Source organism: Oryctolagus cuniculus, chromosome 7, assembly GCF_964237555.1.
Source record: "Oryctolagus cuniculus chromosome 7, mOryCun1.1, whole genome shotgun sequence".
NCBI classification, from domain to species: Eukaryota; Metazoa; Chordata; class Mammalia; order Lagomorpha; family Leporidae; genus Oryctolagus; species Oryctolagus cuniculus.
The window spans coordinates 122845334-123372019 of NC_091438.1; the positions used below are offsets into that span (position 1 = coordinate 122845334).

The following is a 526686-nucleotide window of genomic DNA, read 5'->3' on the forward strand; positions in this document are numbered from 1 at the left end:
CTTTCTTTTTTGACAGGCAGAGTTAGACAGTGAGAGAGAGAGAGAGACAGAGAGAAAGGTCTTCCTTCCGTTGGTTCACCCCACAATGGCCTCTGCATTCGGCGCGCTGCACTGATCCGAAGCCAGGAGCCAGGTGCTTGCTCCTGGTCTCCCATGTGGGTGCAGGGCCCAAGCACTTGGGTCATCCTGCACTGTACTCCCGGGCCACAGCAGAGAGCTGGCCTGGAAGAGGAGCAACCAGGACAGAATCTGGCGCCCCAACCAGGACTAGAACCTGGGGTGCCGGTGCTGCAGGCGGAGGATTAGCCAAGTGAGCCATGGCGCCAGCCAGATTTTTCTTCACTAACTATGAAAATCTTTAATGTCAACTTCTTCCAGTGTATATGTGCATATTTGTGATACAGGAGATGGCTAGAACTGTTTATCCACATGACTGTCTTTAGAACATTTTTACCTCTTCACAGATTTCTCTTAAAACAAAATATTAATAAGTTAGTTTTAACCACCTAAATTCTTTAATTCAGATTTCACTATATATATTTGCAAGTTTACTGTGCTTTTTTTTTGTGCCTCTGAGACAGCAGCCTGAGAATGGAAGTTGTTTTTTAGGAAAGGCAGAATCAGAAATCTGAGGCATGAAGATTTCAATACCTTGGCTGCCCCGCAGTGCTGAGGTTTAGGGAAATGCACTTGTTGTAAACCAAGGAACTATTTCATAATTTCCTCATGTTTTCTTTCCTTTCTTTGAATTGTTTTTACTCATTACAGCATCTTTATTATCAGTTTGAAACAGATTTTTCCTTGTGTATCTGACTAATTTTATCTTTCCAGAATTTGTAGTGTGGAAGTAAACTGTAGATTTTGCTTTGATTCTGATGCCTCCCTGAACTTCAAAGGTAATATTCCCTCAGAGAGAAACTTTGGATTCTAATTTTTTTTATCTCAAAAATTATACAGCAACATATTTGAAGTAGTGTGGTGGAAAATTCTAAAAGAAGAAATGAATGCATGAGCACTCCTTTTAAAGAAAGTGCTGATAAGAAAGTACAAGGAAGGAAAAAATAGGACTATATTGAGGACAAGTCTCCTCAAGCATTCAGTGGCAAACTTAATAAAATAAACATTTTTTTCCTTTAAGGTATAAATTATCTTGAAGGAAATATAGGAGCTGACTATGATTTTCAAGTCAAGGAACAGAAAACTACTTTTACTGTAGCTTTTCTTCTAAAAAAGAGTGAGTTTATACTAACTCTGAAAAAAAAAATTTTAGCCCCTATATCTGTAATTGCTTGTTTGCATGGAAATTCTGCTTTTTTTTTGGTAAAAACAAAATTAAAGAGGAGGAGCATAGCTTCCCACTCCTTATGTGTAAGCTGAAAATAATGACTTTCTTCAAAGGGTGTAGTATGGGAAGGGAGAAAAATAAGTTTACAATGGAGAAAGCTGACAAACACTGCCTCGGCCAGGCGATCAAGGTCAACATCAGCTATTATATTGATAGTATATACTCTGACACTATGTGATGAAAATGGCACTTTTCCTCTATGATCTTCCTCTCCAAAACCTATAACTCCTGAAGCATCATGAGAAAAACATCAAATTCCATTAGAGAGGCAATGTACAAAATAGCTGCGAAGTAGTCTCCAAATCTGTCAATATCACCAGAAACAAGGAAAGAGAAAATGTCACAACCAAGAGTCACCTAAGGAGACAGGTCAGCTCAAAGCAGTGTGGGGTCTTGCCTGGGATCTTGGGCAGGAACATGGCATTAAGTAATACTAAGGAAATCTGGATAAACTCTTGGTATAATAATCTGTCAATATTAGTTCATCAACTATAACAAATATGAGGGGTCTTCACAAAATACATATAAATGTGCATTAGAAAAAACTGTGCATGAATTTCAATTTTTTGCACCATAATAAGCTTTTTAAATCCCATTTTCAGTGATTTTTTTCAAGCACTTTTGTCTATTATACTATAATATTATATTAATTGATAGAGGAAACTCGATATGAAGTACATGGGGCCTCCATATGTCTTTCCAAGCTTTCTGTAAATCTAAAAACTAAAATCTATTAAGAAAAACTCAACAAATAAAAATGCTTATAGGGTGATTAAGAGCCGCCACAGCAATTTAGAAGAATGCAGAAAAAATTGATATTATGTAATAAGCTCTAACATTTATACAGCACTTTCTGACTTAGAATATATCATAATATTTACTATCTCACTTTATTTTATTTATTTTTTAAAGATTTATTTATTCATTCAAAGTCAGTGTTACACACAGAGATAAGGCAAGGCGGGGGTTGGGGGGAGGGAGAGAGGTCTTCCATACTCTGGTTCACTCCCCAATTGGCCACAATGGCTGGAGTTGTGCTGATCTGAAGCCAGGAGCCAGAAGCTTCTTCTGGGTCTCCCTCCCTAGTGCAGGGCCCCAAGGACTTGGGCCATCTTCCATTGCTTTCCCAGGCCATACAGAGAGCTGGATCAGAAGTAGAGCAGCCGGGTCTCAAACTGGCACCAATATGGGATGCTGGCACTGCAGGCAGCAGCTTTACCCACTATGCCACAGTGCTGGCCCCTCATTTTATTTTTAAAAGAGTGTAGTGAAGTAGATGCAATTAATTATTTTCATTTTTGAGTCAAGTGGAGCTTGGAGAAATGACTGACTTGATAGGAATTAAAAGGTCATCTGGGGGTGGATGTTGTGGTATAGCAAGTTAAGCCACCTCCTGGGATGGGCTCCTGTTCAAGTTCCAGATCCCAACTGCTCCACTTTGGATCTAGCTCCTTTCTGGGGAAAGCTCCAGCCTGGGAAAAACAGTGGAGGATGCCCAAGTGCTTGAGCTCTGCTCTCCATGTGACATGGAAACCTGGAAGAAGCTCTGACTACTGTGGCCATTTGGGGAGTGAAGCAGTGGATAGAAGATTCTCTCTCTCTCTCTCTCAATTCCTGTCTCTCTAACTCTGACTTTCAAATAAATAATTTTTTAAAGCTCACCTGACTCTAGTTCCAGTGACCTTTCCAGCATATCCTATTTACATCTATCTTTACTGTTCTCAAACATTAGTCATAAAATAGGCAAAAGCTGTATCAAATTTTAATGCTTGATAAACATACGGTAAGTGAATAATTCCTAAACCCTTTTCCATTATTTGTTCCAAAAAACATTTTTGTAAGATCTTTATTTAAGCTTTAGTTAGTGACATCTTATCAGACAAAATCAGCAGAGGCCTGTGCTGTGGGACAGCTGGCCGCTGCCTGTGGCACCAGCATCGTGTATGAGCACCAGTTCAAATACCCACTGCTCCACTTCCCATCCAGCTCTCTGATAATGTGCCTGGCAAAGCGGTAGAAGGTGGTGTAAGTGCTTGGGCCCCTGCCACCCACATGGGAGACCTGCATGGAGTTCCAGGTCCTAGCTTTAGCCTGGTTCAACCCTAGCTGTTGCAGCCATTTAAGGAGTGAACCAGTAGATGGAAGATCCCTCTTTGTCTCTGTAACTCTGCCTTTCAAATAAATAAATAAATATTTAGAAAAAGAAAAGTCAGTGGGTTGTCTTTACTTCTGACAACAAGCTTATAGAGTGTGTTACCATTGAGGGTAGGTGGTGATGTGCATAGTGGTAGTTGACTTCTCATAAAAAAAGTTTTATATTTAGATCTGTACACTTTAGGAATATGACCTTTACTCAAGGATGCTGTAAAAATCTCATTTGACTTTTAAGAGTTTGCTGATAATAGATAGTGTTTTCTCCTTTGAACTGGGGAAGTGTTCAAAGATCAGTGATGGTTTGGGGATAGTTTACAAAGCATTCCAGCTGTGGTGGCCATATGCCACACCATCTGCCTGGACTGTGTGGATATTGTTCTGCTGTGTTCTGAACCATGCCCATTCTTGCTTTGGGTTACAGACTCCTTAGGGCATGGATGTGGTTTTTTGTTTGGACTGTCTTACCTGCTGCAAAGCTGCACGTGAGTTTCCCCTCCAAATACAGAGAATAGGTGGCTTTTAAATTGGCAAATGCGGCAGGATTAAATGTAGACATAATAGAAATTATATTTTTGGCAATTAGTTTATTGTGGGGCAGGTAAGTCAGGTACTACCACTTAAAATATCTGCCAAGACACATAAAGCAACAACAGCGGTTGCTAGATATTATTAAATCATTACTTTGAGATGAAATCTACAGAATCCATCTCTCATTCTATCAGAGAAGCTGACTTATAATATGGATCTTGTTGGATGTCCTAAAGGATAGCTGGCCTCTCTACAAGATCTTAATTGAAGGGTAGGAAAGGGAGGAAGGTGAACAGAACCCATGTAGAGAATGTTGAAGATGAGGACTTCCCCAATAAATGTTGGTTTTCACCTCCTCTATCAGCTAGCAACTGTACTGGAAGAAAGGTGCAGATGATCTTGATCATCTGTTGGGACATTTAAAATGGATATTTTTGGGACTCAAATTATTTACAGGGCTTCCAAGACTACACTCAACTCCTGTTCATTTTATTGCTGAGTCATCCCAGATCACCTGTAGTTCCCTAAATATGCAAGCCTGTGTTTTCTCTTATCCTCGGCTCTTCACATCTCTTACTATTTCTTTCTCCTAGGATCTTCTTCTGAATCCCTACTTGTCCTTCAAAACTTAGCTAACGTTTTATCTTCCTCCAGAAAAGCTCCTTGGATCACATTTTATTTCAACTGCAAGTTTAGGTTAGGTGTTCCTTTTTGCTCCTCAAATATCTATACCCAGAGCTATTGTAGCATTTGTTTGTTAATTTGTTCAGTCATTCATTTAGAACTTTTTTTAAGTATCCACTTTGTTTCAGAAATTGTTCCAGTTGTTGGCAATAAATCAGAACAGAAAATAGAGGGCCAGGTGTTGTGGTGCAGTAGGTTAAAGCTCCTGCTTGGAAAGCCTACATCCGGTATCAGAGTGCCTGGGATTGATTTCTGCCTCTGTTTTTCATCCAGCTTCCTGCTAATGTGTACCCTAGGAGGCCTAGGTCCTTGGGTCCTTGCCACCCATGTGAGAGACCCAGATGGAGTTCCTGGTTCTTGGCTCTGACATGACCATGTCCTAACTTTTGTGGGCATCTGTAGAGTATGCCAGAAAGAGGGAGATCTCTCTCTCTCTCTTTCTCTCTCTTACTCTTCCTTTCAAATAAATAAATACATGCATCCTTTTTTAAAAGCTTTTTTTTCTTTATTTATTTGAAAGGCAGAGTTACAGAGAGGCAAAGACAGAGAGAGAGAGAGAGACAGAGAGCGAGCGAGAGAGTGAAAGAGAGTCTTCCATCCTCTGGTTTACTCACCAAATGGCCAAAAGGGCCAAAGCTGGGCCGATATGAAGCCAGGAACCAGGAGCTTGTTCTGGGTCCCCAAGCAGGTGCCGGGGCCCAAAGACTTGGCTGTCTTTTACTGCTTTCCCAGGCCATAGCAGAGAGTTGGATCGAAAGTGGAGCAGCTGGGACCCAAATGGGATGCTGGCACAGCAAACGGTGGCTTTACCTACTACACCTCAGTGCCAGCCCCCTAAAATACATCCTTTAATAAAGAAGATAAGGTTTCTGCCCTCACAGAATTTATATTTGGAAATATGGCAGTAAATAAGTGAGCAAAAATTAAATAGAACTTATCATTTTAGATAGTAAAGGAAAAAAAGGTGGGTCAGTGTTATTGTAACTGAAGATGGAAGCTATTTTGTTTGAATGGTCAGCGGTTTCTCTGAGGATGTGACATCTGAAGAGAGACCTGAATGAAGTGAGACATCAAGTGATGTCAAGATATGTAGGAAGAGCAGTTCAAGCCTAGGGATCAACAAATGCTGAATGCTGTCAGACAAGAAACAAGCTTGAGGTGTTTGAAAAACAGCAAGGAAGTCCATGTGGCTAGAACATAGAGTGAGAAGAAATGTGGTAAGAGGTGAGAGCAGAAAGATGGGGCCCACCAAGTCTTGTAGATCCTTAAAAGGGCCAGAGAACTTGATGGGATTTGTACCTAGACTTACTGCTATCCAAACTCTATTTCTGGTAATAGTGTACTGTCTATGCATATCACACTTCACAATAGAATGCAGGACATGAAACCTTTAGTGTATTCAAAAACATATAATTAAGATGTAATATTGTTTTATAAAAATTAATCACATTTACTAGTTAGGAAAAACAGTACACAGTTTTAGACCTAGAGTTTGTCAGCAACCTAATTTGTGAGGGTGTAGGTCTGTTACTTTTTTTTTTTAAATTTTATTAATTTATTTTGAAGGTCTGGCTCTCCCACATGGGTGGCAGGGACGTAAATACTTGAACCATCACATGGTGTCTCCAAAATTGGAAGTGGAGCCAGTACTTGAACCAAGCCCTCTAGATGTGGGATAAAGACATCCCAACCAGCATATTTTTTAAAAAAACTTTTATTTAATAAATATAAATTTCAAAAGTACAACTTTTAGATTATAGCGGCTTTCTCCCTCCATAACCTCCCTCCCACCTGCAACCATCCCATCTCCCACTCCCTCTCCCATCCCATTCTTCCTCAAGATTCATTTTCAATTATCTTTATATATAGAAGATCACTTTAGTACATACTAAGTAAAGATTTTAACAGTTTGCATCTACACAGAAACACAAAGTATAAAGTACTGTTATACCGTTAATTCACAAAGTACAATACATTAAGGACAGAGATCCTACATGGGGAGTAAGTGCACAGTGACTTCTGTTGTTGATTTAACAATTGACACTCTTATTTATGCCAATCAGCATCTTAACCACTGTACCAAATGCCTGACTTAGGATACAGATTTTTGTCAGGCTGAACTATTCTTGAAACTTTTATATATATTAAATAAGACAACATGTAAGTTCCAGTTTTATATTACTGATTGTGATACTCAGCTTTCTTTTTGTCTACATTTTGAATAAAAATTGTGGCCTTCTGTTTCAATGCATAACCTTAAGTTTCCAGATAGCTTGACATTTATGTACTTGCTTACACAATTTCAGTTGTTCAGTGACTCTCCTAGACACAATTAACTTTCACATCAATCACTCCTCTTAAAACTAATAGTAGAGACACACCTGTATTTGGAAACACCCTAATATTTGCACTCCAAGAGTAATTCTGAAAATTTAGGTTTCATTATAAATTGTGAATTTCTTCTGAAAGTATTGTCCTGTTTCCACTATGTAACTCTAAAACTAAAAAATCTGTTATTCTTTCTAGCACTGGAAAATGAGGTTCTGCTCAATCTAAATGTCTTTACTCCTTTGAATAAGTTAGCAGCAATTTTATTTGCTACAAATTTTTTTTTTTTTTTGGACAGGCAGAGTGGACAGTGAGAGAGAGAGACAGAGAGAAAAGTCTTCCTATTTTGCCGTTGGTTCACCCTCCAATGGCCGCTGCGGCCAGTGCGCTGCGGCCTGCACACCGTGCTGATCTGATGGCAGGAGCTAGGTACTTCTCCCATGGGGTGCAGGGCCCAAGTACTTCGGCCATCCTCCACTGCACTCCCTGGCCACAGCAGAGGGCTGGCCTGGAAGAGGGGCAACTGGGACAGAATCCGGCGCCCGGACTGGGACTAGAACCCGGTGTGCGGGCGCCTCAAGGCGGAGGATTAGCCTAGTGAGCTGCGGCGTCGCCCTTATTTGCTACAATTTTAAGCTTAGTGTGTTTGGATATGTTAGCCCATTGGGGGCCATAGCAAAATGGATATCTCAGAGTCCTTTAGTTCTAAGTCTCTTTTTTAGTTCTTTAATAAGTTTAAACAATCAAAACATAGGATGTCATAACAATAAACTAGATTTCCACTCTCTATATCCTTCAAAATGTCCCAATTGTAAGTACCAATAAAAGGCATGAATATGAAAAAAATTGAAGATCTTGGTCTGTACCCCAATTAAAACAGAGAATTTAAGCGCTCCTGGTTCATACCACATACTGCCTTTCTGAAGAGGTATGAAGCGGGAGGTATATAACCCTCTCTTCTGATGGAAATAAACTATTGAAAACAACTCTCCCCCTTTCTACAGATGCTCCATCTGTAACAAAGTACAATCAGCTTCTCCATGTTTAAATCAAACTTCTCAAATTTCTTCTTGGCAGATGGTTATGTTATATCGGTTCATATGTGCATGCTAATTGGGCAAGACATCTTTTCCTGTAAATATCACAGCCGGAATGTTGACAAAGGTATCATGTGACAGGTACTTGCACACTGTGCCGGTGGGAATATAAAAGGAGAGGTCACTTGGGAGAATTATTTGCCAATATGTTTTAAGATCCTTGAAAAGTTCATCCTCTGGACCCAGGAGGGGGTCAGAGATGATAATAACGTTATATATGTATAAGGATGTTCACTGCAGCATTATTTATAACAGAAAAAAGTAGGGCCATCCTAAATATTTGAGAAGAAGGGAATAGATTAATTAGTTATGCACCCCTAAGATAGGTATTTTACAGCAAAAGGAATAATGTTTCAAAGAGTATGAAATGAAAAAATTCTCATTAATTAATATTAAGAACAAAACTAGGGCATAAACAATACATAGTGCAGTTTTTAAGCATAAATTTATATGTGGGTATGTTGCCTTCTTCACTCTCATTTTAACAGAGTCTCTGGAGACTAGCAGGTCAGTGAGGTCTAATACTTCTGACTTGTCCTGTCCTGTCAGTGATGCCCAGCTAAAGAACCATGAACTCTTTTAAAAATTCTTTATGGATTTATCTCTTAGCTAGGAGTAGAGAAAGAGACTAGGACTCACTCATCTTCAGCAGTGTCTCTCATGGAAAAAGAGAAACTTTTCAGATGGACCTTCAAAATAGGGTGGCCTGTGTGGGAGTTTCCAACCTCGGGGCCTTTATTCCTTCTCTGTTTACTTCCTTTTTCCCATTTAAACCTACCCCCTTCCAAATACCTGGGGTTGGGTTGGGGTCGGTAACCTTTCTTTTCTTAGGTACTCCACTCCTCATCTTAGAAGGAGGGTAATCTGTCTCTCTGGTCTTTTGTGTATATCTGATTTGGGCTAGTTTCCCCTCAGCTCCTACTCATCTGAGTCATTCTTATTCCTAAGAGAAAGGTATGACTGTGAATTTTCTTATTAGTGTACCCAAGTGGTAATCACATATAACCAAGAAGATGGAGTAGAGGGAGGAGAGAGCATTTTTATTTCTTGGAGACACTATTGATCAAGGATAGCTTTTTCCATCTCTGAGCGTGCATTTATCTTGCTTAGTTCAGAACAGTTGCTTCTGGCATTGCTGTGCTGAGAAGCTGATGATGGTGCTCTCCTGAGTCTGGTTTGTATTTCAAATCCACCAAACTAGCTGTCAATGGCTCTCCCTCTTTGCTACCCAGAGAGTGTGTGAGTGCCATTTAAATCCTCGTTGATGGCATGACTTACCATGATTGAGAGGTAGGAGCTAGTAAGAGGACAGGTTTTTCAGTTTAAATTGCTACACTGTCTCTTAAAGCTGTGAGTTCCCTCAAGCCAATGCCAAGTCTGACTCATCCAGATACCACTGTACCCTACCATTATTGATAGAACATTTTTCTCAACAAATTAGGCTGCCTTTAATGTATCAGTGTAATCTGAGAGCTCCAATTGGGAAAGTTTGTGAGGTAATGGAATATATTAATGAAAAGCATGATTTTTGGAATCAAGGCTTGTTTCAAACCTCAACTCTATCACAAACAGCTCTGTTACATTCAGGAAATCTATTTTAACCTTGTTTCCACACTAGCTCAGTTTTCTGGTCAGTTAAATGGGGATAAAGCCAGTCACATACAGCTGCTGTGAAAATGAAATGAGAATATATGTAACAAGGATGGCACATACCAAGCACTTAAAAAATAGGACAATAATTATATTAAATTATAGACGGTCTTGAACTTGACATATTAACTTGAAGAAAAGTGGTTGGGATGGGAGTTTACTACAAAACTGAAATAACATCTCTTTTGTGGTGCAATGGGTTAAGCCACTGCTTGCAATACTGGCATCCAATATGAGTGCAGGTTTGAGTCTTGGCTTCTTCTTTTCTGATCCAGCTCTCTGCTTATGGCTTGGGAAAGCAGTGGAAGACAGCCCAAGTGCTTGGGCCTCTGTACCTGTGTGCGAGATCTGGAAGAAGCTCTTTGTTCCTGGCTTTGGGTTGGCCCAGTTCCAGCTGTTGTGGCCATTTGGGGAGTGAACCAGCAGATGGAAAATCTTTCTCTTTGTCTCTCCCTCTCTCTATCTGTGACTCTGCCTCTCAAATAAATAAATAAATAAATAAAATCTTTTCAAAAAATCTTAAAAAAAAAAAAAAAGGGACTCCAACCTCATGATCTAACCATCTCCCAAAGGCTCCACCTCCTAATGCCGTCATATTGGGATTAGGGTTTCAACATATGTCTTTTGGGGGTACAAAATGTTTGCGCAAATTTATTTCTATAACATGGAAATAAGTAATTTTCTATGTTTATAAATATTACTGAGCTACCCCTAAATATAGTTAATGTTTGAGAGAAAATTGAGTAAAACCACCTGCTTTATAGTTCACTCTTGCTCCAGAACACTCCAATCCGGCTATTTCAGCTTTTCTTCCATACCTTGTTGGGCCACCAACTTCACATGTATTTACTTTTGAAGCTGGATTTTCTATTATTTAACTAGTTTTTGTATTTGCAACATAATTTTAGTGTTTGGGGTGCTCAACTAAGAGTAGAATTGTCAGGTCATATGACAACAGTATGTGTAACTTTATGAGAAATTAACAAACTTTTTTCCAAAATAACTCCAATTCTATTTTACCAGTAAATATGAGAGTTGTAGTTCTGCATCCTTACTGATATTTTGTATTTTTAGTCTTTAATTCCAACCATTGTAATGTGTGGTAATGCTATAGTGATTTTTACATGTGTTTTTCTGATGAGTAATGGTCCAGAGCATTTTTTTATGTTTGTTGTTCATTTGCATGTCTTCTTATTCAACTCATTTTTCCATAATTGGATTGTTTTTCTTCTTAATACTGGGTTGTCATAGTTCTTTACACATTCTGGATACTAGTTTTTAAATATAAATAAATGTGTATTAGAAATATTTACTCCTAGTCTATCGCTGGTTTCTTAATATTCACTTGTTAAATATTTATTTATTTATTTGAAAGGCAGAATTAGAGAGAGATAGAGGCAGAGAAAGAGAGAGAGAGGGAGATCGTCCATCCACTAGTTCACTCCCAAAATTGCTGCAATAGCTGGAGCTGGGCTGATTCAAAGCCAGGAGCCAGGAGCTTCTTCTGGGTCTCCCACATAGTTTCTGAGGCTCAAGGACTTGGGATATCTTCTGTTTTCCCAGGCCATAGCAGAGAGCTGGATTAGAAGTGGAGCAACTGGCACTCCAGCCGATGCTCATATGGGTTGCTACACCACAGCACCAACCCCATCTCTTCATATTCTTAACAGTAGCTTTTGAACAGCAGAAGTTTGGCGTCTGATTCATCTATTATTTCTTTAATGTTTCATGCCTTCTGTGTCCTAAGAACTCTTTGCTTAATCAACGTCACAAACATTTTGTGATATTTTCTTCTAGAAATTTTATAGTTTTTGTAATTTTTGTTCTGGTTTAAGACTTAAATCTATTTCAAGTTAATATTTGTATATGATATTGTAGCAGGATTCATGAACAAAGACACCAAGGCCTTTAACAGGAGGTAGTCTTTCATTATTATGCTGGCGTAAGGTCTTGTTGGATTTCTATCCAAAAGCCTGAGCTTGGAACAAAGAGAAGTATTTTCTTTATATATGTTTTTAGCTTCTGTGTTTACCTTATATGGTTACATGCATACATTTGATTGTATATTCTAAGGTTACTTGGCAGCTATAGGAATTTATACAATACAGTGCATAGTTACATATTTACTGATGATGTTTCTTTCACGCACATACTGAGCTGTACCATGGCTGGCAAGGGTTAACACCATTGTTCTGCACTAGCAAGTGGAAGCTGAAATGGTTATATATAAGCAGGTGATAACTAAAGTTGAAGCTTTCATAGGCAAGCAGATAATGACCACACTCCATTTTCAGGATAAGTGTCTTTTTCTCTTTCCGACCTTGGAGAGACCTCTTCTACAGTATGTGGTATTGGTCCAAGTTTGTATATATATCCATCTTTCCCCCATTGAACCACCTTAGCATTTTTGTAATAAATTAATTTACCATATATGTGTGTGTGTGTGTGTGTGTATGTGAATGTACAGGATACTATTCTATTCTGTGGTATATATATATATATATATTCTGTCTTGATGGCTACAACATTATAATAAGTCTTGAAATAGTCCTTCAAGTTTGTTTATTATTTACAAGTTGTTTTGGCTCTTGCCATTTCTATTTTTATATAAATTTTAGAATCATATTTTCATTTTAATTAAAAATAGTTATTTAATTAGTGGGGTTTTGGTTGACATTTCATTGAATTTATAGATCAGTATTTTTTTTTTTTACCTTTTATTTAATGAATATAAATTTCCAAAGTACGACTTATGGATTACAATGGCTTCCCCCCCATACCGTCCCTCCCACCCGCAACCCTCCCCTTTCCCACTCCCTCTCCCCTTCCATTCACATCAAGATTCATTTTCGATTATCTTAATATACAGAAAGATCAGTATTTCTAATGAAAAATTCTAATGTGATGATAAAAGTATTCTTTATCTCCTTTGTTCAAAATGGTAGCCACTAGCCACATGTAGCTTTAAGAATTTAGAATTTGGCTGGTGTGTCCAAGGGACAGAAATCTCAATTTACTTTTAATTAAATTAGGTTTAGAAAGCTACATATAGTTAGTGGTTATTTTTTGGGTAGTGCAGCTATAGATAAATTTTTGGAGAAGTGGTTCTCAACAATGTTGAGTTTTCTGATCCAAGAGCATGATATAGATCTTAATTTATCTAAGTCTTAAAATTTCTTTCAAAAACATTTATAGTTTTTAGTATACAAGTCTTCCATATGTTTTGTTAAACTTTATTTTTACACTACTCTAAATGGTACTTTTTAACTTCAATTTTCAGTTATTTTTGCTAGTATATAAAAATGTGATTGATTTGTGTGTATGGACATTGTATCCTGTAATCTTCTAAAACTCACTTATTCTGGTTGCTTTTCTAGATATTCTTTACAGTTTTCTATGTGGATAATTATGTCTTCTGCAAATAAAGACATTTTCATTTCTTCTTTTTTAATCAAAATCTATCTACATTTTATTTTTCCTTACTTTATTCCACTGTCTAGTACCTCCAGTATAATGCTTAAGAAAAATTATGACAATGGGCATTCTTTTCTTCTTCCTAATTTAAAGAAGAGAGCATTGTTTTAATAGCTTCCTATTCATCCCATTAGTAATGAAGGGATTCTTGCCCTAGGGTTCTGGGGCCCACTGAACACATGGTATCTGTCAAGACAATTGAGATGGAAAGAATCATCTACTCAGCCCAGAAGGAGATAACATTGAACACCATATAGGGCCATGCAGGAGTTGTATTTGAGAAGAGTGGGCATTCAGGGACTGTAGGAGGCAGGCGCTGCAGTTCTGAGAGGACTGAATGTTTCCTGTGGTTGGCAAGAAACTGAAACCCACTAATCAGGAAAAATCAGAAATTATACCTGGTCTGTTTGAAGAAGATTGTTTAGCTATACGATCTTATCCGTGGGAGGAAAGTAGGGAGGGAAACTAGAGGATCTTATCCGTGGGAGGAAAATAGGTTGTTAGTAGATATGAAGACAGCATACAATATTAATCTTAGGCCTTACACCATAGGCATTCTGTCATGTATTATTTATAACTTTTTATTTAATTTATGGAAGAGAGAGAGAGAGAGAGAAAGGGAGAGAGAGAGAGGGAGAAGGGGAGAGAGAGAGAGATGGATGTGTCTCCCATCAATTGGTTCTGTCACTGAAAGTCTGCAACATCCAAGGCTAGGCCAGGCTGAAGGCAGGAGTGTGGGGAGCAACCCGGACTGGACTGAGTTACTGGAATTAAGACTTATTTTGTGCATCTGCTCTCCCACAATATGGCGCTGGGAGAGAAGAAAACAGCTTCTACACAGCTGCCTCCAGTTCAGCCAATAAACTGTAGGACTTGCTCCTGATTGGAGAGCAGCGTGCTCGGCGTGTGGGCAGCCGAGTTGGGATTGGTGGAAGAGGACTATAAAGGAGGAGAGAGACGGCATGCACCAGGAACATCTAAGGGGAACATCTAAGGGGAACACCTGTGCAGCCCCTGAGAGAGCCGGCCGGCGGTGTGCCGCTCCCCTGCGGAAGTGGGGAATGTGGCAGGGGGAACCGCCCTTCCACGCAGGTGGAAGGGACAGTAGCCAACCCGGGAAGAACCAGCAGCAAACCCGGGGAGGGCCGAGCAGACGAAAGAACAGCGCAGGGTTTAGTGTCGCTCCTCCACGAAGAGGGGGAGCGACACAGGAGCTTGGAACTCACTCTTTGTCTTTCAGGTGGGTGGCAGGGACCTAACCATTTGAACCATTGTTCGCCATCTCCCAGTGTGCATGTTAGCAGGAAACTGGAATCAGGAGTGTACCCAGGACTTGAACCCAGGCATTCTGCTCTGGGATGCAGGTGTCTCAAGCAGCATCTTAACCACTATGCCAAATGCCTGTCCTTCCCCCATTTATTAAGTAAGATGTTACTTGTTTACTTGTTGAAAATTCTCTGTCATTATATAAATGTCTTCTGTAACCTTGTTTAACAATATTCTTGGCTCTGAAGTCTATTTGTATATTAATCCAGCCTTCTATGCATTGGTGTTTATACTACTGCATCTTCACTCTTTTCCCTTAATTCATATATATACCTTTATCTTTTTAAAAAGACTTTTATTTATTTAAGAAGTAGAGTCACAGACAGAGGCGGAGAGACAGAGAGAAAGGTCTTTCATTTATTGTTCTCTCCCCAGATTGCCACAATGGCCAAAACTGGGCCAACTGGAAGCCAGGAGCCATGAGCTAGGAGCTTCTTCCGGGTTTCCCATGAAGGTGCAGGGGCCCAAGCACTTGGGCCATCTTCCAATGCTTTTCCAGACCATAAGCAGAGAACTGGATCAGAAGAGGAACAGCCGGGACATGAACCGGTGCCCATATGGGATACCAGTACTGCAGGAGGAGGCTTAGCCTACTATGTCACAGTACCGGCCCTTATCTTTATAGTGAGTTTCTTGTATCTAGCACAAAGTTTAAATTAATCCAGCCTTCTTTACATTAGTGTTTGTACTAGTGTGTCATTTCATTATTTTCATTTAACTCATATATGTCTTTTCTTTATAGTGAATTTTTTGTATGTAACACAGAGTTGGATATTACTGTGTCAGTCTCTGCCTTTGAATTGGAGTCTTTAGATCTATGCTGTCCAGTATGGTAGCCACCAGCTACATGTATCTAATGAGCAGTTGAAATATGGCCAGTTCAGATTGAAATGTGCAATAAGTGTAGAATATGAGATTCAAAGACTTAGTATAAAAAAGAATACAAAATATTTCATTATAATTTTTATCCTAATTGCACCTTGATAGTATTTTGGATAAATAGGGTTAGATACAAAATATTAAAAGTAATTCCACTGGTTTCATTTATTTTTAAAATTAGTCACTAGAAAATTAAAAAAATTATGCAATGGCTTGCATTATAGTTCATATTATATATATATATTTTTTTTATCTTTTATTTAATGAATATAAATTTCCAAAGTACGACTCATGGGTTACAATGGCTTTCCCCCCCATACCGTCCCTCCCACCCACAACCCTCCCCTTTCCCACTCCCTCTCCCCTTCCATTCACATCAAGATTCATTTTCGATTATCTTAATATACAGAAGATCAGCTTAGTATACCTTAAGTAAGGATTTCAACAGTTTGTTCCCACACAGAGACATAAAGTGAAAAATAATAGATGATTTTTTTTAAATGATGATGAAATCAGATCAGACCTATTGTCATGTTTAATCCCAGTGAGAGTCAAGTTGGGAATTGATAATTTCTTTTTTTTTTTTTTTTTTACAGAAGATCAGTTTAGTGTACATTAAGTAAAGATTTCAATCGTTTGCACCCCCATAGAAACACAAAGTGAAATATACTGTTTGAGTACTCATTATAGCATTAAGCCTCAGTGTATAGCACATTAAGGACAGAGATCCTACATGAGGAGTAAGTGCACAGTGACTCCTGTTGTTGACTTTACAAATTGACACTCCTGTTTATGGCATCAATAATCTCCCTATGCACCAGTCATGAGTTTCCAAGACTATGGAAGCCCCTTGAGTTCTCCGACTCTTATCTTGTTTAGACAAGGTCATAGTCAAAGTGGAGGTTCTCTCCTCCCTTCAGAGAAAGGCACCTCCCTCTTTGAAGACCTGTTCTTTCCACTGGGATCTCACTCACAGAGATCTTTTTGCCAGAGTGTCTTGGCTTTCCATGCCTGAAATACTCTCATGGGCTTTTCAGCCAGATCCGAGTGCCTTTAGGGCTGATTCTGAGGCCAGAGTGCTATTTAGGACATCCGCCATTCTATGAGTCTGCTGAGTATCTCACTTCCCATGTTGGATCACTCTCCCCTTTATTTATTCTATCGGTTAGTGTTAGCAGATACTAGACTTGTTTATGTGCTCCCTTTGACTCTTAGTCCTTTCATTATGATCAATTGTGAACTGAAATTGATCACTTGGAATAGTGAGATGGCATTGGCACATGCCACCTTGATATTATATTTTTTGACATCACTGATAAATACCACTTACATTGACTGTAATTGTTGATTTGACTGGGTTTAAATTATCACCTTGCTATTGTTTTAGATTTGTTAAATTTTTCTTATTTTTTTTTTTTTAATTTGAGGTAGAGTTATAGACAGTGAGAGAGAGAGAGACAAAGAGAAAGGTCTTCCTTCCGTTGGTTCACTCCCCAAATAGCCACTATGGCTGGCACTGCACCGATCCGAAGCCAGGAGCCAGGTACTTCTTCCTGGTCTCCCATGCAGGTGCAGGGGCCCAAGCACTTCGGCCATCCTCCACTGCCCTCTTGGGCCACAGCAGAGAGATCTGGACTGGAAGAGGAGCAACCGGAACTAGAACCTGGAGCCCATATGGGATGCTGGCACCACAGGTGGAGGATTAACCAAGTGAGCCATTGTGCTGGCCCCATATTTGTTAAATATTTCTGAAGAACTTAATAGAAGACTTAGCCAAATGGTAAAATATATCATGTCCTTGGGAAGGAGGATTTAATATCATAGAGATGTCATTTCTCCTGAAATTTACCATAATTCTAATAAAAATTCCAGCAGGATTATTACCTCTTTTTGTGTAACGAGTCAAGCTGATTTTAAATTTTATATGGAAGGAGCAAACCAAGAATAGCTTGTTTAAAAAATATAGAATAATCAATGTGTCTATAGAATGTAAATAATGGATATGGTATGATAAAGTAGGTGTGACCACATGAAAAAATGAGAATGAACCTTGGAATGAAATTTATTTACTTATAGGTCCCAGTGAGGGACTCTGCATGCCATACAGAGTTGTAGGGGAAACACCAGGTTTTGGTAAGGTGGTAGAAGACAAGAATGAAGAGAAATTTTAGATAAAGACCTTTTTACGATTTCTGTAAGAAGGGTAAGGCAAAGCAGAGTAAACAGCTTAAGATGACTAATTTGAGTAATTGTGGTGGCTTTGGCTATAGGAGTGGTCTCTGGTTGGTTGGTACCTGACCCTTGGATGATTCAGGCCAGAGGAAATACTCTTGTTGGTTTCATGTGTGAAAATTTGATGAGGAGGTGGTAGGGCCTATGGACTCAGGATTGGCTGGTTTGCATATGAAATATGCATTCTCAGTGGTGAAACTATTTGCCATTTCTGAGTTGTCTAGCCCTAGGAGGGAATGTCTCTTTAATATCCGCAAACTTTCTAAGATGTCAAATCATCATAAAATAAAAAAAAAAATTAATCCAAACTGGGACTGGTCCTACTATATACTATTAAATGCTATAGTACTTTAAGGCCGGCGCGGTGGCTCAATAGGCTAATCCTCCACCTTGCGGCGCCGGCACACCGGGTTCTAGTCCCGGTCGGGGCGCCGGATTCTGTCCCGGTTGCCCCTCTTCCAGGCCAGCTCTCTGCTATGGCCAGGGAGTGCAGTGGAGGATGGCCCAGGTGCTTGGGCCCTGCACCCCATGGGAGACCAGGAAAAGCACCTGGATCCTGGCTCCTGCCATCGGATCAGCGCGGTGCGCCGGCTGCAGCGGCGGCCATTGGAGGGTGAACCAACGGCAAAAGGAAGACCTTTCTCTCTGTCTCTCTCTCTCACTGTCCACTCTGCCTGTCAAAAAAAAAAAAATGCTATAGTACTTTAACAAGCACAGGCTGATAGTAGTGCATGAATTTATGGATTTAGTAATGGAATGGAATGGAGAACCCAGGAATCAACAATTAACAACTACCAAGATTAATTGTATTATAAAGGTGACACCAAAAATCATGGGAAGAAAATGTGTTGCCTATTGAATAACTATTGTTTGGGCAACAGAATAACTATACAGAAAAAGTAAAGTTGGATACATATTTTCTATTTTTCAACAACATAAATTAAATATGGATCAAATATATAAATATAAAATATGAAACCCTTGGAGATTAAGAAGAAATCCTCAATCCTTTTGTAGCCTTGAGATAGGACAGTATATGCCTGGGGCTTTAGGGTCCAGGGCAAGCAGATCCAGATTCTGACAGGTCAGAGAACAAATTGGAGTCATTTGTGGGTTTATATCTCCTTTACTCACGGTGTCGGTGAGTAAAGGAGCCGCTTGCCCCCAACAGCGGTGGGGCCACATGGCAGCAGTCAGACACACATACAGAGAGATCTACACACATCCATACATAGTCACATACAACTATACATTCACACATCCACAAAAAGCCACATCTAGCCATGTTCTCCAGTTGCTTATATGGGTTTACAGACAAAAGTGGCCCAGAGCCAAACCATTATATAACAGGGCTGCAGGCAGCTAGCCAAGCAGGTGGATCTGTCGGTTACCATGACACCGGGTACCATACAGAGACAGAGATATGGGAGCAAGGGCAAAAGATGTAGGAACTTGATAATATCACCTTCCCAAGTTCATCTCTCCAACAGGCGGTTTTTTGTTTTTTAAACTAAACTTAGGGGCAGTTATTTAGCATGGTAGTTAAGATGTTCATTAAGATGTTTTGCATTCCATACCTGAGTACCTGAGTTTTAATTACCAGATGTGGCTCCTGACTCCATCTTCCTGCTAATGCTGATCTTGGGAGGCAGGATGATGACTCAGTTAATTTGATTCCTGCCACCCATGTGGGAGACCCGGACTGAGTTCCTGGTTCCCCACATCAGAAAGTCCCTGCCTTGACTGTCCCTGGCACTGGGGGAAGGAACCAGTGGATTGGAGCTCTCTCTGTGGGTCTGTCTCTGTCTCTCACATAAAATATATAAAAATTAAAATAAACAAACAAAACCCAGCTAATCTTAGAAGCCAAATGAGAGTAGTCTGATAACATTTGTAGGTGGCCAAGCCATCATTAGTAAAGTAGAAAATACAAATGACAAATTGGATTGAAAAGTATCTTCCTGGGGCCAGCACTGTGGCGTAGTGGGTAAAGCTGCCTCCTACAATGCTGGCATCCCACATGGGTGCTGGTTCTAGTCCCGGCTGCTCCACTTCCAATTCAGCTTTCTGGTATGGCCTAGGAAAGCAGTAGAAGATGACCCAAGTCCTTGGGCCCCTGCCCCCTCATGGGAAGACCCAGAGGAAGCTCTTGGCTCCTGGCTTCGGATAGGTGCAGCTCCAGCCATTGCAGCCAATGGGAGTGAACTAGCAAATAGAAGACTTTCTCTTCTTCTGCCGCTCCTCTCTCTGTGTAACTCTGACTTTCAAATAAATAAATTAAGGGAAAAAGGAAAAAGAAAAATGTCTTCCTTATCTTCTCTCCATTCATCTGGCTGGTCCCCCTCATCCCTGAATATCTTAAAGGTTATTTCCTCCACTTAGCATTTCCAGGTACTCACCAAGTTCATTCCTCTTCGGTGCTTTGCACTTCCTGAGTGTGCCTGTGTCCCTGCTTTCACCATATGTTTGGAAATTAATTGTAAACTGGATTTATGTATGTTAATCTTTTCTTCCCAGTTAATTATTAAACTTCAAAGACATGGTATCTTTGTTTAAATTTCATGAGATAACATAGGTGAATTTCTTAGCATCTTTCCTGACTTCTCTCAGTCTGCTACTTTGTGACTTTGTGTAAGTGCCTTGAACTCTTTGAGTCTCGATTTTCTCTCCTATAGAAGAGGATGATATTATTATGAATTTTATAATGTTGCTTTGAGAATTAAATGAGTTTGTGCATATAAAAATGTGATTATAACTTGAATATTTGATTCATTCTACATTACATCTTAGTAGCCAGGCACACCAAAGGTGTCATTTTAATCAATGTTTACATAAAGATGTGCTTTGTTTGAAGCAAGACTTGCTGACTCTGTGGTGGGTAGGTGTTGTCTATGGATACAGAGGACAGGGAGGTCTCTGGAGGAAGACAGACCTCCCAGAGACACCTTGAATGGTAGCTTGGGGAAGCGAATTCCTGGGAGCCCACATGGTGGGCATTTCTAACCTATTCTTCAGGCTTTTCTGTTTCACACAAAAAGAGGAAGTCTCTGAGGACTCCAGCAGGAGAAGACTCTATGCTCACCTCCTGCACCGCACTGCTTCCTGATAAGTAGCTGACACACAGGCATTCCATCTCCATTGTCTGTCATCTGTCTACAACTCTGCATAACAGAACTTTGTACAGTGATGGAACTGTTCTAAACATATGCTATCCAGTGTGGTAGCCACGAGGCTATTGAGCATTTGAAATGTGGTTAGTTTGACTAAATAACTGAATTCTCAAGTTTATTTAAAATTGAAATTGAACAGTGCAGTTCTATACAGTGTTTCATTCCCCTCTTTATGTTCAGCATTTGCACAGAGACTGGCTCAGAAAAAGTATCAAGGAATATTTAAGTGATTATCTTAAATCACCTTGGGCCCTTTTATGTATTGAATTTATTCTTGTAAAATGCCTTTTCATCCATCACCCCATTTGTGACTTACAGAAAACTTTGTGATACACAGGGCCTTTGCCTTAGTTTGTTGCAAAAGGAAACTGAGGCTTCACAAGTTTGAGTGATTTTCTCAGGCTAGAAAAAGGTCAACTCTTAGCAGAACCCTCAATTTTCCTCTTTTTTCTTTCATTTTCCCATATCTAATGAAGCTGCTTTGTCCTCTTTATCCCTTAGTGACCCTGCCACACCGAAATTCCCACAGTCTTCACAAACTTTAGCTGTCATTAGGATTGTGGGAAGCTTGTGCATATTCATCCTGCTGGTTTGGTGGACATGCTTATGAATTTTAAACTGCTCAAATGTGAGGGGTATTTCTGATGGCTATTTTCATGCTGTTGTGGTGCTCACATCTTATTTCTGGTATCAGTGTAGGGGAGTGGACAGTTCCATGCATGTTGCTAGTATCTCACCTCAAAGATTTTCTGGTCCCTTTATGTTTTTCTGCCCCAAGACCTTTTATTAAACCTTAAAAGTCTGCTCAGGCCTGAGCGAGCATAACCAGGAAATGTGACAGTTCAAGTTAGGGGATGGAGAGTAACTCTTGACCAGTGGGAATGGAAACTAGGAAATAAATGTCCCAGTCTACATTTTTTCAGTGAGTCAATGGCTGAGGCACATCTTCAGAAGTCTCCAGTGAGGTTAAGCACAGTTGTCTACTACAGCAGTTAGCTCAATAGCACACTTTTCTCGGCTTGTTGCACCTTGCCCTCTTTCACTCTCTCGACCTTCCTCTGTATCCACTCAGAGTAGCAGCACCCAAAGTCCTTGCCTCAGGCTCTGCTTTTGGGGAACCCAAATGAAGACACTAGCGAATCATACAGAAACCTCCTTAGAGGCGGTGCTCTCTTTTGTGTGGTTCATGGTCAACCCTAGTGACTGACTTCTTGCAGTTTCCTGTGATCACCCACACTTCTGTTCCTGGTCTCATGCACACTTTGCACATCTTTTGCCTGGCTGGCTTCCATTTATTCAAGGTTCAGCTAGGGTAATCCACCTGTCTGTGGGGTTCACTGATTATCCCTCCCCACCTCCAATTTATAATTCCAGCACTGCATCCAGTCCAATAAACATAGTTAAGCTCTATCAAAGCTATTATCTTTTTGCTTCTTTCTGTGAGCTTCTTGAGGAGAGGTCTACGTAGCAAAGTACAAATTTAAGTGCTCAATAAAACTGGTAGGAATGTGCAGGACTGAAGTTAAGGTATCATTTTTCATCCAGCAAAGATTTACTGAGAAGCTATCGTGTGTCATTCATCATGCTGTACTATGCAGTAAACAAAGATGAAGGGACCCACCCCAGCTCAGGGTCAAGTAAGGAAGAGAGCACTGTGGGAGAAAGGAAACGCATGCATAACGGACTGTGGGAGGACAGGGTTGGTAAGGGAAGGATAATGTTCCAGTTTAGCCTTCCGAGATGGGAGATGGTGAGCTTCACTGACAAAGGTGGAAAAGGGCGTTCCAGGCATACCCAGGAATGTGTACATTAGCAAAAGAAAAGTCTTTACTAGAGTTGGATGCTGGAGTGGTTGCAGTGGGGCGAGACAGAACCCTTTGGGCCTCTGGGCGTTTGGGCTGGGGTGGGCACACGGCTAGTTCTCAGCGCATTTAAGTTGAAGTCCTAAGTCGCCTAGCATCTCCACGCCGGCCAGGCACGCCGAGGAAGAAGAGCTGGCAAATCATGACACTTGCTCCAAGTCCCCAGAGTTGAGCACCGACCAGAGAAACGCCAGCTCAGCCGGGATCGGTCATCTTCACAGTGAACCCCATCTGGGGCAGGAAAGTGCCATCCGACACACCTGGCCCTGGAATCGCGGAAGCGGCTGAGCATGCTCAGTTGCCGGCACCCTGTGGGCCGGTGGCAGAGAAGCGGCGCAGCGAGCCCCAGCCCCGCGGCGCGAACCCCTTCCCTGGCCGGGCGCCGCGGGGCGGGGCTTCAGACGCACGCTCCCAGCCGGCCCGCCCCTCCGCCCCCCGCCACGCGCCGGCCGCCAGCGTGCCCGCCGCCCGTTGCCCCGGCAACCGTCGTGCCGCGTCTTCAGGAGGGATCCGTAAGCCGGCGGATCCCACCACCCGCTCCACCACACTGCCCCGCGGTTTTCGTGAGGTCTCAGGGACGGAGGGACAGTAAAAATGGCGGAGCGGAGCCAGACGGCGCCTGAGGCAGGTCTGTGGGGGCGGTCTGTTGGGGGAAGGCTGAGGCGGCACGCCTGTCCTGGGCCTGAGGTGACAGGCAACTCGGGCATGGCCCTACTCCAGAGGAAGAGCCTCGGCGTGCCGGGGCTAGGAACTCGGAGTCAAGGGAAGTGTGTACCCCTCCGAGTGACTGACAGGGGCCTAGAAGACCTGGTTTCAGAGGGGTGTGTGGGCAGTGTGCACACTCTTGAGTGGACATGGGCCAGGAAAGGACCGAGACGCCAGGGAAAGCACAGGACCCTGATCTCAGGAGCACCTGTGGTGGGTGCTAAGCCCAAGGGTAGTCTGCGTCATGGAGCGCCTGCGGGAGCATGGGAGGGATTCCTAAAGGGGCACGATTTGTTGGGGGCGGGGCGAGGAGGAGCCTCTGGTTCTTGGAGAGGCAGGTGTGTTACATTGGTATCAGTGCCATGGAAGAGGGCTTTCACACAGAGTGTGTTTTGTAAAGTGTAATGTCCTCAGGGTCACTTTCTGTCACAGAGAAAGTTTACAAATCCTTGATGAATCCTAAAAAACACAGCAGGCTTGAGGGGAAGGACCCTCAAATCCCCAGTCCTTGAGGAGCCTATCAAAGGAGTCCAGGACCTGACTGTCTTAGAGTATTTGGGATCAATGATCTTGAAGGTCATTCAAAATCACAAAAGAGTGCATGTCCACGTCTCTGTGGGGGGAAGATAGTCTTTAGGGAGGCTGAGAGGAAAGAAGATCCCGGGCCCTATTCCCTTATGGTTATGGCTAGGTTTAGAGTATCCTACGGGCTCATAGAAGAAGGCAGGGGTTTGTACAGCACTGTGTATGAAGGAAGGAGTTTGTTCCTAACAAGCACTGAGGACTGAAAAACTGGAGCTTCAATACAAAGGATGATATCCATGCGTGTGCAGAAAATCAGTGGCTTTAGAGATATTTATGGTATTGGTTACCTTGTATATGAGTCTTGATTGGGTATTGTGATTACAAGAGCAACCCACTTAAATTACTCTAGCCCCGGTTTCGTGTGTGTCTGAGTGTGTGAATGTATGTGTGTGTGTAGGGGATGGGTGGGTGGGAGGGTTTGGTAAGGCAATAGGGACCAGAACTGGAAGCTATATGAAGTCATCAGGAATGGTTCAAGGTTTGATGGTTTCTCGTTCTTTCTGTGTTTCTTCTACCAGGTAGTTCCTTTACGCATTTTATAGTTTTGTCTCCCTCATAACTTGAATATGTCCATTCCTTTGTCTATTTCTTCACTCAAGGAATTTTTATCAAATGCTTATTTTGTGCCAGGAGCAAGTTATACCCTGGAAACTCTATGCTTGCTCTTCTTTCCCCAAGCATTTTACTGCATTTGAACATACTATTTAACTACTTGTATTGCTTAGTGTCTGTCCCCTTTCACCAAAAGGTAAGTTCCACAAAACATTTGTTTTTATCAATTCCACATATCTAGTACTGTAACATAGATAGATAGATAGATAATGTTCTCAGTAAATATTTGTTAAATGAATAACCTAAATGACCTATATTATCTGGAAGTTATATTTTAGCTGAAATATGATGGAGATTAGACAAATGAAGAGAAAGACAGATAGTGGTGTAAGCAGAGGGAAAAACGTGGGAAGATTCTAAGGCACGTGGAAACATGATTTTGTATGTTTAAGGAACTGAAATGAGACAAATATGGTGTGTGTGTGTGTGTGTGTGTGTGTGGCAATGGGAGGAGAGAAGAGGTGAGCTGAAGCCAGATCTTACAGGACTTTGTAGACTATAGTATGAATTTTGGTAAAAAAAAAAAAAATGAGAATGACGAAAGTCTTTGAGGGATCTAGAGTTGGGAGTATGACATGATGAGAATCATTAAAAAATAATTCTGGCTGCAAAGCAGAGAGTATGGAGGTTATAGGAGTGGATCTAGGCAGATTTGTTAGAAGGTAGCAGTGAAGATGAAGAGAAGGAGTTGAGAAATATTTAGGATATAAAAGTTATAAGCCTTTGAGGATGAGGAAGAAGGAGGTATCAAAGACTACTTCTCATTTTCTAAGTTAGAAAACAACTAAATAGTTGTTGCCATTATTGAGATGGAAGCATTGGAATTGGTCTTGACTAGGTTTGAGAGGGATGATCATTAGTTTTGATTTGGATAAATGGAGTTTGAGTTATCTTTCAGATATCCAAATAAGTGGGGAGATTGCCAAGACAGTTACATTTACAAGGAAATTGCTAAGACAGTTACATTTACAAGGAAAGTTTGAACTGGCTTAGAGGTAATTACTGAAGCCATGGATGCCAGTGAAAATGTCTAGTTATAGAGGCCTGGGATGAAGTATTGAGTAGCTGCAGTATTTCATTGCCTTCTATAGAGACTCAAAAGGTACAATCAGAGAATTAGAGTATAACCAAAAGATAAATGGAATACTCTCTAGACTGAATGTTGCCAAGTAATACAAAATGAAGAATGAAAAATAAGATTTAGAAACAAAGAGACCATGCTAATCTTTGGGGAAGAAAATTGTTGATGGTAAAAAAAAAAAAAACAGGTCAATTTGATTTTGAATCAATATTAACTAGCTCAATCTTTGTTTCTTAATTCAGATTTCCTAAAGAGGAATTTTACTAACACTCTATATTTTAATACTAGATCACAGTCCAGTATTAGAATTGACTGTTTTTGATTGGATATCCAGCCATTGTTGGCTGAAGCAACCTAGTACAATATGTGGCCATGTGGTGATTTCTCACATCAATAGTAATAGCTAACAGTTATGGAATGTTTATTTTGTGACATGCATGTTCTTAGTGCTTTATACGGTTTTATCTTGTATGTGGAGAAATTTTGACAAAGAGAAGTTGAACAACTTGCTCATAATTTGCAAAAGATTAATATAAAATTTTAGTTTTCCAGGTTATTTTATTATTTGGCCATTTATATTACAACATACCATATATTGAAGAAATCATAACCATAATGAAAATTCTTGCCCTACAGAAACTATTCTAAGCTAAGCATATTTTAGTAAGGATGTAGAAAGAACTGGAGCTCCAATCCTTGTGTAAATCCTATTTTGTGATTTTATTAGATTAGGCTTTGTGCTCAACTTTTCTGATCTTCATTATCCTCATGTGAAAAATGGGGCTGATATTTACAAGATAGTTGTGAATATTAGAGATGATATATTTGAAGTCTCCAATAAATTTTATTTCCTTAGTTCACTTGAAGTTTGAATATAAAAAATTTTAAATATAGCTTACACAATTTACATGTAAAATGAGATATTGAATGTAAATGATGAATGTAAAGCATTTCTTCCCCATTGTTATAACTGCTTTGCTACTAGAAGAAAGGCCAACCCTAATGTTTAGAGAATGTAGAATTATCCGAATTACCTGTCAGGGGACCCATTGCTGTATGACCTGCATTTTGACAAATTTCTTCATGGAGTAAAATGATGCTTAATATATTTTTAGCAAACATGCATATTGCTCTGTAAGAAGAGTTGTAAAAGGAAGTTGTTTCTTCTTTTAAATCTTGTATTTTAATATGAGGAATGAGAGACATGACTATCAGGAGTATTCCTCACCTGCCAAAATTTAACTGTCAATAATAATGACAAAGAAAACCATATGGTTAACTAAATGTAGAAGTATTAACAAACCTTGATTGCACCTGCTTCAGTTTATTAGCTTCTTTTCCCTTATTTCCAATGGTTATAAAGAAAGATTTTTTTGTATGGATTACTTGTTAAGATAGTTTGTTTTCCTGTTGTGGTTTTAATTTGTGTTTCCCTGATGGCTAGTGATGTTGAGCTGCTTTTCTCCTATATTTTTTGGCCACTTACGTTTCTTCTTCTTTTGAGGTCTTTTGCCTATTTCTATACTGGATTGGTTGGTTTTTGTTGTTGTTGAGTTTTTGAGTTGCTGATACATTCTGTATATTGATCCTTTGTTGGGTAAGTAACTTGCAAATATTTTTTCCCATTCTGTCGATGCTTCTTCACTCTATTTTTTTTCTCTTGATGTTCAGAAACTTCTGAGTTTAATATGATCCCATTTGTCTAGTTTTGCTTTTGTTTTCTGTGCTTTGGTGGTCTTATCCAAGAAGTCATCACCTACACCAATGTCTTGGAAGTGTTTTCCCTGTATTTTCATTTAGTTAACTACATAGTCTGAGATCTTAAATTTAGGTCTTTGATCCATCTTGCATTGATTTTTGTATATGGTGAGAGGAAGAGATCTAATTCCATTTTTCTACATATATACATCCCATTTGGCCAGCACTATTTGTTGAAGAGATTATCCTTTCTCCAGTATGTGGCCTGGGCACTCTTGTAAAAAATCAGTTGGTGGGGCCAGTGCTGTGGCACAGCAGGTTAAAGCCCTGGTCTGCAGTGTTGGCATCCCATAGGGGCACTGGTTCGAGCCCTGGCTGCTCTCTTCTGATCCAGCCCAAGTCCTTGGCTCCTTTACTCATGTGGGAGACCCAGCAAGCTTGTGGCTCCTGGCTTCTGATCAGCTCAGCTCTGGCCGTTGTGGCCATTTGGGGAGTAAACCAGCAGATGGAAGCCTTCTCTCTCTCTCTCTCTGTCTCTACCTCTCTCTGTAAATCTGGATTTTAAATAAATAATCTTTTAAAAAAACTCAGTTGTCTGCATGTAGGTAGATTAATTTGGGGGCTTTCTATTCATTCCACTGATCTATGTGTTTATAAAAAGAATGAAATTCTACCATTTGTATCAAATGATGCATCATATTGAGTGAAATAAGCTGGACACAGAAAGATAACTACTGCATGTTTTCCCTCATATGTGGAAGCTAAAATTAATAAAGAAAACATGTCAAGAAACAAAAATAAAAAAAGAATTACCTGTGTGTATCAGTATTGATGCAACTATAGTTCTGTCAAACTTTGTTTCATATCTTTGTCAGTTAAGAATGATATAGGGTTTTTTTTTTTTTTTTTTTTTTTTTTTTTTTTTTTTTTTTTGACAGGCAGAGTGGACAGAGAGACAGAGAGAAAGGTCTTCCTTTGCCATTGGTTCACCCTCCAATAGCCGCCACTGCTGGTGCGCTGTGGCCGGCACACCGCGTTGATCCGATGGCAGGAGCCAGGTACTTATCCTGGTCTCCCATGTTGGTGCAGGGCCCAAGCACTTGGGCCATCCTCCACTGCACTCCCTGGCCACAGCAGAGAGCTGGCCTGGAAGAGGGGCAACCAGGACAGAATCCGGCGCCCCGACTGGGACTAGAACCCGGTGTGCCGGCGCTGCAAGGCGGAGGATTAACCTAGTGAGCCGTGGTGCTGGCCTATAGGGTTTTTTTTTTAAAGATTTATTTTATTTATTTGAAAGGTAGAGTTACAGAGAGAAGTGGAGCCAGAGAGAGAGAGAGGTCTTCCGTCTGCTGGTTCACTCCCCAAATGACTGCTAACAGTCAGAGCTGAGCCAATCTTCTGCTTTCCCAGGCCATAGCAGAGAGCCAGACTGGAAGTGGAGCAGCCAGGACCCAAACTAGCACCCATATGGGATGCTGGCGCTGCAGGCTGGCACCTTAACCCACTGTACCACTGTGCCAACCCTGAATGATATATAGTTTTAATGATCTGTGATCACTTAAAAAATTTACTGTATATGAATGAAATGGACATATTTTCATTTGCTTATTTTTTTTCAAGATTTATTTATTTGAAGGAGTTGCCAAGAGAGAAGGAGTGAGAAGGAGAGAGAGAGAGAGAGAGAGCGAGAGCGAGCACGCGCGCGCGCGCGAGAGAGATCTTCCATCACTGGTTCATTCCCAAATTGACCACAAAAGCTAGAGTGGGCCAGGCAGAAGCCAGGAGCTAGGAACTTCATCCAGGTCTCCCTTGTGGGTATTGGGGCCCAGGGACCTGGGCCATCTTCCACTGCTTTTCCCAGGCATACTAGTAGGGAACTGAACAGGAAGTTGAGCATCCAGGACTTGAACTGGTGCCCATAAAGGATGCAGGTTTTGAAGGAAATGGCTTACTCTGCTGTGCAACAGAATTTGCTTATTTGTATTGCTAATATTCCTACTGAACTATATGGTCTTCATACATTTATTTGTTGAATTTTTTCCAAAGAAGCCTTTTATTTAAGGAATACAAACTTCATGCATTTCATAAGTATAATTTTAGGAAAATAGGGATTCTTCCTACCATACTTGCCCTCCCGCCCATACTCCCACCCTTTCTCCTCCTCCCTCTCCCATTCCCAGTAAGATCCATTTTCAATTAACTTTATATATAGAAGACCAACTCTATACTAAGTAAAAAGTTCAACAGTTTGCACAAAAACAAAAACAAGAAACCTTCCTCAACAGTCGAGAGAAGGCCTATTCAAAGTCATTACATCTTGAAATTAATTTCACTGCTTTTTCTTTTTAAAAACTTAATTAACTTTAAAGAAGCACCCAAGAATGATCCATCCTTTTTGAGCACTTAGACATAATTATAATACAACTCTTCGAGGACAAAGGTCCTGCATGGGGATTAGTTTACAGTGATTCCTGTTGTTAATTTAACAATTAAAGCTGTTATGTATAATGTCAATGATCACCAGAGGCTATTGACATGAGCTGCCTAGGCTATGGAAGCCTTTTGAATCTAGGAACTCTGTCAGTATTTAGACTAGGCCATAACAAAGTGGAAGTTCTCTCCTCCCTTCAGAGAAAAGTACCTCCTTTTTTTTTTTTTTTAAACAGGAAGAGTTAGACAGTGAGAGAGAGAGACAGAGAGAAAGGTCTTCCTTCCATTGGTTCACCCCCCAAATGGCCCTATGGCCGGTGTGCTGCGGCCGGCGGGCTGCGCGATCCAAAGCCAGGAGCCAGGTGCTTCCTCCTGGTCTCCCATGTGGGTGCAGGGCCCAAGCACTTGGGCCATCCTCCACTGCCTTCCCGGGCCACAGCAGAGAGCTGGACTGGAAGAGGAGCAACCAGGACAGAATCCAGCGCCCCGACCTGGACTAGAACTGGGGTGCTGGGGTGCCGGTGCTGCAGGCGGAGGATTAGCCAAGTGAGCCGCGGCAACAGCCAATACCTTCTTCTTTGATGACCATTTCATTCCATTGGGGTCTCAACCACCAAGATCCTTCATGTAGGATTTTTTTTTTTTCTACAATGTCTTGGCTTTCTATGCCTGAAATGTTCTCTTCGGCTTTTCAGCCAGACCAGAATGCCTTAAGGGTTGATTCTGAAGTCAGAGTGTGTTTAGGACATTTGTCATTCTATGAGTTTGGAGCATTCACTCCTGCTGTTAAATTCTATTATTGTTACTAGACCCTTAATCCTATCCATATGATTGATTACTGTAACACTTAAGATAGTATTTTTATCATCCAGCTTAATGGGATTTGATGTCCCATGGCAATTTTTTTTTTTTTTGACAGGCAGAGTGGACAGTGAGAGAGAGAGACAGAGAGAAAGGTCTTCCTTTGCCGTTGGTTCACCCTCCAATGGCCGCCGCGGCCGGCGCGCTGCGGCCGGCGCACCGCGCTGATCCGATGGCAGGAGCCAGGAGCCAGGTGCTTTTCCTGGTCTCCCATGGGGTGCAGGGCCCAAGCACCTGGGCCATCCTCCACTGCACTCCCTGGCCACAGCAGAGGGCTGGCCCATGGCAATTTTTTAAACTGTACCCTAGAAGTAAGTCCATAGGAATGTATGCAGAACCATACACCTTTACAGTTACAAACTGCATATACCTCATAATTACAACTTTAGGAACATGGTGATTCTTCCCACCATGCCTGCCCTCCCACCCATACTCCTACTCCTCTACTTCCTCCCTCTCTTATTCCCACTCTTATTTTTCACTAAGATCTATTTTCAATTGACTTTATACACGTTTAACTCTTTTTAAGTAAAGCGTTCAACAAATAATATGAAAAAATAGTATGAAAAAAGCAAAAAATGTTCCTCAAATTGTCAATTTCACTTCTACAGATTACCTTTTTTTATTTTATTTATTTTTTGACAGGCAGAGTGGACAGTGAGAGAGAGACAGAAAGAAAGGTCTTCCTTTGCCGTTGGTTCACCCTCCAATGGCCGCCGCGGCCGGTGCGCTGCGGCCGGTGCGCCACGCTGATCCGATGGCAGGAGCCAGGTGCTTCTCCTGGTCTCCCATGCGGGTGCAGGGCCCAAGCACTTGGGCCATCCTCCACTGCACTCCCTGGCCACAGCAGAGAGCTGGCCTGGAAGAGGGGCAACCGGGACAGAATCCGGCGCCCCGACCAGGAGTAGAACCCGGTGTGCCAGTGCTGCAAGGCGGAGGATTAGCCTAGTGAGCCGCGGCTCCGGCTCAGATTACCTTTTAGGTGCTCTAGTAGTTATCACAGGTCAAGGAGAACATACAGTATTTTTCCCATTGGGACTGGGTTATTTCACTAAGTATGATGTTTTCCAGATTTGTCCATTTTGTTGTAAATGACTGATTTCACTTCTTTTTTTTCCTGCAGAATAATATTCTATGGTGTACATATCCCATAATTTCTTTTTCCAGTCTTCAATTGACAGGCATTTGCTTTGCTTCCATGTTTTAGCTATTGTGAATTGAGCTACAGTAAACATAGGGGTGAAGATAACTCTTTAATTTCCCTTGGATAAATTCCCAAGAGTGGGATGGCTGGGTCATATGGTAAGTGTATATTCAGATTTCTGAGGTATCTCCAAACTGTCTTCCATAGTGGCTTTTCCAGTTTACATTCCCATCAACAATGGATTAGGATTCCTTTTTTCCAACATCCTCACCAGCATTTGTTGTTTGTTGACTGCTATATGTAAGCCACTTTAACCGGGGTGAGGTGAAACTTCATTGTGGTTTTGATCTGCATTTCCCTGACAGCTAGTGATCTTGAACATTTTTTCATGTGTCTGTTGGCATTTTGGATTTCCTCTTTTGAAAAATGCCTGTTTAAGCCCATTTCTTCACTGCATTGTTTGCTTTGCTGTTAAGTTTCTTGATTTCTTTATATATTCAGGCTATTAATGCTTTATCAGTTGAATAGATTGCAAATAATTTCTCCCATCTTGTCAGTTACATCTTCAATTTCTTGAGTGTTTCTTCTCCAGTATAGAAACTTCTCAATTTGATATAATTCCATTTGTGAATTTTGGCTTTGATTGCTGTGCTTATGGGTCTTTTCCAATAACTCTTGCCTATGCCAATGTCTTGCAGGGTTTCCTCAGTGTTCTCTAATAATTTGATGGTATTGGGTTGTAGATTTAGGTCTTTGATCCATTTTGAGTGGATTTTTGTGTAAGGAGTAAAGTAGATGTCTTGCTTCACACTTCTGCATGTGGAAATCTAGTTTTCTCTGCACCATTTTTTGAAGAGACTGTCCTTTCTCCAGGGATTGGTTTTAGCTCCTTTTGTCAAATATAAGTTGATTGTAAATGCTTGAATTGATTTCTCTTTTGTTCCATTGGTCTATCCACCTGTTTTTGTACCAATATCAGGTACAATATCAGGTGTTTTGATTGCAACTGCCCTGCATTATGTCTTTTAAATTTTTTTTATTTATTTGACAGAGTTATTGAGAGAGAGAGAGAGACAAAGGTAAAGGTCCTCCTTCTGTTGGTTCACCCCCCAAATGGCCTCTATGGCCGATCCAAAGCCAGGAGCCAAGTGTTTCCTCCTGGTCTCCCACGCGGGTGCAGATGCCCAAGCACTTGGGCCATCCTCCACTGCCTTCTAAGGCCACAGCAGAGAGCTGGACTGGAAGTGGAGAAGCTGGGACTAGAACCCAGTGCCCATAGAGGATGCCTGCGCTGCAGGCAGAGGATCAACCAAGTGAGCCACGGTTCCAGCCCTGCATTATGTCTTGAAATCTGGTAGGATGATGTCTACGGCTTTGTTTTTGTTGTATAAATTGCTTTAGCTATTTGGGGTCTTCTGTGTTTTCCATATGAATTTCAGTATCATTTTTTCCAGATCTGAGAAGAATGTCCTTGGTATTTTGATGGGTATTGCATTAAATCTATAAATTTCTTTTGGAACTGTGGACATTTTTGATGATATTGATTCTTCCAATCTATGAACATGGAAAATTTTTCCATTTTTTTGTATCTTCTTATATTTCTTTATTTAATGTTTTGTAATTCTCATTGTAGAGGTCTTTGACATACTTGGTTAAATTTATTCTGAGGTATTTGAATTTTTTTTTGGAGCTATTGTGAAGGAGATTGATCTTAGAAGTTTAGTCTCAGCCTTGGAATTGTCTCTGTTTTCAAAGGTTGTTGATTTTGTGTATTGATTTTATGTCCTATTAGTTTACCAAGCTCCTCTGTGAGTTCAAATAATATTTAAATGAAGTCTTTTGGATCTCCTCTATGTAGAATCAAGTCACCTGAAAATAGGGTAGTTTGACTTCCTCCTTCCCAATTTGTGTTCCTTTGTTTTCTTTTTCTTGCCTAATGGCTCTGGCTAAAACTTCCAGTACTATATTAAATAGCAATGGTTGGGGTAGGCATCCTTGTCTGGTTCCGGATCTTAGGGGGAATGCTTCCAACTGTTTGCCATTCAATAGGACACTGGCCATGGGTTTGTCATAGATTGCCTTGATTGTGTTGAGGAATGTTCCTTCTATTCCCAGTTTGCTTAGAGTTTTCATGTAAGGGTGTTGTATCAGATGCTTTCTCTGCATCCATTGAGATAATCATAGGTTTTGTTCTTCTTTGATGTATCACATTGATTGATTTGTGAATGTTGAACCCTCCCTGCATACCAGGAATAAATCCCACTTGTTCTGGGTGAATTTCATTGAGGATTTTTGCATCTATGTTCATCAGGGAAATTAGTCTGTAGTTCTCTTTCTCTGTTGCATCCTTTTCAGGTTTAGGAAATAAGGTGATGCTGGCTTCATAGAAAGAATTTAGGAGGATTTCCTGCCTTTCAATGGTTTTGAATAGCTTAAGAAGATTTGGAGTTAGTTCTTTAAATGTCTGGTAGCATTCAGCAGTGAAGCCATCTATTCCTGGGCTTTTCTTTTTGGAAGGGTCTTTATTACTGATTCAGTTTCCATCTTGGTTATTGGTCTGTTTAGGTTTTCTGTGTCTTCATGTCTCAATTTAGGTAGGTTGTATGTGTCAGGATTCCATCCATTTCTTCTGGTTTTCCCAGTTGATTGGCATATAGCTCTTTGTAGTAATTTCTGATGATTCATTTTATTTCTGTGGTGTCTGTTGTTACATTTCTTTTTTTACCTCTAATTTTAAAATTTTGGATCTTCTCTCTCCTTTTTTTTGGTTAGTTGGGCCAATGGTGTGTCAATTTTGTTTGTTTTTTCAAAACAATCAGCTCTTCATTTTGCTGACCTTTTGTATTCTTTTTGGTTTAATTTTGTCTACTTCTCTAAAATTATTTCTTCTACTAGTTTTGGGTTTGGTTTATGGTTGCTTTTCTAGATCCTTGAGATGTATTGATAGCTCATTTATTTGGTTCCTTTCCAATTTTTTGATGTAGGCACCAATTGCTATAAACTTTCCTCCTAACACAGATTATCTATATCCCATCAGTTTTGCTATGTTGTATTGTCATCTTCATTCATTTCTAGAAATATTTTGATTTCTCTTTTGATTTCTTCAGTGACCCACTGTTCAGTCTGTAGCGTATTGTTCAGTCTTCATGTGTTTGTATATAGAGATTCCCGAGGTGCTGATTTTTAGCTTCATTTCATTGTCTGAGAAGATGCATGGTATGATTTTGATTTTTTTTTTGAAATTTTGAGACTTCCTGTATGGCCTACCATTGGTCATCCTAGAGAAAATTTCATGTACTGCTGAGAAGAATGTGTATTCTTCAAATGTAGGATGAAAAATTCTGTACATATCTGTTAGATCCATTTGGTCTATAGTGTCTATTAACTCTGCTTTTTTTTTTGTTTGCCTATTTTTCTGCATAGTTGATCTTTCAACTGCTGAAAGAGAGGTTTTAAAGTCCCCCATTCCTATTGTATTTGAGTGTATGTCTCTCTTTAGATTCCTTATCATTTCTTTTAAATAACACCCTTTGATTAGGTGCATATATATTTGTAAGTTACATCTTCCTGTTGAATTGATCCCTTAATAATTATAGTGCCCTTCTTTGTCTCTTTTAACATGTACAGTGGCGCTTCTCTAAGCTCCAGTTTTCTATTCTTTAAAATGAAGATATTAAATCTTTACTCATTTATAGGGTATAAGCAGTTCATGTGGTGTACAGGAAACTTTTAATTAACTCACTAGATTAATTGCTAACTTCCATTGCATGACACATGCAATTTTATATATGTTTAAAGACTTGTGATCATGTAGCTACCTCAGTTGTTTCAGGAAAACAAGTTCATAAATGTATAGTGTGTGGATGGGAAGTGATTCCAAGTGTCATAAATATATTAGGAAGAAGTTGAAATGATATAAATCAATATTTGAAATATGCTCTAATTGATCCTAAGCTCTAATACTCATTTTATTATTGTCATCACTAACATATCACACCAAGATTAGCAATGATTATGAGTAATGCCTATAAACGTGTGACTACCTAATAAGAGTTGTAAATATTTTGAATTTTTCTACAAAAGATGACTTCATCTTGGCTTTGGTTTACCAGTCCTGTGAGGTCTTTGATTTGAATCTCAGTATCACACATACTATAGAACTGAATGAAGAATCAAATAATTTAATAAAGGGAGTGGGTAATTTTTATTTGATGAAAATGGTTCTTTTATTTCAATTTAATATAAACTATGTATAGTCTAGGATGCAGTTTCATGAAAGAAACTTGCCCTATTTTCTATGGAAGAACTCATGATATAGCCTACTGTTTTTATTAATTCCTGGAACTTGTTTTAATGAGGCCCTACAAAGGAGAAATTTTTAAGAAAGAGGAATTTTCTTTTTTATTAGATACGTATTTGCCAGTTTGGGGTGAATTTGAAGTCTCACTGATTAAATCTTTTCTGTTTCTGGGAGATTTTTCAATGTGGCCAGATCAGTGTACCTTTTATTGACTGATTTTCTTTGCTTAAAAAGTTAATACATAATGGAGGTATTGTATGTGTGTATGTGTTTTCTTTTTTTAAAAGATTTATTTATTTATTTGAAAGTCAGAGTTATACAGAGAGAGGAGAGGCAGAGAGAGAGAGAGAGAGATTTTTTTGACCAAAATAAAAATATCTTTTATAGCAAAAAAAGAATTATAGTTATGGGATGCCATGTAGTATTTCTAAACATGTATACATTGTGTAATGGCCATAGGAAATATGCCTATCTCCTTGAACATTTACTTTTTCTTTATGGTTAAAACATTCAAAATCCTTTATATTAGTTTTTATTTTAATAGAATATATGTAGTACATTTTTTATAGTCATGCTACTGTACAATGAGATGTCAGAACTTCTTATTCATATTTAACTATAGCTTAGTACCTGTTAATCAGTCTTTCCTCATCTATCTTCTCCCCTTCCCTTGCCAGCATCTGGTAACCAGCATTATACTTTTAACTTCTTTGAGATTGCCTTTTAAACATTTTATTCAGATTCCATATATGAATTATGCTGTATGATATTTATCTTTCTCTGGTTGGCTTATTTCACTTAACATAATGGTTTTCAGTCCCATCCATGTCGTTCTGATATCAAGATCTTATCCTTTTTTATGGCAGAGTATTATTCCATTGTATATATGTACCACATTTATTTATTCATTCATCAGTGGATGGATACCTATGTTGGTCCATTTCTTGATTTCTTGATATTGTAAATAACCCTGCAGTAAACATGAGAGTGTAGGTGTATTTTTGATGGATTAATTTTTATATGTGTTGTGGTAGCATTACTGGATCATATGGTAGTTCAATTACTAGTTTTTTTGAGGAACATTCACGTAATTTCCCACAATAGCTATATTAATTTACATTTCCACTAACAGTGTGCAGTTGTTCTCTTTTGTCCACATTCTTGCTAGCTTTTGTTATCTTTTGTCTTTTCAGTAAAGGACAATCTAAGAGTGAGGTAATATCTCTTTTGATATATGCTTTTGATTTACATTTTCTTGATGATTACTGATGTTGAGCATTTTTTCATATAGCTGTTGGCCATTTGTTTATCTTCCTTTGAGAAATGTCTGTTTAAATCTACTGGCCATATTTCAGTTGTATTATTATTATTGTTATTATTTTGCTATTGAATTTGAGTTCCTTTTATAGTCTGGTTATTAACTCCTTGTCAGATATATATTTTGCAAATATTTTCTTCCATTCCATAGGTTGTCTCTTTTTACTCTGTTGATTATTTCTTTTGAGGTGCAGAAGCTTTTTAGTTTGGTGAAGTCTCATTTGTCTATTTTTGCTTGTGTTTCCTGTGCTTTTGGGGTCTGATTCAAAATTCCTTGCCGATTCAGAGCCTGAAGCATTTCTTCTGTGTTTTTTTTTCTAGTGGGCTCAAAGTTTCTTATTTTCCAGTTAGGTCTTTAATCCATTCAAGTTGATTTTGGTACATGGTAAGAAATAGGGTCTAGTTTTATTCTCCTGCATGTGGATATCCAGTTTCCTCAGCATCATTTATTGAAGATGTTAGTGGAGATGGGTAGTGGGGTTCTTGTCTTTGCACAAGAAAGAATTCAGGCGTGAAACAGAGAGAAAAGTGGTAAGGTTTTATTGGGGGATAGGGCATCCATCAGAACAGAAGGGACAGAGAGAGAGTGCCCAGTTATTGAGACAGGGGGAAAGCAAGGCTACATGGTTGAATGGAGAGAATACACCTGACAGACCAGGCTGGTGGCTCAGCAGAGAGCTGAGAACTGAGCACAGTCTTTGTTTAGACTGTTGGTTTTTAAGGGAATAGGTCTAATTCTTCCCACTGTTTCTGTTTACCCCCTCCCCCTTCTCCAGCACAAAGGGTTTGCTGAGTGTAAGTTAGGAAAATTTCTCCCTAGGATTTACTGCCCTATGCTAACAGACTGAGTAGGGCACTTGGCGCTGGGAAGAAGTGCTTCCCCTATGGTACCTGCCTTGGAGGAAGACTGTGAAGGTTCATTGCTCCATGTTATCAGGCCAGGTAACCTATTGTTGCTGAGAAGAGAGGATTGTCCTGGAGAGCTTTCCTTGGGGGAAGAACTGAGACCACCTGCAAAGTTTTCCGGGTCTGGGCAGGACTTTGAAGGGTAAATACTGGGCTGCTTCTGAGGCTGTTGCATTCTTTTCCTAAGAAACTTTGTTCTCAGGCTCCTCACACACACATAGGCTAAATTCTAACTTTCTGCCTAATGAAAAGGCTGTTCTTTTCCCAGTGCATGTTCTTAACACCTTTGTCAAAGTTGAGTTGGTTGTATGCTATGTATAGCATGACAAGGTGTCAGGTTAACCTGAAAGGATTACGGAAGCAGACTCAGATTAGAGATTTTAATGTGGGATAACCAGGGGAGACTGTCTGCTGCCAAAGGTAGAGGCAGAAGCAGAGGCCCAGATGTCTGGTTACTCCACGTGTTCATTATCAACAGTGACATGGTTGATTAATCATAAAAAATGTGCAGTTAAGTAAAAACAGGATTTCATGATGAAGGAGTTTAAACAAAGTAAAGCAGGGACGAGTGGGGAGTTTCAGAGTTTACAGGAAAGACTTGTTTGCTTGGAAGATAGGATTAAGAGAACAATCACAATGTGGAGATTCTTGAGGGACACTAATTATTAATTATTAACTGTGGTGAATGTCCTGCTTGCTGTTTACTAGAGCCCACAGCATTTCCTTAGCTGTTTCAGCTTCATGTCAAGTAACCTTTGCCATTGTGAACATAACTTGACCGATTACCTCTGTAATCTGCCAAGCATGGCTTCAGCAGAATTCCGGCCACGTGGTGGTCTCTGAAATCTAAGCCTTTAACAGAATTCAGGCCGTGTGGTGGTCCCCAACAGTTGTAGATGCAAGGGTTTACTTCCAGGGTCTTTAATGTGTTCCATAATCAGTGTATTTGTTTTTATGCCCATACCACACTGTTTTGATTACAGTAGCTTTGTAATATATCAAAGTCAGGGAGTACCTCTTTTTTGTTCTTTTTGCAGAAGATTTTTTTAACTATTAAGATTGTTTTATTGTTCCATGCATATTTTAGTAGTTTTTTTCCCTAGTTCTGTGAAAAATGTCATTGGTATTTTGATAGCGATTGCATTGAATCTGTAAATTGCTTTGAGTAATATGGAGATTTTATTGGTATTTATTCTTCTAAACCATGATGTAATATATATTCCCATTACTTTCATTAGTTATTTATAATTTTAGCTGTAGAGATCCTTCACTTTGGTTATATTTATTCCTAGGTATTTAATTTTTTTAGCTATTATAAATTAGATTGCTTTCTTACTTTGTTTTTCAGATAATTCAGTGTTAATGTATAATAACATTACTGATTTTTGTAGTATAAATTTGCATTCTGCAACTTTGCTGAATTAATTTATTCTAGCTTTTTGGTGAAGTCTTTGGGTTTTATATATATAAAATCATGTCACAAGCAAACAGTGACGATTTGACTTTCTCTTTTCCAATTTGGATGCCCTTTATTTCTTTCTCTTATCCAATTGCTCTGTCTAGTATTTCCAATACTATGTCTAATAAAAGTGGTGAGCATCCTTGTCTTCATTCAGATCTTAGGGAAAAAACCTTCAGCTTTTCTCTATTCAAAATGATATTAGTTGTTAACTTGTTATATATGGCCTGTATTATGTTGAAGTATGTTCCTTCTGTACTTAATTTGTTCATAGTTTTTAACATGTAAGGATGTTGAATTTCATCAAATGTCCTTTCTACAGCTGTTCAGATGATCGTATGATTTTTGTTCTCCTTGATAGGCTGTATCATGTTTATTGATTTTCTCAAGATGAACCATCCTTGCATTTTTTTAAATGTGTTATTAGATTTTGTTGAGAATTTTTATTTAATGTTCATCAAGGATGTTGGCATGTAGCTTTCTCTTTTTTGTTGTGTGCTTGTTTGACTTTGTCATTAAGGTACTATTGGCTTCATAAAATGAGTATGGAAGCATTTCCTACTCCTCTAGCTTTTAAGATAATTTAATAAGGATTGGTTAAATTCTTCTTTAAATGTTTGGTAGAATTCAGCAGTGAAGCCTGTAGTCTGAACTTTTTTTTGATGGGAAACATTTGATCATGGTTTCTGTCTTGCTACTTGTTACTGGTCTGTTGAGATATTCTTTCTCTTCATGATTCAATCATGGTAAGGTATATGTGTAGAGGAATTCTTCTCTTTCTTCTAGGTTATCAGTTTGTCGCCAAGTAATTGTTCATAGTAGTATCTAACAACTCTTTGTATTTTTGTGATGCTAGTTATAATGTATCTTTTCATATTTTATGTATTTGAATATTCTTTGTTTTTAAAATAGATTTTTTATTTGAAAGAGTTACAGAAAGAGAGAGTGACAGAGAAATCTTAGGTCAGTTGGTTCATTCGCTCTATGCCACCAAAAGCTGGACCAGAGCCTGGCCCAATAAGCCAAGAGCCTGGAACTTCACCTAAGTCTCTGCCTGGGTGGTAGGGGCCCAAAAAGTTGGGCTACCATCCACTGCCTCCCAGGATAAATTGGCAGAAAGCTGGATCAGAATCAGAGTAGCTGGTACTCCAACTGGAAATCTATGGGATGTGGATGCTGCAAGCAGTGGCTGTGCCTCAATGACCACTCCATATTTTTTTCTTAGCCTGTTTGTCTGTTATTTTAAAATATTTTTCAAAAAACCAGCCTTTATTTCACTGATTTTTGGAGTATTTTTTCAGTTTCTATGTCACTTATTTGTGCTCTGAGTTTTATTCTTTCTTTCTTTATGCTAGTTTTGGGTTTCATTTGTCCTTATTTCTGTAGATATTCCAGGTAGGAAGGGAAACAATAGTCTTGTTAGCAAGAGGTATAAATGCATGCATTGTATTTGGGAGTTACTAAGAGGAAATTTTTTTTTAGGAGTATAATAGTTATAATGTCTGGGCAGAAGAGCAGCAGAGATGATCAAAATTAGAAAGGGTTTCCAGTGTTGTGGTGCAGCAGGTTAAATTGATGCTTGTGGTGCAGGCATTCCATACTGAAGTGCCAGTTAGAGTCCCGACTGCTCTGCTTCTAATCTAGCTCCTTGCTAATGTTCCTGGGAAGGTAGTAGTTTGATGGCCCAAGATCCTGGGCCCCTACCAGCCATGTGGAGACCCAGATTGTGTTCCTGTTTCCTGACTTCAACTTGTCCCAGCCCTGGCAGTTGTAGCCATTTGGGGGAGAGAACCAGTATATGGAAGATCTTTCAATCTCTCTATCTCTCCCTTCCTCTTTGATGCTCTGCTTTTCAAATAAGATAAATACATCTTTAAAAAGAAAAACTAGAGGAGGGGGTAAAATTTAAATTCCAAATTCATGCTTAGTGAATCTCCCATGCTATTGGAAGCTGGACTTCTGACTTAAGGAATTTGGAATGGAGTGATCTTGCTCAGAACTGTCTAGTAGAAATATAATATGTATCATAAATTTTAAATTTTCCAGTCATCACATTAAAAAACAAAAGGGGGTAATTAGTCTGTTTTAAAAAGAGTGATATCTTCCATCTGTGAGTTCACTACCCAAATGCTAGCAAGAGCTGGGGCTGAGTCAGGCCAAAGTTAAGTTGGTTGATGGGGACCCAACTAAATGAGTTACCACCCCTGCCTCAATGTGTGTATCAGCTGGAAGCTGCAGTTTGGAGCAGAGCTGGGACTTGATCCCAGACAGTTTAATATAGGATGTGGGCAACCAAGTGGTGTTTTAACTGTTTTGCCAAACACCCACACTGGAGATTAATTTTATTATATTTTAACTCAATATCCCACTCAACATTATGTTGCATTTGCTTTATTCATTACTGCATTCCTGTCACCAAGTAGAGAAATGACAAGGAATTCTATTGTGGTTCGCTGTAAGTAGAGACTTGGTCTTATGGCTAAGTCTTATAAAAGAAAACATTTTTGAGTAAGGATGGAATAGTAATGAACTTAAGAAAGCATAAAGCTGAGAATACTGTTCTTTATCTTAGAGATCCTAGAGTATGAAAAAAAAAAAAAAAGAACATGAGCAGCCTCCTTTTAAGAGGTCTGTAACGGAAATACTGCCCTTTGGGGAAATCTGGGTTGAGGGGTGGGGTGGGGTAGATATTCAATGAACAGTGTGGGAATATCAGAGAACGTTTATGGGAGTTATAGTCCTACTAGTTACTTTAGAAGACAGGGTGAAATCAGGAGCTAGATTGGGTGGGAGAACAATTAGATGGGCATAAGGAGAATAAGTGATGATGGGTGAGAATTTTATTCCCTCTCAGCAAATCCTAAGGGAGGATAATAATCCTAAGGAGAGTGTTGGGAAATGAAGGTTGGGTGGACTGGTCAAGGATTCTTAATGATATAAAATGGTTTATATGCTTTTGGGATCTAATATGCCAGGTGAGAATAGGCCTTTGGGCAGATTGGCTGGTGTCTATTGCCCCAGATGAATAGGGAATTAGATGAGGGCTGAAATGACAAGGTCCCTGACAGGGCAGTGACAACAGGGACATTTCAAAGAATGTGTCTGTGGTTCTTGATGAAGGAAAATAAGTCGCTTCCTCAACATTTGTGAATGCTTGTTATGTGAATTATTTCCACTTTATTTGAAGAAGAGTGAGCAAGCAAGCAAGCGTTACCTTCCATGCACTGGTTCACTCTAACTGCCTGCCATAGCCAGGGGTTCGGCAGGCTTAAGCCTGGAGCCCAGAACTCTTTCAGGGTCTCTCACATGTATGGCGGGGACCCCCAAGCACATGAGCCATAATTTGCTGCTTCCCGGGTTCACATTAGCCAGAAGCTGGATCAGAAGCAGAGTAGCCAGGACTATACTGGATTTTTGGTTTGGGATGCAGGCTTCCCATGGGGTGACTTAAGCCACTGGGTCAAATGCCTGCCTCATATGTTACAATAAAACCTTATAAACAAAATCCTGCAGGATAAGTGATATGATTTTTTATTTTTATAGATATATAACTTAAGTTCAAAATGATGGAATCATTTAAGCTCAGACAATTAGTAGCAGAAACAAGACTAATCAAGATTCAGTTGATGCTAAAGCCCTTACTATTGCTCATATATAACATCTTTCCAAAGAGGACAGAAAAAAGGATCAAAGAGGACTTTGGTATTAAACTTGGGAGTTCATTGATAAAAACTGAAGAATCAAAGGGAAAGTTGTTTTGATGCAGGAAGGATAGGATTACTTTAGGCTATTTGAATTTTAGTAATAATGTGCTATCCATGGGATTAAGAAGAGATGTAGTTAGAAATGTGACTTGAATCTGGAAGACAGCCTGGAGAGGAGATAAAGCTGATGAAAGTTTATGTGGTTGACTATGTAAGTATAGATGGATTTTGTATAAGAGCAAATTGAATATAAAAATGAATCATTTAAAGATTTTGAAAAATTGGACTATGTAAAATATTGGGCAAAATCTAGATATTATAAAGATTGCATTGTAATCATTTTTAGAAGTAATTTTTGTCATGTATACAGACATGAAAATTCAGTTATATAATGAAAGCAATGATATATATAATTATATATGTGTATTTTGTTGATGTGAATTAAAACTAATGTCTTACAAAGGGAATTCACATTAAATAGACTCCAATAACATTACATGAGGGTCTCCAAATGTTAATAATTTTAATATATAGCATAATATTCTGTCAGAAATTAAAGATTATTATTTGTAAATATTACAGTCATATCATAGTCTGGGATAGATTGTATAGTTTCTCTGGTCCATTGGAAGTTTCACATGTAGAATTTTAAACAGAGAGCCTGCTTTGTGTTAAACATTTTTCCCATGTGCTATGTTGTTTTTTTCTCAAATGACTCTGTTAGGTTTGAGCCTTTTAAAAAATAATGTAATGCATAGAATCTTTAATATGTTATTGGCTATCGTAGTACCATTTTGATACTTTAGAATGCACACAGAAATTTCATACACTTAATTCACAATACCAAAATATTCATTTTGGAGCGGGTGCTGGTGTAGTAGGTTAAGCCTCTGCCTGCTGTGCAGCATTCCATATGGGTGCTGGTTCATGTCCCTGCTGCTCCTCTTCCCATCCAGCTCTCAGTTAATGGCCTGGGAAAACAGTGGAAAATGGCCCAAATGCTTGGGCCCTTGCACCCACATGGAAGACCTGAAGGAAGCTTCTGGCTTCAGATCAGCCCAGCTCTAGCCATCGCAGCCATTTGGGGGTGAACCTGCAGATGGAAGAGCTTTCTCTTTGTCTCTCCCTCTTTCTGTAGCTCTCAAATAAATAAATAAATCTTTAAAAAATAAATAAAACATTCATTGTGCTAAACATGTTGTCCTGCTACAGAATTCTGAAACTTATTTAATCCTTATAGACCTATTGAGAGAAAGATATTATCATCATTTATACACTTTTACAATGAGGAAAGTGATACTCATGTAGTTAAATACTTTAGCTAGGGTTACATGGCTAATAAGTGACAGATCAAAGATGACATAAAACCTTCCATTACAGTTGCTATCAGCCTAGGCCTTGACAAAAATTTTATATGGAAAATAAAGCAAATCTCATCTTTACATTGGTATTGCATTTCACGTTAGTGTTTAGTACTATTATAGAAATGACACCAATATTGTAAGAGTTGAGAAGTTTGCTTTTTGTTTGTGTGGGTTCTTTTACAAAACTGGTTTTAAAATGCAGTTATACCTAGAGGCAGGTGATTTAGCAGATTATCTCTAGCTGCCCCATATCTCTCACCCTCCTAGTAATTCATGATTTTTTCTCTTTTTGGAGTCATAAAATAATATAATGGAAGTTATACCTATTGGGAAATATGCCAGGTCCTTAAGATGCTCTCTTACATTTTTGTATATATAACCACTGTAAAATCTGTTTCGTGTCTGTGAGGAGATGATACTATGAGGAAAGTGGTTTTTTTTTTTTAATTTCTGGAGCATTTCAGCATATTAGAACTGTTTGGAATGATATTTTATATTTAAATTTGTACATGTATTTACATTTTAAAAATATATGTAATTTTTTTATTTGAGAGGTAGAGAAAGAGAGAGAATCTCTGGATCACACCAGCTCATAAGAGTCACTGGCCAAACATTATTCCCTGTCTGCCAGTGCAGCCAGCACTGCCGATTAGGCATCCCATCTCAGTTGCTGTGAATGTGCAAAAAGGCTTCTGTAGCTGCTGCCCTAACCCAGAATGGTGCCCGCCTGCTCTTAGCTAGGTTGTGTGTGCTGTTGTGGAGAAGTTGGGGTCAGACAAATGTGTCCCCTCAACTTCCACTGGGTCTGGCTCAGTCTAGACCCATGTCATGCTCTCCCTCCAGCTAGGTCGCCACAGGTTGATGCAGTTCGATTTCACCTCCATCTCCAAACTGCTACCCACTCCATCTGTTGGCTGCTGCAGCTGTGTTCATGCTCGTGCTGTGTATCCCCACCCTCCACACAGGTCCACAGCATTCCTCCTTCTCTGGTAGTACTTCCTGTGTGGTTTTCGCTCCCATGCTCTGCTGAGAGTGCACTTCCTACACCTTACTCTTTACTGTTTATCCTTAGCCCAGTGTAGTCTGTTGCTCCCTAATCCTCCATCTTGTAATCTCTGATTTCCTTTTTTTTTTAAAAATTGACTTCCAATATATTTTCATTTCACTTGAAATGTTCTATATCACTGAAGGGTAAATGTGCACTGTCACAATTGCAGCTCAACAAAGCCCTGGGAAATACAGGGGAAATAAAAAGCTTGAGCAAGAAATTGCCTAAATGACCTTCGAGTTCTTTTATGTTCCTTTTTACTCTTGAGGAATACAGTGAAGCTGCCTGTTTGTATTTCCAGATAGTATGCTTACAGTAGACTAGATAAATGGCCAGCAAAATGGATGGGACTCCGGAGGATATCATGTTGAGTGAAATAAGCCAGGCACAGAAATACAAATACTACCTGTTCTCCCATATATGTGGGGGATTTAAAAAAAAAAATCTGAACACAGAATGTCAATTACTAGAGACTAAGAGCTATGGAAAGGATAAAAGGAGTTGAATCAAGCAAAAGAAGAGAAGCTGGGGCTAGTTCATTAATTGTGGCAAATTTGAGAAATTAATAGGGGAAATGGGGTGAGGGATATATGAGAACTCTTTGTGTTGCTACCTCATGATCTTTGTAAATTTATGACTATGCTGGAATAAACTGTTAGCTTGAATTACTTTTTTTATATTTTATATTTTGTTTATTTGAGAGGTAGAGTTACAGAGGGAGAGAGACAGAGAGAAAGGTCTTCCGTGGTTCACTCCCTGAATAGCTGCAATGGCCAGAGGCGGGTCAATCCAAAGCCAGGAGCCAGGAGCTTCTTTTGGTTCTTCCACGTGGATTCAAGGGCCTAAGCTCTTGAACCATATTTCACTGCTTTCCCAGGCCCTTAGCAGAGAGTTGAATCAGAAGAGGAGCAGCCAGGACACGAATTGGCACCCATATGAGATGCTGGCACCATAGGTGGAGGCTTAGCCTACTATGCCTCAGCGCCAACCCTGTTGAATTACATTCTTAATTAAAGAATACAAATTCAAATTATTTTTATGTTTTTGGGTGTGTAATTATGGATGATTTAAAAGAAGCTTTGTCTTATTCAAGTTATATGCTGACTTCATTTTGTTTGGGTAGATTCCAGAGTGAAATGGCTAGGTCATATGGTAGAACTATTTTCAGATTTCAGAGGACTCTCCGTACTGTCTTCCATAATGGTCATACTAGTTTACATTCCCACGAACAGTATATCAGGATATCTTTTGCACCACATCCTTGTCAGCATTTATTGTTTGTTGATTTCTGTATGATAGGTATCTAACTGGGGTGAGGTGAAACCTTATGGTGGTTTTTATTTGCATTTCTCTGATGACTTGTGATCCTGAGCATTCTTTCATGTGTCTGTTGGCCATTTGAATTTTATCCTTTGAAAATTGTTCATGTCCTTTGCTTGCTTAACTGGATTCTTTGTTGTTACTGAGTTTCTTGAGTTCTCTATATATTCTTGAGTTCTCTATAGATTCTGGATAGTAACCCTTTATTAGTTTTGTAGTTTGTAAATATTTTCTTCCATTCCATTAGTTGCCTCTTCACTTTGCTGAATGTCCTTTGCAGTGCAGGAAGCTTCTTACCTGGATGTCATCACATTTGTCTATGTTTGCTTTTATTTCCTGTGTTTAAGGGGTCTTTTTCAAGAAGTCTTTACCATTCCAATGTCTTGGAGAGTTTCCACAATGTTCTTTGTAGTAATTTGATTGTATTAGGTCATAGATTTAGATCCTTGATCAATTTTGAGTCAATTTTTGCATAAAGTATATGGTAGGTGTCTCGTTTCACATACCACATGGAGATCCAATTTTCCGTTTGTTGATGAGATTGTACTTTCTCCAGGTATTGATTTTAGCTATTTTGTTGAAGATTAGTTGGCTGTAGATGTATGTATTGATTTCTTGATGTTCATTTCTGTTCTATTAGTTTACATATCTACATTTGTGCCAGTACCAGGCTTTTTTGATAATAACTACCCTGTAGTATCTCTTGAAATCTGACATTGTGGTGCTTTCAGCTTTGATTTTGTTGTTAATAATTGCTTTAACTATTCAGGGTATGTTATGTTTTCATATGAATTTTAATGCCATTTTTTCTAACTCTGAACAGAATTTTGTTGTTAATTTCACTGGGATTGCATTTAATATGTAACTTTTGTGTAGTATGGAAATTTTGATGACATTCTTTAATTCCAAAAGCATTTAAGATAATTCCAAAAGCATTTAAGATTCTTCCATTGTTTGGGTCTTTTATATTTCTTTCTTTAATGTTTTGTAATTTTCATTATAGAGATCCTTAATATACTTTCTTACATTTATTCCAAGATATTTAACATTTTTTTAACTTATAAACCTTTTATTTTAGGTATAAAAACTTTCTCCTCCCTCTCTTATTCCCACTCTTATTTTTACTGAGATATATTTTCAATTGACTTTATACACATATAATAAACTATGTTAAGTAAAGAGTTCAACAGATAGTATGAAGAAGAAAAAAATTCTTTGACAGTCAAGACAAGAGCTGTTCAATGTATTGCTTCTCAGAGTATCAATTTCACTCTACTGATTTCTTTTCAGGAAGAACATATGTTAATTTTCCATATGAGGCTGGCATATTTCACTAAGTATACTGCTTTCCAGATTCATCCATTTTGTTGCAAATGGCCAGATTTTATTTTATTTTACCACTGTGTAGTAGTCAACAGAGTGCATATCCCATAATTTCTTTATTCAGTCTTTAGTTGATGGTCATTTAGGTTGATTCCAGATTTTAGCTGTTGTGAATTTAGCTGCAATAAACATGGGGGTGCAGATAACTCTCTTATTTGCTGATTTCCTTTGGGTAAATTCCCAGGAGTGGATGGCTGGGTCATATGGTAGGTCTATAATAAGATTTAAGAGGTATCTCCAAACTGTCTTCCATAGTGATTTTACCAGTTTACATTCCCACTAACAGTGGATTGGGGTTCCTTTTCTTCCACATCCTAACCAGCATTTGTTGTTTCTTGATTACTGTTTGATAGCCATTATAATGAGTGAGGTAAAACCTCATTGTGGTTTTGATTTGCATTTCCCTGATGGCTAATGATCCTGAACATTTTTCATGTGTCTGTGCCATTTGGATTTCTTCTTTTGGAAAATATCTGTTTAAGGGTTGTTTGTTTTATTGTTGTGGGGTTTTTGATCTCTCTATATTCTGGTTGTTAATCCTTTATCAGTTGTATTGTTTGCAAATAATTTCTCCCATTCTGTCAGTTGCCTCTTCACTTTCCTGAGTGTTTATTGCAGTACAGCATTGTCTCAATTTGATGTAATCACATTTGTTAATTTTGGCTTTTATTGCCTGTGCCTCTGGTGTGTTTTCCAAGAACTCTTTGCCTGTGCCAGGGTCTTGCAGGGTTTCTCTAATGTTCTCTAACAATTTGATGGTATTGGGTCATAGATTAAGTTCTTTAATCTATTTTTATGGATTTTTGTGAAAGGTGTAAGGTAGGGTTCTTGCTTCATACTTGGCATTGCATTGAATCTGTAAATTGGTTTCAGGAGAATGGACATTTTGGCCATATTGATTTTTCCAACCTGTGAACGTGAAAGATTTTTCCATTTTTTTATCTTATTCTATTTTTTCTTTTTTTATATTTATTTATTTATTTATTTAACTTTTATTTAATGAATATAAATTTCCAAAGTACAGCTTATGGATTACAATGGCTTCCCCCCTATAACGTCCCTCCCACCCGCAACCCTCCCCTTTCCCACTCCCTCTCCCTTTCCATTCACATCAAGATTCATTTTCGATTCTCTTTATATACAGAAGATCAGTTTAGCATACATTAAGTAAAGATTTCAACAGTTTGCTCCCACACAGAAACATAAAGTGAAAAATACTCTTTGAGTACTAGTTATAGCATTAAATCTCAATGTACAGCACACTAAGGACAGAGATCCTACATGAGGAGTAAGTGCACAGTGACTCTTGTTGTTGACTTAACAAATTGACACTCTTGTTTATGGCCTCAGTAATCAGCCTAGGCTCTTGTCATGAGCTGCCAAGGCTATGGAAGCCCCCTGGGTTCACTGACTCTGATCATATTTAGACAAGGCCATGGTCAAAGTGGAAGTTCTCTCCTCCGTTCAGAGAAAGGTACCTCCTTCTTTGATGACCCAGTCTTTCCACTGGGATCTCACTCGCAGAGATCTTTCATTTAGGTTTTTTTTTTTTCCCAGAGTGTCTTGGCTTTCCATGACTGAAATAGTCTCATGGGCTTTTCAGCCGGATCCGCATGCCTTAAGGGCTGATTCTGAGGCCAGAGTGCTGTTTAGGACATCTGCCATTCTATGGGTCTGCTGTGTATCTCACTTCCCATGTTGGATCATTCTCTCCCTTTTTTATTCTATCAGCTAGTATTTGCAGACACTATTCTTTATGTGATCCCTTTGGTTCTTAGTCCTATCATTATGATCAATTGTGAACAGACATTGATCACTTGGACTAGTGAGATGGCATTGGTACATGCCTTCTTGATGGGATTGAATTGGAATCCCCTGGTATATTTCTAACTCTACCGTTTGAGGTAAGTCAGCTTGAGAATGTCCCGAATTGCACATCTCTTCCCTTTCTTATTCCCACTCTTACATTTAACAGCAATCACTTTTCAGTTAAGTTTCAGCACTTAAGAAGAATTGTGTATTGATTACAGTATTCAACCAAAAGTATTAAGTAGAACAAACAAAAAAAAATACTAAGAGGGATAACATATCAAGTTGCTCCTCAACAGTCAGGGTGAGGGCTGATCAAGTCACCATTTCTCATAGTGTTCATTTCACTTTAACAGGTTTCCTTTTTGGTGCTCAGTTAGTTGTCACCTATCAAGGAGAACAAGTGGTATTTGTCCCTTTGGGATTGGCTTATTTCACTCAGCAAAATGTTTTCCAAATTCCTAACAGGGAACACTTTTCAGTTAAAATTTAAACACCTAAGAATAATTGTGTGTTATTTGCAGAGTTCAACCAATGGTACTAGAACAAAAAAATACTAAAATGGGTAAAGTATTACATTTATTCTATTTTTTTCTTTAATGTTTTGTAACTCTCTTCCTAGAGATCCTTGACATCCTTGGTTGAAATATTCCATGGTATTTGATTTTTTTATAGGTATTGTGAATGGGGTTGTTCTTAAATGTTCTTTCTCATCCATGGAATGGTCTGTGTATACAAAGGCTGTTGATTTTTGTGTATTGATTTTATATACTGCTACTTCACCAACTCTTCTATGAGTTCCAATATTTTCTTGATGGGTCTTTTGGATCCTCTATATATAGAATCATGTCTGCAAATAGGGATAGTTTGACTTCTTCCTTCCAAATTTGTATCCCTTTGATTTCCTTTTCTTGCTTTAAGGCTCTGGCTAATTCTTCTGGGACTATATGAATAACAATGGTGAGAGAGGGCATCCTCGTCTGGTACTGGATCTCAGTGGGAATGCTTCTAACTTTTCCCCATTCAGTATGATATTGGATGTGCATTTGTCATAGAAATGCCTTGGTTGTTTTAAGGAATGTTCTTTCTATACCCAGTTTGCTTAAAGTTTTCATCATGTAAGGCTGTTGTATTGTATCCTATGCTTTCTCTGCATCTATTGAGATAATCACATGGTTTTTGTTCTTTAGTTTGTTAATGTGGTGTATCACATTGATTGATTTGCGAATGTTGAACCATTGCTGCTCACCAGGGATAAATCCCAACTGATCTGTGTGGATGTTGTTTCTGATGTGTTGTTTAATTTGATTGACCAGAATTTTGTTGAGGATTTTTGCATCTATGTTCATTAAGGAAATTGGTCTGTAATTCTCTTTCTCTGTTGCATCTTTTTCAGGTTTAGGAATTAAGGTGGTGCAGGCTTCATAGACAGAATTTGGGAGGATTCCCTCCCTTTCAATTGTTTTGAATAGCTTCAGAAGAATTGGAGTTAATTCTTCTTGAAATGTCTGATCAAATTCAGCAGTGAAGCTATTCGGTCTTTATTACTGATTCAGTTTCCATCTTGGTTGTTGGTCTGTTTAGGTTTTCTATGTCTTCATGTCTCATTTAGGTAGGTTGTATGTGTCCAGGATTCCATCCATTTCTTCTGGTTTTCCCAGTTTATTGGAATACAGCTCTTTGTAGTAATTTCTGATGATTTTTCGTTTCTGTGGTGTCTCTATTACATTTCCTATTTTAATTCTAATTTTATTGATTTGGGTTCTCTCTCCTTTTTTTGGTTAGCTGGGCCAATGGTGTGCCAATTTTGTTTATGTTTTCAAAATACCAGATCTTCATTTGAATGATCTTTTGTAATTTTTTTATTCAATATTGTTGATTTTTTCTCTAATTGTAATTATTTCTTTTTCTCCTACTAGTTTTGGGTTTGGTTTGCTGTTGTTTTTCTACATTGTTGTGATGCATTGATAGCTCATTTATTTGGTACCTTTCCAATTTCTTGATGTAGGCACCAATTGGTATAATCTTTCCTGGTAACACTGCTTTTGCTATGTCCCATAAGTTTTGCTATGTTGTATTGTCATCTTTATTTTGCTCCAGATTTTTAAATTTTCTTTTGATTTCTTCAATGTCTCATGTTGTTCAGTCTCCATGCGTTTGCATATAATGTTGGGATTCCTGAGTTGTTGATTTCCAGCTTCATTCCTTTGTGGTCCAAGAAGATGCATGGTATGATTTCGATGTTTTTGAACTTGCTGAGACTTGCTTTATGGCCTACCATGTGGTCAAGAGGGTTCCATGCACATGTGAGAAGAATGTGTATTCTGCAACTGTAGGAAGAAAAGTTCTGTAGATATCTTTTAGGTTCATTTGATCTATAGTGTCAATTAACTCTGCTGTTTTCTTGCTGCTTTTCTGTCTGGTTGATTGTGGGGAGCAACTCTTACTAGACTAAGTTACTGGAATTAAGACTTATTCTATGCATCTGCTCTCCCACAATGTGGCGCTGGGAGAGGAGCGAACAGCTTCTACCCGGCTGCCTTTCACCAACTTGACAAGCTGCAGGAGCTGCTCCTGATTGGAGGAGAGCAGCGTACTTGGCGTGTGGGTAGCAGAGTTGGAATTGGTGGAAAAGGACTATAAAGGAGAGAGAGACAACATGCACCAGGAACATCTAAGAGGAACATCTATCTGAAGGAACACCTGTGCAGCCCCCGAGAGAGCCTGCCGGCGGTGTGCCGCCCCCCCTGCGGAAGTGGGGAAAGTGGCAGGGGGAACCGCCCTTCCACGGAGGTGGAAGGGACAGTAGCCAACCCGGGAAGAACCAGCAGCAAACCTGGGGAGGGCCGAGCAGACAAAAGAACAGCGCAGGGTCCTGTGTCGCTCCTCCATGAAGACGGGGAGCGACAGTTGATCTGTCCATTGCTGAAAGTAGGGGGTCCAAGTCCCCCATTACTATTGTATTGGAGTCTATGTCTCCCTTTGGATCCCTTAACATTTCTTAAATAGCCAGGTCCCTGTAATTAGGTGCATATATGTTTACAATAGTTACATCTTCCTGTTGAATTTATCCCTTAATCATCAGATAGTGCCCCTCTTTGTCTCCTTTAACAATTTTTGTGTTGAAGTCTATTTTATCTGATATTAAAATGACTACACCAGCTGTTTTTTGGTTTCTGTTGGCATGGAATATCTTTTTCCATCCTTTCCCTTTTAGTCTGCAGGCATCTTTGTTGGTGGGATGTGTTTCTTGTAGGTAGCAAATAGATGGATTTTGTTTTTATTTTTTTTATTTTTTTATTTTTTTTTTTTTTGACAGGCAGAGTGGACAGTGAGAGAGAGAGACAGAGAGAAAGGTCTTCCTTTGCCGTTGGTTCACCCTCCAATGGCTGCCGCGGTCGGCGCACTGCGGCCGGCGCACCGCGCTGATCCGATGGCAGGAGCCAGGAGCCAGGTGCTTTTCCTGGTCTCCCATGGGGTGCAGGGCCCAAGCACCTGGGCCATCCTCCACTGCACTCCCTGGCCACAGCAGAGGGCTGGCCTGGAAGAGGGGCAACCGGGACAGAATCCGGCGCCCCGACCGGGACTAGAACCCGGTGTGCCGGCGCCGCTAGGCGGAGGATTAGCCTAGTGAGCCGCGGCGCCGGCTGGATTTTGTTTTTAATCCATTCAGCCAGTCTGAACTCAACTGGAGAGTTGAGGCCATTTACATTCATGGTGACTATTGATAAGTAATGACTTTGCACTGCCATTTCCCCCAATATATTTCTATTTTTTACTTTGAATTTTCTTTGAACTCTTACTGGGAGTATTCCTTCCTTTACCTTCTATTTTAGTGATGACCATGTTTCTGTGTGCAGCACATCTTCTGTAGGGCCGGATGGGTGGTGACAAATTCTTTCAATTTATGTTTTTTTTGGAAGGTATTTATTTCACCTTCATTCATAAATGAGAGCTTTGCAGGGTATAGTATTCTGGGTTGACATTCTTTTCTCTTGTAATATATCTCACCATTCTCTTCTAGCCTGTAGGATGTCTGATGAGAAATCCACTGTGATTCTAATTGAAGTTCTTCTGAAAGTAATCTGGCATGTATCGTGGTGAGATCTTTTCCAGTCCTGTCTATTAGGAATTCTCTGTGCTTCTTGTAGTTGGGCATCCCCTCGTTTCTCCAAACTAGGGAAATTTTATGTTTTTATTTCATAAAAAGCCCTTCTAATCCTTTCTCTCTTTCCTTTCCTTAACGACCTCCTTGAACCCGTATGTTGGGTTGTTTGATAGTATCCTGTAGGTTCCCAACTGTGCTTTTTTAAGTTTCTAATTTCCTATTCTTGTTCTTTGTTTGACTGTATATATATTTGTATATATATATATATATTTAAAGATTTGGTTATTTTCTTTGAAAGTCAGAGTTACGAAGAAAGAGAAGGAGAGGCAGAGAGAGGGAGAAAGGTCTTCCATCCGCTGGTTCAGTCCCCAATTGGCCACAATTTAATGGCCAGAGCTTCACTGATCTGAAGTTAGGAGCCAGGAGCTTCTTCCAGATCTGCTAAGTGGATGCAGGGGCCCAGGGAGGTGGGCCATCCTCTACTACTTTCCCAGCCCATACAGAGAGCTGGATCGGATGTGGACTCGAACCGGCGCCCATATGGGATGCCAATACTGCAGGCGGCGGCTTTACCTGATACACCACAGCACTGGCCCCTACTGTATACTTTCTTGTTTTTTATCATCTACATCGGATATTCTTTTCCTCTTGTTGAGGCTTTCCGTTGCACTTTTATTTGTTCTATTGAATTCTTCATTTCATTTTGATTTTTCTTTGAGATCTCAATTTGTGGGAGAAATTTTCTTTCATGTCTTGTACAGAATTCAGTTGCTAGTGCATTTGCTACTGGTTACTTCTGTGTAATATTATGATCAATGTTTTTAATTCTATTTCTGGCATTTTTTCAATCTCATCATCTTCACAATCTAGTGTTGAAGTGCTGTGTTCTTTTGGGGGTGTCACGTTGTTTTCCTTATTCTTGTTTCTTGAATTGCTACATTTTTTATTCAGCATTTGTGCAGGTACTCGTTGGTTTTCTTTTTTTTTTTTTTTCATTGTGCAGCTTTTAGCTTTGTACTTTGACTCTGTAGATATTCTGAGTGTCTACTCTCAGTGAATATCTAGAGGTGTGTGGTGGGTATGGCCATGGAGCTCTGTTCAGCTCCAGATTGAAGGATGCTTGGTAAATCTCTCATTTTTTTTATCAGAAGGGAGTTTTATTCTGCTCAGCTGAGCTTCTCTCCTCAATGGAGACCGGTGCCTGAGTGCTAGTCTCAGTAGGTGTAATGTTCATCGCTCTTTCCCAAGGACCACATAAAGGATCTGTGCAGTCTTAAGTGTAAGCTCAAATCCCCCAGCAATGCCCCTTATCAGGTAACCAGGAAACCCTGAGTGTGTGACTCTCTCACAGTGACTTCCCAAAGTCCCAGACACAGTATGTGTCTATGTGTCCTTTCACCCAGTTTTTTTTCCGGTTCCAGCACACAAGCCTCCTACAGTTGTGAGCACTCAGCCCTTGTTAGTTCTCCCCACCAGAGTCAGGAGTTTCCTCTTGGCTGATTGCTAGGCATGGACACAATCTGGTACAGCTGTTATGTGTGTCCAAAATGGCACCTGCTCTATTTGTTTTCTACCAGACACTGTTGTTAGGGGATTGGGGAGAGAGAAATGTGTCCCTCCTTTTTTTCCCCTCTAATTTGGTAGGTATACCATCTTCCAAGGGGCTCCAAGCTGGGTTCCCTCTAGGCTCTTCTTGCAGTTTTATCGCCAGTGGCTTGAGCTGCTGTCGTCTGATCTTACCTCACTCATGTGCTGGTGTGGAAGCTCTTGGCTGCTGGAGTCCTGAGCCGTGGGCATCCATGCCTTCCATGTAGGTCCACTGTGTCTCTCTAATTTGTGTAGAATTTCATCTACCATTTTGTCCCTAACTCTTTCCTGAGACTGCTCTCTCTCCACTTTTTTATGCTATCCTCTCCTAGACCAGTGCAGTAAGCTCCCTTCCTTCTCTTCCCTCTTGGAGCCTCTACCCTATATGGTTTTATAAAATATCAATTTCATTTATTGCTTCTCTAATTTTAATTATTTCTTTCCTCTTACTGATTTTAGCTTTAGTTTTTTTCTTGTTTTCCTAGCTCTTTGAGATGTGTTGTTACATTATTTATTTGATGGCTTTCATATATCTTGGTATAGGCACTGATTGTTATGAAGTACCCTCTTAACACTACTTTTGCTGTATCCCATCGCTTTTGATATGTTTTCTTGTCATTCTCATTCATTTCCAGGAATTTTTGATTTCTCTTTTAATTTCTTCTGTGTCCTACTGTTCCTTCAGTAGCCAGGAGAATGTTGTTTGTTTGTTTATTTATTTTTAAGGATTTATTTATTTACTTGAAAGAGTTACACAGAGGAGAGAAGCAGAGAGAGAGAGAGAGAGAGAGAGAGAGAGAAGAGTCTTCCATCTGCTGGTTCATTCTCCAATGGCTGCAATGGCTGAAGCTGCGCTGATCTGAAGCCAGGAGCCAGGAGCTTCTTCTGGGTCTCCTACATGGGTTCAGGGGGCCAAGGACTTGGGCCATTTTCCACTGCTTTCCCAGGCCATAGCAGAGAGCTGTATTGGAAGTGGAGCAGCCAGAACTCAAACTGGTGCCCATATGGGATGCCAGCACTTCAGGCGGTGGCCTTACCCACTATGCCACAGTGCCGGCTCTGAGCATGCTGTTTAAACACCATGTGCTTGGATATTTTCTGTAGTTTCTTAAAATTATTAATTTCTAGCTTTATTCCATTGTGGCCAGAAAAGATACATGATATATTTTCAATTTTTTGGAATAATTGAAAATCCCCTTATGGCCTATAATACGGTCTGTCCTAGAGAAAGTTCCAGGCATGTATGAAAAGAGTGTGTATTCTTCATCTATGTGATGTAATACATAGGTATCAATTAGGTCCATTTGGTCCATAGCGTAGATTAGCTCATGTTTCTTTGTTGATTTTTTTTGTCTAGTTTTTCTGTCCATTAATGAAAGTGGGTTGTTGAAATCTCCCACTATTCTTGTATTAGATTCTATCTCCTTTTAGATTCATTAACATTGCTTTTAAATGCCCAGGCACTTGGGCTTTGTGTGCATATACATTTACAATAGTCATGACTTCCTTGTTGAATTAATCCCCTTGGTCATTACATAGTGCTGTTCTTTGTCTATTTTAGCAATTATTGATTTAAAATCTGTTTTGTCTTATACTAGGATGGTTGTTCCTGTCTTGTTTGATTTCTATTACCATGGGATATCTTTCTCTATCCTTTCACTTTCAGTCTGTGTATATTTGTGGTGAGGTGTGTTTCTTGTAGGCAGCAAATACATGGTTCTTGTTTTTTAATCCATTCAGGAAGACTTTATCTTTTAATTGGAGAACTTAGGCTCCTTACATTCAAGGTTATTATTTAAAAGTAATGAATTGGCCTTACCATTTTTCCATAAATATTGTTTGCCTTGGATTTCTTTTGTACTTTTTCTAGGAGATTTTCTGCCTTTACATTCTTTCATAGTGATGACTATCTTTTTGTTTCTGTGTGTAGTGCATCCATAGGCAATCATTTGTAAGGCTGGACGAGCTGTGGCAAATTCTTTCCATTTATGTTTGTTTTGGAAGTTGTTTATTTCACCTTCATTTATAGATAAGAGTTTTGCTGGGTACAATATTCTTAGTTGACAGCTTTTCTGTTTTTATTAAAGATTTATTTATTTGAAATGCAGAGTTACAGAGAGGCAGAAGCAGAGACAGAGAGAAAGGTCTTCCATCTGCTAGTTCACTCCCTAGATGGTTGCAAATGCTGGAGCTGTGCTGATACAAAACCAGGAGCCAGCAGCTTCTGCTAGGTCTCTCAGGTGGGTGCTGGAGCCCGAGGACTGGGCCGTCCTCCACTGCTTTCCCAGGCCATAGCAGAGAGTTGGATCAGAAATACAGTAGCGAGACTCGAACCAGCACCTCTACAGGATACTGGCACTGAAGGTGGTGGCTTTAATGACTGTGCCACAGTGCTAGCCCCTGACTGTTTCTTTTAAGACATGGAGTATGACTCTTCATTCTCTGCTAACCTGTAGTGTGTCTAATGAGATATCCATTGTCAGTGTAATTGGAGATTCTCTGAAGTTATTCTTGCCTTTCTCTCATGCACATTTTAGAATCTTTTCTTTATGTATTACTGTTGAAAATTTGACTGTAATGAGTTGTAGTCAACATCTTTTCTGGTTATGTCTACTTGGAGTTCTTTGTGCTTCCTGTACTAGGATGTCCCTTTTGTTCTTGGCAGCTCATGGAAAGGCCTTCTAATTCATTCTCTCTTTGCATGCCTTCCGGAACTCTTAAGACACATGTTTTAGGTATTTTGATAGTATCTCATAAATCTTGAACACTATTTTCTGTTTTTCTTTTTCTTCTTTTTTTTGTTTGAGATATTTCCAAGGATTCATCTACTAGCTCGGGTATTATTTTTCTGTCTCACCAAGTCTGTTGTTATGGCTTCCCACTTTATTTTTTTATTTGACATACTGAATTCTTCATTGCTACCATTTCAGTTTGATTTCTCTTCATTATCTCTGTCTCATGAATAAATTATCACCCATGTCATGTATGGATTTCTTAAATCGTGAATTTGCTTCTCATTGCTTTTCAACAATCTTATGATCATTATTTTGAATTACTTTTTGGACATTTCATCCATCTGTTCGTTTCCCCATTCTAATATTGAATTGTTGTGTTCCTTTCTGTCTTTCTTGTTTGCTTCTTGTATTTGTGCATTTATTTTTAGACAGTTGCGGAAATACTTGTTGGTTGTCTCCTCTGATGGCTTTTTTCTTTGAAATATGTGTCTGTGCCTTTGTGGAGTGTCTGCTCCTTCAGTGGGTATTCAGAGTTAATTGCTGGGTGGGGCCAGGGAGCTCTGGTCAGTGCTTGGGGGTGATGTAAAGAGTCCGGGATGACATCCATGTTGGAAGAAGTGCTAGATCTCCTCAATTGTCAGCAGAGGGGAGAGTTGGAATATGTCAGCTGGTATGATCACTGCCTAACCTCCTCTCTGCCAAGGTGATACGTGCCCAGGGTGAGCCCCATGCATTCTCAGGGATCACACAAAGGATCCATGCGGTTCTCAGTATGAATACTGAACCCTCTATAATGAGCCACACCAGGCATTCAGGGCACTCTGAATCTTTCAGGCTAGACTCCATGATTGCCCAGAGACCCAGCCACATTCCATGCCTTATCACGCAGTCACAGAATTCCCACTGTCATAGTACACAGGGCTCCTGCAATCACAGGGAGCAGAGAATCCACTCTCAGTGCTGGTAGGCAGCTCTGTCCATGGAGAGAGTTGAGGCTTTCCCAGAGCCAGCTGCCTGTTGGTGTTCCACTTTGGCAGTTTGAGTACAGGTGCCAGTGGTGTAGAGTGGAGCAGAGCACCTCACAGCCTTAAGTGGGAGCCTCTCCCCATGCAAGACCTCGAGGCCAGACTCAAAGGCAGTGGGGATTGTGGATTTATCCCTCAGATAAATTTCCTAGTCACACATTGTGAGCTGTAGCAACCTGTATTTGCCTTTTATGGTGTTATTTCCTCTTTGCTATTTACCAGGAGTGCTTGTAAGGGAGTGAGAAGCAGGTTTCATGGGTTTAGTTTGGCACCTTGTGCCCTCCCCTCTCCTAGTGCTCCAGGCTGAACTGAAGTCTATGTGGTCCACAGTGTTCTCCCTCAGACAATATCACCCAACAAGGGATGCCACTGTTTCCTCTCATTTCTTTTGAAGAGGATGGCATCTCTTTGTCATGCTGCTTCTGATACTGAAAGGAGTGGAACAGAGGAGCACTGCCCAGCTTTTTGCTGTTGAGTAAGGCACTCACAGGAATGTTGGATGGAAAGGAAGCAAGGCAAATTTGCTGCTTCAAGCTTGGCAGTTGCTCAGACCCCAGCCAGCTCTCCAGGCTGAAATAAAGGTAAATGGGTGACTGTGGAATTCCCTCAGCTAAAATTGTGGGTGTTGAGACATTCAGTTTTTCTTCCTACCTTGTTATGGTGCTATGGTGATTCACAGCTTGTGGCTGGCTGCACGGCACAACTGACTACAGTGGTGTCTGTGTCTTCTTTCCTTTTGTCCCATGGAATCTTCGTTGTTTTCCAGTTCTTTGCCAAAAATTTCCATCAGTCAGGCCTCTGGAAATATGGTCCTTCCTTTGTTCTTTTCATATCCCAGAGCAGCTGAAGGTAGTATGACTACACTCTATTCAGATATCTTGGATCTCCACTTTGGCCTCTATGTCTCTTCAAAACATATGGTGCTGGCGCCATGGCTCAATAGGCTAATCCTCCACCTTGCGGCGCCGGCACACCGGGTTCTAGTCCCGGTCGGGGTGCTGGATTCTGTCCTGGTTGCCCCTCTTCCTGTCCAGCTCTCTGCTGTGGCCAGGGAGTGCAGTGGAGGATGGCCTAAGTCCTTGGGTCCTGCACCCCATGGGAGACCAGGAGAAGCACCTGGCTCCTGCCTTCGGATCAGCGAGGTGCGCTGGCCGCAGCGCGCCGGCCGTGGCCGCCATTGGAGGGTGAACCAACGGCAAAGGAAGACCTTTCTCTCTGTCTCTCTCTCTCTCTCACTGTCCACTCTGCCTGTCAAAAAACAAAAACAAAAACAAAAACAAAAGAACAAAAACCAACATATGGTACCATGGGTGAGCAAGAAGTTCTCGTTGAAAGAATAAGTGATTTTATTCACAATTTTTTAGCTTGTGTTTTCTCAGTCTCATCTGATGACTACATTTTCTCTATCCTGGTTTTTCCAGGGTTCTACTGTTAATTCTCTTCTCTCAATCTATGTTCTTTTTGAGTAATCCCATCAAATACATAGTTTTAGTTTTGTTTCTATCTCCAATAATATTGTTCCATCTCAAACTTTTCTTCTGAGTTTTAGTCACTTTTTTATTTAAGATATATATCTATTATTCTAGTTGAAATGCAAGGAGGGTGGAGAGGGAAGGGGGAAGAGAGACATAGGAAGAGGGAGAATATGAATAAACAAATCTTCTATCTGCTTGGTTCACTCACTAAATGGTAAATGGGCCAGGATCAAGTTAGGAGTCATGAACTCCACCTGGGTCTACCATGTGGGTGTCAGGGGTGCAAGCATTTGAACATTTATTTGCTGCCTTGCAGGATAAAGTATCGGGAAGCTGATGGGAAGTGGAGTAGGTCGAACTTGAACTGGCGCTCTGTTCTATATGGGATACAGTTATCCCAAGTGGTGACTTAACCCACTGTACCACAATACCTAATCCTGTACACATTTTAAAATATCTTTTGTGTTCATTGGATGATCCCCTTTCATAATTTCCTGTTTTTGTTTCAGGTAAGCAACATATTTTATATTTGCAATGGCATCAATTATATATAATTTATATATATGTGTGAATGTATATATACTGCAATAGAAAATAAATGGTTAGTGTACTACTGTCTGATTCAAGATTTTTTCCATATGTTTTTATTATTTATATATGATTTTGAAATTTCAGTAACATGTAGCATTAGAGTCTTGTCATTGATACATTTCTAGCAGTTTATTTACAGTGTGATTTATATTCTCACCAAGTTTAAAAGAATGACTTTCTGAGAGTCATATTATTGTTCATTTAAAATTTAGTTATGCACTTACATATAAACATAAAAGAACTGTCAAGAAATCTGTTCAGGAGTACAGTCATACAGTTTTTAAGATTTTATAAGTATTTGAACAATCTACTGTTAATTTGCTTATGGGGTGACCTGTACAGGCCTGCAAAATCATTGGTCTTGCCTTGATGAGGCAACATGTGGAACTCAAAATTCAATAAATCTATAGCAAGCTATTTTTTATGTTGATACTTTTGTATGGCCTCCAAATGATGTTATAAATACCTAAATACTCTGCCTTTGGCAGACAAAAAGGTTCCCCAGCCATGCATAACTCATTGATTCAAGGACTGGGAGGTACGTTAGAGTGCATGTTGCAAAACCACATAAACATATTGATACGTTGTTATACTATGATGTTTTTCAATCTTTTCTCTATGACTTTCTATAAATATGAAAAAACTGAAAAAATATTATTATTAAAATAGATATTCAAAACATTTCTTAATCTGACTTCTAATTTTAGTTGGTTTTAAATGGTGTTGGGATACCACTTTATTTTGAACACATCATACACATCATAATTGTAAACATTCAATCATATTCACTGTTTTATGCGACTTCTTAAAAACTTTCATGCTAAAAGACCCAAAGTAAATATAAAATAGTACTTTAGCTATAATAGTGAAGCTCACTAAACATGTAATTAATACTTTTGACATTAAGAGATAGGCCCTAGAGCCCTTGTAAAATACAGTAATCTGAATGTGTGAAAAATAATTGAATAAATGAATTTAAAGTATAAAAGGGAAAATTTTGAAAAAATACATAAGGAAGAAAATGTTCCAGATAAAGATTACAAAATTGATAAAAGATGCAAAGGTTAGAATTAGTTTACTGGATTAATTTCTAGTTATGGCATTAGATTATTCATAGACCATATTAAGAAATGATCTAGAGGCTTATATAGTTATAATAGCACACAATTATTATAAGTCTGCCACAATGCTATAAACAATATGTGCAGAATTGTTAATTATATTAATATCTTCCAGTCATTGTTAGAGCTATTATTTTAAACCGGGCAGTTTGAATTTGTGTGTGAATTCATATATATATATATGTATATATCCATATTTGATATATATGTATAAATATATTGAATCCAACAACATATAAGAAAGATCATTGAAGCACACCAAGTGGGATTTACCCCTGGTAAGCAGGGATGGTTCAACATAAGCAAATGTGATGTATCATGTTAATAAATGAAACTACTACTAAAACAGTACTCTATACTTTGTGTGTCTGTGTGGGTGCAAACTGTTGAAATATTTACTTAGCAAATATTAAGTATATAAAGGTAATTGAAATTGAATCTGTATATAAAGGTAATTGAAAATGAATCTTGATAAAGAATGGGATGGGAGAGGAAGTGTGAGATGGGATGTTTGCGGTTGGGAGGGAGTTTATGGGGGGAAAGAGTTGCTATAATCCAAAAGTTGAGAAGTAAATCAGTGCATGACTAAGAGAGATATTGAAGAGAAATCAAACTTAAATATTAGAAATGAAAAAAATGAATGTATTATATAGGAAATACAGTATAAAACCAACAATAAATTTGATGAGACAGAAGACAAAAATATCTGAACTAGAAGATAAATCCTTTTAAATTCTCAGCAAAAAAAGAAAAAAAAAATGAAAATAGTGTTTGAGATTTATGGGATGCTACCAAATGACTAAACATATGTGTCTTCAAAGTTCCTGAAGGGGTGGAAAGAGTGTATTAGAAGGCCTATTCAGTGAAATAATAGCAGAAAACTCTAATATGGAGATAGAAAGGGACATCCAAGTACAAGAAGCACATAGAACTCCTAATAGGCTAGTTAGAAAAGATTGTCACCACCACACATTATTGTTAAACTTTCAACACTAAAACATAAAGATTCTAAAATGGGCATGAGATAAATCCCAGATTACCTTAGAGCATCTCTTGTTTGATTAACATCTGATTTCTCATCAGAAACTGTACAGGCTGAGAGGACAATGAGAGACATAGTCGAAGTCCTAAAAGAAAGAACCTGCCTACCCAGAATACTGTACACAGCAAAGCTCTCATGTGTAAATGAAGGTGAAGTAAAGACCTACCAAAACTAACAAAAGTTGAAATAATTTGTCACCCCTTGTCCTATATTACATACATGCTCATGGATGTCCTACACACAGAAATACAAAAAGATAGCCTTCACTAGAAAAGATTCTGAAGGCAGAAAATCTCCCAGTACAATTGCAAAGGAATTTCAAAGAAAACAGTAAGAATATTTATGGAAAAACTAGCCAGGTCAAGTTGTTATTAATGAGTAATAACCTTGAATGTAAATGGCCCAAGTTCTCCAATTAAAAAATACAGACTGTGGGGAGCAACTCGGACTAGACTAAGTTACTCGAATTAAGACTTATTCTATGCATCTGCTCTCCCACAATATGGCACTGGGAGAGGAGGAAACAGCTTCTACACAGCTGCCTCTCGCCAACTTGAGTGATGACCTGCAGGAGCTGATCCTGCTCCTGATTGGAGGAGAGCAGTGTACTCGGCGTGTGGGTAGCAGAGTTGGGATTGGTGGAAGAGGACTATAAAGGAGGAGAGAGACAACATGCACCAGGAACACCTGAGGAACATCTGAGCAGCCCTCGAGAGAGCCGGCCGGCGGTGTGCCGCTCCCCCACGGAAGTGGGGGAAGTGGCAGGGGGAACCGCCCTTCCACGGAGGTGGAAGGACGGTAGCCAACCTGGGAAGAACCAGCAGCAAACCCGGGGAGGGCCGAGCAGACAAAAGAACAGCGCAGGGTTTAGTGTCGTTCCTCCGCGAAGAGGGGGAGCGACAACAGACTGCATAAATAAATTAAGAAACAATTTCCATGTATTTGCTTCATACAAGAAACACAGCTCACCAACAAAAATAAACACGAACTGAAAGTGAATGAAAAAATATATTCCATGGTAACAAAGCTTAAATGTAGTGTAGCCATCAGAACTAGGCTAGGATGCTCATTTTCACCCTTGCTATTCATATAGTTCTGGAAGTTTTAGCCAGAGATGTGGACTCGTCCTGCGAGGCCAGTGATGCTGGGATGGTGGGGCAATGGTGTTCTTCGACAAGAAGCATTGGGGACAAGTTTCAGTGAACATGTCTGTTTATTAATGATCAAGCATAAGCTTTTAAAGGGCAGGCAGAGGGAGTGTAGCTAATTCAAGGCAACACTGATTCTATAGGATAAAAATGATATTGGCACTGCTAAGCTTCTCCAATCAGCTTGAAGATCATGTAGCCTTCCTGATGGGTCTGGGCCACACCTGGAAGCAGTTTACCTGATTGGCAATCACAAGGCTCTTCAACGGAAGTCAGGGGTAGGGGAAATGTGCCTGGAGTTCCAACTGCTTGCCAGCAGTCAGGTTAACGTCGTGCATGGGTTAGGCAGGCAGTCTCCCAACCAGGCACATGATCACCCACACTGAGCAATTAGAAAGAAAAAGATTTCAAAGTGATACAGATTGGAAAGGAGTAAGTCAAATTATCCCTATTTACAGTTGACATGATTTTATGTATAGGGGAACAAAAGGACTCTACTAAGAGACTACTGGAGATCATAAGAAAGTTTGGTAAAGTTGCAGGATATAAAAGCAACACACAGAAATAGTGTTTATATACACAGGCAATGCCATCTCTGAGAAATAACTTGTTAGATCAGACCCATTCACAATAGCTACAAAAATTTAAATGCACTCGACTAAATTTAACCAAGGATGTGAAACATCTCCACAAAGAAATTTACAAAACATTTAAAAAAGAAATAGAAGACACAATAATGGAAAGTCTCCATTGTTGTAGATTAGAAGAATTACTATAATCAAAATATCCATACTACCTAAAACACCTTTCAAATTCATTGTGATCCCATCCAAAAATACCATTGGCATTCTTCTCAGATCTAGAAAAATATTGCTAAATTCATATGGAAACATGAAAGACCCCCAATAGCTAAAGCAATTATGGACAACAAAAACAAAGACAGTACATCATAATATCAGTCTTCAAGACATATTATACGGCAGTTATAGTCCAAACAGCCTGTTACACAAAAAGAGACATGTAGACCAATGGCACAGATTAAAAACCCCAGAAATTCATTCTCACAGCTACAATCAGCTAATCTTTGACAAAGGAGCTGAAATCAATCTATAGAGAAAGAAAGGACAGTCTCCTTAACAAATGATGCTAGGAAAACTGGATCTCCACATGCAGAAGTATGAAATAAGATCCCTACCTTACACCTTTTTCAAAAATCAATTCAAAATGTATGAAGCATCTAATCCATAACCTGATATTATCAAATTACCAGAGGAGAACATTGGGGGAAACTCTCCAAGGCATTGGCATAGACTAAGACGTCTTGGAAAAAACTCTAGCACAGGCAATAAAAGCAAAAATAGACAAATGAGATTATATCTGGGTAAGAAGCTTCTGCACTGCAAAGGAAACACTCAACAAAGCGAAAGATCAATGCACAGAATAAGAAAAATATTTGCAAACTATTCAACTGATAAAGGATTAGTATCTAGGATGTATAAAGACTTAAGAAACTAGGGCTGGTGCCGTGGCTTACTAGGATAATCCTCCACCTGCGGCGCCGGCACCCAGGGTTCTAGTCCCGGTTGGGGTGCCAGATTGTGTCCTGGTCGCTCCTCTTCCAGTCCAGCTCTCTGCTGTGGCCAGGGAGTGCAGTGGAGGATGGCCCAAGTGCTTGGGCCCTGTGCCTGCATGGGAGACTAGGATAAGCACCTGGCTCCTGATCAGCGTGGTGCGCTTGCCACAGTGTGCCGGCCGCAGCGGCCACTGTGGGGTGAACCAATGGCAAAGGAAGACATTTCTCTATGTCTTTCTCACTGTCCACTCTGCCTGTCCACACACACAAAAAAAACAAAAAACAAAAAACAAAAAAAAACACAACAACTTAAGAAACTTAACAACAACAAAGAAAAGAATCCAGTTAAGATATGTCCAAAGGACATCCATGAACTAGCATTTTTCAAAGGATAAAATTCAAATGGCCAACAGACACTTGATGAAATGCTCAAGATCGTAAGCCATCAAGGAAATGCAAATAAAAACCACAATGATGTATCACCTAGCTCCAGATAGGGTGACTACCATAAGAAAATCAACAATCAATTCCAGCAAGATGTGGAGAAAAAGGTACCTGAATCCGCTGTTAGTGAGAATGTGAGCTAGTACAATAATATTGAAGACTGAATGGAAATTCCTTAGAGATATGAAAATATATCTACCCTATGACCTATCCATTCCACTCCTGGGAATTCACCCAATGGAAATGAAAGCAGCATGTGAAAGGGTTATTTGTACTCCTATCTTTTGAAACTGTATTCACAATCACTAAGATATAGGTTGAACCTAGGTATCCAACACTGAGGACAGGATAAAGCAAATGTGGTGTATATATACACCATGGAATAGTACTCAGTCTTGAAAAAGAATGAAGTCCCCCATCTCCTTTTGTGGGCAACAAAATGGATGCAACTGAAAACCATTATGCTTCGTGATAAGCCAGTCTCAAAAAAATAAATATCATATGTTTGCTATATGGCAGATCAAATGTATACCAAAATGTACAGAAACCAAATGGTCATTTTGGAATATGATTCTCATTTTTAGCCCTTGTTTATACCACAGTGGAACTGTGGCCTTTCTAGTTTTTACTTTTTGAATAGTATGATTATTGGTGAATGATACTTGTGAATAAAGAATATATTATGATTATGACTTTGCAGAAACTGATGACATGTAGGATGGGAGGAATGGAGATTGGGGTGGGGCACGGGAGTGAGGGAAATGTGGCTGTCTTGTAACTGTACCTATGGAATGCATAAAATCTCTTCTTTTTATATTAATTGAAATTGAAAAATAATATAATCGGTAGCCTTTGTGTAAACAAACAATGACATGACTGAGGAAGAGCTTGTAAGATCAGTTCCATTCACTATATTTAAAAAGAAATTTAAATATCTTGGAATAAATTTAACCAAGGATGTGTGTCATCTCTACAATGAAAATTACAAAACATTCAAGAAAAAAATAGAAAAGACAGAAAAAATCGAAAATTCTTCCATGTTCATGGATTAGAACTATTAATATAATCAAAATGCCCATACTATGCAAAGAAATTTAGATTTTAAACCCAATCAAAATACCAAGGACATTCTTCTCAGTTCTTGAAAGAAAAAACAGTGCTAATATTCACATGGAAACTCAGGAGAATGCAGATAGCTAACAGTAGCAAATAGTTAACAATAGCAAAGTCAGAGGCATCACAATACCAGTTTTCAAGTCATACTGTAGGGCAGTTATAATCAAAAACAGCTTCTACACAGTAAAGGAAACATTCAACAAAGTGAAGAGGCGGTTGGCAGAACGGGGAAAGATATTTGCAAATTATGCAATTGATAAAGGATAAACATCCATGATCTAAAAAAGTACAAGAAACTCAAAAACAGCAAAACAAAAACAATTCAGTTATGAAATGGGCAAAAGACATGCTCAGGCAATTGTCAAAGGATGAAATACAAATGGCCAACAGAGACATGAAAAAATGTTCAGTATTACTAGCCATCCGAGAAATGTAAATATAAACTATATATAGCTATTACCTCACTCTAATAAAATGACTACCTTCCAAAATTAAAAAAAAAATGTTTGGGAGCATTTAGGGAAAAAGATACCTTCAAACGCTCTTGTTGTGAATGTTAACTAGTGCAATCATTAAGGAGGACAAAGTTCAGATTCCTCCGAGATCTGAAAATAGCTCTACCATATTACCCAACCATCCCACTCCTGGTATTTACTCAAATTAAATCAGCATATGAAAGAGTTATCTGTATCCTTATGTCTACTGCAGCTGTGTTCACAATAGTGAACATATGGATCAACCTGGATGTCTGTCAACTGTTGACTTGAGATAGAGAAAATGTGGTATATATTCACTGTGAAATACTACTCAGCCATAAAAAAGCATGAAGTCCTGACTTTTGCAACAAACTGGATGCAACTGGAAATCTAATTAGTTTAATGATAAGCCAGTTTTAATAATACACATATGTTTTCTCTGATATGTAGCATTTAATATAGAATACAAAAAAAAAAAACCTCTAATGGAATGAAACAGACATCTTTTGATCTGATTGTTGGCTCCATTTTTGGAAGACCTTATAGAATGAAGTCTGTCTCCTCTAATATGCCATGTAGAAGGAGCTTGTGAGATAAGCTGGGGACTGAGTTGAGCCCAAGCTGCTCAGTTACATAGCCAGATCTGGTAGTGTTATTAACCAGACAGAACTGGTATGCTTTGCCCCTTCCTTTAGTGCTCTCGTCAGGAAGACTCTACAGAGAAGTTAAAACAAAAACAACCAATGAAAAGAACTAAAATCCAAAAAGGGTTCCATAGCTTTGCTATTCGTTGTGGTACTTTTAGCACCAGCAGTAGTAGGAATGATGATCTCAGTACTTATAGTAACAATAGTAGAAACTATCAGGCGATGAACACCAAATGTGAAGAAATAATGCCTAGGCATAGTAGACCAAATATTGTTAATCCTTGCACTGAGGTTCTTAGCTTTAGAAGATAATCTTGCGTAAAGTATCATAGATGTTAGGGCTAGGATTTGAAACTTGATATGTTTGATTCCAACTTCCATGATTTTCCAATGTATCAAGTGATAATGACATGAGTTTTGTAACTCTTAGGAGTTTCAACTGCAATTCTGTAGGTTAAAAGAAAGTTTTATAGTTTTATATAGTAGAAAACTTTCTTGCCCATTGTATAAAGTCACTTGCTGTGGATTTCATTGGCTACTTGTTGACCATTTTCTGAATATTTATGATGTAGACACACTTTTTTGTAATATTATATACTGTCTCAAATTTACACCATTGATAAAAATTGTAAATTTGCAGAAATGTTTTCACTGCATTTAAATTAGTGCTTTTCCCATGAGCAGTAGAATGGTACAGAGTTTGTATGAGCTTTTATTATAAAATAAATTTCATTATACCCAATACTGTTGTATTTAAGTGCACAGTTGCAATTAAGTTTGTAACTGCCACTGATTTTATACACAAAAGTATTCTTAATATTTTACCTTATTTTTCCAAATCTGTTATAAAATCAAATATGTAAATATCCTTTCAAACAGTAATTGCATTTCAAATTTGAATTTATTTTATACAGTTACTTAATCTGAATTTCATTAAAAGAAAAGTTTCTATAGCAACTACATAATAATTTGATATCTTTATAATCTCTAAGATAGAGAACACTTATTAAAAATGTAGAGTATATCATGTGGACTCTACCAGTTTAAATGCTTATAAAATATTTCTTGTATATTTTTTCCAGTTTTTGTGAATATATTCTTTTTTATTACAGTATTTTCCCTTTAAAAATTTAAAGCATATGTATTTAAAAAGAAAATGTCAAAAGAATTCAACGAGGAGGTGGATATTGGAGAGGATAGTAGGAGTAAGTGTGAACGTTTTTCTGAATGAACTCCATCAGCACACATGGTACTTCCTTCTAGGAGAAAACCTGTTAGTTTGTCTCTTTGGAGATATCCTATTAGGGTCATGAAAAACATTTCTAGAAATAGATGATTATGTATCATAGCATCATGATAATCAAAGTTCAAAAAAATAAAATGCTGTATAATCTGCATCAGAGTCCTATAACAAGGTTTTATTAATACTTGGATTTAAAAATAGGCAATGCTAGTTACCCCTTATAAGCTGAAAAAAGACATCCTTGAAAATAAATTTTTTTTCTGAAATCTATTCCTTATGTTCTCTTTGATTTTGTCTCATTTGTATCATTAAAGTTTTCTAGGTTATACTCCCATATCATTGCTAAAAATTTTCTTACATTTTTATGTTCTCCATTTATTTACATTTCTTTTGTGTTTCTTAAATAGCCTGTTTAAGGTGGCTTCATAAAACATATTATTAGCATCAATGTAACAAAGATAAAAAGTTTTGCTTTTTATCAATAATTATAAGAATATTGTCTTTCTTTTATGAATAATAATATTGTTCCATTTTTGGAATTTTTGTAGATAAATATTAAATAATTATTGTCTGCATTTTGTTGTGTTTATATATCTCTTATTCCCTTTTCAAGTACATTTAGATCTACTGCATACTAAAGATTCAATGAAGTCATGTTAAAGTATCGTAAAAAATTCTTTTTTTATGAAGATATATTCTGTAATGCCCCCAAGAATACAACGTATAAAAATATAGATGGTTGGGAATATGTATTATTTATATTTGAGTAATCAAGCCCTATAATTTAAAGTATTCTAGTTACCTTCTATGTATACTGTAAATCAGTGCCATTCTTTCTCTCTTGATATATTCTCTCTCTCTCTCTCTTTGATATATATATATATATATATATATATATATATTCCTAAGTATGACTTAGGAACTGACTTTAAATAGCCACAGGCAACAGTTATCATATTAGACATTATACCTGTAAATGATTGAATGAATCATTATTGGTTCATTTGCTGGTGTGTCACATTAGGGCTACTGCTGTTTATGGTTGTGTAGGTTGTTTATTTACTTGATTCACAGAAGTGGTCCACTTTACTGGAGTTCATAGACAGGGTGAAGAGAGTCTACAATTTCGTCTTTATTTAACTTGCCAAACTGTGCATCCTGGCAAACAGCTACATATACCCAAAATACACTTAATTCATCCATAATATGGGCTGTTGGCTACCTTTTGCACCTCTAGCAGATAGTGTTTTTTTCTTCAGATCTTAGTTATTCCAATTAATGGTCTTGTGATCTTGGGATAGTAGTCACTCCCAGCCTTGATTTTCTCCTCTATCAGGTGGAGATAATATTATTTACTTTATAGAGTTATGAGAATAAACTGACATAATACTTGTATTTAGAATATATAGAAAGTGCTCACGAATGTTACAAATTATGATTAAGCAATATAGTGCCTTAATGTAGTACATTTTCTTAGTATTTTCAAAATCATTAACCCTGCTTACGATGCATCACGACAAGGATGTTTAAGGCAAATAACAGTCAGTTCCTACCTAAAAGGAGCCTACATTTGACTAGAGATGACTAGTTTCAAAGATTTATATAGCTTTAAAAATTAGCTTACTCTCATATTATAGCTTAAGAACTGACTGGGATGGAGAGTTCAGTCAGTGATTATTATCACAGCTATTAATTACATCTTTGTTTCCTTTTGATTCTAGCTATTGAAATTTATATGATCTGTTGCTATAGAGAGACTTTGTTGTCCTACTTTTGTGTACTTTTTTGGAGGAAATCTTTTCTCTTTATGAAATTCTTAATATTTAAACTATAGTATTTTCAGAATTTTAAATAATAACTGTTGATCTTTTAACTTCTATATTATTACCGCTATTTTACAAATGTAGAAACTAAAGCTCTGAGGTGAGGTAACCTGCTTATGGTTACTCAGCTGCCTTTAAAGCATGGGCTTTTCTACTGCATTATTTTGCCATTAAGTGATTTTTCTTCTTTGCTATACTTTAAAAGAAATAAATTAAAATTTAGAGGGAAGAGAGTGTAACAATTTCTTATAATCAGTTACTTCCTTTTTCTTTTTTTGAAAGTATAGAACTATTAATACATTGATGGAATAACTTTTTCTGTTACTCTTCCTGTCCTGTTTCTCTGTTATGCTAGTCCCATGCTGTGCAAACTTGGATAAAAATAAAATGTCATTACTTCAGTCTTTTGTCATTATCAGCCAGACATGTCAAATATGGATTCCTTAGGCGATTATTCCAGCCATAATCAGGTCTTCCTGGATGATATCATCTATTTTTGTGACTTTCATTAACATCTGTTTATCCCCTTGACTCACCTGTCTTAAGCCCAAACTTCCCTCTTGAATATCATATTCATATTTTATCAAGATGCCTAGACAGTCCTGGATACATCAAGCTCAACATGTTCAAAGCTGAACTATTAATTTTGTTCTTATAAACCTCTTATCCTAATATATTCTTTCAAAGTTATACCCAGTCACCTAAATCAGAAATGTGGAAACTGTCTTAGCTAATTGTCACATTCCTTCTTTAGATGACCACATGTCAATTTTTTCTGTGTCTAGTTTCCAAATATTTTTTTCATCATTGGCTTTTTGTTGTAGTCATTCATTCAGTATTCACCCCATAAATGTTTGCTGAGCACTAACTTTGTAAAAGATTAAATGTGTTTTCAACTTCATTTTTATTTTTCTTTATTGCTTACAGCCACACCACTGATTTAGTGACTCTGGTCATTTCTTTCCATATTGGAGTTAGAATGATCTTTCTAAAAGACATTCAGTTTTTGGCACTTTATTGCTAGAAACCCCTCAGTGACTCCCCATGACTTTCAGCTTGAACTTAGTAGCTTGCCACATAAGGCTTTTCTAGGGTGTGATTCATTTTTGCCTATTTCTTGAACATAACTATAATTAGAAACATATAACTTGTACTCCAACCACACTGGGCTGTCTGATCCTCTTGTTTGCAGTGTTACATTTTTAAACTTTCAAACCTGTGGCTACTTTCATTAGGAAGCTCCAGAGCTTGTCTTAAATGATATATTCTCTTGGAATTTTTCCAGCACTGCTCATACTCTCTCCTCCATGTGTTTTCTGTGCTCCATGTTTTCCTCCATCTCAGCACTTATTACACTGCACTGTAATTATCCATTTGTCCCTGTTTCTCTCATTAAGTTGGAAAGTTTCCATTGAGGATGGATACTGAAGTATTTATCTTTATATTCTTTATGCCTAGCATAGTGCTAGCATATAGTGGTACACAATATATAGCAGATTTATATATCAGTAGATGCATATACAACATTTCAAAGTATAGCACAAATAATTCTAAAGCATTCAATTATCATATATTTAAAATACACAAAAAATGTGAATAAATAACCAGAAACTCATATCTGATATCAATATTTATCTAACTTATTTGTAAGACATAAAGAGACAGAAAAAGACAAGCAGACAAAAAATAGGTCTCTCATCTCCTGATTCACTTTCCAAATGCCCACAACAGCCAGAGCTGTCAGGCTGAAGCTAGAAGCTGGGAACTGATTCCTGGTCTTGCAAACAGATAACAGGTACCCAACTACATGATCCATCACCTTCTATCCCTCAGGTTATGCATTGGCAGGAAGTTGGAATTGGAGCAGAACTGGGACTAGAACCCTGGCAATCTGATATGGGATGTGGGTGTCCCAAGCTGTATATTAACAGTTGTGCCAGACTTCTGCCCCTGCTTTCAATACTTAACATGGTAATATTTACCATATTTACTTAGCTTAAAACTTACCTATTGTATGAAGCCTTTTCTAAGCTAGACTTTCTTTCCTTTTCTGATCAGCACTTCTATATTCTAGAAAAAAACTATTGCTTTTAAATGGAGCCTTATAGATACTAAGTATGTATTAAGTGTTCTATGAATAGTGTATTTTGAATACATGAATACATATTTGTTACTCTTCTCTCTTTAGTCTTGTTTTCCTGAACTTTATATACTGTTCACCTAAAACTCAAACCTAGTTCCTTGTTCATCCCAAACTCAAAACCAATTTCTAAAATTTTACTGTCAGTCATATTCCCATACACAAAATGGACATGAAATTACTAATAAATAAAAGATATGCATACCTTTTCTTGTATTAATTATTGTCTTTATTACTTATAAAACCACATTTGAAAATTTGTATTGGGATACCATCAAATGACAAACTATACATCTTAGACATTCCTGAGGAGTGGAAAAGCAGAATGACCTAGAAAACTTACTCAGAGATATAACAGCTGAAAATTTCCCTAATTTGGAGAATGACATGGAAATCTGACTACAGGAAGCACATTGAACCCCAAATTGACACAATCAGAGACGATCTCTGAGAGATCTTTGAGAGATCAAACTCTCAAAAGTAAAACACACAAAAAATCCCAAAATGTGCAAGAGAGAAATGCCAGATTACCTTTAAAAATTTTCCTATTAGATCCATAGCAGAGTTTGCATCAGAAACCCTAGGAAACAAGTAGGGAATAGGGAAACATAATCCAATCCTTAAAGAAAAAAGCCCATAATACTCTACCAGCAAGGCTGTTATTTATAAATGCAGTAAAATAAAGAGCTTCCAAAACAAAAAAGTTGGATGAATTTGTCACCACCTGGCCACCCTTATGATACTTAAGAATGTACTATACACAGAAACTGAAAAACATAACCAGTGTCATGAAAGAATGTGAAAGCAGAACATGTAATAATAGCACAAAGGTCATCCAAAACAAACAATAGGAAAGTTTTTAGAAAAATCGCAAGAACCACTAATCACTTATCTATAATAACATTTTTAAAACTTTTATTTAATAAATATAAATTTCCAAAGTACAGTTTATGGGTTACAATGGCTTTCCCCCCCATAACTTCCCTCCTACCCGCAACCCTCTCATCTTCCGCTTCCTCTCCCATTCCATTTGCATCAAGATTCATTTTCAATTCTCTTTATATACAGAAGATTAATTTAGTGTATATTAGGTAAAGATTTCAACAGTTTTCACCCACACCGAAACACAAAGTGTAAAATATACTGTTTCAGTACTAGTTATAGCATTAATTCACATTGTACAACACATTATGGAAGATATCCTACATGAGGAGTAAGTGCACAGTGACTTCTGTTGTTGACTTAGCAAATTGACACTCTTGTTTATGGCATCAGTAATCACCCTAGGCTCTAATGTTCACAATTGATCATAATGATAGATCTAAGAGTCAAAGAGATCACGTAAACAAGACTAGTGTCTGCTAATACTAACTGATAGAATTAAGAAGGAGAGAATGATCCAACATGGGAAGCGGGATACACAGCAGACTCATAGAACGGCAGATGTCCTAAACAGCACTCTGGCCTCAGAATTAGCTGTTAAGGCATTCAGATCTGGTTGAAGAACCCATGAGAGTATTTTAGGCATGGAAAGCCAAGACACTCTGGAAAAAAAAAAATCTCTGTGAGTGAGATCCCAGTGGAAAGAACAGGTCATCAAAGAATGAGGTACCTTTCTCTGAAGGGATAAGAGAACTTCCACTTTGACTATGACCTTGTCTAAATAAGATTGGAGTTGGCGAACTCAAAATGCTTCTATAATAGCCTTGAATGTAAATGGACTGAACTCTGCAATTAAAAGTTACAGAGGCCGGCACTGCGGCTCACTAGGCTAATCCTCCGCCTTGCGGCGCCGGCACACCGGGTTCTAGTCCCGGTCGGGGCACTGGATTCTGTCCTGGTTGCCCCTCTTCCTGTCCAGCTCTCTGCTGTGGCCAGGGAGTGCAGTGGAGGATGGCCCAAGTGCTTGGGCCCTGCACCCCATGGGAGACCAGGAGAAGTACCTGGCTCCTGCCATTGGATCAGCGCCGTGTGCCGGCTGCAGCGTGCCAGCCGCAGCAGCCATTCTCCGGAGGGTGAATTCAGCTTCAATGCTGAATTCTACTAAACGTTTGAAGAGCAACTAATTTTAAACTATTCAAACAAATTGAAATGGAGGAAATTCTCCTAATCTCTGTATATTAGAACAACATCACATTGGTTCCAAATTCAGAAAATAATAAAGAGAACTATAGACCGTTTTCCTGATGAACCCAGCAGCACATCAAAAAGTTTGTCCACCTGGGCCAAGTTGGATTTATCCCAGGGTTACAGGGATGGTACATAACATGCAAATCAGTAAACATGATGTATCACATTAACAAAATGACAGAAAAAACACATGATTATATCTATAGATGCAGAGAAATCATTTGATAAAATATAACATCATTTCATGATAAAAAACCATAAGCAAAATAGGTTTAGAAGGAACTCAGTACAATCAAGGCAATATATTACTAACCCACAGGCATCCACATTGAATGGGGAAAATCTGGAAGCATTTCCACTAAGACCCAAAACGAGGACAAGGATGCCTACTCTTATCATGATTATTCAGTATAGTCCTGGAAGATTTAGGCAGAGCCATTAGAGAAAAAAAGAAACTGAAGGGATACAAATTGGAAAAGAGTAAGTCAAATTACTCCTTTTTGCAGATAACATGATCTGAAATATAAGGTAGCAAATAGACTCCATTAAGAGACTAGTGGAACTTATTGGAGAGTTTTTTGAAGTTGCAGGATATAAAACCAACACATCAAAAGTCAGTTGCCTTTGTATACAGAGACAATACAATGGTTTAGACAGAATTTGTAGGATCAGTACCATTCATGATTTGTAAAAAGAAATTTAAATACTTGGAATTAATTTAACCAAGGAGGTGAACGATCTCTACAATAAAATTACAATACATCAAGAAATAAATAGAAAAGATACACAAAATGAAAAAATCATCCATATTTGTGGGTTGGAAGAATTAATATCAAAATGTTCATACCACTGAAAGCAATTACAAATTCAGTGTGATCCCAGTCAAAATACCAAGTATATTCTTCTCAAGTCTAGAGAAAAAATGATGCTGAAATTCATATGAAAACATGAGAGACCTATAATAGCTTAAGCAATCTAAACAATAAAAGCAAAATCAGAGGAACAACAGTACCAGTCTCCAAGACATACTACATTGTATTATAATTAAAACAGCCTGGTAGGGCATAAAAACAGACTCGTAGTTGATGGAACAGAATAGAAACCCCAGAAGTTCATTCATGCTTCTAGTACCCACTGATTTTTGAGAAATGAACTAAAATCAATTCCTGGAGAAAGGACAGTCTCTTCAACAATTTTGGCTCTTCCCATAGAATTACAAAACAAGACCCTTGACACCTTATACAAAAATCAACTCCTAATGGATTAAGGATCCAAATAAAAGATCTGATACCACAAATTACTACAGGAAACTGTAAGATATTGAAATAGGCAAAGACTTCTTGGAAAGACACCAGAAGCACAGGCAATAAAAGCAAAATCATACATATGTGATTACATTAAGCTACGAAATTTCTGAACCACAGAGAACACTTAATAAAATGAAGAGGCCACTGACATATTAGGAGAAAATATTTGCAAACCACGCCTCTAATAAAAAGTTAATATTCAGTATTTATAAATATCTCAAGAAAGTCAACAAACAACTGAGTCCATTTAAGAAATGGATGTGGGGCCGGCGCTGTGGCATAGCAGGTAAAGCTGTTGCCTGCAGTGCTGGCATCCAATATGGGTGCCGGTTTGAGTCCCAGCTGCTCCACTTACAATCCAGCTCTCTGCTATGGCCTGGGAAAGCAGTGGAAGATGACCCAAGTCCTGGGGCCCCTGCACCTGCGTGCGAAGACCTGGAAGAAGTCCTGGCTCCTGGCTTCGCATTGGCACAGCTCTGGCTGTTATGGCCAGTTGGGGAATGAACCATCGGATGGAAGACCTCCGTGTCTCCCTCTCTCAAATAAATAAATAAATAAATAGATCTTTAATAAAAGGGAAATTGAAGGACATGGACAGGTGTTTTCCAAAGAATGCGATATGAATGGCTAACAGATACCATACTCAGGATCACTAGCCATCAGGAAAAAGCAAATAAAAACCACAATGATATTTCACCTCACCCCAGATACAATGGCTATTATCCAAAAATAAATAACAAATGCTCATGAGGTGTGGTATAAAAGGTACCCTGATCCAGCTGGTACTGTAGTCTAGCAGGTTAAGCTGCTGCCTGCAGTGCTGGCATCCCATGTGTTCACCAGTTTGAGAACCAGATGCTCCACTTCATATCCAGCTCCCTGCTAATGTGCCTGGGAAAGCAGTGGAAGATGGCCCAGATCTTTGGGCCCCTGTACTCACATGGGAGATTCAGAAGAAGCTCCTGGATCCTGGCTTCATACTGGCCCAACTCCAGCCATCATGGCCACCGTGGTGTGAACAGCAGATGGAAGATTCTCCCTCTCTTTCTCCCTCTCCCTCCTCTCCCCTCCTCCTCTCTATAATCCTCTCTTTAATTCTGTTTTCAAGTAAAATAAATCTTTTTATAAAAGGGGTACCCTAATGCTCTGTTGATTGCAATATAAACTAATAAAACCCTCACGGCAGACAATGTGGCTATTCATAGAAATCTGAAAATAGACCTACTGTATGACCCAGCCATCCTACTCCTCGGAATTTAACCAAATTATATATGAAATCAGCATATGAAAGGATTATTTGTAACCCCATGTTTATTCAGCTGTATTCACATCAACTAAGATATGGAATCAACCCAGGTGTCCATCAGATGATTACTGGATAGAGAAAATGTAGTATATACATACTATGTAATACTACTCAGCCATAAAAAAGAAAGAATACAGTTTTTTCTTTTGCAACAAAGTGAATGCGATTGTAAACCATTATGCTCTGTGAAATAAGCCAGTCTCAAAAACACAAATATATGTTTTCTCTGTTATGTGTTAGTTAATATAGAATATAAAAATGTACAAAAAAGACATGATTTTTTTTAGCCCATGTTCATATTCCTGTGGAACAGTGGTCTTTCTGCGTTTTACTTGTTCAATGTTGTTTAGTACTTTTTTTTTTTAACTTTTATTTAATGAATATAAATTTCCAAAGTACAGCTTATGGATTACAATGGCTCCCCCCCCCTCATAACTTCCCTCCCACCCGCAACCCTCCCCTTTCCCACTCCTTCCCCCCTTCCATTCACATCAAGACTCATTTTCAATTCTCTTTATATACAGAAGATCAGTTTAGCATATATTAAGTAAAGATTTCAACAGTTTGCACCCACATAGAAACACAAAGTGAAAAATACTGTTTGGGTACTAGTTATAGCATTAAATCACAATGTACAGCACACTAAGGACAAAGATCCTACATGAGGAGTAAGTGCACAGTGACTCCTGTTGTTGACTTAACAAATTGACACTCTTGTTTATGGCATCAGTAATCACCCTAGGCTCTTGTCATGAGTTGCCAACGCTATGGAAGCCTTTTGAGTTCACTGACTCTGATCATATTTAGACAAGGTCATAGTCAAAATGGAAGTTCTCTCCTCCCTTCAGAGAAAGGTACCTCCTTCTTTGAAGACCTGTTCTTTTCACTGGGATCTCACTCACACAGATCTTTCATTTAGGGTTTTTTTTTTTTTTAAGTCTGTAAATATAAATTGAAATTATATTTTTATAAAAATTGAAGAGAAAAATAATGGAAGCAATGATGTGGATTGAGGGAAGGAATTAAGGAGGGAAATATGTTTATGTTTTTAGAATTCTATGAGATGCATTAAATCTGTGCTCCTTATATTAATTGAAATTTGGGGCTGGCGCCCTGGCTCACTTGGTTATTCCTCTGCCTGCAGCACTGGCATCCCATATGGGCGCCGGGTTCTAGTCCTGGTGGCTCTTCTTCCAGTCCAGCTCTCTGCTGTGGCCCGGGAGGGCAGTGGAGGATGGTCCAGGTGCTTGGGCCCCTGCAACTGCATGGGAGACTGGAAAGAAGCACCGGGCTCCTGGCTTTGGATCAGCGCAGCACCGGCCATAGCAGCCATTTGGGGAGTGAACCAATGGACAGAAGACCTCTCTCTCTCTCTCTCTCTCTGTCTGTCTGTCTGTCTATAACTCTACCTGTCAAATAAATAAAAAGACTGTATTACTTGAAATTTAATTAGAAAAATATTCATGGATTTCAAAAATTTAATCCCAATTTCCACGACTTTTTTGACGTACATTGTACAATTACCATAGCTTTGAATCAGGATGTCAAAGAGGTGTTTGCATCCCATGTTCATTGTAGCATTATTCACAGTAGTGAAGGCATGGCAATAACTTAAATGCTCATAGATGCATGAATGGTTAAAGCAAATATGCCAGGTTTTAAAAGAGAAGGAAATCTGTGATTTGCAAAAACATGAATCAACTTGAGGGACATTATGCTTAGTAAAATAAGCCAAATGCAGAGTAACAAATATTATTTAATACCACTTTTGGGAATCTAAAATAGACTCATAGAAATGGAGATTAGATGTTGATTGCCAGGTGTTTGGGGTTGGGGAAAATGAGGAGGTATTAGCCAAAGGGTACATGGTTATACAAGATAATCAAGTCCCAGAGTGCATTTAGTTAATAATTCTGTGCTGAATACTTAAAAATTCACCAAGCGAATAAATCTTATGTTAAGTATTTCTGTTTCACACATGGGAGACACACACACACACACACACACAATCAATAAAGAAGGCAAGAGGAATTTTGGAAGTGATTAATGCATTTATGGTATATTATTATAGTATTGATTTCAAAATATGTATTGTGATCTCCAGACTTATCAGGTTTTATACATTTGTATCTCAAACATACCTGAATAAAGTGGTTTGAAGGAAACATATTTTATTCTTATTTTAAACAGGAAACTTCTCTACTTCTTTCTCATTGAGAATTTAATATATATGTGTCTGCTGAATTAAAATTGTTATATCTAATCAGTTCTTTAAGTAAAGTCCCTTAGAACTTTTCTCTCTGGTTTTCTCTCTGTATACAGATCAGTATTTGAAAATGTGTCATAGATCAAAATCATTCTCTACGTATATGCAATTATATTTGACTACTGACAGTCTATAGAGATTATAGAGTATGAATGTATATTTAGATACATGATTTTTTTTGAAAGATTTACTTATTTGAGAGGTAGAGTTACCTACAGTGAGAGGGAGAGACAGAGAAAGGTCTTCCGTCCATTGGTTGACTCCCCAAATGGCTGCAATGGCTGGAGCTGTGCCGATCTGAAGTCAGGAGCCAGGTGCTTCCTCCTGGTCTCCCATGCAGATGCAGGGACCAAGCACTTGGGCCATCTTCCACTGCCCTCCTGGGCCACAGCAGAGAGCTGGATTGGAAGAAGAGCAGCCGGGACTAGAACCGGTGCCCATATGGGATGCTGGCACCACAGGTGAGGGATTTACCTACCGCACCATGGCACTGGCCCTGTAGATACATGATATAACCATGGGTCTTTTGAGGAATTTCTGGTAGATCTTGCAGATAAAATATATTCCATATTCTGGAAAAACCCTTTAAAAATCTACCCAAAAAACTATAATAGAATAAATATAAATAATAAGCAGTATGGTAAAATTTTATGAATTTTTAGTAATCAAAGACATGTAATTTAAACCAAAACCAAGATATAATTTTTACTCAGGTGAGTTTGGCAAACATGCAAAAAGTTATGTTAATCTTGATTGGATTTGTTTCATACATTTTAGAATAAATTAGCAATATATTTGATTGCAATTTGACAATTCTTTCAAGAGCTTAAAAATTGTTGGCTGGCGCCGTGGCTCAATAGGCTAATCCTCCACCAGCAGCGCCGGCACACCGTGTTCTAGTTCCGGTTGGGTCGCCGGATTCTGTCCTGGTTGCCCCTCTTCCAGGCCAGCTCTCTGCTGTGGCCCGGGAGTGCAGTGGAGGATGGCCCAAGTGCTTGGGCCCTGCACCCGCATAGGAGACCAGGAGAAGCACCTGGCTCCTGGCCTCGGATCAGCGTGGTGCGCTGGCCGCAGCGCGCTGGCAGCGGCGGCTATTGGAGGGTGAACCAACAGCAAAAAGGAAGACCTTTCACTCTGTATCTCTCTCTCTCACTGTCCACTCTGCCTGTCAAAAAAAAAATTGTCTATAATCTTTGCCTTACTAATTCCACATCTGCAGTACACTTTTAGAAAATAATTGAGTAAAAGCCTTTATGATAATAGTTATTAGAGTAGTTACTCTGTGCTAGTATTGTTCATAATCTTTATTTAATTTTCACAAGATCCTGTGAGCGGAGTATGTTTCTCCTCAGTCATGTTGCATATGTGGTGAAACTGAGAAGCAGTAAAATTAAGAAATTTTCTTACTTTTGAATTGCTTGGAGTAGATGTTGATGTTTGACCTCTCAATTTTAGTACCAGTGTTTCCAGGTTTAAATACCATGCTATGTTGTCTCTCTTTATTGGTTTTTATTTTTAGCAACATCATTTATGCAAAGAATTTAAAAACTAAAATTGCTGAGTTAAAAAACTAAAACTTCCTGCATTTGTTAAATTTTAATTTTGAAAGAGGTTCGGTTATTAAGAAATATACATGTGATGTGTTATATGCAGAAACACAATACAACTTTGTTTATGTAGGATACATATAGTTACATAAAATAACTTTACTTGGAGTTTTAAAAAATCAAATTGTACAAAAATATTAATAAGTGTTTTAATAGAGCAAGAGAGATTTGATTGAATTTTACCACATCTCTTTTATAAATTAACTTCAATTATCATGTTTTTTTTCCCAACTTTTATTAAGTAAATATAAATTTCCAAAGTACAAATTTTGGATTATAGCGGCTTTTCCCCACATAGCCTCTCTCCCACCCTCAGGCATCCCATCTCCCACTCCCTCTCCCACCCCATTCTTCATCAAGATTCATTTTCAATTATCTTTATATAAAGAAGATCAACTTAGTATATACTAAGTAAAGATTTCAACAGACTGCACACACACAGACACACAAAGTATAGAGTACTGTTTGAGTAGTAGTTTTACCATTAATTCGCATAGTACAACACATTAAGGACAGAGATCCAACATGGGGAGTAGGTGCGCAGTGACTCCCGTTGTTGATTTACCAGTTGACACTCTTATTTATGACATCGGTAATCACCCGAGGCTCTTGTCATGAGCTGCCAAGGCTATGGAAGCCTCTTGAGTTCACAAACTCCGAATTGATCATGTCTTTTAAGAATACTACATCCAGGAATAGAGAGAAACTATGTAGGGTGCTAATTTTTTGGCCTTGTGGTAGAATTTACCAGTGGCTAAACAAAGCTGTCGGAGAAACAGCCCGGCTTCCCTGTTATACTGCCTCTTTTTGTTATTTATGTCTACTTTACAAAGTGCTGATATTTTCTTTTGAAATATCGACAATAACCTTATTAGTATTAAACTATATGTATAAGTTTTGTTGTTTACATTACTTTTTGTATAGTAAGTAACGCGGTAGCCCAGTGGTTTATTGGATCCTAGAAAAGGAGATTCTTTAAGTGGAACTCCATCATTATTTTGAGTATTTGACTTTTTTTCACTTGTTTGGAATTTTTAGAACTTATACTCAGTTGAATAAACTTGAGAAAAAGAGACTATACAATGGAGAAATTTATGTAAAGGATCAGGTACCAGTTTGCCATATGACCTTGTATGATAAGATGAATATGATGCTTTCTATTCATCCTATTTTCAGTTTCCTACTTTCTTGTAGCTGAATTTTAGGGCCTGGATGGTATTTTTTGTTGAAAACCAGAAGGAGTATAAACAAAATGAGGCATCTGAGTCTTGGGTCATACTGAATGTAATTAGAAATTCTCAGTGAGCATAAAGGGATTGTCTGTGGTGTTGTGTAATATGTAATGTGGTGCAGGTGCTCACCTGGAGAGCATGGGATTAAGGACAATTGATAGGAGGTAGTTATTTTTTTCCATGTAGCTAGTTTTTCTTATTTTTTTGAGAATATTGTAAGAATTGCAATAATAGCACAGAGGTTAGGTGACTTATCCAGTGTCATATACACAGTAAGTACTCAGCTGTCATTTTTTGTTCTTTTTTTAAAAAAGATTTATTTAATTATTTGAAAGAGTTATAGAGAAGGAGAGAGAAAGAGAGATGTCTTCCATTCACTGATTCACTCTCCAAGTGACTGCAATGGTCAGGGCAGATCCAGGCCAAAATAAGGAACCAGGAACTTCGTGGGTTCTCCCTAATAGGGGGCAGAGGCTTAAGCCCTTGGGGCACCTTCTGCTGCTTTCCCTAGGCTATTAGCAGTGAACTGGATCAGCAGTGGAGCAGCTAGGGTATAACAGCACCCATATGGGTTGTCAGTATTGCAGGAGGTGGCTTTACACACTATACCACAATGCTGGACCCTGAGCTGGGATTTGAATTCCAGTTTTCCTGTCTCTAAAACTTTGACTCTTTATAATACCTCATCAGCTCATCAATGATTACATAATTGTTTATCTTCATTTTAATATATTTATACTAAATTGTTTAAAAGTTTCAATAAAATTTTTTAAAAATTTAAAGATTAATGCCCTAAATTAATGTGTGTGCAATAACATTTAGATTTAAATCATTTTGGCCTTAGTCTATAATAACTATTTTGAATGTCTAAATTTTTTTTCAAGAATACTTTTTTCCTGAGCTTGTATATAAATTTTGAAAACACATTTTCTATTAAAGAAATGGAGGCTAACTTATTCAGTGTTCTTAATATTATATTTAAAACTAGTGTGTATTTATAGTCTTGAATGGACAATTTCTATGACTACTATTTAATAACTATCACAGTATCTAATAAAGCACAGAATGAACAATTGGACTCTCATGTTCCTTACGCTTGTAGCATCAATGATTGTATTAGCCACCTAGAAAACACATTATCAGTGGCAGTATTTTAGCACAATTAATTATTACTTCTGTTACTTCTCTTACTTCTAGTTACCTTGCTTAATCATTTGAAGTGCCTTCAGTAATATGTTAAACCTTTTACATACATTATGTTTATTATTTCACTATGAAATTGGTATTATTACATACATTTTACAGATTAATTTCTGAAACTTAATAAGATTAAGTAACTTGCCCAAGGTTACTCTATAAATGGCAGATGAAGGATTTGAATAGAAATCCTTTTTTTCTTAAAAAGAGATTTATTTATTCATTTATTAGAAAGGCAGAGTTAAGGAGATGGAGAGAGCACTGCAGTTTTCCAATAAAATAATTTTTTATTTACTCTAGTGTGGTCCACATTTAATAATTTTGATGAATTCCATCATGCATCTGCTTCAGGGAGTTTTTATATGTTCTCTTTTATGCTCCTAATTCAGAGATGCCTGTGATGTGAAAATGAAATGAGAAGATAAGCACTCACTTTGATGGATGAACATAGGAAAGTAGAATTATTTGATGCATGCTACCAACCTCATGTTCAGGAAGTTTGAGTTGCAATCTTGTCTCAAACAATAACTACATTTTTGACTTTGATTTAGTCAAGTGATTTCTGAGCCCTACTTTCTTGTCTTGTTAGATTAGGGGGTTAGACTGGAAGATGCTTTGATGTCCCTGTTAGCTCTTAAAAATAATTATTTTATTTGGATCACAAACATTCATGTTAGAATCATACAGTCAATTATTATATTATCTGTGACTATGAGTTTCATAAAGCAAGTACTTTTTATATTCACTTACCATTGTATGCTAAATACCCACCAGAGTGCTTGGACCATAGTAAGAGCTTACTAAATATTTACTGAATGGATACGTAATTTGTTTTATTATATTTGATTTAATGTAGTGGGGAGCTAGGTAAAAGTTATTCTTAAGATAACTTTATCTGGATAATCTGGGCTCGATCACAGATATTTAACCACTTGATGAAATGATGTTCTTAGAATTCATGTTTAAGATGTGGCTCAGTTAAAAAAACTAATTTATTCATCCCAATGAGAGAGATTGTTACCAGAATTGGGATCTTTTTATAATATTTCAGTAAATGTGAAAATTGTTTTTTAATTTTAATATTTAAAATGAATTTATGAATATGATTAGATAATCATATTTACATAGGAAAATGCATTTCCCATGTAAATTGATATTAATACAAAGAAAATGCACTCCATGTGGTTCATAGATACAATTCTAAGAATACTTGGCCAGATTGAAGCCAAGAGCTTCATCTGGGTCTCTCACATGGTTGAGTGAGGCCCAAATACTTAGGCTGTCTTCAGCTCCTTTTCCAGGGACATTAGCAGGGAGCTAGTTTGAAAGTGGAGCAGTTGGGACTCAAACCAGATACTATATGCGATGCCAGCATTACAGGTAGCAGCTTACCCTTCTGTGCCACAACCCAGTCCCAGAAAATTATATTTCCTAAACTATTAAAAGCATTCTTTATTAAAATAGCTGATAGTATTAATATTATTAATAACATGACTAGAAGTAGTAGAAAAATTCCAAAAGAACAAGTTTTAAAATATGTATATAATAGAAGGATAGTTATCAAAATTACAATTCAATTTATATTCAGTGATATATTTAAAATTATTTCCTCATTTGACTTCTGGCCTTTAACTATAATATGTTTCAGTATCAACTTACTGCATTTGAAGTTATCTGATGAACTTTGGGACTTACAAATCTGGATACCCATTTCTGTCACCAAATTTGGGTTGTTTACTGCCATTATCTCTTAAATAGATGCTTTGTTCTTTTCTCTCTCTTCTTGAATTCTCCTTTTTTTTAAAAAAATATTTATTTTTATTTATTTGAAAGACAGAGTTACAGAGAGACGTCTTCCATCCGCTGGTTCACTCCCCAAATGATCGCAACAGACAGAGCTTAGCTAATCCTAAACCAGACCTCCTCCGGGTCTCCCACATGGGTACAAGGGCCCAAGTACTTGGGCCATCCTCCACTGCCCTCCCAGACCACAGCAGAGAGCTGGATTGTTAGAGGAACAGACAGGATTTGAACTGGAGCCCACATGGAATGCTGGTGCTGCAGGCCAGGGCTTTAAAGCCACCGTGCCACAGCACTGGCCCCTTGAATTCTCATAATTCACATATTGTTTTACTATGAATATCTAACCATGTCTTCCTGTGGCCTCTAAAACTCTTTAATGATTCTTCATCCATTTTAGTGTAACTAATGTTCCTCAGCTCAGAAGGTGCTCCATTTTATCAAGTGCACATTTTCAGTCTTAGTATCTGCCTTTCCACCTTGAACCTTGTACTCTAGTCATTATTTAAACAATTACCTTTTTTTTATTTTTTATTTTTTTGACAGGCAGAGTAGACAGTGAGAGAGAGAGACAGAGAGAAAGGTCTTCCTTTGCCGTTGGTTCACCCTCCAACGGCCGCTGCGGCTGGCATACTGTGGCCAGCGCACTGCGCTGATCCGATGGCAGGAGCCAGGTACTTCTCCTGGTCTCCCATGGGGTGCAGGGCCCAAGCACTTGGGCCATCCTCCACTGCACTCCCTGGCCACAGCAGAGAGCTGGACAGGAAGAGGGGCAACCAGGACAGAATCCTGCGCCCCGACCGGGACTAGAACCCGGTGTGCCGGCGCCGCTAGGTGGAGGATTAGTCTAATGAGCCGCGGTGCTGGCTACAATTACCTTTTTGAAAAACAATTTTATTTATTTGAAAGTCACAGTCACACACAGAGAAGGAGAAACAGAGAGCGAACGAGCTCTTCCATCTGCTGGTTCATTGGCCACAACGACTCGAGCTGCCTTGATCCAAAGCCAGGAGCCAGGAGCTTCCTCTGGTTCTTCCCAAATGGGTGCAGGGGCTCAAGGACATGAGCCATATTCTGCTTTCCTAGGCCAAGGCAGAGAGCTGGATTGGAATTGAAGCAGCTACAACATGAACCATCACCCATGTGGGATGCTGGTGCCACAGGTGGAGGCTTAGCCTACTGGGCCACAGCGATGGCCCTGAAACAACTACTTTTAATTCTTCATTCACAATCTGGTCCTTTTGGTTTTTGTACTATGTAACACAATGGATAAAGGGCAGCACCATATGTGTAAACTTACTTGTTATCTATATGAACTGAAAATTGCTTTTCTGAGCTTCATAGTTGTCACCTAGAAGATACAGTATCAGAATTTTGAGGGTTGCATGCAATTCCAAGTACCTGGTTTATAGAAGTAACTCAGAAAATGGTGGCTATTCTTCACTTTTCCTTCTCCGCACCACCCTAGAACTGACCCGTATCTAATTTCCAAACGCTTTTTCTCCCACTCCTGTACATAGAGGCCCTACACTGTAACTGTACTGAAAAATTTGTGATTTCTTCAGTATGTCATCATTTTCACACATCTGTTTCACTGTTCCTGTTTTCCCCTTTGCCCGTGTTGCTTTTCTCAACTTCTCTGCCTAGTGAACATCTCATCATTTCAAGCTGAACTAAAATTTAACTATTCTAGTTAGTCCTTCCTGATCAAGTTTATAAGTGGCCTGGTGTCCTGAGTAGATATTTGTTGCATCACTTAATGTATGACATTGCAATTTTTTGTTTATCATTCTTTTCTTCCTCATTTACAGAGTAAGGAATACTTTATTCATCTTATTTCCTGTACATAGAATACAGGCAGGTACTTCGCTGTCTTCCAAAGTACTTAATGAATTAAAGAATGCATACAATAATGTGGTTTCAAATTTTCAGATGAAAGATTCCAATTATTCTTTAAATGATTCCACGAGTGATTTTTTGATTGGCTGCTATGCTTAGAGATTTATTACAGGTTTTTATTTTTTAAAAAAATATTTATTTATTTGAAAGAGTTACAGACAGAGGGAGAAGGAAGAGAGGGAGGAGGGGAAGAGAAGAAGGAGGGGGAGAGTAAGAGGGAGAGAGGGAGAGGAAGAGGGAGGGGGAGGGATATTGATTGATCTTCCAACTTCTGGTTTACTCTCCAAATGGCTACATTGGCCAGGGCTGGGCCAGGCCAAAGCCAAGAGCCAGAGCAGGGGCCAAGCAATTGGGCCATCTTTGGCTGTCTTCTCGGGTGCATTCTTAGGAAGCTGAATTGGAAGTGGAGAAGCCAGGACTTAAGCTGGCACCTATATGGGATGCTGGCACTACAGATGGCAGCTAAACCAGCTGCAGTGCTGCAGCACAGTTTTAACACAGCTGCTGGCCCCTATTACAGCTTTCTGTCAAGTACCAATGAACATGGAACTTACATACCCTATATGAAGGTACTTCAAAAAATTCATGGAATTGGAATTAAATGATGAGCTTATTTTGGTTCAAAAATTTTTGTATTCCATACATATGAGTTTTTCAAAAAGTTAATTAAATATATATTATGAAAAAACTATGCACGAATTTCAAAATTTTTGACCAAAATAATTTAATATTTTCTTAAATTACATTTTCCCATGAACTTGTTGACGTTCTCTTTTAATGGACCAATTTTGTATTAGGAGATTAATGTTGACCAATTTTCTTCTACTGAAGAGGAATATAATTGTATGGACTAGCATGTGGATTTAGAGTTAATTGATTTTATTTTTTTTTTGCTTATTGGTGTTCCAGTGGAGGGACAAAATCATTTGTAACACTGACAACTTTCAACACTATGAAATGATAAAAATAGGATCCTAGAAGAGGTATTTTGAGAGCTTTCTGTCAGGGACATTGGACAAATGATGATGAACGTTCAGACATATGGCCAAGAGTGATGAAAGTGATTTTAGTAATTCTGGTATTTAGTCTGTTTCATGGGGAAAAAGGAACTTATGATTTATGAGTCATCAAGTAGTAATTTATGATTTTTCATTTATATACTATTTGAGGTTTAAATAAAAAGAGGCTCTTGTTGATTATGCTACCGACCAATTTCTGCTTTTTATTGTTCAATATCATATATATATTTAACAGAACATTACTAGTCCTTTTTAAATAGATTCTTTCTCTGTTTAACCTACAATTACCTGGTGCTTGTAGCATGCTGCTCTTTGAATATTCTCAGTGATTTATTTGTCAAATTCAGTGATCATCCTCCTTATCCACATTTTTGCATTGCTTTTGCTTCATTCTCCTGTACTTCAGCGGGATTCACTTGCTCAGTTTTTTCCTTAATCACCAAAAATATTTGTTAAGCACCTGTTCTGTTATAGGCATTGTGTTAATTTTATAATTTCAATTTTGGTTCCCTCTATTACCTCTTCTATCATACTTTACACCTCTGATATCTTTGTTTCTAACTTTGCTTTCCTGTTTCTTTGAATGCTACTGTTATTTTTCAAATTATTCAGGATCTGAACTGTGAAACATCTTTGATTTCTCTTTTCCCCTTGACTCTATTTCTTTTTTTTCTTTGAGTACAAGTTTTGCTGTTAAGTCTTAAAATACAACTCTTTGAGGACAGAGGTCCTGTATGGGAAGTTAGTGCACAGTGACTCCTGTTGTAATTTATCAATTAACAATCTTACGTATGACATCAGTGATCTCCTGAGGCTCTTGACATGAGCTTCCTTGGCTATGGAAGCCTTTGAATCCACAGATTCCATCAGTATTTAGACAAGCCCATAAGCAAACTGTAAGTTCTCTCCTCCCTTCAGAGAAAAAGTACTTCCTTCTTTGATGAACACTTCTTTCCACTGGGGTCTCACCCACCAATGTCCTTCATGTAGGACATTTTTGCCATAGTTTCTTGGCTTTCCATGCTTGAAATGCTCTAGTGGGCTTTTCAGCCAGACCAGAATGCCTCAAGGGCTGATTCTGAAGTCAGAGTGCTACTGAAAGTGATTTTCATTCTATGAATCTGCTGTGTGGACTTCTTGCCATTTGGAGCATTCACTCCTTTTTAATTCTATCTGTTGTTATTATCATCAGACACTTAATCCTATTTACATGATCACTTTGACACTTAATCCTATCTATATGATGGCTTTAACACTTAATCCTATCCATACTATCACTTTAACACTTTAGATGGTATTTTTACCATTCAGCCTAAGGGAATCTGGTGTCACATGGCAAGTTTTTAAACCACTCTTAACAGTAATTTTGTAGAAATGTATGCAGAACTGTACAGCTTTATAGTTACAAACTTCATACACTTCATAATTACAACTTTAGGAGCATCATGATTCTTCCTACCGTGTCTGCCCTCCCACCCCTCTTTCTCCTCTTTCCAGATATTTCCACTCTTATTTTTCACTAAGATCTATTTTCATTTGACTTTATACACATATAATTAACTCTATGTTAAGTAAAGAGTTCAACAAATAGTAAATGAAAACAAAACAAAACAAAACCCTGACTATTTCTTATTACCTACTAAGTCATTGTCAGGTGCTGACTTAGACCTTTAATATGAGTCATAGTTACTATGGGCTCTGCTGAGGCAGTCCTTTAAAAGGAGCTTGGTTAAACTAGATGTTATCCTCTGTAATTAAATTAGACCATACTAGAACTTCTTGAATTTCTACAAATACTACCTTGTTCTTCTCTGCTAGTTCCTGATCTTGATTTCCATTCATAGCTTCTACTCTGTTACCTACTTTATTCACTTTTGGCATCTCTTTTGATCTGTAATAACTAGTTGAGCTTCATTTTAATTCTACCTTATTTTTTGTTATAGACTTTTTTGGTTATTAACATCTGTTAAGTCACCATTCCTCCTTATCTCTGCCTTTCCTCTGATATGGAATTTGATTTTTCTTGCTGCTTTTTCTGAGCTGATCCATGACATGCTTCAATCTTCTTTGAAATATTGTTTACTTTTTATTTTCACTGGGCTCATTGTAATTAAAGCTCTTATTTAACTACACTTGGGTCATTGTAATACTTTTACTTTTTTATTACCTTTTATATCTTCTTGTCTGCTATGTTTAGTTGATAATATACATTATGCCAAATTAGTCTTCCTAATTTTTTTTTTACCTTTAACAGGTCGTTGTCCTGTTCCTTGTAGCAGGTTCAGCCAGATATCCAAAGCCTCTGCACAGTCTAAGACCAGTGTATCATTTGTTCTACAACAAGAACCTTTTGCTCTTGACTAACTGATCAGCTACTTTCCCAATGATGTCTTGCTTATACCAGTGATATTCAAACTTTTTATTACTTTTAAAACTATGGAACTTTTTATTCAAAAGATTTTTGTCTTCTAATTCCCTACACATGATATTTCAAACTCTAGGGATTCATGAAGCACAATTTTAAAACTATTGATACTAACTCTTGACATCTTATTGGACTGTTATCTTTATACATATTGGTTATTATTTGCATGTTACAAATGAGGATCAAACTCAGTAAAAATTAAGATTAAGGTATGAATTTCTTTTTAAAGGATTTTATTTATTTATGTGAGAAGTAGAGTTACAGATAGTGAGAGAGAGAGAGAGAGAGTGAGTGAGTGAAAGGTCTTCCATGTGCTAGTTCACTCTCCAAATGGCCGCAATGGCCAGAGCTGGGCCAATCTGAAGCTAGGAGCCAGGAGCTTCTTCTGCATCTCCCACGCAGATGCAGGGGCTCAGAAGCTTGGGCCAACTTCCACTGCTTCCCCAGAACGTAGCAGAGAGCTAGATCAGAAGAGGATCAGCTGGGATTAGAACCTCTGTCCATATGGGATGCTGGCAGTGCAGGCAGTGCCAGCCCCAAGTTATAATTTTTCAAAATATAATCTTCTGACAGCAAAGTTTTGTTTGAAATACTAAGTATTGCCTTTTTTTAAGGTTTTTCAGAAGTGGTACTATAGTAGATTTTTGTTATGTTATGAAGTTCCCAGAAAATCCCTAGTAAATTATTAATAGTTATTACTTCTGTTTGTATCCCTTTTTATTTCTGTACTTTATGTCATAATGAGGACTATTTTATTATTATTGAGTTATAGAGAGTAGATAGAAATGTATATCATAAATTATTTTTAGCTCAGAAGATGGAGCCAAAGAAGTTGGTTTTGTCTTAAAAAACCTTACTCTTACTTCTAATATGGCATAAGAGATTATAAACTCCTCAAATACAGATTTTATGATATATTTTACCTCCTCTATATGTGAAATGCCATTCACATAATTCTTAATATATGAAATAAATATTTTTTCATTCAACACATGTTTCTTATGAATGACAGTGCTTTGAGGAAGAGTAAAAAATAAATCACAGTCAATAATATTTTATCTGAAAAATTAGAATACTCATATGATAAACTATTCAGTAAATTGTTTACAAATAGATATTAGTTGAATCCATTTGTTGAGAGCTCTATTAGCTTTCCTGTACCTGGATGTGGCTTTCATGAGAATGAGAACAGACAATATTTGTCTGATGTGAATAAATAGTGCTTGGGGCATTACAGAATATTATTCCATTAAGCCTTTAGATAATAAAATCTTCCTGAAATAAGCACAGAGTGATTGAACTGTATTCTTTTCAGGAGAAACTCAGTTGAGGCATGTTTGCTAGGTAGGTACAGAGGAAGAACTTTTAAACAGGAACACCACAGTCATTCTTCATGGCCAATTTCACTGTCCAGAGTTGTCCTTAGTTTATTTTCAAACTATAGGGGGTTTGTTAGGTAATGGAGTGCTAACTACTTATTTCTGCTTGAGTTTCAATTTAAGGTTACAAGTATGAAGGGAATTGGGGCAAATTAAAGGCAGGGATATCAGGGAAATAGTTCCTAAGTTATTTATGAATCAATTAGTTCTAACTAGAGTAGTTGGCTGTTGGGGCTCTTGCTGCTTCTGCATCACTTTATTATTTAAATATGTTGAAAACTTTAAGGAGGAAGAAAAGGTAGCAATGTATGGAAATAAAAATAAAATTTTGTCATCCCTTATTATTATTATTACATTTGCAGATGTAATTCTTACAGTGAAACTTCTTTTTAGTAATGAATTGTTAGTCTGCACTCAATGAAATATCTGTGGTGAATTAGGAAGTGTTATGACCATGACGAATTCTTAACTGTGAAAAAGGATAAAGCCCTCAATGACACATTAAAAATCTATTAAGTATGTGATGAAACCTTGAAGGGATAAACATTATTAGGAAAATTAATCTAATAACTAAATATTACATAAAACCTCTTTTGAGATGAGAATACTGGTGTACTATATATAATAGAAATCCCCAAATCATATTTATTTAAGATATAATTTCTCACCTAAAAAAATGAGAGGTAGGGACTCCAGGATGTATGTGTATGTTGGTATATGTATGTGTGTGTGTGTATGTATACACACACGTATACGTATATATATGTATATATACACACATTTAGCAAAATAAGCTTATCTTTTAATCCATTTTCCCAATAGCTTTTTGAAGTATCTTTGTGTTTGTGCCTAGATGGCCAAAACTTAGGTTGCCATACTAAGTGTCTTAATGCAGTTTTTGCTGTTTTAGCAGAATATGTAAGACTGGATCATTTATTGTGAATAGAAATTCATTGGCTCATTGTTCTAGAGACTGAGAAGTCCCGTGGTGGATGTGCCAGCACCTGATGAAGTCCTTCTTGTCTTCTTGGCCTAATCACCTCTTAAATGTGCCAACTGTTAATATTATTGCATTTGTGATTAAGTTTCCGATGCATGTTTTTAGGGGACATATTTGGCATAAATTATATTGTCATTCCCATCAGGGCAATGAAGATTAAAAAAACAGCCAGGCGCATTGTTACATGTAAGTTATTAAATAAAGAAGAGAAAGAATATTATATATCTTACTTACCAATTTTCGTACTCTCATAATTTAATAATTTTAATAATTTTGATCTCTGAATTAGATATTAAAAATATGCCTTTTGAGACCTAGATTGTGTTTTCATCTCCTGTCTTTGGCCCTGGCCCAGCCTTGGCTATTGTGGGCATTTGGGAGAAAGCCAGCAGATGGCAATTATCTGGCTGTCTGTATCTGGAATTAAAAAATAATATTAATGGCTGGTGTTTTGGCATAGTGGGTAAAGCTGCCACCTCGATGCCAGCATCACATATGGGCACCATTTTGCATTCCAGCTGCTCTGTTTCTGATCCAGCTCCCTGCTAATGGCCTGGGAAAAGCAGTCAAAGATGGCCCAAGTACTTGGGCCACTGCTATCCATATGGGAGACCTGGTTGAAGCTCCTTGGCATTGGCCTGTCCCAGCACTGACCATTGTGGCCATCTAGGTAGTGAAACAGCAGATGGATGTCTTTCCCTCTCTCTCTGTTAACTCTTTCAAAATAAATAAATCTTTAAAAAAGTTCCTTTTTCAGATTTTCATAGTAAAATTACTGCCTAAATTGTTTAAAAGGAATATTTGTAATAAAATATAAAAAGTGTTAAATATGTTGACTAATTATCTCTTCATGTATCATATGGAGAAACAAAGGTCTCATTGAATCAGAAAAGTATGTTTAGGTCACTTAATAAACTAGAGAGTAGAAAGATCTCTTTAATTATATAATTTACCACTTTGTGTGATATTCTTGAAAGTGTTCGAAAACAAAAATGTTTAAAGTTTCATGTAGGGAGATCTGCTTTTTTACATGGTTTATTTCATTAGAATATATTTTGCTGGTCCATAAAGCATAAATGATAAGAGATAACTATTTGAAGCATAGACTTTCTAATATTGTTCCAACCTCCACCTATTCATAGCTGCCTTTATGCTTTCCTTTTCCTTTTTCTTTTTTAATTTGAGAGATAGTAAGATGGAGTGGGAGGGGCTAATAAAGGAGATAGAGAGAGAGAGAGAGAGAGAGAAAATAGTTGTGCACGTGAGTGCTGGGCAAGGCTGAAGCCAGGTGTCAGGAACTCAATCCAGGTCTCCCATGTGGGTGGCAGGTCCCAATTATTTGAGCCATTATCTGCTCTCTCCCATAATCTGCATTAGCAAGAAGCTACAATAAGAAGCTGAAACTAGGAATCAAACCCAGGCACTGAAATGGGGACCACAGATATCTTTTTAAAATTAATTAATTAATTTCTAAAGATAATTTATTTGAAATTCAGAGATAGGGGGGAGAGAGAGAGGAAGATCAGTCTTCTATCTAGTAGGTCACTCCCCACATGGCTACAATGGCCAGGACTAGGGCAGGCTGAAGCCAGGAGCCAGGAGCTTCATTCTCTTCTCCCACATGGGTGGCCAGTGGCCTAAACATTTGGGACATCTTCCGCTGCTTTTCTCAGGGCATCATCAGGGAGCGTGATTGGAAGTGGATGAGCTGACTTGAACTGGTGGCCATATTGGATGCTGGTGTTGTCACATGTGGCAGCTTTACCTATTACACCACAGTGCTGACCCCCAACACGTCTTAACCCCTAGGCCAGTCCCCTTTTTTGTTTCATATTACTATATAAGTTTGACTTTTTTAGATTTATTTATTTATTTATTTACTTACTTACTTACTAATTTACTTAGGATACAGAATCAGACAGAGAGAGGGAGAGACAGAAAAATGTCTTCCATCCGCTGGTTCACGCCCCAAATGGCTGCAATGGCCAGAGCTGTGCCTTTCCGAAGCCAGGAGCTAGGACATTCTTTTCAGTCTCCTGTGGGGGTGCAGGGGCCCAAGCACTTGGGCCTCCTTCTACTGCTTTTCCAGGCCGTAAACAGAGAGCTAGATTGGAAGAGGAGCAGCTGAGGACTTGAACGGGTGTCCATGTTGGATACCGGTGCTGCAGGCAGCACCTTTACTCACTATACCACAGTGCCAGCCCCACTGGCTTGTTTTGTGTGTCTTGGTTCAGAAGTAGACTGACTTGGTATATTTTGTTCCATCTTCCTATTGAGATATTAGAGAAGGATGCATTTTTATCATGTATTGGTGATTATTAATCATGAAGAGTGTAGTAAAACCAGAAAAAGTTTAAGTTTTGTTTTGGTTGTTGTAGCTTTCATTGTTCCCTAGCGTATTCTGTTACTATTAGTTTAAATATGTATATGTATATATATATATATATACATACGTGTTTATATGTACACACATATATATATGTACACAAACACACATACACATAAGTCTTTGTCCATCCGTCAGGAGAAATGTCTGTCATCATTTGCAGCGTTTATTCTGTCTTCTGCAGAGAGTCTTTTAGGACTTAAGGAATGTTGGATCTTGCCTGTCCTGTTTAATTTATATTTGATGAGATGTTGAGTAGAGATTAAGAATACATGGGCAGGGCTGGCACTGTGGCTCACTTGGTTAATCCTCCACCTGCGGCCTTAGCATCCCATATGGGTGCCGGGTTCTAATCCTGGTTGCTCCTCTTCCAGTCCAACTCTCTGCTGTGGCCCAGGGGGGCAGTGGAGGATGGCCCAGGTGCTTGGGCCCCTGCACCCACATGGGGGACCAGGAAGAAGCACCTGGCTCCTAGCTTCGGGGTCAGCACAGTGCCAGCCGTAGCAGCCATTTGGGGGGTGAACCAACGGAAGGAGGACCTTTGTCTCTGTCTCTCTCTCAAAAAAAAAAAAAAGTACTTGGGCTTCTGAGACAGAGAAACTGAATTTAGATGTTGACTATCCTTAACTTTCTGTGAAATTTCCTCCTTTTTAAAATGGGGGTGGGAATTTTATTTCAAAAGGAAATGAATATATAAATTTATATAAATATAAAAATAAGCAATGCCAGAAAAATAGAGATAACATTTACGACATATAGCCAAGCCTTAGTAAATTGAATTGAATGATAAAAAATAGATTAAAATTTCACCCTTGCCACATTTATCAGAAATGCTTCTTTTGAGTCATGTGATTTTCTGTACTGCTTTCATTGAACTTATCACATACTTTACATATTTTATCAAAGTTTACTACATGTTATGATTCACAGTATGCTGGGCATAGAATTGTAGAAGGCACTATTATTATTGGTTTAGAGCATGATCCCTGGATGAGGCTTTGTGAGTTCACATCTTCCTCCTCCTCCTTTTTTTTTAAAAACTTTTATTTAGTAAATATAATTTCCAAAGTACAGTTATGGATTACAATGGCTCCCCCCCCATAACTTCCCTCCCACCGCACCCCTCCCATTTCCCGCTCCCTCTCCCATTCCATTCACATCAAGATTCATTTTCAATTATCTTCATATACAGAAGATCGATTTAGTATATATTAGGTAAAGATTTCATCAATTTGCACCCACACAGAACACAAAGTGTAAAATACTGTTTGAGTACTAGTTATAGCATTAATTCACATTGGACAACACATTAAGGACAGAGATCTCACATGAGGAGTAAGTATTCCACTAAATGTATATATCACATTTTCTTCATTCATCCATGAATAAACACTTAGCTTAATTCCATATTTTTGTTATTGTAAATACTACTACAAAGAACATAGGAGCGTAGATAGCTCTTCAGCATACTGATTTTATTCCTTATTCATATATACTCAGAAATGGGATTGCTGGATCATATGGAAGTTTTATTTTTAATTTTGAAAAGAAGCTCCGTACTGTTTTCCATGTGGCTGTCCTTATTTATGTTCCCACTAACAGTGAAGAAGGGTTCCCTATTCTTAACATTCTTTTCAACAGTTGTTTCTTTTTTTTTTTTTTGACAGGTAGAGTTAGACAGTGAGAGAGAGAGACAGAGAGAAAGGTCTTCCTTCCATTGGTTCACCCCCCAAGTGGCCGCTATGGCTGGCGCTACACTGATCCGAAGCCAGGAGCCAGAGGCTTCCTCTTGGTCTCCCATGCAGGTGCAAGAGCCCAGGCACTTGGGCCATCCTCCATTGCCTTCCTGGGCCACAACAGAGAGCTGGACTGGAAGAGGGGCAACCGGGACTAGAACCCAGTGTCCATATGGGATGCTGGTGCTGCAGGCAGCGGATTAACCAAATGAGCCATGGCGCCAGCCCGTTTCTTGTGTTTTTGATAGTAACAATTCTGACAGGTATGAAGTGATAGTTCATTATGATTTTAATTTGCATTTCCTCATGATCATTTGCATTTCCTCATGTTGAAAACTTTCTCATATACCTGTTGTCCATTTGTATGTCTTCTTTGGAGACAGATATTTTGAATACAAACCCCTTGTCAGATACATGGTTTGCAAATAATTTTCTATTTTTCTGTAAGTTGTCTCTTCATCATACTGATTGTTTTGTTGAGCATAAGTTTTTTAGGATGATATGATCCCACATACTTATTTTTTAAATTCATTGCCTGTGATCCTGTGATTTTTTAGGTCATATAAAAATCATTGCCCTGTCTAAAGAATTTTATCTCTGTATTTTCTCCTAAGTTTCAGTCATACCTTTCGGTCATATATTTAAGTCTTTGTTCCAATTCAAGATGATTTTTGTGTATGATATGTTATAATGGTGCAGTTTCCTTCTTTTACTTGTGGAGATCCAATTTTCCCAACATCATTTACTGAACAGATTGTTCTTTCTTCATAGTGTGTTCTTTTTTTTTTTTTTTTTAAGATTTATTTATTTGTAAAAGGCAGAGCTACAGACAGTCAGAGACAGAGAGAGAGAGAGAGAGGTCTTTCATAAGATGGTTCACTTCCCAGATGACTGCAACAGCCAGAGCTGTGCCAATCTGAAGCCAGGAGCTACTTCCAGGTCTCCCACGTGGATGCAGGGGCCCAAGGACTTGGGCCATCTTCTACTGTTTCCCTGGCCATACCAGAGAGCTGTATGGAAGTGGAGCAGCCACGTCTCAAACTGGCAGCTTAATGGGATGCTGGCACTGCAGGCAGTGGCAATAGTGTGTTCTTGACACTTTTGTTCTACACCAATAGCTTATAAATGTGTGGATTTATTTTTGAGGTATTGTCTCTATGTCTGTTTTGATACCAGTTCATGTTATTTGATTGCTACAGCTTTGCAATGTATTTTGAAATCAAGTAGTGTGATGCTTCTGTATTTGTTTGTTTTTGCTCAGTAGTTTTTGGCTATGTAAAACCCTGTAGTTCAGTGGAATTTAAGGACTTTTTTTTTTTTACTATTTCTATGAAAAATGCCATTGAGATTTTGATACAGACTGCTTAGACTATGTAGATCAGTTTGTATTGTATGGACATTTTGACAATATTAATTCTTCTAATCCATGAACACAGAATATATATTTTTTTCTTTTTTTAAAGATTTATTTATTATTTGGAGGTCTGCATTACACACAGAGAGGAGAGGCAGAGAGAGAGAGATGTCTTCCTTCCGTTGGTTCACTCCCCATATGGCCACAACAGCCGGAGCTACACCGATCCAGAGCCAGGAGCCAGGAGCCAGGAGCCAGGAGCTTCTTCTGGGTTTCCCATGTGGGTGCAGGGGCCCAAGGACCTGGGCCATCTTCTACTACTTTCCCAGGCCATAACAGAGAGCTGCATCAGAAGTGGAGCAGCTGGGACTCGAACTGGCACCCATATGGGATGCCAGTGCTTCAGGCCAGGGCATTAACCCACTCCGTCACAGTGCCGGCCTGTATATTTTCATTTATTTGTGTCTTCTTTAATTTTACTGATCATTTTAAGTTTACTCATCATTTTGTGTTTTATGCTTTTCATTGTACAGATGCTTTTATATCCTTGGAGAGATTTATGTCTAAGGATTTTTTTAAAAAATGACATTATAAATGGAGTTGATTTATTTTTTAGATAATTTATTGTTAGTGTATAGAAATGCTAGCGATTTTTTAATGTTGATTTTGTATCCTGTAGCTTTATTGAATTAGTTTATTAGTTCTTACATTCTTGGGTGGAGTCTTTAGGATTTTCTATATATTAGGTTATATTGTCTGGAAACAGACAGTTTACTTCTTATTTTCCAGTTTCTATTCTATTTATTCATTTTCTTGCCTTATTCCTCTGCGTGAGGTATCTCTAGTACTGTATTCAATATAAGTGGTGAGTGGGTAAGCTTACCTTGGTCTTGATCTTAAGAGCTTTCAGGTTTTCCAAATAGTCCATTTGGTCTACAGTGTTTTCCTTTTCTTTCTTTTTTATTTATTTGAAAGTTGGAGCAGAATGGAGAGAGACAGTACGAATGAGAGAATGAGAGATAGAGAGGGACTATCTGCTGGTTTACTCCTTGAATGCCTACAACAGCGCTAGGAGGCAGTAACTCATTCTGGTTCTCTAACGTGGGGGGCAAGGTCTGGAGTACTCAAGCTGTTATCAGCTGCATTAGAAATGGAGGTGTTCCTCCATCCCAGCTGCTCTTGTATGAGATGTGTGTATCCAAAGCAATGAGTTCACTCACTGAGCTACAAATCTGCTGCCTCATTAATTCTGTCAGGATGTTCTGTCCAATTTTGGAAATGCCATATTGAAATCTCCTGGCCGGCGCTGTGGCTCACTAGGCTAATCCTCCGCCTTGCAGTGCCGGCACACTGGGTTCTAGTCCCGGTTGGGGCGCCAGATTCTGTCCCAGTTGCCCCTCTTCCAGGCCAGCTCTCTGCTGTGGCCCAGGAGTGCAGTGGAGGATGGCCCAAGTCCTTGGGCCCTGCACCCCATGGGAGACCAGGAGAAGCACCTGGCTCCTGCCATCGGATCAGTGCAGTGTGCCGGCCGTGGCGGCCATTGGAGGGTGAACCAACGGCAAAGGAAGACCTTTCTCTCTGTCTCTCTGTCTCTCACTGTCCACTCTGCCTGTCAAAAAAAAAAAAAAAAAAAAAAAAGAAATCTCCTGTTATTGTATTTGTATTTCTCCTTTAGTTCTCTTAATCTTTACTTTTTGTACCTAATGGCTCTGATGTTGTGTTCCCATATACATAAAATGCCTTATTTTCTTATGTTTTGCTGCTCTGTGCTTCATAGATAATTGTTTTTTTATGAAATGAAGGTTTCTGGCCACCTTGAGTGGAGTCTGTTGTTACCACATTTCCACCAGCATATGCTTATTTGGTGTCTCTGTGTTACTTGGTTTCTCTGTGTTAAAATTTAGTAATGTTTGTACTATTTCAGATCTTTTCATTATCATTATATTTGTTATGGTGAGCTGTGATTACTGATTTTATTTTTTATTTTTATTTTTATTTTTTTTAATATTTATTTTATTTATTTGAAAGGCACAGTTACAGAGAGGGAGGGAGAGATAGAGACGTCTTCCAACTGCTGGTTCACTCCCTAAATGGCCTTAATAGCCAGAGCTGGGCTAGGCTGAAGCTAGGAGCCAGGAGCTTCATCCAGGTCTCCTATGTGCATGCAGGGGACCTAGCACTGATCTACAGTTCTTTATCTCTAACCCTCTCTTCAGGCTCCCTATTCCCTGAGACATAGAAGTGTTGAAATTAGGCCAATTGATCATATTATGATAGCTTGTAAGTATTCTAGTGAAAGGAAGATTTGCACATCTCTCATTTTAAATCAAAAGCTAGAAATTATTAAGCCTAAGAAGGAAGGCTTATCAATAGCTAAAACAGGCTGCAAACTGGATTTCTTGTACCAGTTAGCAATATTGTGAATTCAAAAATAAAAAGTTCTTGAAGGAAATTAAAAGTGCTAATCCTATGAACACGCAAAAGATAGATAGGAAATCAAAGTAGCCAGTTTCTGAGAAGGAGAAAGTTAGAGGTTTTGATAGATCAAGCTTGTCACAAAATTCACTTAAGCCAATGTTAGTTCTGGAGCAAGGTCCTAACACTATACAGTTCTATAGAGGCAGATAGAAAAGAAGAAGCTGAGTAGGATAAGTTTTAAGTTGGGCTGACTTTGTTGCATAGTAGGTTAAGCATCCTCCTGTGATGGGCATCCCATATGGACATTGGTTCAAGACCCGGCTGCTCCCCTTCCAATTGGGCTCACTACTGATGCACCTAGGAGAGCAGCGGAGGGCCTAAGTGTTTGGGCCCCTGACCCCACATGGGTGACCTGGAGGTAGCTCTTGACTTTTTAACCAGTGGATGGAAGATCTTCCCCTCTTTCTATAACTCTGCCTTTCAGATATATAAAAAAAAATCTTTTTTTAAAGGTAAGTTTTAAGCTAGCACAGGTTGGTTCATGAGGTTTATGGAAAGAAGTCATTTACATAACAAAGTACAAGGTGAAGTTGCAAGTGCTGATGGAGAAGCTGTAGCAAGTTATCCAGATGATCTAGCTAGGCTTATTAATTTGCCTATACCAAATAGAAGATTTTCACTCTAGGTGAAACAATTTTACAGTGGAAGAAGTTGACATTAAAGATATTCATAGTTAGCGAGGAAAAATCTGGCTAGTGCCGTGGCTCACTTGGCTAATCCTCTGCCTGTGGCGCTGGCACTCTGGGTTCTAGTCCTGGTTGGGGTGCTGGATTCTGTCCTGGTTGCTCCTCTTCCAGTCCAGCTCTCTGCTGTGGTCTGGGAGTACAGTGGAGGATGGCCCAGGTGCTTGGGTCCTGCACCCGCATGGGAGACCAGGAGGAAGCACCTGGCTCCTGGCTTTGGATTGGCGCAGTATGCTGGCCGTAGCTGCCATTTGGGGGGTGAACCAACAGAAAAGGAAGACCTTTCTTTCTGTCTCTCTCTTTCTCACTATCTAACTCTGCCTGTCAAAAAAAAAAAAAAAAAAAGGAAAAATCAACACCTAGCTTCAAAGCTGAAGGCCAACTCCCTTGTTTGGGGCTAATGCAGTTGATGATTTTAAATTGAAACCAGTGTTCAGTTATCATTTTGAAAATCCTGAGACCCTATTTTAGTAATTCTGCTCACCTGTGCTCTGTAAATGGAACAACATAGAATGTTTTATAATATGGTTTACTGAATATTTTAAACCCACAGTTGAAACTTACTGCTCAGAAAAAAAAGCTTCCTTTCACTGCTCATTGACAGTGTACTTGGTTACCCAGGAGTGCTGATGGAGATGTACAGTGAGATTAATGTTGTTTTCTTGCCTGTTAACATGCATGCATTTTACAACCCATGGATCAAGGAGTATTAGACTTTCAAGTCTTATTATTTAAGAAATATATTTCTAAGGCTATAGCTGCCAAACATAGTGATCCCTCAGATAAATCAGGGCAAAGTAAATTGAAAATATTTTTGAAAGAATAGATATCTTTGATGTCATTAATAATATGCATGATTCATGAGCAGAGTTCAAAATATCGGTATCACAGGAGTTTGGAAGATTTTATTCCACCTTTCATGAATAAGTTTGAGTGTTTAGGTCTTCATGAAGTAAGTATCTTCGGATATGGTGGAAATAGCAAGATAATTAGAATTAGAAGTAGAACTTGAAGATATGACTGGTTTGCTGCCTTCTTAATGGATAGGAATTACTTCTTATATATGAATAATGAAAGGGAAGACACTGTGAATGTTGTTGCAAAAATTAACTGAGGATTTAGAATTTTACATAAAGTTAGTTGATAAAGAAGTGGTGGAATTTCAAAGGATAGACTTCAGCTTTGAAAAAAATTGAATAAAACGCTACCAAACAGCATCACATGCTGTAGAGAAAGGCTTTTTGAAAAGAATAGTCAATAAATATGGCAAATTTCAGTGTTGTCTTTTTTTAAAGGTTTCTATTTATTTAATTGAAAGGCAGAGTTATGGAAAGAGAGAGAGAGGGAGAGAGCGAGCAAGAGCAAGATTTTCCATCTGTGGGCTCACTCCCCAAACAGCCACAAGGGCTGGAGCTGGGAAGATCTGAATCCAGGACCTAGGAGCCTCCTCCAGGCCCCGAATGTGGGTGCAGGGCCCCAAGCACTAGGGCCACCCTCTGTTGCTTTCCAAGGAACATTAGCAGGGAGCCAGATCAGAAGCAGAGCAACCAGGACTCAGACCTCAAACTGGCGCCATATAGGATGCTGGTGCTGTAGGTTGTGGCTTTACCCACTACACCACAGTTATCTTATATTTAAAAGTCACCACAACTCCTCCAATCATTAGGAACCACTGTGCAACCACTACCCTGTTTAGTTGACAGCCAACAATATAGATGCAAGACCTTAGCTAAAAGACTACAACCAGCTGAAATTTCTGCTGATTGTTAGCATTTCATTGCATTTTTACTTTAAAATTAAAGTATGCTCTTTTTTTTATTTGAAGACAAACACACACACACACACTCACAGAGGGAGAGAAGGAGAGAGAAAGGGAGAGAAGGAGAGAAGGAGAGAGACTCAGAGAGATCAAGACATTTTCCATCTAGTGGCTCACTCCTCAGATGACTACAGCAGCTGGGGCTGTGCCTTTTTGAAGCCAGGAGCTGGGAGTTCCATCATGGTTTCTCATGTTGGTGGCAGGAATCTAAATACTTGGGGCCATCCTCCACTGCTTGCCCATGCACTCTAGCAGGGATCTGTATCTGTGCAGAAGCTGAGACTTCAACTGGAATTCTGATACTGGATGCTGCTGTTCTAAATCTGGGCCATAGCACTGACCTCTATACATTGTTCTTTTAAACAATGATATTGCACACTTCACAGGCTATAGTATAATGTAGTCATACTTTTATATGCACTTGAAAACCAAAATATTCTTGTGACTCTGCTTATTGCAACATTTTTTATTGGGGGTAGTCTAGATCCAAACCTGGAATATCTCTGGAGTATGCCTGATATTGTTACCTCTTGATGATGAATTGATACTTTTATCATTGTATAACATATTTGTTTTGACTGCTTTTTCACTTAAAAGTCTATTTTGTTTAAGTAATGCTGCTTTTGGTATCTTGTTTACCATTTGCATGGGATATTTTTCTGTGTCACTTTCAGCCTATGTATGACCTTTACAGTTAAAGTGTGTCTCTTGTGGACATTATATAGTTGCATCTTGATTTATTATCCCTTAATCAACTATAGTATTTATTGGTGGAGTATTATCAGTTTACAGTTAGTTATTGATAGGAAGAATTACTGCAATATTGTTTTCTGATTTGTGGTTCTTTTCTTCGCCCCTTCTATTGTTTTTCTTTGATTTTACTGTTGTGTAGTAATTTTTTCACCTGTTTTTCCTTTCTCTGTTTTGTGTGGTTACATTGTGTTTATAAAATAAGCCTATAAGTCTATTTTTAGAAAGTAACTATCAATGTATAGACCAATGGAACAGATAAGAAACACCAGAAATAAACTCAAACATCTACAGCCAACTCATATTTGATCAAGGATCTAAAACCAACTCCTGGAGCAAGGACAGTCTATTCAACATATGGTGCTGGGAAAACTGGATTTCCACATGCACAAGCATGAAGCAAGACCCCTACCTTACACCTTACACAAAAATCCACTCAACATGGATTAAAGACCTAAATCTACGACCCCACACCATCAAATTATTAGAGAACATTGGAGAAACCCTGCAAGATATAGGCATAGGCAAAGACTTCTTAGAAAAGACCCCAGTGGCACAGGCAGTCAAAGCCAAAATTAACTATTGGGATTGCATCAAATTGAGAAGTTTCTGTACTCTCAAAAGAAACCAGGAAAGTGAAGAGGCAACTGACAGAATGGGAAAAAATATTTGCAAACTATGCAACAGATAAAGGATTAATAACCAGAATCTACAAAGAGATCAAGAAACTCCACAACATCAAAACCAACAACCCACTTAAGAGATGGGCCAAGGACCTCAATAGACATTTTTCAAAAGAGGAAATCCAAATGGCCAACAGGCACATGAAAAAATGTTCAAGAACACTAGCAATCAGGGAAGTGCAAATCAAAACCACAATGAGGTTTCACCTCACCCCGGTTAGAATGGCTCACATTCAGAAATCTACCAACAACAGATGCTGGAGAGGATGTGGGGAAAAAGGGACACTAACCCACTGTTGGTGGGAATGCAAACTGGTTAAGCCACTATGGAAGTCAGTCTGGAGACTCCTCAGAAACCTGAAGATAACCCTACATTCAACCCAGCCATCCCACTCCTTGGAATTTCCCAAGACAAAATTAAATTGGCAAACAAACAAGCTGTCTGCACATTAATGTTTATTGCAGCTCAATTCACAATAGCTAAGACCTGGAACCAACCCAAATGCCCATCAACAGTAGACTGGATAAAGAAATTATGGGATATGTACTCTATAGAATACTATACAGTAGTAAAAAAACATTTAAATCCAGTCATTTGCAACAAAATGGATAAATCTGAAAAACATCATGCTAAGTGAAATGAGCCATTCCCAAAGGGACAAATATCATATGTTCTCCCTGATTGGTGACAACTAACTGAGCACCAAAAAGGAAACCTGTTGAAGTGACAGGCACACTATGAGAAATGGTGACTTGATCAGGCCTTGCCCTGACTGTTGATGAACAATTTAGTATTTTATCCCTTTTAGTATTTTTTTTTGTTTTACTTAATACTTTTGGTTGAATTATGTAATTAATACACAATTATTCTTAAGTGTTGAACCTTAACTGAAAAGTGTTCCCTGTTAAATATAAGAATGGGGATAAGAGAGGGAAGATATATACAATTTGGGACATGCTCAATCAGACTTGCCCCAAATGGTAGAGTTAGAAACGTGCCAGGGGATTCCAATTCAATCCCATCAAGAAGGCATGTACCAATGCCATCTCACTAGTCCAAGTGTTCAATTTCTGTTCACAGTTGATCATAATGATAGGACTAAGAGTCAAAGGGATGACATCAACAAGACTAGCGTCTGCTAATACTAGCTGATAGAATCAAAAAGGGAGAGAATGATCCAACATGGGAAGTAGGATACACAGCAGACCCATAGAATGGCAAATGTCCTAAACAGCAATCTGGACTCAGAATCAGCCCTTAACACATTTATTTGGATCCGACTGAAAAACCCATGAGAGTATTTCAGGCATGGAAAGCCAAGACACTGTGGCAAAAAAAAAAAAAAAAAAAAAAAAGAAATTACCTAAATGAAAGATCTCTGTGAGTGAGATCCCAGTGGAAAGAATGGGCCATCAAAGAAGGAGGTACCCTTCTCTGAAGGGAGGAGAGAACTTCCATTTTGACTATGACCTTGTCTAAATATGATCAGAGTTGGCAAACTCAAAAGACCTCCATAGCCTTGGCAACTCATGACAAGAGCCTAGGATGATTACTGAGGCCATAAATAAGAGTGTCAATTTGTTAAGTCAACAACAGGAGTCACTGTGCACTTACTCCTCATGTAGGATCTCTGTCCTTAATGTGCTGTACATTGTGATTTAATGCTATAACTAGTACTCAAACAGTATTTTTCACTTTGTGTTTCTGTGTGGGTGCAAATTGTTGAAAGCTTTACCTAATATATGCTAAATTGATCTGTATATAAAGAGAATTGAAAATGAATCTTGATGTGAATGGAAAGGGAGAGGGAGTGGGAAAGGGGACGGTTGTGGGCAGGAGGGAAGTTATGAGGGGGAGAAGCCATTGTAATCCATAAGCTGTACTTTGGAAATTTATATTCATTAAATAAAAGTTTGAAAGCAAAAAAAAAATTGTTTTTAACTTTTATTTAATGAATATAAATTTCCAAAATACAGCTTATGGATTACAATGGCTTCCCCCCCATAACGTCCCTCCCACCCGCAACCCTCCGCTTTCCCACTCCCTCTCCCCTTCCATTCACATCAAGATTCATTTTCGTTTCTCTTTATATACAGAAGATCAGTTTAGCATACATTAAGTAAAGATTTCAACAGTTTGCTCCCACACAGAAACATAAAGTGAAAAATACTGTTTGAGTACTAGTTATAGCATTAAATCTCAATGTACAGCACACTAAGGACAGAGATCCTACATGAGGAGTAAGTGCACAGTGACTCTTGTTGTTGACTTAACAAATTGACACTCTTGTTTATGGCCTCAGTAATCACCCTAGGCTCTTGTCATGAGCTGCCAAGGCTATGGAAGCCCCCTGAGTTCACTGACTCTGATCATAATTAGACAAGGCCATGGTCAAAGTGGAAGTTCTCTCCTCCCTTCAGAGAAAGGTACCTCCTTCTTTGATGACCCATTCTTTCCACTGGGATCTCACTCCCAGAGATCTTTCATTTAGTTTTTTTTTTTTTTCCCAGAGTGTCTTGGCTTTCCATGCCTGTAATACTCTCATGGGCTTTTCAGCCGGATCCGCATGCCTTAAGGGCTGATTCTGAGTCCAGAGTGCTGTTTAGGACATTTGCCATTCTATGGGTCTGCTGTGTATCCTACTTCCCATGTTGGATCATTCTCTCCCTTTTTTATTCTATCAGCTAGTATTTGCAGACACTAGTCTTGTTTCTGTGATCCCTTTGGTTCTTAGTCCTATCATTATGATCAACTGTGAACAGAAATTGATCACTTGGACTAGTGAGATGGCATTGGTACATGCCTTCTTGATGGGATTGAATTGGAATCCCCTGGCACGTTTCTAACTCTACCGTTTGAGGTAAGTCAGCTTGAGCATGTCCCGAATTGCACATCTCTTCCCTCTCTTATTCTCACTGTTACATTTAACAGTGAACACTTTTCAGTTAAGTTTCAGCACTTAAGAAGAATTGTGTATTGATTACAGTATTCAACTAAAAGTATTAAGTAGAACAAACAAAAAAATACTAAGAGGGATAACATATCAAGTTGCTCATCAACAGTCAGGGTGAGGGCTGATCAAGTCACCGTTTCTCATAGTGTTCATTTCACTTTAACAGGTTTCCTTTTTGGTGCTCAGTTAGTTGTCATCTATCAAGGAGAACAAGTGGTATTTGTCCCTTTGGGATTGGCTTATTACACTCAGCATAATGTTTTCCAAATTCCTAACAGGGATCACTTTTCAGTTAAAATTTAAACACCTAAGAATAATTGTGTGTTAATTACAGAGTTCAACCAATGGTACAAAAACAAACAAAATACTAAAATGGATAAAGTATTACATTGTACATCAACCGTCAGGACAAGAGCTGATCAAGTCACTGTTTCTCATAGTGTCCATTTCATTTCAACAAGTTTCCCCCTTGGTGCTCAGTTAGTAGTCGCCGATCAGGGAGAACATATGATATTTGTCCCTTTGGGACTGGCTCAATTCACTCAGCATGTTGTTTTCCAAATTCCTCCATCTTGTTGCAAATGACTGGTTTTCGTTGTTTTTGACTGCTGTATAGTATTCTATAGAGTACATGTCCCATAATTTCTTTATCCAGTCTACTGTTGATGGGCATTTGGGTTGGTTCCAGGTCTTAGCTATTGTGAATTGAGCTGCAATAAACATTAATGTGCAGACAGCTTGTTTATTTGCCAATTTAATTTCCTTTGGGTAAATTCCAAGGAGTGGGATGGCTGGGTTGAATGTAGGGTTATCTTCAGGTTTCTGAGGAGTCTCCAGACTGACTTCCATAGTGGCTTAACCAGTTTGCATTCCCACCAACAGTGGGTTAGTGTCCCTTTTTCCCCACATCCTCTCCAGCATCTGTTGTTGGTAGATTTCTGAATGTGAGCCATTCTAACCGGGGTGAGGTGAAACCTCATTGTGGTTTTGATTTGCACTTCCCTGATTGCTAGTGTTCTTGAACATTTTTTCATGTGCCTGTTGGCCATTTGGATTTCCTCTTTTGAAAAATGTCTATTGAGGTCCTTGGCCCATCTCTTAAGTGGGTTGTTGGTTTTGATGTTGTGGAGTTTCTTGATCTCTTTGTAGATTCTGGTTATTAATCCTTTATCTGTTGCATAGTTTGCAAATATTTTTTTCCATTCTGTTGGTTGTCTCTTAACTCTCCTGACTGTTTCTTTTGCAATACAGAAACTTCTCAATTTGATGCAATCCCAATAGTTGATTTTGGCTTTGACTGCCTGTGCTTCTGGGGTGTTTTCCAAGAAGTCATTGCCGGTACCTATATCTTGCAGGGTTTCTCCAATGCTCTCTAATAATTTGATGGTGTCTGGTCGTATGGGTCATAGAAGAAATTAAAAGAGAAATCAAAAAATTTCTGGAAGTAAATGAAGATAACAGCACAACATACCAAAACTTATGGGACGCAGCAAAAGCAGTGTTTAGAGGAAAGTTTATATCAGTAGGTGCCTACATCAAGAAATTGGAAAGGCACCAAATAGATGAGCTTTCAATTCACCTCAAGGATCTAGAAAACCTACAGCAAACCAGACCTAAATCTAGTAGGAGAAGAGAAAGAATTAAAATCAGAGAAGAAATCAACAGGATTGAATCCAAAAAAACATAACAAAAAATCAGCCAAACGAGGAGCTGGTTTTTTGAAAAAATAAACAAAATTGACACCCCACTGGCCCAACTAATTAAAAAAAGAAGAGAAAAGACCCAAATCAATAAAATCAGAGATGAAAAAGGAAACGTAACAACAGACACCACAGAAATAAAAAGAATCATCAGAAATTACTATAAGGACTTGTATTCCAGCAAACAGGGAAACCTATCAGAAATGGATAGATTCCTGGACACATGCAATCTACCTAAATTGAACCAGGAAGATATAGAAAACCTAAACAGACCCATAACTGAGACAGAAATTGAAACCGTAATAAAGGACCTCCCAACAAAGAAAAGCCCAGGAAAGGATGGATTCACTGCTGAATTCTACCAGACATTTAAAGAACTGACTCCAATTCTTCTCAAACTATTCAGAGCAATCGAAAAAGTGGGAGTCCTCCCAAATTCTTTCTATGAAGCCAGCATCACCTTAATTCCTAAGCCGGAAAAAGATGCAACATTGAAAGAGAATTACAGACCAATATCCCTGATGAACATAGATGCAAAAATCCTCAATAAAATTCTCGCCAATAGAATGCAACAACACATCAGAAAGATCATCCACCCAGACCAAGTGGGATTTATCCCTGGTATGCAGGGATGGTTTAATGTGCACAAAACAATCAATGTGATACACCACATTAACAGACTGCAGAAGAAAAACCATATGATTATCTCAATAGATGCCGAGAAAGCATTTGATAAAATTCAACACCCTTTCATGATGAAAACTCTAAGCAAATTGGGGATAGAAGGAACATTCCTCAATATACTCAAAGCAATTCATGAAAAACCCACAGCCAGCATCCTATTGAATGGGGAAAAGTTGGAAGCATTTCCACTGAGATCTGGTACCAGACAGGGATGCCCACTCTCACCACTGCTATTCAATATAGTTCTGGAAGTTCTAGCCAGAGCTATTAGGCAAGACAAAGAAATTAAAGGGATACAAATTGGGAAGGAAGTAGTCAATTATCCCTCTTTGCAGATGATATGATTTTTTATTAGGGGACCCAAAGAACTCTACTAAGAGATTATTGGAACTCATAGAGGAGTTTGTCAAAGTAGCAGGGTATAAAATCAATGCACAAAAATCAACAGCCTTTGTATACACAGGCAATGCCTTGGCTGAGGAAGAACTTCTAAGATCAATCCCATTCACAATAGCTACAAAAACAATCAAATACCTTGGAATAAACTTAACCAAGGGTGTTCAAGATCTCTACGATGAAAATTACAAAACCTTAAAGAAAGATATAGAAGAGGATACCAAGAAATGGAAAAATATTGTATGCTCATGTATTGGAAGAATCAATATCATCAAAATGTCCATTCTCACAAAAGCAATTTATAGATTCAATGCAATACCAATCAAGATACCAAAGACCTTCTTCTCAGATCTGGAAAAAAAATGATGCTGAAATTCATATGGAGACACAGGAGACCTCGAATAGCTAAAGCGATCTTGTACAACAAAAACAAAGCCGGAGGCATTACAATACCAGATTTCAGGACATACTACAGGGCAGCTGTAATCAAAACAGCATGGTACTGGTACATGGCCGGCGCCGCGGCTCACTAGGCTAATCCTCCGCCTAGCGGCGCCGGCACACCGGGTTCTAGTCCCGGTTGGGGCGCCGGATTCTGTCCCGGTTGCCCCTCTTCCAGGCCAGCCCTCTGCTGTGGCCAGGGAGTGCAGTGGAGGATGGCCCAGGTGCTTGGGCCCTGCACCCCATGGGAGACCAGGAAAAGCACCTGGCTCCTGGCTCCTGCCATCGGATCAGCGCGGTGTGCCGGCCGCAGCGCGCTGGCCGCGGCGGCCATTGGAGGGTGAACCAACGGCAAGGGAAGACCTTTCTCTCTCTGTCTCTCTCTCTCACTGTCCACTCTGCCTGTCAAAAAATAAAAAAAAAAAAAAAAAAAAAAAAAACAGCATGGTACTGGTACAGAAAGAGATGGATAGACCAGTGGAACAGAATTGAAGCACCAGAAATCAATCCAAACATCTACAGCCAACTCATATTTGATTATGGATCCAAAACCAATCCCTGGAGTAAGGACAGTCTATTCAATAAATGGTGCTGGGAAAATTGGATTTCCATGTGCAAAATCATGAAGCAAGACCCGTACCTTTCACCTTACACAAAAATTCACTCTACATGGATTAAAAAAAATTTTTAAAAGAAAGTAACTATCAGCCTAGTTGGGTGGAGTGAATCCTCTGTACCCGGTGACTGTGGGAGCCTTATGTGCTGAGATTGTGCAAACTCTGTGACTGCACAATAGGATGCATGGTGTAGCTAGGTCTCTGGGCAATCAGTTTGTGGTGCCAAAACCACAGAGCTCTCTGATTGTCTAGGGTGGATGGCTGTAGCAGGATCCATGCTCACATGAGGACTGCAAAGATCCTGTGTGTGGCTCATGTGGCAGCATGGATGAGTGTTTTACCCACTGTGGCTAACCCATGGATTACCTTGGAAGACAATAGTTGAGGGTATGATTATACCAAATGAGGTGTTCATACCCTCTCCCATTCTGACAGTAGAGGAGATCTACCATGCCCAACTTGGGTGTCATCATGGATACTTACCCACTCTGGAGTCCTGCGGGAGTTCCCAGGCCACACCCACCTCACACCTCTAGGTATTTGCTGAAAGAGCAAACATTCCACTAAGCCACTGAGACATAGTTCAAAGATAAAAGCCAGTTGTCCAAAAGGAAATGCAGATATTTAAGAAACAAATAAGGCAGACAAAATGAAATTCCCAAAGCGGTGCAACAGCACTTCAGTATTCGAATGTGAAGATAAAGAAACTGATGAAATGCCTGAAAAGGCGTTTAAAAGATTAATCATGGGATTACCCAGAAACCATGAGAAGCAAATTAATCAGTAAAGAAATCCAGACATGACATGGAGAAAAATATTTTTGAGGAATAGAGATATTGAAGAGAAATAAAACTGACATATTATAAATGAAGACTTCAATATGTCAAATAAAAATACAGTGGAGACTTGATGAGGCAGAAGAAATAATATCTGAGTTAGAAGACAAATCTTTCAGAATTTCTCAGAGCAAAAACAAGAAGATGAATTTAGAAAAAAAAAGTGTTGGAGACTTAGGGATACTATCAAACAACCCAGCTTACAGGCCTTATGAGTTCCTGAAGGTGTGGAGAGAAAGAATGGATTAGAAGGCCTATTTAGTGAAATAATTATAGAAAACTTCCCCAATTTGGCAAAAAGTTGTCTAAGTAAATGAGGCACATAGAACTCCTAACCGATGTGACCAGAAAAGATCTTCACCATGGCACATTGTTGTCCAAAGTTCAATAATAAAACATAAGATTCTAAAATGTTTATGAAAGAAACACAAGTTCTCCAATTAGACTCAAGCTAATTTCTCATCGGAAACCCTACAGGCTAGGAGAGACATATTCTAAGTCGTTTTTTAAATGAGGAAGTTGAAAATTTTTATTATGTTTCTTGTTTTGCTGTAGAGCTGATGCTTCACTGGAAATGTACAACTAACAAATACTGTTCTCCTTTACCACTTACTGCCATTTGAAAGATTGTTACATATTTTGAACCCAATCCAGGGATGGGTATAAACAAGTTACAATATTACATAAGGCTTAAGATAACAATATTATCCCTGAATTGCATTATTTGTATAACTATTTTTTTTACCACAGATAATTTCATGCATTCTGAATACCAGTTCCTAGAGCCTAGTATAAAAAGGTTTTGTGGAAAAGATGCATAGTGTGTTCATGTACAATCATTACAAAGTTAGGGTATATTTTTTTCCAGTAGCAGAGTTGAAAGTAGTATCTCTTTCCATCAACATTGATAAAAGTTGCTATTTTAAATCCTCTGTCAGCCACTAATTTATTTAACTGTGCTAGATTAAGTTATTCCATACTAGTTAATGTAAGGCTTCCACTTTCATTCCTTAATAGATTTATTGTATTTCTCATAGACTTCTTCAGTCATTAGTTCATTGAGTTCTGAAGTGTTGGTTACTCAGTATCATCTTGATGAGAAATCTGTCTTCATAAGAAGATTTATTGATGAGCCCTGGGTTTTCTGCAAGGGCTTCATTAATTTCAGTTATTTCTCCTGCTAGAGGAGAATAGAGTGCACTAGCAGCTTTCACACTTTCCAAAGAACTAAACTCCTCTTGTATTTTCAATTTTGACACAATTTCAGGTAAACTAAAATAAAAATCTCCCAAAGATTCTTGTGCAGAATTGCTATTTCCACTGTTCTAGTACCATTTTCTGTTGTTAGCTATTCATATTTCTTTGCAAATGTACGTACTGAGAGCAAAGCATGTCCTGTGTACAGCGACCAGATGGTGGCCACCTGCATTTGCTATGGCAGTGATGTACAGGGCATAGCAGTCACTATGGCATGAGCAGGTACACATTCTGCACCAATTGCAATGCCATATTTGCTGGGGTGCCAAGAATTGCCCAGCACAAGTCTTAAAAGAAAGACCATTAACCCAGGATACTTTACCCTGCAAGTATCTCATTTTTGATTAAAGGTGAAATAAAGGCCTTCTATGAAAAACAAATTGAAATAATTTGTCACCACACATCTAGACTTACAAATGATGCTTCAGGATGTGCTACACAGGGAAACACAGAAAGATAGTAATCATTAGGAAAGAATGTGAAGTCACAAAATCTCCCAGTAAAAGTACAAAGAAAATCAAAAGAAAATAATAATTATGAAAAAATGGCAGGGCCAAATTGTTACATATCAATAGTATCCTTGAATGTGAATTGCCTAAATTCTCCAATTAAAAGATATACTCCCTGAATGGATTAAAAAACAAGACCCATTTAATTGTTGACTACATGAAAAATACTTCACCACAAAGATACTTGCAGATTGAAGGTGAAATGATTGAAAAACATACTCCATGCTAAAGGAAAGCAAAGATGAGCAGGTGTAGCCATCCTAATATCATACAATTCCCCAGCTTTTACAGTTTTAACTATTTTTCTTAAATATCCTTCTTCTTATACCTCATTTTATTTTTTTCTGGATTATTTGAATGCAGTCCTAACAGTATATTGTTTCTAACAACAACATCAAAAAGACAATGAAGGATATTATGTAATGATTAAGGGATCAATTCAACAGGAAGATGTGACTATAATAAATGAAAAATGTAACCAATTGGAAAGTGCCTGACTATTTAAAACAAATGTTAATGGATCTAAAGAGATATACTCCAACAATAATAATAGGGGAATTAAACATCCAACTTTCATCCATGGACTGAGAAACTAGACAGAAAATCAACAAAGAAGCAACAGAGCTAATCAACACTATGGACCAAATAGACCTAACTGATATCTACAGAACCTTTCATCCCACAGTTGCAGAATACACATTCTTTTCATTAGTATATGCAACTTTCTCTAGGAAAGGCCATATGCTAGCTCATAAAGAAAGTCTCAGCAACTTCAAAAAAATGGAAATTGTACCTTGCATCATTCTGACCACAATGGAATGAAGCTGGAAATGAAAAACTCAAGAATCTCTAGAACATATGCAAATGCATGGAGACTGAACAACATGCTCCTGAACAAGCAGTGAGTCATACAAGATATCAGAAGTGAAATCAGAAAAGTTCTGGAAACAAATGAAAATAACAGCACAACATATTAAAACATATGGGATATAACAAAAGCAGTGTTAACAGAGAATTTTACAGCAATTGGTGCATACATCAAGAAACTAGAAAGGCATCAAATACATGAACTTTCAGTATATATCAGGGACCTAAAAAAAAGAACAAACAAATCTGGCCAGTGCTCACTTGGTTAATCCTCCACCTGCGGCGCCGGCACCCCAGGTTCTAGTCCCGGTTGGGACACTGGATTCTGTTCCGGTTGCTCCTCTTCCAGTTCAGCTCTCTGCTGTGGCCCAGGAGTGCAGTGGAGGATGGCCCAGGTGCTTGGGCCCTGCGCCCGCATGGGAGACCACGGGAAGCACATGGCTCCTGGCTACGGATCATCGTAGTGCGCTGACTGCAGTGTGTCAGCCGCTATGGCCAGTGGGGGGTGAGCCAACGGAAAAAGGAAGACCTTTCTCTCTGTCTCTCTCACTGTCCACTCTGCCTGTAAGAAATAAAAAAAAAACAAATCCAAAATTACGAGGAAGAAATAATTAAAATTAGAGAAGTAAACATAATTGTAACAAAAAGTACAAAAGATCAGTAAAAGGAAATGCTGCTTTTTTGAAAAAATAAAATTGATACATGATTGGCTCCACTAACCAAAAAAAAAAGAGGGAGAAGACCCAAATTAATAAAATCAGAAATGCCAGTGTATGGCATAGAGGGTAAAGCTGCTGCCTGCAGTGCCAGCATCCCATATGGGTGCCAGTTCAAGTCCCAGCTGCTTCATTTCAGATCCAGCTCCCTGCTGATGCACCTGGGAAAACAGCAGAGGAAGGTCCAAGTCCTTGGGTCCCTGCACCCATATGGGAGACCTGGAAGAAGCTCTTGTTTTCTGGCTTCAGATCAGCCCAGCTCCAGATGTTGTGGCCATTAGGGGAGTGAACCAGTGAATGGAAGATTCTCTCTCTCTCTTTCTCCCCCTCTCCTCCCTCCCCCTTCCATTCCCCCCCCACTCTCTGTCACCCTCCATTCTTTCCTTCCCCCCTTCCTCCCTCCCTCCCCCTCCATGCTTCTCCCTCTCTCCCCCTCCCTCCTCCTCTCTCTCTCCTTCTCCTATCTCTATCTCTACCTTTCAAATATATAAATAAATCTTTAAAAAATGAAATCAGAGATAAAAATGAAGTGTAACAATGGATACCACAGAAATAGAATCATCAGGAATTACTACAGAGAACATTAAGCCAACAAAATGTAAAATCTAGAAGAAACGGATAGATTCTTGTACACATACAATCTACCAAATTTATGTCATGAAGACACAGGAAACCTAAACATATCAATAACCAAGGCTGAAATTGAATCAGTAATAAAATCCTTCCCAAAAAAGAAAATCCCAGAACAGATGACTTCACTGCTGAATTCTACCAGACTTTTTAAAGTACTAATTCTAGTTTTTCTGAAGCTATTCAAGACAATTAAAAGGATGTGAATCCTCCCAAACTCCTTCTTTTAGGCAAGCTTCAACTTAATTCCTAAATCCGAAGAAGATACAGCAGAGAACAAGAATATAGACCAGTATCCCTAATCACCAATCACATTCATAACAGCTACAGAAAAAATTTAATACCTTGGAATACCTTGAACCCAGGAGGTGAAAATTCTCTACAATTAAAGTACAAAACATTAAATAAAGAAATAGAAGACACAAAAATTGGAAAAATCTTCCATGTCCATGGATCAGAAAGATTAATATTATTAACATGTCCATACTACCAAAAGAAATTTACAGTTTCCATATGATCCCAATAAAAATACCAACAACATTCTTCTCAGATCTAGAAAAAATTATGCTAAAACTCATAAGGTAATACAAAAGATCGCAAATGGTTAAAACTATCTTACACAATAAAAAAAGCCAGAGGCATCACGGTACCAGATTTTAAGACATACTACAGGGGAGGTATACAAAACCGCCTGGTACTGGCACAAAAATAGACATGTAGATGAATGGAACAAAATAAAAACTCCAGAAATCAACACATGCATTTACAATGAGCTAATGTTTGATAAAGGAGCTAAAATCATTCACTGGATAAAGGACAATGTCTTCAAGAAATAGTTCTGGGAAAATTGGATCTCCTCAATTAGAAGTCTGAAGCAAGACCCCTACCTTACAAAGTATACATAAATCAACCCACAATGGATGAACGATCTAAATCTATGAACTGATACTATCAAATTCCTGGAGCAGAAAATTGGGGAAACTCTGAAGGACATTGATATAAGTAAAGAATTCTTTGAAAAGATCCCAGAAGTACAAGCAATCAAAACCAAAATAGACAAATGGGATTATATCAATCTGAGAAGCTTTTGCACTGCAAAAGAACCCTCAGCAAAGTGATTGGGAAACAAACGGAACAGGAGAAAATATTTGCAAGCTATGAAACTGATAAAAGATTAATACCCAGAATCTATAAAAATCTCAAGAAGAAAAAATCCAGTTAAGAAGTGTGCAAAAGACTTGAACAGGTATTTTTCAAAAGATGCTCCAGTTTTTGGTACTCATAAATCTTTTCTATCAATTTCCTGTGTCATCTATTCAGTTTTGTTGTTTTAAGAATCATCTCAATTCTGATGACTGCCACATTTTCACCTTAAGCCTCAACTTCTCTGAAGCCTATACTTGCATGTACCACTCCCTGAAGATAGTTTCTTCATTTAGCTATCTAATAGGCATCCCAGATTTATGTACCCCAAAAATAAAGTCATGATTTTTTCCCTTTCAGTCCTGTTTCTCAGTAAATAAAAGCTCTGTTATTCATGCTACTCAGGCTAGAAACCTGGAAGTCATCATTAGCATCTCTTTTTCTTAAATTATATGTCGTATCATTAGGAAATATGAACCTGTAGTTTGCCTTTTGTTACTTTAAAGTAACCAAGTAGAACTTCTTGGGAAAGAGAATGTTTACTTCAGTTATTAGTTTGTAGATTATTGCTCAACACTGTGCAACCCTGCTGTCTGGTATCTGTGGAGGCAGTTCATGTCCAGTGTAGAGGCACAATCACATGATGAGCAAGGAAGAAGAGAGAGAACCTAGGCTCTTTCCATTGTGTCTTGAGTTTCATGTGTTGCTGGAAGAAATTAAATGCTAATATTTACTAGTTAGAGAGCATAAAGTAGTGCTTGCTTTTTTGTACATATCTACTAGAATATGAAGCACACACATGTATGCATCTTATTAGAAATAAACTAGCAATATTTTTTATCTTCATCCCAGTGCAGAGGTTAAGAGCTGGTTGATGAAATAATGATCTCCCTATGCTTTAATATACCCATGTCAAGTTTCTAAAGTACTTTACTCAGGCTAAATTCCACTAAAATGTTAAGGAGGGATGAGTGTTCAGCCTAGATGTTAAAATGCTGGTTAAGGTATCTATGTCTCACTTTGGGATATCTGGGTTCAATGTGCAGCTCTGGCCACCGACTCCAGCTTTCTGCTAATGCAGACTTTGTAAGGGTGCTGTGATGGCTCAGGTGTTTGGGTTTCTGTCACCCATCTGGGAGACCTCTATTGGGTTCCTGGCTCTCAGTTTCATCCTCTCCAGTCCCTGCTGCTGTGGCCATTTGAGGAATGAACCAGAAGATGGGAGTTCTCTGTTTGTCTGTTTCTGTCTCTCAAAAAAAAAAAAAATTAGAGAAATATTTATGAAACAAGGAGATTCCTGAATATATAAAAAGTTTAAGAAAAAATGTAATGTGCATTTTGAAATTTTGATGACATGATTCTTTGCCTAAAACTCAGTTTCTTTTTTGTCTGATTATCACAATAAAATCACTTAATCTTGCTTTCTCAAAGTTGAAGACTATTTGGTTGTAAAACTCAAGTTTTGTTAAGCAGATAATATCTCTCAGAGGCATTATTGTTTTTCTTTGTTCATTGAAATCCAGTTCTCCAAAGGCCAAACTTCTAGTTAACTGATTTCATCATCTCTTTAGTGTCTCTGTTGCAAACTTGGAATCTCATAGCCATGCTTGTCTCCTGCCTAATGTGGCAGGAACATAGCCATTGGCTGTTCATGTGGTAGAGCTCATACTTTTTTAAGCTGGAAGGAGACTGATTATTTACCTTCCACATAAGAGATTAGTCTTATCTATTAAAATGCAACTTTCTTGAAGATCTGTGCACCGTTGTTAATTATGATTTTAGTATACTATACATGGGTTTAGCCATATAGCTGCTGTAGTTCCACTGAAGATAGCATAGATTTGATGCGAAATGTCATTAGAAGTTTCTAACTAACCCTTTTTATTGGAACTCATTTTTTATACAAGAGTCTGAAATTAACCTTCATTTTGATGAAAAATTAAAATGAAGAGATTGTGGACAGAGAGCTGAGATTATTTTTCTTAGGTTTGATGTTGTACTGAGATTGAATTTCAGATACTCATGAAGTATCAATATATGCCTCTCTCTCTTTGTATCAGTATTGAAAATTGAAGTATACTAGGAGAGATATAAAATATATTATGAGATTGGATATGTCTCTAAACTTTTATGGTACATGTCAGTTTTGTTACATATTACATGGTATGAAGTGTTGAGTGGAAAAATGAGCTTTAAGGCCCTTCACAATCTATAATTCTGTGTATTTTTAGAATTCTGTGTATTTTACAATTCTGTGTATTTTTAGAATTTTGTGTATTATTGTAGAATAAGTTCAATTTATATTTTCCTAAGATTGAGCAAAAGAACTCCATATGATAAAGTAGAAAGAGCAGGAGAATTTTAAATTACTTCTGATTTAAATTTTATAGCTATTTGATGGTAGTTTAGCTATGTCTCAGATTTTCCATTTGTAAAATAAGGATAATAGGATAGCTGTGAGGATTATATAAGGTAATGTAAAATCTTTACATGGCGGCTTCCAAACTTTAAGCAGCAAAATGTTATTTTTTCATTTTAGTTTTCATCTCCAAGTGTTCATGAGCTTGAAGAATAAAGTGTATTGAAATGTTTGTGGTTCTAGTTTTTCTGTGTTTAAGCCTGTTCTTATCTATTTATTTTCTTCATAGTCTTTTTATGTATTTCTGTTTAAAGTTTAATATTTTTAACTGAGAAATCATGATTATTCAGGTGTACAACATATTCATCACCATACCATTTTTTGTAATGAGATATTTGAAATTTATTCTAGTTTTGCATTCTATGCTATATGCATTCATGGTTTTCTGTGATTCTTGTTGCTGAAGCTATTACTGAATATTGTTTATAGCCTGTTCGTTATACAGAATTTTGTTGATCTAATCCCTTTTTATGGATTGTACCTATACTTTTAATTCAGAGTAACCTTGAGAGAGCTCATAGAAAAGAACAGGGTCTAATTCTGGGAGAAATTTTATTTATTTTCATTTCATTTGCTCAGTGTCTAAGTAAGAGGAGACATTTAGGATCTTAGTTATGAGACTCCCATATTAGTCATGTAATACGATTATCCTTCCCATCATTATTTGAATCACCTTTAGAATATCACCCCAGCTCAAGATCTAAAACATTGTGTTTAAGAATAAGATACTCTGAGGCTGGTGTTTTGCTGTAGCAGGCTAAGCTGTTGCCTTCAAGACTGGTATCCCACATTGAAACCAGTTTGAGTCCTGGCTGCTCCATTTCTGATCCAGTTCCTTGCTAATGTGCCTAGGAGATCAGCAGAGGATGGCCCCAAGTTCTTGGGCTCCTGAACCCACATGGAAGACCTGGATGAAGCTCCTGGATCCTGGCTTCGACCTGGCCCAGCTCCCCCCACCCCCCATCCTTTCTCTCTATCACAACTCTGACTTTCAAATAAATAAATAAATATTTTTTAAAAAGAAGAAGATATTATTTACCAGAAAGAACACACAGACTACCTGAAGGGATTTTACATTGCATTATGTTGATTTTTCCACATATATAATAGAAAGTAGGAAACATTGCGTCATTTCAGTCAATTGAAAAAGGAACAAAAGGAGGGTAGTATTGTGGCACAATGTGTAAAACTGTACTTTGGGATGTCCATAACACATATGAGTGCCAGTTCAAGTCTTGGCTACTCTCCCTCCTTTCCAGCTCTGTACTAATGCACCTGGGAGGCAGCCATTGATGGCCCAAGTACTTGGGGTTCTGCCACTCTCATGTGGGATGATCATATTTTTATAGAAGTATTGTACAGTGTTCAGTAAGTCATTTAAGCAAAAATTTATTGGAATAAAATTCTATGAGGAAACTGTAATAAAAGTACAAATTTAAAAAATACTAATAAAATGCTAATGTAAAATCAAGCTTGTTTATAAATATTTAAATACATATTGGGAGCTGTTGCTTTGGCGTAGCAGGTAAAGCTGCCACCTGAAGTGCCTGATCCCATCTGGGTGCTGCTCCTAGCTGTTTCACTTCTTATCCAGGTCTCTGCTATCACCTGGGAAAGCAGTGGAAGATGGCCCAAGTCCTTATGCCTCAGCATCCCCATGGGAGACCAAGAAGAAGCTCCTGGCTCCTGGCTTTGGATCAGCTCAGCTCTAGTCATTGCGGTCAATTGGGGAATGAACCAGTAGAAGCAAGATCTCTCACTATCTACCTTTCCTTCTCTCTATGTGTAACACTTTCAAATAAATAAATAAATAAATCTTAAAAAAATAAATACGTACATATTGGTAGGTATCCAATGAGTTAGATACACTTACTTAGATATATAATTAAAGTGTACAATGAGATATTTTTACATATATATAATACACATATATTTGGAAACGAATACTCTGATCAAGCAAATTAACATTGGATGTATTTTATTTAGTAATCTTGGATACTTTTTAAAGAGTTATTTAATGTTTTTATATTTTTAAAAAATTAAATTAGTATTTTTAAACCATTTAATAAAATATGTCGATTCTCTTCCCAAACTTTATGAGAGGATAAAATTTGTAAATATCCTTTTAGGGGATATGCAAGCAACCAGGTTTGATGGGTCTGATTTTGATCACTTAACTTGAAGGCCATTCATCCAGATTGACATTTTTTTTTTTTTTTTGAGAGGCAGAGTGGACAGTGAGAGAGAGAGACAGAGAGAAAGGTCTTCCTTTTGCCGTTGGTTCACCCTCCAATGGCTGCCATGGCCGGCACGCTGTGGCTGGTGCACCGTGCTGATCTGATGGCAGGAGCCAGGTACTTATCCTGGTCTCCCATGGGGTGCAGGTCCCAAGCACTTGGGCCATCCTCCACTGCACTCCCTGGCCACAGCAGAGAGCTGGCCCGGAAGAGGGGCAACCGGGACAGAATCCAGCACCCCGACCGGGACTAGAACCCGGTGTACCGGCGCCACAAGGCATAGGATTAGCCTAGTGAGCCGCAGCACCGGCCCCAGATTGACATTTAATACATTTGGGAGGAAAACTGCTTCTACTCATGCAGTTGTTATGTTGCAATATTATCTGAGTTTAAAATCTAGACAAAGTCTGAATACTCAATAGAATATTCCAAATCAGAACCATATATCTGGGGCAGCTGCCTACAATTCCACAATAGAATACTAGTTTCAGTCTGGGCTCCTCTGCTTTTGATTCAACTTCCTGCCAAATTCAACTGAAAGGCTGAGAAACACGGTGACAGAGAGACAGAAATATCTTTCACCTGCTGATTCACTCTGCATATGTCCACAATAGCCAAGGTTGAAAGAGGTTGAGGGAAGCCAGGAGCCTGGAATTCAATCCTTGTGTCCCACATAAGTGGTAGGAACCCAATTCTTGTGCTATCACCTGCTGCTTCTCAGGGTATTCATTAGCAGAGAGCTGGAATTGGATGAGAAAATGGATATAAACCCAGTTACTATTATATGTATTATAGACTTCCCGACTGACATTTTAAATGCTATACCAGTAACTGCCCCTTGTAACTTATATTTTATAAATTTTTATTATTATAAAGAGGACAGATTTCATGTATTTCATACATAGAATTCTTTTTTATGATTTATTTTTTAATTTGAAAGTCAGAGTTACACAGGGGGAGAAGGAGAATCAGAGAGAGAGAAGAAGATATGGAGAGGGCTTCCATCCACTGGTTCATTCCCCAGTTGGTTGCAATGGCCGGAGCTGGGCCAATCTGAAGTCAGGAGCAAGGAGTTTCTTCCAGGTCTTCCACATGGGTGCAGGGACCCAATGACTTGGGCCATCTTTCACTGCTCTCCCAGGTCATAGCAGAGAGCTGGATTGAAAGTGGAGCAACTGGGACTTGAACCAGCTCCCATATGGGATGACAGCACTGCAGGTGGCAGCTTTACCCACTATGCCACAGCACCAGCCCTTTCATAGATAGAATTCTAAGAAAACCATAATGTCTTCCCTCCTTCAATCACCCCACCTTCATTCCTTTGTGTTTTTTTCCCTTTAATTTTTTAACAATATACCTTAGGTTTCCTTTGTAATCATGTGCTTGATGCATGACTATCCATAATCTTTAACAAGTGAAAAGTAGACTACTACAGGAATTATAGATAAGAGATATAAACAATAATGAAGTCATAAGATATTAGTTTTATTCTTATGCATTGTTTTTGTTTGTATTCTACATTTAACTTCCACATATCAGAGAAAACATATATATGTCTTTTGGGGACTGATTTGTATCACCAAGCATAATGGTCTCCAGTTACATCCATTTTGTTAGGAAAAACAGGATTTCACACCTTTTACAGCTGAGTAGTGTTCCATCGTGTGTGTGTGTGTGTGTGTGTGTGTGTATACACATATCACAATTTCTTCATCCAGTCATCAGCTGATGGACACCTGGGTTGATTCCATATCTTGGCTATTGTAAATTGAGTTGCTATAAGCATGGAAATATAGATAACTGTTTCATATGCTGATTTCATTACCTTTGGATAAAAATTCCAAGGAGGGGAATGGTTGGGTCATATGGTAAATCTATTTTAGATTTTTGAGTAATCTCCATACTTTCTTTGATAATGGCTGACTAGTTTACATTCCTACCAATAGTGTATTAGGGTACCTATTCTCCACATCCTTGGCAGCTTTTGTTATTTTAATTTTTGAATGATAGCCATTCTAATTTGGGTAAGGTGGATCCTCATTAAGGTTTTTATTTTCATTTCCCCAATGGCTAATGATCCTGAACATCTTTTCATGTCTCTATTGGCCTTTTGCATTTCATCCTTTGAAAAAATGCCTATTCTTATCCTTAGCCCATTTCTTTTTTTATTTAATGAATGCATTTTTACGTAGATACAACTTTAGGAATGCAGTGGTTCTTTCCCCCATGCCTCCCACTGTGCTCCCATCCAACCTCCCATTCCTTCTCCCATCTACTTCAATATGGATCATTTTAGTAGACTTTATTACTCTATGCTAATCATATATTTCCACAATTTGCCCCCATGCCCACACACAACATATAGAGTACACGTTGGGGAGAGAATTTGCAGTAGATTCTTATATTGCAATTCAATAGGGACAGAGGTCCTACCTGGGGAGCAAATGCACAGTGACTACTGTTGTTCCTTTAATAATTAACACTCTTTTTTATGATGTCAGTGATCATCCAATGCTCTTGTCATAGGCTGCCAGGGCTGTGGAGGCCTCTTGTGACCACAGACTCTGTCAGTATTTGGACACGACCGTAAGCAAAGGGTATGTTCTCCTCTCCCTTCAGAGAAGAGTGTCTCCTTCTTTGATGACCCTTCCTTTCCTCTGAGGTCTCACAAAGATCCTCCGTGTAGGACTTTTTTTTTCCATAGAGTCTTGTCTTTCCATACCTGAGATGCTCTTGCAGGCCTTTCAGCCTGCCAGGAAGCCTTATGGGTTGATTCTGAGGTCAGAGTGTTATTTACTGTGAAAGTCATTCTAGGAGTCTGCTGTGTGGATTTCTTCCCATGTTGGTCCTTCCTTCCTTTTTTAATTCTATTATTTTTACCAGGTACTTGATGTTGTTCATGTCGTCCCTTTTAAACTTAGACCAGTCTATCTGTTGCCTTTAACATTTAATGTGATCATTGTAACAGTGAAGATGGTGCTTATATCACCAATTCTTATGTTTTTGAGCCCCATGATTAGTTCTTAGGCTGTACCCTGAGAGGTAAGTCTATATGCCTGTATGCATAAGTATACTGTTTTACAATTTTAGACTACCTCCTCCCTTGTTTTTAGTTGGGATCTTTTTCCAGTTGCTTTAAAATACATATAATTAACTCTGTGTTACATAGAGAGTTCAGCATATAGTTTGAGGTAGAGAGATCAGAGAGAGAGAAAAAGAAAACAGAGGAAAAAAAAAGAAAAGAAAGAAAGAAAACAACCAATAAAACAAAACCAAAAGAATAACAGTAAAAAGTAACAATAGTTAACTGCCTCTCAACAATCAGATCAAGGATTCTTGAGGACATTAGTTCTAAAGTGACTATTTCACTTCTATAGCTTTCATTTTAGCTGCGCTATTAATTCTCCCAAATCAGGGAGAACATATGGTGTTTGTCTCTTTGGGACTAGGTTATTTCACTAAGTATTAGGTTTTCCAGCTTGCTCCATTTTGTTGCAAAGGACAGATTTCATCCTTTTTTACTTCTGTGTAGTATTACATAGTGTACATATCCCACAATTTCTTTATCCAGTCTTCAGTTGATGGACATTTTGGTTGCTTCCATGTCTTAGCTATTGTGAATTGAGCTGCAATAAACATGGAGTGCAGATAGTTCTTTTGTTTACTGATTTCCTTTACCTTGCGTAAATTCCCAGTAGTGGCCAGTGCCGTGGCTCGCTAGGCTAATCCTCCGCCTTGCGGCGCCGGCACACCGGGTTCTAGTCCCGGTCGGGGTGCCGGATTCTGTCCCGGTTGCCCCTCTTCCAGGCCAGCTCTCTGCTGTGGCCAGGGAGTGCAGTGGAGGATGGCCCAAGTGCTTGGGCCCTGCACCCCATGGGAGACCAGGATGAGTACCTGGCTCCTGCCATCGGATCAGTGTGGTGCGCTGGCAGCAGCTTGCCAACCGCGGCGGCCATTGGAGGGTGAACCAACGGCAAAGGAAGACCTTTGTCTCTATCTCTCTCTCTCTCTGTCCACTCTGCCTGTAAAAAAAAAAAAAATTCCCAGTAGTGAAATGGCTGGGTCATATGGTAGGTCTCTATTCAGGTTATTGAGGTATTTGCATACTGTTTTCTACAGTGGATTTACCAGTTTACATTCCCCAAAACAGTGGGTTAGGTTGCCCTTTTCCTCACGTCCTCTCCAGCATCCATTGTTTGTTGATTTCTGTATGAGGGCCACTCTACCTGGGGTAAAGTGAAACCTCATTGTAGTTTTGATTTGCATTTCTCTGATCTTAGCCCATTTCTTGATTGAATTGTTTTGTTGTAGTTGAGTTTCTTGAGCTCCTTATATATTCTGTATATTAACCCATTATCACATTCATAGTTTAGAAATATTTTCTCCCATTCTTTCAGCTACCTCTTCACTTTACTACTGTTTCCTTGACTCTGCAGAAGCTTCTTCCCTTTATATAATCCCCTTTGTCTATTTTTGCTTTTATTGCCTATGCTTCTAGGATCTTATCCAAGAAGTCTGCCTAAACCAATGTCTTGCAGAGTTTCCCCAATCTTCTCCTAATTTCTTCTTCGTCTTCTTCTTCTTCTTTGTCTTCGTCGTCGTCTTCTTTTTCTTCATCTTACTGAGATATTTCAAAAGCTTTTTCTTCCAGCTTGAATACTATTTGTTCTGCTTCATTGAGTTGCTGTTCAGGATTTCCACTGTAATTTTTATTTGAGAAATCAAATTCTTCATTTCTCAACTTTAAGCTTGATTTCTTTTTTTTTTTTTTTTTTTTTTTTGACAGGCAGAGTGGACAGTGAGAGAGAGAGAGACAGAGAGAAAGGTCTTCCTTTGCCATTGGTTCACCCTCCAATGGCCACCGCGGCCGGCGTGGTGGCAGGATCTGATGGCAGGAGCCAGGTACTTATCCTGGTCTCCCATGGGGTGCAGGGCCCAAGTACTGGGGCCATCCTTCACTGCACTCCCTGGCCACAGCAGAGAGCTGGCCCGGAAGAGGGGCAACCGGGACAGAATCCGGCACCCCGACTGGGACTAGAACCCTGTGTGCCAGCGCCGCAAGGCGGAGGATTAGCTTAGTGAGCTGTGGTGCCAGCTTTAAGCTTGATTTCTTTAATATTTCTATTTCCAAAAGAATTTCTTATTTATGTTTTGCAGGTTTCTTTAACTAATATAATTGCTTCTCTTTGTTTTTGAGTAACCTTACTTGAATTCCTTTTAAGGCATTTCATCAATCTCCTCACCTTCTCAGACTAATTTGAATTATTATATGTTCCTTTTAGATAGTCATAGTGTCTTCTTTATTCATGTTTCTTTTATTTCTGTCCTTATTTATATACATCTGGAGAAACACTTGTTGATATCTCTTCTGAATTCTTTGTTCTTGGGAATATGTGTCTGGGCATAGTGGAATACCTGCATGTTCAGCAGATATCCAGAAGTAAGTGCTGCATGGGGCCAGAGAGCTCTGGCTATGTATGGGGCAAAAGTCCTGGGTGACACCCAAGTTATGCGTGGCAGATCTGTGTAATCAGTAGGAGAGAGAAAATTACTGCCCTGGTTGGCAGGATTACTGCCTGTGTCCTTCTCGGTACCAAGATGAACTAATTGCCTAGGGTGATCTTATTGTACATGTACTTCACACTCACTCAAGTGGATGAACTATACCAGGTATCTATGTGCTCCATAGTATGAGCATGGAGCCCTCTGCAATGTCCATTCTGAGCATCAGGGAATACTGTGCATCTGGATTCAGAATCACTAATTGTCTAAAAACCCAGCCACTGCCTATAATAGAATCATAGGATTCCCGAAGTCACAGGATGCAGGCTACCTACTCTCTGATGTGAGCCTCCCTGTCCAAAGAGAGAGCTTCCTTGTCCTTGGAGCTAGCTGCTTGCCCATCAGAGATTGGTTAGTTTTCTACCTTGACAAGTTGGTTCTTGGCGGCGAGAAGAAGAGGGGAGCAACAAGTCAATTGGGTGTCCTTCCCCTCATCAGCTCTCTAGGCTAGACTTAAGATCAGTAGGAACTGTAAGGCTCATCCCCAGACAAAATTACCAGTGGAGACAGACTACTGCTTAGTCCTCACGTTAGTCTGGAAAGTTGGCTTCCTTGCCAGCCTCTGTCCACCAGAGTAACTGGTAGTGTCCTGTGAGCTGCTATGTGTTTGTATAATCTTGTTGCTCCACTGAGTTCTCTCTTCTTTCTGCAGATTTTTCCTGAAAACTTCTCTACTTCTCTCCAGCTATTTACTAGGAATGCAAATAATTCCTTGTTTTTCTGGTATTTTCTCATGATGAAAGTCAGAGTATATTTTCCCTATTGAGCCATGTTGGAATTTCCTCTACTTTGCCTTTCAAAATAAAATTCTTCTTCATCCTGTGTGGCATATATTCTGTTACTTAATTATTATTTGTTTCACATATATTAAAGAATCTTTTCAGTTTTAGAATAAGAATTACATTTTTTAAGATTATTTGTTTGAAAGAGTTACAAAGGGAAAGAAGGAGGGGCAGAGAGAGAGGTCTTCCGTCGTCCTCTGGTTCACTCCCCAATTGGCCACAATGGCCAGAGCTGAGCTGATCTGAAGCCAGGAGCTAGGAGCTAGGAGTTTCCTCTGGGTCTCCCATGCGGGTGCAGGGGCCCAAGGGCTTGGGTCATCCCCCACTGCTTTCTCAGGCCATAGCAAAGAGCTGGATTGGAAGTGGAGCAGCCAGGATACAAACCAGCGCCCACATAGGTCACTGGCACTGCTGGTGTTGGCTTTACCCGCCATGCCACAGTGCCCCCAAGAATTACATGTTTTAAGAAGTTATTTGAAGCCGGCGCCGTGGCTCAATAGGCTAATCCTCCACCTTGAGGCGCCGGCACACCGGGTTCTAGTCCCGGTCGGGGCGCCGGATTCTGTCCCGGTTGCCCCTCTTCCAGGCCAGCTCTCTGCTATGGCCAGGGAGTGCAGTGGAGGATGGCCCAGGTGCTTGGGCCCTGCACCCCATGGGAGACCAGGAAAAGCACCTGGATCCTGGCTCCTGCCATCAGATCAGCGCGGTGCGCCGGCTGCAGCGGCGGCCATTGGAGGGTGAACCAACGGCAAAGGAAGACCTTTCTCTCTGTCTCTCTCTCTCACTGTCCACTCTGCCTGTCAAAAAAAAAAAAAAAAAAAAAAAAAAAAAAAAAAAAAAAAGAAGTTATTTGAGACAGGGGAATTGAGGAGAACACAAATGAATGAGTGCTAATCTGCTGGCTCACTCTTCAAATGCCCAAAACCGCTGGTGGTGCTGGAACAATAGCTCAGAACCCAATCTACATCTCCCATGTGAGTGACAGGTACCCAAGCAGTTGAGCCACCATCAGCTGCCTCCTAGGGTGACCATCATTAGGAAGCTGGAATTGAGAAAGGAACTTTGCCCAGATCCTTGCTTCCCTGAATCCAGCTTCCTGCTGATGTGGATGTCTTAGCTCGTGGGCCAAACGTGCACTCTGAAAATCATATTTATGCTTTATTCTTTTACTTTGTTTTTTTTTTTTTATATTTTCAGCTGGACATACAGTATAAGCTTAGTAACTTTGAATGAAAATCATTAAAGGATACAGAGAGGACCTCTTGTCTGAGTTTTTACTTAAGAAATATCCCTTTTTAGAGCAAACTCAATGAAAGATCCTCTAGCTTCTGCTGTATATACCTCTCATGAGAAGGAGAACACCTTTCTAGAGTTCTTATTTCATTGTTAGATGATTCTTTTAAATACAGATTGTAAAATATATTGAGCTTAAATCTACCCATTGTTCATTCTAGTACTGTCTACAGTGGTGTAAATCTGATAGTCCAATCTTTGCTTGACTTTCCTCTCTAAGTTAAAAATAAATATCAATAATGAATGTTTATTGGAAACTGTGTGATATTTCAATACATGTATATACATGTTTTGAATAGTCATTTTTTCTTGACATTTATGCTATGTTATGTTATGTTCTTAACATTTTACATTAGGACTAGAGCCCTATAGCTCCCCTCTTCCATTGGCTCATAAAATACATGATAGGTCATGGTGACCACTAGTCATCCACCATGCCATTGTAACACCAGGAACTTATTCCTTTGATAGGACTCAGTTTTGGTACCTGCATCCCTCTACCCTTCCCAGCCTCTAGTAATCACTGTTTGTGTTAAGATTGATCTTTTTTTTTTCTTTTTTAGTTTCCACAAATGAGAAAGAACATGTGGTATTTGTCTTTGTGTGTCTGGCTTATTTTATTTAATACAGTGTACTCCAGTTCCACTCATGTTTCTGCAGATGACAGGATTTCCCTCTTTTTATGGTTGAACCATACTCCATTGTGTCTATGAAGCATATTTTCTTTATCCATTCATTTGATGGTGGATACTTGGTTGACTCCATATCTTGGCTATTGTACATAGTGCTGCAATAGTATGGAGATGCTTTAGAGAACTAGAAATAGACCTGCCTTGTGATCTGGCAGTACTACTACTATGTGTGTGTGTGTGTGTGTGTGTGTGTGTGTGTATTTCCAAAAGATAGGAAATCACCATATCAAAGATATACCTGCTGCCCCATTTTTATATATAATAGCTTATCAGATATTTTAGAAGATAATGTATTCCTTTGATTGTCATTTATTTATGAAGCACTAGTAATATTTACTGTGAGGAAAAATTTGTTATTACCACAAAGTTTTTTCAGTTTGTTCTCATTGGATATGGAACTCCTATGACCCAACAGTATCATGCTTTTTTTCCTATGTAAATACTTAACTTTGTGTCTTTTAACTGTGGACATATTAGCATATAATACATTAACACTTTTTAAAAATTCATTTATTTATTTGAAAATCAGTATTACAGAGAGAGAAAGAATGAGATAGAGAGAGGCAGAGAGAGAGAGAGAGCACAAGAGAGAGCGCGCGGTATCTTCCATTTGCTGATTCGTCCTCCAAATGGTCGAAACAGCCTGCACTGGGCCAGGGTGAAGCCAGAATCCAGGAACTTCTTTTGAGTCTCCCATGTGGGTTACAGGGGCACAAGTACTTGTGCCATCTTCTGTTCCTTTCTCCGGCACATTATCAAGAAACTGTATAAGAATTGGAGCTGTTGGGACATGAACTGGTACCCACATAGGATCCCTGTGTTGCAGGTGGCAGCTTAACCCACTCTGCCACAGTGCCAGCCCCAAAAACATACTTATATGTTTCAGGATCACTTATTTCTAATGATGTCATAAGTTGTGTTGATTTTTATAATATGAATTAGCTAAAACTTTGAGATTGCTTTTTTAACCTTCACATATCCTTCCACTATGCCAGATAAAACTGAAAACCCAGTTCAAGTATCACGTTACCATTTTTTTAAAAAAATCTTTTTGGGTTATTCCTCTACTCTTCTGCAAAATAGGGATTTTATTACTTTTTACTTAGGTAACCATTCTACACAATATACATATATATATAATTAGAAAATGTGAAATACTTTATTTCACTTGATATTCCAACTCCCCTATGTATACTCTTTGAAGGCTCTTCTAAATCTTTTGCATATTTGGATCTCCGGGACCTATCACAGTGACAAGCACAGAGTGGGTACCCAGTGAGTGCTGAGGGAGTTAAGGAAACCTACCAGAAACGTTTGATAGGACACAATTTGGAGAACACTGTGCTGGAACTCTGAATACTGAATCTGGCAGAAATAGATTAGGCAAACCAGCCAGATGTTGTTTTTTAGAGTTCTGTTTTTAGCATGTAAATTAAAATTTCATTTAGAAGTACAAGTCTAATTTAGGAACCAGAATGCAGTTGTAGAGTTTGACAAGATTATATATGTAAATCTCCGAAGACTGATCTATCATCAAACCTTGAAACACCACAGTTTGTGAGGAAGGATAGTTTCCAAATCTTTGTGACAGTGAACCACCCCATGCTCCTGTAGCCTCATGCCTACTGCATTCAGTTAATCACTTGGCCTGCTTTTCTCAAATCATCACTATAGAGGCAACATTCTCCTTTTCTCTTTGGTAAAATGCATTGGGCTCCGAGTGCCAAGGCTAGAGTGTACTACTATCTTGTATCAAGTCCTTCAAGGATTTTTCATGTTTTTACTGCCTTGAGCAAAAAATCTGACCATAGGGGCCAGCATTGTGGTATAGCAGGTAAAGCTGCTGACTGTGACTCTGGTGTACCATGGATGCTGGTTCATGTCCTGGAAACTCCACTTCCAATCCAGCTCCCTCCTGGTGGCCTGAGAAAGCAGTGGATGATAATGCACGTGTTTAGGTCCCTGCTGCCCATATGGGAGACCCAGATGAAATTGCTGGTTCCTGGCTTTGGCTTGGTCCAGCCTTTGCCATTTAGGCTGTCTGAAGGGCAAGTCAGTGGATGTAGAATCGATATTCTTTCTCTCTCTAACTCTGAGCTTCAAAATGGACAAATAAATCTTTTAAAAAACGTTGACCTTAGCATGTCATATAATGCCTTCCATGTTGTAGTTCCTGTATCTATCTCCATACTATGCCTTGTTCATCCATATATAAGCTTCCTGGAGTACCTTTTTGCATTTTTTTTTTACCTTGCTTATGCATTTTAAAGTAGTTCAGGTGTCATCCCTTCCAGGAAGCCTTCTGTGAGGAACATACAGATGCTGCTTTTCTGGTCCCCTCTGAGGGGTTCTACTGACTTGCATCTCCTTCTGATTTCGTTTTGAATAGGAACTTTTTAAATTTAAATTTACATTTCCAGAACTTAGCATAGTGAGCACCTAGTAGTCATAAATATTTTTTTAAATGAACTAATAACTCCATAGTCTTATCCCAATTGGAAGAATATACATTTGAGAAATTCTTTTTAAGTGATATTTATTGAAATTTCTCTTTGCCAGGAAATTTTAATTCTGTAGTGAATGTAGTTAGTACATAAATGGAAAGTTAGTGTTCAAGAGATTGGGAAGTGGGCATTAAGGCATACACAATTATATGTAATACAGGATAGAAAAAATTTAAGTAGAGTCATATGTAAGTCCAAAGGAGGAAGATAATTTACTGCAGAGTGTTGAGAAATTGGATGCAATCTGTTTTTTCAATGAGAGTGTACCAGCAATCTCTTTTGATCAGCTGTGGGATGAAAAGAATGAAATTCAAGAGCATAACTTACTGAACTGTGCTCATCTTTGGTCGTATACCCCCAAAGCAAAAATTCAGTCTTGCATCTATATTTCCTAAACCCCCATATTACCAACTATACTATCTGTACTGAATCTTCCCTTGCAGAAATATAACTTTTTTCATTATATATACACACACATATATATATGTGTATTATATGTGTGTGTATATATATATTAGTATAGTCATTAACTAGATGGGCAGCATTTTGAGAAAGTATCATTTGCATTTTTTATGCTTTTATTGAATGATGGATTTATTTATAGCTTATGTTTCTTATACACTCCCCTTAGTTATGGGCCTGAATATAATACATATTTAGTAATTGAAACATCCTGTTATTGATTGTGCCTTAACAAACCTGAATCATAGGACCAGTGTTGTAGTGTAGCAATTAATAGCCACTGCCTGCAATGCTAGCATCCCATGTGGGTGCTGCCTTATGTTCCTGGCTGCTTCCCTCCTATCCACCTCCATGCTAATGGTCTGGGAAAAGCAGCAGAAGATGGCCCAAGTACTTGTAAGCCTTTGCTACCCATGAGGGAGACCTGGAAGAAGCTCCTGGATCCTGGCTTTGGCCTGGCCCGGTCTCTGCCATTGCAGCCATCTGGGAGTGAACCAGCAGATATAAAATTCTCTCTCTCTCTCTCTCTCTCTCTCGTTGTGTGTGTGTGTCTCACTTTCAAGTCAATCAGTCAATCAGTCATTGAAAACCATGTGAATCTCTTGTGTTTTTGACATATGTGCCTTTGGCGAATTAGGGTATGTGTATTTGGGAAATTATTCCTTAAATTTTTTTTCTTTTTCTGTGAGAACTTGCAGTATATCTTACAAATATATTTGCAAATATATTTTTCCACAAATGTGGAAAGAGTGAAATTCTGTGAAGATGTGTGATGGGTACCAGTTCACTGAGATTTCACCCTTGAATGAATGGGTTCTTTTTTCTAAAATGTCTTCAAGTAGAACATTTGGATTTATTTCCATGACTTCTTAGTGGCTTCTTTGTGGGTTAAGTGTCATCTTCAAGGTAATTTTCTCTCAAAATTGTGAAGCTCTGGATATACAGTTTTATGATGGAACTTTTGACAGACCCCTTTAACTGCATGCCATTTATACATAGAGGTAATTTGTTTACACTTTTAAAGTGTCTTTGATTATGAGGTGGAATATATATTCTATATCAAGGTCAATTTTGATTAACATGATGTTTTCTGCATTCTTGACCACTATAAGTTGCTCATAACTTATGTGTGAGGTACTATTAAAAAAATAAACAAGTTGAGCTTTTGTCACATCCATTTGCATAACCCATTTAAATGTCAAAAATTCTACACATCCCTAAAGTCTATTTCTAGATGTCTCAGCAGGTCTATTTATCAGAGTGAATTAAGATATAATTATAATATTACTTCACCAGATACTTGCTACATCTATGGATGCTCATATACATTTTTTCTTTGTTCCCTGATGGCTAGTGATATTGAATATTTGAGCATTTTTTCTTGTATTTTTTGACCATTTGTATTTCTTCATTACAGAATTGTTTATTGAAGTCCTTTGCCCCTTTTTCAACTGCATGTTTTGGTTGGTGTTTTAAGTTTCTGGTATATTAGTGATACTATTTCTTTATTGGAAATGTGGTTTGCAAATATTTTTCCCGTTTTGTTGAATGTCTGTTCACTCTATTGATCATTTCGTTTGCTGTGCAAAAGCTTCTCAGTTTGATAAGTCCTGTTTGTTTAGTTTTTGCTTTTGTTGCCTGTCCTTTGGAGATCTTGCCCAGTAAGTCATCCTCTACACCAATATTTTGGAGGTTTCCTGTACATCTTCTTCTAGTATCTTTATAGTCTCAGTCTTAAACTTAGGTCTTTGATCCATCTTGAGTTGATTTTTGTATATGGTGACAGATATGGTTCTAATACATTCTTCTACGTACATACATCCAATTTTGCCAGCTGAACAATTGGAAGAGATCATCTTAACTCCATTGTATGGTCTGAGCACTTTTGTCAAAAATCAGGTGCCTGTGGACCAGCATTGTGGCACAGCAGGTTAAAGCTCTGGCCTTCAGTGCAGGTATCCCATATGGGCACTTGAGTCCTGGCTGCTCCATATCTTCTCAGGCTCCCTGCTAATGTGCCTGGGAAAGTAGCAGAGGATGGCCAAAGTTCTTGAGCCCCTGCACTCGTGTGGCAGGTTGGGAGGAAGCTCCTGACTCCTGGTTTTGAATCAGCTCAGTTCTGGCCATTGTGGCCATTTGGGGAGTGAACCAGTATATGGAAGATATCTCTCTCTCTCTCTCTCTCTCTCTCTCTCTGTGTGTGTGTGTGTGTGTGTCTCTGTCTCTGTCTCTACATCTCTCTGTAACTCTTTAAAATAAATAAAATAAATCTTTAATAAAATCAGTTGGCTTTATGTATGAGAATTAAATTCTTGGTTTTCTATCCTGTTCCATTGATGTATATTTCAGTTTTTTATGCCAGTACCATACTGGTGTTTTGATAGGCATTGCAGTGAATCTATAGATTGCTTTAGGTAGTATAGACATTCTAATGATATTGATTCTTCCGATCCATGAAAAAGGAATATCTTTCTCTTTTTTGTGTGTCCTTGATGATTTCTTTCATCAGTGTTTCATCATTTTTATGTATAGATCTTTCATTTCTTTAGATAAATTTCTAGATACTTTTTTTTTGTCACCTTTGTGAGTGGGATTTCTTTCTTGATTTAATATACAAGAACCTACTGTTTTTGTATTTGTTTATTTTGTAACTTGCAACTTTTCTGAATTGGTTTTCAATTCTAACAGCTTTTGTGTGGATAGTTCAAGTTTTTCCATATCCAATATCTTGTGAACTGCAAACAAGAATAATTTAACTTTCTCTTTTCCATTTTTGATGCCCTTATTTCTTCCTCCTCCCTAATTGCTTTTGCTAAATCTTCCAGTACTATATTGAATAAGACTAGCCAACAGATACATGAAAAATGCTCAGGATCATTAGCCATCATGAAATCAAGTCAGCCACAGTGAGGTTTCCCCTCATACCAGTTGGAATGGCTTTCAGACAGAAATCAAGAAATAGCAAACCTTGGCAAGGATGTGAAGAAAAAGGTACTCCAATATACATTGGTGGGAATGTAAACTGGTGCAGCCACTGTGGAAGACAGTATGGAAATACCTCAGAAATCTAAATATAGATGTACCATATGACCCAGACATCTCACTGCTAAGAATTTACCCAAAGAAATTGAAATCAGCATATGAAAGAATGATTTGTACTCCCCATGTTTATTGCAACTCAATTCACAAAAGATAAGATGTAAAATTGACCCAGATGTCCATTAATTTAAGACTGGATAAAGAAATTATGGTATATATACTCTATGGAATACTATACAGCAGGGAAAAATGAAATCCTGTTCTTTGCGACAAAATGATGCAACTGGAAACCATTATACTTAGTGAAATAAACAAGTCCCCAAAAGACAAATACCATATGTTTTCCCTGATCTGTGGCAACTAAGAGAGTACTGAAAAGCTATTCCATAGGAGTGAAATTGGTACTTTGAGATGTGATGATTTTTAATAGCCCTTGTCCCAACTGTTGAGGAACAGTGCTTTTATTCTTCATACTATTTGTTGAACTCTTTACGTCGTGTATGGTTAATTTTATGAGTATAAACTTAACTGAAAATAATATATTTTTGAAAAAATAAGAATGGGAATAGGAGAGGGAGATGGAAAAAGTATGGGAGGGCTGGTGGGAGGGAGGGTAGAGTAGGAAGAATCACTGTGTTCCTAAATTTGTGTGTATAAAATGCATGAAGTTTGTATACCTAAATAATTTTTTAAAGTGCAAAAAAATAAATAAATAAAAATTTTTAAGAGTGGTGAAAGTGGACATCTTTGTCTTATTCGAGATCTGAGGGGAAATTATTACATCTTTTCCTTGTTCAGTATGATATTGGCTTTTGGTTTGTGGTATAAAACGTTCATTGTTTTGTGGAATATTCTTTCTATGCATATTTTGTGGAGGGTTTTTATCATGAAGGGGTGGTAAATCTTATCAAATACTTTCTCTGCATCTATTGAAATGACCATATCATTTTTGTGCATTTTATTGATGTGATTTATGACATTTGTTTATTTGTAATTGTTGAACCAGCCTTGCATTTCTGGGATAAATCCCACTTGATCTTAATGTATGTTCTTCTTGATATGGTTTTAATTTGCTTGTATTTTGTTGAGAATATTTGCATCTATGTTCATTAAGGATATAGGTCTATAGTTTTCTTTTCATGTTGTGTCTTTGTTTCATTTTGTTATCAAAGTGATGCTGGCCTCATAAAATAGTTTGGGAGAGTTCTAGCCTGTTCAATATTTTGGAATAGCTTGGAGACTATTGGACTTACTGTTTCTATGAATGTTTTGTAGAATTTAGTTGTTAAGGCATCAGGTCCTGGAGTTCCTTTGATGGAAATGGAGCATCTGGGACTCAAACATGCACCCATATGGGACACCAGTGCTACAGACCTCAGCGTAACGTGCTGAGTTGCAGTGCTGGACCCTACTGAATTAATTTCTTAATTTTGATTTTTTTGGTGGAATCTTTACACATTATATGTAAACAATAAAATAATATTGTATACAAAAAAGAGATAATTTTACCTTCTTTCTTATTTGGATGCAACTTACATTTTTTTCTTGCTTTTACTTTGGCTAATAGTTGATGCAATTTGATTTTTTTAAATGTCTTTTGGATTTCTGTAATAATGTAAATTTTTATATCAAATTTGGGGGCCAGTGCTGTGGCATAGTAGGCTAAGCCTCTGTATGCAGTGTGAACATCCCAAATGGGCACTGGTTTGTGTCCTGGTTGTTCCTCTTCTGACCCAGCTCTCTGCTGTGGCCTGGGTAAGTAGTGGAAGATGCCCCTGTACTTGCATGGAAGACCCAGAAGAGACTCCTGTCTCCTGGCTTCTCATTGGTTCAGCTCTGGCTGTTTTGACCATTTGGAAAGTGAACCAGTGGATGGAAAACCTTTCTCTCTGTCTCTCCCTTTCTCTATCTGTAACTCTTCCTCTCAAATAAATAAAATCTTAAATTTGTGTTCATAGCATAACTTTGGAAGATAATTTTTACATTCTCTTTATGGATGAGAGGAACCGAGTCTTAGATATTATGTTGATTTCTTTGAAACACTTTAGAATTTGTATGATGTAGAAGTGATATTTGAGCTTATTTTTCTGATTGTAAAATGTATTCTCTTTCCGTTATATCACAATATTTAGTTAATTTCTCTTTTCCTAGGTAAGAATTCAGTAACTGGGAAAGGGAGTAAGTTAATAACAGTGATCTTATAGGACTTTTATTGCTAAATATACTTATTTATGTTTACATATACAATGTTTTATAGACAGTGATTTGGGAAATGATGATGCTATCGGAGGGAATGTCAGCAAACATGCAGTACTTCCAGTTGGATACTGTGGACAGCTGAAGAAAGGACATCTTGTATTTGATGCCTGCTTTGAGAGTGGTGAGTATATTAAATGCTTTTTTGCCTTTTATCATATCTGGTGAAGCTCTTTTCAGAATATAATTTCATCAATGTGGTTCAACCTGTTTATTTAATATTTTACCATCATGGAAAAATCACTTTGCAGGAATTTGCTTAGAAATACTGAATTTTTGTTGGTATAAATGATTAAAACTATAGCTAATAGTAATAATAATGAATATTTGTATAGCACTTTGTATTTTACAGAGTACTTTCTGAAGTCTTATTCATTTTGGGATAGAAATGGCATGACTTAGACTATATTATATATTATTATTTATTGAATTTCTACTATCCCTGGTTCTGTATGACTTGCACACAGAACTTTGGGAAAGAGGGGGCTTCTGTATAAAAAAATGACAATGGAAGAGATTCAAGTAAATAACAAACAAAGACTACAGGTAATAATGCCTTATAATTTACAAATTCTTGGAATATTCTGAGATCAGGGCTTCATTATACATTTCCATTCAGCAGGAGTTAGAACTCTCTTCATGTTGTGAACCTCTGCTCTAAAAAGCTCATACTAGGTGCTCAGAATATGTTGAAAATAAAAATGAGAAAGGTAAACATTATTTTACAAGTAATTGTTTTGGTTGTGCATTTTTTGTGTGTTTGTATGTGTGTGTGTGTCTCAAGGGAGGTACAGGTATCAGTTATTTGACAGTTGAGTCCAAAGAACATTGATTGATTATTCCAAAATAATCTGATTATGCAAAATTTTTCTCTGTGATTAGGCCACATTGTATTAGTTTGATAGTACTTATACAACAAAGAATCACAAACTATACTCAGTAAAGATTTCAACAGATTGCACCCACACAGATACACAAAGTATAGAGTACTGTTTGAGTAGTAGTTTTACTGTTAATTCACATAGTACAACAAATTAAGGACAGAGAGTCTACATGGGGAGTAGGTGCATAGTGACTCCCATTGTTGATTTAACAATTGACACTCTTATTTATGACGTCAGTAATCACCTGAGGCTCTTGTCATGAGATGCCCAGGCTATGGAAGCCTCTTGGGTTCACCAACTCCAATCTTATTTAGACAACGCCATAGTCAAAGTGGAAGTTCTCTCCTCCAATCAGAGAAAGATATGCCTACTTTGATGGCCCATTCTTTCTGCTGGGATCTCACAGAGATCTTTCATTTAGGTCATTTTTTTTTTTTTTTTTGCCAGAGTGTCTTGGCTTTCCATGCCTGGGAAACTCTAATGGGCCTTTTAGGCAGACCGGATACCTTAAGGGCTTATTCTGAGGCTAGAGTGTTGTTTAGGACATCTATCATTCTATGAGTCTGCTGTGTATCCCACTTCCCATGTTGGATCATTATAACTTTTGATTCTAACAATTATTATTAGAAGACACTAGTCTGGTTTATGTAATCCCTTTGACACTTAATCCTATCATTAAGATCAATTATGAACTTAAACTGATCACTTTGATTAGTAAGATGGCATTGGTACATGCCACTTTGATGGGATTGAATTAGAATCCCTTGGAATGTTTCTAGCTCAACCATTAGGGGTAAGTCCGAGTGAGCATGTGCTGGACTGTACATCTCCTCCCTCGCTTATTCCCACTCTTATATTTAACAGAGATAACTTTTCAGTTAATTTTAAACACCTAAGAATAATAGTGTGTTTTCCATGCTCATGGATTGGAAGAATAAATATCATCAAAATGTCCATTCTCTCAAAAGCAATTTATAGATTCAATGCGATACCAATAAAAATACCAAAGCCATTCTTCTCAGATCTAGAAAAAAATGATGCTGAAATTTATATGGAGGCACAGTAGACCTCGATTAGCAAAACCAATCTTGTACAACAAAAACAAGGCCAGAGGCATCACAATATCAGATTTCAAGACATACTATAGGACAGCTATAATCAAAACAGCATGGTACTGGTATAGAAACAGATGGATAGACTAATGGAACAGAACAGAAACACCAGAAATCAATCAAAACATCTACAGCCAACTCATATTTGATCAAGGATCTAAAACCAACTCCTGGAGCAAGGACAGTCTATTCAACATATGGTGCTGGGAAAACTGGATTTCCACATGCAGAAGCATGAAGCAAGACTTCTACCTTACACCTTACACAAAAAACCATTCAACATGGATTAAAGATCTAAATCTAAGACCCCACACCATCAAATTATTAGAGAACATGGGAGAAACCCTGCAAGTTATAGGCACAGGCAAGGACTTCTTGGAAAAGAACCCAGAGGCACAGGCAGTCAATGATAGAATCAACTATTGGGATTGCATCAAATTGAGAAGTTTCTGTACTCTCAAAAGAAACAGTCAGGAAAGTTAAGAGACAACCGACAGAATGGGAAAAAATATTTGCAAACTATGCAACAGATAAAGGGTTAATAACCAGAATCTACAAAGAGATCAAGAAACTCCACAAAAACAAAACCAACAACCCACTTAAGAGATGGGCCAAGGACGTCAATAGACATTTTTCAAAAGAGGAAATCCAAATGGCCAACAGGCACATGCAAAAATGTTCAAGATCACCAGCAATCAGGGAAGTGCAAGTCAAAACCACAATGAGGTTTTACCTCACCCCGGATAGAATGGCTTACATATAGAAATCTACCAACAAGAGATGCTGGCGAGGATGTGAGGAAAAAGGGACACTAACCGACTGTTGGTGCTAATGCAAACTGGTAAAGCCACTGTGGAAGACAGTTTGAGATTGCTCAGAAACCTGAATATAGACCTACCACATGATCCAACCATCCCACTCCTTGGAATTTACCCAAAGGAAATTAAATTGGCAAATAAAAGAGCTGCCTGCACCTCAGTGTTTATTGCAGCTCAATTCACAATAGCTAAGACATGGGAACAACCTAAATGCCCATCAACAGTAGACTAGATAAAGAAATGATGGGACATGTACTCTATAGAATACTACACAGCAGTAAAAAATGAAATCTGGCATCTGGAGGAATCTGAAAAACATCATGCTGAGTGAAATGAGCCAGTCCCAAAAGGACAAATATCATATGTCCTCCCTGATCGGTGGCAACTAACTGAGCACCTAAAAGGAAACCTGTTGAGAAATGGACACCATGAGAAACAATGACTTGGTCAGCCCTTGTCCTGACTGTCAAGGAATTATTTACTGTTTTATTCCTTTTAGTATTTTTTTGTTCTACTTAACACCATTGTTTGACATCATAATCAGCAAATGCATAATGTATATTTTACCAATAATGTACAAACAATTGGTTCTGTCAGTTAGATGTTTAGTAGTAATGCATGAGCTTTGCAGTATAGTGTGGTAGCTGGGAGTAAGGCTATAGTTCAAATCCTAATTAAAAAATGAACCACAGTGTGTGCATAATATTTACAATACATTACATAAATGTGATACATATTAATATAAATATATATTCCCTTATTTAAGACCTTAAGCCACCTGAAATAATGATAATTTTAAAATGGGTGGTGAGAAAATCTTAAAAATGTGATGTTAGTTAGTACAAAGAAGACTTATCAAATTGGGATTTCCATGTCCCAGGCTCCATAAGGTTCTTCCCACATATCCACATTCCTACTTACTGGAGTCCATTGTGTCCTATTCATTGGCCTTAGGTAAATAGTAGACACTTTGTCAACTTGGTAGTTCAACTTGCATTGTTATTCAGCCTGTGAGAGGATGAGGTTCTGAATTTGATTTCTAGCAATTTTAGTGCTGTGGTTACAGGAGATAAAGGTCTTCTTCAGGCCATACATAGAAGCTCTCATATGTGGTGCTTAATCTGGCAATTTGAATCCCTAAATCATCCTTTTGTCCCACCACTTTTTCTAGTCACATTAGGAGGAATTGATGAAATTGTTACTTTTGCAAAAATATTTGGGGCCAGTGCTGTGGCATAGTGGTAAAGCCTCCATCTGCAGTGCTGGCATCCCATATGGGTACCAGTTCAAGTCCTGGCTGCTACGCTTCTGATCCAGCTCTCTGCTCTGGCCTGGGAAAGCAGTAGAAGATAGCCCACATTTTTGCGCCCCTATACCCATGTGGGAGGCCTGGAAGAAGTTCCTGGCTTCAGATTGGTGCAGTTTTGGCTGTTGTGGCCTTCTGGAGGGTGAACCAGTGGATGGAAAACTTTATTTTTTTGACAGGCAGAGTTAGACAGAGAGAGAGATACAGAGAGAAATGTCTTCCTTCCGTTGGTTCAGCCCCCAAATGGCTGCTGTGCACTTTGCCAATATGAAGCCAGGTGCCAGGTGATTCCTCCTGGTCTCCCATGCGGGTGTAGGGCCCAAGCACTTGGACCATTCGCCACTGCCTTCCTGGGCCATAGCAGGGAGCTGGACTTGAAGAAGAGCAACTGGGACAGAATCCAGTGCCCCAGTTGGGACTAGAACCCGGGGTGCCGGCCCCACAGGCGGAGGATTAGCCTAGTTAGCCGTGGCACCGGCCTAACATCTCTTTCTCTGCATCTGCCTCTCTGTAACTCTTTCTAACAGATAAATAAATCTTTTAAAAATGTTTAGGTATCATATCCATAGTTACCCAACTCTTTGCTTTTCATATAAGTGACTGATTAGGGTTATCTACTGTAGATATTCAGTATGTATCTATAAACAATTCATGCCATGGATTACCAGCATTCTGTTACTGGAAATAGCATCTTTAAGTCTGACCACATCAAATACCTGGTTGTAAAAACTCCAGAACCAATTCAGAAAACTTAAAATTCTGTTTATTTGAGAACTACTTGCTACACAAAACTCTGTATTAATTAGGGTTCTCCAGAATCACAGAATTAATATGTTATTATGGGTAATTGACTCATGCAATTATTGAGGCTAAGAAGTCTCATGATATCTCACCTATAAACTGGAGATCCAGAAATGCCACTGATATAATTCCACACCAGGTCAGCCAGTATTGTAAATCCTAGTCCAAGCATAGAAGACCAATGTCCCAGCTCAAGTTGGTAGACAGGAAGCAAAGTATGGTGCATTCCTCCTCCTACTTATTTATTCTATTCAGACCTTGGTGGGCTGAGTGATGTCCACTTGTATTGGAGAAGGCAGTCTATTTTAGACTAAATCCACTGATTCAAATGCTATACTCTTCAAGAAATGCTGTTATAGACACATCCAGAAATAATATTTTATCTGCACATCACTTGGCTCTGTCAGATTGACATAACACAAAGTGGCTGGTATTGTGGTGCAGGTGGTTAAGCTGCTGCCTGTGAACTGGCATCTCATATGGGCACTAATTTGAGCCCCGCCTGCTGCAATTCTGATTTACCTCCCTGCTACAGTGCCCGGGAAAGCAGTGTAAGATGGTCATAGTCCTTGGGCTCATGTGCACCCACAGCATAGATCCGAATGGAGTTCTAGACTGCTGGCTTTGACTTAGTCCAGCTCTTGCCATTGCGGCCATTTGACGTGTGAACCAGTAGATGGAAGATCCCTCTGTCTTTGTCTGTCTCTGTCTTTCTTTCTCTCTCTGTAACTCTGCCTTTCATATAAATAAATTAATCTTATATAAAACCCACCACAAGGGAAATAGCAAACAAAATTCAGTTGGATGAATACATAAAATGCATGATATGAGGTCTTAGAAACTTCCTGTAGGTAGTCAACAATTTTTTTTTTTTTTTAGAGGTAAATCTTTTTTTTTTATTTTTATTTTTTTTTTATCTTTTATTTAATGAATATAAATTTCCAAAGTACGACTCATGGGTTACAATGGCTTTCCCCCCCATACCGTCCCTCCCACCCACAACCCTCCCCTTTCCCACTCCCTCTCCCCTTCCATTCACATCAAGATTCATTTTCGATTATCTTAATATACAGAAGATCAGCTTAGTATACCTTAAGTAAGGATTTCAACAGTTTGTTCCCACACAGAAACATAAAGTGAAAAATAATAGATGATTTTTTTTAAATCATGATGAAATCAGATCAGACCTATTGTCATGTTTAATCCCAGTGAGAGTCAAGTTGGGAATTGATAATTTCTTTTTTTTTTTTTTTTACAGAAGATCAGTTTAGTGTACATTAAGTAAAGATTTCAATCGTTTGCACCCCCATAGAAACACAAAGTGAAATATACTGTTTGAGTACTCATTATAGCATTAAGCCTCAGTGTACAGCACATTAAGGACAGAGATCCTACATGAGGAGTAAGTGCACAGTGACTCCTGTTGTTGACTTTACAAATTGACACTCCTGTTTATGGCATCAATAATCTCCCTATGCACCAGTCATGAGTTTCCAAGGCTATGGAAGCCCCTTGAGTTCTCCGACTCTTATCTTGTTTACACCACAAGGGAAATAGCAAACAAAATTCAGTTGGATGAATACATAAAATGCATGATATGAGGTCTTAGAAACTTCCTGTAGGTAGTCAACAATTAATTTTGACTTTTCTGGCAGCTAGTATCATAAGAGAAAATATGCCAGGTACGAAATCTGACAGAAGTTCCTCCCATTGTGCTTCCTAAAGTGGACATTGAGGTATGTTGAACAGCATCTTCAACAATATCCCTGTGGTATTTATGACATTATGTTTAATAGTGTTTAAAGTTGTCACCTGCTTCAGTTTAGGCTGGGGTGGCAGGGATAATGTTAAAAGATGAAAAGCAATTCATCCATGAAATCAATTCACTTACCACTTAAAACAATTTGATAAATACATCTTTAATCCCATCTAATTTAATTCAAGGATTTATTTTAGCTTATTTAAAACAAGGATGTCAGAGGGAGTTTCTCTGGTGTGCAACTTGGATCCACTGACACATTGCTGTGCTATGGTGTCAAGGATTCTGAGGGTGCATCCAGACTTACTGAGAAATAGTAAGATGATTAATCAATTCAACGAACTGGGAGTATTGGTTCATGTGGATGAACTGTGCTGCCTTTAGACAAGCTTTCATAGGTATTTTTGTTCCAGAGTTCTGGGGTATATGAAGTGCCTAGCACATTGTTTGGCTCCAGCTGGTGGATAATTACTCTATTTTTCTTGCAAGAAATAGGCCTGTGGGTCAAATAATAACTTTCTTATGAATCCATGATCTATTATATCACAGTTCTCTGTTTATAGATATTATTTCCCTTAGGAAAATAGCCACACTAGCCTAATCATATCTCTCTAGAGCTGCTTGACATGATATTTAACCTTCTGTTATTTACTTATACCAGAATATAACCTGCTTCAGAATAGAATTGGAGTCTAATTACCCTCTATTCTGCCATGGAACCAGGCAGAGTCCTTATAAAATAAAGCACTAATTTTTTGTTGTTTTTGAATGAAGTAATGTGAGCAACAGAAAGATGAGGAAAGAATTTTCAGGGTAGCTTTGATAAAAAGCCATGTATAGTTGCTTGGCATTCACCATCTTTATAACTGAATCAAATCTTTCTACTTCTGCAAATGCCCTAGATATATTTGCTCTACATGGAAGTTCTTATTAGGCAGGTATGGGTGTCCCTAATTTATACTGACAGTCATTCTTAGGGTCTTCTATAATAGTCCTTATCACACTCGAGTCCTTTAATTGTCTATTTCTTTTCTTTACTAGTGTAAATTCCTTGAAGTCAAGGATGGTCTCTTACTAATTTTTTTGTTTTCCGGCACCTATGTACTATCAGTCAGATACAAACATCTCTATAAAGATGGGTATAAATGAGGGAGGATAGATAATCATCAAAATTGTAATAATAACTGAAGTTTTAAGATCAATAAAATATTTTATATTTAGATAAAAATTTAACAATAACAGCAGCCGGCATTCAAACCAGCACCCATTAGGGGTGAATCAGAAGAATTAATATCATCATGGTGTCTATACTACTTAAAGCAATTTATAGAATCAATGTGAACTGAATCAAAATAACAATGACAATCTTCTCAGATCTAAAAAAAAAAGATACTAAAATTCATGTGGAAATACAAGAGACCACGGATAGCTAAATCAATTTTAAACAGCAAAAATAAAGTCAGAGGCACCACAATATCCAATTTCAAGACATACTACAGGGCAGTTATAAACAAAATAGCCTGGTTCTGGCATAAAAATGGACATGCAGACCAGAATAACAGAACGGAAATACCCAAACTTTAACCATTCATCTATAACCAAGTAATCTTTGACAGTGAATTAAAATGAATCCATGTAGAATTTAATGTCTTCAATGAGTGGTGGTGGGAAAATTTTCATAGGGAAATATTTCTTGGTAAAGATCCCAGAAGCACAGGCAATGAGAGCAAAAATAGACAAGTGGGATTACATCAAGATAAGGAAACAATCAACAAAGAGGCAACCAACAGAATGGGAGAAAGCATTTGCAAACTGTGCATCTGATAAAGGATTAATATCCACAATTATAAAGATCTCAAGATACTCAATAAAATAATCCAGTTAAGGAATAGGCAAAAATCATGAACAGGCAGTTGATTATAAAATAAACTAGAAGTGTATCATTGTAAAAATTAAAAGAGAAAATAATACAGGAAGATGGAGGGAACTTGGAAGTCTGGACGGGAGAGAGAGGGTAGGGTGGGAAATATTACTGTGCTCCTAAATCTGAATGTATGAAATATATGAAATTTGTTTATATAAATAAAAAATTAAAAATATACTTATTTGGAAAAATTGAAATCCATGTATAGATTCTTAAATGAGTTTTACTTTTTAAAATATTTTTAAAGTTTGTTTCTTTGTTTGCATTTATTCAAAAGGCAGAGAAACAGCAGAAAAGGGAGATAGAAATAGATAGAGATATTTTCTGTCTGCTGGTTCACTACCCAAATTTCCACAGTAACCTGGACTGGGCCAGGCCAAAGTCAGAAGCCAGGATCTCTATGTGGGTCACCCACGTGGGTGGCAGAGACTCAAGTACTTGAGTCATCACCTGCTGCCTCCCAGGATGTCTATTAGCTGAATGCTGAATTAGAAACAGAAGCAGGACTGGGTTCCTAGGCACATATGACATGTGGACATCTCAGCAGTGGCTTAACTTACTGTAACATAACAACTATCCCTAGTCTTTTCATAATATACACTTTCTATGAGCTTTTTAATGAATCCTTTCAGATACAATTTCAAAACTTAAGACTCTATTCTGCAACAGTGGGTCATTCTACATAAGCATGCTCTAAATCATACTATTTTCATATTTCTAAGGTGCCTAATTAGGAATGGAATAGCATAGTCATAGGACAATATTTTGACTTTATTATAAACTGCTGAACTATTTTACAACACTACTATACCTGTTTATTTTTATATCACAATGCTTAATAGTTCCAGTTTTTGACAACCACATTAATACTTTATTTTGTCAGTATTTTAATTGTAGCTATTCTACTGTATATTATGGCACTTCATTGTGACTTTACTTTGTGTTTTCATAGTGACTGATGATGCTGAGTATTTTTAACCATTTATATATCTTCCTTTATGAACTAGATGTTAAATTTTTAGTGATTTACAAAAATATTTCTTGTCATATATATTATATAAATATATTTATTTACATATATATTTACATATGTGTTTACATATATATTCTAAGCATAAATCCTTTTTGCTTTATTTTATTGAGAGACAGAGTGAAAAGGAGAGAGAGTATATGCTATCTTCTGGCTCACTCTCCAAAGCCTGTAATAGCAGGGGCTGGTCTGGGGCCAAATCCAAGAACTCAATCCAGTTCTCCCATGTTTTCCAGAGTCAGCATTAGTAGGAAGCTGAAGACAGGATCCAGAGCTGGGATTGAACTCAGATACTCCATTGTGGAAGGTTTACATTTTTATAGCTTTGATAAATTCTCACTACCTAAATATACCTTTGTCAGGTATCTGTGGTACAAATACTTTTTCTCAAGTCATGGCTTGCATTAACTTTCTTAGTGGTGTCTTGTGATAGGCAGATATTTGTATTCTTGATGGTCTAACTTACTGTTTTTATTTTTTTTGGCCATTGCTTTTTATGTGCTGTCAAAAATTTTGCTTATCAAAAATAATGAAGATAGTTACCAACATTTTATTTTAGAGACATCATATATCTCTGATTTAGAAAAATATATTTATATACACTTAATATTCATACTATTTGAGAGAGGTTGAGGATCTTTTTAGTGCATGTGAGTATCTTGTTTTTGCTTTATTTGCTGAAAAGACTTTATTTTCCCCATTGTAGTTATACCAATATCTTCTCAAAAACAGATAATATATGATCTGAAAATATATGCACAGGTCTATTTCTGGACTCCATTCCTTTATTACATTATGCTAATAAAATACTGTCTTAATTAGTGAAACTTTATGGTATTACAAATTTGCTACAAGAAGGTGAAAATATCCCAATTTTTTTGTTTTTAATTGTTTTAGCTATTCTGGAAGTATATTGGGTTCTAATAAAAAATTAAGAAATGGCTTATCCTGGGGCCAGCGCTGTGGTGTAGTGGGTAAAGCTGCTGCCTGCAGTGCCGGCATCCATATGGGTGCTGGTTCAAGTCCCGGCTGCTCCACTTCTGATCTAGCTCTCTGCTATGGCCTTGGAAAGCAGTGGAAGATGGCCCAAGTCCTTGGGCCACTGCACCTGCATGGGAGACCCTGAAGAAGCTCCTGACTCCAGGGTTCAGATCAGCAAAGCTCTGGCTAATGCGGCCAATTGGGGTGTGAACCAGTGGATGGAATACCTCTCTCCCTGTGCCCCTGCTTTTCTCTATGTGTAATTTTGACTTTCAAATAAATAAATAAATTTTTTTAAAAAAAGAAATGGCTATCCATATTCATCTTTTAAATGCCTTTATATGTTATTTCTCAAGCGGAAATGAATGTATAAGTCAACTGGGCAGAACTGGTAATCTTAAAGATATTTAGTTATTTAATGCATGAAAAAGGTAAGCTATCCATATATTTGTCTTTTAAAATATTTCTACACTGTTAGTTTTTTAATGCAAAGGGTTATTTATTTATTTTTTGCTTAAAGACATTCCTGTGGATTTGCTGTTTAGTGATGTCATCAATGGATTTTTTAAAAAGATTTATTTATTTATTTGAAAGGCAGTGTTACAGAGATGTACAGCCAGAGAGAGAGGCAGAGAGAGAGAGAGAGTGAGACAGACAGACAGACGGACAGACTGTCTTTATCTGGTTCATTCCCCAAATGGCTGCAACGGCTGGAGTTGGGCCGATTTGAGGCCAGGAGCTTGGAGCATCTTCCAGGTCTCCCGTTTGGGTACTGGGACCCAGGCGCTTGAGCCATCTTCTACTGCTTTTCCAGGCCATAGCAGAATTGGATCAGAAGTAGAACAGCCAGGGTTTGAACTGGTGCCCCTATGGGTTTTTAGCACTGCTAAAGTGGTGACTTTACTGGCTACCCCACAGCGCCAGCCCCATCAATGGAATTTTTAAAATTTTATTTTCAGTTTTTCCTGTTTCATTGAATAATATGAATTTAATTCTTATATCCTTGATTGTGATGTACTTACTTAGATTTAACAGTTTTGTACATTCCCTAAATTAGGGATTGACAGACTTGAGAATATAGGACAAAGTCACCCCTCTGCTTATTTTTGCAAGTAAATTTCATAGAAACACTGATATTCTCATATTTTCTGTCATTGCTTTGCTATGCCAACAGAATTGAGTCGTAGCAATAGATACCATATGGCTGCAGAGCTTGAATATTTGCTATCTGCCTCTTTACTGAAAATGTTTGCTGACCTATTACCAACGTTTCCCTGTATATTTCTTTTTTTCAGATATTTGCATTTTTTGTTTCTAAGATTTTATTCATTTATTTATTTGAGAAGTAGAGTTGCAGATAGTGAGAGGGAGAGACAGAGAGAAAGGCTTCCATCCACTGGTTCACTTCCCAAATGGTGGCAACTGCCAGAGCTGTGCCGATCCGAAGCCAGGAGCCAGGAGTTTCTTCTGGGTCTCCCACATGGGTTCAAGGGCCCAAGCACTTGGGCCATCTTCCACTGGTTTCCCAGGCCATGACAGAGAGCTGGATTGGGAAAGGAGCAGCCAGGACTAGAACAAGTGCCTATATGGGATGCCAGTGCCACAAGTGGAAGATTAATCTACTGAGCCACAGCCCTAGTCCCTCCCTGTATATTTCATTGCAACTTCTGTGAATAAAGTTTTACTTTATTCAAGTGGCCAACAGATACATGAAAAGATGCTTAGGATCAGTAGCCATCAGGGAAATGCTAATTAAAAACATAATGAGGTTTCACCTCACCCTAGTTAGATTGTCTATCATCAAGAAATCATAAAACAGTTAATGCTGGCAAAGATGTAGTGAAAGGTGGCATCCTAATCCCCGACTGGTGGGAATGTAAACTAGTACAACCATTGTGGAAGAAAGTATGAGGATTCCCCAGAAACCTGAAAATAGACCTACCATATGACCCAGCCATCTAACTTCTGGGAGTTTACACCCAATGAAATCAGCATATGAGATCTTTACCCCATGTTTATTGCAGCTGAATTCACAATAGCTAAAATATGGAATGAATCCAAATGTCTATCAGCTGGTGACTAGATAAAGAAAATATGGTATATTTACATGTAGAATACTACTCAGCTATAAAAAAGAATGAAATCCTATCTTTTGCAACAAAATAGATGCAATTGGAGAAGGTGAAATAAGCCAGTCTCAGAAAAACAAATATCCTGTTTCCCCTGATTTCTGGTAACTAATATACAGAGTATAAAAATGTAATGGATATGAGCAGAATTGACATTTTGAGATTTGATTATTATTTATAGGTCTTATCTATAGTCTTGAGGAACAGTGGTTTTTCAGCTTACTAATTATTAAACTCTGTATGTGGTGGAAGGTTAAGCTTATGATTATAAAATAAGCTGAAAGTATGTCATTGTAAAAATTTAAAAGAGAAAATAAGGAAGGAGGAGGGAAGATAGGAGCATGGGTGATAGGGATTATAGGGTGAGAAGTATCATTATGCTCTTTATATATGTGGAATACATGAAAGTTGTTCACCTTACATAAATAAAAATTCTAAAAAAGGGAAGTATTTTAAACATGAGACACTATGAACAAGGTGATCACTTCTCCAAAGTGGAGCTACTGTGAAAATCACTTGGAAGTAAACTAGATCTACATAGGAAGATCACTTACACAGTTGTTAGAATGGTTTATTTGAAAAATTATGAGCATCTACATGTGACATAATTTGATCTTATAACTCAGGGTCACTATCAGGTATATTTGTGTTGTATATATTAGAAATCAATAGGCCGGTGCTGCAGCTCAATAGGCTAATCCTCCACCTGTGGCACCGGCACACCGGTTTCTAGTCCCGGTTGGGGTGCCAGATTATGTCCCGGTTGCCCCTCTTCCAGTCTGGCTCTCTGCTGTGGCCCGGGAGTGCAGTGGAGGATGGCCCAAGTGCTTGGGTTCTGCACCTGCATGGGAGACCAGGAGAAGCACCTGGCTCCTGGCTTCGGATCAGCACAGTTTGCAGGTCGCAGTGCGCCAGCCATGGTAGCCATTGGAGGGTGAACCAACGGTAAAGGACGACCTTTCTCTCTGTCTCTCTGTCTCTCTCTCTCTCTCTGTCACTGTCCACTCTGCCTGTCAAAAAAAATAAATCAAAAGTATATTTTAATGATTATAAAGTCCTTATGAGTAGTTATACATTTAGTATGCTTCTTATGATGTCAATTTCTCCATTAGCTTAATCAGTAATTATTATATTTTTATACTGTAGTGTGAAATAGTGGTCAAGTAGGGGAGTTTTAGAATAAAATGTTATCAGTTCAAACCCTAATTCCACCACTTTTACTAGTTGTTTGACATTTAACAGTTTGTTTATTGTTGCTATACTTTGGTTTTCTGATCTATGAGGATGGTAATAGTGCCAACCTGATAGGATTGTAGGACAGATTGTTTAAGCTGACACATGTAAAACATCAGAAAGCACATGACAAATTCTCAGTAAATGGTCAGTACATAAGATTACGAATGGATAACTCACGCTTCAGCAGATGAGACATGTGCAAATATAGATATATTTCAGTTTATAGAATGTTTAGTCTGTTTGGGCTGTAATACCAAAAGTGCTATATAGTGTCAATTTAGTCAACAAACATTTACTGATTTTTTATGAAATATTTTTAATTTTATTTAAGAAATACAAACTCTATGCATGTTATATATACAAATTTAAGAATGTAGTGATTCTTCCCACCTTACCCTCCCTCCCAACGGCACTGCCACCCTTCTTATTCTTTCTCCTATTCCCATTATTATTTTTCACAAAGATTTATTTTCAGTTAACATTATGCTCATAAGATTAACTTACTCTAAGTAGAGAGTTCAACAAATAGTATGAAGATACACAACAAAAAGAAACAAACAAAATAAACAAATAAACAAAAACTGTCCCTCAACAGTTGAGTCAAGGACTGTTTGGAATCATTTCATCTCAAAATAACACTCAACAAAGTGAAGAGGTAACTGACAGAATGGGAGAAAATATTTGCAAACTATGCAACTGATAAGGGATTAATATCCAGAATTTATAAAGAGTCAAGGAATTCAACAACAGCAAAACAAACAGTCCAGTTAAGAAATGGGCAAGGCTGACGCCGCGGCTCAATAGGCTAATTCTTGGCCTGTGGTGCTGGCACACCGGGTACTAGTCCCTGTTGGGTCACTGGATTCTGTCCTGGTTGCCCCTCTTCCAGACCAGCTCTCTGCTGTGGCCCAGTTGTGCAGTGGAGGATGGCCCAAGTGCTTGGGCCCTGCACTCTCATGGGATACCAGGAGAAACACCTGGTTCCTGGCTTTGGATCAGCCCGGTACGCCGGCCACAACCTGCCGGCTGTGGCGGCCATTGGATGGTGAACCAACGGCAAAGGAAGACCTTTCTCTCTGTCTCTCTCTCTCTCTCTCACTGTCCACTCTGCCTGTCAAAAAAAAAAAAAAAAAAAAAAAAAAAACGGGCAAATACTTGAACAGGCATTTTTCAAGAGAGGAAATTTAAAAGGCCAACAAACACTTGAACAAAAATGCTCAGAATCACTAGTCATCAGGGAAATGCAAATCAAAACCACAATGAGGTTTCACCTCAGCCTAGTTAGAATGGCTTACATGCAGAAATCAACAAACAACAAATGCTGGCGAAGATGTAGTGAAAACGATACCCTAATCTGTTGGTGAGAATGTGAACTAGTGCGGCCACTGTGGAAGACAGTACGGAGATACCCCAGAAATCTGAATATAGACCTACTTTATGACCCAGACATACCACTCCTGGGAATTTACCCAAGGGAAATGTAATCAATATATGAAAGAATTATCTGTACCCCCATCTTTATTGCAACTCAATTTACATAAGTTAAGATATGGAGTCAATCCAAATGTCCATTAACTGAAGACTGGATAAAGAAATTATGGTAGGTATATATATATATGTATGTATATATGTGTATATATATATATATATATACGTATACACACACACACACAAATATACATGCTATGAAATACTACTCAGTCACAAAAAAGAATGAAGTTCTCTCATTTGCAACAAAATGGATGCAACTGGAAACCATTATTCTTAATGAAATAAGCCAATCCCCCAAAGGCAAATACCATATGTTCTCACTGATCTGTGGTAACTAGTAGAGTACCTAAAAGGTAATCTATAAAAGTAGACAGACATATACTTTTTTTTAAAAGAATCTTCAACTCTTTTTCATTTATTTATTTATTTTACAGATAGAGTTAGACAGTGAGAGAGAGACAGAGAGAAAGGTCTTCCTTCCTTTGGTTCACTCCCCAAATGGCCACTACGGCCAGCGCTGCGCCAATCTGAAGCCAGGAACCTGGTGCTGCTTCCTGGTTTCCCATATGGGTGCAGGTGCTCAAGCACTTGGGCCATCCTCCACTGCCTTCCCGGGCCACAGCAAAGAGCTGGACTGGAAGAGGAGCAACCAGGACTAGAATCTGGTGCCCATATGGGATGCCGGCGCTGCATCTGGAGTATTAACCAAGTGAGCCACGGCGCCGGCCCCGCAAACATATACTTCTTACAGTTCTGGAGAATCAGGAGTCTAGGGCACTGGGAGATTTGGTGTTTGTTCAGTTCCTGTTTTCTGTTTGATAGAGAGCTGTGTTCTTACCTTGTCCTCACATTGTATAAAGAGGGCAATAGAACTCTGACTAGTCCCTTTTATAAGAACCATAATCTCATTCATAATGGTTTTAATTTCATAATCGGTAATCTCTCTAATAGACTGTGGAGCTTAGCATTTCAGCATAAGAATTTTCAGAAGGAGGGACTCAGACATTCAATTCCTAACATGGAGTAGCCTCTTGTCCATACTGGATTTTTCTTCCATAGGATAAAAGTAGAAGGTTGTATTAGGCAAGTATTGCTTGTAACTAAATTGATGATTATATTGGCCCATACATTTTAGGCCCTAAAACTCCTGTCTTAGACCAGGTCTTCAAAATAGACTTGTACAGGAACTTTCTAACTAGTCCCTCAGATTTAGTCCCACCTCTTTCTCATCCATTATTAACGATGCCAATTACTTTATGGCTTCAAAACTGTCATGACTCCCCACTGTCCTCAGGATAAAACCCAAATGCTTTTATTTAGTGGCCTCCTTAACAAAGATGTGATGCAAATTTTCTTCTTATTAGTATTATCACTTCATGCCAGACATACTACCTTACAAGGCTGTTATGTCTTTCAGAGTAAAAAATAAACTATCACACTTAGGAGAAAGAATAGAATAGTTATGTAATATAAAGACGTATTTCACAATGCCTGGACATTCTTTCAGAAAAATATTGGTATCTTATAGACCAGTAATTTAATTATATTTTTTATTTGTTTCTGACTTATAATTGAAACAAAGATGAACTCCTATTATGGTTAGGCTTTCATTTGTTTATTAGATTACTGATCTTACTGAATTACATCTAGATATACACACCTATATATCTACTTGATACTTTTTATTTTTTCTTATTTTCTCTACATTTGTTTTGAAGGAAATAAATTATTTCAATGTAAAATGACTTTTCTCTAAGAATGATATTTTCTGTAGTAATAGTCTTGAACTAAAAGCTTTGGAAAGATCAATTGAAGTATGAACTGTATTTAATGAAGTCCTATTTACATACCTCTTCAGTTGTACTTTTCAAATCATTTGAGGCAGTATTTTCAAGTGAACTTCAAATACAAATAAACCACCCTCCTATGCTTTGGTAGTAAAATAACAGAAAAAAAGGAGACACTAAATATGGTTGACTGAGTTTGTTTGTAGCCATTCTCTTTCCAATAAGGGTTTAAGGTACTACTTGAAAGATTAAAGAGTAGTCCAAGCCTTCTAAAACAACTTTGGTTCAAATGATAACCACAATACAACACATTTTCAGTTAGAATTTTACTTTCCTTTATTGCTGCTTTATACTTTCAAATAAAATTTTAAAGATTTGGGCTAGTGTGGCCTAGAAGATGATGATGCCACATATCATGCTAGCATCCTCTTTGAGCTCTGGTTTGTGTGTCAGATGCTCTACTTCCCATCCAGCTACTGCTAATGGCCTGGTAAAAGTATCAGAGGATGACCCAAATATTTGGGACCCTGCCATCGTGTGAGAGACTCAGAAGAAGCTCCTGGCTCCTGGCTTTGGTCTGGCTCTATCCTGTCCATTGTAGTCATCTGGTAAGTGAAGTAATGATTGGGAAATCCTCTCTTTCTTTCTGTCTGCCTTTCTTTTTGTAATTTTGGCTTTCAAGATAAATAAATCTTTAAAAAAAAAGTTAATTATGGGCTAGTGTTGTGGTATACTGGGTAAAGCTGCCATCTGTGATTCTGGCATCCCATATAGGTGTCTGTTCAAGTCCTGACTGCTCCACTTCTGATCCATTTCCCTGATAATGGCCTAGGAAAAGCAGCAAAAGATGGCCAAAGTATTTAGGCTCCTGTGACCCATGTGGGAGACATGGATAAAGCTACTAGCCCAGCACTTGTCATTGCGGCCATCTGGGGAGTGAACTAGTGGATGGAAGATCTATCTTTCTCTCTGCTTTCCCCTCAGCTCCCCCGCCTCATAAGTTTGACATTAAAAGAAAAAAACCTTTAAAAAATGATACTTTAATTAGAAAAATTGGAATGTTGTCTGTGCTTTTATTTTTAATGTTCTATAAAATAGTCTACTGTATATTCCAGTACTGAAAAATCTGTATGTATTATTTTGTAGATTGGCATACATTCTTTAAATTGACTTGGGAATATGTTATGCAAATCATTTTCCCATATACAGTTAGTTCCAATCTCCCTTTTTTCATTTTTCTTTGTGCTGCAGGGGGCCTAACCTGGAAAACTGTGTTTCACATACTCATTTGTCAGCTAATTTTTGGCTTGGCTCAGCTAATAGGAGATACTATCAGGAGACTGAAGCACCAGAAGAAGGAAGAAATCTGAGTATTCTGTATTTTTCTTCCTCTCTTTTTTTTTGGGGGGGGGGTAGGATCTCCATTAGTGGTTTCCTTTAATGCTTTTCTCAGAAAATACCTTTTTAATGATCTCAACATTGTTGGATGGCCTGAACTCCCAACATCTTTGCCTTAGACTTTTTATCTATAGATAGATAGTTCCTACTGTTACTGTTGTCCTCTGTTTTGCTCTACTTGTCTTTTTTCCCCCCACTTTCTCCTATTTGGCTTTTCAGCTTTCCAATAGCTTTTTTACTAGCTTCATGAAGAAAATTCCTTTTGTTGAACTACCTGTCATGAACTCTTTTACTGACTGATCCCTGTTTGACTCATATCTCAAGGTTGAAAGCTGGTATTCTTTAATCTTGCCTAGTATTTCCTTAAGGTTCCTGTAAATGTTGAGGCTAGATCTTCAACTCGTCACCTGCTACTTGTCATAGCTCAGGGCCATCGTAGTTGGCATTATTTGCTGACCCTTAGGAGAAGGCTCCGTTTAAATGTTCATAGTTGATGTTAGTGAGTCTAAGTGTTGTCAGCTAGCAATTTCCTGAGCTGGATCTTGCTTAATTATTTTGTGCCATTTTGGTAAGTGAGTTGTGTTCCTGACCAGCTTTTCATGGTTTAAAAGAGCTTATTTGTGCATACTGAAGGGCTACTCAGATATTTTTTTTAAAAAGATTTATTCATTTATTTGAAAGGCAGAATTACAGAGAGGCAGAGAGAAAGAGAGAGAGGTCTCCATCCGCTGGTTTGCTCCCCAAATGACCACATCAGCCAGAGCAGGGCTCATACTAAGCCAGGAGCCTGGAGATTCCTCTGGATCTCCCACTGGGATGCAGGGGCCCAAGCATTTGGAGTATCTTCAACTGCTTTCCTAGCCCATAGCAGAGAGCTGTATTGGAAGATGAGAGACTAGGACATGAACTGGCACCCATATGTGATGCTGGTACCACAGGCAATGGCCTTACCTGCTGCGCTACAGTGCCAGCCCCCAGATATTTTTAATTAAGGTGTGTCTGTCAGCTTCATACAAACTTTTAAAAATAAACCATAATTATCTAGAAATATTGTAGTGCTTATAGCAGAGTATTTTGATCCTTTGTTCAGGGTTTATCTCATGATTTAGTCCGAAAACATTCTACACTGTAAATGTACACTTGAAATTTTACTTTTCTCTCTAGGTTTGTATATCACTCATATTTTGTGAAAGTATTGTTTATTTTAAAAAGCTTTTTACTGTCAGAGAATCTTGAGATCTTTCAAAGAATATATGCTCTATGCTGCTTTTCCCCCTGCTTTTTCCTCCCTTCTATTTAAAATAAAGGCCTGGAAACTATGTAGTAAAAAGTTAGTGCAGAAATAATCAGATGTCCACCATTCATTCATGTTGTCTCTCAAGCAAGACATTTAAATATGGAGCCTCAGCACAACTTTACATTAATACAAAAAATTACCAGAAGCCTAGCAAGAAGTCAGTAGACTGTACTTAGATATGAAAGAAGCATGGAGAAGGAGGAAGTTTCCGTATTGAGTGCATATGGAAACGGAGGGGTGAGAAGCCTTTGAAAACATATGATAGAAGAGATGCTGTGGGAATCGCACGTAAATACTCTCATTGAAGTATTCTTGCAGAAACATGGTTTTCACTTTGTTTCCTTTTTAAAGATTTATTTATTTTATTAATATTTTGGGTTGAATACTGTAATCAATACACAGTTATTCTCAAGTGTTGAAACTTAACTGAAAAGTGATCGCTGTTAAATATAAGAGTGGGAGTAAGAGAGGGAAGAGATGTGCAATTCGGGACATGTTCAAGCTGACTTACCTCAAATGGTAGAGTTAGAAATATACCAGGGGATTCCAATTCAATCCCATCAAGGTGGCATGTACCAATGCCATCTCACTAGTCCCAGTGATCAATTTCTGTTCACAATTGATCATAATGATAGGACTAAGAGCTAAAGGGAGCACATAAACAAGACTAGTGTCTGCAAATACTAGTTGATAGAATAAAAAAGGGAGAGAATGATCCAACATGGGAAGCGGGATACACAACAGACTAATAGAATGGCAGATGTCTTGAATGGCACTCTGGCCTCAGAATCAGCCCTTAAGGCATGCGGATCCAGCTGAAAAGCCCATGAGAGTATTTCAGGCATGGAAAGCCAAGACACTCTGGCAAAAAACAACAACAACAAAAAAAACAACAAACAAACAAACAAACAAAAAACAACAACAAACCAACCAACCCTACATGAAAGATCTCTGCGAATGAGATCCCAGTGAAAAGAACAGGTCATCAAAGAAGGAGGTACCTTTCTCTGAAGGGAGGAGAGAACTTCCACTTTGACTACGACCTTGTCTAAATATGATCAGAGTCGGTGAACTCAGGGGGCTTCCATAGCCTTGGCGACTCATGACAAGAGCCTAGGGTGATTACTGATGCCATAAACAAGAGTGTCAATTTGTTAAGTCAACAACAGGAGTCACTGTACACTTACTCCTTATGTAGGAACTCTGTCCTTAATGTGCTGTACATTGTGATTTAATGCTATAAGTAGTACTCAAACAGTATTTTTCACTTTGTGTTTCTATGTGGGTGCAAAGTGTTGAAATCTTTACTTAATGTATGCTAAACTGATCTTCTGTATATAAAGAGAATTGAAGCCATTGTAATCCATAAGTCGTACTTTGGAAATTTATATGCATTAAATAAAAGTTAAAAAAAATAAAATAAAAAAAAAGAAAATAGATGGTATAATGAATCTTAATGAATAATGGGATGAGAGAGGAAGTAGGAGATGGAATGGTTTGTGGGTGGGAGGGTGGTTACGGGGGGAAAAACTGCTATAATCCAAAAGTTGTACTTCTGAAATTTATATTCCTTAAATAAAAGTTTTCTTAAAAAAAGAAAAAAAAATGAATCTTGATGTGAATGGAAGTGGGAGGGAGAGGGTAGGGGAGGGTTGTGGGTGGGAGGGAAGTTATGGGAGGGAAGCCATTGTAATCCATAAGCTGTACTTTGGAAATTTATATTCATTAAATAAAAGCTAAAAAAAAAATGAAAGAGTTACACACACACACACACACACACACAGAGAGAGAGAGAGAGAGAGACAGACAGACAGACCGAGAGACAGACAGACAGACAGACCTTCTGTCTTCTGGTTCACTCCCCAATTGGCGGCAATGGCCATGGCTGAGCCAGACAGAAGACAGGAGCCAGGAGCTTCCTCCAGGTTTCCCACTTGAGTACAGGGACCCAAGAACTGGGGCCATCTTCTGCTGGTTTACTAAGCCATTAGGAGGGAGCTGGATTGTTGAAATGGAGCAGCCGGTGTTCAAACTGATGCCCATATGTGATGCTGGCATTGCATTTGGCAGCATAATCCACTACATCACAGCACTGGCCTCTTCAGCCTCCATTTTTTTTTTTTCAGCTCAAATGTCATCATTCAGGGAGGCCTATTTTATTTTCCAGCTATAGCATTTCACCTCCTCTTCCCTACCATTTCCTAATCTCCTTTCTGCTTTATGTTTTCTTCTTGACAGTTGTCACTAATACAGGTATATTTCACTTACTTACTTTTCATATTTCTTGCCTATGTGTGTCTGCTGGAATATAAACTTTATGAGTGCAGTATTTTTCTCTCTTTTGTTCTCCCGGTACCCAGAATGGTACCTGGAATATGATTGGTATGCAATAAATATTTTTTTGAATATAATATGAGAATGAGTAAACTTCACCAAAGGAAATTATTTATAACTGCATTTATTACATCTTCTTCTTCTTTTATTTTTTTTTTTTGACAGATTTAGACAGTGAGAGAGAGAGAGACAGACAGAGAGAAAGGTCTTCCATAAGTTGGTTCACCCCCTAAATGGCCGCTATGGCCGGTGTGCTGCGGCCAGTGTGCTGCGCCAATCCAAAGCCAGGAACCAGGTGCTTCCTCCTGGTCTCCCATGTGGGTGCAGGGCCCAAGCACTTGGGAGGATTAACCTGCTGTGCCATGGCCCCTCCACTCTACTTATAACTTAGTACCTTGTTCAACTTTTTCCCATCCCCCTCCCTTCTTTTTTAGTGTAGGATAACTACCATTATACATTTGAGCTTTATGAGATCACTATTATTTTAGATTCTGCATATAAAAGAGATCATATGAATCTTGTCTTTCTGTGCTTGACTTAATTTCACTTAATGTAATTAAGTATAGATTCATTCATGTTACTGCAGATAACAAGATTTCATTCTTTTTATGGCTGAGCTGTATTCCAATGTATATACCACATTTTCTTTATCCAGTCATTAGTGGATGGACATTTATGTTATTTCAATTTCTTTGTTATTGTAAATAGTGCTACAGTAAACATTAGGGTGTAGCTATCTCTTCAGTAGATTGGTTCAATATCCCTTAGATAAATATAGCCAGTAGTGTGATTACTGTTATCATATGACAGTTCTGTTTTTAGTTTTTTTCAGGAACTTCCATACTGTTATAATATAATACAATAGTTGTACTAATTTGCATTATAAACAACAGTATGCAAGGTCTCCCTTTTCCCCACATTCTTGTCAACATTTGTTATCCTTTGTCTTTTTAATAATAGTCAGCTAACTGAAGCAGGGTGATAGCTCAGTGTGATTTTGATTTGTATTTTCTTGGTGACTAGTGATATTGAGCATTTATTCCTGTTCCTGTTGGTTTTGTGTGTCTTCCTCTGATAAAAGTCTATTTAGATCTACTGCCCATTTTTAAATGGGATTGTTTGTCTTTTTATTTATTTATTTTTTGAGATTTGTTTATCTGAAAGAGTTATGGAGAGAGGAAAACAGAGAGGGAAATCTTTTCTCCCCTGGTTTATTCCCCAGATGGCTGCCATGGCCAAGGCTGAGCCAGAATGAAGCCAGGAGCCAGGAACTTCATCTTGGTATCATGCCTGCTTCATCGAGGTCTGCCAGTTTGGTGGCAGGGGCCCAAACTCTTTTGGCCATCCTTTGCTCCTTTTCCCAGGACACCAGCAGGGAGATGGATTGGAAGTGGAACAGCTGGGACTCAAACTGGTGCCCACATGGGATGCTGGTGTTACTAGTGGCAACTTTACCTGCTATGCCAAATGTTGGCCCTATGTATTATTTTTTATTGCCATTGTGTTACTTGAGTTCCTTATATATTTTATTTATTAACCACCTGAAATAGGTATAGCTTGCAAATATTTTCTCCCATTCTATGGATTGTCTCTACACTCTGTTGATTATTTCCTTTCCTGTGCAGCTCTTTTGTTTAATGGCATCCAATTTGTATGTTTTTGCTTTTCAACCCTGTGCTTTTGGGGTCTGATTAAAATAAGAGTCTTTGCCCATTCCAATCCTGTTCATCCATTTCATCCATATTACTTTAAATTTTAAAGTGATCACAGATCATTAAAACTATTGTAGTATAAGTTAACCATTTGATTTACTAAAGTAAAACAAAGTTTTAGAAATCCATTCAATTATTTCTTACAGCCATTGTCTATATTCCCACTAAACTTGTTAAACTTGGTAAACATCTTATTTGGTTGTCTTATGCTTATTACTGTAATGTTAGTTTAAAAGATATAATCTCAAAAACAAAATAAAAAAAGAAAGAGGGGAAAAAGGTGGGAGGGAGAGGTGAGAGGAGGAGGGGGGGGGAGGACGGGAATATCATTATTTTCCTAGAATTGTATGTGTGAACTATATTGAATCTTTTAACAGATAATTAAAAATTCAAGTCACTGTTTCTCATAGTGTCCATTTCGCTTCAACAGGTTTCCCCTTTGGTGCTCAGTTAGTTGTCGCCAATCAGGGAGAACATATGATATTTTTCCCTTTGGGACTGGCTTAATTCACCAGCATAATGTTTTCCAGATTCCTCCATGAGTTGATCAGCATTTGTCCTGACTGTTGATGTACAATGTAATACTTTATCCCTTTTAGTATTTTTTTTGTTCTAGTACTATTGGTTGAACTCTGTAATTCACACACAATTATTCTTAGGTGTTTAAATTTTAACTGAAAAGTGATCCCTGTTAAATATAAGAGTGGGAATAAGAGAGGGAGGAGATGTACAATTTGGGACATGCTCAATCGAACTTGCCCCAAATGGTGGAGTTAGAAACGTGCCAGGGGATTCCAGTACAATCCCATCAAGGTGGCATGTACCAATACCATCTCACTAGTCCAAGTGATCAATGTCTGTTCACAATTGATAGCACACTTTGACTAAGAGTCAAAGGGATCACACAAACAAGACTAGTGTCTGCTAATACTAACTGATAGAATCAAAAAGGGAGAGAACGATCCATCATGGGAAGCGGGATACACAGCAGACTCATAGAATGGCAGATGTCCTAAATAGCACTCTGGCCCCAGAATCAGCCCTTAAGGCATTCACATCTGGCTGAAGAGCCCATGAGAGTATTGTAGGCATGGAAAGCCAAGACACTCTGGAAAAAAAAAAAAAAAAAAAAAAAGAAGAAGACCTAAATGAAAGATCTCTGCGAGTGAGATCCCAGTGGAAAGAACCGGGCCATCAAAGAAGGAGGTACCTTTTTCTGAAGGGAGGAGAGAACTTCCACTTTGACTATGACCCTGTCAGAATAAGATCGAAGTCGGCGAACTCAAAATGCTTCCATAGCCTTGGCAACTCATGACTAGAGCCTAGGGAGATTACTGATGCCATAAACAAGAGTGTCAAATTGTTAAGTCAACAACAGGAGTCACTGTGTACTTGCTTCTCATGTGGGATCTGTCCTTAATGTGTTGTCCAATGTGAAGTAAAGCTATAACTAGTACTGAAACAGTATTTTACACTTTGTGTTTCTGTGTGGATGCAAACTGATGAAATCTTTACTTAATATATACTGAATCGATCTTCTGTATATAAAGATAATTGAAAATGAATCTTGATGTGAATGGAATGGGAGAGGGAGCGGGAGATGGGAGGGGTCGAGTGGGAGGGAAGTTATGGGAGGGTGAAGCCAATGTAATCCATAAGCTGTACTTTGGAAATTTATATTTACTAAAAAAAAGACATCCTAAAACGATAATTAAAAATTATAAAACCCAAAGTATCAGGTGTTGCATTATGATCTTCAATGCATTTCAGTTGATTTTTCTAAGCTATGAGAGATAGGAATCTACTTTCATTCTTCTGAGTGTGAATTTCCAATTTTCTCAATACCTTTTATTGGATAGACTGTCCTTTTTCAAAAGCATTTATTAGTACCTTTGTCAAAGATCTATTGGCTATGCATGTGAGGTTTATTTCTAGGGCCTATATTTTTTCCCCTTGGATTATGTAGCTGTTTTCATGCCAATGCCCTGCTGTTTTTATTATGGTAGCTTTGCAATACGTTTTAAAGTCAGGGCAGGTAATACTTCCTGCTTTGTTGTTTTTGCTCAAGATTGTATTGGATATTCGGAAGTTTGGTGATTCCATACACATTTTAGTAGTGTTTTTTCTTGTTTTATGAAAAATATATTTAATATTTTGATAAGAGTTTGCGTTGAATCTGGAAATTGGTGTGTGAGTTGTATGGACATTTTAACAATATTGATTTTTCTAAACCTGAGCATGGGATATCTTTCCATTTTTGAGTCATTTTCAATTTCCTTCATTAGCAATTTATCATTTTCATTGTAGAGATCTTTCTTTTTTGGTTAAATATATTTCTAGGTTTTTCTTTTAGTAATTATTGCAAATGGATTTACTTTCTTGATTTCATTGTTAGATAATTCACTATTGCAGTATAACAGCATTGATCATATTTGCACATTCATTGACTTTGCAAATTTCCTGAATTTTTTTTTTCTATTGGTTTTTCTTCCTATAAGAATGTCATTTGCAAACCAGGAGAATTTGACTTCCTATTTATTATTTGGCTCTGTTTTTTTCTGTTGCCAAATTGTTCTGGCTAGGACTTCCTACAGCATGTTTTTTATTTATTTATTTATTTATTTATTTTTTTATTTTGACAGGCAGAGTGGACAGTGAGAGAGAGAGACAGAGAGAAAGGTCTTCCTTTGCCATTGGTTCACCCTCCAATGGCCGCCGCGGCCAGTGCGCTGCAGCCAGCGCACCGCGCTGATCCGATGGCAGGAGCCAGGAGCCAGGTGCTTTTCCTGGTCTCCCATGGGGTGCAGGGCCCAAGCACCTGGGCCATCCTCCACTGCACTCCCTGGCCACAGCAGAGGGCTTGCCTGGAAGAGGGGCAACCGGGACAGAATCCGGCGCCCCGACTGGGACTAGAACCCGATGTGCCGGTGCCGCTAGGCGGAGGATTAGCCTAGTGAGCCGCGGCGCCGGCCCTACAGCATGTTAAATCAGAGATGTGAAAGTGGGTAACCTTGTTTTGTTCTTAATCTTAAAGAGAAAGTACAGTCTTTAGTTTTTTGCTATTCAGTATGATGTTAGCTGTTGGCTTGTTATATATGGCCTTTCAGATATTGAGGTATATTTCTTTTAAACATAACTTATACATAGTTTTTGTCATGAAGAAATGCTGACTTTTATAAAATACCTACCTTTCTACATCTATTGCCATCATCATATTAATTTTGTCCCTAATTCTGTTGATTTGGTATATCACATTTATTGATTTGTGTATGCTGAGTCATCCTTACATATCTCAGATGAGTCCTTGCTGATCAAGGTGTATAATCTTTTAAATTTGCCGTTGTATTTGATTAACTAGTAATTTGTTGAAGATGTTTGTATTGATTTTCTTTTTTTTTCAAACTTTTATTTAATGAATATAAATTTCCAAAGTACAGAATATTGATTACAATGGCTTTCCCCCCATAACTTCCCTCCCACCCACAACCCTCCCCTTTCCCACTCCCTCTCCCCTTCCATTCACATCAAGATTCATTTTCAATTCTCTTTATATACAGAAGATCAGTTTAGCATACATTAAGTAAAGATTTCAACAGTTTGCTGCCACACAGAAACATAAAGTGAAAAATACTGTTTGAGTACTAGTTATAGCATTAAATTTCAATGTACAGCACACTAAGGACAGAGATCCTACATGAGGAGTAAGTGCACAGTGACTCCTGTTGTTGACTTAACAAATTGACACTCTTGTTTATGGCATCAGTAATCACCCTAGGCTCTTGTCATGAGTTGCCAAGGCTATGGAAGCCCCCTGAGTTCACCGACTCTGATCATATTTAGACAAGGCCATGGTGAAAGTGGAAATTCTCTCCTCCCTTCAGAGAAAGGTACCTCCTTCTTTGATGGCCCCATTCTTTCTACTGGGATCTCACTCGCAGAGATCTTTCATTTAGGTTTTTTTTTTTTTCCCCAGAGTGTCTTGGCTTTCCATGCCTGAAATACTCTCATGGGCTTTTCAGCTGGATCCGCATGCCTTAAGGGATGATTCTGAGGCCAGAGTGCTGTTCAGGACATCTGCCATTCTATGGGTCTGTTGTGTATCTCACTTCCCATGTTGGATCACTTTCTCCCTTTTTTATTCTATCAGCTAGTATTTGCAGACACTGTTTTTGTTTATGTGATCCCTTTGGTTCTTAGTCCTATCATTATGATCAATTGTGAACAGAAATTGATCACTTGGACTAGTGAGATGGCATTGGTACATGCCACCTTGATGGGATTGAATTGGAATCCCCTGGTATGTTTCTAACTCTACCGTTTGAGGTAAGTCAGCTTGAGCATGTCTCGAATTGCACATCTCTTCCCTCTCTTATTCCCACTCTTATATTTAACAGTGATCACTTTTCAGTTAAGTTTCAGCACTTAAGAAGAATTGTGTATTGATTACAGTATTCAACCAAAAGTATTAAGTAGAACAAACAAAAAAAATACTAAGAGGGATAACATATCAAGTTGCTCTTCAACAGTCAGGGTGAGGGCTGATTAAGTCACCATTTCTCATAGTGTTCATTTCACTTTAACAGGTTTCCTTTTTGGTGCTCAGTTAGTTGTCACCTATCAGGGAGAACAAGTGCTATTAGTCCCTTTGGGATTGGCTTATTACACTCAGCATAATGTTTTCCAAATTCCTAACAGTTATCATTTTTCAGATAAAATTTAAACACCTAAGAATAATTGTGTGTTAATTACAGAGTTCAACCAATGTTACTAGAACAAACAAAATACTAAAATGGATAAAGTATTACATTGTACATCAATCTCAGGACAAGAGCTGATCAAGTCACTGTTTCTCATAGTGTCCATTTCATTTCAACAAGTTTCCCCCTTGGTGCTCAGTTAGTAGTCGCCGATCAGGGAGAACATATGATATTTGTCCCTTTGGGACTGGCTCAATTCACTCAGCATGTTGTTTTCCAAATTCCTCCATCTTGTTGCAAATGACTGGTTTTCGTTGTTTTTGACTGCTGTATAGTATTCTATAGAGTACATGTCCCATCATTTCTTTTTTTTTTTTTTTTTTTTTTGACAGGCAGAGTGGACAGTGAGAGAGAGAGACAGAGAGAAAGGTCTTCCTTTTGCCGTTGGTTCACCCTCCAATGGCCGCCGCTGCAGCCGGCGCACCGCGCTGATCCTGGCAGGAGCCAGGAGCCAGGTGCTTTTTCCTGGTCTCCCATGGGGTGCAGGGCCCAAGCACCTGGGCCATCCTCCACTGCACTCCCTGGCCATAGCAGAGAGCTGGCCTGGAAGAGGGGCGACCGGGACAGAATCCGGCGCCCCAACCGGGACTAGAACCCGGTGTGCTGGCGCCGCAAGGTGGAGGATTAGCCTATTGAGCCACGGCGCCGGCCACATCATTTCTTTATCCAGTCTACTGTTAATGGGCATTTGGGTTGGTTCCAGGTCTTAGCTATTGTGAATTGAGCTGCAATAAACATTAATGTGCAGACAGCTTGTTTGTTTGCCAATTTCATTTCCTCTGGGGAAATTCCAAGGTGTGGGATGGCTGGGTTGAATGGTAGGGTTATCTTCAGGTTTCTGAGGACTCTCCAGACTGACTTCCATAGTGGCTTAACCAGTTTGCATTCCCACCAACAGTGGGTTAGTGTCCCTTTTTCCCCACATCCTCTCCAGCATCTGTTGTTGGTAGATTTCTGAATGTGAGCCATTCTAACCGGGGTGAGGTGAAACCTCATTGTGGTTTTGATTTACATTTCCCTGATTGCTAGTGATCTTGAACATTTTTTCATGTGCCTGTTGGCCATTTGGATTTCCTCTTTTGAAAAATGTCTATTGAGGTCCTTGGCCCATCTCTTAAGTGGGTTGTTGGTTTTGTTTTTGTGGAGTTTCTTGATCTCTTTGTAGATTCTGGTTATTAACCCTTTATCTGTTGCATAGTTTGCAAATATTTTTTCCCATTCTGTTGGTTGTCTCTTCACTCTCCTGACTGTTTCTTTTGCAGTACAGAAACTTCTCAATTTGATACAATCCCAATAGTTAATTTTGGCTTTGACGGCCTGTGCTTCTGAGGTGTTTTCCAAGGAGTCATTGCCGGTACCTATATCTTGCAGGGTTTCTCCAATGTTCTCTAATAATTTGATGGTGTGGGGTCTTAGATTTAGATCTTTAATCCATGTTGAGTGAATTTTTGTGCAAGGTGAAAGGTAGGGTTCTTGCTTCATGATTTTGCACGTGGAAATCCAATTTTCCCAGCACCATTTATTGAATAGACTGTCCTTAATCCAGGGATTGGTTTTGGACCCTTGATCAAATATGAGTTGGCTGTAGATGTTTGGATTGATTTCTGGTGTTTCAATTCTGTTCCATTGGTCTATCCATCTGTTTCTGTACCAGTACCATGCTGTTTTGATTACAACTGCCCTGTGGTATGTTTTGAAATCTGGTATTGTGATTCTCCAGCTTTGTTTTGTTGTACAAGATTGCTTTAGCTATTCGAGGTCTCCTGTGTCTCCATATGAATTTCAGCATCATTTTTTCTAGATCTGAGAAGAAGGTCTTCGGTATCTTGATTGGTATTGCATTGAATCTATAAATTGCTTTTGGGAGAATGTCATTTTGATGATATTGATTCTTCCAATCCATGAACATGGAAGATTTTTCCATTTCTTGGTATCCTCTTCTGTTTCTTTCTTTATGATTTTGTAATTCTCATCGTAGAGATCTTGAACGTCCTTGGTTAAGTTTATTCCAAGGTATTTGATTGTTTTTGTAGCTATTGTGAATGGGATTGATCTTAGAAGTTCTTCCTCAGCCGTGGCATTGTCTGTGTATACAAAGGCTGTTGATTTTTGTGCATTGATTTTATACCCTGTTACTTAGCCAAAATCTTCTGAGTTCCAATAATCTCTTAGTAGAGTTCTTTGGGTCCCCTAAATAAAGAATCATATCATCTGCAAAGAGGGATAGTTTGAGTTCTTCCTTCCCAATTTGTATCCCTTTAATTTCTTTTTCTTGCCTAATAGCTCTGGCTAGAACTTCCAGAACTATATTGAATAGCAGTGGTGAGAGTGGGCATCCCTGTCTGGTACCAGATCTCAGTGGAAATGCTTCCAGCTTTTCCCCATTCAATAGGATGTTGGCTGTGGGTTTTTCATAGATTGCTTTGATTGTATTGAGGAATGTTCCTTCCAAACCCAGTTTGCTTAGAGTTTTCATCATGAACGGGTGTTGTATTTTATCAAATGCTTTCTCGGCGTCTATTGAGATAATCATATGGTTTTCTGCAGTCTGTTAATGTGGTGTATCACATTGATTGTTTTGTGCACATTAAACCATCCCTGCATACCAGGGATAAATCCCACTTGGTCTGGGTGGATGATCTTTCTGATGTGTTGTTGCATTTTATTGGCGAGAATTTTATTGAGGATTTTTGCATCTATGTTCATCAGGGATATTGGTCTGTAATTCTCTTTCAGTGCTGCATCTTTTTCCAGCTTAGGAATTAAGGTGATGCTGGCTTCATAGAAAGAATTTGGGAGGATTCCCTCTTTTTCGATTGCTCTGAATAGTTTGAGAAGAATTGGAGTCAGTTCTTCTTTAAATGTCTGGTAGAATTCAGCAGTGAATCCATCTGGTCCTGGGCTTTTATTTGTTGGGAGGGCCTTTATTACTGTTTCAGTTTCTGTCTCAGTTATGGGTCTGTTTACGTTTTCTATATCTTCCTGGTTTAATTTAGGTAGATTGCATGTGTCCAGGAATCTATCCATTTCTGATAGGTTTCCCTGTTTGCTGGCATACAAGTCCTTGTAGTAGTTTCTGATGATTCTTTTTATTTCTGTGGTGTTTGTTATTATGTTTCCTTTTTCATCTCTGATTTTATTGATTTGGGTCTTTTCTCTTCTTTTTTTAGTTAGTTGGGCCAGTGGGGTGTCAATTTTGTTTATTTTTTCAAAAAACCAGCTCCTCGTTTGGCTGATTTTTTGTAATTTTTTTTGGATTCAATCCTGTTGATTTCTTCTCTGATTTTAATTATTTCTCTTCTCCTACTAGATTTGGGTCTGGTTTGCTGTAGGTTTTCTAGATCCTTGAGGTGAATTGAAAGCTCATCTATTTGGTGCCTTTCCAATTTCTTGATGTAGGGACCTACTGATATAAACTTTCCTCTTAACACTGCTTTTGCTGCGTCCCATAAGTTTTGGTATGTTGTGCTGTTATCTTCATTTACTTCCAGAAAATTTTTGATTTCTCTTTTAATTTCTTCTATGACCCAGTGTTCATTCAGGAGCATGTTGTTCAATCACCATGTGTTTGCGTATGCTCTAGGTATTCCTGAGTTGCTAATTTCCAACTTCATTCCTTTATGGTCTGAGAAGCTGCATTGTATGATTCTAATTCTTTTGAATTTGCTGAGACTTGCTTTATGGCCTAGTATGTGGTCAATCCTAGAGAAGGTTCCATGTGCTGCTGAGAAGAATGTAAAATCTTTAGCTGTAGGATTGAGAGTTCTGTGTATATCTGTTAGATCCATTTGGGCTTAGTGTCGTTTAATTCTACTGTATCCTTGTTGATCTTCTGACCGGATGATCTGTCTATTTCTGAGAGTGGAGTATTGAAGTCCCCCAGTACTACTGTATTGGGGTCTAAGTCTCCCTTTAAGTCCCTATCAAATCTTTTAGATAAACCAGTGCCCTGTAGTTAGGTGCATATACATTGATAATTGTTATATCTTCCTGTTGAATTGATCCCTTAATCATTATATAGTGTCCCTCTTTGTCTCTCTTAACAGTTTTTGTGGTAAAGTTTATGTTGTCCGATATTAAGATGGCTACGCCTGCTCTTTTTTCATTTCTGTTGGCATGGTATATCTTTTTCCAGCCTTTCACTTTCAGTCTGTATGGATCTTTGTTGGAAAGATGTGTTTCTTGTAAGCAGCAAATAGATGGGTTTTGTCTATATAGGGTATTGGCTTGTATTTTTGTTGTGTCTTTTTAAGTTTGTTTTCAAGCTAATGCTGCCATCATACAATGCAATTTCCTCTTCTTCTATTCCTTTGAAACAATTTAAGAAGTATTATTGGGGCCTGAGCTTTGGCACAGCTAGTTAAGGCCCCAGCGGCAATGCCAGCATCCCATATCGGCACTGGTTCTAGTCCTTGCTGCTTCACTTCCATTCCAGCTCCCTGCAAGTTCCTCTTGGAAGGCAGCAGAGGATTTCCCAAGTCCTTGGGCCCCTGCATCCATGTGGGAGACCCAGAAGATGCTCCTGGCTCCTGGCTTTGGATCAGACCAGCTCTGGCCATTGCAGTAATTTGGGGAGTGAACGGGCAAATGGAAGACCTCTCTTCCTATCTGTTTCTACCTCTTTCTGTAACTCTGTTTTTCAAATTAATAAAATAAATTTTACTAGAAAAAGAGTTAATGTTAATTCTTTAAAACTTTGTGGAATTCAACAATGAGGCCACTGGGTCCTGGGTTTCTCTTTGAAAGGAAGTTTATTATTAGTATTATTACTGATTCAGTCTTTCTATTTGTTATTATATTTCCTCATGGTGAATTTTGGTAATGAACCTTTGTCCAAGAATTTTTCCATTTCTTCTAGGTTATCAGATTTGTTGATGTATAATTGTTCATAGTAACTTCTAATAGTCCTTTGTATTTTGGTGCTATCACTTATAGTGTCTACATTTTCATCTGTGGTTTTATCTGTTTTAATATTCTCTCAGTTTAACTGAGGATTTGTAAATTTTATTTATCTTTCCTAAGAACTGGCTCTTCATTACTTTGTTTTTTTGAAGTCTTTATGTCATTTATTTGTGCTCTGAGTGTAATTATTTCTTTCTATTTTGGGGACTGATTTCTTGTTTTTCTAGTTCTTTGAGGTACAGTGCTAAGTTAATTGTTTGAAATATTTCTTTATTTTTGATGTAGACTTTAATTGCTATTAACTTCTTCCTTATCGTTGCTTTTGCTGAACCCCTAGTTTTTGGCATGTTGTGTTTCAAATCATTTTTAATATTTTCTCTTAATTTGTTCCTTGTTCTATTGTTTGCTGAATAAGTTGTTTATTGTCTGTATACATGTAGTTTACAAATTTTAAAATTATTTATAGTTTAATTGTGGTCAAAAAAGATACTAAAAATGATATATATTCCTAAAAATTTCTTGAATGGCTGGGAGGTTATGGCACAGTGGGAAGGCCATAGCTTGCAACACTGGCATCCCATAACAGTGTGCCAGTTTGAGTCCTGGTTGCTCTGTTTCCAATTCAGCTTCCTGGAATGCACCTGAGAAAGCATCAGAAGATGTCCCAAGTGTTTGGGTCTCTGCCACCTTTGTGGGAAGCCCTGATGGAGTTGCAGGTTTTGGGCTTTAGTTTGGCCCAACTCTGATGATCTTCTTTTAGCTACATAATTATATCTTTCTCTTTGGTGGCATTATTTTCTGTTTTGTCTTTGAAGGTGCTTTCTTGTTTTTAAAGATTTATTGATTTATTTTGAAATTCAGAATTACAGAGAGAGAGAGGGAGAGAGGGAGAGAGGGAGAGAGGGAGAGAGGGGGAGAGAGAATCTCTTCTTTCCTCTGATTTACTCCTCAGTACTCCCCAGATGGCACAGCCAGTGTGCTAGGGCAGGCTAAAGCCAGGAGCCAGGAGTTTATCCAGGTCTCCCACATAGGTGGCAGAGGCACAAATGCTTGGGCCTTGTTCCACTACTTTTTTGAGGTCATTAGCAGGAAGCTAGATCAGAACATAACAGCAGGTACATGAACTAGCACCCCAAGGGATAACAGCATCACAGGCATGTCTTTACCTGCCCATTTGGCATTCTAAAGTCCTTCATAAATACTAGTAACTCTGATATGTTCTCTTTCTGTGCTGTCCTAAAATTTCTTTAGTCCTTCTTCATTCCTCTTGATCCTTTTTCCTTCCCAATTGTATATTTTCAAATAGGTTATCTTTGAACTCATGAATTCTTTTTTTGGGGGGGAGGGGTATTTTTTTCCTTTTTTATTTAGTAACTATAAATTTCCAAAGTACAGTTTATGGATTACATTGGCTTCACCCTCCCATAACTTCCCTCCCACTCGACCCCTCCCATCTCCCGCTCCCTCTCCCATTCCATTCACATCAAGATTCATTTTCAATTATCTTTATATACAGAAGATCGATTCAGTATATATTAAGTAAAGATTTCATCAGTTTGCATCCACACAGAAACACAAAGTGTAAAATACTGTTTCAGTACTAGTTATAGCTTTACTTCACATTGGACAACACATTAAGGACAGATCCCACATGAGAAGCAAGTACACAGTGACTCCTGTTGTTGACTTAACAATTTGACACTCTTGTTTATGGCATCAGTAATCTCCCTAGGCTCTAGTCATGAGTTGCCAAGGCTATGGAAGCATTTTGAGTTCGCCGACTTCGATCTTATTCTGACAGGGTCATAGTCAAAGTGGAAGTTCTCTCCTCCCTTCAGAAAAAGGTACCTCCTTCTTTGATGGCCCGGTTCTTTCCACTGGGATCTCACTCGCAGAGATCTTTCATTTAGGTCTTCTTCTTCTTCTTTTTTTTTTTTTCCAGAGTGTCTTGGCTTTCCATGCCTACAATACTCTCATGGGCTCTTCAGCCAGATGTGAATGCCTTAAGGGCTGATTCTGGGGCCAGAGTGCTATTTAGGACATCTGCCATTCTATGAGTCTGCTGTGTATCCCGCTTCCCATGATGGATCGTTCTCTCCCTTTTTGATTCTATCAGTTAGTATTAGCAGACACTAGTCTTGTTTGTGTGATCCCTTTGACTCTTAGTCAAAGTGTGCTATCAATTGTGAACAGACATTGATCACTTGGACTAGTGAGATGGTATTGGTACATGCCACCTTGATGGGATTGTACTGGAATCCCCTGGCACGTTTCTAACTCCACCATTTGGGGCAAGTTCGATTGAGCATGTCCCAAATTGTACATCTCCTCCCTCTCTTATTCCCACTCTTATATTTAACAGGGATCACTTTTCAGTTAAAATTTAAACACCTAAGAATAATTGTGTGTGAATTACAGAGTTCAACCAATAGTACTAGAACAAAAAAAATACTAAAAGGGATAAAGTATTACATTGTACGTGAACAGTCAGGACAAGAGCTGATCAAGTCACTGTTTCTCATAGTGTCCATTTCCCTTGGACAGGTTTCCCCTTTGGTGCTCAGTTGGTTGTCGCCGATCAGGGAGAACATATGATGTTTGTTCTTTCTCCTGTTTGATCTCTTCTGGTATTGATGCTTTCTATTACATTTTAAATTTTTATTAGTATACTTTTCATTTACAGAACTTTTTTTGATTTAAGTACTTTAATATCTCTGTCAAGTCATTGTGTTAGGGATTTAAATCTTTTTTTGTATGTTCTCTTGAATATCATTTAGTTTCCTTTAAACACCTAATTTGGAATCTTTATTAAAGCATTGACAAGATTAGTTCCTTGACCGATTGGTGTCGCTCCCCCTCTTCGTGGAGGAACGACACTAAGCCCTGCCTAGGCTTCATATCCGAGTCACGGCACCATTATGTCGCTCCCCCTCTTCATGGAGGAACGACACTAAACCCTGCCTGGGCTTCATATCCGAGTCACGGCACCATTATGTCGCTCCCCCTCTTCGTGGAGGAGCAACACAGGACCCTGCGCTGTTCTTCTGTCTGCTCGGCCTTCCCCGGGTTTGCTGCTGGTTCTTCCCGGGTTGGCTACTATCCCTTCCACCTCCGTGGAAGGGCAGTTCCCCCTGGCCACATTCCCCACTTCCGCAGGGGAGCGGCACACTGCCAGCCGGCTTTCTCGGGGGCTGCACGGGTTCCCTTAGATGTTCCCCATAGATGTTCCTGGTGCATGCCGTCTCTCTCCTCCTTTATAGTCCTCCTCCGCCAATCCCAACTCGGCTGCCCACACGCCGAGTACGCTGCTCTCCAATCAGGAGCAAGTCCTACAGTTAATTGGTTGAACTGGAGGCAGCTGTGCGGAAGCTGTTTACTTCTCTCCCAGCGCCATATTGTGGGAGAGCAGATGCATAGAATAAGTCCTAATTCGAGTAACTTAGTCTAGTCCGGATTGCTCCCCACAGATTGGTTTCTGGTGCATTATTTTGCTTGTTAGGTGAGATCATGTTCCTTGGAAGTTTCTGATGCTTGTTGGTATACAATATTTGTCCATTGATGAATTAGTTGTATTAATATGACTTCATATGTGGCTATAATTCCAGAAATTTTGAGAAGTCTGTGTATTTTCTCTGACTCTGTGGATACTTCTACTATTTCACCACTAAATTTTGGTTTTCTGCAGGTCGACTCAATTTTTTTCCATTATTTTATTCTTTTTTTTTTTTTTTTTTTGACAGGCAGAGTTAGAGAGAGACGGAGAGAAAGGTCTTCCTTCTGTTGGTTCACCCCCCAAATGGCTGCTATGGCCGGCGCACTGCACCGATCTGAAGTCAGGAGCCAGGTGCTTCCTCCTGGTCTCCCATGCGGGTGCAGCGCCCAAGCACTTGGGCCATCCTCCACTGCTTTCCTGGGCCACATCAGAGAGCTGGACTGGAAGAGGAGCAACTGGGACTGAATCCGGTGCCCCAACCGGGACTAGAACTCCAGGGTACCGGCGCCACTGGTGGAGGATTAGCCTAGTGACCCGGGGCGCCGGCCCATTACTTTATTCTTGAAATATTTCCCAATCTTATTTTTGTCCCGAATTCATCATTTGGAGTATTCTTCAGAATGAACTGGTAAAGTGATTATCAAGGACTAATATATCCCTACAAGCCTTATTGTCAATAGGGTAAGCCCAGACCCATAGTCCTGTGTATGCTAGCACCAGTATGTAAGATTATACCTTGAGCTCCCAGTTTACTTAGCCTGGGGTAGGACTTAGGATTACCTTGCTTTGGTCTTTCTATTTTTAAAGTGGACCCAATGCCAAATGCTAAACATTCCTGACACTTGTGATGCTGGCTGAGGTATAAGGCTGATTGTCTGAGACTGGAGAACTCTACTTGGCTAGATGTATGTCCAGAGATTCAGTGTACAGGCATTGATCTGGGCATAGGGACCATTTGGATCTGTTTACTGTTGTGTTTTACTAGCTTGGCACTAAATCCCAAAACAGTTCTATGGTGCTTTGTTGTCTGTCCAAGTTAAGAGGAGGGGTTACAGTAGCATTTATTTAATTGTCTAGCCAAGCACTATGTGGGGCAAAACTGAATCTCACAGTTATTAGGCCCTGTGCAATCTTGCTAGGCCTACATGAGGCTGGTGGTGATATATGTTGAAACAAGTACATTCAACTAGGTAGGGTACAGGTCTCTGTCTGCTCCTCCGATGACTCTGGAGAGTAAGTTCATAGACACATCCCTAGGTACGGGTGCCTTTTGGATTTTACTGGTATTGAGTTTTACCAGCCTATCACTGAATCCCAAGATGACAGTCTTGTGGGTCCTTACTGTCTGCCCATGGTTGGAGAAAGATGATAAAGCCAGTTCCTTGGCTTCCCTGACTGGTACTAGGCTGAGTCACACTTGGATCTCATGGTCATCTGGGCCTATAAAGTCTTTTTTTAAGATTTATTTTTTATTGAAAGGCAGAGAGAGAGAGAGAGATAACTTCCATATACTGGTTCACTTCCCGGATGGCCACAATGGCCTTGGCTGAGCTGGTTTGAAGCTAGGAGCCACGAACTTCTTCTGGGTTTCCCATATAGGTGCAGGGGCACAAGTACTTGCCCATTCTCTGCTGCTTTCCCAGGTGCATTAGAGGGAGCTGGACCAGAAGTGGAACAGCTGGGACTCTAACTGGGGCCCGCATGGGATGCTGGCATCATCACAGTTGGTGGCTTTATCCCTTATGCCACAATGCTGGCCCCCTATGAAATCTTGAGGGTGTATGCCCAGCTTACTTGATGCCAGCAGTGAGAAACCTGAAAGGAGTGTGCCACAGTTCTTCAGGTTCTGGCTGATGCTGAGGAAAGTCTAGGGAGCCTCTTCACTGGTTAGAGGTAGAGGTCTTTGGGATAGATTAGGTGCTGGTTCTCACAGTGGTGACCTGGCTTTGAGTTCCAACGCAAGGTTCTAACCTCTCTTTACTGTCCTGTTCTGCAGAGGATGGAGTGTTGCTCTACTTTCTTCAGGAAATTGAGGAAGGGGTGGCATAGGCCACCTGGCTATGGAGGTTCCAAATAATCAGTCTACAGGGATGAGTCTAGGGGTTGGGTTGGGGATCTAGGGCCCTATATGACTGAATTTTATCACAGTGGTCCTGGAACTAGGATTTAAATAGAAGGCTGGGACTTAATTCCCTCCCCCTCTCCAAACCAGGAGTCTCTGAACTTCTTGGACAACCAGTCTGTTCTGGGTAAGAGATGATGTGGGTAACTCTCTCTTTCCTAATTTCTTCTGTTCCACTGTTCTTGTTATGCTGATACCAGACACTGTGGCCTGTTACTAGCTTCTGTAGCACTGACTTGATTCAGTGTATGAATAGCTGTTCAAATCGGTGTCTCTGTTAGGGGGTGGTCTCCAGTAAATCCTACCTAGCTGTCTTCTTTTTCCACCCTCCTCCAATTATTTTGTTAATGAAATTTTTAGTTCAGGATATTTGTAGGTTGGATGGAACTTGAGAAGAATTCTCCTTAATAAGGAATTAAATTTGACTACTGGACAGAAGGGAGGAGGCAGAAAATATGAAAGTAAACATTAGAATTTAAATATATAACTTTAAAAGTATCAGTATTATCACTAAGATAAGGTTTAATTATATATGGGAAGATTTTGGGAAAACTAGTAAAAATTGAAATCTCCACTATATAACCAATACATCTTTATCTTTAGAATTTACAATGTGTTCTCACAACTAGCAAAATGTTTTCTGGAAGATTATCAGAGACATGGTCATGTAATTCCGTAGTGTTGCTAAGGCAACACTTAGTGTTGTTTAGGCTCTTGATTCCTGTGCAGCATATGACCTTTCTAATGATCATTCTTACTCTTTTGACCATATCTTCCCCTGGCAGCTATGGTTATAATATCTTTATCTACTCACATCTCTGACATATCTGTCATGCACATGTGGCCTGTTAGGCATTTCCCAAGATTCACTTCATCCATTTTTATCACATCCGATAATTTATCATCCATCTGTCCTTCCATCCATCTTTTCATTTAGGGTCATTGTTATAGTCATTAAATATCCCGAATCTAGTAGTTAATCCATTTCCTTTTTTAAATATTTATTCACTTTATTTGCAAGAGTTACACAGAGAGACAGAGAAACAGAAATCATCCTTCTGCTGGTTCACTTCCCAAATAGTTGAAACAGCCAGGGCTGGGCCAGACTGAAGCCAGGACCCAGGAGCTTCATCCAGGTCTCCCATGTGGGTACAGGAGCCTAAGCACTTGGGTCATCCTCTGCTGCTTTCCAAGGCTCACTAACAGGAACCTGGATTGGAGGTGGAGCAGCTGGGAATCGAACCCGTGCCTATATGGGATGCTAGAGTTATAAGGCAGTGGTCCAACCTGCTATGCCACAGTGACATCTCTGATCCATTTGTTTCTATATTCCTTCCTCATATATGCCACTAGCATCTGTAATTGGTAAATACTGTTTCCTTGCTTCTTTCCAGGCATGTTTCCCCCATCCTTATTATCAGTTCTCCACACAGCATCCAGAGTGATCCTTTTAAAATTCAAATGAAATCTCATTCCTGCCCTATTTAAAATCTTTCGTTGAGTTCTCTCCAGTGTGAGAATACAATCCAAACTTCTTTTCCTAATTACAGAATGATCAGTGACCAAATGATCTGACACTTGAATATGTGAGTTTACCTTATTCCCCTTCCCACTGATGCTTTACCCACAGTGACCGCCTGTTCACAGAGCCAGCCAGATTTGTTTCCATTTTAGGCTGCTTGATTCAACCATTTTTTTCTCCTAGAATACCAATCATCATCATATTTTCCCTCTCACCACCATTTCTGCTATTTGTTATTTAGATCTTAACATAAATATTGCTTCCTCCAGGAGGCCTTTTCTAGGTCTGTAGTCTAGAGCATTTATCCAGTCACTGTGTCACATGATTCTGTTTTATTTCCCCTGCTTAATTATTTTTTGTCTGCCTCTCATACAATAAGAACTAGTACTTTGTCTGCTTTGTTTTCAGAGCCTGACATGTAGTACACATTCAATAATTTTATTTGTTAAATGAATGAAATAATTATGTGATAGATACTAAGGGTATAGAAGTCACAGTAGTAAAAAGTAGCTTTTACTATAATTTTTTAAAATTTTTATTTATTTATTTATTTATTTATTTATTTATTTATTTATTTTTTTAACAGGCAGAGTGGACAGTGAGAGAGAGAGACAGAGAGAAAGGTCTTCCTTTTGCCGTTGGTTCACCCTCCAATGGCCACCGTGGCTGGCGCGCTGTGGCCGGCACACTGCGCTGATCCGATGGCAGGAGCCAGGTGCTTCTCCTGGTCTCCCATGGGGTGCAGGGCCCAAGTACTTGGGCCATCCTCCACTGCACTCCCTGGCCACAGCAGAGAGCTGGCCTGGAAGAGGGGCAACCGGGACAGAGTCTGGCGCCCCGACTGCTTTTACTATAATTTTTAAGACATAGGCTTCTGTGTCTAAGAATATGAAGAAAGCTACAACTACCTTTTAAGAAAAATACACTCATATATATTGTAAAAATTTACCTAAGAGCTAGAATCCTTGGTTTTTAAGTACTTAGTCTTTCTTAAACACTTTATTGGTATCTATTCCTTCTTAGAAACTGTGGGATACAGTGTTACTAAATAATTTCAATATGATGATGCCCTGTCTTAAGACTATGTATGGAATATAACTGCTTTTGTTTCTTTTCCCACTACAATCTATCATGGCTCTATATGTGGGCCTATTGCAGGTAACTTTAGTTTATCAATAACCGAACTGATTTATACAGTCTTCAGTGAAGTACACCAATCATGAGTTTGGGTATAAAATGGATATAAAAGTTTAATTCTACACTTATCCTTTAGTAGATGGGTGACCAACAGTTTTCATGCCAATCTGTGGACCATATTTTATTAACACTGCCTTGCAAAGTGTCTTTATAATATCCTCGAGGTTCATTTGTATTGCAAATTACAGGATTTCTTGCTTGTTTTTTTTTAAATGACTGAATAGTATTACATAAAATTCCATAGTAAATATGTACCAGATTTTTAAAAACCCACTTATCTTTTTTACCCATTTATTTATTTTTACCCAATGGGCATTTAGGTTGATCCATATCCTGGCAAGTGAGGTAAGTCAGGCACAGAAAGCTAGATACCACATGATGTCAGTCATACATGGAATCCGAACAAAGATTATCTCATTAGAATTTGAGAATAGAATAGTGATTTTCAGGGATAGGGGAGTGTTATGGGAAGAAGGATGGGGAGAGGTTGGTCAAAAAATATAGCAGTTGGTCAAAAAATATATACAGTTAGTAGAAATAAGTTCTGGTTTAGTATAGCAAAGTACAGTGAATGCAACTAACAATAATGCATGATATATATATATATATATCAAAAAATGAAAATTTAAGGTGATGGATATGCTAATTACTATGAGTTGATCAATATTAAATAAGTCATGAATCAAAATACCTCATTTTACCTCGTAAATATATCAGTATAAAGTGTCAGTCAGAAAAAATATGTTATACATCTTGAACTCTCTTTAGGCTGTAAACCTATATTTTAATCTACTTAATTGGATTTATGAATATATGTCTTGATATTTTAAAGTGAACATCTTAACAAACCAAATGTGTCCTGTTCTGACTTGACTTTGAAATAGAATAACCCCTTTTGACATATGGTGATTTTTTTAAATTTACAAAATCCCAACAGTTCTTCTAGTTATGTAGTGTGTTTTTTTTTTTTTTTTTTTTTTTTTTTTTTTTTTTTTTACAGGCAGAGTGGACAGTGAGAGAGAGAGACAGAGAGAAAGGTCTTCCTTTACCATTGGTTCACCCTCCAATGGCCGCCGCGGCCAGCGTGCTGCGGCTGGCACACTGCGCTGATCCGATGGCAGGAGCCAGGTGCTTCTCCCGGTCTCCCATGGGGTGCAGGGCCCAAGTACTTGGGCCATCCTCCACTGCACTCCCTGGCCACAGCAGAGAGCTAGCCTGGAAGAGGGGCAACTGGGACAGAATGCGGCGCCCCAACCGGGACTAGAACCCAGTGTGCCGGCGCCGCTAGGCGGAGGATTAGCTTAGTGAGCCGCGGCGCCGGCCATTATGTAGGTTTATATTTGAGTTATTGCCATATCATTCATCACTAATAAATTGTTACTCTGTTATTAACATTACCAACATTTTTTCATTAGCACTCCATAAAAAAGCATATATATACACACACACACACACACACACACACACACACACCAATCTACTGAATGTTTGTTTATATACTATGTTCTTCCAGGGAGCTACAAATCATTGTAATATCTAAATTTTCTTTCTCCCAGGATATTACCTCTGTTGAGAATGTGTGCTGTACTATATGATCCTTCTCATGTATGCATTTTAATTTTCATTCTATTAACTGATATCAATCCTTATTATTTTAATTTTAGTCATGATATTCTCTCTCTCTTTCTCTGGCACATGCTTTTTCACACTTAGTTGAAATAAATTCCTCCTAACAACCTATGCTCAAATTTATCTTTCCCATGAAGCTTTTTGTGATCCTTTCATCTGTATATTGCTTTCCCTTCTTCTATTTACAATTACAACTGTCTTGATATTTCTTATATGAAGTAAAGATTGTTAATATTGTCTACAAGCATAAGCTCCTTGAAGGCAGGAATTATGATTTGTTTTCTTACAGTGTCCAGTTTTGTTTTTTTTTTTTTGACAGGCAGAGTTAGACAGTGAGAGAGAGAGGCAGAGAAAAAGGTCTTCCTTCCGTTGGTTCACCCCACAAAGAGCTGCTAAGGCCAATGCGCTGAGCCGATCTGAAGCCAGGAGCCAGGTGCTTCCTCCTGGTTTCCCATGCAGGTGCAGGGCCCAAGTACTTCGGCTATCCTCCACTGCCTTCCTGGGCCACTGCAGAGAGCTGGATTGGAAGAGGAGCAACCGGGACAGAATCCAGTGCCCCAACCGTGACTAGAACCTGGAGTCTGGCGCCGCAGGCAGAGGATCAGCTTAGTGAGCTGTGGCACCAGCCAAGTGTCCATCTCTTAATATGTATTCTAAATCTTTATGAATGAATGATAAATTATATTTGCTGTAAAAACAAAGGTTGGCTGCTAAAATAATTGCAAGTTTCTACTCATCTGAATATCTTTATTCTCAGGTGAATGTAGCATTTTTTTTTATTTCTCTGTTCTCTCTTTTTCTATACAGAGGTAGAGTTATTATATAAGAAGGGCTAATAGAAACCAGATATGATTCCTTGCTTTATCATACACTCAGTCTTGCATATAAGTCATTGCATATAAGGAACCACCAGTGGATATTTTTACCCAATTTAATGATTTCGTTTTAGCTTTCAATTTCTCACTCTATTTTTAATCTATGCATTGATCACAGAAATTTGTATTTGAAGTATCCCTTAAATATGGCAGAACATACAAGTTTAAAATAAATGTGTTGGAAGTAATGTCTCATAGGGCAGATTTCATTGCCAAATTTAGAAGCAAATGCTCATATCCATATGCATTGGTTTATTCCTTCCCAACTTATTTTATGAGTTTTTAAGTATTTTTCTGCTTCACTAAACTTGAATTGCAAAGATTTTTTAAATCTTTTATCAGTTTTCATAATTATTCTTGAAAAGTGCTCCACCATGGGAAAAGTAGCTTTTTGCTTATCAATTTATATAAAGAAATACTGAAATAGTTGTAAAACATTATATAAATGTAGTTTTATTTTTAATAATGATTAAAGAAATTTTATGGAAATATAGATAGCTGACAGAGTCATAGCTCTAGAGAGAGACAGTTCTGCTTGTAAGTTCTGGTTTTACTATTTGCTATCTAGGTGACATTTAAATTACTTAGTGCTTAGCATATTAGTGTTCTGTACAGAAAGAGAAATATATACATAAATATATTTTCAAGATCAGTCTGAGAACTTTATATTCTCTGGATATCTTCATATACCTTGAGGTTTAATGCTTTATGATCACTTGATCACTTTGCTTTCTTTTTCTTTCTTTTTCTTTTTCTTTTTTTTTTGGACAGGCGGAGTGAGAGAGAGAAAGAGAGAGAGAGAAAGGTCTTCCTTCTGTTATCACCCCCCAAATGGCCACTGTGGCCGGCGTGCTACACCCATCCGAAGCCAGGAGCCAGGAACCAGGTGCTTCCTCCTGGTCTCCCATGCGGGTGCAGGCAGGGCCCAAACACGTGGGCCATCCTCCACTGCCTTTCTGGGCCACAGCAGAGAGCTGGACTGGAAGAGGAGCAAATTGTTTTCTTTTTTTTTTTTTTTTCTTTTTTTTTGACAGGCAGAGTGGACAGTGAGAGAGAGAGACAGAGAGAAAGGTCTTCCTTTTGCTGTTGGTTCACCCTCCAATGGCCGCCGCGGCCGGTGCACCGCGCTGATCCGATGGCAGGAGCCAGGAGCCAGGTGCTTTTCCTGGTCTCCCATGGGGTGCAGGGCCCAAGCACCTGGGCCATCCTCCACTGCCTTCCCGGGCCACAGCAGAGAGCTGGCCTGGAAGAGGGGCAACCGGGACAGAATCCGGCGCCCCGACCGGGACTAGAACCCGGTGTGCTGGCGCCGCTAGGCGGAGGATTAGCCTAGTGAGCCGCGGCGCCGTCCGCAATTTGTTTTCTTACAGTGGAAGAGGAGCAACTGGGACAGAATCCCAACTGGGACTAGAACCCCGGGGTGCCGGCGCTGCAAGTGGAGGATTAGCCAAGTTAGCCACAGCGCCGGCCTCACTTTGCTTTCAATTACTCCTTTATTAGGATTCTTGTTTTCAGATGTATCTTATCTATCTTTTATTTCTACTTTCTGTCATACTTATGATGGAATTTTCCTTTTCTTGATGAAAGCTAATATTTTCATGATAAAAATGTGTATTTTTTGTGATGAAATGCATATGATATATAATATTTTTACATGTATGTATATTTAATGGTATTATCTCACATATTTATGGGAAAGTGCAAGTCCAAAATCTGCAAGTAGGCCAATTGACTAGAGACCCAGGGCAGATTTGATGCTGCATATCAGATCTAAAGGTTGTCAGACTGAAGACTTAAAGAGCAGTAATGTAGCCGTTCCAGTCTGAAGATCATCTACTGGCAGACCTTCTGTTGCTCAAGGAAGGCAATCTTTTGTTTTATTTAGGCCTTCAGCAGAATGTATGTCATCTGCCCAAATTATGGAGAACTATGTGCTTTATTCAAAATCTGGTTTAAATGTTAGTCTTATCCAGACACCTCCAGAGAGACATCTAGAGTAATGTTTGACAACATATCTGGTACTGTGACCTAGTCAAGTTGACACATAATTAACCCTCACATTTAGCCTTCTGAATTTCAGTTTCTTCTTTGTTAACTATGTAAAATAATAAAATGTCTTAAAGAATTTTTGTGAGAATTTCACAAGGTTAATATTTCAAATGCCTAACATATAGACTTTCCATGAATATCAACAATATGAACTTTCCTTCACCTCTTTCTTTTCTTCTTCCTCTTCCCCTCTTACCTCTGCTTCCTCTACTCTTGTTTTCATGGAACAGAAATAAGGCCTCTCATTATTTAGCACTTAATGTAGAATATTTGTGTATACTTTAAAGGAATTCATCAAAGAACAACCTACTGATTATTTAGAAAAAAAATGGCAGTTCTGAAACAGGACAGAAGGTTTCGTTATTTGAAATTATTCATTTCTTGTTTCAGTGTGTTGAATATGATGTATTGATTACCTATTATTTTTTTTCTGGGACTCACTGGGGAGGTATAAGAGATTAGGTGACATATTGGAATGGTTGCTTACTGACATATTTGAATGAGAATTCTATGGGGTAGCGTGGAGTCAAAATCAATAGAAGTGAACTACAAAAGAGCTTTATCTCAGGTTCAGAAGAAGAACAGACCAGAATCTGCAATAGATCCTCATTCATTATCTGTGAAATGAGGATCTTAACATAGCTTTTAAAGTTTTCTATGACTTGACCTCCTGCCAACCTCTGCAGACTTTTTCTTATCCCTGCTGTGCTTTAGTTTTGGATTATACGGATATAGCTTAATTCTGTAAGACTATGTATGATATAGTTTTGTGCTTCCTTGCTTTAGCTTATATGATTTCCTTCATCTTAAAAGCCAACATTGTCTATTTGCATTTTTTTTCTTCAAGATATTTCAGTTCTCTAAGCATGGAACCTTGTCTGAAACCTGAGGTTGCTTTACCAGAATGGCTGTTTTCTAATTTTTATGTTAGCAATTCAGCATTTTTATTGATATATCTCACTTGCCTTGAGATTCAGGTGTTATATCTCATTCATTTAAAAATTCTTGAGAATCAAATGCACAACTTAGCATTGTAAGTAAACATTTATCACATGTCCTGCAGACATGTTTTTCTTGGACAGAGGTTTCTTGTATAACCCAAGTATCAGCTGAAGAATCGTTTCCTACACTTATTCATTAACTTGGGTCTTCTGTGTAATGACCACTGTGCCTTTCATTTTTTCCTTTGTTAGGATTCTTGTTTTCCTATGTTTCTTACCTATTCTTTTAATTCTTCTTTGAGACGGAGTTGACCTTCTTTTGATGTCCACAAGAAATGAGTACATCCCCACCTAGTATTGTGTGTGTATATATGTAATACCCTTAATGGGAAGATTAGAATATTTTTTTAAATTGAAGAAGTAGATGTAATTTAAAATTGCAAATCAAACATCTTCCTTCTAGAGCCCCATGTTTACCATGTTTCTGTATCATCCTTTCTCTCTTAAGTCCCTACTCTTTCCAAAATCTTTTTTCAATTAATATAATTATTTCTTTTTAGCAGCTTAAAATTTTGAGGTCTGAATTTATCTGATTTTTCAATCCTGACAGGCCTCAATTTCTTGGGTATGCTGTATTCCCTTTAATTTTTTATACAATCTACTGAATCATTTCCTGATCTCATTTTTCTTACAATATCAGCAAGGGACAGCTAATATATTTGAGTATTAATATATGTATTTTAAGCTTTATGTATTAGTATTACAGGCTCATCAAGCCCATGCCCTTCCTCCAGTTTCTCAGAGTTGACATTTTAACATAATTAAATGAGTGACTAATTTTTAGCCTTCTAGATTTATTTGTAAATGCCAGATTGTCAAGCTATTGACACATGCTTGAAGATATTTTTATAAAAGAGAAAACTTGGGGCCGGCGCTGTGGCTCAATAGGCTAATCTTCCGCCCGCGGTGCTGGCATCCCATATAGGTGCTGGATTCTAGTCCTGGTTGCTCCTCTTCCAGTCTAGCTCTTGGCTGTGGCCCAGGAAAGCAGTGGAGGATGGCCCACGTGCTTGGGCCCCTGCACCCGCATGGGAGACCAGGAGGAAGCACCTGGCTCCTGGCTTCGGATTGGCACAGTGCCATCTGTGGCGGCCATTTGGGGAGTGAACCAACGGAAGGAAGACCTTTCTCTCTGTCTCTCTCTCTCTCTCTCACTGTCTATAATTCTACCTGTCAAATAAATCAATAAAAATATAAAAAAAAATAAAAGAGAAAACTCAAATTTAAGCACCAAATTCTGTTTTTGTTTATGTAGACTTGACATCTAAAACAAATTCCAAATGCATAATGGTACAATATAGAAGGAAGTTTCTGTGCTCATATAGTGGTCTAAAGTGTTCATCTGTAGAAGGAATCTTTCTTCCACATGGTGATACAGGGTTCTAGTCTCTTTACATCTTGTGAATCTGCTGTCCTTATATCATTACATTCACATCTAACTTAGAATAAAGATTGAGTAGGAGGTACATTGGCTTCTTAAAAGCTTTAAAGTAGAAATATTTATATCCTTTCAACTCATAATCCATTGGTAAGCACTAATCATGTGAATACATCTCAAGGCAATGAAGACTGAGAACAGTCTGTTTGTGTTCCCAGGAAGAACAACAAATGAACTTTTTGGTAATCAGCAGCAGTTGCTGACATACATTTCTAATCCCCATCCCTGGAATTTTTATGTTTGCGGACTTGTCTTAGAAGCAAGATTAAGATTAAGTAGCACAGATGACTAGGCAGCAAAATGAAAACAACACTTTAATGTTAACTTACACAATGAGTATAATATTTAGGTAGAAATTAAGACTTCAGGAGACAAGGAGGTTTCTACAAGATGGGGTTTGAAAAATTTAGAGAATTTTATTCAGAAGTTACACGTAAAAATAGCTAATGTTTGGTTGTTGTCCTAGATGGAGAAATATTCTTTTTTTTTTTTTTTTTTTTTGACAGGCAGAGTGGGCAGTGAGAGAGAGAGAGACAGAGAGAAAGGTCTTCCTTTGCCATTGGTTCACCCTCCAGTGGCCGCCACGGCCGGCGTGCTGCGGCCGGCACACCACGCTGATCCGATGGCAGGAGCCAGGTGCTTTTCCTGGTCTCCCATGGGGTGCAGGGCCCAAGCACTTGGGCCATCCTCCACTGCACTCCCTGGCCACAGCAGAGAGCTGGCCTGGAAGAGGGGCACCGGGACAGAACTGGCACCCCGACCGGGACTAGAACCTGGTGTGCCGGCGCTGCAAGGCGGAGGATTAGCCTGTTGAGCCGCGGCGCTGGCCCGAGAAATATTCTTAATATTTAAAAATAGCTTTAAATATTATCTATATTTATGTTCTGAATAACATTAATAAAAAGGAAAAATTCCTTTATTGTGGCAAATAAAATATTACTTATTATTTTCTCATTGGTAATTTAAAATATTTATAAATGAATATGATTTAAATTCCATTTAAAACTTTATAATTGATAACTTGTAACTGTTGACCCACATTTATACCTCTAGGTTACCATTGCATTGGCATGATCAAAACTTTCTAGAGGTTAGCTTTGTGACTCAGCTAACATCTAAGTTGCTGTTTTGATGCCAGCATCCTTTTTTGGAGTGCTGGTTCAAGTCCTGGCTGCTGCACTTCTGAACCAGCTCTCTGTTAATGTACCTGGAAAGGCAGCAGAATTCAGCCCAACTACTTGGATACTTTACACTCATGTAGAAGACCCAGCCAGGGCTCTGGATTCCTGGCTTTGGCCTGGCCTAGTCCTAGCTGTTGTAGCAATTTGGGGTTTGAACAAGCTGATAGAAGTTCTCCACTCCGCTCTGCCTTTCAAAGAAATAAAATATATTAATTTTTTTTTCTCAACCAGATGTCTTGTGTAATTTCTCTAGGAAAACACAAAACTAATCGAAGTGAATATTTTCTTTCTGTATTAGGGATTCAGGAAAGAATTTTTTTCCTTTTTTTTATTTAGTAAATATAAATTTCCAAGGTACAGTTTATGGATTACAGTGGCTCCCCCCCCATAATTTTCCTCCCCCTCGAACCCCTCCCATCTCCTGCTCCCTCTCCCATTCCATTCACATCAGGATTCATTTTTTATATTTTATTTTATTTAATGAACATAAATTTCCAAAGTACAGCTTATGGATTACAATAGCTTCCCCCCCATAACTTCCCTCCCACCCACAACACTCCCCTCTCCCACTCCCTCTCCCCTTCCATTCACATCAAGATTAATTTTCAATTATCTCTATATACAGAAGATCAATTTAGCATATATTAAGTAAAGATTTCCACAGTTTTCACCCACACAGAAACACAAAGTGTAAAATACTATTTGAGTACTAGTTATAGCATTAATTAAACACCTAAGAGTAATTGTGTATTAATTACAGAGTTCAATCAATAGTTTTAAATACTAAAAGGGTAAAGTATTAAGTTCTTTTTTTTGTTTGTTTGTTATATAGTTTTTTTTTATTTAATGTGAATTTACAAAGTGCAACTTGTGTATTGTTGTGGCTTCCCCCCACACCAAACCTCCCTCCCTCTCGTGGCCCTCCCCTCTCCCACTTCCTCTCCCATCCTGCCCTTCATCGAGTTTCATTAGGAAAGAATCTAATGAGTTGAAAAAAAGTTTAATTGTTGCACTTGTCTTCATTTTATTGGTGTCTTTGCACTATGTGGGTTTATGAGTCTTTATGGTAGTAACTGCTTTTGTAGACAAACACATTCCATGGGAAATGGCCAACTCAGTATAGTGCCTATACACATGGTACCTCTCAAATCCCTATACTTTCCTTTTGACTATTGAGCACTTGATTTAAATTTTATAAGTAGCACTCTTTTACATTTGGAGTACATCTTGCTAATGACTTTGCATTTTCACATCCTTGATCTCATTTGACCCCACTTTGTCAGATGAAGAAGCAGATTTTCAAATTTTAAATGTCCTTTCCAATTTCACACAGCTGAATACAAAGGGAGAACAAATAGTCACTGTCAGAGGTGATGACTATACATTTTTAATGAATGCTTGGAAATATGACTGGCATATCGTGGGTACTCAATACATGTTTATTAGATGAATACATTTAGAGGATTCCTTTTACCAATCCCTTTGTACAGTGCACTAGATAGCATGATCAGCTCATTTTAATGGGAAATCACCATGTGCTACCTGGGGGAGACCTTAGGAAATGGTGAGAAATAGTAAGAACAGCAAGAACAGTCATAAAAACAATAAAAACTTCTAATGTTTATATAATGTTTTATAATTTTAATATTTTCTTTCATATTATGGCCTCTCACAAATCCTGGATAGCAAGGCTGAAATTTATTCCTACATTTAGAAAAAGACATTGAAGAATTCGAGATTCAGGGTTTTGTGTCTTGACTCAGTGCACATAATAGGTGGCACAATGTGGAGTTCAGTCCATGTCTGCTTGGCCTGAACATCTATGCTCATGTTCCTTAGTTAATGCTTGGTTATTCAGAATTGACCTGCTTAGTTTCTGGCGTACTCACAATAACCTCACCATTGTCAATTTGGAGTACAGGCAAATTACAAGTTTTAAGTCCTGAATTAGTTTGTAGTAGAACAAAATGAAACCCTTTGTGTTGAGCAGATAGGAATGTATCTATTACCACCCTGGAGAACTTTGGCTATATTCAAGGTTTGAATATCTGATCTGGGAGGAGAGGGTTCTTATCAGATACATTCTTAATGATGCAGATAATTGAATCCATCTTGCAGATGATGGATAAGATGTGACATGTATGGATTTGGTGAATTCAATCCTTTAGTAATAATAAGGAAAATTGTGGCTTTGAAATTGCCACTCAAGTATGGGCCTGGGTGTGGATCCTGTAAGATTCAGTAAGATTCAGTAAGATTCAGTAAGAAATGTCGAATTATTTTGGTTTATTTAAGCAAAGTGAATCTGACTGTGGGTCTTCATCTCATTGAAATTTGGGAAACTTCAGTTACCCATCTTGAAGCTCTTTTTCCAGGGTTGTCAAAGAGATGGGCCCTTCTGACTTTGAGATATCTATGAATCATGGTTCTTACTGTCCAAGAACATACAGCTCCTTAAACATGAGAAAACTCCGTGAAAGTGGAGCATGGATGGTCTTTTTAGAATTTCAGCTGGATTCAAAGACTTGATACCCAGAGTTCTTCCTATGTAAGTGCCACATATAGCCATTTCTTGCTGAGGACTGCCAGGAAGCACTTCTCTGCATTCGTGGGGTCCATGGCTTCTTATCTCTTTGCTGACATATAGAATTGTTTCTTTGAATTCTCTGCTTAAGGCTCTTGATAATAAAAATAACCCCAGCTAAAAACAGGAAAATAAGTGTGGAGTCTACTTTTGCTGTTTTTCTTTTTGTAATTGCCATACAAGTCTCCCACGAAGTAGGAGAACTCAGAGTGCCTGGAGGAGAGTGTATGTTGTATGGGTAGAGGGTATAGTGTCTAGTGTGCGGGAAAGTACAGTGTGGGATAACATGTACAAAACACCAACACAAATCAGCATCTCAATAAAGTGTTCTATAAGATAACTTGCTTAATGTCATTGAGGTAATTCCTACCCCCCCCACTACCACTTACACATTGTTGTTATCTAGAAATTAGAAGATCTGGCACATATATATGTTGCCTTGGAAAAAATATTTTAACTTTCCTGAATGTGTGATCTCATCATTGAAATGGAATACTGAAGCCTGTCCTGCCTAGTTGAAGATACTACTGTTACAGAAAAAGAATAGAAGATTGAGAAAATGTTTTCTAAATTCCATGCATGACCTACTCTGCCTGTCTCAAAAGGCTGTGCTCTTCCTACATATATTATATATTACTATAGTTTTGTTAGCCATTAATGACTTGGAATGGAAGATTTAAGTTTAGGTTAATATTTATCTGTTGTTTAAAAGCAATATTAACTGGGCATTAAGAGCTCTGAGTTCATATGTCTGGGTCTTGTTTTTCTCATTCCTTGTAATGAAGGAATTTAGAACTATGTTTTGGGGGTTGATAAGTACTCTCTAATGTTTTATTAGGGTTAATTTATGTGATAACTTGCCTGGGCCCTGAGACTTCCAGACGTTTGGTCAAACATTATTCTGGATGTGTCTATGAGGGTGTTTTTAGATGACATTAATATTTCAGCTGTTAGACTAAGTAAAGTAGATTGTCCTCCCTATAGTGAGTGGGCCTTTTATAAGGGGTTGAGAGCCTCAGTAGAACAAAATGCTGTCTCCCATGAATAAGGAGAATCTCCTCTTCCCTGACTCCCTTAAGTTGGAATAATGGTCCTTTTTTATTCCTGCTTTGGAGTCAAAACTGAAACATCAATTCTTCCTGCCAGTATTTAGGCTAGAACTTCACCATGTATTGTCCTGTGTCTTCTGCTTGTCAACTGTTAATCTTGAGACTTGTCAGCCGCTATAAAAATATGAACCAATTCCTTATAATAAACCTTGAGGCACACTAATAATCCCTGTCCCCTATTGACTCAGTTTCTCAGTTGAAGCTTGATAATATATATACACACAACTGAGAATATGTGATAATGAAATTCACAGTAACAATGAAGAAGCTACTCTTAAGGAAAGGCCTAGAGACTCAGTTCTTTCAGTCAGCATTTTATTGAGGAGCTTTAATGGAGTCTTCACACTGATGTATCCACATTGTCTTAACATGGGATGTTAAGTAGTTGTTAAAACCAGGAAGCTTATTTGCCAAATGTTTAATAATTTTTGTGGAATTGCTGGCTGCTAGTGTGGATCAGTGTCATTTCCTTTCTTGGGATATTTGCCTTACATTTGTAACTAAAACAAGTTACAAAAAATTGAAAACAGAAAGATTGATTCCTTTACAAATTTTATATTTTCTCTTGACAACTCCTCTGCAATCTCAGGCATAGATTAATGAATGGAATATGCATAAAGTGATATCAGCTTGCATATATGACATTACTCAGATGTCTCAAACTCCGGAAAAAGCATGTGAATGATTTATGGAATTGATATTAATCTCTTTCCAGTAAATGCATTACTTTAGTTACACAGGAAATTGATGTTACCACTCTAATGCTGAATTAATTTCTTTCTTGCTGGATCAGCATTGTAAATGGAATTAGATGTTAACCTTTATGCATCTAAACAGGTAAAATATGGGAGGCAGTTTTATAAGTAATGTTTGGCTGTTCATCGCTAAGGGGAAAGTTATATACAATTTTGTATGTTTCTGCTTTCTGAGATTAGTGAATTCAAGGATATTGGATTGTATTTAAAGTATAATTTAGGAATAGGATAATTATAATTGAATCTGAATATTTAACACAGGACTATAAATAACCATATTGCAAATGAGCATTACATTTTATTAAAGAATTCCCAAATTCTGGAGAATAAGACTATTTTTCTTTCTCTTTTTTTTTTTTTTTTGACAGAGTGGACAGTGAGAGAGAGACAGAGAGAAAGGTCTTCCTTTGCCGTTGGTTCACCCTCCAATGGCTGCCACGGCTGGCGCGCTAGGGCCAGCACACCGCGCTGATCCGATGGCAGGAGCCAGGTGCTTTTCCTGGTCTCCCATGGGGTGCAGGGCCCAAGGACTTGGGCCATCCTCTACTGCACTCCCTGGCCACAGCAGAGAGCTGGCCTGGAAGAGGGGCAACCGGGACAGAATCCGGCGCCCCAACCGGGACTAGAACCCAGTGTGCCGGCGCCACAAGGTGGAGGATTAGCCTAGTGAGCTGAGGCGCCGGCCAAATAAGACTATTTTTTAAGGGGAGTTTTACCCAGTAATTCTCAGTCACTAATAAACCAACAATATTTTAACCCAATGCTTTAGCAAACAATATTTTCTTTATGTGATATTTTTAGGAGTTTGGAAATGTGTTAAGCACTTTCTTTTTCCTTCTGCATATGCCTGAGAGCTACTTATATTTCCTTCTGTATATGCCTTAGCACCACTAATCTAGTGTCTGTTTTTCCTGAAGTACTTTCTTTTCTGTTTACTACCTTTCAGATAATTTTTCTTTTCGAGGTTTTAGTTTCTGTCCTGAGCTTGCCTATGACATTCATTGCCTTAGGACTGACTTTGACCTGCTCAATATAATCTAGCAAATTCATTATTGAAACTCAGTTCCAAATTATATGAAACAAATATGATTAGATAAATTTAGATCTGGTCAACTGTGTCTAAGAGTTTTCATTAATGATAATAGGGCTGCCTCTTCTGTGATATGGGTATGGCAAATTCTCTAAGAAGAGGATGTCAGTGTAGAGAAGGTGATGGACATTGCTAATATAGTTTCTGGGCTTACAGGTGGTTATTCCATCTTGATGAATCTCTCTTTTGTGGAATGATTCACATTTCTTGTTGGCTTCTAGAAGTTAGATCTACTGATAGGCTGTAAATGTCATCAGAATCTGCATCATCCCTGAGCCACTCTTGACCAGAGAATGTGGATGAGCAGTATAAGAGCTGCTCCTGGCTAGCCTTGTTTTATGGTGTGCCAGAGACAAATCCCAGCCTTCAGTTTGCAGGTTGTAGTATGTCCTGCATTATTTTTATTGGTATAGTCTGAATAATAAGCTTCTTTTTTGACATTCTCTTTTTTGTGTCAAAGTCTTCTAGACATCCAGTTTAGAATTTTAGAATTGACATTTCTCTTGATCCCTTGTCCTGTAGACAGTAGGCCTAATTTTTACCATCACTGTACCTAAGTCATCTTTTCATTATCCCAATCTCTGGCTAAAATACCAATATGAATAAATATTTCCTTTGATCACTAACTGACAAATATGCTTGGTCTACATTATTACAAATGGTTTTCATTTAGATTCCTTGGTACTTTTCCAGTTAAAATGTTTTCTGAGCATCGTCTGCTTTTTGGACACTATACATCAGACTTCTTGGATATCTTTGCTTGGATGACTGTCTGCTGACCTTGCTCTGGAACCTGAAAGAGTGCTCTATTTTATATGATTCTGGTTATATGACTAATGTAGTACATGTGAATATTAAGGATATATCTGATAAAAATTGAGAATTTATCTTACCTAGGAAATAGCTACATCCCAATATTTTTTTCACTATTTGTTTCAATAGAGAATTTTTTCAAACTTTAATAAATATAAATTTCCAAAGTACAACTTTTGAATTATGGCAGCTTTTCCTCCCATAACCTCCCTCCCACCTACAACCATCCCATCTCCCACTCCATCTCCCATCCCATTTTTCATCAAGATTCATTTTCAATTATCTTTTATAATCAGAAGATCAACTTAGTATATACTAAATAAAGACTTCAACAGACTGCACACACAGACACACAAAGTATAGAGTACAGGCTGAGTATAGTTTTACAGTTAATTTGCATAATGCAACACATTAAGGACAGAGGTCCTAAATGGGGAGCAGGTGTACAGTGACTCGCGTTGTTGATTTAACAATTGCCATTCTTATTTATGACGTGAGTAGTCACCCGAGGCTCTTGTCATGAGCTGCCAAGGCTGTGGAAGCCTCTTGAGTTCGCCAACTCTGATCTTATTTAGACAAGGCCATAGTCAAAATGGAAGTTCTCTCATCCCTGAAGAGAAAGGCACCTCCATCTTTGATGGCCTGTTCTTTCTGCTGGGCTCTCACTCACAGAGATCTTTAATTCAGGTCATTTGTTTTGCCACAATGTCTTGGCTTTCCATACCTGTGAAACTCTCATGGGCTTTTTAGGCAGATCCGAATGCCTTAAGGTCTGATTCTGAGGCCAGAGTGCTGTTTAGGACATCTGCCATTCTGAGTCTGCTGTGTATTGTGCTTCCCATGTAGGAACATTCTCTCCTTTTTAATTCTATCAATTATTATTTGCGGACACTGGTCTTATTTATGTAATCCCTTTGACACATAATCCTATCTTGATCAATTATGAACTTAAACTGATCACTTTAACAAGTAAGATGGCATTGGTACATGCCACCTTGATGGGATTGAATTGGAATCCCTTGACACATTTCTAACTCTACTATAAGAGGTAAGTCCGAATGAGCATGTGCCGAACTGTACATCTCCTCCATCTCTTATTCCCACTCTTATATTTAACAGGGATGATTTTTCAGTTACATTTAAACACCTAAGAATAATTGTGTTAATTAACCAATTGTATTATGTAGAAGAAAAAATACTAAGGGGAATAAAGTAGTAAGTTGTTCCTCGATAGTCAGACAAGGCCTGATCAAGACGTTGTTTCTCATAGTGTCCATTTCACTTCAATAGGTTTCCTTTTAGGTGCTCAGTTAATTGTCACCGATCAGGGAGAACATGATATTTGTACCTTTGGGACTGGCTTATTTCACTCAGCATGATGTTTTCCAGATTCTTCCATTTTGTTGCAAATGACTGGATTTCATTTTTTTTTTTTTACTGCTGTATGGTATTCTATAGAGTACATATCCCATAGTTTCTTTATCCAGTCTTCTGTTGATGGGCATTTAGGTTGATCCCATGTCTTAGCTATTGTGAATTGAGCTGCGATAAACATCGAGGTGCAGGTAGCTCTTTTATTTGCCAATTTAATTTCCTTTGGGTAAATTCCAAGGAGTGGGATGACTGGCCTATATGGTAGGGCTATATTAAGGTTTCTGAGCAATCTCTAAACTGACTTCCATAGAGGTGTTACTAGTTTGCATTCCCACCAGCAGTGGATTGGTGTCCCTTTTTCCCCACATCCTCGCCAGCATCTGTTGTTAGTTGATTTCTGTATGTTAGCCATTCTAACTGGGGTGAGGTGAAACGTCATTGTGGTTTTGATTTGCATTTCCCTGATTGCTAGTGATCCTGAACATTTTTTCATGTGTCTGTTGGCCATTTGGATTTCCTCTTTTGAAAAATGTCTATTGAGGTCCTTGGCCCATCTCTTAAGTGGGTTGTTGGTTTTGATGTTGTGGAGTTTCTTGATCTCTTTTTAGTGTCTGCCTATTAATCCTTTATCTGTTGCATAATTTGCAAATATTTTTCACATTCTGTTGATCACTTTCCTGACTGTTTCTTTTGCAGTACAGAAACTTCTTAATTTGATGCAATCCCAATAGTTAATTTTGGCTTTGGCTGCCTGTACCTCTGGGTTTTTTTCCCAAGAAGTCTTTGCCTGTGCCTATAACTTGTAGGGTTTCTCCCATGTTATGTAATAATTTGATGGTATTGGGTCGTAGATTTAGATCTTTAATCCATGTTGAGTCGATTTTTGTGTAAGGTGAAAGGTAGGGGTCTTGCTTCATGCTTCTGCATGTGGAAATCCAGTTTTCCCAGCACCATTTGTTGAATAGACTGTCCTTGCTCCAGGAGTTGGTTTTAGATCCTTGATCAAATATGTTGCCTGTAGATGTTTGGGTTGATTTCTGGTGTTTCTATTCGGTTCCATTGGTCTATCCATCTGTTTCTGTACCAGTACCATGCTGTTTTGATAACAACTGCCCTGAAGTATGTCCTGAAATCTGCTACTGTGATGCCTATAGCTTTGTTTTTGTTGCACAAGTTTGCTTTAGCTATTTGAGGTCTCCTGTGTCTCCATATTGACTTCAGCATCATGTTTTCCAGATCTGAGAAGAATGTCTGGGTATTTTGATTAGTATCACATTGAATCTATAAATTGCTTTTGGGAGAATGGACATTTTGATGATATTGATTCTTCCAATCCATGAGCATGGAAGATTTTTCCATTTTTTGGTATCCTCTTGTATTTCTTTCTTTAAGATTTTGTAATTCTCATCATAGAGATCTTTGACGTCATTGGTTAAGTTTATTCCAAGGTATTTGATTGTTTTTGTAGCTATTTTGAATGGGGTTGATCTTAGAAGTATTTTCTCAGCAGTGGCTTTGCCTGTGTATACAAAGGCTGTGGATTTTTGTGCATGGATTTTAAATCCTTCTACTTTTCCTAATTCTTCTATGAGTTTCAATAGTCTCTATTAGAGTTTATCATCCATAAGTAAATATCATATCATCTGCCAAGAGGGATAGTTTGACTTCTTCCTTCCCAATTTGTATTCTTTTATTTTTTTCTTGCCTAATGGCTCTGACTAAAACTTCCAGAACTATATTGAATAGCAATGGTGAGATTGGGCTTCATTCTATTGTGGTCTGAGAAGATACATGGGATGATTTTGATTCTTTTGAATTTGCTGAGACTTGCTTTATGGAAAAAAGTACTTAAAGACTTGCTTCATGAAAAAAAACACCATATACTGCTGAGAAGAATGTGTATTCTTCAAGAGTAGGATGAAAATTTCTGTGGATATCTGTTAGATCCATTTGGTCTATAGTGTCGATTAAATCTACTCTTTCCTTGTTTGTCTTCTGTCTGGTTGATCTGTCTATTTCTGAAAGTGGAGGGTTGAAGTCCCCCAAATCTATTGTACTGGAGTCTAATTCTCCCTTTAGGTTCCTTAATATATCTTTTTTTAAAATTTATTTGACATGCAGAGAGAGAGAGAGAGAGAAAGAGAGAGAGACAGAGAGAAAGGTCTTCCTTCCATTGGTTCACTTCCCAAATGGCCGCCACAGCCGGCACTGTGCTGATCCGAAGCCAGGAGCCAGGTGCTTCCTCCAAGTCTCCCATGCGGGTGCAGGGGCCCAAGCACTTGGGCCATCCTCCACTGCCTTCCTGGGCCACAGCAGAGAGTTGGACCTGAAGAGGAGCAACCGGGACTAGAACTCAGCGCGCATTTGGGATGTCGGCGCTGCATCTGGAGGATTAACCAAGTGGGCCACGGTGCTGGCCAAGATATCTTTTAAATAACCTGGTTCCCTATAATTAGGTGCATATATGTTTATAATAGTTACATCTTCCTGTTGATTTGATCCCTTAATCATTATGTAGAGTACCCCTCTTTGTCTCTCTTAACAATTTTTTGTTAAAATTTATTTTGCCTGATACTAAGATGGCTATGCAACCTCTTTTTGGTTTCTGTTGGCATGGAATAGCTTTTTCCAACCTTTCACTTTCAGTCTGCATGCATCTTTGTTGGAAAGATGTGTTTCTTGTAAGCAGTAGGTAGATGGGTTTTGTTTTTTAATCCATTCAGCTAGTTTGTATCTTTTAAGTGGGGAGTTGAGGCCATTAACATTCAATGAGACTAATGATAAGCAGTGACTTTGCCCTGCCATTTTTCCAAAGATATTTCTAATATATGCGTGGAACTTCCTGTGATCTTCTTCTGGGAGGTTTCTTCCTTTAACTTCTTTGGTATTTATTAACGTGTTTCTGTATGTAACACATCTTTTTTTTTCTCTCTCTCTCTTTTTTGTTTTGACAGGCAGAGTGGACAGTGGGAGAGAGAGACAGAGAGAAAGGTCTTCCTTTGCCGTTGGTTCACCCTCCAATGGCCACCGCGGCTGGCATGCTGTGGCCGGTGCACCACACTGATCCGATGGCAGGAGCCAGGTGCTTCTCCTGGTCTCCTATGAGGTGCAGGGTCCAAGGAGTTGGGCCACAGCAGAGAGCTGGCCTGGAAGAGGGGCAACTGTGACAGAATCTGGCGCCCCAACCGGGACTAGAACCTGGGGTGCTGGCACCGCAGGAAGAAGATTAGCCTATTGAGCTGCATTGCCGGCCTGTGTAAACATCTTTAAGCATCTTTTGCAGGGCTGGACGAGTGTTGATAAATTCTTTAAATTTCTGTTTGCTATGAACGGTCTTTATTTCACCTTCATTCACAAATGAGAGCTTTGCAGGATATAATATTCTGTGATGGCAGTTTTTTTTTTTTCTTAATACTTGTGCTATATCTTACATTCCCTCCTAGCCTTTAGGGTTTCTGATGAGAAGTCTGCTGTGAGTCTAATTGGAGATCCTCTGAGAGTAATCTGATGTTTCTCTCTTGCACATTTTAGAATCTTTTCTTTATGTTTCACTGTGGTGAGTCTGATTACAATGTGTCATGGTGGAGCCGGAACCGTGGCTCAATAGGCTAATCCTCCACCTTGCGGCACCGGCACACCGGGTTCTCGTCCTGGTCAGGGTGCCAGATTCTGTCCTGGTTGCCCCTCTTCCAGGCCAGTTCTCTGCTATGGCCCGGGAGTGTAGTGGAGGATGGCCCAAGTCCTTGGGCCCTGCACCCGCATGGGAGACCAGGATAAGCACCTGGCTCCTGGCTTCAGATCAGCGTGATGCGCCAGCCTCAGCGGCCATTGGAGGGTGAACCAACGGCAAAAGGAAGACCTTTCTCTCTGTCTCTCTCTCACTGTGCATTCTGCCTGTCAAAAAAAAACAAAAAAAACAAAAAAAAAAAAAAACAAAAAAAACCAATGTGTCATGGTGAGGATTTCTTCTGATCATGTTTATTGGGGGTTCTATGTACTTCCTGTACTTGGATGTCTCTTTCCTTTTCCAAACCCAGGAAGTTTTCTGCTTGTATCTCACTAAAAAGGCCTTCTAATCCTTTTCTCTCCCCATGCCTTCAGAAACTCCTAGGACCTGGATTTTGTATTTTTTAATAGTATTCTGTGGATTCCCAATAATAATTTTTTAGATTTTTAATTTCCTCTTCTTTTCTTTGGTTTGACTGTATACTTTCCTGTGCTGTCTTCTGAGTCCAATATTCTTTCTTCTACCTCACTGATTCTATTTTTAAAGCTGTTAAATGTGGTTTATACTTGTTTTCTTGAATTCTTCATTTCATTTTGACTTCTCTTCAATATCTCAATTTTATTTTCTACTGAATTATTCATTTCATTTTGATTCCTCCTTAAGATTTCATTTTCACGAGAGAGATTTTCTGTCATGTCCTGCATGGATTTCAGTAGCTCATGAATTTGTTTTTGATAACTTCTAAATGTTCTTATCATAAATTTTTTGAATTCTGTTTCTTGCATTTCTTCTATATCATCATCTTCATAATCTTGGAGTGTCATGTTCATTTGTGGGCATCATAATGTCTTCCTTGTTCTAGTTTCCTCGTTTTTTGCATTTGTTGTTTGGCATTGTGGAGATATTTTTTGGTTTCTTCTTTTTTTTCCCTCGCTGTGGTGGCTTTTGCCATTATACTATGGCTCTAGGTTAAGTGGACTGCCTGCTTTTGGTGAATCTCTAGGGGCTTATGGTGTGTGTGGTCAGAGAGCTCTGTTCAGTTCTTCAGGGTTAAGTGTGTGCCAAGGGTGACAAACCCAGCTTTGGCGTGGTAAATCTTCTCTCTCTCTCTCTCTTTTATTCGGAAGGGAAGTAATTCTGCTCAGCTGAGCTAATCTCCTTGTTGGCAATTAGTGCCTGAGCACTAGCCCCAGTGGGTACAATAATCGTCTGCTCTGTCCCAAGGACCACACAAAGGATCTGTGCAGTCCTCAGTGTAAGCTCAGATTCCCCTGCAATGTCTATCACCAGGTAGATAAGGCCACCCGAGTTTGTAGCATCTCCCACCGAGACTACTCACATCTCAGCACACTGTGAGTTCTCCCACACACCCTCCTTTTTTTTTTTTACCATCCCAGTTCATAAGCTCCACACATTCAGTAGGTCTTAGTCTCCTGTTATTTTTCCCCAACCAGAGTCAGGTTTTTCTGCTTGGCTAGGGCCTGCACAGCCCCGAGCTGGCACAGCTGTTATGTATGTCCAAAATGGCACCTACTCTGTTGTTTCACATGCCTTTGTTAAGTGTGTAGAGAGAATCGTGTCTGTACTATCCTTTTTGTTTTTTGCTATCCTCTAGTTAGGCTGGTGTACTTTCTTCCACGGGGCTCCCAGCCTTGTTCCCTCTTGGCTCTTCCTGCTGCTTTTCTGCCAGTGTCCTAGGCTTGTGGTTTTGCCTCACCTCTCTTTCCAGCATTGGTGCAGAGTAAACTCTTGGTAGCTGGGCTCCCAAGCTGTTGGCGCCTATGTTTTCCACGTAGATCCACCATGTACCTCTAATTCTGGAAGAGTTTCCTCAGCAGATTTTTTTCCGTAATTTTTCCCTGAGACTTCACTATCTCCACTGTTATTAAACTATCTTCTCCTGGTCTATCAGTAAGCTCCCTCCCTATTCTACCATCTTGGAGCCAACTCTAGACCTCCATAGAGAATTTTTTATCTTCTCAGATTTCTGTCAGTTATTCCCTATGTCAAAGTATTTGTATTCTGTGCAGATATTGCTTCATTGATTTGATTGTTGTTGGTCTTACATTTTCACAATTTTATGATGAGCCCTGTGGGAGGAAGAGGGAAAAATACATCTGACACTGTCCTTACCTTCAGAAGAGATGAAAGCCTTGTTAAGAATGCAGCATAAAGGGGCCGGCACTGTGGTGCAGTGGGTTAACACCCTGGCCTGAAGTGCCAGCATCCCATATGGGTGCTGGTTCAAGATCCGGCTGCTTCACTTCCGATCTAGCTCTCTGCAATAGCCTGGGAAAGCAGTGCAAGATGGCGCAAGTCCTTGGGCCCCTGAACCCGTGTGGGAGACGTGGAAGAAGCTCCTGGCTCCTGGCTTAGGATTGGTGCAGCTCCGGCTTTTGCGTCTAATTGGGGAGTGAACCATCAGGTGGAAGACCTCTCTCTCTATCTGCTTCTCTGTGTAACTCTGACTTTCAAATAAATAAATAAATCTTTAAAAAAATGCAGCAGATATTCACCAATAATTTGAGGTGGTCAATCAAGCAAGGGAGAGAAGAAGGGTTGAATTTTTACTAATTAATTCATTACTCAAATATTTATTTAGCGACTACTGTACAGGTTGTGAGCTGGGCAATGGAGACTCAGAGGTAAGTAAGATAGGATCCTTGGCTCAATAGGCTAATCCTCTGCCTGCGGCGCTGGCACACCGGGCTCTAGTCCGAGTCGGGGTGCTGGATTCTGTCCCAGTTGCTCCTCTTCCAGTCCAGCTCTCTGCTATGGCCTGGGAGTGCAGTGGAGGATGGCCCAAGTCCTTGGGCCCTGCAGCTGCATGGGAGACCAGGAGAAGCACCTGGCTCCTGGCTTCGGATCAGCTCGGTGCACAGCCGCAGTGCGCCGGCTGCAGAGGCTATTGGGGGGCGATCCAATGGAAAAGGAAGACCTTTCTGTCTCTCTGTTTCACTGTCCACTCTGCCTGTCAAAACAAAACAAAACAAAACAAAACAAAAGATAGGATCCTTGACGTTAAAGAGCTCAAAATCTGATGTTGGATACAGTAAGTGCAATAAAATGCCACAGGGGATGAAAGTTCTCAAGCTGACTGTTTCTTAAATACACTAAGCATGCTTTGACCTCAGGGCCTTTGCTCTTCTATCTAGAATGCTCAATTCCCAAGCTACTTACATTGTGCATATCACAACATTCAGCTCTGTGCTTATCATCATTAGGGATATATTTACTGGCTGTGTAAATAATAAAGTACTCTATTCCCATCTTTCCTATTTCTTTTACCCCATTTTATTTTTGTTCTTCACACTCAGTGTTGGCAAACATGTTATACAACTACTTTTATTTGATAGTTTTTATCTACTCCCTATAGAAAGTAACCTAAGTGAGAACAATCTTTATTTTTTTCAGGTATCTTATATCACTAGTACCTAGTACAGTGTTTTGTACATCATGGTTTCTCAGAATATGGGGATATTATAGAAAGTTTTTGTGGTCGGCACTGTGAAGAAGTAAGCTAATCCTCTCCCTGTGGCACTGACATCTCATAGGGTGCAGTTTCATGTCTTGGCTGCTCCTTTTCCAGTCCAGTTTTCTGCTATGGCCCAGGAAGGCAGTGGAAGATAGCTTGCACCCTCATGGGAGACCTAGAAGAGACTTCTGGCTCCTGGCTTCAAATCAGCCCAGCTCTGCCCATTCTGGCAATTTTGGGGAGTGAACGAGTGGATGTGAACCTTTTTCTGTAACTCTCCCTCTCAAATAAATAAATAAATAAATAATTTTTTAAAACAGTTTGTGAAAAAATAGAATTAAAGGGTGTTTATTTCATTGAAAAATGGATATCCATTCATAGTTTATCATGACTTGCATTTTTCATGTACTTTTTGAAGACCCCCTGCATACTTGTTCATTAAATAAATGAAAGAATAAATTGATGAGTGAGTAGTCTCTCTATATGGAACTGCCAAGCAGAAGCACCTATTTTTTTCCTTGGACAAGAGTGGTATCAGTAGATGTGGGCTGAGAATGGAAGTATTTAGGTGTAGAACTTTATTGTGTGTTACTTACACATGCTTTTTATGACAGAACATTTCATTGTTTATGGGAGAGTGTATCTTAAGCAGTTGCTGGAATCAAGGGCTGCTCCTAGACTTTCTTTCCGTGTGTAACTTACTATAGTATCTGACATAGAGTAGCTCTGCAGTAAATATTTGTAGTGTGAATGAGAATAAATTGAGACCCAGTGTAAAAAAGTCAACATTTACTAAGGGGACTCAAAAGAAGGATGAGCCGGCGCCGCGGCTCACTAGGCTAATCCTCCACCTGTGGCACCGGCACCCCAGGTTCTAGTCCTGGTTGGGGCGCCGGCTTCTGTCCCAGTAGCTCCTCTTCCATTCCAGCTCTCTGCTGTGGCCCGGGAAGGCAGTGGAGGATGGCCCAAGTGCTTGGGCCCTGTACCTGCATGGGAGACCAGGAGGAAGCACCTGGCTCCTGGCTTCGGATTGGCGCAGTGCACTGGCAGCAGCATGCCAGCCATAGAGGCCGTTTGAGGGGTGAACCAATGGAAAAAAGGAAGACTTTTCTCTCTGTCTCTCTGTCTCTCTCACTAACTCTGCCTGTCAAAAAAAAAAAAAAAAAAAAGGATGAAGGGCGATTTATATGGCATTATATTTGTTTAACACTGCAGTGGGATCGAGCATTAGAATTCTTAAACTGACTATTAGTCTAGTGTCTCTTCCCCTAATGTCAATGTTTATAGCTTATGTGAAGAAACCTGTGAATAAACTTACACCCTATCTCCTATCCATGAACCTTCGTGTCAGTGTTTTCTATGTGTGAAGAATGTAAAGGAATGGAATGGATTGGTTTTTGATATATGTAGATAAATTTGAGAGTCCATACATACAGCTTGTGGTTTCCCACTTAATAATTCTAGGGGATCACTGCTGAAGTCAGTCATGATCAGACACATACCTTGGGTATTTTTCTCTTCTTTGGAAGTACTACTATGGCCAAAAAATTGGAGTTTAGCAAAAGCAGTTATCACTGTTGTTAAGTGTAGCAATTTTAGCAATAAGCTATAAGGGGGATAATAATAAGCAGTGCAAAGAACTCCTTTGAGATATATATATATATATATATATATATGGCTTTTATTTTTCTTCAGAGTTTTGGCTTCTTCATGGAAAATTTATTCATTCACTCAGAAAAATTCATTCGCTATTCTTTATGTATAATTATTGCTTATGTACAAGGTTTAAATACTTAACTATAGCATAAATAAAAATTTTTGAACATATACTTTTGTTCATAGTATTATGGAATATAACACTGTGGTATAGGTGAAAGAAAATGTGATTTAGCATCAGATGGCTCTAGATTCATATTTACCTTGATTCCTGCTAATTTTCTTGTTTTTATAAACTAGATGTCATGAGCTTGGCTCCTTCATTTGTAAAACTGAAAAAAAATGAGGATAAAAATGCAGTAATACTATACATAAAGTACAAAGTACTTTCTAGAGTAATATGTTTAAAAGGATCTAGAAGAATTTTTATTATTAATCTGTATTATTAGAGAATTTGTCTCCCACTTGGATAGATATTTATAAAACTTAAGTAACAAGAATTAAGAATTACTAGAATGATTTTCATAAACAGACACAAAAAAGCTATTATTTTTCATAGAAATGTTCATAAAATAAGTATAATTGTCAGTTGGTTTTGTAAATAACAAGCACTACTTATATACAGAAATGGATAAAATACAAACTCAGATATTTATGATCTGCAATACAAGACATGATTCCTCAGTAAAAATTGCAATAAGCATAACATTTTTATTTCAAGGTGATGTATCCTCTTTATATGAAGAAAGTTAAATTTTGTGAATGTCATTCAGTATTTAGGATAAGTATCCAGATTTGAGATTTTGAAATCCTCCCTTCGTTTAAGTCTTTACACATTTCTTCACAACTCCAAGTCAAAAATTCACCAAATTGTCTGAGTTTAATTGCCCATATATTTTGTAAAGTTTCATGTTATCCATTTCTATTGTGAATAGTTGTGTACTACTTTCCTAATGTAGCTTCCTACCTCTGTCCTCTACTCTTTCAATAATTCATATATACTTTTGCTTGACAATTTTCCTTTACATAGCTTGAATTATATCACTCCTCAAAAACTATCATTAATTTTCCAATGCACTTTAATTAAATCCACATAAAACTACCTCAGTGTGTCATGTAAGATCTTTTGGTACAAACTTACCCTTTTCCTTGTCTTCCTTTGTTTTGTTCTGCTATATTTACTAGTGCTCTAGTGAATCTGAAGTATACATTAATATCTTTCTACCTTGGTTTGTTTACTATTATCTTCTCTTACCGAGACCTCTGAGTTTATGTCCTTCTGCAATGTATCCCACCAACAGTCTTCATGTTTTAATAAAACAATTTATCATTTAAGACCTGTTTCTAATGTGATCCATAAAACTTTCCTGAAACTTATAATCAGATGTTTGATGTCTTCCTATAGAAAACCAAATATTTGAACTTTTCTTATACCATATCATATCCTACTTTTGTAATTAGTTACTTTTCCCTAGAATGTAGTAAACTCTTTGGTAGACTAGATTAACCTCCTGCACATGACAAGAGAACATGTAGCATTTGTCTTTCAGGGTCTAGCTTATTGCATGTATCATATTTTCCTATTCTATTTATTTTCCTACAAATGACAGAGTTTTGTTCTTTTTTTGTGTCTGATTACTATTCCATTATGTATATGTAGCACATTTTCTTTAACCATTAGTCTGGTGATTAGCATCTTGGTTGATTTTATATCTTAGCTATTGTAGACAGTGCAGAAATAAAATTGCGGGATCAGGTATCTCTGATGCTAGAATCTCATCTCTTTTGGATATATATATATATATATATATATATATATATATATGAAGTAGAGGGACTTCTGGATTATAGGACCATTTTACTTCTGGATTTAACGAAATCTCCATGCTGTTTTTATATAGTGGCTATACTAATTCACACTCATGCCAACATTGTATTGGGATTGCCTTCTCCATATTCTCTCTTTTTTTTTGTATTTTTCTCTTTTTTCTGATTTTTTTAATTTATGGATTACAATGGCTTCCCTCCCCCCCATAATTTCCCTCCCACTCGCACCCCTCCCATCTCCCGCTCTCTCTCCCATTCCATTCACATCAAGATTCATTTTCAATTCTCTTTATATACAGAAGATTGATTTAGTATATATTAAGTAAAGATTTCATCAGTTTGCACCCACACAGAAACACAGCGTGTAAAATACTGTTTCAGTACTAGTTATAGCATTACTTCACATTGGACAACACATTAAGGACAGATCCCACATGAGAAGCAAGTACACAGTGACTCCTGTTGTTGACTTAACAATTTGACACTCTTGTTTATGGCATCAGTAATCTCCCTAGGCTCTAGTCATGAGTTGCCAAGGCTATGGAAGCATTTTGAGTTTGCTGACTTCGATCTTATTCCGACAGGGTCATAGTCAAAGTGTAAGTTCTCTCCTCCCTTCAGAAAAAGGTACCTCCTTCTTTGATGGCCTGGTTCTTTCCACTGGGATCTCACTTGCAGAGATCTTTCATTTAGGTCTTCTTCTTCTTCTTCCTTTTTTTTTTTTTCCAGAGTGTCTTGGCTTTCCATGCCTAAAATACTCTCATGGGCTCTTCAGCCATATCCGAATTCCATATTCTCCATATTCTCATCAGCATATGTATTCTTTTTGATAATAGCCATTCTAATAGGTGAGTTGATATTTTACTGTGGTTTTGATTTGTATTTCTGTGATATCTAGTGATGTTGTACATTTTTCTATATATTTGTTGGCCGTTTGTATTTCACTGTCTCTTCAGTTCCTTTGCCAACTTCTTAATTGGATTGCTTACTGTTTTTTTATTGTTGTTGTTTTTCTTGAGTTTTGATACATTTTGAATATTAATCCTTTGTCAGATAAGTAGCTTCCAAATATTTTCTCTCATTTTGTTGGATGTTTCCTTATTTTATTGATTGCTTTCTTTGCTGCATGGAAGATTCTATGTTTGATATAATCCCATTTGTCTAGATCTGCTTTGGCTGCATGAGCTTTTGGGGTCTTATCTAAACAATTTTGCATACATGAATGTCTTTAAGTATTTCTCTTAATTTTCTAGAAATTTCATAATTTAAGGTCTTACATTTAAGTCTTTGATCCATCCTGAGTTGATTTTTGCATAGAGTGAGAGGTAGGAATCTAATTTCATTCTTTTGAATATGTATGTCCAGTTTTATCAGCAGTATTTATCAAAAAAGACTATCGTTTCTTTAATTAATGTTTATGGAACCTATGTTAAAAATTTATTCGCTGTATACCCGAGGATTAGTATGAACTATTACATTGATATCTGTCGATTTTTATACCTTTACCATGCTTACACCCTATCTCCTATCCATGAACCGTCATGTCAGTGTTTTTTATGTGGGAAGAATGTAAAGGAATGGAATGGATCTGTTTTGATATATGTAGACAAATTTGAGAGTCCATACATAGAGCTTGTGGTTTAATTAATGCTGTTTTAATTACTGTAGCTTTGTAGTGTGCTTTGAAATAAAATTTTGTGATGTCTGTGGCTTGATTTTAATTTTTTTTTTGCTTATGCTATTCTGGGTCTTTTGTAGTTCCATATAAATTAAAAATATTTTTCTAATTCTATAAAGAGTATAATTGGTATTTTGATAGGGATTGTGCAATCTATAGATAGCTTTAGCTAATATGAATATTTTAGCTAGATTTTTTCCAGTACATGAACTGTAAATAACTTTCCATTTTTTGTGTGCTTGATGATTTCTTTTTTTATTAAATTTTAAAAATTTATATAAATGGAAAAATTTAAGTTATCTCATACATATACTTTAAGAACATAATGACACTTCACACCCAATCCTTCCTTCCTCACTCACTCCCATCCTTCCTCTTACTTCCTTTCTATTTTTCTTTTGATATAATATACTTTTAAAAAATATAATATACTTCTTTTTGTTTCCTTTGAGAACAAGTTTTATCATTTATTTCAGGAGCACATAAGGAGGCAAGCAATGGAGTTGGGCACTCAGGCTTATCTAAAAATTATGAGACATTAGAATATCCTCAATTTAATACATTAAAATGAAGAATATCTTTGAGAAAAAATTTTACTATTAACTCTCATTATACAACTCCTTGAGGACAGAGACCCTGCATGGGAAGTTAATGCACAGTGACTCCTGTTGTTAATTTAACTATTAACACACTTTTGAATGACTTCAGTCTTCCATAATGGCTTTGCCAGTTTATATTCTCATCAATAGTGGATTAGGGTACCCTTTCCCCCACATCTTTGCCAGCATTTGTTGTTTGTTGATTTCTGTATGAAAGTCATTCTAATTGGGGTGAGGTAAAAACCTCATTGCGGTTTTGATTTGCATTTCCCTGATGGCTAGGTATCCTGAACATTTTTTCATGTGTATGTTGGCCATTTGGATTTCCTCTTTTGAAAAATGTATGTTTAAGTCCTTTGCCCATTTTTTCTCTAGGTTTTTTTTGTTTTGTTGTTGTGGAGTTTCTTGATCTCTTTGTAGATTCTGGTTATTAATCCTTTATCAGTTGTATAGTTTGCAAATAATTTCTCCCATCATATTGGTTGCTTCTTCATTTTGCTGAGTGTTTCTTTTGTAGTACAAAAGCTTCTTAATTTGATGTAATTCCATTTGTGAATTTTGCTTTGATTGCTTGTGCTTCTGGGATCTTTTCCAAGAAATCTGTGCCTATGTCAGTGTCTTGCAGGGTCTCTCCAGTGTTCTCCAATAATTTAATGGTATCAGGCAATAGACTTAGGTATTTACTCCATTTTGAGTGGATTTTTGTTTAAGGTATAATATAGGGGTCTTGCCTTCATATTTCTGCATGCAGTGATCCAGTTTTCCCAATACCATTTGTTGAAGAGACTATCCTTGCTCCAGGGATTGATTTTGTTTCCTTTGTCAAAGATAAGTTGGCTATAGATTCTTGGGTTGATTTCTGGCATTTCTGTTATTTTCCATTGGTCTGTATATCTGTTTTTATGCCAGTTCAGGGTGTTTGGATTATAACTGTCCTGTAGTATATCTTTTTTTTTTTTTTTTGACAGGCAGAGTGCACAGTGAGAGACAGAGAAAGGTCTTCCTTGGCCATTGATTCATCCTCCAATGGCCACCGTGGCCGGCACGCTGCAGCCTGCGCACTGCGCTGATCCGATGGCAGGAGCCAGGTACTTATCCTGGTCTCCCATAGGGTGCAGGGCCCAAGTACTTGGGCCATCCTCCACTGTACTCCCTGGCCACAGCAGAGAGCTGGCCTGGAAGAGGGGCAACTGGGACAGAATCCGGCGCCCGGACCAGGACTAGAAACCGGTGTGCCGGCGCCGCAAGGCGGAGGATTAGCCTAGTGATCCGCGGCGCCGGCCTCTGTAGTATATCTTGAGACCTGGTATTGTTATGCTTTGTTTTTGTTGCATAAGTTGCTTTAGATATTCGGGTTCTCCTGTGTTTTGTTGTAAATTTCACCAACATTTTTTCTATATCTGAGAAGAATGTCCTTGGTATTTTGATTGATATCACATTGAGTCTGTAGGTTGCTTCCAGTACTATGGACATTTTGATGATATTGATTCTTGCAATCCATGAACATGGAAGATTTTCCCATTTATTTGGTATGGTCTTTGGTTTTTCCTTTTTAATGTTTTGTAATTTTCATTGTAGAAATCATTGACCCCCTTGGTTAAATTTATTACAATGTATTTGATTTTTTTGTAGCTTTTGTGAATGGAATTAATTTTAGAAGTTCAGTTTCTGGATTGGCATTGTCTGTGTATACAAAGGCTGTTGATTTTTGTATGTTGATTTTATATCCTGCTACTTTACCAAACTCTTCTATGAGTTCCAATAGACTCTTAGTGGGATCTTTTGGATCCCCTATATTTATAGGATCATGTTATCTGAAAATAGGCATATTTTGGCTTCCTCTTTCCAAATCTGAATCCCTTTGATTTCTTTTTCTTCCCTAATGGCCTTGGCCAAAACTTCCAGGACTATATTTATTAGCAATGGTGAGAGTGGGTATCTTTGTCTGGTTCCGGATCTCAGTGGGAATGCTCAACTTTTCCCCATTCAATAGCATGCTGGCTGTGGGTTTGTCATAAATTTCCTTGATTGTGTTGAGGAATATTCCTTCTATCCCCAGTTTCTTAGAGTTTTCATCATGAAAGGGTGTAATATTTTATCCAATGCCTTTTCTATGTCTTTTGAGATAATCATATGGTTTTCCTTCTTCAATTTGTTAATGTGATGTATCACATTGATTGATTTGTGAATGTTGAATCATTCCTGTATACCAAGGATAAATCCCATGTGGTCCCGGTGAATGATCTTTCTCCTGTGTTGTTGGATTCAGTTAGCTAGTATTTTGTTGAGGATTTTTGCATCTATGTTCATCAGGGAAATTGATCTATAATTCTCTTTCTCTGTTGAATCTTTTTCAGATTTAGGAATTAAGGTGATGCTGGATTCAGAGAACGAATTTGGGAGTATTCCCTCTCTTTTAGTTGTTTTGAATTGCTTGAGAATATTTGGAGTTATTTCTTCTTTAAATATCTCATAGAATTCAGCAGTTTAGCCATCTGGTCTTGGGCTTTTCTTTGTTGGGAGTGTCTTTATTACTGATTTAATTTCTGTCTTGATTATGGGAATGGTTAGGCTTTTAAGTTTTGTGGCTCAATTGAGGTAGGTATATGTGTCCAGGAATCTATTTCTCCTAGGTCTCCCAGTTTGTTGGCATACATCTCTTTGCAGTAATTTCTGAAGATTCCTTTTATTTCTTTGGTGTCTGTTGTTACATTTCCTTTTCCATCTCTGATTTATTGATTTTGGTCTTCTCCCTTTTTTTTTTGGTTAGTTGTGCCAGTAGTGTTTTAATTTTGTTTATTTTTTCAAAAACCAGCTTTTTATTTCACTGATTTTTTGTTTCAATTTGTTTCTTTTCTAATTTAATTATTTATTTAGTTCTACTAGATTTGCATTGGGTTTGTTGTTGACATTCTAGTTCCTTGAGTTGCATTGATAACTCATTTACTTTGTACCTTTCCAGTTTCTTCATGTATGTGCTGATTGTTATGAACTTCCCACTTAACACTGCTTTTGCTGTATCCCATAGGTTTTAGTATGATGTTTTTTCATCTTTATTTCTTTCCACAATTTTTTTTAATTTTTGTTTTGAATTCTTCTATGGCCTATTGGTCATTCAGCAGCATGGTGTTTAGTCTCCATTTGTTTATGGATACTCTAGGGATTTTTTTTTAATACCATTGTGGACAGAGAAGGTGCATAGCATTATTTCAGTTTTTTTTTTTTTTTAATTTCCTGAGACTTGCTTTGTGGTTTAGAATATTATCTATTCTAGAAGAGGTTCCATGCACTGGTGGGAGGAATGAATATTCTTCCACTGTTGGGTAAAAGGTTCTATAGGTATCTGTTAGCTCCATTTGGTCTATGGTATCAATTAACTCTGTTCTTTCCTTGGTGATTTTCTTGTGGTTGATCAGTCCATTTGCTGAGAGTGGGGTACTGAAGTCCCCCTTTACTATTATGTTGGAGTCCATGTCTCCCTTTAGATCTATTAAGCTTTTTTTTTTTTTTCAGTAACAAGGCACCCTGTAATTGGACACGCATATGTTTACTATTGTTACATCTTCCTGTTGGATTGATTCATGAGTCGTTACAAAGTGTCCTTCTTCATCTCTTTTAACCATTGTTTTGTTAAAGTCTATTTTATCTGATATTAGTATGGGAATCTAGCTGTTATTGGATTCTGTTAGTAAGGACTATCTTTTTTCACCCTTTCACTTTCAGTCTGTGTGCATCTTTGTTGGTGAGATGTGTTCCTTGTAATCGGTGAATAGATGGGCCTTGTTTTTTTTCTTTTTAAAGATTTATTTATTTATTTGAAAGGCAGAGTTAGCGAGAAGCAGAGGCGGTGGGGGGGTCTTCTATCTGATGGCTCACTCCCCAGATGGTCAAAATGGCCAGAGCTGTGCTGGTCCAAAGCCAGGAGCCAGGAGCTTCTTCTGGGTCTCCCATGCAGGTGCAGGGGCCCAAGGACTTGGGCCATCTTCCACTGCTTTCCCAGGCCATAGCAGAGAGCTAGATTGGAAATGGAGCAACCACGACTGGATCCAGCACCCATATGGGATGCTGGAACTGCAGGCCATTCAGCCAATCTGTATCTTTTAACTAGAGAATAGTCACATTCAAGGTGACTATTGCTAACATGATTTCTTTCATCAGTGTTTTGTTATTTTCACTTTAGAGATCTTTTATTTCTTGCTTAAATTAATTCATAAATATTTAAAATTTTTGTAGCAATTGTGACTGGGATTTCCTTCTTGATTTCAAGTTCATTATTTTCATTACTGGTGTGTAAAAAGAATAATATTTAGTATTTTGATTTTTGTTTCTTTTGACTTTACTGATTTGTTTTTTCAGTTCTAAAATATATTAAGTGAAGTTATAGGTTTTTTCAGGTAAAAAATTTTGTCATCTATAAACATGGATATTCTGACCTCTTCCTTTCCAATTTTGATAGCTTTTATTTTTTTCCCTTTCCTAATGCAATACTATATTGAATAAGAATGGTGAAAGTGGACATCCTTGTCTTTTTCCAGATTTACATGGAAATGATTTCAGCTTTCCCACATTCAGTATGATATTGTCTGTTGGTTTATCATATATAACCTTACATTTTGAGATATATTCCTCTGTACCTGATTTGTTGAAAGTTTTTAATAGGAAAAGATATTGAATTTTATGAGATGCTTTCTCTGTATCTATTGAGATAATCATAGGGATTATATTCTTCAATCTGTTGATGTGAATTATTATGTTTATTGATATACAAATATTGAACCTCACTTATGTGATGAGATAAATCCTACTTGATCATGATGTGTAATCTTTTTGATGTAACGTTGTATTTGATTTTCTAGTATTTTGTTGAGAATTTTTGCATCTGTGTTCATCGAAGATATTAGTTAGTAGTTTTCTTTTTGTGTTGTGTCTTTGGTTTTGGTATCAGAGTAATGTTGGCCTCATAGAAAGAGTTTGCCAGGTTCAGTTTTATTCAGTATTCTGGAATGGTTTGAGAAGTTTTGAAGCTAGTTCCTTTTTAAATATTTTGTATATTTTAATTGTTTTTTTGGGGGGTATTGATTTAACTCTTATTTATGACATCAGTGATCACCCGAGGCTCTTGTCATGAGCTGCCAAGGCTATGGAGGCTCTTGAGTCCACAAACTCTGACCTTATTTTGACAAGGCCATAATCAAAGTGGACATTCTCATCTCCCTTCAGAGAAAGGTACCTCCTTTGATGGCCCCTTCTTTCCACTGGAATCTCACTCACAAAGATCTTTCATTTAGGTCATTTTTTGTCACTGTGTCTTGGCTTTCCATACCTGAAATACTCTCATGGGCTTTTTAGCTAGATGATGGAACACTTTAATTACTGCTTGTTGTTATTTATGGTGCTTATTGATATCTACTATGTCTTCTTGATTGAATCTTGGTAGGTTCTATGTGTTCAAGAATTTATCCATTTCTTTGGATTTTCCAGTTTGTTAATGTGCGGTTGTTCATAGTTGTTTCTGATCCCTTATATAGTGGTTGAATTTGTTATAATATTTCATTTTCACTTATAATTTTATTTATTTACTTTTTCTCCTTTTCTCTGCTTATATAATTTGTTTATCTTCTGTGTTAGATTTATTTTTTGAAGTTAGATTTACAGAGAGAGAGATCTCCCATCTACTTGTCCACTCTCCAGATGGCCACAATCAAAATGTCGGGGGCTGGGCCAGGAAGCAGTCCGGAGCTTCACTCAGGTTTTCCATGTGGGTGACAAGAACCCAGGTACTTGGGTCATCTTTTCTGCTTTTCCCAGGCCATTAGCAATGATCTGTATTAGCAAGTAAGGGGAGCAGCCACGACGTGGATTGCAACCAATTTGGGATGTTAGCATTACAGGCAGTAGGTTCAACCACAACCCTTAACACTGTCCCCCTGTTTAGTATATCTGATATTTTTCAATATTTTAATTTATATAAAACAAACTTCATATATTTCATATGTACAAATTTAGGAACATAGTGATTTATCCTACCCTATTCTTCCTCCCACCCCTCTTCTAAACATAAGACCTGAAAATATCAAATTACAGGAAAATGCTGCAGTACACTTGCATATACAAAGAATTCATGACTAAAACCCTGAAAGCATAGGCAATAAAAGCAAAAATAGACAAAGTAGTTTCTGCACATTTTAGGGAACACTCAACAAGTTGAAGAGACAACTGACAGAATGGGAGAAAATATTTGCCAACTATACCTCTGATAAATTATTAATATCCAGAAAATATAAGAAGCTCAAGAAACTCAACAACAACAAAACAAGAAATCCAGTTAAGAAATGGACTACATTCATGAACTAAGTGAATGGGAAGCTGAAACAATGGGAGAAAATCTTTGCAACAAAACAGTGTAGTTTAGAAATGGGCAAAGGACATGAACAGGAATTTTTCAAAAGATGAAATACAAATGACCAACAGATACATAAAAAAGTTCAGGATCACTAGCCATCAGGGTAATGCAAATAAAACCCACAGTGAGATTTTACCTCACCTATCAGAATGATTACCATCCAAAAATCAAAAAATAAATAATGCTGGCAAAGATCTGGAGAAAAAGTACCCAATTACCCTGTTGGTGGGAATGGAAACTGGTACAACCTTTATTTTATTTAGTGAAAAGGCAGAGTCATATAGAGCGGTGGAGTGGCAGAGCGGCAGAGAGAGAAAGAAAGAGAGAGAGACAGGGCGGGGCTTGGCCAGGCCAAAGCCAGGAGCCAGGAACCTCCTCTGGGTTACCACATGGTTTTAGGGGCCCAAGCACTTCACCTTCCTCCACTGTTCTCCCAGTCCATCAGCAGGGGTGTTGGATCAGAAGTAGATTAGCAGGGAACCAATCCAGTGCCCATATGGTATGCCAGTGTCAGCTTTACCTGATGTGCTGCAACACCATCCCCTCTACTTTTTTTTTTTTTTTTTTTTGCTGCAAGATGGCATCCCCAAACCAGGAAGCTGGGGATGGAGCAGCACTGTTCTTTGTTCCTTTTTCTCTGATGATTTTCAGAGTCTCTGTGCTTACAGTTCTTGTCACTTCCTTACTAGTGTTTTCCTTCAATCTTTTGGAAAGCTGACTCCCCTTGTTCTGATTTTTCTTTGTGGCTGAGGCAAGTACAGGTACTCTCTATTCAGCCTTCTTGAGCTTATCCATATTTGTTTGTGTTCATTTTATTTGAAACACTGAGACAGAGAGCATATACAGAGAGAGAGATTACATCTGCAAGGTCACTACCCAAATCTTTGCAATAGTCAAGGCTGGGCTAGGCTGAAGCCAAGAGCTCAGAATTCCATCTGAGTATCCAATACCAGTGTCAGGGATCTGAGTACTTGAGCTATCATCTGCAGTCTTCCCAGGGTATACATTAGTAAGAAGCTGAACAGGATGTGGAATACCTTTAATTCAAATCAGATGCTCAGATATGAGATACCAGTCTCACAAGTGGTGACTTAAGCTGCTGCACCAAACACCTACCCCAAATTAGCTTTTTTTATTTTGATAAGAGAACTTCACATGAGATCTATCATTTCACCAAATATTTAATTTCAGGATATATTGTATAGCAGGATATGTTTTTGTTTTGATAATCTATTTGGCTAGAACAGTAAGGTCTTAGAGAATATGTTGCAGTGCTCAGCTCCTTTTGGTTTATAGACTCGTAGTTTATAGCTCATAGTTACAGTCGTTATTTTATAGCAGTATTTGTTTTTCCAAAACATAAGTTTTGGTCTACTAACAATTCATTGGAAACCATTAAAAAATATTTTTTGGCATTCTTCCTGCGTGGTTGTAAACCTATTTCAATAATCATGTAATATTCCTAAGTAGTACTGTTCCATTGGAGGCACTTTACTCTTCATATTTACATTGATTCTCTTCAATTGCATAACCACCTACTAGGTTCAGATTTTCTCATGCTAATTTTGATTAAGTATTTTTATTTCTGAATTCAAGCAGGGAGCAAACCATATATTATCACTGCATTTTCAGAAGCTAGTGAGAATTTAAAAAAAATATAACAATGAAATAATGTGAACTAAATTACCATAATATATAAGGAGAGTTCATATATTTGCACTCTTCTATTGCTTTCTAACTTGAATCATACTAATGTGCAAATTATCTATGTACTATGATGTCAGAAACATAAATTAGCTCCTACCATGAGTAGGAAAAGGACATATTTTTGAAATATTCAACTTGGTTTATTTCCTAATATTTATAAGTACTTAAAAGTAGTGTGCTATCTTATGCAAAGTAGGACATTCTTTAATAATTCATTGCATAAACTCTGAGTTCTCATTGGCAGACAGAAAGGACACAAATATGTACATCAATTATTTTTGCAGTAACAGAGAATGACTAGGGGAGGTTGTAACGGTAATGTATCCATTAACTTATCTGAAATTATTGCAGGTAATTTTAGCTCTGCAAAATTATGAAATTGGTTGTCTGAGGGGTAACAAAAATTTGCTGTGTCCTTAACTTGCTAATCTCCTCAGGCTTCTGTTTACCACTATATCCATGGACTTAGTTGCATCTGTGACTTTTATTGTGACTTTCCCTCCTTTTTATTTTAAGATTTATATTATTTATTGGAAAGAAAGAATTACAGAGAGAAATAGAGACAGAGAGAGAGGTCTTCCATCTGCTGATTCAATCCCCAGATGGCTACAACAGTCGGAGCTCGCTGATCTGAAGCCAGGAACCAGGAGCTTCTTCCTGGCCTCCCACGTAGGTGCAGGAGCCCAAGGACTTGGGCCATCTTCTACTGCTTTCCCAGGCCATAGCAGAGAGCTAGATTGGAAGAGGAGCAGCCAGTACTAGAATCGGTGCCCATATGGGATGCTGGCACTTCAGGCCAGGGCATTATCCTGCTGTGCCACAGCACCGGCCACAACTTTCCCCCTCTTATTGGAGAAAATTTTTAAGATTTTATCAAAGGCTTATGACTTCATTTCATGTTACATACATTCTTAGTCCATTTGTAGCTGATATAATAAACCACCATAAAGTAGGTGGATTTTAAGCAACAGAAATCGTAATTCTGGAGATTGGCTCCTAGATCAAGGCACTGGCAGATTTGGTGTCTGGTGAAGGCTTACATTCTTGTTTTTAAGTGGGTTGGCCAAGGAGTGCTGTACCATAATGCAGCAAAAGTGCGGTGTAGTGGTAATAAGCAGCTAATACCAGGCTTCTGTGGCCACCCGTTGTGTCTCCTTTTGAAAGCTATGTCTCTCTCAGGACCTAGTACTCTGGAATTACAATTGGAGAGACACACCTGATAATGCTGATAATCACTCAGTACCTTTATTAAGTGTCACAGAAATTAAAATAAAATATCTTTAAGGAAAGATAGAAAGTGTTATTTAGACATTGTCAATGGATTTTTTTGTATTTCAAGTCATGGATACGTAGTTCTTTCTGAAGTGGCAGATGAAACAGTGGAGAGAGTACATACTCAATAGTAAGAATACCTGGGATCAAATCATTTAACTAAATTTGGGATCTTGGATGAGTTGTTAATTCTTTGCTACTTAAAACCTTAATATAAATAAATGGGAACCTCATGTTATCTGGATTGAAAGGAAAACAATGTGAGGCTGGCGCTGTGGCTCAGCGGGTTAAGGCCCCAGCCTGCAGTGCCTGCATCCCATATGGGCCCTGGTTCTAGTCCTGGTTGCTCCAGTTCCTATTCGGCTCTCTGCTATGGCCTGGGAAAGCAGTAGAAGATGGCCCAAGTCCTTGGGCCCCTGCACCAACTTGGGAGACCTGGAAAAAACTCCTGGCTTCATATCAGCTCAGCACTGGCCGTTGCTGTCATTTGGGGAGTGAACTAGTGGATGGAAGACATCCTTTCTCTCTCTCATTCTGGCTCTACTTCTCTCTGTAACTCTGTCTTTCAAATAAATAAAATAAATCTTAAAAAAAGGAAGAGAATGAATGAGCATTGTGGAGCAAAAATTATAGGGACACCTTCCTAGGAAGTATGCATGTAATATTTAATTTAATATATTTTTATGAATGTTATTTAGAAATATAAAGGACATGAGGCTGGTGTTATGGCACAACAGGTTAAACTTGCCTGCAATGTTGCATCCAATATGGATGCTGGTTTGAATTCACCATGCTCCATTTCTGATCCAGTTCTTTGCTGATACACTTCGGAATGCAATGGAAGATGGCCCAAATACTTGAGACTTTGCCACCATGTGTGAGAACTGGATGGAGTTCCAGGCTCCTGTTTCAGCCTTACCCAGCCCTGGCTTTGAAGGATAAACCTTCTTCCTTCTCTCTCTCTCTTTCTGTAACTCTGCCTTTCAAATAAATATATCCTTAATAAAATAAATTACAAATGATTAAAAATTATATTTATTTATTCAGCTGTGAATTAAAATTTTATTATTATGTGCCCATTTCTGAAAGGCTTTGATAGGGCAAAACTAATGGGTAAATTAACAATTGGGTAAATTTAAAAAGCTGAAGTGTTGGTATAGAATAATCATCTAGCATTATCATTCTTCACTGAGATATTTCCATTCTAATAGAGAATCACTAAGGATACATAGCTTTCTCTCTAGCATAATTATTCTGTAATGGTCTGACTATGCTTAGTACACGGATGTATGTAATATCTCAACTGATATTACATAATATTACATAATACTGATAATATTCTAAATATTATCAAGAAAAGGATATTTAGAATCACAACTGAAAACATAAAAGGAAACTAAAAAGAATGAATGTTTAGAATAAGGTCAGAAAATTTATGCACATTTCTCATATGGAGATCTTCAAATGCATATTCACTGGTTATTTAATTTTTAGAGATAGTTCTTACAAACACGATTATCTAATTTCTCTCTTATTTTTTGCTGCAAATTAATATTATTGTGAACTTTGTAGCTTTAAATAAAATATTTTAAATCATAGTTCTGTGTTGTCAGTACTCTGGTCATAACATAGTTAAATCCTTTGTTTAAGATTTCTTTCACATCCCAAGCATTAGACATTTCTAGCATACAACCCTCTAAAATACTCTTGGCCTATCAACAAATCTTTCTGCTTCGGAAATTGGCCACATCTACTGCATGATCACAGTTTAATAGTAACAGTATCTGTGGCAATTATGTACAAATTATTCTATATATATATTAGCTCATATAATCTTTGGCTATTTCTTTTTTGTCTTTAATAGAGAGAAACTGATGTTCCTAGAGGAAAATAAATCTCTCTAATGCCACACATCTTTCCTGTGTTACAACCGAGATTGAAATTAATCAGCCTGACATGCTTCTTTTCCTATGAAAAATTATTTCTCAGCATTTTGCATATGTATCATTTCATTCTGCTTTCTTTGTTTTCTTTTTTTTTTTTTAGTTTCTTTATAAGGTAGAAATCCAAATCATTTGTTGTGCTTTCTTCTTCCTCTATCCTTTAGTGCCTACCAGTATGTTGTATACAGTTGACTATCAATAATTCTTTGGTGATGAATGAAAGCTATCATGTTATTCTTTAAGAAAACAAAGACTATGTTCTATGTAAATATAATGTTTCTCCATGCATATTTATTTTGTACGTAGTATGTGCCCACAATTATTGTAGCATTGGTTTGGATATTGAGGTAGTGAATTTATAGACTTTTGACTTAAATACTAACCCTGACATTTGTTATATGACCTTGCTCATGTTACTTACAATCTTGGAGCAACTGTTTTTTGCAGATTTGTAAGAGTAGTTTAAAACATACCACTAAACATACCTCTAATTTAAAATATCACTTAAGCCTGTGATATATTGAGAGTCTGGGGGCACCTCACAGTGCCCCTATCAGTCCTCCCAGCCAGACTCAAAGTCAGTGGGGAACGTGAATTTTTTCCTCAAGGAAAATCCTTGGATCACACATGTGCACAGTACTTGCTAGCTACAGCCCTACTTGTTTCATAATCGCGCCTTCTCCCTGCCGGTTGCTAGATGCCTACAAGAGTCTTTGCAGTTGGTGCTGATGTCAGAATGGCACCTTTTCCCTGCCTATTGCTGGGTGCACCCTACAAGAGTTGCTGAAGCTACTACTTAACTTATGTCCCAAATGGCACCAGCCATTTCAGCCAGTTGCCAGGTGCCTTTGTGGTGGAAATGGGGAGAAAGAAAATTGCCCTTTTTTCTCACTGGGTTAGCAGACACTCTGTTCCCCTCTGGACTCCAGGCCACACTCAAAGATAGTGTAGTGTGATAAGCTATCCCTCTGGCTAATCACAGGTGGTAGGGCTGCTGCATTCTGATCTGACTTCACTCTCCAAAGCTTGCACATTCTCCAGCTCTGGGTTGCTGGGGTCCTGTATTATGTCTGTGTTCATTGTTGCAACTAAATAAATAAAGTAAGTAAGTAAGTAAAAATAATACATGGCTAAAATAAAGTCAGGTTATATATAGAAATGATTTTGGATATTGTTTTTCATATTGTGTGCTTACTAAATATTTCTTTGCCAATCTTCTAACCCACTACCCCAATTCCCGGATATAGATTTAATAGGGGTGAATCTAAACCAAAATAATTTTGTTTGCTCCTATATTTATTGTAGTTTTATTGTTGTCTTCAGAGATGATTTTTCAGAGTGTGAGATGTGGAAATTGGTGAGTAAAGAGTGATCCTCATAATAGATTTTTTAGTGTGAATCTAAATATTGAAATTGCTTGTCTTTTCTATCAAGGATATTAATAAAGCCCTATACAATAGTAATATATTAAAGATACCATTACGATATTCTTGATTTTAGGTTCAGAATTTCTTTGAGAGGATCTCAACTGTTATACGTCAATTCTGAGATTTACGTATGCTGGAAAGTCTCCCACAGTTGAATTTGTGGATTTTTATATTTGATTTACAACCTTGGCTTTTAAAACTTCTGATCACATTGGCTGGCGCTGCAGCTCAATAGGCTAATCCTCTGCCGTGGCGATGGCACACCAGGTTCTAGTTCCGGTCGGGGAGCCGGATTCTGTCCCGGTTGCCCCTCTTCCAGGCCAGCTCTCTGCTGTGGCCAGGGAGTGCAGTGGAGGATGGCCCAAGTGCTTGGGCCCTGCACCCCATGGGAGACCAGGATAAGTACCTGGCTCCTGCCATCGGATCAGCGCGGTGCACCGGCCGCAGCGCGCTGGCCACAGTGGCCATTGGAGGGTGAACCAATGGCAAAGGAAGACCTTTCTCTCTGTCTCTCTCTCTATCTCACTGTCCACTCTGCCTGTCAAAATCAATCAATCAATAAATAAATAAATAAATAAAAACTAACAACTTCTGATAACATTTTATTTTCCCATGTTATAGGTGGTATAATTATTATAATGACAAAGGGAGTCATAGAGCAATCTGTATGGCCAAAGGGTGCTTTTAATGAAAATTAACTTTGGTGAAACATTTGCAATAGACATGCTATACTACTGATACATTGATGTATTTTATATCCTTACTAAGTCTCTCCAGTCATTGTTTCATAGCACTATTGTTACTATTTTATTTTAACTTACACTAATGGAGAGTGAATAGTCTAGTAGAGAATTCTGTATTTTCAAAAGATTTTTTTGGTATTCTTATTTGCTTATCTATCAAAGAAAAAATAAGTGGCTATGATACTGAAGGATTAATATGAATTATAATTTTATCTGCCTTCAAACATTTTAATATCCATTGACATTTTCTGTGAGAGATTAACATTTAATTTACAAAAAAAGCTGGAAATCTTTTAAATAAAATAAAATGCTTCCTGGGTTCATAAAATTAAATAACAAACATATAATGTAAAGACTTTTGAATATTATATTTCAATTGTCATATAAAAAGTTCTTTGCTGAATTCAAAATGTCAGTATTGAATTATCAGTCTCAACCACATAAAGGAAGTAATGAGAATTTGAATAAAAATGACTAAACCATTAAATATACCAGTCAGTAGATGAATAGATATCTCACAGAGAAATATTTGGAATGTAGTTACATTTTTACAAAATCAAACTAGATAAAAGATTTTGTTTTATTTTTTAAAAAAACTCTTTAAGCTTTTAAATTGTATTTAAGATATAAACAGAAATTCAAATGTTATTTTAGTAGAATAAATAAAATATTTTGGCAATTGCTTTTATATCACTATGAGAAGTAACAAGGTAACTATTTACAACCACTTTGACTGCCTACTTTTATTGAATAATCTGTCTATACCAAACACAGATTGAAGTGCTTATTATTACGCTTAACTTACTAGATCTTGAAAACAGCCGTCTGAGAAAATTTTTGTTATTTAATAAAGGATAAAATAACATTTTTACTTCATAGTTAAATGTATTCACTGTATGAATTATTTAACTTGATAAACCGTCAGATTATAGTTTTCTCTTTATGGCCATTTGCTTTTTTTTTTTTTGCCATTTTATTGACAAAGGATACCTCTCAGAGTAGTCTCAGAGTAGGAACATTTGAGAAAGTTAATTGAAAATAGACTTACTAGTGGGAGACCCAAGATGGCTGAAAAGAATAAAGCCACAGTAACTTCAGCTGCTCTGGGATATGTAAAGAGCAAAGAAAGGACTACATTTCCAGTGATCTGACCCTTAGAAACTTTTGGCAAAGAAGTAAGAAAAAAAAAATGAAAACTCCATAGGAAAAGAGGAGAGAAGACAGATTCTTCTACAGCCAGCTGCTGGTTGTGTGCGAAGAAATTGAGGCACGCCCTACTGCTTGCAGTTTTAGCTGAGAGAGAATTCCACAGTCACCCACTGAATTTTTCTTCAGCCTGGAGATCTGATTGGGGTCTGAGTAACTGCCTCTGAGGAGGGAAGCTGCATTGCTTTCGTCCTTACTGCAGCCCTCACAGTGTGCATAATTGGGAGCAAAAATTTGCACAGTGTGCCTTGGTTCTGCTCCTACCAGCATCATGGTCAGAATCACTGTGTTCCTAAAATTATATATATATGAAATGCATTACATTTTCATACCTTAGATAAAAGGTTTCTAGGTAAAAAAGAAATTAAAAAATTAACAACAACAAAAACAAAAAGAATCATGAGAATGTTTGGGGCAAAGGACAGATCCCCTGCATCCTGCAACTTTAGTTCTAGGGCATTAGCCCCAGAATTACACTCACACACTCTACATGAGCCAGGGCAATTCACCTTAATGTCTGGAGACTAACACCAGAAGCAGCCTATAAAAATAATCTGCTTATTCCCTGGGAGATCTGGGTAATTTTCCCACTGTATTCTGTAACACCAGGAACTGTAACCATTCACTCTAAATTTCTCAGGTGCCACTGGAATTTACCAGGTAGATATAAGGAAGAACATACATGTATTCCAATACTCTGGACTCATATCCTCCAGAGTAAAATATGCTATATATTTTGTAGTCACCCTGTAGGACTGGAACAAGGTTCAGTTCACATCCCTTAGTCCTAGGACTATGGCTATTGGTATTAAAGCCATAGCACCAGTTGGACTTTCCTAGAAGGAACTGAGGAAGGGTACATCCATATCGCTCAGTCTTAGATCCATAGCAGTTGGTGCCACAAGCCCCAGCATCACTCAGGGTTGCCAATAGGACAAGGAGGCAGCCATGCTTGTCTCCTTCAGCACCAAGAACAAGTACCTGGCCATCACATTCACTAGGGATGTTGACACTGAACTCTGTTGACCAAAGGTACACACTTAAATAAACCCCTGTGCATCTCAGAGCCACATTTCTTTCTTCTGTGAACTGCAACAGACTAGACCACTGTGTCACTTATAGAGAAAACTGACATTAATTAAGACAAAAGAACTGCACTCCTCAGCTTACCTAGTATGAAAGCCAAAGCAACAAGGCAAGTGATATCCTGCATTCCAACTAAATCATAGACTCTTTTACCATTAAACTTCCTCCATAAAGAAGGGACAAGTATACCAGATATACAGATGTCAACACAGGGACATAGGAAACATGAAGAAGCAAGCCTCCAAAAGAACCCAGTAGTCCTCCAGAATTATATCCCAAACTAAAGGAAATCTATGAAATGACAGGTAAAATATTCAAAATAATGATTATAAGAAAACTCACTGAGATGCAAGAGAATACAGATAGATTAAAGAAATGAGGAAATCAATGAGTGAAATGAATGAAAATGTAACTCAGGAGCTCTAACTAAATACTGTGTTTTTATTTGACATGTTGAGTTATTCATTTCTAATAGTTCAGTTTTATTTCTCTTCAAAATCTAATATGGTGCGCACATTTTTCCTCTGTGTTGTGTATGGATTTCTTCAAATCATAAATTTGCTTCTCATTATTTCTGAGTAATCCTATGACCATTTAAAAAATTCCTTTTCAAAGGAATTTCATCAATCTCTTCATTTTCACATTCGAGATTAACTCATAAATTCAATTTAAAAGAGGTCACAAAATCATCAAAACTATATTAGTATATGATTCATATCAGTATATTAGACAAATATTTAAAACAAAGATTGACAAAACACTGTATTATGTATCTGACAAAAGACAAAACTGATATACATTGACATTTCTTCTCTTTTTCTCCTTTGTGCTTTTTTTTTTCTTCCTTCCCCTTCCCATTTCAAATATTTAGCTCCCACATATAAGGAAGAAGATCTAGTATTTGTCTTTCTGTGTCTTGCCTATTTCACCTAATATAACATGTAGTTCTAATCATTCTGCTACAAATGATAGGATTTCTTTCTTTTTTTTTTGTAGCTGAGTAAGAATTGATAGCCCTTGCCTATGGACGTTTACTTTTTATTTGTTGAAATATTTATTTAGTAGAGCCATTAAGCCTTTGGCTACAATGTATGTTAAAACATGTTATCTATGTAAAAGAAATTTTCGGGCCCATGGCTCACTTAGTTAATCCTCTGCCTGCAGCACTGGCATCCCATATGGGTGCCGGGTTCTAGCCCTGGTTGCTCTTCTTCCAGTCCTGCTCTCTGCTGTGGCCTGGGCGGGCAGTGGAGGATGGCCCAAGTGTTTGGGCCCCTGCACCTGCATGGGAAACCAGGAAGAAGCACCTGGCTCCTGACTTCAGATTGGCGCAGCGGTGGCCATAGTGGCCATCTGGGGAGTGAACCAAAGGAAGACCTTTGTGTCTGTCTGTCTCTCTCTCTCTCACTGTCTATTACTCTACCTGCCAAATAAATTTTTAAAAAATTTCAATTCTTAAAAAAGTAAAAATAAATTTTGGATTAACATGTTAACCTTATTTTTAAGGGGAACAACGCAAAATTTTAACTCATATATTTAGCTCAGATTGACAATTCCAGGCAACCAGCCTTTCCTTTCCCTTATTTTTTTTTTGTGTGTGTTTGGAGTCTACTAGCTCATCTGTTCCAGTCTTTACACAGACTGTGATGGTTCATCATGAACTCTAGTCACCTGATGTGCTGCAAAACATCAGAACCTCAGACTGGTGCTTTGGCATGGTGGGTTAAATTGCTGCCTACAGTGTTGGCATCCCATGTGGGTGTTGGTTCCAGTTCTAATCCAGGTCCCTGCTGAGGTCCCTTGGAAAGCAGCAGAGGATGGCCCAAGTTCTTGGGCCCCTACATTCACATGGGAGACCTGGAAGAGGCTGTTGACTTCAGATCAGCCTAGCTTTGGCTGTTGCAGCCATTTGGGGAATGAACTAGTGGATGGACAGTGTCTCTCTGTCTCTCACTTTCTCTGTAACTCTGCCTTTCAAATAAATAAATAAATAAATAAATAAATAAATCTTTTTAAAAAACTACATCAGAAGCTGTTACAGTCATCCTATAAGGTTTTATCTGCTTAATTCAACTTCTTTACCCCCTTCCCAACTTGCAATACCCAGAAAAGACATGGAGAAAACAAATAAAAATCTGTAACTTGAAACCTATAATTCAACCACTTAGAAATAAATATTAATAACTTTTTATTTCCTTTCATCTTATAGGAAAAGTCATAAACACCCAATTCTGTTTTATCTGATTGAGATTATTTAGATAGAATAAGAGTATTTTTTGTGTTTTTCACTTTCTATTGTACTATGAAGTACTGTTTGTTTTTAAGTGTTTTAAAATAGATAACATTAATAATCCATGTGTTAGAATATTATTCAGTGATTGGACATATTTAGTGGTTTCCTTACTTTGAACACGTGCCAGTATTGCTGTTATTATGCATAGTGTTGCACTTATATCTTTGTGCATCAATTTTTGTCTTCATTTCTTTTCGTTTCCCAAATATACTATACTTAGATAGAAAATTACAGTTTCAAAGGATTTACAATAATCACTGTCAGAATCTTTCTCATAGATGGAAAGTAGTCTCTGTTTTAATTTAGTTTTCTTCTTCTTTTTTTTTTTTTTTTTTGACAGGCAGAGTGGACAGTGAGAGAGAGAGACAGAGAGAGAAAGGTCTTCCTTTGCCGTTGGTTCACCCTCCAATGGCCGCCGCTGCAGCCGGCGCACCGCGCTGATCCTGGCAGGAGCCAGGAGCCAGGTGCTTTTCCTGGTCTCCCATGGGGTGCAGGGCCCAAGCACCTGGGCCATCCTCCACTGCACTCCCTGGCCATAGCAGAGAGCTGGCCTGGAAGAGGGGCGACCGGGACAGAATCCGGCGCCCCAACCGGGACTAGAACCCGGTGTGCCGGCGCCGCAAGGTGGAGGATTAGCCTATTGAGCCACGGCGCCGGCTAATTTAGTTTTCTTTTATCATTGATAAGAATCAACTTACATCATATATTTGTGAGCATTTGTTTTTTTGATTTGTTGGATTATCTGTTCATATGATTTGTGCATTTTTCTATTTTTCTTCACTTAGTATATTTCATGATCCTGTTTTTGACATAAGATAATTTGCATATTTTATGTACTACCATAAATTTATTGTTAATTTTATAATTTTCTTCCATTGCTTTTATGTTTAATCCTTCCAAATCAGAAAAATAATTATTTAAGTTTGCTTCTAGTTCTTTTAAAATTTTATTCTACATGTTTAATCCTTTAATCCTTATCAAAATAAATTTAGCGTACTAAATTTCCAACTTAAAATTTTCTGAATATCTATTTTCATCAATTATTTATTGAATAACCCAACTCTTTACTACTGATGTGATAATCCTTTTATTATATCTTACTTACGTTTGACCTTCCTTTCATTTTCTTTATTATATCTTTCATTCACATATATATACAAAACAAACACACACATATGATAAGTTTATAAAATTTTGTCCATATACCTCCTTATCACAGTCATATTGGATACTTACTAAAATATATATTCCTGGACCCTAAATCTTGAATACTTATTTAGAAATGACAGACATTCCTCAAGAATACACAGTCTGCTCCTGATTTTGCTTTTAAGAAATTTTATATTCATTCTTCACATTCATTTAATTTTCTGGATAAATTTGTGAGTTAATTTATTTTAAAAAGACCTGCGATATACTTATTTATTTATTTATTTATTTTTTATTTATTTATTTTTTTGACAGGAAGAGTGGACAGTGAGAGAGAAAGACAGAGAGAAAGGTCTTCCTTTGCCGTTGGTTCACCCTCCAATAGCCACCGCGGCCAGCGCACCGTGGCCGGCGCACCGCGCTGATCCGATGGCAGGAGCCAGGTACTTATCCTGGTCTCCCATGGGGTGCAGAGCCCAAGCACTTGGGCCATCCTCCACTGCACTCCCTGGCCACAGCAGAGAGCTTGCCTGGAGGAGGGGCAACCGGGACAGAATCTGGTGCCCCGACCGGGACTAGAAGCCGGTGTGCTGGCGCCGCAAGGCGGAGGATTAGCCTAGTGAGCCGCGGCGCTGGCCTATACTTTTACTTAATCTTGATGGAAATTGTATGTGTGTGTGTGTATATCTATTTATGAAGCAGTGATAACTTTGCAATAGCCTTCTTATCTGAATGGATGGTATACTTTGTTGTTTGTTAATGCCTCCTTTTTTAAAATCTTTCAAAAAGCTTAGAAGATTTAAGTTCAAATAAAAATTATCATGTACTTTAGGATGGTATCGTTGTGTTATATATTATTTGTCTCTCAAAAATTCATTTTCTAGAACTTTCAACCCCAATGTAATGGTACTGAGCAGTGGTAGATTTTATGAAGTCAGGGACCCAGTGAAAAACTGTTTGGTATGAGTGTACCACCCTTGGAAGGTATTAATACACTATTGTGGAAGTAGGTCATTTCTCATAGTACTAGATTTGTTTTCTCATGAATAGGTTGTTTTAAAATGGGTTCAGTTTTCTCTCTTGTTTCTACTGTCTTGCCACATGTGTTCCTTTTTATCTGCCTGCTTATCTATGATGTTGTGATACAGCCAGAATCTCTTGACATATTCTTGGCGCCATGCTGTTTGGATTGTCCAGCCATCTAACCATGAGCCAGATAAACCTATTTTTAAAATAAAATTCACAACATTAGTTATTTTCATCCAGCAACATAAAAGAGAGTTTCTGTTAAATCTGTGCTTGGTACTTATGTTCAGTATAGTTTATATGATTATATCTAATATTTACAATTCAATTAAATTTCACTTGGTCTTTATACTTGTGTCTTCTTCTGAATGTGTTGCTTACATTTTTCCTGTTTTTATTTCCTTAACTTTATATTCCTATTGGTATAGGGAATCCACAAAGGCAAAAGGATTTTTTTTTTGTTTTCTGAATTCATTTCAATAACATCTCAACATCTAGAGAAATGCCTAAAACAGTTGACTAGCAAATATTTGGTGAACTGTATTGAATGCCTAGCCACGTTTCTAGATGCCAAAATGAAATAGCCTTGAATGAATTAATATTTATGCTTCTGGAGTAACAGAAGACAGTGAGAATTGAAATTTTTCAAATATTCTAAATTTCAACATTCACTGCACCAAATATTTACTGAATTCCTATTATGAGTGATATATTTTACTAGTTGCATGAAGATGTAAGTACAAATAAGGTGATGTCTGTGATCAGATTCTTACTAAAGATTTGGGAAAACCTAAGTAAATTATTGAAATCTAAGGTATTATAAGAGATTGTTTAAAATGTTTTGAGGATATTCCTTAGTGGTGGTGGCAATTAATTTTTGGTTTTGTAAATAGAAATCCTAGTTTTCCTTTGGCCAGCATTAAAATACTGGCTTTTAAATGAATTTCATATGCAAATTGAAGTATTTTGAACAAAGTGAATTCTTCCTCTTCTCAATTTGTGGGAAGACCTTAGGTAATTCAATGAAAGCAAATCAGTTTCAATATCGTGTTATGAAATAAAGTGATTCTATAAATGAAAATATTCAGTACACTGAATTATATTCTTATCGATTAAGAAGACATCGACAATATTGTAATTTTAATGGTGATTATATCTCTCTTCAATTTGCAGAGAGCCTGTGTTCTGAGACTGCAGTGTCACAATTTGCATTAGCTTGCTTCTCATTTATATTTCAACTTGTTCCAACTTGTTTTCTACTCTTACTCACTTGTCTGAAATTGTTCATGTCAAAGTCATCAGTGACCACCATCGACTAAATTTAAAGCAAAGTTTAATCTTCTTAGTAATTCATATCTGTTGCTTTCAACATCATTGACTTCTTTCTGCTTAAATCAGTTGTCTTCCTTGGATTCTGCAAATTTACCCTCTTGGTTTCTCTTTATAAAGACCGTCCTTTCTTTATGTCTTTTGTTGGATCTTTTCCCATTCAAATATTGAGTCACACTTCCTCAGAATATTGTTCATGGCTCTCATTTCTTTTCTCTTCCTTTTTTTCATCCTTTTTGTTTGTGACTTGTAAATTTTAATTTCCTACATGTACCTCCTTTCTTAGCTCAAAAGTTACTTGTTAAACTATTTTCTTGACACATCCATTTAGATTTTCATAGACATCTCAAAATTAATTATATCAAAATTAAAATTCTAGATTTTTCCATTAGAATGCATCCTGCCAACTTTTTCATCTGGATCTTTACAAAGATACTTACTATTGCTTACTTTTTTTTATTAAGCCAAAAATAAGGGAGTCAATTAGTTCAGTTCTATTTTGTTCCTTTATTTCTTTTTCTTTTCTTTCTCTATTTGTTCTTACCTTGGGTGTGTTCCAGTGGAAATGTCCATTAATTTTACTCTCAAAGTATTTCAGCAGTCTGCAAGCTTGTCTTTAGTTCTGTAGTCATCATCTTGGTTCAGGAAGTATCATCTCCCATATAGTATTTAAATAGGTTATTTGTGCTTAGAAAACCGAGTAGCTTGGTATGCTTAAGGACAGGAGGTATGAAGGAGCAAGATCAGAGAAGCTGGAATAAAGTTTCGTCAAATGCTGGCATGCCTTATATGACATGCTATTCAATTTAGACTTATTCTTGTAGTTGTTGAGGCCTCCCTGAAGAAGTTAAAGCCTGAAATATTGAATACCAACTATGTCAGTGTTCTAGGATCTGTGGATTTACCTGTTACCAAAACTGGCAAAGTTCTTCCTCCCTTAAACTGAAACAATTGTGCATGTGTGTGTATGGGGCTAGTAGTCAATAAACATAATTAAATTTCACATGCTCTGAAAAAATATGAGGACAGAGTAATTGACTTCATTGTTAGTTGGATGGTATTTATTTATTTATATAACAAATAATTCAGTAACTACCTTGTAAATGCTTTTATGTATGCACTAACACATTTTATTAGTATAACAAAATGAAACGAGTATTTTTATTATCATTAAAAAAGTGAGAAATTTGAATCCAGAGAAATAAGGTTATTTGCTCACACTGATTAGCCTAACAAGTACCCAACTTAAAATTCGAATCTGTTTTTTGTCCATACCTATTGGATTTCTGCCATATTCATCTTTACTTTTTTTATCAGGAAGATTGGACTTGAGCCAGTTTGGAGGTTGGTTAGATATGTGAATTATAAGGCTTAAATTTTGGAGACTGGTGATGAGAGCATTTTTTAAAAGATTTTATTTTATTTATTTGAAAGTCAGAGTGACAGAGGCAGAGGCAGAGAGAGAGAGGTCTTCCATCTGTGGGTTCACACCCCAAATGGCTGAAATGGCTGGAGCTGGGCTGATCCAAAGCCAGGAGCCTGGTGCCTCTTCCAGGTCCCATTGGATGCAGCGGCTCAAGGACCTAGGTCACCCTCCACTGATTTCCCAAGCCATAGCAGAGAGCTGAATCAGAAGTGGAGCAGCCGGGAATCAAACCAGCACCCGCATGGGATGCTGGCACTGCAAATGGTGTTTTCACCTGCAATGCCACATCACCGGCCCTGATGAGAGCATTTTAACATTTCAGATGAAGATGCTAAAGGCCTGGGGTAAGAAAGGAGAGGATTGATTTATTTATCAAATAAATACAGAAACGCCAAATATATTGTTTGACACTGGACCCATGTAAAACATCTTGTTTTATTTTGGCTTTCAGTGGTATTCTATCGATTTCCATAATCTCATTGTAATTTATAATTTTTAGAAAGCCATAACTGTACCATTTTTTTTCATCTCCACAAACTGTCATTTGACTATTCTTTAAAATTTAAGTGGTTGCCATGACCTTGATTCTTGTTCAGGAGACTCTTCCTTTCACTGGGCCACATCCACCTATTGATAGCCATCGCTTTGATTATGATTTATTTCAAGATTATACTGGTAAAGCTGTATCAACTGTTACAGTTCTTCAAAGAAATGCTTCAGGATCCCACTTGTTTAAAAATTTTTTTGAAAGTTCAGCTTTTTCTGTATCGGATCTGGACATGACAGTTTTGACACCCATCCAAAAAAAATTTGTTCCTCTTTTTTTTTAATGGAATTTGCATAAGACAACTGAGATGTCTGATTTTTGCTATTGTTTCTGCAGTTAATTGTCAGCCCTCTTTAATTAGGAACTGAACAAGGTTAACTATTTCCTTGCAGATAGATGTCGATGGCCTGCTGCTGCAGGTGTCATCTTCAACTTGATTTCCTCCTTTCATAAAATGAATTACCCATTTGTGAACTGCTGGTTTTTAGTGGTATTGTCCCACACATTTTCTATAGAGCCTAACAGTTTAACTCTTTTTGCACCTACATTTCATCATAGCTTAGTTATTTATGCTGGCTTCAATTTTAGCAGAATTTATGTTGATCTGATAGGAGATTTTTTGAAACTGAAGTCTTATGCTTCAAACTAGATCCTGTTCAGATATGTTAGTATGAGTTTAATTTATTTCAAAATGAATTTGAGGCCGGCGCCGTGGCTCACTAGGCTAATCCTCCGCCTTGCGGCACTGGCACTCCGGCTTCTAGTCCCGGTCGGGGCGCCAGATTCTGTCCCGGTTGCCCCTCTTCCAGGCCAGCTCTCTGCTGTGGCCAGGGAGTGCAGTGGAGGATGGCCCAAGTGCTTGAGCCCTGCACCCCATGGGAGACCAGGATAAGTACCTGGCTCCTGCCATCGGATCAGCGCAGTGCGCTGGCCGCAGCGTGCCAGCCGCGGCGGCCATTGGAGGGTGAACCAATGGCAAAAGGAAGACCTTTCTCTATCTCTCTCTCTCTCACTGTCCACTCTGCCTGTCAAAAAAAAAATAAAAAAAAATGAATTTGAAATATATGCATAGGTTTTTCATAATACGTATTTTCTGCAAAATTTTTGAAAACCTCTCATTTATGATATTTATTTTGCTCCTGGTTTAAGCTTAGGCATCTATATTTCTCCAGTTACCAAAAATTATGGTCTGTCGATTTTATGACAGATTTTAAAACATATTTTAATCTCTCTAATCAGAAGCTGTGTTAACAGTGACTCTTTTTTCTTTTCATAAAATGAGAACTTTTTTTTCCTATTATAAGTCTATAAATACTGGGACACAAAAGGTGAGAACCAAGATGACTGAACAGGGAAAAGACAAGCTGATTTTGACCATGGGAAGATATCAGAAGAACAGGAGAAGAAATGTATTCCCAGGGAATATATTAAGGGCAAGTCTACGAAAGAAGAGAGACTCCTTGGAGCAATGAAGACTGTACAGATTCGCAAGAGCTAATAGGGTGCCACCAGCAACTTCCATGATCAACAAGAATTCCATTTTCTTAGACCAGGAATCTATAGCAGCCTGCATGCTACTGGTGGTCTTGTCTGCAGAACTTCATGGTTCCACTGACTTTGAGTCTGGCTTGAAGAGTTGACAGGGGGCAGGGTGCCCAACTAACCCTGTGAAGGGAGGGCACATTGATTTCCTCTCCCCCTACCTCCCAAGGCATCTAGCTACAATAAGGTATAAGCACCATCTTCCCTGAATAAGGTGAGTGAAGGCTGCTATGACCTGCATGCCACTGGTGGATTCTGTTTGAGGGAGAAACGACAGTTTGCACTGGCCTTGAGTTTTGTCTGGAGAGTTGGAGGGAGGAGAGGAAGGTGGCAGGGTACCCACTTCATTCTGTGAAGGGAGAGCACATTGTTTCTTCCCTCTCACCTCACTGACCTCTCTCACGTAGGCAGCTGGATCTGGGAACACGGAGATTCTGTCTGTGGATGGAGATGCTTGCAGGGAAGGGAGTGGATTCCCTATACCACGTGACTGTGGAAATCCTGTGATTACATAAGAGGGTGGAAAGCTGAGAGGGGTATGTGATATGGCTGGATCTTTGGGCAATCATTGGATGTGACTCCAGAAGCTGGGATCTTTCTAAGTGCTGTGGAAGGTGATTGTGCATGGCTCTGTGCTCACACTATGGAGCACTTAGATCCTTTGTGTGGTTCATGCACCTGAGTGGGTGGAGTGTGAAGAAATTCTGGGCTCACCCTGGGCAGTAGCTTTAACTTTTCAGAATGGGGCTGGGGTTGTAAACACACCAGGGAACATGAACATACCCTCCCTGCTACTAAAGATACAGATTTACCACACCCAATTTATGTCACTCTGGACACTTGCCCCACCCTTGAGCTTTGGACAGAGCTCCCTGGCACCACCCAGCACACATCTCTGGATACCTGCTTAAGGAACAGGCATTCCATTAAGCCGTGGAGGCACATTTCAAATAACGAAACCTTGAAAGGATATACCAACAAGTGTTTATGCAAAAGCATAAAAATAAATGTAGAAATACAAGTAACATGAATAAAGAAGACAATATAAGTCCCCAAAAGGAACACAAGGATGCATCAATATTGAACTATGAAGAGGAGAAAATTGATGAACTCCCTGAAAAGTAATTAAAGAGAATGATCATAAGATTACTCAAAAACACAGAGATGCAAATACATGAGTTAATGAAATCAATACATGACATTGATGAGAAATTCTGATGGAAGATATTTTAAAAATAAAACTGAAATATTAGAAGTGATATATTTAATATGTAACATAAAAGACAACACAGTGGGTAGCCTTAGCAACAGACTTGGTGAGGCAGCTAGAAGACAAATTTTTAGGAATAGATCAGTCAGAAAATAGAGAAAAAATTAGAAAAACAAAAAACAGTATTCTAGATCTTTGTGGGATGCCTTCTAACAATGAAATATATGTCTTAGGAGTTCTTGAATACATGGCAAAACAAAATTTCTTAGAAGATTTATTCATATAATAGCAGAAAATTTCCTTAATTAGGACAAATATATGGGCATCCACGTACAGGATGCATAGAACTCTTAATAGACATCAGAAAAGATGTCTACTGTGACAAATTATAGTCAGGTTTCAAAAAATAACACAGAAAAAACATCCTAAAATGTACAACAGAGATATGCCAGGTTATCTTTAAAGGAACTCCAATTAGAATGACAGCAGAATCCTCATTAGGAACACTATAGACTAGGAGAGAGTAGAAAGTCATAGTATGAGTTCCAAAAGAAAGGTTAAAAAAAACCAAAAAACTGACAACCCAGAATACTGTGCTTAGTGGAGCTCTCATTTATGAATTCAGTTGACTTAAAGGCCATCCAAAACCAGACATTGAAAGAATTTGTCATCATCCAGCAGGCCTTACAAGTGAGACTTGTTTCTATAGACAGAAACAGAGACGGATAATTGGCATGATGAAAGAATGTGAAGGCAGAAAACTTCCTAGTAAAAGTACAGAAGATATCCAAAACAAAAAGTAGGATTATTTATGAATAATGGCAGAACCAAGCCATTACTTATGAATAATAACCTTGGATGTAAATGGACTAAGTCCCAGTTAAAAGATAGGATGCTGGCTGTGGGTTTGCCAAATATTGCCTTGATTGCACTGAGGCATGTTCTTTCTATTGCCAATTTGCTTGTGGATTGATCAGGAAAGAATATTGTATTTCATCAAGTATTTTCTGTGCATCTGTTGAGATAATTATATTATTTTCAACTTCAGTTTGTTAATGTGGATTATCACATTTCTTGATTTGTACATGTTGAACCATTCCTGTATTCCAGGCATAAAACTTACTTGGTTCTGGTGAAATATCTTTCTGATAGATTGTTGCATTGTTGAGGATGTTTCCATCTGTGTTCATCAGCAATATTGGTCTATCTTTCTTTGTTATCTTTTTCTGATTTTGAAAGTAAAGTGATTGTGGCCTCATAGAAAGTTTTGGAGGATTCCTCACATTTTAATTTTTTTATTTTTTTAACTTTTATTTAATAAATATAAATTTCCTAAATACAGCTTATGGATTACAATGGCTTTTTCCCCCTCATAACTTTTCTCCAACCCACAACCCTTCCCTCTCTCATTCCCTCTCCCCTTCCATTCACATCAAGATTCATTTTCAATTCTCTTTAATACAGAAGATCAATTTAGCATATATTAAGTAAAGCTTTCAACAGTTTGCACCCACACAGAAACACAAAGTGTAAAATACTGTTTGAGTACTAGTTATAGCATTAAATCACAATGTACAGCATATTAAGGACGGAGATTCTACATGAGGAGTAAGTGCAAAGTGACTGCTGTTGTTGATTTAACAAATTGACACTCTTGTTTATGGCATCAGTAATCACCCTAGGCTCTTGACATGAGTCGCCAAGGCTATGGAGGCCTCTTGAATTCAATGACTCTGATCATATTTAGACAAGGCCATGGTCAATATGGAAGTTCTCTCCTCCCTTCAGAGAAAGGTACCTCCTTCTTTGATGACTCATTCTTTCCACTGGGATCTCATTCACAGAGATCTTTCATTTAGGTCATTTCAATATTTTTTTTTTTGCCAGAGTGTCTTGGCTTTCCATGCCTGAAATACTCTCATGGGCTTTTCAGCCAGATCCGCATGCCTTAAGGGCTGATTCTGAGGCCAGAGTGCTGTTTAGGACATCGGCCATTCTATGGGTCTGCTGTGTATCTCACTTCCATGTTGGATCATTCTCTCCCTTTTTGATTCTATCAGTTATTATTTGCAGACACTAGTCTTGTTTATGTGATCCCTTTGACTCTTAGACCTATCAGTGTGATCAATTGTGAACTGAAATTGATCACTGGGACTAGTGAGATGGCACACTCACTAGTGTACATGCCACCTTGATGGGATTGAATTGGAATCCCCTGGCACATTTCTAACTCTACCATTTGGGGCAAGTCCGATTGAGCATGTCCCAAACCGTACATCTCTTCCCTTTCCTATTCCCACTCATATTTAACAGGGATCACTTTTCAGTTACGTTTCAACACTTAAGAATAATTGTGTATTAATTACAGAGTTCAACCAATAGTATTAAGTAGAACAAACAAATAGTAAAAGGGATAAAGTATTAAGTTGTTCATCAACAGGGCAAGGGCTGATCAAGTCACCGTTTCTTATAGTGTCCCTTTCACTTCAACATGTTTCATTTTAGGTGCATGGTTAGTTGTCACCAATCAGGGAGAACATATGATATTTGTCCTTTTGGGACTGGCTTATCACTCAGCATGATGTTTTCCAGATTCCTCCATTTTGCTTCAAATGACCGGATTTCATTGTTTTTGACTGCTGTATAGTATTCTATAGAGTACATGTCCCTCATTGCTTTATCCAGTCTTCTGTTGATAGGCATTTAGGTTGATCCCATGTCTTAGCTATTGTTAATTGAGGTGAAATAAACATTGAGGTGCAGACCGCTTTTTTGTTTGTCAATTTAAATTCCTTTGGGTAAATTCCAAGGAGTGGGATGGCTGAGTTGAACGGTAGGGTTATCTTCAGGTTTCTGAGGAATCTCCAGACTGACTTCCATAGTGGCTTTTAACAGTTTGCATTCCCACCAGCAGTCGGTTAGTGTCCCTTTTTCCCCACATCCTCGCCAGCATCTGTTGTTGGTAGATTTCTGAATGTGAGCCATTCTAACCGGGATGAGGTGAAACCTCATTGTGGTTTTGATTTGCACTTCCCTGATTGCTAGTGATCCTGAACATTTTTTCATGTGTCTGTTGGCCATTTGGATTTCCTCTTTTGAAAAATGTCTATTGAGTTCTTTGGCCCATCTCTTAAGTGGGTTGTTTGTTTTCTTTCTGTGGAGTTTCTGGATCTCTTTGTAGATTCTAGTTATTAATCCTTTATCAGTTGCATAGTTCGCAAATAATTTTTCCCATTCTGTCGGTTGCCTCTTCACTTTCCTTGCTGTTTCTTTTGCAGTACAGAAACTTCTCAATTTGATGCAATCCCAATAGTTAATTTTGTCATCGACTGCCTGTGCCACTGGAGTCTTTTCCAAGAAATCTTTGCTAGTGCCAATATCTTGCAGGGTTTCTCCCATGTTCTCTAATAATTTGATGGTGTGGGGTCTTTAATCCATGTTGAGTGGATTTTTGTGTAACGTGAAAGATATGGGTCTTGCTTCATGCTTCTGCACATAGAAATCCAGTTTTGCGAGCACCATTTATTGAATAGATTGTCCTTGCTCCAGGAATTGATTTTAGATCCTTGATCAAATATAAGTTGGCTGTAGATGTTTGGGTTGATTTCTGGTGTTTCTATTCTGTTCCATTTGTCTATCCATCTGTTTCTCTACCAGTACCATGCTGTTTTGATTACAACTGCCCTATAGTATGTCCTGAAATCTAGTATTGTGATGCCTCCGGCTTTGTTTTTAAATAGTTTGAGAAGGATAGGTAGTATTTATTTTTTAAGAATTTGGTAGAAGTCAGCAGTGAAGCCATCCAGCCCTGTACTTTTCTTTGTTGGAAGGGTCTTTGTAACTGATCAATCTCTGTCTTGATTACTGGTCTCTTTTCGTTTTCTATGATTTCATGATTTAATTTTGGTAGATGTTTTTGTTTCTGGAAATCTATCCATTTCTTCTAGATTTTTCCAATTTCTTGGCATATAACTGATGATTCTTTTTATATTTGGGGTATTTATTGCAACATCTCTTTTTTTCAGCTCTGATTCTATTAACTTGTGTTTTTGGCCTGTTTTTTACTAGTTGAGCTAATAGTGTATCAATTTTGTTTTTTTATTTCCTTTTTGATTTGTTTTATGACAAATTCTTTATTCAGGAGCATGTTGTCAGTTTCCATGTGTTTGCTTAATTTCTAGTGCTTTTTGAATTGTTAATTTCCAGATTTATTTCATTGTCGTCAGAAAAGATACATGATATGATTTCTTTTTTTTTTTTTAATTTTAGAGACTTGCTTTAAGGTGAGTATATGGTCTACCTGAGGAACTTTGTTGCACTGCTGAAAAGAGTGTGTAATCTGTAGTAATCGGATGAAAAATTCTTTAGATATCAATTAGTGTAGATTAGCTCTGTTTGTTTTTTTTTGTTTGCTTGTTTTTGCTTATTTCAGTAACTTTGTTTATTTCTCTTTTTTAAATATACACTTTTAAAAAAATATTGAGCATTCTGTGTCTGGGTGTGGATGTCTTTGTATTTATCTTGCTTGTAATTAAGCTTCTGAGATTTCCTGTGAGTAGTTAGGATCTGGGTGAAAATCTGTGGTAGTCTTACTGGCTTAACCATAGACAACTATAAGGTTTTTACTGGCCAATCTTATGGGAAAGTCTGCTCTTCCCTTCCCATACTTGATGGACAGTCAATGTGCTACAGTTTTCTGAAGGGAGCTGTAGTGACTCAGACCCCTTAGCCCGCCATATTTATATGTACAAGAATATGTGAGTTCCTAGCTCAAGCATTTACATTCAAATGCCTGCTTTTGGGGCACCTCAATTGAGGCACTTTCCCCAACTCTGACCATGTATTTTTGCATTCCTGCCATTTCCTGGTTTACTCCTCAAATGCCTGCAGTAATCAAGCATGGGCCGTGCTTAAGCCAGGAGCCCAGAACTCAGTTTAGGTTTCCCACATGGGTGGCAGGGAACCAGTTACTTGAACCATCTTTTGATGCTTACCAAGGTACACATTAGCAGAAAGATGGAGTGGAAGCCAAGGCACTTGGACTCAGATCAGGTACTTTGAAAAGGGGTGCAGATATCCCAAGTGGCATATAACCGCTGTGCAAAATTCCCATCCTCCTGGAGAGCTTTTCTATCTGTTGCATAGATTCTGTCTTTCAAGGTATTCCTGGTATCCCATTTTGCTTATTTCTTCTAGTATCCCAGAACAGCCATTACTGCCCTCTTAATTGCTTGCCATCATGTTTGCCATTCTTTATTTAAAAAAATTAACTGGTTAATTAATTTTAAAAGAAATACAAATTTCAAAAGTACAATTTTAGGAATATGCTTTTTTTTTCACCATGTACACTTTCCCATTCACACTCTCACTCCTCCTCCTCCTCCCTCTCCTCTTCCCAGTCCCATTCTCCATTAAGATTCATTTTCAATTAACATTGTACACAGGAGACCAACTCTATACTAAGTAAATATTTCACAATTTACACACACATGCACACACAGACAAGAAATCTGTTTGAGACTAGTTTTACAGTTAACTCTCATGATACAATGAATTGAGGACAGAGGTCTACATGGGGAGTTAGTGCACAGTGACTCCTGTTGTTAATTTAACAGTTAACACTCTTATGTATGATGCCAGTGATTACCCGAAGCTCTTGACATGAGCTGCCTATGCTATGGAAGCCTTTTGAATCTACAAACTCTGTAAGTATTTAGACAAGGCTATAATCAAAGTGAAAGTTCTCATTTCTCTTTAGAGAAAATTAAATCCTTCTTTGATGGCCTCTTGTTTCTGCTGGGGTCTCACCCACTGAGGTCCTTCATGTAGGACACTTTTTGTCACAGTGTTCTGATATTCCATGCCTAAAATGCTCACACAATCTTCTCAGGCAGACCAGGAAGCCTCAAGGCCTTTTTTGAGATCAAAGTTTTACTTAAAGCAGTTGTCATTCTATGAGTCTGCTGTGTGGACTACTTCCCATGTTGGAACATTCACTCCTTTTAATTCTATCTATTATTATTACCAGACACTTGATTCTATTTATATGATCACTTTAACACTTAATCCTATATGTTCACCTTAACACTTAATATGATCCCTTTAACACTTAAGATGGCATATTTACCACCCAGCTTAATGGGATTTGGGGGCCCATGGCAAGTTTTTAAACTGTACCATTAGAAGTACGTCCATGGGGCTGGCGCTACGGTGCAGTAGGTCAATCCTCTGCCTGTGGCATTGGCATCCCATAGGGTGCTGGTTCTAGTCTCGACCACTCCTCTTCCAGTCCAGCTCTCTGCTGTGGCCTGGGAAAGCAGTGGAAGGTGGAAGATGGCCCAAGTCCTGGGGCCCCTGCACCCACATTGGAGACTAGGAAGAAGTTCCTGGCTCCTAGCTTCAGATCAGCATAGCTCTGGCAGTTGTGGCCATTTGGGGAGTGAACAACAGAGGGAGGACCTCTCTCTCTGTCTCTCTCTCTCACTGTATGTAAATCTACCTCTCTAATAAAAAAATAAAATCTTTAAGAAAAAAAAAAAGAAGTAAGTCCGTATGAATGTTTATGCAGAACTATGTAGCTTTACAGTTACAAACTTCCTCCTCTTTCTCTTATTCACACTTCATTTTTTACTGATAACCATCCTAAATTGACTTTATACACATGATTAATGCTATGATAACTAAAGAGTTCAACAAATAGCATGAAGAAACAAAAACAAGAAAAACAAAAAAGAAACTGTTCCTCAAGAGTCAAGAGAAGGGCAGCTCAAGTCATCCTTTCTTGATGTGTCAATTTCACTTCTACAGATTTTGTTATAGGTGCTTCATTAGTTCTCACAGATCAGGGAGAAGAGATTGCATTTGTCCCTTTGGAACTGGCTTATTTCACTAAGTAAGATGTTTTTCCAGATTCATCCATTTTGTTGCAATTGACTAGATTTCATTTTTTTTTACCGTTGTGTAGTATTTCATTATGCATATGTCCCATAAATTCTTCATCCACTCTTTGGTTGATGGGCATTTTAGGTTGATTCCATGTCTTAGCTATTGTGAATTGAGCTGCAATAACATGGGGTGCAGATAACTCTTTTGATTTCCCTTGGGTAAATTCCCAGGAGTGGGATGGCTGTGTCATATGATATATCTATATTCAGATTTTTGAGATATCTGTATACTGTCTTCCATAGTGGCTTTACCAGTTTACATTCCCTTCAACAGTAGATTAGGGTGTCCTTTTCCACCACAACTTGCCAGCATTTGTTACAAGTTGACTTCTATATAAAAGCCATTCTAACTGGGGTGAGGTGAAACCTCATTGTGGTTTCCATTTGTATTTCCCTGATGTCTAGTAATCCTGAGATTTTTTCATGTGTCTGTTTGCCATTTGGATTTACTTTTTTGAAAAATGTCTGTTTTAGTTGAAAATTGTCTGTTTTAGTCCTTTGCCCATCTATTAACTGGGTTGTTTATTTTGTTGTGTTTAGATTTTCTTGATCTCTTTGTGTATTCTGGTATTATTTTTGATAATGTTATGCATGCATTTCTCCATCTATTGTTCCAAGTAAAGTTAATTCTTCTAGAGGAGCTGTAACTCTTGTTCTTATGGCTTGTCTTTCCCTCTGTATAGAATCTCTCTCAGTGAACCAGGGTTTCGGAAAGTGTGGCAAGTGTTAACACCGTTGTTCTGTGAGTGTTGTGGTGTGGGGGGATGGTAGCACCTGGTCTTCTTGAATTATTTCTTTTTTTCATTTTTTTATTTTTTGACAGGCAGAGTGGACAGTGAGAGAGAGAGACAGAGAGAAAGGTCTTCCTTTGCCGTTGGTTCACCCTCCAGTGGCCACTGCGGCTGGTGCACTGCGCTGATCCGATGGCAGGAGCCAGGTACTTATCCTGGTCTCCCATGGGGTGCAGGGCCCAAGCACTTGGGCCATCCTCCACTGCACTCCCTGGCCACAGCAGAGAGCTGACCTGAAAGAGGGGCAGCCAGGACAGAATCCGGTGCCCTGACTGGGACTAGAACCTGGAGTGCCGGCGCCGCTAGGCGGAGGATTAGCCTAGTGAGCCGCGGCGCCGGCCATGAATTATTTCTATAAAGTTTGCATCCCAGGAGGTAGCTCTGGGACAAGAAAACCCAGTCTTACCTAGCATATACCAAATTGGGTAGAACTTCCACTTTGTGAGTGTAGGGTAGGTGGAGAAAGGCTGCATAATAGTCTCAGATGCACCTGCATGGACTAGAGTGCCTTCCACATGAATTTTTTGGGGGTAAATGAGAGTTAGTGGTCTGTTTTTCCTAGGGTAAAACTGTAATACTGCATGAAATTTGGGGAAAGGTAAGACAAGACATCAAGAGAGCAGATTGTTGGTCAAATACTACAAATTCTTGCCTTTCTTGCCATGATTTAGTAGATTTTGCCAGGTACTTATCCATTTGCCCAGTGTCTTGAGACAAATTTCATATCCTTTAAATGACTGCTTTATATGATTTTAGCCAGTTAAATTGTTTGAGTAGGTAGAGTATCCAGTGATATTCTCATACCACCATTTCAGAAGTCCTTTCTGTTTTATAGAAAGGAATTTGTCAGATTTTACAGGGTAATGAAAGCAGGGAGTTATAATTGAACCAAGAGCCAAGGCAAGTCCAATTTCTGTGTATGTTTCAGTTTTGTTTTTGCTTATGTATTGGGTAAATCAAAGTAGTATGCATAAACAGTGGGTGCCAGGCTGGGATTTTGAAACATGTCTACTATAATTAAAAATTACTCTTCTTATTTAATCCACATTTTTTAGCTGCATACCATTGATGTAATCTAGCTTTGAGGAAAAAGAAGTACTATTAAAAGTTTGTGTTTTAAAGTCTAAACGTATTTTAGTGTAGTGATTTCTATACTTTTGATGTGGCAGATTTAAATTATTTATTAAATTATATATGATCACAAAATAAATGAATTAATTTGCCTCTCTCTGAGATTAGAAAAATGAATGTATAACCTTCAAGAATATTTTTGAAAGGAATTTAAACAGTTTTAAAAAGGTAAATTTTAATGCCTTTATCAGACTAAATTATTACTGTTTTTTAATCAGAGGAATAGAATTAGTTCAAAAACTTTTATGAAATATTTGTTGTGTGCCATATTGTATGATACTGAGAGGAAGAAAATCTACATTTTTAACCTTATATCTTAATATTCACCCTATAACTTGCTGCTTTCAGCATTTTTTTAAAATCCACACAGTTTATGCATCATAAACTCATCAACAGTTTATATAATACATGCAAGATTCTGCAAATGTCATCATTTCTATAAGCTACATTTCTTTTCTATTTTTTAAAAAAATTTCTTTAAGGTATACAAATTTCATGTATTTCATGTATACAGATTTAAGAACATAGTTATACATTTTTAAACTTTTATTTAATAAATATAAATTTCCAAAGTACAACTTCTGGTTTATAGTGGCTTTTTCCCCCATAACCACACTCCCACCAGCAACTATCCCTTCTCGTGTTAACTGTTGATGGACTAAGGTTGGAGACTTGATCTAATTATATTGTCTGAGAAGTGGGCCTGGTTGGGTGATCTTTTGGTGATTAGATGCTTTCCCTTGTAAGGTAGTTCTTGCAAGGGGATTGGTTATTTAAGCAGAGTTTGTCCTAGCTTCTGTTTTTGCTTCCTACTCAATGTGAAATCACTCTTCCCCATATGCTCTGCCACTGTCAGCCTTCATTAGACACCTGAGTGATGGAGCTGCTCAGTCTTGAACTGTGAACTTCCAAAACTATCAGCTAAAATAAACCTTTCCCTTCCCAAGAAATTCATTTTTAAACATTAATTTAGTAAATACAAATTTATAAATACAACTTTTGGATTATAGTGGCTTCCCCCCCCCCTTAGCCTACTTCCCACCCCCAACTATCCCATTTCCCACTCCCTCTTTCATCCCATTCACATCAAGATACATTTGAAATTATCTTTATATACAGAAGGTCTATTTAGTAAATACTAAGTAAAGATTTCAACAGTTTTCACCCACACAGAAACACAAAGTATAAAGTACTGCTTCAGTACTAGTTATAGCATTGATTCACATAGTACAACACATTAAGGACAGAGATCCTACATGGGGAGTAAGTACACAGTGACTCCTGTTGTTGATTTATCAAATTGACACTCTTGTTTCTGGCATCAGTAATCACCCTAGGCTCTTGTCATGAGCTGCCAAGGCTATGGAGGCCTTTTGAATTCAATGACTCTGATCATATTTAGACAAGGCCATGGTCAAAGTAGAAGTTCTCTCCTCCCTTCAAGAAAGGTACCTACTTTGATGACCCATTCTTTCCACTGGGATCTCATTCACAGAGATCTTTCAATTAGGTCATGTCATTTCATTTCCTTCCTTCCTTTCTTTCTTTCTTTCTTTTTTTTTTTTTTTTTTTTTTTTTTTTTTTTTTTTTTGCCACAGTGTCCTGGCTTTCCATGCCTGAAATACTCTCATGGGCTTTTCAGATAATTTCATCTATTATCCGCATGCCTTAAGGGCTGATTCTGAGGCCAGAGTGCTGTTTAGGACATCTGCCATTCTATGAGTCTGCTGTGTATCCCGCTTCCATGTTGGATCATTCACTCCCTTTTTGATTCTATCAGTTATTATTTGCAGACACTAGTCTTGTTTATGTGATCCCTTTGACTCTTAGACCTATCAGTGTGATCAATTGTGAACTGAAATTGATCACTGGGACTAGTGAGATGGCACACTCACTAGTGTACATGCCACCTTGATGGGATTGAATTGGAATCCCCTGGCACATTTCTAACTCTACCATTTGGGGCAAGTCCGATTGAGCATGTCCCAAACCGTACATCTCTTCCCTTTCCTATTCCCACTCATATTTAACAGGGATCACTTTTCAGTTACGTTTCAACACTTAAGAATAATTGTGTATTAATTACAGAGTTCAACCAATAGTATTAAGTAGAACAAACAAATAGTAAAAGGGATAAAGTATTAAGTTGTTCATCAACAGGGCAAGGGCTGATCAAGTCACCGTTTCTTATAGTGTCCCTTTCACTTCAACATGTTTCATTTTAGGTGCATGGTTAGTTGTCACCAATCAGGGAGAACATATGATATTTGTCCTTTTGGGACTGGCTTATCACTCAGCATGATGTTTTCCAGATTCCTCCATTTTGCTTCAAATGACCGGATTTCATTGTTTTTTGACTGCTGTATAGTATTCTATAGAGTACATGTCCCTCATTGCTTTATCCAGTCTTCTGTTGATAGGCATTTAGGTTGATCCCATGTCTTAGCTATTGTTAATTGAGGTGAAATAAACATTGAGGTGCAGACCGCTTTTTTGTTTGTCAATTTAAATTCCTTTGGGTAAATTCCAAGGAGTGGGATGGCTGAGTTGAACGGTAGGGTTATCTTCAGGTTTCTGAGGAATCTCCAGACTGACTTCCATAGTGGCTTTACCAGTTTGCATTCCCACCAGCAGTCGGTTAGTGTCCCTTTTTCCCCACTTCTTTGCCGGCATCTGTTGTTGCTAGATTTCTGTATGTGAGCCATTCTAACCAGCGTAAAGTGAAACCTAACTGTGGTTTTGATTTGCACTTCCCTGATTGCTAGTGATCCTGAACATTTTTTCATGTGTCTGTTGGCCATTTGGATTTCCTCTTTTGAAAAATGTCTATTGAGTTCTTTGGCTCATCTCTTAAGTGGGTTGTTTGTTTTCTTTCTGTGGAGTTTCTTGATCTCTTTGTAGATTCTAGTTATTAATCCTTTATCTGTTGCATAGTTTGCAAATATTTTTTCCCATTCTGTTGTTTCTCTCTTCACTATCCTGTTTCTTTTGCAGTACAGAAACTTCTCAATTTGATGCAATCCCAATAGTTAATTTTGTCATTGACTGCCTGTACCTCTGGGTCCTTTTCCAAGAAGTCCTTGCCTGTGCCTATAACTTGCAGGGTTTCTCCCATGTTCTCTAATAATTTGATGGTGTGGGGTCTTAGATTTAGATCTTTAATCCATGTTGAGTGGATTTTTGTGTAAGGTGAAAGGTAGGGGTCTTGCTTCATGCTTCTGCACGTGGAAATCCAGTTTTCCCAGCACCATTAATTGAATACACTGTCCTTTCTCCAGGAATTAATTTTAGAAACTTGATCAAATATAAGTTGGCTGTAGATGTTTGCATTAATTTCTGGTGTTTCTATTCTGTTCCATTTGTCTATCTATCTGTTTCTCTACCAGTACCATGCTGTTTTGATTACAGCTGCCCTGTAGTATGTCCTGAAATCTAGTATTGTGATGCTTCCAGCTTTGTTTTTGTTGTACAAGATTGCTTGATCTATTTGAGGTCTCCTATGCCTCCATATGAATTTCAGTATCATGTTTTCCAGATCTGAGAAGAATGTCTTGGCATTGCATTGAATCTATAAATTGCTTTTGGGAGAATGGATATTTTGATGTTATTGATTCTTTTTTTCATTTAGTAAATATAAATTAAACGTACAGTTTATGGATTACAATGGCTTCCCCCCATCATTTCCCTCCCACTCGCACCCCTCCCATCTCCCTCTCCCTCTCCCATTCCATTCACATCAAGATTCATTTTTCAATTCATTTATATATACAGAAGATCGATTTAGTATATATTAAGTAAAGATTTCATCAGTTTGCAGACACACAGAAACACAAAGTGTTTCAGTAAGTTATAGCATTACTTCACATTGGACAACACATTAAGGACAGATGTTATTGATTTATAAATCCATGATCATGGAAGATTTTTCCATTTTTTTGGTATCCTCTTCTATTTCTTTAGGATTTTGTAATTCTCATTGTAGAGATCTTTGTCGTCTTGGTTAAGGTTATAGCAAGATATTTGATTGTTTTTGTAGCTATTGTGAATGGGATTGTTCTTAGCAGCTATTCTCTACCAAGGAATTGCATGTGAATAAAGAGGCTGCTGATTTTTCTGCTTTGATTTTATATGATACTACTTTGCCAAATTCTTCTATGAGATACTATAGTCTCTTATTAGAGCCCCTTGGATCCCTAAGTAAAGAATCATATCATCTGCAAAGAGGGATAGTTTGACTTCTTCCTTCCCAGTTTGTATCCCTTTAATTTCTTTTTCTTGCCTAATGGCTCTGACTAAAACTTCCAGTACTACATTAAATCGTAGTGGTGAGAGTGGTCATCCCTGTCTGGTACCAGATCTCAGTAGAGATGCTTCCAACTTTCTCCCATTCCATAGGATGCTGTCCATTGTTTTTTCATATATTGCTTTGATTCTATTGAGGAATGTTCCTTCTATACCTAATTTGCTTAGAGTTTTCCTCATGAATGGGTGTTGTATTTTATCAAACGCATTCTATCTGTGTATTGAGAAAATCATATGGTTTTTCTTCTGCAGTTTGTTAATGTGGTGTATCACATTGTTTGATTGGAGAATTTTGAACCATGCCTGCATATCCGGGATTAAATCCCACTTGGTCTGGGTGGATGGTCTTTCTGATGATTTGTTGCATTCTATTGGCCAGAATTTTATTGAGGATTTTTGCATCTATGTTCATCAGGGAAATTGATCTGTACTTCTCTTTTTCAGCTGCATTTTTTCAGTTTAGGAATTAAGGTGATGTTGGCTTCACAGAAAGAATTTGGGAGGATTCCCTCTTTTTCCGTTGTTTTGAATAGTTTGAGAAGAGTTGGAGTTAGTTCTTCTTTAAATGTCTGGTAGAATTCAGCAGTGAATCCATCCTTTCCTGGGCTTTTCTTTGTTAGGAGGGCCTTTATTACTGATTCAATTTCTGTCTCATTTATGGTTCTGTTCAGGTTTTCTATGTATACATGGTTCAATTTAGGTAGGTTGCATGTGTCCAGGAAGCTATCCATTTCTGATAGATTTTCCTGTTTGCTGGCATAGAACTCTTTGTAGTAGTTTCTGCTGACTCTTTATTTCTGTGGTGTCTGTTGTTACATTACCTTTTTCATCTCTGATTTTATTGATTTGTGTCTCTCCTTTTTTAGTTAGTTGGGCCAATGGGGTGTCCATTTTGTTTATTTTTTCAATAAACCAGCTCTTCGTTTTGCTGATCTTTTGTTATATATATTTTTTGCTTTCAAATCTGTTGATTTCTTCTCTAATTATATTATTTACCTTCTACTAGTTTTGGGTCTGGTTTGCTGCAGTTTTTCTAGATCCTTGAGATGCATTGAAAGCTCATTTATTTGGTACCTTTCCAATTTTTTGATGTAAGCATCTATTGCTATAAACTTTCCTCTTAATACTGCTTTTGCTGTATCCCCTAAGTTTTGATATGTTGTGTTATTATCCTCATTTACTTCCAGAGAGTTTTTGATTTCCCTTTTGATTTTTTCTATGACCCAGTCTTCATTCAGGAGCATGTTGTTCAGTCTTCATGTGTTTGCATATGCTCTAGGGATTCCTGTGTTGCTAAATTCTATTTTCATTCCATGGTGGTCTAAGAAGATGCATGAGATGATTTCAATTCTTTTGATTTAGGTGCATATACATTTTAATAGTTATATCTGCCTGTTGAATTGACCCCTTAATCATTATATAGTACCCCTCTTTGTCTCTCTTAACAGTTTTTCTGTTAAAATTTATTTTGTCTGATATTAAGATGGCTACGCTAGCTCTTTTTTGGTTACCGTTGTCATGGAATATCTTTTGCTAACCTTTCACTTTCAGTCTGCATGCATCTTTGTTGGAAAGGTGTGTTTCTTGTAAACAGCCAATAGTGGGTTTTATTTTAGTAAATATAAATTTCCAAATTACATTTTATGGATTACAATGGCTCCCCCCCCCCATAATTTCCCTCCCACTCGCACCCCTCCCATCTCCCGCTCCCACTCCCATTCCATTCACATCAAGATTCATTTTCAATTATCTTTATATACAGAAGATCGATTTAGAATATATTAAGTAAAGATTTTATCAGTTTGCACCCACACAGAAACACAAAGTGTAAAATACTGTTTCAGTACTAGCTACAGCATTACTTCACATTGGACAACACATTAAGGACAGATCCGGGCCGGCGCTTTGGCTCACTAGGCTTATCCTCCGCCTTGTGGTGCCGGCACACTGGGTTCTAGTCCCAGTCGGGGCGCCGGATTCAGTCCCGGTTCCCCCTCTTTCAGGAAAGCTCTCTGCTGTGGCCCGGGAGTGCAGTGGAGGATGGCCCAAGTACTTGGGCCCTGCGCCCCATGGGAGTCCAGGATATGTACCTGGCTCCTGCCATCAGATCAGCTCGGTGCACGGGCCGCAATGCACCGGCTGTGGCAGCCATAGGAGGGGGAACCAATGGTAAAGGAAGACCTTTCTCTCTGTCTCTCTCTCTCACTGTCTATTCTGCCTGTACAAAAAAAAAAAAAAAAAAAAAAAAAAAAAAAAAGACAGATCCCACCTGAGAAGTAAGTACACAGTGACTCCTTTTGTTGACTTAACAATTTGACACTCTTGTTTATGGCATCAGTAATCTCCGTAGGCTCTAGTCATGAGTTGCCAAGGCTCTGGAAGCCTTTTGAGTTCACCGACTTCGATCTTATTGAGACAAGGTCATAGTCAAAGAGGAAGTTCTCTCCTCCCTTCAGAGAAAGGTACCTCCTTCTTTGATGGCCCGGTTCTTTCCACTGGGATCTCACTTGCAGAGATCTTTCATTAACGTCTTCTTTTTTTTTTTTCCCCCAGGATGTCTTGGCTTTCCATGCTTAAAATACTCTCATGGGCTCTTCAGCCAGATCCGAATGCTTTAAGGGCTGATTCTGAGGCCAGAGTGCTTTTTAGGACATCTGCCATTCTATGAGTCTGCTGTGTATCCCGCTTCCCATGATGGATCGTTCTTTCCCTTTTTGATTCTATCAGTTAGTATTAGCAGACACTAGTCTTGTTTGTGTGATCCTTTGACTCTTAGACCTACCAGTGTGATCAATTGTGAACTGAAATTGATCACTGAGACTAGTGAGATGGCATGGGTACATGCCACCTTGATGGGATTGTATTGGAATCCCATGGCATGTTTCTAACTCCACCATTTGGGGCAAGTCCGATTGAGCATGTCCCAAACCGTACATCTCCTCCCTCTCTTATTCCCACTCTTATATTTAACAGGGATCACTTTTCAGTTAAAATTTGAACATCTAAGAATAATTGTGTATTACTTACAGAGTTCAACCAATAGTACTAGAACAAACAAAAAATACTTAAATGGGTAAAGTATTACATTGTACATCAACAGTCAGGACAAGAGCTGATCAAGTTACTGTTTCTCATAGTGTCCATTTCACTTCAACAGGTTTCCCCTTTGGTGCTGTTAGTTGTCGCCAATCAGGGAGAACGTATGATATTTCTCCCTTTGGGACTGGCTTAATGCACTCAGCATAATGTTTTCCAGATTCCTCCATCTTGTTGCAAATGACTGGATATCGTTGTTTTTGACTGCTTTATAATATTCTATTGAGTACATGTCCTATAATTTCTTTATCCAGTCTACTGTTGATGCGCATTTGGGTTGGCTCCAAAAAAGCTGTCTGCACATTAATGTTTATTGCAGCTCAATTCACAATCGCTAAGATCTGGAACCAGTAGTGTTTTTTTTTTTTTTTTTAATCCATTCAGCCAGTCTGTGTCTTTTAACTGTATAGTTGAGGCCATTTACATTCACTGTGACTATTGATAAGTAGTGACATTGCTCTGCCATTTTCCCAAAGATATTTCTAATATATGCTTTATGTCTTTCACTGGGAGGTTTTCTTCCTTTAACTTCTTTAGTACTCATGGCCGTGTTTCTGTGTTTCTGTGTGTAACACATCTTTAAATATCTTATTCAGGGCTGGATGACAGATTCTGTCAATTTCTGTTTGCTATGAAAGGTTTTTATTTCACCTTCATTCACAAATGAGAGCTTTGCAGGATATAATATTCTGGGAAGGCAGGTTTTTTCTCTTAGTACTTGGGCTATATCTTACCGTCCCTCCTAGCCAGTAGGGTTTCTGATGAGAAGTGTGCTGTGAGTCTAATTGGAGATCCTCTGAGAGTAATATGGCATTACTCTCTAGCACATTTTAGAGTCTTTTCTTTACGTTTCACTGTGGTGAGTCTGATTACAACGTGTCGTGGTAAGGATTTCTTCTGGTCATGTTTATTAGGGGTTCTAAGAACTTCCTGTATTAGGATGTCTCTGTCCTTCTCCAAATCCGGGAAGTTTTCTGCTAGTATCTCACTAAAAAGGCCTTCTAATCCTTTTCTCTCTCCATGCCTTCAGAAACTCCTTGGACCTGGATATTGGATTTTTTTAATAGTATTCTGTAGATTCCCAACAATATTTTTTAGATTTCTAATTTCCTCTTCTTTTCTTTGGTTTGACTGTATACTTTTCTGTGCTCTGTCTTCTAAGGCTGATATTCTCTCTTCTACCTCACTGATTCTGTTATTAAGACTCTCAAATGTGTTTTTCATTTGTTTGCTTCTTCATTTCATTTCATTTTAATTTCTCATCAATATCTCAATTTCATTTTCTACTGATTTATTCATTTCATTTTGATTCCTCCTTAAGATTTCATTTTCACGAGAGAGATTTTCTGTTGGTATTCCATGGATTTCTGTAGTTCATGCATTTGTTTTGATAACTTCTAAATGTTCTTATAATAAATTTTTTTAAATCTGTATCTTGCATTTCTTTTATCTCATCATCTTCCTAATCTTGTATTGGAGTGTCCTGTTCATTTGGGAATGTCATGATGTCTTCCTTGTTCTTGTTTCCTCAGTTTTTAATTTGTTGTTTGGCATTGTGGAGATATTTTTGATTTATTCTTCTTCTTTATTATTTTTTTCTGCTGTGGTGGCTTTTCTCTTTTTTTAACTCTTATTTAATGAATATAAATTTACAAAGCACAGCTTATGGGTTACAATGGCTTCCCCCCCCATAACAATCCTCCCACCCGCAACCCTCCCCTTTCCTACTCCCTCTCCCCTTCCATTCACATCAAGATTCATTTTCAATTCTCTTTATATACAGAAGATCAGTTTAACATACATTAAGTAAAGATTTCAACAGTTTTCTCCCACACAGAAACATAATGTGAAAAATACTGTTTGAGTACTAGTTATAGCATTAAATCTCAATGTACAGCACACTAAGGACAGAGATCCTACATGAGGAGTAAGTGCACAGTGACTCCTGTTGTTGACTTAACAAATTGACACTCTTGTTTATGGCATGAGTAATCACCCTAGGCTCTTGTCATGAGCTGCCAAGGCTATGGAAGCCCCCTGAGTTCACCGACTCTGATCATATTTAGACATGGTCGTAGTCACAGTGGAGGTTCTCTCCTCCCTTCAGAGAAAGGTGCCTCCTTCTTTGATGACCTGTTCTTTCCACTGGGATCTCAGTAATGGAGATCTTTCATTTAGTTTTTTTTTTTTCCCCAGAGTGTCTTGGCTTTCCATGCCTGAAATACTCTCATGGGCTGTTCAGCTGGATCCGCAGGCCTTTAGGGCTGATTCTGAGGCCAGAGTGCTGTTTAAGACATCTGCCATTCTATGGGTCTGCTGTGTATCTCACTTCCCATGTTGGATCATTCTCTCCCTTTTTGATTCTATCAGCTAGTATTTGCAGACACTATTCTTGTTTATGTGATCCCTTTGGTTCTTAGTCCTATCATTATGATGAATTGTGAACAGAAATTGATCAATGGGACTAGTGAGATGGCATTGGTACATGCCACCTTGATGGGATTGAATTGGAATCCCCTGGTATGTTTCTAACTCTACCGTTTGAGGTAAGTCAGCTTGAGCATGTCTCGAATTGCACATCTCTTCCCTCTCTTATTCTCACTCTTATATTTAACAGTGATCACTTTTCAGTTAAGTTTCAGCACTTAAGAAGAATTGTGTATTGATTACGGTATTCAACCAAAAGTATTAAGCAGAACAAACAAAAAAAATACTAAGAGGGATAACATATCAAGTTGCTCCTCAACAGTCAGGGTGAGGGCTGATCAAGTCACCGTTTCTCATAGTGTTCATTTCACTTTAACAGGTTTCCTTTTTGGTGCTCAGTTAGTTGTCACCTATCAAGGAGAACAAGTGGTATTTGTCCCTTTGGGATTGGCTTATTTCACTCAGGCTCTAGATTAAGTGGATTGTCTGCTTTTGGTGAATCTCTAGGGGCTTGTGGTGGGTGTGGCCAGAGAGATCTATTCAGTTCTTCAGGGTTAAGGGTGTGCCAAAGGTGATGCATCCACGTTTGGCATGGTGAATCCTTTCTCCCTCTTTTTTTTTTTTTTTTTATTCAGAATGGAAGTAATTCTACTCAGCTGAGCTAATCTTCTTGTTGGCAATCAGTGCCTGAGCGCTAGCCTCAGTGGGTATAATAATTGTCTGCTCTGTCCCAAGGAGTAAACAAATGATCTGTGCAGTCCTTAGTGTAAGCTCAGATTCCCCTGTTGTCTCTCATTGGGTAGTGAAGGCTACTGAGTTTGTGGCATCTCACACCAAGACTACTCACATCTCAGCCACACCTTGAGTTCTCCTACACACCCTCAACGTTTTGTCATAATCCCAGTTCATAAGCTCCACACATTCACTAGGTCTTAGTCTCCTGTTATTTCTCCCCCCAGAGTCAAGTTTTTTTGTTCGGATGAGGGCGGGCACAGCCCTGAGCTTGCACCGCTATTATGTATGGCCAAAATGGCACCTGCTCTGTTGTTTCACATGCCTTTGTAAGGTGTGTAGAGAGAGAGAATCGTGGCTGTACTGTCCCTTTTGTTTTTTCCTCTCCTCTAGTTAGGCTGGTGTACTTTCCTCCATGGGGCTTCCAGCCTCGTTCCCTCTTGGCTCTTCCTGCCGCTTTTTCGCCAGTGTCCTAGGATTGTGGTTTTGCCTCACCTCTCTTTCCAATGTGCCTGTGTGGAGGATAAGATTCTTAGCAGCTGGACTCCCAAGCCATGGGTGCCTGTGTCCTCCACATAGATCCACTGTGTCCCTGTAATTCCGGAAGTATTCCCTCTGCGGTTTTTTCCCTAACTCTTCCCTGAGACTTCACTATCCCCTCTTTCATTAAACTATCTTTTCCTGGACTATCAGTGAGCTCCCTCCCTGTTTAGCCATCTTGGAGCCACTTCCATAGTTATACTTCAAATCCTACCATCATTCCCACCCACAATCCCACTCTTCCTCCTCCACCCTCTCCTATTTCTTCTTAATTTTTACAATGATGTACCATTAGTTTACTTAATACTCATAAGAATGACTACTTATGTAAAGAAGGACTACTCTATGTAAAGAGTTCAACAAGGGGCCTACACTGTGGTGCAGCAGGTTAAAGCCTCGGCCTGCAGTGCCAGCATCCCATATAGGCACTGGTTCAAGTTCCTGCTGCCTTACTTCCAATCCTGGGAAAAGCAGTAGAAGATGACCCAAGTTCTTGGGCCCCTGCACCCTCATGTGAAACTTTGAGGAACTCCTGGATCCTGGCTTTGGGTCAGTTCAGCTCTGTCTATTGTGGTCATTTGGCTCTACTTCCTCTGTAACTCTGTCTTTGAAATAATTAAATAAATCCTTACAAAAAATAGTTCCAAAATAATATGTAGGAAAAACTTCTCTTTAACATAGAGATATGGACTAAAAAGCCATAAAAATTCAAAATGTCAATTTCACTTCTGTGCAATACAGTTTTTGTACTCTATTAGCACAGATTAGGGAAAAGATATGGTATTTGTCTTTTAGGGATTGGCTTATTTCACTGACTATAATGGTTTCTGATGGTATCCTTTTGGTTACAAAAGACAGGATTTCATTCTTTTTTATGACTGAGTAGTATTGTGAGTGTATATATGTGTACATATTATTTCCATATAAATATAAAAATAAACAGTATAAATTTATAAAACTAAAAAATACAATAAAGATAAATATATAAAATTATATATAATATAAATTCATAAAAATATTATATAAATGTTTATATGATTTATATGCATATATAAATTTATATGTAAATATTATTTATACACTATATTTATGTACATATATCAATATAAATATATATTATATATATAAGATATTTATCCAGTCATCACTTGATGGACATCTGGGTTGACTCCATATCTTAGCTATTATCAATTATCTGCAACAAACATGGGGTACAGATTATTCTTTCATATGCTGATGTCATTTCCTGTGCGTAAATTCCCAGGAATGTGATTGCTAGGTCATATAGTAGATTTATTTCCTGCTTCCTTTAGTTTCTCCCTACTGTCTTCCACAATGGCTGTACTAGATTAGATTCCCACCAACAGTGGGTTAGGGTACCTTCTCCCCCACATCCTTCCCAGCATTTATTGTTTGTTAATTTTTGTTTGAGTCCATTCTAACTGTCATGAGGTGACACCTCATTATGATTTTGATTTGCGTTTCTCTGATGCCTAGTGAACCTGAGCAATTCTTCATGTGTTTGTTGGTCATTTGAATTTCCTGTTTTGAAAAATGCCTGTTGAAGTTCTTTGCCTAATTCTTAACTGGATTTTTATTTTGTTAATATTGAGCTCTTTATAGATTCTGGATATTAATCCTTTGACAGTTTCGCAGATTGCAAATATTTTCTCCCATTCTGTTGGTTACCTTTTCCCATTGCTGGGTGTTTCTTTTGCAGTGCAGAAGCTTCTCAACTTAGTATAATCCTATATGCCCATTTTGGCTTTGATTGCTTGTGCTTCTAGGGTGTTTCCCAAGAAATCTGCATATGTAAATGTATTCCAGAGTTTCAAATGTACTGTAGTAATTTGGTTGTATTAGGTCATAGATTCAGATCCTCCATTCAGTTTTAGTCGATTTTTGTATAAGGTGTAATGTAGGGGTCTTGTTTTATACTTCTACATGAGGAGTTCTGAGAATTTATTTTAACTCCTTTGTCAAAGTAAAGTTGGTTGTTAAGTATGTGTATTGATGTCTGGAGTTTCTTTTCTGTTCCATTGGTCTACATGTATATTTTTGTACCAGTAGCAGGATGTTTTGATTATAAGTCCCTGTGGTATGTCTTAAAATCTTGTATTGTGATGCTCCAAGCTTTTTTCTTGTTGTACAAAATTATTTTAGATATTCAGGGGTCCATTGTGTTTCCTTTTTTTTTTTTTTTTTTTTGACAGGCAGAGTGGACAGTGAGAGAGAGAGACAGAGAGAAAGGTCTTCCTTTGCCGTTGGTTCACCCTCCAATGGCCGTCGTGGCCGGTGCGCTGCGGCCGGTGCACCGCGCAGATCTGATGGCAGGAGCCAGGTGCTTTTCCTGGTCTCCCTTGGGGTGCAGGGCCCAAGCACCTGGGCCATCCTCCACTGCACTCCCGGGCCACAACAGAGAGCTGGCCTGGAAGGGGGGCAACTGGGACAGAATCTGGCGCCCCGACCGGGACTAGAACCCAGTGTGCCGGTGCCGCAAGGTGGAGGATTAGCTTAGTGAGCCGCGGCGCCGGCCTATTGTGTTTCTATATGAATTTTAGCATTGTTCTTTTTAGATCTAAGAAAAATGTCATTGATATTTTCATTGGGATCCCATTGAGTCTGTAAATTACTTTTGGTAATATCTACAGTTTGATGATATTGATTCTTTCAATCCACAAATATGAAAGAGTTTTCCATTGTTCTTGGCTTCTATTTCTTTCTTTAAAGTTTTATTATTTTTATCATAATGCTCTATTTTTAAGATTTTTTTTATTTATTGGAAAGAATTACAGAGATGTAGAGGCAGAGAGAGAGAGGTCTTTTTTTTTTTTTTTGACAGGCAGAGTTAGACAGAGAGAGAGAGTCAGAGAGAAAGGTCTTCCTTCCGTTGGTTCACCCCCTGAATGGCTGCTGCGGCTGGCGCACCACAGCCATCTGAAGCCAGGAGCCAGGTGCTTCCTCCTGTACTCCTATGCAGGTGCAGGCCCAAGGACTTGGGCCATCCTTCACTGCCTTTCTGGGTCACAGCAGAGAGCTGGACTGAAAGAGGAGCAGCTGGGACAGAACCCTGCGCCCCAACCGATATTAAAACCCAGGATTTTGGCACCACAGGTATAGGATTAGCCAGTTGAGCTAAGAGAGAGGTCTTCTATCCATTGGCTCACTGCCTACATGGCTGTAATGGCTGGAGCTACACTGATCTCAAGCCAATGGCCAGAAGATTCCTCTGGGTCTCCCACATGGGTTCAGGGGCTTCTACTGCTTTCCTAGGCCATAGCAGAGAGCTGGATTGGAAGTGTAGCAGGTGGGTCTCAAACCAGCACCCATATGGGATGCCAACTCATCAGGCAGAGGCTTTACATGCTATATCACAGTGCTGGCCAAAATTGTAGAGATCTTTGATCTCCATGATTAAATGTATTCCAAGGTATTTAATTTTTTTCTGTAGCTATTATGACTAGGATTTCTTAGCCATGACACTGACTATATAAACAAAGGCTATATACTTTTTTTGTAATAAATTTATATCCTGCCACTTTACCAAACTTTTTTTATAAGTTCTGATAATCTCTTAGTGGAGTCTTTTGGTTTCTGTATATGTAGGACCATGATATCTGCAAATAGGGATAACTTTACTTCCTTCTTTCTGATTTGAAACCCTTGATTTCTTTTTCTTGCCTAATGCTCTGGCTGAAACTTCCAGTACTATATTGAACAGCATTGTGAAAGGAGGCATCCTTGTCTGGTTCCAGATCATAGTCAAATTTTGCACCTTTTCTCATTCAATACATGCTGGCTGTGGGCTTATAATGAAATGCTTTGATTATGTTGAGAAATGATCCTTGTATACCCAATTTGCATATGGTTTTCATCATGAAAAGTTATTGTATTTTATCAAATGATTTCTCTGCATATATTGAGATAATCTTGTGGTTTTTATTCTTCAGTTAGTTAATGTGACACATCATTTTTATTTGTGAATTTTGAACCATCTGCGTATACTAGGGATAAATCCTGCCTAGTCGAAATGGATGATCTTTCTGATGTGTTGTTGGATTTGATTAGCTAGTATTTTGAGGAGATTTCTGGATGTGTGTTCATCAGGGATATTGGTCTATAACTCTCTCTGTTGTATCTTTTTCTGTTTTATGAATTAAGTTGATGCTGGCCTCATAGAAAGAATTTGGTAGGCTTCCCTCCCTTTCAATTGTTTCAAATAGCTTGAGAAGAATTGGAATTAGTTCTTCTTTAAATGTCTGGTAGAATTCAATAGTGAAAACATCTGGTCCTGGTCTTTTCTTTGTTGGGAGGCTCTTAAATATCAGTTCAATCTCTATTTTTGTTATTGGTATGTTTAGGTTTAATATATCTTCATGACTCAATTTTGGTAAATTTTGTATGTCTAGGAGTCTATCCATTTCTTCTAGATTTTCCAATATTTTGGTATGTAGTTATTTGTAGTAATTCCTGATTATTCAGTTTCTGTGGTATCTATTGTTACATTTCCTTTTTCATGTCTAATTTTAATAATTTTTTTCCTTCGTTTGGGTTAGTTGTACAAGTGGTGTATCCGTTTGATTTTTTTCAAAAAAACCTGCTATTCATTTAACTGACCTTTTTATTTTTTGTATCAATTTTGTTTATTCTGTAATTTTAATTATTTCTTTCCTCCTACTAATTTTTGGTTTGGTTTGTTGTTGTTTTTCTGTGTCCTTGAAATGCATTGACATCTCATTTATTTGATACTTTTCCAATTTCTTGATAGGTACTAATTATTATAAACTTACCTCTTACCCCTACTTTTGTTATAGCCCATATGTTTTGATAGATTGTATTATCTTCTTTCATTTCCAGAAATTTTTTGATTTTCTTTTTGATTTGTTTTATGACCCACTGTTCATTTGAGAGTATGTTGTTCAGTTTCCATGTGTTTGCTATGTTCTGTGGATTCTTGAGTTTTCAGTTTCCAGCTTCATTCCATTGTGGTCTGAAAATATGCATAGTATGATGCATCTTTTTTCAAGAAATAGTAGTTTACATGTTTATTTATAATGTTTACATTTGAAGTTAATGTGGCAAAATGTTTAAAAATTATAAAATATGTGTTGTAGAATGTAACAAAAATTACAATCCCTATCAAATAAGTGCTGACTGCAAGAAATGTAGTTCATAGGTAAAGATACACATATACTGACAGTGATGAGTTGGACAAAGATATACCATGTGCGTAAAAACAAAAAATAAGTTTTGATTAGAAACTTTCAATTAGAAACTATAAAAGACAAAGGATATTATGCATTATTTAAGGTGTTGATATAGCCAAAGTTAAATTAATTATGAATATATATGCACCCAACACAAGCCTACCTAGATGTTTAAAGCCGGTGTAGTTAGACCCAATGGAAGTGATAGACTGCAATATAACAGTGGTGAACTTCGACACCCCACTGTTGTCAATGGACATGTCATCCAATTAGAAATTCAATACAGATATCTCTGTGAAACAATGTAAATGTAAGCAGAGCTCACAAACATTTGTAGAAAATTTTATCCAATAGCTACAGAATATACATTCTTTTCTTTAGCACATGGATGGAGCACTTTCTAGGATATGCTTCCCTCCCCTCCCTTACCCTCCCCTCCCATCCTGTTCCCTCCCCTTCCCTCCCCTCCCCCTCTTCCCATTCCACTCCCCTTCTCCCTCGCCTCTCCCCTCCCCCCCCAACCCCTCCCCTCCTGCTCTTCACCTCTTCCCCTCCCTTTCCTTTTTTTTTTTTTTTTTTGGATGAGATCTGAAAAGCCTGTGCAACAAAAGCAAAACTTTTTAACATCTCTTTTATTTTTTTTAAAGATTCATTTGTTTGAAAGTCAGAGTTACACAGAGAGAGGAGAGGCAGAGAGAGAGAGAGGTCTTCCATCTACTGGTTCACTCCCCAATTGTCTGAAGCCAGGAGACAGGAGCTTCCTCCGGATCTCCCACATGATTGCAGGGGCCCAAGGACTCGAGCCATCTTCTACTGCTTTCCCAGGCCATAGCAGAGAGTTGGATCAGAAGTGGAGCAGTCGGGTCTTAAACCGGTGCTCATATGGAATTCCAGCGCTTCAGGCCAGGGCGTTAACCCACTGTGCCATAGCGCCAGCCCCCTTAACATCTCTTTTTAACATCTAGAATATATAAAGATCTAAAAAATATTGATAACAAGAAAAACAACCAATTCATTTAAGAAATAGGCATAGGACTTGAGTAGATAGTTCTCAAAAGAAGAAATACAAATGGCCAAGAAATATATAAAGAAATGTTCAATTTCACTAGCCATTAGAGAAACAAGAATCAAAACCACAATGAGAAACTCTTCTATATTGATTATTGGAATGCACAGCCATTATGGAAAACGCAGTGTGGATAGTTCTTCAAAAACTGAAAATAGAACTGTCACATGATCTTGCAATTCTGCTGTTTGGTATATATCCAAATGACCATGAACTCTTGAATGAAGCTGATATAGTTTCCATCATGTTTATTGTATATTTGTTCTCAGTAGCTAAGATATGGAATTAAAGTGTCAATCATGAAATGAATAGATAAAAAATGTGATATACATTTACAATGGGAAACTATTAAGCGATTTAAAAAAACAGGAAATCCTGTCATTTGTAGCAGATGATCATGCTAAAGAACATCATGTTAAGTGTAATTAGATAAAGAAAGACTAATGCTTGTTCTCCCTCCCATGTGGGAAGTTAAAAAAAATAAATAAGAAATAGCTGAATCTGAAGAGGGAATGGTGATTTTTGAAAGACTGGGAAGCATACAAAGGATAGAGGCAGTTTAGCTTAAAAAAAAATAGAGTAAGCTGGCTATATTTCATTAATTGCGACAAATATACTACCATAATATGTTAACAATAGGGGAAGCTGGGTGTGTGGCATATTTTGGTGAGGCTAGAGCATAGGGAGAAAGTGGGTGCACTGTGGAGGACTGAAATTTGAATTAAGACTGGTACCCAGCTGTGAGAGCTATGAGTTCAGTGGTAACTAAGCCATTGGATTTGAAAATGTTAACAATTTAGTTAGGTTTTTCTTTGATAAATATCACTCTAGCAGCAATTTTGATGTTGTGTGTTGGCATACAGACCAAATAACAGGGAAAATGACCAATTCATTGGAGGAATAACAATTTAAAAAATGAAAACTTTACATTGCTCCTCTGTTATCTTGGTATGTTGATGAAGGGAATATAGCATTTTTGAGAGAGAAGATAATATTTGGTTAAATACTAGTCTAGATGCTGCTGTGAAGGTATTGAAAAGATGAAATTAACATTTAAATGAGTAGGTTTTGAGTAAAGCAGCTTACCTTCCACAACATTGCAGTTCAATTCAATCAGTTCAGTTCTTTTCAATCTGTTGAAGGCTTGAAGGGCAATTCGCTGAAGTAGAAGATACTCTGCCTATAATCTTCCTTTCAACTTGAGCAACAAAAGTCAACCTTTTCCTGGATATCCAGCCAGATAGCCTACCCTTCAGATTCAAGATATGGTAACTTCTACACTGAGTCAATTCCTTAAAGTTCTCTTTTTCTATCTTTTTCTCTGTGTTTCTCTCTTCCCCTTTCCCATTTCTCTCTTTTCTGTCTTCCCTTTCTGTCCCTTCCTCCTTTCCCCCTTTTTCTCACTTTCTACATTTCCTCTCTTTTCCTCTGCTCTTCTATTCTCCTCTTGTTACAAACACACACACACACACACACACATACACACATATACACACACACAGACACACACACAATTGGTTCTGTTTCCCTTGAGAACCCTGACCAAACCAATTGGTTATGGGCCACATATTATATCAAAAGTAAGTGTTTATTTCAGGTTGAATATTTTAAAAAGTATTTTTATCTACTGATTATTAAGTATGTACCTAAATCCTAGAAACTGTGAGAGATATGTCAATAAACATTTTTAATGTTTCTGCTCTTGGTAAATTCACAATTTCATTGGGAAGATAAAGTTTAATCTTGTGAAAATTATGTAATCAGAGTTGAATAATCTAAGGACAAAGATATGAAAAATAATGTGTCTGATTAGTGATAAATTTTAGTTTAGAGACTGAATATTATTAAATGCAATCAATCATTGTGGATCAGGCAAAACTTAGGAAAGGAAAAAAGCCAACATTCATTAGTTTTAACATGTAATCTCAGGAGAACTTCACAATTGCTTTGTGGAAGTATACATCATTATCTAAGTATTGGAATTTCTTAGAGGCTGTAATTATCCCACAATCATTCAACTTTGACAGGTAGAGTCAGTAAAATGTTCTGTGTCTACTGCTGTGTGCAACACACAACATTTCAAGGTGGGAGCTGTAGCAGGACTTTGAGATTTAGGTATGCTACTGGTGAAACAATCAACAGTGAGAAAAGGACAGTCCTAGTATGTGGTTCTTGCGTTCTTTCCATTAGCGGAGCTAGTCTTTGACAAGAGGATCAGAAGAAAATAGTGTACTAATTTATTCCAGATTTGTCAAAGCCATGAATAATTCCAAGTTTTTTTTTTTTTTTAGTTGTGTTTGACTAACTCTGAGACAATAGATTTTGGCCCTAAATCATGTCAATAGCTGACCTATTTTATCACATTTGTAAGTGGAATAAAGAGTTGTGCTCTTTTAAGAAAATGTCAAGGGATTGTGCTTGTGGGTTTCTGCTAATCATGATTATAAGTCATAGATAATGTTTCTTAAACACTTTGGTTTATTGTCATTATCTTATACAAATTTTATGTCCACAGCTGAAGGCAATTAATTGTTGAAGCTACAAAATTTCTTTGAAATATTTCAGTTGCTCAAAACTGGATTGGTGTAGGATCAATTGTGTTTATAGCTCAAAGGATCTGATTAGAATTGATTTCCTTTTTTTGTACAAGATATGTATGGACTATATTAGCTATTGATTAGTCAAGTCAGATTGCAGTTCATTCACTTTGCTTGAAAAATATTCAAATTTAATCTTAGCATATCACCAAAGATCTGCCTTTTTTTTTTTTTTTTTTTTTTTGGACAGGCAGAGTGGACAGTGAGAGAGAGACAGAGAGAAAGGTCTTCCTTTGCCGTTGGTTCACCCTCCAATGGCCGCCGCGGCCGGCGCGCTGCGGCCGGCGCACCGCGCCGATCCGGTGGCAGGAGCCAGGAGCCAGGTGCTTTTTCCTGGTCTCCCATGGGGTGCAGGGCCCAAGCACCTGGGCCATCCTCCACTGCACTCCCTGGCCACAGCAGAGGGCTGACCTGGAAGAGGGGCAACCGGGACAGAATCCGGCGCCCCGACCGGGACTAGAACCCGGTGTGCCAGTGCCGTTAGGCGGAGGATTAGCCTAATGAGCCGCGGCGCCGGCCCAGATCTGCCTTTTTTTAATACTTATCTTCTCAAGCCATGCCAGTATGTTAGTTTGAGGGCTGAAATGAATGCTAAATATGAAGATAAAAGACCTAAACATTGGGATGTAAGAAACCATTAAGAGGCCGGTGCCGTGGCTCACTAGGCTAATCCTCCGCCTTGCGGCGCTGGCACACCGGGTTCTAGTCCTGGTTGGGGCGCCGGATTCTTCCCGGTTGCCCCTCTTCCAGGCCAGCTCTCTGTTGTGGCCCTGGAGTGCAGTGGAGGATGGTCCAAGTGCTTGGGCCCTGCACCCGCATGGGAGACCAGGAAAAGCACCTGGCTCCTGGCTTCGGATCAGCGCGATGCGCCAGCCGCAGCGCGCTGGCTGCAGTGGCCATTGGAGGGTGAACCAATGGCAAAGGAAGACCTTTCTCTCTGTCTCTCTCTCACTGTCCACTCTGCCTGTCAAAAGAAACCATTAATAGGAACCATGACAAAATAAGGATCAGGATGATCTTTTGTTAGATTTGCAATAAGTGTAGTTCTTAGCATCAAACATTAGTAAACTGGAAGAGTTATGTCCATATGAGAGTGATTAAGTTACTATATCACTAAATAGACCAGGACATTTGAAGCACAGTGTTTTTTTTAAAGATTTTAAAAATATATTTGAAGTCAGAGAGAGAGACATACATACAGACATAAAGAGGAATCTTCCTTCCACTGGTTCATTCCCCAAATGGCCACAACAGCAGAGCTGGCCCAATCCAAAGCCAGGAGCCAGGAGCTTCTTCCAGGTCTCCCACAGGGGTACAGAGGCCCAAGGACTTGGGCCATCTTCCACTACTGGTGCAGTTGAAGGAGTTGTATACACTGAGTCTGGAGAGCAGTCCATATCATTTGAATATGATTATTATTACTAAATATTTAGAATTCTCTCTGTGGAAGAAGAAATTAAATTTTTGTACATGAATTTAGAAAGCCTATCTCCAAATCAACAAGTGGAGACTAAATTCAATTTAATATAAATACACTTGTCTTATGAGAACAGCTTTCTAGGAATGTATGCATTTGGAAGTGTGATGGGCAGGCAAACAGAATACTTAGACTGTAATGATGAATAAACTATGTGTGTCTAATAAAATTAAAAGTACAAATAAGAGCTTACTGTAGGATATTGGATACTTATATCTGATGTACTATAAGAAGTATTACCATACTTGTTGGGAAGGTGGCCTTAATGAAAGCTAAGTTTCTTTCTTAATGAACTTGTCCATATCATTACTTTTTTTTTCTCTCTCTATCCTTTCTTGAGTCTTGTCTTAGTCTATGTCTTTCTTTTTTCAGGTATGTTTCTGAAACTAGATAATTATAAGAAAGCAAGAATTTATTTCTTACACTTCTGGAGTCTGGGAGGTCCAAGATTGAGGCTCTGACAGATATGATGTCTGGTGAAGTCCCGTTCCTCATAGATGGTACCGTCTGACATCCTCAGATGGCAGAAGGGATTGAAGAGCAAAACATGTCTACCTTGTTCCTTCCAAACATTTTTTAAGTTCAATAATACCATTCATGAGGACATATTTTACTACAACAAAATACCTTAAACTGGGTCATTTGTAATGCTAGAAATTTATTGCTCATATTCTGCTTTCTGGGAACTTTAAGATAAATATACTGACAGATATTCTGTCTGATAATAGCTTGCTTTCTGCTGCAGTGATGGCGCTGTGTAGCAATATCTTAATAAGGGACACAGAAGCTCCTTCATTTCTATATATATATATATATATATATATATATATATCGATATATAGATATATAGATCTCCTCATAACCTAATCATTTTCCAAAGCGGGGGGGGGGGCCCACCTTTCAGTGCCAACACATTGGGGATTAGGTTTTAATATTCGAGTTCTGGGAGACTTAAACATTTACACCAGTGCATTATTCCCCCCTAAACCCCAAATTCATGTTATTCTTATTTGTAAAATGAATTAATTCCATTCCAAAAGTATTAACTAGTTCCAACATAAGCTCAAAAGTCTAAAGTCTTAGAGCTGGCCCTGTGGCATAGTGGGTAAAACCACTGCCTGCAGTGCTGGCTTTCCATATGTGTACCAGTTCAAGTCCTGGCTGCTCCACTTTTGATCCACCTCTGTGCAATGGCCTGGAAAAGCAGTAGAAGATGGCCCACATTCTTAGACCCAAGCTCAGGTCTGTCTTGCACCTGCATGGGAGGCCCTGAAGAAGTACTTGGCTTCTGGATTCAGATAAGGCCAGCTCCAGCATTTGCGGTCATTTGGGTAGTGAACCAGTGGATGGAAGATCTCTATCTCTCTCTCTCCCTCTCCCTCTCCCTCTCCCTCTCCCTCTCCCTCTCCCTCTCCCTCTCTCCCTCCCTCTGCCTTTCAAAGAAGTAAATAGATATTTAACAAAAAGGGTCTAAAGTCCAGATTCTTAACTACCTAAATAACATATATATTAGATATAGATGAGACTTGAATATAATTCATCCTGAGGCAAATTCCCCATCAGTTATGAACCTGTGAAATCTAACCAGTTACGTGTTTCCAAAACGCAAATGGTAGAACTGACATAGACTAGACATTCCTATTCCAAAATGGAGAAATAGGAAGGAAGAACTTATTAACTGTTCCCATGCAAATTCAGAAATCAAGTGGGCAAGAGACTCAAGGATTCTGTGCAATTACATCCCTTTAGCTTTGCTGGGTGCAGCCCAAGTGGAAGTCCTCCTGTTTTAGAGTTGTGTACCTTTGGCTCTTTGAGGCTAGAATTGCGCATTAGTGTCTCTATTTGTCTGGGGACACTATTCTACTGCCCAGCTTCATTAGGCATTTCCTTAGTTAATGTCTTTGCAGTGACTTCACCCCTGCAGCAGTTTTCTATCTGGATCAAAGGCTCTGAGTCCCCCTTTGAAACATAGGTAGAGATAGCCACATTCGCACAGCTGACTTACTCTGAACCCTATGGAGATGGTCTCTCATAGAAGACACCAAGGTTTGCTCTCTGTGTCTCCAGAGAGGTGGATCAAGCTGTACCTGGGCCCATTTTTTTTTATTTAAAGATTTTTATATTTATTTAAGAGGCAGAGTTACAGACAGAGAAAGGGAGAGAGGAGAGAAAGGTCTTCCATCCACTGGTTCACTCCCCAAATGGCCACAGTGAACATAGTTGGGCCCATCTGAAGCCAGGAGCCAGGAGCCTCCCTCTGGGTCCCCAACACAGGTGCAGAGGCCTAAGCACTTGGGCCATCCTCTGCTGCCTTCCCAGGGGATAGCAGAGAGTTGGATAGGAAGAGAAGCAGCTGGAACTTGAACCTGTGCTCACATGCGACGCCGGCACAGCAGGCAGAGGCCTAGACCACTATGCCTCAGCGACAGACCACATGGGCCCAGCTGTGGTAGCAGAGGAGTGTTGTGCTAGGATGCATGGAGCTGAGGTTTGAGATAGTGAAGGACAGCACCCACTGAAGTCCTGAGGCACCCAAGGCCTCTCTTTTGACATCATTCTGTCAACTAGAGCTTAGCACACTAGTCCTGTGATGGAAATGGGGGGACCTCTGATCTCTGAAATCAATTTGGGAAGATTATTCTGTTTTTGTGACCTTTGGCCATCATACTAATCTCTTTATTTTACTATTTTTTTGACAGAGTTAGACAGTGAGACAGAGACAGAGAGAAAGGTCTCTATCCATTGGTTCACCCCCAAAATGGCCACTATGGCCAGTGCGCTGCGCCGATCCAAAGCCAGGAGCCAGGTGCTTCCTTTTGGTCTCCCATGTGGGTGCAGAGCCCAAGCACTTGGACCATCCTCCACTGCCTTCCTGGGCCACAGCAGAGAGCTGCACTGGAAGAGGAGCAACCGGGACAGAACCCGGCACCCCAACCGGAACTAGAACCCTGGGGTGCCGGGGCTGCAGGCGGAGGATTAGCCTAGTGAGCCACGGCTCGGCCCATGCTAATCTATACCAAATGTTCACTGCCTACACCTTTGGTGTTCTGTCCTGAACATGTTTTTTCAGTTTTAGATCATGTCAGTCTGAGAATTTTATTAATCTTCGCGTTCTGCTTCCCTTTGATATAAGGGGTTCATCCAACTTTTCTGTTCATTCAACTTCTCTGTCTACTTTGACTTAGCATAGATTTTTTAAGATTCACCCAAGTTTTTATGTGTATCAAATCTTCATTTCTTTTAATGAATAGTGTTATATTTTATAGATTTATCACATTTTGTTTATCTTTCGTTGAATAGTTGGGTTGCTTCTACTTTTCAGCTAGTAAGAATAAAGTTATATGAGCATTTGTATAAAATTCTTGAGTGAATATGTGTTTTAATTATTTTCAGTGTTTTTAATTATTTTAATAAAATACATAGTAGTGGACCAGATGAATCATAGTCTAACTCTGTATTTAACTTTTGATGAACTGCCAGATTTTTTTCCAAAGCTGGTATAAAATTTTTACTGATAATGTCAATGTATGAGAGAGGTTTCTAATTTCTCCCTGTACTCACCAATACCTTTTATTGTATAACTTATTATATTCATCATAGTATTTAATGGCTTATGATTTTGATTTGCATTTCTCTTTTTTAGTATATGTGCTGCTGAAGTGAGCACTGATTTGCATTTCTCTAATGATTAATGATGCTGAGAATTTTTTTCATGTTTGGAGAAACTTCTGGTAAAATTCTTTTCCATTTTGTTAAAAATTGGTTCATTTATGTTTTTACTATTGAGCTTTACAAATCTTTATATTTTTGATACTTGATCTTTATCAGATGTATAATTGGTAAATTTTTTTTCATTCTGTGAGTAGTCTTTTCATTTTCTTTATAGTGTCCTTTTTTATCTGAATTAAAATTTAATGAATAAGTAAGTAAATAAAAACAAATATTAATAAAAGTTACAAGTTTTGTCTCTCTTCCTCGCAACATATATAAAATCAACTCAAATTCTCAGTTCTGGCCATTGCAGGAATTGGGGGCATGAACTAGTGGATGGGTGTTCTCTTCATCTCTCTGTCTCTCTATCTCTCCAATAAATGAATAATCCGATTTTTTAAGAAAGAAAAGTGATATCAAGAATGAGAATTCTGTGTTAAATGGTATGAATATTTTAATTATAATTGCTATAGACAAGTTTCTTCCCATTTTCTATGAAAATAGAAACAATTTATATTTGTATCTCATATCTCTACCAGCAATAAAAAAATTGATCCTTTAATGTTTGCTAATCTTAATAGCATAAACTTATTTTTTAAAAACATTTATTTGTTTATCTGCAAGTCAGAGTTACACAGTGAGAGAGAGAGAGGTCTTCCGTCTGATGTTTCACTCCCAATTGGCCACAATGGCCAGAGCTGCGCCAATCATAAGCCAGGAGCCAGGAGCCAGGAGCCAGGAGCTTTTTCTGGGTCTCTGACGCAGGTGCAGGGGCCCAAGGACTTGGGCCATCTTCCACTGCTTTCCCAGGCCATAGCAGAGAGCTGGAGGGGAAGTGGAGCAGCTGGGTCTTGAACTGGCACCCATATGGGATGCCTGCGCTTCAGGCCAGGGCATCAACCCACTGCTTCACAGCGCCAGATCCAGCAGCATAAACTTATACTCATGATTAATTTATAGTAAATCCTTTAATGATGATTAGTTTTGTCACTAGAGGGATAGGCATTATTTTTTTAACTTTTATTTAATGAATATAAATTTCCAAAGTACAGCTTATGGATTACAATGGCTTCCCCCCCATAACATCCCTCCCACCCGCAACCCTCGCCTTTCCTACTCCCTCTCCCCTTCCATTCACATCAAGATTCATTTTCATTTCTCTTTATATACAGAAGATCAGTTTAGCATACATTAAGTAAAGATTTCAACAGTTTGCTCCCACACAGAAACATAAAGTGAAAAATGCTGTTTGAGTACTAGTTATAGCATTAAATCTCAATGTACAGCACACTAAGGACAGAGATCCTACGTGAGGAGTAGGTGCACAGTGACTCTTGTTGTTGACTTAACAAATTGACACTCTTGTTTATGGCATGAGTAATCACCCTAGGCTCTTGTCATGAACTGCCAAGGCTATGGAAGCCCCCTGAGTTCACTGACTCTGATCATATTTAGACAAGGCCATGGTCAAAGTGGAAGTTCTCTCCTCCCTTCAGAGAAAGGTACCTCCTTCTTTGATGACCCGTTCTTTCCACTGGGATCTCACTCCCAGAGATCTTTCATTTAGTTTTTTTTTTTTTTTTTTTTTTTTTCCCCCAGAGTGTCTTGGCTTTCCATGCCTGAAATGCTCTCATGGGCTTTTCAGCCGGATCCGCATGCCTTAAGGGCTGATTCTGAGGCCAGAGTGCTGTTTAGGACATCTGCCATTCTATGGGTCTGCTGTGTATCTCACTTCCCATGTTGGATCATTCTCTCCCTTTTTGATTCTATCAGTTAGTATTTGCAGACACTAGTCTTGTTTATGTGTTCCCTTTGGCTCTTAGTTCTATCATTATGATCAATTGTGAACAGAAATTGATTACTGGGACTAGTGAGATGGCAATGGTACATGCCACCTTGATGGGATTGAATTGGAATCCCCTGGTATGTTTCTAACTCTACCGTTTGAGGTAAGTCAGCTTGAGCATGTCCCGAATTGCCCATCTCTTCCCTCTCTTATTCCCACTCTTAAATTTAACAGTGATCACTTTTCAGTTAAGTTTCAACACTCAAGAATAGCTGTGTATTGATTACAGTATTCAACCAAAAGTATTAAGTAGAACAAACAAAAAAATACTAAGAGGGATAACGTATTAAGTTGTTCATCAACACATAATGTTTCAATTTATGTGAAGTTCAGTTTATCTAGCTTTTCTTTGATTGCTTATGCTTTAGGTATCATTTTTCAAAAACTTCTTTCTAATTTAAATTCTCAAAGATTTACGTTTAGGTTTTCTTCAGAGTCTTTTGGTTGTAGTTATTACTTTTGGGTCTTTGACCCATTTGGAGTTAAGTTTTCTTAATGTTGTGTGACAGGGTTCACAACTTAATCCCTTTATGAGTAGAAATCCATTTGTCCTATTACCATTCATTGAAAATTACTCTTGGGGCGAGCGCTGTGGCATAATGTGTAAAGCTGCTGCCTGCAATACCAGCATCATATATGGGCACCGGTTCAAGTCCTGGCTGCTCAACTTCTGATCCAGCTCTCTGCTATGGCCTGGGAAAGCACTAAGAGATGGCTCAAGTCTTTGGGTCCCTGCACCCACATGGGAGACCTGGAAGAAGCTCCTGGATCCTGGCTTTGGATTGATGCAGCTCCGGCCGTTGTGGCCATTTGGGGAGTGAACCAGTGGATGGAAGACTTCTCTTTCTTTCTCTCACTCTCTCTGCTTCTGTTTCTCTGTAACTCTGACTTGCAAGTAAAATAATAAATAAATCTTAAAAACCTTATAAAAAAGAAAAAAATAAAAGATTGTTATTTTCCCACCATGGAGCTGTTTGGCATCATTTTCAAAATCGTTGACCATGGTTGTATAGGTTAATTTTTGAATTCAAAATTCTGTTAAAATATTCTGTGTATCTGTCTTTGTTATAAATCCATCCAACATAGATTACCGTACTTTTGCAGTGCATTTTGAAGTTGGAAAGTGTGAGATCTGTAGCTTCACGTTCTTTTGCAAGATGGTTTTGACTATTCAAATTTCATTGCATTTTCATTTGAATTTCAGCTTTGTAATTAGTGCCAAAATGAAAAAAATAAAAAAAACAACTAGAATGCTGATAAATATGGCATTTAATAAATAGATTAATTTTGGAGTACTTCCAAGTTAACACTATTAACTCTTCCCATCTATGAAGCAAGACAAATTTCCTGTTTATTTAGGTCTTCCTGAATTTGAATTATGTTTTGATGTTTTTAGTGTTCACTTATTACACACCTTTGCTAAATTTATTTTTATTAAGATTTATGTATTTGTAAGTCAGAGTTATAGAGAGTAGAGACAGTGAGAGAGATCTTCCATCTGCTGACTCACTCCCCAAATAACCACAATAGTTAGAACTGTGCCAGGCTGAAGCCAGGATCCAGGAGCTTCTTCCAGGACTCTGTTAGGTCTAGTTTGTTTTCATTGTAATTCGTGTATTCTGTATCCTTTTTGATTTTCTGATTACTTCTGTCTATTTTTATAAGTGGAGTATTGATATTTCTGTTACTGTTTAATTATTTATCCCTGTAGTTTTGGCTGTTTGCTTCATATATTTCAGTGATGTCATGGGAGATGCATATATTTTTGTAATTACTATGTCTTCCTGATGGATTGACCATTTTTTCATTGTAAAATGTCCTTATTTTTCTTTTGGTGACATTTTATTCATAAAGGCTGTTAGGTCTGATAAGGAGTATAACCATTACAATCTGTTTTGGTGGCTGTTTTCATAATATATCCTCATTATATTTTACTTTCAACCTGGTTGTTCCTTTGAATCTAAGGTTTTAAATTATTTTTTAAAAGATTTGTTTATTTTTGAAAAGTATGGTAGCACAAAGAGAAAGAGAGAGATATAGAGATCTTTCATTTACTGGTTCACTCCCTAATTGGCTGCAACAGTCAAGGTTGGGCCAGGTTGAAGTTGGGAGCTTCATCCAGGTTTTTCATGTGGATTTAGGGGCCCAAGGACTTGGGCCATCTTCTGCTAATTTCCCAGGCACATTAGGAGGGAGCTACATCAGAAGTGTACCAGCTGGGACTCAAACAAGTGCCCATGTTTTATGTCAACATTGCAGGTGGTGGCTTTACCCACTACACCACAATTCTGCCCCCCTTTATAATTTCTTCTTTGTATGAAAGTATTTCTCCTTTAGACTCTCCTAAAAAACATATTTCTGCTAGTTATGCTGGAATTTATACCTAGGTCTTTTGAATCAAATTTTCCCCTGTGATACCCCTGTCCCCACTAACACTCTTTTCCTGTGTCCACTTATATTTTTAGATGAAATAATTGATAATTATGAAATAAATGATAATTGTTATTCTCAATTGTAAAGGTGAAAAAATGCCTTCCTTATTTTGCACTCCTGAATTTCATTGTGTGGGTCTTTACTACATCTTCTCTTCTGTATTTTAATTTTTTATTTGAAAATTTTCAGTAGAAATATAAAATTCTTTTAATTAACTTGGACTTGAATCCTGAGAAATATAAAATTCTGTCTTTTAATTATCTTGGATTTGAAGCCCAAATGGTGAAATAATTTTGCTAGGCCAGGCTGTTCTTGGGTTGTTTTTGTTTATAGAATCTGTGTAGACTGAAATGCAGCTGCAAGTGTATTAGTGATTTTCTATTTTTTACTTGTCAAGATTTTATTGTTTGGATGAATAATAGTATCTCTAGACCTGGCAGCATATTGACAAAAACAGCATACTTTGTGTAATTCTCTTTTTGAAAAACTGCTTCTTTAAAAGACAAAGATTGCCTCTGCTATTTCTATTTAATGTATCTTTGACAATAGATTTATTGACAGCTCTTAAATAAGTTTAAAATCTCCATCCTTCTTGCATGAAGAGAAGCTCTTGTAAGTTACCATACAAAATGGAGTTATGCTAAGTATATAATTATTGAATTTGATAGTTTGTTACTAATCTGTGACAGGTGCAGGGCTTCTTTCTTTTTTCTTAAAAAAAAAAGGACTTAATTTGGGAGTGCAAACCTGCCTCTATAAACCAGTATTTTACAGATCCACCTTTGGGTAAGGCCCTGGAATTGCTATTGGAAAGCTAAATTGGATAATCCCTGAGCCTTCCCAACATTGCTGGCATTTGGTCTTCCTCAGTACCCTTTCATTTGGTTATTAGGAGAGGAACAGAAGATACCTTACTATTATTGTTAAGATTCTTTTCTCATCTCAGGTTTCCTATGTCTTGATGGTATTTCCCTCTCCTCTTATATCTCACCGAAGAAAAAGTCTCTGTTGAAGTTTCTGATCTGGAAATGGCACACTGTTACAAATTTGTTTCCTGTATCATTCCTGGCAAACCCATTACAAAGTAATGGTGGCCCATACCCAAGTGGGCTTCCTCTGGGACCAATAGCTGTACATAAGGAGGCACTGCACGTAGGCTGATAAGTTGTCGTTCTGAAGATAGCAGTGCTTTTTTTGCAGAATGCTTGACTGTGTTTTTCTGTTGCCTGAAGCCTGTCTAAGACCCTAAAGGTCTATTCCTCGTATTAAAAATCCTCTGTAGGAAAACAGTGTGGCTTAAGAAGATCCTCAAATTGCTTGATGTCTATTTTTTTCTGTGCCTTTTAAAAATGATAATTATAGTATGTTGTGTAATCTCACTGTCATTTTGCAAAATGAATTTTCCTTCTTTGGGTAATAGATGTTTTTTTATTGACGTGGGAAGCAACATATTGAATATTTTATGACTAAATGTATAGGACATAAGTACTTCCTTATGTATGGAGAGAAGGAACAACTTGAAAATTACTTTAGGGATAATAAAAAGTTAAGCTTTGTTGCTTATTCTTGCATCAAGGTAATTGTCAACTTTGATTTTCATGACTGTGCAAAATCCCTTTACTAGTTTCATTTTCCTATTGCTGTAAATATCTAATTGAACCACAAAAAGGGGAGTTTTAGGAACCATCATTTCACTTTGAGGAATATGGTTATAGATACTAAGCCAAAATTTTTAATTCTACTTATTAGAACTTCTGCAGGATCAAATATTTGAAATTTTAATAAGCTTTCAGAAGATTTGAACAATTGATTTCTAAGAGCAGTCCAAGAAGGACTATGTTGTTTTCTGTTACAGAACAGAGAGTAAACTTTTGATACTCAGAGAATGTAGAAAGCTTCCCAGATTTAGTAGTCTCTATGACTGAAGTGGCAGTCATGGCCTCATATCTTTATGCATTTGCTAGATAAATGTTATACTGTATTCACCTAAAATGCAGCATTGTTTGCCTTTTTTTTTTATAAAAATAATACTGGCAATGCATATTTCAAGGTATATTTTCAAACTTTCCAGTTGACTCAAATTCTTGGCAAAATATCTTGAGAAACTCCTAATATGTTATTTTCAAGTGGTTTGCCTTAGTAAGTTAATTTCTATCCCCTCAGTAAATGGTAAATTTACTTCTTCCTGAGAATATATTTGTGATCTTGGCTCACCATCAAAAAGAGGCTTTTTAAGCTGTGCATTTGCTTGATCAAAAAGACTGGGAAGGCAAAGGCACAGAAATCAATTTAATCAGCTCACATCACTGGTGTATTGCAGTCTGTACATTTAGCTAATCACTAGCAAAGCAGAATTGTAATTAGCTCTTCCTCCAGAAAAGGCTGAAAGTGAGGTAAAATTTGAAAAATGTATGTTATTGCATGAATGGTCCTAAAATACAGATTTCTAAGAATAAAAATAATACTATTGATCCCTGCAGTGGTTATCTCCAGATACAGCAGTCAGTGTCATATTCATCTACCAAAAAAGCAAAATAAATCTTTTATCCTTTAGTTCTATCACTGAAAGTTTATTGAGCACTTGTTATGTAGCAGGAATTTTGCTATTCACCAGAGATTCCAATTGGTTAGTACAGAATTGTGATTTAAAAACACATACTCTGTAGTAAGACTGCCTGAGTTAACATCACAGCTCTAAATTCCTTGCTAACTGTGTGGCCTTAGAGTAAACATTGCCTCTAAGAGTTCCCAATTATAAATAAGAGTTTTTAAAAGGATCAGATAAGCTCAAAACATGCAGAATGGTGAGAACATTTCCTGGTAAATTGAAGTAGTGATTTGGCATAAAAAAGCTGTTGATCTATGAGGGAAACTAACAAATTGGTAATTATAATAAAATAGGGTAATATATGTAAATTATCAATATATGTAAAAATTGCCTTAAATATATAGAACTGAAAAGTTGAACCCTAGTTGGTGTTACCAGGCTTGCAAGGATTAACAAAAAAATTATGAGTCATTCTTGAATGATGAGTAAGAGTCTTATAGATAATCAAGTTGTAGAAAGCAGAAAGATCATCACATGGAAGGAAAGAGAGTAATGACACAGGGAGCACAGGCCAGGGAATTGCCACTATTTGCCATTGCCCAATAATGGAAGGAGTTCTAAGACATGAGGCTGAAGAGGTAGATAAAGATAATGAAATGGAGAGCCATTGGAAGACTTTAAGCAAAAGAGTAGTATTTCAAATTTCCTTTATAAAAGTTTTCTTTAGAGACTATATAAAGCTCGATACAGCAAGAATAGGTGAGCACTCATGAAAAGCTTCTATGGACTTCTAGGACTTCTTCCTAGTCAATAATTTTATTTAGATACTTGATTGCCTTTTTTAAAAAAAGATTTATTTATTTATTTGAAGTTAGAAGTACACAGAGAGAGAGAGAGAGAAACAGAGACAGAGAGACAGAGAGAGAGGGAGAGGTCTTCCATCTGCTGTTTCACTCCCCAGTTGGCTGCAATGGCCAGAGCTGTGCCAGTCTGAAGCCAGGAGCCAGGAGCTTCTTCTGGGTCTCCCATGTGGGTTCAGGGGCCCAAGGACTTGGGCCATCTTCTACTGCCTTCCTAGGCCATAGCAGATAGCTGGTACAGAAGTGGAGCAGCTGGGATTAGAACTGGCATCCATATGGGATGCTGGCACTGTAGGTGGTGGCTTTACCCACTACTCCACAGCTCTGGCCCCAGGTTGACTTTTATAGGAAAGAAGGGGAAAATCAGTAACATTTATGAAGTATAATACTGAAATTTCTTTTCATAAAAAACAGTTGAGCTGGAGCCGGTGCTGCGGCTCACTTGACTAATCCTCCAACTGTGGCGCCAGCATCCTATATGGGTGCCGGGTTCTAGTCCTGGTTGCTCCTCTTCCAGTCCATCTCTCTGCTGTGGCCCAAGAGGGCAGTGGAGGATGGCCCAAGTGCTTGGGCCCCTATATCCGCATGGGAGACCAGGAGGAAGCACCTGGCTCCTGGCTTTGTATTGGTGCAGTTCCGGCCATAGGGCCATCTGGGGAGCGAACCAACAGAAGGAAGACCTTTCTCTCTGTCTCTCTCTCTCACTGTCTATAATTCTACATGTCAAATAATAAAAAAAAATAGCCTATGTGAGATGTGAGTTAATTATTAATATAGAATTTGAAGAAGAGGCTGGATGTTGATCTGGCGGATTTGGACTAGTGAAACAAAGATACCTTCCAAAATAAAGCGGATATAGGGCAGGCATTTTGACATACCAAGTCATCACGTGGGATGCCTACATCCCAAGTCTGAGTACTTCTGATCAAGCTTCCTGATGATACATCTTGGGGAGCTATAGATGGAGACTGAGGTGCTTTTGGGCCCCTGCTACTCCCATGGAGACCTGGGTAGAGCTCTGGGCTCCTAGTTTTGTTCAGTATCTCTATTCTAACTCACAAATAGATGAGAAAAAATAAGTAAAAAGAGTGAGATTTACTGAGAAGCAAATGTGATTTAAGCTTTAAGATTTAACAAAGGCATGAGGACTAAGATTTGTGGATTTTTACATTGGAAGGGAAATCAAGGCTGCACTTCTTTGAAGCCTTTCTGTTAAATAGCATACAGGGAGTTCTGCAAAAATGATGTGTATGCACAAAGTGTCAGTAACCTATTATGCTCTCCTTTCTTATACTATAGATGCAATTTTATATTCAAAACTTTCAGATAATATTTCATAATCCTTTGTAATTACACAAGTGAAGGCTACACCTAACATGGAATGGTCCTTTCTTCTTGCCTTGGACTTCTCTGGCATTAAGAAATGGAGATAGCTGTATTCTGATTCCTAGATTTGAGTGCATATTTTCATTTTTTTTTTTTGACAGGCAGAGTGGACAGTGAGAGAGAGAGAGACAGAGAGAAAGGTCTTCCTTTTGCCGTTGGTTCACCCTCCAATGGCCGCCGCAGCCGGTGCCCTGCGGCCGGCGCACCGCGCTGATCAGATGGCAGGAGCCAGGAGCCAGGTGCTTTTCCTGGTCTCCCATGGGGTGCAGGGCCCAAGCACCTGGGCCATCCTCCACTGCACTCCCTGGCCACAGCAGAGGGCTGGCCTGGAAGAGGGGCAACCGGGACAGAATCCGGCGCCCCAACCAGGACTAGAACCCGGTGTGCCAGCGCTGCTAGGTGGAGGATTAGCCTAGTGAGCCGCGGCACCGGCCCATATTTTCATTTTTTATCTGTAGAAATTGATCTCCAAATAAGATGATTTTCTTATACTAAGAGCTATTAGCCAGCTAAATACTAAATACATAATGAATAATTAATGCTGCATATCTCATTATAAAATGATGACTAAAAATAGGGATTTGATGGTTGGGTAATGTTTTCGAAGCCATCCTTCAAAGATTAAAAACGCTTTCTGGAACATGTTTTAAAGTGGATGTACTATTGATTGAAATGACAGTCAAAAGACATGGCTATAGTGCTGGAACTATAATGGATTACGTTTGTGACCTTGGGTCTGTGACAGCATTACTGTCCATTCTAAGTCTCTATAAAGATCTCACATCACCTCCTCTCCCTTCCTCTTCTTTCACTAAGTCCTTAGTAACAAACCTCTAAACGGCCTTCTATTGTCTCAGGCTCTGTCAAGGTCCCATTTGTTTATGGTTCAATTTTTTAAAAGCTTTTATTCAATGAATGCTAATTTCATAGGTATAACTTCAGTAATATAGTGGTTCTTCCCCTCATACCTGCTCTCCCATTCCATCTGCTACTCCCTCTCCCATCTCATTCTTCATTGAGATTCATTTTTAATTATATACAGAAGACCAACTTAATACTAAGTAAAGATTTCAACACTTTGCACCCCCCCACAATGTATAATGTACTGTTTGAGAACAAATTTTTCAGATAATTCTCTTATTACAAAGGTCTAACATGGGGATAAGTGTACAATGACTTCTGTTGTTAATTTAACAATTAACACTCTTATTTATGAGGTCAGTGATCACCCGAGTCTCTTGCCATGAGCTGCCAAGGCTGTGGAAGCCTTTTGACACCACAAACTAGTTTGCCTTCCATGTACACACCCTTCTCTAGGGTTCAATATTGATTAAACTGCTTTTGATGATTTTTCTACCACCTAAAGAATAAAATGTAAAATCAGCCTTTTACAAAAAGTCCCTACAATTTGTCCCATTGATAACGATGTAACTTTATCTATCATTAGATCTATTTCTTCATACAGTTTAATTTACTCTTTCCACAAACATATCATTTTGACATGTTTGCTTAAGCTGTTCCTATGGTTTGGAGTCCTCTTATCAGCTATGTTTGTTCATCAAAGTTTTCAGGGCTTTGCTCAACCACCACCTCTTTCTAGATTACTTCCCAGAATTATTTTTCCCAATTATCTTCTCATATCACTTTTTAAATTTATTATAATATCCATCATATGGCAAAGTGATAAGGACTCTCTAATCATGTATTCTGAAGACATGGTTTCAAGATTTTGCCCTACCACCCACTAAGCTGTGTAACTCTGGGCAAGTTACTTAATAACCTACATGAAATTCAGTTTTCATTTACTGAGTGATCCATATACATGTTTTTAAAAAACTTAATTATTTGAAGGGTATAGACTGAAGGTTTGTGTCCTCCCCAGATTCATATATTGAGGCCCTAGGATCTCCTAAATTCTAAATGTGACTGTATTTAGAGATAGGGACTATAGAGAGTTCATTAAGATTAAAAGGAGTAATTAGTGTTAGGCCCTGATCCAATGAGATTAGAATCCTTATAAAAAGAAATACAAGAGAGCTGACTTCAGCACATGCACCAAGGAAAGACCATGTGGGGATCTAGCAAGGAGGCTGGAAAGAGAGCCCTGACCAGAAACTGAACCCTGGACTTAGTTCTTGGACTTCTCATCCTCCAGAACTGTGAGAAAATCAACTCCTGTTGTTTAAGTCACACACTATGTGGTATCTTGTTATGATAGCCCAAGCAGACATTAACCTTTATAATCCAGAAGAAAAAGAGAAAGGGAGAAACAGCAGGGTAAAAGGAAAGAAGGAAGAGAGGGAGGGAGGGAAGGAATAAGGCAGAGAAAGAAGAAATGAGACAAACTCACTTTTAATGTTTTCCTGGTAACGTGATATTTTCTCCTCCTTTTAAAGTATAATTGATTTTATCATGTGAATCTCTAGGCAAATGCTTATTTTTTTTGAAAATTTATTTATTTGAAAAGCAGAGTTACAGAGAGGCAGAGGCAGAGGCAGAGGCAGAGAGAGAGAGAGAGAGAGAGGTCTTCCATCTGCTGGTTCACTCCCTAAATGGCCTCCACAGCCAAAGCTGGGCCATCTGAAGCCAGGATCCAGGAGCCCACACGAGTACAGAGGCCTGAGCACTTGGGCCATCTTCTACTGCTTTCCCAGGCCATAGCAGAGAGCTGGATTGGAAGTGGAGCAGCTGGGTATCAAACCTGCAACCATATGGCCTGCCAACACTGCAGGCGGCGGCTTTCTTGGCTATGCCAGAGCACCAGCCCTGCTTAGTTTACTTACTAGAAAGTTACATCTATGTTTGTATATGAAAAATTTTGATGTTTTTCCATAAAACATACTTTCATCAACTTTTTTGAAGAATATACATTTCCATGGATTTCAAACATATTATGTACCAGAATAAAGTTATCTTTTAATTTTATATACTTTTTGAAGTATGTTTGTATTTTTTTGAATTAATCTATCCCATTACTGTAACAATTGATAGAGCATTTCAAGCCTCACAGGTATTTGTAAGGGCTGAGTTTATGCCAAAACTTTTCTGACTTTTTTTTTTTTTTGAATTTATAAAGTAAATGTGTAGCTGTAAGCTAATAGCCAAATAATAAGGTATAATGAACTGCTCCCTTTTCAGTGCTTCACTTACTAATTCTGTAATCCTTTGGGATGTTGTAAACTCTCATTCAGATTAAGGAGCTCTTGTATAGGTTTTTTTGTCAGTGGATGGTTGTTAAATCAGTGTTTTGGGGTGGGAGTGGAGGCCTGATAACTAGGACTTTCTATTTTACACTCTTGCCGCTGTCACTGTCTTTGTGCTACCTCCCTCTGTTTTCTATGTTAACATTGCTTAAATTTGATTAAAAAAAAAGGAATATGGGGTGTTTGGCACAGCAGTTAGAATGCCCTTTGGGGATGCCATCATCCGTTTTGGAGTACCTGGTTTGAATTCCAGCTCTTCTGCTTCTGATCTAGCTTGCTGCTAATATGCATCCTGGAAAACATTAGATGATGGCTTAAAGTACTTAGGTCCTTGCCACTGATCTGGGAGACCTGGATTGAGTCTGGATTACCGGCTTTTCCTGGTCCAGGCCTGGATATTATGGGCATTAGGGAGTAAACCAGTGGATGGAAGTCTAGATTGAAGCCTTTCAAAGGAAAGAAAATGAAAATAAATAAATAAATTTTTAAAAAATATTGAAAGTCTTTGAACAACTAACTCTCATTTTAAATTTCCTATGGAAAATCAAATATGTTTAACTTTTTCTGTCTTTCAAAAATTTTAGGCTTTTCTGTTTCTGTTTTCTAGCTTCTGCTATCTTTTTTTTGTTTGAACTCCTGTTTTTTTTTAATCTTCTTGAAATAGAAACTTAGATAACTGATTTTCAACCATAGATACAAATAACAAATCCAATCATCTTTATTCATAAGTATGTACATGCATATACCAGTTTAGGTTTGAATTTAGACCTTATAATGGATATAGTTGTATCCCACACATTTTCATTTTCACATATTCAACATAATTCAGTTTAAAATATTACTACTATAGTATAGTATATTATCTGTCCTTTGACATTTGTTGAGACTTTCTTTCTGAACCAACGATTATCACTTTTGAGATGTATACTATGTCTATGAAATGAATTTATGTTAGTTCTCCTGGCTGTTACATAGCTAAAACTAGATATATTTTTAAATTATGTTTTCAATCTTTTAAAAATATTTCATAGGTTTTATAATTGATAGTATTGATATATAAGTTTCTCACAATTACTCTATGTTGATCTTTGTTTTTATTTTGTCAAATTTTATGTTTTATATTTTTAGTTATATATACTTTTAAGATTTTTGTTTTCTGGCCAGCGCCGCGGCTCACTAGGCTAATCCTCCGCCTTGTGGAGGTTCTAGTCCCGGTTGGGGCACAGGATTTTGTCCCGGTTACCCCTCTTCCAGGCCAGCTCTCTGCTGTGGCCAGGGAGTGCAGTGGAGGATGGCCCAAGTTCTTGGGCCCTGCACCCACATGGGAGACCAGGATAAGGACCTGGCTCCTGCCATTGGATCAGCGCAGTGCACCGGCCACAGCGGCCATTAGAGAGTGAACCAATGGCAAAGGAAGACCTTTCTCTCTGTCTCTCTCTCTCACTGTCCAATCTGCCTGTCAAAAAATTAAAAAAAAAAGATTTTTATTTACCTTTTTTACCATGAAATATTTCTGTTCATTTCTTTTTTTTAACTTTTATTTAATGAATATAGATTTCCAAAGTACAGCTTATGGACTACATTGGCTTCCCCCCCTCCCCCAAATGATTTCCCTCCCACCCGCAACCCTCCCCTTTCCCACTCCCTCTCCCCTTCCATTCACATGAGGATTCATTTTCAATTTTCTATATATACAGAAGATCAGTTTAGTATACATTAAGTAAAGATTTCAACAGTTTGCACCCACACAGAAACACAAAGTGAAAAATACTGTTTGAGTACTCGTTATAGCATTAAATCTCAATGTACAGCACATTAAGGACAGAGATCCTACATGAGGAGTAAGTGCACAGTGTCTCCTGTTGTTGACTTTACAAATTGACACTCCTGTTTATGGCATCAGTAATCTCCCTATGCTCCAGTCATGAGTTTCCAAGGCTATGGAAGCCTTTTGAGTTCTCCGACTCTTATCTTGTTTAATTAGGTCATTGTCAAAGTGGAGGTTCTCTCCTCCCTTCAGAGAAAGGTACCTCCTTCTTTGAAGACCTTTTCTTTCCACTGGGAACTCACTCACAGAGATCTTTCATCATTTAGGTCCTTTTTTTGTTTTTTTTTTCCCAGAGTGTCTTGGCTTTCCATGCCTGAAACACTCACATGGGCTTTTCAGCCAGATCCGAATGCCTTTAGGGCTGATTCTGAGGCCAGAGTGCTGTTTAGGACATCTGCCATTCTATGAGTCTGCTGTGTATCTCGCTTCCCATGTTGGATTGCTCTCCCCTTTATTTATTCCATCGGTTAGTGTTAGCAGGTACTAGACTTGTTTATGTGCTCCCTTTGACTCTTAGTCCTTTCATTATGATCAATTGTGAACTGAAATTGATCACTTGGACTAGTGAGATGGCATTGGTACATGCCACTTTGATGGGATTGAATTGGAATCCCCTGGTATGTTTCTAACTCTACCATTTGGGGCAAGTCAGCTTGAGCATGTCCCAAATTGTACATCTGTTCCCTCTCTTATTCCCACTCTTATATTTAACAGGGATCACATTTCAGTTAAATTTCAACACTTAAGAATAGTTGTGTATTAATTACAGAATTAAACCAGTAGTATTAAGTAGAATAGACAAAAAAAAATACTGAGAGGGATAATGTATTAAGTTGTTCATTAACAGTCAGGGCTATGCTGACCAAGTCACCATTTCTCATAGTGTCCATTTCACTTCAGGAGGTTTCCTTTTTGGTGTTCAGTCAGTTGTCACCAATCAGGGAGAACATATGATATTTGTCCCTTTGGGACTGCCTTATTTCACTCAGCATAATGTTTTCCAGATTCCTACATTTTGTTGCAAATGACTGGATTTCATTGTTTTTACTGCGGTATAGTATTCTAAAGAGTACATATCCCATAATTTCTTTATCCAGTCTACCGTTGATGGGCATTTAGGTTGGTTCCAGGTGATGGCTATTGTGAATTGTGCTGCAATAAACATTAGGGTGCAGACCGCTTTTTTGTTTATCAATTTAAATTCCTTTCAGTAAATTCCAAGGAGTGGGATGGCTGGGTTGAACGGTAGGGTTATCTTCAGGTTTCTGAGGAATCTCCAGACTGACTTCCATAGTGGCTTGACCAGTTTGCATTCCCACCAACAGTGGGTTAGTGTCCCTTTTTCCCCACATCCTCGCCAGCATCTGTTGTTGGCAAATTTCTGCATGTGAGCCATTCTAGCCTGGGTGAGGTGAAACCTCATTGTGGTTTTGATTTGCATTTCCTTGATTGCTAGTGTTCTTGAACATTTTTTCATGTGTCTGTTGGCCATTTGGATTTCCTCTTTTGAAAAATGTCTATTGAGTTCTTTGGCCCATCTCTTAAGTGGGTTGTTTGTTTTGTTTTTGTGGAGTTTCTTGATCTCTTTGTAGATTCTGGTTATTAACCCTTTATCTGTTGCATAGTTTGCAAATATTTTTTCCCATTCTCTCAGTTGTCTCTTCACTCTCCTGACTGTTTCTTTTGCAGTACAGAAACTTCTCAATTTTATACAATCCCAAATGTAAATTTTGGCTTTGACTGCCTGTGCCTCCCGGGTCTTTTCCTGAAACTCTTTGCCTGTGTCAATATCTTGCATTGTTTCTCCAAAGTTCTCTAATAATTTGATGGCTGTTGATTTTTGTGCATTGATTTTATATCCTGCCACTTTGCCAAACTCCTCTATGAGTTCCAATAGTCACTTAGTAGATAGAGTTCTTTGGATCCTCTAAGTAAAGAATCATATCATCTGCAAAGAGGGATAGTTTGACTTCTTCCTTCTCAATTTGTATTTCTTTAATTTCTTTTTCTTGTCTGATGCCTCTGGCTAAAACTTCCAGAACTATGTTAAATAGCAGTGGTGAGAGTGGACATCCCTGTTTGGTGCCAGATCTCAGTGGAAATGCTTCCAACTTTTCCCCATTCAATAGGATGCTGACCGTGGGTTTTTCATAAATTTCTTTGATTGTGTTGAGGAATGTTTTTTCTATAACCAGTTTGCTTAGAGTTTTCATCATGAAAGCGTGCTGGATTTTATCGAATGCTTTCTCTGAATCTATTGAGATAATCATATAGTTTTTCTTCTGCAGTCTGTTAATGTGGTGAATCACATAGGTTAATTTGCGAATTTTTTTTAATATTATAAAATTGTTTAACTTTTATTCAATAAATATAAATTTCCAAAGTACAGCTTTTGGATTACAGTGGGTTCCCCTACCCCATAACTTCCCTCCCACCCATAACCCTCCTATTTCCTGCTCCCTCTCATATCCCAGAATATTACAAAATTGTATAAAAGACATTTGTACAGTAAACAAATATACTGATTTCTAATGTAATATTTGAATACTTGAAGCAGCAAGGCTAAGTACTTCTTAGCCAAAATAACATGTTTTGTCCAGTGTAAAACCCATTTACCATCCCAATACACAAAGGGATTTGGGGCAATAAGGAAAAAAGAAGTCCACACATGCAGAAATTTTAAGCAAAACAAAATAGAGAATGTATTTAGTTTCATGAAAATCACACGAGAATTAATAGTATTCCACTCATTTCCAACAAATATTTTTAAGTTTAATGAATGAATGAATTTTCAGTTACATAGCAGAAAACTTCTACCCTCTCCCATAAAACTGAAAGAGAAACTTTTTAAAAGTTAAAACTGATGAAAGAATTCTGCAATACATGTTTTTTTTTTAAACTTTTATTTAATGAATATAAATTTCCAAAGTACGACTTATGGATTACAATGGCTTCCCCCCCATACCGTCCCTCCCACCCACAACCCTCCCCTTTCCCACTCCCTCTCCCCTTCCATTCACATCAAGATTCATTTTCGATTATCTTAATATACAGAAGATCAGCTTAGTATACATCAAGTATGGATTTCAACAGTTTGCTCCCACACAGAAACATAAAGTGAAAAATAATAGATGATTTTTTTTAAATGATGATGAAATCAGAGCAGACCTATTGTCATGTTTAATCCCAGTGAGAGTCAAGTTGGGAATTTTGAACCATGCCTGCATATCCGGGATTAAATCCCACTTGGTCTGGGTGGATGGTCTTTCTGATGATTTGTTGCATTCTATTGGACAGAATTTTATTGAGGATTTTTGCATCTATGTTCATCAGGGAAATTGATCTGTACTTCTCTTTTTCAGCTGCATTTTTTCAGTTTAGGAATTAAGGTGATGTTGGCTTCACAGAAAGAATTTGGGAGGATTCCCTCTTTTTCCGTTGTTTTGAATAGTTTGAGAAGAGTTGGAGTTAGTTCTTCTTTAAATGTCTGGTAGAATTCAGCAGTGAATCCATCCTTTCCTGGGCTTTTCTTTGTTAGGAGGGCCTTTATTACTGATTCAATTTCTGTCTCATTTATGGTTCTGTTCAGGTTTTCTATGTATACATGGTTCAATTTAGGTAGGTTGCATGTGTCCAGGAAGCTATCCATTTCTGATAGGTTTCCCTGTTTGCTGGAATACAAGTCCTTGTAGTAGTTTCTGATGATTTTTTTATTTCTGTGGTGTTTGTTATTATGTTTTCTTTTTCATCTCTGATTTTATTGATTTGGGTCTTTTCTTTTTTTAGTTAGTTGGGCCAATGGGGTGTCAATTTTGTTTATTTTTTCAAAAAACTAGCTGTTTGCTTGGCTGATTTTTTGTAATGTTTTTTGATTCAATCCTGTTAATTTCTTCTCTGATTTGAATTCTTTCTCCTCTCCTACTAGATTTGGGTCTGGTTTGCTGCAGTTTTTCTAGGTCCTTGAGATGCGCTGAAAGCTCATTTATTTGGTACCTTTTCAAATTTTTGATATAGGCACCTATTGATATAAACTTGCCTCTCAATACTGCTTTTGCTGTGTCCCATAAGTTTTGATATGTTGTGTTGTTATCCTCATTTACTTCCAGAAAGTTTCTGATTTCTCTTTTGATTTCTTGAATGACCCAGTGTTCATTCAGGAGCATGTTGTTCAGTCTCCATGTGTTTGCATACTTTTTAGGGTTTCCTGAGTTGCTAATTTCCAGCTTCATTCCGCTGTGGTCTGAGAAGCTGCATGGTATGATTCTAATTCTTTTAAATTTGCTGAGACTTGCTTTATGGCCTAGTATGTGATCAATCCTAGAGAAGGTTCCATGCACTGCTGAGAAGAATGTGAAGTCTGTAGATGTAGGGTTGAAAGTTCTGTAGATATCTGTTAGATCCATTTGGGCAATAGTGTCAATTAAATCTGCTGTTTCCTTGTTGATCTTCTGTCCGGATGATCTGTCTGTTTTTGAGAGTGGAGTATTGAAGTCCCCCAGTACTATTGTATTGGAATCTAAGTCTCCCTTTAAGTCCCTTAACATATCTTTTAAATAGACTGGTGCCCTGTAATTAGGTGCATATACATTTATAATAGTTACATCTTCCTGTTGAATTGAACCCTTAATCATTATATAGTGCCCCTCTTTGTCTCTCTTAACAGTTTTTGTATTAAAGTTTATTTTGTCTGATATTAATATGGCTACACCTGCTTTTTTTGGTTTCTGTTTGCATGGAATATCTTTTTCCAGCCTTTCACTTTCAATCTGCATGCATCTTTGTTAGAGAGATGTGTTTCTTGTAGGCAGCAAATAGTTGGGTTTTGTTCCTTAAGTCAATCAGCCAATTGGTGTCTTTTAACTGAAGAAATAAGTCCATTAACGTTTAATGTGACTGTTGATACATAGGGACTTTGCCCTGCCATTTTCCCCAAGATATTTTCTAGTATTTGCTTTGAGCTTCCCATGTCTTTTACTGGTAGGTTTTCTTCCTTTACCTTCTTTCATATTGATGGCCATGTTTCTGTGTTTCTGAGTGTAGCACATCTTTAAGCATCTTTTGCAGGGCCGGACGAGTGGCCACAAAGTCTTTCAATTTCTGTTTGCTATGAAAGATCTTTATTTCACCTTCATTCACAAATGAGAGCTTAGCAGCATATAATAGTCTGGAAATTTTTCTCTGTTAGCACCTGTGCTATGTCTCGCCATTCCCTCTTAGCCTGTGGTGTTTCTGATGAGAAGTCTGCTGTGAGTCTAATTGGAGATCCTCTGAGAGTAATCTGACGTTTCTCTCTTGCACATTTTAGGATCTTTTCTTTATGTTTCACTGTGGTGAGTTTAATTACAACGTGTCGTGGTGAGGATCTCTTTTGTTCATGTTTACATGGGGTTCTATGAGCTTCCTGTACTAGGATGTCTCTGTCCTTCTCCAAATCCGGAAAGTTCTCTGCTAGTATCTCACTAAAAAGGCCTTCTAATCCTTTCTCTCTCTCCATGCCTTCAGGAATTCCTAGAACTTGAATGGTTTTTTTTAATAGTATCCTGTAGATTCCCAACAATATTTTTTAGATTTCTAATTTCCTCTTCTTTTCTTTGGTTTGACTGTATGCTTTCCTGTGCTCTGTCTTCTAAGTCCGATATTCTCTCTTCTGTTTCACTGACTCTGTTTTTTAGACTTTCTAATGTGTTTGTCATTTGATCTATTGAGTTCTTCATTTCATTTTGATTTCTCTTCACTATCACACTTTCCTGTTCTACTAGTTTCTGAGTTTCATTTTGATTCTTCCTTTAAATTTCATTTTCACGAGAGAGATTTTCAATCCTGTCCAATAAGGATTTCTGTAGTTCAAGAATTTGCTTTTGAAAACTTCTAAATGTTCTTATCATAAATTTTTGAAATCCATATCTTGCATTTCTTCTATCTCATCATCTTCATAATCTTGCCTTGGGGTGTTTTGTTTATTTGGAGGCATCATAGTGTCATTGTTGATCTTGGTCCCTTGATTTTTGTGTTTGTTGCTTGGCATTGTTAATTCTTCTTCCCTCACTGTGAGTTTTTTTTTTTTTTTTTTTTTTTTTTTTATACTATGTCTGTGTTAAGTGGACTGCCTGCTGTTGGAGGAGCCTTGGAGGCTTGAGATGGGTTTGGCCTGAGAGCTCTGCTTGGTTCTTCCGGGTTGCGGGTGTGTAAGGGTGACACCCTCAGGTTATGCGTGGTAAATCTCTCTCTATTTATTTATTTATTCATTTATTTTATTTTTTGTTCAGGAGGTAAGTAATACCGCACGGCTGAGCAGAATCGATGGTATTTAGCTTCTGATCTCTGGCTTCTACCCAAAGAGTCTGTGCCGGCTCAGTTTCTCCTGCGTACTCCCACTGGGTTGCCTATGCTACTGAATTGTAGCCTTAGCTCTCCCCTTTTGTTATGTATATCCCGAGTGGGGCCTGCTCTTTGTCTCTTGCTCCCCTTTGCAAGGTTGGCAGAGAGAGAAACTTGTCTGTACCAGTACCCCCCCCCACCTTTTTTTTTTTTCCTTCTCTCCTGTAGTTAGTCTGGTGAAGTTTCCCACCTCAAAGCCTACTTCCCTCTAGATTCTGTCTGCCGTTTCCCCACCAATGTCTCCAGTTACTGAGCTCACCTCCCCTTCCAGCGCCGATGTGTGGACTCGGAGCCCTGGGCATCCCTGCTCTCCCCGCTGGTGTCTATGTCACATCCACTCCCCTTCCCGCACTGGTGCGCAGACCCTGCAGCTCCTGCAGCTCGGCTTCCACGCAGTGGGCGACCTTGCTCTCCCAATAGGTCCTCCGAGTCACAGCCACTAGATCCGGAAGAGTTTCCTCTGCAATTTTTTCCTGATCTTTTTCTGAGGCTACCGTAACTCCACTTTTATTAAACTAAATTTTCCCGGACTATTGGTGCGCGCCCTCGCTATTCCGCCATCTTCTCTGTTCATTTCTAAGAATGTTTCTTGTTTAAAAAAGCTATCCTGTCTGATCAATGTTTAGATATATTAGCATTTTATCAATATTGATTTCCTGCTATAAATTTTCATCCTTTTATTTTCCATCTGTTGTATACTGAAGTGTAGTATTGTATTTTAAGTAATATAAAGTTTATGTATGTGTAATGTTTATCTTTTCTTTCATAAATGATTTTATTGTATGTATTTAATGTATACAAAATGATTTTTATATACTTATACAGAGTGAAATGGTTACCAAAGAAAGCATATTAACATATACACTATTGTATATAGTTACCTTTTTTTTTTTTTTTACAGGCAGAGTGAGTGGACAGTGAGAGAGACTGAGAGAAAGGTCTTCCTTTTTTTGCCGTTGGTTCACCCTCCAATGGCCGCTGCGGCCGGCGCGCCACGGCCAGCGTACCGCACTGATCCTATCACAGGAGCCAGGTACTTATGCTGGTCTCCCATGGGGTGCAGGGCCCAAGCGCTTGGGCCATCCTCCACTGCACTCCCTGGCCACAGCAGAGTGCTGGCCTGGAAGAGGGGCAACCGGGACAGAATCCGGTGCCCCGACTGGGACTAGAACCCAGTGTGCCGGCGCCGCAAGGTGGAGGATTAGCCTAGTGAGCCGTGGCGCCAGCCCAAGTTACCTTTCTTTTGAGTGTTTATTTGTGATATAATCTTAAATAAACCCTCTTAGGAAATTTCCAGTATATAATACTATAAACCTCATGTTATAATTTACATATCTAGATGTACTCATCCTACCTAACTTCAACTTTGTACTCTTTGATATTTGTCTCTGTATTTCCTCCTCTTATTCCTTACCCCTGGTCACTATGATTCTGTTTTGTTTCTGTGTATTTGGATTTTAGTTTTTTAGACTCAATATGTGAATATTATTATTTTTCTTTCTGTATTTGGCTTATTTTACTTAGCATAATATGTTCCAAAGTAATCCATTTTATTTTTGTTATAATGTTTAATCCATTTACATTTAATGGACTTTAGTGATATTTTTGAGTTTAACAGATACAGCTTACCTTTGTTTTGTATTTGTTTTATACATTTTAGATTCAACTCTGTATTATTTTCTGCACTTTCATTTAAATAGAAGGAAGGTGGATGATTTAGGTACATTTTTTGCTCATTTTAAATAGATGCTTTCAGAAGGTCATAAACTGATACTTAGTTGAGATATTTCAGGTAATACAAGGAAATTAGTGTTCATACAAATACATATAGAAAGCATAATTTTCATGAAAATGACAAAGATGATCAACCAAATAGTTACAGAATATCAAATATCAAATGTTTATTATTCTTTCAGAGAGTAAGCTTAATGAGCATAATGACAGTAACTGATTTATTAAATGCACTATTGGATAACACATAACTTGGTTATTTTTGAATGAATGACTGAACAATTGAATAAATGAACTGATTGTAGCTAAGGTATACTCTGAAGAACAACTCAGTATAGTAAGAAGTCTAAGATCATACCTTGTGCTTTAAACCATGAACTTAAAGTAACGCTAATGATTTCTGGTTTTCAGTTCACTCATCATGGGGTCATAGTGAGGTTTAATAACATAAAAGATGTCCAGTTATCTTGAGAGTATAAATTTCTAGAGACATTTGTTTATTGATATTAGATAATATATGCTGCAGCAATTTTAAGATGTATTATTTTACAAGACCTATTTACATTGTTCTAGTACTAAAAACAAAAATCTTTTCATTTGAATATTAAAATATACTTTTAATATTTAGTTCTTAGATTGTGAATTTTTAGGACAAAAAATTGTACCATTTTCTCCTTATTTTAAGGAGAGTAATTTTATTTATTTTTATTTTTATTTTATTTTATTTTTTAATTTTTTTACAGGCAGAGTGCACAGTGAGAGAGAGAGAGACAGAGAGAAAGGTCTTCCTTTGCCGTTGGTTCACCCTCCAATGGCCGCTGCGGCCGCTGCGCTGCGGCCAGCACACTGTGCTGATCTGATGGCAGGAGCCAGGTGCTTCTCCTGGTCTCCCATGGGGTGCAGCGCCCAAGGACTTGGGCCATCCTCCACTGCACTCCCTGGCCACAGCAGAGAGCTGGCCTGGAAGAGGGGCAACCAGGACAGAATCTGGCACCCCGACTGGGACTAGAACCTGGTGTGCTGGCGCCGCAAGGCCGAGGATTAGCCTAGTGAACCACGGCACCGGCTAGGAGAGTAATTTTATTAAGTATTATATCCTTTATTATACCTCTCACCTTTGTTAAGTGGAGAACTATAGAGGTTAAAAGCATGTTGCTTCAATTCAGATTTCAACTGTAGCTTTCATTTGCTTACTAGCTGTTTAACTTTTTTTTCTGTGCTTGGTTTTCTCACATGTAAATAGAGATAATAATAGTGCCTTCCTCATTGTTTTGAGAAAGGTTATTACAGTAGGGGTCTTCAAAAGTTCATGGAAATTGTGCATTATGAAAAAATCAGGCATGGATTTCCAAATTTTTTTGTACCATAAAAAATTTCCATTTTGAAAGAACAATCCTGCTTATTGTCTCATGTCCTAAACAAATCTGCATTCCACTCATTGGACTTTTTGAAAGGGAGTATAGAAGTATTATAAAAACAGGTACAACATACATTGAATCTCATATGTACTTAAATTTTTACTTAATTTACTGATTGACTCTGTGGATTCTTAGCTTCTGGTTTAAAAATGTAATTTGCACTTTGAGATAAAGGTTTCTGTGGGTTGATTTGAAGCTTTTGCGTTGTACCCCAGTTATCCTGCCTGTATTCATAGAAATTTTTGCCTATAAAATAAAGGAACTATGGCAATTCAATAAAAAAACTTGCTTTTAATTTTATTCTTATATAGACTTTTTATAATGCCCTCTGTTATAATATTAGTATAGAAGTAAATATTCATTTTTCTATTTGTATGATCCTTAGTTTATAGTTAAGAAACCAGGTTGGAAAACTAAGTGAATTTTCCAAGATAACTCAGTAAGTGGCAGAATTAAAACTAATATGGCTCTTCTGACTCCAAGGAGATTTAGTAAACATTTTTGGATGATGGCAAAAAGACAATTTAATTGAGAAATCCCCTTGGGAATTCTGGGTACAATTGAAAGTAGAAAAATTAAGATGAAAGTCTCTGGCCCTAATTATTTCATATTTGTTCTTTTATATCAATGGAAGTTTTTAAATATGTTTATATCTAACTGGAAGTAAGTGTTCCAATTCTGGAAGGAGGAATAAATCTATCTTCTCAGGCCAAATTTTCATAACAGATGAAAACAATCTGAAATTCATTGATATGGTTTGGGAGTAGGAATGGTTATCTTACTCAGTTGGATCACTGCCTGATCAATCCTTAAATCAGGCAGTCAGTGTTACAGTTGAAATAACCTTAGAAGTTAAATAACTCAGTATTTTCATTTTGTGTGAGAAACCCTGAGAGGGTAAATAACTTACCAGATTGAACTAGAATCTAGGTCTGCTGATTCCTAGGCTAGGACTTCATCCATTTACAACACAGTGTGCCTAGAAAAGCCAATGCATACCAGTAAGTACCATAGGAAATAGTGAATGAATATAAGGCTAAAATTCAATTTTGAGTGTTTTTTTTTTTTTTAAGAGCCAGACTCACTAGAGTTCATTTTAAAGCAAGATATTGCCTTGCTCTTTAATACCATCACAATATCTAACAATCAACAATGGCTTTGATGTTGTCTAGTCATTTTGACACTTCTTTAGCTGTTGATTATCTGTTTGGGAATTCACCAGATTCTTTATTTTTTCCCTTAGATTTATTTTATTTACTTGAAAGGCAGAGTTAGAGAAAGAGAGAGAGAGAGAGAGAGAGATATGGACGGACAGACAGACAAACTATCTACTAGTTGACTTCCCAAATATCCACAAGAGCCAGGCTGGGACAGGCTGAAGCCAGGAGCCAAGAATTCTATACAGGTCCCGTTCTCAGGGTGGCATGGCTCAAATACTTGGCCATCTTATACTGCTTTTCTCAGGAGCATTGGCAGGAAGCTGGGTCAGAAGTGAAGTAGCTAGGACATGAACTGGTGCCCATATGGGATGCCAGTATTGCAGGTGGTGGCTTAACCTGCTGTACCACAGTGCTGGCCCCCACCAGATTCTTTAACAATTTTATTGTATCCTGATATTAACATTTTGGGTAATTCACTGTTCATTAGAATATTGGAAAAAGGAGAGAAAAGAATGGATATGATACAAGCTTATATATATATTTTTTCTGTAACTTAGTTCTGTTTGTGGAGAAAATAGAAATTAAGTTTCATGATTATGAATTGAATATTATTATTCTTATGTAACCATTACTTCTAATTTTTTGCTTAAAACCTAACTCTACGTATTCTTTAATAAGTTCTGATAGAAGTTTGACATATAACAAGGACAGTACAATCTACAGAGCCCTGTTGTGAGAATTAAACAAAATCCCATGTATTAGAGGTAGTTTGTTTAGCATAAAGCTCAATATAATATACGTAACATAATCATCCTCAGTTTTCTAACTGGGAAACTGAACTTTGAGTTCTTCTCTTGGTTTATTTAAGCATAGGATCCATCTAGCACCCCAATCTGTCAAAGACATTTGTAGCACAAAGGTTCTGGGTCAAAAGGGCAAAGTTGCATGTATCACAACTTGGACTAGCTTAAAGCCTTCCTACACTAAGCTGCATTCAGCACTTACACTGGGCTGCATGCAGAGCTGGAAGGAAGCCTTACAGATTGTGAATACTTAACCTACCCATACTAAATGATGACGAATGCCACTGTAAGAGCTCATAATAATTAAATGTACATACTATTGAGCTGCACAAACTTTTATTAAAGCACAATTCTTTAATTTTTATTACCAGGTAACCTTGGCCGGGTGGACCAGGTCTCTGAGTTTGAATACGATCTCTTCATTAGGCCTGATACCTGTAATCCACGCTTCCGTGTCTGGTTCAACTTTACTGTTGAAAATGTGAGAGAATCACAGGTGAGGAATATCATGGGGTGTGTTAAGTGCGGTTTTGGTAAGAAGAATATGCTTTTGTTTTCTTTAAGGAAGATAAAAATAATGGCAGTATTAGTAATATATTCTTGTTACCTATTACCAATGATAGTTTTGTTTCAATAGACAGAGGAATAGGTACACTTTGGTAACTTTTATTGTTTGATGTTATTATAGAAACATTTTATCTGAGATGAAAGTGTTCTTTACTTATTAGAGTACCAGTGTGATATGCCAGGTTTCTTTGGGGGACACTACAAGGAAATACTGGGAGTGACTTGCTATTGTGTTTATATAGTGTACTGTTCTAGTTTTTAAATCCTTTAAAGACCTGTAAGAGATGTTTCAGTCACAGAAAGAGCTTTTCTTTGATTGTATGGTAGGTGTTTATATCTTTTAACCATATGATTCTTGTAACTGATCCTCTTTTACTTTTGTTTGGCTGGTAGGAAACTCAAAGCCAATTTATAGCCCTCTGGAAAACATTTTATTTGTGTTGCTGTGTATTAATTTTTCTTTTCTTTCAAATGAATTCAACTCCCTTTAATTGTGATTTCTTTAGCTACATTTTCTACCTGTATGTTTTTGTAATCCTTTTCAGATCATGTTTTAGATGAAAGTATTGATGAAAATAGAGAACAAAATATGTATGCTTTGAGTTAACATTAATAAAAATTGTATCCTAAGAAAACAATGATTATTCTGTTATCTTGAGACAGTTGTTCATGGAAAACTCTGCATAAGCTCCATATTCATAGCGATAATATGATTCTCTTAGGTAGTCCTGTAAAGCCATGTCTGCCTTTTCCTTGCAGGTCACTTTTTTTTTTCCTTTTTTAGTATATTTAGGGAGAAGATAAGGAGCTTATTTAATTTTTTCTCTTGATTCAGTCTTTCCTGCTTGGACTTTCACCTGGTTGTTTGCTTCTGTCTGTTTTTCTTTGCTACGAAAGGCTGGATATCAGATGGTGGTCATTGTCTGAAGTTTAGGAACTGTGAATCTCTCTTGACACAATACTGTTCCTGGCATGTTGGCTTCAGCAAAATAAGAGTGCAGGGATAGACACTTCACTATAGATTGTCTTAATTCTGTACACCACTACCACCCCAGGACTGAGTTCATAGAATGTTTACAGAAGTATTGGGGCTAACTGGAAGGAATAAAACATGGAGGACCCTAAACATTGTTTAGTAAATTTCACTAATCTCAGAATTTTAAAACAAAGGGGAGAAAAAAAAGAGTTAAACCTCATGCAAAGAACCCCTCAAAGATAAACTTTCTTTTTTTTTTTTTGCTGTCTTATAACAGAGTTCTTATTTTCAGTTTTTCGCAGTAATAATAATCATACTCCTCTCCTTCGGCTTTAGGGAGACTTACCTGCCTGAGGGGATTGACCTTTCTGTTCCACAAAGACAATCAATAGTCCTGAAAGTCTATTCCCAAAGTCTGTGTTACTGACTCTCGAGAGTTTAACTCACAAGAGGCATTCACCACGTATATTAGACTAAATTTTGGCATTTCAAATCTGGGTCCCCCAAGGTTCTCTCTCTGTTGCCATGAGTAAACATAGCAACCTGTTTTGTTACTTTCTTATGTTGGTAACTGTGGTTATCATAGTCATACACCTCTGAAGAACAATTCTGGAACAGTTTAGTCAATTCTTATGAAGAAAAAACATATTTTCTTTTTTTTGATTTTTTAAAAAATTATTTTTAAATTAAATTATTCCAATTCAATCCCATCAAGGTGGCATGTACCAATGCCATCTCACTAGTCCAAGTGATCAATTTCAGTTCACAATTGATCATAATGAAAGGACTAAGAGTCAAAGGGAGCACATAAACAAGTCTAGTACCTGCTAACACTAACCGATGGAATAAATAAAGGGGAGAGTGATCCAACATGGGAAGTGAGATACTCAGCAGACTCATAGAATGGCAGATGTCCTAAATAGCACTCTGGCCTCAGAATCAGCCCTAAAGGCATTCGGATCTGGCTGAAGAGCCCATGAGAGTATTTCAGGCATGGAAAGCCAAGACACTCTGGCAAAAGATCTCTGCGAGTGAGATCCCAGTGGAAAGAACAGGTCTTCAAAGAAGGAGGTACCTTTCTCTGAAGGGAGGAGAGAACCTCCACTTTGACTATGACCTTGTCTAAACAAGATAAGAATCGGAGAACTCAGAGGGCTTCCATAGCCTTGGAAACTCATGACTGGAGCATAGGGAGACTACTGATGCCATAGACAGGAGTGTCAATTTGTAAAGTCAACAACAGGAGTCACTGTGCACTTACTCCTCATGTAGGATCTCTGTCCTTGATGTGCTGTGTATTGAGATTTAATGCTATAACGAGTACTCAAACAATATATTTCACTTTGTGTTTCTATGGGGGTGCAAACTGTTGAAATCTTTACTTAATGCATACTAAACTGATCCTCTGTAAAAAAAAAAAAAAAAAAAAAAAAAAAAAGAAAGAAAGAAAGAAATTATCAACTCCCAACTTGACTCTCACTGGGATTAAACATGACAATAGGTCTGATCTGATTTCATCATCATTTAAAAAAAAATCATCTATTATTTCTCACTTTATGTTTCTGTGTGAGAGCAAACTGTTGAAATCCTTACTTAATGTATACTAAGCTGATCTTCTGTATATTAAGATAACCGAAAATGAATCTTGATGTGAATGGAAGGGGAGAGGGAGTGGGAAAGGGGAGGGTAGTGGGTGGGAGGGACGGTATGTGGGGGAAGCCATTGTAATCCATAAATCGTACTTTGGAAATTTATATTCATTAAATGAAAGTTAAAAAAAAATTTATTTGGGCCAGTGTCGCGGCTCACTTGGCTAATCCTCTGCCTGCGGCATTGGCACCCCAGGTTCTAGTCCCGGTCGGGGTGCCGGATTCTGTCCTGGTTGCTCTTCTTCCAGTTCAGCTCTCTGCTGAGGCCCAGGAAGGCAGTGGAGGATGGCCCAAGTCCTTGGGCCCTGCACCTGCATGGGAGACTAGGAGGAAGCACCTGGCTCCTGGCTTCGGATCGCAGAGCACCGGCCATTAAGGGGGTTAACCAACGGAAAAGGGAAGACCTTTCTCTCTGTCTCTCTCTCTCACTGTCTAACTCTACCTGTCCAAAAAAAAAAAAATTATTTGATAGGTAGAGTTACAGACAGTGAGAGAGAGAGAGAGAGAGAGAGAGAGAGAGAGAGAGAAAGTTCTTTCTTCAGTTGGTTCTCTCCCCAAATGGCCACTAAGGCCGGCGATGCACCCATCTAAAGCCGGGAGCCAGGTGCTTCTTTCTGGTCTCCCATGTGGGTGCATGGATCCAAGCACTTGGGCCATCTTCCACTGCTTTCCCAGGCCACAGCAGGGAAGAGGATCAAATGGGACTAGAACTGGCGCCCATTGAATGATAGTGCCCACAGGTGGAGGACTAACTGAGTGTGCCACAGCGCCGGCCCCTGGACGCATTTTCTTAAAAATAGTATAAACTGCCATATTTTCTAATCCATATAAGGGGTTTTGCTTTTCCTCTGCTTGTACAATATATGTACATCCTTTAGCTTGTTTACTGAATCCAGAAACCTAATAACATAAGAAATGGAGTTGATTACTTTTCAAACAACAGAATCATCTATTTTCTTTACATCTTTTGCTAAATAGAGACTTAACAGAAGATTAAAAATTATACTTTTTAAGCTTTGGTTTACATTAAATTCTTGACCTTTTTTTTTGTTTGTTTTATTTTGTTTCATTTTTGTTTTTCTGTCTTTCCTTTAGTGTCTATAAAGCTTGCATAGCTTATACAAGTCAGGAATAGAGTTGAAGTGTGAGATGACCAGAGAATTAGGAAAGAAGTGTTCCTTCAGTTATACCTTTGAGAGCAGTTGCTCATATATTTTCGAGTTTCTTGTTTGTTCTTCTAAAGTTATGTTCTTTTGGCTGTTTAAAATGTCTCTACTAAAGTCTTTACAATATCTTTACATCTGAAAACTATATCTTGTCTATCAATAAAATAAGTAAAATAAATGTATTCCAAGGGGTTGTTCTAATAAGAGAGTTGAGAATGTTAAATGGATGCTTATTTTTAAAGATATTAGAATCAATATTTTCTTTGTAAATTCTGTCTGCATATCCATTGCTATCCTGCTTTTGTTACATTTGGAAGTAAAAAAAAAATGTTTATCTGGTTTCCTGGAGCCTGATACTTTATCAGCCACTTTCTGTGGGCCATTGTCTCATCCACTATAATCACATTATATAGTTATGGAAATCTGTTTCAAGAAGGCATAAAGATCTACTGCAAAGATACAATATATATCCCTAGCTCACAGGATATTTGTTTTCATGGTTGTCTACATGAAAGAGAATAGTGTTACTATTAAGTTTGACTTGTAAGGTCTGCTTTGATAATGTCTTCCTATAATCTTTTCCATCTTTCCAATTTCCATTAAAACGAGAGTTGTATGAATGTAATCTAGTCAAGAACCACTTTTAGAGCTTGGTACTAGTAGACAAAAACAGTATTAGTTATCACAGGCTGACTCTGTTAAATGAATGTTAAAAATTGCAGCATTAAGTATACTGTTTGTTTAAACAGGTTTAGCTTTTGGGTTATTTGCCTTGATTTTTTATAATGCAATCAAAGCCTTGAACATAGAAATGTATCCCAGAACTGTTAACCCCTAAAAGTAGTTTCTAAATAGTGTATTTACAAGAGTCCATGAAAATTAAATGTCCTGGTACCTTCATGGAAAAGTAAATTTCTCTCTGTAAAATTGATATTAAATATTCTTATGTGAGAATTTATTATTGATACACTTGTGTGATGTGAAAGCAAATCTTCCTATTTAAATGCTTATGATAAAACCTCAGCCAATAAAAGGAAATAAAATTGTATTCCTGGACTATTTAAAATCTTTTACATTATTTTTATATCTCTAAATTTATCCTTCTCATTTCTGATAAGGTAACCAATGCTCAATGTAGTAAATATGACAAATATGATTATTACAAACAGAAAAAGCTGTACACATCATCTTACAAACTGGAAACAAATATTGTTAATTTTTGGCATATTTATTTCTAGGCTTATTTTCTGCTTTATTTTTTAGAGAATTATTAAATTTATATCTTTTTAGAAAGAAGATATAAGCATTTACACAGTCAATTTCTTATTAAAAATTTGATAATGTAACTCTATAATAGCTATTTGGCATTGGGCTGGGACCTTACTTTTGGGCATAAAGATTTTTTTCTATTATATATTGTTATAAATGACAGTGTAGTGAACATTTTTATGTAGGAATGTTAGCCAAATTTTATATTACTTCCTTGGCATAAATATACATGGGAAGAACCGATGAACAAAGAATATGAACATTTTGAAGACTTAACGTATATTTATAAATTGCCATGAGGAAGGTTATACTGTTTTGCTATCAGTAGTGAATGAGATTTCCTTCCTTGAATTTCTGGCTTTGTATTGTTTTATGAACTCACATGTTCATATATCCATAATAAACTATTTTTTTTCCTCACTTACTTGAAGCTTTGCCCAAATAAATGGGATATGATACAATGTCTCAGGCCTCTAGCCATAAAGAAATTAATTGTATCCCCAGAATAACATGGGACAATAAAAAACATCCATACATTATTTTGTCTTGTTTCTTCAATTCATCAATTCTGTTTTGCCTGGGTATCCTCTGAGGTATGTGACAGGAGATAAAAACTAGAATTATTTTATAATATATATATAACAAGATATTTCTAAACCCTCCTGCCTTGGCAGGTCTGCACCAAATGATTTTACAAGCCCTCTATGGTCCACAAGCCAGATATTCCCTACTCTTGTGTTACTATCTGTAAAGCAAAAGTGAAGATCCCACTATGTAAGGATATTGCCATATTTAAATAATTCAATGTAGGTAAAAGTGACTTGCATGGTATTTGCTAGATAATAGGAGCTCAATAGGTGATGGCTATTGTTTTTTTATTTTTTTTATTTTATTTTTTTAAAGATTTATTTATTTATTTAAAAGCCAGAGTTACATAGAGAGAGAAAGAGAGGCAGGGAGAGAGGTCTTCTATCCGCTGGTTCACTCCCTAGTTGGCCAAAATGGCCAGAGCTGCAGAGATCATAAGCCAGGAGCCAGGAGCTTCTTCCAGGTCTCCCAAGTGAGTGCAGGTGCCCAAAGACTTGGGCCATCTTCCACTGCTTTCCCAGGCCATAGCAGAAAGCGGGATCGGAAGTGGAGCAGCCAGGACTCGAACAGGCCCCCAAATGGGATACCAGCACTGCAGGTGGCGGCTTTATCAGCTATGCCACAGCATAGGCCCCTGTTTTTTTGTTTTTGTTTTTGTTTTTTTTTTTTAATACCGCAATAGTAGTAGTGATAAGAATAGTAATAGGAACAGTGAGAACAAAAGCTACCATCATGGCAGATTGCTGCTAGAAAACTTGTAGTATCTGTACCTCCTCTTTCTCATCCTTTCAAAAATCTATTGCTATTATCATCTTCATCAGCAAGCAAAATGTAGCTGTTAAGAAAATGGACACTTTGTTAGGCATACATGTTTTCTAGGCCTAGTACTACTACTTGGAAAAATGACAGACCTTGGGTTATTAATCTATTTATCTATTTGGGTTCTCAATTTCTATATGTATTTAGTGGGTTTAATAGTATTACTTAATAGAGCTAGTGTAAGAATTACATCATATGATAATGCATGTAATGAATCTAATGTCTAGTACAAAAGCAGTGGTCTACAAATATTATCTATTAATAATTGCTTCCAGTACTATTTCCACAAAATAAGAACATAGGTTCTCATTTTCTCTGTCATTCAATTTTCATTTTTATAGCTAACATTATAATATGATTTTAGTTCATTTAACCCTTAAAACAATCCTTAGAGATAAATAATATTTTTGATGGATTTGTTTTATTAATTTGAAAGGCAGAGAGAGACAGAGATAACAGTGTTTTTTATTCATACTATTTGTTGAACTCTTTACTTAGTGTAGAGTTAATCTTATGAGTATAAAGTAAAAAAAATAAATCTTTATAAACATTAACAGAGGTAATAGGAGAGGGAGGATCTAAGAAGGGTGGGAGCAAGGGCGGGAGGGATGGTAGGGTGGGAAGTATCACGATTTTCCTATAGATGTATATATGAAATGGAGTACATGAAATCTGTATACCTTAAACATTTAAAAAGAAGATTATTTTTGTCACTTTGGCAATAAAAGGTATACTGAGCGGGAAAAAAAGAAAAGTATTTCATCTGCTGGTTCTCTCCCTAGAAGGCCACAACAGCCAGGGCTTTCAGGCTCAAAAACTGAGCTAAATAAATTTCTTTTCTCTATAAAGTACCCTGGTATTTTGTTATGATCACAGAAAAAGTCATATGAGGGTGCTTTAGAAAGTTCATGGGAAAATGGAATTAAAAGATGTTATTTTGTTGCAAAAATTTTGAAATCCATTCATGTTTTTCTGAATATGTATTTTCCATAGACATTTACAGACCCCTTGTACAAATATTAAATTGATGGTTGATAGTAAATGTCTATAAAACACCAAAGTGGTATTTATAATATAGGTATATATATTTCATATATTTATTCTTAATTTAAGTAACCTCATTTGTTGAATATGTTTGGGCACATTTAATTTAGGGTGGTCTAAGTAAGATAAGTTAAGCATATTTCTGAGTTATGGGGCCAAAAGTTTTCTGTTTAGGTAATATTCAGAAGATAGGATACTATTGAATATGTAAAGTTGTATAGAAAGCTTAAAGATTTGGCATATCAACTATAATATTTCAGTTTTAGCATAAATGACACAAACATGAATGTATTTTTCATCCTTTGAAGGTGACTTATTTTATAGAGATAAATTTGAGTTTCTGAGAATTCATAATAAGCCTAGGATTATAGCAATGATATACATATAATAATTGCTTTTATTTCTTTTTTTTAAAGATGGTGATATTTAACCATCTGTTCGCTACTATGAGGGTTTCATTGCTTTTTAAAAAAGATTTATTTATTTATTTGATAGAGTTACACAGAGAGAGAAGCAGAGGCAGAGAGAGAGAGAGAGAGAGAGGTCTTCCATCTGCTGGTTCACTCCTCAACTGGCCACAATGGCTGAAGCTGTGCCGATCCAAAGCCAGGAGCCAGGAGTTTCTTCCAGGAGTCCCACGCAGATGCAGGGGCCCAAGGATTTGAGCCATGTTCCACTGCTTTCCCAGGCCATAGCAGACAGCTGGATTGGAAGTGGAACAGCCTGGATACGACCTGGTGCCCATATGGGATGCCAGCACTGCAGGCGACTGCTTTACCCGCTATGCCACAGTACTGGCCCCTGCTTTTATTTCTTTGCAATGTTTATATATTTGCTCATGGTATCTATTATACCATGTTCTATTATAATAATTTAAAATGAGAGTAGAAATGCAAACTTAGCTGACATTCAATTTTGTAGTATTTATTAAATACACATTTAATTATTTTATTACTCATGCATCACTTTCTTATTGCTAAACTCAGTGGACATATTGTACCCAGCATCTTAACTATCTTGTGTTTGATACTATTTTCATATAACTGTTAAAAATTCTGTTACATTAGCTTTCACGATATCCTCTTCTGAATCCCCTTGTATCTGTGTGCTTATTTTTTCTGATTTTCCTTCATGGGCTTGTCTTCTCCAAACTTTTTAAATATTTATACTGTGATTTGATCTCTTTTGATTCAATCATGTCTTTTAATTATTTTCTTTTTTTCAATTGTTTTCCTACTTGAAAGTATCTCCTGTATTAAATAACTGTTGAATATCACCGCTGAATATCCTGAGAGTATCTCAAACTCACCATTTATAAAAACGAGATGTTTATCTTGCCCTCTAAATTTGCCTCTTCTCTTCCTTCCATTTTATATTGAATGGAACTTCTATCAATGCAGGCATTCAGACAGAAACATGGGGGTTATCTTGCACTACTGCCTTCAGGATGCATATATAACAATAGTAACTTGCTAATTGTCACTATGTTGATGTAACTACCATTTATTGATCATTTTTGCTGTAGCATTACTGTGCTAAATGTTTTATATCCAGCCCACCAAACAACCCTGGGAGGTTGGTAGTATTATCGTCACTTTATAGGTAACAAAATCAAATTTGATTTCCATGATTTTAGTACTTTTAAAATTATTTCCTGAATTCATGTATGCCTTTGTTATCTCTGCTGCAATCATTCAGTTAGATGTGTTGACATTTGTTTCCTAGATTTTGTCAGTTCTCTTCCAGCATGTTGTTTTATCTAGAATCTCATTTTGTTTAAGTCCATTCTGTCTATTGGAGCTAGAGTATTCAATATAAAGTGAAGACTTGACCTTGACACTGTGCTGATAAATCCTTTAGGTAGATACCTATTACCTTTAGGGTAAAGTCTAAGCTTCTTTGCCTAATATAGGCTACTTTTCACAATCTGGTCCCTTGACTTAAATGCTTTTTGGCCTTCTTGCAGTTCCCTGCAGAGACCATGTTGTTTTTCACCTCTTTTCATTTTACTATCTCTGTCCTGTCCTGTAATGTTCTTCCAACATCTCCTTGTTTGGATTAAGATCCATCACAGAGTTGGGACTGCCAACATTGGTACTCTATTTATTGTGTGACTCTGGGCAAGTTATTTTTGTTATTTTATATTCTTCATATATCAGTTCCCTACTTAACTTGAGATAATACAGATGCCTTTCAACTTATGATGGAGTCAGGTACAGGCAAAACCATTGAAAATAGAAAATAATTTAAGTAAAATGCATTTAATACACTTAATCTACTGAATATCATAGTTTAGCAAAACAGTATGTGTAGAGTATTGATTATTCACCCTTGTGATGATATGGCTGACTGGGAGGTACAGCTCAGTGCTGCTATCCTGCATCAGGGGGGAGGTATTGTATTGTATATTGCTGACCTGGGAAAAGGTAAAATCAAAATTTGAAGTGTGGCTTCTACTTGATGTATATCACTTTTGCACCATCATAAAGTAGAAAAAGTCTAAATAGAACTGTCACTAAATTGGGGACCATTCGTATATACTAATGCATGGAAAGTTTTCCATAAATGTTATTTTGTTGTCCTTAGATTAAATATACTTGTATGTATCTCAGACACTGTTATAGATACTTAGACATAAAAATTTAATAAGACCAAAAAATTACTTCTGTTTTGCAGAGGCTTATGTTCTATTATGAGACAAAAAGATAAAGTAAAATAGAAGTAAGCATTATAAATTGGCAAGTATTGTTAGTTTGTTTATCCAATTAAGAGATTTTTAGAGATGTTTCCAGTTTTTAAAATTATGAATTAACCTGCTAAATATTTGTGTGCTTTTTTTTGTAATCGTTTGTGAATGCAAGTGTTTATTTCTCTTGGGTAAGTAATTGGAAGGAAGATTGCTTATTCGTATTCTTTGTATATGAATATACTTAACTTTTTTTAAAGATTTATTTACTTACTTGAAAGTCAGAGTTACACAGAGAGAGAAGGAGAGGAAGAGAGAGAGAGAGAGAGAGAGATAGATAGATAGGTCTTTCATCTGCTGGTTCACTCCCCAGAAGGCCACAATGGCCAGAGCTGTGCCGATCTGAAGTAAGGAGCCAGTAGTTTCTTCCAGGTCTCCTGTGTGAGTTTAGGGGCCCAAGGACCTGGGCTATCTTGTACTGCTTTTCCCAGGCCACAGCAGAGAGCTGGATTGGAAGTGGAGCAGCCGGAACTTGAACCGGTGCCCATATGGGATGCTGGCACTGCAGGTGGTGGCTTTATCCACCATGCCACAGTGCCAGCCCTCATTATATGTAAATTTATAAATAACTGCAAAGCTGTTTTCCAGAGCTGCTGTATCAGTTTGCAATTATATCAGTAACGTACCAGAGTCCTAGTTACTGCATGTCCTTGCCAGCACTTGGTTTTATTAGTATTTTATTTTTGTTTTAGCCATTTTGATAGTTGGTATCTCTGTGGAATTATTTTGCATTTCCTTCATGTATGACTAATAATTTTGGCCATCTTTTCTTATATGTATTTACTACATGTAAATATGCATTCTTTGGTGAAATAGCTGCTTAAAATTTTTGTAAATGTTTAAAGTTGGATAGTTTGTTTTCTTATTATTGAGTTTTAAAAATTCCCTATATATTCTAGATAAAAGTCATTTTAAATGTGTTTTGAAAATGGGTATTTGTGTTTTCATTCCCTTGAAATTATCTTTTACAATGAGTTTATAATTTTTATAAAGTCCTGCTTATCAGTGATTCTCTTCTGTGAATAATGCTTTTGATATTATTTCTAACATAATTTCTTCATCTGAAGATCAGAAAGCGTGCACCTGCTTTTTTACTAACAGCTTCCTGGTTTTATGTTTGGATCTGTGGTCCATTTTGAAGTGCTATTTATGTATAGTATAAACTATACGTTCAGGTTTTGTTGTTTGTATATAGATGTCCAGTGATTTCAATAGCATTTGTTGAAAAGGCCATCTATGCAGAAGACCATCTTTATCGAATTGTTTTTTTTTTTTAATCTTTGCTTAAAATCAGTTGACCCTATGTGTGTGAGTCTATTTCTGAACTTTTTATTCTGTTCCATTGAACATTAAGTTCATCTACCTTTTTCCAATTCCACACTATTTTGATTTCTATAGATTTATTGAAAATCTTGAAATGAGATGGTATAGATTTTCCATTTTCAAAATTGTTTTTCTTTTTCATGTAAGTTTCAGAAAAAGCTTATTGATTTGTACAAACAGTTCTGCATTCCTGATGGAATTTTGATTGGAATTGTGTTGAATCTTTAGATACTTAGGGAAAATTACATCTTGATATGCTAGTACTGTTTCTTCTAATCCATTAGTCCTGCACATTTGTCCATTTATTGACATTTCATAGTTTTCATTTTAGTTTTTTCAACATCCAGGTGTTAAATATCTTTTGTTTGATTTATGCCTATTTCTTGTCCTTTTGGTAGTGTTGTAGATGACATTATTTAAAAAAAATTAATTACTAATTGTTCATTGCTGGTATATATAATACAATATGGTCTTATATTCTTCAACCTTGCTAAATTCCTTACTTCTAGTAGCTTGTCAACTTAAAGTGTTCTACACTATCAACTCTGTTCTCTAGGAATAGAGATCATTTATATCTGTATGCTTTTTTAGTTCTTGTTGTTGTTAAATGATAAGCAAGAGTCTATTCAGGGCTATTGCAATTGGTGTCCAGACTGCTACAACAGGAGAAGGAGCTTGGGCTCAACTCCGAATACAATAGACAGGTGGGGAAATTTAGCCAACATGCAGAGAGAGAAATTCAGTGGGCGGGAAATTACTAAGGGGGAATCAATAGTAGGAGGACTCTTCATAAACTGATTCAATAAACGTCTTGCTGAAGGAAATCTGGGATGATCATATATCAGGTGTGGAAAGATTCTGTCCCAAATGACTTAGAAGGATTCTTTTTTTTTTGTATTTTCTTTCAAAACATTTTATTTATTTATTTAAATTTTAGATTATCATGTAATACTTGCACAGATTTAGAAGTACAGTTCAACTTTTTTTTTATTTTCACACTGTGAGTTCTTTCAAATTTCTTTTTTTTAAATTATTTAGTAAATATAAATTTCCAAAGTACAGTTTATGGATTACATTGGATCCCCCCCCCCCATAATTTCCCTCCCACTCGCACAAACAAGGGATCACACAAACAAGACTGGTGTCTGCTAATACTAACTGATAGAATCAAAAAGGGAGAGAATGATCCAACATGGGAAGCGGGATACACAGCAGACTCATAGAATGGCAGATGTCCTAAATAGCACTATAGCCTCAGAATCAGCCCTTAAGGCATTCAGATCTGGCTGAAGAGCACATGAGAGTATTGTAGGCATGGAAAGCCAAGACACTCTGGAAAAAAAAAAAAAAAACTAAATGAAAGATCTCTGCGAGTGAGATCCCAGTGGAAAGAATCGGGCCATCAAAGAAGGAGGTACCTTTCTCTAAGGAAGGAGAGAACTTCCACTTTGACTATGACCCTGTGGGAATAAGATCAAAGTCAGCGAACCCAAGAGGCTTCCATAGCCTTGGCAACTCATGACTAGAGCCTAGGGAGATTACTGATGCCATAAACAAGAGTGTCAAATTGGTAAGTCAACAACAGGAGTCACTGTGTACTTACTTCTCATGTGGGATCTGTCCTTAGTGTGTTGTCCAATGTGAAGTAATGCTATAACTAGTACTGAAACAGTATTTTACACTTTGTGTTTCTATGTGGGTGCAAACTGATGGAATCTTTACTTAATATATATTGAATCGATTTTCTGTATATAAAGAGAATTGAAAATGAATCTTGATGTGAATGGGATGGGAGAGGGAGCAGTTCAGTAACTTTCAGTATACATACATAACTTCAAACAACCATACTAGGCAACCAGCTTTCCATTTTCTTTTCTTTACATTTGGAGCCTACCAAACGCCCCCTCGTCCAGTTCTTAAGATAGGATATTTTACATAATCGTTTTCTACAGTCACTCTCTTGTGCTGTAAAATACCAGAACCCATTACATTCAACCTACTGTGTTTTGGTACTCATTATCCAACCTCCTCCCAGTTCCTTTACCCTCCCAGTTTCTAGTAATCACACTTAAATTTGTATCAAATATATAATTATTACTAATATTTTTTCATCCACATATGAGAGAGAACATGTGGTTTTTATCTTTCTGTGTCTAGCTTATTTCAATTAACATAGTATCTCCAATTTTATAGATTTTGCTGCAAATGTCAGAATTTCATTCTTTTTATGACAGAATGACATTCCATTCTGTATACTTATACCTTTTCTTTATCTATTCATCTGTTATTGCACCTATATTGATTACATATCTTAATTATTTTGAATAGGGCCACGATGAACATGGAGTGCAGTTATGTTATTCATATACTGATTTCACTTCCTTAGGATATATACCTAGAAATGGGATATCTTAGTCATATGGTAGATATATTTTATAGTTTTTGAGGCACCTCCCTACTGTTCTCCATAATGCCTGACTGATTTATATTTCCATATAAGAATTCCCCTTTCTCTACATCCATGACAAATTTTTTATTTTCTTAAAAATATTTTATAAATATAATTTTATAAATATTTTATAAATTATAAATAAAATATTATAAATATTTTATAAATCTATTTTAATATTCTAACTAGAGTGAGGTGATACCTTGTTGTGGTTTTGATTTACATTCTTTGATAGCTAGTGATATTGAGAATTTTATCATGTACTATTGGCCATTTGCATTTCTTCTTTTCAGAAATATACTCAAATATTTTACCCATTTTTTAATTGAATTGGTTTTGGTTTTGATATTCTGTATATTCCCTCCTTGTCAGATGAATAATTTTGCAAATATTTTCTCCCATTAACTTGGTTGTCTCTTCACTCTGTTGATGTTTCCTTTGCTATGCAGATGCTTCTAAACTTGATGTAATCCCATTTGACTAATTTTTTTTTTTTTTTTTTTTTTTTTGGACAGGCAGAGTGGACAGTGAGAGAGAGAAACAGAGAGAAAGGTCTTCCTTTGCCGTTGGTTCACCCTCCAATGGCCACCACGGTCGGCGCACCACGCTGATCCGATGGCAGGAGCCAGGTACTTATCCTGGTCTCCCATGGGGTGCAGGGCCCAAGCACTTGGGCCATCCTCCACTTAACTCCCTGGCCACAGCAGAGAGCTGGCCTGGAAGAGGGGCAACTGGGACAGGATCCGGCGCCCCGACTGGTACTAGAACCTGGTGTGCCGGTGCCGCAAGGTGGAGGATTAGCCTAGTGAGCTTGCGGCGCCGGCTCCATTTGACTAATTTTGCCTGTGATTTTGGGGTTTTATCCAAAAAGTCATTGCCTGTGCTAATCTCTTGAAGTATTTCCTCTATATTTTCTTCTGATGCTGTTATAATTTCAGGTATTAAATTTATTTATTTATTTAAAGATTTATTTATTTATTTGAAAGGCAGAATTACAGAGAGGCAGAGGCAGAGGGAGAGAGAAAGATCTTCCATCTGCTGGTTCACTCCCCAGATGGCTGCAATGGCTGGAGCTGAGCTGATCCTTCGCCAGGATCCAGGAGCCATAAATTTCTTCTGGGTTTCCCACACTAGTGCAGGGGCCCATGGACTTGGGCCATCTTCTTCTGCTTTCACAGGCCATAGCAGTGAGCTCGATCCGAAGTGGAGCTGCTGGGACTTGAACAAGCACCCATATGGGATGCAGGCACTGCAGGCAGTGACTTTACCCACTATGCCACAGTACCAGCTCCCTGAATCAAAATTACTTTTACTGTTTGAATGTATGTCTTTTTTTTCTTATTTTATGTTTTGTATATGTTTTGTGTATGTGATCTGATGTAAAGTTTAATTCCAATTGTTTTTGATAGATCTATGCATTGCTGAGAGTATACTACTGTATACTTTTGACTCTACTAAGTTATGTTGTGATGTTTGCTTTAAATATGGGCTTCATTTTCTTTTCTTAGTTTTGTGTCTCACAATTAATATATTTTTGAGTCTTGCTAATGTCTGATAATATCTCATATATAGATTTCTGGCAAAAAACAATTAATGTTAAAATTAATGGATTAAACTCAATTTTATATCATGATTGCTCTTGTCTTATCCATTCTGTTGTTCTAGAGAGCTATAAGAAGAGTGCAGAATAATTACATTTATAGTTGATAGCCCATTATGTGCCAACACAAAGAGTTGATTATAATAATTTTTTCTAAATTACTTTTAATTGAACATTGTAAGTGTTATTAATAAGTTTGTCACTAAGTAAAAATATTATAAATGCACAGGATAAATGATAACCCAAACAAAGAAGCATTTTTAATTCTTCTTCCTTGTTTATTTTTCTATGTTAATTAAAAAAATATATGTAGATCAGAGTTACATGGGGTGGGGGTGGGGAAAGAGAAAGAGAGAGAGATCTTCCATCAGCTGGTTTACTCTCCTGTTGGCCACAATGGTCAGAGCTGAGCCAGGTCAAAGCCAGTAGCCAGGAGCTTCATCCAGATCTCCCATGCAGTTGCAGGGGCCCAAACACTTGGACCATCTTCCATTGCTTTTCCCAGGCCATTAGCAGACAGCTTGATCAGAAGTGGAGCAGTGGGACATAAATCTGTGCACCAACTGTACCACAAAGCCGGCCCCCTAAGTTAAAATTTAATGTATAAAATATAATATTTGGAGAACGAGCAATATTTATTTTGTCTTGTTTCCAAAGCATATTTGAACAAATGTTTATGGTTCAGAGAATTTAAATTACTCCTGCCTGTGATTGATATTGATATTAATTGATTTCACTTTTTAAAAATTCCCTTGGTTAGTTGATTGAATGTACCTGATAACCCAATTTCACGATAAAAGGGTGGGTGAAAGGTAGGAATAAGGAAGCTGTGCTATTTTCCCACTTGAATTTCTCTGAATTTGCAGTGAATGCTTAGACTGGGACACTGCAACGTATAAGGGAGAGTAGAGTCAAAGGATCCTGAATATAAATTCAGGCCTAACTACTTACCAGTTGTTTACTTTCAGCTTGTAACTTAACCTCTCTTTGTATATCAAATAAAATTGCTTAAAGCATTGTTGTTTAAGTGAAATGATTTCGTTGATTGAATTAAGTAATGAACATGTAGCAAGTCATTGGCTTATGGTTTACTACTAGAGATATTTGTTAACTTGATTTGAGTTATTAAGCATTTATTATATGGGAGACACTGAAAATACGACAAAAAGAAAGAGATGTTCCTAATTTTCATAAAACTTATACTTGATTAGGAAAAACAAAGTGAAAAACAAACATATAAAACATTAATTTGGTTTCATGTTAATTTTTATCAGGAGAGTAACTTTATCATTACAGTAAGTGGCTGTTTTGGATACTAAGGTACTAATATTCACTTGTACAGTCAGGGTCAAACTATCCTCTTACTGTCATAGGACATTGTTACAAAGTTGTTTATCAAATAGGTAAATGAACATTGTTGAAAATGAGTTGGCTAGAGAGAATAATTTTATTTATTAAGCAAACATTTTGAGGATATACTGTGATTCTAGGCATTTGCATAAGGTAGGTCCTTTTTGCACTCAGCATATGCACTCTCACAATGAGGTAGAATCAAATACACAAAACATAGCAAAGTAATCTATAAAATAATAAGTTTAGAACTAGAGATAGAGTTGAAATGTTGTGAAAATGAATCAGTTTTACTTGGCTGGGTATTGGGGAATAGATAAAAAATTTACAGAGAACACAGTATTTGAAATAGTCCTAAAAGTGAATTTTGAATAGGTAGAACTCATTTTAGTCAAATAAATACAAACATTTTAACAACCCAAAGCTTCAATTAAATAGTGAAATAAGTGATAAAAAATCAAGTCATATAATAGTGTGAATTTATGTAATATTGTAAAGTTGGCTTCAGACTTAATTATATTTCACCATTCATTGTGCTTTAACATCAACATTAAATAATATATTATGGAGTTGATTATGAGGAAAACACTAATATAAGCTTCACATTTAGGCATTCCAGGCTGGATGTTTTACTCTTTTTGTGTGGTTTCAAGCTTTGAACAATTAAAAAAGACCCAAATTTAGACTGGGAACTTATTGTGACATAAACTTATAAATATTGCTGTTGCAATATAAATAAAACACAGATGTAGAAAGTGAAAAAAATCTTTATGCAAATGAAACTGTGGGTACTAGAAACAGAATATCTTAGGCTAGATGAGTCTTTAAGCTATGGGTTTTTGGCTGATCTACTGCCAAAGAAATGAGAGATTGATATTTAAATTTTATGCAAAGTTTCATGGGTAGTTTAAGCCTTGCTTTGGCAGAACAAAAGCAGTAAAATCATGAGGAAAAGACACTGAAACTTTTATAGGCTTTGATATGCTGAATGTATGGAAAAAGCTTTGGAGTCTAACCAGAAGTATTATTAGAGGCCCTTATGATGCTCTCTAATAAATCTGGAATGGTCCAAATTGCTTGGAGCCTGGCCTACTTTTGTGTTCACCTTCAGATATCATTTAGCTTTCTTATAGTATTATAATATTCTGTAGGGTGGCAAACTAAATGCTGATGACTTTTCAGTCTTGAGCTCCAGTTTCATCACACCTCATCTTTTAGGCTTCCTACCAGACCCCTCCACATCAGTATTGAACATCAACTTTTCCTCACATCTGCATCCTCTTCTTGCAGATAGTCTTTTAATTTATTGTACCATTCACTCTTTTTTTTTTTTTTTTGACAGGCAGAGTGGACAGTGAGAGAGAGAGAGACAGAGAGAAAGGTCTTCCTTTGCCGTTGGTTCACCCTCCAATGGCTGCCTTGGCAGGTGCGCTGTGGCAGGCGTACTGCGCCAATCTAAAAGCAGGAGCCAGGTGCTTATCCTGGTCTCCATTGGGGTGCAGGGCCCAAGGACTTGGGCCATCCTCCACTGCACTCCCTGGCCACAGCAGAGAGCTGGCCTGGAAGAGGGGCAACCAGGACAGAATCTGGCGCCCCGACCAGGACTAGAACCCGGTGTGCCGGCGCCACAGGTGGAGGATTAGCCTAGTGAGCCGCAGCGCCGGCCTGTACCATTCACTCTTTACTTAATTACCTGAACTAGAAATTTAAGATCCACCCTTGATAATTCATTCTTTATTATGTTGTTCCTTCTATCTGGAAGGCTTTTTCTATTTGACACTGCTAGCTCACAGATCCTTCATGGCCTGAGTGAAGTCTCTGCTTTTCTGGGGAGCTTCTCCTTGCAGGCTGTGCCCTCTCAACTGTCTTTGCTGATGATAACACATCATGGTTTATGTACCCATGGAGTTAAACATATTTTTAAGTGAGGAAAACATCTTGATTCTTAATGTTAGTAGATAATTACATTTAAATCTTTGATCCCAGAAGCTTTTTAAGACATGACATTTACTCTTTTGCTATACAAAGCCAATAACCGTCATGAAAGTATTGATGATGACAAATGGTAGCAAAGGAGCTTTAACAGATGTTTATAGATGGGTCATGGTAGAAACAGAATAATCCCCTTAATTTCCAAATATAGGTATAACATTTGTTATGACTGCCTGCTGTTAATTGGAGATGCAGGAATTCTGCTTCCAGAAAGATGTAACAGACCAATTTTCCCTATTTCTCTGACTAATTCTAATTGAAACCATGAATATTATATATAAAACAGAGTTCAACAGGTTGATAAACAAGACAGATCATCAAGGGCTCTTGGAACCTGAGGAACACTAAGATAAAACAATGATATCAGTGGAAAGCAAGTGGGGATCCTGAACACTCACTCCTACTAGCAGAAATGTGGTACCTTTCTCCACCTAGGTATTATAGAAGATAACTAGAGAACCTGGACTTCTGCCTACACCTAGGGATAATTAACTGACACCCCTTTTTTCTTTATCAGCACAGTGACAGAAAAGGACTGCTAAAACACAAGACTTATGTAAGATGTAGAATCTCATAAGACAATGTAAACCATCAGATTTCCTTTTAAAATGACTGATCATAGGAAGATCAGCAACGTCTCAATTTGAAAGATGAAAGACAATTATAGACACCAACTTTGAAATGATAAAATTGTTAGTATTTTTGACGAGGTTTTTAAAGCCATTATCACACAACAAATTTAACAGTCTATTATAGACACTATTAGAACAAATGAAAAATAGTGTCTGTAAAGAGCAGAAGAGGAAAGAAATTTTAGAGCTAAAAGAAAGTAACAAATGAAATCTCAATGAATGAGTTCAACAGTTGAATTTGATGAATCAGTTGAATGAATGGAATCAGTGAACTTGGAAATACAAATTATTAACTCAGTTTTACTATGATAGTAAAACAAAAGCAAATAGATTGCAGATAAAACAAAACTACAAACCAATATACATCAGGAATTTTGACACAAAATTATTAATATTGGCAAAAATAATTTAGCAATATGTAAAAATATATTCTAGTCCATTCTCTCTTTCCACATATTCTGGAATGCCTAAGACCTATATGTTGGGTCATTTGGTGGTATCCCATAAATCTCCAACACTGTTTTTAAGTTTTCAAATTTCTTCTTTTTTTTCTTTCTTTCTCTTTCTTTCTTTGTTTTTGTTTTTTTGTTTTTGTTTTTGTTTTTGTTTTTGTTTTTGTTTTTGTCTGACTGAAAGATTTCCAAAGATTTATCTTCTAGCTGGGATATTATTTCTTCTGCCTTGCCAAGTCAGCCGTTAAGGCTTTCCACCACATTTTTTATTTGATCTATTGAATTCTTCATTTCTAATATTTCATTTTGACTTCTCTTGAAAATCTCAATTTTATGATAAATATTTTATTCACGCCATGTATTTTCTTTAGTTTGTGGATTTGCTTATGATTGCTTTTGAGTAATACTATGATAAATTTTTTCATTCCATTTCCTGCATTTCCTCAATCTCTTCATCTTCAAATTCTAATATTGAAATGTTGTGTTTGGGGTGTTCATGGTATCTACCTTATTCTTATTTCTTGAATTTCTACATTTATTTTTAGGCATTTGTGGAGTTCATTGTTGATTTTTTTTCCCTTTGATGGCTTTTATCTTTGAGCTATGCCTCTGTGGCTTTGTGGAATGTTTGCACTTTGGGTGAATATCACAAGGTGTGTGGTAGGCGTGACCATGGAGCTCTGGTCAGTGCTCCAGAGTAGGGTGAGTATACAGAGTAATATCCAAGTTGGTGTGGTAGATCTCTTGTTTACAGAAGAGGGGTAATCGTCACCTCTGTTGGTATGATCCACTCCCTCTCCCACTCTCCTGCAAGCTGAGCAATGCCCCAGTGTTGACTGCCAGTGGGTTCCAACAATCTATGCCACCATATGAATTATGCAAATGATCTGCAGTCCTCACTGTGAGCACAGTAGCCACTGCAGTGATCTGCCCCAGGCAATCAATGAGCTCTGAGCATGATTACCCAGAGACTCAGCTACACCCTGCACCTTCTCATGTAACTAACGAGTGACCATGGTCTCAGCACACAAGGCTCCCATGGTTGCTGGATGCAGAGGTTTTGCTCTGCCATGCCAGTCTGTACAGTCAACAGAAAGGCAGGTGTTCCGAGCCAGCTCTGCCTCGGGGTCTCAATCCTGGGAGGCTGGGTATGCCTTAAATCCTATGTGGGTGCTCAGTCACCTCCCACCCAGGCTCAAAGTCAGTGGGATTGCAGATTTTTCCCTGTTCTACAATCTCTGGGTCATATACATACACAAGAACCACTGGCCAAATGTTGCCCTCTCCCGGCCACTGCCACCTGTACTGCCGAAAGGTATCCTATCTCAGCCAGTTGCTGTGCACGTGCACAAAAGCTTCTGCAGCTGCCACTATACCCAATATATTGCCCACTCTTTCTTAGCCAGGCAGTGGGCACCATTATTTTATTAATAAGTAATAAACTTTGGGGTTGGCATTGTGGTGCACAGTTTAACTTACCGCCCGTATTTCTGGCATTCCATATGCTCCCTGTTAATGTGCCTGGGAAAGCAAGGGAAGATGGGCCAAGTCTTTGGGCCCCTGAACCCATGTCAGAGGCTCCAATGGAGTTCCAGACTCCTGGCTCAGCCTGGCCCAGTTCCAGCCATTGCAGTCCTTTGGAGGGGGACCAGCATATGAGATTGTCTCTCTGTCTCTGTGTCACTCTTTCTCTCCCTCTCTCTGTAACTCTGCCTTTCAAATAAATAAATAAATCTTTAAAAAGTAATTAACTGTGTTTTCAAAATATTTATCACATACTTAATCAGTTTTAATGGTATTATAATATGAATAAAGCAGGGATCTTAAACATAGTCTAGTTGTGTTTTCTCATTTTCAGTGGAAATATGAATAATCTGGCAAATTTAGTTGAGAAAGGTTAAACTAATAGTGACAATTTTGAAACTTGAGATTATTGTTAATTATAAATAATACGAGATCTTGAAATTATAATTTGGTTGGAAGCCTTTTCAATGTCAGGGTATGTTACCTCAGATCAATACCTAGGTTTAAATATTGAAGAGTAAACTGAAGACCAAAGAAAATTTAAAATTATATGTGTTCTCATGAGATTTCCTTGTGATACAATGTCTGAATCATTATCTAAAAAGTTATGAATACAAATTGGGTCATAGGTTCAGAATTCTTTGTCCTAAGAATGAAAATAGCACTGTTTTATGGAAGAATATTGAGTTCAGATGAATTAATGGAATTATTTGATTATAGCAGTGAATTCAGGGTCAGAAATACTGGAATTCAGGTTTACCTTTACCAAACTGTCAAGGTGATCTTGGGTAAATCACATTACTCTCTTGGTCTTAGTTTTGTCATCTATGCAAGGTGTCCTCCACGTAACAAATCTTCCCAGTTAGACGAATCAATTAATTCACAGCTTTTATTGGGATTCTGCTCCTGGGCAAGGTTCACGGGTCCCAACAGAGCAACAGACCGAGGGCCGGGGAAGTCACACGTCAGAGGTTTGGAGGGCTCCTTTTGTAGATACAGGGCATGGGGGTTAAAGGTTGAGACAGGTCTGGTCCTCATTGGTTGACCTTTAGGCACCTGTCGGGACCTTGACAAGGACTTTTCTTCCCCAGAAATATGGGTAGGGACTCTTCATTCCTGGAAGTATAGGCCTTCTCTTCTTGTGGATCCCAAAGCTACCATCCCAACCTTTTGATGCCAGGAAAGGGGGAGATGATCAGTCTCTCTGGCTACTTCCTGCTGATTGTCGACACCATCTACAGAGGCCCACTGGGGGTATCTTGGGGCTCTGCACAGACAGACATGTATGGATGGAGAAGCATCTGGTTGACAGCTACTCTGGAGGCTTCCTGGATTCGATCTTTTATGAGCCTGAGAGCACAAGGAGCGATCATTACAATTATCCCTACAGTTATTATGGGTGCCAGGGTTGGGAGTACCCAAGGGAGAAAAGATCCCATCCTTGTTGTCCCTGGTACTCCTGCTGTCGTTTGGCAATGTGTTCCTTAAGTTGTTGTGCATGTTTATGACCACTCCAGATTTGTTAGTAAAAAAGCAGCACTGTTCCCCCAGAAATACACATGTTCCCCCTTTTTCTGCTAGTAAGAGGTCTAATGCCCTTCTGTTTTGAAGGGCCACATCAGCCAGGGAGTCAATCTGGTCTTGCAGTTTTATAATGGAGGCTACAACATTTTGTAGCTCTGTATTCAAGGTGTTTGCCAGTTGCTATATCTGGGTAGTACCATATGCCAGGCTAGCTACTCCTGTCCGCACTCCCATAAAAACACCTAGTGCTGCTAGAAAGGGGAGGATAATTATGTCCCTTTTAGAATGGGCATTTTGCAGCACCGGTATCGGGAGAGACTGGTTTTGGGGCACCACAGAGACCTCTGGGAGGACAATTACAGGAACATAGATATCAGTTGCACTAGGTGGTAGACAGTGGAATAGGGAGCTCCCACACTGGAGGAAGTGACCTCCAGTTAAGCAATCTCCCAGCTTTATAGGGGTCATGGAATTACAGAGAGTGGAGCTGAAAAAAGGGTTGGGGGTTGGTGGGTCAGGAGATAATGACAAAGTTAGATTGAAGCACTGGTGTAGGTTTTTTGGCTGAGGGAGATTATTAAGTAAAGGAAAATTGTCTCATCAGTGGGTCCAAGAGTAGAATTTGTCGGGACCTCAATAGTTGTAAAGGAAGGCAACAGGGTGGAACAAATCCAGCAACCATCAGACAGAGAACTATCAGAACAGTTGAGGAGCTGGTAGACAGAAGAGATAAATTAAAGCCAGTCAGGGTGCGAGAGGCGAGGTGGGAGAGGTGGCAAGGGTCACCACTGAGTGTTTATTTGTTACAAGTTTTCTCCCAGGTCCTTGAGTACCTCCTTAACCCTAGCAACCTCCTATCGTTGATTAAAGTCCTGGTGCCCTCCCCCGTCACTATAGCCCCAGTGAGTGGTTGGTGTCATACAGACCTTTGATCCGGGGGGTTTGCCAAAGCAGTCACGTCTGTGAACTCCATCATGATGGACAGTTACCTGGATTGCTGGTAATCCAGTGAAGGAACATCAGAATTGTGGTGATGTTCTCTCATAACACGTGGCTGGAAAGTAAGCTAGGTGGGAGGAGCACGAACATGTGGTCAGGGACTGAACCGAGACCAGGATCTTAGGAATCAGGGGTAGGACCAAGAGGAGTAGGATTACGGACAAACTTAAGCTTTGTAGGCCCCAGAGCAGTGGCTGTCCAGGATGATGGTGGCCCTGGGGGTGGGGAAGGTGCCCTCTTGAGGCGAGATATATGATACCAATTTTAATGACCCAGTAGTTTGGCTGCAGTTGGAGTGGTAAGAATTATGACGTGCGATCCCGTCCAATGGGAATGCAGTGGCTGGTGCTGGGAGGATCGGAGTAGGATGGAGTCCCTCTGCTGGAGAGGCAGGACCTCTGGACCAATGGGTGATGAGCAGAGGGGATGGGAGATGTTGGTCAGCATGTTCCCTGAGAAGTGAATGAGTAAGGTGAAGTAGGGGGGGTAAGAGGCCAACAGTGGGGTGTGGACTGGCAGATTATGGTTAAGAAGGAACGGTCTTCCATACATGAGCTCAAATGGGCTAAGTCCCAGGGGCTTTCACAGAGCTGCATGGAGCCTGGTGAGGGCCAATGGGAGTAGTTGTGGCCATTCCATCCGAAGTTGGATGGAGAGTTTAGTAAGCTGATCTTTTAGCATGCCATCCTCCTTTTTGACTTTACCCTAGGATTGGGTGTGGTATGGGATGTGTAACCTCCAGGTGGTGCCAAGGGCTTGTGTAACTTGTTGTACCACCCATGATACAAAGGCCAGCCTATTGTCCGATTGGATAGAGGTAGGCAGCCCAAATCGTGGGATGTTGTGTTGTGATAATATTTCAGCCACCATGGCTGCTGTTTCTGAAGTTGTAGGGAAAGCCTCTATCCAACCAGAGAATGTGTCCACCATGGTTAGAATATACCGTAAGCGTTTGTGAGGGGGCATATGAGTAAAGTCTGTTTGCCAGTCTTCACCAGGAAGGTGGCCTCTCATCTGGTGGGTAGGTATCTGGGGCCTTAGCTTTCCCTGAGGGGATGTCAAGGAACAGATAGAACAGGATGAGTGAACCTGTTTAAGGAGATCTTTAAGAGTAGGACAGTGAAACAGAGGGGTCATAAAACTGTAGAGCAAGTCCAGGTTTATATGTAGAGAGTTGTGATTGTCAGTTAATAATGGAAGGGAATTTTGAATAGGGAGAGTGATCTTGTCTTTGAAAAAAATCCACTCCTGGGGTGTTCCTTACCTCCGTTTTGTAGTAGTTGATGTCTTTCCTAAGGGAGGTAAGTAGGCTTATTAGAGGTTGTGAGAAACAATAACGGGGCAAGGGGCTCCTGTGTAGGCGGGTCTTGACTAGTAAGTGTCCAAGCCACCAAGTCTGCTTGCCTTTTACCCTTTGACACCGGATCAGTTGTTTGCTGGTGGCCCTTGCAATGGATTATCGCCACTTGGAGGGGCAGAGTGAGGGCCTAGAGAAGCTGGTGGATGTGGGCAGCATTAACTATTGGCATTCCCCATGACGTCAGGAATCCCCTTTCCTTCCACATGGCAGAATGAGAATGAGCTATGAGAAAAGCATATTTAAAGTCCATATAGATGTTGACCCTTTTGTCCTTAGCAGGTGTAAGAGCTCGGGTCAGGGCATGGAATTCTGCCTTCTGGGAGGTGGTTCCTGGGGGAAGGTATTGAGCCTCTATGGTCTTATTGAGGATAACCACGGCATATGCTGCTCTCTGCACCCCATCAGCCCCCCTCACTGAGCTGCCATTCCAAACAGTGTTAGGTCAGGGGAGTCTATTGGGTAATCTAGAACATGGTCTGCTGGGGAAGAAATTTACTACTTCAGAGGAGGAATGAGAGTCAGGAAGAGGGTCTATGGGGGAAGATGGGAGCAGAAGGAGGGTGGCTGGGTTTAAGGGTGGGGAGCAGGCTATAGTAATATGGGGATTTTTGATGAACAGGAGGTGTAGCTCCTGGACCCGGAAGGGGCTGAGGAGGGGGGAGAACCTCTGTCCCAAAAGATCAGCTAATTTGTGGAATGACAGGACCGTGATAGGCTGCTGCAGGGTGAGCTTGGTGACATCTTTGGTAGGTGTGGCTGCTGCTGTCAGAGCAGTGTGGCTGTAAGGTCAAGCTGTTTTGAGAGTAAGGCCACCGGCTGGTGTGTGGGGCCAGATGGTTGTGCTAGGAGGCCACTTGTGATTCCATTGCGTTCATCTGTGAAAGGCTTTGTAGGATTAGGCAAGGCCAAAGGCGGGTACTCAAGCAGGGCATCATGAAGGGTCCTCCAGGCATGAGTCACGGTGTTTGGTGACGATAAAGGGCCCTTTGGGGTCTCATGAGTGGCCTGGTATAAAGGTTTAGCCAGAACAGCGAAGTTAGGGATCCAATATCAGAAAAACCCCACCAATCCAAGAAAGGAGAGTATGGCCTCAGCATCAGTTGGTGGTTGGAGAACTTGTAGAGCCTGACGCCGATCAGTCCTTAGTGATTGGGTGGAGGGTGTCAGAAGGATGCTTAGATAGGTCACTGATGGAGAGGACAGTTGGGCCTTAGTGGGGGATACCCTGTACCCCATGTCCCCTAGGAAATTTAGGAGAGCCACTGTCTGGGACTTGGAGTCCTCTTTGGATGGGCTGTATAAGAGGAGGTCATCCACATATTGTAGTAGGGTGGAGCTGTGGGCCTCGGGTGTTAAAAGATTGCTGGCCAGGGCTTGTCCAAATATGTGGGGGCTATCTCTGAACCCCTGGGGGAGCACGGTCCATGTTAACTCTCAGGCCTGGTAAGTGTCTGGGTCTGTCCAGGTGAAGGCAAATAGGTATTGAGAATCAGGGTGTAAAGGGATAGAGAAGAAGGCATCTTTAAGGTCAAGTACCGTGAAGTGGGAGGTTTTGGGGGGAACATGTGATAGCAGTGTACAGGGATTAGGCACCACCAGGTGGATAGGGATAACTGCAGCATTGACCAGGCAGAGGTCTTGGACTAGTCTATACTCGCCTGACAATTTTCATACCGGGAGTATGGCATATTACAGGGGGAGTTAGTGGGTATTAGGAGATTTTGTTGGAGGAGCCTGTCAATGATGGGTTTAAGGCCACGTCTGTGAGTTTCAGAGATGGGGAATTGGGGTCGGTTAGGGTATGGAGTGCCCTCCCGGAATTTAATAAGGGCTGGCTGGTGGCGGGTCGCCACCACTGGTGTTGACAAATCCCATACCCAAGGGTTGACCTTCGTGGGAGAGATTGGCCATTGGGGGTTCAATGAACCAGGGGAAGGGGTAGAAGAGGTTAGAGAAGCGATCAGAGGGAGTAGGAAAGAAGCTGAAGGTTGTCGCAGTAGAATCTGGAGACTGGAGCCCAGTTGGAATAGGATGTCCCATACCAGTAGGGGGACTGGGCAGGAAGGGATTACCAGGAAGGAGTGGGAGAACGGGTGGTCTTCCAATTGACAAGGCAAGTCTGGTGTGCACCTAGGGTGGGAGGGAGTCCCATCAATCCCCATTACAGAAATTAAAGAGGGCAGGAGTTGGCCCCAATAGGTCAGCAAGACGGAATAGGTAGCCCCCATATCCACCAGGAATTCTGTGGACTTAACTGCTACCTGGAGCATTACCCTGGGCTCGGTGAGGGTGATAGGGGTCCCTGAGTCTGGGCTCCATCAGTATTCGGCCATTCCCAGCAGTTGTAGCATGGAGTCCTCTTGGGGAGTCGAGCTTCCACATAGAGGTGCAGGAGTTGGGCCTCCCCTGGGGCAGTCACTCTTCCAGTAGCCCGGTTGGCCACATGTGGGGCATGGCCAGGTGGGTGTGTGAGGGTTGGAGCATGCTAAAGCCCAATGTCCCTTTCATCCATACTTGAAGCATGCCCGGGTGCCTGGTTGCCCTTGACCCCTCTTCCCTCCGCCAGCTGCAGGGCTGCCACCAGGGCCTGAGTCTGGAGGGTAACCTTTTTCTGCATCCTGGCCTGTTGTGCCTGCTCAGCTGCCTCTTCCCGAGTGTTATAGACCTTGAAAGCTATCTTTACAAGCTCTCTAATGGGGGTCTCTGGACCATCCTCCACCCTTTTTAGTTTTTTTCTGATATCAGGGGCAGACTGGGAAATGAAATGAGAGGCCAGAATCACCACCCCTGAGGGGGATTGAGGATCCAGTTTAGTAAACTTAGTTAGGGCCTCAGTGAGCCTGTTTAAAAAAAGAGCCAGGTTTTCTCCCGGGTCCTGGGTGACCTCTCAAAGTCTATCAAAATTGACCACCTTGTGGGAGACAGTGTGCATGCTGGCAAATAAGTATCTTATCATATTGGCAAAGTTTTGTCTTCCTGCCTGTCCTTCCTGGTATCCCATCCTAGCTCCACCTCTGGTACCACCTGGGCTCCTGGTGGGAGAGTGGGATCAGTTAATCAGGCCTTGTTAGCCTCATCTTGGGCAGCCTGTTGGACCTGTACCCATTCCTCGGAAGTAAGAGAGGAGGAAAGGATAATATCGAGGTCTTTCAGGTGAGGTAGTATGTTTGAGAAAGGTATCTAAACTCTTTTATGAACCTAGTTGAATTTTCTGAAAAGGACCTAGTCTTTCCTCGATCTGTGCTAGGTTTTGTAGCGTGAATGGAACATGGACACGCACAATACCCTCAGCCCCAGCCACCTCTCGAAGTGGGAGGAGGTGTCAGGGCTTCCGGTCTTGTGACCGCGTGTGCACACTTAGGGGTGATGGTGATATCACCTGGGTGCCGGTCATAGGTAATGGGGAAAAGGGTTCATCGCAGGTTATGGTGAAAGTGGGGTTAGATGAAGGACCAGTTTTGGGGGCCGGAACAGAACATGGTGGCCAGAAGGCAGAGGGAGGGGCAGAACATGGTGGCCAGGAAGCAGAGGGAGGGGCAGGACATGGTGGCGGAAGAATGCGCATATGGGGGTGGGAGGTTCCTGGCTAGCTGTGGAGTCCCCAGGAACTCAGGAGGGTCCAAAAAGGTGGAGGGTGGAAAGTTTGGCAGTAACGCAGAAGACGTGTTCTTAGGAGGTGATGCAGTGGTCCTGGCCAGCAAGACCTGGGCCGTGGAACAGGAGAGGAGAATAGGGCAGGAGTCGAGGTCCCAGAAAGCCTGGACATATGAGACCTCTGACCATTTTTTCTCCCTGCGGCAGAAATTTTCAAGGTCCGTGAGGAACCTGGGATCAAAGGTTCCCTTAGTGGGCCACTTAAACACGTTGTCAAGTACATAATTAGGCCATGCCTGGATATAGTAGAAGATTAGGTCCTAGGCCAGTCCCATTTGCTTCAAGTTCTTTAGGAGGCAGGCCAGGGGGAATGCTGAGTCCCACCCTCGGGATTGGCCAGATCCCATGATCTCCCTGACAGCCCAGGATCTACTAGAATTCAGGCAAGGCATCCCCTGTCCCAGCCTTCAGTAGACAGATAAGAGGTCAGTCCTCTATGGGGCCAAGCCAGCAGTGGGACATCTCCACAGCCGCTGGGAGGCTAATCAGTGGAGAACAGAGCCCACAGGCGCACGATTTGGAGGTCTCTGTCTGGACAAAGAGCTAGCCGGAGATCGCAGAGACTGGGCCAACCCAGAGGAGGAAGGGAGAGCAGGGGAGAAGTTACTTACAGTAGGTCGAGCGTGGTCCGTAGTCAGCCTGGGGCACCAGACAGGTTCAAGGAGCGAGGGGGCCTCGAATACAGAAAGGGGAGGCACGCACCCTCAGCTCCTGAGTTTCAGCATCATCTGCAAGGTGTCCGGCGCGTAACAAATCTTCCCAGTCAGATGAATCAATTAATTCACAAGTTTTTTATTGGGATTCTGCTCCTGGGCGAGGTTCACCGGTCCCAACAGAGCAAAAGAGCAGAGGCTGGGGAAGTTACCCGTCAGAGGTTTGGAGGGCTCCTTTTATAGATACAGGGCATTGGGGTTAAAGGTTGAGACAGGTCTGATCCTCATCGGTTGACCTTTAGGCACCTGTGGGGTCCTTGCCAAGGACTTTTCTTCCCCAGAAATGTGGGTAGGGACTCTCCATTCCCGGAAGTACAGGCCTTCTCTCCTTGCAGATCCCAAAGCTACCAATCTATAAAATAGGTGGAATGATCTTTAGCATGCTACATGCTTACCTTTCAGGATTATTATATAATTCGAATGAGACAATGGCCAAAGAAATGCCTTATAAAGGAGTCAAAGTTATAGATATGCAAGATGTATTTATTTTGGCAGTACTCTTTTCTTTCTTGCAATCAAGAAACTTGGGTTCTTAATAGCTCTACTACTAGGACCTTGTGCATATAATTCCCTTCCTCCAGATCTGTTCATTAATCACTGAAATTACAGATTTCATCTAAATTAGAGATCCTCAACTGGAAGGTAGATCACCGCTGGCAAATGGTTTTCTAATCTCATGTTCTTACTCTCTGCAAAAAGTTTGGTGTACTCTCTCCCTTCAATAGATACAGTCCCAGTGTTAACAATCATTGCTATTGTTAATCTACTATCAAACTCATTCCTTGTATAGAAAAATAACATAGCCTTTCCTAGCCTTTTGTTTAGTATAAGGTGTGGATTCATGGGGTAGACTTTCTACTATTTTCTGAAATCATTAGCATTTAATTTCAAATTTCTTTAATGATTATATAAGAAGCTAATGAAAGATGCCAACAATGTAGCCTTCTTTTAAGTGCAATTATCCTAGCAGGGAACCAGCCCACACCCTTCTAGGGATGGCCTACATTGTAATGTCCTGTAACTTTTTTAGAAAAAACTACCAGATTAGAGGATCCATATGGACTTCCCTTTCTCTACACTTCGGGCCTGAAACTTAAAATCTCTGAGACTTTTAAAAACACTTTAGTTGTCGATAATTTATAATTCCAGTTTCAGCAGGGCCTATTGCTTTAGAAAAGCTAATACTCAGGTGTCCTTATTTCTTATCTCAGTGTAGCTATCACTCAAATGTCAAAGGCTCATTATAAATGTCACAAACAAAATCAGCATTGAGTGACGAAGATCATGGTATTAACTGCATGTGTGGCATTATTTTGTGACATGACATTATATTTGGTTAGTGCTTGACATATTTTCATTGTATCAAGTTGTGATTAATAAAATCTTGCAATGACATCTCACTGTCTCTCAAAGTCTATAATTGTACAATTTAATGGTGATTTAGTTCTTTTTTTGGAAAATAGTAGTCTGCAGTTGTAGGTAGATAGACTGTTACCAGGTAATGAGTTTTCTCCTGTCTCGTAAGCCTGAAGAAATTTCAAACTGACAATGTTTTAAAGTATATTTTTAAATCTCCTTTGGGCTAATAATTGTGTAGAATAGAAATGGCAAACATGGGCTGGACAGTTAGGCAAGTTGAGCTGAAATTCTGATTGTATATTTGGCTCACTCTGGGAAAGAAGGTCCATGAAGAGTTCATGATGGCCCTTTTAAAGCAAATGATTTAAAAATAGGATATGACCAGTAAATACAGTGTAATAGACGGTCTCTAACTATTTTTCTGGCCTCAGTTTACCACCTAAAAGCAAAAGAATTGGATGAGAATATATCTCAGGACCTTCCAAATCTTGTCTTACTTTAAGATTTCACATACAAGGAGAATTCTAAAAAAGAAAAGCCTGTTTTTCATTTTATAGTGTTTACAGATCACTTATGTGTTGGCTTTGCATTCCACCTCCTAGTACTTTATGAATGTTGAATATAAATAGGTCTTGGACTACAAACAAGCATGATTGTTTTCTGCATAGAAAAGCCTTTTTCTGAATTTTTATTCTTTCCCTTCTCTATCAATTGCTCATTCACACAGTCACGAATCCATCAATTTATTAATGTGCCAGCTCAGGATAATACTACATTTTGGCCCTTGTTCAGGAATTAGGAATTTTTTCTTGTCTCTCATTCTCCCAGTAATATTTTACAGGTATTAACATATTAGATCATGATTATTTATTTATCACTGTGTCTCTCCCACTAAACTGTAATCTTTCGTTTATAGGTGGAGAGACTGTGTTATGGTAGTGTCTGCATCAGTCAACAGAATACCTAGACAAAATAGTTGATCTGTAAATATTCATTGAATCATATGAACAGGAATAGGGGTCATGGTAAAATTTCTTTTTTGTTTACTTTTAAAATTTTGTAGGGCCCTAGCTTTCAGTGCTGGTTTTGGAAATGTATGTTTGTTTGTTAATTTCTGAAAAAGTTTATCAACATTCTTCGTATTTTCATAGATCCTAGTTTTGGCTTCATTTATTTTCTGTTGCTTTTCTCATATTTTTTGAATTTTTCTCTGATGTTATTTTCTCTCTTTTAATTTCTTAGGGCTTGGTTTTTTTCTAGCTTTTTGAAGTAGAAGCATCAATTATTGATTTTAGATTCCTTTCTCATAAAACCTTGACAGCTATAAGTTTCACTTTAAAAACAATTGCTTTAATTGCATCACATTTCAGTTTTTTAGCCTGGGTTTCTGTGAGTCACCTCTGAGTCTACATTACTGAAGTGTTTAACCAGTGATTTGTGTAGCAGTTGTGCTCAAATGCCTCAAACTCTTAAGGCTTGTAACCTTTTACCAGTGCATTAGGTGAACCTTTGGTCCTCCGTTCAGAGTCACAGATAATTCTCACATCTGTCTTGGCTTTTACTTTTTGCTAGCTTTTCTCAGGTCTCCTAACAGGTCCTATTAGTTTCCTAGTGATCCAGGTATATGTAGAGTTTGTTTCAGCCCTCCTAAGACTCTTTAATTTCCAGTATCTCTTTATATTCCTGTCTGTTCTGTCATAGTCCCAATTGTAACTGCAACTTCAGACCAGAAAACTGTAAACTTTCCCCATTTGTTTTCTACCAGCTTCACCACTTTTGTCCCATGTTAAGCCTGCTTATCCTGTAGCAATGCTGTTTGTTGGTTTTTGTGATTGGTCTGCCTCACATTGGTAAAATTGTAATTCTCACATATGGGATTGGGGAATGGAGTCGAATCAGCCACGAACAAGAATACCACAGATTTCTGTTATCTTTACCCAAATCTGTAGTGATTTTTCAAGAATGAGTGGTTCTCAATCTGTTATCTATCTTTATTTCCAGAGACCTGTAATGTTTGCTTTTTATAATTTTGTCCAGTTTTATACTTGCTTTGTGTTTAGAGGATTAATTGGCATATCCTGAAATCAATTCCTCATGGTATTTGAATGCAAATAGTTGCCTTGGATAATGGAGCTGCAGAAGTACTTATATTGTCATGTATTTTATAGTACCTATCCAAACTCTTCTTTATTTGGAATTTTTTCCTGTCTTCCCTGTTTTCAGGGAGATAGCTTTGGAGATTGACATTCCTAAGTATAGGTGTAAACAATATCTATGTAAACAAGGACAATTAAGTAATCTGAATTCCAGTGTATCTGTAAAATAGATGTAATTAGTGTTACCTCATTGAGAAGTTTAAATAGCATACCAAATATACCTAACACAGTATGTAGATAACAAGTCAGTAACTATTTCCTCTACTCTTTCTTTTCCTTTTCTATCATTGCAATGTCTGATGCATATATGTTCAGCTAGATGCTATTTATAGTTTACAAAACACTATTATTATGAATAATTGAACAAAAGAAGCTGGTTTCTCTCTAATGAATGTTAATGTAGAAATATAATTATATGCTTTACATTTTTGGGTTGTTGAGCAGTCTTTGTGTAGATTAGTCCACACATTGGCATTTAAACTTCTTTTCACAAAATGAATGAGCTGAGGTGAAAACGTCAACATATATTTGATCATGTCACTTACCAGCTTCTAGTAGCCCTCAGGATGAAAACAAGCTTCTCAAAATAACTTGCAGGATCCTTGCAAGAGTTGGTTCTCTTTTCTCCCTTCAGTAAATCATTGCTCTCACTAGTTTTTTTTTTTTTTTTTTAAATCTTCAAATTTAGTGTCCAGTGCTGTGGCATAGTAGGTTAAGCCTCCATGTGCACTGCCAATCCTGCTCTTTGATACGGCCTAGGAAAGCAGTGGAAGATGGCCCAAGTGCTTTGACATCTGTACCTGCATGGGAGACCCAGAAGAAACTGCTGAGTCCTGGCTTCGGATCAGCCCAGGTCTGGCTGTTGTGGCCATTTAGGTAGTAAAACAGGGAATCAGATCTCTCTCTCTCTCTCTCTCTTTCTGTCTCTCCCTCTCTCTGGCTCTAACTCTACCACTCAAATAAATAAATAAATATCTTAAAAAAACTTTTTAATTCTACTTTTTCACAACTTTTTTTCTCCCTTATTTTCATTTAGTTATTTGAGAAGGAGAGACAGACTCAGATAGAGATCTTCTACCCAGTGGCACACTCCCTAAATGTCTACAATAGCCAGGGTTAGGCAACCTGAAGTCAGACTTTAGGCACTTAATCTGGGTCTTCTGCATGGGTGTCAGGGACCCAGCTACTTGAGCCAGCACCTGCTGCTTCTCAAGGTGTACATTACCAGGAAGGCGGAATTGGGAGCTGAGTCAGGATTCAAACCCAGGCACTCCCATATGGGATAAGGACATACCAAGTAGCATCTTAACTACTAGGCTAAATACCCATCATGCTCCCATTAGGTTTTAGCTATATGGTAACATTTTTACTTCTTTGACCATGACAGGCTGCTTCATTCTTTGATTATATTTGCTCATATAACTCCCTTGTGTAAATGGTCAAAGATTTCATCTTTATCACATAATCATTTTTTATTCATTTTCCATCTGTGTGCTCATCCTTTCAGACTGACAGCTACTTGAGGACAGAGATAATATCTTATTCAGTATTTGTATCTACGCTTCTTTGATCATAGGTTAGCAGCATATATGAGGACAAAGCCCAGACCAGCACTGATAAAAAAAAGAACTATGATATAATGGCACCAACAATTCTAATATAGCCTGCCCCCCTTTCTTTCATTTAGTGGAAACACAAAAAGAGCCACAAATAGAGATATCTACCGTCTGCTGGTTCACTCTACAAATACCTACAATAGCTGCACCTGGGCCTGGCCAAATTAGGAGCCCAGAACTCCAGTGGATCTCCCATCTGAGCCATTGTCTGCTGTCTCCCAAGATGTGCATTGGCAGGAAGCGGGATTAGAAGTGGAAGAGCCAGGACTGGAACCAGCTGCTACAGATTTGGGTACTGGTATCCCAAGCAGCAACTTAACCACTGCACTAGACTCGCCCCTCACTCAGTTTTGATTTAATAATTTCCTAAAGCACAAACCCATTTTTCCTAATATATAAAAACAAAAACAAAAACACAGAAAACAAACCAAGAAACAAACAAGCTGTTTCCAGCAAAAGAAATATTATCTTCCTTCTCACATTTTACAGTATTTAGGGAAACAATGTAAATCTTGGTTTCTCAAATGGCAAGATTAAGGTTTAGTCTTGGATTCTTATAATCTGGGGAATAATAATTGTGCTTCTAATTAACACAGGAGTGGGGTTCCAGGTGAGAGCATCTGATTTTTATAGCAGAACCATTTCAGTGCTGTACCCCTGTTTACAGTAAACTGTTGACAACTGCTTAAACATTAGCTTTGTTTTTAAGGGAAACATTCGGCAGTTACTGGTAGATTTCTGACACACCATTACAGAATGCTTCCTGTTAGCAGGTAGGAAAGAGAAATGGATGTGAATCTATTCATATTAGAATTACATGTCAAAAAGCTAAAGCAGAGTTCAATTTATTTCTGTAATAATAAGAGAATCAGAGATTGTCTTGACAATTCTTTCTGTTCTCTGCTTTTTTTTTTTTTCTCGGAAGTGAACATTACAAGATAAAATCAACTTGTTGTATGATTTTGATGATATGAAAATTGATAGAGTAAGAATTAAAAGATGTAAGTTTAGTCCTGTTTCTTCTGTATACTAATTGTGTAACCTTGAACGAGTCATGGCTATTTATTTTACTTTAATTACTCAAGTATTATTAATAGTTAGATTTTGCATATCCCCCACAGGCCTGTGAAATATTTTGTCCCCAAACTTATGTTAATGGTCCTAAGAAAGTGAAAACTTTTAATCCAATTATGTTGTTTGGGAGAGAGGCCTTCAAGAGTTGAATGGATTACATTGTATCATGAAGGTGAGGCCCCATGATGAAATTCTGGTGACTTTATATGGGACCACATATTCGTAGACATACATGCTCCCCTTCTGCCGTATGACGCTCTGCCTTGCCTCAGGACTTTACTAGTAAGAACGTTGTCACCAGATACTGAACCCGTGGGGCCTGCCTGATCTTGAACTGTGAAACTCCAAACTGTGACCAAGATAAACCTCATGTCTTTGTACAGTTACTTGTCTCAGGTGTTCTGTTCAAGTAACAGATAGCTAACTAATATCATGTATAAACTAGTGATGATATAACCACATTACCACTTATTGAATCTCTCAAATGGATTTTGCTCTACAATGTGTTTAATATAAATTATATCAGTTCACCTTCATGGCTCATTAGTTACTAATATTTCCCCATTTATGCCTAAAGAAATAATGCTCAGAAAAATTAAATAACTTGTTTAAGGCCGCAAAAAAGAAGGATGCATAGCAGGAGCAGCATCCAAGTCTATTGGTCTTTCATGTCTCTGTTCTTTTTTTCTTCATTTTTCTCCTTTCACTTAATCTTACTTAGATTAATATTATGTTCACAGAGTTACCGTAATAAAGAAATGGATTTCAAACAACTTTTATATGCACAATCAAGGCATTATTATTTCTATTTCTAGTTCACCTTCTTATTACTAAATTTGGATGCTCTTGATTTCTATTAATGCTAAGCAGAAATCTCAGGCTTTTTAAAGGCTTTTTTTTAAACTTTTATTTAGTAAATATAAATTTCCAAAGTACAGCTTATGGATTACAATGGCTTCCTCCACCCATAACTTCCCTCCCACCCGCAACCCTCCCATCTCCCGCTCCCTCTCCCATTCCATTCACATCAAGATTCATTTTCAATTCTCTTTATATACAGAAGATCGATTTAATATATATTAAGTAAAGATTTCATCAGTTTGCACCCACACAGAACATAAAGTGTAAAATACTGATTGAGTACTAGTTATACCATGAATTCACATTGAAAAACACATTAAGAACAGAGATCCTACATGAGGAGTAAGTGCACAGTGACTCCTGTTGTTGACTTAACAATTTGATACTCTTGTTTATGACATCAGTAATCACCTGAGGTTCTTGTCATAAGTTGCCAAAGCTATGGAAGCCTTTTGAGTTCGCTGACTTTGATCTTATTTAGACAAGGTCATAGTCAAAGTGGAGGTTCACTCTTCCCTTCAGAGAAAGGTATCTCCTTCTTTGATGGCCCGTTCTTTCTACTGGGATCTCACTCACAGAGATCTTTCTTTTAGGTCCTTTTTTTTTTTTTCGCCAGAGTATTTCCATGCCTAAAATACTCTCATGGGCTCTTCAGCCAGATCTGAATGCCTTAAGGGCTGATTCTGAGGTCAGAGTGCTGTTTAGGACATCTGCCATTCTATGAGTCTGCTGTGTATCCTGCTTCCCATGATGGATCGTTCTCTCCCTTTTTGATTCTATCAGTTAGTGTTAGCAGACACTAGTCTTGTTTATGTGATCCCTTTGACTCTTAGTCCTATCATTATGATCAATTGTGAACTGAAATTGATCACTTGAACTAGTGAGATGGCATTGGTACATGCCTCCTTGATGGAATTGAATTGGAATTTAAAGGCTTATTATTAAATTTTTCTTGAATGCTGATTTTTCCCTAATAGCCCTACAAAATTATATTTTATATTATTTTTTCTTATGTGTGCTTATCTTTTTTCCTTACCTTTATTTTCAAATATTCTAAGGATAAATTTACATGTACTAAAGAAAATTGAAAGCTATCTTAATATCTGAATATTTAGTTTGTAAAATTTACATATACTAAAGATAGTTGAAAGCATTCTTAATATCTGATTATATAGTTTGTAAAGTACTCTTATATGATGTATATTATTTATTGCTCACAATTATTGTCTTTTTTAATTGTTTTGAAAATCATGTTTTTATTCCCATCTTACAGATAAAGTAAATTAAACAGAGGTTTTCTTGGATTCACAGAGCTTACTGGGGACAAGTCAAGAATCCAGAATGTCATTTTTCAAGTTTGGAGTGCTTTCTATAAGAAAACCTAGTTTGGGAGGCAAATATAGTCCATTAGTTACTCCAGTAGTCTCTTGAGTTAGATGTCTTGAGTCCAAATTTTGGCCCCAGCTATATGCCATTGGGTGAATTATTTAGCCAACCTCTTGGTAATTCAGATTCTTCATTAACAAAATGAGAGTAAAATAGTATCTATTTCAAAGGGCTATGATTATTGTAATAGATATACATATTTAGCATGTATTATGGTTAGCATAGTGATATACATAATAAGTACTAGATAAATTTTAACTGCTAGCATTTTCTCTTGCATATTAACTAATGTTAACTAGTGTTATAAGTTGCAGTCAGGTAATGATAGAGATCATATATTTTTTATTTTATTTTATTATTTAAATTTTTTTGACAAGTAGAATTATAGACAGAGACAGACAGAAATGTCTTCCTTCTGTTGGTTAAGTCCCCAAATGGCTGCTATGGCCAGAGCTACGCTGACCCGAAGCCAGGAGCCAGGTGCTTCCTGCTGGTCTCCCACGCGGGCGCAGGTGCCCAAGCACTTGGGCCATCCTCCGCTGTCTTCCTGGGCCACAGCAGAGAGCTGGATTGGAAGAGGAGCAACTGGGACTAGAACCCGGCACCCATATGGGATGCTGGCGCTGCAGGCGGAGGATTAACCAAATGAGTCATGGCACTGGCCCCGATAGAGATCATATACTAAGCCATTTAAAGTAAATAAACTTTTAGTTCATTAGTTCAGTTAACATGCAGTGAATGCTTCCTCTGAGTAAAGTATTTGTTAGGCAGGAAAAATACAGAGATATACAAATAGAGAGTTCCTACTCCTAAAAAACTGATTATTTTAAAAGAAAAAAAGCAAGATAAATGAGAAGACCAGTTTTATTAAAATCACAACTTATTTTAGAGTGGTCCACTTGATGCATATGCTGATTTATTTTGTGAAAAAAAGTTTTAAAGTAAAACAAAAAACTTACATTGGTATTTATTGTTGTTATTAAAAAGAATTGTTATTAAAGAATTGTTCATGTGTGGAGATTGTCCCATTTAGAAATCCTATAACAAAAGTTAGAGATGGAAACAAAATGTATGGTTTAATAGGTTAATCTTTGCCTTTCAACATGGAGACAGAGATTTTCTTGGTCTGAAAATACCTACTAGAGAATCTTTGCAATTCCAATATTTATGTTATTGATTATGTTATGTTAATGGTATCTATAAATTTATTAAGTGCTTACCATATGCTACATGCTATACTAAGTGCCTTATAGACATTATAAATTTACACAAGCACTATGATTTAAGTGGTATTGTTTCTCTTTAACAGATGAAGGAAGTGAAGCTTGTATAGGTCAAATAACTTGTTTAACATAATACAATTAGTAGAACTGGGCTTCAAGCCCAGAATTATCTGTCTCCAGTGCCTATGTCAGAATAGAAAAAACAAATTGTGCATTTTGCATCTCAGCTTTAAGTTTGGGTCCTGTTCTTTGTATTCAACTTGCATTGGAATTGTAGGAACTGTAGGATACTAAGGGAGGAAGGATAATCATTAAATTGGATTAGGATTATGTGTGGTTAATTCTGATGGAGTATCTTAAACAAGGTCGTATGATCGCAGTTTTTATGACATTCTGTTTTTAAATAGAACAAAAAATTAAAATAATAGATTACATGATTTCTAAAAATGTGTTAATCATTATTTTAAACTAACTCTACCAAAGTATTAAAAATGCTGGTATTTACAAATCATTTCTCCTTGAATAAATTTTATAACAGCATTTCAACAAAATATTTACATTGGCAAGGAGGAGATGCTTGTGAGTTTACATTTTCATTAGATTTATCATTCAGCACCTAGTATTGTGAATTTGTTTTTGAGACTCCTTAATTTCCCTAAGTATTACAATATACTGAATACTGTTTGCTTTACATTATACTGTTATCGAGTTTGTAGTAAAAATCTTGTTAATCCATATACATGCTAATATTAACTAAAAGCCATATTGCTTTTCTATCATAAGCTGTCATAATGTGGGATACATTAGGTGAGCCAAATATATCAATCTCAAAAAGAGATTTTGAAGAAAAGTGTTATTATGCACTTTCAGGTTTTTATCATTAACCTATTTCTCTGAATTAATCAGAAAATAGCATTGGCAATCTGCATTTTTGCTCTATTTCAGAGGCCAACAAATAATGGCCAACATTTATCATTCCATGTTCCAAAATGTAGTTATTTTAAGCACTAAAACATTTTCTTAATTTCTGCTAATACATTGCCTGTCAAATGATATTTTTCTTGTGGCTTAAATTATTTTTAAAATTTTGGATCAACATGTTATCTTTGCACATTTGTAATGGGGTATCATACGACTTTTCAATATGTATACATAGCTTAAGCCGACCAAACTTTGCTATCAGACTTTGCATTTCATTATCTTTTCTTTGTGTATGTTTTGAGGAAAATTGGAAGAGGCTATACAGCTGATGTTTTATATCCACATGCTGCATATCTTACTTCCTAATTTGTAAGTTTTATTTAAATATAATCAATAGCAAGAAACTGTATGCATTTTAACTGCATAATCTTATGTTAATATATATATTATATCTATACAATATGCAAAGTGACTATGATTACAACTAAAATAATGTAAATATGCATCATGCCCCCCCAAATTTCTTTATTTTCTGTAAATTCCTTCCTTCAACCCCTCTATTACAGCTACCTCATTGTCAGGCAAGCACTGATGTGTATTGTGATACTAAAGATCAATATGAATTACATATATATATATGTTTTGTATTAACGGATCATGTACTATTAACTCTCTCTGTGTAGTGTTTTTTAGACTCAGAATTATTAGAGACCTACCCATCTTGTTGCTTTGGTCAATAATATGTTCTTTTTATTTCCAGATAGTATGATTTCATGGAAGCAGCACAAATTGTTTTCCATCCAATCTACTGGTAGACCTTTGGGTTGTTTCCAGGATTTGGCCATTAAAAATATAGCAGCTATGAACATTTCTATAAAAAATCTCTTTCATTCCTCTTAGATAAATGGAACGGAATAACTGGGTCACATAGTAGATGTATCTGAACTTTTGAAAAACTTTCAAAGAGCTTTCCAAAATGGTTGTGGCTTTCTGCTTTCTCATGAGCAGTATATTTGGGCACATGCTGAATGATGCTTCGTAGAGCTGGTGTTTTAATTTCAGATATTGTGATAGGTTTACATGGTGTCTGCATTTCTGTAATGACTAATGATGTTGAACCTTCTTTCATGTGAATATTTTCCATCCATATTTCTTTCTCTGTGAAACTGCTATTCCAAACCTTTTGGAAATTGTTAAAGTGGGTGTTTATTTTCTTACTATTGCATCTTTAAAGAATTTTCTATAGTTCGGATAGGAGACCTTTATCAGACTGTAATTTTTCAAATATTTTTTCTGCATTTGTGGTTTTCTTTTTTTAAATAAACTTTATATTTTAAAAGTAGTGCTAGGCTCCCAGTAAAAATGAGTGAAGATATAAAGATTTCACTTATACCTCACATCCCCACGCATGCATACCTTCACTAATTATCAGTATCCCTCACCTGAGTGGTACATTTGTTATAACTGATGTACCTAGAATGTGACTTCAGTATCACCCAAAGATATTTTTTATATAAGGGTTCACTCTTGGTGTTGTGTATTCTGCAGATTTCGGAAAATGTGCAATGGCATGTTTCCACCATTTTAGTGTAACACAGAATGATTTCATTGTCCTAAAAATTCTCTGTGTTCCATAGAAGATTTATCCTTCCTCCCTCCTAACCCTTGGCAACCATTAATTTTTTTTTAAATATATTTGACAGGTAGAGTTACAGACATAGAGAGAAATAGAGAAAGGTCTTCCTTTTGTTGGATCACTCCTCAAATGGCCGCTATGGCCACGCTGTGCTGATCCAAAGCCAGGAGCCAGGTGCTTCCTCCTGGTCTCCCATGTGAGTGCTGGGACCCAAGCACTTGGGTCATCCTCCACTGCCCTCTGGGGCCACAGCAGAGAGCTGGAGTGGAAGAGGAGCAACCAGGACTAGCACCCGGCTCCCATATGGCTTGCCGGCGCCGCAGGCGGAGGACTAGCACAGGCCCCCGCAACCACTAATTTTTAAAATTTTCAGTTTTGCCTTTTCTAATATGTCATGTACATAAAATCATAGAGTATGTAGTCTTTCATAGTGGCTTCTTTCACTTATGAATATACCTGTAGGTTTCTTTCATGTGCTTCCTGGCTTGATGGGCCAATTTTGTAGTGCTGAATAATCCTTTGTTTTCTGCATGTGCCATAATTTATCTATTCACATACAGAAAGGAATCTTGGTTTCTTCCATATTTTGACAACTATGAATAAAAATTGTAGCAAACATTTTTGTGCTGTTTTTTATGCGGATATGAGTTTTCCATTCCTTTGATTAAATATCAAGTACCATGATTGTTGGAACATGTGCTAAGAGTGTGTTTGCTTTTGAAAGAATTTGCCAAACTGTCTTCCAAGTAGCTTTACTTTATTTTACTTTATTTTGCCTGCCACTGGCAGTAAATGAGATTTCCTGTTGCCCTACATCCTTGGCAATGTTTAGTGTTGTTAGTGTCCTGGATTTTGGCTAATTTAATAGTTGTGTAGTGGGATCTCATTAGTTTAATTTCTGATGATATGTGATGTAGAGAATTATTTTTGTTTATTTTCCATGTTTTAGTCTTCCTAAGTGAGATACCTCTTAAAGTCTTTGACCTAGTTGTTAATCAGATTGTTTTCTTATTGCTGAATTTCAGGAATTATTTGTATGTTTTGGATAGAAATTCCTTTTTAGAAATATCTTTTTAAAATATTTTCTGGCTTGTATTCTCATTCCCTTGACATTCTCATTTGCAGAGTAGAAATTTAGAAATCTAGCTTATCAGTTATTTCTTTCATGAATTATTTGTGTTTTATCTCAGAAATCATTGCCAAGCCTTAGGTTATCTATATTCTATCCTATATTATCTAGAGATATTATGATTTTGTGTGTGACATTCAAGTTTATGATCCATTGTGAGTTAATTTTTATGAATATCATAAATTATGTTTCTAGATTTGTATTTTTGCATATTGATTCCAGTTTTTTCATCACCATTTGTTTTCATCACCATTTGTTTTACCTATTGCATTACCTTTCTTCCTTTGTCAAAAATTATTTGAAATATGTGGTTTTAGGACCTAGAAAAACTGCAACAAACCAAACCCAAATCTAGTAGGAGAAGAGAAATAATTAAAACCAGAGAAGAAATTAACAGGATTGAATCCAAAAAAACATTACAAAAAATCAGCCAAGCGAGAAGCAGGTTTTTTGAAAAAATAAACAAAATTGACACCCCATTGGCCCAACTAACTAAAAAAAGAAGAGAAAAGACCCAAATCAATAAAATCAGAGATGAAAAAGGAAACGTAACAACAGACACCACAGAAATAAAAAGAATCATCAGAAATTACTACAAGGACCTGTATGCCAGCAAACAGGAAAACCTATCAGAAATGGATAGATTCCTGGACACATGCAATCTACCAAAATTGAACCATGAAGACATCGAAAACCTAAATAGACCCATAACTGAAACAGAAATTGAAACAGTAATAAAGGCCCTCCCAACAAAGAAAAGCCCAGGACCAGATGGATTCACTGCTGAATTCTACCAGACATTTAAAGAAGAACTAATCCCATTTCTTCTCAAACTATTCAGAACAATCGAAAAAGAGGGAATCCTCCCAAATTCTTTCTATGAAGCCAGCATCACTTTAATCCCTAAGCCAGAGAAAGATGCAGCACTGAAAGAAAATTACAGACCAATATCCCTGATGAACATAGACGCAAAAATCCTCAATAAAATTCTGGCCAATAGAATACAACAACACATCAGGAAAATCATCCACCCAGACCAAGTGGGATTCATCCCTGGTATGCAGGGATGGTTCAACATTCGCAAATCAATCAATGTGATTCACCACATTAACAGACTGCAGAAGAAAAACCATATGGTTATCTCAATTGATGCAGAGAAAGCATTTGATAAAATTCAACACCCTTTCATGATGAAAACTCTAAGCAAATTGGGTATAGAAGGAACATTCCTCAATATAATCAAAGCAATTTATAAAAAACCCACAGCCAGCATCCTATTGAATGGGGAAAAGTTGGAAGCATTTCCACTGAAATCTGGCACCAGGCAGGGATGCCCACTCTCACCACTGCTATTTAACATAGTTCTGGAAGTTTTAGCCAGAGCCATCAGACAAGAAAAAGAAATCAAAGGAATACAAATCAAGAAGGAAGAAGTCAAACTATCCCTCTTTGCAGACGATATGATTCTGTACTTAGAGGATCCAAAGAACTCTACTAAGAGACTATTGGAACTCATAGAGGAGTTTGGCAAAGTGGCAGGATATAAAATCAGTGCACAAAAATCAACAGCCTTTGTATACACAAGCAATGCCATGACTGAGAAAGAGCTGCTAAGATCAATCCCATTCACAATAGCTACAAAAACAATCAAATACCTTGGAATAAACTTAACCAAGGACGTTAAAGATCTCTACGATGAAAATTACAAAACGTTAAAGAAAGAAATAGAAGAGGATACCAAAAAATGGAAAAATCTTCCATGCTCATGGATTGGAAGAATCAACATCATCAAAATGTCCATTCTCCCAAAAGCAATTTATAGATTCAATGCAATCCCAATCAAGATACCAAAGACATTCTTCGCAGATCTAGAAAAAATGATGCTGAAATTCATATGGAGGCACAAGAGACCTCGAATAGCTAAAGCAATCTTGTACAACAAAAACAAAGCCGGAGGCATCACAATACCAGACTTCAGGACATACTACAGGGCAGTTGTAATCAAAACAGCATGGTACTGGTTCAGAAACAGATGGATAGACCAATGGAACAGAATTGAAACACCAGAAATCAACCCAAACATCTACAGCCAACTTATATTTGATCAAGGATCTAAAACTAATTCCTGGAGCAAGGACAGTCTATTCAATAAATGGTGCTGGGAAAACTGGATTTCCACGTGCAGAAGCATGAAGCAAGACCCCTACCTTACACCTTACACAAAAATCCACTCAACGTGGATTAAAGACCTAAATCTACGTCCTGACACCATTAAGTTATTAGAGAACATTGGAGAAACCCTTCAAGATATTGGCACAGGCAAAGAATTTCTGGAAAAGACCCGGGAGGCACAGACAGTCAAAGCCAAAATCAACTATTGGGATTGCATCAAATTGAGAAGTTTCTGTACTGCAAAAGAAACAGTCAGGAGAGTGAAGAGACAACCGACAGAATGGGAAAAAATATTTGCAAACTATGCAACAGATAAAGGGTTAATAACCAGAATCTACAAAGAGATCAAGAAACTCCACAAAAACAAAACCAACAATCCACTTAAGAGATGGGCCAAGGACTTCAATAGACATTTTTCAAAAGAGGAAATCCAAATGGCCAACAGGCACATGAAAAAATGTTCAAGATCACTAGCAATCAGGGAAATGCAAATCAAAAGCACAATGAGGTTTCACCTCACCCCGGTTAGAATGGCTCACATACAGAAATCTACCAACAACAGATGCTGGCGAGGATGTGGGGAAAAAGGGACACTAACCCACTGTTGGTGGGAATGCAAACTGGTCAAGCCACTATGGAAATCAGTCTGGAGATTCCTCAGAAACCTGAATATAACCCTACCATTCGACCCAGCCATCCCACTCCTTGGAATTTACCCAAAGGAGTTTAAATTGATAAAGAAAAAAGCGGTCTGCACCCTAATGTTTATTGCAGCACAATTCACAATAGCCAAGACCTGGAACCAACCTAAATGCCCATCAACGGTAGACTGGATAAAGAAATTATGGGATATGTATTCTTTAGAGTACTATACCGCAGTAAGAAACAACGAAATCCAGTCATTTGCAACAAAATGGAGGAATCTGGAACACATCATGCTGAGTGAAGTAAGCCAGTCCCAAAGGGACAAATACCATATGTTCTCCCTGATCGGTGACAACTGACTGAACACCAAAAAGGAAACCTCCTGAAGTGAAATGGACACTATGAGAAATGGTGACTTGATCAGCATAGCCCTGACTGCTAATGGACAACTTAATACATTATCCCTCATAGTATTTTTTTTTGTCTGTTCTACTTAATATGACTGGTTTAATTCTGTAATTATCACACAGTTATTCTTAAGTGTTTAAAATTAACTGAAATGTGATCCCTGTTAAACATAAGAGTGGGAATAAGAGAGGGAAGAGATGTATAATTTGGGGCATGCTCGGGCTGTCTTGCCCCAATTGGTAGAGTTGGAAACATACCAGGGGATTCCAATTCAATCCCATCAAGGTAGCATGTGCCAATGCCATCTCACTACTCCAAGTGATCAATTTCAGTTCACAATTGATCATAATGAAAGGACTAAGAGTCAAAGGGAGCACATAAACAAGTCTAGTATCTGCTAACACCAACCGATAGAATAAATAAAGGGGAGAGTGATCCAACATGGGAAGTGAGATACTCAGCAGACTCATAGAATGGCGGATGTCCTAAATAGCACTCTGGCCTCAGAATCAGCCCTAAAGGCACTCGGATCTGGCTGAAAAGCCCATGAGAGTATTTCAGGCATGGAAAGCCAAGACACTCTGGCAAAAAGATCTCTGTGAGTGAGATCCCAGTGGAAAGAACAGGTCTTCAAAGAGGGAGGTGCCTTTCTCTGAAGGGAGGAGAGAACCTCCACTTTGACTATGACTGTGTCTAAACAAGATAAGAGTCGGAGAACTCAAGGGGCTTCCATAGCCTTGGAAACTCATAACTGGTGCATAGGGAGATTACTGATGCCATAAACAGGAGTGTCAATTGGTAAAGTCAACAACAGGAGTCACTGTGCACTTACTCCTCATGTAGGATCTCTGTCCTTAACGTGCTGTACACTGAGGCTTAATGCTATAACGAGTACTCAAACAGTATATTTCACTTTGTGTTTCTATGGGGGTGCAAACGACTGAAATCTTTACTTAATGTACACTAAACTGATCTTCTGTAAAAAAAAAAAAAAAAAAAAAAGAAATTATCAATTCCCAACTTGACTCTCACTGGGATTAAACATGACAATAGGTCTGATCTGATTTCATCATCATTTAAAAAAAATCATCTATTATTTTTCACTTTATGTTTCTGTGTGGGAGCAAACTGTTGAAATACTTACTTAAGATATACTAAGCTGATCTTCTGTATATTAAGATAATCGAAAATGAATCTTGATGTGAATAGAAGGGGAGAGGGAGTGGGAAAGGGGAGGGTTGTGGGTGGGAGGGACGGTATGGGGGGGGAAGCCATTGTAACACATGAGTCGTACTTTGGAAATTTATATTCATTAAATAAAAGATAAAAAAAAAAGAAATATGTGGTTTTATAGTATATCTTAAGGTTACGTAGTGTCAATCCTCCATTATTCCATTTAAATATAGCATTTGCTATTTTGGGTATTTTATCTCTCTGTAAAATTTTGAATCAGTTTACTAAAGTTGATAAAATAACTTTCTGGGATTTTGATTAATATTTCATTGACTCTGTAGAAAAATTAGTGAAAAACTGTTGTCTTAATAAAATTACATCTTTGTATTCATGAACATAGACTGCCTCTTCATTTATTTATCTTTTGATCGATTTCATCAGAGTTCTATAGTTTGCTTGTATAGACAATGCAAATATTTTGTTATATTTATACTTACTTACTTTGAGGGTGCCAATTTATGATATTGTTTCAATATTAAGTTCTTTTGTTAATATACTGTTATATGAAAGTGATTGACTTTTGCATATTAATCATTTTACCCTTTAAACTTGCTCAAATCACTTTTAGTTACAAGAGATTTTCTTTATCTTTTTTTCATATTTTCCACATAAATGATCATGTCATATATTAACAAAGACAGATTCATTTGTTTCATCCCAATCTTAATACATTTTATTTCATTCATTATTGGATTAGCGAGGGCGTCCAGTGTTATCTTAGAAAGCAATGATGAGAATGGATGTTTGCCTTGTTCTTGATCTTAGTAACGATGATTTGAATTTCTCTCCATTACTTATTTTTTTTTTTTTTTAGACAGGCAGAGTGGACAGTGAGAGAGAGAGACAGAGAGAAAGGTCTTCCTTTTGCCGTTGGTTCACCCTCCCATGGCCACCACGGCCGGCACGCTGCGGCCAGCGCACCTCGCTGACCCGATGGCAGGAGCCAGGTACTTATCCTGGTCTCCCATGGGGTACAGGACCCAAGTACTCGGGCCATCCTCCACTGCACTCCCTGGCCGCAGCAGAGAGCTGGCCTGGAAGAGGGGCAACCGGGGTAGAATCCGGTGCCCCGACCGGGACTAGAACCCGGTGTGCTGGCGCCGCTAGGCAGAGGATTAGCCTAGTGAGCCGCGGCGCCGGGCTCCATTACTTATGATATTAGTTGTTTTTTAGTAAATATTATTTATCAAGTTAATAAAAATTCCCCTCTAATCCTAGTTTACTGAGAATTTTTTTTTATCATGAATAGATGTTAGATTTTTGTCAAATGCAGTTTTGCTTTGTTGATATGTTTTTGTAATTTTTCCCTTATTAGCTTGTTGATGTGTTAGTTTTAATAAGTTAGTTTTCAAATGTTCAGGCCAGCGCCTCAGCTCATTAGGCTAATCCTCTGCCTGCGGCGCTGGCACCCTGGGTTCTAGTTCCGATTGGGACTCTGGATTCTGTTCTGGTTGCTCCTCTTCTAGTCCAGCTCTCTGCTGTGGCCCGGGAAGGCAGTGGAGGATGGCTCAAGTGCTTGGGCCCTGTACCTGCATGGGAGACCAGGAGGAAGCACCTGGCTCCTGGTTTCGGATTGGCGTAGTTCTGGCCGTAGCAGCCATTTGGGTGGTGAACCAATGGAAGGAAGATCTTTCTCTCTGTCTCTCTCTCACACTAACACTGCCTGTCAAAAAAAAAATGTTGATCTACATTTCATATATTCACACTTGGTTGTGGTGTTCAGATTTTTTGTACATTGTTGGATTTGATTTGTAAATATCTTACTGAGGAATTTTACATTACGATAATGCTAACTAGCTTCAAGAATGAATTAAGTAGCATTCCTACCTCTGCTTCTAACTTCTGAAAGTGATTGTAGAGAATTGGTATAATTTTTTCCTTAACTTCTTGGTAGAATCCATCATTGGATTCTAGGCCTGGTACTTCTTGTTATGGCAGGTTATTCTTTATTGATTCAGTTTCAAAAACAGATACTCAGTTTGCTTGTCAAGTGATACATTTTTCATTGAGTGAATTTGACCATTTCATCTAAGTTTTAAAAATTGTGGACAAAGAGTTACTGATTTCCCATTCATAACCTCATTGGTTTCTGCCCTAATTTTTTGTTTGTTTCCTTTTCCTAGTTTTGGATTCAATTTGTTCTTTTTGTCATTTCTTAAAGCTTATATAATTAATTTTAAATATTCTTTTCTAAAATATGAAATCCATACTATAAATGTCCCTCTCAATCCTGCTTTGTTCTGTTTTTTTTTTTTATGTATCCAGAGTGATTTATCAAACTGCATTGTAATAATTTCAAGTCTGTATCTTCCATTAGAGTATTTTGCACTAAAACTGGAATGTTATAAAGTTTATTGATGTTTTTACAAAATACTTTATTGAAATACCATATGTATAACAAGAAATGAACATAAGTGTACAGATAAATGAGATTTTGGATTTCAAGTTCCACTCTTAGCCAACACCCAAATTAAGAACAAAATGTTATTATTACCCCAGGGGTACTTACTGTTCCCTCCTTGATCTTTTTATTTTGGAGAAAGAATAGTATATTTTCATTTGAATGGAATGATTCAGTAACTATATTTATAACTATATACAAACTGAAAGGATATCTACATAATTTTTATACTCAATATATTAATTACACAGATAAGAGAAATGTGATATTTCTCATTTTGAATTTGACTTATTTCACTTAGCTTGATCTCCAGTTACATCCATTTATTTGCAAATGTTGAGATTTCATTCTATTTTATGGCAGAGTAATATTCCATCTTGTGTATATACCACAATTTCTTTATCCAGAGAAAAGTTCATGGATTTAGGTTGATTCCATCTCTTTGTTGTTGTGTATTGAGCATCTGTAAACATGAAAGTAGAAGTAACACTTTCATATGCCAGTTTTAACCCTTTGAATATATTCCTAATAATGGGATAGCCGGGCTATATGATAGACTTATTTTTAGTTTTCTGAGGAATCTGCATACTGTCTTCCATAATGGTTGTTCAAATTTGCATTCCCACCAACAATGTATTAGGCTACCCTTTTCCCACATTCTCACCAGCACTTTTCTTGTAAGTTTATGGGTGGTAGCCATTCTAATTGGGAAGAGATATTACCTCATTATAGTTTTTATTTGCATTTTCCTGATGGCTATTGATTCTGAACATTCTTAATGAGTCTGTAGGTCATTTGTATTTCATGCTTTGAAAAATTCCATGCCTGTTTATAATCTTTGCTAATTTCTTAATTGGATTATTTGTTTTGTTGGTGTTGACTTTTTTGATCTCATTATATATTTTGGATATTAATACCTTATTAAATGTATAGTTTGCAAATATTTTCTCCCATTCTCTTGTTTTTCTCTTTAATTTTTAAATTGTTTTCTCTGCAAAAGCTTCTTAGCTTGATGTAATCCCATTTGTCTATTATTGCTATTTATTTATTTGAAAGGCAGAGTTTACAGGAAGAGATGAGGGGAAAAGAGAGAGAAAGAGAGAGCGAGAGAGAGCTAGAGAGAGAGAGAGAGAGAGAGAGAGATTGAGATTGAGATTCATCATTCTACTGGTTCACGCCCCAAATGGCAACAATGGCTAGATCTAGGCCTGTCCCAAGCTAGGAGGCACAAGCTTCTTTCAGGTCTTCTTTGTGGGTGGCAATGACCCCAAGGATTTGGACCTTCTGCTGCTTTCCAAGGCAGATTAGCAGGGATGTGGATTAGAAATGGAGCAGCTGGAACTTGAACCTGCACCCATACAGGATGCAGGCATCACAGGCAGGTGCTTTACCCATTACACCCCAGTGCTGGCCACTGTTCTTCCTTTTAATTACCCATGTAGTCTACGCCTAGGCCTATGTCTTGTGAATTTCTCCCGTGATTTCCTCTGGTAATTTGATGGTTTCAGGTCATAACCTTAGATCATGATACACTGTGAGTTGATTTTTGTATAGGGTGTAAGTTAGGCATCTTATTTCAAACTTCTGCATAAACAAATCCAGTTTTCCCAACAGTATTTGTTCAAGAGACTGCTTTCTCCAGGGAGTGATTTTAGCTTGTTTTTCAAATATTAGTTGGTTGTAAATGTGTTTAATAATTTCTGGAGTTCCAGTCTGTTCCATTGGTCTACATGTCTATTTTTGTGCCAATACAGTGGGTTCTGATTTGATTGTAATAGTCCTATAGTATATCTTGAAATTTGGTAATGTAACACTTCTTGCTTTGTTTTTGTTTAAGATTGTCTTTTCAAGGTTTTTGTGTTCCCACAGGAATTTTAGGATTGTATTTTCCTAGATCTGTGAAAATGTGTTTAGTATTTTTGATTGTGATCACATTCACTATGTCAATTGCTTTGGGTAGAATGGACATTTTGAATACTAGTTCTTCATGAACATGGATGATATTTCTATTTTTGTGTCTTTTTCTATTTCTTTCATTAATATTTTAGAAATTTCATTGTAGAAATCTTTTACATCCTTGATTAGTTTTCCCAAAATAATAATTTTTTGCAGCTGTGGGTGATCCTGTGCCTGGCTTGGAGACTGCCTGCCTAGCTCATGCAGGAGGTTAAGAAAAACCCTGGTTGAGGACTCAGCACACTGGGACCCCAACACACAACCTGGCTACTGGCAAGTGGCAGGGACCCCAGGCACATTTCTTCCACCTGCACTTCTTGTTGAAGGGCTTTGTAATTGTAAACTAGGTAAACAGCGACTGGGTGTGGCCTAGACTCATAAAGACCACCTGGAAGGCTATGTAGACTAATGTGACCTTCAAGCTGATTGGAGAAGGGAAGCTTAGAGGTGCCTGTATCTGGCTTATCCTATGGAATTAGTGTTGACACCCTGAAGTAGCTACTCCTCTTTGCCTGCCCTTTAAAAGGATGCTCCTGATTGTTAATAAACAGACATGTTCACTGAAACTTGTCTCTGGTGCTTCTTGTAGAAGAACACTTTTGCCCCACCATCCAGACAGTGTGGCCCTCATAGGATGAGACCACAGTAGCTATTATGAATGGGATTGATTTTTTTCCATCTCATGTAGAGCATTGTTGGTGTTTATGAAAACAGTTTATTTTTGTTTGTTGATTTTATGTCCTGTAACATTGCCAGATTCTCTTAGGAGTTCTAATAATCTGTTAATACTTCTGTTTCCTCTATATAAAGAATTGTGCCATTTTTTAAACTTTTATTTAGTAAATATAAATTTCCAAAGTACAGCTTATGGATTACAATGGCTTCCTCCACCCATAACTTCCCTCCCACCCGCAACCCTCCCATCTCCCGCTCCCTCTCCCATTCCATTCACATCAAGATTCATTTTCAATTCTCTTTATATACAGAAGATCGATTTAGTATATATTAAGTAAAGATTTCATCAGTTTGCACCCACACAGAACATAAAGTGTAAAATACTGTTAGAGTACTAGTTATACCATGAATTCACATTGGACAACACATTAAGGACAGAGATCCCACATGAGGAGTAAGTACACAGTGACTCCTGTTGTTGACTTAACAATTTGACACTCTTGTTTATGGCATCAGTAATCTCGCTAGGCTCTTGTCATGAGTTGCCAAGGCTATGGCAGCCTTTTGAGTTAGCCGACTTCGATCTTATTTAGACAAGGTCATAGTCAAAGTGGAAGTTCTCTCCTCCCTTCAGAGAAAGGTACCTCCTTCTTTGATGGCCCGTTCTTTCTACTGGGATCTCACTCACAGAGATCTTTCATTTAGGTGGGTTTTTTTTGCTTGCTTGTTTTTTTTTTTTTTTTCCATAGTGTCTTGGCTTTCCATGCCTGAAATACCCACATGGGCTCTTCAGCCAGATCCAAATGCCTTAAGGGCTGATTCTGAGGCCAGAGTGCTGTTTAGGACATCTGCCGTTCTGTCTGCTGTGTATCCCGCTTCCCATGTTGGATCATTCTCTCCCTTTTTTTTAATCTATCAGTTAGTATGAGCAGACACTAGTCTTGTTTGTGTAATCCCTTTGACTCTTAGACCTATCATTATGATCAATTGTGAACTGAAATTGATCACTTGGACTAGTGAGATGGCATTGGTACATGCCACCTTGATGGGATTGTATTGGGATCCCCTGGTATGATTCTAACTCTACCATTTGGGGCAAGTCTGATTGAGCATGTCCCAAATTGTACACCTCCTCCCTCTCTTATTCCCACTCTAATATTTAACAGGAATCGCTATTAAGTTAAATTAAACACCTAAGAATAATTGAGTGTTAATTACAGAGTTCAACCAATAGTATTAACTAGAACAAAAAAAAATACTAAAAGAGATAAAGTATTAAGTTGTACATCAACAGTCTGGACAAGGGCTGATCAAGTCACCGTTTCTCATAATGTCCCTTTCACTTCAACAGGTTTCATTTTAGGTGCTTGGTTATTTGTTGCCAATCAGGGAGAACATATGATATTTGTCCTTTTGGGAATGGCTTAATTCAGTCAGCATGGTGTTTTCCAGATTCCTATATTTTGTTGAAAATGACCCGTTTTCATTGATTTTGACTGCTGTATAGTATTCTATCGAGTACATGTCCCATAATTTCTTTATCCAGTCTACTATTGATGGGCATCTGGGTTGATTAATTGTCTTAGCTATTGTAAATTGAGCTGCAATACACATTGAGGTGCAGACATATCTTTTAGTTGCCAATTTATTTTCCTTTGGGTAAATTCCGAGAGTGGGATGGCTGGGTTGTAGGGTAGGATTATATTCAGGTTTCTGAGGAATCTCAAAACTGACTTCCATAGTGGCTTTACCAGTTTGCCTTCCGACCAGCAGTGGATTAGTGTCCTTTTTATCCCACATCCTCACGAGCATCTGTTGTTGGTTGATTTCTGCATGTGGCCGTTCTAACCAGGGTAAGTGACCTCATTGTGGTTTTGACTTGCACATCCCTGATTGCTAGTGATCTTGAACATTTTTTCATGTGTCTGTTGGCCATTTGGATTTCCTCTTTTGGAAAAATGTTTATTGAGTTCCTTGGCCCATCTCTTCAGTGGGTTGTTTGTTTTGTTGTTGTGGAGTTTCTTGATCTCTTTGTAGATTCTGGTTATTAACCCTTTATCTGTTGCATAGTTTGCAAATATTTTTTCCCATTCTGTTGGTTGCCTCTTCACTTTCCTGATTGTTTCTTTTGCAGTACAGAAACTTCTCAATTTGATGCAATCCCAAATGTTAATTTTGGCTTTGAATATCTGTGAATCTGGGGTCTTTTCTAAGAAGTCTTTGCCGGTACTTATATCTTGCAGGGTTTCCCAGTGTTCTGTAATAATTTGATGGAGTGCGGGGTGTAGATTTAGATCTTTTGAATACAAATGCCTTGTAGTATGTCCTGAAATCTGGGATTGTGATGTCTCCAGGTTTGTGTTTGTTGTACAAGATTGCTTTAGCTATTCGAGGTCTCTTGTGTCTGCATATGAATTTCAGCATCATTTTTTCCAGAGCTGAGAAGAATGTCTTCGGTATTTTGATTGGTATAACATTAAATCTATAAATGGCTTTTGGGAGAATGGAGATTTTAATTATATTGATTCTTCAATCCATGAGCATGGAAGATTTTTCCATTTTTTGGTATCCTCTTCTATTTCTTTCTTTAAGGTTTTGTAATTCTCATCATAGAGATTTTCGACATCCTTGGTTAAATTTATTCCAAGATATTTGATTGTTTTTGTAGCTATTGTGAATGGGATTGATCTTAGCAGGTCTTTCTCGTGTATACGAAAGCTGTTGATTTTTGTGCATTGATTTTATATCCTGCTACTTTGCCGAACTCTTCTATGAGTTCCAATAGTCTCTTAGTAGAGTTCTTTGGATCCCCTAAATAAAGAATCATATTATCTGCAAAGAGGGATAGTTTGACTACTTGCTTCCCAATTTGTATCCCTTTAATTTCTTTTTCTTACCTGATGGCTCTGACTAAAACTTCCAGAACTATATTGAATAGCAGTGTTGAGAGTGGGCATCCCTGTCTTGTACCAGACCTCAGTGGAAATGCTTCCAACTTTTCCCCATTCAATAGGAGGCTGGCCGTGGGTTTTTCATAAATTGCTTTGATTGTGTTGAGGAATGTTTTTTCTATAACCAATTTGCTTAGAGTTTTCCTCAAGAAAGGGTGCTGGATTTTATCGAATGCTTTCTCTGAATCTATTGAGATAATCATATAGTTTTTCTTCTGCAGTCTGTTAATGTGTTGTATCACATTGATTGATTGGCGCACATTGAACCATCCCTGCATACCAGGGATAAATCCTACTTGGTCTGGGTGGATGAGCTTTCTGATGTGTTGTTGCATTCTATTGGCCAGAATTTTATTGAGGATTTTTACGTTTATGTTCATCAGGGAAATTGGTCTGTAATTCTCTTTCAATGCTGCATCTTTCTCTGGCTTAGGGATTAAGGTGATGCTGGCTTCATAGAAAGAATTCAGGAGGGTTTCCTCTTTTTTGATTGTTCTGAATAATTTGAGAAGAATTGGGGTTAGTTCTTTTTAAATGTCTGGTAGAATTCAGCATTGAATCCATCTGGCCCTGGGCTTTTCTTTGTTTGGAGGGACTTTATTACTGATTCAACTTATGTCTCAGTTATCGGTCTGTTTAGGTTTTTTGTCTTCATGGTTTAACTTAGGTAGGTTGCATGTGTCCAGGAATCTGTCTATTTCTGATAGATTTCCCTGTTTGCTGGCATACAACTCTTTGTAGTAATTTCTGATGATTCTTTTTATTTGTGGTGTCTGTTTTTACATTTCCTTTTTCATCTCTGATTTTATTGATTTGGGTGTTTTCTCTTCTTTTTTTAGTTAGTCGATCCAATGATGTGTCAATTTTATTCATTTTTTCAAAAAACTAGCTCTTCACTAGGCTGATTTTTTGTAATGCTTTTTTTTTTGGATTCAATCCTGTTGATTTCTTCTCTGATTTTAATTCTTTCTCTTCTCCTACTAGATTTGGGTCTGGTTTGCTGCAGTTTTTCTAGATCCTTGAGATGCACTGAAAGCTCATTTATTTGGTGCCTTTCCAATCTCTTGAAGTAGTCAACTGTTGCTATAAACTTTCCTCTCAACACTGCTTTTGCCATATCCCATACGTTTTGATATGTTGTGTTGTTATCCTCATTTACTTCCAGAAAGTTTTTGATTTCTCTTTTGATTTCTTGAATGACCTGGTGTTCATTCAAGAGCATGTTGTTCAGTCTCCATGTGTTTGCATACTTTCTAGGGTTTCCTGAGTTGCTAATTTCCAGCTTCATTCCGCTGTGGTCTGAGAAGCTGCATGGTATGATTCTCATTCTTTTAAATTTCCTGAGACTTGCTTTATGGCCTAGTATGTGGTCAATCCTAGTGAAGATTCCATGCACTGCTGAGAAGAATGTAAAATCTTTAGATATAGGATTGAAAGTTCTGTAGATATCTGTTAGATCCATTTGGGCAATAGTGTCGATTGAATCTGCTGTTTTTTTGTTCATCTTCTGTCCGGATGATCTGTCTATTTCTAAGAGTGGAGTATTGTAGTGCCCCAGTACTGGAATTGGAATTCCCCCATTATTGGAATCTAAGTCTCCCTTTAAATCCCTTAGCATATCTTTTAAATAAACCGGTGCCCTGTAATTAGGCATTTATAATATTTACATTTATAATAGTTACATCTTCCTGTTGAATTGAACCCTTAATCATTATATAGTGCCCCTCTTTGTCACTCTTAACAGTTTTTGTGTTAAAGTTTATTTTCTCTGCTATTAATATGGCTACACCTGCTTTTTTTTTTGGTTTCTGTTTGCATGGAATATCTTTTTGCAGCCTTTCACTTTCAGTCTGCATGCATCTTTGTTAGAGAGATGTGTTTCTTGTAGGCAGCAAATAGTTGGGTTTTGTTCCTTAATCCATTCAGCCAGTCTGTGCCTTTTAACTTTAGGGTTCAGTCCATTAACATTCAATGTGACTATTGATAGGTAGTGACTTTGCCCTGCCATTTTCCCCGAGATATTTTCTAGTATTTGCTTTGAGCTTCCTATGCTCTTTTACTGGTAGGTTTTCTTCCTTTACCTTCTTTCATATTGATGGCCGTATTTCTGTGTTTCTGAGTATAACACATCTTTAAGCATCTTTTGCAGGGCTGGATGAGTGGCAACAAATTCTTTCAATTTCTGTTTGCTATGAAAGGTCTTTATTTCACCTTCATTCACAAATGATAGCTTTGCAGGATATAATATTCTGGGCTGGCAGTTTTTCTCTCTTAGTACTTGGGCTATGTCTTGCCATTCCCTCCTAGCTTGTAGGGTTTCTGCTGAGACGTCTGCTGTGAGTCTAATTGGAGATCCTCTGAGAGTAATCTGACGTTTCTCTCTTGCACATTTTAGAATCTTTTCTTTATGCTTCACTGTGGTGAGTTTAATTACAACGTGTCGTGGTGAAGATCTCTTTTGGTCGTGTTTATTAGGGGTTCTATGAGCTTCCTGTACTAGGATGTCTCTGTCCTCCAAACTCGGAAAGTTCTCTGCTAGTATCTCACTAAAAAGGCCTTCTAATCCTTTCTCTCTCTCCATGCCTTCAGGAATTCCTAGAACTTGAATGGTTTTTTTTAATAGTATCCTGTAGATTCCCAACAATATTTTTTAGATTTCTAATTTCCTCTTCTTTTCTTTGGTTTGACTGTATACTTTTTTGTGCTCTGTCTTCTAAGTCCGATATTCTCTCTTCTGTTTCACTGACTCTGTTTTTAAGACTCTCTAATGTGTTTGTCATTTGATCTATTGAGTTCTTCATTTCATTTTGATTTCTCTTCACTATCACACTTTCCTGTTCTACTAGTTTCTGCATTTCATTTTGGATCCTTTTTAAGATTTCATTTTCACAAGAGAGATTTTGTATCCTGTCTAGTAAGTATTTCTGTAGTTCAAGAATTTGCTTTTGAAAACTTCTAAATGTTCTTATCATTAATTTTTTGAAATTCGTATCTTGCATTTGCATTTCTTCTATCTCATCATCTTCATAATCTTGGCTGGGGTGTTTCGTTCATTTGAGTGCGTCATTATGTGTTCATTGATCTTGTTCCCTCGGTGTCTGTGTTTATTGCTTGGCATTTTGTAGGAGTTATTTGAATTCTTTCCTTACTGTGTTTTTTTTTTTTTTCTTGTTATATTGTGACTGTGTTAATTGGACTGTCTACTGTTGGAGGAGCCTTGGAGGCTTGAGATGGGTGTGTCCAGAGAGCTCTGCTTAGTTCTTCACGGTTAAGGGTGTGCCAAATGTGACACACTCAGGTTAGGTGTGGTAGATCTATCTCTCTTATTTATTTATTTATTTTTTTCAGGAGGGAGGTAATACCGCACAGCTGAGCAGAATTGATGGTATTTAGCTTCCAATCTCTGGCTTCTGTGTGTATAGCATTCATCTGCTTTTTTTCCACAGACCACCCAAAGAATATCTTTTGCCCTCAGTGTGGGCTCAATTTCTCCTGCGGTCTCCCACCGGGTTGCCAAGGTTACCGAATTGCAGCTTCTCTGGAGAGTACTCACGTGACCTCTGTGAGTCCTCTCACCCACCGTCTCTTTTTTTTTCCCCTGCCTCAGTTCATTAGCTCTGCCCTTTCACTAAATCCTAACCTCCTGGTATTTCACCCCCCCAGAGTCAGGTTTTTCTGTGACTGAGTTCGTGCTCAGCTCTAAGTTCACGCATAGCCCTGATGTGGCACACAGCTCTGATGTCATGCACAGCCCTGAGGACGCACACCTTTTAGGTATATCCAGAATGGCGCCTGCTCTTTGTCTCTTGCTCGCCTTTGCAAGGTGGGTGGAGAGAGAAACTCGTCCATACTGGTCCCCCCCTACCCTCCCTTTTTTTTTTTCCTCTCCTGAAGTTAGTCTGGTGAACTCTCCCCCGCAGAGCTGGGCTTCAAGTCTAGTTCCCTCTCTGTCTGCCGTTTCCCCAGCCAACGTCTTGGGTTACTGAGCTCACCTCCCCTTCTAGTGCAGATGTGTAGACTCGGAGCTGTGAGCCTCGTTGCTCTCCCCGCAGGTCGTCTGTGTCACCTCCACTAGATCCAGAAGAGTTTCCTCTGCATTTTTTTCCCCTGGGCCTTTCCCTGTATTTACTGCAATTCCTCTTTTATCAACCTATCTTTTCCCGGACTATCAGTACGAGTCCTCACTATTCCGCCATCTTGGCTCCGCCCCCTCCTACTATGAATATTGAATTTTATTGTCTTGTGTCTGAGCATTTTAACTGTTCCTGTCCTTGTGAGAGAACTAAGTTTTCTTCCTTCCAATTCTATTTGGTTCGGTCTGAGTTTCGTTGGCACACATTCTTGTGCTGATCGGTACTCCTGTGAAAAGAGAAACCCTCTGAAGACTTTCAGACTTGCCTTTGTTTAGGCTTTTTCTCTCCAGTACTGCTCTTGAACTCCAGCTATGTTGGCTGTGTTGAGCTCCCAGTTTCTTCTCAACTCAGGGAAACTGAAGAGATCCTGGGTTCCCTGCCCCTGGGCTGTTGCCTGGAAACTTTATGGAATAGGGTATATTCATTTAATTTATTTCTTATCTTTTAGCATCATTGTTCTTTATTTCCTGTCTTCCATAGCATTTAAAATTGTTTTATATATTTTGGATTTTGTTTGTTTGTTTGTTTTATGTAGGATGATAAGATCCAGTCCCCACTGTTCTATTTTCACTAGAAGATGTCTTCCCCACTTCTAAATTTTTTTTTTTTTTTTTTGACAGGCAGAGTGAACAGTGAGAGAGAGAGAGACAGAGAGAAAGGTCTTCCTTTGCCGTTGGTTCACCCTCCAATGGCCGCCGCGGCCGGCGCGCTGCGGCCGGCGCACCGCGCTGATCCGATGGCAGGAGCCAGGAGCCAGGTGCTTTTCCTGGTCTCCCATGGGGTGCAGGGCCCATGCACCTGGGCCATCCTCCACTGCACTCCCTGGCCACAGCAGAGGGCTGGCCTGGAAGAGGGGCAACCGGGACAGAATCCGGTGCCCCGACCGGGACTAGAACCCGGTGTGCCGGCGCCGCTAGGCGGAGGATTAGCCTAGTGAGCCGCGGCGCCGGCCTCCCACTTCTAAATTTTAAAACCTTTTTCTCCAGGCAGTATTCATACACTATTGATAACATGATTAATATCATTGTTAGAAATCAGATTACAGTGCCAGCGCCATGGCTCAATAGGCTAATCCTCCACCTGCAGCGCCAGCATACCGGGTTCTAATCCCAGTTGGGGCGCCAGATTCTGTCCCGGTTGCTCCTCTTCCAGTCCAGCTCTCTGCTGTGGCCTGGGAGTGCAGTAGAGGATGGCCCAAGTACTTGTGCCCTGCACCTGCATGGGAGACCAGGAGAAGCACCTGGCTCCTGCCTTTGGATCAGTGTGGTGCGCCAGCCGCAGCGTGCAGGCCGCAGCGGCCGTTGGGGTGTGAACCAACGGAAAAAAAAGGAAGACCTTTCTCTCTGTCTCTATCACACTGTCCACTCTGCCTGTCAAAAAAAAAAAAAAAAAGAAATAAAGAAATTAGATTACAATCTTATTACAATTGATCATTTCATTTTTCTGTTTTAAGAATTCTTTGTAATTTATTTGCAAGCATAGAAATATAACATGTAATATTGTAAAAGCCAGAAGTTTGGAACTAAAAAGTCTTTTGGTTTGAATGTGTCATCATGAAAATTTCAGAAATTTGGCTGAACACCTAAATGTAAGATCTGAAACTCTGGGGCCACTGTTGTGGTGTCACTGATAAAGCTGCTATCAGTGATGCCAGCATCTCATATGGGTGCCAGTTGAAGCCCTGGCTGCTCCACTTCCAATCCAGCTCCCGGCTTATGTGCCTGGGAAAGCAGTCGAAGATGGCTCAAGTCTTTGGGTGTCTAGATCCATGTGGGAAACCAGGATGAAGCTCCTGGCTCCTGGCTTCTGTCTGCTCCAGCTCCGGCCATTGTGGCCAGTTGGGGAGTGAACCAGTGGATGGACAATCTTGCTCTCACTATCTCTCCTCTCTCTCTCTCTCTCTCTAATTCTACCTTTCAAATAACTAAAAATAAATCTTAAAAGAGTTAAAAAAATATAGGAAACTCTGAAGTTAATACAACATAGAAATACCTTTCAAGACATTGGAATACAATGGGTTCTTGTATAAAACTTCTGAAACATAGACAAATTAGATTCATTACACTAAAAAAAAACTTATACATAGTATAGAAAACAATCAACAGAGTAAAGAGACAGTCTATAGAATGGGAGAAAATATTTGCAAATCATGCTTGTGATAGAATTAATATCAAAAATGCATAAGGAACTCAAACAACTTAATAGTAAGAAAATAACCCAATTGAAAAAAAAGGTAAAAGGACCTGAGTATATTTTTCTCAAAAGAAGGTATACAAGTGGTCTACAGGCATATGAAGAAATGCTCAACATCACTATATATCAGGAAAATGCAAGTTCAAAACACTATGACATATTACCTTGTAACTGCTTCAAATGCCTACTATTAAAAAGAGTAAAAATAATTTAACTTCCTTGTGAGCATGAGGAAGAAGAAAACTCTATCCACTGTTGGTGTGAATGTAAATATAGCTATAATGGAATGCAGTCTGGGTTTTCCTGAAAAATTAAAAATAGATCTATCATAGATCCAGGTATCCCACAGCTAGATCTAGTCAAAGACAATTTAATAAACATATCAAAAATATCTCTGTACTTATGTTTATTATGACATATTCATAATAACGAACATATGGACTCAACCTAGGTTCTATTTTTTTAACCTACATTCTATTGGTGGGTCAGTGTACATAAAAATGTGATATATACACACAATGGATGCTATTCATCTCTAAAGTAGAATAAATACTATCATCCTATCACTTGCCATCAAATCAGTAAGAATGTTGACTTTATGTTGAATGAATAAACAAGCATAGAACAACAAATATATGTGTTTCTGTTATGTGGAAGCCCAAAAGTAACACTGATGGAGATTGGTAATGAGTACCAAAATATAGACAGAAGGAATCAGTCTTATTGTTCAGTACCACAGTGGGACAGTGGGGTGACTATAGTTCATAAAAATCTTTTTTTTTTTTTTTTTTGACAGGCAGAGTGGACAGTGAGAGAGAGAGAGAGAGAGAGACAGAGAGAAAGGTCTTCCTTTGCCGTTGGTTCACCCTCCAATGGCTGCCGCGGCTGACGCACTGCGGCTGGCGCACTGCGCTGATCTGATGGCAGGAGCCAGGTACTTATCCTGGTCTTCCATGGGCTGCAGGGCCCAAGTACTTTGGGCCATCCTCCACTGCACTCCCTGGCCACAGCAGAGAGCTGGCCTGGAAGAGGGGCAACTGGGACAGAATCCGGCGCCCCGACCTGGACTAGAAGCCGGTGTGCCGGCGCCGCAAGGCGGAGGATTAGCCTAGTGAGCCGCGGCACCGGCCCATAATAATCTTCATATATTTTGTGAAGAACTAGGACTCTGACAGCTTCAAAGATAAAGAAATGATAAAGAGAGGGTAGGCATTTGGCCTAGCAGTTAAAATTTCAGTTGAGATGCTTGTATCCCTTATTGTTGAACCTGGGTTCAGTGCCTGGCTCTGTTCTTGATTCCACATTGGGAGGCAGCAGTTAATAGTTCAAGTAATTGGACTCCTGTCACCTACATCAGAAGCCTGTATTTCATTCCCAGTTCCCAGCTTTGGCCTGGGGCAGCCGAGGCCATTGCAGGCATTTATAGTGTGAAGCAGTGGATGGGAGCTCACTTTCTCTCTCTACCTAATAATTAAATATATAAATTTTAAATCAAATTATAAAGTTATGGAAATGCTAATCACCTAGATTTGATAAGTAAATGTTATACACATATGTTGAAATATCATACTGTACTCCATGGATATGTACACTTATTTCATGTTAATTAAAACTGTACAAAACACTTCAGATAATAAAACAATAAGTCAAAATGAGAAAAAAATGAAAAAATATTTAGTTGTGACAAATGGATGAATCTCAAATGTATTATACTAAGCAAAATAATTGAAAAAGTTTTTAGAAAAGTTACCTCATAAAGCTGTGGGAATAATGTTCATTATGCAGTTCAGTTGCTAGTATAAGATTAGTGATTATAAAGTGCTTGACTCATAGCATGTAATCAAAATGTTGACAGTAGGAACAGCAGCAATAATAATATTATTGACAATAGTAAATTTCACCAGAAAGTTAAATGTTATGTGCTTAGTAGGTAGTGGCCAGATAAGAGGTAATAAACTAAAAAAAAAAAAAAAGAGAGAGAGAGACTCTCTTTTAATATTTTTTAGCAAATAGAGAACAGAAATTCAATGTAACCACCACTGCTAATCTGACCATATAGCCACTTTTGAATAATAAACACTTCTAAAACAAAGTAAGCCAGAAAAGTAATTTGTCCTAGCTTTGTTTCTCATTTAAAATTAATCTATGGAGGAAATGTTCTAAAAACATAATATAGAAACCTATACCAGAAAAAGTCATTGTAGTAATGGATGTTTAAGCTCCATTACATTTGGAAATATTATAAGAAAGAAGTGCTTTAACTCAAGTAATAAGGTTTATAATTTTTACATCTTTGCATGTATGGAAAAGGTTAGTACTTTTTGTGATGAAAAGTTTGAGAATGCCTGCACAAGTTCCTGAATTATTTGTTAATGGTGTGGATTTCTGGTGTTCTAAGGCTATTACAATGCACAAAATAATAATTTATAGTGAAAAATAAAAGGTGAAAATATTGCCTACTAGTTCATTAATTTTACTTTAGTGTATCTCATTTTTTTTTTACTGCTGGTTATGTTCTCTTTTACTATTCAAGAGTCTCAGCAGTTGTTTTCTTTTAATAACAATAAAAAGAAAATAATTTGCATACTATCAATAACAACCACAAAAATGAAGTAACTATCAATTTTTGAGTACCCCTTCATGGATTATTCTAAGTGTTTTGTGTCACGCTATGTAATTTAATTCTCACAGAAGCTTATAAGATATGTGCTGTTTTTTAAACAAGGGAGTAAGTTTACAGGGATTTTAACTTATCCTAGGTTACCCAGTAAGTAAGTGTTAGAGTGGGAACCAGCTCTGGATGATACAATTGAAAAATAGATTTGAAGTTTGTTGTTACAACAATTGTTGTTACAACTCTTTCCCTGCTGAGATAATGATGTGATGTTACATGGGTTGACTAAGGCTATACAACATCAACATCACAAATAGTATACCAATTTTTTTCACTTAGTTTTGCTAAATACTGTGTCATAGAAGGCGAAATGTGGTTTAGTGAAAAGAACTTTGAAGTTGAAATCATCTAACAGTAAGTTCAAGGCTTGGTTGTGTCATTTCATTAGTCTTGTGATCCTGTTTAAGATACTTAGCCTTCATGAGCTTAATTTTCATCATCAATGAAATAGTGATTATAATAAAGTAATGTCTACTTCACAGAGTTGTTATAAAATTTACAGGAGGCAGTTAATATAAAAGAACTTGTTAAAGTCTAAAGTACCATACAAATGCAAGGCATTATTGTTATAATTGTGTACTGTATCATGAACTGATTATACACAGATATACCAGGTTAAATGCCTTCCATTCATAAAAAGAAGATAGGGATATAGAAAATTCTCTAGAAAAAAGAAGTCACATGTAAAGGGTGAATTTTATAAAAGATTTTATCTTCTTTCTCAGTGTGAAAACAATCACCCCCCACAATTCTTCTAGGGAGATCTCTTTGGGGAGTAGGTAAATCTCAAGTAATCATGGAAAGAGACTGTATGGTAAAATATGATCTTGTACTGTCTTTTGATAGAGCAGACTGCTTTTCCAAATTTAGAATGTCAATTGTTGTTTTAAGTTTCTGCTACATAAAAAAAGACATTAAAGCATGTAGGATAGGATAGTATCCAGCAAGAGCTTCATACTGAACTGCTAAGCACTGCTCTCAAGATAAGCAAACCTCTGAGGCAGAGAGATCTGAAGATCTCACACTTTCTATGCTGTGGTGAGAGCTCTTGCTCAAATGGTTTGTTCAGCTGTTTCAAAAACATGGCATTCCTTTTACACAGGGAACCTGCAGTTTATGCTGTATTCTCAGAACATGTTTATTGCATTTACATTTATTTCATTGTTCCTATTTCCTTTGCATCAGTCTTTTATAATAAGAATAACATCTGAATCTTACCAAAAGCTATCTGAAGTGAGCTTTTATTTGGCTAAAAAATAGTTTTACTGGAAGTTTAAACAAATGACTAAATATTTATCTGTGCTCTTTCAAAACCTTGGGAGGTTTAGGCTTCACAGGGTAGTTTTTCAGTGGAAATAGTCCCATTGATGCTGCAGAAAAAAATATTGCCTTCTTATTTTCTTCCTTCTTCTACAACATACCCTTATGGATATTTTTTGACCATGCAAAATTGGCAACTATTTGGTCATGCAAAATTGGCATCTTATCACTTATTTATGTTGATATGCACAGTGTCTATCCAAGTGGTTGGTATTTGGTAAATTCCCAGTAATGTCTAATAAATTAAGAAGTAACACTTCCTGGAACAAGAATCAGATTTCCTTTATTTGGATCCTTGCTCTACTACTTATTAGCCATATGGCTTTAGGCAAATTCTCAAATTCTGTATTCCTCATTTGTAAAGTACGATAATAAGATACTTCCTTTAAAACAGTTAGGATGATTTAATATATGTCAACTGTGTACAATAATGTAACACACATAATAAATATTAACTAATTATTATTTTCTAAATTACAGTTCTTCTGCCTTACCAAGTTCATATTCTTCCCCTATGCATTAGCATGATGCTTCTCTGTGACTTTGTTACCCTTCTTGCTGTGGTTATTTTATTTTTTTGTTTCTAGATTTTATTTTCATGACTTTGCAGGTGGTAAGATCTTTACAGTCTTTCTACCAGGGGAGGGTTGCATTCTGAATACCAGCCAGATAGATGGATATTTCTGCTTCTCACTGATATAGCCTGCATGACTGAGTTTATACTCGTGTTTCTTGTGTGTCATTTGGGCACTTTGTGTTAATCACAACCCTGAATTGCAGTCCTAATGCTTTCTCATTACTAGAGTAAGGCTTGACTATGACGCCAGATTTCAGATCTCCAATTTAGTTCTCAGGCATCTGCCCTGAGCTGCCCTGAACAGGACTTGACATGTAGTATCTTCTTGACAAGTATTTCTTTAATGGACTAGCCAACAAATGAATACACACACAATAAAATTCAATAGTAATGAAAGGTTGTCCATAATTAATGTTTATAGGAATATTGTGATGTAGAAAGTGTCGCTCCCCATCTTCGTGGAGGAACGACACAGGACCCTGCGCTGTTCTTTCGTCTGCTCGGCCCTTCCCGGGTTTGCCGCTGGTTCTTCCTGGGTTGGCTACTGACCCTTCCACCTCCGTGGAAGGGCGGTTCCCCCTGCCACTTTCCCCACTTCCGCGGGGGAGCGGCACACCACTGGCCGGCTCTCTCGGGGGCTGCACAGGTGTTCCTTCAGATAGATGTTCCCCTTAGATGTTCCTGGTGCATGTTGTCTCTCTCCTCCTTTATAGTCCTCTTCCACCAATCCCAACTCTGCTACCCACACGCTGAGTACGCTGCTCTCGTCCAATCAGGAGCAGGTCCTACAGTTTATTGGTTGAACTGGAGGCAGCTGTGTAGAAGCTGTTTCTCCCTTCTCAGCGCCATATTGTGGGAGAGCAGATGCATAGAATAAGTCTTAATTCCAGTAACTCAGTCTAGTCCGGGTTGCTCCCCACAGAAAGTACTTCCCTCAAACTCTTATTTCTCAAAGAGAACCACTACCAACAGTTTGAAGTATATTCTTCTAACTTTCTGCTTACTTATTAAAAGAGATATATTACTTTAGTTTTATTTATTTTTAAACAAAATTGAGATTAACTCTATCAGAATCACTTGGGTAAAAAGATAACTAAGGAAAATGGGGTAAATTAGAAGAAAATGTATATTGAGATGAACATTATTCAGGTACTGAGTCATGACTCTGATTTTTGAAGTTTTGTTTGGTTGAAGAAACAATTGAAATTGAAACCTAGTGAAAGTGCTTATTTTACCTTATTGTAAGAATTGTCGGGGCCAGCACGGTGGCACAATAGGTTAATCCAATGCCTGGGGCACTGGTATCACATATGGGTGCCGGGTTCTAGTCCTGGTTGCTCCTCTTCCAGTCCAGCTCTCTGCTATGGCCTGGGATAGCAGTAGAAGATGGCCCAAGTACTTGGGCCCCTGCACCTGCATGGGAGACCAGGAAGAAGCACCTGGCTCCTGGCTTCGGATGGGCGTAGCTCCGGCCATTGCGGCCATTTGGGGAGTGAACCAACGGAAGGAAGACCTTTCTATCTATTTCTCTCTCTCACTGTCTGTAACTCGACCTGTCAAATATATAAATAAAAATCTAAAAAAATTGTCTTTTCATTAAAAGAAATGCTAATATGGATACTGGAAAAATTTCATTCTGTTGTTTTATTTTGAATGTCTTTGATTATTGGAAGTTTAGAAATTGTTTTAATATGCTTATTGCCCATTATTTATTTATACCCTAAGTATGCTTTATGGCCATTTATATCAACATATCCTTGCAAATTATTTATTCCTGGTCTTTACCCTTTTTCTTTGGATTCCAGGGCAAACTAAAATTCTGGTTTTTAGTATATGTAGGTTCCTCAAGCTTTATGTAGTCAAACATACTAATATAGTTATGCATGAAAAATATTTAAAAATGTAATTTAGATAGATTTTATTATAATTTTTCCAGTGGGAACATTGGGCTGCTTTGACTTACTTTATCTATCTGGGAATATAAATTTATTTATTATTTTTGTAATTTTATTAAATATGTGTAAAATATTGTATAATATTTACTTATATATATTACTTTCTATAGTATAAATATATATCATATGAACCTGTACAGTTATGTATAAAGAATACTTCTATGCAGTTTATAGTTATAAATGTTGCTGACCCTACTTGGCTTTCTTGACCCTTTCTTGGCTTTCTTCTCTGCAGTGGTGCTTACTTTGAAAGCCTGGCCAAGTAAAGTGTTTTTCAGCTTGGAGCCAGCAATATCTGTGGCTCTGACCTGGGCGTCCTTCAACTCTAGGGCAGTTCCATTTCCAGTGATCCAACTCTTGGCTGGCAGAGCTGCCAGGGCTCTTCATAAGCTGACTGCTGCTGAAGCCCAGGCTTTCCACATCGAAAACCAATGAAGTGGACTGGCCTGTTGGGTCTCCTTGATGGCAGATCACTGAACAGAGCAGCCTTAATTGGCCTGCCACCTATCTTTACATTGCCTCTGGTGCCTAACTTTCTTTTCCTCCTGGTTTTTGTTAAAGCAGGCCAGAGGATGCAAGTCAAGGGGGTGCTCAAGTCCCATTTCTAGTCTTGGTGGCCAAAACTAGAAGTCTGTAGTCACAGGCATGTTGTGGTAGTGGTTTATTTTGAGGTAGACAATGCCCATGAGAAAGGGTATGTCCTCACTTTAAAACTTTGTTTCCCTTTGTTTGGTCTGAAAGGGAGGCTTTGCCTGTTTACTGTGCCCATGGCAAAGTAAATCTAGCTAAGAAATTATTATTTAAGCTTTCATTTTGGCCATGCTATTACAGAAAATATTAGCCATCCCTTTTATAAGACATAAAGATCAAATTTTGCATCTTGGAGAGTCCTTCAGAATAGAATTAGTTTCCTATATCAAAGAGAATAAAGAAATGAGGGGGAAAGTCAGGCAGGCTAAGAATAGAGAAATGAGGGAGCAAGACCCAGATCGCTTACTGTCAATAGCAAAAGCAAATGAAAACTTAACAAACAATTTTAACCATTGAATAGCAACTTAGGAAAACATTTACCAGAAGGTCCAATGCCTTCTATAATTTTAATAATGCATGTATTTGGAAACATCTCTTAAATATCTAACATGGTGTAGCTTGCTTAACCAGCAAATTCAAGCACAAGCATATAAAACATTTTTAGTTTCTTTCTACCAAAATGTTTAAAACATCTGATACAGAGATTCAGGTCACATGTTTCAAAATGTATCTTTGATTAATTTTAAACAGTTTAAATTAATGAGCAATCTTTTATCTATAGGCCAATTAAAACAAAGCTCTTAATAAATATTCCCATGTAGATATACAGCATTTATACAAATATAACATAAAAGATAGAATAAAGCAGTTTCAGTATAGCTTCTTAAATTCTTTTTTTTGACAGGCAGAGTAGACAGTGAGAGAGAGAGAGACAGAAAGGTCTTCCTTCCCCCAAATGGCTGCTATGGCCGATGCGCTGAGCCGATCCGAAGCCAGGTGCTTCCTCCTGATCTCCCATGAGGGTGCAGGGCCCAAGCACTTGGGCCATCCTCCACTGTCTTCCTGGGCCACAGCAGAGAGCTGGACTGGAAGAGGAGCAACCGGGACAGAATCTGGTGCCCTAACCGGGATTAGAACCCAGGGTGCCAGCACCGCAGGCAGAGGATTAGCCAAGTGAGCCACAGCGCCAGCCAAGCTTCTTAAATTCTTTAACTGTTTTTTAATTTACCAATTGATTCAAATTACTTTCTGCTGTTAGTAACCTGTATTAGCCATACATTCTTCCTGTTGGAACCTGTAGTGCATTATTGGATTTACCTTTTTACAGAACCATCCCAAAATACTGAATGCAATAGAAGTGGCTGGAAAAAGTCCATCAGAACCTATACAAAACTGTGGATGACAAAAGACTTTAAATAGCCATGTTTAAAATTATAAATTCATTACCCAAGAAGAGGCACTTGCTTACTTCACACAGTATTTTTGAAAGCATCTAGGATTTTACATAGCATTTAAGCCTTTGAGGCTTCTGGGCCTTTCTCATTAAGATAACCATCGTGTCTAGTAACACCAGATCATTAGACTTTTAACTTTTAGACATTTATATAAGTAGCATTTTATATTAAAAGATGCTTCACATCTTTACAGTACTTCTCACATAATCCAAATAGCCTGATTAGTTGGTGTCTGTATAAGATGGCAGACATATATCCTTTGATTTTCCCAGTCGGGCCCAAACTAGAAAAACGAAAGTCCAAATTTACTAGAAACTTCAGAGTCCAAATTCTTTGGAACTTTGATTTTTGATTCTTATGTTGAATGCCTGTGAAGTGTGCCAAGAAGGCTTAAAATATCTGGTTGAAATAAGATCCCTTAACATCATGACATAATACAGACCAAATTTGATCAGTTACAAGGTGATTATTTAAATGTTTTAGAATAAGCATATATTTAAATAACCTATATCTCTTAATAAAAAACTCAGCTGTTTGTAAACAATTAGAATTTAACAAAGACATCAAGAGAACATTGTTAGGAAAATGGCCCAGTTTTATCTATGGTGCGATCTACACCCTGATACCATCCTAGGCTGTAGCCAATGCTGCCATCATTGCAGGAAGCCAGGTGTCCACATGGCCCAAGCACCGGTGTCAAGCTCCACCCCCATCCTAATGGGATTCACTGCTCCTGCTTCCCTGCCCGCCCTCCGGCAAAGTTTTAAAAGGGCCTGTTCCTGAACACGTGGCTCTCTTGGCTCCTCTTATCTCTCCTCTCTGCTTTCTCTTCTCTCCTCACTAGCTCCTTTCCTCTCTGTCTCCCTTTCTCTCTTATACTCTCCTCTCCCTTTTTCTTTCTTCACTCTTTCCCTCTGATCTGCTGAGTTTTCCCCAATAAACCTTTTCCCTTACTGCGGTGTTTGGTGATGGCCTAACATAATAGATTATTTTACCTCATTGTTTTAATGGAAGATCATATTCTGATTCTATATCATAGGGAAATAGATCAATAGCATTTGTTTCCAAGATTTCTTTCTTTCATAACCTTATACTTTTGATGTTTCCCATCTGCCAATGTCCTTGATTTACATTTTGAAGTGACCTGTTAAAAATCTCCAATTTAAGACAACATTTTAAAATAAGGTAACATCAAATTTCAGCCTGAGTTACTTTAAGCAGTGTTGAACTATTTTTCATGGGCAGTTTATGAAAATGTATTTGTTAAACCAACACAAATAGATTTTCTATAGAATATAACATAGAGTACCAACATTTACATTTAGATGTATTTATCTCATTTGCCTTTACTCAATTTAAATTAGCAGTTGCACATAAATGACTTAAGATGCTGATATTATATATCTATCTGAATTCAATTAAAATTGCATTAATCTAAAACAAGTACTAATTACCCATTTCTGTTTTATTGAGTACTGATTACCCAGAAACCTGTTAAAATAAATTGCAAAATAAGTTTAGCAAGTTACAAAGCAATATTTTTAAAGGTAATGATTTTCCTAGATTCAAAGAGAAAAATTTCTTCAAACTCAGCGTCTAATTGCAGTTGCTTTTTTCCCTCAGAAAAACTTAGGCCCATGACGTCATGGTCAATCAGCCTCTTGGCAGTTCCCAAAGGTGATGGTGGGCCAGAGGCAAGACAAGAAATGGAGGTTAGAAGACTTGATTTTCTTGTCTGGCTTGCTCATGATAAAACAAAAGAGCCATCAGAAAGGTGGGATACCTAATTTGTTTTTCAATAGGCAGGGAGCTCAGAAGGATGGGATTACCACTCCCTTGCTATTATGGTAATACTGGAAGGAGAGAGGGAAGGGCAAAAGACCAGTTGGAGGACAAGGGCTGGAGAGTGAAAGCATGGAGACAGCCATTCCCAAACATGCAGGAGTATCATTGATAAGACAGGGGGAGTAGACTTTGGACCAGGCCTGGTACTAAGATAAAGTATGAATTCCTAGGTGGGAGAGAGAGGTATAGTGAACTGAGATAGTGAAAAGTTGGGCCTGCAAATGTAGAAGACAGAGGTTTCAGCTCAAGCCCTTGACCTCTGGTGTAAACTTTGGATGCCAATAGGACCTGGGCTGGAGAGGTAGATAGAAGGTTTAGATCAAAGATAGAGAAGCTTGAGCATATGGGATCTCTTTCCATTTTCCCAAATGCTCATAGATGTGATAAAGATCTTGAATGGTATCAGGGTAAAGCCGTTCTGACTTTGGGGTTGAAGAACCAAAGTGACTCCATTTTAAAACAATAAAAAAGCAGCCTCTGTTTCCCATAGCAGACCCAGGTCCTTGTAAAAACAGGCATTCAGGTATTCCGGAGATATCAAAGCTTACCAGGGACAGCTAGCTCAGTAGACCAAGGACTGCACAGTAGAGATTGCTAAACAAAGTAACTCCCTGTGCCCAAAGCTTCCGTGCTCTAAGTCCCCGCTGTAACTCTCTATACCCAAAGCCTCCATGCTGTATGTAACTCTTTTCCTGCTGATGTAGCCCTTTTTTCCTTTAAAAACTCTCCCAAACAAAGACCGGGGCATCACTCCTTCCTCCGCTGTGCTGGTTGGTTGGATGGGATCTCTGTCGCAGCTTGTACTCCCGAATGAACCTTGCTTTTGCAGTTCGGTGTGATCGACTCTCTGGGGGTCTCTGCAAGGATCTAACAATATGGGCACAACATATTTTTTGGTGTCCAACAGGGTGATCCCTCAGGGCCAAACGTGCTGCCATGGAGGGGTCATTTTGACTGACTGTTAAAGTCATACATGGGTAATGTTTGTTTACAGAGAAACATGATATTTGTGGGCTGGAGCCATTTTGAGAGGGACCATATTACTTAGCAAGCTACCAAGAGGCAAATCGGACGGAACGCGGTTAAAGTTTCCATGGTGACTTGATAGGTTAGATCGGTGGATGTCAAGTGTCCTTGACATACCAGCTGTCTAATGAGAGGATATGTGTGTAGATGCCCACAGGAGCCTAGGGCTTAGCCTGTAGAAGAGAAACAGGAGGTTGAGTCATCACCCATACCCACTTTTGCCTGGACACAGCGTCCGTAGAGTCTAAAAGCCTTTAGGAGTGTGGTTGGCGGCTAGTACTAGGACTTTCAGATGAGCAGACAAGAGTAGAAGCATAACTCGAAGTAGAAGTCACCATGAGAATTTCACATTCCGTGTCTTACCTCAGAATTTAGAAGGCTGGTGTGTGGAGGGAGATCATGGAGCATTTGGTGGCGTAGAATGAGTTCTGTAGGTGTGTTTTGTGGCTGGCAGAAATCCAGGACCCCAGAGCAGCTCAGAGATCCTCAAAGGGAGCGTAAAATCACCGGGGAAGCCTGGATCTGAGTCATGGTACCATTATAAGGCCACCACAAAACACACCAAACACCGGAGTAAGGGAAAAAGTTTATTGGGGGAAACCCAATAGACTGGAGGGAAGGGACAAAGAAGGAAAAGAGGGAGAAGGAGAGCATAAGAGACAGAGACAGAGACCAGGAGAGGGAGAGGGAGAGGGGGAGAGTGAGGGGGAGGGGGAGGGAGAGGGCGAGGGTGAGGGAGAGGGAGAGGGTGAGGGTGAGGGTGACGGAGAGGGAGAGGGAGAGAGAAAGGAAGAGAAATAAGTCTTTAAAATACCTTTTATATATTTGATTATTATATATATGTCATATTGATTCCCTTTGAAATATTAAATTTCAATATTTCCTTATGAGAAGAGCCAGCTTACTCCTTCAATTTGGAGTTCAAACTGGTACCTTATTTTATATTTATGTTTATTTCTTCTTCCATATTCTGTATTCCTTGATGGTATGAATCATTTCAGAACATCTCATAGTTCTAAGTGTTCCTCAGATGTAGTAGCCATGGGAACAGATCACTCAAGATTTCCTGCTGTGGAGAACACAGTTGACTGACAGAATTTTGCTCCTCTGTATTTACCACTACATTCTTCCAGAGATCATGTATACTGTAGACTGCATTTAGCCAATGACTAGACAATGAAATGGTACTAAGACTCTACTTGCAGTAACTATTCTAGTGATTGACTTTGGCTTTCAGGTTTCCCTATTGACCTGGCTTAAACTCTCTTAGCATTACATTGCAGTCTGAGATTCTCTGTCCAAATCCTTTGTTCCTCCATTCTTTTGCAGATACAAGCTGTGCTCCGTGATCTAAGTGCTCTCCTGGCATCCTTTCTTTTAGTTATTCACAGGCATTTTTCAAATAAATATTTTGCCTAACTATTCCTATCAAGACACTTGCTTATCAGAATACTCAAATCAACATAATAGGTACTGAGAGCAAATGGTCTGAGAAAACAGGTAGTAAGTAGGACTTTGGAAATGTGTCAGTTACAACCATGCAAACAAAGAGGATGCCATCGTGAGTAGGTATACAATGGCAACCCAATTGCAGATTTCACTAATGATGACCTGGGAAAATATGCCAGTGGAGGGGATTGCCCTGTATGTTCATGATTCTTTTTTTTTCCAGGGTGTCTTGGCTTTCCATGCCTGAAATACTCTCATGGGCTCTTCAGCCAGATCTTAATGCCTTAGGGGCTGATTCTGAGGCCAGAGTGTTGTTTAGGACATCTGCCATTCTATGAGTCTACTGTGTATCCCACTTCCCATGATGGATGGTTCTCTCCCTTTTTGATTCTATCAGCTATTATTAGCAGACACTAGTCTTGTTTGTGTGATCCCTTTGACTCTTAGACCTATCAGTGTGATCAATTGTGAACTGAAATTGATCACTTGGACTAGTGAGATTTAAGACTTGGTTGTTTGGTTCAGAAATATTCTAATGCTCAATCAAATTGGGTCTGTTATAGTAATTTCAAATATCTCATTATAAAAATTGAGATTCCAAATTTAGGATGGGGACATGTGGATGGATGTCTTAGAGTTTAGTGCTCTGCAGATTCCTCTAAACCCTCGGAGCTTTGAGAATAGTTCACACGCATCTAGTAAGGTCTACCTCTAACTTAGTGCTAGGATACTTGTGCACTGCTCAGGCTACTTCCCACAGGGCAACAGATGCCAGCCTGGAGGAGCTACTGTCACCTTTTCTGTCACTACATTATAACTACATTTAAATCCAGTGTGGTAAGATTTGATAATTTGGTGAAGAAGGAGACTGTACACAAATGGGGCTACAATAATTCATTAGTATACCCGCCAACAGCAAGGAGATTGGATTGGATTTTCAGGGTAATTGAGTAAAGAAGCTGGAAAGTAAGACTGGATATGGTAGAATTAGCTTATTTGGATATACTTCTTTAGGATGTAGAGTTTTAACACAGAAGAAATAAACTTAGAGTAATGGGGCAGATACTGCTGTAGTAGCTATTAGAAGATAAGCAGATTGGAATGGAGGAAGTGAAATTCCCTATGTGCAGATACCATGATTCTATATCTAGGGGAACCAAAAGACTCCACTAACAGGTTATTGGATCTCATTAAACAGTTTGGTAAATTGGCAGGTATAAAATAAACACACAAAAATCAATACCTTGTGCACACAAAGACAATTCAATAACTGATAAATCACTTGTAAGATAATTCCCACTCATAATCACTACAGAAAAAAATTAAATAACTTGGGATATATTTAACCAAGGAGTTAAGAGATCTACTATGAAAATTACAAACCATTAAAGAAAGAAGTAGAAGACAGAAAATTGGAAAAATCTGCTATTTTCGTGGATTGGAAGAATTAATATCAACAAAATAGCCTAATTAATTTACAGACTCAGTGTGATTCCAATCAAAATACCAAGGACATTCTTCTAAGATCTAGAAAGAGTGATGCTAAAATTCATATGGAAATGCAAGAGACCCCAAATGGATAAGGCAATCTTACACAACAAAAACAAAGCTGGAGGCATCACAATATATGATTTCAAGACATACTACAGGGAAGTTATCATCAATACAGCCTGGTACTGGCAAAAAAACAGATATGTAGACCAGTGGAACTGACTAGAAACTCCAGAAATCAATCTATACGACTACAACCAACAAGTCTTTGACAAAGGAGCTAAAAACAATCCCTTGAGAAAGGGCATTCTCTTCAACAAATGGTCTGGGAAAACTGGATCTGTGAATGCAGTCGTATGAAACAAAACCTGTACCTTACAAATTATACAAAAAACAACTTGAAATGGATCAAGGACCTGCATCTATGTCCTGATACTATCAAATTTCTAGAGAATGTTGGGGAAACTCTGTGAGACATTGGCACAGGCAAAAACTTCTTGGATAAGACCTGAGAAGCACAAGCAGTCAAAGCCAAAATAGACAAATGGGATCACACCAAACTGAGAAGCTTCTTTTAAAAAAAAGATTTATTCATTTAAAAGTCCAAGTTACACAGAGAGAGGAGAGAGAGAGAGAGAGAGAGAGAGGTCTTCCATCCAATGCTTGACTCACCAATTAGCCACAACGGCCGGAGCTGGGCTAATCCGAAGCCAGGAGCCAGGTGTTTCTTCCGGGTCTCCCACATGGGTGCAGGGGCCCAAGGACTTGGGCCATTCTCCACTGCTTTCCTAGACCATAGCAAAGAGCTGGATCAGAAGCAGAGCAGCCAGGTCTTAAACCATTGCCATATAGGATTCCAACACCTCAGGCCAGGGTATCAACCCACTGCACCACAGCACCGGCCCCTAAGCTGAGAAGCTTCTTTACTGCATGAGAAACATTCAGTAAAGTGAAGAAGCAAAAGATGGAATGGGAGAAAAAGTTTGCAAAATGTGACACCGATAAAGGATTAGTATCCAGACTCTAAAAAGATCTCAGGACTCAACAAGAACAAAACAAAACAAATAATGCAAATAAGAAATGGACATAGGACTTGAACAGGGATTTTTCAAGAGAGGAAATTCAAATGGCTGAAGGCACTTGAAAAAAAAAATCAGATCACTAGTCATCAGGGAACTGCAACTGCAAACCACAATGAGGTTTCACCTCACTGCATTTGGAATGGCTTTCATAAAGAAGTCAACAAACAACAAATGCTGGTGAGTATGTGGGGTAAAAGGTATCCTAATCCACTGTTGGGAGGCATGTAAACTGGTACAGCCATTGTGGAAGACAGTATGGAGATTCCTCAGAAATCTCCATATAGACCTACAATATGACCTAGCCATTCCACTCCTGGGAATCTACCCAAATATAATGCAATCAGTATATGAAAGAGTGATGTGTATAATCATGTTTATTGCAGCTCAATTCACAATAGCTTAGATGTGGAATCAACTGAGATGTCCATCAACTCAAGATTAAATAAAGAAATTATGGTATATATACATATATAAGTACATGTATATATGAAATACTACTCAATCATAAAAAATGAAATCATGTTGTTTGCAACAAAATGGATGCAACTTGAAACCATTATACCTAGTTAAGTGAGCCAGTCCCCAAAAGACAAATATCATAAGTTTTCCCAGATCTGTGGTAAATAATAGAGTACCATAAATCTAATGTATAGGAGTGAAATTGATATTTTGACTTTCTATGATTTTCTTGTCTCTACTTATTTCTACTGTTGAGGAACAGTGGTTTTTTTCTTCATTCTATTTGTCGAATTCTTTGTTTAGTATAGTGTTAATCTTATGAGTATAAAGTAAACTGAAAGGAGATTGTAAAAATTAAGAGAGGAAATAAGATGAGGAAGGAAGAAAGTTGGGGAACATGTGCAGGACGGAGGATAGGGTATGAACTATCACTGTGTTCCTAAATCTATATACATAAAGTACATTAAATTTGTATACCCTAAGTAAAATTAAAAAAAAAAAACCTGGAAGCACCACTGCTCTGGTACCTATGTTCCAAGCTGCATTTCCCTACAGCTGTGATTAACCTAGAGCTGTATGAGCTGCCACTGGGCCCAAGGGCATGCATTGCTTCCTATAGGCACCTACTTCACTGCCTCCCTACCCATGGCCTGTGCCTCACTTTAGCCAGAGCATACATATACCAAATGCTCTGTCATGGTTGATGAAAAATCTAACCTGTGTTTCTGATCCCACCACTCCCATTGCTAGAGTGACTACAGATTCATATTCTACCACCATCTCTCTGTGCACCACCTGTCTCAGCTGCCACAGTGCCTGTTTTCTTGTGTGGTGCCTAGACTTAGAAGGACTCTTCATACCTGCCACAGAATGTGTCATGCTGAAAGCCATTGATTAAAGTAGTTGAAGCTGTAGGGAGAGCAAAGTAAGGTGCCCAACTGTAACCAAAGTCAAAGAAACCTACCAAAATGACTTAAATAATATCTTCAGGAGAAAACCATTTATCATAAAAGTTTCCTTATAAAATTGGTAGAAACAGCTGATCCATCAACTGAGCAAATCTCAAAGTAGGGACTTATGAAGTATGAAAAAGCAAGTGAGCATAATGCCCCCAAAAGAATACAGTAACTCTTTAGCAACATAACCTAAAGAAAAGAACATTGATGAAATATATTTTAAAGCATTCAGAAGAATGATTAAAGAAATGAGTTGAAGAAAATGCAGTTTATTGAAATTAGGGTGACATTGCATGAAATGAATGAGAAATTCAACAAAGATACATAGAGACTTTGGAAAAAGAACCAAATAGAAATCTTGTAAGTGAAGATCCCAGTAAGTCAAATACAACTGAAAGCCTCAATGACAAACTAGATCAAGCAGAAGAAAGAGTAGCTCACTTGAAGACAGTTTCTGTGAGGTAACCCAGTCAGACAAAACACAATAAAAACAAAAAAGGAATTTACAGTTGCCACTGAGACTTTTGAATTTTCCTTAAATTTTTGTTCCTGAAACTGAACATAAGGGGAAAGGCATATAAAACCTATTCAATGAAAAAATAGTTGAAAACTTTCTCAATCTTGGGCATGATATGGATGTCCAGATACAGAGGCCCATAAGACCTCCAAAAAATATGGCCAGAAAAGATCTTAGCTATGATGTAGTCAAGGTAAGTATAAAACAGTTCTAAAACTCCAAGAATAAAGTGTCCAGTAATTTTTAAGGGATCCCCAACTGGGTGTGTAGCAGATTTCTCATCCGAAATCTTAAAGGTCAAGAGGGAGTGAATTGGTGTGTTCCAAGTTTTGAAGGAAAAAAATCATCTAGAAAAATTAACTTCTATAAATGAAGGAGAAATTAAGACTTTCTAATATAAGCAAGAACTGAAAGAATTTACCACTACCTTACCAGCGTTGTAAAAAAAGCTTGAGAGAGTCCTACATTCAGAAGTAAAAGAAAAATAGTTATCATCATGGATACATTTGAAATGGTAAAGGCAAAAAATAAACTGATCAAACCTGACCAATAATGTAAATCACTAAACTACAAATATGAACAAAAAAGAGGAAGAAAAGAACAAAGATATTTAAAGCAGAGCACATTTTTTTTTAAATGATAGGACTAGTCCTTACGTATCAATAACATTTCCTGAATATGGGTTAGATAACACTATTCAAAGATACATACTGACTGAATGGATAAGAAAATAAGGCTCAATATCCTATGTATAAGAAATTCGATTCACCAGTAAGGGCACAAATGTAGGCTGAAAGAGAAAGGTTGGAGAGAGATATTCTATGCAAATGGAAACTAAAAGAAGCATTAGTAACTATACAAATTTCAGATAAAATATCCAAGATAAAAACTATAAAATATTTTCACTGTATAATAACCCAGAGATCAATTTTAAAAGAATACATGATTGTAAACATGTGCAGCTAATGCTGGAGCATACAATTTTATCACATCATTTGACCTAAAGAGAGAGAGAGGATACAATATGGTAATTATGGAGGGACTACAACAATACATTTTTGTCAGTGGGAATATCATGTAGACAAAATATCAACTAATAAATATCAGAGTTAAATAACATGATAGATCTAAGGATATACCATATTTACAGTACATTTTATCTAATAGCTCCAGAACATACATTCTTTTCATCAGCACATGGCACATTCCCCAAGAAAGAACAAATGTTTGGCCACAAAACAAATCTCAACAATACTATGTATTTTTTCTGATCATTTGAAATAAAATAAATCAACAACAAATTAAGATGATACAAATGTGGTTACTGAATAAGCATTGTTGAATGAGCAATGTGTCATTGAAGAAATCAAAAGAAGAATTTGAAATGAATTAAAATGGAAAAACAACATACCAGAATTTATGGGATATAGCAAAGTCAGTGCTAAGAGGGAAGTTTATAGCAATAAATGCCTGTGTCAGAAACATGTCGTCATTTTAAGTGAAATAAGTCAGATGCAGAAGGACAAATACCACAAGTTCTCTGTAGGCCAAAGCTAAACAAACAGAAACATGTTAGTTCAAAAACATAGTGGTGAATCTCAAGAATGTAGAAAAGCAAGTACAAATCAAACTCAATTTTAGCAGGAAGAAGTAACAAAAATAAGAGCAGAAATGTATAAAATAGAGATAAAAATGTACAAAAGGTAAGTGAAATGAAAAGTTTTTGAAAAGAAACGATTGAGCAACTTTTAGCTAAACTTAATAACATAACACTTAATAAAATAAGAAGTGAAAAGGAATATTGTGGCTGATATCACAAAAATACAGTGATCATTTGGGACTATTATTTATGAACAACTGTATGCCAAAAATTATAACCTGGGAAAAATGGTTAAATTTCTGGATGCATACAACCTACCAAAATTGAACCATGAAGATATAGGAAACCTAAACATAATGTGAAAGGGGATTGAATCAGTAGTAAAATGTCTCCCAATAAAATCCAGGACTGAATGGCTTCACTGTTGAATTCTGCCATATGTTTCAGGAAGAACTAACATTATTTCTTTTTAATTTATTTCAGAAAATTGAAAGACAAAGAACCCTTCTAGACTCATTCTATGATGCCAATATCACCCTGATACCAAACAAGCTAAGACAATACTAAAAAAAGAAAACTCTAGACCAATCTCCCTGTAGAACATGGCTGTAGAAATTCTCAGCATAATACTAGCAAATTGACTGTTCTTGCACACTAAAAAGATCACTCATCACTGTTAAATGGGATTTATCCTAGGGTTGCAAGAACACTTCAGTATATCAGGATTCAGTAAACATAATACATCGTACCAACAGTGTGGGGGAATAATCTGAATAGATTAGACTTTGGCATAATTCAGCATCTCTTCATGACAAAAACCCTGACAAAATTAGGTATAGAGGATTGTATGTAAGCATAATAAAGGCTATATATATATATATATATATATATATATATATATACACACACACATATATATGATAAATTCATAGCCAATATCCTTTTTTATTGGGAAAAGTTGAAAGTCTTTCCTTTAAGATGTGAAACAAGACCAAGATTTCTCCACTTACTACACTTACTTAATACTATAAGACTTTGAGTTCATGGAAATAATGGAATTAAAAAATAAAAATGAAAAAAAATCAAACTTATTTCTCAACATAATATCAATCAAATTCAGGATACTTTTTGGCAGCAATGGTACAAGATTCTTAAGCCATGTCTATAGAACTGAAGATCCTGGGAATTTAACCACATCAGTGAATTTTTTTTTTTTTACCTATTCAACAAAAATTGGTGCCATTCGAGGGTTTATTAAGAATAAGAAACAAAAAGAAGGGATGTGCTTCATGGAACAGCTGGCTTAGGCATCTCTTGAGATTCCTGCATCCCATACTAGAGCACCTACTTTGTTTCCTGGCAACTCTGCTTCTCATCAAACTTCCTGTTAATGTATCTTTGGAGGCAGCAGATGATAGATCAAATGCTTGGGTCCCTACCATCCAAGTCCAAGGCATTGATGGAGATTTGGGCTCCTGGCTTTGGCCTGGGTCAGCCCTGGATGTTGCAGGCATTTTGGGAATGAACCGTCTCTGTATCTCTCCACTCCCTTCACTTCTCCCTCTGTCCTTCTTTTTCATCACTCTGCCCTTTGAGTAGATGAAAATAAATAAATAAAAATTAAACAAAAAGAAGGTTGAACAAATCAGGACTTTAACATGGTTGCCTAGTGATTTCATTTAGAAAATCTAACAAAATTGTCTTTGATGAAAGAAATGAACAAAAAGCCATTATTGCAGTGGTGAAGAACACTGCTGAAGTTTTTGTCCACCTTTTTCTTCTATAGCTCACGCTAACTTCCTCAAAACACTCTCATAATAAACAGATGTTATAGTTCTTTTGGTCTTCAAAAAGTCACTAAGGAAGATGCCTTGAGCATCTCAAACACTGTCACCATGATTACTCTGGATTTTTGCTTTGACTAGAGCACTTCCATTTTTGGTAGCCTTTGTTTGATTGTGCGTTGTCAACAGGATCATAGTAGTAAATTCATGATTCACTTCCCATTAAAATTTTTTAAAGAAATCCTTCAAGATCTTGATCTCACGTGTTTAAAATTTCCATTCAAAGCTCTGCTCTTGCCTGCAGCTGTTCTCAGTGCAACAGTTTTGGAAAGTATTGAGCAGAAACCTTGCCTCACTTTAATTTTCTAGTGAGAATTGTGTAAGCTGAATCAGTTGAGATGACTTGTGGTCTTAGTTACAGTTTCTGCTTTTAATTTTCCATTTTTATTGAGGATATGGAAATTTTTTTTTCCTCTCATATTGTTGAGAATGGTTTGTAGGCTCAATCATCAACATTTTCTTTTCCCTTCAAGTGGCTTATCCATTTGTCAACTTTTGATTTATTTGGAGTATTGTCCCCTTGTCTTTTTGTAAAGCATAAATGATTTCACCATTCTTCCACTGAAGCTTTATCATAGATATTGTGTTTTCTCTTTCTTCAATTTTAGCAGAATTCTTATTGCTGCGATAGGTGCTCTTTTCAAATGGATGTCTTAGACTCCTCAATGCCTCAGACTATATCTGGTTCATTTGTGTTATAGCAATTTAGTATGAGTCTATTTTGGTGCCAAACAGACTTTTGAAAAATAATGCATAATTTTTTCATAATGTACATTTTCATGAACATTTTTAAGACTCGTGGTTTTGCAGCAATTTGGTAATGGAAAGAACTAAGACAAATAAAATGGGAGGAAGTCAAATTACCTTGTTTTCAGATGATCTGATTCTACACATAAAAATTCTTAAAAACATCATTAAATATTAGAATTGATAAACAGTTCAGTAAAGTTGCAGGATACAAAATCAGCATAGAAAAATTAGTAGTGTTTTTATACGCCAATGACAAACTTGATGAGAAGGAAATAATGAAAACAATTTCCTCTTTACAACAGCTACAAAAAGAATAAAATAAGTAGGAATAAACTTAACCAAGGCAGTGAAAGACCTCTATGGTGATAATTAAAGAACAATGATGAGTGAAACTGAACAGGCCACAAAAAATACAAAGACCTCCCATGTTCATGGAGTAGAAAAACTAATATTGTCAAAAAGTCCATAATAACCAAATTATCTACTGACTCAATGCAACCTGCAACCAAATATCAATGATATTCTTCAAAAAACTAGAAAAAGCAATCCTAAAATTTATATGACAATGCAATCTTGAACAGAAAGAACAAAGTAGGGTGTAGCACAATACATGATTTCTTCAGGCAATGGAAGAAAGAAAGAGAAGACATAGATTCTCTTCTGAAAGCTCAGCTCCCCAGAGCCATGTTCATAATAAACTGTTAGCTTCCTAAATCTTAGGATAAGATATGATTTGTGCTCCTTGGGGTCTAGTAATAGTGTTCTAATGCCTGAACATGTTCAGAAAATTTCAGCAAGATCCTGTAGGAGTCTCCCAAAGCATCCTGCAGTATGCTTCTTCAATAAGCCAACAGAGACATGAACATCTGGTAACCGATATTTTGCTTATAGAACTTGCTAAGAAGAGCTGTACCTTTAGTCTAAATAGTCAAAGAACTATAGGGTCATGAAGACAACTTTCAAGGATTCCTTTTTTTAAAAATTCTGAGTTCAACAGAATTTCAGAAAAAAATGGTTAACAGAGATGCTTATTCTAATCACTTTGCTGCGTGTTTTGTATAATTTACATGGATTATTTAACTTAATTTCCACATGTAATTTGGGGTAGCCTTATTCTAATTTACTAATGAAGAAACAGAAGTTGTACTGTTACTTCATCTGGAGCCAGAGTATGTACTCAGGTTATTCTGACTTCATTTAGTCCACAGAAGTTTATCATTCCTTTACGATTATATGAGAGAGAACTAGGGAAGACAGGCGAATATTTTAAAGTAAAAAATGATGTGATTTAGATTATGAAAGCAATAAGGTGATTGATGAAGTGAAAACAGACTGGATTTTGTGTGAGTTGTTACTGCTACTGGCCCCAGTGGACTCCTTCTCTGTGAGCACAGGGGGCTGGACCACAACACCAGGATTATTGTGGTTTCATTCTTTGGGGATATAAACATATGGGGAGGGGAAAATGTCTCATCTTTGCTATGGCTTGACTGAAGGCAAATATGTTAGTTAAGATTGGGATTTTCTACACATAATAGAAAACCAAAATAATAGTTGCTTAACTAATGTAAAAATTTATTTTTCTATGGTGTTAAGTAATAATAGCAATAAAAGGTCTGGACTGTGCATTTCAGAGCTGCTAAGGTTGTTTCATGAAATTAATGGGGATTTTGGATCCTTATAAGTTTTTCCTGTACCATCCATAGTTTTTACTCCATCCTCAAAGTTTATTCAAGGATAGATGGTATAAAGATCCTTGCAGTGACTCTAGCCATTCAGTAGAAAGGAGCTAGACAGTAAAGGAGATGCTTTCCAATGGAATCCATTGCTGTTGAAGGGATTTAACCCTGAAACTTTACCCAGGGACTTTCTCTTGCATTTGATAGGCTGCAATTATCTGCAAAATCAAGTTGTTTTGTGTTTTGGTTACCTCCAACAAAATCAGTGCTTTTTTAGTAAAGAGAAGAGATATTGGATGGGAAAATAGGAATGTCTGTTGCAGCACAGTACCCACTCCTTTGCCTCCGAGGCCCCTATTACCTCTTTCTTTCTTTCTTTCTTTCTTTCTTTCTTTCTTTCTTTCTTTCTTTCTTTCTTTCTTTCTTTCTTTCTTTCTTTCTTTCTTTCTAAGATGTTTTATTTATTTAATTGAGAGGTAGAGTTGTAGACATTGAGAGCAAGAGACAGAAAGGTCTCTTTTCCATTGGTTCACTCCCCAAATGGCCACAACAGCCGGAGCTGCGCCAATCCAAAGACAGGAGCCAGGAGCTTCTTCTGGGTCTCCCACACAGGTGCAGGGGCCCAAGGACTTGGGCCATCTTGTACTGCTTTCCCAGGCCATAGCAGAGAGCTGGATTGGAAGAGGAGCAGCTGGGACTAGAACCAGTGCCTAAATGGGATGCCGGTGCCACAGGCGGAGGCTTGACCCACTGTGCCATGGCACCGGCCCCCACCTTTTTATTTTATAAGAAATAATGAGCTAACACTTTAAGGCATTTCTTATATGCCAGCACTGTGTTAAATTCTTTGAGCTGCTTTAATTTAATGCTCACAATAACCTTATAAAGGGATATTGCTTTCCTCTGAAGAACAAATACTTAACATGTATTTGCTGAGTATTTAACATTATTATAATGATGTAGCATTAATGATAATTTAAAATGGCTCACATTTTTGAATGTTTATGACATGGTTGTTACTGTGCTAAGAACTTTTAATTATATGGCCAACCCTCCCACCATGCTATATATAAGACTAATACTCACCCAAACATGTGAAGTAGAAGTTTTTTACTCTCTTTCTACAGGTGGGGAAATTGAGCCTCAGACCACTGCAGCAACTTACTGAAAACTATACAATCAGTGGCCTAGAAGAGATTGTCATTAAGCCTGTCTGGTGAAAAAGTCTTTTTTTTTTAAACAATCGTGCTATTTGTTAGGCTTTGCACAAGTACAGGGATTTAGAGTTTCAAAGTGACAGTCCAGTTTTTGTCCTTGAAACTCACAATGTAACCAATGACAGTTAAATATATCACATAAACAATTTCACTGTCATATCACAACATTGTATTTTAGGTTTGTCAGATTGTAATGAAACCACAGAATTTAAGTGGAGTGTTCAAGGGGAATGGATTTATGAACTTATTCTTTGGACCAAACTCAGTAGCAGAACAACTCAGTCAAAAGAACCTTGTAAATTTGAGGCAGTTTATTATCATTCAAAATTTAATTGACCTCCTACTTTATCAGTGAATATGAAGATTAAAAAGTAGCTCAATTAAGGCAATAAAATGCTTAATAAGTGGCTTTTAAGACACTTGATGATATATACATCTATTGTTAAGACACTTTTGAGCTTAGACTCTGCTTTCTGAAGTTGAGTTTGGCTCTAAATGTTGTTTGTAAATGTTTACTTGTTACTGAAGGGCTTACATTTTTAATGTGAGTTCAAAAGTGGTGTTGCAAACCAGGAATAAAAAGGACAGAGGCATAGCAAGACAGCAGGAATGTAGATATTTTCTCACTTCTGTCAGGACCAGAAGATAGCTCCTTTATGGAGCTATCACCAGCAGCTGCAAGCCTCCTTAGGAAAGTAAGAGCTAAAAATGATATATATTGCATTTCTTGTGCTTGCCATGTGTGGTCTTTGTACTTAAGCTAATTTTCTATATCCTTCAATAATTACATCAGCAATATAATTTGATTTTAGAGAGAGAGTGTATGGTCCTTTCCTGCCAGTCTGTAACTGACCTAAAATACCCTCAGAGGAATTCAGTAAAGAAGAAGCAACGGTCTGGAAAAAAATAAAAAAGAGAATGTATTTTTGCTGCCTTGCAGTATAAACAATGATTTATTGGGTGAATGGAGGATAGACATTCAAAGCAAAGGGAATAACATGAGCACAACATAGCATGGTAGAGTGATGTCTTTGATTTTTTTGAGAATTTTCTTTTTCTTTTTAAAGATTTATTTTAATTTATTTGAAAAAGGGGGAAGGGAGGGAGGGAGGAAAGGAGGGAGGAAAGGAGGAAGGAAGAGATGAGAGAAAGAGAGGGGTCTTCCATCCCTGGTCGTTCCCCAGATGGCTGCAATGGAAGGAGTAGAGCTGAGCCTATCCAAAGCCAGAAGCCAGGAGCTTATTCCAAGTCTTCCACGTGGGTGCACAGGCCCAAGCACTTGGGCTTCTTCTGCTGCTTTCCCGGGTGCATTAGCAGGGAGCTTGATCAGAAGTGGAGCAGCCGGGACTCGATGTGGCGGCCATATGGGATTCCTATGTTGCAGGCTGAGGCTTTAACCTGCTGTGCCACAGTGCTGGCCCCTTTTGAGCACTTTCTATGTCTATGGCACTCTTGGTGTAGGTACTTTAGAATGATTTTCTCATTTGATCTTTACAATAACCCTGCAGAGTAGGTATACTCTTTTTCACACTAGGAAATTAAGACAGATTGACTTGTTAAGTTCTTGTAGCTAGTAACTGTGTAGCTACCAGCAGAGAGACTACTACAGTTAGAATATCACTTATAGGAGTCAAACTTGATGTTGCATCAATGAGCCAAAGTATAAGTAAAATCAGTCCTTCACATCCTGGAGGTTCAATGGAACTTGGATATAGCAATGCCTCTGAATGTATTAGTAATATTTCTTCAGACATTTTGTTGAGAATGTGACAGAAGGATAAAGAAATTAAAGCAACTGAAGGAAATAATGAAATAATGAATTGCCTTATTTTTTAAATATTTATTTATTTATTTGAAAGTCAGTGTTAGAGAGAGAAGGAGAAGCAGAGAGAAAGAGAGGTCTTTCATCCGCTGGTTCACTCCCCAACTGGCCACAATGGCTGGAGCTGCACAGATCCAAAGCCAGGAGCCAGGAGCTTCTTCCAAGTGTCCCACACAGGTGCAGGGGCACAAGGACTTGGGCCATCTTGTACTGCTTTCCCAGGCCATAGCAGAGAGCTGGATTGGAAGTGGAGCAGCTGGGACTAGAACCAGCGCCCATGTGGGATGTCAGCACTGCAAGCCGCAGCTTTACCTGCTATGCCTCAGTGCCAATCTCCATGACTTACCTTTTTTTAGCTTTAAATCTCTGTCCTCTTAGCAGTCAAGTACTGATAGAGAAGGGAGAGAAAATTCTGAGGAGCCAAAGAGAAACCATTCCTTCCATATACAGATTGCTTGTACAATATGTAGGAGTGGTTAATGTGCTACAACACATGGAAAAGGCAGTGTGGTGTCTCTAGAAGCTCAGAGGCAACCTCTTAGATACCAGAAATGAACACATTTTGTCATCTGGTGTGGCGTGGGGTGCTTTGAGAATAGACAACACACATTTAAGTATTTTATTACAAAGATGTAATTTTGATGCTATAGAGCTAGTCTGACCAGTGTGGGGAATATTAAATGGTCCAAATTATTAACAAATGTAGGTAACATTGTAATTGCCTATAAATATTTGAACTAATATTTCTGATATAGAAAATAACTCAAGTAATTTTGAGACATAAATTAGATAATTTGGTCACATAAAATTAGCATTAGGTAAATTATACTTAAAATGTATTCTTTCTACTACTAAATTTAGTGAGAAGGCAGATAATATTTGATGTGTGCCTGTGACACGTAGACTACTTGACTGGGTAATTTATATTCCTAATATTACTTAATCCTTGCACTGTGTGGTAGGTAGTTATAGTGTTCTGCATATATAGATGTGGAAATAGAGTCTGAGCAAACGTGTGTGTGTGTGTGTGTGTGTGTGTTTGACCACAGAGTGGACAGTGAGAGAGAGAGAGAAACAGAGAGAAAGGTCTTCCTTTGCCGTTGGTTCATCCTCCAATGGTTGCCGCGGCCGGCACGCTACAGCCGGCGCACCACGCTGATCCGATGGCAGGAGCCAGGTACTTCTCCTGGTCTCCCATGGGGTGCAGGGCCCAAGCACCTGGGCCATCCTCCACTGCACTCCCTGGCCACAGCAGAGAGCTGGCCTGGAAGAGGGGCAACCGGGACAGAATCCGGCGCCCCAACCGGGACTAGAACCCGGTGTGCCGGCGCCGCAAGGTGGAGGATTAGCCTAGTGAGCTGTGGCGCCAGCCTGCAAACTTGTGTTTTTACAAAGGTTATATAATAATAAAATTTCTGTGGCCAGTGTTGTGGCATAGTGGGTAAAGCTGCTTCTGTGGCACTGGCATCCCAAATGGGCACTAGTTCATTTCTTGGTTGCTCCGCTTCCAATCTAGCTCTCTGCTAATGGCTAGGGAAAAGCAGTCCAAGATGGCCTAAAGTTTTGGGTCCCTGCCACCCATTTGGAAGATATAGATGAAGCTCCTGGCTCCTGGGTTTGGCCCGACCCAGAGCTGGCCACTGTAACCATCTGGGGTATGAACTAGCAAGTGGAAGATTTCTCTTTCTCTCTGTCACACACAAAAACAAACAAAGATGCTGTAGCCAGATCTGCCGTGGAGCTTTGCAACAAGAAAACTGGACTTTTCTGGTTGGTTCCAACCCAATCCAGCCAAGTAGCTTTACCATTCTGAAAGTTTTTAAAAAGAAAACTGCAGTAAACTCCTTTTGGAGAAACTGAAAATCTTTCTCTTCTACTAAAGCCTTAAATTTCACAATTCCCAGACACATAGATTGTAAGCATAGCTGTTATCTGTGGTTTTCTGATTATAAAACTCCAATTTGTTGGTTATTTTTTGTATTATAATGGATACTATGTCAAATGTTTTTTTTTTGTTTTTGACAGAATAAAGAAATAAATGAATAAAGAAATAAATAAAGTTAAAACCAGAAAAACTGTGAGGAACAGCTCATAAACAAAGGAAAAATTGGCTGCTGAATGCCAACACAATAAAACAAATGTGTAATTGCAGAAAATTGGCCAATTTTGGGTGGCACAAACCAGAAAAATCTGATTTTCTTGTTGCAAATCTCCTTAGCAGTTCTGGCTGCAGACTCTTTGTTGGTTGGTTGTGTGTGTGTATGTGTGTGTGTGTGTGTCTGTATTTTTATGTATTACATTTCATTTTGATTTATACATTTTATTTTGTTACATTTGGCTTCATGATTAAAAAAAGAACCTATATCCAATTACCAGAATTTCCTCTCTCTATAACTCTGACTCTTAAGTAAATAAATAAATAAATCTTAAAAAAAATTTTAAGTAGGTGTGTCAAACACCATTATTTAATCCTTGCACTGTGTGGCAGGTAGTTATAGTGTTCTGCATATATAGATGTGGAAATAGAGTCTAAGCAAACTTGTGTTTTTACAAAGGTTATATAATAAGAAAATTTCTGTGGCCAATGTTGTGTTGCATAGTGGGTAAAGCTTTTACCCACTATTTTTACCACTATTTAGCAACTGTATATATTTTGACATCTCTCTGTTTTCCCTTATTTTCTTTTAACAAATTCCTGTAGCTACTTTATATTTGGAGACAGATACTAAATTCATTCATTTATCAAATATTTTTGGAATACGTATTATATGATAGATAACATGATAAGGGCTCTAGGACTCGCTTTGGAGTCAAGGTACAGTTTATGCTTGCATAGATATGGAAATAGGATAATAGGTTATTTTAGGCAATCTGAAGGAAATGAATAAATAAATAAATGAATAAATGAATACACATGCCAAGGCCTTGAGTGACAGTGTGAGTGACATACATATGTTAGGAAAGAAAGGAAGCTGGTGTGACTGGTACAGAGTGAATGCAGGGAAGATTAATGGGAGAAGAGTCAGAGAGGTTTTGGGGTCAAGAAAACTTTGGGACTGTTGGACCAGTTTAAGTGTTATAATGAATGAGAGGTAAAAAAATTGAAACATTATGAACATATGAATTGTGCAATCTGATACATGTGAATTGGCATATATAAAGAGAATGGACCGTAGGTGAAGAAATGAAAACCATTGAAGATTATGATGATTTGACCTAGGGTAGTAGCAGTGGAGGTGATGAGCACAGTCAGATTCTGGGAATGACTGGAAGTATAACAGTTTGCTGATGCAATTTTGATGTGAGAGAATGACTTCAAAGTCTTTTTCTGAAACTTTGGAAACATGAAATTGTTTTTGAGAAGGTACATACTTTGGAAGGCTTAAGAGTTAAAATAAGGAGGTTAGTTTTTGGGTATGTGTAGTTTGAGGTATATGGTAGACATGTAGAAAGAGATGTTGAATAGACAATTGGATAAAGGAGTCTGAGATTCAAGGAGAGTCTGAGCTGAGTTACAGATTTGGGGACCATCAGTGTACACAGATGGTATTTAAAACCATGTGACTAATTGAGGAGATGACCTGAGAAAGTGTATTTTTAGGAAAATATTCAAGGGCTGAGCTCTCGAAGACATCCAGAGATAAAGGAGATGAAGAAAGTCCTCCAAAACGTTGTTGAGAAGGAGCAGCCAGTGAAGTCAGGAGAAAACCCAAACAGTATGCTGTAGTCAAGCAAGTGAAGAAAACTTTGTAAGGAGGACAGATTGACTTACTATGTGCAATACCACGAATAAGGACAAGTAAATTGAGGAATAGAGATTGATTATAGGCTTAGGAATGTGGAAAATATAGAGAGGGTCTTGACGGAAGGAGTTTCAGTGGGATGGTGGGGTCAGAACTCTGACTTGTTTAAGAGAATTGAATGAAAATTAAATGATATAATGAGCAGTAAGTACATGGCTCAGTGCCTGGCGCATGATACTTCTTTATGTATTTCTCTTTCATGTATTTTCTTACTCTACAAAGATACGATCAAAGGCAGTGGAATAGGATATCAAGAGATATATAAAGAAGTAATTAATGGTTGAATTATACAGAGAGAGTAGACTGTGTAAATAAGGAGATGGGGAAAATAGCGTGTAGCTAATTCATTGAGTGCCCAGCTTAAAAGCAGGGACTTTTCTTTTCTAGGTAAGGGAAACCAACTGAAGATTTGATATCAGGAATGCGTCATGATAAACCTGCCCTATTTCCTTGCATACTCCAAAGTGCTTTGCAATACTAAAAATCATTTATTGATTTTAATGATTTGTGTTAAATATTTTAAGTAATTTACAAAATGATACTGATTGTCCAGAAAAAAACCACATGATTTATGCATCATTCCCTTTTGAACTGTACTCATACTCAGTGTTTATTTAATTATGTGTGACTGTTTTATTAATTTCTTTTTCAGTATATTTGCCTCAGTGCGTTATAAAATTAAGTGTAAATCTTGGTACAAGAATATAATTTGGCAGAGTTCTCTAACATCACGTCATAACTACAAACTGTCACAGTGTATCTGGCAGCTGTCTCATCTCTTCATGTCTCTGTGTAATCCTTTAAAATAAGATACTATACCATTAAATAATTCTGAACATTTTATGTGTCTTAGAAATGGAGACTATCTCTACAACATTTAGGAAAATCTGGATCTGGGAACATAAGAGGTTTTGCCTAGAGCTCTTTTAAACCTATTTTATCTTTTTAATATTTGTTCGTACTAAAGTATAGTCTCTATACCAGCTGAGTTTTCTGTTCCATGACCTTGTTACCAGACTGTTAGTCTGTCAGATTTATACTGCCTCCTTTGCCTTCTTTGAAAGAGAGAAACGTAGTCAAACTTCCTTGTAGATTTATTGTCATAGTAAGATTTTTAAGATATGTAATATAATGTGGAGAAAATAGCAAGGAGGCATGAGACCTGTTTTCCAGCCCCAGCTGTGATACTGTGATACAAATGTGTTGGGTGTCTTCTGTCAAGGTAATTAATTCTTCAAGATCTCAATATTCTTTTTTTCATACTATTATTTTCATTCATGGGAATCATTATCAAAAGCTAAATAGAATGAAATAAAACACAGGAAGCTCAGCTTGATGGCCAGACTATATAGGCACCAGTTTTCTGCTCCGGATTCCGAGGCAGTTCTCTGGGGCCAGCAGTATGTAATCTACCCACAGGAGGAACTTCACTATTCTCCTTCTGACTTCCTGCCAGGCTTGGCTCTTATTAAAGCTAGTGTTTGAGATCCCAGACTCCTCAGGCTATCTTGTTGGGGCATTTTCTTGTTCTCCTGCTCCTGGGAAGCCATTCTCTTCTTCCAAATGGCCCACACTGCTATTGGTTCTGAGAATGGAAGGAGAAGCCACAGACTCATTTGAGGCTGGGAGTGTGGCTTCCCTTCTGCGGCGAGCCAGGGCAAGAACATATAGTCGTGGGATCTGTATTGCAGGCATTTGGATATGATTTCTGGACCTCTTGAGACAGATGTGATTGAGAGGTGAGTAGGGCAGTCTTGCTTCTGTTCCTCCTCAGGTCCAAGAGCACAGATTAGTTCTGTAGAACATCAAGGCTGTAAGGAAAGGTTCTACCTGAGAGATTGGTTAGCCCTTCTGGAGAATGTAGCCCAACTGATTTATTGACAGGGCCTCTTTAAAATAAGAATTGAAAAATGAAAAAAAGCAGCAAAGAAAAGATAATAGGAAAAAAATATGAATAACTGGGGAGAGAAAAAACACTCAAAATGGAAAAAAGAACAAATCAATAAAATAAGACCAAAGGAAAAAAAAAAACTCAATGGAAAATGAGGGGAAAAAAAACTCCAACTGTGTCCAAGTCCAACTGACAGCTTCCTGAACAATATAGATAAAAACCTAGACCCAGCCAGGACATACAAGCATTGGAACCACCTAACAATGGATCCTTATCAAATGAAAGCAAGAAGTGTACCATATTGTATATTAAAAAAAGTTAGATTACACAATGTAATTTACAATTTATTCTACAGATAATTTTATTTTTTTTAACTTTTATTTAATGAATATAAATTTCCAAAGTACAGCATATGGATCACAATGGCTTCCCCCTCCTCCCATAACTTCCCTCCCACCCGCAACCCTCCCCTTTCCCTCTCCCTCCCCCCTTCCATTCACATCAAGATTCATTTTCGATTATCTTTATATACAGAAGATCAGTTTAGCATATATTAAGTAAAGATTTCAACAGTTTGCACCCACATAGAAACACAAAGTGAAAAATACTGTTTGAGTACTAGTTATAGCATTAAATCACACTGTACAGCACATTAAGGACAGAGATCCTGCATGAGGAGTAAATCCACAGTGACTCCTGTTGACTTAACAAATTGACACTCTTGTTTCTGGCATCAGTAATCACCTTAGGCTCTTGTCATGAGTCACCAAGGCTATGGAAGACTTTTGAGTTCACCAACTCTGATCATATGTAGACAAGGTCGTAGTCAAAGTGGAGGTTCTCTCCTCCCTTCAGAGAAAGGTACCGCCTTCTTTGATGACCTGTTTTTTCCACTGGGATCTCACTCGCAGAGATCTTTCATGTATTTTATTTTATTTTATTTTATTTTATTTTTTTTGCCAGAGTGTCTTGGCTTTCCATGCCTGAAATACTCTCATGGGCTTTTCAGCCAGATCCGCCTATTTTGCACTAGGATCTTTTAATAGTGTTAATATGGGGCTAGTGTTGTGACATAGTTGATAAAGCTACCACCTGCGATGCAGGTATTCCATACAGGTGGTGGTTTATGTCCTGCCTGCTAAACTTTCTGATCCAGCTCCTCTTAATGGCCTGGGGAGAGCAGTGGAAGGTGCCCCAAGAGCTTGGACACCTGGCACTCACATTAGAAATGTGGATAAAGCTCCCACCCCCTGCCTTTGGCCTGGCTCAGCCCCAGGACATTGTGTCCATTTGGGGAGGAGATGGAAGATTCTCTGTCTCTCTCTATAACTCTCACTTTCAAATAAATAACTAAGATAAATAAATAAATATTTAAGTGGTAATATGAATACGGTAGACTTTATGCTCCTTGGGCACTTGTATGAGAGATGTACCTAGAGATATATGTGTAGAGCAGCAGGATATGTGAAGGGAGACTAATGAACTGGAGATCAGCAAGTGTTTCCAAGAGGAAATAACTAAACTTGAATTAGATCTTTTTTAAAAAATCCTTTTTGCATATTGTTGGTATAATTACTTTACAAAAAATGCATTCTCCTTAAAGACATTAAAATATTCCTAATGGCATGATTTATCATATTCTGTCTTTGGAAATTATTTGAGTTACTATAAGTCACAGAATTGATAAATTATTTAGACTGTGAAATGCCATACAACATTGAGAATAAGTAAACTGTAACTGAAAGAATCGACATGGAAAAATCTCAGAAAAATAATGTTGGAAGGGCCAGACAAAAAGTATATATATTATATAATACCATTAATATAAGGTTAAAACAGAATAAACTAATCTATAATATTAAAGTCAGTATATTCGTTAATGTTGACAGTTGGATAGTTTCTGGATAGTCTTCTGGAGTGCTGGTTATATTTTGTTTCTTGATATGAGGACTGCATATTCAGGTATGTTGGCTTCAGAAAAAATTATTAAGATAGGGATATGTAGTTGTGCACCTTTTTGTATGTATATTTCTTCTTCTTTTTTTTTTTTTGACAGGCAGAGTGGACAGTGAGAGAGAGAGAGAGAGACAGAGACAAAGGTCTTCCTTTTGCCATTGGTTCACCCTCCAATGGCTGCTGCGGCCGGCGCGCTACGGCTGGCGCACCGTGCTGATCCGAAGGCAGGAGCCAGGTACTTCTGGTCTCCCATGGGGTGCAGGGCCCAGGTACTTTGGGCCATCCTCCACTGCACTCCCTGGCCACAGCAGAGGGCTGGCCTGGAAGAGGGGCAACCGGGGCAGAATCCGGCGCCCTGACCGGGACTAGAACCCGGTGTGCCGGCGCCGCAAGGTGGAGGATTAGCCTAGTGAGCCGCGGCGCCAGCCTGTATGTATATTTCAATACTACTCTTATCAAACTCTGTGAGAGTTAGTCAAGATCATACTAGCATGAACAAAAAGAGCAAGGCTTAAATAACATGGTGAAACTTTCTGTTTCTCACATGCCATTATTCTCATATTCATTTTTTCCATTTTTCATTCATAACAAAAGCTGTTGATGCCTACTATGTGATATGATTTTCTTCAAGTAGTAAATATTGTAAAAATAATAAAAATAAACTTCAGTTCTTTCCCATCCAATTAAGTGCTTTAATTATAGGAACAGCATAGCAGAACAATAACAACAGTTTTTCTTGCCTATGAGCTTCCAGCAGTGACTATTTTTTAGTATCTTTGTTTTGCCATTTCCCTGCACACAGTCTTCTAAACAAGTGTGTATTGTGTTGAAAAAATGGATTAAATCAGTATATGCAACACACACACACTCACACACACATATTTATTATAGATTTGCATGATTTCCAAGGAGTTCAGAAGATTGAAGTAAGTTTGTCAGCCCATAAAAATCTCATTTTGCACAGTACTTTTAATTTCACAGGGTTTTTTACCTTCTCAGAAGCAATGATTTTTCTGACAACTTTCTTTATGCAATGAAAAATTCTTTATAAAATGTATTGGAAAATAACTGGTGAAATGATCATTGCATTCAACAATTTGAGATGGTTCAGTGTATTTTAAAAAAAATATTTTCTGGGAAATTGTGACAAAATCAAGGTCAGATTCTTAAGAGGTAAACTATATTGTCTCTTCTTGTTTGAGGTTACCATCTAATCCTTATTGAGATTCATTGACTTCAGTATAAATAATTCAGTTCTATAGTCAAAGTGTTTTGGCAATAGCCAGATTTGCTTCTAACCTGAAGACCCACTGGCCCATTCACTATGTTCTGGATATTTTCCATTTTCGTTTCTAGAGCCACTCCCCCTCCCCCTTTTTTTTTCTTGCTCTGCTTGACGCCTCAACAGGCTGACCTTTATAGACTGAATCAGTGGGTTATCTTATATTTTTGCTTCCAGTTGAATGCCAGAAGCAGTACTGGTGGGTGATCACAAAGTAGAGAAAGAATAAGTTTGGTATTTTTATTCCTCCTCTCTTAAAGCCACTTTTGCCCAGGCTTTGGAAACCACTCTCTTTATATGTACTCTCAAGCTTAGAGAGCCTTAAGTTAGCCTTAACCTTTGTGGAAAAAAGATAGCATCTTTGTGCTGTTGCTAGTACTGGGGTTAGTATACTAGGGTATTTCATTATCCATGATTGGTTTCCAAACTCTTTTCTCACATTTTTAAATACATCATTAAAGTTTCTTTTTATTAATATAAAAAGATAATATTTCATGTGTTTCAAAGATACAACTCTAAAAACAAAGATGCTTCTCTCTTTCTCTCCCTCCCTTCTCCTTCCATTCCTCTCAATTTTGCGTCTAATTTTTGTGATTACACACTTTCAATTAATAATTTATAATCTGAACTAGAAGACAAATCTTTGGGAATATCTCAGACCAAAAAAAAAAAAAAACAAATTAGAAAAAACAAATAGAGGGTTGAGGATCACTGGGATGCTATCAAACGACCAAATATGTGTGTCTTAAGAGTTCTTTAAGAAATTGGCCCATTTTAAACTATCCTGGTTTATTTTGTTTCAGTTTGCCATCTGGTTCCAGCCAGACTATGAATCATGTGTGAGACTATATTTTTGTGTGGTTTTGGTTCATATGGTAGGTAGTCTGTTCCTAGTGCTATAACAAAATACCTTAGGAATGGGTAATGCATAAACAAGAGAAATTATTGCTTTTAGTTAGAGAGGTTCAAAAATCCGAGATCAAGGCACAAGCATGCTCAGTGTCTAGGGAGGGTCTACTTTTCATAGTTGACATCTTCTCACTGTGTCCAATCATGGTGAAAAGAACTCCCTTAGCCTCTTTTATAAGGCCGCTAATCCCACTTATTTGGGTCCCTCATGAATAAATTCACTTGCTGACGGCCCCACCTCTTAAAATGACCATATTGGAGATTACATTTTGACACTTGAATGTTGGGGGTGCAGGGCGAGGCACAAGCATTCAGTCCTTGGCAGTTTGGTTTGACTCTGTGTTTCCATGTAGCACTGAACCATTACTGCTGTTTCTTCAGAACTCTGTTCAAGAGTTATCTTTTCTGGAATAATGGCTTTTGGAGTCTGAAAATCTGGATCAGAATGGGTACTCCAACACTTCCTAACTGTGTGAATTTGGACAGATTTCCACACTTTTCCTCTTTTGTTTCCTTTTCTGTAAAATAGAAGAAATGATATCCCCTTGCAAAGTTATTATGGCTATAAATTAAGATATATTTGTGAAATTTTCTGGCACTAATAGCATCTCAGTAAATGTTAATTTTTTTGTTTTTATTTTTCCTCTGTTTCTGACCAACTTCATTCTATTTTCCTTTTTTATTTTCTAGTGCCATGCATTTGTTTGCATATTACTTTAAATCTATTTTCTAGTTGTTTCATTCCAAATACTTTGCCTTTTTGAATCTAGTCTGAATTTCTTATGACTATGCACCATATAAAATTACTGAAAATTATGTGCATGGTTTTAGAATTTATAAAATAATTTTACTTTTACTATTATGTTTCATCCTCATAACTATGGGAAGGAAGAAGTCATTTCTCTTATTTGTAGGTGAGATATTGAAGTTCAGAAAAATTAGTTTTATTTACTTGTTTGAAGTCATAGAGCTAAATAGTGGTAAAACATGACTAATCTCAGGTCCTCAAATTTTAATTCATTTTCTTGTTTTGATTTGTGAGTATGCTGTGCTTTAATTCACATTTACTTGATTCATGTTATTCTAAGTGACTGATAAGCCATTGCTATCTTTTTCCATTCTCCAACTTAGATTAATGAATTAGCTATTATTTTTCCTCGTCTAGTCTTTGGTCATTATTTTGTGATTTTACACGTTTTTATTGAATGCTTTTCTCAAGAGAACATGATGATAAAACCTTATTATAAAAACTTATTGTAACTGAGAAACACAGAAAGGAAGCCAGTATGTGTCTCTCTGTTCTGGTCTTGATTTCTGGTAGTTGGAAGTAGCCTTTTTTCCTTCTTCAGTCCTGTGCCTGGTTGTTTTCTTTGTTTGTATAATGCCATGGTTATATGCAGACCTTTCCAACATTAGGAAATGTAGCAACATTTAATGAAAGACAGTGTAATAAGGCAGGAATAATAACAGCATCAGTACTAACCATGTCTGGGTTCAAACTCAGTATTTCCATCTACTAACTGGATAAACTTAGCCAAGTTAAATTTGGCCTTAAACAAATTCATATTTCTCATTTGTAAAATGGTGGTATTGAAAATGTGGTAGAGGAAGGATGGGAGTGATATGAACATAAAATTTGCAGAGTTCTTGTGACAATTATATTTAAAGAACATATCAGATTTTTCAGTAAATAGTAGTTCTTATTGTCATTATTATTATCATTTTAGAGGAGACACAACAGAATCCTATGTTTTGAGTTCTAATTTAGGCTACTAGATGCATTTAGTGATGAATAGGATCTTTTCTGGATTTGGAGTTGGGCCAGGCCAATATCAAACAGATGTTAAAAACCCTAGCTCTTTTTTTTTTTTTTTCAAATTTATTTGACAGGTAGAGTTATAGACAGTGAGAGAGGGAGACAGAGAGAAAGGTCTTCCTTCCATTGGTTCACTCCCCAAATGGCCACTATGTGGCAGGCACTGTGCTGATCAGAAGCCAGGAGCCAGGTGGTTCTTCCTGGTCTCCCATGTGAGTACGGGGGCCCAAGCACTTGGGCCATCCTCCACTGCCCTCCTGGACCACAGAAGAGAGCTGGACTGGAAGAGGAGCAACAGGGATAGAATCCAGTGCCCTGACTGGGACTAGAACCCAGGGTGCCGGCGCCGCAGGTGGAGGATTAGCCTGTTGAGCCATGGAGGCCGGCCAGTGAGAGAGAATTTTTTAAAAATTTCTGTATTTAAGGAATATGGGCAGTACATTAGAATTGAGAATGCCCTCCCAGTTTCTATGTCTTTCCTTGTGTAGATTCCTTCTCTTTTCTTTCTCTACTTTATGAACTTTATTACTCTTTTAAGAACCCACTCCAATATTTCTTTTAAAGCTTTCTCATTAGACTATGAGGCCCTACAGAGTTAAGTGCCCCAGTAGTCTAGAAAGGAAAAATATCATCTGCTCTGGAGAGATTAAACTAAGTGAGATCTGAATGTGATCTGAATCATTGAGAGAGAAACCTGTAGGTTAGCAAAATAAAGCTAAATCACAGGTGCCAGTTGTTTGGGTGGTGAGGAAGCCAGACAGCAGCAACATTGCAGTTCTTTAGCCACTTTCACAGGCATGATGGTGATTAAAAGCATGGGAGTGCTGGCATATTTGGAAAAGTTTGTAATAATTTCTGTGCTATGAATACCATAGAGAAAATATCATTTGAACTGAATTTTGAAGTATGGGTAGGATCAGGCTGTGTTTAGCGTATGGTCAGCTTGTGGGAAGCAGAAATGAGCAAAAGAGAGTATAACATGGGTTAAAGAGCCAGAGATGATAGCCTTGCCTGCTATGTACCCTGAATATAGTGGTTTGAGTAGGTACAGTTAATCCCTTTAAATGAAGGGTTATAAAGAAAAATTCTTTGATGCAACTTCTTGGAGTCCTAGGATTCAGAAACACCTAAGACATATCCTGATTCATATTTTTACTTTCTGTATGATCTTGCATATGTCACTTCATATTTCTGAACTTTTTTTCCTGATGTGTAAACTGGAAATAATAATGCTTAATTTGCAAGGCTGTTATGAAAGCTAAGTATATTATAAAGAATCTAATACTCAAAGAAAAAAATTCCATGAAAATATTTGGAAACAAAGATTGAACCAGGATAGGTTCAGTCAAAGGAATCTTCAAGACTGAGACAGAATCCGGCCGTATCCCTGTGACTGCTCTCATCCAAGTGCTGTAAAGAAGCTAAGTACTAACGTAAATAGGACCCTGTAAATATAGATCAAAACATCCTCATTGACTGTCAAAAAATAAGATTGCAGCAGCAGTAAGGCACCCAGATGAAACACACCAGCACTTATCCACAGCGAAATCTATAAAGTGCTTTCGATTGCTCAGGGGATCTTTAGATATAGCATCATTTTCTCTATCTTATGGATGACTTGGCCACCTCCGCTATGAATTTTTCATGATTCCCCTGACCCAGCAGCTCTCGCCTGTGGAGAGAGTAATATGGTATTGATTTCGGGGTTAGGTTTCTTTCTTTTTTGCCACAACAGGATTTTTGTAGCCTAGAAACCTCAATCCTCTATAACTCATTAGAGATAGGGCAACTTTTCTTAGATCTGGAATTTGGAAAGCCAACCAGTTAGCTGCTGGTGGCAAAGATAGTCTTTGCAGTGGAATTTGAACAGATGTCAATAATGAGAGCAGTTGTTATGAGAAACTTCCCTAATTGAATTAGCACAAGTAGGATTACAGAGAATATAAAAGAAGACAGTAGTCTCCTTTGTCTATCTCACAATTAGAATGTTTTTCTAGGCACCAACATATTAAAATATAACATATGCTAAGGATGAATAAAAATAAATATATCAGGGAAATCTGGCTCATCTTTAAATATTTTTTTCTGTGTATAATCTTTGGAATAGATGTTTAGGTGATTCTTATTTCCAGTGGCCCTTGGTCATGGGGAAGAAAAAAAACGAGTCCATGCCGTTGGTAGCTTTTATTTAAACTGCTTTTAAGAAATCAAAAAAAAAAAAAAATCCATATCTTACATCCTGTGAAAACTCATTCTTGGCATTGCCATGGTAACAAGACTTTTAAAAGGGAGTTAACTGAAATTTAGCTGCATACATTATTTCTTTGTGATTCATACTTCATAAAAATGCAAATGTCACACTAATACATGTTTTACCTTAATGTTTTATACCACCGTTTAGTCTCTAATTGATCTAATGTTTTCCTTAATTAAATTTTGTGCTTTTTTCAATGGCTTTTCTCCACCTTCCCCCTCAATCCCTTTTTCTGTGGACCCATCAAACTATACATTTCGACTAGGTGACATGCAATTTAGAGAACTGTCACACAGGAGATCAATCATCCTAACCTAAGAACTCAACAAAAGATTTTTGGAAAACTGCTTGTCCTGCCTAGAAATTCAGACTATCCTCCAACTTTGGTAGAATTTTAGTCTCTTTTTCTTTGCCCTCACCCATTCTCTTACCACTTGACTCTATCCATAACAGGGAGATACAGGGTAGCCTGATGGAAAAAGCACTACTAGTGAGCAGTCCTTCTCCATTAGCTATTATTTCTGTCCTCCTTCCCTTTGCTGCTACTTCCCACCTACATTCCTATCCTCTTTAAACTCTAACCCAGGAAGTAGCTGCCAGGAGCAGGGGGTTAGAATGCTCATCTGCTGTCAAGTACTGGCTTTGCCACTGTCTACAGAATCTTGGGAAAGTTATTTTGGTAATATTTTTTTTTTCTTTCTATAATTGCTCATTTATAAAATGGGGCAATGGTTGTATCCTTAAAGGGTGTTTGTAATAATTAAATGGCTTAATGTAGTTGAGGTAGTTACCATAAGACTTGATCCTTATTAGGACTAGCACAGGTTTTGTTATTTTTTCCCCCACACTTTCATTGTAAATGATGATGTACTTAACAAGGATATTTAAGATTTCAAAATTTAGAACTAAATAGAAAATAAATGCATTATTGTTAATATACCCTTACAACTCTAGGATTATTAACATTTTTATCTTGGCAGTTATGATTCCTCCATCTGATGTTACTGTGTGTAAAGGAGGAGGACATCATACTTTCTGCAGGAATGTTCTGTTAAGGTCACAGGAACCTCAAGGAAGACTGCCTGGGAACGATATTAGCTCCACCATTTGTTACCTGTGGGATTTTAGGCAAAATCTGCTTTTGGCCACTGCTTCTCTAGAGCAATAGGGATATAAGCTAGAGTGGTAGCCCAGGGGGTAAAGAGGACAGAAGAGCTGAGAGATCCTGATAGGGCTTACCCTAAGAGATGCCTGACCAGGAAATGAGAATCTAATTCTGAGTCCCTTAGGCTGTGCAGTTCTGGGAAAAAAGAGTTGAATTTAAAGAAGGAAAATATGATTATATGATCCTGTTAGGATTGTGACATATTACAGTTATTGAACAAATAGCTTGTTGCTGACAAAACCTGTGTTTGTATCTTTGGTTTTTTTCTCAAAGCATGTGTTGTGAAAGTTGTTTACTCTCATTCACTCATGCATTGAAATAATTGAATTTCAGACTTATATATTTAATGAAAAAAAATCACCTATCATGTCCCAAAGAGAACACAATTACACAAAACAGAGAAAGATCCCATATCTCTGTTATAAATATGCCATCCCCTTCTGCAAATTGCATTTGCTCTCTAGAGCCTACAGCAATGTTTCCAAAATAGTGTTCTTTTTAAGATGTTACATGAAAAAAAAAGTGTTTTCTGACAAGGACCCTGGGAAGCAGTGAGTGTTAGCTTAAGTGCTTGGATCCTTGCTACCCATGTGGGAGAAACTGGATTGAGTTCCTGGCTCCTGATTTCATCCTGGCCCAGCCTTAACTGTTGAAAGTGTTTGGGGAGTGAATCAGCAGACAGAAGATCTCTTTCCTTGTCTGTCTGTTTCTGTATTTGTGTCCACCTGATTTCTTGATCTGTTTTTCTGTCTCTCTCTGTTTCTCTCTCTACCTTTCAAATATATATGTAAAAAAGATAATAAAAGTTTACAATCACATTGAATACAATCCAGAAAGTAAGAAATATAAGTAAGTTTCCTCCATGTCCTTTTCTCTAACTATTCAGTTTTCCTCCCTGGGGTCAACAAATTATATCATTCTCATATATCTGTCTAAATATATTATATTGTTTTTGTGAATAAGAATACACACCCATGTATTTCTTTTTTTCAACACTTTGTTAGCACATATTATCTCTATTTTAAAATATAGCTTCTTTCACCTAACAAGTCATTTTTGTAGGGAATAATAATAGCTGATAGCTTAAAAATACATTCTGTGTTCCAGGTATTCTTTGAAGGACTTTATTTGGAAAAAATAATTGCCATAAATAGATAGAATATTTTATCTGTATTTAACAAATGAAGAAACATGAGAGCAAAAAAGTTCCACAAGTTTACTTTGGTAGAGCTAGGTTCCCTTTGTGAGTCTTACTCTAAAGTTTGCTCTCAGCAACTATACCTTTGTATTGGTATGAGTATAAATGAATTCTGCCCTACTTTTTATAATAATTGTATAATAATTATGGAAATGCATTACATTTAACAAATATTTGTTACTGTATATAGAAGTAGATAGTTGTTTTCATTTTATTCCATTATAAATGATGCTGTGATGGATATTCTTGTACAAAGGTGATTTTACACATGAATAAATGTATCTGTAGGATAAATTCCTAGGAATAGGATTGCTGGATTAAAGTATAGGTAGATTTTTAATTATGATAAGTGCTGTCAAATTGCTTTCCATAAGGATACATTAGGTTGAGCCTAATGAAATTGCTGTTTTTATAGGTTAAAGATGATAGAATATGAGCAGTTTTTCATGGTTTGTACTTATTTATACTTTCATCAAGTGGCATAGCAAGATAGTAGCAATTGGAGCAGTCTGCCTTGGTTCAGGCAATAAGAGAGGGTACATTTTATAGAGTGAAATTTTTAAAAGACTGAAGTATTTATTTGAAAGGCAGAGTTACACAGAGAAAGCTGGAGAGACAGAGAGATCTTCCATCCACTGATTTACTCCCCAAATGACCACAATGGCTGGAGCTTGGTCCATCTTAAGCCAGGATCCAGGAGCCTCTTCTGGGTCTCCCATGTGGGTACATGGGCCCAAGTACTTGAGGCATCTTCACTGGTTTCCAGCATCCGGGACATGAACTGGTACCCATATTGCTGTATCCATCTCTCTCTCTCTCGCTCTACCTTTCAAATATTTATATTTAACAAGATAATAAAATTTAAAATCACGTTGAATACAATCCAGAAAATAAGAAATATAAGACCATAAGCGCTGGCCCCTATAAAGTAAATTTTTAAATTATTTATTTATTTGCAAGGAAGGGATGGAAGGAAGAGGGAAGAGAGAGGAGAGACAGAGACTGACTTTTCCTCTCTGGTTCACTCCCCAAATGACTACAACCTCCCCAACCCCCAAGCCTCAACCTTCTACTGAAGCCAAGATTCTAATGTTCTATGGGGTCTTCTACCTGAGTCACAAGTACCCAAGAACTTGGGCCACCATTCACTGCTTTCTTAGGTACATTACTGGAAACTGGATTTGGAATTGAGCAATCTGCATTGGAACCAGAACTCTGATATGCAATGCCAGTGGGTAGGCAATGGTTTAACCTGCTGTACCACATACGATTCCCTAAATAGAATTTTAAAACAACAGTAAAACAGACTAAGAATCAGTTTTTTTTATTATAACAACAAACTGGCAATTTAAACAAGGTTAGTGACAGAATTTTCCCTCCTGCCATGAGAAACTGCTTTTATCCAGTCTCCTGTTTTTTTCATAACTACTGTTTCTACCAGTTATGTGTATATGTGATTATTAGACCTTCTATAATAAAATTCCAATTGATTATTTTTATTTAGGGCTTTAAAAAATTTTTTGGAGTATGTTTTGCATACCATAAAATTCACCCGTTTAAAAATGTAAAATTCAATGACTCTTTAAGTAAATTGACCGTTATGCAACTATTGCCAATATTTGATAATATAGACATTACCAAAAGCCATTGCAAAACTCCCTGAATTGATAGAGTTATGCAATGATCACCTAAATTGGAAATCACCAGAAGTTTACTTATGCCCATTTGCAGTCAATTCCTACTCCCTTGCCAAAATCTAGGGAACTTCAGATTTGCTTTGTGTCTCTATGAATTTCAGTTTTCTGGGTATTTCATATCAATATGCTCATATATGCAGTCTTTATCTGATTTTTTTTCACTTAATGTAATGTTTCAATTTTTCATTCATATCGTGTCATATATTGTTAATTTGTGTTGCTGAATACTATTGCAGTGTATGGATATACCACATTTTGATAATACATTTACCAGTTAATAAACATTTGGATGGCTTTGTGTTTTTGGCTATCGTTAATAATGATACCATAAACAGTATGAAGAGTTTGGCTCCAAGCCAAAATCTTACATTAGAGCTCAAATCTACCTATAAGCAAGTATAACGCTTTGGCTGCCATGCCTGAACCTGGAGGCTTTCCTACACTGGACCTGGTGTACAGCAAGGGCATTGAAGTTTTGGGGATATAATTATCATCAAGAACCCAGCCTCCTTGGGCCAGCATTGTGGCACAGCAGGTTAAAGCCCTGGCCTGAAGCGCCAGAATCCCATTTGGGCACAGGTTATAGTCCCCACTGCTTCTCTTGCGATCCAGCTCTCTGCTATGGGCTGGGAAGGCAGTAGAGGATGGCCCAAGTGCTTGGACTCCTGCACCCACATGGGAGACCTGGAGGAGGCTCCTGGCTCCTGGCTTCTGACTGGCTCAGCTCTGGCTGTTGCGGCCATCTTGGGAGTGAACCAGCGGATAGAAGACCTCTCTCTCTGTCTCTATATCTCTCTGTAACTCTTTGAAATAAATAAAATAAATCTTAAAAAAAAAGAACCCAGCCTCCTACTCCTGCCTTCTAATATGCATAACTGCATTTATAGTCAGAGAATCTCCATTTAGAGGTCTTTTCTTCACATTCATTCACTGCTTTCCTAACACTTATACCTCTCCTTTTCTTTGGCCTCCGTGGTCCAAGAGGAACTTTTTGCTTAGGGTCCTTGAGAGTGAGATGATTCATGCCTTCTGTGCTCGTGGAGGCATCATGGATGATTTTTTATTGGGGAAAATGGAACACTGGCAAGTCCACACCTCTACTTTTGGTCTCTTTAGGGCTTTGGGGTAAGGCAATAAAGGCTTAATTGTTACTTTCAGTCTGGCTTCTTGTCCTAAATGATACATGGCAGCTGTACATATTCACATACGTACCTTTGTGGGACATATATTTTGTTTCTTGTAGGTAAATACCTAGAAATGGAATTGCAGAATTTCACGTCAAATTTTTATTTTACCTTCAAGGAAGTTCCAGACTGATTGTCAAGGTGATCGTGCCATTTTCCATCACCCCAAGTGTCAAAAGAAATATTATAAAAGTTAAATGATCGAATTTGGCTTTTATTTGCAATTCATGAATCTGGGAAGCATCTCCTCTAAAAAATTTAGAAGAGGTGCTCTGGTGTGCTGAGCAGAGGAGATTGGCTGTGTGGCTTAAGAAGGCAGAAACAGGGAACCAAAGTGAATTGGATAGCATTATAGTACTTTGCATTGCCTTCTTTGTAAGAATTAAAGAGGGCACTTCCTTATGCTCAGTGAAACTGCCCTCTTTGGGAATTTGGCCTGATTTCTTGGAAGATAAGATGAACAGCTTAGTTTGGTGACATGAAACTTTAGCATGGGTGACCCCATTTTGGCTTGATTTGTTGGTAGCCTATTGTAGAAGCTCAGTCCAAATAACTTCACATAAACTTTGTTTTTTTTTTTTTTTTTTTTAAAGCAGTATATGAGGATTATATTTTTCCAGTATCTTCATCAACACTTTTTATTATTAATTATTTTTTGATTATAATTTGATTTTATTATTTGATTATTGAGCACTCCAGTGGTTACTCATTATAGTAGTAACTATATATTTTACATCTTTAAAATCTGCCAAGGAGCAGGTGAATGATACAGCAGTTAGAACACAGCTTAGAACACAAGCATCCCATATCAGAGTACCTGGTTCCCATTGCTGTTCCATTTCAAATCCAGTTTCCTTCTAATGTACAACATGGGAAGGCAGCAGATAATGCTCAGTACTTGGGTCCTTGCCTTATATGTGGGAGATATGGATGGAGTTTTTGGCTTCTGACTTCAGTTTGGCCAAGCCCTGGATGTTGCAGGCAGTTGCATAGTGGACCAGCAGATGGAAGCTCTTTCTATCTGTCTGTGTCTCTCTCTTTCTCTGTTTCTCTGCCTTTCAAATAAAATGAAAATAAATGAAAACCTCCCAAATTGCTTTCATGTTGTTTTTTATTTGCATTGTCTTAATAGTTTTTGATTCTGTACATTTTTTCACATATTAGTCATTTATTTGATGAATGATCTGCTGAAATATTTTACCCATTTTTTAATACATTTGACTTTTTATTATAAAATTGAAATATTTATGTATTTTAGATGCAAGTCCATTATCAGTTATGTGCTATGTGATTTGTAATTATTTTTACCAAAAGAGCTTAACTTTATATTTTAATGATATTTTTATATTATGTAAATTTTAAAGTTTGATAAAATACAGCTTATTAACTTTTTTATGGCTTTTGCTTTGATTCCATATCAAAGTAATTTGCTAATCTAAGAAAATTTATCCTATATTTTATTCTAGGCGTTTTATGATTTGATTTAAAGATTTTATATATGTATTTGGGAGGTAGAGTTACAGAGAGAGAGGAAGAAACAGGGAGAAAGGTCTTCCATCCTATGGTTCACTCCCCAAATGGCCACAACAGCTAGAGCTGGGCTGATCTGAAGCCAGGGGTCAGGAGCTTCCTCCTGGTCTCCCAAACAGGTGCAGGGACCCAAGCATTTGGGCCATCTTCTAGTATTCTACTGCTTTCTCAGGCCATAGCAGAGAGCTGGAGTACAAGTGGAGCCCCTAGGGTATAAACAAGCACCTATGTGGGATGCCAGCGCTGCAGGTGGAGACTTAGCCCATTCTGCCACAGCACTGGCCCCAGAGTTTTATAATTTCAATGCTTACATTTAGGTCTTTGTTCCAATTTGAGTTAATTTTTAGGATATTAAAGAGCTTAGAGTTTTTTCAGCATACAGACATTTATATGTTCTAGTCTGTTTTTCAAAATGACTGTCTGTTGGTTATTTTGGCATTTTTGTTGAAAAGTAATCCTTTACATCTAATATTTTAATTGTGAACTCATAACACTGTTTCATTGATCTGTATGCCTATCCTGTTCTAATACCTCATTGGCTTCACTACTGTAGTTTTGAGTTTTGAAATCAGGTGTGAGCCCTCCAAATTTATTACTTTTGGAAAAAATTTTAGGTATTTTGATTCTTTACATTTTCGTATACATTTTCAGTTCAACTTCCTATTTTTAACAGAAGTCCTGTTAGGAGAAAACTTCTTCCTTAATATTTTTAGTATTGCAGTCTATGTTTATTATAATTTTTTAAAATTTTTATTTATTTATTTGAAAGGCAGAGTTACAGATAGAGAAAAATGGACACAGAGATAAAGATAAGGAGATTTTCTATCTGCTGGTTTATTTCGCAAATGGTAGCAATGGTCAGGAGTAGGCCATGCTGAAACCAGGAGCCAGGAGCTTCATCTGGGTTTCCCAGGACTTGGACCATTTGCTACTGCTTTCCCAGGTATATTAGCAGGGAGCGAGATCAGAAGTGAAGCAGTCAGGACTATAACCCTCACAAATATGGGATGCCGCTGTTGTGAGCAGTGGCTTAATCTGCTATGCCAAAATGCTGGCCCCTAGAATTCATTTGATGTTTCACAGCAATGATTTTAGTTTCATTATACAAGTCTTACCTTTTTTTGTGAAATTTGTTTTTAATTATTTTATTACTTCTGGGTAAATATATGATGCACAATAATTCACATAATTATCTATTTTGCTTCATTCCATTGAATAGACTGGAATAGAAGTGAGAAAATAGATATTGTGCTTTGTTCATTAACTTAGGAAGAAAACTTTTACTCTTTTATGATGTGAGTTGGGAATTTTTTAAAAATATTTTTTAAAAATATTTTTTAGAAATATAGATGTCCTTTTTTTATTTAGTAAGTTTCCTATTTCTCATTTTTAGAGTTTATAAATAATGAGTGTTGGATTTTGTCAAATGCTGTTTTGTATCTATTTGATAATGTAATTTTTATCTTTTATTTTGCTAAGATGGTGTATTATTTTAATTGATTTTAAATTGGTAAGCTTATCTTGAATTCTTGAGATAAATGCTGCTTGATATTGGTATATAAATCTTTTTATAGGATGCTGGATTCGATTTGCTGATATTTTGTTTGAGATTTGTTTTTATGGCATGGGTATTGTGGTGCAGCAGCTTAAGCAGCAATGCCAAGATCCCATTTCAGAATACTGGGTGTAATCCAATTTCTTGCTGATGAATACTGGAAGATAGCAGATAATGGCAGATAATGGTTCAAGTGGTTGGGTACCTGCCACCCACTTTGTAAGTCTGAGATCCTGGCTTTTTGCCAGACCCAGCCTTGATTGTGGGCATTTGGAGAGTGATGGATGTAAGATCTCTCTGTGTCTTTTTCTCTCTGTCTCTCTTCTTGTATTTCAAATAAATAAATAAATAAACAAAGAAATAAAAGCTTTATTTTTATGTTCATGGGTCTGTAGTTTTCTTGTGGTGTGATACCTTGTATAAGTTCTGTGTCAGGATAATACTGGTCTCATGATAGAAACTGAAGTATTTTTTACTTTAATTTATGAAAGTATTTTTGATGGCTTCTAACTATTTTATTTACAGATTTGTTAAAAGTTATATTGGCCTGGGGTTTTCTTTTGTGGGAAGAGTTCTAATTCCTAATTCAATTTCTATACTTGATATAGGTCTATTCAGGTTTTTTTTCTGTTCTTTAGGCAGTAAGCTTATTTTTCTAGAAAAAAAATCAATTTAATGTATAGATTTTGTTGAAAACAGTTATCTTATTCCCTAAAATTCTTTTGACTTTTGTATGATTGATATTGGTTTCCTTCTTTGATTTCTCTTTTTGTTAATTTATGTTTTCCTTTTTATTTTTCTTATCAGTTTTTCTTGAAGTTTGTCAATTTTGTTGGTCTTTTGTTGACTTCTTTTTTTGTTTATTTCTTTTTTTTTTCTTTTTTGTTTGATTCTGCCCCACTCATCTATATAATCTCTCTTGTTAGTATTTTGGGTTTAGTTTGATTTGTCTGCTTTCTTAAGGTAGAGATTTATGTTACTGATTTGAGACCTTTCTTAATTTCTAATATAATCATTCAGAACTATTATTTCCCTCATGTAGTGTTTGTGCCATGGCCCACAAATTTTTATGTTTTCATTTTAATTACATTAAAATAACTTCAAATATCACTTATGATTCAATCTCTGACCAATGGGATATTTGAACCATATTGTTTTCCTTTCCAAAGTTATGTTGTTCTTATCTAGTGTAATTCTCAGTTAATCTTTTATCCATGACTATTCTTTATTCTGATTTAAATATTATTAATTGATTATTTAATGCTTATTTATCCCTGTAACAGAAATACTGATTTATAAAAACATATTAGTAGTTATAGGAAGATATTAATATGGATTGTTTCATTAGGATATGAGAATGAGGATTTTGTACTTGTGTTAATATTTCTTCCTGTATTTTTTCTGTTTACTATTTTTGATTATACTTTCTTAAAGTGCAACATTTGAAAGTATAGAGTGGCTGGCACCGCAGCTCACTAGGCTAATCCTCCGCCTTGCGGCGCTGGCACACCGGCTTCTAGTCCCGGTTGGGGCGCCGGATTCTGTCCCGGTTGCCGCTCTTCCAGGCCAGCTCTCTGCTCTGGCCAGGGAATGCAGTGGATGTTGGCCCAAGTACTTGGGCCCTGCACCCCATGGGAGACCAGGATAAGTACCTGGCTCCTGCCATCGGATCAGTGCGGTGTGCCGGCTGCAGTGCGCCGGCCGCGGCAGCCATTGGAGGGTGAACCAATGGCAAAAGGAAGACCTTTCTCTCTGTCTCTCTCTCTCACTGTCCACTCTGCCTGTCAAAAAACAAAAAAACAAAAAAAAAAAAAAAAAGAAAAGAAAAAGTATAGAGTAATAGTAACAGAAAATAACTTTCCTTGATTTCTCCACTCAGAGACAATTCCTATAGATGTTCCAGTTTCTTTCCTTTCCTTTCCTCTCTTCATCATTTCTATTGAAATTAAGTGAATAAACAAGTAATTTGCTTTTATTCTTTCTCTTTTTTGCATATACTTTATATAGATATTGTTTTGCTCTGCATATACTTTTGTGTTCTACTTTTTCATTAAACATCATATGTTCTAAATTGTCTTATTGATAAACATTACTTTTAGTATTATTTTTTAATAATTATATCCCACATGTAAATGTGTGCTTATTTACTAAATTTCCTGAAATTAGCTAATTTTAAATTTTGCTTATATGAATACTTGGCAGTCAATACCTTTTTAAAAATGTTATTTAAGGAATGCAAACTTTATGCATTTCATATATTCAAATTTAGGAACCTAGTGGTTCTTCCTATGCTACTGTTCCTCCTGCCAACACTCATACCATTTTCCTCCTCTTTCTCCTATTTCCATTATTATTTTTATAAAGAACTATTTTCAGTTAACTTTATACTCATAAATTAACCCTACAGTATGTACTGATATCAACAAATAGTTTTCAGGAAAAAAAAGACATTGTTTCTCAACAGTAGAGAAAAGGGTTGTTCAAAATCATTACCTCTCAAAGTGTCATTTTTACTCCTATAGATTATTTCTTAGTTACTCCATTAGGTACCACAGACAAGAGAGAACATATGATATTTGTCTTTATCGGACTGGCTTATTTCACTAAGAGTAATGGTTTCCAGTTGCATCTATTTTGTTGCAAAGAACAGTATTTCATTCTTTTTACCACTGTGTAGTACTCCATTGTATATATACACCATAATTTCTTTATCCAATCTTCAGTTGACGGACATCTGGGTTGATGCCATATCTAAGCTATTGCGTACTGAATATCATTAAACATGGGTGTGCAGATCATTCTTTCATATACTGAATTCTTTATGTTTGGTAGATTCCTGGGAGTGGGATGGCTGGGTCATTTGGTAGGCCTATATTGAGATTTCTGAGGAATCTCCATACTGTCTTCCGTAGTGGCTGCCCAGTTTACATTCCCACCAACAGTGGATGAGGATACCTTTTTCCCCACATCCTTGCCAGCATTTGTTGTTCATTGATGTCTGTATGAGAGCCATTCCAACTGCAGTGAGATGAAACCTCATTGTGGTTTTGAATTGCATTTCCCTGATGAGTAGTGATCCTGATTTTTTTTTCTAGTGTCTGTTGACCTTTTGAATTAATTATATTGAAAAATGCTTATTCAGGTCATTTGCCCATTTCTTAAATTGGTTATTTGTTTTGTGGTTAAGTTTATTGATCTCTTTATAGACTCTAGATATTAGTCCTTATCAATTGCACAGTTCATAGATATTTTCTCCCATTCTGTCAGTTGTGTCTACTATTCCAAGTGTTACCTTTGCAGTGCAGAAGCTTCTAAGCTTGGTATAATCTCATTTGTCTATTTTGGCTTTGATTGCCTGTGCTTCTTGGGTCTTATCCAAGAAGTCTTTGCCTATTCAATGTGTTGTAGGGTTTCGCAATGATCTCTAATAATTTGATGGTATTGAGTTGTTTATTTAGGTCTTTGATCCAATTTGCATAGATTTTTGTCTAAGGTGTAAGATCAGGATCTTGTTTCATAATTATACATGTGGAGATAATAGTGTTCCCAGCACCATTTGTTGAGACTGTCCTTGCTCTAGGGAATGATTTTAGCTCCTTTCTCAAAAATAAATTGGTTTTAGATGTGTGGATTGATTTTTGGAGTTTCTGTACTGTTCCATGAATTTATACATCTGTGTTTTTGCCAGTACCAAGCTACTTTGATTACAATTTCCCTGTAGTAAATCTTGAGATCTGGTATTGTGAGGTCTCTGGCTTTGTTTTGTTGTTGTTGTTGTTGTTTAAGATTGCTTTATCTATTTGGAGTCTCTTGTGTTTCCGTATGAATTTTAGCATCAGTTTTTCTATATCTGAGAAGAATGTCCTTAGAGTTTAGATTGGAATCACACTATATGTATAAATTGCTTTTGGTAGTATGGACATTGTTATGATATTAATTCTCCCAATCCATGAACGTGGAAGATTATCCATTTTTTATCTTCTTCTATTTCTTTCTTTAATGTTTTGTGATTTTCATTGTAGTGATCTTTGCTATTGTTGGTTAAATTTATTCCAAGGTATTTGTTTTTTGTAGCTATTGTGAATGGGATTTTCATTGTAGTGATCTTTGCTATTGTTGGTTAAATTTATTCCAAGGTATTTGTTTTTTGTAGCTATTGTGAATGGGATTTATCTTAGAAGTTTTTTTTCTCAGAAATAGAATTGTCTGTTTATATTTCTTCCTTCCCAGTTTGTATAGGTTTGGTTTATTTTTATTTTTATTTTTATTTTTTTTTTTTGCCTAATGGCTAAACATCCAGGATTATACTGAATAGCAATGGTGAGGGTGGGCATCCTTTTCTGGTTCCAAATCCTAAGAAGAATTCTTCCAATATTTCCCCGTTCACTAAGATGCTGGCTGTAGGTAGTCACAGGTTGCCTTGATTTTGTTGCAGAATGTCATCTGTACCCAATTGGCTTAAGGTTTTCATCATAAAAGGATGTTATATTTTATCAAATTCTTTCTCTGCATCGATTGAAATAATCACGTGGTTTTTAAACTTCATTTAGTTAAGGTGATGCATCGCATTACTGCTTTGTGAATGTTGAATGTTCCCTGCATACTAAGGATAAATCCCACTTGGTCTATCATTACATAGAACAACAACAACAACAACAAAAAAAACAAAGCCAGATCTTTATGAAGTGATGTTGGATTAGATTAGCTAGTATTTTGTTGAGAATTTTTACATCTATGTTCATCAGTGATATTGGTCTATAGTTCTCTTTTTCTGTCTTTTATTTTTTAGGCTTAGGAATTAAGGTGATCCTGGCCTCATAGAAGGACATTGGGAGAATTATCTCCCTTTAATTGTTTTGAATAGCTTGAGAAAAATGGGAATTTGTTCTTTTTTAAAAGTCTGGTAGAATTCATCAGTTAAGCTATCTAGTCCTTTATTCAGATGATATTTATTACTGATTCAATTTATGTTTTGGTGTATGGTCTGTTTAGGTGTTCTGTGTCTTCATGTCTCAACTCTGGTAGAATGTATGTGTCCAGGAATCTATACATTTCTTCTAGGTTTTCCAATTTGTTGATATACAGCTCTTTGTAGTAATTCCTGATGATTCTTTTTATTTCTGTTATATCTGTTGTTAATTTTTTTTTTATTTAATTGAATTGTGTATTCTTCTTTTGTGTTTGGTTAGTTGGGCCAAGGTGTATCAATTTTGTTTATTTTTTCAAAGAACCAACTCTTCATTTCACCAATAATTCGTAATGTTTGTTTCAATTTTATTGATTTCTTCTCTAATTTTAATTATTTCTTTCCTCCTAATCATTTTGGGTTGGTTTGTTATGGTTTTTCTATGTCCTTGAGATGCATTGATAGCTCATTTATTTGCTGATTTTCCAACTTCTTAATGTATGCACCAGTTGCTATAAATTTCCCTCTTAATACTGCTTTTGTAATATGTCATGTCTTGATATGTTGTATTGTTGTCGTCTTTCATTTCCAGAGAATTTTTGATTTCTCTTTGGATTTCTTCTTTGACCCAATGCTTGTTCAGGAACATGTTATTCAGTTGCCTTGTGTTTGCATAGGTTCTCAAGATTCTTGAGTTGTTGATTTCCAGCTTCATTCCATTGTGGTCAGAGAAGATGGATGGTTTGATAATTTGAAGTTTTTGAATTTCCTGAGACTTGCCTTATGGCCTAGCATATGCACTGTCCTTGAGAATTCTATGTTTTGTTGAGACGAATGTGTATTCTGCAACTCTAGGATGAAAAGTTCTTTAGATATCAGTTAAATCCATTTGGTCAATAGTGCTGATTAGATGTGTTGTTTCTTTGTTGATTTTCTGTCTGATTGACACATCCATTGATGAAAGTTTGGTGTTGAAGGTCCCTGTTACCATTGTATTGGGTTCTATGTATCTCTTTAGATTTGTTAACATTTTTTATAAATAGCCAGGTGCCCTGGAGTTTGGTGCATATACATTTATTTCCGTCACATCTTCCTATTGAATTGATCCCTTAATCATCATAATCCTCCCTTCTCTGTCTCTTTTAACAGTTTTTATGTTAAAGCTTACTTTGTCTGATATTAAGATGGATACATCAGCTCTTTTTTTTCTTTTCATTGTCATGGAATATCTTTTTGCTCTCTTTCATTTTCTGTCTGCTTCTATCTTTGTTGGTGAGTTGTGTTTCATGTAGTCAAAAATTAGATGGGTCTTGTTCTTTAATACATTCAGCCATTCTGTTTCTTTTAACTGGAGAGTTTAGGCCATTTTCATTCAAGGGTACTATTTATAAGTAAGGACATAACCCTGCCATTTTTTCATGAACATTCCTATTGTTTGCCTTGGAGTTCCTTTGTGCTTTTACTGGGAGAGTTTCTACCTTGACTTTGTTTCATAATGATAACTATCTTCCTGTGCTTCTGTTTCTAGTGCATCCTTAAGCATCCTTTGTGATGTTGGATGAGTGTTGACAAATTCTTTCAATATCTGTTTTGGAAGGTCTTTATTTCACCTTCATTCATAAATGAGGGTACAGTATTCTGGTTGACAGTTTTTTTCTCTTAAGACTTGGACTATGTCTCTCCATTCTCTCCTAGGCTGTAGAGTTTCTGATGAGAAGTCAGACTTGAGTCTAATTGTAGATCCTCTGAAAGTAATTTGGATTTTCTCTCTTGCACATTTTAGTATCTTTTCTTTATGTTTTATTGTTGAGAGGTTGACTACAATGTGTTATCATGAAGAACTTTTCTTGTAATCTCTATTAGGAGTAATATACACTTTGTCTACTTGGACATCATTTTCTTTCTCCAAATTGGGGAAGTTTTCTGTAATTATTTCACTAAATATTATGCATTCTAAAAAATTCTTTCTTTCTACACTTTCAGGTATTCCTAAGATCTATATGTTGGGTCATTTGATAGTATTGCATAAATCTCCAACACTGTTTTTAATTTTTCTAATTTCTTCTTCTTTTTATGGTCTGACTGAAAAAATTTCCAGAGATTTGTCTTCCAGCTTGGATATTCTTTCTTCTACCTCACTGAGTCTGTTGTAAAGACTTTGTGCTGAATTTTTTATTTCATCTATTGACTTCTTCTTTTCTAATATTTCACTTTGATTTCTCTTTAAAAGCTCAATTTTATGAGAAAAAATTTATTCATGTCATGGATAGATTTCTTTAATTTGTGGATTTTCTTCTGATTACTCCTGAGTATTCCTATGATTAATCTTTTGAATTCCATTTCAGGCATTTCATCAGTTTCTTCATCTTCACATTCTAATATTGAAGGATTGTTGTCTTCCTTTGGGGTTTTCATGTTATCTTCCTTAATGTTGTTTCTTGAGTTGTGTATTTTTTAGGCAATTGTGGAGATACTTGTTAGATTTTTTCCTCTGATGGCTTTTATCTTTGAGCTATTCCTCTGTGCCTTAGTGGAGTGTCTGCTTTTTTAGTGAATACCCAGAGGTATATGCTGGGTGTGGCCAGGAAGCTCTGGGTAGTTTTCCCGGAGGGGCGATTATCAAGGGTGACAATCAAGTTGGGCATGGGAGATCTCTTGTTAACAGAAGAGGGAGTGTTGTCACCTCTTTTGGCTTGATCACACCCTCCCCTCCTCTTTTTATAGGTGATTAGTACCCTGGTGTTACCCCTCAATGGACGTAATACTCATCTATGCTTCCATATGGACTACACAAAGGATCTGTGCAATCCTCAATGTGAGCCTGGATACTGTCGCAAGGACCCACCGCAGGCAGTCAGGGATATCTGAGCATGTGGAGCCACTCAAAGTGATTGCCCAGAGACTGAGCTACACCCTGTGTTCACTCATGCAGTCACAGTCTCAGCCCTCAGGGCTCCCACAATCATGTGGTGCAAGAGGATCCTCTCTACCCCACTAGCCTGTCCTCTCCACAGAGAGCCTAATAGGTTCCCAGAGCCCGTTATCTGTGGGTGCTCTACCTAGGCAAATTGAGCCCTATAGCCTGTGATTTGTGGAGAGTTTTGGGATACCTCACAGTCTTTTGTGGATGCCCAGCCCCCTATCAGTCTTTCCAACCAGACTCAAAGTCAGTGGGGAACATGGATTTTTCCTTCTGGTAAAATCCCTGGATCACACATATGCACAAAATCTGACAGCTGCAGCCCTACTCCTTTCACCATTGTGTTAGGCACTTGCTAGAGTCCCTGTAGGTAGTACTTACCTTGTAATGGCTCCTTTCTCTGCCTGTTGCTGGTTGGGTGCACTGGAGCTGCTGCAGTTGCCTTTGTTGACAAGATGGAGTCTGTCCCCACTCGCTACACGGTGTGCATACAGGAGCAGCTACAGCTGCAACCTACTTATGTCCAAAATGGCACCTGCTCTCTCACAGTTGGTAGCCAGGAGCTGTTGTCAGGGAGTGATGAGGAGAGAGAGACCTGCCGCTTTTCTTTTTCTCTGGGTGAGCGGGTGTCCTATTCCATTCGGGGCTCTGGGCAGGACTCAAAACAATGTAGTCCACTATGCTCTCCCTCCAGCTATATCAATGGTGGCACAGGCCTCTGCAGTCTCTCCAAAGCTGGCACTTTCTCCTGCTTAGGGCTGCTGGGGATGCTGCCATGTCCATGCTTGCCTCATGAGGGTCTGCACCTTCTACACAGATCCACGGCCTCTCTCCTGCTTCCACATAATCTCCACTGCAGTTTTCCCTGCAAATTTCCTCTGAGAATTCACTTCTCCACTTTTATTCTACTCTTTTCACCTAGTCTAGAGCAGACCACCTTGTTGTTATTCTGCCATCTTGGAATCTCCCCCTCCCCCAGCCGACAACAGGCCAACGTCTTTTGAAAGAAACTAACTAATTTTGTCTTATCTAATCCTGATTCAACAGATCAAGGGATCTTACCACTTTCTTATATCTAATTTAAAAAAGTAGTGAGTTTAATATGGATATATATGACTTTCATATGAACTGCCTTAGAACACTGCAAGATGTATATTCAGTGTACTACAGAAATACACAGGAAAACCCCCATCAGTCCTTTACTACAGAAGTAAGTCTGCTGAGCCAGAGTCAAAATGAACGTTTTATGATACCCAGTTGTCACAAGATAAAGAAAAATAAGGAAGAGTATACTGTTTTCTGCTTAAGTGAACACTAGTACTCATTGCTATACAAGATTTTCTTGAGTATGTCAATAACCTTCAATTAATATTATGTACATCAGGATCTCATTATTGATTCAGGCTGATATTACTCATTTCTCTATGTCAATAATAAACTAGCATGTCTCCACCATTTAGAAAGTACATATAAAACTATATTTTCAAATTTTATGCAATTATAAACTTGATTACATGAAATATTATATAATTGCCATTTTAATTGATGTTTTATTCTTCCCACTGATGTACATTTATGGCACTTTGCACACAACTTCTGTTATTTCCCTACACATGCCAATAATTTGAAGTTCTAAGATGCTGGTTTAGTTTTATATGGTTCTCTGTTGGCTTGGAATTTTATCAATTAAGCAGTTTTTTGACCATACATATTTCTAGTTAAATAGCTATGGTACAGCACAAAGAGGAATTGATGTTGATTGAGGAGCACCTTGTTTCAACTGTTAACTTAATTTTGGCTTCAGGACACAGAAATAGTTCCTCAATTATGATTTGAGTTTTCTTCATTGTATAATTAACATTGGAGATTCATATTAAGATGTTTAGGGGTTGGCAACAGTAGAATAAATAGGCCTCACAGCATACTTTGCTATCAAGATACACATGCTGAAAAAATAGAGATAAAAATAATACTCTTTCTAGTCCAACCCAGGTTATATTGGTCTTCTCTATTTTAGGGTTTTAGATCTAAGTCACAGATAATAATAAACAAATGTTTCTTATCTTCATTGATAGTTGCCTCTTGTATGTGTACCTTTCTTTCCAGGACTCTTGGAAAGGCATAATTGATTGAGGGAAGAACTAATATTTACCTTGCACCCCTGGAAAAATACCATCTTCAAGGCATCCAAAATTTACCCGTATTTCTAAAATAGTTTGACCATATGAATATTCAAAATAATTGAACAAAACCTTATATTATAACCTGGCCTTGCAGCATTACTATGTGATCTTTGTTGATTAATTCCCATGTGTCTCAATATCTTAGTATTATATTATCTATTGTTTCAATGATGACTTAATTAATTTAATGATACCACCAAGGTAGGAATTCCTTAGGGAGATAGATATTACATTTTGTTCATTGCTAAGTCCTCAAGTACCTAGTATTGTGTGTGACACATGTAGATGCGCAAAGCATGCTTGTTGAATTTTGAAATCAAGAGAGATATAAGCACATGGAGGAGAGTGAACCAGAATGTGTGGTTTGGGGATATGACTGAACAGTTGTTGATCAAGGGTTAGGGAGTAACTGTAGAGTACTGTCTCAGGAATGTGGATAGTGGTAGATTCTGATTGGATCCTGGGTGGTAAAGCATTTCTGTTCCCTTCTAGACCTTCAGCAGTATCTTCATATTGCTGGTTCTGTTGACTCAGTAATTTGTACACATTCTCTGAACACCTTCCCTGTGCTCAGATTTGTACGAGGTACTGAGAATTCAGAGGTGACTGATCCTGTCCCTGGATCATCCTTGAGGAGGTCTGTGTAGAGACTGCAGCATCCACAAATAGGTGCAATGAAATATCTCAGAGGCTCTTAAAAAGGTATAACAGAGAGAATGGAGCACAAAAGTGAAACAGGTGTTTTATAAATCAGGGGAGCACTGCCTCAAGAAAGGAAGATTTTACTGGGATTTGATAAGGAGTATAAAGTTATTCTGTGCTGGAAGAGGATTGTATGGAAAGTCACAATGGTCTGGAGTAGCTTAGTGTACATGGCAATTGAATATTAGTTTAGCATGTTGGAAATATATTGTGTGAAAAATGAGTGTGGAACCTGGTGAGAAATTAGATTTGATGCATAGAATAGGGTTAGATATTTATCCCTTAAGCTGAGGGAACTTTTGCAGGGCTTTAAGAAGGAAAATAATATGGCCAGATAATAATTTTAGCAAGATTTCCTATTTTAATTTGTATTGAAAAATTTTAGAGCTTTAGAATTGACCTCTTTCATTCTATTATTACTTTTTAAAAGCTCAAATTGGTTGATTTTAATAATATCCTCTGTATACACATTTATTTGAAACTGAAAATTAAAACAGCACATAAAAATTTCTTTTTATTGTAATTCAGATGTTTGAAAATGAGAAAATCTAATTATCTGCCCTAATTATTATTCTCCAGCCAAAATATCCAGTGTTTTCTTTATATTAATTTGCCAAAAGTTACTTTGTACTTCAGTTCTTGGTGCTGGGTTTCATCTCATTGACTTTAGTCTTCTAAAAGCCATGAAAATGCTTGAAACTATGGTGCTTCTTCTTTGATACAAATAAAAAAGAATTAAAGCTTATTGGAAGTCATACAAATATAGTCAAGCTACAGATTACATATAAATTACTGGTATCAAAGTAGGAGGAGAAAAACATCACAAAACAAACATGATAGGTTATCAGAATTATTGGTAGACAAGCCTATTGTAACATAGAAAAGCTTTTATCTGCATCATAAAATAACCAGCAGGAACAGTATAAGAATAAGGCTTAGACCTGAACTGACAGTATATCAAAATCAATTCCTGTCCTGGCATTCTCAGAAGGAGCTCATTCACAATAGGCAGTAACTGCTGCTATACTTGAATTCCTCACTTCTTGATTCACTCTGAACTCCCCTTAATACCAATGTCTCTGTGTTCTTTTTTTAAAATATGTTTTTTTTAAGATTTGTTTATTTATTTATTTGAAAGGCTGAGGTACAGAGAGGCAGAGGCCGAGACAGATACAGAGAGAAAAAGTTTTCCATCCAGTGGTTCGCTCCTCAAATGGCCACAATAGCTGAAGCTGTGCCAATCCCAAGCCAGGAGCCAGGAGTTTCTTCTAGGTTTCTCATGCAGGTGCAGGGGCCCAAGGACTTGGGCCATCTTCTGTTGCTCTCAAGCCATAGCATAGAGCTGGATCACAGGTGGAACAGCCACGACTTGAACAGGCATCCATCTGGGATGCCAGCACTGCAGGCAAAATATTAACCCACTGCATCACAGTGCCGACCCTCTTTGTTGTTGTTTTTTTTTTTTTTTTTTTACTTTTTTTAACAGGAAGAGTTAGACAGTGAGAGGGAGAGACAGAGAGAAAGGTCTTCCTTCTGTTGGTTCACCCCCAAATGGTCACTTCGGCCAGCACACTGTGCCAATCTGAAGCCAGGAGCTAGGTGTTTCCTCCTGGTCTCCCATGCAGGTGCACGGCCCAAGCACTTGGGCCATCCTCCACTGCCTTCCCGGGCCACAGCAGAGAGCTGGACTGGAAGAGGAGTGACTGGGACAGAATCTAGTGCCCCAACCATGACTAGAACCCTGGGTACCGGCACTGCAGGCGGAGCATTAGCCTAGTGAGCCGCGGTGCTGGATCTTCTTTGTTCTTTTTTAAGCTGAGAATATCTGTTGATTAAGAAGTATCTCAGTTGGGGCCGGTGTTGTGGCTCGGCGGATTAAGGTCCTGGCCTGAGTGCCAGCATCCCATATGAGCACTGGTTCTAGTCCTGGCTACTCCAATTCCAGTCCAATTCTGCTGTGGCATGGGATAGCAGTGGAGGATGGCCCAAGTCCTTGGGCCCCTGTACCCGTGTGGGGGACCCAGAGGAGGATCCTGGCCCCAGGTTTCAGTTCTGCACAGCTCTGGCTGTTGCAGCCATCTGTGGAGTTAACCAGTGTATGAAAGACCTTTCTCTCTGTCTCTACCTCTCTCTGTAACTCTGACAGAGCTGAAATTTACAGAGAAGTTCCTGTTGTGGGGACTAGCTGTGTGATCGTAGTCATATTTCATAATCTTTTGACACTCTCTGCTCTCACCTGGGGAATAGGAATAACAATAACCACTACCTCATAGAGCTATTCAGAAGAATGAATGAGGTTGTAATAGTCATTTCTGTGTCCTATAATAAAATATCTGATATAAGTTACTTATGAAGAAGAGATTAATTTAGCTCACAGCTTTTGGAGGCAGCAAATCCTAATGTCATATTGCAGGCTCTGGTGAAAGCCCCTTCATCGATGGGTGTTGTTATGGTGGGAGCATGTATTGAAGCTAGAAGAAGAGAGAATTGAGCCAGGCTAGTTCTTTTTAAAACTATTTCTAGAAAAGTCAAGGGGTCACAGGAAACTACCTTTTGAGAACATGCTATAAGGAGTCAAGTACTCTCACTTAAGCCCAACTCTTCACAATCCACATCTCCCAATACAACCATCCTGGGGACCAATCTTGTAATCACAGTGAACACTAGAAGGACATTTGATCAACACCCAATCCAATGCATAGATAAAGTCTATGAAGGACTAAACATTTAAATTCAGTGCCTGATAAAGGCAGATATACCTTGAAGTTATTGATACTGAAATTTCATGGCCCCTCACTTTGAATCCTTTGCAATGTCTTGAACTTGATTTAATATTCATAATTTTGTTTTCTTAAAGAGGGCTCCATATGCTTCATCACCTACAAATTCTGAATTTGCCTCTGATAAATTTTAGGAGAAAACTGAAAATGGAAATGAGTATGTTAGTTCTAGAGAGGGAAACACCATCACTTGGTCATTTTCTAAGCATTGCCAGAGGAACTAAATGCAGCTCTGAAACAGATCTGTACATCCAAGATAATAAGTGGCGAGTCCCCTGGTTACCCACAATTTTGTCTTAATTAATTATAATTCAAGGGTTCCCACAGCCCCCATATTCAGATTGGATAATTTGCTATGATAACTTTTAGAACTCAAGAAAACATTTTATTGGATTCTTATAAAGTATATGATAGGGGGTTAGGATGAACAGACAATGAAATCCCATCATTTGTAACAAGATGGAGGAATCTGGAAAACATTATGCTGAGTGAATTAAGCCATTCCCAAAGGGACAAATATCATATGTCACCTGATCGGTGACAACTAACTGAGCACCAAAGGGGAATCCTGTTGAAGTGAAATGGACACTATGAGAAACGGTGACTTGATCAGCTCTTGTCCTTTCTGTTTATGTTCAATGTAATAATTTATCCATTTTAGTATTTTTTTGTTCTAGTACTATTGGTTTAACTCTGTAATTAGCACACAATTATTCTTAGGTGTTTAAATTTTAACTGAAAAGTGATACCTGTTAGGAATTTGGAAAACATTATGCTGAGTGAAATAAGCCAGTCCCAAAGGGACAAATATCATATGTTCTCCCTGATCGGTGACAACTAACCGAGCACCAAAAAGGAAACATGTTAGAGTGAAATGAACACTATGAGAAATGGTGACTTGATCAGCCCTTGCCCTGACTGTTGATGAACAACTTAAAACGTTATCCCCCTTAGTATTTTTTTTGTTTGTTCTACTAAATACTTTTGGTTGAATTCTGTAATCAATACACAGTAATTCTTAAGTGTTGAAACTTAACTGAAAAGTGATCACTGTTAAATATAAGAGTGGGAATAAGAGAGGGAAGAGATGTACAATTTGGGACATGCTCAAGCTGACTTGCCCCAAATGGTAGAGTAAGAAACATACTAGGCGATTCCAATTCAATCCCATCAAGGTGACATGTACCAATGCCATCTCACTAGCCAAGTGATCAATTTCAGTTCACAATTGATCATAATGATAGAACTAAGAGCCAAAGGGATCACATAAACAAGACTAGTGTCTGCAAATACCAACTGATAGAATCAAAAAGGGAGAGAATGATCCATCATGGGAAACGAGATACACAGCAGACCCATAGAATGGCAGATGTCCTAAATAGCACTCTGGCCTCAGAATCAGCCCGTAAGGCATGCGGATCTGGCTGAAAAGCCCATGAGAGTATTTCAGGCATGGAAAGCCAAGACACTCTGGCAGAAAAAAAAAAAAAAAAAACTAGATGAAAGATCTCTGTGAGTGAGATCCCCGTGGAAAGAACAGGCCATCCAAGAAGGAGGTACCTTTCTCTGAAGGGAGGAGAGAACTTCCACTTTGACTACGACCTTGTCTAAATAAGGTTGAAGTCGGAAAACTCAAAAGGCTTCCATAGCCTTGGCAACTCATGACGAGAGCCTAGGGTGATTACTGATGCCATAAACAGGAGTGTCAATTTGTTAAGTCAACAACAGGAGTCACTGTGCACCTACTCCTCATGTAGGATCTCTGTCCTTAATGTGCTGTACATTGTGATTTAATGCTATAACTAGTACTGAAACAGTATTTTTCACTTTGTGTTTCTATCTGGAAGTTTGAAACTTCTAATCATGTCTTGGTCTTTCTGGTGACCAGCCCCTATCCTGAAAGTGTCCAGGAACTCTTAAGAGTTGCCCAATTAAGGAAAAACTACTCCTATCACCCAGAAAAAAAGTACAAGTGTTTTAGGAACTCTTTGTTAGCAAATAAGGTTAATGACCAAATAAACTTTTAAAAATTATATCATAGTAGTTATACCCTCTAAGGCAGAGCTACTTTTTTTTTTAAATAGTAGCTTACTGACAAGCATGCAGGAGTTTAGATCTAGTTTTTGAAAATGTCATGGAAAAATTATTAATCTACTTGGATTCTTGATGTCTTAAAGAGACATTATTAACTAATGATTAAATATTTGTGAATGGAAAATGAGAATTTGTGCATTGGAATTAAAAGTTGATTAGTTTTATAATTTTTTAAGTTTCCAAGAGGCAGACTAAAGTTGTTGAAATGTTTATGTGAGTTTCCAAAAGGTTTGTATGAATTTGAAAGGCTTTCAAGAGCTTCAAATTCTACTCTTATAATTTCTTGTCTTGTAAAGAAATCTTGCATTGGTGTGGAAGTAATCCTATACATAGGAATCTGCCCACCCAACACTGTTGGATTGCTGTGGTGAATTTGAAAAACCATAGACTTTGGTGATTGGATTTAAATCCTGGTTCTAAGTATCATAGTTCTGAGACTTAACATATCTGATCCTCAGTTTTCTCAATATTAGTAACATGTGGTTACAAAATGTATATGAGCAGGGGCTGACTCTCTGGTGGAGTGGATAAAGCTGAGTCCTGGTTACTCCACTTCCAATCTGGCTCTTTGCTATGGCCTAGAAAGGCAGAGTAAGGTGGCCCAAGTCCTTGGGATTCTGCATCCATGTGGGAGACCTGGAAGAAGCTCCTGACTCCTAGCTTCTGGTCAGCCCAGCTCTGGCGCTGTTGCAGCCAATTGGGGAGTGAACTTTCTCTGTCTCTGTCTCTGTCTCTCTCTCTCTCTCTCTCTAACCCTGCCTTTCAAATAAATATATAAATCTTTAAAAAATGTATTGAGCAAAATTGATATTTGATTATTGTTTATAGTACTTGTCTATACTGTTAAAGAGCAGTGGCTTTTTTTTCTTCTTACTATTTGTTGAATTATTTACTTAGTGAGGTTTTAAGCTTATGAGTATAAGATAAACTGAAAGTATACCATTGTAAAAATTAAAAGAACAAATAAGAAAGGAAGGAGGAGGGTTAGTGGGAGTATAGGCAGGAGGCAGGGTACGGTGGGAAATATCACTATGCCCCTAAATCTGTGTGTATAAAATACATGAAACTTTTTACTTAATTTAAATAAAAAAATAAGATATAAAGCATCAAGCACCTTCCTGAGTGCTTGCTGTATAAAAACTAAATTTCCCTTTTCTAGGATAACTTTTGTGACAAGCATATTTACTGTTAACCTTTCTCAACAGCCTTGGACATCACACTTTTTTTCACTCTCTGATTTTCCATTTTCCACATTCAGAATACAGTAATATGTCTAGTACTCTGAAGATAAAATAAGTTAGAATCTGTGAAAGTTCTATGTAAGCTATAAGTGCGAATGATGAACATGAGTCATTTTTTTAAGCAGCAAGAATTCCAAATGGAGGGGTCAAATAGCTTTCTCTTTGGATTCTCACTTTTGGAGAGGCATTGGTAGATTAACAAATAAGTTATCAGTAATGAAACAGCCTTATGATTATTCATGTCTTTGTGTTAGACAAGTGTCATTGTAGCTGTAACTGTAATTTCTAACCAAAGACAAGTTGAAGTGAAATCTAATGGAATCAGAGTGAAAGTTAATACTGACTGGAATTATTCAAGTTCACCTTTCATTTTTTCCCTATTTTCCTTGACGTAAAGGCAGTAGTATTCTAGGTAGTAATAGTAAAACCCAAGCTTCATTGAAAAGGCCTATGATAATATTACTTTTGTTCTCAGCAAAATGAGAAAGGTTGAGTAACGAGGCAACTTATTAGAACCAAAGGATCTCACCTAATAATAAAACAAATTGCAGAAGCACTTTTCCCCTTGTTCCTCTTTGTATTTTTAGTTTCCTTCTCTATTGAATTTCAAGAATGTGTTTCTGTGGCAAGTGCTTGGGCCCTTGCACTTGCATGGGAAACTGGGAAGAAGCACCTGGCTCCTGGCTTTGGATTGGTACAGCTCCGGCCATTGCGATCACTTGGGGAGTGAACCAACAGAAGGAAGACCTTTCTCTCTGTCTCTCCCTCTCACTGTCTGTAACTCTACCTCTCAAATAAATAAGTAAAATCTTTAAAAAAAAATAACAAAAATTAAATATTTAGAAATAAATTTAATAAAAGAAGTAAAAGTTCTCTACAATCAAAATTATAAAACATTGATTAAAAAATCAAGAACACATAAGAGATAAAGATATTACTTGCTAATTGTTTAGAAAAAATAATCTAGTTAAAATGTCCATACCACTTAAGGCAATCTACAGATTAAATTAAATCCCTATCAAAATACCAATGATATACTTTACAGAATTAGGAAAACAGTCCTATAATTAGTATGGAACAGCAAAATATTGAGAATAGCCAAAGCAATCCAAAACAAAACAAAAGAAAACAAAATAAGCTAGAGGCATCATAATACCTGACTTCAAAACATACTACCAAGGCCAGTGCCGTGGCTCACTAGGCTAATCCTCCACCTGCGGCGCCGACACCCCAGGTTCTAGTCCTGGTTGAGGTGCCGGTTCTGTCCCAGTTGCTCCTCTTCCAGTCCAGGTCTCTGCTGTGGCCCGGGAGTGCAGTGGAGGATGGCCCAGGTCCTTGAGCCCTGCACCCATATGGGAGACCAGGAGGAAACACCTGGCTCCTGACTTCAGATTGGCAAGCGTGCCGGCTGCAACGCGCTGACCATAGCTGCCACCTGGGGGGTGAACCAACGGAGAAAGGAAGACCTTTCTCTCTGTCTCTCTCTCTCTCTAACTGTCTAACTCTGTCCAAAAAATGAAAAAAAAAATACTACCAAGCCCTAGTAGTGAAAACAGGTTTTCCTGGCATAAAAAGTGACACATAATTCAATGAAACAGAATAGAGAACACAGAGATCAACCTATGTACATAGAGTCAACTGATTTTTTTTTTTTTTACTTTTACAGAGATGCCTAGAATATACAATGGAGAAAGGATAGTCTTGTCAATAAATAGTGCTAGCAAGACTAGGAATACAGATATGGAAGAATGATGTTAGAGCCCTACATTTCATCATATAGAAAAATAATTCTAATTCAAAATATACCTAGATGTAAGACTTGAAGCTGTGAAATTGCTACAGGACATTTGTAAAGGTGATGATTTCTTGGATAAGACTCCAAGTGCACAGAAAGCTAAAACAAAACTAGACTAACGGGATTATGTCAAACTCAGGGGCTCCTGTACAGCAAAGGAACTGATCAATAGAATGAGAGAGAGACCTGACAGAAAAGATGAAAATATTTGCAAGCAATTTATTTGATAAAACATTAATGTCCAGAATATATCACAAACTCAGAAAACTCAACAACCAAAAAATCAACTAGTTCAATTAAGAAATGGTCAAGGGGTATGAATAAATATTTCCCAAAAGAAGAAATCAGATACTTGGAAAAAATGCTCATTTGCTCATTGCCATTGGGGAAATGCCAATCAAAATCACAATGAGATGTCACCTACCCTTATCAGAATGGCTATTTTCAAAATACAGAAAATAACAAATGGTGGTGAGGATGTGGAGAGAGGGGAACTCCTGGTTGGGGGGAATATAAATTAGTTCATCCACTGTGGAAAACAGTATGGAAATTTCTTTAAAAAGCTTGAATTTGGGTCATAGTTGCCATATGACCCAGCAATCCTACTACGTGGTATATATTCTAAAGACATGTGGAGTCCTCCAAGATGGTGGAATAGGGAGGGAGCACACTGATAGTCTGGGAAAAGATAGTTTAATAAAAGTGGAGATACTGTAGTTTCAGTGAAAAGTTAGGGAAAATTCTGCAGAGGAAACTCTTCCGGAACTAGTGGGACAAGGTGGACCTACATGGAGGCCACGGGCGCCCACGGCTTGGGACCCCAGCTGCCAGCTTCTAGAAAGGGAGGTGAGGTGAAACCGCAGTAGCCTGAGACACTGGCAGGGAAGTGGCAGGAAGAGCTTAGAGGGAATGAAGCTTGAAGCCCCGTGAGGGAAAGTCACCAGGCTAACTAGAGGAGAGGAATAAATAAATAAATAAATAAATAAATAAAAGGGACCGGTATGGACATGATTCTTTCTCTCCACTCACCTTACAAAGGCGAGCAAACAAAGAGCAGGCACCATTTTGGACATACGTAAAAGCTGCGCCTGCCATCAGCCAAGAAGAAAAAATCTGACTCTGGTGGGGAGAAATAACAGGAGGTTGGGACCTAGTGAATGTGTGGAAGTAATGTACTAAGACTGTGGAAAAAAAAAAAAAAAGACCTAGAGTTTGTGAGAAGACTCAGAGTACCGGAGAAGTGAGTACTCTCTGGAGACGCCACAATCTCAGTAACCTTGGCAACCCAGTGGGGGAGTACAGGGGAATTTGAGCTTGCACTGAAGACTGTACAGATCCTTTGTGTGGTCCTTGGGACAGAGCAGACGAATATTATGCCCACAGAGGCCAGAGCTCACAGCGCAATACTGCCTTCAACTCTGCTCAGCTGTGCGGATTAATTTCCCTTATGAAAAAAAAAAAAAAAAGAGAGAGAGAAAGAGAGACTTACCATGCCTAACCTGGGTGTGTCACCTTTGGCACAACCTTAACCCTGAAGAACCTAACAGAGCTCGCTGGCCACACGCATCACAAGCCTCTGAGGATCCATCAAAGGCAGACAGTCCACTTAATCTAGGGACATAGTATACCAAAAACCCCATAAAACCGAGGGAAAAAGAAGAAAAAGGAAGAAAACAAAGAATATCTCCACAATGCCAAGCAACAAATGCAGAAACAGAAGAAACAAGAACAAGGAAGACATTATGATGCTCCCAAATGAACTAGACACCCCAATTTAAGATTATGCATATGATGAGATAGAAGAAATTCAAGATACGGATTTCAAAAAATTTATGATAAGACCATCTAGGAGTTCTCAAAAACAAATTCATGAACTACAGAAATGCTTACTGGACAGGATAGAAAATCTCTCTCATGAAAATGAAACCTTAAGGAGGAATCAAAATGAAATGAATAATTCAGTAGAAAATTAAATTGAGATATTGAAGAGAAACCAAAATGAAATGAAACGAAGACACAAAGAAATGAAAAACACATTTGAGAGCCTTAATAACAAATTAGTGAAATAGAAGAGAGAATATTGGACTTAGAAGACAGAGCACAAAAAAGTATACAGTCAAACCAAAGAAAAGAAGAGGAAATTAGAAATCTAAAAAATATTGTTGGGAATCTACAGGATACTATTAAAAATCCCAACATTCGGGTTGTAGGAGTTCCTGAAGGCATGGAGAGAGAGAAAGGATTAGAAGGCCTTTTTAGTGAGATACTAGCAGAAAACTTCCTGGGTTTGCAGAAAGACAGAGACATCCAAGTACAGGAAGCACATAGAACCCCCAATAAACATGACCAAAAGAGATCTTCACCATGACACGTTGTAATCAAATTCACCACAGTGAAGCATAAAGAAAAGATTCTAAAATGTGCAAGAGAGAAACGTCAGATTACTCTCAGAGGATCTCCAATTAGACTCACAGCAGACTTCTCATCAGAAACCCTACAGGCTAGGAGGGAATGGCGAGATATAGCCCAAGTACTAAGAGAGAAAAACTGCCAGCCCAGAATATTATATCCTGTAAAGCTCTCATTTGTGAATGAAGGTGAAATAAAGACCTTTCATAGCAAACAGAAATTGAAACAATTTGTCGCCACTCGTCCAGCCCTGCAAAAGGTGCTTAAAGATGTGTTTCACACAGAAACACAGAAACATGGCCATCAATGTGAAAGAAGGTAAAGGAAGAAAACCTCCCAGTAAAAGATCACAGGAATTTTGAAACATATATTAGAAAATATCTTTGGGAAAATTGCAGGGCAAAGTTACTACTTATCAACAGCCACATTGAACAATAATGGCCTCAACTCCCCAGTTAAAAGGCACAGACTGGCTGAATGCATTAAGGAACAAAACCTATCTATTTGCTGCTTACAAGAAACACATCTTTCCAACAAAGATGCATGCAGACTGAAAGTGAAATGTTGGAAAAAGATATTCCATGCCAACAGAAACCAAAAAAGAACTGGTGTAGCCATCTTAATATCAGACAAAATAAACTTTAACACAAAAGCTGTTAAGAGAGACAAAGAGGGGCACTATATAATGATTAAGGGATCAGTTCAACAGGAAGATTTAACTATTATAAATGGATATGCACCTAATTACAGGGCACTGGTTTATTTAAAAGATATGTTAAGGGACTTAAAGGGAGACTTAGACTCCAATACAATAGTACTGGGGGACTTCAGTGCTCCACTTTCAGAAATAGACAGATCATCCGGACAGAAGATCAACAAGGAAACAGCAGATTTAATTGACACTATAGCCCAAATGGATCTAACAGATATCTACAACCTTTTCATCCTACACTTAAAGAATTTACATTCTTCTCCTCAGTACATGGAACCTACTCTAGGATGGACCACATACTAGGCCATAAAGCAAGTCTCAGCAAATTCAAAAGAATTAGAATCATACCATGCAGCTTCTCAGACCACCATGGAATGAAGCTGGAAATCAGCAACTCAGAAATCCCTAATGCATATGTGTGGGGAGCAACTCAGACTAGACTAAGTTACTGGAATTAAGACTTATTCTATGCATCTGCTCTCCCACAATATGGCGCTGAGAAGGGAGTAAACAGCTTCTACACAGCTGCCTCCAGTTCAACCAATAAACTGTAGGACCTACTTCTGATTGGAGGAGAGCAGCGTACTTGGCGTGTGGGTAGCAGAGTTGGGATTGGTGGAAGGGGACTATAAAGGAGGAGAGAGACAACATGCACGAGGAACATCTATCTGAAGGAACACCTGAGCAGCCCCCGAGAGAGCCGGCTGGCGGTGTGCCGCTCCCCCGTGGAAGTGGGGAAAGTGGCAGGGGGAACTGCCCTTCCACGGAGGTGGAAGGGTTGGTAACCAACCCGGGAAGAACCAGCAGCAAACCCGGGAAGGGCCGAGCAGACAAAAGAACAGCGCGGGGTCCTGTGTCGTTCCTGCACGAAGAGGGGGAGCGACACATATGCAAATACATGGAGATAGAATAATATGCTCCTGAATGAACATGGGGTCATAGAAGAAATCAAAAGAGAAATCAAGAATTTTCTGGAAGTAAATGAGGATAACAAAGCAACATACCAAAACTTATGGGATACAGAAAAAGCAGTGTTAAGAGGAAAGTTTATAGCAATAACTGCCTACATCAAGAAATTGGAAAAGCACCATTCAAATGAGCTATCAATTTGCATCTCAAGGAACTAGAAAAACTGCAGCAAACCAGACCCAAATCTAGTAGGAGAGGAGAAAGAATTAAAATCACAGAACAAATCAATAGCATTGAACCCCCCTAAAAATTACAAAAGATCAGCAAAATGAAGAGTTTGTTTTTGGAAAAACTAAACAAAATGGACACCCTATTGGCCCAACTAACTAAAAAAATAATAAGACCCAAATCAATCAAATCAGAGACGAAAAAGGGAATGTAACAACAGACACCACAGAAATAAAAAGAGTCATCAGAATTTACTACAAGGTGGTATATGCCAGCAAACAGGGAAATCTATCAGAAATGGTTGATAACCAGAATCTACATAGTGATCAAGAAACTCCACAACAACAAAACAAACAAGCCACTTAAGAGATGGGCCAAGGACCTCAATAGACATTTTTCAAAAGAGGAAATCCAATGGCCAATAGACACATGAGAAAAATGTTCAGGATCACTAGGAATTACGGAAATGCAAATCAAAACCACAATGAGGTTTCACTTCACTCCAGTTAGAATGGCTCACATACAGAAATCTACCAACAACAGATGTTGGCAAGGTTGTGGGGATAAAGGGACACTAACCCACTGTTGGTGGGAATGCAAACTGGTAAAGGCACTATGGAAGTCAGTTTGGAGTTTCCTCAGAAACCTGAATACAATCCTACCATACAACCCAGCCATCCCACTCCTTGGAATTTACCCAAAGGAAATTAAATTGGCAACTAAAAGAGATGTCTGCACCTCAATGTTTATCGCAGCTCAATTCACAATAGCTAAGACCTGGAATCAACCTAAATGCCCATCAACAGAAGACGGGATAAAGAAATTATGGGACATGTACTCTATACAGCAGTAAAAAAAAAACAATGAAATCTGGCCATTTACAACAAAATGGAGGAATGTGGAACACATCATGCTGAGTGAAATAAACCAGTCCCAAAGGGAAAAATATCATATGTTCTCCCTGATCGGTGACAACTGACCGAGCACCAAAAAGGAAACCTGTTAAAGTGAAATAGACACTATGAGAAAGAATGACTTGATCAGCCCTTGTCCTGACTTTTTAGGAACAACTTACTACTTTATTCCTTTTAGTATTTCTTGTTCTACTTAATACTATTGGTTGAACTCTTTAATTAACACACAATTATTCTTAGGTATTTAAATTTAACTGAAAAGTGACCCCTGTTAAATATAAGAGTGGGAATAAGAGAGGGAGGAGATATACAATTTGGGACATGCTCAATCTTACTTGCCCCAAATGGTAGAGTTAGTACCTCGCCAGGGGATTCCATATCAATCTCATCAAAGTGGCATGTACCATTGCCATCGCAATAGTCCAACTGATCAATTTCAGCTCACAGTTGATCATAATGATAGGTCTGAGAGTCAAAGAGATCACATAAACAAGATTAGTGTCTGTTAATACTATCTGATAGAATTTAAAAGGAGAGAACAATCCAACATGGGAAGCATGATACACAGCAGACCCATAGAATGACAGATGTCCTAAACAGCACTCTGGCCTCAAAATCAGTCCTTAAGGCATTCAGATCTGGCTGAAGAGCCCATGATAGTATTTTAGGAATGGAAAGCCAAGACACTCTGGCAAAAAAAAAAAAAAAAAAAAAAGAAAGAAAGAAAGAAATTTCTGCGAGTGAGATCTCAGTGGAATGTACAGGCCATCAAAGAAGGAGGTACCTTTCTCTGAGGGGAGGAGAGAACTTCCACTTTGACTATGTCCTTGTTTAAATAAGATCAAGTCGGTGAGCTCAAAATGCTTACATAGCCTTGGCAACTCATGACAAGAGCCTAGGATGATTACTGATGCCATAAACAAGAGTGTCAATTTGTTAAGTCAACAATAGCTGTCACTGTGCAGTTACTCCTCATGTAGGATCTCTGTCCTTAATGTGTTGTACAATGTGAATTAATGCTATAACTAGTACTCAAATGGTATTTTACACTTTGTGTTTCTGTGTGGGTGCAAACTGTTGAAATCTGTGCTTAATTTATACTAAATTGATCTTTAATGACAGACTGTATTTTTCCCCTCATTTATAGAAGCAAAAAAAAAAATAAAAACTTTAGTCTAAATACAAAATTTTGATTACTGTAGGTTGTGAGTATTAGAAGAGAGGAAATTGGATAAAAAATAATGGGTGATGCTGGTGGTGGTTCATTAATTATGAAAAATTTGTCATACTAATCTGCGAAGTTAATAGTAGTAGAAAGGGCTGGCATGTGGCACAGTGGGTTAAGCTGCAGGCATGTGAAACTGACATTCCATATCAGATACCAGTTCCAGTCCTGGCTGCCCCACTTCTGATCCCGTTTCCTGCTAATGTACCTGAAAAGGCAGTGGATGCTGACCTAAATGCTTTAGCCCCTGTCCCCCATGTGGAAGATCAGGATGCAGTTTGTGACTTCTCACTTCATCCAGGTTCAGTACTGGATGCTGCAGACATTTGGGAGTGAATCAGTGGATGTAAAATCTCTGTCTTTGTCTTTGTCCCTGTCATGCTGCCTTTCAGATAAATAAATCTTTAAAACAAATAAAAGCGGAGCTGCATTGGGGTATGTGGGAACTCTGTATACTACTTCACAATTTGTGTTTCATATGTATAAGTATTTTGAAATAGGTTTGGTATTGTGATTAAATCTGAAGAAACTTCATTAATAGTCTGATGTATTAAAATGACTAGTGTGCCACACTGAGAATGTTCAGAAAATCTTTTAAAAGTGTTGTCAATAATGAGATTACCAGGGCTGGCACCGTGGCTCACTTGGTTAATCCTCCGCCTGCAACACCGGCATTGCACGTGGGCATTGGATTCTAGTCCTGGTTGCTCCTCTTCCAATCCAGCTCTCTGCGGTGGCCTGGGAAGGCAGTGGAGGATGACCCAAGTGCTTGGGCCCTGCACCCACGTGGGAGACCAGGAGGAAGCACCTGTCTCCTGGTTTCAGATTGCCGGCCGTAGCAGCATTTTGGGGGTGAGCCAATGGAGGGAAGACCTTTCTCTGTGTGTCTCTCTCTCACTGTTTAAAAAAAAAGATTAAAAAAATGAGATTACCTCTTCCTTTCTTTCTGTTAATGAAGTTATAATACTTTTAATTTTGAATATAAGAGAAACAAGAGTAATGTCAGAAAATAGTGGTTAGCAAAATTTTTAAGATTTTATTCAGCTCTTCTTCTTTTAGTTCTCAAAATTTATCAATATAAAGAGAACAAATTTAATGTGTTTCATAGGTGCAATTCTAAGAATATAACCATATGTCCCTCCTTCTCTCTCTCCTTCTTTCAAGCGCTCTGCTCCCTTCCTTTTTTTCTTATTTTTGCAAAAACATAATTTCAATCCATTCTATAAGCACAGGCATAATACACCACTAACTGTTATATTCAACAAATAAATGTAGAAAAACCACAGTTCCACAGGAATATAAACAAGAGCAAAAAAAAATCCAAAGACATCTGTTTTGAGGAAACGTGATATTTGTTCTTTGGGGACTCGCTTATTTCATTAAGTATAATGATTTCTCCTAGCATCCATTTTGTTTCAAAAGACAGGATTTCATTATTTTTTTATGGCTGAGTAGTGAGTAGTATTACATATTATATATATATATGTGTGTGTGTGTGTGTGTGTATATATATATATATATATATATATATATATAAAATGTGATATATATATCACATTTTCTTTATCTGAACATCTCAGTTGTTTCCAAATCCTAGCTACTGTGGATTGAGCTGCAGTAAACATGGGGTTACAAATAACTCTTTCATATGCTGATTTCATTTTGTTTGGATAAATTTTCAAGAGTGGAATAGTGATCTATGGTAGATCTATTTTCAGAGTTTGGAGGAATCCCCATGCTATCTTTCATAATGGTTGCACTAGTTTACATTCCAACCAGCAGTACATTAATGTACCTTTTTGGCTTTTCTTTATTGATTAGATTTAAATGTAGTAAGTAAAAAAGAACAGGAGGAAGAGTGGGGAAGGAGGGAGAAAGATCGACATGTTTAAGAATGAGTTAAGGATGAAAAGAACATGAGGAATGATATAACAATATTTAACATATTTTTCTCATGATACTTTTCTGGGTTTATCTCTAAGTTTGACAATAATGTATGAAATTAGTATTATTATAATCTCCATTTTATACAACAAGAAATGAGGTCACAAAGATCAAGTAATTTGTTGAATATACTGTTGGGGTATGGTTGAACATAGATTTGAACCCAAAAATTCTGCTTACAGAGTTTTTGTAAAAATATCTATTTATAAAAAGGAAAAATTATGTATTTCATGTATACAGTTTTAACAGCATAATGAGGGCCGGTGCCACGGCTCATTAGGCTAATCCTCCGCCTTGCGGCGCCGGCACACCAGGTTCTAGTCCTGGTTGGGGCGCCAGATTCTGTCCTGGTTGCCCCTCTTCCAGGCCAGCTCTCTGCTGTGGCCAGGGAGTGCAGTGGAGGATGGCCCAGGTGCTTGGGCCCTGTACCCCATGGGAGACCAGGATAAGTACCTGGCTCCTGCCATCGGATCAGCGCGGTGTGCCGGCCGCATTGCACTGGCCACGGCGGCCATTGGAGGGTGAACCAATGGCAAAAGGAAGACCTTTCTCTCTGTCTCTCTCACTGTCCATTCTGCCTGTCTAAAAAAAAAAAAAAGCATAATGATACTTCCTACCCTACTCTTCCTCTCTCTTATCCTTTCCTCCTTATTTTTCTTTTAATATTTCAATGACATACTTTCAATTTTCTTTATAATCATAAAGTTAATCCTCCACTAAATAGAGAATTAACAAATAGTAAAAAAAAAAAAACAATAAACAAGATGATACATTTCAAACTCATTAATACATTTTCTGGTATGGTCTAAATTGACATTTAACAAGATCAATATAAGCCGTGTATAATTATTAGGCCTCTCTCCACTGTAATATAGCTACTCAGACAACATAGTTATAGTTCATGGTTTAGGAGCTAGGTCTAGAGAAAGGAAGAATTTGACCAAGTTTATAGACAGATCCAACTAATCTTAGCTAATAGCAGTATCTAATTTTGTATGGCAAATGAATGTGTCACAAATGGGTAAAAAGCAAAGTAAATCCATATGATGTTTTGAAGATTTTATTTATTTACTTGAAAGTCAGAGTTACAGAGAGTCAGAGACAGAGATAGACGGGGGAAAAGGTCTTCCATCTTCTGGTTCACTCCCCAAATGGCCATAACGGACAGAGCTGAGGCGATCCAAAGCCAGGAGCCAGGAGCTTCTTTTGGATCTCCCACGTGGATGGGTGCAGTGGCCCAAGGACTTGAGATGTCTTCCACTGCTTTCCTAAGGCCACAGAAGAGAGCGGAGCAGCCGGGACTCTAACCTGCACCCACATGGGATGCCGGCACTCTACGCAGCGGCTTTATTCACTGTGCCACATCTCCAGCCCCAATCCATATAATTTTGTAAGCTGTTATTCAACTGTTAACAGAAAAATAATTGTTGAGCTATAGTTGTGTTTTATAAATGCATTTATTTTACTTAGTCCTTAGAGTAATATTCTAAGATTTTATTAACTCCAATATATAAATGAAGAAACTGTGGCTCAGAAGTCATTTTCCCTTGGGATGGGCATTATACAGAGGGTTAAGCCTAAACATCCTTGGAACACCCTGTCTCATTCTGAAGTATCTGGTTCAAGTCTCAGCTACTCTGTTTCAGATCCATCTTCTTGCTAATTCATGCTGGGAGGCATGTGGGAGACCTGGATTGAGTTCTGGGCTCCTGTCTTCAGCTTTACCTAGCCCTGACTGTTACAAGCATTTAGGGAGTGACACAGTAGATAAAATATCACACTTTCATCTCTCTCCCTCTCACTTTCCCTCTCTCTCTCCCTCTCTCTGTCACTCTGCCTTTCAAGTAGATGAAAAATACTTTGAACAAAACAGAAAGTTTCAGAACAGTAGGCACAATGTGCTATTTAAAAAGAAGTCATTTGCTCAAAGTACCATTATTATGAAATGGTAACTATGCCTGTATGGAAAAGTGTATATATAAGACTGACAAGTTCCACTCTTTCCACTGTACCTTGTTGTGTTATCATTTGCTTATTTTCCTTCCTCCTTCTTGATATTGAAATCTCACAAAGACATAGCATCTTCCATTTTGAATATTCTTTTGTTAATTTGTTTCATGCTTGGCACTAGTGCTTGACAGATATTTATGGAATTGATCACTTCAGGTCATTTCCTAGATTTTATATCTGACTATACCACTGAAAAGAGAGAGTTGGTATTTATGTGTGAACATAATTCTTAACAGAGAGATGTGTAAGAGTCCTAGCTCTCTGTGAGCTTAAAGAAGGATACTTAGGAGCACAATGGTAGAATATTATATAATTAGGAGTGCATGAATAATGAATAATTAGTGTAGAATCATAGAATTTAATAGTGAAGGAATTGTAGGTATTACCTTGTTATCCTAGAACCAGGAGGTGCTAACTCTAATCCAAGAAATACCATTACAGTAGAAACTTAGAGTATTCAGTCAGTCACTCAAAATATGTTTTTGAACCTTTACTATTGCGTCTTTCCTCATGAAATTTCAGTCTATTAAAATATGACTTCATCGAATGCAGGCACTCTCCAAGATTGGGATATATCTTTAGCCTTGACTTTTTTTAGTAGACTTGGCAAAGAGTTTACATGCTCAAAAATAGTTACTGGCTAGACAAATAATGTGTTGTGTTATCTTCTCAACTGTCTTCTTCTCTCTGGGTTTTAGTTTATTCACTTTAATTGTGGGAGTTGAAATACATTGTATTAGAGGAAGTAATAGAATTATGATCATGGGCTTTGCCAGTCAAATCTGACTTGCAACACTACCTGTGCATACCAGACTTCTCACACCATAATTTCCTAATCTGCAATGAATGTGATGAGATATAAATGAGAATATATTTGTGAAGGGATTATGCTTTATGCCATTTTAAAATGGTAGCTACAGAACAACCATCTTTCTAGCTATTAATATTAGGACTCTATTTTATTTTATACATAATGAAACTTAAGGAGAGAATATCATATTTTATCCACATACTACTTTTTCCTTATACAAGAGTATGATATTATAATATAAATTTTGTTTCATGTCCATAGTTTCCTGGCTAATAATTCCTTCCCCAAGAAAAGTCATAGGAGCTCAGGGAGTAGGTCCTAAGACCCTCTTCACCCAAGAGATGTCCTGCCTTACATCCTAAAGGAAAGAATGCTGAAGAATCTGGACAGACCTTGCTGGGTTTCCCCACTGAGTCTGTTAGCAGTCATGCCTATGCAATAAAGTCTCTGCAAAACTGAAAAGGACAGAGTTCAGAGCACTGAACATGTGGAAGTTCCTGGAGAATGGTGTACCCTAAAAGTGCATGGAGGATCCATTCCCCTTCTGTGATACCTCGCCCTATTCATCTCTTCATTTCTACCTTTTGTGGTATCCTTTATAATGAACCAGTAAACCTGTTTCCCTGAATTCTGGGAGCCACTCAAGAAAATTAATTGAACCCAAGGAGTGGGTTGTGGGAACCCCAATTTATAGCTGGTTGGTCAATAGCACATGTAAACTAATCTGGTGCCTTTATCAGCAGCCATAAGAATGGGAAGGCAGGTGGTATCGGCTATGGAAATCTCACTGAGTACAATAAATCTAAGCTGTCTTGCCAGGTTGGGGGAAGGAATCATGAATTAGATGTCTATAGTAAGACAGTGCTTGCCAGGGATAGGCATTGACAAAGGCAGGCAGGCAGATGAAACTCTGTGGGTAGGTCTTGGTATAAAATGAACCATATCAGTTAAGCAGTTTTTCCTCTTGTCACTGTTGGCCAGTGACTTCGATGGGAGGTATTAGTCATATGAAAATTAGGTAGTCGCCTAGCTCCTAGGAAGCCAAAGACTCAATTAAGACATTTCAAGGTTAGAAAATTTCTAACTTTTAGTGTTATGATCAAATATAAGTTGGCTGTAGATGTTTGGGTTGATTTCTGGTGTTTCAATTCTGTTCCATTGGTCTATCCATCTGTTTCTGTACCAGTACCATGCTGTTTTGATTACAACTGCCCTGTAGTATGTCCTGAAATCTGGTATTGTGATGCCTCTGGCTTTGTTTTTGTTGTACAAGATTGCTTTAGTTATTCGAGGTCTCTTGTGCCTCCATATAAATTTCAGCACCATTTTTTCCAGATCTGAGAAGAAGGTCTTCGGTATCTTGATTGGTATAACATTGAATCTATAAATTGCTTTTGGGAGAATGGACTTTTTGATGATATTGATTCTTCCAATCCATGAGCATGGAAGATTTTTCCATTTCTTGGTATCCTCTTCTATTTCTTTCTTTAAGATTTTGTAATTTTCATCGTAGAGATTTTGAACGTCCTTGGTTAAGTTTATTCCAAGGTATTTGATTGTTTTTGTAGCTATTGTGAATGGGATTGATCTTAGAAGTTCTTCCTCAGCCATGGCATTGTCTATGTATACAAAGGCTGTTGATTTTTGTGCATTGATTTTATACCCTGCTACTTTGCCAAACTCTTCTATGAGTTCCAATAGTCTCTTAGTAGAGTTCTTTGGGTCCCCTAAATAAAGAATCATATCATCTGTAAAGAGGGATAGTTTGAGTTCTTCCTTCCCAATTTGTATCCCTTTAATTTCTTTTTCTTGCCTAATAGCTCTGGCTAGAACTTCCTGAACTATATTGAATAGCAGTGGTGAGAGTGGACATCCCTGTCTGGTACCAGATCTCAGTGGAAATGCTTCCAACTTTTCCCCATTCAATAGGATGTTGGCTGTGGGTTTTTCATAGATTGCTTTGATTGTATTGAGGAATGTTCCTTCCAAACCCAGTTTGCTTAGAGTTTTCATCATGAACGGGTGTTGTATTTTATCAAATGCTTTCTCGGCGTCTATTGAGATAATCATATGGTTTTTCTTCTGCAGTCTGTTAATGTGGTGTATCACATTGATTGTTTTGCGCACATTAAACCATCCCTGCATACCAGGGATAAATCCCACTTGGTCTGGGTGGATGATCTTTCTGATGTGTTGTTGCATTCTATTGGCGAGAATTTTATTGAGGATTTTTGCATTAGTGTTATGAGGTAGGTTCCTTAAGTAATAACAGTGGCTCTAGATTATTTAGTCCAAGTATAATGCTAGATACCTTATTTTCAGCACATAAAATTTTCATAGAAACTATAATATGTAAGTTATGTTATCATTTTGCTAAAAAAGTAACTAAACATTTAATTCGTCTTTTCTCTTGTGTGATAGAAAAAGCCAAAGTTTAGACTAGTGACATCATTTTGTTGGTGGCTTCTCCAAATCTGGTACCTCTGAACCTAGGTATAGTGGAGTTATTATATCATAAACATGGACCATCTTTAGTAGCACTACGGTAATGTGAAAAATGAAGCCAATTTCTTCATTGTGCTAAAGGCTTAACTAATTTATGAAGATTGGATTTAGCTTAATATTATGTAAGGCTAGAGACATAAAAAGCATTTAATTAAGGAAAATTTAATTGAATGATTAAAATGATACTTAAATATCATTGTACATTAAATAATACTGCCCACTCTGGGTACATACCAGGGTACTGCAAAAGTTTTGGAAAATGGAATTAATTTAACAATAAGTTTAGAGCTAGTATTGTGGCACAGTGGGTTAAGCTACTGCTTGGAATGTCTACATCTCTTATTAGAATGTCTGTGATGTAATCTTTCCTCCACTTCCTGTCTAGCTTCCTGCTAATGTAATGGGAGGCAACTGATGAAGCCCAAGTACTTGTGTTCTACGTGACAGACAGAAGTGGAGTTCCTAGCTCCTGGCTTCAGCCTGGCCTAACCTTAGCTGTTGAAGGCATTTGGGGGATGAACCAGTGGATGGAAGATCTTTTTCTCTCTCTCTGTCTCATTTTTCCTATTCTGTAAATAAATGAGATACATATTTTTTAAAAAGATGCTTATTTTAGGGCAAAAATTTTGAAATCTCTGATAGTTTATTCATAGTATACATTTTCACAAATGGTTTGAACACCCTAGGTAAAGGTCAGTAGAAAATTAAGAAAAAACAAGATATTACAATTAAAATTCTTCAGTGAAAATAGCACTGATTTTTTGTTGATTCAGTTTACTTCAGTTGCAGATAAGTTTCTGTTTCCTTCATACTTTTGTTTTCAAATGTACATTTTTCCTATAATTTCTCTTCATTGATATATAGTATCTAAAATTTTCTTAACTTTCAATTATATATTTTATTTTGCACCTGCTATATGCTAGGCCTTTTGTTTGGTCCTGGGATTTAGAAATGAGCAAAAACTAATTGTGGCTGTTTAGAAGAATTGTGGCTGTTTAGAACTGTGGCTGTTATCTAAGTGGAGGGATCCGTATTTGCAGAATATCCATAGCAAAATGCCAAGAGCTACTATTGTTGAATGGGTAAGATTGTAAGATGCACAGGGACAGAAATTATTACTTTTATATTAGATGTATATCTGTACCCCATAGAGGAGTTGGTGTTTGAGTTAGACCTTGAAAAATGAATAGTATAATATTTGGCCTGTTGGAAAAGTAAGATAAGGAAAATACAAACAGAGGAAATAATATGCAAAGTCATAGAAGAATGAAAAGATATATTTTAAGACAGTTTAATTGTAGCATACAGTTTATAGGAAATGTAAAAGGAGATTATCCCAGTTAGATAAATTGATCCCAGAATTGAGAAGGGCTTTTATTGCATGCAAATTATTCAGTTATTATTTGATCCATTTTGTAATATTTAATTTTCTTTTGATATGTGGTTTCCTTTTACCTTCTTTCTTATTTTAACAGATTCAATATGATTTGTAGATACAAGTCTAGGAACATAATGATATACCCTTTCTCCCTCCATCCTTCTTTCCCTCCTCCCTCCCTTTCTTCCTCTCTTCCACTCTTCTTATGTCTTTTTTATTTTAGTTTTAGTTTTTGAGATAATACATTTTAAATATTTCTGATGCTTTCGTAGACATATTAGCAGGGAGCTGAACTGGAAGAGAAGTAGCTAGGACTTGAATCAGCACTGCTGGCATCACAAGCTGTAGCTTAACAAATTACAATATATTGCTGGGCCTTTTCACTTTTTTTAACTTTTATATATAAATATGAATTTCTAAAGTACAAATTAGGACTATAGCAGCTTTTCCCCCCCATAACCACCCTCCCACCTGCAACTATCTCATCTCCCACTCCCTCTCCCATCCCATTCTTCATCATGATTCATTTTCAATTATCTTTATATACAGAAGATCAACTTAGTATATATACTGAGTAAAGATTTCAACAGACAGCACCCACAAAGACACACAAAATATAAAGTACTGTTTGAGTACTAGTTATACCATTAATTCACATAGTACAACACATTAAGGACAGAGATCCTACATGGGGAGTAAGTGCACAGTGATTCCTGTTGTTGATTTAACAAGTGACACTCTAATTTATGGCATCAGTAATCACCCGAGGCTTTTGTAATGAGGTGCCAAGGCTATGGAAGCCTCTTGAGTTCACCAACTCCTATCTTATTTAGAGAAGGCCATTGTCAAAGTGGAAGTACTCTCCTCCCTTCAGAGAAAGGTACCTCCTTCTTTGATGGCCTGTTCTTTCTGCTGGGATCTCACTCACAGAGATCTTTCATTTAGGTCATTTTTAAATTGTTTTTTTTTTTTTTTTTTTTTTTGCCAGAATGTCTTGGCTTTCCATGCCTGAAATACTCTCATGGGCTTTTCAGCCAGATCTGAATGCCTTAAGGGCTGATTCTGAGGCCAAAGTGCTGTTTAGGACATCTGCCATTCTACCACCCTTCTGTGTATCCTGCTTCCCATGTAGGATCGTTCTCTCCTTTTAAATTCTATCAGTTATTATTAGCAGACACTAGTCTTGTTTATGTGATCCCTTTGACATTAATCCTATCATTATGATCAATTATGAATTGAAACTGATCATTTTGACTAGTGAGATGGCATTGGTACATGCCACTTTGATGAGATTGATATGGAATCCCCTGGCGAGGTACTAACTCTACCATTTGGGGCAAGTAAGATTGAGCATGTCCCAAATTGTATATCTCCTCCCTCTCTTATTCCCACTCTTATATTTAACAGGAGTCACTTTTCAGTTAAATTTAAATACCTAAGAATAATTGTGTGTTAATTAAAGAGTTCAACCAATAGTATTAAGTAGAACAAGAAATACTAAAAGGAATATAGTAGTAAGTTGTTCCTAAAAAGTCAGGACAAGGGCTGATCAAGTCATTCTTTCTCATAGTGTCTATTTCACTTTAACAGGTTTCCTTTTTGGTGCTCGGTCAGTTGTCACCGATCAGGGAGAACATATGATATTTTTCCCTTTGGGACTGGTTTATTTCACTCAGCATGATGTGTTCCACATTCCTCCATTTTGTTGTAAATGGCCAGATTTCATTGTTTTTTTTTTACTGCTGTATAGAGTACATGTCCCATAATTTCTTTATCCCGTCTTCTGTTGATGGGCATTTAGGTTGATTCCAGGTCTTAGCTATTGTGAATTGAGCTGCGATAAACATTGAGGTGCAGACATCTCTTTTAGTTGCCAATTTAATTTCCTTTGGGTAAATTCCAAGGAGTGGGATGGCTGGGTTGTATGGTAGGATTGTATTCAGGTTTCTGAGGAAACTCCAAACTGACTTCCATAGTGCCTTTACCAGTTTGCATTCCCACCAACAGTGGGTTAGTGTCCCTTTATCCCCACAACCTTGCCAGCATCTGTTGTTGGTAGATTTCTGCATGTGAGCCATTCTAACTGGAGTGAAGTGAAACCTCATTGTGGTTTTGATTTGCATTTCCGTAATTCCTAGTGATCCTGAACATTTTTTTCATGTGTCTGTTGACCATTTGGATTACCTCTTTTGAAAAATGTCTATTGAGGTCCTTGGCCCATCACTTAAGTAGGTTACTTGTTTTGTTGTTGTGGAGTTTCTTGATCACTTTGAAGATTCTGGTTATTAACCCTTTATCTGTTGCATACTTTGCAAATATTTTTCCCATTCTGTCATTTGTCTCTTCACTTTCCTGAGTGTCTCTTTTGCCATACAGAAACTTGTCAATTTGATGCAATCCGAATTGTTAATTTTGGCCATGACTGTCTGTGTCACCTGGGTCTTTACCAAGAAGTCTTTGCCTGTGGCTATATCTTGCAGGTTTTCTCATATTAGAGATTTTTGACATCCTTGGTTAAGTTTATTCCAAGTTATTTAATTTTTCGTGGTTATTGTGAATGGGGTTGATCTTAGAAGTTCTTCCTCAGCCATGGTATTGCCTGTGTATACAAAGGCTGTTGATTTTTGTGCTTTGCTTTTATATCCTGCTACTTTGCCAAACTCTTCTATGAGTTCCAATAGTCTCTTAGTAGAGTTCTTTGGATCTCCTAAATAAAGAATAATATCATCTGCCAAGAGGGATAGTTTGACTTCTTCCTTCCTGATTTGTATTCCTTTAATTTCTTTTTATTGCCTAATAGCTCTGGCTAAAACTTCTAGGACTATATTGAATAGCAGTGGTGAGAGTGGGCATCCCTGTCTGGTACCAGATCTCAGTGGAAATGCTTTCAACTTTTCCTCATTCAATAGGATGCTGGCCATGGGTTTTTCCTAAATTGCTTTGTATTGAGGAATGTTCCTTCTATACCCAATTTGCTTAGAGTTTTCATCATGAAAGGGAGTTATATTTTATCAGATGCTTTCTCTGCATCTATTGAGATAATCATATGGTTTTTCTTCTGTGGTCTGTTAATGTGGTGTATCACATTGATTGATTTGCAAACACTGAACCATCCCTGCATACCAGGGATAAATCTCACTTGGTCGGGGTGGATGATCTTTATGATGTGTTGATGCATTCTATTGGCCTTAATTTTTAGGATTTTTAGGATTTTTGGATCTATGTTTATCAAGGAAATTGGTATGTAATTCTCTTTCAATTAAGGAATTAAACTGGCTTCATAGAAAGAATTTGGGAGGATTCCCTCTTCTTCGATTGTTCTGAATAGTTTGAGAAGAATTGGATTGAGGTGTGTGGGGGAGTTTGTCATAGGAACTAATGAAATCTAAGCCTACATATGCTGGTGTTTCTGAGATTCTTATCTAATATGTTCTTTTTTTTTTTTTTTTTTTTTTTTTTTTTGACAGGCAGAGTGGACAGTGAGAGAGAGAGACAGAGAGAAAAGTCTTCCTTTGCCGTTGATTCACCCTCCAATGACCGCTGCGGCCAGCACACTACGCTGATCTGATGGCAGGAGCCAGGTACTTATCCTGGTTTCCCATGGGGTGCAGGGCCCAAGGACTTGGGCCATCCTCCACTGCACTCCCTGGCCACAGCAGAGAGCTGGCCTTGAAGAGGGGCCACCGGGACAGAATCTGGCGCCCCGACCGGGACTAGAACCTGGTGTGCCGGCGCCGCAAGGCAGAGGATTAGCCTAGTGAACCGCGGCGCCAGCCCCAATATGTTCTTAAAATGAATTTCTGATATTTAGCAAATACATTTTTTTTAAAAAAGCAAATACATATTTTAGAAAAACCAGAGCAACACATGAAGAAAAAGAATGTAATGCAAGTGTCCTTCTATAGTCAAGTGAATAAGCATCAATGTGATTTTTTAAAATTTTACTCTTTATTTGTAATTTATACTAATTTATCAGATCAGGTAAATTTATATCGTATTTCCCCCAAACAACTGGTCATTCCTAGCCATTCAACATTTTTCATTTGCCATTATTTTATGTAAAAAATTCTTTCCTACCCTTGGGTTAGTTTATGTATTTTCTTTTTGTTTGTTTGTTTGTTTTGTTTTGTTTTGTTTTTGACAGGCAGAGTGAACAGTGAGAGAGAGGAGAGAGAGAGAGAGAGACAGGCAGAAAGGTCTTCCTTTGCCGTTGGTTCACCCTCCAATGGCCGCTGCGGCCAGTGCAATGCGGCCGGTGCACCGCGCTGATCCGAAGCCAGGAGCCAGGTGCTTATCCTGGTCTCCCATGGGGTGTAGGGCCCAAGCACTTGGGCCATCCTCCACTGCACTCCCGGGCCACAGCAGAGGGCTAGCCTGGAAGAGGGGCAACCGGGACAGAATCCGGTGTGCCGGCGCCGCAAGGCGGAGGATTAGCCTGTTGAGCCATGGCGCCAGCCAAGTTTATGTATTTCTTGCTCTCTGTCATTGTACTGTTTATTTGATGCATCTAGCTTTCTTTTTACTTACTGTCATTTTATAAGGTCATCAATATCCAGAAAGGCAAGGCATTAGATAGTATAATCCTAGAGTATCTGATTTTTTCCAAACCTCCTTTTAAAAAATATTTACTTATTTATTTATTTTAAGACAGAGTGACGGGGTGGGGGGAGCAATAATGAATGAATCTTTATCTATGGCATCACATCCAAATGGCTGCAACTGCTGGGGCTTGCCCAGGCCCTGACTGAAGTCAGGAGTCCAGTGCTCCATTTGTGTCTCCCATATGAGTGGCAGTGGCTCAACTCTTGGACCATCCTCTGCTGCTTATTCCAGGTGATGAGCAAATAGCTAATCAGAAGTGGAGCAGCCAGGAGTAAACCAGAACTCCAATTTGGGATTCTGGCATCGCAGGTGACATTTAGCTCACTGCACCACAGTGCTGGCCCCTATAATAAACTCCTTTATTTCTTATATTAGCTATGCATAATCAGTGCCAGGTGGTAAAAACAATACTTATTCAAATGAGATACAGTATTGGATAATATTTATTTGGGATCCTAGGCCAGGGAAGTTTGCAGGTACAGAAGATATAACCTGTTTTATATTATCCTATTGACTTTTTAAAGATTATTTTTAAAGTTGATTTTTAAAGATTTATTTATATATCTGAAAAGCAGGGTTAGAGAGAGAGAGAGAGAGAGAAAGAGAGAGACAGAGAGAGAGAGAGAGAGAGACAGAAAGAGAGAGAGAAATCTTCCATCTGCTGGTTGACTCTCCAAATGACTACAATGGCCAGAAGTGGGCCAGGCTGAAACCAAGAGTATGGAACTCCATCTGGGACTCCCACATGGGTGGCAGGGACACAAGCATTTAGGCCTTCCTATGTTGCTTTTCCAGGCACATTAGCAGTGAGCTGGAATGGAAATGCAGCAGCTGGTACTTGAAGTAGACTTCCTATGGGATCTGGTGTTGCTGCCATAACCTAACCTGCTGTGCCAAAATGCCAGCTGCTCATGTTGACTTATGATCCAGGACCTGACAACTTGAAATACATCTATATCACAATTCTTGCATCTAGGGAGATGAACTTGACCTGTGTTGATTTTTAGTAATATTTTAAACACATATTCTTATTTCAATGTGTAAAGATTTTTTAGAACACTGTACCCTGCATAGCTCTCACTTATTGAAATAAGGACCTTCCGTAACAAATTAAAATAATTTGCCACTACACAGAATTTGTGCAGCAGCCATTGGGGGGTGAATCAACAGAAAAAAAAGGAAGACCTTTCTCTCTGTCTCTCTCTCTCACTGTCCACTCTGCCTGTCAAAATAAAATAAAATAAAATAAAGATACAGACTGGCTGAATGGATTAAAGAACCAGACCCATCTATTTGCTTCCTACAAGAAACATGTCTCACCAACAAAGATAAAAGCAGACTGAAAGGTAAAGGCTGGAAAAAGATATTCCATGCTAATGGAAAGGAAAAAGGGCAGTTGTTGCCATCCTAATATCAGACAATATAGAGTTTAACAAAAAAAAATCTGTTAAAAGAGATAAAGAAGAACACTTTGCAATGTTTAAGGGATAAATTCAACAGGACGATGTGACTATAATATATGTATATGCACCCAGTTGCAGGGCACCTGGCTATTTCCAAGAAATGTGAGTGGATCTGATGGGAAACATTGACCCCAAAACAATAGTAACAGAAGAATTCAACACTCTGCTTTCATCAATGGACAGATCAAACAGACAGAAAAAAATCAAAGGAACAGCATATCTAAGTAGCACTATGGACCAAATGGACCTGATATCTACAGAACTTTCACCCAACAGTTGCAGAATGCACATTCTTCTAATCAGCCCATGAAACTTTCTCTGGGATAGACCTTATTATAGACCATAAAACAAGTCTCTGCAAATTCAAAAAAATTGAAATCATGCCATGCATCTTTTCTGACCACAATGGAATGAAGCTGAAAGTCTAACTCAAAAATCTCTAGATCATATGCAAATACATGGAGACTGAACACCATGTTCCTGAATGAACAGTTTGTAATGGAAGAAATCAAAAGAGAACTAAAAAAAAATTTATGAAAACAAATGAAGATGACTATACATCATATCAAAATTTACAGGATACAGCAAAAGCAGTGTTAAGAGGCAAGTTTTTAACAATCTGTGGCTACATGAAGAAATTGGAAAGGTAGCAAATAAGTGATTCATCATTGCATCTCAGAGACCTCAAAAAACAACAAACCAAACCCCAAATTGGTAAGAGGAAAAAAGAATTAAAATTAGAGAAGAAATAAACAAAATTGAAACAACATCAACAACAAAAAAACAAATACAGTAAAATGAAGAGCTGGTTTTTGGAAAATATAAACAAAATTGATACACCACTGGTCAGCTAAACAAAAAAAAAAAAAGAAAAATGAGGCAGGAGAACTAAATCTCTATTTAAGTAACCCCTTTTCCATCAGCAGTACTGTTAGGTTCATAATGTGATCTGCTGCTCTTGGTGTCTTGAAGACTAAAGTTTGAGCTGTGTACAAAGTAGATTAGATTTTGCCACATTAGGAGGAGTTTGTGTCACAGAGAGTTCAGCTTCATCACAAATCCTTGCAGGATCCTCTTGTATCTCCAAAGGTTTTACTCTGCAAACAGGGCTGTCATCCTACTTGATCCATGAGCAATTCTCCCCTATCTGGGAAGGTTGTCCTTTTTTATCAAGTGCTATCATGTATGCCTTTGACCAAATTATAGACATTTTCTGTCTAGGAATGTTATCCTTATGGATCACATGCTGCTTGCAAACACTTGACTGATGACTTATTCTCTGTCAGGTGAAGTTGTCATCTTTAACTGAGTACTTGACTTTGAGAGGGATGCATGCTGACCAGTTAGTAGCAAAGGGCCCTGCTCTAATTGGTCACATTAGTAGAATCTGGTGGTGTTTTAGCCTGGAGCTTTGGAGACTATGGTGAGGTTACATACACAAAGAATGAATGGTTGATGTAAATCCAGTTTTGCTTTGTTTTAAGTGGTTTTACAGATTAATAAGTTTACAGAATTCTTAAAGAATGCAGTTATCTTAGCCATATTGCATCATTGTAACCTGTTCTCTCTGCTTATAATTTCTGTGTTGTGTGTTCTTTATTTGTAAAATGCCTCACAGGGCTGTTATGAGCAATTAATTAGTTAACAAATATCTTTTAAAAAAGAGCAGAACTTTGCCACAGAATGCCCAAAACAATGCTGCCAAAAAAGAGTGTAACAAGTACATTTTTCTATCACGTAGGAAATTGTGTCTAGAGGGCAGAATATATGAAATGAATTTTCCTGAACTTGTGACAGTGTAGAAAGGAGAGTATATCCAAGCAACATGAAAAGGGAATAACAAAGAAAATACATATTTCAAAATACACTGACATATTTGAATATCTGTGCCAACACTTGTTAGATATACATGTGACCTTGGAAGAGTGGGAGCTAAGTAAAATAACTTATTTAAAGATTCTAGGACAGGCCGGCGCTGCGGCTCACTAGGCTAATCCTCCGCCTAGCGGCGCCGGCACACCGGGTTCTAGTCCCGGTCGGGGCGCCGGATTCTGTCCCGGTTGCCCCTCTTCCAGGCCAGCCCTCTGCTGTGGCCAGGGAGTGCAGTGGAGGATGGCCCAGGTGCTTGGGCCCTGCACCCCATGGGAGACCAGGAAAAGCACCTGGCTCCTGGCTCCTGCCATCGGATCAGCGCGGTGCGCCGGCCGCAGCGCGCCAGCCGCGGCGGCCATTGGAGGGTGAACCAACGGCAAAGGAAGACCTTTCTCTCTGTCTCTCTCTCTCACTGTCCACTCTGCCTGTCAAAAAAAATAAAAAAAAAAAAAAAAAAAAAAAAAAAAAGATTCTAGGACAATGCTTGAAGTAGACTGGATGCTCAGCAAATAAATACTCATTATCCCCCTTCCTTCTCAAAAGTATATTAAGCTAAATACAACTGAAGATGAAGAACATGGTCATATGGCACAGTAGCTTTTTTCTGGCTTGGAGTGTATAACAAAGCCATAGTCTCAAATTGGAAAGATATACAATTCATTTTTTAAAAATATTTATTCTAGAGATTTATTTATTTGTCTATTTGCACACGTGCACATGCATGCACGTGATCGCAAGAGAGAGAGAGAGAGTGAGAGAGAGAAACAAATATATTCTATCTGTTTGTTCACTTCCCAAATGGCCACAACAGCTGGAGCTGGGCTGATCAGGAGCAGGGGTTATTCCGAGTCTCCTATGTGGGTGCATGGGCCCAGGTCTTTGGGTCATCTTTCGCTACTTTCCCTGGCACATTAGCAGGGAGCTGTATCAAAAGTGGAGCAGCCAAACTCAAACTAGAGCACATATGGGATGCAAGCACCGCATACAGTCTTTATCCTCTGCCACAATAATGGCCGAATGCAATTCAGTTTTTATTCGGGGAAATAATGCATCTAATTTTTATATTTATTAATTTTTTTATTTGACAGGTAGAGTTATATATAGAGAGATAGAGACACAGGTCTTCCTTCCATTGTTTCACTCCTCAAATGGCCACTATGGCCGGCGCTGCGCCGATCTGAAGCCAGGAGCCAGGTGCTTCCTCCTGGTCTCCCATGGGGTGCAGGGCCCAAGGACCTGGGCCATCCTCCACTGCCCTCCTGGGCCACAGCAGAGAGCTGGACTGGAAGAAGAGCAACCGGGACTGGAACCTGGCGCCCATATGGGATGCCGGCACTGCAGGCGGAGGATTAACCAAGTGAGCCACACCGCCCGTCCCCTAATTTTTAATTTTTTGGACAGTGAATTTAGAAGGGATTGCAAGACATTGTAAGTAAACATTTCTAAAAAACATCAAATTCAAATTATACTAACCTTTATAAAGTAAAAAGAGCATAAGCATTGTTATTATCACAAATATGTGAATTTGAATCTTAGCTCTTTCTATCTCTGTGATTTATAGCTATGTAACAAATTTAGGATAACCTAGGCTATTCTGAAGCATAATAAAAATTTATTCCCTAAGCATGATCTACATGACAGGCCTTTTTAGGTAGTAATCATTCAGTGTTTAATGAGGCAGAAGTGATCCTGCCTACCTCCACAGAGCTGGCAGTCTAGTTTCCTTCTAGACATTTCCCTTGACTGAACTGAAAGGTATAAAAAGTGAGAAAAGGATATTTCTTTCCAGTGAGAATAAACTAAAAGAAAAATGATAGCCACATGAAGGGAAAGTAGCAAAAGATCACATTTCATTCTGCAAAACCTGGCTTTGCCCCCTTGCACCAAGATCCTTACTGAAGTCAAAGCAGAATATATACTTGTTTACCTTTTTCCATAACCTGTACTGTTGGACTAGAACATTAGATTATGTGTGGGGTGAGCCGGCGCCGTGGCTCAATAGGCTAATCCTCCACCTTGCGGCGCCGGCACACCGGGTTCTAGTCCCGGTTGGGGCGCCGGATTCTGTCCCGGTTGCCCCTCTTCCAGGCCAGCTCTCTGCTATGGTCAGGGAGTGCAGTGGAGGATGGCCCAGGTGCTTGGGCCCTGCACCCCATGGGAGACCAGGAAAAGCACCTGGCTCCTGGCTCCTGCCAGGATCAGCGCGGTGCGCCGGCTGCAGCGGCGGCCATTGGAGGGTGAACCAACGGCAAAGGAAGACCTTTCTCTCTGTCTCTCTCTCTCACTGTCCACTCTGCCTGTCAAAAAAAAAAAAAAAAAAAAAAAGATTATGTGTGGGGTTTTCTGTTTGTTTGTTTTGGGGGATATTGTGAAATTATATATCCTCTTATACCTGTACTCTAAAAGTGAGAACCTCTTATGAGTTGAGGCAGATAATCATCAATAAAAGTATGCCATCATAGCAAAACCCTGGGAATTTGCATTGCATGCACTTGTGTTAAAGATCTGCCTTCATTTCTTAATATATATGTGACTTTGATAATTTATGTAACTTTTTTGGACCTCATTTTCCTTTTCTATAAGTGAGGATAATAATAGCTACACCATAAGGTTGTTGTAAAATCTAGAAACAAATTAGAACTATGCCAGAAATGAAATACCTCAGTATTAAAATTATCATTTCTTGTTTTTTAAAAAAATAACACTTGTTTTAGTTTTGTGACTGTCTTGCAGAAATATTTAGGTTAGCCTCATATTTGCTCTCTGAGCTTGGAATCTAAAAGATTTGCTTCAGGAAGGTTGGTTCCTCTTTTTTGAATTTTATTTAAGTTATACAAGTTTCATACATTTCATATGTACAGATTTAGGAACATAGTGGTACTTCCCCTCTACACTCCCTCCTGCCCACGCTCCAATCCTTCCTCCCCTTGTATCATCCCCTTTGCAGCATATAGGAATTAAAGTCACAGTTAAATGCCCAAGGTGGGAGGGAGCCTACAGATTGTTTAGTCAAATATCTTTGCTTTGCAGATGAGAAAGTTAAAGAGCAAGTGACATGCCTAACATCACAAAATGAGTAAGTTGTGCTTAATAATAGCACAATACCTCAGTGCAGGGATTGCAGAGATTTTAATATTGGGGCCCCTTTTTCTTACTCCGTGGAGTCACTTTAACTTGATATCAAAATTGGAAACTTAAAATGTTATCCCATGTGTAGTTTTGACTCAAACTATGGGAATAGAGGAATAACATGTATGAGGTTAGAAATTTGAAGCCATTGAGTACTCTGTGCTAGATATTGACCTAGCTATTAACTTACTTTATTCCATTTAACTCTTAAAATTTAGACATTGCTATTCCCCTTACTTGTACACAAAACAATTGAGGCACAGAAAAATTGAATAATTTTTATAGAAATTCTGCTAGTATGAGATAGATCCATAATTTGATTCCAGGTAGTCTGATGCTGAGGCTTGTGTTTTCAGTCATTTTATTATACTCACTGCCTTTAGTAATGGAGTAAATGGTAGCTTGATAGACTGGTCCAAATCTTCCTGGGTCTCTCTTAATTTTACTGCTGAAATTCCCGAGTTCCAGTAAGCCTCTGAGTCAAATGTAAAACAGCTATCTGTTTATGCTCTCCAGATGGGCACCCATATGTTATCCCATAGAATGATGCATATGCGTGTTTTCCTAATGCCAAAATACTGTATGATTTTAGGAGACTATTTTGGAGGTGGTTGTGGTACTGATATGAACACTGAACTGGAAGTCAGAAGAATCAAGAGTGTGAGGATTCTTTACTTACTAGCTTTTCATTAGCTGCTTCACCACTGTAAGCTATTTCATAGAGTCTTTGTAATCTAAGTAAATTATCATGCCATCTCCAAATGTAAGGAAGAATGATGATAAAGACAATGATGATGATTTAATTTCAATAAAATAATTGCTTAGAAATGTTTAGTAATTTTCTATCATTTATAAATAGTATTCTCTTTTTTTGAGCCCTGCTCTGCAAAGTATTATGATCCAAAGGGCCTTCATGACCTAGCCTTGTTTTCTTTTGCCATTCCCATCTGACAAAACCTGTTGCTTACCCGAGTTTTATCAACTCTTGTGGAGTTGCATTTACTGAAGAATATTATGTTATTTTTAGGCCTCTCTGCCTTTAGTTTCTCCATAAATACCTCAAGGATCTTTCTTCACAGTCTGCTCTGCCAATGTTATTCATTCCCCTCTTATTACTTCATTCACATTGAGAGCTTCAACAAAGTCAAAGAACTCTTACTTATACTCTTAACTGTCTGCTGTATTCACATTAATAATGCCTACTACACATAAACTTGAAAATTTCACATAGAGCTATACTTAGGCTAATACTGAACTCGTTCTTTCTCTATATTTGCTTGTCCTCCTTTGTTCTGCACATCTCATTGAGAGTGTCATCATCCCAAATGTCATCCAGTTTCGACACATCATAGTCTTTTCAAATTCTTCCTTATTTCATTCCAACTTCCAAATATTCAAGTCCCATAGATTATATTCCTCATTATCTCTCAAAGGCATTCCCTAATTTTCCACCCCAGTACTATCATCTGATTTCAGCCTTTAACCTCTTCTGAGTTGGCCGACTGCATCAAATTTCTTCCTAGACTTCTATTTTTCTGGTTGTCTCTCATTATTATTGCCTCTCTCTCTAAATTTGCCATGTGTTCTCCAAGTTGTTGACATATAATCTTATTAAAATCATGATTTGATATTGTGACTTTTCAGTCCATAATTCTTTAAAGATTCTGTAACATTCAAAATATAGTTCATATTCCTAAGCTCAATATGCAACTCTTTATGATCTAAAAGTTATATATTACTCTAATTTTATCTCCTACCACTAAACTCTCCTCTATATACCGCCTTTTTATTCATATACATACACAGCTCCAACATAAGGATTGACTATAATTCTCCATCTCCCAGCCAAAAGATCTCAAACTTTGTTTAAAGAAATAATCTGTTTCCTGTGCCTGAAATGTCATCCTTCTCCACCTACTTCCCTTCCTTCCCTTCCCCTCACTTCTCTTTCCTTTCCTTTTCTTCCTTTCCTCTCCTTTCCCTTCCCTTCCCTTTCCTCCCCTCCCCTCCCCTTCCCTTCCCTTCCCTTTTCCTTCCCTTTCCCTTTCCCTTTCTCTTCCCCTCCCCTCCCCTCCCCTCCCCTATAAATACCTCCCAGGTATTTCCTATTTACTGAATAGAGCATATCTACAAGGATTTCTAGCTTTAGGTGAAACCATTTGCACATATTATGGTAACAATCTTTTTCACTGTGACTAGGAATATAGAATGGAAGAATCCCAGTTAGAAGATGGGGCACTGGGAATGGTGACAAATTCTTCATGGTGATAACTTGACAAGAACTATGAGAGTTGTAAACAACCCAGTCAAGTGGAATGGAGCTTAATGCTAGGTTTTATTCTCATAGGGGTTCTTACTAGTATCTGAAATGAAATTTAAGAGTTTTGACATACTTGAATATAGTGAATTGGGCTTCTATTGGGGTAGTAAAAAGAAAGCTACTGGTAAATGGAAGCTCAGAATTCAGCATCTTTTATAAGCTTATTTCAGGCTTTGTGATTAAATGAATGAATAACTAGTGCCTGTTCCCAGACACAGACACTGAGCACTGAACTCAGGGCTATAGGCCTAATTCCCATCTTGCTTTCTGTTATGGATATGTCTCTATATGTACTTGCTTGATGCTTGTGGGCTTGATGTCTAGGTGGCACTAGGTTATAGTGTCAGGTCTCCACCATGTGCTATTTGGTAGAATCTAGGCCTTTGGTGAATAACCATGGAGAAAGAGTACAAAGTGTCGATTAACACTTGTATCACTTTCCTTCCTGAGTACTGAGACACTGAAGCATACAGTATATCTACCTTGTGATTCTATCACAGTCAGGGATAATTTTATATGTCTATTTGCAGTTACTATTATGGCACACAGTGGTTACTCAACAAGTGTTAATGAAATAAAATAAATGATAACAAATTGGAATCATTAATAAATTCTTAATAATTTCTTAATTTCTTCTCAAATAATGTCAAATTAAAGTACATCTGTTATTTCATATATCTGGTTACAGTCTGGTTTCTTTTTAGAAAATTTACTTTGGCTACTGCTTTTACCTGTAACAAATCACACTAGGATTATACAGAAAATGCTATTACTGGCCAATTAGATACCATGTACCACACCAGACACTGAGAATATTTCTCTTCCAGTTAAAGTAACTGCTGCCATGCTATAATTGATGTTGATGGAAAGAACTCTGTCATATTGTGTGTTACAAACTCTTTTTCATTCTCTGCTGAACACTCATTTGACTGTGTCTCTGGACATTGTTTTGTGACTTGAAATAAGGCATTTTTAAATGGTACATTGAAATTAGATGCTTCAAGATGCATGCAAAGCCATTGTGGACTAGCCTCTTTGCTATCCACATACCTATTTTTGTGTTTGACTGTCCAAAGGAGGAGATTCCCCATAGTCAGTAAACATAAATGACTAAATGGTCTCTCTCTCTCTTTTTTTTTTTTTCCTTTCTCTTTTAAGCAAAGGCAATTTATACTATACAGCTTCTGAATGTATTGTTCTGGTCACAGTTTAAAGTTCTTGTTTTGTGTGAAATATGTCTGAATTGATCACCCCAAGATACACAAAGTGCAAACATTAGATCAAGGACAAGAGTAGTAAAGTAGGTCAAACTCTCCATAATTTGTAGTTTTCTCTCTGTATTTCTTTTTATGGTCTAATAAAGTTTTTTTTTTCTTTTTCAGCAAGATAGGGTTATTTGATCTGCATTATCTCTCTTTAGCATGAAAGCAAGGCCTTGCTTTGCAGCACAAGTCCATTTGCCCAATAGGTATTTATTGAGCATATGCCAAAGGCTTGGAGCCTAATCTTCATATAGTCATCTTTTCTGCCACACCTGATTTCTGTGGAGTCTCTCTCTTGCAGGCACTTTGGGTTGATGGAATGTTCTTTCTTCTTAAGTATACTTGTGTTTCTAATTCATCTTTTTTCTCTGCTGAGCAACTTTTCTCCCTTTATGTAAAATCTAGGTAAAGGTAAGGTTGGCTTTGTAAACCCATCCTGTTGTCCATCCCCTTCCCTTTATTTCCATGCCCAAACAAGAAGCTGCTGCAGCCCTTTCCCCTCATCATTTCTGTTTTGTAAAAATGGGAGAATTCGTGATGACCCACTAGTTTACAGAAACTACATATATAAACTTATTATATCACACTATTTTAATTCTCTGTATGATATCTATCATTATCAGATTTTCTTGTTAAATTGTTATTGTTTCTATTCTCAAATAGGATATAATCTCCAATGAAGCAAATATCTCGGCCATCTTTTACATTACCACATCCCTAGCAGCCTCAGTTGTCCCTGGCACCTAGAAGGCATTCCATAATTATCAGTTGAAATTAATACATCTGTTCCAACTTTTCAAGGTATATATTATTGTTTCCATCTTGTATTTGGGAAACCAAAAAGGTAAGTTATCCAAGACACTACACTTGCAAGTTTTGAGTGAAAATCAAAACAAATTCGGCCAGCGCCGTGGCTCACTAGGCTAATCATACACCTGTGGCGCCAGCATCACAGAGTTCTGGTCCTGGTTGGGGTGCTGGTTCTGTCCCAGTTGCTCCTCTTCCAGTCCAGCTCTCTGCTGTGGCCTGGGAAGGCAGTGAAGGATGGCCCAAGTGCTTGGGCCCTGCACCTGCATTGGAGACCAGGAGGAGGACCTGGCTCCTGGCTTCGGATCAGTGCATTGTGCTGGCCGTAGCAGCCATTTGGGTGGTGAACCAACGGAAGGAAGACCTTTCTTTCTGTCTCTCTCTCACTGTCTAACTCTGCCTGTCAAAAAACAAAACAAAACAAAACAAAAAAAACAACAAACAAAAAAACAAACAAACAAAAAACCAAGTTCACTAAACTCAAAGCCCATACCCTTTCATGAAGCTATACAGGCTTATCACAGTTACTCTTGATTTCCTAGGTTAACCTTAGAGTGAATTAGACATTTTTTGTCCATAGAAGTTCATGGTTTAGTAGAAATGAAGACCAAATTAATGTTTTCTAAGATAGTGTCATGGGTGTCACAAGAAAGGCTATGAATAGATTGCTGTGTTGTTACAAACAAGGGATTAAGAAAATTTTCTTGTGGAGATATCTTTAAAGATAATTTTAAGTTTTCTAGGCAAAAAGGGGTGGAATGTAAGTCAGGAGCAGGGCACTATAATGTGGATCTGGTAATAGACACAAGATGTTCTGAATGACTGTAGTGACCATGTGGACTCCCTGTTTAAGCCCTTGCAGAGAGATTCCAGGATTACACTGTGGAGAGTTTAATGACCAGATATATGGACCTTAACTATCAACTGTATCTGCAACCATATTCTTAGAGGACCAGAACTACAGGCTTCTTTTGGTTATTTCCCTATTTCTGGTCATTCTGTAGACTTTACACCAATTACATTAATTAATATTAATAATTAATCTGTAGTATATATTTTGGTGTAAATTGCTTGTGTTGAAATCCGATCTGTGCTGTGTGACCTCAGGCAAGTTATCTGACCTCTTTAAAAATGAGGATCTTAATAATATTTACCTGATAGTATTTCTGTGACAATAAAATAAATCAATATAATCAATGTATATAGAAAACCACCTGACAAAGCTGGTACATATTCAGTATAATTATAAATAGTAAGTACAGAAGAGATATATATACTTAGAATACCAAACTTAAGTGTTGTGAGAAGGAAGTATGGTAGGGAGACTAGGTAAATATGTAAAGGAGGTATAATGAACTTTGACCTGGCACCATTCTTGTAAGGACTGATATCATGTGTGCAAAGTGCTTGCTATATAACTCTGAGGAAACTGTTAGTTCTCATGATAATGGTGATGATAATTCTTATCATAATCCCAAGCCTAGACAAGTTCACTGAACCCTTGTACTTGGGTAGCTGTTGCAGGTATACCCACTGGGGGAAAAACAGGTATAAACCCTACATACTTAGATCTTATGTGTGAACTTAACTCATGTTAAGTGCAAATATGAGTGTGGTTTATTCATTTCTGTGTTTAGTGCCTAATACAGTGATTATTCAGTAACTTCATTAATTTATTAGTGAGACTAAATTATCTGACTTTATATAAATTGAATCAAAATGGAAATTAGGATCAGTGTAAATCTAATCACATACAGATGTTATTGATTTATGGTGAGTTACGTCCTGATAAACTCATCTTACATTGAAGATACTGTAAGTAAAAATACATTTAATACACCTAACCTACTGAATGTCATACTTGGCATCACAGTATACTATAGCATTAGATTGCTCATGCTCATGATCCTGGGGTTAACAGCAGTCCTCTGCTTCCTATGAATGTTCGGTATCAAGAAAGAATACTGCACAGCAAATTTCAATCTTGGGAAAAGATCAAAATTTCAAATAAAGTTTTTACTGAATACGTATTGCTTACACACTTTTGTGAAGTTGAGAAATCCTAAGTCAGGCCCATCATAAGTTGAGACTGTTTGTATAATTTTTTGAAAATCAAAGAAGACTGTATGTATTTAGACCAATACTTTTATGGTGTCAGTACCAGTCTGTTTTGATTACAACTGCTTGTAATATATCTTGAAATCTTGTATTGTGATGTTTCCAGCTTTATTTCTATAGTTTAGGATTTCTTTAGGTATTTCAGTTCTCTAGTGATACCATAAGAATTTTAGGGATCATTTTTTTTTTCCTAATCGCAGATGAACACCTTTGGTATTTTGGTTGTATGATATTGAACCTTTAAATTGCTCTGGTTAATATGGACATTTTGATTATATTAATTCTTCAAATCCAGAAACATGGATGATTTTCCTGATGTATTGTGTCTTCTATTTCTTTCTTTAATGTTTTGTAATTTTCATTGTGGAGATTTTTCACATACTTTGTTAAATTTATTTCTGTAGCTATTGTGAATGGGACTGATCTTACAAGTTTTTTCTCAGCCTTGACATTGATTTTTGTGTATTGATTTTGTATCCTGCAACTTTGCATTCCTATACTGTCTTAGTGGAGTCATTTAGTTTCCCTATAAATAGAATCATATCATCTGCAAACAGGGATAATTTTTTGATTTCATCATTTCCCATTTGTATCTCTTGATTTCTTTTTCTTTTTTTTTTTTTTTTCTAATGGCTCTGGCTAAAATTTCCAGAATTATATATTTTTTAATATTTCATTTTTAATTATTTATTTGACAGGTAAAGTTATAGACAGAGAGAGACAGAGATAAAGGTGTTCCTTCCATTGGTTCACCCCCCAAATGACTGCTATAGCTGGTGCTGCGCTTATTTGAAGCCAGGAGCCAGGTGCTTCCTCCTGGTCTCCCATGCGGGTGCAGGCACCCAAGCACTTGGGCCATCCTCCACTGCCCTCCTGGGCCACAGCAGGGAGCTGGACTGGAAGAGAAGCAACCGGGACTAGAACCCGGTGCCCATATGGGATGCCAGTGCTGCAGGCGGTAGATTAACCAAGTCAGCCATGGTGCCGTCCCCCAGAATTATATTAAGTAGTAATGTTGAGAGTATGCATTCTTGTCTATTGTAGATCTCAGTGGACATGCTTCTAGCTTTTCCCCATTCAATATTATGCAGACTGTGTGTTTATTGTATACTGCCTTGAATGTGTTATGTTCCTTGTATACCCAGTTTGCTTATTTTTTTAATCATGAAAGTTGTTGTAGTTTACCAAATGATTTCTCTGCATTTATTGAGATAATCATGGTTTTCATTCTTCAGTTTGTTAAGGTGACATATCACATTTATTGATTTGCATATGTTGAACCATCTGTGCATACCAGTGATAAATCCCAGTTGTTATGGGTGAGTGCTCTCTTTGATGTATTGTTGGGTTGGCTTAGCTGGTATTTTTGAGGATTTTTACATCTAGGTTCATCAAAGATATTGGTCTACAGTTCTCTTTCTTTGTTGTATTGTTTTCTGGTTTTGAAAGTAAGGTGATGCTGGATTCATGGAAGGAGTTTGTGAGGATTTCCTCAATTTCAATTGTTTTGAATAATTTAACAATAATAGTAATTAGTTCCTTAAAAGTTTGAATTAAGCAGTGAAGCCATTCTACTCTTTCATTTATTTGTTGGGAGGGTCTTTATTACTGATTCAGTGTCCATCTAGGTTATTTGTGTTTTTACGTATTCTATATCTTCATGACACAATTTTTGTAAATTTTTTTGTGTCTGCAAATCTGTCGATTTCTTCTACATACATTTTCCAATTCATTGTAGTATTGCTGTTTGGTAGTAATTCCTGATGATTTTTTATTTCTGTGGTATTGACTATAACATTTCATCTTTCATATCTGATTTTATTAACTTGTGTCATCCTTTTCCCCCCTTTGGGTTGGTTTGGTCAATGTTTTGTCAATTTTGTTTGTTTTTATATAAAAAAAAACTCTTCATATTTGTTTCAGTTTTGTTTATTTTTAATTTTATTATTTCATTCTACTGATTTTAGGCTTTGTTTGTTCCTGTTTTTCTATTTACTTGAGATGCATTGTTAGATCTTATATTCAATGCCTTTCCAATCTTAGGCACTAATTACTAGAAACTTTCCTCTTAATGTTGCTTATGGTGTAGCTTATAAGTATTGATATGTTATATTGTCATTTCCATTCATTTCTAGGAATTTTTTAATTTCCTTTTTGATTTCTTCTGTGATCCAATGTTCATATAGGAGCATGTTGTTCTGTCTTCATGAACTCTCATATTTTCTAAAATTTTATTAGTTGTTCATGTTGAGTTTCTTGAGCTCTTTATATATTCAGGAAATTAATACTTTATCAGTTTCATAGATTGCAAGTATTTTCTCCCAATCTTTTGGTTGCCTCTTCACTTTGCTGAGTTTTTCTTTTGTGGTGCCAAAGCTTCTCAGCTTGAGGTAATGCTGTTTGTCAATTTTGTCTTTGATGCCTATTCTTTCTGGGGTCTTTTCCAAGAAATATTTGCTTATTAAAGTGTCTTGTAGGGTTTCCTTAATGTTCTCTATTAATTTGATGGTATCAGGTCATAGATTTAGGTCTTTGATCCATTTTCAGTGGATTTTTATTTAAGGTCTAAGATATGGGTCTTGTGCCATACTTCTGCACACAGAGATCCAGTTCTCCCAGCATCACTTTTTGAAGAGATTCTCCTTGTTCCAGGGATTGAATTTAGCTTATTTGTTAAAGATAAGTTGGTTGTGGATTGATTTCTGGAATTTCGTTCTTTTTTTTTTTTTTTTTTTTTTTTGACAGGCAGATTTAGACAGAGAGACAGAGAGAAAGGTCGTCCTTCTGTTGGTTCACCCTCCAAATGGCCAATACAGGCGGCGCACTGCGCCGATCCAAAGCCAGGAGCCAGGTGCTTCCTCTTGGTCTCCCATGTGGGTACAGGGCCCAAGCACTTGGGCCATCCTCCACTGCCTTCCTGGGCCACAGCAGAGAGCTGGACTGGAAGAGGAGCAACCGGGAGAGAATCCAGCACCCCAACCAGGACTAGAACCTGGGGTGCAGCGCCACAGGAGCAGGATTAGCCAAGTGAGCTGCAGAGCTGGCCTTTGGCATTTCTATTCTGTACCGTTGGTCTACATACTGTTTTTTCTTTTTTTGTAGTAGGCTGTTTTGATTATAACTGCCCTGTAGTATGTTTTGAGATCTGGTATTGTGATGCCTCCAGTTTTGTTTTTGTTGTTTAAGGTTACTTTAGTTATTTGCAGTCTCTAATGTTTCCCTTTGAATTCTAGCATCATTTTTTCTAGATCTGAGAGGAATGTCTTTGGTATTTAGATTGGGATCATGTTGAATCTGTAAATTGCTTTCGGTAGTATAGACATTTTTATAATATTGATTCTTCCAATCCGTGAACATTCTCAATTTCTCCCATTTTTTTGTCTTCTTCTATTTATTTCTTTAATGTTTCATTATTTTTATCATCAAGACTTTTGACCTCCTTGGATAAATATATTCTAAGGTATTTAATTTTTATAGCTATTGTAAAGGGGATTGATATTAAGTGTTTATTCTCAGCCCTGGCATTGTCTGTGTATACAGAGGCTATTGATTTTTGTGTGCTAATTTTATATCCTGCCACTTTACCAAATTCTTTTATGAGCTTCATAGTCTCTTAGTGGAATCTTTTATAGCTCCTATGTACAGAACAATGTCATCTGCCAATAGGGATAATTTGGCTTTCTCATGTCCAATTTGTATTCCTTTGATTTCTTTTTCTTGCCTAGTGACTCTGGCAAAACTTTCAGGACTATATTGAATAGTAATGGTGAGATTGGGCATCATTGTCTGGTTCCATTTCTTGATGGAAATGTTTTCAACTTTTCCCCATTCAAGAAGATGCTGTCTGTGGGTTTGTCATAGATTGCTTTGAATGTGTTGAGGAATGTTTATTCTATACCAATTTGCTTAAAGTTTTCATCATGAAAGTATCTTGTATTTTATCAAATGCTTTCTCAGTATTTATTGAAATAATCATATGGTTTTTAATCTTCAGATTGTTAATGTGTTGTATCACATTTACTGATTTGCGAATGTTGAACCCTCCCTGCATTCCAGGTATAAACACTAATTGGTCTGGGTGAGTGATCTTTTTTCTGTGTTGTTGGATTCAATTAGCTAGTAATATTTTGAGGATTTTTGCCTCTGTGTTTTCAACAGTATTGGTCTATAGTTCTCTTTCTCTGTTTTATCATTTTCTGGTTTAGGAATTAAGGTGATGCTGGCTTCATAGTAGTTTTTGAGAATTCCCTCCTTTTCAGTTGTTTTGAGTAGCTTGAGAATAATTGGAATTAGTTCTTCTATAAATGTCTGGTAGAATTCAGCAATGAAGCCATCCAGTCTTGGGCTTATCTTTCTTGGGAGTCTCTTTATTACAGATTCAATCTCCATGTTGGTTATTTGTCTTGTCTTTTAATCCATTAAACCAGTTTATGTCTTTTAATTTGAGAATTTAGGCCATTTATATTCAAGGTTATTACTGATATGTGATAATTTTGCCCTGCCATTTTTCCATTTGTATTCATGTTTGTTTTGAATTTCCTTTGTGCTCTTACTAGGAGATTTTGTGCCCTCACATTTATTTATTTATTTATTTGACAGGCAGAGTGAATAGTGAAAGAGAGAGAGAGATAGAAAGGTCTTCCTTTGCCATTGGTTCACCCTCCAATGGCTGCCGCGGCTGGTGCACTGTGGCCGGCGCATCGCGCTGATCCGAAGCCAGGAGCCAGGCACCTCCTCCTGGTCTCCCATGCGGGTGCAGGGCCCAAGGACTTGGGCTATCCTCCACTGCACTCTCGGGCCACAGCAGAGAGCTGGCCTGGAAGAGGGGCAACTGGGACAGAATCCGGTGCCCTGACCGGGACTAGAACCCGGTGTGCCAGCACTGCAGGCAGAGGATTAGCTTATTGAGCCGCAGCGCCGGCCTCACATTGTTTTTTTTTTTTTTGACAGGCAGAGTGGACAGTGAGAGAGAGAGACAGAGAGAAAGGTCTTCCTTTGCCGTTGGTTCACCCTCCAATGGCCGTCGCGGCCGGCGCGCTGCGGCCGGCGCACCGCGCTGATCCGATGGCAGGAGCCAGGAGCCAGGTGCTTTTCCTGGTCTCCCATGGGGTGCAGGGCCCAAGCACCTGGGCCATCCTCCACTGCACTCCCTGACCACAGCAGAGGGCTGGCCTGGAAGAGGGGCAACCGGGACAGAATCCGGCGCCCCGACCGGGACTAGAACCTGGTGTGCCGGCGCCGCTAGGCGGAGGATTAGCCTAGTGAGCCGCGGCGCCGGCCTCTCACATTGTTTTTTGATGCTGAGTAATTCTGTTTCTGTGTGTAGCACATCCTTATGTATCATTGTAAGACTGGACAAGTGCGGACAAATTCTTTCAATTTCCGTTTGTTATGGAAGGTCTTTATTTCACTTTCATTTGTAAATGAGAACTTCTCTGGGTATAGTATTTTAGGTTGTCAATTTATTTTTTCCTTTAGGACTTTGACTATGTCTCTCCATTCTCTTATCCTGCATTGTTTCTGAAGAAATCAGCAGTGTGTCTAATTTAAGATCCTTTAAATATAATTTGGCATTTCTCTCCTGAACATTTTAAGATCTTTTCTTTATATTTTATTTTGAAATTTTGACTATAATGTGTCATAATGAAGACCTATTCTGGTCATATCTGTTAGGAGTTCTGTGTGCTACCTGTATTTAGATGTCCATATCTTTTTCCACATTTGAGAATATTTCTGCTATTATTTTGCTGAATAGACTTTCTAGTCCATCCTATCTTTTCAATGTTCAGGAAATCCTAAAACACATATGTTTGGTTGCTTGATTTTTTTTAACTTTTATTTAATGAATATAAATTTCCAAAGAACAGCTTATGGATTACAATGGCTTCCCCCCCCATAACGTCCCTCCCACACGCAACCCTCACCTTTCCCTCTCCCTCCCCGCTTCCATTCACATCAAGATTCATTTTCAATTCTCTTTATATACAGAAGATCAGTTTAGCATATATTAAGTAAAGATTTCAACAGTTTGCACCCACATAGAAACACAAACTGAAAAATACTGTTTGAATACTAGTTATAGCATTAAATCACAATGTACAGCACATTAAGGACAGAGATCCTACATGAGGAGTAAGTGCACAGTGACTCCTGTTGTTGACTTAACAAATTGACACTCTTGTTTATGGCCTCAGTAATCACCCTAGGCTCTTGTCATGAGCTGCCAAGGCTATGGAAGCCTTTTGAGTTCACCAACTCTGATCATATTTAGACAAGGTCGTAGTCAGAGTGGAAGTTCTCTCCTCCCTTCAGAGGAAGGTACCTCCTTCCTCCTTCTTTGATGACCTGTTCTTTTCACTGGGATCTCACTCGTGGAGATCTTTCATTTAGTTTTTTTTTTTTTTTTTTTTTTTTTTTTTTTTCTGCCAGAGTGTTTGGCTTTCCATGCCTGTAATACTCTCATGGGCTTTTCAGCCAGATCCGCATGCCTTAATGCCTGATTCTGAGGCCAGAGTGCTGTTTAGGACATCTGCCATTCTATGGGTCTGCTGTGTATCTCACTTCCCATGTTGGATCCTTCTCTCCCTTTTTGATTCTATCAGCTAGTATTTGCAGACACTGTTTTTGTTTATGTGATCCCTTTGGCTCTTAGTCCTATCATTATGATCAATTGTGAACAGAAATTGATCACTTGGACTAGTGAGATGGCATTGGTACATGCCACCTTGATGGGATTGAATTCGAATCCCCTGGTATGTTTCTAACTCTACTGTTTGAGGTAAGTCAGCTTGAGCATGTCCCGAATTGCACATCTCTTCCCTCTCTTATTCCCACTCTTATATTTAACAGTAACCACTCTTCAGTTAAGTTTCAACACTTGAGAATAACTGTGTATTGATTACAGTATTCAACCAAAAGTATTAAGTAGAACAAACAAAAAAAATTACTAAGAGGTATAATGTATTAAGTTGTTCATCAACAGTCAGGGCAAGGGCTGATCAAGTCACCATTTCTCATAGTGTTCATTTCACTTTAACAGTTTTGTTTTCCCTGATCGGTGACAACTAACTGAGCACCAAAATGGTTGCTTGATATTATTACATAAATCTTGAACACTGTTTTCATTTTTTCTTCTTTTTTTCTAAGATATTTAAAAGTATTTTTTAGCTCAGATGTACTTTCTTATGTCTCCCCAAGTCTTTTGTGAAATGTTTTACTGAATTCTTTGTTTACAACATTTCAGTTTCATTCCTCTTCCATATATGTATATCCTGGGAGAATTTCTCATACATGTCATGTATGTATTGCTTTAACTCATGCATTTCATTAATCTTTTCATGTTCATATTCTAATATTGGAGTGTTGTGTTCCTTTTTGGGGAGTCAGTTTTTCCTTATGTCTTTGTGTTTCTTATATTTCTGTTTATCTTCTGGCATCCATCAAAATATTTCTTGGTTTTCACTTCTGAGGGCTGTTATCTTTGAGATATGTGTCTCTATGACTTAGTGGAAGACCTGTTCTTTCAGTGGATATCCCGAAGAGTGTGCTGGCCAATGCTGTGGGGCCAGTGCTCAAGGATGGGACTGAGAGTGATGCCCAGTTTCCGTCCAAGCTTTAAGTTGTGTCTAATCCACAGAAAATTTAATTTGAGCATTTGTCTTTGTGTATAGAGAGCAAAGCAGAGAGATCTTTGTTTTAGAGTGTATCTGGCAATGCAGAATTAAACCAGCATGGATTGTTGCTGACTTAACCTAGCTTGCTCTGACACCGGCTCACTGATACTAATGCTTGTAGGAAGTAGGAAATAATATTTTATTGAACATATTAAGAAAAGGTGCATTTCCTAGAAGGTTTTATCAATATAAGTAGAGAAATTGCCTGAATTATTATAGAGAGAAGACACTTTGTACCTGTGAAGTCTGCAGTGTTACATCCTAATTGTGAGATTAGGAAGTAGCAAAATTATATATTTGGCTCCTTGCAGGAAGAAGAAATGAGGAATTGGGAACAAACAGAGATTGGTGGTTTATATTTGATGCTGTGAATAGCAGACACATGCAGAAACACATCCTTCATTTGGTGCCCATTGCCTGTGTTTATGAGATGCATGCAATAGTTTAAAGAGGCAGACTGACCTGGCCTTAACGGTAGAAATACTTCAATGGTGAATATTGTCTAGGTACTAGTAGTTACTGATGTGTGGTCAATGACAGTGTTGTGCTTCTATTCTATAGTATAAGGGTACTTCCAGATCAATATAGAGGAGAGATACCAGATAGTCATTAGAAATGTCAGAATCTCAGTCCAGATGTAGGGAAAGAAACTATCAAGGAGTAGCTGAAAGGGTAATTTGCAACTAAGTGTTTATCCTAATAACTTGGAAAAAAAGGCCATGGACAATGAAAACAATATTTGTTCAGTCATCAGATCTTTATTGTGAGCCTATCGTGAGGTAGGTTTTGAGTTGAGCTGGCAATATAAAGTTTAGCAAAACCGGCCACTAGTCTTTACATAATTTATAATCTCCTATAGGAAGTAAGCATTAATCAGATATTCACACTGATATATATATATATATATATATATATATATATATATACATATAAATATGTAAAATTGAATTCAGGAAAAAGCATGGGTGCTGTGAGAAGCCATGGTCTAGTGACACAGGGAGGTTTCTCTGAAGAGGTAACCATTAAATTAATGTTTGATATATGCTAGAAGTTAATTAAGTGATGCAGAAATTTGGCATAGCAAAGAATCTTTTAGGAAGTAGGAACAACATGTTAGAGGTTACTAATGGTGTTAGGACAGCTACAGTAACTATCTCACAAAAATTCCTAGGGCTCAGAGCTTATGGAAAAATGATGAGAGAAAAGGAGAGCAAGAGCAAGAGAGAGAGATTTATATGTCAATCCAAGCCAGGTCCTTAATGACTCAGGTCCATTATGTTTCCAGTCTCCCTCTTAATAACTAACATGTTTGTACATAGTGTGTATTCAAGAGCTCTCTGAAGATGGTTTCTTACCTCCTTTCTGTTGTTGTTCTAGAAAAGTAATTGAACATCTGCCATATGCAGACCGTAGCCTATTTTGAACACTGGTCAGAGTTAGGGAATGTAGTTGAAGAGACGAAACTCAATGGGTCCTTGGCAGGTAAATGACAAACCAGGATAAATGAGTAGACATAGAAGAAAAAGTTTTTTTTAAAAAACAAACAGCTGTTTAATTTAAGAGAATTTTTAAATTTACAAAACAGAGATTATTAAATTGTACAAAAATTTCCCATATACACACACCCAGCTTCCCTTATTAACTTATTATATTAGTATGAAATATTTGTCAGTATTAATAAATCACATCTAGCTTCCCCTATTATTAACATCAAATATTAGTATAATATAATTATCACAATACAATTCAATATAGTAAATGTAATTATAAAAGCATGATTTACATTGTGGTACTTATTGACAGTTCTAGGATGAAGTGTAAGAAATTTTCCTTGATTGCAGTTATAAATGTATATAAAGCGAATGATCTTTGATGATTGCTGAATATTTGCATTAAACACTAAGAGGAGACATTCTATACAATTTACTTATATATGACAGAAAGAAAGGTGAGTGTTATGTGTTTTTGGAAATAAGTTTATTTTGGTATCCAGAGTTGGCTTCAGATAAGGCAGCCAGGTTACCAGTGGAAGTTGACATGGGGGTTTAGAGATCTGAATTCTAAATTCATGGTTGATTGCAGAACTTGATAATGGAGCAATCATACAGTAAAGTATTATTTAGTCATGAAAAAGAATGAAATTCAGTCATTTGAAGTAAATTGGATGGAACTGGAGAAGAATTTGCAAAGTGAAATAGTGAGAAACAGAAAGAAAAATAAAACATATGGACCTCATATATAGAAGCTAAAGAATGTCTACCTGAACATGGGATATTAATTACTACAGCTTTAGAGGAGTGGAAGGGATATTAGAAGGCTAGACAATGGGTACCAACTTGCAGTCAGATAGAAGTAATAAGTTCCTAAAATGTTACATATCATACACACAAATGTATATATAACATACATATACATATATATAACTTCTATATTTCTGTATATATGTCATATATAACTACATACATATATAACATATATAACTATATAAATATAATATATTTATATATAAAATAAACATATATAACATATGTTATAACACATATACAACATATATAACTATATTATATATAGTTTATATGTGATATAGTTATATATAATAGTTATATATATAACTATAGGAGTTATATATAGTAATTATATATATACACACTATATATAGTATATATATAACTATAGGAGTTATATATATAGTTATATATATTTATATAGTTATATATAGTTATAACTTCTAGTTATATATATAACTATTTTATAGTTATAAAATTTATATAGTTATATATGCTATATATAATATATAAATATATAGTTCTATATGTTATATATAACTACATGCATATATATAACTACATAAATATATATGTATATAGTTATTTATGTGTGTATATGTAAATATAGTTCACAATAACATACTATATATATTTTCTGAGCAAATAGAAGAGAGGAGCTTCAAGTATCCTTTCATAAACTAATGAGAAAGAGAGGGAAAGATTAATTATAGCAATTTGATATGATCAATCTATATTATATTCAATGCATGTATTGAAATTTCACATTGCACCACAATAATTATTATTATTAAAAGAAAGAAATTTTAAATGTTTTTAAGTGTGGCAAACAAAAAAATTGAAAATTGAAAAGAAGGAAATTCTAAGCAGGGTATTCAAATTCCAGGGTAAAGTTGAAAAGAAGGCCAGAGACAGGTACAGAAACAGATGGATAGACCAATGGAACAGAATTGAAACACCAGAAATCAACCCAAACATCTACAGCCAACTTATATTTGAGCAAGGATCTAAAACTAATTCCTGGAGCAAGGACAGTTTATTCAATAAATGGTGCTGGGAAAATTGGATTTCCACGTGCAGAATCATGAAGCAAGACCCCTACCTTACACCTTACACAAAAATCCACTCAACATGGATTAAAGACCTAAATCTACAACCTGACACCATCAAGTTACTAGAGAACATTGGAGAAACCCTTCAAGATATTGGCACAGGCAAAGAATTTCTGGAAAAGACCCGGGAGGCACAGGCAGTCAAAGCCAAAATCAACTATTGGGATTGCATCAAATTGAGAAGTTTCTGTACTGCAAAAGAAACAGTCAGGAGAGTGAAGAGACAACCGACAGAATGGGAAAAAATATTTGCAAACTATGCAACAGATAAAGGGTTAATAACCAGAATCTACAAAGAGATCAAGAAACTCCACAAAAACAAAACCAACAACCCACTTAAGAGAAGGGCCTTAATAAGACTTTTTTAAAAAGATTATTTATTTGAAAGGCAGAGAGAGAGAGCAAGAGAGAGAGCGCTACCATGATGGCTCATTTTCAGATTCCTGCAACAGCTGAGGAAGGCCAGGCTAAGACCAGGATCCTGGGTTTTCATATGGATCTCTCATGTTGGTGGAAGGAATACAAGTAATTGGGCCATCATCCTCTGCCTTACCAGGTACAAGAGCAGGATGCTGAATCAGAGGTAGAGTAGCCAAGACTAGAACCAAGTTTAACATCGAATGCATACATCCCAAGTTGCAGCTTAATGCATTACGCTACAATGCCCACCCTTTATCTATGAAATACATGAAACTTCTTCTATTTATTTATTTATTTTATTTTATTTTTTTGATAGAGTTGACAGTGAGAGAGAGAGACAGAGAGAAAGGTCTTCCTTTTTCCATTGGTTCACCCTCCGATAGTCGCTGTGGCTGGCACGCTGCGGCCGGTGCACGGCGCTGATCTGTAGCGAGGAGCCAGGTGTTTCTCCTGGTCTCCCTTGCGGGTGTAGGGCCCAAGCACTTGGGCCATCCTCCACTGCACTCCTGGGCCACAGCAGAGAGCTGGCCTGGAAGAGGGGCAACCGCACAGAATCTGGCACCCCAACTGGGACTAGAACCTGGGGTGCCGGCGCCACAGGTGGAGGATTAGCTTATTTAGCCCTATTTATTTTAAAATGTAAATGAAAAATAAAATGATCCTTAAAAAATTTCAAAAGCCCTAGGCTTCTTACTTATTACCTGCTACCTTCTCCCTTTACCAAAACATTAAAATGTACTGACCTCACAAATCAAATGAATTGATATTGCTAAAAAGGATTTAGTTGAATTTTAATTAGTAGTTGGTATTTTTGTAGCCATCTAATTCATGCATATTAATTTTGTTTTTTTTTTCAGGAATTTAATTTTTAGATGTATTTTATTTATTTGAAAAGAAGAATTAGAGAGAGGGAAATATATAGCTCTTCCATATACTGTTTCATTCTCAAAATGGCCTTAATGGCCAGGACTGGCCTAGGCTGAAGCCAGGAGCCCGGAGCTTCATCTTGGTCTCCCATGTAGGTGCTGGGACCCAAGTACTTGGCCATCTTCCACTGCTTTCCCAGGCGCTCTAGCAGGGAACTAGATTTGAAGCAGAGCAACTAGGACTCAGATTAACGTCCATTTGAGATGCTGGCATCACAGGTGGCAGCTTAACCTGTTAGGCCACGACACTGGCCCCCGTTTGATTGATTTTTAGCTGAAACTCAAAACATTTTCGTAGACTCTTGAAAACCTTTTGGTTCTGGCTTTAATGCCTAATGACACAACAGCCTTAACCAGAGAAGATAGTTATGTTAATAGGTAGGAGCGTGTCGTCATGGCCTCCTAATGATCATTAGAATAAAAAGTGAGGCATTAGCAGATACATCAGATCAGTTTTCTTCAATATTAGACATCAAATTGTCAAGGGAGTAGTAGTAGGTTGAACTTTGTGTTCAATTTCTTAGAGTGAGCGGGATTTTATATGGCAACATTCCAGATGTATTTTTAAACAGTGCTCGTGTTAAAAATCAAACAGAACAAAAACAATATTACTTCTCAAGCTACTCTAGCATTCTGAGCTTTGCTCACTGCTTTCCATTTTAGCCCCATAGTATGCAAAGCTCAGTTTTGCCTCAAATAGTTTTAGTGTTATCTCCTGTGAATTGGTGAATTCCTGTTGGACTATTTATTTGGCTTGTGCTGGTTTTGAAGAAACTGGAGTTACTACTTTCCATATTGTGTTTTTGATGCTTTATAGTGATCTAGGTGGAGTGTTACTCAATTTTCAATAAAAGATCCTAAGTCATAAAAAAGGCAAGTAATCGTGCATGGCTTCAAAGTCATTAGCAGTGAAAATAATACTAGAATTCATATTTTCTAATTCTTAGTTTTATGTTTTTTCTTGGTCTTATGCTTCTTAGCTTTCATATGTATTAAAGAAAATAACTAAGTCCTTTGAGTATCATGTAGTAAGTAATTGAATTAAAATAGGAGGGTAGTTCAGAAAATTTATGGGAAATAGCCTTGTGATGTTTGTTACAAAATTTTTTTGAAATATATGCATAAAGGAAGTTTTCAATAAATTAATGGAATGTTTATCATGAAAAGCTATGCATTGATTTCAGATGTTTTACATCAAAATAAAATTATAGTTTTATTTAGTTTTCCAAGTATCCTCATACTTGCACATGCTAAAATGGTGACATTAATTTTAGTTAACCTCTTTAAATTGTTTTACAGAGTAGAAGGAAGGTATTTCAAACTATTGTCTCTATTTCTCATGGTGTGTATGATTATTTTCCATATTTTAAAGATTCGATAGCTATATCATTTAAGGGACTACCCAAGATCATATAGTTATCAGATGTTATTTCCATGAGTCAAGTTTGGTATTCTCATTTCAAATTCTGTTTCCTTTTTGCTGTAGCATATCATTTTCGTCCTCCAATTTCAAAATATTAGAAACCCAGGGCTAGTATTTTGGTGCAGCAGATTAGGCTGCTCCCTGTGACTACAGCTTCCTTTTTAAGTCAGTTCCTGTCTGTTCCACATCTGATCCAGCTCCCTGTTGGTGTGGCTTGGAAGGAAGTAGAAAATAGCTCAAGTACTTGGGTCACTGCCATTCATGTGGGTGACCTGGATGGGGTTCCAGTCTCCTAACTTTGCCTTGACCCAGCCCCAGCTATTGTGATCTTTTGTAGAGTGAACTAGTAGATGAAAGATATCTTTCTCTCTCTCTCTTTCTCTCTTTCTCTCCCTTCATCTGTGGAACTCTGTTTTTCAAAAATTAAAGAAATAAATCTTTGAACAAATTAGAAACCCATAATATAGTTCCAACTAATATGACAATTTAAATCATTTGAGCAAATGTTCGTTTTTTTCTGTACACTTATCCTCAGTAAAGCAAAAAAAAAAAATGCAAGAACCTATTTGTACTAGGGATTGTTTATAACTCTAGTGATCTGATGGCTTTTGAGAAGTTTCAAAAGATATACTTATAGAAATCAACATAAATACTTTTTATCTGTGCTTTAAAATGAGTCTCCAAATGCTTCTTCTAAATGGTAGTTTGTTGGCCTATTTTTAGTTCTTGCAAGTATTAGAATGTAATACAATTGCATTTATTTTAAAATATATTATGATTCATATTTTTAATTAAACCAGATCCTTCTTTTAATCATAGTGATAACCAACAAAATTCACATAGTTTCACAGCCATTTGTTCTCAAGGCACATGTACATTAATTATGTTATATGATCTTGAAAACAATTTTGTGAAATGAGTAATACAAATATTATCATTTTCATTTCACAGATGAAGAAACCATGGATAGAAATGTGAAGAGATTTGTTTTAAATTATACAACAAAATGTATACAAAAGTCTAGTTGTTTACTGATATTGTTTTATAAAATTTAACAACATTTTCAAATATTCTATTATCACATCTCAAACTCATGAATGCGGGGTAACATTTCTAATTCAGCTTTGTGATTTTACTGCCTAGTACAATGTTTAGCACATAGTAGGTACTCAGCATACTCGGTGCATTTTTTTTAAGATGTATTTATTTGAGAGGCAAAGTTACAGAGAGAGAGAGAGAGAGAGAGAGAGACATGTCTTCCATCTATTGGTTCAATCCCCACATGGCTGCAACGGCCATAGCTGAGCCAATCAGGAGGCAGGAGCCAAGTGCTTCTTCCAGGTCTCCCACATGAGTGCAAGGGGCCCAAGAACTTGGGTCATCACACTTGGGTCATTTTCCACTGCATTTCCAGGCACATTGGCAGGTAGCTGGATTGGAAGTGGAACATCTGGGACTCTAACATCTGCCCATATGGGATGCTGGTGCCACAGGCAAAGACTTAACCCACTGTGCCATTGCACTGGCCCTGGTGAATGTTGTTTGAGGTCTTGAGGGAAAATGACCTTTGGAAAGATTGTGATGAAGGAAGCCTACTTGTAAAGTGTGTGACATCTTAAGATTTTTTTTTTTTTTTTGGTAAGGAAGGCCCTGGATTTCTTCAGATATTTTGGCCTCTGAATGAATGTATGTAACCTGACTGTTACACAGCTCCCCTGAACATCTTTATATCACAAAACTTTCCAAACTATGTGCCAATTATCTATTTAGTCATCAGGCTTCACTTACAAATTATGAGTCTGTTGATAGCGGGATGAAATTTCATTATACTTTAGTCAATGGCACTTAGCTTAGCATATGATAGGAACCAAGTATATATCTGTAATGTAAGTGAATGAATGGAATGAACAAAGAAAATGACTCAGTGCACAACAGTAAAGTAGGTAGATCATTGAAACAGGAGCAGTGGCTGGCATTTGGCTCAGTGGTTAAGTCACCCTTTGGCATGCCTGCATCCAATATCAGAGTGCCTGATTTGAATTCCAGCTCATCTTCTTGCAGTCTGCTTTTCCGCTCAAAAATACCATGGGAGGACCAGATGATGGCCCCAGGCTCTTAGCTTTGGCATGACCCAGCCATGGCTGTTGTAGACATTTGGGAAGTGAACCTACAGATGTAAGATTCCTCAACAACTGTCTCTTTGCGTTTCAAATGAAATTAAAATAAACATTTTTAATTAAAAAATCAAAAGGAACAGTGTGATAGAGAAATATTAACATGCTTTAATTTCAGTCAATGTTAGGTGGTTAAGAAAGGTAGCAGCAGTTCTCAGTGGTTATGGTTGTCTTTTAAAAATTAAATTTGAGTCTTTTTTTTAGTCTTTTTTATAATGGAATCTATTTGTAGGCTCTCTACCAAGTCTTAACACTACTTGTCTCAGTTACAATATTTACAAGATAGAGGTATGTGGGGAGCAACCCGGACTGGACTGAGTTACTGGAATTAAGACTTATTCTATGCATCTGCTCTCCCACAATATGGTGCTGGGAGAGGAGAAAACAGCTTCTACGCAGCTGCCTCTTGCCAACTTGAGTGATGACCTCCAGGAGCTGATCCTGCTCCTGATTGGAGGAGAGCAGCGTACTCGGCGTGTGGGCAGCCGAGTTGGGATTGGCGGAGGAGGACTATAAAGGAGGAGAGAGACGGCATGCACCAGGAACATCTAAGGGGAACATCTATCCGAATAACACCTGTGCAGCCCCCAAGAGAGCCGGCCGGCGGTGTGCCGCTCCCCTGCAGAAGTGGGGAAAGTGGCCAGGGGGAACCGCCCTTCCACGGAGGTGGAAGGGTCAGTAGCCAACCCGGGAAGAACCAGCAGCAAACCCGGGGAGGGCCGAGCAGACGAAAGAACAGCGCAGGGTCCTGTGTCGTTCCTCCATGAAGACGGGGCGCAACATAATGGTGCCGTGACTCGGATATGAAGCCTAGGCAGGTTTAGTGTCGTTCCTCCATGAAGAGGGGGAGCGACAGAGGTAATAGCATTTCTATTAAGTGAAACATTACTTATGAAGGCTCCTAGAATAGTGCATGGCTTACAGTCAGATTTGAAAATATGTATTGAGTGAGTGACACTCATTTTCCTTTTTCCTCATGCCCCTTTGACACTCATGGTCCTGTTATTGTACTCTCATCATTGGTAGGGAGAAAAGAGAAAGAGCTCATGGTGTCAAATGAAAATCTGGCTTTTATTTATTTATTTACTTTTTAATTTTAGTTGTTTTTTTTTAACCTAGAAGCCTTTTACTGAAGGTATACAAACTTCATGCATTTCATTTATATGAATTTAGGAACATAGAGATTCTTCCCACATTATCCTCTCTCCGGCCTGAACTCTTATCCTTCTTCCTCTTCCCTCTCCTGTTCCCATTTTTATTATTTACAAAGATCTTTATTTAATTAACTTTATACACATAAGATTGACCCTACACTAAGAAAATAATTCAAAAATAGTATAAAAAAAAACCCTTCCTCATCACTCAAGACAAAGACTTTTCAAAATCATCACATCTCAAAGTGTCAATTTCACTTCTATAGATTACCTTTTAGGTACTCTATTAGTTATCATAGATCAGGGAGAATGAATATATGGTATTTGTCTCCTTGGGACTGCACTATTTGTTGAAGACACTGTGCGTGCTCAGCGATTGAATTTGGCTCCTTTGTCAAAGTAAAGTTGGTTGTAGATGTGTGAATTGTTTTCTGGAGTTTCTATTCTGTTCTGTACTTTTTTTTTTTCTTTGCCATTACCAGGCTGTTGTGATGATAAGTGTCCTGTGGTGCATTTTGAAATCTGGTGTTGTGATGCCTCTGGCTTTGTTTTTGTTGTATAAGATTATTTTAGCTATTTGGGGTCTCCTGTGTTTTTTCTAGATCTGAGAAGAATGTCCTTGGTCTTTTGATTGGGATCTCATTGAATCTATAAATGGCTTTCAGTAGTATGGACATTTTTGATGATATTTATTCTTACAATCCATGAACATGGTAAATTTTTCAGATTTTGTGTCTTCTGTTTTTTTTTTTTTTTCCTCTCATATGTTATAATTTTCATCATAGAGATCCTTGACATCCTTGGTTAAATTTATTCCAATGTATTTAATTTTATTTGATCTATTGTGCGTGGGATTGACTTTACAAGTTCTTTCTCAGACCTGGCATTGTCTGTGTATACAAAGGCTATTGATTATTGTGTGTTAATTTTGTATCCACAGAGAGACACTCTCCCAGAGCCAGCTGCCTGTGGGTGCTCTGCCTGAGCAGTTTGAGACTGATAGTCTGTGATGTTTTTGAGGCTGGGGGCTCCTCACCGTCCTGTGTGGGTGCCCAGCCCCCTGTCAGTCCTCCCAGCCAGACTCAGACATATCCTCTTGGCTGGTTGCTGGGGGCACAGAAACAAGCTGGGGCAGCTGTTATGTATATCCAAATGGTGCCCAAGCTCTCTCAGCCAGTTGCAGGGTGCCATCTCAGGGGAAAGGGGAGACAGAGACATGCCCCGTTTTTCTCCTCTATGCTGGCAGGTGTCCTGTTCCCAACAGGGCTCCAGGACAGACTCCTGCCAGGCCCTCCCCCCAGCCATATTGCCATTGGCTTGGGCTGCTGCAGTCTGGTCTTAGCTCATTCTCCAAAGCTAACAATGAGGCTGTCAGATGCTGGGGTCCTGTGCTGTGTCTGTTCTCGTGCTGCACATCCACATCATCTGTGTAGAGCCACAGCATCCCTCTTCCTTCTGTGGAGTTTCAACTGCAGTTTTCTCTCTAGCTCTTCCCTGAGATCACGTACACTCCACTGTTTTTAAATTATCTTCTCCTAGCCTAGAGCAATAAGCTCCCTCCCTATTCCACCATCTTAGAATAAAAAATCTGGCTTTTTCATACTATGTATAGGACCAGCATTTAGTGTAGTGTTTAAGATTCCTGCATTTCACATCAGAGTATCTGAGTTCAAATCTGCTAGTGCAGATCTTGGGAGACAGTGGTTATGTCACCCACATGGGAGACCTGGATTTAGTTCCCAGCTCTTTGTTTGGGACTGACTCAGCTGTGGTGATTGCAGGCATTTGAGGAGTGAACCAGTTAATGGGAGTCTCCCCTCCACACCTCTTTGCATCTCAAATAAAATTATATTATGCATAGTGAAAAAGTTTTTTCAAATATTTATTTATCTGAAAGATAGAGTTACAGAAGAGAGAGAGAGAGAGAGAGAGAGAGCGCCAGAGAGAGAGACAGAGAGAGACAGAGAGAGGGTGAGATCTTCCATCTGCTGGTTAATTCCCCAAATGGCCACAATAGCTGGAGGTGGGCTGATCTGAAGCCAGGAGCCAGGAGCTTCTTCCAGGTCTCCCACATTGGTGCAGAGGCCCAAGGGCTTGGACCATCTTCAGGGATATTGGCAGGAAGATGGATCAGAAGTAGAGCAGCAGGTAATCTAACCAGCACTGCAGACAATGGCTTTACCCACTATACCAGAGCATCAGCCACAAATATGTTACTAGCATTAGTTGGAATGCCCATTTGTATATTGGTGATACAGGATTTGTTTCCTCACCTCCAGAGAGTTTTAGAATTCATATTATTTCTCCCTTTTTGGGTGTGTATTCCTTTAAGAATGAAATTTAAGCCTTTGTGCTGGATGTTAGTTTAATACTATCATTATTCTCAATTTAGTCTATAGTTTCTTCAGGATCCAAATTGCCCTTCATGCAAAGCTGAGCTTAGTAATAGATACTTAAAGTAATGTGTAAATTCTTTCACAGGCTTAGCTGCCTTTCCCACCCATCAAGCTTGGGTCACCTTAATAACATCAAAATCAGGTGTATTCACACTATCATAAATAATACTGTGTACAGGGTTAATGTAAATGGAATCTGTTGGAATATGGCCTATTATATTAAAATTCATGTTTTGATTTTCATTTTTATTATATGAAACAGGTTTGAGCTTTATAAAAATCATTCAGGAAAGAGATGTGCGTCACTTATAGGAATGTCTTCCTAGTTGGCATCTATGCCTAACAGAGTCATAGGAATATTTCTAAGGATTTTATTTTTTATCATGTTTGAAGATCCAAATTAGGTAGATTACATAACACATGTAATTCTCTGAAATACCTCTAATGATGTTATATGAAAATTCTAGATACAGTACTCCTGCAGCCTCATGTCAGAATCTTTATAAAATACAAATCTAATCTCATATCTTCTCTTGTTTTATCTCCCTCAGTGTCTCCCCATTACCCTTCTCATGAAAAACCTAGTTCCTCAGTGTGACAGGAGCCTTTGTATCTGTTCTAAATTTCTTCTTTTTCCTTTCTCATCATATATCCTAGTTCTTAACTTCAAATTTTATCTAACAGCAATGCTGTAGTTTCTGTCACATGTGGTAGAATTTTTTTCCTCTGTCCTTTTCCTGATATTGTTTGCTTTCTCTGGGAGATGACAAACCCCTTCCTTATCTAACAGTATTTCTGTAACACCTACTTATTTGGGACTCAGTTATCTCCTTCAGAGAACATTTCCTTATCATCCATGTTAGATGCCTTTCTTGTGTGATCTCATAGCAACTAGTACTTTCTTTTATGATATTTATGACCATGTATCTTATATTTTATTTGTCTGCCTTCTATGTTACATTTTGATTTCCTTAAAGGTAAGGGCATTGTCTAATCTGTTTTGGTGTCCCAATGTTGGGGCTCTAGTTAGCTCCTTTGAATGAGTTAGGAAAACACACCTTCCATTGGGCCACTCTTAACTCAAAATGGGGAATCCTTATACAAGCACACTCTGTATAACTGTATGTAGCAGCCCTGTTTGGGCCCACCACAATATTTAGTTCATTAATGAATTTATTAGTCAAGCAGGAAATTGACATAGGATGGCAGAAAAATGTTAAAGTAATCTAAACTGGAATTTATAGTGACAATCATAAATTAAGAAGAAAATGTAAATCACTTATAAAAAGACTGTTGAATTGAAAGAACTTTAACAAAGAGCATGTTTCTGGCACAGCTTATTCTGTAAATATAGGAAATACTGTTAAAGTGGAAGACAGTTAAACCAATCAGTTGACAAGCAGGCTCTTAATTTACTTTCATTTACGGTAGTTTGTTTTATTGGGGCTGTATCATCTTCCATGAGAGCAGCTTAGTACCATATATTGATATTCCAAGATGACAATGTGGGGAGATGAGAGGTGAGCACAGTGGTTAAGATGCGCCATGCAATGCCCACATCCCATATTGAAGTGTCTGAGGCTGTGTTCTGGCTCTTCCCATTTTCAGCTTCCTGCTAAAGTGCACCCAGTGAAGCAGCAAGTGATGACTCAAGTAGTTGGGTTTCTGCCACCCATGTGGGAGACTTGGAGTAAGTTCCAAGCTCCTGGCCTTTGGCCAGCCCAGACCTTGTTGTTGTGGTTATTTGAGGAATGATCTAGTGGATGGGAGACTGATCTTTCTCTATATATATTTAAAATAATTTTTGATTAAAATATATAGTGTCATACTTGTATATGCTTAAGTTATTTCAATACTTGTAAATGATGCATCATGATTATATTTGGGTAATCGCTAAGGTCATCAGCACAAACATTTATTATTGCTTTGTATTGGGGACATTTCAAAATCCTCTATTAGTTATTTTCATATACAAAATTAATTGTGACCAACCATAGTTATCTTTCTCTGTTCACAGAAGACCATGAGGAGTTATTCTTCCTACCCAACTATACTCCTCAACTGATTAACCCTCCTTTCTCCAACCTCCCTTCCCAACCTCTGGTAATTGATATTACCAGCCTTTGGTAACTGATAATGTACTCTAAACTTCAATGAGACTGTATTTGCTTTTTTTTTTTTTGACAGGCAGAATAGACAGTGAGAGAGAGAGAGAATGTATTTGCTTTTCTGTGCCTGACTTATTTAATTTAACACAAGTGCTTCTGTTCTTCTCATATTACCACATCTGATAGAATTTCATTACTTATGACTGAATAGTGTTCTACTGTAAATACTATATTTTCTTTATCCATTTGTCTGTTGCTAGACACCTAGTTTGATTCCATATCTGGGTTGTTGTGGATGGTGCTGCAATGAACATGGGAGTGCAGCTGTTCCTTCACCGTACAGATTTCATTTATTTTGATTATATAGCCAATAGTGTCATTCTATGTTTAACCTTTTGAAGAACCTCTATACCTTTTTATATATAGTCATGTTAATTTACATTTTATCAATAGTGTTCTAGGTTCTCTTTACACCACATATTCTGGAAGACAGTTGATATTTTGTGTCTTTGTGATAGTACCCATTCTAACAGCCATGCTGGTTCACCCTCTGAATGGCTGCAACAGCCAGGAACCAGGAACTCAATCCTGGTCTCCTACAATGGTGGCATAGGCCCAAGTACTTGGACTATCTTATGCTGCCTTTCCAGGCAGATTAGCAGAAGCTGGATCAGAAGTGGAGTAGCCAGGACTTGAACTCTTATATGGGACCCAGCATTGCAAGCAGTGGCTTAACCTGCTGTGCTACAATGGCGGACCCAATTGCTCATTTTAAATTAGGTTATTTGTTTGTTTTTTATTGATCTGATTTTTAAAATAAGTTTTGAATATTGATCACTTATCAGCTATATGGTTTCAAAGTATTTTCTCCCATTCTGCATGGTATCTCTTCACTCTGTTGATTGTTTCCTTTGCTATACAGAAACTTCAGCTTGGAATATCTTATTTGTATTTTTGCTTTTATTGCCTATGCTTGGAGGATCAGATCCAAAAAATCATGTCCCCGGCCTGAAAAGTTCACTAAATAATCTCCCCTATGTTTTTTTTTCTTTTTTTTTCCCTCACCCACAACTTCAAGAATTAAGCTTAAGTCTTTTATCTATTTTGAGTTGATTTTTACATATAGTGAGGGATATGAGTGTTGTCATGTAGTAGGTTTAACATCCACTTGTGGTGCTGGCATCTCTTAGGGGCGATGATGTGAATCCCAGATACCCCACTTCCAATCCAGATTCCTAATGATGGCCTGAGAAAGCTGTAAATGATGGCCCAGGTGCTTGGGCCTCAGCACCCATGTAGAAGACCCAGAAGAAGCTTCTGGCTCCTGGCTTCAGATTGGCCCAGCTCTAACAGTTGCAGCCATTTGGGGAGTAAACCTGTGGATGGATGACCTCTATTTCACTGTTCAAGAGATCTGTTATTCAATATTCTCCATAGATAATAAACGTATGCAATTTTCTTCTTTAAAATTGCTGAGAGTAGGTTTTCAGTTTTCTCCACAAATTATGTTATCCATGTTGTTTAGCTCAATGTAGCTATTTCATAATGTATAAACATTAAAACATGCTGAATACACTATATATATATTTTTTCTTTTAAACATAATTATTAATTAAATATTTTTTAATTATTGTCACATAACTCCTAAGTAGGAGAGCTGGAACTATCTTAGAATTGAATTTGGTTTGATGTGGATGCCTGTGATTTTGTGCTCCACTATGCTGCTTTCTTCTTAATGCCTTTTCAGGGGTCTCAGTAGAAGAGAACTTTCAACCTTCTGAATATGGGCCTTGTGGCTATCTTACTGTGTATAAGTTGGTGGGATGCCCAGGTCCCATTTTACCCATGCTGATTCTTTCCTCTGGTGAAATCTATTGTCTTCTTCTCTCCCTCTGTCCTTTAATTTAGCTGCTTTATAATGTAGATATTGAGGCTACAGAGTTTCAATGTTTTCCCAAGATCTTGTCCCTTTTCTCTTGGGGAAAATCAAGAAAAGTATTCTTTATCAGATTTGCCTCTGATTCCTTGGGAACACTCACTTATATTCCCCCAAATGTGAACATTATGATCTTTAATTTCTGCTTATAAAGCTGGATTAATAATTCTTTCCCTGCTTTTATTATTGTGGGGGTTGTGAGAAAAACGTTTTATGAAAAGCATGTGAAAAACCTTAAACTTGGCCAGCACCACAGCTGAATAGGCTAATTCTCTCCCTGCGGTGCCGGCACACCGGGTTCTAGTCCCATTCAAGGCACCGGATTCTGTCCCAGTCGCTCCTCTTCCTGTCCAGCTCTCTGCTGTGGCCCAGAAGTACAGTGGAGGATGGCCCAAGTCCTTGGGCCCTGCACCCGCATGGGAGACCAGGAAAAGCACCTGGCTCCTGGCTTCGGATCAGCGCACTGGGCCGGCTGCAGCGGCCACTGTGGGGTGAACCAATGGCAAAGGAAGACCTTTCTCTCTCACTCTCTCTCTCTCACTGTCCACTCTGCCTGTCAAAATAAATAAATAAATAAATAAACACTTTAAACTCGGTGTTGTTGTGACTTTTACGATTAATATAAATATTGTTATTTTCAGAAATCTTTATGGTTTATCACTAAATAAAAAAGTGGCATCATGATTTCTAACACTTTTTCTAAAGTGTCTCCCACATGAAGTAAAGACAAGCATTGTATATCGTGACAATCATGCTTAAAGAGTATTGAAGGAGGTGGCACCAAGATGGGGGAATAGGGAGGAAGCACACTAATAGTCTGGGAAAAGATATTTTAATAAAAGTGGAGATACTGTAGTTTCAGGGAAGAGTTAGGGAAAAACTGCAGCAGAAACTCTTCCAGAACTAGTGGGACACGGTGGACCTACATGGAGGGCATGGGCACCAATGACTCAGGACCCCAGCCGCTGAGTCTACACACCAACAGTGGAAAGGGAAGTGAGGCGAAAGTGGCAGGAAGAGTTTAGAGGGAACAAGGCTTGAAGGCCTGTGAGGGAAAGTTCACCAGGCTAACTAGAGGAGAGAAAAAATAAATAAAAGTGACTGGTATGGACACGATTCTCTCTCTCCACTCACCTTACACAGGTGAGCAAGACACAGAGCAGGCACCATTTTGGACACATATAACAGCTACACCAGCTCAGGGCTGTGCCCGCCCTCAACCAAGCAGAAAATCCTGACTCTGGTGGGGAGAAATAACAGGAGGTTAAGACCTAGTGAATGTGTGGAGCTTATGAACTGGGACTGTGAAATAAAATGGAGGGAGTGTGGGAGAAAATACGGAGTGCCTGAGACATCCTCTCAGTGGGAGACACCACAATCTTGGTAACCTTGGCAACCCAGTGGGAGATTGCAGGGGAATCTGAGCTTACACTGAGGACTGCACAGATCCTTTGGTCCTTGGGACAAAGCAGACAAATATTATAGCCACAGGGGCCAGGGCTCACTGACTGCCTTCAAGGAGAATAGCTCAGCTGTGTGGAATTACTTCCTTTCTGAATAAAAAAAAGAGAGAGGGAGAGAGTAGATTCACCACACCAAACCTGGGTGTGTTACCTTTGGCACAACCTTAACCCTGAAGAACCAAACAGAGCTCTCTGGCCACACCCATCTCAAGGCTCTAAGGCTCCATCAAAAGCAGACAGTCCACCTGATCTAGAGTCATAGTATAACGAGAAAAGCCACCACAGCAAGAAAAAAAGAAGAAACCAAAGAACAGCTCAACAGTGCCAAGCAACAAATGCAGAAACAGAAGAAACAAGAACAAGGAAGACATTATGATGCTCCCAAATGAACATAACACTCCAATAGAAGATTATGAAGATGATGAGATAGAATAAATGCAAGATACAGATTTCAAAAAATTTATGATAAGAACATTTAGAAGTTATCAAAAATAAATTCATGAACTACAGAAATTCATGGAGTACATGACAGTAAAATCTCTCCTGTGAAAATGAAATCTTAAGGAGGAATCAAAATGAAATGAGGAACATAGTAGAACATGAAATTGTGATAATGAAGAAAATCAAAATGAAATGAAGAATTCAATAGATCAAATGACAAATGCATTTGAGAGCCTTAAAAACAGAATCAGAGAGGTAGAAGAGAGAATATTGGACTTAGAAGACAGAGCACAGAAAAGTATACAGTCAAACCAAAAAAAAGAAGAGGAAATTAGAAATCTAAAAAATATTGTTGAGAATCTACAGGATACTATTAAGAAATCCAACATTCGGGTTATAGGAGTTCCTGAAGGCATGGAGAGAGAGAAAGGATTAGAAGGCCTTTTCAGTGAGATAGTAGCAGAAAACTTCCCGGGTTTGCAGAAGGACAGAGACATCCAAGTACAGGAAGCACATAGAACCCCTAATAAACATGACCAAAAGAGATCTTCACCATGACACGTTGTAATCAAACTCACCACAGTGAAACATAAAGAAAGATTCTAAAATGTGCAAGAGAGAAACGTCAGATTACGCTCAGGATCTCCAATTAGACTCATAGCAGACTTCTCATCAGAAACCCTACAGGCTAGGAGGGAATGGTGAGATATAGCCCAGATATTCACAGGGAAAAACTGCCAGCCCAGAATATTATATCCTGCAAAGCTCTCATTTGTGAATGAAGGTGAAATAAAGACCTTTCATAGCAAACAAAAGTTGAAAGAATTTGTCGCCACTCGTCCAGCCCTGCAAAAGATGCTTAAAGATATGTTACACACAGAAACATGGACATCAGTATGAAAAAAGGTAAAGGAAGAAAAACTCCCAGTAAAAGATCACAGGAAGTTCAAAGCATATACTCGAAATATCTTTGGGAAAATGGCAGGGCAAAGTTACTACTTATCAATTGTCACATGGAATGTTAATGGCCTCAACTATCCAGTTAAAAGACACAGACTGGCTGAATGGATTAAAAAATGAAGCCCATCTATTTGCTGCTTACAAGAAACACATCTTTCCAACAAAGATGCATGCAGACTGAAAGTGAAAGGTTGGAAAAAGATATTCCATGCCAACAGAAATGAAAGATGAGCTGGCATAGCCATCTTAATGTCGGGCAAAATAAATTTTAACAGAAACTGTTAAGAGAGACAAAGAGGGGCACTATATAATGATTAAGGGATCAATTCAACAGGAAGATGTAACTATTATAAATGTATATACACCTAATTACAGGACACCGGTTTATTTAAAAGATATGTTAAGGGTCTTAAAGGGGGACTTGGAATCCAATACAATAGTACTGGGGGACTTCAATACTCCACTCTCAAAAATAGACAGATCAACCGGACAGAAGATCAACAAGGGGACAGCAGATTTAATCAACACTATAGCCCCAAATAGATCTAACAGATATCTACAAACCTTTTCATCCTACACTTAAAGAATTTACATTCTTCTCCTCAGTACATGGAACCTACTCTAGGATTTACCACAACTAAGCCATAAAGCAAGTCTCAGAAAATTCAAAAGAATCGAAATCATATTGCAGCTTCTCAGAACACAGTGGAATGAAGCTGGAAATTAGCAACTCAGGAAAAGTCTTCCATGCTCATGGATTGGAAGAATCAATATTATCAAAATGTCCATTCTCCCCAAAGGAATTTATAGATTCAATGCTATATCCCAGTAGAAAGAATGGGTCATCAAAGAAGGAGGTACCTTTCTCTGAAGGGAGGAGAGAACTTACACTGTGACCATGGCCTTGTCTAAATATGATCAGAGTCAGTGAACTCAGGGGGCTTCCAAAGCCTTGGCAGCTCATGACAAGAGCCTAGGGTGATTATTGATGCCATAAACAAGAGTGTCAGTTTGTTAAGTCAACAACAGGAGTCACTGTGCACTTACTCCTCATGTAGGATCTTTGTCCTTAGTGTGCTGTACATTGAGATTTAATGCTATAACTAGTACTCAAACAGTATTTTTCACTTTATGTTTCTGTGTGGGAGCAAACTGTTTAAATCTTTACTTAATGTATGCTAAACTGATCTTCTGTATATAAAGAGAATTGAAAATGAAAAAAAAAGATACCAAAGACATTATTTGAAGATCTGGAAAAAATGATGCTAAAATTCATATGGAGGTACAGGAGACTTCGAATAGCTAAAGCAATCATGTACAACAAAAACAAAGCCGGAGGCATCACAACACCAGATTTCAGGACATTTACAGGGCATTTGTAATCAAAACAGCATGGTACTGGTACAGAAACAAATGGATAGACCAATGGAACAGAATAGAAACACCAGAAATCAATCCAAACATCTACATCCAACTTATATTTAATCAAGGTTCTAAAACCAATTCCTGGAGCAAGGACAGTCTATTCAACAAATGGTGCTGGGAAAACTCGGTTTCCACATGCAGAAGCATGAAGCAAGACCCCTACCTTACACCTTCCACAAAACCCACTCAACATGGATTGAAGATGTAAATCTATGACCCGACATCTTAAAATTATCAGAGAACATTGGAGGAACCCTGCAAGATATCGGCACAGGCAAAGACTTCTTGGAAAAAACCCTGGAAGCAAAGGCAGTCAAAGCCAAAATTAACTATTGGGATTGCATCAAATTGTGAAGTTTCTGTACTCTCAAAAGAAACAGTCAGGAAAGTGAGGAGGCAACCAACAGAATGAGAAAAAAATTGCAAACTATGAAACAGATAAACGATTAATAAGCAGAATCTAAAAAGAGATTAAGAAACTCCACAACATCAAAACAAACAACCCACTTATGAGATGGGCCAATGACCTCAATAGACATTTTTCAAAAGAGGAAATCCAAATGGCCAACAGACACATGAAAAAAATGTTCAGGATCACTAGCAATCAGGGAAATGCAAATCAAAACCACAATGATGTTTCCCCTCACCCCAATTAGAATGGCTTACATACAGAAATCTACCAACAACAGAAGCTGGCGAGGATGTGGGGAAATAGGGACACTAACTCACTGTTGGTGGGAATGCAAACTGGTAAAGGCACTATGGAAGTCGGTCTGGAGCTGCATCAATCCAAAGCCAGGAGCCAGGTGCTTTTTCCCAGTCTCTCATATGGGTGCTTTCCCAGGCCATTGCAAAGAGCTGGATTGGAAGAGGGGCAGATGGGACTCGATCTGGGGCCCACATGGAATGCCTATGCTGCAGGAGGAGTATTAACCTACTGCACCACAGCACCAGCCGCAGCACTGTGTTTCTAAGATTCACTTTTCTTCTTGACTGACAGAATCAGCCCAGCTTCTGATATACAACCTTGATTACTACCTTTTAGCCTCTCCTCATTGCTTCTGTTTAGGTAGTAAAAAAATCTTTTTTATGTTAACTTGTTTCTGATTGTTTCCTTTTACCTGTCCCTTATTTCTACCTACTGTCTCACAAAGCTGAGGTTGCCACCTCTGCCACATTCCCAAAGTACAGCCTCATTGACTTCTGTTTAATGTAAAGTCTCATAAGCAAAACTCATTAAGATATATTGGCATAGCAGGGAAGTTTTCTGTTAGTGAGGATCTGGGGTTTTTTAAGGTGAGAGTGTTGGGAAGAGACAAGGGTAGAAAAAAAAATTGACAGGTAGTTAGCATTTGAGCATGTAAAACCACCATCTATTTAAAAACAAAACCAAACAAAAATATTACTTTGACCATATATGTCAATGCCAGTGATTAATGTAGCTTCTCAGAACTTTGTTCTTTCCTTGCCATTGTAGTTCCCTTTTCTGCCAAGAGTTTGGCAGATCTTCGATTACAAAGCCAAAGGTGATACTAGGAAAAAAAAAAGATTATCAGTCAATTTCCTTCATCAATATTTGTGTAAAACTCCGAAGTAAATATTTACAACAAGAATTCAGTAATGTACATAGAAAATACAGCAATATCCAGAAAAAATTAAAAACAGAGCAGAACTTACCTAAAACATAAAAAGATACTTTAATGACTGTTACTTTGATTTACTGGACTGACATATTAAAGTAGCAAAACATGATGATCTCAATGAAGGAAAAAATCTGATACAATTGAATAATTATTTGCAGTTACATTCTCTAGAAAAGTAGAAATTGAAGGGAATGCCATTCAACTACCTGGGGACTGCATATTAAAACCAAAAATTGTTGTTTAAACATCAAAACATTTCCCTTAAATGAAAACAAACAGTAAAAGATTCCTGCCACTACTGTCTATTCAACATTTGCTACCTAAGGTTTTTGCAAGGCCGTATGAGAAATAGCATTAAGAAATGTGTGTGTGTGTGTGTGTGTGTGTGTGTGTGTGTTTTGACAGGTAGAGTGGATAGTGAGAGAGAGAGACAGAGAGAAAGGTCTTCCTTTGCCGTTGGTTCACCCTCCAATGGCCACCACAGCTGGTGCGCTGCGGCTGGCACACCACGCTGATCCGAAGGCAGGAGCCAGGTGCTTCTCCTGGTCTCCCATGGGGTGCAGGGCCCAAGCACTTGGGCCATCCTCCACTGCCTTCCCGGGCCACAGCAGAGAGCTGGCCTGGAAGAGGGGCAACCGGGACAGAATCCGGCGCCCTGACCGGGACTAGAACCTGGGTGCCGGCACCGCTAGGTGGAGGATTAGCCTATTGAGCCGCGGCGCCAGCCTTGAAATATGTGTTTTTAAATAGAAATATAATTATTATTTTTAGAGTCTTATTTTCTGCAGTGAAAATCCAAGAGAAATATACAGAATTATTATACAAGGCCACTGAATACAAGATTCATATACAAAAGTCATGCATGATAAAATTGCAAAAACAGGTAGACAAAGAATATATAATAGCTGCAAGGCTGCAGTTATGATAGGAAGAGAAAGGAGGAGAATGGTTTTCTAGGGGAAGATAATTCCAAGTAAAAGTTCAGTATCTTAATTTGCTTTTAAAGATCTAAAGAAAACAAAATATCAGCATGAATTAAATTTGGATTTATAATGTTCTTACATGCTTATAATGAAAATTATAAAATGTAGACAAATAAACATGTGCTATTATTTCACATCTTTGAAAATAGTACAATTCTTAATATGGAGGATTAGAAGCATTTAATTTGTATTTAAATTTCTTCAGTTATAAAATAGTTTCTAATTTTTGTGATATTAAATCCCTTAATTTTAAATACTCTTGATATATTTGCCTTCATTTAATTGTTTGAAACTATCTAAGACCATGGATTTGTCTCTAGAATGTCTGCATTCAAATTTGGACTGTACCAGTTGCTTTCTACCTGATTCCAATGGAATAGTTACCTTCCTAAGCCATCCTTTTATGTCATTTGTAAAATTAAAATGATAATGGCACCTACCTCATCTAGTTGTCACGATAATAAAATAATACCTATAAAATACTTAGCGCACAATGTAAATGCATTATAAATTGTTGCATGCAACACTTTTGTTTTAACTCTTCAGAGTTCATAATTGAATGAGGGGCTAGCATTGTGACATAGCAGGTTAAGCCTGTGCCTGTGATGCCAGCATCCGATAGGCATGTCAGTTTGAGACTCAGCTGCTCCACTTCCTATTCAGCTCCCTGCTAATGTGACTGGGCAAGCAGTGGAAGATGGCCCACGTGCTTGGGCCCCTGCGCCCACATTGGAGACCCAGAAGAGACTTGAGCCTGGCCCAGTCCTGGCTGTTGTGGCCTTTTGGGAGTGAAACAGTGGATGGAAGATAGATTTCTTTCTCTCTTTCTCTCTGTCTGTCTCTCTCTCTCTCTCCCCTCCCTAATCCCTCCCCCTCCTCTCTCTATAACTCTTTAAAATAAATAAAAATAAATTTTAAAAATCTTAAAATTGTTGAATGAAATAATCTGAGTAAAACTCAAAGCATAATGCCTTGCACTTACCAGTGTTTCCATAAGTCTTCTTTCTTAAATAGTTTTAAAGATGTATTCAAGAGACAGAAAGGGATGGGGGCGTGGCAGGGTAGGGAAGAAGAGAAGAGAGGAGGGGAGAGGCGAGGGGAGGGGAAGAAAGAGAAGGGGAGGCAAGGACAGGAGAGAAGACAAGAAGAGAATTTTCTCCATCTCTTGGTTCACTCCTTAAGCCAGCAATGGTTGGGAATTGGTCAAAGACAGAAGCCAAGAACTCAATCCAGGTCTCCCATGTGGGTGGCAGAGACAGTTACTTGTGTCATCAACTACTATCTCCCAGGGTCTGCATTGGCAGGCAGGCTTCAACTGGGAGCTGGAGCCAGGAATAGAACCAGGAACTCTGATACGTACTGTGTACATTTTAGCCAATGTCTTAACTGCTAGGACAACATCTGCTTCTCCATAATTGTTTTTTTTTTCTTAAAAAAAAACCAGGAAAGGAGAGAGGGAGAGGGAGGGATAGAATTTTTTCTTTATTGTTATGTCATAGTTTGAGTTATAACTATTGGGAAAGAAAATTATCCATTTTAACCAATTCCTCTATTGATATTTAAAAAAATATTTTCATTTTATTTGAAAACCAGAGGGACAGAAACAGAGACCATCTACCTGCTAGTTCACTTTAATGAATGCCTACAACATTGGGCCAGGAAGAGCCTGAAACTCAGTTTGAATGTCCCATTTAAGAGGCAGGACTCCAATTACTTGAGCCATCATCTGCTGATTGCCAGGGTATGCATTAAGATAAATCTAGATCAGAAGCAGAGTAGCCACAACTCAAACCAGGCACTGTGATACAGAATGTGGGTATCCTACACATTGTCTTAATACTATGCCAAATGCTAGCCCTCCTTCCTCTATTTTTTTAACTTACGACATCAAAATTTGTTTAGCTGTTCTGTGCTGAGGCTGTTCCACTTCTGGTTGCATGTAGGAGAAATCTGCTTTTTTTTTCCTCAGGTTTTCAGAACATATTTGTGGCATGTAAAAAGATTATTATTTGTTCAAGCTTTTTTTGGGGAGAACGGGCTAACACTGAGATTTCCCTTCATGGAAATGAAATCAAAGGTAAATGAATAACCAAGAGTGAAGAATTAGCTAGCTGGACAATAAACCTGAGGGAGAGGCCCGAATAGATCACAAATATGAAAACGGTGGCCAACAAATGTGGAAAATTGGATGATAGAGCCAAGGACCACAGGATCTTATAAAGAGCATGGAGTGGCTGGTTGAGGGAGTTTGTTGAGTTGGGGTTCATAAAATAGGATGGGCTTTCTCCTTATGGGCAACTTTTCCAGATGCTTTATGTCATGACATCAGAGGGTTGGCTGTGTTTAAACCAGGTTCATTGTAGATACTACTTCTAATGAGAGGTAAACTCATTTAGCTATTGGATATTCTATTCTAATTTTAAAACAACCATGAATATGGATATATCCTTCTTAGATTATTTATGGATAATAGGTAAAGATTTTCTGTATTTCTGTAAAGGTATTTGAGAGTGAATTAAGTACATATTTGAGAAATCACACATGGACATTTGATTTACTGTCTGATTTTCAAGTGACTAAATCAGAATGTTGATTGGAGCCGTGTGAGAGGAGCCAGGATTCACTCCATAGCCTTACTCCAAAGCAATCACCAGCATAAATCAGCTCTAATAGCAGGGCTTCCAACTGCTTATCAAATGAAAAGAATGTTTTTACAAAATTCTTCTCTTAGATTTGAATAAAGGGAGTGTATTTTGGTATACTGAATTTTGTGGCATAATGAAAACAGAACCAAGAGTTGGTGGATTCTGATTTTATAACAGGCTTGACTGACAAATCCTTTGAGAAAATTGACAAGTTCATGTTAATGGGACTTGTATTAACCTACAAGGGGTATCTTATGTAGTCAGTAATTTATTTTTAAATGAGTGTAAATATACTTTCCTGGGAAGGAAACAAGGATCTTTTGATAATTTCAGTGTTCCACAGAGAGATGGAATAATTTGAAAGAGAAGGAAGTAAACTAAAAATTTCCTGGTGCTTGAATATCAAATAAATCTTCCTCATCCCACCATAGTTAATGTAGTGTTAATGACTCATTGCTAATAAGTATAGATAACTGCAGTTTTTCCCCTAGTCATATTTTTATTAAATAATGTTTCTGTAAAAAGAAAACCCATCATTATATCCGTTGGTGGAATGCTGTATTCAGAGATCCATTCTCCATTATTTAGCTCCTGGCCCTCATTCTGAAATGTAAATTCTCACCTGCCTCAGATTCCTTTTCCTAACCTATATATAAAAGTATATAAGTTCGGCCGGCGCCATGGCTCAATAGGCTAATCCTCCACCTTGCGGCGCCGGCACACCGGGTTCTAGTCCCGGTCGGGGCGCCGGATTCTGTCCCGGTTGCCCCTCTTCCAGGCCAGCTCTCTGCTATGGCCAGGGAGTGCAGTGGAGGATGGCCCAGGTGCTTGGGCCCTGCACCCCATGGGAGACCAGGAAAAGCACCTGGCTCCTGGCTCCTGCCATCGGATCAGCACGGTGCGCCGGCTGCAGCGGCGGCCATTGGAGGGTGAACCAACGGCAAAGGAAGACCTTTCTCTCTCTGTCTCTCTCTCTCACTGTCCACTCTGCCTGTCAAAAATAAAAAAATAAAATAAAATAAAAAAAAGTATATAAGTTCATTTAGTGTTCCCTCAGAGCCTATCTTAATCTTTTCACTATTTTTTTTTCTATCTGATACTTGATACTCTCAGTTTCGTTCTCACTTTGTCTATCTGCTTTACCACCATTTCCACTATCTTCCTAGATAACATTCAGTTCTTTGATCAGGTTTTCCTTGACTCAGACAAAAGAGAACCAGAAAACACTTTTCCCAAGTTCCATCATTATTTTGGATAGTTACTTGGAGGCAGCCATTGGCTTAATGATCTTACCATCTTCTACCAGATCACCACAAACCTGCCTGACCAAGTCCACCTCATGGTGCTCTCTTTTCTGAGATACTGCTATTGCCAGTAGGAAAAGTAGAAGAGAAATGTTTAACTTACATAAGTTCTGTTAAATTATGTCTGAATTTTATATAAAGTGGAGAATATTAAATATTGAAGAACATCAACAATTCTAAATATGCTGAAACAAAGAGAGAAGATGGCATATATATATGTATATATATAAATCATTATTTAATGAAATCTCAAACAGGGAATCACAAATTCATAGAATTTCATTTGGAATTTTCTTTAGACTTGCGTCTGGTTTGTTGGAAAATACATGAAAAAGACCAACTTCAGGGTTTTTTCCGGGGTATCTTTCTTTATAGGAAAATAAAGCAGCAAGAGAAGCTGAAAATGGTGTTTGCAACAGAGGCTAAGTGATAGCTAAGTCTTATCTTGTATACATGATTGATTCTTTCTGAGCACATACAACTCAGCGTAGCACACCAACCTGCATATTAAAGAAAACTTAACTGTAGTTCTTTTTTGATTGTAACTCAGTTTTTGAACTTGGGAAGTTTGCTTCTTCTCCTAAAGCCTTGATTGAAAGGTTTGAAGGATTGAATTAAAGTATTCTAAGAGCCTTTTAAATTTGAGAGCCCACCATCTGGTCAGTTAATGCTGCCTCACAAATCTTCATCATGAAAGAAGAAATGAGTTTTGAGGGAACCAGAATTTATTTCATACAGACTTTTTTATCATATGATTATTTATATAGAATATCAGAGCTGAAAGACAATTCGTTAAAACATAACTTGTCTGTCATGCTTGGAAAAGACTTCACAGACGGCTTGGTGTTTTACAAGGATCATGAAGTATGGATAAGGATTTGCTGGATAAAGGTGGTGTAAGGAGGAGATAGGTAGACAATTTCGCCTTTTAAGGCAAAGAGAAGAGCATAAGCAAGTACACAGAAATATGAAAATCAATTTAAAAAGATGTAGCAGTCACTTTGACTTGAAATGTGAATGCTTAAGGCCAAGGTAAGAGAATGATAGGAAGTAATTAGGGAAAAGAAAGCCACAGGCATCCCGTGAAAGTCCATGTATTCTATGCTGCACTCAAGTATCATACTACTTCCAGAGGTCTCTGAGTTTAAGAGGCAATCATAAACGGTGGACTGATGAACCAAGACGTAAATTCATATCTTGTTACTATGTCTTATAACAATAATTTTAGACATATTTTATTACCATTATTTAATTGCTATATAATTATAGAAATCATTCTTGCTCCTGTCTGGCACTGTGCCCCAACATACAAAAAGTAATCTGACCTAGCTTCTGAACATTTCCAGTTGGACCCAGCAGAAGAAATCACCATTCTATCAGGGAAATCAGTATGTTTCTTTGGTTTCTCAGAGTCCATTTTCAATACAGGAAAAGGTGATGGAGTAGAGGAGGAATACTCTGCCTACTATTTAAATACACATGACTGCATACTGGAAGGAGCTCTGATAATGGAACATAGAAGACTGAGGTTCAAATTCTAGGTCTGAATTTACCAACTGTATTTATAAAGCATTTCTCACTTTCCCTAGAGACTCAGTAAAGGAAATGATGGTGCTTTGCTAATTAACTGAAATTTTGGAAAGAAACTAGATAATGATTATAAAAGAGCTTTGAAAAACCATAAGGTGATTTATCATTATTACTGTTACTAGAATATCACCTGATTGAGAGAAAGCCAGTACAAACATGCATTGCTCTAAACAATATTATCTGTACAAGATAAGATCAGTAAGATCAGTAGTTAGTTAGTCTTCAGTGGCCTTGACTTCCCTCCTGCTCACTCTTTTGGGCATGAAAAGACTGGTGTCTTACAGTGACCTCTTCTTTTCACTTTTCTTCCCAAATGTTCCCAGATAAGCTCGACAAGTCTGTCATCGGTGCTAAGATGTGAAAGTTAATAAAAGGACTTTCTCATTTTTTTAAGATTAACCTCCCATTTCATTGTTATAAGGAAAACATTTATTTGGAAAATCATTTGTCAAGCATATAATCTGTGCTTTAAATGTGGTGAAAGCCATAGAGGGTAAAACATAGGCAATCATGAAAAGCATGAATTTGGCGGAAACAGAACATTTGCAAAAGGGTATTTATACATTCTAATTTCTTGTACTCTTTCAAGTTTATAAAGCACGTTTATACACATCATTTAATTTAATTCATACAGCACCCTTATTATTTATGAGGTTTGATATCTCAACTTTTAGGTGAGGAAATTAAGAGGTGTACAGAGACTTAGTAACCTTCCAAGGAGAAAAGGTCCATTAGAATTGGCTCTTGTCTTCTAATATGCAATCTTTTAGTTATATGGTTATTTTGCAATGAATTTTGAGTTTCAAATATTCTAGCTGCCTCAGTTTTCCCATTTTACTGGCTATAGTTCGGTCTTTATTGCTAGGGTGCACTGGTGGCATTGTTTTTTTTTTTTTTTTTCTTGTTTTACATCTGTATTTCCTGAAACAGATGCAGCCCTGAGTGTACATTCAGAAACCGGAGATTAGGCCGGCTGTCTGAAGAACAAAACATGTAGCTTACTACCTTTGCATTAATTCATACCATCATAATTTCTTACCTGGACATTTGCCATCTATCTTTGCCTCTCTCTTTCTTTGTAATATAGACCTTTCATGCTCCTAAGTTCATTCACTCTACAAAACTCTTCTGCTTAAATCCTCTCTATGTTTAAAACAGAATGAAATACAAAACAAAACAAGTACTGCCTCATGTAGTGAGGAAGTGAGGTCTGCCTGACTTGGGCTGTATCAAGATTCCTCATCTTTCATTTTTTAAAGTTTTATTTATTTATTATTTGAAAGAGTTACAGAGAGAGAGAAGGAGAGGCAGAGAGAGGACTTCTATCTGCTGGTTCAGCCTCCAATTGGCTGCAATAGCCGGAGCTGCATTGATCCGAAGCCAGGAGCTTCACTTACGTTGATAGATGCAGCTGCTGAGGAGAACCTTATTACTTCCGGGCAGGATTCTGCGCTATGATGAAACAGTTTTCCACAAAATGACCCAGGCAAATACACCAGCATGGACAAGAAGGAGGGGCTCCTTATTTCTGTACAGGTGAGTAGAGGTTCAGGCGCTCTAGATTAACTGTTGACACTACAATGGGACAAGGGTAGATTTATGACTATCCAGCAAGGTAGATGGTGCTTGGCCATCTCTGAGACAAGCTTGGAGTTTAGGTTGGGTCATGTTGTTATAATTTGGAAAATGTAGATGTCTAGGATCCTTACTCTGTCTTTGTTGATATAGGAGGCATGGGGCCACTGTTTTGTCTTTTATGCTTGGCTAGGAAAAAGAATATTTTTTAAAAATCTATTAGGACACTTTCCTGATCCTTGGTCTAGAAGGAACAGACTTTCTTCAGATTTTATTTGTACCTATTATAATTTCAGCATTTTTGGCCATCAATTCCCATTCTTACAAATATGAGGTGAAAAGAAAACCTGTTGAACTCATTACCATGTCTTTCTCTGGGTTCCTAGTTTCCTCATTAAGTTGTTCCTTGTCTCCACTATTAGCATTTTTTCCCTGCTCTATGTATCATGTCTGGGATTTTTAGTAGTACCTAACAGTAGAATTAGGGAAATATACATGTATTCCATCTTCTAGAATTAAAAATTTTGCATTTTAAACCAATTGAGTGTTTGAGGAACAGAGAGGCTGAAAGTAAAGAAACCATTTGGAAGATTCTAAATGGAGACAGTGCAAATGGGTTGTGGCTGTGCTTGCAGGGAGAAGAATCATTCAACATGAGATAGCTATCACATTTAAACACTTGACATAGCTATTTCTTCATGATTCAGTTTTGGTCAGTTATATTTTTCTAGTAATTTATCCATTCTTCTATTTCTTTAAGTTTTGTAATTTTTATCATAATGAATTTTCACCTCCTTGGTTACATGCATACCAACATATTTATTTTTTTCTGTTGCTATTTTGAATGGGATCAGTCTTAGAAGTTCTTTCTCAGCCATGGCATTGTCTGTGTTTAAAAAGGCTATTGATTTTTGTAAGTTAGTTTTATATCCTCCCACTTTACCAAACTGTTTTATGAGTTCCAGCATTCTCTTAGTGGAGTCGTTTGGTTGCATTACTTATAGAATACTATAAGTATTTATATATATATATATATATATATATATATACACACACACATACATATACACACACACACTTATATGTATACTATAGGGATACTTTCTCCTTTCTAATTTGTATCCCTTTGATTTCTTTTTCTTGCCTAATCGCTCTGGCTAAAACTTCCATTTCTATATTAAATAACAATGGTGAGAGTGGGAATCATTGTATGGTTCTGTATCTTAGGGGGAATTGTGTTCAGAAAAGATGTGTGGTATGATTTCAATTTTTTTTAACTTGTTGATTTTTTTTATGGCCTATACTATGGTCTATCCTAAGAAAGTTCTATGCACTGATGAAAAGAATGTATATTCTGCAACTATGGGATGAAAACTTCTGTAGATATCAGTTAGGTCTGTTTGGTCTATAGTGTTTTTTAGCTCTGTTGTTTATTTGTTGATTTTCTGTCTAGTTGATCTGTCAATTGATGAAGTGGGGTGTTGAAGTCACCCATTAATATTTAGAATTTATGTCTCCCTTTAAATCCATTAACATTTGTTTTAAATGCCAGGTAGCCTGACATTTCGTCCATATACATTTATTAAGCTGCATCTTCCTGTTGAATTGATCCTTTCTATATTGTACCTTTCATTGTCTCTTTTAACATTTTTGTGTTAAAATCTATTTTGTCTGTTTTTAGGTTACTATACCAGTTCTGTTTGATATGGAAGGTCTTTATTTCACCTTCATTCATAAATGAGAGCTTTGCAGCATACAATATTCTTGGTTGATAATTTTTTTTTTGACTTGAACTATGTCTCTCCACTCTCTACTAGCCTGTAGGGTTTCTGATGAAACATCACCTATGAGTCATATTGGAGAGCCTCTAAAAGTAATCTGATGTTTCTGTCATGCACATTTTAGAATATTTTCTTTATGTTTTACTGTCAAAAATTTGATTACAGTGATTCTGGTGAAGATAATTTCTGGTCATGCCTATTAGTTATTCTATGTGTCTTGTATATTTGGATGTCGCTTTTTTCCAAATTAGGGAGGGTTTCTGTATTTATTTCACTAAATAGGCCTTCTAATCCATTCTGTCTTTCCACACTTTCAGGAACTCCTTAGACATGTATGTTGGGTCATTTGATAGAATCCCATGATTCTCCAACCACTGTCTTAAATTTTTCTTTTTTTTTTTCTGTCTGACGTAGAAATGTCAAAGATTTGTCTTCTAGCTTAGATATTCTTTCTTCTGCCTCACCAAGTCTGTTGTTAAGTCTTCCCATTGTATTTTTTTTATTCAACATATTGAATTCTTCATTTCGGAAGTAGAACTATGAACAGTGTCTGTGCTCATAACCCACTTTACATATTTAGAGCACATTGTGAAGTTAAGAATGAAAGACTATATTAATTATTCAATCTGGCATATTAAAAGAAAAAAGAATCAGTTGCTACCTGCTGCCTCCCTGAGTGTACAATATCATGAAGCTGGAATTGGAAGCATGGCCAGGACTCAAATGTAGGCTCTCGGTTATGGATTCTGTGCTTCCCAATCACTGCACCAAATGTCTGCCCCATTTTTTTCTTTTAATATACCAGGCTGAATAATTAATTTAGTCCTTCATGCTTAACCTCACAACATGCTGTAAACATGTAAAATGGAATATGAGTACAGACACTGTACATAACTTTCTTAATCTCCTCATCCTGATTTTCAACCCTTTTCCAATTTCCCATTTGTAGATTTTCCTTTTCTCTATGGGTCATACTGTCTTTCTAACTACAACCTTGACTTGCCTTTATCCTGTGCATTCTTTATACTTTGATTGCCTTCCCTGTCAGCTTTTCCCCAATTCCTTCTACTGCAGCACATCCCTTTGCTGTCATGATGAACTATTGTATATGAGATAACTTTTAAATTTCTAACGTGAGATTTAACAGGATTTCTCCACTGTATCCTTGAGTTTACTCCCTTTGGAAGTCGTCTTTGAGAATCATCTTGCCACCTAGCACAATTTACTTCACGGCACATTGTCTCTAGGTGATTCATCTTGGCCCATCACATGAGTGTACATGCCAACACCTACACGTTCAGGTGAATCTACTCCGGCGATATATTTTAATTAAAGATTTAGTCAAAAGTAATTAGGCCTGTCTGAAATGGGGATGGGAATTGAGTTTTAAAAATGCATACCATTTCAGAAATTCCATGTGTGGTGTATGTCACCCTGGTTTGCAGAGTAAGAAGGAGCCCCTGGTGTAGTTAGATTAATTAACAGAAAGAGAATAAACTTAATGGAGCCAGAAAAGGGCCAAAAAATGGTGCTCTTCCTGCTATATCTCATGCAGTTAGAATGACCATCCTGGGATGTGGCGGAGGATGGCAATTGCATTTTAATTACAGGGCTAATGGTTTCGGCACTGCACCAGATGGAAGGGCCTTTTTAGAGAGAGGCCCACTCACTGCCTCTGTCAATTTCCCCTCTGATGCTGGTTAACAAAGCCCAACAGGAGACAACAGTGATAAGAATGCATTATGATCTGATGGATTTTATTTCCTATTCCATTGCTTGACTTGTGTGTTCAGTCAGATCTTTACTCCCATGACAATGATGCTCCTTTAGGCACTTCACCAACTAAAGGAGAAAAGTCAAGAGGAAAGATTCATCTCCTCATTATATCACTTAAACATTGTGATATTTCTCTAATGGAGATATTATTACCCTCTCTTTAGTGAAAGAGATATAGAGATTAGGGCATTTAAACTTTTATAGGTTTAGCAGAGTTAATCATTGAATTACTCAGAGTAATTCAATGGTAAAAGTTATTTGCTTTCTAGCTATCCAACAATTTTGTTAAGGATCTAGATGCTCTATTTTACTTCATCTCATTTCATGGAGGAGGAAATCAAGATTGTAGGGCTATATTGGAAGACAGTTTGGGAGAGTCAAAAGAGTATGGGCTTTGGAATTAGTCCTGGTGCAGTTTTATTTCCTGCATATGTGTCTTCGGAATTTTGCTTGCAGTTCTACTCCCCAAGCTTCATTTTACCCTATTGTAAAATGTAAGATTGACTTGGATAAAAACAGAAATCCCTCTAGTTTTGCATATCTGCTGTCCTAGCTGTAGGTTTCTCCATGTGTATGTTAGGAGTGTCTTTTCTATATCAGCAATGGATAGTAGTGGTTCATAGAGGGTTGGGAACCTAAGTTTTATAAAGTGGTTCTCAAAAAGGTAGACTAGAAAGAATGAGTCCTGAATTGAAGTTAAGGGGGGGGGGTAGAATCCTTGAATATGTTTTAAAATAGTATTATTGGGGGAAATATCTGGACTATTCTGAGCCAGTATTTACTCAGAAATTGAAATGATTCAGACATATTAATTTAGGATTGTTATGAGAATCCCATTTTTCAGGCACAAAATGTTATTCCACTAAGTGGCTTGTCAAGCCCAAAAACACAGTTCTGAAACAAAAAAATGAGTCATTGAAAATCATCTCAAGTCTGTTTTGCTTTCATTTAAACCACTTGTTTTGGCCATTTTTGTCCCTCAATTTCTCTTCCTTTCACTTTTTTCTCTTTTAAAGAGGAATCATTTCTTATTTTTTTTTTCACGACAATTTGGTAGTTTGAGAGTGATGCATTAGACCTTCATAGCTGTCTCAGCTTTGATGTATAAGAAAATTATTTCTTCTAATTGTATAGAGTGATTCATAGCTAATGCAAATGTGTGATTTATTACCAGACCACCTTTTTATATGTGGGCTCAATTCTCTTTAGTTTTTAGTTAACTGCTTCTTCAGTAAAGTAGTATTATGTAGATCAGGCTGCTGATTTTCTTTTCACAGTCTAGAATAAGGATGGTGTTTATTCATTTGACCAAACGTCTTTAAGCAGTCTCTTTGTACAAAGCATCAGAGATATAGAAATTATAGTTATATTTGGTGGTATAGAATCGGCAGATTCTGCAGTATTTTAGCATCCTTATCTCATGTGAATCTCAGAGAAGCTTTATAAGGTAGATGAAGCTGATATTATTCAGAAAGATTTACAAATGGGGAGGCAGACTGTAACAGGAAAAGTAACCTATCCAACATCAGTTAGTATGGATAGTATAGAAATCAATGAAGGTAACCCATAATTCTTGGCAATATGAATACCAGTGCATGTGTGTGTATGTGTGTGTACAAAGGGGTGGAGTAAGAAATGCAGTTAGGTTTGGGGCATAACTGTTTATTATATAAAGGATGGGAAATGAAATGTGTTTTCTCAAAATAGCTCCACAGTTTATCTACCTGACTTACATTCTTACATTCCAATTTGTTATTTATTTTTTATTAAGGTATTGAAGGCTGGTATTTTTTTATTTTTATTTAGTAAATATAAATTTCCAAAGTACAGTTAATGGATTACAATGGCTTACCCCCCCATAATTTCCCTCCACTCACACCCCTCCCATCTCCCGCTCCTTCTCTCATTTCATTCACATCAAGATTAATTTTCAATTCTCTTTATATACAAAAGATCGATTTAGTATATATTAAGTATAGATTTCATCAGTTTGCACCCACACAGAAACACAAAGTGTAAAATACTGTTTCAGTACTAGTTATAGCATTACTTCACATTGGACAACACACTAAGGACAGATCCCACATGAGAAGTAAGTACACAGTGACTCCTGTTGTTGACTTAACAATTTGACACTCGTGTTTATGGTGTCAGTAATCTCCCTAGGCTATAGTCATGAGTTGCCAAGGCTATGGAAGCCTTTTGAGTTTGCCGACTTTGATCTTATTCTGACAGGGTCATAGTCAAAGTGGAAGTTCTCTCCTCCCTTCAGAGAAAGGTACCTCATTCTTTGATGGCCCTGTTCTTTCCACTGGGATCTCACTCAGAGATCTTTCATTTAGGTCTTTTTTTTTTTTCCCCCAGAGTGTCTTGGCTTTCCATTCCTAAAATACTCTCATGGGCTCTTCAGCCAGATCCGAATGCCTTAAGGGCTGATTCTGAGGCCAGAGTGCTATTTAGGACATCTGCCATTCTATGAGTCTGCTGTGTATCCCGCTTCCCATGATGGATCGTTCTCTCCCTTTTTGATTCTATCAGTTAGTATTAGCAGACACTAGTCTTGTTTGTGTGATCCCTTTGGCTCTTAGACCTATCAGTGTGATCAACTGTGAACTGAAATTGATCACTTGGACTAGTGAGATGGCATGGGTACATGCCACCTTGATGGGATTGTATTGGGATCCCCTGACACAATTCTATCTCCACCATTTGGGGCAAGTCCGATTGAGCATGTCCCAAATTGTACATCTCCTCCCTCTCTTATTCCCACTCTTATATTTAACAGGGATCACTTTTCAGTTAAAATTTAAACACCTAAGAATATTGTGTGTTAATTACAGAGTTCAACCAATAGTACTAGAACATAACAAAGAAAAAATATTAAAATGGATAAAGTATTACATTGTACATCAACAGTCAGGACAAGAGCTGATCAAGTCACTGTTTCTCATAGTGTCCATTTCCCTTGAACAGGTTTCCCCTTTGGTGCTCAGTTAGTTGTCGCCGATCAGGGAGAACATATGATATTTGTCCCTTTGGGACTGGCTTAGTTCACTCAGCATAATGTTTTCCAGATTCCTCCAGCTGTTGCAAATGACTGGATTTCGTTGTTTTTGACTGCTGTGTAGTATTCTATGGTATTAAATATTCTTTAAAAGGAGTCCTATGTTGATCTCCCACTTGTTACTTATCCATTCATTGGATTTTTCATTCACTCTGCAACCCTTACTACAAATCTTTCCAATACTTGGTCTTGAGACAGATACCAGGAGAGGAGTGAAGGGTGCTAATTTTTGGAAGGAGTGAGATAGTAGCATCATTTAGGCATTGCCTCTCATTGTGGGGTTCACTGTTTGTCTTCAATATTCCTGCTTGCTAACAAATGATTTTCTTTTATACTTCTGGAATGGGTATTAGCACGCAGCCCTCATTCTCTTCCAAATCTACTGTTGTGTTTTCATGTTATCTCAGTAGATATTGAGTTCTTTTTTAGAAGTACAAAGACTTTGCATATACCCCATACCCCACTTTCCCTATAAATAATATCAACTTTCCCTGTTTTTTAAATCCAAATTATCCCTCCCATTCTCTCAGATCCAGTTCTTTGAAATCAGAGACATGTTTTATTCCACCTATTGTCCATAATGTTTAAACCTAGAAAGTTCTCAACAAATGGCTGATTTGGAAACAAAAGAAGGTACTAATGCAATGTTGATGTTACCTTTGCCTTTTTGTTGTAAAGTGTTTTCCTTTCTGGTACTGGCATAGTTCCTTTTTGTTTTCCAGAATCTGAGAAAATACACTCAGAGCTAGAGTCTTTTCTTCAATCCCCAAATATCAAGAACGTCTTCCTCTATTATTTTTAATTCTTGCCAAAAGTCTCTCTTTCATCCTTCTTTAGAATTGACGGAGTACATAGCTTAATGAGAGCAAAGAGAAACCTAGGCAAGTCACTTAGCCTCCTGAGACTTTGTTTGTTTTTTTGTAAAATAGGAATAATTTCCACTGTTTGAGTTGTTATCATAATCCAGTGAGTGTATGTATGGAAACTGGTATTTCAAAATTTAGTCAAGGTGTCAGCTTCTCCAGATAATTTATTTAAAAAAAATAATAATGATTTATATAATTATTATGCTATTATAGTTGCCTTCTTAGTTTTTCTGAAATCCATAGTTTTCCTGTGTTGCATATTCATAATAGTATGTTTTCTGCTTTTATTATTCTGCTTTATAACACAATGAATGTTTACATTTTCTCTTCTTAGCCAAATTTTTTATTATCGCATGTTATCAAACATATATTTATTGCAGAACTATTACTTGGTAAGCACTATACCAAATGCTGGAAACTCAGCAAGAATAAGACTAACATAGTCTCTGTCTTCAGGAAATTAGAGTACTTAGCTTAGGTTCAGTACAGAATTGGATGATTGAATGCATAAATGAGAGAAATTAGTTGGTAGCTGTAGAATAATATTCAGATGCTAGTTACTTATACTTTTAGTGGACCCAGTTGAAATGAAGATTTGATTCCATGTCCGCTGAAATCTTTGCATAGTTTTTTTGTGCAGGTGATCTTTAAATTGATACGTAGCCCTTCTCCTGATTGTTATTTGCTTATTATCTAAGAATTAGGTTAGACAGAATCCTTTTCCTGGCTTAATTACTTCCCATATCTTTTTTCTAACTAATATCTTCTTTTGAAACGATCTTTGACTTATACATGAGAGGAATCCTCAGAAAGTAGCAGATAAGAAAAGTAAACATTTTTAAATCTTAAAGGACAACCAATTTTCTCTGAAGATTTTTAAGTACAAAAAGAAGTTTCCTGGGCACTAAGCTCCTGGGACCCTAAATTTTGTTTGAAAGTCAACAGTGCTTTACACTTTATAATTACTTGTACAAAGGAGGTTGATTATATAATTTATCTTGCAAACTTGAAAATTTTTGAATGGAGTTCTTTTGTAATTAATTATATGAGGATTATTTGCATAAGTAGGACTGTCCCTGTCAAACCAGTGTATATATATATCCTCCGTAGTATTAGGGAGGTAGGATAGAGTCAAGCAGGAGCTGAAGTCATGCCAACTAACTCTGAAACTTAGTTAGTAGTTACTGGCTACATTTCTTTCTATGTTTATAAAATAAAGCTACTAAAATTGTCTCTTATGTACATAATGTTATTTGAGATAATGTAGAAGCTCAAAAATATTATTTTCCCTTATTTTTAAATCACCCAATAGCAGCTCAGTAATTCACTGAATGTGTAATATTGAACAGGTTTTGTTATTTTATCAGTCAAAATACAGGATTAAAATATGTAATTTATCTGTGTTCCAAACATTTTTACCTGGATTTCTCAGAATAGTTCCATTTCAAATAAACTTATTGAAATAAATCTCCAAATTATCCTTGGAATGTTGATATTTGTAGAATGTGTCCCAGATGTCCTTGACATGAAAAACAACCCCCAAATTCTGCAGACTAGCTGTCATAGCCTTAATTCAGAAATCATAATTGTCATATTATGAGGTCTTTCCTGGCTATCAGTCACATTCCGGGCTCCTCTCAAAACCAATATAGCGCAAGCCGATAACTCTTGAATTTCAAACCCTGCAGAATCACAAAAATTAGGATATTCCAAAGTGACATGAAATTGTCTTTAAAGCTCTTAATCCGAGCCCTAAGCTATTTATTGAATGAAGAACTCTGGCAGCTGACCTATTCCCCTCTGAGAAATCTCTTATCCATCTTAAATAACCCAGATTGTTTATGTTGATCTCTCAGAGGATGTACTGACAAATATTTAGCCATTTATGGTTCCTCTAGATCGAGCCTGATCAACTGGTCTCCATTTCATTTAAGATGTAGTCAATCTAGTCCCTCACACTCTTACTAATATTTCACAAAGCCTTATTGATATTACCTTCTTAGCATATGTCGAAATTGCCCCTCCTCCCTAGTCGTCCTACTCCACAGTTTATAGTTCTGTTTAATTCAAATCTGCAGTGATTAAACACTTATATGTTGTCTACTAGGCAGTGGGAATACAAAGATGAAAAAGAAGAATCATAGCCTTCTAAGAGCTATTGTCATTTAATGTTAGAGCTGAAAATAGCCATAGTCCATGTAGTTCACTTGCCAAACTGTATAGAAAAGGAATGTGAGACTCAGAAAGGGAAAGATACTACTACAAAGTCACACAGCTAATAAACTGCAGAGCTAGGACAGGATTCTGATTTATCTGATGTCCCCTTAGGAATAATTCCTTCTTTACCACTGTTAACTTAAAAAATAACCAACTTCTTCACTTTATTCCTCTTTGATACCATCATTATCACTATAAATGACATCCTATATAGTATTTTAGAGTTTACGGGTCTATATAAGTCATCTAAAATTTAGGCCTTATAATGTCCCTGCAAGAATTTATTATAAATCATGGTAATCCTGAACTCAGAGAGGTCTGTTAACTTGCAATGCTGTAGGTTTTGAGAATTATATTTTCCCTCATTTATAATATAAATTTCCCTCATTATAAATATAAATTTATTTTCCCTCATATCCTGCTTTCTTTCATTGGCACTAACAGGTGTATTTATACTGGGATTGATGTGCTGGAGAAGGGAGATATTTATGCCATACATCTTAGTTTTAGAAAGAATAGTCTAGATAAACCCTAGGCTGATATTAATTGTCATGATGGGACTTAGAGCATTTCCTGGAACTATCTAGCATCTAAATGTTGCTATTTCATACTCTGAGTTTAAAGATAGATATATATATATATATATATATATATATGGCAATAAAAGCTGTAGGTACTTATTTTTGATAAATTAAAAATTTTGCTAAAATTAAGCTGAGGCAGGAAGAGCTTGGAAGATGAAATTATCTGCAGTTACATACATCATACTATATATTTAGCACATGTTTACAATATGTGAAGCTATTGTAGTCCAGAAAAGGAAGTGACTTGCTGATCAAGACCATACAACAGGAAAAAGAGGTAAAAATAAAATCTAGAAGCTATTTATAATTCAGTAATTGACTTGAGTATCTTAAAATTTCAAGTCAGGACTCTGGGAGTCATTCTAATAAATCAAAAGCAAAAGCAAAATGCTTCATTAAACAGTTATTCTCAAAGAGTCTCTTGAACCTCTCTAACTGGTTGACCAGGAGCCTTACACTGCTCAAGCACATCATGACATGTTGTCTAAAATCCTAATGGAATACAGTTTTGAAGGCAGAGAAGAAAACCTGGAGAAACTGCATTGAAATTCTGTTTTCATGCCTGATATTGAGAGAATTTATCTCCAAGATAAAGGGTGAATCCTAAGCCTGAGTTTCACAAGGCACTTGGTGCTGCCTAATGTTCAATGAGTTGATTTACAAAGTAATGACTCAGATGATGAGGCTATGAACAGAAAGCTTTGAGTGCCCAGGAAGAAGAAAAACAGGACTTTAATATTTATATCTTTACCTTAATTGAGTGATGTATGTTCAAAGATGCATTTGAATGCCAATCAATGGTTTCTGTTAGCAATTGGAGATGCAACTGTAAACAAGTCGATATTATTGCCTTTATTTTCTAGGGATAATGTCATAAAGAAAAGGAAACAAAGTAAGAGATAAGAATAACTGGTTAAGTAAAGGAACAGTAATTATTTCAGAAGGGGTATCTGTTGATAGTTAAGCCAGTAAAGAAGCCCTTGTGATATATGAGTTTTTTAAGTTAAAAAAAAAAAAAAAAAGAGGTGGTTGGATTCAGTGAGCAGAGGCAAAGTGGTAGGAGATGATGAGGTGTAAGATACTGTCAGTTAGGAATATAAGAGATGGGTTAGGAAATATGAGGCCTTCCAGTCCATAATAAGGAATGTGAATTTTTCTGTAGGCTTGATATGAACCTACATATGATCTATTATTTATAATACATTATCAATAGGTATGAGTAGCATAGAGAGGACAATATGGAGGCTGTTTTAGCATTCTGGGAAGAGTGAAAATCACTTGGACTAGAAAAGAAGTGATATGAATGGTAAAAAGTTGTTTCATTTGGGATTTATATTTGGAGATGAGTTAAGTGAGTCTATAGGAATGTAGAATTGTGATTAGCCCAAAAGAATAATTTGTAGTGCTATATATTTTGTAAAGTATTTTAAAAACATAATCCCATTTTATCCATTAGGCAGATATTTTTACTCCAGTTTTTTTTTTTTTTTTTTTTTTTTTTTTTTTTGACAGGCAGAGTGGACAGGGAGAGAGAGACAGAGAGAAAGGTACTTCCTTTGCCATTGGTTCACCCTCCAGTGGCCGCTGCAGCCAGTGCGCTGCGGCCGGCGTACCGCGCTGATCTGAAGGCACGAGCCAGGTGCTTCTCCTGGTCTCCCATGGGGTGCAGGGCCCAAGCACTTGGGCCATCCTCCACTGCACTCCCGGGCCACAGCAGAGAGCTGGCCTGGAAGAGGGGCAACCAGGACAGAATCCGGCGCCCCGACCGGGACTAGAACCCGGTGTGCCGGCGCCGCAAGGTGGAGGATTAGCCTACTGAGCCATGGCGCCGGCCTTACCCCAGTTTTTTTTTTTTTTTTTTTTTTTTTTTTTTGATATATTAAAGTCAGGAACATTACATGGTTTTACTCAAAGTTCCATGAATAGTAAATGGTACAGAATGAATGAGACACTCATTCTGCCTGTCTGAATTCTGTGCTCTACTCTTTGTACTTTGTGAAATCTGGTATATACGTATACACAAGCATACATACATACATATGAGGATATTTCAAAAAGTTCATGGAAAGTGAAATTAGATAAGTCTGTGAAAAAGTATTTTGAAATCCGTACATAACTTTGCTCATAATATGCATTCCCCACAATTTTTGCAGACTCACATGTGGATAGGTTTTAAATTTTTTCACTTCTAAATTCACTTTCTACAAATGTTTTGAAATATCCGTGTACATGCATACATATAGAAAGAGAATAAAGTAGTTTTAACACACAAGTTTTGATGGCTAGCTTCCTGTGTTTGCAATCATCTTTCAGTTAGATGATCTAAGAGAACTTCTGTATTCACTCTTTTAAAATAGAATAGTAATTTTATCTATGATAGAGAGTTTAATGCTATAAAATGCCTTAATTCAGAGGTTGGTGCAGAGAAAGCCTCAACTAATATGAGAGAGTGTGAACTTACATCTTTTATATATAGCAAGACCGTAAATTTGTACTGATTAAAGTATGCCCTACTATTTAGCAATTTACTTTTGCTTTGAGAACATCAGACATATAGAGCAACCACACTAGTCCCTATTGTATAGCTAGGCACCTTATGAAATCTTCTTAATAACTAAGATGATGTTGTAGTCACTTCTGTTATCCTTATACTTATCCCCTCCCCCAACAGTCAGAAAATATTATACACTTTATTTTATGAAATACTTAATGAATTAGAGTAATTTGAAGAAGCCATGTGGTATAATGTGAGAGACTCAACAAAATCTAATCCAAACCCAAATTATAATTAGTGTTGAATGCAGTAGCAGAATCTTCTTGTAGGAAAGGGTATGGGAAAATCATCGAGTATATTCCTAAACTCTTACCAAGAAATAAAGTCTCCAGTGTATCACTCAGCTTCTGCCTGGTAATTTCCAGTTGTAGGGAAATTCTCACTTTAAAAAGCAGCCTGTTTCACATTTGGCTGTTCTTGGTAAGAAGGTGCTTCCAATATTGATCCATTGTTGGCCTTTCTTCCCTCCCTTTATACAGTAAGATATCCAGTTGGATAACTCCTCCAGTTGGATGTTGATTCTGTCTCGTTTGACATCTCGATGCTCTGATGATGCCTCCTTTACCTCAGATTATGAAATACTGTTATCTGACTGAACGAGTTTCCTTTGTCATCTATTACTAATTTCTGTATTCTTTCCTTAAAAATTCCACTTTGTAAGTTTCTCATCTCCAGAAAATTTAAGACTTAGTTTATTCTCAACTGATTCTTCCATGCTGTCTGCCTTGGATGGTGATTCTAATGTAAAATAGCCCTGAATAATTTTCAAGATCACTAATGTGTTTGGAAGGCTCAGAGACTGGTCATTTTCTAGTTTAGAAAACAATGAACGAACCATGCATGAGGCAGGAAACTTGGATTATGGCCCAGCTTTGGCTATTATTTATTATGTAAACTTGGGGAAAACTCCTTATATCCTCAGTCAATTACTTTATCTGTAAAATATATGGGATTTAATTTAATATTCATTACGCCTTCTCTTATTCTATCACCAGGTTTGAAGAATTTTTGAAACTTTCCATAGTATCCATTAATTAAATGCTATTTATCTGATTGGGCACATTTGAGGAGGCTGTAACTTTTTTCATTGTTTCATTTAAGGCTAAACTCTGACATAAAAGAAAATGAGAAATTTTAATGGCAACATATTGTTAGCTTTATTGCTCTGAAAGCATGAGAAAGATTTTTTTTTGTTTATTTTATTGTTTGCCTTGCTGTTAGCTAAAGTTGATTGAACGGGATAAGATAGAACAGAGAGTACCAAGAATCATGTGGGAATATTTCTGGAAAGATGTGTTTACCAGTTCCTGTATCAATGACCATAACTTTGTAGCTGGGTAGCTATATTATTTATTGATATATGAAGTGGCATATATCACTTCATATATGAATGACATAATGTCTACCAACTTCAGATTGAAATTTACCAGTTTTACTTTCCAACTGTTAATGACTTAGGAGGGATGGAACATTATTTAAAAATCCTATTTTAAATAATATTCCAGTGACTGATGATACAGTGAAGATGCATAATTGCCATTTAGAAAAAGTTGGTTGGGTGGTCATAACTACCTCATTACTTATGTGTGATCAGTCACTTGTCTTCCATTCATAAACATTTATTAAACACTACTGCTTGGTTTACTATAACTGGATGATGGGAAAAAAAAATGGTTGAACCATTTTGTCATAAACTGGATTTTTTTCCTGGAATGTGCCCCTCACATGAATATCTACTATGTGTCTGAACTATATTAGTGACTATGAAGTAAAGAATAGTTTAAATGAATGCCAGTGAGTCACCTTGGTGAAGGCCCCCTTTTGTGTTACACTGTGTTTGCAACACTCAATATATATATATAGGACAGGAATGAAGGCATTGATGGTCATTCCTTTAGGGAATCCTTATCCAGTTTGTTCTAGAAATTAGTTTATATATATATATATATATATATATATATATATATGTATGTGTATATATATATATATATATGTAATCTTATAGCTCTCAGAGAAGGAAACATCTTTTATGTGAGAAGTGTCAAAATAAAGATAGAAGAGTTAATTTTGCCTATGAAGGTATCAGGGAACATTCTAGATACATGAAATAAGAAATATATACAAGATGCTAGTATAAAAATACAGAAAATTAGAAATACATAGAAGTTGGTGAAAGCATATAAAACATTCTCAGAAACTAATCTGCCCTCATGTAATCATAGGATGAGGGTCGAGGAAGGGGTGTGTCGCTCCCCCTGTTCGTGGAGGAACGACACTAAACCCTGCCTAGGCTTCATATCCGAGTCACGGCCCCATTATGTTGCTCCCCCTCTTCGCGGAGGAACGACACTAAACCCTGCGCTGTTCTTTTGTCTGCTCGGCCCTCCCCGGGTTTGCTGCTGGTTCTTCCCGGGTTGGCTACCGACCACTCCACCTCCGTGGAGGGGCGGCTCCCCCTGCCACTTTCCCCACTTCCGCGGGGGAGCGGCACACCTCCGGCCGGCTCTCTCGGGGGCTGCTCAGGTGTTCCTTCAGATAGATGTTCCTGGTGCATGTTGTCTCTCTCCTCCTTTATAGTCCTCTTCCACCAATCCCAACTCTGCTACCCATACGCCGAGTACGCTGCTCTCCTCCAATCAGGAGCATGTCCTACAGTTTATTGGTTGAACTGGAGGCAGCTGTGTAGAAGCTGTTACTCCCTTCTTAGCGCCATATTGTGGGAGAGCAGATGCATAGAATAAGTCTTAATTCCAGTAACAGTCTAGTCCGAGTTGCTCCCCACAGGGTGAAAGGTTGGGGGCAGCTACCAGGAAATAATGCTAAACCACATATTACATTGGGGTTCAACAGCTACATTTAGAGTTTGACCTTAACTCATCAAGTGGTGGGAACATGTTAAATTATTTTATGCACAAGAGTGACCTATCCTTATCTCTGTTTTGTAATTCACTTTTTTTAAAGATTTATTTGTTTACTTGACAGTCAGAGTTACACAGAGAACGAAGGAAAGACCGAGAAAGAGAAAGGTCTTCTATCCCCTGGTTCACTCCCTAATTGTCTGCAATGGCCGGAGCTATGCCAATCCAAAGCCAGGAGCCAGGAACCTCCTCCAGGTCTCTCACGTGGGTGCAGGGGCCCAAGGACTTGGGCCATCCTCCACTGCTTTCTCAGGCCATAGCAGAGAGCTGGATCGGAAGTAGAGCAGCTGGGACACAAACCAGCACCCATATGGGATCATAGGTAGTGGCTTTACCCGCTGTGCCACAGTGCTGGCCCCACAATTCATTTTTGACATTGGTGGTAAGTATAGAATGGAGTAGGGCACTGGAGTTTAAGGAAATCAGTCAGATGAAAGGTAGACTATGACAGTGTCATGAGAGAGGAAATGGTCTCTACTTTGAGTTAGAAATATTTAAGCAAAAGATTTGGGCTAAAGAGAGAAATCTTAATGTGAGTTTAGAATGATGTAAAGGAACCAGTGGAAAGCATATAGTTGGCCAGCGCCGCAGCTCAATAGGCTAATCCTCCGCCTGTGGCGCCAGCACACCGGGTTCTAGTCCCAGGCCAGGTGCTGGATTCTGTCCCAGTTGCTCCTCTTCCTGTCCAGCTCTCTGCTATGCCCCGGGAGTACAGTGGAGGATGGCCCAAGTCCTTGGGCCCTGTACACACAAGGGAGACCAGGAGAAGCACCTGGCTCCTGGCTTCGGATCAGCGTGGTGCACTGGCCACAGCGTGCCGGCCGCAGCAGCCATTCAAGGGTGAACCAACGGTAAAGGAAGACCTTTCTCTCTGTCTCTCTCTCTCACTGTCCACCCTGCCTGTCAAAAAGAAAAAAAAAAGCATATAGTTGAAAGTTTTTTGGAAAGGGGTTATGATTAGATGGAGGAAGGTCCTGATGAAGACTGGAAAGATTGAAACCAGGCCAAGGAGTGAAGGTGAAAGGTTAGTATTGAGCCAAAGGAGAAAAGAAAATGAAGTATATGAGCCAAGGCTTTCTCTTTGCTGTGTTTATGGCCTCAGTATTTTTATGTGTTTTTGCTTATTTAGCCACCCTTGCCTTCACTATCACTGTATCTCTGAGTTGTTTTAGAAAAACAGTAGTGTTTAGGCTCCCAGTGACTTTTTTCTTTAATTCACTGAAATATACTTTTTGAATACTTGCGTGTGCCAATCTCTAAAGTGGACCCTGAAAGTGTGGCAGTGAATCAGACTCAGGCTGTGCAGAACTCGTCTATAAAGGGGAACTGTTATATAAATAAATCAGTGTGTACTAAAGTGATACAGTAGCTTTAACAAAAAGTTTCTACTAATTCCTACCTGGGTTGGGAGTTAGGGTGAACAAAAAAAGGCTTCATTAAAAGTAGGTGTGCTTGGGCTGAATTTTGGAAGTATGAGTGTTCTGATTTTCACTACTGTATGATAATTTGGAAGGCAGAATTCTAAGATCCTTCTTGAGATTCTTCTCATTTTCCTATGGTGTATGTACCGTATATGCTTCCTGTCCCTGCATATGAGCAAAATCTAAGATGTTATGAGAAATCATTCACTATAATTATGTTGTTATATGGCAAAATTGAAGTTTTTCAAGTAACACTTAGGTCCCAAGTAATTGTGCTTAAGATAGGGAGATTTTCTGAGTGAGCCTGACCTAAGCACAGGATTACTTTAAATTTGGGTTCAGAGATCAGACTTGGAAAGAACCAGAGATTCAAAGTATCATACGAAGGATTTGATGTGCTGCTATTAGCTTGCAGATGGAGGAAGCCATGTGGCAAGAACCAGGGGTGGCACCCAACTGGCAAAGAACAAGGAAGTGGGTGCTATAATTCTGTAACCACAGAGAACTGAATTCTGCCAACAAAAAGAATGAGCCTGGAGGCAGATTTATCTACAGAGCCTTGAGCCCAGCTTGATTTCAGCCTTGTGATGCTCTGAGTTATGAGTTCAGACATGCAATGCCAAGCTTCTGACCCCCAGAACCCTGAACTGAGTATTGTTTTTAATTGCTAAGCCTGTGAAGATTTGTTACACAGCACTAAAAAACTAACACAGATTGCTTTGCAACTGAGTCTGCCCTGTTGAGACTTGAAGCATTGTTTTTTATATAGCAGATACAGGCAGATTTACTGTAAGTTTCATTCTTTTCTTGAATATTATTACAAAATTTGATGAATTCTTTAATCTTTCTCCTCAAAAGTATTGGGCCCCATGTTTCCATTTAATTGTGTCAGCCAGATTAGGGTGTTCCTTTTGAAACTTCTTGTTGAAAATAGTTATGCAACAAATTTGAAGATGTTCCCTTGCATTTTACTACTTTTTGTATGTTCCCCAAACTATAAGTTCAGTAAATAAAATGAATGATCCAAACATACATCTGTGCAAGATCTGAAAGTGTTACAATTAATATTTCCAACTGTAACAACTGTCACTGTTTGTAATCAAACAGTAATCAAAAACTTGTAATCAAACTAGAGCTTTGTCTGGTATTACATCAGTTGTACTATTTCCTATATCTTATTCTTCTTATTGTTTTCATTCCATAAAAACTGATATTCCTTTGCTTTAATTCTTTACTTTGTTTTCTCAGTGTGGTCATCACATGCCATGATTTTAGTGATAATTTATAAACTGATGACTTTTAAAAGTATACTTCTTACTTCTGATTAGAACCTGAATAGAGGCAGGATTTAAATAGAGATCTTATGTTTTTCCCAAACTAGTCTTTTCTCTTTTTTATTGTTCTCTCCAGAGAATCCTAAATTGAGAAAGGGTCTTTGGCCAAGAAAAGAAAGCATTTTTTGACATCAAACATTTTAAATTGGAATCAAAGCCATTATTGGAAAGTGATTTCTCCAGGAAAGATTTCATGTGTGTTAGCAGCCAGGTAAAGTGGCCAATCTGCTGCGAGTAGATTCTGTAGCACTGCCTAAAACTTACATTCCCAAATGATTCTGAAGTGCTCCCCCAAGTTTAGAAGTAGAATTCCAGATTTAGGCTGTCAAGGGAGGAGTACAATAAGCCTGCAAAGAAGAGTTTGACAAAGAGGCTAGGCATAGATAATAAGGCTAAAGATTTCTACAAGAATTTGAAGAAAGTAAATATAAACTCTATAGTCTACAGCTGTAGAGACTGGTCCTTTGGGAATGAGTAGATGAAGGCTAATAAATCCAGAAATTTAAAAGGTATAGTTGACTTTTCAAGGGAAATTCACCATACAACCTCCTACGCTTGTGTATGGGCCTGTTGCTCAGAACTCCTGCTAAAGCTAATAACCATGTCCCAAAAAGGTTCTCTGGGTACCCCACACCTATGTCAGTCTCCTGTCCCAGAGAAATTACATTTACTTCCCATAGTGTTAATCACATCTCTCCCTGAAAATTTGGTTATTTTCTGACTCTTCTGTCTTGTCTGCAGTGCCTGAGGGGATATTCAGTGCACCTTCTGACGTGGAGTCACATGGTCTGTTTTCAGCTAACAAATACAGCCTTATGTATTCAACATTTTAAAAATCTCTTATCCTCCTTATCTCTCAACCTCCTGCATGGGCAGGGCAGGCAGTCTCACAGGATCACCCACACAAGTGAACTACGGTGAAGGGACTAATATGTGTCTCCTGCCGAGACTTCATTCTGAAGCTAAGAGGAAGAGGTCTGTCTGTAATGTGAACTGTAGGCATGCCTTGCAGATATTTTGGGTTTGGTTCCAAACCACTACAATAAATATTGCAATAAAGAAAATCAAACTAATTGTTCGGTTTTGCAGTACACATAAAAATCATGTTTATGTTAAAATATAGTCTATCAATTGTGCAGTAATATAATGTCTAAAAGGTATACATATCTGAATTAAAAATATTGTTTGGCAAAAAAAAAAAAAACCCTAAATGAAAGATCTCTGCGAGTGAGATCCCAGTGGAAAGAACGGGCCATCAAAGAAGGAGGTAACTTTCTCTGAAAGGAGGAGAGAACTTCCACTTTGACTATGACCTTGTCTAAATAAGATCGAAGTCGGCAAACTCAAAAGGCTTCCATAGCCTTGGCAACTCATGACTAGAGCCTAGGGAGATTACTGACGCCATAAACAAGAGTGTCAATTTGCTAAGTCAACAACAGGAGTTACTGTGCACTTACTCCTCATGTAGGATCTCTGTCCTTAATATGTTGTCCAATGTGAATTAATGCTATAACTAGTACTCAAGCAGTATTTTACACTTTTTGTTCTGTGTGGGTGCAAACTGTTGAAATCTTTACTTAATATATACTAAATTGATCTTCTGTACATAAATAGAATTGAAAATGAATCTTGATGTGAATGAAATAGGAGAGGGAGTGGGAGATGGGAGGGTTGTGGGTGGGAGGGAAATTATGGGGGGGAAGCCATTGTAATCCATAAGTTGTACTTTGAAAATTTATATTCATTAAATAAAAGTTAAAAAAAAAGACTGAACTTAAGACAGTCTTTATGGCTGCAGATGGGAAAGCATGATAGTTGGAAGACTTTTCTGGAAGTGGAAAATTATCATTTATTTGGCATATTTTCATCATTATTAACCCCAGTCATTCACCAAACATATTTTAGACAGTAAATATGTCTATTTTACAGCCCAAAGGAAAAGGAAGGGGCACTTCTCTGAATACCATAGGCCTTCCAGGTGAGAGTAAAGCAAATTTAATTGCAGATGGATTTGAAGAATTGGAGACAAATATGCATTTACCCCTAACAAGGAGACATCTTAAAATGTCTAGCTCAACAATTCACAACATGGAACCAACCTAAATGCCCATCATCTGAAGACTAGATTAAAAAAATGTGGTATATATACATGATAGAATATTACTTAGCTATAAAAAAAAAGAAATCCTGACATTTGTAACAAAATGGATGCAACTGGAGATCATTATGCTAAATTCAATATGGCAGGCCCAGAAAAACAAATATGTTTTCTCCAATTTGTGGTAGATATCTGTCAGTGGGTTTACTTCCCAAATGGCCACAAGAATACAAAAAAGAAACCTGAATGCTATGAGTGAAATTTGTAGAAGTTAATAGAGTATAAAAATTGTGTAAATGTCACATCATTTGGTATTTAATTATAAATATTGTTTCACTGAATTAGTCCATGTAAATGACAATATACTGTGCTTTCTCACATTAAAAAAATGGAGCAAGGAATAGTGCGGACTCTTGATGCACTAGTAATGTTTTGTTTTTAATTTAAGTGTTGGTTATTAGTGTTCAGAAGACAAAGAACCTATTTGTACACATATGCACATTTCTTGCTATGTATATTGTATTTCAATAAAATGTTTTAAAAAAAGGAAAAAAATATTGTTTGGCTAAACCCTGCTAATGATCACCAGAAGCTTTAGCAGTTCACAATCTTTTTGCCAGTGCAGGGTCTTGCCTTGATGTGTTGCTGACTGATGGAGGTTAGGTTTGCTGCAGATTGCAGTGGTGTGATAATTTTTATTTTTTTTATTTTATTTATTTTTTTTTATTTTGACAGGCAGAGTTAGACAGTGAGAGAGAGAGAGACAGAGAGAAAGGTCTTCCTTTTCCTTTGATTCATCCCCCAAATGGCTGCTACCGTCGGTGCGCCGCTGCCAGCGTGCTGCGCCAATCCGAAGCTAGGAGCCAGGTGCTTCCTCCTGGTCTCCCATGCGGCTGCTGGGCCCAAGCACTTGGGCCATCCTCCACTGCCTTTCCAGGCCACAGCAGAGAGCTGGACTGGAAGTGGAGCAACCGGGACAGAATCCGGCGCCCCAACTGGGACTAGAACCCGGGGTGCCGGTGCTGCAGGTGAAGGATTAGCCAAGTGAGCCGCGGTGCCGGCCATGGTGTGATAATTTTTAAAAAAAAGACTACAATAATGTTTGCTTCATTGATTGACTCTTCCTTTAAAGAAAGATTTTTCTACAGCACATAATGCCTTTGATAACATTTTACTCACAGTAAAACTTTCAATACTGGAGTCAGTCCTCTCAAACTCCCACTGCTTTGTCAGCCAAGTTTATGTAAATCTAAATCCTTTGTTGTCATTTCAACAATGCCCACAGGACCTTCATCTGGAGCAGATTCAATCTCCAGAAACTACTTTCTTGGCTTATCTGTAAGAAGCAAGTCCTCATCTGTTAAAATTTTATTGTGAAATTACAGCAATTCAGCTATATCTACATCTTAAGCCCTGCTTTTAATTCTAGTTCTTTTGTTATTTCCAACATACCGGCAGTTCATTTGTTCACTAAAATCTTGAATTTCTCAAGGTCATCCAGAGTGGTTGAAATTAACTTCTCCAAATTCATGTTAACATTGGTATTCTGACTCCTCTGTGAATTATGATTGTTCTAAAAGACATCCATTGTGGAAAATCCTTTCCAAAAATTTTTCATTTAATTTACCCAGATTCATTCTAGAAATCACTGTTTATTGCACTTATACCCTTATTAAATATATTTCTCAACTAATATTTGAATATCTTAATTATTCCTTAATTATGGGGCTGAAGAATAAACATTGTATTAACAGGTATGAGAACAACATTAATCTCATTGTTTGTCATCAACAATGGGATTAATATTGTAAACAAAAGTCCTGTCATTCGTCTTTGTAGGGCATAGACAGAGAAGATTTAGCATAATTCTAAAGGGCCCTAAGATTTTCAGAATGATAGGTGAGCACTGGTTTCAACTTAAGGACATCATTTGCATTGGTCCCTAATAAAAGTAAACCTTCTAGTTGAACCTTTGAAACCAGGCATTGCGTTCTACTCGAAAGCTGGGAAAGTCTTCAGTTGTTTTTCCGTCTGTTATTTGAAAGGCAGAATTAGAGACAGACAGACAGACAGAGACAGAGACAGAGAAACAGAGAGACAGACAGACAGAGAGAAAAATCTTCCATCCACTGGTTCGCTCTCCAAATGTCCACAAAAGCCCACACTGGGCCAGGTCAAATCCAGGAGTCTAGAACTTCATCTGGGTCTCTCATGTTGGTGGCAAGGCCAATGCACTGTTATAAGGCTGTTGTGTCTATGGAAATTAGTTGTTTAGAGTAGCCACCTTCATCAGTGATCATAGTTGGACTTTCTGGGTAACTTGCTGCAGCTTCTCCATGAGCACTTTCTGCTTCATCTTGTGCTTCTATCTTAGGGAGATGACTTTTTCTTTAAACTCCATGAGCCAACTTGTGCTAGCTGGCTGCAAAGTTTACTTCTGCAGCTTCCTCATACCTCCTAGTCTTCATAGATTTATAGAGAATTAATACTTTGCTCTTGATATGTCTTTGATTTAAGGAAATATTGTGATTTGTTTGATCTTTATCCAGACCACTAAAACTTTCTCCATATCAGCAATGAAACTGTTACACTTTTTTTTTATATTTTGTGTTCACTGGAGTAGCACTTTTAATTTTCTTCGCAAACTTTTCCTTTGCATTCATAACTGGGCCAGCTTGTGCAAGAGGCCTATATTAACCCATTTTATCTTTCCATGTACCTTTCACATTTAGCTTAATAATTTCTAGCTTTTGATTTGAACTGAGAGATGTGAGAATCTTCCTTTCATTTGAATACTTAAAAGCCATTTTAGCTTTATTATTTGTTCTAGTTTAAATATTGTATTTTATGGAATAGGGATGAGAGGGAGATGTGAGGCCACCAGCAGAGGAACATCAGAACACACAACACTTATCAAATAAGTTTTGAGTCATATATGTGTATTTTGTGGTACCCCAAAACAATGAAAGTAATATCAAAGATCACTGATCACTGAAGGCCATAGCAGTTTAAAATAATGAAAAAGGTAGGAATATCAGGAAGAATACCAAAATTTAAAACAAAAACATAATGTGAGCACATGCTGTTAGAAAAATGGGACTGATAGACTTGCTTGATATAAAGATGCCACAAACCTTCAATTTGTTAAAAAAAAAAAAAGGCAATATCTGAAAAGCTCAGCAAAGTGAAGCACAATAAAACAAGATGTACCTATATAAGCCATAAAGGGTAGAATCTTGCTGACATCTGTATCTTCTTCACTATTAAGGAGAAGAAGGAATGAGGCCAACATAAAAACAGAATATTGAATGAAAGTGCAGTAGAGGGTGGGGTTGGGGGTGTGGTGTCATGGTACAGCAGATTAAGCCACCACCTGCAACTCGAGCGTTCCATAGGAGTTCTGCTTTGAGTTCAAGCTTCTCTACTTCCAATCCAGCTCCCTGCTAGAGTGCCTGGGATAGCAGCAGAGGATGGTCCAAGTACATTGGCCTTGCCACCCACATGAGAGACCCAGATGAAGTTCTAGACTCCTGGATTTGACCTGGCCCAGTGTGGGCTTTTGTGGACATTTGGAGAGCGAACCAGTGGATGGAAGATTTTTCTCTCTGTCTGTCTGTCTCTCTGTTTCTCTGTCTGCCTCTGTCTGTCTGTCTTTCTCTAATTCTGCCTTTAAAATACAAAGGAAATCTTATAAAACAAAAACAATCAAATGAAAGGGCAGAACAAAGAATTTTGAGGGCATGATACGAGTTCTTAATTCCATTTCCCAATATGTTGCACCTAATTATGAGAGCCAATACATTATTTTTTTCTTAAAAATAACTAGAAGCTGGTTTTATGTCATATACAATGGAAAGTTCTGATTAATATTTTTAATTAGTGATTAATATACTAATGTACTAATTTTAAAGATATTTTCCTAAGTTAAGTCTCTTTTCAAGTGGCTGTCTTCTGGACCTGATCTGCCTGACAGTATTTTCAGGCCGTTGTAAAAAAATACTATCAATTTGGCAGATTATAAACAAGAGAAATTATTTCTCACTATTCTAGAGACTGGGAAGTCCAGGATCAATGTGATGGCACATTTAATATCTGAGGAGGGCACACTTTTTGATTCATAGGTGGTACCTTCTCACTGTGTGTCACATGATAGGTGAAAAGAGGGGTCTATCTTGGATTTCATGTATCTGAGCACTAATCCTATTAATGATCTAATCACCTCCAAAGGGTACAATCTCCTGTTACATTTAGATTGGGAATTAGGATTTCAACATATGACTTTCCAGAGGGCACAAACATTTAGACTATAGCACTTGATCTTAAGAGACTATGCTAATGATGAGGATTATTATTGTTTTTTTTTTTTTTTTTTTTTTTTTTGACAGGTAGAGTGGACAGTGAGAGAGAGAGACAGAGAGAAAGGTCTTCCTTTGCCGTTGATTCACCCTCCAATGGCCGCCGCAGCTGGCGCACCGCACTGATCCGATGGCAGGAGCCAGGTACTTATCCTGGTCTCCCATGGGGTGCAGGGCCCAAGGACTTGGGCCATCCTCCACTGCACTTCCTGGCCACAGCAGAGAGCTGGCCTGGAAGAGGGGCAACCAGGACAGAATCTGGCGCGCCAGCCGGGACTAGAACCCAGTGTGCCAGTGCCGCAAGGTGGAGGATTAGCCTAGTGAGCCGTGGCGCCGGCCTGATGAGGATTATTTTAAACTAAAATAAGGTTTCAGAATACAGCTTAATTAAGGGAATCCTTAGCCTATATCAGCTGGAAACACAATGTCATAGTATTATTTCAGATTTTCATACTCTAAGAGAAGTCATATTTAGGGAAGTTGGGTCCCGGGAAATGTGACCTTACATTTGTTGTAGTGAATGCAATCCAGAATGAGATTGCATTCCAGGAGCAGCTTTACCCCCAACTTGCTGTGGGGTCTTCTACAGTTCTTTTCCCTTTGTGTTTTCAGTTTTTCATTCTTGAAAATGAAGAAGTAAGACTTGATTTTTCTCTTACACCTTTAGTTATCCGAGATTTTTAGGTCTACACTGATTCCAGCGTATAAAGGTAGAGATGTCAACAAAATTACATGACACAGTGGGCATTGACACAATCTGAGTTGACTTAAAAACCAATGTAGATTAAAGAATTTTTAGACTGCATTATTACATAATTTTTTTATGTTATCACTTTTCAAATCTTGGTAAATTATATTGTACAATTTAGTGAATTTAACCACATTCCTTTTTTTCTTTTCTTTTTTCTTTTTTTTTTTTTTTTTTTTTTGACAGGCAGAGTGGATAGTGAGAGAGAGACAGAAAGAAAGGTCTTCCTTTGTCATTGGTTGACCCTCCAATGGCCGCCGTGGCTTGCACGCTGCGGCCGGCGCACCGTGCTGATCCAATGGCAGGAGCCAGGTGCTTCTCCTGGTCTCCCATGGGGTGCAGGACCCAAGCACTTGGGCCATCCTCCACTGCACTCCCTGGCCACAGCAGAGAGCTGGCCTGGAAGAGGGCAACCAGGACAGAATCCGGCGCCCCGACTGGGACTAGAACCCGGTTTGCCGGCGCCGCAAGGCAGAGGATTATCCTAGTGAGCTGCGGCACCGGCCAATTTAACCACATTCCAATGTATGGTGGTCAAGACTTGCTCCTAAGATTTTGAAAACCAATACGATTCGTTATATAATTCATATATATATATACATATATATATATATATATATATATATAATTCATCTGTGAGAATATCAAGGAATCAGATGGTGATCATCTCCGTCTATCCCACCTAACTCAAGTGATTAGGTACTATACTATATTTCATGAATAAGTTTCCTTCTTGTTCTTTAGGAATAAGATGTTTCTAAATTTTGGAAACTTCCATTGATCTCTCTACTTTTTGTTGTTCTATTGTTCTTTTTTCTAGGTTTATGTTCTTGGGTTAGTCTAGAATTGGTACCTTGAAACCAGATTTTATCCCCTGGAGAAGGCATAAAGACTAACAGATTCCTGCCAAGGAACTTTAACTTCCTACTGCACCTCCCTCTGTACAATATTTCTTTCTGCATGTTAAAATAATGCCCAAATCAGTAAAAGAATAATTCTACCTTCATTGTCAAGTAAGGGAGTGTAGCTTTAATGATTATTCATAATTAGAAAGTGGTTTGTCTAAAAGGCAACTCTGTCAAAGAGAACAAATTTATTAAGTCCCACCCAAATGATTTTTGTAGATAGACCATTGTCGCTCCCCCTCTTCATGGAGGAACGACACTAAACCCTGCCTAGGCTTCATATCTGAGTCACAGCACCATTATGTCGCTCCCCGTCTTCGTGGAGGAACGACACAGGACCCTGCGCTGTTCTTTTGTCTGCTCGGCCCTCCCCGGGTTTGCTGCTGGTTCTTCCCGGGTTGGCTACTGTCCCTTCCACCTCTGTGGAAGGGCGGTTTCCCCTGGCCACTTTCCCCACTTCCGCAGGGGAGTGGCACACCGCCGGCCGGCTCTCTCGGGGGCTGCTCAGGTGTTCCTTCAGATAGATGTTCCCCTTAGATGTTCCTCGTAGATGTTCCTGGTGCATGCCGTCTCTCTCCTCCTTTATAGTCCTCTTCCGCCAATCCCAACTCGGCTGCCCACACACCGAGTACACTGCTCTCCTCCAATCAGGAGCAGGATCAGCTCCTGGAGGTCATCACTCAAGTTGGCAAGAGGCAGCTGCATAGAAGCTGTTTTCTCCTCTCCCAGCGCCATATTGTGGGAGAGCAGATGCATAGAATAAGTCTTAATTCCAGTAACTTAGTCTAGTCCGAGTTGCTCCCAGTTGCTCCCCACAGACCATAGGCAATGGAGTACAAGAGATTGAAAAGAGTAAGGCTTGACTTTTGAATCTGCTGTTTGTTATGTGACTCAGTACACTTGGTTATCTTAAATAAAACCTAATGTTTGAGCATTCTTTGAAATGGGAGAAGACAAAACATTAAGTAAATATAAAATATGCTGTTTTACTATTCATTAGACTTAAAATTAGTCTGCAGACAAGAAACTGTTATGCCATTAGAGAGAAAGACTAGAAAACATGTTTCCCAATAACAATTATAGCAACATTTTATAAGTGGTTCTAATAATTTCGGTAAGGTTTCCTAATTTAGGTAAAAGGTATATTTTTGCTTACATTTCAAATATTTTTAAAGCCTCTATTTTCCCAAGGTTCATACTCAAATTTGGGTTTTCTTTTGTTCAGCTACAAAATTATCATAACTTGTAATTTGTTCCTGGGTGGTAAATCAAGTACCTGCCACCATAACTTGCTCAAAATAAGCAGAAAAGAATAAAGCTGAACATGTTTCTTCCAGATGTCCTCCTTAAGCTAGAGAATACAGCTAATGCTTCTCTTTAGAGAAATAATTGGCAGATGAAGGTCACTTTAAAATGGGAAAATCATGATTTTAACTTAGAAAAGTTTTGTGTATTAGAAGAGCTTCTTGTAGGTATACCAGAAAGCTACTACCTTTATCCCAAAATATGAACAAAGAAAGAGTGGTATTCCACCCCCTTCTATAGATATAGAGAAAAATGGAGAAAAAAAAAAAAACAGGGGAGATATTTCTCTGAACCAGGCTGCCCCAACTCTGCTCTCTCTTGAATCTTTCTGTCTTCCCAGTCATTACTACCCACTCTGGGCCTGTAAAACCTCTCTCCAACCTTCAGTGTTCATTGTGGGCCACTCTACCTAATAGTGCTAGGCCTGAATTGCCCAAAGTCAAAAGGCAAGTATTATGAAAGGTTCACCACCTTTTTTATTTCCTCCCCCCTTTTCTCTTTTGTCCTCAAGTGAGGCCACTCTTTGTTATACTCATCTGCTTTCTAGATGTCCACTAGCTTCTGCATTTACCTAATGCTTTATCTTTGCTCATCTTCTGGAACTTCACTGAACTTTGTCTAATACACTGACACTACTTCTATTGGAGATGGAAATAGTAGAATCGTTTGTTGCAACCTTGATCTGAATGGCCCAACTCAAAATATCCACCAGAAACTCTTGCTATATTAGTTAGAATATATCTATCCCTACCTCAGTCCATATTTTACCATCTTCTTTATTTTTATTTAAGTTATACAAGTTTCATGTATCTAGAGTATCTAGATTTAGGAACATAGTGACACTTCCCCTCCATCCTCCCTCCTGCCAATGCTCTGTTGTTTCTTTGTTGATTTTG

General features: G+C 38.0%; 1 protein-coding gene and 1 long non-coding RNA gene across 3 annotated transcripts; both read left to right on the plus strand.

The window, feature by feature from the left end:
* The first annotated feature begins 23144 nt into the window (after positions 1 to 23144).
* Positions 23145 to 386013, plus strand: LOC138843130 (cytosolic carboxypeptidase 6-like). Of its 2 annotated transcripts, XM_070078549.1 has the most exons (4): positions 23145 to 23357; positions 141203 to 141325; positions 298349 to 298473; positions 384838 to 386013. In XM_070078549.1, the coding sequence occupies exons 1-4, from the start codon at positions 23324 to 23326 to the stop codon at positions 384928 to 384930; spliced, it is 375 nt and encodes a 124-aa protein (XP_069934650.1). In that variant the 5' UTR covers positions 23145 to 23323; the 3' UTR covers positions 384931 to 386013. The 2 variants fall into 2 exon arrangements, with proteins under 2 accessions (XP_069934650.1, XP_069934649.1); XM_070078548.1 differs by lacking the exon at positions 384838 to 386013 and having other exon boundaries at positions 298349 to 300616.
* An 84615-nt stretch (positions 386014 to 470628) lies between these two features.
* LOC138850428 (uncharacterized) lies at positions 470629 to 491779 on the plus strand. Its single transcript, XR_011390166.1, has 3 exons — positions 470629 to 471101; positions 471645 to 476529; positions 477100 to 491779. It is a non-coding gene; the product is annotated as an uncharacterized lncRNA (long non-coding RNA).
* The last annotated feature ends 34907 nt before the right edge of the window (positions 491780 to 526686 follow it).

Excerpts from the sequence above, each read along its gene's own strand:
- LOC138843130 (XM_070078548.1), top strand. The coding sequence starts at position 23,324 with ATGGCGGAGCGGAGCCAGACGGCGCCTGAGGCAG. Across the intron at positions 23,358-141,202 it reads CCAGACGGCGCCTGAGGCAG|ACAGTGATTTGGGAAATGAT; the intron begins GTCTGTGGGGGC and ends AATGTTTTATAG. Across the intron at positions 141,326-298,348 it reads TGATGCCTGCTTTGAGAGTG|GTAACCTTGGCCGGGTGGAC; the intron begins GTGAGTATATTA and ends TTTTATTACCAG.